Raw genomic sequence first — 537,158 nt, 5'->3', positions numbered from 1 at the left:
CATGGGACATTAAAGATTATGAACTGTGTTGTTATGTTATTGACATCATCATAAGAACCATATTTAATATGAAACCTTTGTAACTGTGGCCGTCAGATACACTGTAAAATTCAAAAGTGTACATTTATTCAGCCTATAACATACCATTAGAGTGCATTTACATTTATCCATTTTATTATTCATTTACTTTATTTTGATTTCACTTGATATTGTATTTGCTCGCTGTGACCATGGCATTGCTAGTAACATGCTCTACCAATTAAGTTTCTCTCTCAGGCCCATTTCTACATGCATTTCCTCTTAGCTTACACAAGGCAGTTTAGCTCTAATAAGTCTAAAGCTAAGTTTCCTTATTAGCCGACATCAGAGACTCACTGGAAAGATAAGGAATCAAAACCTATTAAGAGCATGACCTAAGACAGGGCTGTACATTTTGTGAACTGAAGTTGGAAGATAAACTTCTTCCAAGATTGATGGTTGTTTTGCTCACTACTCAAACATATACATGCAAGGGAAGACTGATGATGTAGATATATTAAACAAATTACAACTCTGCTTTTCCTTTTTGCTGTCTAAAACTGACCCTTACACACACGTACATGCTGTATATACTTATTCTGTCAAGACTTTTGCAGATGATGAATTCCAGATGCTAAATACTAAAGCTGCAACACATTAATGTCCATATTATCTCAAACAGTTGATGCATACTTTACCCTCAAACTCCAATTAACATTATTTAAGAGTTCCGCATATTTGGGCCTTTCTGGAGATTTGTTTTATATAGTCGATCTTAGGGTGGGTCAGTCACATCTGTAGGATGTGAGATCCTTACAGTTTAAAAGAGACCACCAGTAAAGTCCCTTAGTTGTTGTTTTTTGGGTTCACGTGGGTTTGTTTTTTCTCTCCTCTCGCTTCTTGCGTTTTGCTTCCTCCATGCTGAACTGTATGTGTGTGTATGTTAGATTAGTATGTGTCTAGTCTAGGTAATAAAGTCCTGTTTTATTTCACAAGTGATGTTGTTTGTAGTTCATCCCTAAACATGCAGATTCTTGCTACCTGCTCGTAATGCTAAGTGATTTCCTCAAATCATGAATTTGATCCAGATAAGTATAATTGTTCATGATTAATCAAATTCATCCCAATTTGGGTCGATATTTGTTTCCCTTACAAAGGGTGGTGGAGAATATATTACTTATACTTGTGATCAAAGCTTGTGAAAATTCTAACATATTTGGTGAAGAATAGTGTTTAAATAATACTGTTCCTCATTCGATCCCCTACAACATTTACATTTACATTTAGTCATTTAGCAGACGCTTTTATCCAAAGCGGCTTACAAGTTGGGTAAACAACGGAAGCAATTGGGTGATCAGAATGTTTTTTTTTTTTCTGAAAAATCAGAAATGATCAGTAATGTGCTGACGGAAGAGATGTGTTTTCAGCCAATTCTTAAAGAGGGCCACAGTATCTGCAGACCTTGTACGTTTGCAGAGCCTAAGGATCTGCCGGGTACATAAGCCTGCATTAGTGAATGTAGATAAGGTGGTGCCAGACCAGTGGTGGTCTTGTAGGCCAGGAGCAGATTCTTGAATTTGATGTGAGCGACTATAGGGTGCCAATGTAACTTAATGAAGAGAGGAGTGACGTGTGCTCTCTTCGGTTCATTGAAGACCACTCTTACCGCTGAATTCTGGATCATCTGTAGAGGTTTGGTTGTACAAGCATACATCGCATCCCTAGGTTCTCTCATTTGGAAACATGGCTTTTCCTATCACTGCTATGCGGATGATACACAACTCCACCTGTCATTTCAGCCTGACGATCCCACTGTTTCTGCACACATTTCAGCATGCCTGAGTGACATTTCGCTCTTGATGAAGGACCATCACCTGCAGCTGAACCTTCCAAAAACAAAACTGCTTGTAATCCCGTCCGACCCCAGATTCACCACAACCTCTCCATTCAACTTGGCTCATCAACCATCACACCTTCCAGAACTGCCAGTAACCTGGGAGTGGTAATCAATGATCAACTAAACTTCACGGATGATGTTGCCATCACTACCCGGTCCTGTAGATTCATCCTTTACAACATTAGGAAAATTAGACCTTTCCTGTCCGAGTATGCTACTTCAGTCCTAGTCCAGGCTCTTGTTCTGTCAAGACTGGACTATTACAATATGCAACTGGCTAGACTTCCCACTTGCCAACGAAACCACTACAGATGATAAAGAATTCAGCAGCAAGAGTGGGCTTCAATGAACTGAAAAGACCACACGTCACTTCTCTCTTCATTAAGTGACTTTAGCTCCCTATAGTGGTTCTTATCAAATTAAAAGCTTTGCTATTGGCCTACAAGACCATCACGCGTTCGGCACCTCCATATCTTCACTCGCTAATACAGACCATACCCCCAAGATCCTTATGCTCTGCAAACGAATGGCGTCTTGTAGTGCCATCCCAGAAAGGGAAAAAAATACTTTCACATACCTTCTCTGGAGCTGTTTCACATTTGTGGAATTATCTGCCCGGGCTGCTACAAGATCAGCAGATTCTGTAGCCATATTTAAGAATCGGCCGAAATCACATCTGTTCCTTCAGCACCTGACCGATCAGTTCTGACTTCTTTCTTTTTTCTACTGTTTCTATCCATAGAAAAAAACTTTGTATACTGTGGTAGGCTATATGAGACTATATATATGGGGCTATATTACTACCATTGTTTACCTAATTTGTAAGCGTCGGCTATGACTAAATGTAAATGTAATGTCAAATATTCATGGGGGTAGTATTCCGGCATCAGACTAAAACAATATATCTCAGAATATTTTTCATTTAAATTGGGAACACCCGCTTTCTCTTTTAACAAGATGGCCAGTTCCTTCTTGAAAAGAAAGCCCCATAACATGATGCAGCCACTGTACTGGACACATGTATCTATTGAGACATTTTTAACTTGTCGCACCCATATTGTTTTTCTTTGTTCCAATTTCACATTTTGAGTTTTTTTACTTTGTTATATTATTAGATTGTACACATCCTCAGTTTGACTAAAAGCATTAGTCAAATAACCGCTCAAACACTTTGTATTGAATGCACTTTTAACAGCATTGTATCATGCCTCAACATTGAAAACATAAATCTGAACAAAACATAATTTTTTAAGAACAACTCGAAATACAACAGGCAACAATCTGTAGTCATTGATTTCTCAACAGGACAAAAAATTCCTAGGCTGTGTGGCTCCAGATCCATAGAGTAAGAGATGTACAGCTGGAATTCCGAGAACTCTCTTGCTCCTACATTTCTATAGGTTACAAGGGTTGCACAAGTTCTGCATGCAGCTGCATCTTATCTTAACTTTCTCAGCACTCCCACTGGGAATACAGATCATGGCCCAAATGGGCTGCACAAAGTTGAGCAACGAATCAAAGGCTGATTTCAGAGGCTGCGTGGCCATTCTTATCTGCAGTAACCGCCAAAATATAACAAGTAAAATGAAATACAATCACCAAAAAAGACAAAAGTCTATAATAGCCTATAATAATCTATAAATGTGGTTTCTTTCAATAATTTTGCATAATTTTGATTTCATGGTTAATGAAAATGACGCTAATTGTCAAAATGAGACCGTGTTCACAACACAAACAAAATTCAGCAAATTTAGGATAACCACAAGATTACCACAGAGTTGTTTTACAATGACATTACACTACTTTTACCACCATGGTGTTCTCCCTCCTTGAACATTAATCTTCAGAAACCTCCCTAATCTTCAGCAAACCTATGTACATGTTAAAATATATGTGCATGCTGGACTCTGTGCACAGGCGTTAGTGATGAACTTCAGTATCCGGTTTAATGTCTAAAACTTCTTAACATACCTGCACAACAACTAGGGAAAATCTAATTTATGTCAAAATGTGCATGTAATAAACAATAGCCACTGTCAAAAAAGTCTTATTCCATGTTTAAGGTGAATAATCTTACGTTTAGAATTTTCTCCCGCAAGAGTCCATTATTTGCAATAGTTTAAGGATTATACGTACCTGAACAACGACCTTGGAAAACCAAGTTTTTCATCACCGATATCAAACATCAGCTTGATCTCAGAAAAGTTTTATGTTCTCAGTTTGCGCTGCCTTGAGCTGATCTGTTTCCTTATAATGGACTGCTATGGAAGAGAAAACAGGTAACGTCAGATTATTCATTCAATCAGTAAGCTAGTGTTTATATTACAAGTAAAATCTTAGAGTTGTGTAGTGGTTTTCCCCAGTCATTTTTTTAATTCTGGAAATTAAACCGGAAACTAATATCTCTGACAACATCCGATGTTCATCACGAACGATCACGAGTCCATTATGGAGAATCTGTAGTGGTGGTTTTAAAGGATGGCATGCAATATTTCTTTTCAAATCCAACATAGATAAAAGAGTCACAATATATGTCTGCCCAGGAATTGACCATTGTTTTCATGATTTCCCGCTGTTAAAGGGGAAATCGAATCCCGAGATGTATGTTTGGACTTGACCTGAGGGCGTGAGATTGAACTGACCTTTAAAGCACCCTGTCTTTCCTGTGTGTTTTCCTGTGCATGTGAGCTAGATTTGGCTCATGAGAACAGAACTGTAAACTACATTTACAAAGAACACAGTTCTGTAGGCTTCAATTTTATGCAAAATGCTTCACCCCTTAAATGCAGAACAATCCCTGATGAAAACCATATGCTGTGTTTTAGACCCTGGTCTCCAGCATGGAATGTTTTTGTGGTGAAACAACTTCACTTGGAAACCCCGTACACCAGCTTAATCAGTATTGACCCGCCGGTTAATTCAGGCTGTTTTTTGCAGCGGAGAAATTAGGCATTTTATTTTCATAGTGGAATGTTGGTGTCAATGAGCACCATGAGTATTTTTCACATGACTAGTCTGAAACATCACCCTGGAGATGGCAGCTGTAAACATTGTGGAGCTCTTAGCACTCTGCAGGTAGTGCTCTTGTTTACAGTCTGTTCTGGACATGTTCCATCTTTGTTTTTCCACATGGTCCAGTTGCTCTAACCGCAGTTCTCAAAAGTTCGGCAACCAGTGGAAAATTTACCATCTAACAAAGACGTGAGACATCGCACGAACAGGCCTTGTAATGACCTAAAAAGCAGGAAGGTGTTTTCACAAGAGGATGTTGCTGGAAATGAACCAGAGCAGGTCAAGGTAAACAATATCACATGAGTGTCCAGATTAAACTCTAAAAACATCCACAACTCCCCAAACAACAGAGTTTCAACAATTTATGATGGCAGTTACATTTGGGCATTTCCAGCGTTATGGAAGTGACATTCTATGTCAAAACTTGAATATAAATTCCCATAGTATGTATTTATCACCAATATATTGAACCATCGTTTTTTTTACTAAACCCCTGAGTCCAGACATCAAAACTATCAGTATATGCAGGAGTTCACTGTTTTAAAAGAGTAAGAAATAGTTGCGTTTTTGATGCACGTTTTTGAGATATGACATACTCTGATTTCTGTTAATTAGAATGTGCAAACCAGCAATAATACCCGACAAATTCATAATTTCATAAATTCATAAATTCATTAGTAACTAATTCATGTGCCCATTTATGAGGAAAATGGCCCGTTATAGATGTGACAATTTATTTCACACAAAAAAATGCTTTAGAGAGACTTCACATGGGCTTTTAAACCACCATATATTGATATTATACTTATATGGAGTAGAACACGTATTGGTAAAACATTTTTTTCCAACATTTGATCCAATTTCCTTTAGATCATTTTTGTTGTGTGATGTTGATGTTAATGTAACGTTAATGCAACATTTGCAAACCTTCAAAACGGCATATGCAACCTCACTAAATAAAGCTTGAAATGACTGTCTTAAACCTGATGTTTGTTCAGTCACAAAACAAGTTCAAAGGGTTCTATGTTTTTGTGCCGAGAACACATCATGTCATCACTTCACTAAACTCATGAGTCTCTTTCTCGTAATCGAGAGCTAGATTTAGCACCTGAAACCTGCCACTTCACACACATGCATGATACAGGCCACCTCTTTAATGACCACTGTTTAATGTTTGGAGACCATTTTTCCTCTATTTACTCCACAGAGTCCAAAGCTCAGGTGGTGCCCGGTGACTGGTCATCTTATAGAAGGATAAAAGGAGCAGTTGTGGCTTTGTGCAGTTCATCTCCAGGCTGAGAATGTGGATTCAGAACATCATAAAGTTGTCAACACCTGAAAAGATGACAAGATGAAAATCAGGAACTTTTTTAGTTTTTGCTAACATTCCAATCCAAAGACTGAAAACATAAAGGAAAATAACAATGGAAATGTTGTGTGGTTTTGGAATAAGCAGTACTTTATACCTGCAAATGCATTATGGGTATGCTCAAAGCTGGTTTGCATTTGTGTCTACAATAGCAGACCTACGCACTACTTTTCTGTTATTTTTTCCAATCTGGTTTCACTTGCGAACAGCAGTAGGAGTGAAGCTGGTATGGGTTGCCGTAGTGGGAGACTGGCTCAACTTGCTTCTTAAGTGGTAAGTGCTACCTTTTTCAGTAAGTGTCTAGCATTAAATTGATGACTAATATTTTACAGTTCTTCCTTAGCCATATTTCGGGGGAAATAGATAATAATTTAATATAAGGCAAACAACTATTTATTTGGAATAATTACATATGGAGATTGCAAGATCTTGATCTGTAAACCTTAAGATTGATAGGGGATTTATCACTTATAACCAAGCATAAACATGTTCCTAATCTGATTTATTTATTCAATTACTGAACAGGCTCATGTTTGGGGAGCGTCCTTATTGGTGGGTTAAAGAAACTGCTCATTACGGCAACTTAACTGTACCACAAATCAGACAGTTCCCAATGACCTGTGAGACAGGTCCTGGTTAGTCAGTGTCTACCCAATGTTTATCATTGGAATTATATACAATAGTGACTGAATCAAAAGCAGATTTCACAGCAGGTTCTGTTCTTTCAGGAAGTCCCTCTGGTCACGCAATGGGAGCTGCAGGAGTTTATTATGCTATGGTCACCTCACTGCTGCCAATTTTGCAAGGCGGTGATGCCATGAAAAGATGGTGAGGGATCTGTCCTACAGCTATTTCTTATGCACATTTATTTAATTCATAGGATTAGTTCGGAATGAAAATATTCTTCTGTCACTAATTCTAAATAACACGGATATTTAAAAAGGAAGGAAGGAAATCTGTGGACTTTATCTGGGGAGTAGTAAAAACTAATGATAAGTGATATTGAAGGTCAACTCACGTTGCCTCCAAGTGAAACGCAGATACCTCAGTCAGATCATTTATCCCAGCAGTTCTGCTTTATCTCGACCAACAATATATTATGTTTTGTATACTTTAGTTTGATGTGTTAAAGATGATAATAGTTGTAGTACTGACACTATTTAGCCAAGACATCTCATTAAGATTATTCAATTTACAAGTCACTTGAATTTAAACTAGACTTAAAAAATGAGGTTGAAACTTGTAAAACTAGATATTTAAAGTTATACATGCAACTAGATTTTTCAAGATTGAACTAGTAACGCAATTGGATTTAACTTACAAATGACTCACTAACTAAATCATGTTTTTAATTTGAAATGGGTTAAGTATTATAGGGCATATTTTCACATAAAACTAGTTAAAGAATCCTCCTGTTTTTCTCAAAAACAATCAAATCTGCTCATGCATTATAAAGTCTGGAAGGAGCAATGTTCAGATAATCCAACCAATCAGCGTGAGAAGACATCCGTATATTTAGCATCTGTCCTCTATCCAGTTGCAGTTTTGTAGCATGACACTGAAACCACTCTCGGCTGGTTCCTATCCCAGTCAAAAGGGGGAGCACTCTGAGTTCAGACAAATTCCAGACTTGGAGCCTTCTCTTGGAATACATGCCAAATATGCATTTGTTGCCATATCTGATTACATGTTTGTTCAAACAGTTTTTAAAGGGATAGTTCATCACAAAATGAAAAATCTGTCATCATTTAATCATCCTCAAGGTGGTTTTAAACCCGAATAAATGTCTTTGATCCATTGAACACAAAGATATTTGGAAGAATGTTAGCAATTTTCAGTTCTGTGGCATCATCCACTTCCATGATATAATATAATATTTTTTTGGTCTGTTGAACAAATAATGAGATATTTTGAAGAATTTAGGAAAACAAAGATTTCTCGGGCACCTTTGACTACCATTTAAATCATCCTACTATGGAAGTCAATGATGTCCGTGAACTGAAATTACTAACATTCTTCTAAATATCTTTCTTTTTGTTCATCGGAAAACAAAGTAATTTATACAGGTATGAAATAACATGAGCGTGACTAAATGATGAAAGAGTTTTCACTTTTGGATGAACTATCCCTTTTAGAATCAGATAAAAATAAATAACAGTGCCTTCAGGTAGACAATGAAACCAGGCCACCTCATTATGCAAAAACACATGAATAATAAATGTACAATTTGTTATGCTAAACTGCTAAAATCTGATTTATGTATTTGTAGAAATATCATTTAATGCTCTTTGTGTTTACATACTAGGTGCGTGCAGGGTCTTCTTTGGACTCTGTTCTGGGGTGTGCAGATATGTGTCAGTCTTTCACGGGTCTTCATTGCTGCTCATTTCCCACATCAGGTCATTGGTGGAGTTGTTATAGGTCAGTTACAAAATGTTCTTTATTTTTCCTTTTAAACTGCATTCTTTGGCTCTATTTACCTTTAAAGTCACCGTGAAATTAAACAGGAAAATTATAAGTGTTTTAAACAGTTTTGCAGTGATTATTATAAATATTTTTTTCATACACACCATTATTTTTTTATTAATTTGCACTCGTTATCTTTAATCAAAAACATTAAGTTCCTCTCCCCCTCTCAACAATAAGTCTTCACCACATGATCTAAGCAACAAAAAAGAGGTAGGACTATACTCACTGTCCAATGGCCAGGCATTCTGAGCCCACCCTCCAGGCCCAACGTACAACAAACCAATCAAAATGGGATGGACAAAATAAAGCCCCGCCCTACATTTTTTTCTAATTTCAGAAGCCGTTTCACTCAGATATAAATCACGATTCGGTAAAATAATTCTGTTTCATGGTGACTTTAATAGCCATTAAGACCTATATATCCAAAGCTGTCCTTCAAAAACCTTGAATGTCAAAATTCGCTGTTTTTCATGAAATGGATAACATTGTTCTTTTTAAATGATTCAACACTGTGTTGCCAAAGTTAACAAGCACTTTTTAATACTTTCTATTGGTTAGATACTTGCAAAACCCAGTGAGAAATATGAAGGGTGACTAATAATATCGATTTACAAAATACAGTTACAGAAGGACAGCGGTGATATAAAAGGCAATTGCAAGTAACGCAACAAATAGTAGTACCTCTGTCTTTTGTTTCTAATCATCGCTGACTCAGCTGTACCATAATAAGAATAATTATTCATTTTTTCTTTACCTACACAGGAATTGCTGTGGCCAAAGCTTTTAACAGAGTTTCCTGGATCTACTCAGCAAGTTTGAAGGGTTATATGCAAACCATACTCTGTTTGCTATTTGTTGCCGTTGGACTTTACATCCTGTTGGATGCTGTCTCAATAGATCCACACTGGAGCCTAAAAAAGGCACAGAAGTGGTGTATTCAGTCAGAATGGGTCCATCTGGACACTACTCCTTTCGCAGGCCTCCTCCGCAACACCGGCGCACTGTTTGGCCTAGGTCTCAGTCTCCATTTGCCTATTCAGGGTGATATGGATAAACATTGTGGAAACAGTGTCATCTATAGGTTGACATGTACTGCAGCAACATTGTCACTCCTGAGCTTCATAGACTCGTTCAGGATACCAACTAGCACTCATTCTCTTTTTTACCTGCTGTCTTTCTGTAAGAGTGCCACAGTGCCTCTGACCACAGTAAGAGTTGTACCTTATTGCATAAGCATATTAGCCAATGTATACCAGAGAAGTACATTTGGCTGAGAAAAATACAACATGGTTTTTCAATTAGATCTGTATTTGGAAAATAAATTCTTAACTTGGGTTGATTGGGAGTTTTTTTTAATACACTCCAAGTAAATATTTTTGAATAAGAATCAATGAATAGTTAAAAATAATATTTTATCTTTTCATTTATACAATGCAAATATAGAATAGAATTTAATTGAATAGGGGTATTCATTTAGGATTTATATATCTAAGTGTTCATTTGCATCCTAAAATAATTTGGAAGGAATTCCCATCATTTATCAAGGTAAAACCTTGATACGTAAACAATGAAATCTTCTGCATCCGTTGTTTAAAATATAAAATGCCCCCAACTAAAGGTCTCTCATTGAATCTCGGCCATTTTCCACCACTGACAGTAACATTAGGCTATAGCGCCCTCTAGTGACAAGACTTTGCTCTTACCCCCAACACAGCACGTATAATCATGTGTTTTACTTGACTAACTTTTGTAAATAGTTAACAGATCGTGTAAACATAAATAAAAATGTTTTTTAAGAAAAAACTAATCGTTGCTACCTCGCGTTTGTCATTTTATCACAAGACCTTTACGTTAAAAAATTCTACCGGAAGTTCTAAAGAGTGTAAACAGAAGCGCGCAGTCATGACCCGTGACTGCCAGAGATGAAACATTGTGCGCAGTTACTGTACCCTCCTCATGCAATATGAAGCCGTATTCGGGTTTGTTTTATGTAACTGCATGAGGAACTAAGACAGATATTAAATCCTGCGAATCAACTCCACCCAGGCAGAATCGAGGAAGGTGCGATGCCGCGGCGGAAGGTAGGACTGCATCTTCAGGCCAGATGCGTATGTTTATATACCGCCTGTGCTCAGCATCACAGACGTGCGAACTCATGACCTGCTGCGTGAAGCACCTGCTCATCTCAGACACACATGGAACTCTGTATTTGGGTGTTGGATGCACATCTCAGTCCAAAATTAAATTATACAAAACCGAATCAATATTGTGGGAAAGTTGTAGATATTGTTTTTGTAGGAAATAACACAACTTGTCTTGCAGCCATTGTGATGACCACAATACATGCAGGATTTAGTTTCGCATTCTGATTCAGGCTTATGTTTTCACGTATTAGGATGTAAAACCTCATTATCCATTATCTCATTAAACCTATTATTATATTTGATTCATTGTACATCTCACCTTATACATATAAATCTAACACTGATCAGTTGCATCCTTTTAAAATCACTTGTGTAAAGCCAAAATGTGTGATTCAAGGTCTTTATGAGAAGGCTTTGCTTTTATTGTACACGTAGAGAAATGCTGGCAGTAGCTCCGATGGTACGGAGGACTCAGACTTCTCTGCTGAGCATACAGACAGCTCAGAGAGTGACGCCCACACGGTTATGAACACCCGCCTCACTCGCTCCTCAACGAGACTCATCTCACAAGGTACGATATTACTGCATATTACTGCATATTACTGATATTATACGTCACTCAATAAAGGCATTTCAGTTTAACTATGATTTATTAATAGTTATGCAACATTTCTTTATAATCCTTAATATTTAAGATTTGTTGGGAATGTTTTTATTAATTGTCAAACTTTAAAACAGAACCTCATCTCAGCTGGTCTATGGCCAAAGTTCAGTACTTTTTGTGATTACTCATGGACATATTTAAATAGTTGAACGTAAATTGAATTGCATAATAAAGAAAGAAATGTATAAAGAAACAAAACTTGTTTTTGTAGATTCCAGTCCTGTGGGGAACCCTGCCCCGGTTTCAGAAGATGTGAACTTTTCCACCCGTCGCGTGACCCGTAGTCAACAGCAGGGGGCTACAGCGGCGCCCAAGAAATACCCCCTGCGGCAGAGTCGCTCCTCGGGCTCAGACACAGAGCAGCATGGGGGGGACATCTCAGAAAGGGGTATGGGTAAATTGTATGGTCCTTAATTCATTCCTTATCACATTTAAATATCTCCATGCTCTGCTTAGCTGTGCTTCTTTTATTTTTTGTTCTCAGTTCTTTTCATGTGTTGAACATGCTATATGAGTATATTCCAGTTATGTCATTTTCGTGGTTCTTTGTTAAGCCGTAAAGATTGAAGTCATTTTTTCTGCATTTCTCTGCTTTGCTTGCTGTGGGTTTTTTAATCTGTGTATTAAGCTGTAGTTTTGCTAATGTTCAATAGACTGCTGATAAACTTTATAGAGTCCTGTCTTTCATTGTGTGGGTCATGCAGACAATAAACACCACGATGAGTCCCCTCCCAGAACTCCCACAGGCAACGCTCCTTCCTCTGAATCTGACATTGACATGTCCAGCCCAAACGTGTCTCATGATGAGAGCCTGGCAAAGGAGCTGTCACTCAAAGAATCCAGCCTTGCCCATCGGCCCAAACGACGGCGCTTTCACGAGAGCTACAACTTTAACATGAAGTGCCCCACACCTGGTTGTAACTCACTTGGTAATTAAAATCGAGTTTCTTTTTTTATTTATTTATGAGTTATTCTGTAGACTTGAAGCAGAATAAGGTTTTTTAATGCATACGTATTTTAAATTCAACCTTCATTAATCTTTCAGGACATTTGACAGGGAAACATGAAAGGCATTTTTCAATATCTGGATGTCCGCTTTACCATAACCTTTCAGCAGATGAGTGCAAGGTAGTGATTTTTTTAATTCTTGGTAAAAAAGGAATATATAAACGAGATCTGAGAAAAATCATTTGCTCAGGTGAAGGCAGGCTCTCGGGACAAACATGTGGAGGAAAGGACGCTGTCACAACGGCAGGATGAGAACCGACATTCCGCTCGACAGCAGGTATAACATCGAACTTCACGTCTTCAATGTTGTAATTGTTTGTGCCCCTAATAATGTTACAAATGTTACCAGGTTTTACTTCAGAATACTTACTGAATAAAAGTTTCGACCAGCACTCACATTCTCTGAGTTAACTTATATACAGGCCCAAACAGAGCGACAACTGAGGTATAAGGAGAAAGTGACAGAGATGAGGAGGAAGAGAAATTCTGTACCTCTAAAAGATCAAAAAGATAAGTATTTGGTGAGTGACAGAATACTAATATGCTCTGTGTTCAAAGATAAAATGATGACAATACTTTTCAAACATAACTCTACAAAAATATTCATTGTTTACACGTAATTTAATGTCTCATTGGCAATGTACTGAATTGCTCCCTCTCTTGAGGATCAAAAGCAGATACATGGAGGCAGTCGGGAACCCCTGCTGGAGAACATTACAAGTGACTATGACCTGGAGCTCTTTAGAAAAGCCCAGGCACGTGCCTCGGACGATCTTGTAAGAGAGAATGCTCATCATACTTTCTCCCTGTTTTTCTCCTTTCCTTTCTTTTTTCATGACTCTGTAAAGATGGCAGGCGGGCTGGCCCCCTCGCACCACTGCTGTCTGGGTTATTTGATGGCCTACGCTGGACTGTCTCATTGTAGCTTTAACATTGGTGCAATGATACTCCTCCATGTCATATCATATCATTTTCTTTTCAACACCACCTTTTAATCCAAAAATAAAATTAGAAGATAAAAGATTAATAAGTTGAGTCAACATTACCTGCTTCTGTTTCATTTGATTTCTATGTTTGGTGACTTTCATTTCTACATAATCACATTAAATCCAGTTATTTCTTGATGCGTTTTCTGCTTCTTCATTCTCTCATCATACTGTATGTGGTAAGCTTCAGGGTTTTTACTTCTAGGTTACGTGCCATTTCCTCAATCAGACCTTTGTTTCCTCCGCCCTGATTGGTCCTTGCAGGAAAAGCTCCGGCTCCAGGGACAGGTCACGGAGGGAGGGAACATGATAAAGGCCATTGTGTTTGGCTGCTATGAGCTGGATACATGGTACCACTCGCCGTACCCTGAAGAGTACGCCCGTCTTGGCCGGCTCTACATGTGCGAGTTCTGTCTCAAATACATGAAGAGTCAGACCATACTGAGACGTCACATGGTAACTCTACATGTTCACTTTATGTTCCCTGAAAGGGACAGTTCATCCAAACATGAAAATTCGGTCATCATTTACTCACCCTCGAAATCTGCATACATTTCTTTGTTCTCATGAACACAGTTTTTGGCCACCATTGATTACAATTGTAGGAAAAATGTAGTCAAAAGTGCCCCAGAACTGTTTGCTTTCCTACATTCAAAATCACTTACTTTGTGTTCAACATAACAAAGAAATGTTTTAAGCAAATTTTCCTAGTCAATGGTGTCCAAGAACTGCTTGGTTACAAGTAAATGAAGACAGAATTTTCATTTTTGGGTGAACCTTTAATGTTTAATGCTAATAAAGAAGAGTATCAGAATGTTAATACATTGTTGTTGCATGCACGTGTAACATATCACTTGCAGGCAAAATGTGTGTGGAAACATCCACCAGGTGACGAGATTTACAGAAAGGGGGCTATATCGGTTTTTGAAGTGGACGGAAAGAAAAACAAGGTAAACGTTCTTTAATATATTTATTTGACAAGCTTAGTTCAAGTGCGCTGGGTACGTCTGCCCTGCTGACACTGATGATTACCATTCACAGATTTATTGCCAAAATCTTTGCCTGCTGGCCAAGCTCTTCCTGGACCACAAAACTTTGTACTACGATGTGGAGCCTTTCCTCTTTTATGTCATGACAGAAGCGGACAATACCGGCTGTCACCTTGTAGGATATTTTTCCAAGGTACTCAGTTAGGGATTGGTTTGAATCCACTGACCTTGCAAGTGATGACTTTGTGATAATCAAAATATATCTGGATTTAGGAAAAGAATTCATTCCTGAACTACAATGTCTCCTGCATCCTGACCATGCCACAGTTTATGAGGCAGGGTTATGGCAAGATGCTGATTGATTTCAGTGAGTGCAGTAGATTTAGATCATTTGTATTCTTTTTTCAATTTTTGTCTTTGCTGCATTTAAACTAAAACAAACTATTGTAAACAAAGGGTCAAATGCATCTGTATGCCGAGGCTTGCAAATCATTTTAAAGTACTATAAAATATGTAAACAGAGATTTGAGCCAAATGTTGAATGTGGCAAAGAGGGCGAAATGCGCTTTCTGGTGATACTTTTAGGTGCACTTATGGATTCTTGTTTAATGCAAAAAGATCACCACCTCATTATTATGTAAATGGCTGATGTCCTTCCAGGTTACCTGCTGTCTAAAGTGGAAGAGAAGGTTGGCTCGCCTGAGCGCCCTCTCTCTGATCTGGGCCTCATCAGTTACAGAAGCTACTGGAAAGAAGTGCTCTTACGCTACTTACACAACTTCCAAGGCAAAGAAATATCCATTAAAGGTACTTGTTAAGTATTATGCTTCATAGCCTCATTTATATTTTATAAAATATTTAATTGTGATTTTCCTCCCTTGTTCCCTTGTTTTAACTCTTGGGATCAGAAATCAGTCAAGAAACAGCCGTCAATCCTGTAGACATTGTCAGCACTTTACAGTCACTCCAAATGCTGAAGTATTGGAAAGGGAAGCACTTGATCTTAAAAAGACAGGTAGATATGCAGGGTGCCACAGTTGGTCATATCGACAATTATGTTATGTAATGTCATGGTATGTTTTTTTTTTCTTCTTATCTTTAGGATCTGATTGATGATTGGAAAACCAAAGAGGCAAAGCGTGGAGGCAACAAGACTATTGACCCTTTAGCGTTGAAATGGAGCCTACCTAAAGGAACATAAGAAACTTTGTCAGCATGCTCTTTGCTGTAGTTTAGCAGGTCTTGGTCACCGTTAGAATAGCCGAAAGGTGTTTTCTTTGTTACAGTAAGCAACGCTGTATTCCTAACTGTACTGCATAAAAACTTGTCACATAGTGGTAAGTTTCCATTTGCTGTATTTTAAGACTCTTGTTTTTTAAAACATGGTGTGATACGTCGTAGACTGCATCCGAGAAACATAGACTTACAGCTGCGTACAGGAACCTAAAAATAAATTTTATTCACCAATTTAACAAATAAATTAAAGCAGCTTATCATTATATGTTTTAACTGTTGTTTTATGTCACTGTAAAAAGCAGACTGTTAAATGCTGCATCTCTTAAATTTAGAGAATGGACGTTCTGACAGTTGGTTATATATTTAAACAGACCATTCAACCATCAACATCTCAATAAAAGAGCATTGGCTCAGCACAAATGGCATAGAGGAGATTTTGCTCATGCTTCAAATTAATCATGTGAGATATGTATTAGATCCATAGTTAACATAAACCAAAGTCATTGCTCTAAAATGAATAAAATATATTTTGTTACAATCATTAGTATGACTTAAACTCTAATTAGTGTTATTTTTAGGGATAGGCTACACGTTTTGGTAAATGTAATATATTAACTGTTCATTTTACAAAGGCCTTTAATGATGAAATCTGTGGCAGCTTTAGATCCGGTGGCCAATTGTTATTCGTGTGCAGCCAGATTATATTTAGTTGATTTAGTTATTTACTAATAAAGATGCACGTAGCTATAACTGTCATATGAAATGCCAAGCATGTGTTGCAATTGCTTCTGTGTGTCTTTCAAAAATAAATAAATACAGTTGGTCACCGTTAAACCGGTGTTGTTCTTTTGAGTTAATGTGGTACACATAGCAGAGGTGATAAGAGTCCTTAAAACCATACTTGAGTAAAGGTACAGATACCCTGCAGCGAAAAGTCCCCCAGTATTTTACTCGTACTCAAAGAAGCACTAGTCCTTAACACTTAACACATATGTGAAAACCTAGAAAGAGTTGATTTGTGAGGAGAGCAATCACATTCCTTTTCTTAAATCATAATAAGACTGTCACTGAACACCTCAAAATTTTTACAAATCATTGTTCGACACCACAGGCTACGCCTACTACAAACACCCAAGTCTCATTTAAGCTCAAGTGTTCATAAGTAAACCAAACTCCTTCAAAAAGGTTTTCTTAATTTTACGGATAAATGAAATAATTTTAAGTAAAATTAAAAAGTCAAAGCCTTTTTGCAATGGACATGCTGGTTTGGCCTCATTGCAAGCTGCAGTCATGTCCTTATTTCACATACCGCCAGCGATTGACAACTACCTGATACTGCACTCGTATTCACATAAAGAAACCATGTTGACAAGTTCTAGTAAATAAGGGTAAAATCCACAATATCATATGATAGTACCTTCAATGCAATACCTAAATGGTAATATGAATTCTTCTGTAGCCAAAATAAACGGCTGCAAAATATGTGGTCAAGGAGAGTAAACAGCTAATGTCTTTAATACTCAGTACAACTACAAAGTAGCCAAAAAGATAATTACATTTACTCCGATACTTTACACTGCATAGTAGCCTCACAAACAACAATTAAAGACAATTAAAGGGGGACAAAGTAGCCATGGATATAGAATAAATTATGGGATAAGAAAATTCATCGAATAAAACTTAGAAAACCACAAGCTCCAGTTGAATACAGCAAAAATATATTTCGTCTCGTTAAATGTAACAATAGAAATAAATGAATGAATCTTTGGCAACCGAAACAGGAAGTAGCGCGTGCTCGTAGTAAAGGAAGCAGCAGTACGTCACTAAACTGCGTTTCCACAACACGGACAGACACACATGACGTCATTACTGTAAACACCCTTGTCGGTGCAAACACTCGTTAAACATAAACAACTACATACTTTACAATATAAATAATCACGTATAATGACAGAAACATTATTACGACATTATCTTTAGCGCGGTCTCAAGGCTCAGTGATATCTCAGAGAACAGGGAGGTCAGTGTTATTGTATAATGTTTGGTATTATCTAAGAATTATTACTTTATTTATTATAATATTTCTATTTAATAATTCAGCTTAATGCAAGTTGTGTTTGCTGGTCACCGAAGACATCAGTTCTTCGTATTTCCCTTTGGTAAGTCCTATATTAAAATTGTCACATTAAGCCATTGTTAGCCTCTTGTTATATGTGTGTAATTGCTTCGACTCAGAGGCAGCATTAAGACGTTAAGATTCGTCTTCTACTTAAACAGGTCCCGTTTTTTAAAAAACAACCAGAAAATGTCCCAAATTGATGCTCTGGTGACAAATGTAGCAGAGCTCCTCACAGCTGCAGTACAAGAGGTGTTGCACATCATGGGTCACGCTGTGTCCGAATATCAAAAGGAAGCTGCCAGAACACGCGTGGAGAATCAGAACCTGCAGATGAAACTGAAAGAACTGCAAGAGAGGATGGCTGTGGTTTCAGGTGAAATTAAAAACATATTTATTATTTGCCAATTTTATGTACAGTACTGTAGAATGTTTAACGCATTTATACTTGCCCAAAATTTTGTAAACATCTTATATTTTCAGATGAATTTACCCAGCATGAGCCGCATCCAGGGGAGAATCATGAGACGTTGATTTATCATGGAAAGTCAATCGTAGAAGAGAAAAGCTGGAGTGAAAGAATTTCATTTACAGGGCAGAATCATGTACATCTAACGCCAACAGAAGACCCACATCATTCTTTACTAGGAACTTGTAATGATTCTTTAAACCAGCAAAGACCCTCATCCCAGTCACAGAGTAGCCCTATAAAAATCCTCAACCCATCTTCACCTGACATCGGTGAAGAACCAATAACCAGCAACTCTGTGAAGCCAGTAAGCATAACCTCAAGCAGGATCAAAGTGGAATCTAAACCAGAGCCTCTGGCTTGTTCTGTTTCAGAGACAGACAATGTGACAACAGATGTTTTTAGCATTCCAGAGGGTCCCCTAGTAAACGGACACAGCCAGCAGCCTGTATCCACCAACGTGTTTAGCTATGACCAAATACATAGTCTACCAAACTCCACTTTTGTCATTTCTGAACACATTCTTAGGTCACGAGTAGAGAATACAGTGGATGTTAATAATGGTCCCACTATCAGTGGCTGGAGGGAGAATTCACACAGCTGCCACGTGTGCGGAAAGACGTTTGCATCCTCCTCGAGCCTCGGAGCTCACTTTGTGTGCCATTCAAACGAAAGACCTTTTGTTTGCAAGTGCTGCAACTTCAGGTTCAGTCGCTTAGCTGACCTGAAAAAGCATGAACGCATTCATACAGGGGAAAGGCCTCACAAATGTTCCCTCTGTGGACGGAGATTCAACCGAACGGAGAATCTAAAGAGACATTTAAGGAAAATTCATAATGGAGCGGTGATATCTCAAGCAGTGAACTCAGTTATGGATTAGAGGATAAGAGACTAGACGAGAAGATTGTGCTGGTTTGCATTATGATAAAAGATTAGCCAATTTTAAAAATAATTTGTGTGAAGCAAAACTGATATAGCTTATTGTTTTTAATATAAACCTCACATCTCTGCTCAGTCCTTCAGACATTTTAAACTAGACACATCAATACAACACGAATGTCCATTTTTCGTAGCTTGCTTCAGCTTCTCTTTTTCCTCCATTCCACACGCCACTCATTCCAGTCCAATAGGGTTTGGTCTGTCTGCCACTTCGCTTGCTCCAGTTCTGGCATAAAGAATCAGAATAAGTTTCCCATATTTACATTTTCTCTATAGATTAGTTATAAAAGCTAATTGCATGTGCATCAAACATTTTGTTATCTATGGAACTTTATTTCAGCAAGCATTAAACTGACCTTTTAGGAACATCCTAAAAATATGATCAATCATCGTATGACTTTTTGATACTAATTCCCATAGGTCTGAAAAAGAAAACATAGAGAACAAAAGCTGCAGTACCATCGGCTACAAAAACAGTTATCAAAGCACTATCCACAATAAGATAAGGTTTGTTACAATTTAATTTGAACAAGCACTCACCTTTGGTGTTAGAGAGCTGATTGAGTGCCCCAGTCAGTGAAGCATCATTGTGTAGAACAGTCCTAAGGCACAAGGCCTGACATGCTGCCAATATTTCATCATGCACAGAAGCGTCACTTCCCAGACATACACAAACAGACCCTGGAAAGAGTAATCCAGCTTATAAATTGATTTTCTATGCTAACATGTAAATTCTTTAGTATCACTTTAGATCTACTACATCTTCATCTATTATACATACATGTGTTATGTCTAAATTCTTTGGTTAGCAAAGGAGAAAAATGTGAAAGAATAATCTTTGTACCATTACTGATTCCAATGAGGTACGATTTGTTGTTATTCTTCAATGCCAGCTGCAGATCTTCTTGCCTTAGGTCAAAAAAAATCATTTTCACGTTTTGTTTTAGCGAATTTAAACTTGGTTTAAAGTGCCTAGGTTTAAAGCTTTCCTGTGATAAGAGCAAGGAACTAGCTATGTCAAGGTCATGGGTTCAATCCCAGGGGATTGCAAATAGTCAGAAACAATTGTATAATACAATGCAATGTAACTCGCTTTGGATAAAAGCGTCTGCCAAATGCATAAATGTAAATATAAATGTAAAGTAGATAAACTCACTCTTGAACAATGTCTCCAAGTCTCACACCTAACTTGATTGGAACCGTTCTTTGAAAAGCTGTCAAATCAACAGGATTTTTCATTAGAGGCAAAAAGCATGAAACAAATTATGATAATCTTTATCAAGAGAAGGCGTTTAAAACAGCCTTTGTGATGTTGCAAGGGCATACACAAGAATACAGGCTCTTTCTGGTTGGCTTCCAACGGACTGAGCAGTTGACCATTAAGCAAGTACTGATGGAGGACGATGGACAGTCGAGCTTCATTCAGGGTTTCCATAACAACAGACCGAACAGCTTTGTAATTGGCAAACAGGTGGAGAAGGGTGAAAAGGAAGAACAGGGTGAATGTCAACCTGAAAGCGAAAGCACAGGGCTAGCATAAATCAGTACACTATTTAGTACACACTTCATTCAAAGCATGCTTAATCTGAGGGTAAACTTACATAGGGTTATCAGTTACTAGCGGGATGAGTGCCAGGCTCACCAGCAGTCCTGCCAGGTTCACCAGAGTTTCCTTTTTAGGACAAAAGGGTCAAGAAATAATACACATGAAATAATAAACATAAAATCACTGAAAACAATTATGAACTGAATTTCCCACATGAAGGGGAAATTTTGCTGGGAAAATGCCCTGTGGCATATTTAAAGATGACTAATAGCAACCTGGCTCCCGTCTTTGGCAGAGATATCAGCCATGTTGTTTCGGCGAGCTTGATGGACAGTTAAAGCAGCTCTGGTTGCGCCACCAGCAACTCCTACAATGGACTATAATGAAAGAAACGGAAAACAAGCTTGCATTCAAAAATTAAGTCATGTTAATAGGGCTGTCAAACGATTAATTGCGATTAATCGCATCCAGAATAAAAGTTTGTGTTTACATGGTAAATGTCTGTGTACTGTGCATAGTAATTTTGTATTTATAAACATACACACATATGCTTATATTAAAGCGGGCGTTAAACACTGGGTTTCTGCCAATCTCATATTAATCTTAAGTACCTATAGAGTAGTATTGCATATTTCTTATCTTCGAAGAGTATTTAGTTTGATCACATTTATAAAAGATGGATATAGCTTTTCGATTGTTTCCGAAAACAAACGGCGCGTGCGGGGGGAGGGGTAGACATCAGTTTCACTCACCGCATGTCCGGCATCTTTTAGCGCTGGGATGGCTCCATATATCAGTTTCAAACGATCTCCAAATCCAGCGTTATATCCACAGTTTATATAATATTCATCACCCAAATGCAGTGAACAAACAAGCACCGGCACATGTGCTCTCTCTCCCTCTACTGCACACAAGTCAAAGTGATGTCTGCGCATGCTCCTTCTCCTGCTCTCCTGTGGGCGTGCCGCGTGCATTTTCGGGAGAATTGTCCAATAAGGGACTAAGAAAAGTTGTTACAAATCAGATTTATATGTTAAAAAAAACTTTCCGAAACCAGTACCATCGCTGGGGGAGTTTATCGAGCACAGAAATACTACGTTATACGCCCAACTAATTTTTTGACAAGTTGACCATGTTAAGCATGAGAAGACGGCACGTTTAACAATGTAAAGAAGTCATAATGCATAAAACACCGTTGTACGGACGCTTTAAAGTAACATTTAAAAATAAAACATGTCTATATATATTTGAATTATTGGTAAATATACAGTTAGGTCCATAAATATTTGGACAGAAGCACATTTTTGTTGTTTTAGCTGTGTATCAAAATTTATTTGAGTTACAGTTTTATAATGGATATAGTCTTAAAGTGCACACTCTCAGCTTTATTTAGAGTGTTCATCCTGACTAGCTGAAGGCTTTGGGAATTACAGCTCTTTAATATGAAGCTCTCCCCCTTTTTCAAGGGACCAAAAGTAATTGGACAGTTGAATCAAAAGATGTTTTATTCACAGGTATGGGCTTTTCCTTGAAAAATTCCTTTATAAATGAAGCATGATAAAGGTTTGGAGTTGTTTCTATGTGTGGTGTTTGCATTTGGAAGCTGTTGCTGTGAACCCACATAGTGAAACAAACAAAAAATCCATCAGAAATATGCCAGGAACATTAAAAGCGGCCAAATCTTTGGTACATTCTGAGAAAAACAAAAACACAGCTGAGCTCTGCAGCAAAAACATGCTGGGCCAGATGTTGTTTTTTTATCATGGAGAGGATAATGTCATCATCCACCACTTTGATCTCATATGAAGGACCAGGATTTTTTGGTGGTTGTGCTCAGTGGCATGTTTTTTTTATCTCAGAATGCATCAAATTGTTGATTTGGTCGCTCTTAATGTTCCTGGCATCTTTCTGATGGTGTTTTTGAAATCGTACTATGGTCCGTTTCACTTTCATGGAGATCTCCCTGAACCCCATGATGTGGGTTCACAGCAACAGCTTCCAAATCCAAACACCACACCTAAAAACAACTCCAGACCTTTATCCAACTCCAGCTTCATTTATGAAGAAATTATTCAAGGAAAGGCCCATTCAGCTGTGAATAAAACACCTTTTGATTCAACTGCCCAATTACTTTTGGTCTCTTGAAAAGGGGGAGAGCTCCATATTAAAGAGCTATAATTCCTAGAGCCTTCAGCTAATCTTGAGGTGAATACACTCTAAATAAAGCTGAGAATGTGCACTAAGACATTATCCATTATAAAACTGTGACTCGAATACATTTTGATACACAGCTAAAATAACAAACATATTTGCTTCCTATCCAAATATGTATGCACCTAACTGTAAATAAATACATCTAAATATTTCCAATATATATAAACGTTTTGTGTTTATAAGTACAAAATGAATACGCAGTATGCACAGTACACATACTGTATATTAAGTAAACAAAAACTTTATTCTGGATGCAATGTAATCGTTTGACAGCCCTGAATGTTAAGGAAAAGTTCCCAGGCCCTATACATTTGAGATAAGTAAAGAAATCAAACTATTTTTAACAATTTTGATTTTAAATAAATATTTAACCACTTAGATCTTGTAAAGTATTTTACCTTAAATATTCCAGCAACGCAGACGATAAGAGTGAAAAAAGGTGGGAAATGGGGGGCTGCAATCTCCATGAACATGGCAATGTCATTAAGAATATCAGCGAAGAGCCTGAATATTTTAAAACAGTAAAACACTAGTTCCTTTTCAATATTTCTAACAGTTATAATCAATCAAATTAAAAATGATTTTTACATCACCAGTCAATCACATACTATACCTCCATTTTTTGGCTTCAGAATCTAACTTGCTCCTAAAATAAAGGGCCACAGTGAATCACTTCAAAACAAAACATATTTATGTGAATGCCCAATGAGATCAATTTTACCCTTTGAGCCAAGCAAAAAGTATCCTTCCCAACATCCCGGTTCCATCTAACAAAAACACAACATATAAATTATTTTAAGTAGGGATTCGAGAAATAAAAGTAAAGCAGTAAATTGTTCGCCTACCTCTGAGTAGCCATGTTATTGTCGCTGCTGCAACTGTTGCTTCATGATTTCCAACTCCAACACCCCTCAGAGAAGCCTGAGTAGCAAGTGTGCCTGACAGAGAGCTGGAAAATGCCTTGGAAAATAAAAGACACTATGTTTTTGGCTTTGCAATGATGTATATATATATAGAGATAGAGAGTTATGTCAGTAACATTGATTCACATTGGCAGTGTTTTATTATCATTGGCAACAAGTGTAAATTGCAAGATATTTTCGCATCAAACACAATGGCATCAGTGTTATGACCTGCAGAGTGTCCCAGAGCTGATACTGCAGATAATCTTCACTGACGCTCTCGGGATATCCCTGTGGCATGAAAACACTCTGGGAGAGGAGACATCGGTCAATTATGGGTCAGAAGGTTTATTAAAATGTTCACTTTCTGTATTAGTCACGCACTTTGAAAGCACCAGAGATTGAGTTTCCAGTCAGTCTGCTGTCCCCCGCATCTTTCTTCCTCCTCATCCTCCCGTCCTTCGACACGTATTTCCAGGACTCCTGTGAGCCATAACGCTCCGTCGCAATCACCGCTTCACTGATCTCCATCTGTTATAAAAGCATGTACTGAGGTAGACGAGATGACGAATAAAAAAGTGAACAACGGATCTGTCTTTTGTTTTTTATTTAATTATTACTATTTGTAGCTATAATCCGCAATTTAAATCATTTAGTTCAAAGTCTGTTTTGAAGTTGCAGTGGGTTAAATGAGTCAATTGTCACATAAGAATTGACCGTGTTCCTCTTCCGTGTTTAGTTTCAGTACGTCACGGGCACGTTCGTTTGCGATTGGTCATTGAGCTCTTACGTAGGGACAATCACGGTCGTACACAAAGAGGAAATGAGTCTGTCTTCTTGGACATCAGTAAAGTTTTCGTAATTATATTCTCTATATTATTTCACGTTTCATTGTGCCCAATGATTTCTTTTATTTAAATTTGTTTGAAATAATTAATTGTTTTGCATTCCTAGAGTATTACATTCCAGCTTTTTCCTTTTCTTTTTTTTTTTTACTATTTTGTTATTTTATTTAGGGGAAAAATAAAGTTAGGATAGCTGTTTGGTCTATTCTGACCTTGGTATTTGTCTCTTTATAAATGTATCAGCGTGTCTTGGATTCACACAACCTAACAGATGTCTAAAACTGCTCAAGTTAGTATACAGCCTATGTTTTGGTGTCAGATGTTATGCTAGTGTGTGTTTGTCTGTGTCAAATTCATAAAATTACACTGCGAAATGAGGGAAATTAAAATATCAACAGTGCATTATTATTTTAATTGCATTATCAGTTACTGCTATTCAAAGCCATGTACATGTAGATGTATAAATAAACATTTTCCAATGAAAGAAAAATGTGTGAGCTGACACAAACAAGTTGACTTAAGTTCACATTCGGACACCATAAAAGTGATACAGTAACATCAAAATAATGCATTTTCAACTTCTAACCAATAAAAAAAAATCAATATGTTTGTTCACAAATTGAGAAATATAAGTTTCACAGCTGAGACCTGTGCCTAACCTTCAATGTCAGGAACTTGTGGTTTTGTAAACTGAAAGAGAAAGAGCAGGAAGTGCAGGAACTAGCAAGAAGTGTTGCTACAAAGTCTTCTTTAGTCACTCATGAGAAAACAAGGTGCGGTAAACTGACTGATAAAAACGTACGTCCTCAGGAATGTGCGGGATTGAAAGAGATAGGTTTGAATAAGACAGAGGGAGGGACTGTTGAAAAAACGTGGAGGTGTGTTTCATTGTGTCATTTCAGTCTGCCAGCTAGTTTTCCTCACCCACATTTTGCTCACACTTCTCAAACAACTGGACTCGAGCTCATAAACTGTTTCAACATTTAGTAAATATATTTAACAAAAAGAGGAAGTTTTGATGGGAAGTTTGTAATCTGGTTGTGACTGGCACTTCCTTCATTGAACTTAGTCTTTATATAAACTGAATGAAGCAGTAGGAGCTTGAAAGGCAAGAATCAACAGAGATTTTTCGGAGCAGAAACATCCAAACTTGGTTATAACATAACTGGATCACTGTCTCATCTGGGGAATTCCACACTGTTCTTCTCATAAATCAAGTCCGGGCGAGTCTGTAAGTACAAAGACAGTCTTTGGTTTAAATGACATTCTGCTGGTGAGCATTAGTTAGAAAGTAATTAGATAGAAACTATCGAAAATAGCCTTCTCTTGTTCTTTTCATTGTATCACCTAACATTGCATATGGTGGAAATAAGAAAGACATGATTATTCATATACTTTTTCATACTTTATACTTTTGAGACCCAAATAAGAGTGATGATTAATATCAAATGTCTCAATTAAATGTTGTTGTTTTTTCGTAGAGCAAGATTATCAACACTAATGAAACTTAAATGTCCAATGATATCTTTCGTTTTTTACATTGCTTTATTGATGTCAGTTTCTCTTGTCATGTCTTGACTGTTTCTCCTGTAGTCATACCCGTTTTTCAGGCATCAAAACAAGAATAACTTCATCTCCACTAAAAAGGGTTTTTTTTTTATTTTTAAGCGCAACAAATTGTTAGAATGTGTATAGGTATTCTGTGTATGTCTCATAGTGTTTTAAAAGTAATTCAATAAAAATTTTCAATATGTAAAGTAAAACCAAAAATATCAAGTTAAAACCTGTTCAACTTGTTTTTAAATCACTGCACTTTTGTATTGGATCACATTCCATGTTGCCTTCATATTCATTCCTTGCCATTTGTTACTTTGAACAGAGATGTCTGATCCGGCTAGTAATAATCAACTATCACAAGGAAAGGTTAGTGATGCTTTCCTTGAAGAGCATTCTGAGGTGGACTTGCACAGTGTCATCTGCTGTAAAGGACAACATAACATTTGCAGAGACCCAGACCATCGGAGATTAGCCATATGCAGCATCATATGTGGACTCTCATGCATCGGAATTGTGTCCCTTATCTACTCTGTCAAGGTAAATATGAGACATTTCCTTAAGTAACCTACTGTGTGGATCTTATTTAAAAATGACGCTCAGCAACAGTAACATAGATACTGTTGACAAAGAAAAGCACAAGATAATACGAAACAATGTGTACGATCAATGTGAATACCATTTGCCAGTAATCTAAAATCTGATCCCTCTTTTCTTTTATCCAGTCTAGAGAGACAAGAAAAACACTTCAAACACACGAGAATCTGAAAGTTAAAGAATACTCAAGAAAAGCTGTAAAATGGGGAATAGCATCCATTGCAGCATGGGTGTTTTTAATTTTGATCTTTATCCTTTTTCTGGGGTTACTGTCATATATTTTGACCTTCATAGACTAAGACAGCAAACCTTTGCACCAGATATCATTAACCGAGCAACCAGAGGAAACAAACAGAGCTGAAATCTGCCATGGATTATCACTCACACTGGACAAACTGGAATTAGTCCACAAACCTTTTAAGCTGTTCATTAATATTCAATGTGTGTGCAATTATATACTGCTTGTTATACGGTTGTATCAAAGTATTCTGAATGTCAAAAACCTGAAGAATTTGCACGAATAACAAAGTAATTTGAATTCCCTATAATGTCCTCAAGTGCATCAATGGACTAACAAACCACTCGCAGAGCACAGACCAACTCTGTTAAAGTATTATAATGAACCTTCAGTGAACTGTTTTTATTTTTGTTCTTAATCCAATATTGCAACAAAACATTGAGACACTCACAGAGAGCACCAAACTTTTGAAAAACATCTATTACATGTTGGGATATGAAACTGGTTACATTATTTTCTACTTGTAAATATTTTGTATGTTTTAATATATTGTGCTTTTTTAAATGTTTTATATTTCATTTCTTCCAGGGCTTGTAATAAAAATGTATATTAGTCAAAATGCACCTATTCCATCGTGATTTTTATAAACAAATTTACAAAACGGTACAATACAAAACAGATTTGTGAACCCAAACATCTTTATGAAACTACTTTACACACAATCCAATTTTTCTTCTTTGACCAAACACTACGAGCAACATCATTAACCATTACATCAAGGGAGACCAAAAAAGAAGAAAAATCAAACGATTGATATTTATTTACAGTACCTGAGTAATACCACAGATCCCATTGAAACCTTAAATCCTTTATGTCATTAAATGAACATCACAATTCAATCTGAATAATGCTCACCGCAGTATTTTGCCGCTACAACTGTTGTAAAGGCCTTTGTGCTATGACTCTTTTATAAAGAGAAACAAATTCAAACACGCACAGTGTATCCTGAGTGTTTTCATGTCAACCTTAGAAGAGTTTAAATGTCATTGTGAATACACTGAGGATTCAAGGTATGGTGATTTATCAACTTATTTTGGATACTGAGATGTGGTAACATATTAGCAGTATTGCTCATTTTATTATGTAAACAAGAGCGAATCCTTTGAAAGGTTATAAAAAAAGACACCAATCAGTAACGGTGACGACTGTACAGTTTCATAAAGGAATATCATCTGTACAAAAAAAGAAAAACAACTTGCAATGAAATTCAGCCATTATATTTAAATGATACATTGAGGAATTTACAGTAAATTACAAGTTCCCATTCAACATATACACGAAGAGCACATAGTTTGGTACAGAACAGCCACGATCCCTGCCTCAGCATGCAATCTGCTGGAGAGCCGCCCAGGTGTCTAGTTCCTGAAGCTTGGAGCAAAGAAGTGAATCCAGCTCCTGCAGGGTAAGCCCATCCTCTACTTTTGAAGAGGCCTCTACACCTCGTCTAGTTCTACAGATGCCAGTGTTCACTCCTGCTTTCCTTTGGGCTGCTGTTCCACCGACCAGAGGCTTCTTGGGCTTCCGGACCACGCCCAGATCAGGGAATTCAACAAAGCGCTTTACCTTTTTTGGGCCTACAACAACCTGTAAGCCATCTCGACGGTTTAGAGGCACCTCAAATATGGTTTCCAAACGTCTGAAAAACGACAAAAGTTTAATTTACCCGATATAAAAAGATTATTATTATTTGAAGATGCCCTATCTCTCCAATTTCCATGCAAATAGCTGTTCAATGGAAATGTCATACTTATGTGCACAAGCTTTAGAGATGTGACCATGTCTGTTACTTTGCATAATTATATTATGCCCTTAAAGTATGTACTGAATTTGTTATGGAAAAGTATACATTTTTGTACGCAATAAAACACTATGCACACACAGGGACATTCAAAAGGGAAGTGAATACTGTTGCCTAGACGACACTGATTAACAGTCACAATCATCAAAATTCAGCCCTTCTTTGTATTGAAGTACTTCTTCACTATTTATTTATTTCCTATGTAATGTTTACTGTATAATTACATTTATTTATTGAATGAAGCATCTCTAATTTAATTTTATTAATGCAGTCACTAAACTCCACCCACTCACTGTGAGTTTGTGTGGCCATGGATCTACACTTAATTTTCAAATTGGTACTAAACAGGCGTGGAGCTGGTAAGTCGCTGATTTAAGTTCATTCATAGATAAGTCATTCTTACCCATCAGGAGGTTTGCTAAAGTTTTTGTTGGTATAGATTTCCTCCACGCTAAAATCCTTCTTCTTTATCCTGTTAAAACACACAACATGTATCTTTGATAAATAAAAGCGGCAGTAATAAAAGCAAATCAGTTTTGCTAGAAAACAGTGTGAAAGTTACAACTAAGCAGTCCGTCTACAAATACCTGATGACTTTAGGAAGGCCCATCGGAGTGAGATTATTCTGAGGTTTTGGAATCTTTTTACATATACGAATTGAAGACACCTTTCCTCGCATTTCCTGACCTTCCTTGTTGTCCGTCTGTTTAAACAGAGAAAGAAAGGAAAATTAGGATAAAACGGTACATTTGTACAACTCCAAAAAGCAAGCTAAAAGACAATTACATGTAACAAGCATTAAGCATTCATCAGACGCTTTTATTCAACTTGTGACTTGAAAAAAGTGGAGAGAGCATATTCGCTGAAGTGTAAACAAGTCTGGTACCTTGATTTCAGAGTCTGAAAATGCTTTTTCCTCTGAGATGGCAAGACTAAAGCTTGATCTCTCTTCTTCATCCATTGCCCCCCGACACTCCATTTGCAGTATCTCATGGTCTCCCTCCAAAGCACTTAGTGATGAACTTTAGGAAGAGAGAAGGAATTTCTTTTGACTTGCACTTTTTTTAAAGCTAGTTTTATTCACAACTTTAGTAAAGCGGGAATAATTTGACAATATCTAGATGCTACATAACACAACAGCAACCAAACACACCTGTTATTAAGCTTCAGGTAAGATAAAGCGAATATACTTGATGAGGGAAGTTGAAATCTTATAAATTACCTGCAAAGTGATGACAAAGAGGCAGAAGGTATCTCGGGACTGGGAGTGACAACAGTGAAAGGATCAGTTACAGGATCAGAGGATGTGAGAGTGGATGCAAAGGGGGAACTGCACAAGGATGGTGATGAGGTTGTGACATAACCAGAGGTAATGCAGGAGGCATCAGAATTTGCGCTACCTCGTCTGTGGCTTGAGCTTTCGGATAGAAATGCTAAAGGACTGGACAGAAAACAAGAGGCAAGAGCTGCGAAAGAGTTGGAGGGATAATAAGGAGAGGAGGGGGCACCCCTACTAGCAGGGTACACCTCTTTACGGAGACACAGGGGGGCAATCTCTCGCTCGATCTCCACACTACAGACGGTGTGCCGGCGAGTACGCTTGGACGGAGAGTGCTGATGGGTTGCTGATGGAACTGCTGTGATTATATTGGTGGATGAGGTAGAACCGTTTTCATGCATTTGGGACGGGGGTACATCACATCCATTAAATACAAGGGAGGGGAGCTCAGGACAGGAGTAGCTTCGCATGAGGCGATTGAAGCCGCTACCTGACAACGACTCTACAGAAATGGCTTCTAGCATCTTTTCTTGGATGTTTGCCTCGTCCTTGGCTCCGATTACGTTTTCCCTTTGTTTTCTTTTGGGTCTGTTTACAGTCTTTGTAGGTCTGTTTGGTTTTCTTTCAGACTGCAGTGAAACTGTGGATTCAGGATGCAATGGTGGTGATGTAAGTTTCTTTTTGTTCTCTCTTGCTTCATGACCGCAAAGTGATGTCATCTGCTCCTCACCTGCGATGATAGTCCTTTGTGATTCACCACAGGGCCGATCGCTCTGAAATAGTGTTCTTTTTGAAGGTCCACTAGGTCCCGCTGGATCAACTGCTGAAGTTGAACTATAGTCCTCAAATTTATGTTTGGGTGGACGAAGACTCCTCTTCTGAAAAGACACCTCACCTGCGGTTTTAAAAACATGTCTTGTTTTTCGAGCTTTGGTCTTCTCACCCTCATGTATCTGGAATTCTGATGGTTCTTGAGGCCTGGATTCGTAGTTACAATCATTCATGGTGTTCATGTTTCTGCAGTGCAGGCTCTTGTCAACATTTCCTGTGGCATTTTGAGAGGCCACATCACATTCACCTTCATTGCTAGAGGCCATTAATGACTTACATTTGATAGTTTTTTTCAAATTAGTTTTTACAGTCCTTTTCAGCCCCATTTCTGTTGAGTCACAAGACTCCGAGGTGTCAGAATTTCTTATCTCAACATCTGCGATATTGCTTGTATTGAACTTTTGTGCTGTGGAAATCTTTTTCCTCATCTGAACACAAATGATATCCTCCTGATTCTCTTCAAAAGTGATGCTGTTGTCATTTTTATTCTTTGCCCGTCTCATGCCTCTATCTTCGCCTTTCCGCCCTTGACGTTTCCGCTTCGTCACCATGTGTTTCTGTGTCTCAGTTCTAAGTGCTTCTCTGCATCTCTTTGACCTCACATGCCCAACAGAAGTGCTATTTGGAGGTTCTGATACTTCAGTGGAGCGATGCATCTCTTCTGTAACATTTATGGAGTGTAAATCATTCATTCTATCATCTAGAGACTTTGGCCCTGAAGCAGAAGATGCCAAATCAGCAGCCATTTCTGATGTATGTTTAAACACCTTTCTAGGGCTTTTCCTTATCGCCAGTGTACTGGATTCCTTAATGCGGCTTCTATCTTTATCTTTCAAGAAAAAATCAGATGAAGTATTAGAAGAATTAAGCTTATCTCTGGAATTTTTAGCAGTACTGTCTGAATATACAGCATCTGACTCACTAATATCTCCAAAGGCTGTTTCACTATTGGCATGACTTGACCTATGTAAGTCATGAGTAGAATTTGATTTTTTTTTTTGGGACGGAATTGAATCAGAATTGAGAAAAGTGCTTTGTGTTGTAGGACGGGGATAGTTTCCATTGTGAAGAACAGTTCGCAGTTGGCTTGAGGGACAGTCTGTTCGATTCTTTTCTTTGTGGGCAACCCTCACATCATCACAAACTTCATTACATTCCAATACTGGTTTGTGGTTGCTAGTTGAAACTGTTTCAAAATGCAGCCTCTGTGCAACTCTGTGGCGTTTTGGAGAAGAGTTACATTGCACTCTTTCTGCAGACAACCTTTTGGAAAGCAACCCATTTTTACATTCCTCATCTGTTGTCTCTCCTTCTTCAGTCCAGGTTGAACTTTCCTCATTAGACTCAACGAGCTGTTCAGGATGTACGATGGAGGACAGTGTGTCGGTGGGCTTAAAGAGCCGGACGGGGCTCATGACGATCTCTGTGAAACTGGCCATCTTGGATTTGAATGACTGCAGAAGTTGACCGATCTCCCATCTTTTGACTGGAGAAGGGCTGTCCGGAGATTCCCTTTCCATCAACTTCTGGTCATGGGAATGGTCCTTTGTTGAGTTGCTATATTCTAACTGTGGGGTCTCACAGGATGACGCCAGTTCGACATGATTCCTAAGATAAAAACATAGCAGATATGTTGTTAAAAAGCCCAAACCATTTTACTTGTTTAGCACAACAAATCCTGAATATCATAACTCACTCTGAATATTGCTCCATCTCAGCCTCAGCTCCAAAGCTTGTCTGTAAATAAAAAAATAAAAGTGAGTTATTTTTGCAATCCTTCCACAGTTCCAACACGAGAAGACACAAAACTGCTTTATGTTCCATGCCTATCTCGTTTTACTTCTCTTCCCTTGTGTTTTTGCATTTTTTCTAAACTACTCAAAAAGGTGTGTCACTGTGAGGTCCCTTGCGTGTCTATCTTCGCTTGTTGCCCCCTTCAATTGGCTCTTACTACAGCAACACTTCATGAGTAATTACTCAAATAAGTTTGTACACTGAAGTGGAAGCTTCCTATATACCAGAAATAACTTGTTTTTGAGCATTTAAGATCTGTGTCTGGAGCACACAAAAACAATGTGACATACCATGCTGTTGCTCTCTCTCTTGTATGGAGATGAGCTCAAGTGTTGAGGTTGTGGTGACCCGGCTTCATTGTTGAATCGATGCACCTTCCGAGTCTTCTTTCTGATCCTGAGGCTTCAACTTTTTCTTTTCGCTCAATTTTTATTGCAAATCATCACAGCTGTGAAATAAGCAGATTCCTTGTTAGCTTTTCTACACTTTTCTATACACTTAGCAAGTCATTGTCCCAAATAACATTAACTACATACAGTAAGGCCATGGTTACAAGGATAAAACTTAAAGCTTGAAATGAACTACATTGTGCAGTAAATGATTTTGCATTTTTATAATAGCATGCTTTATTTTACTTTACTAGAGCACAATATCTGTTAACAGGCAGCAAGGTTTACAATATTTATTCATACACTTGTGTAGAAGTCTGAGTGATTTTGTCTAAGCTAAACCATTAGCACAGCAAAAACATGTACGAGTGAATCAGTTAGCATGATTTTCTCAATACAAAAAATAAACGGCAACACTGGAAAACAGGTGCATCTATACTGCTTTAATTGAGGAAACGAGATAGAAATAATGCGAAAAGTCATTCACATTATAATTGTATTTAATCAAAATTTGATTAAACTGAATTTGCTGTCAGAATAATAAATCTTTTTATTTTATTAATATATTATTTAATGTCACCAGCAATAAATATGTAATATAACGTAATACAATAATATAAAAAATATATATTTCTACTTTCTACTTGACTCAACTTCAATTACATTCGTCAAGTGTTTGTTGTGCTGACATGTTTGTTTAATATATGGTTCGGGACAACATTCAACACTTATCTTGAACTGCTGTTAAATGCTCACAACTAGATGTCTCTCTGATCGCAACAGTGTGTTATGTTAGTTAGCAGTGCGGCTAATCGAAATCAAGCTATTGTGCCAAAACTTACATCAAATAACTGTCAGCCTTATCATTTATCGTTCACACAGGCATAAACCAAACCACAGTCAAAAACACATAATATATCCTAAAATGCATTTTTCTGCGGCTAGAAAGAATTTGGTTTGGTTCTCGACAACCGCTTTACTACAGCAAGTGTCCAGACACTGGTGCGGTCTGTGTACGTCGTAAATTGTGCTAACTGAGCTATGCTGCTATCTACGCATAAACCCGTCAAATACAATCATTTTGAGAGAGCCCTGTGCTTTCTCGTATGTTTAAGAGGTAAACGTGTAGTTTATGTAGACAAGCTGCATACAAACCTAAAACGTTTTCAGGGAAACATGCGGTAAATGCATGTAAACATCTCCTTTAGGCGTTGTTTTTAAAACATCACAAGTCGATGTCGGTGTGACATTTCCATGCCGAGCGGCGCCCGGGTTTCACCATTGCGCTACACTCAGACGTATTATTCGGTGCAATCGTGTTCCCGATCTGTCTAGAAGCCAATCACAATCTCGTATAATACACAATGATCCGCCCCTAGAGTACCGTCAGAATTTCAGCCAATTACAAATGCCAGCGACTAGCAAATTCGCCAATTGGCTTTCAGGAGGGAGAAAAGCAACCAATCGCGATACCATAAACATTCGCCTTTGTCCCCAATGTGATCTTCAGGGTTTATCATTTCGTCACTACTTAGAGGGGTTTGAGTAGAAGGGATACAAGTATGCGCTCTTCAATAACGCATCATTTTTGTCACGCTAAAAACAGTTGATTAATATTTTTATTATTGTAAGGTTAGAATGTAATTTACTGCAATTATAGCTTTATCCCTTCTAGCAACAACCTACATAGAGGCAAAAAATAGGAGATAGATTTTGGGGTGGCAGACATCAAAAAATATTGCGCTGTAAAATTATAGATAGAATAAACACCCAATTATACATTTATATTAGTCAGAAAAGCTTAATTGAAATAATCTGAACGTCAACTTGGACCCAGCCAAAAACTGGACTAGACTACACCTCGTCTAGTTCTACAGATGCCAGTGTTCACTCCTGCTTTCCTTTGGGCTGCTGTTCCACCGACCAGAGGCTTCTTGGGCTTCCGGACCACGCCCAGATCAGGGAATTCAACAAAGCGCTTTACCTTTTTTGGGCCTACAACAACCTGTAAGCCATCTCGACGGTTTAGAGGCACCTCAAATATGGTTTCCAAACGTCTGAAAAACGACAAAAGTTTAATTTACCCGATATAAAAAGATTATTATTATTTGAAGATGCCCTATCTCTCCAATTTCCATGCAAATAGCTGTTCAATGGAAATGTCATACTTATGTGCACAAGCTTTAGAGATGTGACCATGTCTGTTACTTTGCATAATTATATTATGCCCTTAAAGTATGTACTGAATTTGTTATGGAAAAGTATACATTTTTGTACGCAATAAAACACTATGCACACACAGGGACATTCAAAAGGGAAGTGAATACTGTTGCCTAGACGACACTGATTAACAGTCACAATCATCAAAATTCAGCCCTTCTTTGTATTGAAGTACTTCTTCACTATTTATTTATTTCCTATGTAATGTTTACTGTATAATTACATTTATTTATTGAATGAAGCATCTCTAATTTAATTTTATTAATGCAGTCACTAAACTCCACCCACTCACTGTGAGTTTGTGTGGCCATGGATCTACACTTAATTTTCAAATTGGTACTAAACAGGCGTGGAGCTGGTAAGTCGCTGATTTAAGTTCATTCATAGATAAGTCATTCTTACCCATCAGGAGGTTTGCTAAAGTTTTTGTTGGTATAGATTTCCTCCACGCTAAAATCCTTCTTCTTTATCCTGTTAAAACACACAACATGTATCTTTGATAAATAAAAGCGGCAGTAATAAAAGCAAATCAGTTTTGCTAGAAAACAGTGTGAAAGTTACAACTAAGCAGTCCGTCTACAAATACCTGATGACTTTAGGAAGGCCCATCGGAGTGAGATTATTCTGAGGTTTTGGAATCTTTTTACATATACGAATTGAAGACACCTTTCCTCGCATTTCCTGACCTTCCTTGTTGTCCGTCTGTTTAAACAGAGAAAGAAAGGAAAATTAGGATAAAACGGTACATTTGTACAACTCCAAAAAGCAAGCTAAAAGACAATTACATGTAACAAGCATTAAGCATTCATCAGACGCTTTTATTCAACTTGTGACTTGAAAAAAGTGGAGAGAGCATATTCGCTGAAGTGTAAACAAGTCTGGTACCTTGATTTCAGAGTCTGAAAATGCTTTTTCCTCTGAGATGGCAAGACTAAAGCTTGATCTCTCTTCTTCATCCATTGCCCCCCGACACTCCATTTGCAGTATCTCATGGTCTCCCTCCAAAGCACTTAGTGATGAACTTTAGGAAGAGAGAAGGAATTTCTTTTGACTTGCACTTTTTTTAAAGCTAGTTTTATTCACAACTTTAGTAAAGCGGAAATAATTTGACAATATCTAGATGCTACATAACACAACAGCAACCAAACACACCTGTTATTAAGCTTCAGGTAAGATAAAGCGAATATACTTGATGAGGGAAGTTGAAATCTTATAAATTACCTGCAAAGTGATGACAAAGAGGCAGAAGGTATCTCGGGACTGGGAGTGACAACAGTGAAAGGATCAGTTACAGGATCAGAGGATGTGAGAGTGGATGCAAAGGGGGAACTGCACAAGGATGGTGATGAGGTTGTGACATAACCAGAGGTAATGCAGGAGGCATCAGAATTTGCGCTACCTCGTCTGTGGCTTGAGCTTTCGGATAGAAATGCTAAAGGACTGGACAGAAAACAAGAGGCAAGAGCTGCGAAAGAGTTGGAGGGATAATAAGGAGAGGAGGGGGCACCCCTACTAGCAGGGTACACCTCTTTACGGAGACACAGGGGGGCAATCTCTCGCTCGATCTCCACACTACAGACGGTGTGCCGGCGAGTACGCTTGGACGGAGAGTGCTGATGGGTTGCTGATGGAACTGCTGTGATTATATTGGTGGATGAGGTAGAACCGTTTTCATGCATTTGGGACGGGGGTACATCACATCCATTAAATACAAGGGAGGGGAGCTCAGGACAGGAGTAGCTTCGCATGAGGCGATTGAAGCCGCTACCTGACAACGACTCTACAGAAATGGCTTCTAGCATCTTTTCTTGGATGTTTGCCTCGTCCTTGGCTCCGATTACGTTTTCCCTTTGTTTTCTTTTGGGTCTGTTTACAGTCTTTGTAGGTCTGTTTGGTTTTCTTTCAGACTGCAGTGAAACTGTGGATTCAGGATGCAATGGTGGTGATGTAAGTTTCTTTTTGTTCTCTCTTGCTTCATGACCGCAAAGTGATGTCATCTGCTCCTCACCTGCGATGATAGTCCTTTGTGATTCACCACAGGGCCGATCGCTCTGAAATAGTGTTCTTTTTGAAGGTCCACTAGGTCCCGCTGGATCAACTGCTGAAGTTGAACTATAGTCCTCAAATTTATGTTTGGGTGGACGAAGACTCCTCTTCTGAAAAGACACCTCACCTGCGGTTTTAAAAACATGTCTTGTTTTTCGAGCTTTGGTCTTCTCACCCTCATGTATCTGGAATTCTGATGGTTCTTGAGGCCTGGATTCGTAGTTACAATCATTCATGGTGTTCATGTTTCTGCAGTGCAGGCTCTTGTCAACATTTCCTGTGGCATTTTGAGAGGCCACATCACATTCACCTTCATTGCTAGAGGCCATTAATGACTTACATTTGATAGTTTTTTTCAAATTAGTTTTTACAGTCCTTTTCAGCCCCATTTCTGTTGAGTCACAAGACTCCGAGGTGTCAGAATTTCTTATCTCAACATCTGCGATATTGCTTGTATTGAACTTTTGTGCTGTGGAAATCTTTTTCCTCATCTGAACACAAATGATATCCTCCTGATTCTCTTCAAAAGTGATGCTGTTGTCATTTCTATTCTTTGCCCGTCTCATGCCTCTATCTTCGCCTTTCCGCCCTTGACGTTTCCGCTTTGTCACCATGTGTTTCTGTGTCTCAGTTCGAAGTGCTTCTCTGCATCTCTTTGACCTCACATGCCCAACAGAAGTGCTATTTGGAGGTTCTGATACTTCAGTGGAGCGATGCATCTCTTCTGTAACATTTATGGAGTGTAAATCATTCATTCTATCATCTAGAGACTTTGGCCCTGAAGCAGAAGATGCCAAATCAGCAGCCATTTCTGATGTATGTTTAAACACCTTTCTAGGGCTTTTCCTTATCGCCAGTGTACTGGATTCCTTAATGCGGCTTCTATCTTTATCTTTCAAGAATAAATCAGATGAAGTATTAGAAGAATTAAGCTTATCTCTGGAATTTTTAGCAGTACTGTCTGAATATACAGCATCTGACTCACTAATATCTCCAAAGGCTGTTTCACTATTGGCATGACTTGACCTATGTAAGTCATGAGTAGAATTTGATTTTTTTTCTAGGGACGGAATTGAATCAGAATTGAGAAAAGTGCTTTGTGTTGTAGGACGGGGATAGTTTCCATTGTGAAGAACAGTTCGCAGTTGGCTTGAGGGACGGTCTGTTCGATTCTTTTCTTTGTGGGCAACCCTCACATCATCACACACTTCATTACATTCCAATACTGGTTTGTGGTTGCTAGTTGAAACTGTTTCAAAATGCAGCCTCTGTGCAACTCTGTGGCGTTTTGGAGAAGAGTTACATTGCACTCTTTCTGCAGACAACCTTTTGGAAAGCAACCCATTTTTACATTCCTCATCTGTTGTCTCTCCTTCTTCAGTCCAGGTTGAACTTTCCTCATTAGACTCAACGAGCTGTTCAGGATGTACGATGGAGGACAGTGTGTCGGTGGGCTTAAAGAGCCGGACGGGGCTCATGACGATCTCTGTGAAACTGGCCATCTTGGATTTGAATGACTGCAGAAGTTGACCGATCTCCCATCTTTTGACTGGAGAAGGGCTGTCCGGAGATTCCCTTTCCATCAACTTCTGGTCATGGGAATGGTCCTTTGTTGAGTTGCTATATTCTAACTGTGGGGTCTCACAGGATGACGCCAGTTCGACATGATTCCTAAGATAAAAACATAGCAGATATGTTGTTAAAAGCCCAAACCATTTTACTTGTTTAGCACAACAAATCCTGAATATCATAACTCACTCTGAATATTGCTCCATCTCAGCCTCAGCTCCAAAGCTTGTCTGTAAATAAAAAAATAAAAGTGAGTTATTTTTGCAATCCTTCCACAGTTCCAACACGAGAAGACACAAAACTGCTTTATGTTCCATGCCTATCTCGTTTTACTTCTCTTCCCTTGTGTTTTTGCATTTTTTCTAAACTACTCACAAAGGTGTGTCACTGTGAGGTCCCTTGCGTGTCTATCTTCGCTTGTTGCCCCCTTCAATTGGCTCTTACTACAGCAACACTTCATGAGTAATTACTCAAATAAGTTTGTACACTGAAGTGGAAGCTTCCTATATACCAGAAATAACTTGTTTTTGAGCATTTAAGATCTGTGTCTGGAGCACACAAAAACAATGTGACATACCATGCTGTTGCTCTCTCTCTTGTATAGAGATGAGCTCAAGTGTTGAGGTTGTGGTGACCCGGCTTCATTGTTGAATCGATGCACCTTCCGAGTCTTCTTTCTGATCCTGAGGCTTCAACTTTTTCTTTTCGCTCAATTTTTATTGCAAATCATCACAGCTGTGAAATAAGCAGATTCCTTGTTAGCTTTTCTACACTTTTCTATACACTTAGCAAGTCATTGTCCCAAATAACATTAACTACATACAGTAAGGCCATGGTTACAAGGATAAAACTTAAAGCTTGAAATGAACTACATTGTGCAGTAAATGATTTTGCATTTTTATAATAGCATGCTTTATTTTACTTTCCTAGAGCACAATATCTGTTAACAGGCAGCAAGGTTTACAATATTTATTCATACACTTGTGTAGAAGTCTGAGTGATTTTGTCTAAGCTAAACCATTAGCACAGCAAAAACATGTACGAGTGAATCAGTTAGCATGATTTTCTCAATACAAAAAATAAACGGCAACACTGGAAAACAGGTGCATCTATACTGCTTTAATTGAGGAAACGAGATAGAAATAATGCGAAAAGTCATTCACATTATCATTGTATTTAATCACAATTTGATTAAACTGAATTTGCTGTCAGAATTTATTTTATTAATATATTATTTAATGTCACCAGCAATAAATATGTAATATAACGTAATACAATAATATAAAAAATATATACTTCTACTTTCTACTTGACTCAACTTCAATTACATTCGTCAAGTGTTTGTTGTGCTGACATGTTTGTTTAATATATGGTTCGGGACAACATTCAACACTTATCTTGAACTGCTGTTAAATGCTCACAACTAGATGTCTCTCTGATCGCAACAGTGTGTTATGTTAGTTAGCAGTGCGGCTAATCGAAATCAAGCTATTGTGCCAAAACTTACATCAAATAACTGTCAGCCTTATCATTTATCGTTCACACAGGCATAAACCAAACCACAGTCAAAAACACATAATATATCGTAAAATGCATTTTTCTGCGGCTAGAAAGAATTTGGTTTGGTTCTCGACAACCGCTTTACTACAGCAAGTGTCCAGACACTGGTGCGGTCTGTGTACGTCGTAAATTGTGCTAACTGAGCTATGCTGCTATCTACGCATAAACCCGTCAAATACAATCATTTTGAGAGAGCCCTGTGCTTTCTCGTATGTTTAAGAGGTAAACGTGTAGTTTATGTAGACAAGCTGCATACAAACCTAAAACGTTTTCAGGGAAACATGCGGTAAATGCATGTAAACATCTCCTTTAGGCGTTGTTTTTAAAACATCACAAGTCGATGTCGGTGTGACATTTCCATGCCGAGCGGCGCCCGGGTTTCACCATTGCGCTACACTCAGACGTATTATTCGGTGCAATCGTGTTCCCGATCTGTCTAGAAGCCAATCACAATCTCGTATAGTACACAATGATCCGCCCCTAGAGTACCGTCAGAATTTCAGCCAATTACAAATGCCAGCGACTAGCGAATTCGCCAATTGGCTTTCAGGAGGGAGAAAAGCAACCAATCGCGATACCATAAACATTCGCCTTTGTCCCCAATGTGATCTTCAGGGTTTATCATTTCGTCACTACTTAGAGGGGTTTGAGTAGAAGGGATACAAGTATGCGCTCTTCAATAACGCATCATTTTTGTCACGCTAAAAACAGTTGATTAATATTTTTATTATTGTAAGGTTAGAATGTAATTTACTGCAATTATAGCTTTATCCCTTCTAGCAACAACCTACATAGAGGCAAAAAATAGGAGATAGATTTTGGGGTGGCAGACATCAAAAAATATTGCGCTGTAAAATTATAGATAGAATAAACACCCAATTATACATTTATATTAGTCAGAAAAGCTTAATTGAAATAATCTGAACGTCAACTTGGACCCAGCCAAAAACTCTTTATTTTAAAACACATCATATATAAAACACTGGTGCACAAACTAGAGAAGTAATTCAGAGAAGCCCACTCAAAATGGAAGAAGAAATAAAGATTTTGAAGGTAACAGGATTTATAGATCACGAGTAAAGCTCGAAGTCTATTCTCCTTGAGTTGTAGAAAGCGCCACCTTCTTGGTCAATCCTTCTACAGTATACACCATCCTTGAAGTAGCCCTCATCCACCCAGTCCTAAAATGAAATTATATGCAATGTTATAATACACTTTTATTCATAACATCTAATTTTAACATCTTAAATTTCAGGTAAAAAAGTATTACTTTTCAAACAGTTTTTTTGAAAACACAACCGGTTTTCAGTGCAAGGATAAGAGACAGTAATATTGTATCGTCACATGAACTTGACTAATGCAAAGTATTTTAACATAGAAAAGGACATCTGCTCCATTAAACAATCAAAATGATTGAAATTACATATGTGTGTTAAAACTTGGTAATCGAGCATATCTACTGTCTTACCTGCATCTGTTGGCTGCTGAAGGGCCCATAAAGCTCTGCGTTTTCCTCATTTTCCCATTTATACTCCCACATAACTTCATCAATCACTGGAAAGGAACAAAAAATATATTCTTTTACAGAAAGATCTGATTTCAATTATATGTGACACTTCATTCAAAAAGCAGAGTTAAAAATATCTTAAATGTTTGGATGAATAGTTTCACAAAAGTCAAGTACAATTCATTTGTCTGCAAGTGGACAATCACCAAACATGAATCCTAATCACAGAACCACTTAAACATTCTCACCTTTGCTGTTGTCTTTATCCTCTTCTTTCTCAACATGCTTTTCATCAAACTTTTCAGCAAACATGTCTAGCTCATCCTCTTCTTCATCAGAGCCATCTTGTGTCTTTGCTGCCTTGTTTTTGTTCATCCCCTTAAGTTTGTAGGACAGCTTTTCATAGGTCTGCTGATAAATGTCAAACTGTCCAACCCCCACCAGTCTATCTGCTATTGCTGTAAGCTTGTCTAATTTATCAGTATCTCTGCTTTGAGTGGCTTCTTTATCCTCCTCCTCTTGTCTTGGTTTCCCCTTCTTCTTCCGTCCTCCGAGACCCCCAAGTCTCCGAAGAGCAGCAGCCACTGTTTCTCCAGGCAACATGAGTTCAATAACAGCTTCTATGAGTTGATAAAGACTGTATGTAGCCAGAGGGTCTTCTGCTGGTTCTTTCTCTTCTTCTTCCTCATCTGTGTCACTGTCTTTCCTATGCTCCTCCCTCTTTAACTCCTCCTCTGCTTCATCTTCATCCCCAGCTCTTCTCCTCCGTTTAGCTGCAAGGCCTTTCTTCTTCTTCACAGGCTGTTCCTTTATCCTAACCTGAGTAAAGATATACAAGGGTGGTAAAGATACATTATAAAAAACTGCTGATAGTTTGATCCAACAGTTATTTCTCATAATTAATGCAACAAAATGTACCCAGTCAATATTATCCAGCCAGTTGTCCTTGATTTCTTTATCTTTGTTGATAAAATAGTTTCCCTCTGAATCAAAGTATCCCTCCTCCATTTCTTCGTCCAGGTTAAAAGGGGTGATGCGTACCCCTTCATCAAAGTCAATAGTTGCCACCTCCTGACCTGTAAACACAAAGACACTCTAAGGGTGGGTTGCACCGACAAGGATTAAAGAACAGAGTTTAGAGCTAATCTAGGGTTTGTTAATCATAGTTTTATATTAATTCAAATTGCGTTTCACCACTTAATTTAAAACAGAGATTAATAAATTGTGGATTAAAACATATATATAAATGTTTATTATTTTTTAGGTTTTTCTTAAATATGTGCATGGACGTGTCTTAATAAATACAAAATTATTATGCACAGTACACAGATATATATTATGTCAACACAAACTTTTATTCTGGATGCGATTAATCTTTTGACAGCCCTAAAATAAACACTAATATATATAACTTTTCAAACTATAAACCTGTATGTAAAAGGTTTAATGCTTAATGCCATTAAAACAGCGACATCTGCTGTCGGACAAAATGCTGCTTTGTCACAGCAACATTCCATCTGAAGATAATGAGGAAATTAGGTCGCTTCCTTTGCCAAGTGCATTCCAAACGTCTACATAATACACGCAAATGCCCTGCTCACTCCAAAGTCTAAACTACGAGGGTTCTGCCATTCGAATGGAGTAGGGCATAGGAATGATGAATATATGTTGAATGTGGCCTGTGACGGTTCGGTACGAATACACATACCGTTACATCCCTAATCTGTTTTTGATCATTTCCCCACACGGGGAATTAGTTTTTAACTAACCCCTAACTGACAGATAAAACATAGTTTAAAATAACGGAGCAACAGAATTAAAGTTAATCTAGTTTAATGTAAAATTAAAACCTGGATCAAATGATATCTTAAATATAAACCTGATTATTTTTAAAAAAAGTTGACAGTTTGGTGCAACAAAATTATTAAATAAACCTTGATTTAGTCTAGATTTAAACCTAATCCTTGTTTGATGAAACACACCCTAAAATAAGCAATAATACATAAATTACCATAAATTATAACATCAGACTATTTTGTACCTAAACTAATAGATTTTGCAAATCTCAGAGCAGTATAAATATTTTTACAGTAATGCTTACAGAAAAGAGAAATTAAACGGAAGAATTCTGCAATGCGGTTTGAAAAAAAATCTAATATTCACAAACCTTCCACATCATCACAGGCAAGGATGTCATATTTGCTGGTATTCTCTTCATCTCCAGCATCTTCCTCATCGCTGTCCAAAGAGTGTTTTTCTTTAAATCTAGATCCTGGACCACTTACACCATCCACCATCTGGACGACATAGACATGACAGAACAAAACACAGGTAATTACAACACTGCATAGTTTAATATAGAAATATTAAAAATAAAAATAATATTTTTACACCGTTAATAAAGGTTTTCATCCAGCTCAATCACAAATGATACAACCAACATAAATGTTTCCTTTCTGATTTTCATGAAGCAACACACAATGACAGTGTACACATAAACATAACAGAAAGATATAGCAGCGACCTTTTTTTTTGGAACATCCTCTTCCAAAGTAATCTCTCCATCTCCATCCTCGAATGTCACTTTCCTTTTCGACATGCTAACAGAGACAAAATGCATTTCACTGTTTGGGGGTGTGCCTATTCATTTAACACAGCAAAATACACACACTCACATACATGCAAACATAGTGAATGTTTAAATATTAACATGATGCTGGTACTCTGTAACAGATTAGACGAATATAATCTGTAAAATCACAAAGAGAGGTTTTTTATCTCAATAACAGACTACATGCATAAATTGAGCACAAATGACTGCTTTTTATTATAGATGCAGAGTAAACAAAATTAACTATTGCGATATACAGAATAAATGTACGCTTAAAAGCATTTACACAAAAACACGGTGAAACCCACGTTGTTTGGAAATGGTTAAAAATAAGCGTGCTGTAACATAACACGAGCGAACGCTACGAGTGTCCACGCAGAGCGTCATATATCAAACGGTTTAAAAACAACACATAATGCAAATTGGAGACACATTTGTTGCATTAGATAGTGGATCATTTGTCAAGTATGTATAGAAAGCGTTTAAAATGTGTTACCTGGTTGTTATTCTCCCCACTGCGCCATTCAACTAAACCTAAAACCGGAAGGACGTCACTACTGTGTTTCTGCGAGACTTTCATCTCGAGCGCCCCCTTGAGGCAAAGCGTGTGAGCTGTCGTTACTTGGATACTTATATTGTACAACATTCTGACGTGCGTGTGTTATTTTCCGATCATTTTAAGAAACGTTAAGTAGTAAATAGATATCAGAGATAACTTGGCCGTTTTCTCTCTTGTCAAAACATTTTAGCTTTAGAAGCTTTTTTGTGGGATGCCTTTTAAATGCATAACACACAACAATATAACCTTTTCAATTGATCAATGCAAAGTTTTTGTTCCCATGCCTGCTGCTGAGTCAAAAGAGAACATATCACACCGGCTTTTGTTACCAGGAAGTGGGGCGCGTTATTTATATTTCAACACTTGCCAGATTGACGTGAGGGCGCGCGCTGGTAATACGAAACTTATAATATTACCATCTCCTTTATACCATGTGTCTGAGCATCGGCGTTTTAATTCAAGTGATGTTTTCCGCGATAAATAATCGGAAATAAGATACTAGCAAGTAAGTGCACCTGAGAAACATTTTTATCGATCTATAACTGTTTTTCTCACGTCATTGCTTTAATCTTTACAACCAACGCACATTATTTGTCATTTTACGAATCTTATACATATGCTTAAAGGAATATCGCGTTTCCATTCAAATGTTTGCATCTATCTGAATGACTGACAGTTCCTGTGTTAACCAGACAGACGAGTTTCTTATCTCATACGCTATTACTCGTGCCTGTCATTGCGCGTTTGTTCTTGTTTCTATTCATTTGTATTCATTTCTATTATTTGAATAATAATCCTTTAGCTGAAATGTAGAAACAAATACGAGAGGCTTTAATTAAATAATTTTTCATTTAAAGATCCTCTTGTGTCCCTGTAGGACACGGCTGCCCGCCAGGTGGCGTTGTAATGAAGATCCATGGGAAGATTGTAACACACTACCTGTCCTGCACTTCACCTGTAGATAAAGAGGGATATCTCTACAAAAAGGTAAGGGTTCGAGGAGGAATATAGATTATAAGAAAAATACAAGGAGAAAACAGAGTATTTCTCATTTTCAATTCATAAAAAAAATTGCAGACAGAATTTATGTCTTAAAAGCATGTCATATTTGCTTTGAATGAGCTCAGATGTATATAAGAAAAGTAGTAAAGAACCCTAAATTGAACCTCTGGTGAATCAGGGCTATTACACTTATTCATACATGCTAATTAAAAGCATGCCACATTGGCCTACTGGCCTACTTCTTAATAAGTGACTCTAATCCCTTTTTGTAAAATACATGTGTCCTGTAACTGAAAGTATAGGATATTGTCATTTTTCCTTAAATTACCTTAAATTTCCTTTTCCTTTCCTTCCTTTACTGTTATTTTTTTTCCACAGAGGGAGAGAAACACCACTTACCTGCGACGGTGGTTTGTGTTGAAAGGGAATCTGTTGTATTATCAGGAGCGTCCTGGCGATCGTAATCTGTTGGGCGTTATCGTTCTGGAGGGCTGTATGGTGCAGGCATGTGAGACGGATGGTCAGTTCTGTTTCTCCTTGGTGTTCACTGGACCAGGCCTTCGCACATATAGACTTGCCGCTGATGACCATCTGAGCCAGGAGAATTGGGTCAGTGCTCTGCTTTGCGCCAGTCACCTCTACCTTTCAATGATCGTCAAGGACCTGGAGAGATGCTACAAAGGTGAGTGCTTTCAGAATGTCTACAGATCAGAAAACTCTAACGGGTATGTAATTGTAATCTGTTTTGTTTCTGCTGTCCATTCGACAGAAGCTAGAAAAGAGAAAGGCCTTTGTGATCTGATACAGACTGAGGAAACATCTGATAATACAATGGCTTCCAGGAACACAGGACACGTCTATTTCGGACATGGGGCTTCCGTGGTACCCAGAGATGGGAGAAGCTACAGTACAGGTTCAGTACTGCCTTCATCTACGACAAACAGACCCATCAGCTATAGTCTGCAGCCCCCTCCTGTTTCTTTCAAAACCAACAATAAGCGATCACCAAAGCTTTGGCCAAAGAGAAACGCCCATGTCACACCCTTGAATAGTCCGGCACCATCTTATGGGGAGTGGCCAGTTGTGGGTTTTGATCCGTTAGAGGAATTCAGTAAACTGCATGAGTACTATGGAAACGAGATTAAGGAACTAAGAGCTGACTGGCTAAAGAAAAAGCGAGAGGAGATGGGATACATTGAGGAGGACCTCATTGACCTTGGTTAAATCTAATTGGAGCTGAAGGCACACATACCTGCGTTTGATCATATTAATATCTAAATAGTCAATCCTGCTCTATAACCAAAATAAACAATGTACTGTTCAAATACATTTTAAGAATCACTAGCTATGGATGCATTAAATTTGATCTTGGTGTCTTTTTAAAGTTCTGAAAGTACAGTATGCAGTGTAGCTCTGACTTATGATCTTGGCAACTCTTCTGTAAAGGGTTTCTCATTTCCCCTTTTGTGGTAAGGTTTCGGTACATTTACCCTAAATGATCATTAAACAGAACTAAGATCACTGTAGTCTTACCCTTAAGTTACCTACGTGCAGATATTGACAACTCCAAATAGGTCATTTCAATTTAGACTCCTGCAAACATATAAATAAGTTAATTGGTAACTTTATTTTCTTCTTTTAAGATTGCGTTTGATGTACATTTGTGACTGTGAATGCAAAATAGTAGTTTTTGTTAATGACTTGCTTGTTCTTAATGTATGTGATGAGGCAGCCTAAACGGATGTGATGTTTTGGAATAGAGCACAATATTCCTTTATCTTACAGTATATGAATGTAATTTAAGTTTTAGTATACATAGCGTGGCCTGCCTCAGAACATCAGTGTGATGTTGTGTAGAGGATTACAAATGCCAGTTACCGTTTTATAGTTCTGCCTGTCTGAACTTGTTTCACACAGTTCATGTGGTTTCACACATAAACCAAAATACACATCCTGTTTAGTCTTCCTCTTTCACTCTTCCTCAAATCATTGGTGATGTTGTGTCATTTGCAAATCTCTTCACACATTTAGGATATTATACACAATATTTAGCATAACAGGTTATTTAATTAGGATTGATTGTGTTTATTAATAAATGTTTAAATAAACTACAGTACAGTAAAGTACAGCTTTTATGTTGTGAGATGAAAAAAGAAGGCACTAGATGTCACTATACTTAAGTAACTCAGTAGTGACGGTGTGGCCTTCTGTACCTCATTCCAGACATTCAGTCAACTCTGAGGTGATAAACAGTTTTGAGGAGAAGAGATCACATTACCCGCAATATGTCCTGTATAAATAGGCTTACACGTTCACTTTGACAGACATAAACAAAACAAAGACAGTTAACCGATTGTCCAAAAAGTGTAAAGACTCAAACTCTGAGTTTCACTTCAGTATGCTTCAATGGTGCATTAATCATTTTGTTTAAAGTTGTTTGTTTGTTTTATGTTGTGTTACTTTTAGAAATTATGTATTTTGGTTATGGAAAGCACTTGAGTTGTCTTTAAATGTCTTATTTAAAAAAAAATGAAATGAAACATAAACGATATACAACATGTAAGAGATAATGTACAGGCAGCCGGGTGTTATTGCAGACATAAGCCCTACAGTGTGATCAGTGTGTATTACACTTAAGGGGCATATTTCACGATAACAACCTCTTATTACATGACTACTTGCCACATGAGAAAAAAATTGACATAAAATGTGAATTTGAAATATTTTAGTAGCTCATTTTTAACGAATGCAGACCTTCTGCAAGGAAAAGCAATTTACTTTTGGTTTCAAGGTAAGAAACGCCGTTCAAATGTCACGAACAGGCAATTTGGTTTAATCATTTGCAAATGTAATGTCATATATGTAATTAAAAGGTATATTTATTTTTAATGTGTCAATTTTTTTTTTGCTACATCCGGGTTACCGTGTGTGGTTTTGAGAGGTTGTTATCTAGGAATAATGAACCTGCAAATGTTGCGACTGGCCAATCAGAATATAGCATTTCAACGAGCCATGTAATAAAACATCAAGTATAAAATGCTGTTTGAGTGATGAAGCCTTTTAGGAATAAATACAAATTATTTAGCAATTTATTAGATGTTTTTTAGAGATACACTGTTTAGGTGACATTCAAAATTAAAAATGTCTAGCATTCCCTCATAAAAAAGGGCATGCAGTGAGATCAAAAACAACAAAAACTATAGTTATATTGAGGAAAAAATTGATAAAGGGGAGTAAACTTAAAAGAGAACGGAATGCATAGCAGCAGTAGACAAGGAAATATGTGATGGATTGAACAGAGAAGAAAAGGAATGTGTCTGAACAGACACGTTTGTTTAGCTATTTTGGTTCCTCTCAGCTGTTCCTTCAACATATCCCCCTGTGACCCCAAAATAATCTTTTATTAGCCTCAAGTATCCATTCATCTGCATTTTTCTAAAAACACCTCACTGTTCCACGCTGTGCTTGGGGCTGTTGATCAATTCAAAATGAGGATGATAACAGAATATTGTGCCCTCAAACAGTATACCCTCATCCCTCGTACAATGCCTACTGTAAGTGGCGGCCAAATGTGACCCTGTGAGGTCAGAGACAGAAGGCTGAATATGGGCATGGCCATGTGTTGGGGTGGGGTGGGATGGAAAGACCTGATCCTAAATCTTAAGGCATCACTATACTAGGAAAGACACTAAAACCTATTTTTGATTACAGCTGGTTTAGAACGTGATGATGGCAAGTGTGGCCCCCAACATATCAGATGCACACATATAAACAAAGTCAATAAACACGATACAAAAATCATTCACACATTATTTTATCTCCCATATTATAGTGTCAGAGTTGTTGTATAACTCCAGTTTGTTAATATCTAATCACATTCATTTCCCACAGTTTGAGTTTTGTGATTATCCTCAGAAATCACCATGTTAATATTCATAGCCCAAAACGTCCTTAACGTCTCATGTCCTTATTAGTCTACATGAGGCGTGCAGACTGTTGCCAAAATATCAGATTCATTCCGAGACTCACATAGCTATTTCTGAGCACTGTAAGATGATAGTGCATCCCACCCCTCTATTCCTTCACCACTTCACCTTCACCGAGCTTGTGTCTTTCTCCCCCCTTTCATAGTTCCTGTCTGTCCATCTTCTATTCCCCTACCACACTTAAGGATGGATCTATAATTAGCAAGGGGCCTTCAGTAGTATATAAACACTGGGGGAACAGGTCACTGCGCGGCTTCACACCATCTTCGCTTCTTGAGCTTCTTACACTTCACGTATACCGTCTCAAAATGGTGAGTAACCTGTAGCTCAGCTTTTACCTGGCCAGTGGGCACATCATTTAAGTGGACATATAGGAACCGAGAAGACAATGGCACACACCAGAGGCTAACATTATCAGAAGGTTCACCTGGGAAGTTTGGAAGCAGCATCCACGTTTTGGATACCTCATCCCTGGACTTACAATACCAAAAACAGGACATGATTAAAGGGGCATTGTTCTGTTTGTTTGTTTTTTGGGGGGGTCGAAGTTAGGATGTATTGCGCTGAAATGTTTTTTCTCTTGAGCATTTTTTGATGCAACAGAACACTATTTTCCAAATTATAATTTATTTTAAAATTTGTGGGTGGACAGGGATAATACACTCATGTGCAGAAGATTGTCATTTTCACAGATAACCTTTTGCTAGCATGGTATCAGATGCAATACATAAATGATGCCAAGAGTTTAAAACTTAAATAACTATTTCAAAATGTATAAAAAAAGACATTTTGATCTATAGATAATTCGTTGACTGATTATTACTCAGAAAAATGGTTCATTCATGTGTTCCTGTTCAGAATTCCAACTGAATTTACCGTAGGCATAGAATGGGGTTACAATCTTCTTAAGCAGACAAAAGATCCCAAGCCTACATTAAATTGCAAAACTTTGTAAAACATAAGAGAAATATGCATTACATTTACTCTGTTTGCATGCAAATTTCTTGTATTTTGTTATTATTTGCTATGGCTATGAATGCTAAGACCGCTATGCTATGTATTTGCATATTTAGGCACCAAAGAAGGCCAAGAGGAGGGCAGGAGGAGGAGAGGGTTCCTCCAATGTGTTCTCCATGTTTGAGCAGAGCCAGATTCAGGAGTACAAGGAGGTAACCTTTTTTTTCCACCACAATTCTTTAAAATACCCGGCGACCACAATAGTAGTTGCAATATGTTAATGGGAAGTCTTTGTTCAATTATTGTGAATAATCAAATCTACCGTCACTAATGAGACTAGGGACAAAGTATATACTGTAAGTGTATGATATTAATGGAATTCAATAGATTTCTGCTGTGGGTTATGTCACAGAAACTGTGTTTGAACTGGACTTTTGATGTCATTTGATCACATGTAACCTCCCACAAAGTCAATCAGTATCTATATTAAGTCTTATTTTTATGGTCAGTATTAGAGTACAGCCAGCAGCTGAGATGAGTCAACACAGCAAGTTAATCTTTCCCTTTGTCTGGTCTGCGAATATGCACAGAAATGTCACCGCCATTCTCTCCTCTGACCTCCCACCTGTCAAGCGCTCCTCCTGTTTCTTTTACTCTGACCCCAGTGGGACAGCAGCTGATGCCTGACAGAAACAGAGAGCGAATGAGTGAAAGAGAGAGAGAAAATTAGACTGTGAGAAAAAAGAAACCTGGAACATCCATGGAAAGAAGCCATTATCTTGACTTTATTAGCATAGAGATATTACATGTACATTTAGACTTTGCATGGAAGAAAGTACAGAAGAATAATGTACACAAATAGTTCAGCTTAACCTCTAGTCATGTCCATTTATGATCTTCGTGATTAATTATTAACATTATCTCAGACAAAAATTTAAAACCATGCGTATGTGCGTGTGCATGCTGTCAGGATAAGATGACACTGGAATTTGATGTAAATTAGGCTTGCGTATGAGTGACCTAATTAAGGATATGAAATGGTTGGCTATTTGTGATACTGCCATCTCAAATGGCACCTTAGAAATGTCTGACATTACAGTTGGGATATCACAGATGGAAATATGGATTAGAGAGGGTCTGTGTGGGGACCGGGTGGGACTCAGCAGCTGTTACTAAATATTTAAGCAGTGTGTGTGGTAGGGGGTCTTTAGTTTCACAGGATTGAAAAAGGACATTAGTGTAGTGGAAAAAAGAAAAGCCAATAAGAGAATGCACAAACTGATAGACAAAATCCTAAAAAAGGAAACACTGATATTATTCATCAAATTAAACTGTCTTTGTCACAGGTTTGGAGTCACTACAGTCTTGATTTTTTTCTAATGTAATGTCTTCTCTGCACAGGCTTTCACAATCATTGATCAGAACAGAGACGGTATCATCAGCAAAGACGACCTTAGGGACGTGTTGGCCTCATTGGGTGAGTTCTGTTCTTGTTCTGTTAGAGGAGTGTCAATTTGGAAAAATCTTCATGAATCTGAGCGCACTCATTTGCGTGTTGATCCTATCGTGTGTCTGTAGGCCAGCTGAATGTGAAGAATGAGGAGCTTGAGGCCATGATCAAGGAGGCCAGCGGTCCAATCAACTTCACCGTTTTCCTCACCATGTTCGGAGAGAAGCTGAAGGGTATGCAAAGCATCTTTAGCTATGGCTATCATCCTTTTCACTTTTTTCTAAGCTTTGACTGTTTGCATGCATAATGTAACTTTTGCTTCTCACTGTGTCCAAAAGGTGCTGACCCCGAGGACGTCATCGTGTCCGCATTCAAGGTGCTGGACCCCGAGGCTACAGGCTCCATCAAGAAGGAATTGTGAGTCTAAATTCTCCAACATTTTATGTATCTCTCAAAAGGTAAACAAAGACATTCTTTGACTTTCTTTCTCTGTCATTCCAGCCTTGAGGAGCTCCTGTCCACTCAGTGCGACAGGTTCTCCGCAGAGGAGGTGAGATCCAACGTTGCTCTCCAGACACTTATTTTCCAATTAGTCGCTTGTTAATGTTTGCTTAATATAACATGTTTTTCCCACATTAGATGAAGAATCTGTGGGCCGCCTTCCCCCCAGATGTGGCTGGCAATGTTGACTACAAGAACATCTGCTACGTCATCACACACGGAGAGGAGAAGGAGGAGTAAAAGGCAGAGGAGAAAAGAAAAATGAAGAGATGAATACGCATCCCTCGCTGCTTTACACTCCTAGTCCGTTCCTTGTCCTCCTTCTCACTTTGTGTTACTTCCTAATCTTTCTTTCCATCATATGTGTTACTCAAGCACTTACGCTCTCTATCTCTCCCGAATTCTGCTCTCATTCAAAATCAAAGACTTGTCTCACTGAGACTCAATTGGGAGGGTGGAGAGACTGATGACCACAGTGTCTGTCAGTGGGGACATGGAATTGTTTCAATAAAACATTTTAACATCATTTCCATAGCTCTCACATACTCTCTCTCTCTCTCTCTCTCTCTCTTTCTCACGTATTACCATGACCATCCCGTCTAAAGCATGCATAGATGTTGCAACATCTGCTGTTAATTTGAGGTTGGAACTGAATATAGCTCCTTTCTTTGGCTGAAACAGCCAAATCTGAAAGAATTTTGCAAGCCCACTCTCGGGAAGAAGCAAGGTTGATGTGATCTCACTCTATAATAGAGGAGCCTATCACAACTCTTCCACCGCTAGTTGACTGCAACAGAGAACTAACAGAGAAAAAAGGAGTACGTGAGGTTTGTACAGAGAGATCTTGATATCCTAAAAGTGATACCAAGTTATCATGGAGGGAGTTAAGAAAGGCAGGCCGTCCAAGGAAGAGGAGAGCGAGGACTGAAAGAAAACAAATCTTCTTTACTCCCCCTCTCCCCTCCTCTTCCATATTGCTATGTCCATGTCTTTTTTTAATTTACCCACTATTTGCTTTCTGCATCTGGGCCTGCTTTGCCTTGTCAAACACTCTTCTGTAACCAATAAAAATACACAAACTGTGAATAAAACATCTATCTTTTGTACTGCTGTGTCTGCGAGACATCTCTATCTGTCTCTGCTGTAACTATAACTCGTAGAAACAGAGACCGAAATGTAAAACAAATCTTCATTAAAGCTGCAAGTCTTGGATTTTTTAAGATCCCAAGGTGGGCAGAAGTATGTTAACAGCACTGCCTAGTGGTAACAAAAGCAAATCTGCTCTGCTTTATATTGATCCCCATGTCAAAAAGAGTTAAAAATATTAAATGAGAACATGAGGTAATATTTAACAAGCATTAAAACATATACTAATTGTCAAACAAGTTAAAAAAAGAAAACAACATTAAAGACAATTTTTTAAATGTATCATAACAGCTACTGTATTGCTCTGCAAGTTTCATGTTGGTCATATCCAAATGCAACCTTTAACATTATAAAATAAGGTATTAATTGGATATTACACATATTAAATAAATAATGTGTAGTCAGTCGGTCATCATTTTCACATTGATACAAGATCTTACCATGATGATCTCAGCCAAAACAAATCCAGTAAATTAAGGTTTCTAAAACTTTCCAAAATCCAAAGACATTCGTTATATAAAGTGAAAGACTCTCATCTCAGAAATGTTGCGCCTTTTCCATTCACCTAGGTGCGCACGCATCTACCATGGCATAGCAGCAGCACCTTACATAACACTGACATTTAAAAGGAGTGGGAATAATTTAAAATAAAACATTTGTTGGACAACGTTAAACAATTCTCCAACATACTGTACTCGGAAAAAAAACTCATGTAATCTTAAATAAAATTGGATGAGTAACAGGTGAATACTTCGCTCAATGTCACTTCAAAAATATCCTAATGTAACAAACACACACACACAACAAAGGGATTTTTAATATATTATGATTTATTATTCATCACAACTGTCATCAAATTAATTATTAAATACACTGTGTGAACTTCCTTTTCTGCATTTATGGAACAACTCTTCATCTATGAATTTTTCTTTCTTAACAGTAACGTTAAATGTTTTAATGTAAACTTAAAAACAAGTCCGAGAAAAGTGACGTAATGAGAGTTCACTGCCCAAAACAAAAACTACAATTAAATTAAAAAAATAATTAAAATTAGTTTTACAACATTCCTACTATATACATTAAGCCATAATGATCAATGCAGAAATCCATAAAACAGGTCAACCACTTTCCAGCTTGTCCTAGCTGTCTCAGAGTTTTAATAAACCAAGACTGGATGACCTTGCATTAATTCTTGGTGAGCACAACGTACAATGTCCACCTGTCGTACCCTTGGCCAAACAGACAAGTGTTTTAGTGTCCTGAAAGGTGCCAGGTCTTACCCAATGGGTGAAACCTAGAGCACTTCTTCAGGATAACGCACATGAATCCAGATTTTCTATGTGATCTGGAAATAACAGACCATGGACATTGCAATACAATCTACCTTTAAGTAAAGGCTACAGTGACCTTCAGTTTTATCCCCCTGGTGGCCATGACATGAACGCTAACATCAACATGTGCGGACAGTTAAGAACATAAAGTTTGCATAGACATGATTTGTTTGCTTGCCATTTGAACGGAAGTGCCATTTGAGGAAGCAATGACCAAAATGGTCAGTAAGGGAACCCGAAATTGAGATTGAACAACAGGCCAGGGTGACATACTGAATCTATGAACACAGAAGACATCATTAAAACACTGAAAGAATGTTTGGCTACTATATTGCAAAGGAAGTCCCTCTTTACCAGGATTTAGTAAAGTTATATCCCATTTCAGATCTTCAGAATACTCAACAATAAATATCTAATAGGGGTAAAATGTGAGCTAAGAACGGTCCAATCACCTAATCAGAATAAGTCATAATTATTGAGGGGTCGGTGGGTCATGGTGGGGTTATTCCTCAGTTTACTTGACATTAAAAGTACAATGTTCAGGTGAACGTCTGTTTAAGATAATCAAATTCAACACAGAAATTCAAGCCCCCCTGGGCATGAATGAATATCATTACCATCTCCAATAACACAAATACTGCAGTAACACTAGACAATCTTGAGATTTTAAAATGTCTAAAATAAATACCAAATGATTGGCTTTGTTCTCCAAGATGTCAAGAGAAAACACTTGTCAATGAAAAGTCACTTTCGCCACTCAAAAATAAAACTCAAATCCTGCGATTAAATAGTTCTTCACAAAACTCTCCTTACTCTCATTCTGAAAGTTCACTGTTATTCCAGTCTACCAGGCCTTTGCATACTTGCATAGAAAAATAAAAAATCTAATCCAACCAAAAGCTAATAAGTAGAATAGATATTTCATAGTTTTATCTGATTAAATTAATGAGTTTGTACATCAAAACATTACAGCCTGAAGCCCCAGAGCTTCAAAGTTTAATGCTACACTTCTGCACCAACCCCTCCAATAAAGGTACAGAATTACAGATTCAGATGAACTGGATTAGAGGGTGTCCTATATTACATGAACCGATCAAGGTTAGTGGTGAAAATCAACAGGCCTCAGTGCATTCCAAATTTGATAAAATTCAGTCCGAACTCTACATTCGTATCAATAGCAAGATTATTAACATCAAACCACACATATACCTGGAAGATTTTAACCTTCACCACAGTGTATGTTTGTTCAAATAAGTATGAGAAAGTGGAGTGTCAATGCAATGAAATGCCACATTTTTGGTGAGGTTTACGCAAAGATGGACTAAGATTGAACAGCGGAAATAGGTACGCTTTTCATAAATAGTTTTATCCTGTTGGAAAAATCTCCTAGTATTTAAGTTAACTTGAAGATTTGAAACTTTTCAAGTGGTTAATAATTCATCAAATATTAGATGCTGAGACACAAAAGTGGTTCTTTTATGTTCTTTTAGTTTTGAAGAGAAACACATCCAAGTCTGAATTATTTGACTATTCCCCCCTCCCAGTTCTCAATATTTAACACATTTATTCCCCAGTTGGCCCCCTATTGGCCTTTTCCTTACACAGGTTCGGTCATTTAACGTTGTCTAGAAAGAGGTGCTTGCTCACGTTGAGAGAACAACACTCCTTTTCAGACCTGTTTGCAACACAACACTGTGATACAGTTCACTACAATGTCAAGGCACAGACATACAATAATACACACTAACAAAGAACAATACAATGAATAAATAGATCCTGCAGAACACTCATGGATTACCAGTATTACTGGCACTAGGCTTTAATCAAAGCCTTGCTTTTCTCTCATGCTTTTCTCAGATATTTTGTTTGTGACCACGGAGATCAGGAAACCGGACTGGCACAGATGAGCCCTTCACACAAGGCCAAGAGTTCTATATACACCATGGCATCCATTACACTGGAACTGCCTTCAGACTATCTCAGCCTGACATATCTGCTTTCAAAAGAAAACCCTTCATCTGAATAATATTTAGTTTTGCCTGTTTCGTAGGTCAGCATTGGGCTCTGATCGCACTTTCATAAAGAAGATATGATGAGTGAAGCGTGAGGGGCAGGAGCAATGATCCAGTTATTCTTATGAAATGAGAACTTGAGATGAAATGGACGTTACATGAGTTCATTTTTCCTCTCTTTCTTATTCCCTCTCTCGTTCAATCAGCCTGCAGCTTATTTATTTCCTTGTCCTGTTTTTATACCCATCCTTCTCTTCTTTATGCCGAAGGAACAACAGGTCAGAAATTAAGCCTGATCTTTCGCCGCTGCCGCACCATTCTTTTCCTCTGTCCCCCCTCCTCCTTTTTCTTTTTTCTTCCCTCCCTTCTCCTTTTTCTTCTCCTTCTCTGCTTTGTCCTTTTCTTTTTTCAGCCTCTCCTTCTCAGTCTTCTCCTTTTCCTTCTTTTCTCGTAATTTGAACTTTTCCTCATCCTTCTCCCGCTTCTTGTCCTCCTTACTTTTCTTCTTCTTCTTTCCGTCCTCCTCCGAGGCCCCAGCTGTTGATGGTTTCACGGTTTCGGGGCATGGCGGTAAAGGGGCGTTGTTTGCGGTTGGTGAGGGAATGGTGGGAGTGATGTACTCAGATACGACTTTAGGTGAAGGCTGAAGCATTTGTGCACTGGAGACGTGTGCAGTAGGAGCCGGTGCCGTGGCAACAGATGTCGAAGCTAGGGGACTGGGCCCATGCGGCACCTGCGGACGCATCCCAGCTCCAGAGTTATGAGGAGGAGATATGGGAGGCTTTGAGTGGGTGGTCCCAGCTGAGGACGATGAGGATTGTGTCGTCACTGCACCGATGCCGCCCCCTCGGGTCTGCAGTGGCACATTATCCTGTCCTTTCTTACTCTGAGAATAAAATGGTGCCTTAGACTTTCTCAGGCCAGGAAGAGATAGGAGACTTGAGGACGCACGCAGAGGGCCGGGAGCAGGGATGTGACTGGACAGGAAGGACAGGCTGCCACCTGAGCTGATCGCAGCAGCCCGTTGTTTCTGCTCGAAGATGGCCCGAGTGCCATGTAGCCGACGTCCTGGTTGATGAGTCAACTCACCACGAGATTCCCGCCACTTCCGCACCTGAATAGTGCACTCCCTCTCTATGAGAGCCTCCGTCACGGATAGAGAGATAATCTAAAACAAGGGAGTAGAAAGGATAAATGTACGCCTACTATTTGTCATATGTTTCAGAATGTGTGCTCACCTCTTGCACCATAACTTCCTCTTTGATACATTCAGGGGGAATGTTCCTCAGTCGCTCCATGGTCTCATACATGCCCTGCAGCTCACGGAGCTTATCCACAGATCCAAGCATTTGCTTGAGTAGAACCAAGCCCACACGGAATACAATCTTCACTCCTGAAACAGAATATGAAATGCACTGATTTGGAATCAGAGAAATACAAACACCGGTAGACAATTTTTAAATATGCCTGATGTCAGAGTTAAAGAAATGCATGGTTGTATAACACACCAAAGACACAGAAAAACTTGTATTCGTGCCATATGACCCCTTTAACTAAACTGAGAAAAGTGAGCAAGCAATTTTAGAAGCAAAAACCATTTCATGTATCCTTAACATGCAGTCCTAACAGAGAAACAACAGAATAATTCTGCATTCTTGATTTTATAACAATCATATGTGCTTTCATTTTCTTGACTGCATTCAAGACTGACCTTCACAAAAGAACATGTCCCAAACACGCAGGACACAGGACCAAGGCAGCGTACGGGAGAAGATGCACATAAACCACTCTGTCATGTATAGGATGGGGTCAATCTTAAATTTCTTCAGATGGCGATAAGCCATGGGACACACTCTCCTCAGCAGAGAGAAAAAAATCTCTCCGTCTAGCTGGATAGCTTCCTGTAGGACAGGAGAAAATGATGGAGAAGATTGGAAACACATTACTCACAGTATTAAGTTTCCTCTCCCCTACAGTCCAAGAAAGATAATAGGATCTCTTCGAACTTATGTACTCACCAAACCAGCGCTGTAATACCCTGGCAAGAACTTCTCGCAGATTTGCACAAGACACCAGAATGCTTGCTGGGAAAAAAGTAAAGTAGGTAGTACATTAAAAACAAACTTCAAAAGAGAGAGTTTACATTCAATGATATTATTAGTATTTCATTAATTGTTTTGCTAATCTATTAAAGAGATAGTTCACCCACAAATAAAGTCAGTATTCATTAACTCACCTTTGAGTTCCAAATCTGTATAAATATCTTTGTTGTGATGAACACAGAGAAACGTATTTGGAAGACAGCTTATAACAAAAAAATAACCACTTTCATAGCCAACATTGAATACTATAGTAGGAAAATTTACTTTAGAATTTTCTTTGATCTGTTGAACACAAAAGGAGATATTTTAAAGAACAGAGGACAGTTCTAGAGAACTTTTGACTACCATTGTCATTTTTTATACTATGGTAGTCAATGGGGCCCATGAACAGTTTGGGTTCAAGCATTCCTCCAAATATCTTTCTCTGTGTTCAACCAAAGAAAGAAATGTACAGTATACAGCTAATGAACAACTAGAGAGTGAGTAATTCATGACAGTATTTGCATTTTTGGGTGAACTATCCCTTTAAAGCAGTTAAGATGCATCTGTTTATCTCGCTCTCTCTTACCTCTGCAGGCATGTGCATGAGAAGAACTGCTGCCACTGGTGCCTGGGCCTGACAGTAGCCCTCATCCGGCCGGTATATGGTGTAGGCCTTCAGTATACGGTACAGATCTTGCTGTCTAAACACATTCATATGCACAACAGCTTAGAATAGGGAGATGAAATTTAGGCCCTTAAGGATACCTGATTTGTTTTGCTATTACTGATCACAGAATAACATACTTTTTTTACTGCCATATAGCAGTGGTTCTCAACAGGGGTGCCTCGGCTGACTTTCAAAGGGGCCTCAAGGTGACTTATATTGTATATTGTTTAAAAGCAAGATATTCCTTATTATTTTCATGTTTAATACAAGTTTTTTTCAGTTAGTGTCTTGCTCTAAATTATTGTATTATGAGTTTTGTGAGGGGGCATTGAATATTGTTGAATACAACGGTGGGGGGACTTTGCAGTCAAAAAGGGCCCAAAAAACGCTCCCCTAAAGTATGTAAACTCCCCTGTAAATTCATTTAAAACAAATCTTAACCTTACAATATATGACATACATGGAATTCTAGAGGATCGTAAGCTTTCAATTTTGCTGAAACAGTCAGGGTTGGGCCCTTTACATTCCAGCATGACAATGCCCTCGGTAAAATGGGCAAACAATTCCTAACCTACATAAATCCCAGACTCATTTAAAAACTTTTGCAAACGTCACCTGCAAAGCATGACACAACATCAGTACCTTCTTTTCGATTGTCTCTGAGCTCTACAGATATTTTTTCCCGCACTTTGAATAAAAGTAGAACATCACCCTTTCCCCTGATAAAAGCCACTTGAATTTACCCATGTCCTCCCCGAGCCGCAAACATCTCATGGAAGGGGAACTGCCTGTGCAAGTCCTTCTCTATAATGTCTAACCACTTTGGATCTCCCTGATCTTTCTCCAGCTCCTGTGAGAGAGAAAAACATGTTTTTACTGAGAGAAGGAGTGTGCACCACCTGATCCATGTTTAACGGTGTACTTTGAAATAGGGTATTAACAAGAACAAGAGTATAAGGTATATGAACAACAACAAACCAAAAAATTAAATATTTTCATACAATCTGGAGAGATGATGATGTGATATACATGTTGCAAAGGAATTTTGTCCAAGTGGACGTACCTCAAATTTCCCAGGATTCGACTCAAAAAGTTCCTGGCTGTTTGACAGCAGCTGCCAGGCTTTAGATCTGAGCGAGGAGGGGATTCCTTTCCTGCAGCGAATTTTCACCTAGGGGAAATGAAAAAAAGCATGCAACTATAAATACAGTATAGAGGTTGCACCCAGTTTCATATGACCAATGCAAATCACAGTTAGTCAGAGTAGACATCATTTTTTTATATTTCATGCACATGAAAACAATACTGTGAGGGACAGAATGCAGTACAGTATGTTAAATAAGTTCATCACTGCTCAGCTGACAAAACAGATCTTGGCAGAAAGGACCATAAGCTGGGCTTCAAACTCATCGCCTGAGTGTCAAGATGCAGCCTTTTTGGCTATTGGCACTGACCTATGTACCCGGTCAGGAATGCATTTAGTGATACTTTAGGTAAGAACCTTTTGAAAGCGTCGAGATATCCACTTGTCCCAGTGTTTGAACATGTCCAGCCATTTCATCTCTCTCTGTCTCGCCACAGCCACACGAATCTCAGCCTCACTACAAGACACAGAAGGATTCACAAGAATCAAGACACATGACACATGTCCAAGCACCCCTCCAGGCCCCAGATCATGTTAAGCTTCTGACAAATAGCTCAGTGCCCGATAGGGTTTATACAGGAACGGGCAGAAATATCAGAAAATTGCTTTCTTTATTTCATACGCCCCAAAACGTTATGCTGTTAATAGTGATTAAAAATTATTTTGCGTCATGTCATTTTGTAAGACAATGATTATGTTAACCAGGTAAACAAACGTTGCATTGTCACAGTAGTAGTGATACCAGTGACTGTCACCGGAGATGGAAACTGGAGTCTGAGACTTTGCTTGTTGTTATCGGTTTTTGCACTATCAATGACAGATGAGGGACGTTTTCAGGAAACTAGTATAAGAATAATGTTTGTGTCATTTTGTTTAGTGATGCACAATATATATAATAATGGTTATTATATATTGTGCTTCATGCTAAATGCTCCCAGTAAATGATAACAAGTAAATAATGCTTCAAAAAGGAAAGGGTCTTTGAAACCTCATTTATTTTATTTATATAACATTTTTGTAAATATGGTTTGTAAACTAACCTGCAAAAAATGATTGACTATTCAGAAAAGGATTTAATATCTGGCCATAATAAAAACTTCAAAAAAGTGGAGAACTAAATCTGACAGACATCATTCTAGCCAGATGACAATGTCTAATTTAGTACTCCAACAATATTTAAATAGCTGAAAGAGCATGTGCTGGTTAATACATTGATGCTAAAAAGGGATATGAAGGAAATTCATCTACTCAGCAATCGCAAAGGACAGTGTTATGTGCCCGTTTTAGGAGAATTAGTCAGAACTGGAGATAAAGCAGAGACAGTCAGGGGGAAGAGAGACAAAAAGTGAGACAGTCAGTGCACTGTGACTCAGAGGAGCTCTCTCAGCACAATCTGAGTCACTCACAGCACAGAAAGATGAAGGATACAGAGAGCGAGAGAAAAAAAGAGACAGAGATAACACGTACATAAAGGAACAGAAAAGATTGAGTGACTACACTGATGGATGAGCGAGTATGGCATTAAAGACAAGTTCCTCATTCTGCTTTCGGTGGTAGGTGTGAATTATTAAGATCCTTGCATACTTTTTCACATCATGTGCTGTTTCATAGAGGACACAGACATGCTATAAGTTTCAGAGAAGGATATTTGGAAGAATGCTTGTACCCAAACTGTTCTTGGCCACCATCGACTACCATAGTAGGAAAAATTGCTTCATACATTTCTTTGTTCTGTTGAGAACAAAAGAAGATATTTTGAAGCATGCAGGAAAGCAAACAGTTCTGGGGCACTTTTGCCTACCATTAAAATGTTTTCCTACTATTGGTAGTCAATGGTGGCCAAAAACTGTTTGGTAACAGGCATTCTTTCAAATATCTCTCTCTGTGTTCTTCAAAACAAACACATTTATACAGATTTAGAACAAGGGTGAGTAAATGATGACAGATTTTTTTATTTTTCAGTGAACTGTTTCTTCAAACTGAAACTCGCATTGTAACACTTTGTCTACACCGGATGCGGAGTGACAAGACAAGAGACACAAGAACGCATTCGAACCCATTATAATTGTAAATTACCATTACAACAAGCCGTGTGTCGCATCACGGTGTAGACACGGAGTACTTGTACACTTTTTACTATCACATGCCTAGTTTAGCTATCCATGATTCATACTGTAAGTGCATGTTTTTGTTCTTTAATTTTTCAATAGTAAATAATGATTATAATAATAAATGAATGATGGGTTTCAAACAAATTTTAAGTAGTTTTGTATTACTTACTGTATGAATAGAATCTGTAAATGGGTTAAGATAACATTTTAAATAGCATACACAGTAATAATGCAAATGTTTTCTACATTTAAAGAAAAAAATGTTTTGTGGAAGAAATTACACCCTGTAAAATACTGTAAAATACAAATGTTTGAATGTTAAATGATTTCTCTGCTCTTGAAATGTCGGCTCTCTCTTAAAAAAAACGTATAACTCGCCAGGCTGTGGTGTTGAGTCAATGAATTGATGGGTAACATCTAAACTACACCCACCTGGCCTCATTGTATTGTGTGCCTCCTAGAAACCCATATTTATCAGTGCGTCGTATAGGGCCGTTGATCTCCGAATCTGACCCCACAGAGCTTCCATCCTCTCCGAGCCCTGACAGAGACTCCAGTGTGCCTGACATCAGACTGGCCGACTCCAGGTAGCTGAGCGTGTCCGGAGCCGGTCGTGTGTGAGAGGGCAGAACAAAATACTCAACTGACTCCTGCACCAGAACAGCTGGGGGATCAGCTTTTGATGGCGTGCAGGGAGGCTCGAGGGCCATTCTGCTTGTGCTGGAACTATCTGGAGTGTTGGGGTTCTGGTTGGGCAGGGGTTCGGCTTCTGCTTCTAAAGAAGGATCTGCTGTGGAGTCTTGTGAAGGGTGAGAGGGAGCGGGGTTGAAGGTTGTGAGATTTTCTGAGGACTCAGGAATAGGAGAAGGGGGGTGTTCAGGGGGAGCATCCATGGAAGGAGCAGGATTGGAAATATGGCTGACTTCGACAACATTGGGGAAGAGATTAGGACTCTGAGAAAGCAGGTGTTCAGGGGGAGCGGTAATGGAGGGAGCAGGATTGGAAATATGGCTGACTTCAACAACATTGGGGTAGAGATTAGGACTCGGAGAAGGGGGGTGTTCAGGGGGAGCATCCATGGAGGGAGCAGGATTGGAAATATGGCTGACTTCAACAACATTGGGGTAGAGATTAGGACTCGGAGAAAGGGGGTATTCAGGGGGAGCGTTCATGGAGGGAGCAGGATTGGAAATATGGCTGACTTCAACAACATTGGGGTGGAGATTAGGACTCTGAGAAAGGGGGTATTCAGGGGGAGCGTTCATGGAGGGAGCAGGATTGGAAATATGGCTGACTTCAACAACATTGGGGTGGAGATTAGGACTCGGAGAAAGGGGGTATTCAGGGGGAGTGTTCATGGAAGGAGCAGGATTGGAAATATGGCTGACTTCAACAACATTGGGGTGGAGATTAGGACTCGGAGAAAGGGGGTATTCAGGGGGAGTGTTCATGGAAGGAGCAGGATTGGAAATATGGCTGACTTCAACAACATTGGGAAAGAGATTAGGACTCGGAGAAAGGGGGTATTCAGGGGGAGCGTTCATGGAAGGAGCAGGATTGGAAATATGGCTGACTTCAACAACATTGGGGTAGAGATTAGGAATCTGATTAAGGTCGGGGAAAGCGGGCATCTGATGTTCAGGCTCTGACCCTTGTACATCAGTGTGGCCACTTAAAGTATTCTTCCCATTAATCCCTGCATCTGTATGTGCTAGTACCTCCACCTGTGGATCACCAGCACTGTTTGTGGCTGTTAAAGAGGGAGCAACAATGTTTTTGTCAGGGGAACCTGGGGAAGTGGAGGTTTTTCCACCTGTCTGTATTGTTGGGTTGCCCATCACTGCTCGATCTCCATAAAGAGATGATTTGGGGATGGGAGTTTCTGAGGGGAGCGGCTGTGGGCTGGAGGGAGCGGGCACTGTCTGATCTCCAATACTGGGGGGAGAGGGGCTGAGGGCGGAGACTTCAGCCATGTCTCCCTCTTACTGTGACAGCTGAGGAAAAGAAATAAAAAAAGAGTCAGTATCTTCCTTAAAACATAACAGGCAAAAAAACATGACTTATTCTTTAGCACAATTTTTCGCTCAAAGTTAATGACAGTAATAAACCAGATGCTTAAATTTAATAAATCCCCTCAGTTGGCAGCGGAAAAAAAGAGAAACATTAACTTGAAACAAATATCTCCTGCAAATAAATTCTGGTACTGTTAAAATGATTTGACTCATATTATATCAGCTTTCCGAAACAAGAACAATCACATTTGTTTCCCTTGTATTAATAACAATATTCATAGGTAAAGTAAAGATCCAATCAGCCAATAACCACAAAATAACATGAAAACACAACAGAACATAAATAGAGGAGATGATTGTTCAATTGTTTAATGACGACAATAGTTTGACAGAATGCCTCTCACACATAAAGATTTATGCAGAGAACAAAACAGTAATTTGATAACGATGTTAATATACACTGATCTATTAGAGATCTAGTCCAGGTACAGTGTAAAAGAAAAGGTTACAACCGTTTCCTCTTAAACAAAGATCTGTATCCTCAACTTCTGCATAGTCTATATTTACATAGATGCGTGAGTACAAATGCTACCCGGAGGGTAAAGGGAAGTAGTTCCTTGAGAAAACCACTACGGCAATGTATATTAAAGCAGCTCAGTGCCTATTTCACTGTGCTAATAGGAAAGGTTTTGGTCCAAAAAGAAAATACAACCAATTATTTTATTTTATGTATTTTGTTTAATTATTAACATTTATAAATGATTTTTTTAATCAGCATAAATAATATAATGTCATGTCACCTATTGATCTTCTCAACCAGAGTTTTTATAGTTTAGTTTGAGTTTAATGGTAGTTTTATACATATTTAGCTTTAGCTTTAATTATTCAGTATTTACAATATATATATATATATATATATATAAATACATAAGTATTTTTAAACCATATCTAGGCTATTATATTATTTGATTACATTAAATAGAAATGTTTTCATAGTTCAGATTAAGTAAATTAAATAAAAAAATCAGGATGCAATGTAGTCTTTGTGGGACTCCACCCATACACATAAACTGTCTCTTCGTTCCGGGTAACCAAAACTCTAATAACGTCATAACTGTAAATGCTTATGAGATGTAAACGATCCACATGTTCATTTTTAGAGCTGATCTTATAAATGGCAAATATTTATTTTTGTCAGACCTTGTATTTTAGCACATGGGATGTGACTGGGAAATAATACTGTACCGGATACCGGGAGACCTCCATTTATGAAAGGGCAACATCGATAACATTAACGTTACAATGCGCTTTTGATGGCAAGGCTGTCGTCGTAAAACGCATAAACGTGTTCATAAAGAAGCAGATGAGTTAGCGCTAGATATTGTTTTAACCGCAGGAGTCTGTTAATACTTGTGATTGTCAAGTTTAACCCAAAGCTGCTAATTCATGCTGATCGGGTTAGTCTTTCAACAACCTTTCAACATCCCTGATGATTCATTATTACATTTAAAAAAATCACGGTTTGCGTTATGAAACACAACATATATATACAATCTGGAGGGTTTTTTAATTCAAATCAAACGTTACTTCATGCAGCTAGTCAAACTGGCCTGCTAACTCGCTAGCTCACGCCTTCAGCATCTAACGTTAGTGAGGCCGTTCTGCTCAACTTCCCGGTTTAAGAAGCAGTGATAGCCACCTCTATGATATCATCACCGAACACATCCATTTTCACCAAGAGCAGATATCGCCATCGGTTTAATCGGATGTTCATCGCCAAAACTCACCCGCAACTGTGTGATCCGCCTGTCGGGGGGGCTCCTGTCGGCTCCAGTTACCGTGACCCCCCCGCCGTCACCGTTAAACGGATGAAAGGTGAAAGCGTGACAGGCCGCTGGTACACCGTTGGGCTGATGAGAAAGTCGTATAAATGAACCCAAAAGTGCGAGCTGACCCGTGAAACGTTAGTTAGCGACCTTTCGCTGCAGGGCGGTGTGTTGTTGGGCTAAGTTAGCAAAGATGATGTTAGCTACACACTGCCGCTCAGCGCTGCTCTTCCACTCATCTGCATGAAAGCAGATCCTCTTGAGCGTTGGCATTGAGCACAAAGGTCCGAGTGGTTTATTAACGTAAAAAATTCACTTGAAGAGTATCTTGGGCTTCATCGCTGGAACAGATAAACACGGCCCTGCTGACATCTCGCATTGTCCCGCATTTCCTACAACTAGCTCTGAGTGACAGCAACGTGCGCGCACCCGCACGTAGGACGTCATGACGCCCCGGTCAAAACCGCATTCAGTAGCTTTTGATTTCGTCCATCTCTAGAAGAATTTCATAAATTATTATTCAATAAAAATAATCATGATAATAATAATTATTATTTTATGTCATATTTATTATTATTATTATTATATATGTTTCACAGTCCAAATCACTCTCACTCAATTTATCTTTAATAACGGTTATAGCGAGAATGATGTAAGAATTTTAGTTACATTTGAAACCAGTGGTTAAGAACCAGGTTTTTGAACACATTTGTGTTTAGGAGTTTTGAACTAAAATCCTGCCAGATATAGGCCTTGTGTTTTCTAGACACAATCTCCCTTGCATTACATGTAACTACTACGCTTAATATAACTTCTTGAATGTTACACTGTTGAATTTTTATATATTATTCAGAAATACTATAAAATATGAATAAAAGTGTGATATTAAGTATATAAACATTGGCTGCTTTTAATGTTTTTCTGTCAAATGTGGTCAAGTCAAAACTTTATTGTCAGGCTGGATCCACTGAGGGGACATAGTGTGTGTAGCTGCCCCAGGATTAGAATTCCAAAAATGCTACATTTGCCTCTGCAAAGTACTGCAGTTAATGCTCGTCTAACTTTATTTAACAAGCTGTTTGGTTCAGTCATAATCAATTGCACAACCAGTGGCGTTGCTAGAGTTTTTAACATGGGGTGGCCTGGGGGTGGCCAAGGCAACTTCAGAGGGTCCATAGACCATGATAGAAAGTCAGTGTGTAATAGTGATGCGCGGATGGCGGTTAAATCCGTGGTTAACAAGGCTGTGAGGCACTGTATGTACATGAAAGCCATAAGACTGGTACCTCTTATGGTACATCATTTGTGTGCTAAATCGAAAGATTAGATTGAAGCATTTACAGACAAAGACAGTGCTATAAAATTTACTGAGTAATTAAAGTGACGATCGGATTCGGGTCGGGGGCGGATATCTATATTAGGGGAAATTATACGTGCGGGTGGGTGGATAATTTATTTGAAGCAGCGGATGCGGGTGACATTTTAGCTTATCTGCGCATCTCTAGGTGTAACCCTAACCTGGCATCAAAAGAGAAATAATAATTTACTTAACTTGGTGTTTGTAACGTGATTTGGTTTAAAAAAAATATTCACATACTTGTCAGAGTCTCTATTTCGTAACACACAGCTAGATGGCTGGCCGTACTATGGAGTAAATTAGCTGTATTTTATTAGCCCTTTATGATATGTAAACAGGCTATTTGCAATTGAGGTAATCTTTTGAGTATCACGACCAGATAAATAGCTAATGAATTTCAAAGTTAGCTTAACATTTAAACACTGGTGGTGGCTGTAGCTGACGTTAGCCTATTAAGTAAACAGGCAAATAGTGTAATGTATTGGCACTGCACTGTTTATGTGTATATAACTAGCACAAGTGTAACTTTAAACACAATGTCTAGGCTAAATCAGGAACCGATCTCTCTTATCTGATTACCCCGTCTAGCACCTTTCAAAATGATTTCCGCAAACAAAATCCCTATGCGTAGTATTAAAACTAACCTTATATGCGAAAGCCACTCGGGGTGGATATCTGAGGGGTGCAGTGCCACCCAGGTCACCCCTCTGATTCCGCCTCTCTGCACAACAGTCCTTATTTATTCAGTACTTTTGTTCTTTAGACTAATAGTCTGCACACAAAGTGCTGCTCTGTGTATGCACTGAATGTACGTGTGTACGGCCTTAAATCCACAAGATTTATGAATGAAGGGATGCTTGCTTTAGTGTTGCCACCCCGATAGTTCTTATGACACCCCATTAATCATTTTCTTGATCCACCCCTGTAGTGCATACAAAGTACAGTATACGATGTGTAATGATATTCTTAGAATATTTATTTGATATTACATAGTGTTACATACATAGAGTTTGTTATTGTAACTCTGAATTGTATATTATTTGTAAAAAACATCTCGAGATGAATAATAAATAATTGCATCTTTAGTTTACAATTAAACCCTTTGTAAAACACAGAACTAGGGAATAAATTGCCTCAAATGTATTTAAATCGTGTTTGTTGTTGGGGAAACTGTTGTTAAAAATAAATTGTAGACTTTGATTAGCGTTAACTCGTTTGAAAATAAATTATAGCGGTCGTGTTCATTTTAGCCACTAGATGTCGTAGTTGTCCTACACTTTACACCGCAACTACAACCACGCGACCATTGATTGGCTGAACCGCAATTAGTGTTACGTTCTGCTACTCGTCTAAATTCCACTCCCAATGACTCAAGTATAAATATAATGGTCACTGAAGAAACACTTCTGATGGCTACAAAAAAGTCATTTTATTAATAAGCTTACATGGGGGAACTCCCTTGTAACTCTAGCAACAATATTGTTTTCTTTTGGTTTTCCCTTTAAGTGTTGAGCTTTTTAAGAAACAGTAATGTATTAGTGTTAGTGTATAGTCATTATAGCGTATAATATATAATCCACCCGCTGCTACATTAAAAGAAAACACATTTCTGTAATGTATATAATTTATTTCAAATCAAACCTTATAGATTGTGTACAGAGGTCTACTATCGTTTGTCTGTGTCGATACAAGCGAATAAATAAAATCACATTGGTTAAAGGCGCAAGATTTTCTAAGTATATGATACATTTACAAAAAACTCCATTAACATGTAGATTGTTGCTATGATACAAACAACATAATAATAGAAACAGCTGTGGAACATCTGACCGCCTGGTAAACCCTTTTGGAGGGTTTTCCCTGTTCAGTGATGGAACATCTGAGTTTCTAGGAGGAGACGGGTGGTTGTGTTGAGTCACTGCTATAATTAAGCTTGTTGTTTAAGGAACAGAAAGGATGTCTGGCTGAAATCCTTTACTGGCACTAGGGTAAGTGTTTACAAACAATTCTTAAATATATTATGCATTATTAGTTTTTAACAACACTATACTTTGTGTTTCTTGGCTAATATTAATAAACATAAATGTCATACAATAAATGTAATTTTTTTCTAAATTACAGTACACTCAAGCTCACAAGCCTTTTGCATTAGCTATCACATATGACACATGTCTGTTTTCCATTTAAACATTATTTTTTGACCATTATACGAGAAAGCCATAAATACTAGAATCAGTTATAATCATTCAAAATTTGGCTACGGAAAACTTCACTTGAAATATCCATTAGGTGTTTTTAGTGCTCGTTTCTAAAGGGAATGTGTTCACCCAGCTCTGCGTGCGGGCCAGGCACTCATCCCAGCTGTAGAGTGGCCGATACTGAAAGTGGCGGAATGCTTTGTCTGTGCTCACAGTGAAAGATGTGCAGGCCACAGCGAGTGTGTAGGAGTTAAGCAGTGGTGTGTAGTTGTAAAATGGCTTAAGGAGCCAGTGTAGCCAGTCGTTCATGAACGCTATAAACCAAATCACCCAAACCGGCACGCGCAACATCCGAAAATTGAAGGCCGACAGGAACTGCATGTTAAAGTCTTCATAGCTTTTATACGGCGAGTCGTCATAGCAGTAATACATTTCTCCACCCAGCCTTTCAGGATGCTCTCGTAGAGCACGTGCTGCGAGTAAGTGCATCCACGCAACATTACCTGCATGCACAAAAACAAAATTTATCAGAAGATGAAGAACACAGAGCCTTTATGCTAAAATTTTACACTCAGATAACAGTGGTGGTGCACAGGTTCTACAAATGTATTAACCATAAGCCCTGCCAAACAACCCCAGCAGAGACAAACCCACATGGGCAAAACGCAGATAAGACATTTCTATGAACTTTATCTTGTTTATGATATATCTGTAACTTACATACTTTCAGTTCTCTTGATAGCATTAAGATCAAACAATGTTTCAAATCGGACTAACAGCAGAGATGAGACAACGCCTCACTATAAGAGGCAATCAAATATTTTTCTTAATAAAGGACTCAAAGTTCATTTTGAAATGGGCTGTGGACCAAAAATGATCAGAACTCCTCCTAAGAAGCCTGCCTGTAATATTCCACTACAACACCCTCTCCTATTATGGACAGGATAATGAAATAATGTTTTGTATAAAATTTTGTGTTGAATACCTGCTAGTTTTTAAATGTACCTATATATTGAGATGGTAATGATGGTTGATCAAGGTGAATGAGAATAATCACACCCAGAACCATGAGTCTGTTGGCTTACCTGCGTAGACGCGGCCGTGTTCTGTTTCTTGTGGAACTCCCCTGATCATCCAACCACCTGTACGAACCCCATTTGTGTAAAAGTCCTTCATTAACTGATGCTGTTCCCCATAGATGCCTGTTGGTCGCAGAGAGCATGTGTAGAGAGTACCCCCTCCATTAACCTAATCATGAAGTGTGGAAGAGAGAGAAAGAGAGAAATGTACAGCATACTTTTGGTGAAAAGCTTTAAGATTACCAACCTAATTATAAAGATATCAGAGGGATAGTTCACCCAAAAATATGAAAAAATCTTATGAGTTTCGAATAACATGAGGGTGAGTAATTGATGACAGAATTTTAATTTTCGGTTAACTCATAAGGGTTGTTTTAAAAGAAAGATATGTGGGCTCAAGGCAAGGGCATGGCTGTGACAAAGTAAATGTATGTTTTCCAGGCCACATGCCATGTGGTTTCCCTTAAAACTACAGTAAATGAAGACTATTATTAACTAAGATTTGATGGGAATGAAATAGTGTTAGTAAGTTAGGGTAATTTTGGTCACTCGTAGTAGATAAACATGTAAAATCATCAAGAGGGAAATTTAGGAGTAGCCTATATCGAAGCATGAAGTCACAGGCAACAATTATGAGTCATTTCTAAACATGTGTGAATGCATCAATGTCATTCAATTCATACAAGTGTACAAATATTGTTTTGCATATCTTAAGATACTACAGAGAGATATGAGTGAGATATTAGATAATACCTTTGTTCCACTGGCCTCCAGCACCATTTTTTCAGCTTTAGCTTTGGATCTGGGGTAGCCCATCTCATGAAATACATTATATGGAGTATCTTCATCCCCTCTGTATTAAAGAAAGATCAATTCAGACCATGTAAATTCAAGCAGAGCTCTTAGCAATTTTGAGCCTATATGAGAAGCTAGATAATTACAGGTTGGGTATCTCTATATTTCACAAAGATGTGTGAAACGTAAACTTTGAAAGAAATTACCCATGGCATGCAACTGTTGTTTAACAATTTCAAATATCATAACAAACCACAGGGGATTGCTGAGGGAGTTATGGAAATATCAGAGAGCTTGTTGGTCACTCATAGGGAGAAGGTTAATGTTTCTAGCACGTGGCAGTAATGGAAAGGCTTCAGGGTTTTGCTCTGTTTGTAATTATAGTACAGGGCCTCACTTCTTGTGGATTCAAATGTGTTAAGTTTCAACCAGTCATTCTAAAACTGTTGGACAAAACCACCAGCAAATATATGGTCTGGAGATTCTGTCTGAGAGGAAACAGAGCTCGTTTTTAATCCTAACAGGCAGACAACATATCAGACAATTTATAGGTAGGTGCAAGAGCTTTAAGATTAGAAAGTGCAGACTGCCAGGGATGAGTCTAAAAAAAGCCTGAGACTGTTTGGATGTTGCTATATTAAAAGGAGTAATCATAATTTTTTTTTCATTTTAACAGATCCTTCATTCACTGTGAATCCTGGTATATCACCCTGGACTGTTTTTAGCATCGGTTTCTCTAGGGTGTTCTTCACATTCTTTCCATAATTGCTACATTCTTTAAACTCTTTACATTTCTTTTAAAACCACGAAGGGGTGTTTTAAAGCAGTGGTTCCAAACCTTTTTTTTCTTGGGCACCTCCCACATATATATATATTACAATCGGAGCCACCCAACCCTCATATATGTGTGTGTGTATACACACATAATTGCTATTCACACACATATATAAATAGTTAATATAAATAAATAAAATGAAATAATTTTATAATAAATTAAATGAAATGGTGAAAAATTTGTCATTTAAAAGATTTTTATAACATTTTTACTTGAATCCTCAAACAAATGTTCTGGTTATTTTTCAGGATACCGTCAATTTCTGCTTATTTTTAAAAGGTGTCTTTTTTTGGTTTCATGCTGTTGTTTAACAATTTTTTCACCACGGAACACACATTCTGGCCGAGACTTGTATTGTCCTGCAATTATGATTGTCAACACCGGTCTCGCATCTTTCACGGAGGAGATTGGAAGCATAAAAGGTTAAGCGACAGGAGTGTTGACGTGAACGTTGACGCCTGACAGAGGACATTTCTCACGTGAGTCTCAAAGCGAGAACAGCCAGTAGTAGTTCCAGCTATCGCAAAGCCCTGTGTGAATGTCTGCCGATGGAGCCGGAAATTGAAATAATTATTTCATATAAGATATAGCTATTTTTAACTGCATTATCATAAAATTGTAAGCAAATTATTTTTTTAAAACATACAAAAACATTTTTATATAAAATGATTAGTGGAACATTTTATGCACCTTTATTTAACCTCAGTGTATGTCAGCTCCCACTGCCCTTATGAGAACTCTGGCGCCCCCCTAAGGGGGTTGCGGACCCCAGGTTGGGAACCACTTTTTAATAGATACAGACTTTAATACAATTATGAACATATATGTCACCATATGATGATTCTTCACATAAGGAGAAAAGCCATTCACCAAAATACACTTACTGTACCTGATAAATGTATCTCCTTTTATGTTCGGACCAACCACCTCCATGGAGCTTGTATAGATCAAATAGTGAATACCAATTTCTACGCAGGCATTTATAACATTCTCCGTCCCTGATAGAGAAAACAATGAGAACATCATGACAAACCAAACCATGGGAAATTGGAAAAAATAAGAATAGTTTAACTAAATGTAAAGTAAATGTATGATTGAATAAATTGTGATTTTAGTAATACTCGTACTATTATTAGTATTACTAGTAATGAAGTATAACTAAAATTATGCTGTTTGTGTTAATAAGATTGGATGTAGTAAAGCTGTAATATTCTTAAGTACCAGGTAACATGAATGTGTCCAAAATAAGTAGGAACACAATCAGAGAGGAGAATTCAGGAGAAATTTAAAAAGAAAATATGCAGTTGTGAAATCAAACCATATGATAAGACAGAAGCCAAACAATCTCAAGCACATTCATCTCATATCTGGCCATCTTACTCTTGCTTCAATCTCTTTCCTTTCATCTGTATTTGATACTTACATACTGATCATACAATTCAGAAGAACAAACCTGTGATGTAAATGCATTAGATGATCTTATAAGATTAAACAGACACTCAGGAACTTGCTAATTTTTCTAGTGAAGATATTTGGATGGATTTGTTTTGCTGTTTTGGAACACATCAGTGACTTACTAGAAACATATGCCCGCAAAGTGCGTGTAGGAGGTTCTGATTCTGTTATATGCAAGTCCACCCACACAAACAAAACCTGCCTTGTGTGTTCGTAAATTATGCATTTCCGGAAAAAACAACAGGAAAGCTTTAAGGTTCCTGTAAATGTCACCAAAGGTAAACTGTGGAAGAAACCAAAAGCTACAAAACACCCACTAACATTTACTCTACAAAAGAAGGTGACATACTTTTAAGAAAGTGCATTCAGTGTGTATTTTTCAGCTGACCTTTATAAAATGCAAAACATAGCATAACTTCTTAGAACCCATATCTATCCATCTCTGTTTCCTTATTCTTATGTTTCACACGCACCTTGTACATTGACAGAATAAATTGTCTTCTCAGGAACTCTGTACCATACGTCAACCAGACTAGCTGCATGGATGACCAGGTCGGCTCCCTGAAGGGCATCTCGCACGCTGACGTAATCTGTTATATCTCCCTGCACCAACACCACCTTCACATTCTCTGAGAAAGAAATACATTATAGTAAATCATACAGTTCTAAAATGTTGGCAAATTCTTTTTAAAGAATTTGTTCTTTAATTGTATTTCATATTTGAAACAAGGTATTTGGTTGTATGATATAGAAAAGACTGGTAAGATTAGTAGGTGAGGCTGTTTCATGAAAATTCTAATGGGGAATTTCACCAATTTTGTTTAAAAAAAGCATTATAATAAATGTATATGGATATTGTCACTGTCAGACTGACAGTTTGTATCTCCAAAACTGACAAAGGAAATGAAAAACAAGCTCTTTTGAATATTTTTACTAGTAATGTTTTAGCAAAATCGCTACCCGTGTTCATAAAATATTTAACCCAATAACAGAGTGTTGTAAAGATCAGCTAAGTCCTGAAATAATGAACAAGCGAGAAAGCATCTGATAACTTTGGAATGACAGTAATTCTGTTTCGTTCTTTCCAATGTGCGCCTCTTCCTGAGAAACTGACACATGGTTGTCTACAGATATCTCCATCAGTTCACTGTCGGTGAGCTACAAATTATATGATTTCCACTGTACTTCAGCTACAAGCCCTCATTTTCTTTAAGCAAACACTACGTGGGAAACACAACAGAGTATGAATGTAACTGTGCGTCAAGTCATGTAAATGTGGATGTGCGTGTGACAGGTGCTGAAAGGGCCTGTGTTATCTTGTCTGCATCCTTTTCATTATCCTCATCTGCATCCTGTGTAACGTCTGATTATGTTGAAAAGATCCTCATCATTTCCAGGGCCTAAGTTCAAGTTGCTTGGTGACAATGACACCCAGAGGAAACAAAACCCTTCCTTCCTGATAAAATTATTATTTTCATTGCTCTTTGTTTTATCGATGCATCCTTTATAGTATTTAGTGTTGGATCTTTGTCATGTTTGTCTTTTTTTCCAGTTGATCTAAAGACACATTTGCTTCTCATTCATGTCATCTGGTGCTTTCAACTTATGTCTAACTTTGACAGGTGTTGTTGTGTTTGTGCAACAGTTTTCTAATAAGTAACACTTTATAGAGCACAGCAATAGAGCAAGAAAAGAACATTTATACCATCAAAGTTAGATCTTATGCATGTCAAATCTTTATGTGCACATAAATAACAAATGTCTGCTTGCATACCACATAAGACAGAAGAAAATGTGCCAGTTAAACAGTTTCTAGTAAAAAAACGAATCCTAGTTTGGTGTGCAATATTGATGTTTCTGACTAAGGTTATCTTAACTCTTTCTGTTGCCATTTGTTATTACTTTTCGATCTTTGTGAGTTACAAGGCAAATCATTCCCCAGTGTATAATGTGACATGATGACAGATCTCATCATAAACGTTTGACGGAAAAATTATAAGCAGCTATGCAAACCTCAAATACAAACTGCACGGTCGGCATACAGAAGACAGAATAGTTCCAAAGTCATGAACAAAATAAATATAAACAGAGATAAAAAAAGGTTTACTAAAGGAATCAATCTATGTCATTGTATCAATGTTAAAAATGATGTAGGCCTAAACCTGATCAACGAGTCCCTATGAATATCTCTATTATTTGGCACAAACAATTATTCTCAGTTCTTTGTGGGGCTTAGTGAATGAGTTCTCTTTGTACAGAAGAGAACATTAGAGGCATTGAGCATCCTGGTGGTGGTGGAAAAGGGAGAGGAGAGAACTAGATCGGAAGGAATTATCTGGTGTGGTCTGACCTCGCAAGTTAACTCATAGTGAATGGCCATTTCCATTTCGTTCGTTTGCCTTGCTGAGTCCTTTTTCTGCTATTTGCGTCATGGTAACAAGAGATGTTCCCCTTTCGGTGCTTTAAACCCTTTAAAAAGACCGCCACGAATCCAAGCGTTGCTTACGTGTCTCTCGAGAACTAAGAGTTAAATAAGTTAACATCAAACACATCAAAGTACAGAAAATAAAACATAATAAAAGAAAAACATTGAACGTAAACGCCACAATGTAACGATATTACGTCTTATCTGCGCTGCTTTGAGATACAACCATTATAGTAGCATTTCACACGTTCAAATAAATGTAATAAATAATTAAATACAAATAACATTTAGTTGCTTCTCTTACCTGTGCTTTGACTCTGCAGACCGGGGGAAATTTGTTTGTCAAAAAGTCTAATCTCCTTAATGTTTTCTTCCTTCTCCAACAAAACTCGTAACAGGTGCTGTCCGAGAAAACCGCAACCTCCGGTTATCACATAAGTTAACTTTTCTTTCGACATTTCGCTCGTCGTCAGTTCTCCCGTTTAGGTGCGAAACAGGTTCCGTTAGCGACGCTGGTTCACCAAGAGCTCTGCGAACGTAATACAGGAGAGAGACAGTTGAAGACCAGCGAGAGGGTAAAGTCCAGGTGACAGGACGTAACGTCACACTTCTCAACACACGCGACAATGGCAAACTAGACTGCTCTGTTCGGAAGAGACAGCCTGAAGAGAAGTCCTCTAGTTCCCGCCCTATTAAATTGCAAACGTATTCTAAAACAGCTCTGAAACTTGTTATGCCTCACTGGTGTGGTCATGTTTTTTTCCCTTCATTAGTGTCTTTTGTAAATGTCCACTCAAACATCTGGTCTGTTTTGTGAGTTGATATGTATGCCCTTTTGTCAGATGATGACATTCCCCTAATCTCAGTTTATAATCTTAATCAACACAAGCACACAATACCCAAATCAAAGTGTGACTCAATCTACTGACTTGTTTTTGAAATGCATCTATATGCAATTCTTGACCATGGCATCCAAGATGTAGTCTTTGTATGTGTTAGACATATCTAACTATTGCCTTATAATGCCTTACTTTGGAACCTTACATGCTGCAACACAAAATACAAAGTCTGCATGTGGTTAAAAATTAACGATGACCAGTACTAGATTCGGATAATAAACGTAGAGGCCCAGAATTTCATTTAATATTCTGTGCACTTTCAATCGAAGGTTTAATTCGATATACACCTGGCCCAACGTGACCTCCGGTCTGTGTTTGGTTATAATATAACAATTTATTTTAGATTATTATTAATTCATATTTCAGTGCATTTATTGTATGAGATTAACTACTCAACAGTTACTGAATTTTTGCGGAGGTAAAGTTTAGGCCACATAACATCTGTTGTTGCTGCTATAACTGTCTAGGGCACAAGTAATGCTTCCTTTTGTACAACATTGCATTACATCAATTGTACAACAAGGGAATATTAAGCAAGATGCTATTTGCAATTCGAAACCAGTAGGAGCATGAGCTATTACCAAACAGGTTGCATTAGACCAGGAGCTCTTGACTTGACTTTTTACTTCAGAAGCAAAAGAAACTCAAGCAGGTCTACTAAATGGCAGAGGTGTAAAGAGTACCTAAAAAACATACTTAAGCAAAAGTACAGATACCTTGCAGCGAAAATTACTCCATTACAAGTTACAAGTCAGTCACCAATGCCAAAACGACTTGAGTGTCTGATATTAACAGTACTTGAGTATTTAACTCTGAATGTAGGCTTAGAGAAGCACCAGTCCTCAACACTTAAGACATGTCAGTGAAAAACAAGAGTTGATTCGTGAGGAGAGCAATCGCATTTAATTTCTTATATAATAAGAACCAAAAAGTTTAACAAATCATGGTCGACACCATAGCCTACGTCTATCGGACACCCAAGTCTCAGTTAAGCTCAAGTGCTAATAAGTAAACCAAACTCCTTCAAAAAAAGGTCTCTTCAGTATAACAGATATGTAAATAAAATAATGTTAAGTAAAATTAAAAAGTCAAAGCCTTTTTGCACTGGACATGCTGGTTTCGGCCTCATCGCAAGCTGCAGTCATGTCCTTATTTCACATATATACCAACTAGGGATGAGCGAGTACAGCATTATCTGTATCTGTATCTGTTAACCATATGAATTATCTGTATCCGTATCTGTACTCGGACTGGGCGGGGCCTAACCAGGAAGTGGGCGGGATTTAACCCGGAAATTGGGTCGGGTTGTCTTGAGATGGGCGGGGCTTTAACCGGTATAGGTTGATCATAAATTGTTATATTTAATGCTGATTAGAAAAATATTTACATGACAGCATCAGCATTGAGCTTCAGATCAATGGTTTTGATCACAATGACAAACGAACTATATACAGAATAAGTTTTGCAACAATGAATACAACACATGCGGTTGCAATTATGAAGTAAAATGTAATGAACAAGAGTTTTCATCTCAATAATAAAAATAAAATAACTTTATTTTTTTAACTTTTAATTAAAAACTGGAGAGAGACAGCTGACGATTTAAAAAAGACAGGCAGAGACGCAACGCGAGTCGCGTTGTACCAAGCACCACGTCTGAACAAACCCCACGTTTACCAAACTCTACTGGTTAATAAGTAAGTAACTACTACAAACCGAAATAAAAAAACAAACCTGAAGCTGAAGAAACCCTAAACGTTAACGGAAAAGACCCGCGAACCTGAGTAACTGAAGGAGAGACGGAGAGAGAGAGCTGCGAACACAGTCAGCAACACAATACATCTGTATATGTGTAGGGGAGGGGCGCTGTGACTATCACAGAACGCAGACACAGTCAGCTACACAATGAGGATTTTTATTCAATCCGAGCACAGATATTGACTCGTATTACTCGTATGATACTCGTACTCGGCAAAAGTGCTTTATCCGTACCGGATACTCGTTTCAGCCGAGTATCCGGCTCAACTCTAATACCAACCTGATACCTGACGCCAACTACCTGATACTGCACTCGTATTTACATAAAGAAGTCATGTTTACAAGTTTTAGTAAATTAGGGCAAAATCCACAGATTATAGTACCTTCAATGCCTTTCTTCTGTCATTCTTCTGTAGCAAAAATCAACTCCTGCAAAAATATTAGATGCCATGCAAAATGTAATGTGTAATTGCATTAGTCATTACGGAGTAAATAGTACACATACTTGTTCAAAAATGTAGTCAAGTAGAGAATAAAAGTTGCTAATATCTTTAATACTCAGTACAACTACAAAGTAACCCAAAAGATACTTAAGTACAGTTACTAATTACATTTACTCCAATACTTTACACCGCTGATAAATGGACAGTCAGATCCCTTTTTCCTTAAAAATTCGGAAAGAATTAAGCAACTGAGGCCTGAGGTTGAGTCAAGTAAGCCTACTTGTCATCATATACGTTGTTTTGAATGTGCTGATATTGAATGGCTGATTTTATACACGTATCTTTCTGTCAGACTCTCTTGACAGTTTAAGGAATATCCAAAATCCATCAAAGTGCAGACTCAGTTCTGCACATTACAAGTTATTGTTGGAGTTTACTTTTATACGTTCTAGCCTATAATATACTGTAGGTAATTGTTCTACACTATAGTATATATACTACACTATAGTACATACTGAAATATAGCCTTGTAAAGATCTACTATAGTAATATTCAAACACACTATGGTATCTAGTAATAGCCTACTAGTATTTTCTAATGTGGGAAACGTATCTCATAATATCTCATAACAATAGGCAACTACTGTAGATGCAGTGGTCTATATTATCTATATCTAGCGCAAAATGTTACCTTTTTTGGAAATCCTCTCACTGTATTTCGAACCTCAATGCCCGTTTCAGTTTCGCATCATTTCTCAATGAACCTAACACGATTACTTAACCCGATTAAGAGCCACTGGTGCATTGTCTCGTGAATGTAAAGTGATTGTCGCAGTCACGATGTCATCAGAACCTTAGAGAGGATACGGTATTTCGTCATCATTGGGACACTTCGGTTTGCTGTACAAAGAAGTTGTACTTTATACACCAGCTCCTAAGCTCCAAATGAATTGTAATAATAAATTAGTCTTATTTTGATGTTATACTCTATAGAACTCTGTTAAATATTTAAACCGTTTTATCCTGCTAAACCACAGTGTGTTAAAACGGAAACGCCTCTATTTTCACATGTCAGAGACCAAAAGAGGAAGATATCGGTAGCCTATTTGCCAGTACCCTAGTAAAAGGCAAAATGTGCTTTATTTCTATGAATAAAAGTAGAAATCTCGTCACTTAATTTGGAGTTCACAGTCAAAAGATTAAAACAAATTACATAAATCACTCCCTATGCAAATCAACAAATGACATTAGTCACTCCATATGCAAATCAGACAGCATACTTACATTCCTTTTTGTTTATTTACTCAAATTGGGCTGCAACTCACTTTTGATGACAAGTGGTATTCCTGTCTTATCTAAATACTCCGATTAAACCAAAGAAAACATGTTTGTGCCTAGCATACTTTCACACGCTTCTACACCCCACCAAGAACCCTGAGTTCAGTAAGAGGACACAGTAAATCGCTGGTGGAACAGTCGTCCTCACTCAGTCCGGTCAAACATCTCTCACAACGTTTAAAAACTCTCTTCTGTGAATACTTGACATGCAAATGAAAAAGAAACACTAACCCTTTCTCTTTCTCTCAACAGGTATTGTTCCGGCTTTTGTTGAAACTAGTAACTTGGAGCACTTATTGTACCTCTATTGCTCCAGTATGACATATCGGTTTATTGCTCCCTGATATCTATGCAAGTTGCTTTGGAGAAGAGCATCTGCTAAATGTAAAATGTCTAGCAGATGCCTATCCAGAGTGACTACAGGGCATTTAAGGTCATTGCGGTGCCACAATGTACCGGGATTGCTTAAAATATCTAATATAAACATGAAAATCCATATACTGTTAATACTTCACATATGATTTTATTGTAAATAATTCACCACCCATTTGCAATATTGCCTGGGTAGTCACGATGGTTACAAATTCTCTTCTATGCCTGCCTACACTCATACTTTTGAGTTTGATATAAAAAATAAAAAACCTAATAGAGTGAAAGCATCATTATCAAATTAACAGAAATCCAGATGATTTCATTGTTACTGTGAATTCTATTGGGCATTATGATTGTGTAGTAAACGGGTAGCGTGACAGCCCTACAATGGTCTATACAATGAAATAATAAATGCATTTCCTGTGAATTGAAAAAAAAACCCAGTCATTGTTCGTTGAGAAGTGACATTGCAGTTGGAAAAAACAACAGAATCACCGTCACTATCTTTACATATATAAGTGAAACAATTTCATACGTAGACATAGGTAATATTTCAGACAACATCATTGCAGTGTGACGTACATCTGTTTTAAGGGTATGGAAATTACCCGCCACCTGAAAACCCATGTGCAGCCTTTATACAGAGTGAAAAAACTCAGCAAAGTATTTTTTAAAAAATATTTTAATGCACCATTAATAAAGGGTCCAACGCATTAATACAAGAGAAATATTGCAAATAATATTAAAACTTTAAACCAGATTAAAAGAAATAAAACAACATAAACGAACAAAAAAACATAAGATAACTGAATGATAGGTATGTACAATTATTTTCTTGCGATGGGAAGTAGGAAAAAGATGAACATATTTACAGACTACCAGTGTGTTTCTACGAGAAACAAACACCTCTACAATATTTACACGCAATTCTTTTAACTTTTTTTGTCCTTTTTGTCCATTTGAAAGGTTATGCTTCTGCGGATCAGTTTTACAGAAAGACTGTGATAAATCTACATTTTTTACACATTTTCCTCTCAAAGGAACAGAATGCTGGCAAGGCCCAAAGTACAAAGTGGAAAATGAGAAGGTATATGAGGCATGTCAACTTCACAGACATTTACTGGAAAAGTGGAGGGGGAGAGAGAGACGACCGATAATATGAGGGCAGATAAACAGACACCACCCTTTCCACGTGCTTTACTCTCTTGAGGGGATATTAATATCATGTTGGAATATGCACATTCAATGCAGCTTGCAAGTCCAGGAGTGCTTAAGATCAAAACCTGCCCTCTTCTTCCTCAATCCTAATACACAAGCTTCACGTTCAGTGGTCCAAAAACATCAATACAGAAGGAAATACTCACTGACTTCAACTATCATCTCCTTTTTCAGAAGTATCAGAGTGCTTAGCTTTAGCACACAACACATATCCTCCTTATATTGCTAAAAACAACTGATGAAACTTACCGAAAATATGTTTAACTTAATGAAATGTGTATTAAAACAATAACACAACATGGTAATGAACAACATAACCTCTAGAATGACTGTTGTTACAGTGTACAGAAATTGTTTCAACTTATTTATAAAAAATAATATATCCATGTACAGTGTAACAACAGCGCTTACTAAAGTTTGTTACAGATAACCAGCAAGTTTGTAAGAGGGACATCTCAAACAAACATTTTTCAGTCCCATTCAGTTCAAAGAACGTGCGCGCCAAAACAGCTCCATATGAAAAGGCAGGGGTGATTCTACACAGGTAATCCTCTGGCAAACTCTCACACTTTTTATGTGACTGTAATAAATATACTTCAATAACTAAAACTAGAACTCCCGTTTTTTTTCCGGGGTGTAGTACTACAAAAAGTCCTAAATGCATGTCTTTAAAACGTTCTTCTTGATTTAAAAAAATCAAAGAAAGAAAAAGCATCCAGGACTGTCTGGCTGTCTGCCATGGTCAAATGTTGTGTATACATGAGGAGAACATTTTTCTGTGCAGTTGGTTTACAGTTTATCAGTTTAGAGTTCACAACACAGACCTTGGCCAAAACAAAATACCACATACAGCTGCAAAGGGAGGAATACATTCGATCAGGGCCAGGTCGGGGAAAGAAAACTGCTTCTGAAGTGCAACTCAAGATGTTGCGGCAGTGCTGAGATTTCGATGACCCTGGGTTGTTTTTACATCTAAACATCCAAACATCTATTTTTATTTTTGTGCGATCGGGTGTCAACTAGCCAAATGTACTCAGGGTGTGTCTGTTCCCTCGTCTGTTATCGAGGATAAAACTTTTCATTTTACTGCAAGTTCCTCCATTACATGTCACGCACATCTGTTGCTCTGACAAAAGCAGCTTATTGGCCAAGAAAACTGGCAAGTGATTTATTAGGGGAAAGACCTAGAAACTTGCTTTAATTAAGGGTTCCTCTGCAGTTTTCCGTCCCACACAGACAGGGGATTTTGTTCTCTTCTATGGGGAACTTGTAGTCGTACGTGATCTCCTCATTCACACCAATCGGCTGCTTGGAGTATATGACTATCTTCTTCTGGGACTCGATGGTGATCACTTTGGCGTAGCAGTTGGGCTGTAAGAGAAGTACATTAAACTGTAAATAAGGCAGAAAGCGTTACGTTCCCCAAAGGCACAGCGGTGTGTTTCTGTACCACCATACAATACAGTGGATGATTTGGCTGTGTTTCATTGTTCGGCCTCATAACTCTATGAGCTCATTGTACTCCTTCAGCTGCTGGAGGGAATGTTGAGCATGATGATACCATAAATTCCATTCACAGATGGAGCGAGAACAACCCAAATCTTATCCTTTAACTTTCAGAAACAAAATCGCCAAGACTTCTTACAATCTACTAGGACATCTGGCAGTGAATGAAAAGTTCAGGGACATGACAGAAATAAAATGTGGAACAGTTTGGCAGAAATCACAAACACATTGGCAAGATAATGTGTAAACATTTACATTTGACATTTGTGGCGTTGATCAAACAACCAGCCTGATTAACTAAAGTGTTTGTTTTCATTGCAGTGTCGATCAATGGTGTGTTTACATATTTGTGTCTAGTAACATTAGTTTACATTGGGAGTGGCAGCATGTGTTTATCATAAATTAAGCGACACAGAGAGATATCCAAATATCCAAGCATTACTTACTGTGCAGCAGTGGTTAATAAATCGAGCCAAGTTGCCACACTTTGTGGCGTCAATAATAGTGTCATGGTCGACACGGAATAGATAGCTGCTCCCGATGCCTTCCTGGGCATAGCGCTTCTCCCGATTATCAGCAACCATCTGAAAACAAGCATTCTACTTATTAACATCAACTCATCAGGCCATTCATATTTATTTATAGTGCTTTTCACACCTTTGCATTGCTGCAAGAAAGGTGTGTAGAAAACACAGTGTCCAACAAACAGACACAAGGCCAAATTGCATAAAAATAAGATGCCATGAAATAATAAAAACAATCAAATTAACTGATCTTATAGAATACACTGTATTACTGAAAATCTTATATATGGTGTACATTAGCCATATTATATGTATAAATGTTTTTTTTTTAACGTATCATGCATGCATGTCAAATGTGACGCAAAATTAACATCACCAAAAGAACTGTGTTATCATGTTTAGTGAATGCTTAACCAGCATATCCATACGTGCCAAGTATCATTACTTTATGTAAGAGCAAAGTTTGCTTACATGACATGGGGCATTTAGTTTGATGACAGGTATAATTTTGTCCTGTGTCTTTTGAAAATTTGTTTCATTATTTCTTAATTGTGTGATGAGTCTGAATTATTCTTTGTTTGTTGGTAATTTCCCTTCAGGGATTAACAAAGTAAATTGTATTAAGCCAGACATTCGATGTAGTCTTGCATCACAATGGGCAAACAAATATTTTGTATTACTATTATGAATTTTTGTTTTTATATCTAAAGATCCAACAACTGTTTACATTCTAGAATAGATCGATCATATAGTAACAGTTGAACCTAATCACACCATCAATAATTGATTAGCTGAACCTACAGCACAGAATCTCCAATGAAAGCTAAACCTGTAGTGTGTGGCTTACCTGTCTGATATTCTGTCCCACATATTCAATGACCATCTCATCTGCAGCAATGGGCTCCATGGCAAACAGGCCCCATTCGTGAATGCGGCTACGGCCGAACCTCAGTTGCTTCTTACGGAACTGCAGGAAGATGACAAAATACCCAAACATTCTTTTCATTGACATTACATTTGCAGATGATTTATTTAAAGCAACATTTTGTCAATAAATGCAATCTGCAAGGCCATGTTTACAGACATGACCAGAGTTTAAGCTAGGGAAAGATGAACAACATATAAAACAGTCATTTTATTGATATATAGAAAGAGAGTAAGGTTTTTGAAACGCTGACAAACAGATAACTAAACCCTTACTGCATTTTACCTATCAGTGACAACTTTATAATGGCAGACGATGTACTTTTGTGAAATATTAAAGAAAAAGCTCTTCATGTGGGGATGAAAGGTGAAGAGTATTAACAGACTAGAGTAAAAGGCAAGGCCACTTTAATAAAAGTAGAGATAAGGTGATCAAGGTCACAGTCATGTCAATGAACTGAGGAACATTACCTTAAGCTGGTTAAGTTTCAACAGGTCTGAGTCCATTACTGCTGGAGTGCCTATAGCGCTGAGAAGACGCCTCTGCTCTGAACGTCTCTCAGACAGCAGACGGTTGGAGCCCTTGGGCAGAAACATGGGTGTTAAGATGTGTACAAACCTATTGACACAAACTTTAAGAGATATGCTAAACATATTTAAATTAATTTATATTATATATTATACAATTGTGACAACAAAATCTGAGCCTACAGCAGTATCGTAGTCGCCAAATTCCTGTACTGTCACTGGCTGATCTAGCAGACGGTGGAGATAGACGTCTTTCTCTTTGCGGCTGATGGCGTAGTATCCCTCACTGCGAGCACAGCCTGTAACATGTTCTCTTAGCTGCCCATCTGGTGTCTTTTTCTTCCGCCGAGGGTTCGGGATGTTGGTTAGTGCAGGCGAGAGGTTAAGGATCAAAACTCAGTGGAATATTACACTTTTTTTCCCATCTATTTTTTTTTTTAAATATCCCTCTTAAAGGCAAAAAATTATTTAATGATCTACACAAATATTGCTCAAGCTGAATGCAAATACAAACAGAGCAGTTTATAGAACCATCACACCCTCTATGCAGAGGAATAAACTTCCAACCTCCACTCAACCCATTAAACAAATGCACCCTGATTCTTAAGCAGCAGAAAGGATATTGGTATGAGGGACCCAGTGTGTGTCATTGAGCCAGTCGGTTCCACGGTCATCTTGTAGCAGTTTCTCATAGGTGCACATCAGAAGCCTCATATCTTCCTGATCCAGGCCTGTGTTCCAAATGTCATACAAGATGGTCATCTGCTCAAACTCGCTGCGATTCTTAAACGAGGGACGAAGCGTGGGTACAGACGTGGGCTCCAGGGTGTGTTTGGATCGCCGCTGGTTTGAGGGGATCACTCCAGCCTCCTGTAGAAAGAGCCGCTCGCTCTTTCTAACGTCTTCCTTTTCATGCTCCAGAGATCTGTCCAAGCCAAACTCGGAGTCGCCAGAGTCGGAGCTGGAAAGCTCACCAGACTCCAGTTGCTCGACATCCACATCTTCAAACTCCTGGCAATAGAGTAAACGTGAGGAAAAACAGACAATTTGGATACAATAAACAAGAAAAGAGTGTTTAGACACGGCTCTGAAACTTTTCAGTATTACCTCACAATACAAAATGCTAAGGAGAGCAGTTTGTGTGGTTTAATGAGTTCAAGTACAGACTGTTACATTGCAACAGCTTGAACTTTCAAAAGGATAATGCAGCATGATGAAATAACTGCAACATTGTCACTTCAACTAACCAACATTTTTTACGAAATTTCAACCTACAGAAACTTTACAGTAATTCACCATTGGCCAAAATTTTAAATAGTAAGATGAACGTCAAGTTGATTTGACTTAAAATTGTTTTTACAGTGTACCTAAAATTAAAGCACACATTTAAACCACACCAACATTCTTGAGGTTTCTGGAACAATGACAGTAACCAAGGCTTCATGGGACAGTTCACGCAAAATTTAAATTCTATCATCGTTTACACACCCACCCTCACATTGTTCAAATTCTGTACACATTTCTTTGGTCTGCTGAACACGGACGAATACATTTGTAAGAATAGTTTCTTGGGCACCATTGACTACCACAATAGGAAAAATTGCTTTATATATTTTTTTGTTCAGTTGAACACAAATGTAGATATTTTGAAGAATGTAGGAAAGCAAACCGTTCTTGGGCACTTTTGACTACCATTGTAATTTTCCCTAAAATGGTAGTCCATGGTGGCCAAGAACTCATTACAAGCATTCTTCTAAATATCTTCCTCTGTGTTTATCAGATCAAAGACATTTATACAGATTTGGAACAATTTGAGGATGAGTAAATGATGATAGAATTTTACTTTTTGAGTGAACCCTTTAAGCTCATTTTCAAGCAAAAAGTAATTTATTCATTATAACACCATGACAGCACTAAAAGCTCAGGCAAAACATTCTCAAAAGATAAGCAGAAAGAACTACAAACCTCTAACTTCCGTTTCCTTTGTTTCTTGACCGGTTTCTCTTTTTGTTTTTTAATGGCCTGAAGGTCCTCATTCTCTTTGTCCTTCCTACTTCTCTTTTTACTCTTGCCTTTCCCACGCTCCACCACTTCCAGCTCCCTATTAACCGATCCTTTCCTCTTGTGAGGAGGACCTAGAGACTTCACCTGAGCCTCAGCAGCGTCCCGGGATTCGCACACCACTCCGGCAACATCTACATACAGGCCTGGAGCCCCTGCCCTGCCTGCAAGAGCTTCTCCAATTACCTCCTCTGGAGCTTCCTGGACACCGTGCTGATTGAGGTCTGCAGGAAGCAGGACAGTTGGATCCTGTTTCGATCTCTTCTGAGGAGAGGTAAGGAGCTGTACAGTTTTTGAATAGTTGTGTTCCTGCAGGACAAACAGACCCTCTGGATCCATGAGTGGTTGGCGTGGGTGAGGGGAGAACATATCTCCCTCTTCCTCCTCCAGCTTGTGCTCCTCTGCCTCATCTGAGGTCTCCGTTTCTTCTGAATCGATATCTCCCTCAGGGTCCATCTTCAGTGCCACATCGGCCAGCACAGACAGGTCAGGTTTAGAGACAGAGGCCAACTGCAACAGGCTGGACACTCCCAGCTGTTCCCTGAGTTTCAGCCGCTGCTCCAACTCCTCGTCATCCTCCTCGCCTTCCTCTTCCCGCAGAGCAGGGTGCAAGGAGGAGGAAGGAGAACCCAACTGGCTGAGTGTCCGAGGGCGGCCACGTTGGCGACCCTTTTGAGCCGTTGGAACAGGTATGGGGTCCTCGTAGGCCATTTTGACCAATGAGGCATGGTCCAGAGGGAGGTTCTGGACAGTGAGACAGACAGGTGTTGGAGGGGTTCTGGGTGATTCTTTGCCCGGCGCACGTTTGGAGGAATTTTTACCGGAAGGAATCGGAGAGAGAGCTGGACCCTTTTTGGGCTCATCAGGCCGCAGGGAACGTACAGGTGGAGGGACGGTGAGAATGGTGGAAGGGGAGGCAGGGGAGGCAAGGGTGCTGCCCTCGCTGGGACGAGAAGCAAATGGTAGGAGCATGGGTAGCGGCTTGGAGGAGGCAAGCGGAGCAATGGTTGGGCTTCCAGGAGTACCTGAAGATGGAAGATCTGGAGCTTGAGACTGTAAGGCAGGAGTTGAAGATGGAGAGGGAGCAGACGACGGCAAAACAGAGGGCTTGACCTCGTTTTCTTCCACTGAAAAAGAAACCGTCTTGCGACGTTTCTTGAGAGGGGGGAGGAGGAGAATGGGAGAGGAAGGACGGGGATATGGTGAAGATGGAGGCACGGCTGCAGCAGCTTTTTCTTCTAGTAAACAGAAAGAGAAAAACATTAAGACACAAAATGTAAATCAAGATTTATAACTCGTGCATTAAACAAGATTTTTTTAAAACAGTGATTTTTAACTGACCTGGCTTGACGGTCACTGATGATTGGTCGATGCTTGCTTTGTCCCTGTTAGAGATATAACCATTAGTGATTTCAACATGTCCATCAAACAGCTGCACCTATATTCACTGTTAATCTAGAAAGACATACCTTTCATCTTTGTCTGCATCCACAGCCAAACTGTCCATTGTAGACTCGTCCATTGTGTCCAATGACTCACTTTCTGCTCCCTGCTCACCTTCCTCTTCATCTTCCTCATCCGAAGAAGAGGACGACGAAGAGGAGGACGATGAGCTCCCAGAGGAGGAGGAAGAAATGCTCTCGTCATCACTGTCTGCACTAAGGGCTTCATCTAAGTGCACAAGCAAAGTAGAAAATAACATTGAATACCTGCAGGTTAGAAACACATTGACCATTATATGACTTAAAAAAAAACTGGTAAAAACAGACTAAAGAAATCATTAGACTGGGTCTGTGTACGAAATAGCCCCCTATACCTGATATAGTGCACACTGCACAATTTGAGGGGACATCATTTTTGGGGGTTTCTGAATTCAAACTGGAAATGATTGAGTGAACTCATTCAATCCCATGATGCATCGTAAAAACAAGTGTACAACCGATGTATACTCACGGCTAGCTGCTAGCCATCTAGTGATGCTGACAATGAATGAATTTCTTAATCTCGGCAGATGGCAACCGCAGAACTTCCCGCATGTGCAAATTCACTCACTCGTTTCCATTCGCTTCTTCAAGTGGACTACATTAGTGAACTAAGGTAGGGAATAGTGAACATGTATAGGGGGCCATTTTGGACACACCCTATGTTTTACTAGAATTTAGTTGCATGCTAATATTTAAAATGGGTACAAATAGAATTTGCTACTATTTACTCTTTAATGTAAATGAAACCTAGATTTAGTTTTGCTTACACTTTATACAAACAGTCTCTATAACAGTCTCAAACACAAGCTCGAAAGAAAAATAAGATTTGTTACCCTCTGACTCATCCACTTTGTCACTGTCTTCATCGTCCTCCTAACAATAAAACAAAACAGTAAACAATACTTAGAATAGGTACAATAACATGTCCAGACCCATCTGTTAGGAGTTATGGGAATCCTTTACAATAACGGCCAGAAGTATTTCAGAAATGCTGCCATCTAGCGAATACCTAAAATAATGACAATTGACTCCCGAAATAAATACATTTTTATACATGTACGAAAAAACTCAAGCAACACACTTACTAATTAATATAGCATATTTAGCATTCCTAGGATAAAATGTATCTCAATACATAATACAAAGGGGATACAAAGAGGAAGAGTAGTTTAAATATAATGTTATCTAGAACTCAAATACGTATATTGGAAATTGTCTTCCTACATTAATTTCCTGAAATTCCTTCTGACCAAGATTATTATACCCAATAAATCCTAAACCCCAGGCCCTGTGATGGAAGCCACTCATATCCTTTATAGCACAGCCTGCTCATTGGGCCTCTGGAGAACGGGCCACTCATGAAAATGACCACAACACTGAGAAATTCAACATTGGCCCTGATCACATTATTAAATCACACAGCCGTATTAAAAATCTAGTTATTATATCAATAATCAGACAACAGGTTAACATGTAATCCATAGTCACACATACAAAGAAAAAAACAAACCTTCTCAGAAGAGGAACCATCTGAAGTTTCTTCTCCCTCGCTGTCCAGGTCGTACGGTTTACGGGCCTTGGCTCTTCTTCTTCTCTGGGCTGCTGCTCTATCCGCTGCACGCCTCTCTTCTGTTCTTCCTGTAGAAGTGTCTGCAGATTTACTTTGATAGGAATCTGCCGGCGAGAGAGTACACAGTCACGAGGAGTATATATATAGAGAGGTTATAGAAGTAGAATTTTGTAAATGTTAAGATGAGAATGTCTTTCTGATGCATGCTATTAAATTGGTCTTAAAGCACTGAATTTCAGGCATACCTTCGTCTTCTTCATCAGGTGGAGTGGAAGGTCTCGCTCTCTTTAGCTCACCACCCTCTCCAAGCTCCTGAGGCTCCTTCCTTTTCACCTGAATCACACATTACTTATTAGCATTTTAGACATTAACTCACATAAAGCTTTCATTTGAAAAAAAAACGTTTTAAACTTGCTGTCTTCAGTGCTATCCTGGGGCCTCATTTATCAACAGTAGAAAAGTAGAACTGTAGAAAATATTCTATATTTGGTCCTGAGAATGAAATTTGGAATGTGTCCAAGTCCAAAAAAATCTTTATTCATCAAACATGCGCACACGGTTCTTTCTCACACCAGTGAGTAATAATTGTTGATAAATCCCATACGCTCTTAAACGCCATGCTCGGTTACTTTCATGGTCATTTGCATTCGGAAACGCCCCCAATGAACCGTATTTGGTGATGAAACCTTCCTTTATAAATCATGTGAATGTACTCTGTGCTCTGATCCCGGCGGTCTTTGAAAACGCATTCTTTGCGCAATGCATGTTTTGCTCAATTTGTTTTTTTTTTGTTAATTTCATAATTATTTATTGGAGATTTATTTTGCATTAATTAAAATGTTCAGAACAGAAACAGAATTTGCAGTTCTTTTTTAGGTGAAATTGCAATGTTATTATGATTTGGTATAGCGATGTAGTAATAGAAAAGCAATAAGTTATATATATAAAATTATATAATTTTATAATAATGATTAATATGCAAACTTCTTTTTGTTCTTTTTCAGTTTGTTTGAATGTTTTTTCTTTTATTCTTTTTTTCATATATTGTTCTGTCAAGTGTGTCTTTTATATTGTGCTTTCAATAAAAGGTTTGCCAAATCATCCAGCAAAATCATTTTAAATGATCTCCCTTCTGTCTTTTTTAGCTTTTTTTGAATTTACCAGTTGAGTATTTGCAAATAAAGGACAAAGGAAACACAAGGTGGCACTTTCTTTTTGTATTATCACTGCTCTACCACTAGGTTTTATGTGTAAGCATACTAAGAGGGCGTATATTTACGCACATTTCTAAGTATATGTACAAGTTGGTAAATCCAAACTTTGCGTGAAACTGTTCTTACACATCTGAGCGTATGCACTGTTGATAAATGAGGCCCCTGGTCTATAAATGGTGGGAATAAAACCAAGCACCTTGAAAGAAGGCAAACGCAATGCCCCCCGGAGGGAGAAACCCTCCACGCCTCCACTCTTGGCCCAGTCAACCAGAGATGTAAGCGGTTCTCGAGGTCGGTTGCTTGGCTTCTCTTCTTTCTTCTCTTCCTCACGCACCACCGATACTCCCCGCATTGCTGTCTGGAATGGCTGAGCAAACAAGAGAAAGAAGCCAGCACTATTAAACAATACCAAATTCAATCAATTCAATTGATAATAAATGAAATGTTCTAATCTAATGCTACCTTAGCTTTCCTCTCCTTGCGGTCCCACCACTCATCAAAAGTGCCAAAAGCGACATTCTCCACCATCTTGCGATTAAGGTCCCTCTGCATGATGTTCTTCATCTCCTCAATCAAAGCTGCCAATACTTGCTGCACTACCGCCTCACACGGGTTGTGACCCATAATGGCCATCTGGTCATCTGCTGTTCCATACACCTCTCCGTCCACACCAGGCACCGTCCCAAAGGCAGGTGGAGGGTAGTTAGGGGTGAACTGCTGAGGCAGGAGGTGGTGAGGCCAGGGACTGTGGGGGGGCGGGATGGGGTGATGGTGAGGAGGCGGAAGCTGCGCGGCATGAGGGTCGGGGTAGGCGTACGGTAAGTGAGGAGGGATGTAGCGGTGGTCCTGGTCATAGTGGGCGGGCACAGTCCCCTCTTGGTCCATGTATGGGTGATGTGGGTGGTGGGGAGGAGGTATAGAATGAAGGTGATATGAGGGAGGATATTCAGAGGTGGGCGGGACTTCTCCAGGGGGTACTGTAGTGCTGTTGGAAGAAGCCATTCGCATTTGGTGGAGACGAGCGAGCATGTGCGTCTGCATCTGAAATGACATGGGCGCCCCGCCGCTGTACTGGCTCATGAGCTCCATGGAGCTGGCGTAGTCATACATGTGTTGCGGCAGGGGAGGGGGATACTCGGGGTGCAGCTCCATGTGAGGAAGCGGAGGGGGTATGCCGGGCGGTGGAGGGGGCTGTAGGGAGAAGCCAGGTGGAGGTGGAGGAGGGAGGTGGGGAGGGTAAGACGGAATGGGTGGAGGTGGCATGGTGGTGCTAAAGTGCTGGCTGGTGTCGGGGGGAGGACTGGAAGAGGGATCTGGGGTTTGGGAAGGGAGAGCAGGTTGTGAGGAGGCAGCTGGTGATGAGGAGGAAGACGCGGCCGGATGGGATGTTGCTGTGGTGATGCCGTTGTCATCTTCATCTGATATTTCCATATCCTCCCCAGAGGAGTGAGGGGATGGCTGAGAAGAGAGCGTGACAAATTATGTAAATAAGTTATATTTAGCTGACATTCAATCAAATATATGTAGTGGCAAAAAAACAAACACTTGTGGCAGAAGGGGTTTAAATAAAATTCAACACTACATTAAAGTAAACATGAATAGCATTCAAAACCTTATTTTAGTGGTGTGAGAAAGAAAGCAGTTATAAAAAGCAAAGTGAAACCCATGTGGAATTTTGGATGTATACTAGAACTGAGAAAGAATGAATACAAGTTCAGCAGATGTGGAAAACTAATCCTGACAAGTCAAACCACCAGACCCTGCTTTTTGAGGATGTTTAGGCCCTTCAATGTCATTCTTGAGAGCATTTATGTATTCCAATGTTAATGCTGCTTATATCTTTAATATACAACAACCAGCCTAACTATATAACTAGCCAATGATGCAAGTTGTTGTTGTTACATTTTGATGCACAATGGGAACAGGAAGGTGCGTTCAAGCTGTGATCTCTAACTTTGAGGTTCGAAAATAAACAGATATAATTTTGGGGGCCATACATAAAGAGATCAGTATTTAAAACTATTGCCTTATTTTACCCCAATTCACAACAGTAAGCTTATAATGATTTATAATTTGTGTGATCTGGGGAATGTTTGTAAACAACTCAATTTAATACGTCCTAACTCCGATTATATGTGGGAAATCAATTATTGTTAAAACCAAGAAAACTCAATCTGTTGTGAGCCTGCATTCAAAAAGTGAAAGTGACAGAGTCTGCGCTAAGGAAGAGATAATATTGATTGTTTTTGAGAGGTGGCTCTGACATCTGAAAGGATGCGGTAAGTGGTGGATCTTTTCCACCGTACCTGCAAGATGTCACCAACTTGATCAATTTTAAAACGTTTATGTTTTCATTTGGTCAGAACACCAGTGGCAGATATATTTTTCATATCATTCAGAATCTTTGTTCTTTATTTAGAGCTAAGGCACAAGCCACGAAAATAAAATGACTGCATATAACTGCAATTAGGCGATTACTTCGAACACGACTAAGTAAATGTGATAACTTTATGGGGCCGTTTCCAGGACAGGGCTTAAGCCCTAAATGTTAAAGGTGTCTTGATCGAAAACACCTTGCACTGACATATCTTAAAATATATGAATATAAATTGTTTTGTCTAATGATGCACACAGTGATGTTTTTTTGTAAAGTATGTTTTTTTAAATGACTTTAATATCCCAATTGAACAAAGACCTAGTCCTGGGTTAAACTAATCCCTCACTGGGAAACCACCTCAAGTGTCATGTTGACTTTTAGCGTTTTTAAATGTGTAATGTTCACCTGTGCCTCTCCATTGTAGATGGGTGGTGTATGTGCAGCCCTGTGGGGGTCAGATGTTATGTGGTCCTCCTGAGAAGTAGGCATTTGGCCCTGAAGTGAGTCTGCCACTACTCCGTGGGCAGCAGGAGTGGAGGAGGCGACCTCTGGAGGCGTTTTCCTGCCTCCTCCACCACCTTGTCTTTTACCTCTGCTGCGGTGTCCATCTTTCTCTCTATCTCCTTTTCTCCTCTGTTGCCCTCCATCCATCTCCCCTTGTCTCTTGTGGGCAGACCGTTCTCCGTCCTCTGCTCTCAGTTTGTTCTCTCCTCCCTCTGTAGTCCCATCTACTTTTCCTCTCTCTCCATCCTCCTTCTCATCGTCCTCATCGTCTGAGGCGAGAAAGGAAAACTTAGCCTTTTGTTCTTTCAGCAACATCTCAATACGCGAGTCCAAACTGCTGCTATGGTGCATGAACGGCAGGCTCTCATTGGTTGAGTCTGGCTCTGGGGAGGAATCGCGTTGCGGGGGAGGCGGAGAGAGAGATGCTGTAGAGGAGGGGAGGTGGTGGGGCAGGGAGGTGGAGGAAGGAGAGGTAGAGGATGATGGGATGGAGGCGTGGGGAGGCGAGGAAGGGGGTGTGCGAGGAGGATGGGGTGGGGTGCTAGGATGGCGTTTCGGATTGGTCCACTGTTCTTCTCGGACTGGGCTCTCCTGGTCAAAATCAAGAGACCCGAGCGTTTCGGCCACGGCAGCTGCGATGACGGAGGCTGGTGGGAGAGGAGGAGGTGCAGGTGGAGGAGCAAGCGGTGTACGAGTGCGATAGTCATTGTCAATACTCCCCATCCCAAATCCCCTCTCCCCTGCATCCTGTTGGGAACGGAAGGCTGGTGAAGGCTCCAACCGTGAGGACGAGGGTGTGTCGTAAGGGGACAGGTCTTTAGATGAGGAATAACCTCCATATGAGGAGGAGGCAGAAGGTGGTGAAAGACTGTTGGACGAGTTTGAGTGACTTCCATAACGTGGGTCGGAGTTGTTGGAGTATTCTCCTTCCCGATCTCTCTCCCACTCCCGATCTCTGCTGCTCCTCCGCCTGCTGGACCCACCTCCCCCGCTGCTGTGGTGATTGTGGGAGTGATGGTGGTTCCGATGCCTTCCGTGGTCTCCCGACCTGGAGCCTGAGCTGTCCCGACGGTACCCTCTGCCATCTCTGTCTTCCCGCCGGTCTGCATGATGCGAGTGGTGCGAATGGTACAATTTGGAAGAGTTTGTATCTTGTTGGTAGTGGTAAGAGGAACGACGGGAACTTATTCCACCTCCGTATCGGCCCCCTGAGTCTCTGTCCCGATCTCTGTCTCTGTCCCGGTGTCCCCGCTCTCTGTCTCTCTCTCGCTCTCTATCAGAAACAGGAGGCGGTTCATATGGAGGGCCTGGGGGTGGCATGGGTGGATGTAATGGCATTTGTATCCCAGACCCTCCTACGTTGGGATATGGATAGGGAGGTTCATTAGGCCGGAAAGGTGCAGATGGAGGATATCCCGACCGACCCCTGAGATACATAGAGGGTTCTTGTGGAGGTGGAGCGTGTAGATCATCAGGGTATCGAGGGGGCTTGAATCCTGATGATGAGGAAACAGCTGAGGAAGAGCAGGAGGATGATGGAAGCATATCCTGTGGGGGATAGCTGCTGCTGAGTGGAGCGCTGTTATATCCACCGTGTCTGCGCAAAAAAAAACAATGTGAATAAGTTCAAAACACTGAAAAGAAATTAAACATTTCTAATCAAGGCATATTATGTATATACTGAAACCAACCTGCCAACAGTGTAGCCTGAGTCCTGGGAAAAAGGGGTTCCGGAGCGAGGAGTGTAAGGAGTCCCCCCACCCTGTGAGGAAGCAGAGGAACCAGGTGTAAAGGGACCCCCCAGAGAGGATGGTGGGGTGTCTAGTCGCTGATCCCCAAACCCTGTCTCCACAGAACATGGGGTGGTGCTCCCAGAGTTGAGAGGGGCAGGAGCAGACGGTGCCATCTGGTCTGTCGAGAGCCTCCGCCGGATATCAGACGACTAAAAATGTGGAGGGTAATGAACGAAAGTAGAATGAACACTCTGATTAAACCAAAACTATTCCAGAAAAAAACTGAAATGTGACCAATCCTTTCATTAACTTTATGAACATCTATATACTGGGACTAAATCAAGGCAAAGGATATAGGAAATGAAGTGTATGATAACCAATAAAATCCCTAATATTTTTTCAAGTTATGATTGGACTACATAAAAATGAATGTGGTATTATTTATATCATTTAACATGGTTGCTGCTAAACATACTGTTGAAACTTAATACAAAAAAATCACATTCTAACCATTTAACTAAGCCAGCAGCCATAATAGAAGCAATCCCTAAGATCTATTCAAACAAACAGCTTTTTTCACTATAGGTGAACATCTCAATAATGCAGTGAGCCAAGACTGATAGACATTAATGGTACACTAGTTATGACAATACCGAAGGGATTGAGTTTATAACTGTAATTTGCAGAAAAAACCTACAAGACAAATCAACATGGCCGTCCCTCTCTGCAAGCGTGCCAAGGAATTTTGGCCGGTAAAGCACTCCACAGTGGCATGGACTGTGTAGTGCATATAGAAGAGCAAAGCATTCCTTCCACTGTAGTTCAGTAAGGTTTGTTCATGTACTCACAGTGTCTGGTTGAGTTGGGGCTGGGGGCTGAAATTTTTCTGTGAGCGCTTTGCCTCCAGTTGGCACTGTCTGAGGGGTGAACGAGCCACTCACTATAAGGTCGTAGTACTTCATTCTCTGTTGTCCTATTTAAACACACAATCATATTAATATACTGCATAGAAAGGTATTTATTCATAAAGCAATATTTGATATATTACAAAATCAATATTCCAAATTATTGAGATGAAAAGATTTTAAAGAAAAAAACAAATAAACAGACACATGAAATAGCAATTTTCTTTTATGAAAATTTAGCTGCATTTCCTGGAAAGAGAACGCATTCTTTTTCTACTACTGTTTTTCACATTCACTCGAACACCATTCTAACGGCATAAAAAATCACTAAGGAGCTTATTGCTTACAACCTTGAGCCCACAATTAAAAGATGGGAATAGAAAATGGAACTAAATCAACACAAAACAATAATACTTATCAATTAATATCCATCATCTTGAATGATTTAACAAACTTACTTCAGACCAAAGAGAAAAGTACCTTTAATATCCAGCTGGACGTGGACAATGTTCCCCATGACAGATGTATTGTGCAGGTGCTTGACTGTGTCTTTTGCCCCTCTAGTGCTTGTGAAAAGGACACGGGCCAAGCCCAAGTGCTTTCTGGTCTTGGGATGAAACAGAATCTCCATTTCCTCAACCTCACCAAACTTGGCACACATCTCTGCCAGAAACGGCTCCTTGATGTTGTCATTTAGCCTTGCAAACGTCACTTCCTTAAGCGGAATGGGGCCTACATAATACTCGTCCAGCTTTGGGGAAGAGAAGAACAAGGATTTAGGATAATACATAACATGCAAAACACATGACTTTGACATAAGTTGTGAAATAGGAATCAAATTAGCCTAATGGATAAAACGAACACGTACCTTAAATTTGGGTACTGGTAGCGACAGCTCTGTGTGTCTGGACCAGATTCTACGGGGTCTGGGATCACGCAAGTCCCCCACCGGTGGAAATCCTGAATCCTAATAAAAACACAAGACTGACATTAGATTCCTGACTTAAAGGTTAGCACATGCTTTACATTTTCGTGCGGTCCAACATGATTTTGTTTAATAAAATGTCCATACTGGTATACTAAAGTGAATCCCATCGTATCTGTAGATCTTCTGAGTTACCCTTCTGAGACCAGGGTCTTGTACTAGCTTATAGCTCTTCCATTGTAGATTGAGTGTGCGCTGAGTGTCCACCCCACTGTCCGGATCCATGCTATTACTTCAGAGACAGAAACGATGTGCAGATGTTTACAGCACTCATGGCTCATGCATAAATTGTTACTTTTTATTCATGACTCTTCTTTTTCATTGAACAATGATTCCTTTGTCTCCCTAACAAACACTTTAGTTTACTTCATTTTAGAATAAAAACATAAGTATAAGGTCAGAATGAAGTCGACACCACTTTCTTTAAAAGCACAAGAAAATGTAGAGGTTGTTTTTAAACGTGCCATCTCTTTATTAAAATGCTGATTGTTATTTAACTGTCAACCTGACAAGATGATCTAACGCATCTTATATTAAGTTAGATAGATATGCTATATTATTTAATAACGTTGTCACATGAAACGCCGCAAAACCTAAAACCAGCTTAATGCGGACTCTGACAGAATAATAAGTATAAAATGTTGCAATAATAACGAAATATCTACTTAATGACATACTGGCTAGTAACAATAACAACAAGCTAACATAATAAACATTGAAGCTACTAGCTTGTCAAAGCGCGAGCTAGCTCCAGACCAACTTTAAAATTATGTGACAGCAAAGTACAGGAAAAAGCCTATTACTTCTAACAACCCGTTTTATACTAATTTGAGAAACTTAAAGCAAATACTCTTCAGTGATGTCCCATAACGGAGCGCGCGTCTTGAGGAGGTTTGCCCGCTTCGGCACACACAGCGGACGGCAGCTAGCTGGCTACAGCTAGGCCTATAACGGACGGTGAAAACAGACAATCCTTACTTAAAATCTAGCTCCGTTTTTGTGTGTGCGCCCTAAAACTGGTCTAAATCAGCGTCGCTTGTATTCCGATGCACAATCGACGCATTATACGTCTTTGTGCGCCACAAGAAAGCGTTATATACATAAAATAATAACATAATACAGTGAGTGGCCATCGCGTAACTAACCTGTGAGCCTCGCCTGTCCGCCATCAGTCACTAGAAATAACACACCGTTGGTTTGACACTCGCACTTTCCACGTAATTCACAGCTATTTGCATTTACATGACATGCATTTAATGAAGTTACATCAAATCGTGGAGATATTTTTTACAAAAAATCCCACTATAAGAATGCTTTCATACGAAGCTATTTTCTGACTTGTTGTGCTGCAAAGAACCTCAATGTATTTTTTAACCTGTGTTAGCGTGACGTTTTAATGGCGAATCTGCCGTTTTAGACGTAAATTGACGTCTTACGAGTAGAAAGCCATGTTGTTGTAGCCGCGTGTACTTAACATATTTATAACTCAAATAGAAAAGTATATTTAAACTCGTAACGATTAGAACATACTTATATTTACCTAAGTAAATAGTTGTATGACGACAAATTCAGTCCGAAGAGTGCAGACGATGGATAATAACAAAAAGCGATTATCTTTCTGAGACGTACACTTTAGAAGAAACGTTATGTAAAAGAATAATAATTATTTAAATATATTTCGGGAAAATGTTAATTTGCATGTTTAATCTGTATAAACAGTCATTAGATTATTCATAACATTTATACTTGGGGGTATTTAGGGTTAGAAAGCGCACACGCTCTTAATTAGTCTTACACTTCTGTATTGTTGTTTTAATGAGAAACGTTATTTTATCTCACGTTTATTCATATTTTTATCAATTTTAAAATCCATTATACTTCGTTGAACAGCAGGTGGTGCTGCATAAACGTGTCATGTTGAAACAGTAGTCACTAAACAAAAATCAGCGGGCATTCAGTATGTGCCATTATAACATGAATCATGTCTTAATATTTAGTCTACTGTCATATATGCTTGTGCAAATGAGGATAGACCTGTTTCAGAGGACATAGAGTATTTGATGAGACTATTTTACTTACCTCATCAATTAGTTTAGGTTTCTTTGATCCAACTGGGGTGTCAAAAGAGTGGAAGCTTCCTTAAAAGACTGATTTCGCGTCTTTATTCATCTTCCACAGGGTAATAAGTTGTAAGTCTAGGGATTGTCTGATTTATAATGGTAATTTATTGAGCCAAGTCATCTCACAATTTACAAATGGCCATTGGTACACATAAAGTATGTCTAAACATAATGCAAAAATGTTTACATAAAAAGGAATTTGACAAATGCATTTTTTGTTAGACAGATACTTGAATTCCGTATCAAAGATCGCCTCTAAAATCAACTGATTCTAGTTTTATAATGTAGACGATGAAATGTTCTGAGGTAAGTAATGCCAAAAACCACTGCTACTTTCAAACTGTTTATTTTTTTAATCCATTATTACATATTTTCAAAATGTCAAAGAAAGCAAGTTTGATAATATTAAGAGTAATAAATAAGAGTAATACTGTGAAAAATACCAGAAAATACTGAGAGAGTAATCATGATCATTTATAAAGTGAAAACATTCATTTTTTTATAAATGGAAAATTTAAACATGATTAGAACTTAAACAAAAATATTTCACAACCCAGAACATGAGAAACAAGGTTTACAAGCTGAATGGTGGAGTGTACATTGGTCCCACATCAAATTAAAGTCTGATATGAACAAAAGAGAGTTTCTCATCAGTAAGGCCTCTCTCTCCGGTCGTGTCTGTGTTCACCCCTGTTATAAACAAAATGGACACATTTTAATGGTGTTCTCACATATAAAACAGTTTTATACGCCTGTCATCACTGCACAGTATAAAAAAGGCTATTGCAATTAAAATGTATATTTATAAACAACACTTCCACCAGTTAAATATATATCATGCATAATAATGAAACAAAATTCACCTCGAGTCCATTTTGCCTGGGCCATATCCTCCACGGTCACCTCCTCTCCCTCCCCTAAAGCCTCCTCGATCACGACCACGGAATCCACCTCGATCAAAGCCACCTCTGCCTCCCCGGTCCCCACCATAACCACCTGTAAACATAACATGCTTTTAAATAAGAGTCCACTCTTCTAGTTGATCAAGTTATATGTCACTACAACATCTTATTTTTTTGGAAATGTTCTCTTTACCTCCCATCTGTGGCAATCCTCCTCCACTGCCTTCTGGTTTGGGATCTTTGCACTGATTACACTCATTTCGCCATGAGAAGTTCAAATTACCACACGTTCTAAAATTAATAAAAAAATCAACATGTGTGTATGCACTTCTCCCAAATCTTTCAAAGCATGTACAAACCAACACTTACGGGTTTGAACATTTCCAGTCCCCTGCTCTCTGCTGGCCACCTCCATTGCCACTGCTACCTCCATTGCCACCACCACCTCCATTATTGCCTGGGAAGCCACCGCCACCACCTTGTCCTCCGCCAAACCCCCCACGTCCCATTGGCCCTGTATGAGAGGAGATGGAAACAACATCAGCAAAAACAAAAAGACAAGCACTAAAATAGGAGCAACCCATACTTTAGATTTTACCTCCTCTACCACGACCACCTCTCATGCCTCCCCCACCTCGTCCAAATTCAGCTCTGCGAGTTGCGAAGGACACTTTGATTGGACTTCCATTAAATTCTTTACCTGTGGAGACAAGGTATACAACATAACTCAAACAAAAAATGGGATATAGATGCAGGATGGATTAAAGGATGCTCTATTTTAACCCACCATCAAACCAATCGATGGCAGCCTTGGCAGAAGGGGGATCATCAAAGGAAACGGTGGCCTCGCCCTTGAGCTTGCCAGTCTCTCTTTCTGTATAAAGATTTATCATGGGTAATCCTGTCTTCTTATTGATCTGTGTGAGAAAATGAATAGTGAGGCAAGGGGTACAATGTGAAAAATATCTGCTGCACGTTAGTTTTCAGGTTATTTTATTATGGACCTTGATGATGCCAATCTGCTTGAAAAAGTCTGCGATAGAGTCCACAGTATAGTCGTCTCCAAGACCTTGTACAAAAATGGTGTTATTGTCAGAATTATCCTGGTCCTGCACTGTAAAACAAACAAACAAAAAATATCAAGTTTTCACTGTTTGTGTAATAGATGGGAACATAACATAATATTAGTTGCCGTAGTTAAAATGTAAATCATTTTACTTACTACTGTGCCCAGCACCTCCATGATCCCTGGGCCCTTTTAAGCAAATTAACACTTATTAACATTAAGTAAGTATGAATGCAAATACACAATTCACAAAACCCCATTTACATCACTTGTTCTGACTTCCCTATCTACATACAGTAAATACATACACGCATACAATTTGTTACAAAAAAATAGGGCATGCTTCAGATGTAAGGAACAAGAACTGTAGGTATATTTCTGACTCCATGAAAGCAATTTTATTGGCACCAACCAACACATTCTATTTTCTAATGAAACCACTGTACTCTGTTTCCAAAAATGAACTTGTTGGACAATATTTTGGAAGTGCATAAATAACCAACTTTAAAAATCCCAAGGACTCAATTGCAAGATTCCCTCTAATCGCAGCTTGATTTATCTCCACCTATTTATATCACAGATCCTTCATTTTATGAAGGTCAAGCACACAAAAGCAACCTAACCACAGTAATAAAATCACACATTTCCAGTCTCGCTGCTAGATAGCAGCTGTTGGGACTTTCTCCACAATCTCATTAGTTGTAGGTATTTTATCAACATGCATTTATAAGAAACTGTTACCTTTATTCAACCAGGCACAATAATATACCCATTTTGTTTATCGTAGGCTCTATAAGTGTTAGCACTGAACACAATTGTTATCGGTGCACATTAGGAAACCTCACATACAATATAATGAGAGACATTGATAATCTACTTTAAGTCATTCTCTATACCACAACACATTAAGACTTCATCCCCAGAACTGTCCCATTCTTGTAGCTTTTATACAACATCAAGTACATTTCCAAATCATTAAATCTGTTACTAACACATGTTCACCTTTGTCTCAAACATCAGAACTACTTTTCAGTAGCCTCAAAGAAAGTCATGAAAATAACTGGTGTACTTTCATTATTCAACCGCAGAAGCATTGAGCGTGACACTGTATTTGGCATAGACAAGACATCCTCAACCATTAAGTGTAGCAGGCTCCTCGATTCTAATCCACTAGATTTCAGACCATAGTCTTCAATAGAAAAAAAACTTCTACCCATCACAACATTCAGTGGGTCCGACTCCGTATTATTGACAATATGACATGTTAGTTTCAATACCTTGTAATAGCCTTTAGTTACAGTATGTGTTTGTGTGGCACCCACAAGAAAGTTCATTCTGTTTTTGACATGCTCTAACATTTGTGAACAGTAATATTCCGAACCATATCAAAAAAATGTAAATATACTATAAAACTCTTTTTATCTTCAGGGCTTCACCTTTTATTTTTAATTTGTTCTTTGTACCAACATTTTCTGTGGGGTTGTGTGGATTTATTTCACCTCAGCATCATTACATAATTACCACCCTAAAGCCTTTTTCTTGTTGATGGCCCAACTGACAGGGATGTTCGATCATTCATTTGTTTTTTGCTTCGGAATCATTTTAGAAAGCACACTGGTCATAACTTAGGTTGAGAGATAAACCAAAAAAATGTATCCCAAAATATGGATTCTTAGTTTCAGTCCAACAGAACCATTCACCATATGACAAAAACTGTCCCCAAAACCAAGTTTAGAGTCCGGTGAACATTTTGAATTTTCATCCTTTTCCCACAAACTTTAGGTGACATTATCAGCACTGTTAGAACCCCTGAGTCAATGAAGGTTAATGCAGATCCGTTTCCCACTGTTCAACCAGTACAAAACTAAACCGTTCCACAGTAGATGCAAGCAGTGGCGAAGAAGACCTATTCGGTCCCGACTATAATGACTTTGTTTGACACCTGTTCACAGATTTGGTCGCCAAAACCAATAACGTAACCATCAACATTTGCAATTGCATACTTGTAACAGCCTTTGAATTATTAGATACTACCATGCATCACCATCCATTAGGTACCGTTTGTATTAGGTACCACTTGATTTCCAATTTTAGATCTAATAAACCAATGAAAGCATTTGAAAGCCATCTGAAATAAACCCCCTTAAAAACACTGAAATAGGAAAATGAATGAAGACTTCTTAGAATGTTTCACGGTAAACACTTTGTAAGGGTAATTATATGGAATGCTAAACCACTTTAATCTTTCAGTTGTCCTTAATAGCAATTTGAATATAAAGAATATTAGTATTTACAAATTATTAACACTGTTAAATTTTAATTTTATCTAAACCAATGTTAATCGTAACTGTTTACCAAGGATAACCGCTACAACCAGGTTAGATGTTTACCACAAACTGTGTATTTACCTTTTTTTTATTTTAGTCTTTGCAACAATGAGTGTGTTTACATGCACAAAATAAATGTATATCTATAAAAAATCAGCTTATAAAAGAAAACAGTTTTCACATGTTTGCATATCAATAAACACATTTTTGAGAATTTGAGACTTGTCAGGTTTCTTGCATGCAGGGACGTCCCCATTTATAGTCCGTCTAGAAATTAAAAATGCTGCAGGAAATCAGTCAGAAGCTGTATTTTTAACCTAACCCTAATCTCTTCTCACGTCCGCAGTACCTGCATAAGCAACAACAGTTTTTCATTTTGCTGTTTCTACATCAACTGCATGTTTCGAGAGCGGACTTTTATGCGTTTATTTACTGTAACTTCCATTTGGGACTTTTACTATCGCGCTGTCATACTGAGAGACAACATAGAGAAAACCTGGAAAGGCATTTAAAAAGCGGGCTTTGCTTATGCCGTTTAGGAACTTTCCAAAATAAAAGAAAACCGTTTAAGCATTTACATGACCTTACATGTTATCAGCTTATTAAACATATTCGTAGTAAGACTGGATGTAAACACACTCAATATCAGTAAACTACCAACCGTCTGTGACAAGACCAGACCCACATTCCTCCCTCTTAGACCTGGCACTCTTTAAACCCCTGAAGTTCCTTGTTTAAAGAGTTTGTCACTTACCACCAAACTTATTGAATCCTCCACGATCGGCCATTCTGATGGAGAAGGAGAGAGAAGCGAGACGAATTGAAGGTTGATGAGGGTGGTGCCCCATTTCACTCTTGAGGCCGGAGAGACCCCACCATCTCCACCATTCTTTCTACAAGACCCACTTTTCCCTGCCATCCCCTGTCACTAAATTCATCTTGCATCATAACCCATAATCATATAACCCTTTGGCCGGTTTACCTTTAGAGAACAACCCTTCCCATCTTTCTTTACCTGACAATTTTCAGTTGATTGAATCATATTTTTACCAAACATTCTTTTTCTTTTATCAGATTGAAGGCACTTATTTAACCCAAGACTCTTTTAAAGACTCTTTTTTTACGCATTTAAATTGATACAGTAATAACTGATGTGAACAGCTTTTGGAATACTTCTGTAGCTTTATAGTGCTTTTGAATATTAAAGTTTTTTCATTGAACTGAAATCCATGTAATCACACATTATTCTAGACTTATCCTCACTTGCTTAGTCCCCTTCCTTAAACAGTTTTCTAGCCCGTTTTTCTTCTTCGAAAGGAAAAGCCTAATCGCTGAACCTTGTAGAAAACAGCCTAGGAGGAGATTTAAAGATTCATTAAAGCATTGCAACACACAATAATCCTGAAGGAGAGGATGGAGAACGTTTCAAGAATAAAGTGTTTTCATGACAGCACCTTACGGTGTCAACTGAGTTTTAAGATCATCTGATGCTCATGTGACAAGAGATGATACTGACCTTCATATTATATGAGCAAACTATAAAATACTAATAATTGCTTGCTATTTTCCAAATTAGCTTTAAAGGGGTGATATGACAGGGCTAAAACGAATATTATCATTTGTTTTAAGCCCTATTCGCACGGGACTAGTATTACCTGGGGACCTCTAGTTATTTATAGTAATTGCAGAGGTTGTCTTTGATCTTAATCCCGTGTGAATAGGCCATGTCTGTAATTTGAAAATAAAAAAATTCCCCCACAAATTACCTACCATATTTTGACGAATACCGAGGTCCTGTGATAATATTAGTCCCGTGCGAATCGGCCTCTCTGGGATCTGGCGGGCTCATTTATCATTTTTCAAGGTTTTATCCACCGTTTGTAAATAATGGAGGCTGTTTTAAAGTGTTTAGATACTATTTCGGGTACTGGATCATATCCATATCTGCCAACACTGTCGTTTTGGCCCGGAGTCTCCCGTTTGTTTATTTATCATGGAAACTCTCGTAACATTTGAGACCCGCGATCGCGGTGATCTTCTGTCCGGTTCGCGGGTCTCAACTCTCAAATGCTGACAGGTATGGTCATATATCATTAAACACCATACAACTATATGCTATACAAACTATACGCAAAGCCTTGCCATCACATCCGGGAAATAAGTCAGTAAATCTGAGTAAAATCACAGGCTTCACTTATCCCGTACGAATGCGCCACATGAAATACAGGTGTGGGGAGGTAATTTCTAAATAACACGAGGTCCCCAGATAATAATTATCCCGCGCGAATAGGAATTTAGATGTAATGCAATGTGTATACATGATTTAAGGCGTAAAAATGCTGTGTTCTCTCCTCTTTGCCACTTTTGCATTTTTTGCAATTTTACCAGTATAATACGTGCATGGGCAACTTAAAACACACCAAAGACACAGAAAAACACGTATTCCCCTCATATGACCCCTTTAAATGTGGCAATATCAATCTTATTCAAAGCATTTTTTGGCTTACTAATGTTTGTAAAATTATATTTGAGATAAATATAAAATTTAAAACCATTTACTACACATACTATGCCTACGCATGCAAAACTATTACCAACATCTATAAAGCAGTATTAATCTGCGGACCCCCATTTAGGGTGTTTATAAACACTCTACATCTTTTCATGCAATGTAAGCACGTGAAGGCAAATACAAGATGTGATGTACTCCCAAAGACAGAGAGGTAAAATGATCAACTTATCGCCACAAGATGTACAGGTCCAAACCCATTAATCATTCATTTGTTCATTCATTGGTAACACAGTGAAGTACAGATTGTCATTTCAAACAAAAGACCTGGTCATTCATTATGATATCTGATTTGTTTGTGCTCAATGTTATGTGAACCTCTGGCTGGTTCTATAGTGTGTAGGGTAAAGACGAGGAAAGGTTTCTCAATTTAAGTTATATTCAGCACACTTGCACCACCTTCATCATTTTATGTAAATACCTGAGGACCATCAATATACACCAAACCATTAAGGACTTTAATTAGACAAATTCTTTGTCTTTAGTTTCACCTATTGTCAACGTTGTTGTTTTATGTGAACCATAACTTTACGCACCAAATCAAGATACTTTAAGGTCAATGCCACCTTTTACTTTCAGCCCAGCCAGTTTAGGTTTGCATAGAGTGGAACACCTTTGGCTCTTTCGTAACTGAACCGACATTTCAACCTTTTAACATGACCAGCTCCACAACATGTCCAATATACTATGTACCTCTGAAGCTTTTGATTTTGATAAAAGACACTGATGTATACAGGTGGACTGCATGTGGTGAAGAAGATGAGGTTTCTAAAGAACAGAAATGCATAAAATGAAATGCTTCCTTACCCCATTCCTCCTCTGCCACGAGGACTTCCGTGCCCGCCTCTGTCAAACCCACCCGCCCCTCGACCTCCAAAGTCACCTCCTCCTCCCTGACGACCACCTCTGCCATCCTGGCTATATCCACCATCCTGACTGCCATAGCTTCCTCCTCCACTGCTCAAGGGTGGAGAATCCTGATTGTACCCTGAAAATTCAGAAAAGTCTTAATTTGTCTCATGGAAATTAACCCATGAGCTGTTACGAATCTACGTTCATGACATCTCGCTCACCTCCCTGTCCATACTGACTTTGTTGCCCATAGTTCTGAGGTGGAGGAGAGCTGTAGTTGGAAGGTGGGTTGTACGGCCCACCTCCACGTTGAGAGGACTGTTGTTGTCCTCCACTCCCCCCGTATCCACCACTCTGCCCCCCACTTCCCCCATATGCTCCAGGTTGCCCCCCACTGCTACCATAACCCCCACTTTGACTTCCATTACCACCCCCACTCTGCTGCTGCTGCTGTCCATAGCCAGATGACTGGGAGTTGTTGCCGTAGTTACTGAAACACGAAATGGGTGTAAAACACTCTGAATAAATTGAAGCACACCGTAAAATCTAGATTTGACCCCAAAACTCACCCAGTGCCAGGGGAAGAGTGATGCTGGTTATAGCCAGAGAAAGAGGACTGCTGGTTGTAGCCTCCACTTTGAGACGGTGGAGGCTGGCTGCTGTTACTGTAGCTTCCAGAACTATAGGACTGACTGGTCTGACTATAGGTCTGGGAAGGGGGCTGAGACCCATATCCTCCTACAAAGGCAAGAATTTCGACATTTAGTGAGCTTGGTATCATTATCTACAGCACAATATTGATAAACATGGAACTGCCACAGTAAATAGCAAACACCCTCTATCAAACAGAAATCAATGATACCTGACTGGGACTGTCCATAGGCGGAGCCATATCCACTCTGACTATAAGGAGCAGAGCTGCTCTCTGAGTTTTGGTTAAATCCTCCATAGCCCTGTTGGCTGTTGTTCTGGACAGAGGGTTTACTGTAACCCTGACTGGACTGTCCTCCATAACCACTGTAACTGACCACAACACAACGGATTTATCAATTTATCCCAGTCCTTTATTGTAAATGTACCAATCGTACTGTAACATTGGATGGAAATGGTGAATAATTTACCCGTGGCTTGAAGACTGAGCGTAATCTAAAGGTGAAAGAGAAACCACGTTCATTATGAACCCTTATGATAAACGTTATAGTAACGTTATGTGTTGCGTTGCTAACAATTATAGATGAAGGCAATACTCTTGTTCAAGATTTTTTTTTATAACGCTATTTCGCAAACGACGTATGTCGTCTCATACAAGTCGGAGAATTAATGTAACGTTAGGTCAGTATCACAAACCTGACGTTAGCTCCGATTGAAAAAGCCGCAAACAAAATGGCGGAAGCCGACATGTTCTTGTATTCAGACTTTCACAAAAACATCGCAGTCGCAACAAATGTGTTCATCGCTATCAAAACAGGCCGGTTTATTGCCTCTCTATATTTTTGCCAGGTGTGACAAACATAAAACGTTATATGTTTTGAACAAATTACCAGCTACGTCTTTCATCACTGCTGCAGGCGCTGCAAATACTGGCTAATAAAAAAAATGGAAATACTTTTCCATTGAATGTCTTACCGTTTGACGCCATAGCGCTTAAAATCCTGTTTGAGTGTTGATGCAGATTACTGTGCGACTATTGTGTTCACCTGTCCCGTGGTTAAGAATATCAACTGCGCAACAGACTACTTTGGTTCGCTCGTGCATGTAGGCGGCTCGATCTCTACGTGATGTCATTGGGTCATCAATACATGCATTTGGACAAAAGATTAAGATGCATCCATTTTAAATCTAATTAGTTTAACAAAAGATTCAACACACACACATTTCATTTGTTTATTGTTTACATTACAAAAGATTCAACACACAAATTGCATTTGTTTATTGTTTACATTAAGGACACAAAACAATGTTTGACAATCTACCAGAAACGTACATTATCTGTCCTTGAACTGTTACAGTGAATATTTCATCCAAAAATGTCTTAAACTGACAGATGTTTGATTTCTGTGAGTTTTCTCTGTAGGAATAAGTTATTCATAAGGTTATTTTTTCTTTATTAAAAACACTTTTTGAAAATCATAAACCCTGTACTTGTCCTCAACCAAATTGGACCTACAGCTTTGACAGTTTTGTTATGCTTAATTTTTTTTGGGGGGGGGAATACAACTCCATCAATGGCATGTTTAAGTTGTTATTCATATCAGTTGATTAAAACATGAAATTCTACATAAATTCTTCAAATAAACACTTAGTATTATAAATAAAAGCAATGTAAATCATAGTATAGTACTTAGTATTGTTTAACATAGTCCGCATGTTTTTGGTCAGTCCTGTCAGGTTTACACACAACTCAACATAAAATGTGTGCAATACGAGTAAATGACATCATTTGACTGAGGTGAAGCTGACACTGATCAAGGGTGAGTTCTGCAATTTAATCGTATGATTTTAAGCTTGTTTTTGTATGTTTTTTTGAGGAGGCAGAGCCATCGTGTCAGGCCCTGTCATGGTCAATGTACTTTTCTGGTAGAATCTCCCATTAAAACAATTGGATCTAGCACCTTGTATAAAACTCCAAATGTGTAATGCTGGAAATCAAAAACAATAGGCAAACAAACCATTGTCCTAAGTATGAAAAAAGAGAGGGTGCAAAAGGAGTGGCATACAACCTTAATGTATAAAATATAAGAAATAACAACACTGATTTTAAGTGATGTGTTATGGTAACATGTTTGTGCAACAATATGCAGTCAATTTGGTTTTTCATATAAAAAACAACCAGAACAGGCTACATAAAATCATGTGTTAGGATCTTGGCATATTCAGTGTTTAGAGGTCCTTGTAACATTGTTTATGTGCAATTGAAAATAAAAACTAATACCAAATAATAATAGTATAACAAACTAGATTAGTTAAGTAGGCAGGATAAGATGACAAGATCACTTCATCGTGTCACATTAATTAAATAATAATAATAACTTTTACTTGTTTTGCATTGATTACATTTCTCATTATACCAGCATTCAAAACACAGTATCATGGCAGGTCAGTGCCACATAAACAAAACTGGTGTGCTTTATAACAGTACCATAACCACACTTCTGTCAGGTTAATCCTGCCAATGTGATTGACAATTAGCATTGAGTTTAGATTGGTAGTATGGTTCTGTTCTGGGCAAAAAAGTGCAGCGATAATTGTATATAATTACCCCTTAGGGTACACAGAACAGAACAAGCAGATCTCATTAGTTCTTATAGACATTTAAGTGAAACACATAATTAAAATGTAGTTGAGAGGTCGAGTCCAGATTGTAAATGTGATGTGGAGCTGGGGATGGAGGAGGGTAATTTTCTCCTGAGCAACACGATTAGCTGCTATTAGCTGAATGAATTTAAACGGAAGCTGTGATTGTGTCATATTTCTATAGGTAGAGGAGGATCAGCAGATGCGACTTTTTGATGCAGTTGACTTTTGCTTGTGTTTTCCTTCCATCAATCTACTGTCTCCAAAATAAAACTAATGCAAAAGAGAGGCCTAGAATTAGAGGCGTTTGACATCGACTCTTCGAAGCATTACCCAACAACTGAGCTTCTGGAACCGTGGAGCGGATGAGTCCCGCAAAACTTGAAACTTTGGAATAAACACCTGGTCGGTTCCGTTGAGCACACCCAAGTCCAAAACTTACCACTCCTACCTGAATCCATGTCCCGTTGGCACCAAGACAAACTAGAGGGCCCCCAGAGTCCCCCTGAGAGAATTACATATAGCTATTTAGACAGCAAGACAGTAATTAACTGTAATAACACTATACATAGTGATCTGTTGCTACTGAAAGATGTGTAAGATGTCTGATTGCAAATCAGCTTGTAGCACATAGATGTTTACTCTCATACCTGACAGGAATCTTTGCCTCCCTCCATATATCCAGCACAGATCATGTCTGATAAGATATCCACCCTTTCTGAATCAGATGCTTGAATCTTGTACATTTCCTGGCAGGAAGATTGGTCAATAAGGGGCACTTGTACCTCCCGCAGTGCCCCAGCTCCAGTGTGAGAAACTATTTGGATGAAGAATGAAGCAAATCAAAATACGAAACACAATCATCGTCAAGCACACTTTACAAAATGTATTTGATATATTTATAAAGCAGTGGCAATTATGTCCGGATTATAAACGCATTAATGCATGCATGAGGAAATGATTTCTTTGCAAATTATTTCAGATACTTTTTCAAAGCATCTTACAAAACTTTGGTGAAACGCTCTGAGCGCATGACGTTAAAAAAACTTCGAGCATAAAAACGCTTGACGTCATGCAACTTTTTTCCCACTGTCCAATCGAATGAACGGAGAGGCGGGCCTTACGATGTGGTGGCGTAAATTTACAGTTGCTTGAAAGTCCGGAGACTGCAATGATGAAGGAGAAACATGGGTTAACCGAGCCAGGTCAGAGCAAGCGTCCTCTGCTTGTGCCTTTTTAAAGTTTCTGATAATATGACAGTTAATAACAGCTAGAGCACACGGGCAGTAATCAATAACTGACAGGACAACTATTTCGGTGGTTACCTAGCAGCATAAATAAAAGAGCCAACCGAAAGAGCAGCGCGCTTATAGCTCACAGAAAAGCTCATCTTCGAGGAAAAATGTTTGAGAAACCCAATTCCACTCTTGCTTTTGGCTCATTTTAATTATTTTACTGAATAATCCATCAACCTCAATCCAATGTATTGCTTTTTATTAATGGACTTACCCCCCTCCTGTGTGTGACCCCAGCCTGTGACATAGCATAAGGTTCCATTGTCGAACTGGAGGCCTGCATGAGGCAAACACACAGGCTGGATCCTGTCTGACCAGGTGACCGGAGAACGTAGCTGCACTAAAGCTAAATCTCTGCCCTCCTGTGGGTAGGAGTATCCTTCTGGAACAATCACCCGCTGCACCTGACTGAGCATCTCAAACTGGCTATAGCCATTGAGCTGATGACGCCCCATGTACAGGATGTATGAAGACACTTTGGAAGGGCTGTTGGTAGAACATAGAAAACATCAACTCCCATGCAACTTTGAATATTTGGTTTATTCCTTCTCTATAATGCTTGGAAAATTGTGATGTTAGGTTCTCATTTGAGGACTAATATAAAGTATTCAAGACAGACGAGAACAAAGGTTACGATTTATATAAGGGATAGTGCAGAGTAAAAAATCTTTCATCATTTATTCACCCCCATGTTGTTTGAAACCTGTGGATGATACAATAAGATATTTTGAGAAATGTCTTAGTGGTTTTGTGTTTGTACAATGCAAGTCAGTGTGGTCCAATGTTGTTTGGTTACCAACATGTTCTTGAGTGTTCTTCAGAAAAAAAAACTTCCAGTTTTGAATGACACGAAAGTGAGTAAATGATGACAGGACTTTAATCTTTGGGCGAACTATCATTTTGGAGCTGTTATACTCTGGTGACATTTTTCAAAATCATTGCCTTACTTAGGAAAGCAGTGTGCAGCAGAGAGAACCCAGTTTCTTGCTATTATGGATCCACCGCAAATATGTCCGGTTTCCCTCATCTGAATGTCCACTTGCCAAGGCCATGCCCCTTCCGATGATTCAACTCCTCCTACAATGCGTTTCCCCAGGGGTGGCCTGCCACACACTTGTGCCAGTAGGTCAGAGATTATTTAGAATGACCACACAGTAAAGATTTCCTTACATAACACACCTGGCAGAACAAACATGACAGAATTCTCTAGAGTATTATTACATAAACCTACTGTCTATATTGGGAGCAACACAAACATGATACACAAGGTGTGTTTAAACTGTTAAAGGTAAGGTTTCAAACCTCAAAAATGGTATGAACTGAAAAATAATTACCTTGTGCCTCACATGTCAACACACCTGTATTGGAGTAGTTTTGAAGACAGAAAGATGAATTAGGTATGATGGGTTTAATGAGTACATTGAATCATAAGGTTAGATCTAGTTGTTTGTGAATGCCTCACACACTGATGCCTACCTGTTACAACCAAGAGAATCAGCAGCGGCGAGTCTACTGAATCACACATTCCGTTCTGTTGAGTTTCCGGCAAAGAATTACCTGAATGTTTTAAAGAATAAATTACGTTGATTTTCCTTGGTTTGACCCCCGTTTCATCAAAAAAAAACCCCAAAAAACCAACCAAGACCGGTACTTAAACACTTACTTGGAATGTCAGAGGTCCCTGGTATATATCCAATAGAAAAATAATTGTGATTGAACAGAAAAATCAACGAGCTCCGTCCTTTTGACGCGCGCTTTAGTTATAGTTTTATTTTTAAGAACATCATATTTAAACCCCGACACCGAAAGAATTTAAGCGCGCCAAGTTCCAGCTATGTCTTGTTTTGAAAGCTATATTAATTCAGATAAACCTAGAGATTGAACAAAAGAGAAGATCACCAATCGAAAATGCAAGAAATCGTCGGATGCCACAGTACCTGTTCGCGTCTACCTGCTTGTAGGATCCAATCACAACCCGCGGCTTCAGTCTCCTCCCAAATAATGAGCCCGTTGTTCTCAGCATTCTCACCATAGTGGAGGAAAGAAAGAATTCCTGTCCCTCGTGGTGTCCAGTTATATGCTGGTGGGCAACAACTTTAAGTAATTACTCTGGATTTCGTTCGGACATATTTGTGTAATTCTAGAGTAAACCACTCTTTTGTATATATCGCATTGTCCTTGTTTAAAATAAAGGCGGACAGGCTGGGTGGCCCTGTAAGTAAGTTGCCCTCGAGAGCAAAATCTTACAATTTCTTTTTAATTGGTAAGGACCGTCTCATGTATGTATGGATTGTGCCATGTGTATTATGATCCATTATCATTATTATACATGTAGGATTAAAAGAAAAGTATTCTTGAAATGATTAATGCTTAAAGCTTTCCTGTAGCTCAGTGGTAAGAGCACTAGGTTAACAACAAGGTTGTGGGTTACCTATATACCTATATGAAATGTATAGGATAAAGCAATGCAAGTCGCTTTGGAAAAAAGCGTCTGCCTAACGCCTAAATGTAAATGTTAATGCACATGTTGCAGTCTGCCCTAAAGCAAAACATTGAGATATAGTAGAAAGAAAGAAAAATATATAAGACCCTTCTTTTAAAGACGTCACTTAACCCTGTACCCTATATATACTCTTAGCTATGATTCTTATCCATAGACAATGTAGTATCAACTTTCAGTTAAGAGGCAGACAGGTGGTACATGAGAAATAGGTTATTCTATACTGCCTGATAAATAATTTAGCATGACTGTTGCTTTATATCAGTTTTTCCTGCTCAAGTACTAAATTATAAGGCATATGAACTTGTAGGGGAGTCCATGATTAAATATTAAACCACTTTACAAAAACCGATCAACCACAGTACTGCACTTAATGCAATAATTGTATGAACTTAAAGAAGGCTCAGAAACAATGTCATGGGTATTATTTTTCCATTTATTTAAAAAAGATAACATTTTCAGCACAGTGAGAATTTACATCTTTTATCTTTCCCTCTTTGGGAAAGTATTCCTACAGGACATTTGGATATACTGTGACAAACATTTGGGGTGAAGGAGAAGTCTTACTCTCTTCATTGTTTTGTCATGCAGACTCTGCCTCATTTTTTGGAGAGCTTTGCCTGCTTGTGTTTAGGTGGTGCCCATTTCAAACAATGTGTGTCCACTGTTAAAATAAAAAAGTGACATGTTTTAATTACACTTTTAAATATGCATCACTTTAAAATGCAACACGCATAACATTAAAACAAGAAAACAACTAATACCTGTTATTGGTGGCTTCTTGTACTGTGCACTTTTGAGATGTTCTTCTACAAGTTTGGGTGTGACACAGATGACATGCTGACCTTTCCAGTACTTGACCATGTTCAGCGACTGTAGTGTGCTAATGATGTCGCCCTGTGTGATACTGGTCATTTGACTGTGGGCATAGACATTATTTCTTAATCGGGTCTATTAAAACCTTTAATCAAAGCACATTACGTAAATATGCATAGATCAGCTTTATTTATTCCTTTCTTTGAAGATTGGATTGGATTTTTACAGTGTATGTGTAAGAACACTGAGTATTTCTTTGCATGCAAATTTTAACCTGTTATGTACATGTTATGTACCTGAGGTCTTTTATGGACAGTGTCCCTCTGAAATCCCGGAGAATTTCCAACAGTACCCAAGACCAGTAACTCCTATAACTCAGCTTCCCCAAGTCCGATAGAGGCTTCTCTGGAGAGCCCACTGCACTCTCCAGCTTAGATAATTCGTAACCTAATAAAAAGCCAAATAAAACAGAAAGAACAATCAGTCATCTTTATAAATATGTTTAAGTAATTAGAAAAAATGTGATAAACTTAAACAGTGACACAAGAGTAAAACTTACTGAACGCAATTAGAAATTTTCCATAACCTCTTCGTTGGTATGGAGGTAGAGTGAGAATACAAGCAACATTGTTTCCATCTGGGGATTCTTTCTCCTGCTCAAGAGAAACATTCAATTAATAATCAACCCTGATATATTTGTCACAAACCAGACCAGATACAGACACAATAGGCTTTACCTTGGAGAAGTAACCCACAATGTGTGCTCCCTGTTTGTTGACTTCTGTGAGGATGTAAAAGATGAATGGCTCCACATCAAAATAAAGTGTTTTATGATCCAGAAAGAGTTTTGCCAGCAAACAAAGATTTTGACAGTAGATCTACAGCAAAAAGTAGGACAAGGATAAAGACAATTAGAAAAACAGTGAGAGGAAATCTACTACTTACTATAAAGATGGTATAAAATCAGTTCTGTAATAAATGACATGGACGAAATTTGTCCCACCTTATGGTCCTTCCCATCCACCTCATATACAGAGATATTGTTTCTGCGATATATTTCTTTGCCTTGGGGCTGACGCCACTGACACTGCGACTGTAACATGAGCAGTTGAAGAACAAAGTTAAAAAATAAAAGATTTCAATGAAATTGAATAAAAACATTGTAAACCTTACTGATGACAGACGATACGGTAATGATAGAAATTCAGCAAGCTCTCAACCAGAATAATCTGAAAACAGCTGACAGATATAGACCAACCAAACTAATGTCCCAAGGACAAATGCTTGGAAAATCTAAGAAACAAAATCTAACAAAATGTGCCGCCCAAGACATACAGCACCCCCTATGGTTCAATGGGAAGAATTAAGTTTGTATAAAAACAAAGTCATATTAAGGACTGACCAAGTGGTATCTGAAAGTCTTCTCATACTTCATATACTTCAGGCAGTATTCACATATCCAAAGCTTGGGCTGTTTTCCATAGTCCTCAGGGAAGGGAGAGAAGTACCATGCATCAATCTCAAAGTTCCCAATTTGGATCTTGTCCACATATTTTACTTTTGTTATCTGAAAATGAAAAAATATGGGACAATTTCATCACACTGAAAAAAGACTGACTGATGTGTAATGCTATAAAAACAGTTGCTTTGTGCAATCACTAGTTTGCTGAGCATCAACCAAATAATGCTGATCTTACTGCTTCATGCTCTTTTTCCAGGGCTGCTGTGGTGGGGTCCATCTCTGCATAAGTCTGAAGGAAGAAGGTGTGTTATGAATATATAGGGGTTGCTTTAAGACTGACATTCAGACTTTAAATGAGCCAACAGATTACTTAAAAGAAATAAATATGTAACTCATTAACATTTATACACAAAAATGATGCACATTGGATTAGGATTCAAACCTTCTGAACGTGGTTTATTTCATCATGTTTACGCTTTTGATTTCGAGTGATCTTCCTCTCTGGCTGGTCCCCAAGCTCTCCACCACCCTCCTCAACACTCTTTCTTACGGCATCTTTTACTGTCTTTGTAAGTGCCAAACGAGACTTTCCAACCCACTCATCCAAACGCCTATTGACTGCAAATAATTAAAGAGAGAGGATGTTTGTCAATTTATATGGCTATACCAGCAGATATTGATGGCATGTTCAGTGGCTGCATAGTTATGTAATGTTAGAAATAACACTCACATCCAACATAGTGGACATAAAATTCCTCTCTTCCCTCCTGCTCGTTTAGCCTGGACTGAATAACCTCTGCTGAATCTGGGGACAAAGTAAAAAAACATGACATACATATATAAGGTAAGGTACATGCGTGAGCATTGTTATTTTGTATTGTAATGTGTATATTACACAGTCGCTGGAATAAAATCACCAAAAACAAACTTTAAAAATATAATCTTATCAGCCGTGTCCGTTATTAACTTACGCCATGTCTTGTCCGCGCGCTGACATAGGTAAGTCTCCCCAATTTCCACCGACACCTCCTGCTCTCTCCCGCAGACATGCGCCATTCCATCCACGGAGCGCGGCGTACTCGAGCCCCCGGCTTCTCTTTCACGATCCGCGGCCTCCATTTCATCCTCCTCCCCGCCGCTGCCGTTTGATGAACATGCCGCTCGTGTTGCCGAATCCATGTGTTCTCGGATACCTCCGGCATGACAAGCGTCTAATTCTACATCCATTCGTTCCTCCGAGCCGCAGTTATCGTACGAGCTGCTCATGCTTGAGTGACGACTGTTGTTCGACATCGTGGATTTGAAAACATTGCGCACCTCGTTTACTCGAGCATGCGCAGTGCGCTGTTGTGTCTGGCCTACCAGCGCCTTTGTTTCACTCGAAAAGCCAATGGATAAACCCCCCGCACCTCGAATTAACTTTATCAACTTTTTGTTTTACTTTGTGTATCCATACGGTTCACTAAACATTTCATTTTAACAGTTTACCTTTCTAAACAGGAGGACAGTCTGGTAAGCTATCCTATCTCACTCTAAGCAACATTTAAAAAATGTCATGTTTTAAATCTTAGGTAAAAAGCATGTCTTTGCAGTGAGATTTATTAATCCAGGATAAAGTATGAACTGTTACTGTTACATACAATTAAAGATTTTTGTTTTGCAGCATGAATCTATAGCTAAAGAATACTATTATCCGTCATTTTCTCTAATAACAATGTTGTGCTTATAACAGACAGAAAAACAGGCTTAAGTCGGTTAAATGCTTGTGGAGAATTTTATTGTCGATACAGTAATGAAGGTACATCGGGTGTAACCGGGAGGTATGCTTCTTCGGACTGCACCTCCCCTCTCCCACTGTCAGAGCACTCCTTCCTTCCTGAATTCTTTTTCCACTCTCTGATGCAACCCCCTCCCACCTCCTCTGTGTGATCCACCTCCTCTGTGATGATGACCAGCTCCACCCTCTCTGGCTCTGTGTCCTCCTCCATGGTGGCCAACACTACCAGAATTATCCCAGTGATTGGGTCCCTTAAAGTTCCTCTCATGCCAGTATCCGTGATTGCGTCCTGAGCCACGACTACCATGCTTTAATCCTCTACCCAGATGTTCCCTTTCCTGTTGTCCTTCCTGTAAGATTGTGTGAGAAACATCTTTTGACACATCTCTGAGTTGGCTCACATCCGCTCCACTGGAAGTGTCCTTATTTGTAGCAACAGGTTTTTCTTCTTCATCAATCAAAGGCTGCTTGAGTTGTGCACGGTGTTCACAGGCCTCTCCCTTTGCTGCACTTTGTGATGTGGTGCTTGATGGATTCGGGTTGACAAAGTTCATTTTATCAGAAGATTGTGAGGGCTTGCTTATGCGCTCCATCCCTGGTGAAATTACCACATGACGTGCTGAACCACCTCTTCCACCACCTCTTCCTCTACGACCTCTCCTAAAGTCACCTTGTTGTCTTCTCTCGTGACTGGACTGATGCTGTGATTGACCTGCGTTGCGTTGACTTTGAGGGACTTGGGTGCCGTTGGTAGAATTTGGGAAAGGGGAAGAGAGTGACTGACAAGATCCTGCACCTGAGGCATCTGTACCAGGGGTTTCAGAAATATTTTCTGGAGCCTTAATAACAAAGAAAATGTCTTAGTTTAATATCAATTGAAAACAAATAGTAGTAAAAAAATTCATTCAGGATTTACCTCATTAATGTGAATAAGAAACCGATTAGACTCCGCTTCTGGGTCAATAACTCCACCCTTTTCCTTCTGCCGTTCCAGAATCTTTTGGAGTTCTGCCCATTTCTTTTTAAATTCCTCACCCGTGGCCACATCCTCCTGCTGTGTGTGAAGGAATAATAAACACAATGCTCATGTGTATCCACAGCATGTGACCAGTATGCATGCATAGGAGTGTTCAGCTTTCATTCTAGACATGCTGGGCAGCTAACATCAAGTTCCACAAAAAAGAAAGACTACACACAGGACAATGACGTACTGTTTAAAAAATCTGCTCGGCACTGAACACAAGAGTGACTTTGTCCACTTGACATTTCCAACAATGGTAAAAGTCATGTGCAGACCAGTTTATTTTGCCAACACTGTGTCCACAGAGAATGATATAGTATGTCATGATGTAGTTGTACCTGGGTGAAAGTAGGAGCAGGTGAGGACAGGAGGGCATTCAAATCATAGGTAAGAGGCTCTCGGCATACAGGGCAAACAACAGCCAACTCCTGTTGATAAAAATAGAAGAAACAAGGAGGCGATTTTGTAATTATTATCTATAAATGTGATTTATTGACATTATAGACAATATGACAAAACAGTAAGAAAACAATGTTAAAGCCACACCTCTTCTTGTGTCCTGTCTCTGGTCTTATCCTCCTTCAGCTCTCGCTCTCGGTCCTTCAACTCCATCTCAGAGTGAGTGATGTAGCGGCCAAGACAGTGAGAGTGGAAATGATGATAGCAGCTGGTCTTAGTGAAGACCTCACCTTCCTATTGTGAGATTAAACAGAGAAAACTAAATGTATCCCAAAATATCTAGTTTCTATGATTTTTTGTAACGTCTTGGTTCGCAGAATGCGATGATTGTAAAACCATAACAGATAAGACAATAAATCCATACATTGGTTGTATTCTCTCTACTGAAATATAAATACCAACCTTAAAGCAATATAGACAGATAACACAGTTTCCATGGGGAATATTGCTCTCTGTTAGAATCTCTTTTGCTCTCTGTGAGGATGAAAAGATTTATAATAATAATTATAATTCATTACATTTATATAGCACTTTTCTGGTCACTCAAAGCGGTTCACATGGAAGGGGAAATCTCCTCAACCACCACCGTTGTGCAGCATCCACCTGGCTGATGCGACAGCAGACATATTGCGCCAGAACTCCCACCACACACCAGCTTATTGGTGGAGTGGAGACAGAGTTACGAAGCCACATATGGGGATGATTTGGAGGCCGTGATGTATGGGCAAATTAGGCCATTTTTTATGGCCACAGAGTGTCAGGACCTCGGTTTAACGTCTCATCCGAAGGACTGTAGATTTGTAACAAAGAAGAAAAAAAGGGACTGTAGATATACAATACAGCGTGGAAATCCAAACCTCTATGAGCTGGTAAAGTACAGGAGTCCCCAGACATGTTTCTGCCTCCATCTGCAAACTCTTCTGTAAACTGGGGAAAAATAGAGGAATTAGTAATACAGCACATTAAAAATTTTTTAAAACAAAGTTTAATAATACTAAATCACCTTAGCAGTATATCATCTGACAGACCTCGTGGATTGTGAATGGAGATGCAGGGAGATGAATGTGGATACTGAAAATTAATAACAATTACAGTCAGAAACTTGGTGTAACACAAAGCTGCTCATAGAAAAAAGTATGATAACTAAATGTATTACTTGAAATATATTAATTATATTTTACACAAGTTTGGTAAACAAACCTGAGGACACAGATCCATTGTCAGTGTAAGACGGACAAACTGAGAGAGACAGTCTTCTGCAGTGGATGGAAAGAGCACCAGACTGACTATCCACCCTCTAAATGGGAAATATGATAGCAACTTTAGTTTTGTAGAGGATAATGAAAGTTATTAATCTTGTAAAATGTATGAAAAGCTAGAAGGGGAAAGCTCAAGATTTACCCTTCATCTTTCTGAGTAACACAGAGGTCATCCAAATAAATGGACTGCAGCACTTCAATTTCAGACTGAACACTGCGGTGTGAAAAAAATACATCGACATGAGTTTTTTTTACATGTATATTACAGATAACAGGACATGGCCAAAGGCAAACATATGAGCATTTGTTTACGTAGATAGCAAGCATTCCGAACACCCATCATTTAAAGTTAGGACAAAGACTGAACTATGAATTATTTTATAATAGCTTCCGACTATTTGTTTAGCCAGGTAGACTGACAATTGGTTACAAGGTAACACAACATTACATAATACAGTACGTTACGTTAGTTTGTCCATCAGATTTAGACGGGTATGACAGGTCTAGAATATCGTTAACAGACACGCTTGAACATTCTACTAATTTAAGGCTCACAAAAACAATATTTTGTTTAAAAATCATCAATTGTCAATCAATCATCAATCATTTGTGTAGGAGTTCGTAACATGTGTAAAATTCTGTCAGTATTTAGAAGCAGCTCAATACTTACTCGCTCTCGGCCGCCATGTTTCGGAGTGACGTCATGCGTCTGTCATTGGTCAGCTTACACAACGGAGCCGGTTAAAAAAAAGAGTTACGACACTCACCTGGACGTCCGTTAGAGGAATAAAATGCTGAACTAATTCGTGTTATGACACGTGTCTCAATCAGCTCCCTTGTTCAGTAGTCAGGGCACTGATCAGGGAGTCAGCCATTTTAAGGGCTGCCTGTCTCATTGGCAAATCCTTCGAGTGCACTTAAACGTTAATTCCCCCCCAAAATTTACATGGTGCACCGAAAAAAAAAAGGGAGCATCGATGAAAATAATAGAAGAATGGCAGTGTTTCTCACATGTATTTCAACCAGTATTAAAAAAAATCTGAGGGATGTCGGTTTGACCAGTTGTTGATTGGTACCAGCAGTGAAGTGTCACAGCTTCCGTATTTTGACGCATTAAACTGAATTTTCATTGAGAAAAATGTGGTCGCGGCTTTCGTCGTTTTCTGCGAACAGCTGTTACATTTTTAAATGATGGTAACATGGTTAAAACTGGTAACAGACTCAGTTGAAGTGGAGGAGTTACCGGATGCTCCCCCAAGCCGTCAAACATACGTCATCTAAGATGTCATGACAGCATAGAAGTGTATTTTCAGATTTTAACCAAAGATTATGAGGCCACACGATTTCTTAAAAGAGAATGACCCACAATTATAAACTATGTACAATAAACGTTGCAATATTTCATGAAAAAAATAGGTATAGTTATTTTTAATTTCACTGGGACTTTAAAGCAGCAGTCCGTAGGATGACACCATCTCAGTGTATAATTGCTACTGCAGGTGATGTAAGGAGGTATTTCTTTACATGAGTTGTGATCCGGCACTGCTCAACTGTGCGGATGAGTCTGATGTTTGAGTCGTGGCCTGTGACAGTGCAGCGGTGAGAATCTTCCCTGTACATCAGTAGTCATAAACACAGATAACATGGCAGATGATATAACACGAAACAAATAAGAACATAAACAGAGACAAATAGCCCAAATCTATGCTGTGTTGAAGTGTTTTGATATTATTTTGGTATTATTATAATTTTCATTTTGTTATTTCTCATGGCAAGCCCCGTAACGTGAACCAGACAGAAGATCCCCGAACGCGGGTCTTAAATGCTGACAGAAACGGTCATAAATCATTATACAACATACAATTATATAGAATATGAAAATCCTTGCCCACATATCCGTGATATAAATCCGTAAATTTGAGTTAAATCACAGCCTTCACTTGTCCCGGCTAATTCGCGCCACATGAAATACAGATTTGGGGAGGTCATTTCTAAATCACACGAGGTCCACAGGTAATACTAATCCAGTGCGAATAAGCTTTAAATTACATTTATCATAATGAACATAACAAAGAGACAAAGAACAATCGATGAAACTGTACCTGTCTGTATTAACACAAAAAGGGAGCTACGGTTTTGTGTTATGTATTGAAATATTGAATCCCTCTTTCTTTGTCAACTGTCAGCAGTTCATTCTTTCTTGTTTTTCATAAACGATGAATCCCCAGATGTCAACAATGCTTGGTGCATAAAAGTAAAAGTACTAAACGCCATAAATAAAACTAAACGTTGTATGAAATCCTACCCAACAGTAGTGAGGACACGCTACAAATCGCCTGTCACTGGTTGAATCCACGGGCGGGCTAGCAGCCGGATCCTCTTCGTTCTCTGTACAAATAAGGATCTCCGGGAAAGACGACCCGACAGGGCAAATTAAAAACCATTTTTACAAGCTTTCCGTGGTGAATCCCTCAAGAGTACTGACACAGAACAGCGTACTTTCATGTACTTGCTCAATAATTGGTTTTAGCTAATTTTTACTCAAAATATTTACAGACTGCCACTTTAAGAAGTCATGTCACAGTAAATTAAGTGAACGGTGTCCCAATGAGAACGGAGCTAAGATCCTTACAGTGCCTGGACCTGGTACACAATATACTGATTCACGATCTCGGGAGCAAGGGAGCTGATCGAGACACAGCCATGGAGTGACCAATAGTTCCAAACACTGCAGTGAAGCCACATTTTGATGTACAGTTGAAATTATGGCATGTTTATACATTATAAAAAGTTGGCGGACATATCTTATATTTATAGATTATTTCCTTCATATTTCTCCCCAGACAAGATGCTGCTTGTGTAGTCAACGTAGCATTCAGAGAAAACTATGTGCTAATATTTTTGCAAAGTTTATACAAATGTAGCTGCTGTTGTCTGTCCCGCTAAAATCCATTAAAATAGGTCGACAGCACGGATTTGTTTGGCCACGCGGCGCAATTTCAAAGTGTGTCGCAACTCTGTTTTTCAACGGCTCTGGTACCAACACAATTTAAACAAACGCTCTTTCACTTTTTTTATTCAGTTAAGGTAAATCCATGAAAAACAAGGAATGAGCAATTAAGTGACATAATATAGGTCGAACTGTTATGTAACACGAGATGCCATAGAGTTCATGCAACAGCCACTTGATCTTTCAAATGCTTAGAAATAAACATTGTTGTGGTGTTTGCGATTTAAAAGAATTTTATTGCTATTTTATTATTTGCATACAGTATTGACATAGGGCCTATACATATTTTTAATTAAACACTAAACATCATCTCTCACTAATCACAGTAACACCAACACATTAGAACAGTTCATACATGTCTTTCTCGGACCAGACTTTTGATGCCAGTGTTTTTTAAAGGAAGTTAATTGCCCTCTTGTAAAAAAGTGTTTAAAACAAACAGTGAAGTTCGGCACTTAATAGGTTATTTTCTTTTCTTGTCTTTTAGTCCATATTAAGAAAAAAAGGTCTTGTTGCAAAGCGAAGGTGTTTGATTTGTCCCTCTTTCCACACGTGCAAAGACTTTTGCTTTAACAGCATTTCTTCCCTTTCTTTCTCCTCTCTCTGTCCCTGTGGGAATTGATATGGACTGTGTCCTTTTCTCTCTCCCGTTCTCGTTCGGCTCGACTCTGGCTCTGTTTCTTCGCCCGGAGGACCATGTGGGTGAAAGCCATGAACATCTGCGAAGAGAAGAAAATGTAAGACATATATGGGATATATGTCAAAGTGTCAGAATTATGATCAAAATTTTCTACCAAAAAATAAATACAATTCTTAAGACTACACCCTTGATAGCACAGAAAAATCTGCTAGACATTGTTTGATAGTTTGTTGATCTGCAATACGTCTCCGAGACATCTGCTGTCAGATGTCATTGTAAGATGTTTATAATTTAGAATGCATGTAAAACTGTTCTTTCTAAGATGTTTTACACAGCATATGTTTACCTTCGGATGTTTAGCAGACATCTTACAGACGTACCTATAATATCTGGGACAATTAAGAAATAAAGTCCTCACCTCTTCTACATTGATGTTCTCTTTAGCACTTGTCTCAAACATTCTCACACCAACTGACTCTGCAAAACGCTGAGCATCTTGTGCATCCACAAGCCTTTTAGAAGGATCATCATTCTTGTTTCCCACTAAAATCAATGTTCAAATTTAAGTTAGATTTTTTTTAAACACTACAGTCAATTGATGAATATATCTTAATTTTCTTCATTACAATACATGGGGGAACTAAGGTAGACAGAAGTGAAAGAAGTTAGGTTACTAAAATTAATTCATATTTCCTTTAATCTCAAATCTGTGTGTACAAAGTTAGGAACAAACTAACCTAAAATTTTGCAGACATTGTCACAGTTCTGTGAGATCTCATTTATCCATCTTTTCACATTGACGAAAGATTCAGGGTTTGTGACATCATAAACAATGATGACACCATGTGTGTTTCTGTAATAACTAGAAAGCCCAACAGAGATGACAATGAACAAGCGAAGGACAGACAGATACAAATCATAACAATAAGAATCATCAAAAATACGTGACAAATGTTATTCACAATTCATGAACAGTGAGTTTGACTTACGTAGAGGTGATGGTTCTGAACCTTTCCTGCCCTGCAGTGTCCCAGATCTGGAGTTTTACTCTTTCTCCATCAATCTCTACAGTTCTAATCTTAAAGTCAACTCCAATGGTGGTTATGTAACTGCCTATAAAGTACACAAGAGCATGAATGTTTACTCAGTTATGAAATCTTGAATATCTTCAAGCCAACATACACTCTCACTGTGTCTTGAATTGGTCTTGTATTTGAGAACACAGTGAATTAGGTCATGAATGCACAGCCCCCCTGACTCATTCGTTCTTTCTCACACAATGACAAACACACATAAACACACTCAGTACCAAACAGACTCACCAGAGAATGAGTTGTCTGCAAATCGTAGAAGCAAACTGCTTTTCCCTACATCTGTAAGAAGTCGAAGTAGCATTTGTTAAACAGTCAGTTTGTTAAAGAGAAATATTTTAATGCATCACTGTATCATAGTAATTATATTATTTACATGGTTTTAAAAAGCCTTGACAATGAAATAACACCATAATAAACAAGAATAAGTGCAATCGCATGATGTTACTAACAAACATATTAGGTTGTTCATATGTGGACATACAACTTAGTCTGATCATGGTGACAATGTTTAAGACCAAGTGGAATTCATGACCCACGTTTCTATATCACAGTTTAAATGTATGACCACAATATATTAAAGGATGCCGTAAAGGTTCATATCACAATAAATTGACCAAAATGGTTCACATACAAAACTGATTATAGAGTTCTGTAACCAGGAAATGTACAGGCATAGAAGGGATAGTTTACCCAAAAATGAAGATTCAGTTTACTCGCCCTCTTGTCATTTCAAACCAGTATGACTTACTTTTTGTGAAAAACACACGTATTTAAAAAATGCTGGTAACCGAACAATAGCGGGACCCATTAGCTTCTTCTGTATGGACCAAAAACCGATGCCAAGCCAAAGGGTACCGCCATTGTTCAGTTACCAACATTCTTCAAAACATCTTCTTTTGTGTTCTGAGGAGAAAGAAAGTCATACAGGTTTGAAATGACAAGAGGGTGAGTATACACAATGACAGAATTTTCATTTTGGGGTAAGTTATTACTTTAAAATGGTCGCATACTGTATAAATAACTAGATATTTTAAAGGGGTGATATGACACGGCTAAAACAAATATTGTCGTTTGTTTAAATGTAATCCAATGTGTATGCACGATTTAAGGATAAAAACGCTGTATTTTCCACATTCCTTGCATGTTTGTGTCTAGTCTTTGCCCCGCCTCTCTGAAACGCGCAGATTTTTTACAAAGCTCATGATTGGCCAGTTTACCAGTGCGTAGTGATTGGTCGAATACTGCAAGCGTCTGAGGGAAATGTAATGCCTCTTACCATATTTTATATTACCATATTTTATAACTTACTTTCGTATATATTTCGGCGGTCTGTGTCAAATCGTACAACGAACTGACGTAGATTTGTGGGGGTGTGGTTACAGGAGGCGGGTCTGGGTTTGCATTCGCTTTTAGATAGAATGCATCTTTTGTTCAGACACTTGAATTTTTGCAATTTTTACGTGTCTATTACTTGCATGGGCAACTTATAACACACCAAAGATACAGAAAAACACATATTTGCGCCATATAACCCCTTTAACATGCAATCAATCCTAACTGATGTCATTGGCTCATTACAAAATGGAACAGGACTAGGCTTACTCATAGTAGTTTCATTTCAGTTTTCCACTCTTTTGGTTTACGTACAATTGCACAACAGTGTTTCAGTAACTGTACTAAAACTACCTTGAGAGCATTCACATGAATAAACGGTGCTAGAGATCTAAACATGATCAATATCGAACAGATTCTTGTTAACTGGGAAAGAAGTTAAATGATAGACGTGAAACCAACATAGTTAGTTAACAAACATATGAGAACCACAGAGATACTGACTGGAGTCACCAATGATGAGCAGCTTGAAGAGATGATGGTAGTCTTTTCCTGCCATTCTTCTGATCAGCTCTCAACTCCTCAAAATCACTCGTTTAAGATCTTAAAGTACCCGGTCGTTCAGTGCGGAAGGTTTTGGGTGATACACTGCAAGCATCATTTGATTGTCTTTCCAGATTTCCTCAGAATCCAACCTTGAATTAAATCATCAGCACCGACAGTTCCTTACAACCAACTCACGGCTGACAGCTGACTGCAGTGCATTGTCATTTATCAATTCCAGCTGACTTTTGCATTTCATTGATGGGGTATTGTCTGCGATACATTTGATTCCTCAGTGCAATAAACAAGTTCATGTAAAAACACTATTTAAATTTCAAATGATATTTGTATTGCTTTCGTCCACATTGGGAGACCGTAGTTAAAATCTATGTGGAACTTATTCTACGGACTCGCCCTCCAGTTCAAACAGATTACCACATAGCTAAAGTTTAATATCTATTAACACTACAGAAACAGCTGATTTATGAGGGTAAAGGAACAAAGTCATTTGGAGAACAGGCCGGATTGTTTGAGATGTGTCTCTAAATCTTGATTTCTCTGATATGTAGATTGCATCTCGGTTACTGTAATCCCATTCTGCTGGTTTAACCAAAACATCCAGGCACTTTTGGATTCCTTCACTTTGTCAACCCATGTGCCGTTGAATTGGAGGTTGCCTCATTCAGTACCCTCGCTTAGAGTCCTATAGCCTGAAAAAAGCAAGAGGCAGTTATTACTTATGCACCAGTTCAAATTTAGACCCTTAACGACAGCTGTCCCACTACATTTAGCTTCTCCCACTCTTAAAGACACATGACACAATCTCCCTGTACAATCGGAAACATGTATCATGGAGGGAGATCGGTGTATATGTACACAGTGGACAACAGTTTACGAAACAATTCATGCAAACACATCAAACCGAACAAACTAGCTGCTGAGTCAAGAACTCAAGACAACGCTACAGATTGGGTAAACTGCCAAAATGTTTCCATAAAAACAGGAAGGGACGTGTTTTTCCTGAACTGCTTTTTTTGCTAGAGCACAGGCTTCCCAGAAATATTAAAACACGTATATCTTGTTAAATGTCCTGGTTAACATTATTGACCGCTGTAGGCCCCATGTATACACATTGTAGACAGAAAATTGAAGTGAAACTGTCACACCTAGCCTCAGGTCCGCTTATCGGGCACAGATTTTTTCGGTGCCACAACTAAATTCCTGAAAAAGACGAATTGGGTCCAACTTAAAAACGAAACTAGTGTGAAGAGCAGCTAGAAAACTAAATGTAACACTAAGAGGAAAATAGTAATAAAAGAACAGCAGTTTCTAAGGCAGATCAGTAAATGCAGGTCTACTTCATTAAACTGCTTTTCAGCACCAAAATGACAACTTCTATTTTAAAGTATAATTTAGGATCTCACATGAAGCGATTAAACAGAACACACCTGTAAAAACAAGCGTTCCTACTAAAGCTCAAATTGACCTTATCGTCTTGATCTGCTTTTCCATGTTCCGTCTTCAACAGCTTGATGAAAACTTAACCATTACTCAACTCGAGGGGCGTTTGTCCACATTTCGCCGTTGTTTTGAAACTCAGCTAGGCTAGCTTCTTAACTAGCCGCAGATGTTCTACCACATGACCGCGAGATAATAAGATCAAACTCGGAGGTATAGAAGAGCTCACCGAGAACACATCATATGTTCCGAACAATTGTGGAAAACACGAAAGACGTGGCGGAAGTCTCTGCTGGGCTTGTCAGTCAGTGTTAGTTAGTCCTGCTGTATTATCCAGTGTTCATGGGAAGTTCGGACAGTGTCCAGCGGCCGCAGGGATCAGATCCGCCCATCAGAGGCCGCCGCACCTGAATGTCGAGTCACTCTCATCCTCATCATGTGTCCGAGTTTGTCTCCTCCTCCTCCTTCATACGACTATTGGCTTCCCGTTGTTATCTCTGCTTGTCTGTTCCACATTTTACAATGACTTTTCACCACATATTTTTGTCAAACCCTAGCGAGCCATTTTAGGTTTTCAGAGCTATAAAAAGGAGGATATTAAAATGCTGTCTAGCCAGGCAAGTGACAAGGTTTTGAGACAACTTGTTTATTGAAATGTATGTTACAGGAAAAATTGAAGAAGCACAGTCAAATATCCCAACGTATTCAAATAGTTTATTATAAAATACATTGTTCAATTGTTTTGTTGAAAAACATGACTTGGAAATAAGTCAGGATTCTATTTATTCAAACAGTTAAAAAAAATGAGAGAAATACTGTTCAGAACGACAGAGAAAAAGCTCTGTAACTGAAGTTGGTAAAAACATCAATTTGGTGACTGCTGCCACCTACTGTCATAACCTGAAAAAGAAAAAAATGGGAGAATATTACAAATCTTTACCATACAAGCAAATAAGACAACCCACTAAGTAAAGGTATAAAGCAATACGCGTTATAAAGTATAGTTTGATACAACTATCATTATATGCCCCTACCCTGTGTTCAGTGTTTTTTAGATTGAGCGCCAGTGTGTTGAGTGATGAAGGAGTGCAGGGAATCTGAGCTTTAACTGTCCCTCCATGTAAACAGTGAGACACATTTGACCCCTCACCTACTGCAAAAATCTGAAAACAAACAAAACAACATAGTTACTTTACATATATGAAATCAAACGAGCACCATGTTTATTAAATTGCAAATCTTACCAGGTCCTGGTAAAACACCGCTTCCCTTTGACAGCCAGGCAATGGGAAGACTGACGTAGGAGACATAGACCGAAGGTGCCATAAAGAGAGAGAAGGCCCTCCGCCGCATAGCTAAGAAGAAAACAGCTTCATAACATTAAGGGCACTATGCCATTACAACCTAGCATACACATAGGGGCATTCCAGAGCAGATTATGAAGATTGTAAGAAAAGAATTTAAAAAACAATCATGTCAAAACACATGCCATGTCAAACACGCATGAATAAAAGTCAATGATTCCACTGTCTCTGCAGACCAATCAAAAATAAAAATTCCGACTTACCATCCAATCAGAATCTGTGGCAAGACAGCTAATCCACTTCCCAAACTGTGGGCGTGCACATTCCTGACACACCATTCCAGAATGAGTGTCAAAGCAAGAACAAGTAGGAAAGTGGCATTAATGCATTGTTTTAGCTTTTGTATTATACAGGGAGGTGAATAATTATTGGATCCCTGCTGATTTTGTAAGTTTATCTGCTCACAAAGAAATTAAGGGTCTATCATTTTTATGTTAGGTTCAGTTGAACCGATAAGAATATAAAAAAAAGTTAAATAAAGGTTATAATTGATTTGCATTAGAGTCAGTGAAATAAGTATTTGATCCAGAGGAAAACATAACTTTATACTTGGTGGAGAAACCCTTGTTAGCAAGCACAGAGGTAAAACATTTCTGATATTTGGCCACCAGGTTTGCACATGTGTCAGTACACATTCTAGACCACTCCTCTGTAAATCTTTAAGGTTTTTTGGCTGTCGCTCAGCAAATTGGAGTTTAAGCCTCCTTCACATACTATCTATGGGACTAGGGTCTAGAGACTGGCTAGGACATTTAGCCCCGGTTTCAAAGACAAGGTTCAAGACTAATCCCAGACTAAAATCAATTTTGAGCAGTCTTAACTGAAAATAACTTGCTCTGACATTTCATAAAATATGTTAGTGCACATCAGTAATGTTTTTTTCTACGGCATTTAAAGTGGTCCTGACACACCAGGTTTATGCCAATCTCATATTAACTTGAGTACCTATAGAGTAGTATTGCATACGTTATATCTTTGAAGAGTATTTAGTTTGATCACATTTATAAAAGATAGATACAGCTGTACGATTACTTCCGAAATCATTAGGCGGGTGCGGGGGGAGGGCTAGGCTGAACTAAAGCACATTGTCAAAAAAACAGACATCAGTTTAACACACAGTTTTGTTAAAAGAGGGACAGCAGAGTATGAGTTGAAATATTTGAATTTTAAAGCCTTTTTTTAAATAAGAACATGAACATCCATTGTTAAACACCCCCCGAAAAAATCTAAGCCTCAATGACAGCAAAAAACGGGCTCCTTTAAATAAAAGTGATGTAAAAAGCCTAAAGTAACTAAGGCATAGTCCTGTTCTTGGCTAGCCTTGTCCGTGAAACCGGGCCGTAATGTGCTTCTCCTTAAGCAACTCTTTGGTTGTCTTGGTAATATGTTTTAGGTCTTTGACATGTTAAAGGGACATCCACGACCCATCTTCAGTGATTTAGTTAAGAGGAGGAGGTTCTCGTCCAAGATTTTACTGTATATGGGCCAGTCCCTCAGCACCTCCATGCAGTGAAGTCGTCCTGTATCCGTCTCAGAGAAAAAGCCCTAAAGCACAATGTTTCCAACACTGTGCTTCTCTTTGGTGATGGTGTTCTTGAGGTCATAGTTAGCATTTCTCTCCCTCCAAAAACAGGGGTCAATTTTGGTCTCACAGCACTTTCTCCAAAGCCTTTTCTGAATCATTTTGATGTTCATTGTCAAACTTCAAACTATCCAGGCGGGCCTTCTTGGGCAGGATTTCAATCTATTGTGGCATAGCGTGTTACAAATGGTTTGCTTGCTAATTGTGGTCCAGACTTTTTGTTAAAATCATTAACAAGCTCCTTCCGTGTAGTTCTGGGCTGATCTTGAACCTTTTTCATGATCATCTTTACCACATTGAGGAATTCTTGCAGGGAGCTCCAGACCAAGGGCCATTGATAGTTACTTTATATTTCTTCTATTTCCAAATCCAAGCGTCTGTCTGTACCCTATTCAAGGTTTGTGCAGGTCCATAATCTCGTCTCTGTCAGATTGATACCTATTTGGTCTGGACCATGGTGGTGGAGAGGTTGAAATGGAAGATACAGATTCTGTTTGCAGGCATCTTTATACATAACAAGCTGACTTAGGGGTACTTTCTTAAAGTGACAGGACTGATCTGTGGTCCATATAGGCAGATAACTAATCTGACCAGCCAGAATTCTTGCTGGTTTGTAGGGGATTAAATGCTTATTTTACTGCCTGAAATGCAAATCAATTTATAACCTTTATATTCATACATTAGGAAATCAGCAGGGGATCAAAGAATTATTTCCCTAAATGTATATAACCACCATAAGTATGCATCTTACCTCATATTTGAAAACTTCAATACAGTGAATTGGCCGATTTGTCCGACAGTCTAAAGGAGGGGTTATAATCATTATAATTTTTTTTTCATTCTCTCTAAAGGAAATAGGAGAAGCAGAAATAATAATTTACTGACCCCATATCCTCACAGCACCATCCTCTCCTCCAGAGAGTATCTCCCCTTCTCTCTCTCTAAAGCATAGGCAGTGAATGTAGTCAGTGTGACCCTTTAGTACTGACTGAGAATGGGGAAAAATTTGATAAGTGGGATTTTACTGTGTTGTTATGTAATGTTAAAAAAAGTTATAGCTAAGTGAGGTTAACCTTAAAGATGCCAGTCTCCATGTCCATGATGTGAATATTGTTGTCACCCCCTCCGACTATTAAACTGTTGTCCTGTAAAAAATGACAGGCATTAAAGTGACAAATTGTGTGATACAGAAATACATAGAAATATATAATCTACAAATCTAGGAACATAAACTTATTTATGGGTGTATACAAAAAGGTTCACCACAAACCTTTGGATTAATGATCATTGCATTAATCTCTGGAATTTCAAGACTAGTCCTGTTAGGAACGATATAGTTTACATTCGGTTAGCATACACAGTAATGAAGGTCATAAACAAATAAAACAATTCCTATCTTCTGTTCGTTTCATCAGAATCTACATATTATATGCAAGAAAGAATGATCAAATTGTAGACAATCTCTCACTCATAATTGGGTTTCCTTGACCAGGAGGCTTTGGTACTCTGAGGGAAAAAATATGCAAGATGTACAAGGTGTCTTTAATATAGCATTAAGATGGACAAAAAGGCAGAAGATGAAGTATGAATGTTCCACAGCCTAATAAACATTCCCTAAAGAACTGACTTTTCACCTTTTTAATGAGCTCCGCCCAAGTCCAGGCCTTTATTTCTCCATTCCCAGTACTCAAGAGATGAGTGTCAGTGGAAAAAAGAGAAAACACTGGACCATCATGGGCTACGAGACACAGAAAGGTACATGTCTTAATGGTCATGTCAGTATTGATGTTTTGAATTCAGAAACAAAGAAATTGCATTTGTGAGCTTGATTTGTTTAGACTATCCAGGATGTAAAAACAATTCTGTAATCAAGTCCAAATTATTTGTTAGAAATGTGTCTAACCAGTAAAGTTAAGGATGGGCTTCTGACTCTTCTCTGATGTATCTGGACTCAGTGCAGCCGATAAACTGTGAATACGATAGAAGTGATGTGTAAAGAACTTTATCTAAACCAGCTATTTATAAATATTCAAGAAATAGGAAAGGATGTTTTTACAAGCACTACTTAAACTGCTACAGAATACAATATTATGTGCTAGTACTGTATGTTTAGTTTGCGTTCTCACCTAAAAACTGCGATCTCTCCATAGTTATTACCCGCAGCAAGGAACCGACCGCAGGGAGAGAAACTCTGCGAGAACACGGACATATGCAGGAGCTAGAGAAGATAACTGTGTTACTAACATCTTATATCATTTACACAGTGTTTAAACAAAATGTGAGATCAACTGAACAAAACACTAGTCAGAGGTAAGTCATTATGTGGGCAGTGCATATAGATTTTCTCCTTAAATGATTTAATAATCTGTGCCTGCAAATATTTGGTACAAAATGTATCTGTTACCTCAACTGGGCCCATCTTTTTGCAGTTGACAACACACCGATCAACCTAAATATAAACAATCAAGAGAATTTTCAAATCAAAGCCTTTCCGTGTTACTAGTGCTGCTAATTCAAACTCCGTCGCGTAAATATGACGCAATACGCCTTCTTCCACACTGGCGCTAGACGTGCACCATGGTAACCATTTTCTGACAAAACACGATGCCAACTGATATTATGTTTCTAATCGATAAGACATACTTGCTAACACTGTCCATGTTTTTCGGTTACCGTAATGTCGTTTAAAAATCAGTTAATTTTTTTTTTCATAAAACTGTTTTTTCAAATGGCAATCTCAAAAATAACATTTATTACATCTTTTGCATAAACTATCGCTTGTTTAGGGCGCTCCTTTAAGATTTTAGAAACTGCTGCTTTACTTTCATAATTTTGTAAAAGTGGTAACGAATCCCAAAGTGTAAATTATGTTGTATTGAAGCGGGATATACAATTTTGAGTATAAATAACTTTCTGTGTGTAGTTGGTATCATTATGCTTTTCAGATTAAAGCTTTACTAGGACAAACAGAAGTTCAGAATGAAATATTGTACAGCCATTTTATTATTCAGAATTTATTTCCACAATGAAACAAAAAGGAACAGACACTGTCCACATACATTGCAACAAAACACTGTCCTATCCGATCACCAAATTACAGACAATTACCTATATTCAGACCAATGTAGCAGACAGAAATACACTGGACATATTTGTGGTTTTGCGCGCGTGTACAATAATTGTCCAGCATCTGTTTGCACAGAGCTGTCGGTGATGAGACATTCAATGTATGGCCTTGCACATTAATTACACTAATAAAAGTAAAAATAATCCTCCCCTTCCGGATGAGTTATAAAGAACCAGGATTTGAGAGACTTTCTGCTCCTAGTACTGGTGAAACAATCACCACTGCAACAGGACACATTTTCGGCCTCTCCATTCTGAGATGATCCAGTCCTCCGAAGCAAAGACAACGAGTCCACAAAAGAAAAACTATTTTCTCTGCTGATAGTCTGGAGATCTGCTTCTGGACTTCCTGCTTGTATTCCTGATCAGGCACAGATAGAGGAAGACCGAGAATCAAGATTAGTGATGTAATAGAGATGAAACTGCTGTTTATTTAAATTAATCTAAACCGACCGTCGAGAGGGTGCAGATTGTGCAGGTCTTTGTTGTCTTGCTGGAGGAGAATAACTGAGTGACCTAGAGTCCCTCAGTGAATCCGCTGGCACTCTCTTAGGACGCGGCGGACTGTAGAATGTAAAAAAAAATGATGAGACAATCTTTCAGAGAATGAAAGTGGACATTATACGATTTACATTTACATTAAGGCATTTGGCAGACGCTTTTATCCAAAGCGACTTACATAGCTTTATCCTACACATTTTACATAGGTATTTGCAATCCCCTGGGATCGAACCCACAACCTTGCGTTGTTAACGCAATGCTCTTACCACTGAGCTACAGGAAAGCAAATAAATTTAGATTTATGTGCTCAAAAAACAAAAATGCTAGTTAATAGGCAGGTACATGTTTTTACCTTTTTTTCTGTTCTTGCTCACTTTCTGAAGAGGACGACGATGATGAAGCAGCTTTGCCTTTTGTTGTGTTACCAGAATCTTTATTTTTTATTGTTTTATCACCCCTGCAAGACAAACAAAGTCATTAGAAAAGAAAGCTTTAGATGTCCAAGTTTGACTTATGAAGTCATGATCATAGACAAATGTTATCATATATATGCAGCACGGTAGACTGTTAATCAAATCATAGCATTTACCCTTTCCCTTTTTCTTCTTCCGAGTCAGAGCTGTCTGAAGATGACGAGGATGATGAAGATGAGGACGAAGAGGAAGATGAGGACGAAGAACTTGAGCTGCTTCTCCTTTTCTTCTGGTCTTCTGGTTTCCCATTCAATGCTTTCTTTCCTCTCGTTGACTGCTCAGTTTGTTGAGTCTGTGGCCGCTCATTAATTGACGATGGAGACTGGCCTTTCAATCTGTCACCTGGTGGATTCCTGCTTTGTAATTGGTTGGCAGTTGGTGACTTCGTTCTGGCAGGAAGTTCACAGGAGGGAGAACGACGAACTGACTGATTGGAAGGGAGACGGCTCTCTTGAGGAGGAGAGGGGGGTGGATGTTTGGGGTTTCTTTCTGGTGCCCTGTTTCTTGGGCGTTCGTCACTTTCCCTTGATCTCTCTATATCTGCATCTGTAGGCTTCAGCCCCTTCATTTGTCTTTGAGGAGAGGGTGAGGATGACGAGGATGAACTGGAAGAGGATGAAGAACGGCGTGGAGGAGTTGGATCTTTGGGCGGTGCTCTAGTTCTCTGCTCTCTCTCTCGCTCTCTTTCTCTGTCCTGTTCGCGTTGCCTGTCTCGGTCTCGATTCCTCCTCTCCTGCTCTCTCTGCCTTTCTCTTGACAAGGATCGGCTGCTTCTGCGTCGACGTACTGGAGAGGGTGAACGACGAGACCTGGGTAAAGAGAAAGATGTATTAAACAGATGTTTTTCAGAGTATCAAGGGCTCTAAAAAACCAAGCAATTTTTCTTACCTAAAGAAAGGACTTTGTCTACGTGGACTCCTTGATCTGCTACTCCTTGTTCTTCTCTCCCTTGAACGCTCCCTAAATCTGTCCCTCTCTCTTGCTCTGAAGCGTTCCCGGCTGCGGTCCCGTCGAGGAGGGGATGAGTTGCGGGGTGAGGGTCTCCTCGCTCCTCGTCTTGGGCTGGGAGAACGGGAGCGTGCTGGATCCTGGTACTGTCGTGGTGGCGTACGTTTCGGCGAGGGCCGAGATGCAGCGTTCCTGAGCTGTGACACTTCCTTTCCCTTCTGGTCACTCTGTCGATCCCGTCCTCTGCCAGATAAGGGGCGTGAGGGTTCTCGTTCCAGCTCCGATGGGCTGTATCGCTCACTCCTTCTGAGCCTCTCAGGTTCTTTGATTTGAGATGTCACTTCTGAAGGCGAGATCCTGCCTCCACCTCGCTGAGGGGGAGAAGGAGGTGGGCTGGAGCTTTCGGTAGGGGTGTACCTCTCTTTCCCACGATCCCTATCTTTTTCAGATTGACTGGACCTTTGAATTGTTTTGGATGGAGGCGGCCTCCTTTCTCTCTCGGTGTCCGTCTTTCTCTTTTCCACATCATCACTTTTTTTCTTAGGTTCAGGAGATGACCTCTGCAGTTTCCTGTTCTCATCACTTTCTCTGGCCTCCTTTTCTCGCCGTGCAATAGCTTGAGCAATGACAGCATTAGGGACTGATTTGGCAACATTACTCTTGTCTTTTGAGCTTTTCTTTTTCTCATCCTCAGAGGATGAAGATGATGACGACGATGAGGAGGATGATGATGATGAGCTGTCACTGTCGCTGTCACTACTGCTGCCGCTGCTGCTACTACTACTGCTGCTGCTGCTGCTACTACTACTGCTGCTCACAGCCTTGGCTTTGTCTTTCTTTCCCGGCTTTTCTACCTGTTTCTCCTTTTGGTCTCCATCTCTATCCATAGGACTCAGTTCCTGAGCTCTTACCTTCCTCCTGTCCTCCTCCATTCTCTTGTCTTTTCTCTCTCTTTCCTGCACCTCCCGCTCTGACTCACCTCCTTTGGGACCTCGTCGGTCCTCTGGCTGTTTGCTAGAGAACGTCATATCAGATCTGGACATCTCCTCTATCCTGGCATCACCATAACGGATTCTCTCTTTCTCCCTGTCACTCTCTCTGCCTTTTCTCCTAGCTTCTTCCTTCATCTCCTCCTGCTTTCTTCTCTCCTGTTCATGATCTTGCTCTTTTTGTCTTCCGTTAGAGAAAGGCGAGCGCTTAGCAGGAGAGCTGGAGTCACCAGATCGGGTTCTTTGCCTTTCCTGTCCTTGATCGCTCTTTCGACTAGATGCGTCTCTATCGCTATTCCTCTGCCTCCCTCTTAAACTATCTGCAGAAACCCTCAGAGAAGCTGCTCTCTCTCCACTGTGTCCTCTTCTCGTTCTGTCTTTCCGTGGAGAAGGAGATCGGGATGTGGAAGACTCTTGTCTTTTTTGACTTCTGACTTTATTATCGTCCAAATTTCTTTGCATTCTGTCACTGTGCTGCTCAGGCGAGGGAGATGCAGAGTCGTGTCTTTTCCTTTGGGAGGGTTTCTCTCTCTCCTCACCCTTTTGTCTTGTGTCTCTCTGCTGTTTCCGCAGTGGAGACGGAGATGAGGAATCGTGTCGTCTCATTGGAGGAGGTTTCTCGATCTCTACACTCCGCTGTCTTCTGTCTCTCTGCTGCTTTCGTGGTGGAGATGTAGAGGAGTCGTCGTGTCGTTTTTGCTGAGACTTTTCTTGTACTTGCTGCCATTCTTGGTCTTTGTCTCTTCTGTTAGGCTCAGGGGTTCTTGAGCGTCTTGATGACCTCTAAGGGTGGGGCAGACAGTGATTTCATTATATTTAAAGGGGTTATATGGCGCGAACATGTGTCTTTCTGTGTCTTTGGTGTGTTATAAGTTGCCTGTGCATGTATTAGATACATAAAATTGCAAAAAGTGTCAGAACAAAAGATGCATTCTATCTAAAAGCAAAGCTCACCCAGACCGGCCTGAAACGTGTGGTTTTACCACACCCCCCAAATCCACGTCAGTTCGTGGTATGAGTTGACTAAGACCGCCCAAATGTATACGCAAGTAAGGTGAGTGTACCTGTCAGTAAAATTGCTTTGGAACCTGATGTTCCAAATATGGTAAGAGGTGTTACATTTCCGTCACACGCTTGCAGTATTTCGACCAATCACTACGCAATGGTTAGCTGGCCAATCATAGCACACCGTGCTTTTCAGAGCGAAGAGCTTTTTTAAAAATCCACTTGTTTCAGAGAGGCAGGGCAAATAGGAGATACATACATGCACGGTATATGGAGAAACAGCTTTTTTAAACCTTAAATGGTGTACACACATTACATCTATAACAAACGATAATATTAGTTTTAGCCGTGTCATATGACCCCTTTAACACAAATACGGTTTGGAAATGTGAGGGATTTCAATGAGACAGCTTAGGTAAGGCATTACCTCACGGATTTCCATCCTCTTTGGACTTTCCTCACTGTGGCCACGCCGCCTTCTGTCAGGAGATCTACCTTTCCTTTTCTCTTCTGCACGTGGGTCAGATTTATTCTGCTGTTTTCGTCTCTGAGGGGACTGACTAAAAAAATAAAAAGCATGCATATTAGGGATGCACCAACTGTGGTCCAGTGTCCAGGGTTTTCAAAAAGATGAACTAACATAAGAAAAAGCCCCTTTCATGTGTGTCAGTGAAATAGGTGTGTTCCCTGATACCTGCGAGCTGGACTGGAGGATGTACTTTGACGCTTTTGGCTCTTACTGGGAGGAGTCTCATTTTCACTCCTTTTCCTCTTTCTCTTGGATGCTTCTTTGTCATCTGATGAACTGTTATGAGACAGAAATGATAACACTCTTATATATATAAAACAACACAGCCACACAAATTGCTGTTACATGGGGAGAAAAAATATACCTCTCAGTGTCACTCTTCGCCGACTCCTCCCTAAAGTAAAAAACGTATACTTGTTAATTCAGCAGTTTAAAAAGACATTCAAATATAATATTTTATAGTGGTTATATATTTAAATATCTGAAAAAAAATATCTAGAAAAGAATAAGCTGTGTTGCCTCAGCATCTTCCAAACCATGCACAATTTTTGTCACACTTTCTATATGGTGTGTGTGAAATGTATTACATGTTTTTATTAAAGCATTTTAATAAAGCATTATATTCTAGATAAGTTATGTTTTCATAGACACTTTAATAGCAGACATCCTTAAGTGTAGTTAGGCATCTTAGTTTACCTTAATTTCTCTTTGAGTATGGAGTCAAACCACAATTGTTTTACAAAAGTAAAATAACAATATTTAATTGAAACCTTTTCTTTTTCTTCTTCTTGTCTTTTTTCTTCTCCCGTTGAGGGGATGGCGAGGGGCTTTCAGAGCTATAACATAATAGGAAAAAATGTGTTATGAGTATATTCTTAACTTTAAACCAATAACTACAGGGTTTTTTCCTGCATGGAGAAATTGAATGTGAGGTGTCTTCACAAGAAATGCTGCCTGCATTTAACAGACTGTCATTTGAAACTGCAGTTGCTGCATTACGCCACTGTAGAGGCGCTGTTTCGTTATCAGCACACTGAGGTGCTAAAAAGAGTTGCAGAACAAGAGCTAGCTGTTTATCACCATAGACATATATATATATTAACTAGACGCCTCATTGTCCGCTGGATCATACCTCAACGACATCGCCATATTGGTGACGGCAAAAGGCGACTATACAGACATAGGAGTGAATGGTGGAGCAGACGTTTTCTGGATAATAACACAACATTGTTTTCATTGCCTAACTAATTTCAATACTTTTCTATTTAAATGGAGTATGCAGAGTTTTGGCTGCAGATAAAGATGGTTATAGACTTGAAAATGTGTTTATTGTCATAAGGAACTTGTTAAAACTCAGGCTTGTCAAGCAATCATTTAGGCTATAAAAAATAACGTCTTTTATCTTTGAAAATGTCTATTTTAAACTACCTCATATATTACCTCAGATGGTTTACTGACGATTCAAATAAATCTCAGAAACAATCTCTACATGTCTGTGTTTTTGTTCTCGACTACTGCAACGTGGTTATTTATTCTGTTGCCTGTGTTGTCTTTAATATATCAATGAACATGATGTCATCTAGTGGATTCTCCCGAATAACAGGCACAAATAATAGATTTCACATTTCATTATGACAACCATTAACTTTAAAGTAGGCTATAACTATAGAGATATGATGCAACTGAAGTTGTACTCTACATACATTGTAAACCATTAAAATATGTTTAGAAATGTAAATGTGATTTTAATCTCGATACAGCTCTACCATCGGGTTCAGTGGGCATTTAGTTTACTGTTAACCTCACTAACATGGCAGCGCTGTTGACGTATTGCATCAGCAATACTGACCAATGCAGAGGCTGTTTGTTTTGCATCAAAGTACGTTTAATTTCTTGAAATTTCTTAAATTAACATGACTTACAACATTGTAATATTTTTAGCTGTGCAGTTGGATTGTTGAATCAGTGTATACTGTACGCAGCGATTTCGCCTGTATGAACGCACATTGAGTTCAGAACGACTCACGAATGATTCATTTCAACGGATTCATTAAACTATTGAACTTTTCAGTCACTAGCGAATATAACAGATAATTGAATCATTTAAACCGAACGATGCACAATGTGAATTAGCTTTGATCATTTAGTAAGACTGGTTAATTCAGTTGGCTATTGTGGGCTAAAAAAAGTTAAATGAAAATAATAAAAAAAATCTTTATTTGATTAAAAATAATATTTCTCTTCGTTTGAATATAAGTAAAGTTTTATATAACTTAATAATTGTCATTTTCATCTAATTTTATTAGACATTTTTATATGTCAAAGTCACTTAAAGGTACGGTAGGCCTACGTGTGTGTGCACAAGATCATGATGGCACCACCTCCACCTCATTTTGAGCTAGGATAAACCGTGAATTACATTTTAAAAAATTATACTCGTTTACCTTTCCCTGCTTTTGTTTTTCTTCCTTTTCTTCTTCCGGCTCTTTTTTTGATCAGGAGATGAATTTGAGTCATCAGACTCTATCACCCTGAGAAATAATAAAGATTTATTAGGATCCCAGTGCAAGCTATATTTACCAACAACACATTACTGTAGTGTAAGAAATAAGAATATTTTAATAAAAATGAAATGTAACAACAAGTAACTGAAAAAAAAAACAATAAAAGATGATAAAGTTCATTGTTTTGTCTCTATATGCTGACCAGTAGTGTTTTTCCAAGGGATTTTTATAAAAGGCACTCAAGTATCTTAAAAAATAAATAAAAATGTAAAAAATAACTAAGGCATAGTCCTGGCTTTAGCTAAGCCATGCCTGTGAAACTGGGCCTACGTTAATTTACACAGGACAAAAAGGCACTAGGCAAATTAAAATACATAAATACAATAAGAATACCCAACACAGGTCTATGCAACACAAAATTCTATGTAAAAGACTGTAGTCTCCAACAGCACACTATCTAATGCCAATGTCCTAAAACTTCCTTGCTAACTTTTCTGTCCATCGACTTACTTGTATTTCTGCTGTTGTTGCTTCTCTCTTTCCAGTCTCTCCTGCTCCCTCTTCTCTTTCTCTCGCTCCTTCCGTTCAGGATGAAAGGACGAGCCGTCGACATAGTCAGAGCTGATGCCGAATGCCTCTCTCAAACGGTCATTCTTTTGCTGGTTAGCAGCCGCAAGAGCATGAGTTTCAGTTGCACTGTTTAATAATGGAAGGAGCATAACAAATATTTAACGTGTCATCATTCCATTTTAGCAAAACTGAATGTCTACTACACTCACGCCGGCCTCTCTGTTGAAGGAGGTTGAGGTTCTTGTTTTTCTTGCAACATCATACGAAAGGTATTGACCTTCTCCTCAATCTCCTCTGCTGAGTACCTGCCACACAGAATAGAAATCTCTCTCTTATAATAGAATAAACAGTAACAAACATTAGTTAGTCCTATGCAAGCAGTCCATTAACACTCAGAGATCTAAAGAGAGTTGTCCTATATTCTCTCTCCTTACCCCTGCTCCTCCATCATGTCCTGCAGCTCAGCACATTTCACCTCCAGCTGCCTCTTCTTCTGGTGCTCCAGGATTTCAGCGTTAGGTTGTCTGTTCAGCTGGCTCTCCAGTTTCTCTCTATCCTTTTCATCCCTCTCTCCTCCGCGCTCATCTCTGTTCCGCTTCACGCGTATGCTGGACAGGTTCTTCTGAACGTAGCCATTAGTGCCACTGCCTCGCGGCGTGGTGAGTCCGATGCCATTATACATTTCTGCACTAGGTGGGTAAAAATAACATAACAGGCACTTTACTCACAACTTATATACTTTTTAATTCTTTATAAATTTACGAGAAAAATAATGGACACGATCCATTGACAAAGACCAAATAAGATCTGTTGCTAAAACAGAGACTCTAAGTCAAAAATTAATCAAAAATCAAACCAGACGTTTAACGTTATCTTCCGCACTCAAGCACGAATCACATCAACTAACATTAACAGGCCAACGAACTGCCAAGTTTAACAAACGGCCCTAATGTTGTCCAATACGTGCTGGAGGTGTATTCGTACACGGTAAGCACTTCACTAAATATTGAACCCCACTGTATCGTGAGCATCGACCACTAAAGACTCAAATCAGTGACGTTAACAGGCTAAGGCCTTCCTTCCTGCTAATGCTACTTCAATACTATTGTCTGTTGATTCTTATTACTTTAAGAGTCAACTAAACACAGCCCTGGCCTGATCAACGCTATATTATGAAAACTGCCCATCTTCGTAGCAACATTTTAGTTCGATTAGTTGCGCTAATTTAATCATGGATGCTAACAAGTCATTTCACAGTGCATGCAGCATGCTAGCCAGTATTCTGCTGCTAAACCGTGTATGCTACGTAACGTACCTCTGTGATTCCCGCTGAGGACGAAAACAAAAGGAGAACCTTCACAGGCCGAAGACCGGGCACCTACAGCCAAGCAAACCGAAATTCACAGGTTCTATGTCAAACAACTTCTGTGAAACAAAACGATGTGCGCAACGTTGGCTAGAATGAACAGTATCGCTCAAGGTGACGTAATCGCGAATGTCTCGCGATAATGTTCGGGGAATGGCTTGTGGAGACTACAGTTCCCACAAGTCCTCTGAACTCAGATTTTTGCACGTTTTTATTTTTATTTTTATTTGTTTGAATTTAAAGTCTGAATAAAAAAAACAACGCCTTTGTTTGAAAGTATACCATTTATTTAATTTATTAAAAAAAAACAAGTCTACTATAACATTTTCCCTACATCAAACTAAGATGCTGATTAAACTGAAGTAATGTAATCAGCACAATGAATGAAGCAAAATAAAAAGCATGATAATTGAATGTAAAACAGTTGTAAAAGCATGATTTATAGCCGCTGTGTTGTGAGCACTACAACAATTTTCATCTTCTCTGGGCATTTCAGGCGTGTGAGCCGAAATGACATCACATTTCATCCAGTCAGCAGCAATGGACTTTGGGGAAGCAGATTCCTGGTCCAGTCCTCCTCTTTTTATTATCCAGTAATTTGTGTCTTTAAAGAAGTATGTATTACCTGAGGGACATGTGGATACCACTTATTCTGTTGGTTTTGAGATTAAAAAAAGACATAAAACATATTTTTATAAATAACACCTCTTACCATCTAAAAATCCAACGATATCATCAGGGTGGGAAGGTATTCCCCAGACAGAGGCTGATTTAGGGTATCCTTCCTCAAGTTTCCTCTCGGTCCCTGTTTCATCAAACCTCCAGTACTCCCCACCACTAAACAGGTAGGTTTTCCCATTGTGTGGCCACACAAATACTGCCTCAACTCTCTCCGGAACCTCTCCAGAAGAAGTGTATAAACCCCAATCTGCAAGTGGCCGTGGGTACCCAGGTAGGGATACTGTGTTTTTAAATAACCAGTATTTATTACCTAAAACAAAACAGAAAAAAGGAGTCCCTTACTGTATCTATGAGTACAATTCAGAGCAAATAATCTCTCTTTTCTTTTTTCCTCTTACCAACAAAGAACACAATATATCCATCTCTTCTCTCATATACTGCATCAACATGGTTCATTTCTGGAGGCAAACCGATCCAGAAGTTGTGTATCAGAGCTGGATTCATTGACATGAGTGACCCTGATTGATGCACTCTCCAAAAGTGTTGACCTGATAGTGTGGGTGGATGAGGAAGGGGTAAGAAAAAAACAATACAAAAACAGTTGTAGATTTTCTTTCACTTTTATATTTGAACTTTTTTGAAGGTATTGTTAGTGCATAAATAATATATATATTTGCCTGAAATCGCTGCCATACCTCTAAAGAAGAAAACCTCTGCTCTAATGTTACCAATAGCATCATAACCTCCCTGACATCGATCGGTCGATGTACGCGAGCTTGTAAAAAACAAAAACGTTGTAGAGAAACATGTAGAGAACTGTGAAAATTGGCATGATCATAATGTTACTTACTGATGAGTCGGATGTGGAAGAGGAGAGATTGGGAAGTGAGGTAGATTGGTTGTATGTGTAGCAACAGATGGAGAAGGAATATAATCCTGTTTTTTTCCTGTATTCCAGCATTACACATTAGGCATGTTTATTTGATAAAAACAGGCATTCTGATTTATAAAGTACACAAGATTTATAAAGTACCATAGAGGGCCTGTATTCCCAGTATGTCATCAGGGGATAATGTATAGCTGCGCATGTCCCCCACGGGACCATAGTAATAAGGCTTCATAATGGAGACATTGGAGGACGAGTGCATTAGACCTAATGCATGACCAAACTCATGCACTGCAACTGTAAATAAATCCGAGTTGCTGCTCCATTCTGTAGGAAAAGAAAATGTTTGGAAACTCTCTCTAACTGCGTTTCGCTTTGTAATGGCATGTGGGAAAATGCATATATCATGGATTTTGTTTACCTCCATAGCTCCAATTTTCTCCATCATCAAAGTGTGTGTCACCTGCAAGGTCTCCCTTTCCTGGGAAAAATGCATGTGCAAGCGTGCCACCTTTACCATCGAAAGCATATCCATCCTCATGGTAGCCAGTGGCAAAGGTAATGTTGAAGTCTATCTGTGGTGATGGGCCATATGAAGAGGGGTCGATTCTGTGGAAACGCAAAGGTGTTTCATCACTCCATATCTTGAGGGCATAGCTCAAAATGAGCCTCACCAGTCTTGGGTGTAGAGTAGGAGACATGGACGAAGAAGGAAAATTGTGCACGCTGAGGAAAATAAGCAAGAGATGTGAAATTGTTGGTCATGAATATTCTAGAGAACATTACATTTTTATTTAATAATAAAAACAATATTAGTCTCTATTTACTTTTTATTGTCAAAAATGTATTGACATTCATTGAAGTTTTGTTATAGAAATACTATCTGGGTATGTGGCCAGCAATTATTCTGTGTACAGCAATAGATTTTCATATTAAAGCTTTTTAATAGTAACACACTATTAATAGTATTTACCAAAAATGCCCAGAGTAATAATACTTCAATATTTCTTTGTGTGGTTTGATCAAACCTTCATCAAACAACTTATTTTGTTGTATAACAACACCTCCATGTGATATCAGTCTTATCCCAGCTCAGTCCTGTCAGAGTGTATCTCCCCATGTTTCCTCCATCTCTTGTCTTTTCTTTTACCAGTTCTTCAGAGCTGATGAAGTCTGGGAGAGAGCATCGAGGTCTGGCCATCAACTCTAGAGTGGGATGATCTAAAGTTCAACAAAAGTGGAATAAGAAGCTAACAGCAGATACGGAAATGCCATAATGTGCATACTGTTTTGATCCGAAACAGCAAGGCTTAAAGTATGAGCCTTACCCAATTTCCCAGTCTGTTCAATACCAGCAAAACCCTGCATTTTACGAAGAGACTCTTCAATGACCTCCTTGGTCTGAAGTCGACCAATACTATATTCTGGAGATGGCAAATACCCATATCGAATCAACCAGTCCTACAAACATGAATGCACGTGTTAAGGGGACCTTCAATAGACATTATTATTTTTGCATTACATTAAAGGTGTACTACTTACGAAAACTTAAAATAGTTTAACAATTAAATGGGGACCAAAAAAGCAAAATAATTTATATATCGTTATGGGGACATTTGCAACGCTGTATATGAAGTAGGTCATAACCTTTTAGCAGGAATACTAATAATGTTTTTGAATTAAATATGTAGAATTGGGTTATGCAAGATATTATAAATACTTTTTTATACTATGTAGAGATTTAAAATATTCTTACCAGTCCTCGTGCGTATTGATCTTGCAGTCGCGCAGGTCGCGCACTGACAACGCTGAGAAACGCTGCACATATTGTTATTGTAAAGACGGTCCCACTCAAAACTGCAGTCATGGTTTTTCAGTATATTACATCCACAAAAAACATGTGTCATAAAAAACTTCTAGCACAATTTAAACAAAACTGCGCATGTATGTAGTAAAAATACGTAAGAGATAATTTTGCTCATCCACACATGAATTCTTCTTTCAAGTTTGTTTCATCTATGCAGTAACGTTTCAGATTACTTCCCAAGAGGCTGGGTGTTGGTTTAATCAATACACTTATCCTCTCTCTCTCTCTCTCTCTCTCTCTCCCTCTCTCTCTCTCTCTCTCCCTCTCTCTCTCTCTCTCTCTCTCTTCTCTCTCTCTCTCTCTCTCTCTCTCTCCCTCCCCCTGATGTGTGACCCAAAGGTTCAAGAAGTGAGACAAACAAGTGTGAACACAGGAATGACAACAACTTAAAACCTTTAGTTTTTATTCCGTTCACACGGACATCGTTTAAAACACCCCAGTATAATGACATAAACATAGATTGTTGAGGATCTCTATAATAGCATGAAAAATACTGGAAACAATAACACAGGATAAGTATGCAGAGTGGAAATGGCTAAAAATATATTTTCTGTTGTAATAGTCTTAAGACCCCCTGATAGAAGGAAAGGGTCATGTGCATTGTTTAGTGCTTGAAATAGACAGGATGTTTATGAGCTTCAGAACAGAAGAATTGAGAAAGGGAAACATTAAAGGCATTATGGATCCTCAAGATGTTTGTTATCTTAATCACAATCAAGGATTCCAAAGCACAGGTCAAGTCTCTGGATCGAGCTCCTCCTTCAAGAACAGCAAGTCTAAATTGTTTAGGGACTGGATGAGAAGGTGAACATGTGAGACCAAACATGTAGCACTAATCTGTTGATGTTACGGGTCTTCTGCGGCTCTAATCTGATTGATGTCCTTTTCAGTGTTTAGCTTTGGTTTTCACAGAGCTCCAGCCCCTGGCTGAAAGAGTACTTTCTTAATGATGCAGGATCAGCGTGTTGTTGGCAAAGTAAAAGCTGTCTGACCGGGTCTAGAAGGGGTGGGTGATCATCTCCTCAACTGAAATGCACAAGAAAGAAAACAGATGCTGTTTATCTGTGGAACATCTATGATGACATAATGTGACCAAAAGATGTTTAACTCACCTGTGTGTGAATCCAGATCGGGTAGATAGTAAATGTGCTCACATGTGTTTCTGCTGTGTGGAATACAAAAACCGATCTCAAAGTCAAAAGTCTCACAAGTAGATCACTAAAATAATGCCGTTCAATCAGACGAAACTTGTTTACTGCTTTACTGCCAACTGTAAACTCCAGTCTGCCTGGAAGAAAGAGGGAAGTGGGTGAAAAAACACTAGAAATAAAGCTGTGTACATAAATATGCAGTTGTGTATAAATGTTTTAAAATATTTTGTTTATTCATCATTTTTCTCCAATTGTGTTTGTCTGTACGAATGATTTGGCAATATTTGACAGTGTGAAAACAATCAATAAAGTTATTTTGAAATTGAGAAATTTACTGAAAGAAAAATAGCAAGAGGTAAAAAGTCGTCATAATATAGTAAACAGATACAGCTAATGATAATCATAAATTGACACTTGTTTCTATATAAAATTTCTAAGACTCATAAAACCGACATATGTAGCTCCAATCTCTTTCAGATTTAGAAAAGCATGAGTAAAATGATACTGAATGAAGCGACCTGCATCCAGCTCTATGACTTCTTTTATTTCTGTGAAAGAGAGAGAAAGATAAATTCCATATAACATCCACTAGAGGGCCACCTTTGTAACATAAGCACAATATGGAATAAAACCAGGGGTGTCAAACTCAGTTCCTGGAGGGGCGCAGCTCTGCACAGTTTGCATAACTGACACCTGTGGCATAAAATGGTAGTTCACCCAAATTTTTTTATTCTGTCATCATTTCCTCACCCTCTTGTCATTTCAAGCCTGTATGAACTGTAGAAGTTGGTAACCGAACAGCGCCGGCACCCATTCACATCTAATGTGTGGACACAAAACCAATGCAAGTGGAGAATGGGTGCCCGTTAACAACAATCTTCGAAATATCTTCCTTTGTGTTCTGCAGAAGTAAGAAAGTCATACCAGTTTGAAATGACATTTTATCATGAACTATTACTTTAACATGTTAAACAATTTGAAACTTTTAGAACTCATCTGTATTTTGACAAAAAACACTCACTTCAGAAAACAATACGTTTAAAACACACACACAAACATACACTTGTCACACCTGTTGAACAGAGTCTTTTTAGGTCCAGAATGACGGATCCACTCTCCAGGTCTCTGATTTTGAAGCGCGAGAAGTTAATATTGTAGATGTTGTCTTCTGGACAGCAAAAGTAGTCTGTACACATTAACAAAAACATAAAAATGTTGTGGCAGCAACTAGTTGTGATTTAGACAATTAAACTCTAACTATTACATATTATTCATGTACATATCAATGCCTCGTTAGAACATTCTAAAAGACAATAAAGAAACAAATAAACGAAAGAGCCCTAAATTGGCCTCAGCCAGATTGCTTTGTTTATGGTGATCTCACCGTCAGTGTATCCTGGTATCCCTAAGCACATACTGAGGAGTCACAGGGTCACCTGGCTTCCAGTCCAACACCACCTCCTCTTGAGCAGCATGTTCTCCTCCTGCTGCAAGAAAGCCATTCCAGTCTTCTACATCCCTCATCTCTCCTCCCTCCCGTTCTCCCTGTCTGACTGTGTCATCTTCTTTAATTTCATCATCTTCCTTCTCTTATTCACTCTCACCTTCTGGGTCTGAAGACATTTCCGGTTCAATTTCTTCCTCACTTTGTACCTCGGTCACCCCCTCCCTTTCCAACAATAATGTATTTATCTCTAATGTTTCTCTCTCGCACCGCCTCTCGAGTTAATTTACATGTTAGAGTCATCTGTATATACCCTCAGCTCTTCTCTCATGAACTGTGTCTCAGTGACTCAGGCGGATTAAATCTATCTCTGATAGCTAATCCAAGCCAATCCTTAATTAAACATGACACAGGGGACACAAAGTTATATGTGGAACAGAATGAATGTTTTAAAAAGGGGACGGAGGTAGAATATAGAGTAAGTGGAACATAAAAGAAAACAATTATTTTGACTGTAGATAAAAAAAACTAAATACATACAAATAGATTAATAGTTTGCAATTGATTACACAGCTTGAAATACCAAAGCTCTTTTGATTGTCAATGTATTCAAAATAATGTTTTAGGGTTTTTGCTTGATGTCTAGTTTCACCTGAAGCAAAGACTCAAAGCTCCCATATCTACGTATATCAATCAGTTCTGGTGACATTTGTGTCAAACGGAGCAGATAAAACACTGTGGCAGGACGACTATCGGTTTGCTCATTATTGTGCACTGCAATGGAAAAATGTGGATGTTTTTGTGTGTCAACAGGATATGTATCTTCTGTTCTTTTTCTGACGCTGATGGAGGGAAGAGGTGGAGCTCTAAACCACATCCTGCTTTACCACTAAACTCTTACTTCATCCCACTGTTGGCATGGTGATCAAACTGTCACTTCCTTATGCCACTTCAATGTTTCAGTTTGAGCGAAGTATCCCAGAAGGCACCGCTGCACAAACAATGTGGTCACAGTGAATCCGGATGAGACGGCGTGATGAGCTCTAAACAACAGGTACAGCATATTTCATTTAAAACAATAGAGAATTTAGATTTTGTAAGCAATAACATGCATTGTTCATAGGACGCTACGTTATGACAGGTTGTGTTATTTTTGGGTTCTCAGAGGCCTTTGTGCTCGACTAGTCGAGTGAATTGATTGAATGGGCTGTCTTTTTCCTTACCCTATTTTAAAACGAACGAATAACTCAAATGTTTTTTAAACTGTAAATGCAATCCTACAAACAATAGATCAACGATAAAAATTTAAGTCATCTGTAGCTTCCGCATCAGTTCACATGGTCTCTTGTTCTGTCTTTACAGAAGTCATAATGGAGACGATTTTACTGTCAATCGCAGTGTGGCTTACACACTTCCTCACCGTCTCCTCTCTTTATTTCAACACACCACCACCAAGCACCATGAGAAGCTACACTGAAACCATATTCACCCCTGAAGAAACTACAGAAATTATCCAAGAACTCGGGATACCATTAAATTCGACAGATTTGTCTCCTCCGGTCACGACAACATGGGACAGCACGATGACAACAGCTTTGACCATTGAAACACAAACACATGCAAGTTTAACTCAAAATGTGACACCCACAGAGGAAACAACGTCAGTGGGTCCCGAGTCTCAAAATGACACTATAGATGCTGTGAAAGCAGCAGATGGGGAGAGCAATACTGTTACGATCCACACAAATACAAGTCTAACAGCTACAACCACTTCCTCTGCAAGACTAACAGCCCAAATGGAAGACAAAAACAAAACAGGAAGAGGGGCAAGTGCACACAACACGAGTTACAACAATGACAGACAGACCGAAGACATCTGGAATGCCACCACAGTCAAGCAGCTCACATCGGAACCGTTCAACAGTGTCCAAACTGTTGCTTGGACAGAATGGACGGTGAATGACACAATGAAGGCTGATGAAGAAAATGATGAAATGAGCTCCACCCAGGAAACATTTGCTAATTCGGACAAGGACTCAGGCACAACGGGAAGTAACGGTCTCACAACTGGACACATGGTTCTCATGCACACAGAGGAACATTACACAACACCAAACATAACACCAAACACAACCGACACAACTTCTGCAACAATAGGAAATATTTGGATAACTTCACAAAATACAGACATACCCATTACTGCAGATTACACAACATCAGATGGCATGAATATTACAGATGCACCTGAAAATCAGAGCTTGACACCTTATATCAAAAGTGGTAGACGTGGAGAGGACATTGAGGTTAATGAATCTACAACACAGAACACAGTCACAAACTTTACAGCACAAACAAGAAAAGAAAACACGACTCCATTGGTTACATTAGCCACATCCAGTGACACAACCAATAACAACAAGAGCTCTATCATAGCCAATGTTACACCAGACAACAACACAAATGGCACATTGGTCATAACTGACCCCAAAAAAAGTTTGTTGCCTGAGTGTTTTATCACAAACTCAAAACAAACTCAACAATCAAAACTGGTCTGCTTCATAACACTGTTGACTTTGGCGATGGTCGCTTCGGTATTCCTTGGAATAAGTATTTTCCTGTATGTCCGTCTGTCCATCCTTAAAAAGAGGGTCAGGATTAGAGGAGGAGGACAAGGGGGAAAGGGAGGGCAGAAGGAGGAGAAGGAGAGCCTGTGGGCCGATCCCAAAGCATCAGTCCAGGAGAGAGTGGAATTCTGGTACGTTAATGGATCTACGCTGGAGGCAGACAGGAAGGAGAGAGGAAAACGGAGGGAGGAGAGAGTCAAGGGGAAAAAAGTGGAGCAGAATAGGTGCGAGAGTGAGTTGTGGATTCAGCCTGTAGTTACTGAGGATGACATAACGGAATTTTGGCATGCAAATAGAAGAATGAAGGAGGACAGGACACAGATGAGGTATTTCTAAAAAAAAAGACTGCTAGAAGAGGGAATTGAGACTGTTCTACCTCCAGGCCTCTACATGTATATATAGACACTATATGTTGGAAATAAAATATAAAAAACGTTTTGTGAAAATATTTTCCTTTGAGGTTGATTTTCTGGCTTGACTTTACACTTTAACTTACTCATGTTAGTTAAAGGGATAGTTCACCCAAAAACGAAAATTCTGTCATCATTTAATCACCCTCAGTTTGTTCTTTATACCTGTATATATTTCTTTGTTCTGCTGAAAACAAAGAAAGATATTTGTAAGAATGTCAGTAACCCAACAGATCCAATCCCCCATTTTATGCCATAGTAGGGAAAATAAATACTATGTGAGTCAATGGGGGATGAGAACTGTTTGGTTACTGACATTCTTCCAAATATCTTCCTTTGTGTTTACCAGACCAAAGAATGTATACAGGTTTGATACAATTTAAGGGTGAGTAAATGATGACATACTTTTCATTTTTGGCTGAGGTATCCCTTGAATAAAAATAAAGAAATAGAAAGTGGCCAAGTAAAGTGGCAGACACATGACTGGAGAAGGTTTCCCATATGGGGAGCTCCACTTTAACCAGAATGTATTAGTCTGCCACCTAGACATATGAACACTTCTAAGTACATTACAAAATGTTCAATTTGTCCAGTTGGTATGACCAATTCTGATATTTCTTTTTAATTTCATTATACAATGAACAGAAATGTTTTGGAGCAACATCATACAAAATAGATGGCTTTGTACATGAACTCCACACCTCCATCTCTTCTGGTCTCTGAAAGACTAGCAGTGACTTATCCAAGAAAAATTCTAGGTTGATCTCCACTCTTTTTTTTTTGTAAATCGTGCACTGTTGTCTTATAGGTACTTTTAACTTTATATTGTAAAAGTGAAATAAAATAAAATACATGTTGATTATGAAATGGTGTGAGAATGTCAGTTTTATCAATAAAGGCATAATGTTAAATGCTTTATAATTTGGATAAAAGCTTCTGAGAATACATCTTAATGTATGATTCTAAAAATCTGCATTTTTACTGAATCAAACCTTTCTTGATAAGACAGAGAAAACACTCCAGAAAAGGTGCTACAGGTTCAGAAAAAGGAAATGATACTTTTTTTTGATAAAAGGGACTTTACAAAGTAAAATTATTAAAAGTCCAATGATGCATAAAGTTTTTAAATATATTTTTGATGTCTTAAGTGTAAGGAAAGCAAGGGTGATATTTATATATATAGTTCACATATAGTCTAATATTTATAATAGTTTAACCAACTTCACTTCTAACACAAACGTTCACACCTCTGTGCAATATACCTCCACCCAACAAACGCACACACACACAAACACACACACACGCACACGCACACGCACACAAACACACACACACACAAACACACACACACACACATGCTGTAATAGTAAAGTTGTGAATATACAAGTAGTTTGAAAACCCACAAAAGTGTCAACACACCCTTCACAGAGTTTCCTACTTTCTTCTACAGCTTCCCTTTTATACTTCAGTTTAGATTAACATTCAGAACATCACTATGCAATGTGCACTTCTGCAACTTTTCTAATCTTTCGGCCGCAGCCCCTCTACAGATGCTGGCAGTGATACCATGAGACCTTCAGAGGGAGGAGAAACAAAAAGGGCATGCGAGAGTGAGAGAGCAGTGACAACAAATTAACAGGATATTGGTGTTACCTACATTTTTGTGTGCAGGGTTTCACATGTGCAGTTGGTCCTGGCGGTCCGCTTTAACAGTTTATTCGGGTAAGTGACATCTCACTCTTTCATCAATAGACCTAACATAGGAACAAAGTGCGATTGAGTGAGTCTGTGAAAGCTTGAGGACAGGTAGACCACACAAAAAATAGCGTAAAGGTTATACAGTGAGTGACTTTAACACCACACCGCATCGCTTGTTTGAATGTAGAGAGGTTGTGCCGCTGTTCGCGTCATCAATTTAAACTTGACTTTACTCAAGCTGATCAAGCTGAACTGCCTTTGGGGCATCTTTTAAGACTGCCTGAAATAACCTATTCAAACTATACACACAGTAAATGAATTAGAAAATGAAAAGTGTGAATTGTGTAACTAACTGTCTTTTATTTTTACGTCGCCACGTTTGTTTCACAGAAGCTGAAATTATGTTACACTGAAAGAGAGAGAGAAGATAAAAAGAGGAAGAAAACGGCTGTGCAAAACTTTCCAGCCTAGATTCATGCATGATTATCTAAGCAGACGTCCAATATGAACATGTTCTTGCCAACAGCTTTCCTTTGATTTCTGGTAAGATTTTCTACCACATTTGGAGACTCAAAGGTGGATATCCAAAACAAAAGACAATATTTGCTTACGTAGAAATCTCCTAAATCGAGTCACTCAAGTAGCAACATCATGAGGCTCATTTTCAGCACTGTCCTGATGTCTCTTGTTCTTGGATCTTGTCAGTCACAAGAGCCAGATATGACTAACACAAATGCCCCCATAACATTATCAAATAATGAGACGGTGGAAACAACATTTAGCGCTGAAAGCACCAGCACGGTAATACCCGGAAATACTGTTACCAAACTAATAATAGATACAGATCTGGTTAATTCAGTACCCACACAGGATTATCAAACAAGTACAAAGATTGAAGCAACAACAGCTGAGGTTACTATTGAAACTGTTAGTGTGACAGAACAGACAACACCAAAATCTGTTCCTGAAAGAACAACTCCTCAAGAATACACCACACTGGATTTAGAAACAGTCACCACCACTGCTTTGACTGAATCAGCAACTTCAGATTTCTTGCCAAGCACGAGTCTGCATGAAACCACTGGTGGCCTTACCAGTGCTGACCTGATCAGTTCTGGACATCACAAAGATGAGACCGCCACAGCAACAGTTGCCATAACTACTAGTTCAACAAAAGCCCTCGACCCCACAACCATCATTTCTAAACAATCCACAGACATGATTGAGTCGACACCCATCACATTCCAAGCTGTGGAAATCACGACAGAAGCAGTGGACACCACGTCTCTTGATGTTACATCAATGACAACAACTTCAGCTCTACTCTCTACATCACAGTTTTTTTATGAATCTACTGAACTAGATCGCACAACACCTGAAGATGACTCACTCTCCGCCCATTCCACACCTTCCACCACCGATGAAATTGGGATGGGAAGTATCTTGCATTTCCATACTAATTGGCTTTTAATAATCATAGTGTGTGCTGTCATTATTTGTGTCATTATTTGTGTGCTATTAGCAGGCATGCTTTTGTTGATCCAAAAGAGAAAAGCGTCGCGTAAGTTCGACCCGGGGTACGGGAATGGACAAAGTAAAAGGTCCAATAAGAAAAAGGGGGCGGAGAACAATGCATGGGCAGGGCCTGTGCATCTGGAGGCTGAAGAGGGTGTGGAATGTGATGGAGGAGTACAGGGGGCTCTGATGCCTGGTGATGGAAACACGGAAGAAGATATTGTGCTCAGCACTTTTTCTGCCCAGGAAACAGATGACACACCTAATGGTGGACTGGGCGGAGAAGGAACTGAAGAGGCAAAGAAATGGGAGGAACAAGAACCTCTGCTTTACATAGATGAGGATGTGAAGGAGGACAACATGGGAAATAGAGTGGGAAGTAAGGACACACAGGAAGTAAATGAGAAAGTAGGTAATGGAGAGAAGATCCTGAATGGAGGAGAAACATTCTGTATCACCACTGCTGTGTGATATTATATTCACTGAAGTTTTTTTTATCACACAGGCCATTTGAATTACTTTATTTGAGCTATAATTAAGAACTACATAACATTTCTACAAACAAATCTATTTATGAATATATTTGGTCTCAGTTAGATACAGTGAAACATAAATACACTTTTTAATGCAAAATAATGACTGAATTTATTAGGCTCTCCTGTTTTTGCCAAGTGGTTGATATTATTAGGACCACACCATTAAGCGTTATCTAATTTTATTATGATTGAATGAATTATGATTCTCTATTCCTCTTTCTGTAGTTTTGACCTGCATTGTCTAAATTTTATTTTTCACCGATACAAGAGATTTTATAAAATATGCAATTAAATTAGCTAATTCAAAAAGAGTATTTGTGTCAAGTAATAAAATGTCACTATTTTTTTTTATTAAATGCAAAATCCCAAGATTAAATACTATTCAACAAAAGTTTAAAGATATGCTTCAGTTAAAGTTCATGGGTCTAATCTAGGAAAATAATGAAGGGAAATATTTAAATATTTCATACGTTCTGTTGCGAGTTGCTTTCTGTAGGTTGTGCTTTTCTCTGTGTTTCTACAACATTTCTGTTCTCACGGCATGCAACATACAACGTGTGTAAAAACCTGACAAGATGATCTTAGATCATATTTGTCCCCAAAATCAAAAGAAAGAAAAATGGAGAAAAATGTAGGCTTTTTTTCTTAAGAATGTTGGTAACCATACAACATTGGCCCCTATTGACTCCTGTTGTGTGGACACAAAACCACGGACTAAACCAAGACGTTTCTCAAAATATCTTATTTTGTGAATGATAGAAGAAAAAGACATATACAGGTTTGGAATGACATGGTGGTTTTTAAATTATGAAAGTATCATTATATATGTTACCCTTGGGGTCTATTTTTAGGAAATTAGGGATGACCTATCACTGCTACGCTGACGACACGCAAATGTATGCCCTGCTAAACCCAGTGGATAAGTCCTGCTCTACAGTGGTCCAGTGCCTAACTGAAATAGAAGCATGGATGGCGAAGAACTTTCTCCACTTGAATGAGTTTAAAACCAAAGTGATTGTGTTTGGACCTTTAAACTCCAATCCACTAATCTCTAGTCATCAAGGGTCGCTGTCTCGTAACATTCATACTCATGCTAAAAACTTGGGTGTTGTTTTTGACTCCGAGATGAACCTTGTGAAACATGTTAATTCAGTGGTGAAAACTTGCTTCTATTTTATTCGGTTGATAGCTAAGATAAAACCTATGCTGTCAACGAGTGATTTAGAGAAGATCATCCATGCTTTTGTATAAACCAGGCTGGACTATTGCAATTCCCTGTACTTAGGTCTGCCCCACTCAGCATTACATATGCTACAGTTTGTGCAAAATGCAGCTGTCAGATTATTGACTGGAGGAAAGAGGAGTGACAGAATAACCCCTATTTTAACTCAATTGCATTGGTTACTGGTGATCCATAGGATTGATTTTAAGGTGTAAGTCCTTTTTAAAACTCTTAATAGACTTGCTCCAGTATATTTGTCAGACTTGATCACACTCTATAAACCGGGAAGAAATCTACAGGTTCCTCTGTCCAGATTAAAGAGGAAGGGGGACCGGGCCTTCTCAATAGCAGGGCCTGGTTTATGGAATAACCTTCCGTTAGCTATACATGCTGTTTTTACTCTCTATCGCTTCAAATCGGCTTTGACTAAGCATTTCCTTAGCTTGTCGACTGATCCTGATTAAGTTGGCTCCGACAAAGTATTGTGGCATTCTAAGCAGGTTTAGGAGAGTTGTATTATCTGTAGTGTCTTAAAGTATTTCTGTATGTGTTTAGAGGAATATTTTATTTTTTATTTTCTTTGTGTGTGTTTGAACAGTTGATGTAATGTACAGCACTTTGGGCAGCCCTAGTGGCATGTGCTATATAAGAAAAAACCAAACCAATCTAATGCACCAGAGTACATGACCAGCAGATGGTGCTCCTGACAACGTTTACAACATTCCAATGATCACTAACAAAACATTTGTTTTACATTTAAATTACATTTAATAAAAGGTTACAGTACAGTGAGCTCCTAAATGCAAGAGTCAGTTTTACAAAGATCCGTCCTTTACCATGTTCATTGGTAAATATAACAATGCTTTGTAATAATAACATGTACAGTTGTTTGCTATAGAGAAAAGGGATTGGGGTTACAAAAAGGATATTTGTGTGTTTTTAGTGTAATGAAGATCAAAATAAAACACAAAAAAAGACCCCGATCACAGCAAATCCTAAAATGTGTATCTGCTGCCCAGCTTATTATCAGCACATCCATCAGGATTGTTTAGACTCAAGAGTCCAAGAGAAAGAGACTTGAGAGGGAGAAAGATTCAACACGGGGAGGAGGGTCTTGGAAAAGAATGGATTCTCTAGAGACCAGTAGGAGGAGGGGAGGAGAGAGAGAGAGAGAGAGACAGAGAGAGAGAGAGAGAAAGAGGGGAGGGCTGATAGATACATCTGGAAGTTATTTGGAACAGAGTTGGAAAATAACCGATAGAAAGTCAGACAGAAAGTCTAAGACAACTTAAAAAGTAGTTATAAAGACTTAGGGGACATAAATACACTACCAAATAAATACTTTACTTTATAAAATTCTGTATTTTCTAAAAAGGACAGTGACTTTTGGAATAACAAGAGGAATTCTGGTGACAAAGGACGGGAACTTGAAGGATATAAAAACCAAAAAGGAACAACTGTGTGTGAAAGATTTTCTATATCTTAAACCAGAGGACTAACTTTTCATCTTTACAACTTCACTTAAGCTTTTATGGCTCCTGTTGCGTCAAGAATCCAAAGAACTAGAGCAGAAAACATTAACATATAAATAAACCGAATACAATCTCATGAATTTCATCAGTACAAAACGACAAAAGACAATACAAGACGTTTAGGATTTAGGACAAAGTGAGAGCTCCACTATATTCCTGGAAACTTTCGAATTCCAAGTCATTGTTTTGTTCTCCATCTATTCAAAGGTAAAGTACATTTCTTTGCTTTTTGGTTAAATACTGAACATATTAAATACAAACATTTGTGTTGTTTATGAACTGAAATCACATCCATCATTTTAACTCAAATACAGTACTTCAGATTGATGAAGCAAAACCACCAGACCACAGAAATCACGGCTCCAATGATCAATAATATGCATAAGTTTATGTGGCTGTGTTTTTGATTTTGTATTGAATGTTGGATTAGGTTTCAATGATCTCACATTCATAGACTCCCGTTGAATTTACACAAACATATGGGCTCAATTTACAAAACCAATACAAGCATACCAATGAAATCACATGTTCTGCGCAACTTTAAAGGGGCTTTATGTTTACATTTTTATCCATCATACATCAAGATGTCAAATTCTGTTAATAATAACCAGGGAAAAATAATAACCACCAACATGATAATGATTTCTTCTGGTCACAAATGTTTATTAACAAATTGACTTTATCAGTAAATTTCCACTACATTCTGTGAGTTTAAAGTAGGCTATAGAAGATACCTAAACAATGAAAAGAAATGGTTTAGTTATGACTTAGTCCTATCAGCAGTACAACACAAGGGTGGTTTCTTCCTGCCTGGAAACAGCACTTCCTTTCTGAAAGTTGCACAAAATTCACAAAAGTGTGTTGTCTTTTGATGTCACTATGTCTGTTTCTTTATAATTCAGAATGGCTGCGTCACGAGGTTGCCTCTGCTGTGTGAAATATCTCATGTTTGTCTTCAACCTCATCTTTTGGGTTAGTACTAACTCCTTTACTGTTTCCAGGGTTCTGTTAAGTATCAGTCGGTCAGCTCATACATGTTCTGTTCACCACCGGTAAAATGGAAAAATTCAACCACAAATGCCAAATCTGTCATGATTTCGTCAGCTCTACTATAACGTTTGCTCTGGCATCATAGAATTAAAATACCACTTTCATCTCTGAATCCAAAAAATTCCAATATAGACAAACTAGTTAAAAATGAGCTGTGTAGGCATTTATGTACCCTGATGTTTCTATACCTGTGCTTGTTTGTACAGTTGGGGGGTTGTGGCTTGTTTGGTGTTGGGGTGTGGCTCACCTTCACTCAGTCCGAGTTTTCATCTCTACCGTTGTCCTTCCCTTCACTCTCTGCTGCCAATCTATTGCTTGTCGCTGGTGGTGTCACCATGGTAACAGGTTTTCTCGGATGCCTTGGTGCTCTGAAAGAACAGAGATGTCTACTGATGACGGTAAGTTACCCAAATCCCTTCTGATGTCACTAAAATCTGCGTACACATCAAAATACTTAGTATAAGAATAATTAATGTATAAAAAAAAATACAGTATACTGTACTTCAATCTTAATATTTTATTTAACTTTCCTGTAGTTTTTTGTGATTCTCCTGCTCCTTGTCCTGACTGAAGTAACTCTGATTCTAATTTTGAGCATCTTTCATGAAGAGGTGAGAGTTTAACGTCTAAGGTCTGCAAATACTTTCGCCTTTCCTGTCAGGAAAGCACTTTGCCTTCTACTTCCTGTTTATTTGTCCCTCTCTCTTTCCCTCTGTTTTGTCCATGTAGTTGGACATGAAAGCTAAGGATGATCTGAAAGAGGGAATGAAAGACTATAATAAAAATGAAGGGCTGAAAAAATCCTGGGACAACATGCAGAAAATTGTAAGTTGGATTTGATACGGTCGTACACTGCAAGTGAATATCTTGAATGTAATTAATAGTTTCTATCTCTTTCAGTTTAAGTGCTGTGGGGTCAGCAACCACACCGACTGGCACAATAATACATTCAATGGAGAACTTCCTCACTCATGCTGCAGGGACAGTATTGGTCCCTGTCATCGATGGGAAGAGGTGAGTTAATGGTGTGGTCAGCTAAGTTCCACATATTCCAAAATACCACCACTTACCAGAACATATTTGTTTTCATACAACTAAATGTACAGCATTACATTAATTATCCGAATACTTCATATTCTTACCTTTTCATCTATCTTAGCCATGCTATGAGAAGGCCAAGAACTGGCTGCTGGCCAACATCACCTCCGTGCTTGGATTCGGAATCTGCATTGGAATCGTTCAGGTACACTTACGTGCCCCATGAGAGCGATTATTGTGAATAAGAATGTCATGCGTGTTGGGCTGTAACGCCAAACTGCATTTTCTCCCTCTAGATACTGGCTCTGGTATTTTCCATGCTGATGTACTGCCAGATATTACGGGCAGAAAAATACATGGACTGACACTTCCTTCACACCATTCCGCCAGGGGCTCTTACACAGATAAATGAATATATAATGAATGTTTAATCGGACTGAGAAATCTGCCTTATAGAGATACTACACATGATATGAAGAAATTAGTGTTGCACTTACAAAGAGAAGTTCTGCTAACTCTCTCCTAAATTTATTTACCTGGGTCAATGCTAAATAGATGTGTGAATGAATGAATATAGGGTGAATGTACAGAGTAGGTGGAAAAAGTAAACAGTATTATTGCATTCTTTCTTCTGCTTGATCAAAGCCAATCTCCTATAAGTGGAAATGATGAGCGAGCTGATCTGTGTTTATATCTTTGGAAATAAGGATCGAACTAGTGATTTGTTGGCCATTTTGTTGCATTATATGTCTGTTAAGGTAATGAAAGCAAAATAAATGAAACAACAAAAGATGTTTGGCACCATGTATTTTGGTATAAAACTGCACAATAAAAATTCACAACATGGGAAGTAAAAAATAATAAATACATCAGCACGAAAACGTAATGCTCAATAGTGTCAGTTCACGTGGATGTTCAGTTCTGCTTTTCCTCATAGAGGTTGTGCTACATGATCAGCAGGGCATTTTTTACTTTAGGTCAATCGTACTCCAGGTTGTCATCCAAGTGTACAACGTTTTCCTGTGAAACAAAGAAACAGCTTACTTTACAGAACACTGCCACCTTCTGGATGTTAGAGCATTTACAAATCAGACTTATTTTATAAAAGCACCCTGTTCGTAAAACACTGAATATCTCTGCTCCTAACTTTTGCAAGTATAAAGTAAAACCTGCTTACCCATCCTCCATGACTCCTGACCCAGGGTGCAAAGCTCTCCATGTAGCGTTGAGCGTGCCCTGTCAAACGCTGAGCTCCGGTTGCTGTGATGACTCGTCGAGACGCGTCCATAGTGATGGCGAGGCGGCGCAGTGTAGGGCTAACCGGGGCATTAAGGGGCGGTTCCTCGCTCTGACTGGCGTAAGCGTCGAGGAGTTTGGCAAAGGATGGGTAGGAGAGCCGAGTGAGGGTGGAGCGAAGGAATGGGTTTGCGCTTATCTGGAGCAATCAACAGCAATCAAAAAGATAATGAGAAACAATGATAAACAAACAAAATACAAGATATTTTTGGGAGATAGGAAGAAAGGAATTGAGTTTGTTAGTGCTCCCTATAATTATTTTTTGGGAAGATCATTACCTTATCATTGATAGCATCTCCCTCTGACGTCAATATCTGAACTAGCTGTTGAACCACGGTCTCTTTGCTTTTGCCTGTGAACAAAGAAGAACTGTAAACTAACCATAAAACAATACACAAGTGAAAAAAAACCTTGAGGCTAGTGAAAAATAAGCTATTGTTATAGCACTGAATTCGGCTTAGTATACAAACACCAATTATAGAATAATTGAGAAGCTTTGCTGTACAGTTACAGTACAACTAGAATGTACATTTACCTTCTGATGCAATTGACACAGGCCCTGGTTTAACAGGAGATTTCCTTTGTGAACTGTGTTTCTGTGCGATTCTTCCCAGAGTGTCTGCCACACCATCATAGAATTCAGGAGGATGGGCTAAAAGACATAATTAAGCACATCAATATACGCATACTGTGTATATGTTACATAAAAAGGCCATAGACGCACACATTTCGAAATATATAAAAATATATGCGTGTTATTCTGTGTATATATACATACAGTATCTCACAGAAGTGGGAATATCTTTTTGTTAATATTTTAGTATATGTTTTCATGTGACAACACTGAAGAAATGACACTTTGCTACAACATAAAGTAGTGAGTAAACAGCTTGTATAACAGTGTAAATTTGCTGTTCCCTCAAAATAACTAAGTGAAAATGTCCAAATTGGGCACAATTAGCCATTTTCCCTTCCTGGTGTCATGTGATTCGTAGTGTTACAAGGTCTCAGGTGTGAATGGGGAGCAGGTGTGTTAAATTTGCTGTAATCGCTCTCACTCTCTCATACTGGTCAGTTGAAGTTCAACATGGCTCCTGATAGCAAAAATACTCTCTGAAAAAACGAACACTGAAGCATTGAAACGTTTGCTTATGACGCGGGGCCTCCGCACCAACACGTGAATAATAACTCCTCGCCCAAGGGGGTTAAGATGTTGCTGTAAAAATAATGGTGGCCACAGAATATATTGACGCTTTGGGCTAGGGCTGTGCACTATTAACCAAAATATATATCACGTGATTTATGCACATCCTGTGAGTGAAGTACAGTATATTGCTTCTGCACCCGAAACCCTGTGCAGAAAATCCAAATATGGACTGCAGAAAGAAGAGCATAACACACATAGTTCTAGGACATGCCTAAGGACATGTTTTTACCACTGTTCCTCAAACCGCCTCAGGTATTTTCATGATAATAAAGTATATTTATATGATCATGTTTGACGGGTTTTGCTTTTTTAAATGCACGTTATAAGCGACTCAAACTCTGCTTTTAGATAGATGTTTACATAAAAATATTATCGATGCCTTGCATAATCGCAGCCAGCTCTATTTCAGCATGATTTATTGGTAATCGCGATTAATTCTGCACAGTTATACTTAGGGCCTAATTTGGACATTTTTACTTAAGGGTGTACTCACTTATGTTGCCACCGGTTTAGACATTAATGGACATTAATATGTGTTTAGTTATTTTGAGGGGACAGCAAATTTACACTGTTATACAAGCTGTACACTCACTTAACATTGTAGCCAAGTTTTATTTCTTCAGTGTTGTCATGTGTAAAGATATAATAAAATATTTACTTAAATGTGAGGAGTGTACTCACTTCTGTGAGATACTGTATGTAAGCAGAATAAGTGTGAATTTAGGGCCTTGTTGTGCTTAGTTTAAAAATAACTTTTGTCTGAAACTTACAGGGTGAAACAGCTGGTTCTGCAGGTTCTGGAAAACCTGCAGCACCTTTGAAAGCCAGTGAGTCCGGCCGTTGTGGTCGTGGCTCTTCTTTTTTGAATGACACTTTTTTGAGAATTTCAGAAAATGTCAGCTTCTTCTTCTTTTTCTTCTGCTTTTCTGCTCCTTTTCTGTCACCTTCCTCCTCAGATGCAGAGGATGGAGATAATCTCTCTTCCTGAGGAAATATAAGAACACATACAGTACATGTTTTAAACAGACACAAAAGCATTTTCAATCCTTTCCTATTAAGGACATTTTTTGTCTATTAGCTCCACTTTTTACAGCCACATCAATCCCAGTTGTGTTTTTACCTCTGATTTCCCAGTTAAACTCAAAGGTATATCTAAATGTCCAGACTGAGGCTTTTTCTGCAGGGGGTTGATTTGAGTCGAGCCAGTGCTGCCGTCTTTCTTTGCACGATGGATCATGGATGAACGGGGCTTCAGTCTCCTTTTTATTAAATCTTTAATTCCATGTTTCTTCTCCTCTGCAGCACTGATCTCCTCATCCAAAGAGTCCCAGCCATTTGCATCTTTCTTTCCCTTCTCTTTAAGAGTGGCACTAAAAAAAGAAACATTGCTTATTTCTACTATTGTATGTATGGTTAAATTTCTGTGTTTTCTTTTCATCTTAACACCTTAGTTATTTTCCCCTTTTACTTTCTAGAATTGTTTTGTTTGTTATTTTGGGCCAGGGGTCCACCAAGACGAGCTTTGAATGAATGAAGACCTGTCTGTCTGTACATCCATTTTCCTTTTTTTCAATGAAACCAAACTCTTCAGATTTATTTTGAACAATAAATCCATGAAAATGAACTTGATGTTCTTTGGTTTGCGAGTTGGTCTGACGGCTGGAAGTCTCTTTACCCTGTATTGCGACCAACACCTAGAGGTTGAAATACCATCATGTAACTCTTAAACGGGCCAGCAGATTCACTGTCATCACTGGACTGATACCAATAGCTTTACTTTAGCTTTTCATTCCCACACTATTTGGTTTCATGCTGTTAATTTCTCACCATTAAGGAAACAAAGTAAAATGAATTGAATGTAAGACCCTAAACCAGATAAGATAATGAATCCTGTAATACTTTCTTAAATTACGACACAAGAAATTCCATTTTGAAAGGTACTGCGTTTCAGAAATTACCCACATCTACGATAAACATCTATCTTCTGTAAGTAAGCCAATGTTTCATGATATATATTGTTGTATATGTTTGATATTGTTGTATATTTTTACACCACTTGCAAAATTATTTTGCCACGTCCCAACATTTTGATATGAATGTTGATATCAGTTTGAATTCTGATATCTGTATGCATTAAACATTTTTGAGTCACCTGAATTTATTAGGGTCTTTGTATGCACCTCCTATCCGTCCGGGTCGCTCTCCTTGAGCAATAGAGAGAGAATGACGAAGGAGAGACTTTAGCACCAAACGCGTCTCCGCTTTTATCTCCAGGAGCGAGATAGAAGGAGAGGGGGAAGCAGGTCTGACAACCTTGTCTGACATTTCTGAGACAGAGAGGGATGACTGAAAATTAATATTTCAAAACAGTACAAAAAGCGACTCCAGAAGAATGTTCTGGTTCCTGAATTTAGTTTGGACCAAGTAAATTAAAACAGTAGGTCCTGAAATCCTTATCAAGATAGTAGATACAATGCTGTTCAAGGTATTCAATGTGTATTTGGTCTTTACAGAAAAACTGTGCATGAAAATATTATTTATACAAACTAAAATGAAGAGTAAGTCATTGTTTTTGTAAAGTAAGGAAGTGAAAGTGTCAATACAGTCAAAGACCATAAACTATTTCTCACACAACTCACAGACTGGAAGTTCCAGTCAGTTCACCTCAATTCATGTGCGTCACTTATAGACGCAGCCTTTCAGGTGTCACAAAACAAACACATTGACAAATATTTAAAAATATTATGACAATCTCAACACCTCAATTAACATTTTAAAGCAAACAAACCGGTTTTCTGGTGGTTATTTTTAACCCTTAGATCAGGGGTTTGCAGTACTTCACACACGGAAAGCGTTTTTAGAAATTGTATTTAATTTAAATGAACGACCTGCAGATTCTCAGAGAATTTATGCCAACCATGTGCACATATATTCTAAACATTACATCAATAATAGACAAAGTAAGTAAATACTTTAGATTTCAATAAAAATGTCTTTTAACGTCCATGTTTTTATTTGTATGTATATATTAGAAATGGGCCTCAAAACTGCTTTGACACTGCTAGTCATATACTATCATTCCAAAGCAGTCCTGATTTCCTTATGTATCTCACCTCTTACTCCACAAGCGATTGTGCCCCACCAAGCCATGCAAATTCCACCATAAGTATGTAATTGTTATTGATCAAATAGGACACTTTCACAACTCAGACAGGACATAAAAGTGATTGTAGAGTAAAATGTATTTTGAATGTCAAAGAAAAAAATCTTTTTTTTATTTGTTTGATTTATTACTTCTACCTTCATGGCCTGTTTGAGTGTTCTTTGACCCACTTGAGCCCACCCTACAACCTGTTTGTCCTTTAAAGGGATACTTCACCCAAAATGAAAATTCTGTCATCATTTACTCACCTTCGAGTTGTACCAAATCTATATAAGTGTATTTTTCCTGATGAACATAAAGAAAGATATTTGGAAGAATGCCAGACATATTTTGCCCCCCCATTGACCACCAAAGTAGGTGCCCCAGAACTGTTTGTTGTCTTCTTATGTGTTCAACAGAACAAAAAATAATAAAGTAATTGTTTCTACCATGGGAGCAAGATCTGTTTGGTTATAAGCATTCCTCCAGTTATCTTTATCCCTGTTCATCAAAACAAGGAAATTTATAACGATTTAGAACAACTCGAAGGTGAGTAAATGATGACAGAATTTTCATTTTTTGGTGAAGTATCCCTTTAACAAAACAGCTCTAGTAATTCTGCCTTTGTGTTTAATAAATAAAAAATATGACATCATATACGAATCATAAAATAAGACCTGTAGGCTATATCAACTTTTAGGAAAGACGTGTAAGCTTGGATTTCACAAATGTGGAATTGTCCTCATCCAGTCTTCCTTATTTCCTCGCCAATGTCATAAAATGTAAAAAATGATTGTTTCCCGTGATGTCATCCTGTGATTGTGTCAGGGGATTTTGGTTTTCATACAATAAGCACATTGCAGGAATGCAGCCTGTGTTGTTCCCCTGTCAAGTGCACGGATCTGTGACGTTGTGCTTAGCTAGTATCTGTCTTAGAGAAGTAGATTATTCAGATGAGGTTTGGGGATGGAAAGAATGTATACCAATGGAAATATCTTGTAGCAGTCAAATTAAATTATGTATGTTTGTGTGTATATATATGAATGTATGTTAAGGTTTAAGAGTATCTCCCAGCATTTTTATCCAACACGAAAAATTTGTGAAGTGTGTTAGAATATTTACTATAGTAAACGGCAGGAAAATTCCTAAATACTTTAGTCCTATAGTGTGGTAATCATTAAAGTATACTGCAATACTGTATTACAGTTTAGCAATGAGATAATTATAAAGAAAACTATATTTTACTGTACTCCATGACCGGTACAGAAGCCTTTGTGACAATAAAAACATTCATTCGGTACCGAACATTTGTCCTGTCTTAGCAAATAAATGGGACTACTTATGGTGAGATAAAAACACTTCAAATGTCAGTAATGATAAAGTATATTTATCATACCTGCTAATTGTCACATCGACGTCTGAAGAAACCAGCTGAAACCTTCGCGATTCGTTTTATACAACACTAAACTAAAGTACACTAAACAACAACAAAATGCACCGAGGAGTTCGATGTTATTAGAAAACAGACGGAAAACAACAAAATAAACAAAACAGTCAACAGTGATCCACACGCGACGACGAGGCAGCGATACTTCAGTGATACTTTGTATCAGTAGTCCCGGAAAGTTCACATGTAGATTAAAACTTTAAGTCAATCAAAATCAAATATGTAGTGGTGATTCATATCGACCCATTATCTGCACCTCCCTTGTCGATACTGATAGAAACGTTCCTTCCTACCGGTTTCACTATAGGCTACTACTACCGCCTCGAAAACTTTGACCTGCGGATCGCGGAATGATGGACGTTGTGCGCATGTCACAGGGGAGTCAAATCGGACGAAGCCATTTTTCAAATCGTGTTAAAGTTCCACTATGTGCAAATGGGACCTAAAAAATAAACTTGTTACAGCGTATTAAACAACTCAAATGAAACAAATCATTACGTCAAACAATAAAAAAAACAATTATTTATTTGATCATATACGTTTATTTGTATACACAATCACAATTATCAGTCATTGAGAGAAGAGAGATGCCGAGTATCATTATATAATGTTAAAAACACAAATAATTTGTGCACCGATGACAAAAAAAGGTGATCAGTTGAAGAGCACTTTTCATCCCACAGCCCCCCCCAAACCCCGTCCAGCGTCATCTTTAAACCAGACACTGGTACAAGGATTGGGAGAAGCAGAGAGAGATCAAACAAGGCGTAATAATTTACTGTGAAATCAAACATTGTTATGGATGAACATTGACAGTAGGCTACTTGTATTTTAGGCTTTGAGGCAAAAAAAATGGTTTTACTAAATATGCTGAGAACTAAGATGATAACAGGGTTAAATGTCTTCAACATCCAAAAGTGATAACAACTGAGAAATGAGTGCGAGACAGAACAGAATATGAGAAAAGAGCAATTAGAGAATATTTTTTTATCATTAAGAAATCAAAGATATACAGTTTATCAGAACAATGACTGACAGACATCACAAGAAAATTCTGTAGTTTCCAAAGAGAGCCTCAACAGTAACCTCCATCCAAACTGACAAAACCCTAATATCAAAGTCTTAAAACATCGCCGTTGTCAGTACAACTATTGTTATATCTACTTTGTTTCTTCAGCGAAGCTCCTTTTTCTCTCTCACGTCTTACCTCAGAGTTATTTCCTCTTTAGAAGAGATGATTTGCTCTCAAGTCTGCAGCCTCCTTCACTTGCTCTCTTCATGTTGTCTGTCTTTATTTAGCAGTGCGCTCTCTTCTCTTCCTGTCTACCCTCTGACCTGTCCTGACTGCTTCTCCCTCTCTTCACTCTGCACTCCCTCTATCTATCCTTCCCCGGTCACCCTATCGGCCTGAAATCACTGTTCTCCTGACCACGAGCCAATAGGGAGCAACGCAGCTGGGTGAGGCACTTCCTTTGTGACAGGAAACCAGCAAAGAACTCTCAGAGAAACACACACACACAAGGTTTAAACATGGCAACACCATCTGAAGTGTTTTGTGGCCATCTAACTGGAATTAAAACCAAATTGAATTCTTTGGAATCAAATATACTCAAAACTTGGTATAATGTTGCCCGGTCTATGCCCTGGAGCTTTATCTTGTGGGAGAATTGTTTCTTGCAACCATGCTTTCATCTTACAGGGCAAATATTTATTTTATTGTGTCAATTTATGAATGTTATGTTGAGTTCACATGAAAAATTAAAACATATTTATGCATATTCACGTCGAAATGTCTATCTGTTGTATGTTTCTGTTCCAAGGAATGTTGCATGAGAAACAGAGGATGTGTTTATCCACTTGAGAACCAAAGGTCATTAATGTGTGCGCAGAAGGGGCAAGAGATGAACAGATAGAGGGAGGAGTGCAGATGGACTGATGAGTTTGAGGGAGGGGCACCCATGTTCACACAGACTAGATAAAGCATGCTGCGATTGGGGAATGGGGTTCTTATGGGAATTGAAGAGACGTGACTATTACAGTGACCTCTCTTGAACAGAACTTTGCTTTTGCTCTCTTTGTCTCCACGGTTCATTAACATCAGCTTTAATTAAACTCATTGAGAGGATAAATCTCAGATATGGGCGGTTTTAGTTTCCTCAGAAACTCCAGAGACATTTTATGGAGTTGTATACGATCCGACTAGCTCCATCCTTGGTTATATATATGACGTATATGAATATGCTTTCTTTGTATGTGAGAGAGAAACACAAATCGAACAGGATCTCGGTCACTCTTAGTTCATGTAACCTTTATATTCTGTCTGTCTCGGTCTGTATTTCAGCTCCCTGTGAGAATCACTTTGTCAGAACATTATTTTCAATGGGTGTGGTAATGCAAGTAACAAAAACAGGAAATCCACCAGCACATAGGCAGGAAATGCTACTGTTCAGTGACAGTAATAAGTAAACACAGCCCAAACAGGAGCAAGTGAACCAATACACCATTACACCAGAGAACAAGATAAAGAGAGAATAGACAGACAGATAGATCAAATAGAGGATTATTTTTTATAGACACGCACACACATATACGCCAATGCACGTTGCTCATTTTCACTATAATATTTTTTATTTCAATGTTAAGTTTTTCCACAAAAGGGTTGACACTTAATTGTTCACAATTCTAATGTTAAATACTATAACATTATCACTCTCTCCTCTCTCACTGTTTCATCACATGCACACACATTCAAACAATTCTACAGTGAAATTCGGGGTGATGGGGTCCGACAGAAAAAAACATGAATATTACATAGAAGTGAAATAAAGCGATATTCAAAAACACAGTTATGTCCATTTAACAATTTACAGTAATAAATCATTAGCCATGTTCCAGTATATTACACTTGATTGGTCATGTTTGATTGTCTTTGCAGTCTTTTGCAACAATATATTATTGTCATAAACTCAATTTATGTTTTGTTTTGATTCCTATAAGATAGTTTGTGCATTTGAGTGATTGTCACTGCTTATCACAGTTTAGACTTGATTGTCATTGATTGTTTCATGTCAGTGCAATAGTATTATAGGCTTTTTTATTCCTTGCTGAATTAAAACGGGCTCATACCAGACGTTTGAAGTTCTAAAATTATTCTGAATAATATCAATGTTTGATATCCAGATGCAGCTTTTAAACATACTTATTTGGGCGGTTTTTATGCTGATTGTAAGTTACACATGAATTAAACAACCATTTTTTCTCACTGCACAAGGCAGCGTGGAGGGCAAAAATGTTGGAGTCCGACCATTCGTTTTATAACGGTCCAAAGCTGTCTTCTTTATATGGCATTATAGCTTACACAGACTGCTTCCCTGATGTGTAAATGATCTAAATGCATACAGTAGTCTGGTGTTATTCTGGATTTTTTTCTAGTATTAAGTATAAAGATCTAGTTTAAATTGTGCTGTAGTATGTTCTGCTGGTTTTAGTCTGATAATGATTAGGTGCGGCGTTTACTGCAGTCTCGTCCAGTACTGACTCAGACCTTGACCCAGCTCCTGGTCACTCCCCTGAACTGTGGTCTGTCCCGCTGTAGAAACACCAGGAAAAAATCCTAGAAAGACACAGGGGCCTACCGTTATAATTTTTCACACGTAGCCACCACACAGGATAACTTTTGAAACACACAACGAAACCAAGGTGTGACAAATCCACATCCACAACTTGTTAAGACTTTGGGTTTATAGTATTTATATGCAGTGTGAAATATCCAAGAGGTTAACTGCACTCACCTGTGTTTGCACTGGCCGTGGGAGGAGGCGGGAGGTGGGGAGAGGTGTAAGATGAGGAGTCAAACTTACGAGAAAGAGGTGGCAGGGCAGAAGGAGAAGGGGGCAACATACAGGAGTAAGTTGGAGTAGATTGAGAAGGTAAAGACTAGAGAAGAAAAAAATCAGAATTAAAGAATAAAGATCAATCTCGTTGTATTTATTCAAATCAACAGATAGCTATGTTTTTTTTTTTTCAATATGATTATGCAAGAAACAACCCACATAAGTGTTAAAGATTACTTTGTGGTTTTTATGACGTTCCACAGTCCAGGACAGTAATAGGGCGTGTCATGTCAAAATATGATGTCGTAAATATGATACTCTATATGTTTTTCTGTTTTCTAAAGGGAGGGGATTATGAGATGAAACTGTTCTGTTAAACTGGCTGATGTACGTTTATTTTTAGAAACTGCAGTAACTTGAATAAAACCTACAAGCAGCCACTAGAGGGGGATGTTAATCCACATAAAGTCCTGCCTAGTTACCTAAAAAGAGTTACCTTTTGATGCGTGTACTAGCATTCCTGTGTGTATTATTTACTGCTGTAGAAGGCATTCGCTGATTTGCATTCTTTAACAAAACAAACATGTGGATGCTGTGCTATGTTTGAGAGTGCGTATTTCTTTAATGACCATGTAAATTAAATTTTATCATACCTGATCTGCCAATCTTTTATAAAAGTGCATCGATAATAGGAAAATAAAAATGTGTGTATTTCAGAAACAAATTACTAAATGTTCTTTAATTTTTGTATTATTATTATTATTTAATTATTGTTGTATTAATTAAATAATTGAACTAAAGTATAGACATATTGTTATTAGTACGTTACTTTTAATAATAATCATTAGCAGAAATAACTCTACTTTTATTTGAATCATTAAATGTATTATTATTATTTAATTATTGTAGTATTAATTAACTAAATTAAATTAAATAATATAAATATTGCTATTATTATGTTACTTTTAATAATTATAATTAGCAGCTCTTGTATGTTATTATTATTATTATTTCTTAATTAATTAATATAATTGTTTTTTTACAGAGTAGTTTTAATGGTGCCATCTTGATCACTGCATGCTTAAAATTCAGATATTAACCAGATAAACTTTAGGAGACCCAGGTCCAAAATCACATCGTTAACATTTATACCAAAAATGTTCAAGGTGTAAGGGGTGAAGGAAAGATCATACATCTTGCCTATTGCTATTGCTGTATGCTCAGTATACGTTTAAAGATGTGCATTTAATTTACCTGCATACTGGAGAAGACTGACAGGGAGCCATAGCCTGAGAGAGACGAATCACTTCGACTGTGCATTGAGCCTTTTATAAAAAAAGAGCACAGAAGAGTATAGAAATCAAGGGGTGTGGACAACAAAAGACACCAAACCACACAAGATGAAACAAACACTAATGTTACAATGTTATCAATGACAATCAGGCCATTCATGCTTTAGTGAGGTTGTATATATAAAACTACATATACCTGAGCTGTTGCTGTGATGATATACAGGGGAATTAAATGAGGTGCTCAGTGGAGTGTGTGTCTGAGAACAGGAACTCGTGCCTCCTGATCTCCTCTGGTTTCTCAGCTTCTCTTCCCTCCTCCACTTAGCTCTCCGATTGGAGAACCATACCTGTCAATCACCCACAGTTGCAATATGGGTCAGTGCATAATGGGCAGTCTCCTAATTTATTGTTTCTAGGCACTGTCACTTTAACTTGGTCAAAATGTGAAAGAAACTAATTAAGCAAACCGTTACCTGAATTCTAGCTTCTGGAAGATCAATTTTTCCTGCCAGTCTTTCTCGGGCAAAGACATCTGGATAATGTGTCCTTTCAAACTCTTAAATACACAATAGAACAAATATGAAAAGCAATTTTGAGAAAATCAAGATGCAATAAAACATCAAAGAGAACAGAACCAGGATGTCTTATGACTTAAAAGTTGACTTTGCATTAAAGCACTGCCTAAGAAAGAGTGATGAGTCACACCTCTCTCCAGGGCATCTATCTGCTCCTGGGTGAAGCTGGTGCGGTTCCTCTGCAGCTTCTCTTCAGCTGCAGATGTAGCTGTGACTCTTCCACCTCATCCCTCTCTCTTTGTACCACTCCTTCTCCAGCCCCAGCCATCTGCACATTCAGATCCTCCACGCAACCATCTATAAACCAACTTGCACGTGAATGTCTATATAGACAGAAATGAAGATGGCCACTGTCTAGTGTACCACTAGTTTGATCCTTTTCATGAACACCGGGAATGCATACAATTCAGTGTCTAATGTCTGCTCATTTTAGCTATGCTTTCCTATAATAAACAGAGGTTGTCAAAGCCAGAAGCTGCTGTTTGTTGGTGTGAGTTTATGTGGGGCTGATGATGTGGCCATTATCCCCCATCTGGTTGTGCTCGGTCAAATATAAATACTGCAGGATCACCCAAAGCTCATACACAACTCAAATAAACACATTTACATGTCCTCTCTAATTTTTTAGGTCCAATTAAATATTTACAAATACTCACACACCTGCTCCGTGTTGTGTGGTGATGGTGTCGGGCGGATGGTACCAGTTGTTAGGACCAGTCCAGCTGGAGCTGTTTTGTAGGTTCAGCATGGTCAAATTCTCATACATCAAATATCACCTGTGAAAGAACACTGATCCTGTCCTTCTATCATTCAGACACCTCCAACCCTGCATGAACACAAAAGAGGTTATAACCTTTAAAAAAATCATTCTAAACTTCAGTATTCATGTAATGTAATGACCTTCACAACTGCTCATTTTTGTGACCTCTGTTGTATTATGATGACATATAAGTAAGAAATAGGAAAAATAAACACGTTCTAGCTTTGTAGACTACAGTTATTGCTTAATGATTTCAAATTTGTAAGTTTCTTTGGATAAAAGCATCTGCTAAATAAATAAATGTAAATGTAAAGTAAAAAATATTACATAAACTGTCATATTGATCAATTATAAGAAAATACAAATGCAATATATTTTTCAATATTGTAAACCCCCTCTTTTTCATTTCATAGCTCTTTTACGTGTACACACATTAACCCCGCAGATACATACACACACACACACACACACACGCACACACAGAGTTCATTACACACATGAAGCGAGTAATTAAGAAGCACAGAACATCTAGTCTGACATCGTTGTACACACACGCATGACTGGAGAGACTAATACTGTCAACTAATGTTAACTACAATACACACAGAGACACTCACACACAACACAGACACACACAATCCTAGAAAACAAAGAGAAAATTATAAATGCAATGCGCAATGTAACACAACTGATGTTTTTCAACTGCAAACTTCGACTATGATGCAAAACACTATTTGAATGGAGGTGCAAATAAAAATCATAATAATATCCAGCATCTGATGCTGTATAGAGCACTATTCAGCTAAATAAAGAAAAAAAATTGCTAGAGTGTGTCCACTGATAGTTCAGAACATAAAACTACCAAATGGAGGCCATGATCATAAAAATCTATAGATCTATTCATATAGAAAGAGAGAGAAGGGTTGCATTATTATTGGTCCTAAAAAGCAGAGGATGCTTGAAAAAATGTTAAATGCTCTTTCTTTTCATGAAAATGTGTGACAAATGAATAATATAATGTCAACAGAAAAGGACAAACAGGAAGAAAAACTTTAGGATTATGGCAGACAGTTTGATTCAAAGGAAATTGCATTGCATTCAAGGTATACACAAGTACACCAAACGCATGTTTCCCTGAGGATTGAACCCAGAATATTGGTGTTGCAAGCACCATTCTCCACCAGGTGAGCTTTTACAAAGTGAACCCAATGGAGACATCAGAGAAATGTGCTTTACACTTGTTAAGCTTGTAAAGTACAAGTACTTGTAACCAAATTTTGTTTACAGTCTGAATAATTAATGCTACAAAAGATACAAAAATCGAGAATATTTAAGAATTAGTTCAATATTTATATTTTACCAATACAAATGCACCTTTAACAATATACACAAACTGACACATTACAAGCCAAACAAATATAAATAATCCTCCATAAACAAAGTGTAGTAACACAAAAAAATATTGCTGTGTCAAGCATAGGTACATAGAGGAAAACGTTTTTAAAAGTGACGTTGTAGCACTTTCAATCCAAGATTAATACAAGCATATATAACTATTTAATTTATTTTGTAAAATGCAGTACAAATGAGAAAATGTCAAAGGTCAAGTTGGCAACACATTGTAGTGAGAACGACCGGAACATTTCCACATTTAACAACAAACAAATCATTTCTTATTTTTCACCAGTGGTCTTTCAAATAAAAAAGTAAGCTGTTTAATATTCTCTGACTCTTTCCATCTGAATTGAAGACATATTGACTCACCTGGTAGATGAATGAATTGAAAAAGTGGTCCACACTTGCTGAGTGTCTCTATCACTTTCTGTTCATCCCTCCTTCTCCCTGCTCACTTGCTTTGTTAATGTTAGACTGTGTTTGAGAGAGAGAGCATGGGAGGAGAGGAAAGAGAAAGATGTAGAGAGTTAGACAGGGCGAAAAAGAGGAGGAGAGGGAGGGGCAGTGGGCAAGAGAGAAATGCATCTGCAGGCACTCTGGTCCTTGAAGCAATGAGGGAGAGAGAGAGAGAGAGAGTCAGCGTGTGAGAGAGAAAGAGAGAGAGATAGAGAGAGAGAGAGAGAGAGAGAGAGGGATGACACACAGACTCAGTGTCAGTGTCAGGCCTGGACTTAATGCCAGGAAAAGGGGTGATGAAGTGAGAGAGAGAGGTGGAGGCAAAAAACACTGAAAAAGAGAGGAGAAAGGAGACGTAAAGCTATTTCTATAGTGTTTCAAAGATAACATTTGCTTTTTGTAGATCTGTGTGAAAGACCAGAATGACCGGCAGTAATCATACAATGGCATTAAAATAAAAAAACTGTTGTTTTGAAACTTAACAAAAATTTAAAGAGCTTTTACAAAGTTGGATATAAAAATTGCTAGAAGCTTAAGTGCTCAAAAGGAGAAAATCATACTCAAGTTCTCCTTGGATTTTGCATGCAAACAGTAGAAACTCGCAGACCTGAGTGTGAGGGCCTCTCTTCTGCTGCGCACATTCACGTCAGAGTGTATTCAACGTGTTTACCCGCCACTGCACTTTGTCACAACCCCAACGCTATATTTGCATATTTTATTGGATTATCTTTGAAACCAAAGAGCCTGTGACGTTTTAAAATACAAGAAATTCAGACAGAGAGAGAGAGAGGGAAAGAGGACCAAGTTGCTTTTAACCCTTCTTATTGGCATGAGACCCAGGATGTTTGATCATTAAGCTACTTGGGATAAATTGAAGAGAGATTTCAGCCGAAAATGAAAATTCTGTCTTCATTTACTCACACTTAAATTGTTCCAAACCTGTATAAATTGCTATGTTAAAAAGATATTTGGAAGAATGTTTGTAAACAAACTGTTCTAGAGCAATATTGACCACTATAGTAGGATTTAAAAACTATTATGGTAGTCAATGGTGCCCCAGAATTGTTTGTTTTTTCACATTCTTCAGAATATCTTCTTTTGTGTTCAGCTGATTTGGAATAATGAGGATAAGTAATTATAAAAATTTTCATGTTTGGGTGAACTGTTCCTTTAAGTTCTCTGATTTCATATTTGACTTTTTGGGCTTTTTATACAATTTATGACATCAATATTCATTGTTTTGCTTTTAACCCTTGTGTGAATCTTTTACAGAGTCAAAATTTTTTTGAAGTCTCGCTTTCACTCTCCCCAAAAAAGTTCTTAAAAGTTCACCCAAAATATAAATTTAAACTTCATTCACTAGAATATTTTTTGTGAATATATGCTTGAAATTTGTCTGATACAAACACGAAAATTCATTTGAAAACTTAAAATAAACTACAATATAGGACAATCATATGTGTTACTGTCATATGGTGCTTTGCTGGTGTGCATTTGCTAATAGTATGAACATCTTCTTTTGTTGTCTACAGGCGAGTGAGTGAATAATGGAAGATTTTTCACTTTTTGGTTGAACTATCCCTATAATGTGACAAGCTACATCAGGTTAACAGCCTTTGCTAAAGCACAACAACGGGATACATTTAATGTGGCATACACATGATGGAGAAAGAATGGCAACAGAATGAAAGAAAATAGGAAGACATAACGAGGCCATGGATGTATCTTTGTAGAAAAAAAACGAAGGAAGGGGGGACATAGAGGGCAAGAGAACGAGAGACAGAGGAGGCAGAGGAGAAGGAGGGTGCCAGCTTTATTTATTTCCGGTTGACAAAACCCTCAGCTCTCTTCCTCTCTCAACCTATCCCCCGCCTCCCCCCTATACCTACATCTCTCTCTTTGTCACTTGTTTAGGCGATTCATAGAAAAAGACAATGACACTGAAATAGACAGAAACACTCAAATATAAACTAAAGAGTATCTTTAAAGTAAATCACAAAAAATTATAATCCGGGATTTTTACAAATATCACCAAGGTAAAAACTAATGAGAGCAGATCCTAATTAAATGCTGTTAATATTTTGTGTAAGTGTGTTCCACACATGTGACGTTGAGTGTGTGTTTATGATGTGTGCTGGTGTGTGAGTGTATATGCTCCTTCGGGGCACATTTTTCACTGTCTTGTTAGTTCATCCCTGTCACCCTCTCTCTCTCTCTCTGCTGGGGGGGAGGGGGAAGAGAGGTCACCATAGCAACAATGCCGGGACAAATTAACATCAAGGCCTTTAAAAAAATCTGTGAACATGTATGAGAGGGCACGTATGTGTGGTTAAGGTATAAGCGCTGCTCTTGATATCCTGTTTGCGATGGCAAGGGCTTCGAAGTTAATGCATCAATTACAAATAATTCATTAGCCCCACAACCTCTCCATCACTCCTTGTCATCCGCTTCGGTCCTGAGCACTTGTCTTCTTCCTTATTTTGTCGTCTTTGCCTTCCCATTTCCTTCCCATCTCTCTCTTTCTGTCTCTCTGTGTGTTGTTGTGTGCCCCCAGGCTACAGAGTGCCACGTCCTCCCTCTCCCCTCCTCTCTCTCTGGCCCTGTCACCTTCAATTGCTCTATGGTAGTAGACACACAGCCACAGGCAAAGAGAGAGAAGAGAGGGGACACACGCATACACAGACAGAGAGAAAGAGGGGTGAGTTCTGAGCGAGGAGGAGCTGTGTTTGGAAAGAGACAAAAGGGGAAAGAAAAAGGGCAGGTGAGAAAAGTTAAGAGCACAACATACGATGGAATAAGGGATGAAAGAGGAGAGAAAGTTGATAATGGTATAAGCATCCATATGTGCAAATATTTTAATGTCTCATCACCATATGCGTTCTTGAGCTGATTTGGTAAAATCAGCAATATATGTCAATACCAAGGTTACAGGTTACACTATAAAAAGGTTAAATATGTTTCTTGTGTAAATGATGGAATGATTTTAATGAATTCTCTTTTTTATGTTAGCACTGTTTTCCAGTATTTAATCAAAAAGAAATTTCATGGCAACAAACACCTTTTTAGAAAAGCGCATGCCTGCTTCTGCAGCTGTCTCCTGGGTATAAGGAAATTTCTTTTAATTCAACGGAAGAAAAGGGTTCGTTTAGCTACTATATAAGCTACTTTAGGGATTAGGCTTTGGGGGGCTAAACATGTCAGTTCTGAAAAGGTGATGTTCTCTATCTCCAATTGCTGAAGCATCTTGGCTAGACCATATTAACCCCACAGTCTAATTTTCATATTGGCAAGATTTTCTTTATTTATTTGTAGACTAAGTGGTCCTGGGGACATATAACATGTTGTACACGTTTTAAAAACAATCTGAGGTTTACAAAAAGAAAGAAAACATTTTTTATTCTCAATTATCAGTCTGGTTTCCGTCAGCATCACAGCACAGAGACAGTGCTCATAAAGATAATAAATGATATTCGATTGAATTCCGATTCAGGCAAAATATAAGTTCTGGTATAACTATATCTCAGTGCTGCCTTTGATACGGTAGATCACACCATAAACCTACATAGGCTTGAAAACTGGGTAGGGCTTTCTGGGTTGGTACTTAAATGGTTCGGATCATACCTTCAAGGGAGAGGTTACTATATGAACATAGGCAACCATAAATCTGACTGGACACCCATGACTTGTGGTGTTCCACAGGGTTCAATTCTTGCTCCGCTCCTCTTCAATTTGTATATGCTCCCACTTGGCCAAATAATGAAAAAGTAACAAATTGCCTACCACAGCTATGCAGACGACACTCAGATCTACCTAGCCCTCTCACCCAATGACAACAGGCCTATTGACTATATTTGCCAGTGCATTGGTGAAATTAACAGCTTGATGTGTCAAAACTTCCTTCGGTTAAATAAATACAAAACTGAAGTCATTGTTTTTGGAAACAAGGATGAAACTAACAAGGGACACGTAAGTGGTGTCATTTAAGAGTTTCAGCAGTCATGTTAAAGCAATAAGCAAATCAGCGTACTACCATCTCAGAAACAGCCAGAATCAAATGTTTCATCTCAAACTAAGAGAAACTAGTCCATGCTTTCATAACCAGTAGGGTGGATTACTGTAATGGACTCCTTACAGGTCTTCCCAAAAAGACCATCAGACAGCTGCAGCTCATACAGAACACTGCTGATTCTGACCAGAACTAAAAAATCTGATCATATCACTGGTTCCCAGTTACTTTTAAGACAACTTCAAAGTATTATTAATTGTCTATAAATCACTCAATGGTCTAGGACATAAATAAATATCAGATATGCTTATTGAATATAAACCAAACAGACTTCTCAGATAATTAGGATCAAGTCAGTTGAGATAACAAGGGTTTAATCAAAACACGGCGAGTCAGCGTTTAGCCATTACGACACCCGAAGCTGGAATCTGCTTCCAGAAGACATCAGATGTTCACCAACAGTAGCTACTTTTAAATCTAGATTTAAACACACTTGTTTAGCTGTAACTTCTATTTCTTATTTCTTTTTCTTTTGTTCTTATTCTTTTTATATATACACTAAAATTATAATCAATTTGATTGCAGTTTTATTGTTTCTTAAAATCTAAAGTTGTATTTGTGATCTTAAATCATTTGCATTATAAAGATACTTCTTATATCTCTCTGTCAATCATTTTATATAAAGCACTTTGAATTGCCCTTGTATATGAAATGTGCTAAGTAAACAAACTTGCATTGACTTGCCTATTTTTTTCAAATAAAATACACATTCAGAAACAATGGTTAAACAATATTAAGCAAATATATTACCAGTATTAAACTACATTAAGGTGGTAATTAAACCTATATTATGGAAGTTAAAAGACTAAGTTTAGTAAAATATTAAATCTTAAAATGCCCAACAAATCTCGAATTAAAATCCATTGAAAAGGATTCATTCAACATGCATGTGTTCCTTGTTTAAATGAATAAATCCAGTCAAATTGTACACGTCTAACTCTCTTAACATGAGTCTTCAAAACTTTTTCAGTTTGTTGAAACGCGCCTGCCTTGATGCGCGTTCGCGTGTCAACGTGGCGTTTCATAGCCAGTAGAATTAAGAATTTCGACTGAACACGCCTACTTTTGTTCTCCGATTGGCTGCTTTTCATGTCAGTATAGGATTTGTTGCACGTAATGTCGATGACTCCGCCTACTTTTACACGCACTTTAAAGAACAGTGCCAACGCGTACTCTTCAACTTACAAGATAAACGGGTGTATTGAAGCGGGAATCACTGCAGGATTGGTAAGTAATTTTTTCAATTGAAAAAAATCTGATTTCTATATGAAATTTAACTGCGTTTGCGAAGATGTGACTTTAAACTGTGGATTGGTGCATGTATTCAATGTTATTGAATTCTGAAAATCAGTGCAATGCAAAATATTAACTTGTTAATTTCACACGTTTTCTTTTTATGATTAGGCATTAAAACGTATTTTTATAATCATTGAGTTGTAAATGTCCAGTGATAATACAAGTGAATTAATGTAAATAGTTTTGATTTTATATTGGTAACAATTACAGGTCAATTTTTTATGTCATGCACCGAAAAAACAGATATCTCTTTCTCGCTCCCTAACAAACAGACACGAATCAGGAAAATATGCAGCTAATCTTTTTGGGAACACTCGCATTATTATTAGGGGTCACAGTCACAGTGCCTGCACAGGAGAAGCGTGTACACCGTCAGCATGACCTCAGTGACCATGCTCATGATGATGCTCATAGCTTCCAGTATGACCACGAGGCCTTCCTGGGCAAAGAGGAAGCCAAGACCTTTGACCAGCTGAGCCCTGAAGAAAGCAAAGAGAGATTAGGGTAAACACACAAAAAATTGCAGAATAATTATCTTTACACATCATCTCTCCGTGTTTCCTTAACTATTTTTGTTCATTCGACATGCAGAAAGATTGTGGATCGTATTGACACAGATAAAGATGGTTTCATCAGCCATGTAGAGCTCCACAACTGGATTAAACACAGGCAGAGGAGATACATTGAGGAAAACGTGGACAAGCACTGGAAGGATTATGACCAGAACAAGGATGGGAAGATTGGATGGAACGAGTATAAGAACACCACTTATGGATTTTACATAGGTAATTGAAACAAGCTCATGAAATTGGGCGAGGCACCAAAGAAAAACTATGTTTAGTGGGAGATATGAGCGTGTCACCATTATAAATAAAATGTATTTTTCTGCTAAATCTGTATTTATGAGATTGTATTTAGAGGAAATAAAAAGACTAAAATGCAGATAATCTTCACCACATTTAACTTAAAAATACAGTTTTTAAAATAAATAATCAATATAACAAAATGTATAATAATGTTACTGTATTTTAGGTGAAGAGTTTGATGATGTTGATGATAAGGTGAGTTACAGATCCATGCTCACTAGAGATGAGAGGCGCTTTAAAAATGCGGACCAGGATGGAGATGGCATCGCTACCAGAGAGGAGTTCACTGCGTTTCTTCATCCAGAGGAGTTTGAGTATATGAAAGACATTGTGATACAGGTTAGGAAATGGATAGAATGATAAAAAAATATGCAAAGGAACACGTTCAAAGAAAGTAACTGACATTGAGGACATTCTTTGTATGTTTTCTAAAACAAAGCCTGTTTATTTTTACAGGAAACAATTGAGGACATTGACAAGAATGGTGACAAGAAAATTGATCTACAGGAATACATAGGTATTTTTACATTCAAACAACATGTGATGTTTTGTGGCGAAATAGTAAAAATGTTGACAATTTTGTTTATTTTACCTTCAGGGGACATGTTTAACGCTGAAGATGGAGAGAATGAACCAGACTGGGTCACAACAGAAAAGAAACACTTTACAGAGTCCAGAGATATTAACAAGGTATGTGATTGAAAGTAAGCCTATAAATCGGTACCTTTGAATGTTAAATAAATTGACCAAGTTCATGACGTGGTTCCCCTTCATTACTTCATTTATTTTAGGATGGTTTTCTTGATGCCAGTGAAGTAGCTCAGTGGATCCTTCCAGGAGAGGTGGATCACGCTGATAATGAGGCCAAGCATCTCATTCACGAAACTGACAAAGATAATGTAAGTGACACTCACTAGGCTACGTTTGGGTGATGTCATAAATGTAGTCAAAAATGAATCAATTTGGGTTAATTGACTCTTTTCTTCTATCTGTCCTCTTCCTTTTAATTCCCTACCAATGAATCACAATGGACTTGCAACCATGTAATTGATTAACCAGGACGACAAAATCACCAAGAAGGAGATTCTGGCAAACTGGAACATGTTTGTTGGGAGCCAAGCGACTAATTACGGAGAGGATCTCACCAAAAGACACGATGAGCTTTAATAATCTCATATATGGGTCTTGGGGGGACAAAATGTGTGTGGGATACATTTTTGGTGTGAGGAGATAGGGCAGTGAATACGAAAAATGATTTACCTTAATTGGTTGGGTGGGAACCTTTTAAGAATCAAAAGTCAAGGGATAGGCTTGCATGGTTATACGAACAAAACAAGAATCTTCATTAAGGGAGTCAGATAGAGTTTTATTTATTGTCAAACATTTTATACATTACCGTTTTCATATCAAAATATACTTTACACACACAAGGAACACTCACATTCCTTTAAAATAGACACTCCATCTAAAGGTGTGTAAAGCAATAGAGCTCAGAGATGCTCAGGAATTAAGCATTGAATACAGGGCCAGTTAGAGATACACTCAAATTAGACTAAATTTCATATCAGTGGTCAGTGATTTCACATTTAACATACCACTTACATCAAGCGAGGCGTGTTCTAGGAGGAGTGGTGTAGGTTGGAGGAGAAAAAAAAGTGATTGGCACTATACTGGTGGAACATTTTTCTCTCTGTGAATTCTAAATAAAGCCATGTTGGTTTTTTGGATTCATTTTGGAGTGGGGTTTAATTTTTATCCTCTTGCACAAAATTGAAAAAATCAGTTTCTGACCAACTTAACATATCAAGATTGGCTGATCGGGTTTCTTTAAAAATATTGGCACAGAAATTACACTTTACCTTTACCAGAACTTGTTCTTTCATTCTCAGGACGGTCGTCTCTCTATCAGTGAGATCATGGATAGAATGGATTTCCTTAAGGTCAGCACCATAACTGATTATGGGACCCTGGTAGTGGACAATCATGATGAGCTTTAAGCACCTAACCACAACCTCAGTGTCTCATTAAACTATTAAAAAAGACAAGTGACATCATAATGGTGTAAAAAGAATGGTTTATTTAAGAAAAGAACCTAAAGACTACTGTATCTATTGTATATTAATGCGTCACATTAATTAAATGTCACATTATCTTTAAAGAATACATACCAAATTACCCCTTCCCAAACATTACAACAACAACAGAACGCAAAAAAGCCCAGCTGAATTAATAACGTCATTTACAGAGTCAAAGTGTGCAAGAACTCCGATCTTCTCATTTACGCTTGCATTACAGGTCTGGCCTCTTTAGCTTTGAGATCCACTCCTGAACCTGCAAAGCCAGTCCCACCCTGTGCATAAAGAAAGATTTCAGATATAACCACTGCAAAATGACTTAATTTAGACTGGCAACAGTCTTTTCTGCACTTGACCTCTCCTACGCACCCTTTGGATGGGTATGATGTCCTTCTCCTTCAGTTTGTCTCCAGTTATTGGATTAACCATGTCTTTCTGTATGAGCTTCTCTACACACTCCATTGTGACTACCACTCCACTTGGAGAAAAGCCATAAAAAGAGAGACAAACGTGAGGGGGAGGATCAAGTATGTAAAGTCATTAAATATTATATCTACTACTATATATAAAAAAGTGTAAAGGTCAAACTCACGAGGGTCTGAGAACTGCACAGGGCACAGAGTTACCGAGTGTATCTTTGGTAACCGCACAGACGTATCTGTCCTGAGCAAAGCATAAAATAAAAAACGATTCAAAACACACCTTGGAATTTCCCAAAAAAAAAAACTGCAGTTCACTGCAAAGGAAAACCTCAAATTCTTGTGTGCTTATGTAAAGCATTATACAAGGGAAATGGGTTTGGTCAGCTACTTACTTGGCGTGTGAGAAGGGCCACCCTGTCCAGACTGGGGTCCAGGGGAGTGAAGCGTACAGGAATCAAATCACTCATCTTCAAGGGATGTCCTGACATGGGACACAACACCGTCTTTGACTGAGAAAGCATTAAAGTGGAAAACAGTTAACAACAAACAAGAAGTCCAGAAGAGGGGATCTGAATCCATCCAAATATATTTATTACATGTATATCTTAAGAGACAGATATTAATCTGAAAGTGACTAATGTCATAGTGGGGGATACATTTAGAAAGTGGGTGACGGGACGCAGTTTTGAGTGACTAAAGGTTTCCCATGTATTGCACAGGACCAAAACAGACAAACAAACTTATCAAGGGCATTATGACCGACCAAAAGAACAGTTGGCAGAAGTAGTAGCATGCAAACTGATTGCAGGGTGAACGCAGAGTCTTGTGTAACGCTGTTCAAAAATTGCAGAGATTTAGTGACACAAGGCTCGCAGAGAGAGGGGATAGTATAAGATCTATACTCACAGGTTTTTTGAGCAAGGTGGGCTTGGCCTCTGGTGTGAGGCTGGGGATCCAGAAGCTGGGCAGGGCTGAAGCAGTACTAGCCTCTCCTGCAGAAGAGTTAGAACTGGAGGAGCTGGCTTGGTTTCCTTCATCTTTAGATTGTCCTACAGAGACATCAGATTATACAAATAAACCAGCAAGTACAGTATAAACAGTGGTTTTAATCATTATGTGTGTAACCGGATTATACTTCAGTTTATATTTCCTTGACCTTATCCTCCAATAGTCATACCTGAGGTAAAAGGGTTGATCGGCTTGGAGACAATGTTGTTCTCTCGCTCTTTGAACTTCTCTGCTCTCTCTCTCTCCTTGGACTCCAGCTGGCCCTCACCCTTCAGAGCCTGTTTCTGCTTCTCATATGCCTTCATTAACATATGACAGCATTAGACAAACCTTTAGGAAAATTCACCATTGTTTTCCTATAGTAAAAGTGTAGTAAGCTGTTTTTTTGGCATGAAGGTAAAGCGTGGTTAATTGTTGTAGGGTTGGTTGAAGAACCACGTTTATTGTTAGAGTAAAACAAACCTTCATTTTCTTGGCAATATCAGTCTTATGATGAAGGATGTATTGAAGAATGGCTTCTTTTTCATAAATATATCCGTCTAAACTGGCATAAGAAAATAACACAAACAGATGAAATCTACAGTAAGCACATCACTTTGGTGGTCAATTTAACGATCAAGAACTAGGCATCACATAGTATAAAACAACACAATGTAAAGGAGATCGTGTAGAAGAGAAATATAAGTGTGGTTCATACGTTATGACAGGGTCTCTGCAGGGCTGTAAGGACAGAGAGCAGCAGTCAAAATCTTTAATGGCATCTTTTCCCAAACGCAAACTCTGCGTCCCATAACCCGACGCAGCTGAGAAAGTTCAGAGAGACGCACAATATGTCATATTCCTGATACACCATTTCATTTATTATCATAATTGTGTGTGAAACAACACCACAGACATTTCGTTATTTTAACAGGGGAGCAGGAATATTACCGGTATCTTTCTTCTTCTCGTGATAAGTGTAAACGGCTCCAGCTGTGCAGTTCTTCCCATGTCGAGTCATGTTTATCCTTCGCACAATAAAAGTACGTATTATTGTTGAGAGATAAACTGACTTTTTTAAAACGGTACTGAATAAATACACATTCACCCCGAGGACACATGATGGTAAGGACGATTTCTTTACAAGGAAACTTATCACAACATTAAACTACGGTGAAGTACTTATAAACGGGAAATACATATGTAACGTCAGCATTCACATGGTGCTGTATAAAAGCTGTATGAAATATTAAAACGTACAAGAAAAAATCGTGTAAATTGATGTTTACCTCTTACGTCCACGAACCGGAAGAAATCTGTATGGTGTTTCTCTTCCGGGGTCACCAGAAATTTCAGAATAACAGTCGTGTGGGCCGTTTCATGCTATCTTTATAACATACTGTGCTGTTTGTATATTTTTGTTAAATATCTGAACACACTTTATCGTACTTTTGTAAGCGGAGGAATAACTCTTTCAGCTTAAGTTACTTTGTATGAACATAATACTGTCACGTATTATATCCGTGTTGAAAAAAAACTAGAGGAATGCACGTGTCGTCACTTTACCACGTGAGTGCCCTCCTGGGTGGCAAAACATTCAGCAAAATGAATGCTTACAGTATTAGGAAACGCATTTTCGCGCAACATTTCAGTGTCCAGGATCACCTGATTCCTCTGTAAATCGCAGTGAAGCCGTAAGCGTAAACGAGCGTAACCGTCGAGTCCATCTGCTTATAATTTCAGCAATAATTGCGTGTTTTAGTCCCGATTTCTGTGTTTCTCTGTTCTTGGCCATTTTCAGCGTGTTTTAACACTCAGGAGATCGTGTCCTGGTGTTGTGCCTATTTTGCACCCCCCCGCCAGATCACGACTCCCTTCATAGATTTTGATGGGGATTCGCTAATCCTAGCCCCACACCTAACCCGAAATTCTAACCCCTCCCCCACACCAAACCCCAACAACTAATGTTAATGGGGAATAGGGGAGTCGTAATCTGGCAGGGGCTCAAAATTAGGCACAAATCCGGTGCTCAAGGGGGGCGTGTCCCGGCGTGTTCACGTGGAAAAGTTACGTCGATGCTTACCCTCTATAGAACACTAGCCCAAACACCATAAAGCTGTTTATGGATTTACTGTTTCTAATGGGAATTGTATTGGTTTTAATGGAAACTATTGTGTTTATTGGTATGTGAAGGATTCCATTGTGGGATATTAATAATGTCATAAACACACTACAAATGTTTTAAATGGAAACCATTAGAATTTTTCTGATGGTTTCTAGTGAGGTTCAATGTTTTTATTCAGCAGGGTTGTAGTTTTATTTTCAAAATCACTATCAATGAAAAAATAATTATAGACATACTAACTTTTTAACTTCAGAAACCACTGTCCAAGGGAAGTATATTTTTGATTTTTTTTAACAGTGTTAGACATTAATTTACACATACATAAAACGTCCCATTATTTTATTCAATAACATTCAGTGTCAAAACAACACAGTTAGGTTTGAAATCACAATTCATATTTTTTAAAAGAAAAAATGTTGATCAGTTCATTGAAACGTAATTCGGGATAATTAAAATATTTTAATTCCACGTGTATTGTGTGTTGACCAGAGTGTAGCGTGTAATGTCTTCAGATCAAAAAGAGAGAAATAATGTTACCACAATAAACATATCGCTACAATGTAAATCCTAAAGTTTGTTAAAGGGAACGGACAAGTGCTCGTTCCTCTTTTTGCCACATGGTGGCGACACGTGGACTTAGTTGTCGTCATCGTCGTCGTCGTTAAAGACATCCGCGACAGTCCTATAAAAAGAGAAAATTGGCACATTATGATGACACTTTTATAATTTGTATTACTTTTTCAAATATATGTTTTACAATTATCAAGAAAATATGATCTTACTTGTAGATAGAACCAGACACGGAGTCGATGAAACCACCTTTGAGGGAAAAAACGTGATGATGTTATTTATTAGATAATTGGACTTGAATGATCAAAATAATAAATGTGTTTTTATCACACAGTTTTTAGACTTTCTCTTACCTGGCTGGCAAACGGTATCACAAACAGGACAGATGTAGCATTTTCCACAGTCCTAAAAGACAGATAGATTATGTTATGCTTAAATCTTGATATTTAATGGTAGAAACTTGTTCTTCATAAATGTTTTACTGAGCCAATGTGGTTATGTCCTTTTTGCAGCTCTACCATCACATAACCATATCTTATATTTACTTTCAACCCCTGCTGTTATAGCCCCACATAGCCTTACAATAATACTAAGGGTGCTTGAGTCATTAAATGTACGTTCATTCAAAAGTTTTATTTCTCTCAGCGTTTATGAACTCCCATGTTCTGAAATGAATCGTTTTTGTTCAACTAAAGAAATTCATCTGTCATGCCATATGATATATATTTATATATATATATAATTGTATATAAAAACTCATCAAGGTGGGTTTCTTACATCACAGAAGTCACAGTGTTCTGAATCATCTCCCTTTTCACATGGGCACTTATCACAGCTGTCACAATGCTGAAAGAAACGTTAGTACATGAAATGTGTAACAATCCAACAGTTGTTAGAATCAAAGCTGCAGAATAGGCACATAGATTCTGTAGATTTTTAAGAGGGACAGTTGACTCATTGTGCTATTTGATCTCAGCGGATCCTACCTCACAGTGGGCACAGAATGAGCAAATGGATCCTTCATGAAAATCATCATCATCGTCATCATCTGAAAGAAATGTGATCAGTGATTGTTTGTTTGTCAACATTGTTGTTTAGGAATAAAAAAATATTTAGTTGCTCTGACACACATGTAAGCACATGACTCACCATACATTTTCCTGCGTCTCTGTCAAATTGTGTACATGTACATGGATGTGATTTTTTTTTATAAACACACATACCAACTACATAGTGTCTTTTAAGTGGAGCTTACCTTTTTTTTAAAGCTTTGCACACATCATTATTGTACATTTTATCTTAAACCTTTCCTATTAAAGCACGTTCACCATTAAATGTAAATATACTACAGTTCATGAACCACATTTCTCTACAAATGTTTACAAATTAAATACAAATTATCCAATTCCAGTATCATATTAATTTCTAATGAGATAATGATAAGGTAAATTATGTAAAACATATTCTGACACACATTCATAATATGTTTTATGTTCATGTATAGTTAATATAAGAGAGGTACCAGAAATTACACTGTGCAAAACAGGATCATTTGATTTATTCGTTTCAGAGTGGGGGTTAAGAGATGTGATGTTTTGTACAAAACACCATTGTGCTGCTTAGTATGATGACAGAGCAGGTATTACACTAAACAGATAATGAAATAAACAAACATGAAGAAAATAAACAAAAACATACAGTACCAACAGAAAAAGGATTCAATCGAAACAGTCATATTCTTGCATCTCCTGATAGTTGCTGTATTACCTGTTCCCCTCTGATATTTCCTGTTTGTGTATGTGGAATATTTCAAAGATGAATTAACATTCTCTCTCTTTTGCTACCTCTCTACTGGGATTTGCACAGATGCTGTTTCAGACTGATGTTTAATAAAATAGCTCATACATTTTAACCCTAATAGATCACTGGATGTTTATGAGACAGCTGCAAAATGTTGTTCTTCTATACTACATGTAGCTTATTCAATTGCATTGAGTTGTTATAGAAAACACAGAATAAAAGTTTCTCTTGTTTGTAAGTAATGCTAATGTACATTGAGAGGGAACTATTTTGAGAATCCTTTGGTAAGAAAAATGAAATAAATAGAAATTAGCATAAATAGTGACAACATGTACATTTTATAAATCTATATAGTAGATATATAATTTTAAAACCATACAATGATTTGTGTAAAAATAAAAGACAAAAACAAGAGAGATCAGGACTGGGTTTTTGCTGTGTTAAGGAAAATCTCTACAGAGAAAGAATGAGATCTGAGAGATGTAGTGAAAGAGAGAGAATCGAGAACCAATCTGTCCAATCAGCCTGCCTTCCTATATTTCCCCACAACCATCCAACATCCTCCTGTGTCTCTCTCTCTCTCTCTCTCTCTCTCTCTCTCTCGTTCTCTCTCTATCGGTCCCTAGTATCCCATTTTGCTCTCAGCGGTACTGTTCCCCCGCTACATCTGCCTGTCTCTCTTTCTTTCTCTGTAGTTTCACACGGTGACACAAATCCAAGAAAAAAATTCCAAATTCATACAGGACAATTAGAGGGATGAAGGAAGGGTGGAACCCGCTCTTTCAAACGAGACAAAAATCAAAGAACGATCTGATCTATTGGGCCAATGTGAGGCCTCGGGCTCAGACTGCAGCGCTGGGTTTGTTTTTCTCTTTTCTTTCTTAAGTCCTCAGTTCATAAGCACTGTACTGTGCTGCGCATCAGGACTTGAAGCAGTCCGCCTTCAGAGGGCCCACAGAACTCATAGCTCTATTTAGGCAGGGAAGAGAAGACAGAGAGAGTCAAAGACAGCCAGGGTGATGGACAGCTGGAGAGGGGAGGAGGTGGGGCTTTTTGCTAAGCTCGGAGTGATCTGATTGGATAATAGGACTGACTGATTGGACCTCAACTACAAGAATAACTAGCAATATTTTGTGGCAGAGCTGAGGTGAAGAAAGAGGGAGTGGCAAAAGGCCGCCTTGCTCCTCCCCTCTCTTTCCCAATTAGGTGAAAAAAAATTATGGAGGGCGTAGAGAGGGGGCACATTATTGAGATATGAGAGAGGATTCTACACTACGTTGAGAGCAATTTTACGTACCTTCGTGGTCATCGTCATCATCATCGTCGTCATCATCGTCGTCGTCATCATCATCGTCGTCATCATCATCATCGTCATCATCATCATCGTCGTCATCATCGTCGTCATCATCATCGTCGTCATCGTCGTCATCATCATCGTCGTCGTCGTCATCATCGTCGTCATCATCATCGTCGTCGTCGTCATCATCATCGTCGTCATCATCATCATCGTCGTCATCATCATCATCGTCATCATCATCGTCGTCGTCATCATCATCGTCGTCATCATCATCATCGTCATCATCGTCGTCATCATCATCATCATCGTCATCATCGTCGTCATCGTCGTCGTCATCATCGTCATCATCATCGTCATCATCATCGTCGTCGTCATCATCATCATCGTCATCATCGTCGTCGTCATCATCATCGTCGTCATCATCATCGTCGTCATCATCGTCGTCGTCATCATCATCGTCGTCATCATCATCGTCGTCATCATCATCGTCGTCATCATCATCGTCGTCATCATCATCATCATCAGCCATCAGGCCTTCCTCATGAATGAGCGGCAAATCCTGGGCTTTAACAGAGGCAGAGGGGGCCAAGGGTGTCTGAAAAGAGCAAAGCAGGGCCAGCAAAAGCCCCAGCAGCAAACTTCTGAGAGTAGCCATGACTGATCAGGGAAGTTAATCCAAACACAGAGACCTGAGTGCAACGCTCCTTCACGTGCACCTGTCAAATCAAATTCCCTGAGCGGACACCACCTTGATCCTCACACAAACACACTCACACGCAATCACACTCTGATACACCCTTTCGAGGTAGAACACGTGATGAATCAAGTCGTGAGGTCCAAAGTATTCCAATAGTCCAAACGCTTGTTCCCAGTGACAGAAGAACACAACGGGATCCTTTCAAAATAAGGTCTCTGTTGGGTGTCCTAAAATCACAGACGAATCACAGACAATTAACAAAAAATGTTCCCTCTGCCTTGATTTAGCGTTTTAAGACTAAGAAGAGCCTTGTGGTAGTGTCTGCAGCACGGACCTCACTAATGGGGCAGAGACAGACAGACAGACAAACTCGGGGGTAAAATGAGATGGGGGCGGAGGCCATAGGACATGAGTGACAGGGGCAAGTGCTGGAGGCCTTAACAGCTACCGCTATCCATGCACTTTAGGCTGGAGGTGAGAGAGAGAGGTCGGTGGCATACACTTCTTTTTTACCCTCATGAGATGGTGGGGTATAACTTTAGAGACGGCAATGGGGGGCGGGGTGAGGCTCCAAGGAGAGGGTTACCATATATCGAGAGAAGAGGGTGGAGGAACGGTCTATATCAAGAAGATAAGCAGAGAAGAGGGATTGATTAATAAATCCAAATGTGAGATGAAGATATCAACACATGCTTTTGAAGTATGTTCACAGAGTTGACCGTGGTCCTACAAATGCACGTGCACCCTGCATTTGGCTATATTTGTACATCATTAAATTAAAAGTATTCACGAGTTTATTCTTTTGTGACCTATCGGTCATAAATTAAGTTGCCGACGAATACATAAAAATCAAAAAGCTGGACCTGCCCACATATAACACACAAACACATGCTGGCTGATCAGGTCTTTACTCTTGATTTTTAGAACAGCGTGCTGTCAATCTTGGCTGTGACAGTAACGGCCTTCCGACCCTCTGCCACTCATGTGTTGCCAAAATAGTACACTGAAGGCTGGGTGGGGTGTGATCTATTTAAAAACTTGCTACAACACAGTCAGGGTAATGTGACCTTTCCTGGCACAGTGCACCACGGACTCCCCATTGACCCGCTCCACCAGCCCAGTATACCATACAGCTGTGCCTCCATGTATCTGCCTACAGTATCTATAGTCCCTCTTGAATTCTATTAATTTCCTCTTCTATTCATTTTTTTTACCACATTGCTCCTTCATCTTTTATATATGTAAACAATAATCAACCAAAAAGCTGTAGTGACACAGTATGAGAGGAAACATTTGTATATGCATGATATCTACCATCAAAGTTGATTGTTCAACAAAACATAATTCTGTTAAAAGGATTGTTCCTTCAAAAAGATTATTTCATCACTTACTCACCCTAATGCCATAGCAAAGACATTTGACCTTTCCTCTTCTGCAGATCACAAAAGATTATACTTTGATGAATGTTGGTAACCAAACAACACCGGCCCACATTGACTTCCATTGTATGGACACAAAACCACTCAGACATTTTTCAAAATAGCTTCTTTTGTGTTCCACAGGGTAAAGGGTAATGTACATGTTTTGAACAACATGAGGGTGAATAAGTTAGGGCAGAATTTTTTTTTGCGAGAAATTCAAATCCACTAAAAATAATAACATAAATGATGGAAAAATAATAAATGCGACTCGAGGAATCCAACCTTGTAACATTTAAGTATACACTACTAACTAAATAATGAACAGTAGGGAGGTGCACTGGTGTAGCAAGCAGTTAAACTGCAGTGTGGTTGAAAGTGGATATGTATGCTGACATGCCTGTGAGATATATGTGCCCAGATCATCTTCTCTCCTTTTATCCTTGTCTTTCTACTTTAAAGAGAACAGCTGAGCTTACGTTGCCATGCATCTGTATTTGACCCACTTTTTTCATGATGCAGCATTTAAACAAGAAGTTGGTAAAACGATGCTTGAGAAGGATCATTTCTCTTTACAGCCAACATAGCTTAAATAACTTTAAGTATATCCTGCAGCATGTCTTACACAGATTATTATTGTTATCTTTTTTAAACCATTCAGTTTAATAATTTTGATAAGTCAGATGTATGTTTTGCCTTGTCATAAGGAGGCAATGGAAATGTATACATTGTATTTCCCATTATTTTAAACCAGTACAGCAAAAGACTCCCTCCATGTACAAGCTGACATTTAACCTTTTAAGACATTCAGGCCCGGTTTCACAGACACTGCTTATCTTAAACCAGGACTCTGCATTATTATAATTAAGATATTTATGTCGCCATTATAAAAATGCCTAAATTACTGGTGTGCATCTTGAGACGAACAATGGCACTGATATATTTAAAGATATTTCTGGGCAAATATTCAGTTAATACAGGTCAAACGTTAATTTTAGGCTGGGACTAGCCTTAAGCCGTGTCTGTGAAACCGGGCCTATGGGTTAATTCTGAGTAAACATTCTTAGTAAGTGTTGTAAGTAAACATTCGCTGTCAATGTGGTCTCACGCAATTTACCCAATTCAACTAGCAGATTTTCTAGGTATGAAACTACCTGCACATCTATTCTGTTCTGAACACAACAGCTCATCCACGTTCATAGCGAGCGAACAGCTAAACCTGGGAAGAAATGATGTGCTGATTTAGAGTCCGTCAGAATTAAGCAGAGATACTTAGATGAGTTGAGCCTCCTGCCATTCCTCCCACCACAGTTACAGAAGATGACAACCTGATCCTCATCTGGCCTATGCTCTTGCCATGTAAGGCTTGTAGGAAACTAAGTCCGTGCCAACCTAGGAGTTAAATGCTTCTCAAAAGGGGAAAGGTCATTGCAATTGGGCAATAGTAAAGATTAAGAATACAAATCAAAGAGGGAAATACAAAGACAAATTTAGGTTTAATTGGTAAATAGGTAATTTTACAGCCACTTTTGAACAACTTTACAAATATCTTGATTTCCAAGATGCAAAGAACATATGCACACAAAATTCATAATGGACTTTACAAAAGAGTAACAAAGAGGACAAATTGGTATGCATAGGAAACATATGATCAATTACCAAATGAGGCTTTGTTCAAAGAGGGCGAATGGCGAATCTGTGCCTTTTCTGTACCTGAGAATTTTTTTATTTAAAAGATTCCTTGTAGATCATATTTAAAGTTCAGATATTTACACAAAATAACACATGTATTATAATATTATAAATATGTGCTTCCGTTTCTACCATCAAACCCTGTTCACATCAGTTGTTTATTTGCAAGCAGAGAATAAAAAGTAAAAACGTAAATATAATGTAATGCAAAATGTATTTATAAAAGAATACATTTTCATTCATTTTACAGTCATATGAGACATCCGAGTCTCTTTTGTTTCAAACATATGGTAAAATTTCTATTACAAGGATCAAAATAGAAATGCTCAACCAGTGTTGTTTTCATAACAATAAATATACCGTCCAACGATGAAACATTTAAACAACTTTTGTTAACATAAGACCAAAAATACACTGCTTAAAATAATGACTCAATAGCAACTGAAATGATAAAGAATATAAAGTAATTCTATCCATGCCCAGAATTTCTGAATAAGTGAGGGAACACGTTTGTATTTGTGTGACTATTCAGGTGGGAGAAGAAGGACTTTTAGATGATACACCTAAAACACAGAAAAGATCATGTTAAAACCAAAACTTCATTTAAGTTAATTTAATACATGTGGTGATAAGAGAATGTTGGTTCTATCTTATTTGATAACAAAACGCTATTAAATTGACACAAAAAATAACTGTATGCTTATGCAATATTACATCTTACAACCAAACTAATTCCTTAAATAATGTAACACAAAACAACAACATCTTTATTGAGAACACACCTTTGAAAGGAGGTGGAGATGTGTGTTTTGCCAGATCACTTTGAGACAGTGCCTCCACTAACCAGGAGAGGGCAGTAGCGCAATACTCCACCTGAATAACAAGAAATGATCAAGAACACACAATGGATCAGTCGAAAACCTGAACTGTTCTTTAGAGCGCAAGTTCATTAATAACAGTGCTTGCCTGACATCTTGGCAGATTTTCAAAGCAGATCTGCCTTCTACAGAAGGGTTTGGATGAGGGGGCAGTACAGTGACAGAGAATGACAAATGGCTCTTGGTCTGTGCTGAGCAAGCAAATACGACAGCTGCAGCTCAAATTAGGCAAGACTCACACTCTTACACCATGGTCAGAAATGAACCAGGGCTTGGGACAAAAACGCCACTGCAAGTAACCAACAGGGCCCAAAACAGGTTGACGTCTGACACTGGTGCACCGCACCCCCTGAGTTCAATAGCCCAGGTAGACAGACGCATACAGCCTCCACTAACCTCCGTCTCCAGCTTTCTCAACCTGCGATCCTGATCGCGTATCTCCACCATCTGCTTCAGTACGCTGTCCACCCTACGAACACATATAGACAGGGACAACACACACGTTGTCAATCAACACGCCAGTGCCCGATTCAGCAGGAGTTGACAGTATCCATGTCTCCCCCTTCGTATGCACAGAAACATGTAATAGGAGCTTCCACTGTAAGGTTACTAAATGCCCCCGGGTGTGCATTACAAACAAATCTGCATTCATGTTCTCTAATAGGTATATAGAAAACATGTTGGAAGTAGACGGCTTTAAATAAAGTTGGTAACTGCTTAGAGTAGGAAAGTAAAGTTAGAGAGTGACTGACTTTGTGGAGGTACGTTTGAGTCGCTCAGTGTCACTCTCTCTTTGCTTCTTGCCCTCCGTGGAAAGCAGGTTCTCTTTCAGCATGGATTCCCATTTATTCAGCCAACTGGCCTCTTTGCCGATTACATTTAACACTGTGTATAAAGATACATGCTAGGTTAAATAACAAATCAAACAGATGCAGAATATAAAAACAGAATGTGATGCAATACAGTCAAGTCCAGTTTTAGGATTTCTGGAGTAAAAAAGGAAAACAAAGAAACTTTGGGACATAACATGAATATATCACTTTAATGTTGATGTTTTCTAGGCCACAAATGAAATGTAAGCAAATGTGTCACCTTGTTAATATGCAAAGGTCAGATTATCATAGTTTCCTATGAAAGCACACAAGACGCTCTTTGTAAATTCCAGATATTAAAGGGATAAAGGGATCAATTCTGTCATCAATTACTCACCCTATTATTTCAAACCTGTATGACTTTCTTTCTTATGCAGAACACAAAAGATATTTTGAAGAATGTTGATAACCGAACAACGGCAGAACCCTTTCAATTCTTTTGTTTGGACACAAAACCAATGCAACCGCTGTTGTTCGGTTACCAATGTTCTCATAAACATCATATTTTGTGTTCTGCAGAAGAAGAAAGTTTTACAGAACATACGCTCTCAAAAAATGTGCTTCAAAAGGTTATTCGATTTCATAGAAGTACCTTTGGTTCCATAAAGAACCTTTAACATCTGAATATAAAAAAGTATGAAAGAGGGGCTTCTTTAAAGAACCTTTGACTGAATGGTTCTTTGTGAAACCGATCAGGGTTGCTGTACAGAACCTTTTAAGCACCTTTATTTTAAAGAGTGTATCCAATGTATGATGGTGCAAGAAGGCTAAATCATGGCTGCCCATTTCTTAAAGAAGGAAACACATAAAGAAATAACATACCGAAGTGTTGCATCTTTGAAGAAGGAATTTTTTGGATGACCCTTTTGATGAAGATATGCAGGTGAGAGATGATGATGAAGGGCGGGGGGAGGCAGGGCCGCGAGTGATATTCCACGATCAGGTTATAGCGCTGAAACTTCCAGTACACATCACTGTGCTCTTGAACCTTGTTGAATGTGTAACTGTAGACACATCACAAAACCAGGCTATAATAAAACCTCATTCACCATACAGCATTTTACTCAAGAAATATGTTTTACCTGAACATTGCAATGAGCAGATTCACCAGTAGAATATTGGTGACCAGCAAATAGACTGACAGCAGAATAAGGACCAGCCAGTTAGCATCAGATTGCGGGCAAGGCTCAGACCCCTCATGAATGAGAGTCACGTTTTTAGTGCATTGTTTCTGGGCACGCTTGTCAGCTAGAGTCAAAGACATATTTTTCGTAACTATGTTATCAATAAAACAACATAGTATAAGAGATGCATACCGTCCTGGAAAAAATTAAGAGACCAGACCAAATGTTCATTCAAAAAGTATTTCTAAGATCATTCCAGTCTAGTGTCTGTTAAATTTCAACGTGACGTAAAGTCATCCAACAGCAATGTGAAAGACTGACAGCATGACAAGACACATGAAAACTGTTATTTAAAGTTATCACATACATTTTTTTAAACGTTTCCTGAATACTTGTATACACGTTAATATTATTGTTGTATTGCTTAATAGTTAATATTAATATTGTTTTCTTTGCTGTATTTGAGGTCTGGAAAAATACAGAGAATCTTTGCTGTTTTGGGGACCTGTCTCTCCAGATTCATTTTCTGCATATTAATGCAAATAGAAACAATAATTTATTTGAAATCGCGGATAAATATGGTTTGTAGTTCACAGAACGAAAAAAAATCATCTTACCCAAACACATACCTAAAAAGTTCAGAAAAACTAAAAATAATTTTGAAATGATCTCTTAATTTTTTCCATGGCTGTATATACTGTATATTGTCTGACACACACACCATCTATTTCATCCAGTGGTATCTGGCCATATATGTGCATGTATGGCCTGTAGAACACTCGGCGGAATATCCAATTAGGACGGGAATCATAGGAGTATAACAACGCTTGATTGGCTACTCCGTATGCCATAAGCCACACCCCCAGGAAGAACAGGAAGAAGAACACATCTTTCACCTACAAAGAAAACAAGAACTGTAATTTTTAACCAAGTTCTGAATACAGTGGCAAGAAAAGTATGTGAACCTTTTTGGAATTTCATGGTTTTCTGAATAAATCTGTCATAAAATGTGATCTGATCTTCATCTAAGTCAAATTAATTCAGAAAACCAGGAAATCGGAAAGGTTCTTGCCACGGTATCGTGTCACTTTCTTACCATTTTGCCAACAATGATGATTTTGGGACCAAGCTGTTTGTGGACGGCAAATATGTGAATGAGTCTGAGTGTGAACACTGTATAGTCAAGACACAGTATCGAACGACCGAAATCATATGACCACGGAAACATCCTGTAAAAAAAACTCACATGTATTAACCAACACAGTCACTCATGTTCATAATCATTTTGAGGGCGGATTTCACTAAACGCACCTGCAGAGAACCCCCAGAATGAAGAGCAAGATGGCTGTGAGGTCACACTTGTTCCAGATGTCCTGGATGTAGAGCCTCATCCTTTGAACTACAGTGGTGGACCCTATAAAGAAAGTCTAAGAGGACGACCAGTTTTCAGCGACTGAATGATAAGGTCAGAATGCGTTTAGGCGTCAAATGGAAAATTTTCTTACCTGTCGAATTTCCTCACAAACCAGCGTAAAGACCCAGAAATACAATACTATCTCCATAGGGGCGGGTCCTTTAGGAGGTGGAGGCTTGAAGTCAACCAAAAGGACGTAAGCAAACAGAAACAAAAAGAGGAAGTATGTGAACACGTTGCCTAGAAACGAAGTCACCGGTGCAAACCAGAACTGCCTCCATCGGTGAACTATAAAAGGTCGTTTCTTGGGCACAACGCTTGGTACTGCTATATAAAAAAAGGATGTAAGATACCACATGCAAATTTGAACAGTCAAGATGCATTAAACTTGTCTTTTAGACGCACCTTCTTGGATTACTCTCAGAGAGGTACATTCCTCCACATCTTCATCCCTTTGAAGCACATGTGTGAGACATTTAAGTTATGCATAAAATCTCATAGAAAGCAAAAAAATGTATAGTGTTGAGAATCCATGAATTACGTGTTCCGGAATTCTGCCATTGACTCCGCTCCCTCCACGCTGTCGAATTCTTTACCCTGAGGATAATCCTCGGGCTTCTCCTCATTTTCTGGCTCTCTGTCAGATAAAGACCAATGATATCCATTCATACTTGCACCACAACAAAAAATCGGGCCAAAAATATTTCATACCGACCTGAAAACAATGAGCTCGGTAAAGATGAAGGGAGTCAGGAAAAACGAGAGAACCAGTTTCCACACCTCTGTATTGAAATCCATGTCCCCCCACCAAATTTGGGACAGTAAGGTCTAGCCATGAAGACATACAAAATAACATCAGCATAACTAAACAATATTCATGCACCAACGTGTGCAAAAGGACATAAGCATCTCAAACCTGCACTCCGTCATGACTGAAGAAGAGGCGAGCATCACCTTTTGTGGCCATCTGCAGACAGGTAGCCTCGCCCCATAGATGTGATTGTCTGATAAGAAGCTTATAAGAACGGCTTTCGTCGCTCTGGTAACATTCACTGAACACATCTAGAATGAAAGTGATGAGAGAAATCTGTGGCAAAACATTCAAACATGGACAGTATACCAGAAACTAAAAATAAATAAATTTGACTTCACACTCACCATGTGCCAGATTCTCAAAGGTTTGAGCCAGTTGTTTCATGGAAAGTTTGGTATCGGTGTCCATCTCCAGTTTAGAGAGTTCTCTTAATATCTTACATCCGGCAAGAGCACTTAGCACTGACTCCCCCGCCTCATATTAAAAGAGAGTACAAGATAGACATATAAACAAATCGACCAAAATATAATACAAAACCCATGCTTAAATGCTTAAATGATAACATGATTAAAAACATAAAGACAGTTTTACCATTTCCCAGAAGTATATGGACATTTCTCGTCGATTCTGCACAACAGCCCATATGAATAGAGCGACCCAGGGATTCTTACAGGATTTATTTCGGTACGGACTCTCCCCTAGCAACAATTTATTCACAAGCTGAAAGACAGAGACACAAACGTCTGCATATGCGTATGTAGTTTATTAACAATAGTATTTATTGATAAACATCGTTGACTAGTAAAACTGACCTTCATTGCTTTTCTGGAGGTCACTCCCTTGTTTAGACCCAGAGGGTCATAGTAAAACGGCTGACACACGTCCTCCATGATTTCAGATAACACAATTGAGACCTGTAAGATAAAGAAATCTTAATCCATTTGTTCTGTCTGTTGTGTCTAGAATATATATAACACGTCCTCTTTCATGGTAACCTCTTTTACCTCATATAGGGTGAGTTCTTGTACAGCAGCAGGGATTGGGCCGTTTGTGGAATGCTTGAAAGATGAAGTCTCATCAGGTGAGGACGATAATCTGTTTTGTGAGGCCGCTACGTCCATTCGCTCCTGCAGTCTTTTCTGGAGGAACGAGTAGACCGGAGTGCAGTCAGACAGCGAGCTGTACAGTTTCTCTAAACGATGGAACGTCAGGTATTCTAGAATGTTCAGACCGCTTTCCACGAACAGACGAACAAAGTGAGGCTTGTCGTTCACCAGCGCATCTGTCATTGATTCCTCCAGGTCATCATACTGACAAACAAAAGAGTATCTGATGTGTTAAAACAACACAGATACTTTGGATTCACATAGAAACAACATTCAATAATTGGATATATCCCACATTTCACTGGCATTACAAATGCATTTTGCTTGTTGTGATCAGTTATTTAAACCAAATGTTTTACATATTTTATGTTTCAAACTTATTTCACTTTAATATAATGGTATAAAACTTAGGGGCTTTTGTCGCACTGTGAACACAAAAATTAATGGAAATGGTTAAACGATCCTAAAAAGAATCAAACTTGTGACTCCGGTCAAAAATAAATCCATGTATGTGTAAAAAATATGAATGATTTTTTTTTATCTGAATGATACAAAACTTGTTGACTTTGAAAAGGCACATGAAATTATTAGAAATAATATTTATAAACATATATCATGGAATTGAAAAATAATTTAATGCATGAATATTAAATAAAGCCACTAAAATCCCACAAAATCTGAAATATTACGGTAAATATATTATTTAACTTATTAAATTCCTTTCACTTTAAAGGGTAAAAGTTATATTTAAGGTGTTCCGTCACTTTTGACCATGAATATAAATCCCCAAAGGAGCAGGCGAGGGTTAAGCATGCAAATAAATATTGGATATAAATTAATTTAAAAGCAAACTGTGATAATAAACATTGTACACAAAACACATAAATGCTCCATGTTACTATTAGGGCACTGCTATTAGACCCACCCTCCACTGGATGTCGGTGTTGAACAGTTCGCTCTTAGCAATGTCCACTCTATTCCAGGCCACGGCCAGCTTCAGTTCCTCCGTGTACTCACTAGCATTATTAGAGTTTCTTTTAGCAGCTAAACACAAAACACACACAAACAATGAAATAACATCTACACTGTAAACATGTTGAGCTGTCGCTGTTGAGCTCTGCAGCTCACCTCTTACAAGAGCTTTCAGAATGATGGTATCAAAGTCCTCTTTGCCCTCCTGGTCTCCACGAAACACAGTGATCAGATCTTTATTTTGACATATACTGAGGGCCTGGAGAAGAAAGTCATCAAAACCACAAGGGTAAGAATATTTCTCTTCTTCAGTGTTCTGAATTTAAACTAAAGCTTTTATTTTTAATCTTTTAGTCTTGATTCAATTATTCACCTGATCCGCAAGTTTATCTATTTCAGTCTCAAATGGGAACTGTTTCTTGATTCTCTCCCTCACTCGTTCCATGAGCTCAGTGCTGTTGCTTATGCTTGCTTCTTTGTTGGCAGGCGGCAAAGTGGGACTCACGGGTGGAGTCATGGGTGCATTGACATCCCGCAGTATTCCTGCTATCAGGTCTGCTGCTGGGCCTGAACCTGCCAGCACCAACCACGGAGTGGCGTTTTTCAGAGATAAATCAACTCTCTGGAGTGAAATAAAAAAAGAGAGATATATTCCAAAATCTTCATTAATTAATCATATTCAATGCTTAAAAGAGACTGAATATACTAGATTTAAATCTGTAACATATTTAATAGATACTGTAAGTTTAGCAAAAATGACAGTTTTTATTTGTGACCTCTAGCATTGAAGCATCTCCTGCGATTAGAACACACAAAACAGGAATCTCGATGCTTCCACTTCCTGTTGAAAATATGAGAACAAGGGTTTATGAATACAATTGGTCATAAGCTGGTTTTTCCTTTTGTCTTAAGTTTCCATTTTGTTTTAGGACGACATTCTCTGCCTTCTCCACTAGAGAGAAGTAGAACCCACTAATGATTCCTGAGCCATATAACTTTCAGGATTTTAAATGATGAAAAGTATTTGTTTATTGTTTCACTATATTTATACTTCACTTTAGTTAAGTAATCAATAGGGCTTTTCATGCAAAGTTTTTACTCAATGTTTTCTCTATTCTGATAGCTCAGATGTCAATATTTGGTTGGATATGTATGAGATCTTTTTTAAAGGTCTTTATAAGTTCTTGCTAAGAAGTTGACTAAAATATAATAAATATGTGATGTTCTATAAGGAGCCATCCATTCTACATTTGTTGGGTATAATTGCTACTGGTTTCTCAATTTGAATTCAAATAAATGTCACAAAGTATGTTGTCTCTCAAACAAAAGTTTCCTTTTTTGTCCCCCCTCGTAACGCATCTTTATTTCCCTCATCTTAAATTGAAAAAGTATGTAGAGCAGATTGATATTTTTCTGATGTCTGGACCCCACAGGGTTTACGTAATATAAGTGTAGTTGATCATTACATTGTACATGTGTTCTGTAGTGTGGAATAGCACATTTAGAAAACAAACTGTTAATATTTCATTGTTTGGTATTTTTTTCTATTTATCATATAAAAAGCATAAGAGAAACGTATCTTCATTGTTTGTTTGTACCTTATAAATTTGTCTGTCAACTGCCCATAAACAAATAATTTACTATATTGGTAATAAATACATTCTCTGAGTGTTTTGACTGGGAATGTGAAATTCATAATGTTGGAATTGGCCGTGACCAATACTGGGTATTGAGGTTTTACCATTTCACATGACACATTTCTAAAATATTTGCATTTAAAATATTAGTACAAACACAGTTGCAAAGTTTAGCTGCTACCCAAAAAAACAAAAAAAAAACAAATAACTAATTCAATATTGAGTGAAAAAATACTACTATTGTTTATTATTTAATGGTACACTGCGGATCTTTTTCTCTCGCTCTGTTATTTAAAAGTATAAATAAAAGGAAGCACGTAGTTCCAGGAATGTGTCAGTTGTCAGTTAATATGTGCTTCCTGTCTCTAATGAAAGGGCTTAATTTGGCTGTTGTTCTCTTTTTGTATGTGACATTATAATATTGTTTCACAGTTAAATGTCTCTCTCTCTCTCACCCCAGATGCCAGTGCGCTGATGAGAAATGAAATCCTCGAGGTTGGCTCTGAACAGTGTTTCACACCCTCTTTGACCAACACTTCCATCGTCCACTAAGAGGAAGGCCTCGTGGCTACTATCCAGGCAGCTGGATGTAGGGGGCATATTTTGTGCATAGTACCGAGCTGGAAAACTGCCCTTGTGAAGAGAAGACAAAAGTGATGTTTTATAAAGGGAGCTGCACAAAGTTCCACAGCAGTCAAAAACTTTGTTCAGTGATATGCTGTGACTCATGACTCCAAGAGTGCTATGGCATTCATAAATCTTTAGGTGTGGATAATAGTATATTGTAGAGAGAGCCCTGCCTACCAGTCCCCCGCGACCCTCCCCTTAACAGTACAAACTTTTAACCCACAATTGACTCATAGTACCTTTGGATTCACAAGCTGTTGACGTTGGTAAATCAAGCCCCAGGGCGCGACACCCACAGCTATAACTTTGGCCTGGGAAAGAGGTGAAGCTGTTGCACAATGATCCCGTACTGCCTCGCCTACACAGCGACTGATTCCCTCCTTCAGACCCGCCGTCAAGATCCAAGCCCCTGAATTATTTTAACACACAAACACAATTAGTGTCACAAACATCAACAATGATGTTGAAACTAAGGAAACTAATTTTGTAACATTACCCACAACACAACACTTATGCGTTTAAGCCTTATTTCAATATAAGGAAACACAGCTCCTGAGTAAGACTAGTTGTTCCTGTTTAACACTAAACCTTAAGCCTTTAGATAATATCCGTCTAGTCATTAATTACTCGGGACATGAAAACAGTTATTAACAGTTATTTCTGAAAGGCTAAGGTATCTCCTATCTGTCATATACTTGGACAATTATGAGCTTCAGCATTCTGAGAGCAAATATATTGAATTGCTTTGATGTTTCTGCAGAAGTCCTAAAAATGCAAAATTGTACTGAAAGTTTTCTTATCTTAAGTTCATCTGCTTTGATATGTATACTTTGGAGATATAAAGACGCAATAATTAAATGTTTTTTTTTTTTTATTATCCTAAAACGATTGTCATTATTTAACATTTGTGTTTCATTAGTTATTTCAAAAATGATTTCACATTTTCTAAGTTTCCACTTTATTTCTTTATAAAAGATTATAGTCAAACATATTTATAGTTAAATCAACAAAGATTGCAAGGGTTGGATCTAAGAATCCTTTTGTTTTATGTTTATTATTTTTAACCGCTGTTTTAATTTTCTTTTCTTTTGATTAATTGTGTTTCATTATTTTCTTTCAGTCTAAAAAATGTTATACATTACATTTTTGTTTTTAGGAGTGGGCAGAGGGTTCACAATACACTTGACTTTAGTTCTTGACAAATAAAAAAGCAAGATGTCCGGGATTACCTGTGCTCTGTGCAGCCCGGACAATGCCCTGTCTGATCACCTCTCGTACCCAGGGCTTCACCTTCACCTTTCCCTCTCCCCCCACCACTGTCAGTACCAGATTGGGCACTGGAAGACCCCACTGAGTGGTCATCAGCGCGTACACATAGTCAGGAGGTGTGTCATATGACAGACGCAGAAACTTAAAGAGACGACAATTAGAGTGACATTCAGTAAGTGCACAAACCTGAATTAAGTGAGTGACACAACAGAAACACTTTTTTTGATATGAGAGTGATATTATTTATCCTAAACTGAGCAACAAAGGCTGCTGACAGACACATTTCAAACATGTAGAAACATGCATGAGGTGAATCTCGTAGTTCATATGTGGAACAGGATTTTGTGCCCAAAACCAGAGATAGATGTAAGTCCTGTCGCGGTAATATCCATGGAATTGTCAGGAATCCCAGGAAAACATATAATGTGTTGAGTTGATTTAGATAAACTTTTTACGCTTAAACTTCATACAAAAATTTTACATTACATTTTGGGAAAATTATGGGAACTGAGTGAATGGAAATAACTAAGAACGGGGAAAATTAATGCATTTAATTGATAGTGTCAAAGAGTAGGTATTATAAAATGAATAGTATACAATAATCAACTTTGCATTCTCAAAACTATATTTTCTGGGTAAAAGTTACTATAATTTTGTGCAGTTTTGTGGGTTAGATACCCACTGGTTTGTGTCGACGTCCAGTTCCAGCAAACTCCAGATCGCCAAAGGCATCAGTGGAGTATTCGCAAGTGTGTTGCAAACTTTCCCACTTGTCGTCCGTACAATCATCAGTTGTTACACTGGTATGATCTTTTAGTGCTCCACCACACTGACACAAACCACTTTTTCTAGTCCAGTAAGAAAAAAACAAAATTCATTAGAATCAAAACAGGTTTTGGTTGATTCTAAATTCTAATGCAGGGTATGAATGTAGATACTGATGTTAGAATTATATGCTTCATTTCTTTACGCACATCAGAACTGTGGTTAAAGTAACAATGAATGCACAACAAAGTTTTAGTGTGTCAGGTTTAATTCAGTCAATGAGGAAGTTAAAAGTATAGCTGAAATTCAAATCCTACAGGTCACACATATTGTAGACAGCAGGTTTACTTGAATGAATAAATTAACTGTACCACTACCACCCAGCTGTGAACCACACCTATTACATTACACACACAACACCCAAAATGTGAAACGGACGAGGAAACAATGCTGCATTCACAAATGAGAAGCTGTTAACCCTTATTCCAGAAAAGTGGCATGTTTGCTGACCCACCCTCCATAAGCAAATCAAAGGCCAAAACCTAATCATATAACAAGCGTTTTTGAAGGCGTGAATAGATTGCAGAATAGTGAACATGGGAATTAGTATATGGGAAAGAGACTGTTGTACCTAGAGTCCTTCACAAAGGTGGTGCACGTTCTCTTTTTGAACATCTTTGGGATCCAACTCTGCAAAAACAAGAGTTACACAGCAATGAGTGAGTCAGAGCTTTCACATCCAGGTCCGGTTTCTTTTCGTTCGCAGTCAGTGACCGACACAAACCTTTATATACTGTACACTACTGTACATGAATACGCAATACCAGTGAAATGTGTTGATATGCAACCAGGAAATGAATGAATGACAACAACATCTATCACAGAATGTAACAGTGTGAATGAACACACAATATATATCATAATGTGCTTGCTTTGAAAGCTGTAAAAATGTATAACATGCTCTCTATTGTAGTAGAATAATAACTAATGTGAGGCTATAAATTGTGAAAGAGCTGGTTGATCTTTAAGACAATTCAAACCCTTCACAAGGTCATGACACTTACATATGCTGTAATATTTAGTATTATTATTGTGTCACATGGAAACATTGAACATAAGCTTTGTCCTTCAATCCCTATACGTGGCATCACCTCCCAAATCCCCAAAGAATTGTGGTATAAAAAGACCACAAAAATGAATGTTCTTGGAGTTGAAAGATGAACATTTTCTTCCAAAATCACTTCTTGTCCAATAAAGTCATATCCCTCCAAAATATAGGCACACATACATTTAGATATAAAAAGGACACATATTTTCAAGTAAATAAATTGTATATGTTATGAACTTATACTGTGCATTAGCCTGTTTTGTATGTCTGGGTTTTTAATGACGTTTTAAGAGTTGCCAGCCACCAACTATTCACGAAAAGCTTACTGTCACCCGTCTCCGCATGCTTTCCTGCATTCAAACAGTAACAGGTTTCTACATCTTGACAAAGCATGAAAAATAAACTGTAGCCATCCTGCTTCATCACACAAAAAACTAAAGTTTAGACTTTGATTTACCCGCAATAATAATGGTAATGTTTTAAGCAAACCTGATCTTTTCCGGATTTTCTCTCTCCTCCACCACCACCATCCTTCTCTTTCTCGATTTTCGTCATTTCGAACTCCTGCGCGTTTTGCAATTCTGCGTCCTTGAGGTTGAATTAAACTGAGAGTCTTGTTTTAATGTTTAAATTTGCCATAACCGGATTACGGGATGTTTAATACAACTTTCATGAGCGGAGCAGTATTTTTATAACTACGCCCTCACGCATACGTCATACGCGCGCTCCCCAGGATGCATTCCAGCACGAGATAACGATGGCCTTTCATGATAACAGGACAGGTAGAGTTGTAACACGGCCAAACACGTGTGGAAAAACAATTACCCGTGCACTGAAGATTAGATTAGTCTGTTTATAAACGACACAAGATCTAGCTGGTATTATCGGCGATTAAATATTGGTTCGACTGGCTAATTGATGTTGTTCACAGAAAGAAAACATCTCAATTTCGCAAACTACTCCGGCGATATTAATTATTTACAAAAACTGCTGAAAACAAACAGTACTATTTGTTTCCGGCTTTTATGACATTATTACAAAATTCCTTTGTAGGCTTTATGTAGTGTGTTGTGGACCTAATTCCAGAATCATTTAATAATGTTTTATTGGTTCTCATCCGCCAGATAACATCCCATAGAGATGTTAATAGTTTTCATTAAAACCAACACAAGCCATTGTAGCCATTTAATTCACAGAGTTTCTGTGCTGGTTTCTATTTGTCCGCAGGGCTTTCAGGGTCGAGCTTGCTTTTGTAATTCGATCAGCTTTTAATGTTTTTGCCTGGCCTGTTATGCTGGTTTGACTGTTACAGTTGTCCTCTCCAGGAAGTAATGGTGGGCGCCTTTGCCTGCTATCTGCGTTTGAATCCAACAAACACTTTGTTTGTCTGTGCTACTTTGTTTAATAACTTGAAATAAACGTATATAATAACGTATAAAATATCCAAAGGAAATAGAAATGTATTGCACCGACAAACACTAAACGTTATGTGATAGAGACATGGGAACTTTGAAACACCAGTTAACTTAACTTTAACAAATGGGGTAATTGTACAATCGTAATTGTGTCTTGCTTATAGCTTCTCTGTTACTTTGAAAATGACTTTAATATTAGGCTGTTTAACATACATGTTTTCTGTTTTATTTAACAGCCATCTATGGCATTTATTTAAATTTAATAAAATTAAATAGAATTTTAAGAGATGTAAATTATTGTTTCTTGGACAAATTGGTTGCACTTTATTTTATGTTATGTGCATTGTACATACCCAACAAAATAAATAAATTACTTAAAGTTAATGTTAGATTTAAGGGTTTCTTCAGAGTTATCACATAAACATTTCAAACAGATAAACTTCGTTTTACCTAAAATAAAGGCCAAGTAATTTAAATTAAGTAATTTATTTATCTTTGTGTAAGATTCAGGCTTAAGAATATTCAGCATCATTTTTCTCAAGCTAATTATATTATTATTTCAAGATTCTACCCTGTATATACTTTTGACTGTACAAGCATAAATGATTGCCAAATTCTGTCAACTTGTATGAGAGACTTTTACCATCAACCATCAACCACTCTGATACCATCAAGATGGTATCACCACAGGAAGTACTGTAATAGAGAAACAGTTTAATTTGAAGTTCTATGTTATCAGTTTCAAAAAAATAATTGTGTTTGAAATTTTACAAATGCACAAACACAGGCACATACTAAAGTGAAACTCCAACAAGTTCTAAGACTGCAAATTGTAATGTTTAAGAAAAGAGTCAGACTTCTTCATATTGAGGTTAGGACACAATTTTATCTCTCAAGTGACCCTCAAAATCACTACAGTTTTCTTCGGTACAAATAAAATCCAAAACACATGCTTGGGGGAACCATTCACATACACACTTGTTCTTTTCTTATGTTGTTTGCTGACTTAATTATATTAGATGACTTTGACTGGGGAAACATATATTTTACTTAGGTGATGAGAACAGATCAGTTTAAAATCAGTTGCCTAAATTTTACGTTAAAAAAATCTGTCAACCTGTTCCATCTTTATATACATTCACTGTTCTTTGAGAAGTGGAACATACCTTGAATTCCACAAATACCTCAAAACTTGTGTTGGTGAAAGATTGTTTCATGTGTCTAAGTAGCACCCCTACACGTAAATGCTCTATGACACAATGAGAGAAAATCACGCTCGCAAATGCCATCCAAAAGAAAAGCAGATCGGGCTAAAGATAACATTCTATTCCTATTCTTCACTCTCACGCACAAACTCTCAATAATAAATGTGTATTCTAGCTGAATATTTAAATGTGCACCCCTCTCAGAAATGGAGAGGAGAAAAGAACACATGTGTAGTGTGCTTAAAAGTATATACAGGTTAAACATTAAGTGTAAGAAAAAAATAGTGTGCCGTCTTTATCTCTCTCTCTCAAGCTTATGCTTTAGAATACTTTCTGTATACTTCTACACCCATACATATTTATAGCAAGACAAGAAATATAGCTGGAAGGAGGGTGGAATACAGACGTTTACATGAGGTCAACACACAAAGGGAAACAGAGCACTTTAACAAACGACTGTTACTTGATAGCCAAGGAGGGCCTTAACACGTGCAAGGGTGGAGATTTTGCAAACTTGTTTGACCAGATAGAGAAATAAACAGTCTTTGTCCAATCATGTCAAGGAATGCATGAAGGCAGACTCTCTGTCCTCCTTTTCCTCCTCGTCCATCTTGCGACCGTGCTTTCTGAAATACTTGTACCTCTGGACATAAAGCTTGACCAGGTTGCTCACTTTAACCGGATTGATCTCTCCTGTTCGGCTGTGACAAATCTGTGAGGTACAAATTAGCTTTAGTCATTGTGATGTACCGTGTCACACCAAACATACTTGAGAACATTCTTGAGTATTTATAAGTACTGTGTGGTGGTTGAAGCAATCTTAACCTTGTGCACAGCTTTCCTTAAGATGTCCTTGTATTCGTCTTTGTTGATGTCTTTGCGTTGGTAGTATGGCTTGATGGCCAATTTGACTTCCTCTACTGCCCTCTCCTGGGTGTGCAGCTTTTTCAGGTACTAAGCAAAAGACAAGTTTACTTTAAATGTTATACAAGTAAAAAAGCAGGAACAGTTTATAATCTTAAATAGAAGACGACAAGATTTGTGTAGGTACCTTGTCAGGGTCTTTACTGTCATTGTCCCAGCCCGTTTCACTGGAGCCCCCTGACACCCCTGTTGGCAATGGCTGAGGAGGAGTTTGAGCAAAGCCTCCACCCATTGACAGTCCAGGAAGCAGGTGTGAGGGAGGAGTTTTGGTGCAGCCAACCAATGGGACAGAGCTATGAAGAATAAACTGCGCAGGAGTTGGTCCAGGAGGCGGGGCATGTGATGGAGGAGGTGGTACTTGCGATGACACAGATGAGGAAGATGAAGAAGGGTGTGGCTGTGATTGGGTCTGATTAGCCTGAGAAAGAATCTGTGCGATAATAAAAGGGAAATTAATAAATTAAAGCACACAATAAATAATCTTAATGTGTCTGGTAGAGTTGGTCATATCTAAAATTGAAGACAGAAACCGAGATTAGGTCCAAAATGAGTCCATATTTAGAATGAGATATATATTTTTGCAACTAAAAAAAACATATATTATTCAATATTCATGTTTATTTTATAATCCTATATGATGCAAAAGATTTTACCTGACTCGTGGCCTGGATGAACTCTTGTGCCTTGGCTCTGCTGGCTATATTGGCCTCCTCCATTTTGAAGAGGAGGGCTGTCACTGAAAAAATAGTCATCCATTTACCACCTGGACAATATTACCTTCAATTGTAATACAAGTTCAGCAAGTGACACATCCCAAAAAACCCGGTGCAAAAATATAATTTGAAATGGGACATTTTTAAGGTTGGGTATCAAAACCCCCGGCGCATAGGAGCGCAAGGTCTGGCTATGACCGAGCTTCTTCTATGCTGTGAGACTGGTAACGAGAAGCAGCACGTGCCGCATGCACTTGCAGATTACTCGCAATTGAATGTGTACACCATTTCTAAACATTTGTCACTTATTGTTTGGCCATTTATATATGAATAAACACCTTTTCTTTAAATGCATGTAGTCTGTTACAAAAAATATTGTGACTTGATTCTGACTTATTTTTATTTATTATAAAGGTTTATTCTGTTCTTAAGGAATTCTATAATGTGTGATTGTTTTTTGGTGCATCAATGTCGCGCTGTACCCTTGTTAACCAGCTGGTGTCATCCCCAGATGCACACGCACAAACACACACACACGTCTGATTCGACTATAGGCAAGACGTGACAATTTTTATTCAACTTTGTAAATCCTTAGTCGGGGAATATTTAAGTGTAAATACAACAAGCATAAATCCGTCTTCGCTGTTTGTGGGTCTGGTATGTGCAAATATGGGAATCACAAAGTTAAGTTGCTCGAACATTATTTGTTAAGTCAGTTCAATGAATGTGGTTTGTTCCAGATACGTCCACACAATGTAGCTTAAAGTGACAGTTCGGTCAAAAATAAACATTCAGTTTCATTTACTCAGTTCATTTACTCATTTCAACCCGGTGCAACTTTCTTTCTTCCACAGAGCACAAAGGATATTTTGAAGAATGTTGTTAATTGGCTCCCATTCACCAGCACTGGGATTGTGTATATAAAATCAATGGAAGTAAATGGGTGTCTTTGCAGCATGGTTACCAACTTACTTCAAAATATCATCTTTTATGTTCTGAGGAATAAAGTTAGTCTTTAAGATTTGAAATGAGAGGAGTATGAGTAAGTGATGACAGAATTCTCATATATGTGTGAACGATCACTATAACAGTTAGCTGGGCTAACTGCTCTCATACCAATGTGTGTTTTTTGTGTTTACAAATTCTAATGAATGGTTATGAAATGCACTGCTATTAAAAAACAAATACCATACACTTACATGCTAAAACACCACCAGCAGTGCAGTCCACTCCAGTTTGCAGACCCCAGGTTAATGGTGGAGCAGAAGGGGGTGGAGGTGGAGGCGGCGGTGGTTTGTTTACTGAAGATGAGGACACTGAAGACAAGGATGAAGAGGAAGGGTCATTTGCAAGAGGAGCACCAGAATGAGAGAGGGAGCCCGATACTAAAGCCGATGAAGTAGAGCACGGTGGTGATGCCTTCTGATCATCTGGTGGCAGAGTTTTAGCATTGGAAGTGGACTGTGCTATGTTTTCCCCCCTGATCTGTGAGGACAACAGGCTTGGAGGGCTAGAAGGGGACTTTGAAGGCGTGAGAGATGAGGGTTTGGATTGACTGGGGCACTCCTCTGAGAGGAATGAAGGCTCTGGAGTCTTACAGCTACTGTCAACGGTTTGAGAGTCTGGTGATGACTCCCTTGTCTCTCGAGATGGGGGCAAAGTCAAAGGAGATGTGTGAGGTGGTGACGAGGATGGAGGAAGTACACTTGCTGATGAGGAAGAGGAGGATGAGGAAGAGGATGATGGAGTAGGCCCAGGCAGAGCTGAAGGAGGACTTGACGGCTTGGATCCAACACAAACCAACGGCTGCATTTCTGCAGATACCCCCACCCAACCACCACCCACCGTGCTACAATTACTATTAGGATTTTTTGCCTCACTTCCATCCACAGTTAGTCCTTTATCTCTGGGCTTCTTTCCAGGCCTTCTCCTACGTTTTCCTGCCAATGATGTTGTAGGGGAAGAGGCGGATGAGGATGTGGATGTAGCAGAACTGGGCTTGGCTTTTTTTGACTTCAGTCCACCAGAGTTAGTTGAAGAAGGAGGCCGAAGTATGTTGCGCTGTTTTCCAGTTTTGCTCAAGTCTTTGCTTCTCCCTGGAAGAGCAAGGGTCTCTGAGCAGGGCTTGAGAAAGGGCGACCGGCTCTCATTGTCCCGGCGGAACACCACAGCTATAGAGCCACCAACTACTGACGGCCCTGAAGCTCCACTAGGTCCAAGAAGATCAATTCCCAACTTCCCAGAGTTCCCTGTGGTGCTGCTGACACCCTCACGCACCAGAACAGACACTTTAGACTGGAGCTTACCCTTTCGGCTACCACCACTAAGCTTTTTGGACCTGCCAGAACGCCCAACATCCTTCTTCCCTGCTTTATCTTTACCGGTTTTCCGTCCCCGTTTAGTTATGGATGAGGATGCCATGGGTTGAAGGGATGTGTTGTTGCCTGAGGATGCAGAAAGAGGTGGTGAGAGAGATGGCTGGAGGTTTTTACTTTTGGCTTTTGGTCTATGAGAAGATGAAGAAGAGGTTGATTCAGACAGTCCAGCTCTCTTGCCAGATCTGGATTTCTTCTTCAGGTTATGTCGGCTGGCCTTGGGTGCAGCAGATTTAATTTTGGGGCTGGGAACAGGGGGTTCAGAAGGTGGAGGAAGCAGTGGCGAGTCCTCAAGTGAAGGGTAGTCTGAATCCAGTGCTTCCCCATCTAAAGAAAGCATATCTACATCAGGACGGTCTGATTCATATTCATGATAAATTGGAGGACTGAGGGAGCTGGGACGTGACCTGCTCCCGTGCTCCTCTTCTTTTCTCTCCTCGTCATCTGATTGTCGTCTTCGTTTCTTCTTCCTCTTAAGGTGTTTGTCTGAGCTGTGGGATCGGCTGCTGGAACGCCGTTGGCTACTGGGAGGTGAACTTGGGACTGTGGTGGTAGTTGTAGTGGTGGTAACAGTGATAGTACGTTTGATTGCAAAAAGATCAGAGCCACTAAGATCTTGAATGGACGGAGGAATAACAGTTCTGCTATCTCGTCTCCTGTTTCTATCCCCCCTCACAATTTCGTTCCTACGATCTCTCCTGTCACTGCTTCTGCTCCTTTTTCTACTTTGTCTTTCTCTACTGCTTGACCTCCTACTATCTTCATTTCTATCCCTCCTTCTATCATCCTGTCTTTTGGAGTCTCTATCTCTCTCTCTGTGTCTATCATCTCCCCATCTGTCCCTATCCCTGTCTCTTCCATGGTTCCTGTCGCTCTCTTTCTCCCTCTCTCTAGCCCTGTCACGATCTTTGTCCTCAGAGTGGCTGGACCATGACCTATGGCTATGAGTTTGATGAGAGGCATTTTGAGAGTGGGAGCGAGATGAGTGTTCCGGAGAACTTTTTTTCCTTTTGCGACTATCACTTCTGCTACTTCTCTCCCTGTCCCTATTGTTGTTTTTGTTGTCCCCTCTTCCACGATCCTTCTCTTTGTCGTCTCTATTCTTGTCAGCTGACTCCTTAGAATCCTTCCTTTTCTTTTTCTTTTCCTTTTCTCCTCGTCCCTCTTTACACTTGTTTCTATCCCTGTCTTTTGAACTTTTGGAGGATTTGCGATTCCTCAGTTTGTCAGCAGATAGGGGTGGAGAAGTGGGTAAAGGTGGAGAGGGCAAAGACAAGGGCAAAACCAGGGCAGGTGAAGGTGATATGGATCCAGAGGAGGGACAAGATCTGAATCTTTCTTTCCGCCTGCTTGTCAGTTTTCGTCTCAGATCTCCCAAACCCACAGAAGCCACTGGTTCTCTCTCCCATTCTTCATCAGCACGAACAGACACAAACCCATCACCCTCTAAAACCCTCAAGATCCTCTCAGGTTTTGGGCCACTGCCCTGAAGGTAAGAGGGACTGCTTGAGGCTGGAAGCAATACTTCCCTTCTTCTCTCCATCATTTGTTCTCTTCCTCTTTCATTGGCCCCCACTATCTCTCCTTCTTCTATCTCAGAGTGCTCAGAGTCTGTGCCAATTTCTCTTAGGTTTGCTCCCGGTTCTCTCGCTCTATCCTTGATGGATCGTTTGCTGTTAGACTCTAAAGGTACATTATTAAACAGGGAAGATGAAGCAACAGTTTCTGTTGAATCTGGAGGCCCATCCTCTGTTTCAGCAGCTGGATCGATTTCCAATTTTCTATCACCTTTCATTATATTCCCATCACTAATAATGCTGCTTTCTCGTTCATTTTCCTCATCCATGCATCTTTCCTCGGTTTCTGAAGCTGGTGATCCAGTGGGTTCAAAAGGATCATACTTATCAACCTCTTCCTCCTCGTCTTCAGAGGATGCTTGGTCCCTCTCACCCTCCCCCTCGGTTGGGTGAAAGGGGTCGTATATGTCATTGTCTACACCCTCCCTCTGTCTATCGTTGCAAGGGCGTTTTGATGATGAGGATGTGTGAAGTGGATTAGAAGACGGTGGCACAGAATATGATGATGGCATCAGAGAGGATGAAGTTGATGACACAAAGTCTCCTGTGCCTTTGCTGGAACTGTTGTCATCACCACAGCCTCTGTCTTCATCCACGTGGTAGTTTGTACCAGGAGAGGATGAGGATGGGGAGGAGGAGGGGGAAGAGGGAGCCGAGGATGGAGATGATGGCGAATTGGAGGGTGATGAAGGAAGAGGGCTTTTGGCCGTTTCTACAACTCTCTCAGTGGTTTTGAAAGAAGAGGGCAGTTGCATCTGCCCCCAGGCTTGAAGGACATCTGAACAACATCTGGGATGAAGGACTGAAGGCAAAAAACAGTCTACAGAACCTCTCTTATTCCTTAAAGGTGGCCGCTGGAGAAAAAGTCCATTCAGAAAGGATCCTAACAAAGGCAGACAAGTTCGAAAATCAAGAAATAGTACAATGTGTAGACATAAAGTATCTCACAGAAGTTAGTATATTTTATATACCTCATATTTTTCTAAATATTTTATTATATCTTTTCATGTGACAACACTGAAGAGATGAAACTTGGCTACAATGTAAAGTAGCTTGTAAAAATCCCCATTGAGTTCTTTGCCATGAATTTCCAGCGACCAGTATGAGAGCGTGACAGCGATAACACCAAATTTAACACACCTGCTCCCCATTCACACCTGAGACCTTGTAACACTAAATAATCACATGACACCGGGGAGGGAAAATGGCTAATTTGGCCCATTTGGACAATTTCACTTGAGGGTGTACTGACTGCCTTCTTTAGGTGAAAGTACCCATGACAGACCCATCACGTGTTTACCGGCCATACACACTGCTTTCTATAAGTGAAGACACTCAAGACAAACACATCGCGTTTTCTCTAAGTGAAAGTAACGTTACACAGGACAATACCGTTGCATGTTAACAAGCCATACACATTGCTTTCTTAGCTTGAACGGACAAACATTTCACATTGACATTTTAACCGCTTTTAAGTTGTCACAGGTCCCTTATGTCTTACCTTATGTCAATTTTCAAGTATTTATGTAACTCTTAACTATTTATGTAGCCCAAGCTCTGGTCCATTAATACTGACAAATACACAGCAAATGTATTAAAAAATTGTTTATGTTAAATTCAAATTAGTAAAAAAGCAATAGAAAAAATGGGGGGAAAAAATTTCAATTTAACTTTAAAAAAGTAAAAAAATTAGGGCCTTATTGTTATGGAGGTTTTTCCCTGTGGTATCGAAAATGGTGTTGAATATAGATTTTTATAGATATCCTGCTTGGCACTGAACTTTTAGCTTTATCATTTTGCAGGTATTATTAATGCTATAACAGCAACATTACACACTAACTAAAGATTGAAAAATGGGATCGCAGGGAAGGGGACGTTTAATGGCTGTGTGTTGAGCAAATTTACACTGTTATACAAGCTGTACACTCACTACTTAACATTGTAGCAAAGTGTAATTTCTTCAGTGTTGTCACATGAAAAGATATAATAAAATATTTACATATTTTAAAATGCGTGGGGTTTACTCACTTCTGTAAGACACTGTACATAATCAAAGACAAGCTAAGGATCAGAACTTACCTGGCTTCTGGCGTCCAACACTGGGGGTAACTGATGTCAACAAAGCAAGAGATGAGCCATCCTCTACCCTCACTTCTGCTGTAAATTCCACAAAGTCACTAAAGGGGATGGAAAATAATTTTAATTAACGATGTCCGTGTATATAAAACAAATCAAAAATCTTTCTTAAGGACTTAAAATTGTATGCATTACTAACTGTACTATATACAACTATTTAATTCCATACAGACATGACAGACAATAGTTCTTAAAGGGGAGGTGTCGCAGTGTTTCATGCATTCTGAATTCTTTACAATGTTAAACGTGCTGTCTTCTCATGCTTGACCTGGTCGAATTCTCCAAAAACGAGTTGGACGTATGACGTAGTATTTCTGGAAAGGTTTTTTTCAAACATGAAATTCCCCAACTTTTCTTAGTCTCTTATTGGACAATTCTCCCGGAAAAGCACGCCCATGCGCCAACCTTCGAGAGCAAGATGAAAGAACACGCCCACGTGTCAACCAGGGAGCACATGTCAACCATCTGTCAGCAAGAGCAAGAGCGAACTACGTTTGCGTTAAGTTGTGTAAGTTCGTTCACTGTATTTCGGTGAGGAATGTTATATAAGGGATGGATATAAAACTGGATTTGCAGAACGTTTGAAACTGATAGATGTAGTGGTCCCATGGTACACAAGACAAACTTACAGCCAACAGTTATGCAGGGATAATGCGATGATGTAGTGTGTGCATAGTCATGCTGTAGGTACTCAAGATTAATAGGAGATTAACAGAAACTGTGTGTGTTACGTCAGCTTTAAATACATGACAAAAACCTACATCAACCTAAGCTTCCTGCCATTTTAAAAGGCTGCACTATGAAGCAGGATTTCTATGGAACAAAAAAAGTTAAAAATAAAATAAAAAACTAATACTTTATCTAATACTTTAATTGAAAACATCCATGCATTGACACAGACATAACAACCCCAGGTAAAGGCTTTTAATTGCTTGAAAATTACAATTTTATCAAACCATTCTGCATTTATTTATGTGCACAGGCGACAAAAATCAAGACACACTCTGGTCGTCACTACAACACAACAGACAAGCCACTGCATTTCTGTGCTTTTTTTTAACTTAAGGTCTTTATATTTGACATGGTCAGACAAAAGTATGTTGAGAACTCCAACATATGGATTGCATTTAAGGTGGCAAGTCAAGCTATTGACTTATTGTCAAGCACCTACCAGTCCAGGTACTGAGGTTGGGAGATGAGCTGAGGCACAAAACATACAGGTTCAGAAGCAGTCACAACAGCAGCTCCCTATAAAGAAAATCATATGGACTAAGGGTCAGCTGAATTCACGGGGTTCAGAATGCGTAAATTACAAATATGTAAGATACATAATGAGACAGTTATGATATTACAAGCATTGAGCCTCAAATACATAAATGATTGTACTGTACCAGTTCACTGGGTTCATCCTCTGAGGTCTCTCCGTTCCCCTGGAAACATCTTAAGCCAGCTGTCTTTCTTTCAGCCTTAGACTCATTTTCCTCCTTTTCATCTGAACATTGTTCATTCTGTGACTACAACATTACAGGAGATACAAGACATAAAATATTTAGTGCTACTGAATCTTAACTACTACTGTCTATTGGCAGTTTGGCACTGACGTCAAATTGCTCCAACAGATCACTTACCTTAGCCTGCTCAACCTCTTCATCCTTGCGAGTCTGTCCATCTGTTCCCATCTAGACAAAACAACACATTTCAACATTTTTTGCTCAATAATACCAGATCTGGCAACTGCTCTAAAGGCAATCTTAAGGATTTTTGGAAACTACTTCTGCTATACAATTATCTGTCCATAACCTAAACACCTCTTACAGACACTAAATTCACAACACTAAGTAATGACTTTAATTTTACACACCATGACAGCACTTATAGTGGGCAGTGGATGAAACTACTAAAACATGCTGCTACAGACATATCATGGATGCAATCGGTGCTTGTGCTCCACTGCAGTGCTTGCCTACCTGTGTGCTCATTTGTAAACTGTCATGAAAATAAAGCAATACACGGCCTCGCGCTGAGTGCATTTTATATTGCTTGCAGCTATTTCTTACAACCCGTTTCCTCTAACTGCTATAGCCTATTGCATACAATTTCTCGTCCATAGATGTTAGCTGGCAGGCTAACGTAAACAAGCAATTATGATGGTTTACCTTCAAAGTGAAAAGATGAGACGACTGGTAAATCCCAAAGCTGAAAACTCGCTAGAAGTCTTTGAGATGTTTTTGTTAACTTTGAAACACCAAGTAGAGATGAAACATTTTCCTATTAGGAACACAATAAGAGGCCCATCCCATCCGATTCCGCCATTTTGCTTTCCCTTCTGCGATTCTGCCGGCTTGGGTTTGTGGGAAATGTTGTTTTCTTCATTAAGACGTCTGTAAAAACAGCGTTTGAGATAAAACGGACTTATTTAAAACATCTGTTTGACACCCTGAAATTTCAGCATTAAAAATTACCAGTATTACTTCGTAACTTCAATCCTATTCATTTGGTATGGTTGTTTATAAAACCGTCAGATCTGGTCCTTGATTCTGATTGGTTAAACCGTTATAACATACCCCGATTTATAACGGCTGACCGGATTACATAGCATATTCATATGTATTATTCAATAAACATATTTTTAACATTTACTCTTCGGTTATATTCACTTAAATCAATTTACAGATTTATATTTCATGTTTTAATTTCAAACCCAAACCAAACAAAATGTTTAATCTCTTTAACCCCCCCCCCCAAATGTAATAGAAAATACAACAAGCTGTAATAATATGACTTTGATATGACTTATGCAACCCCGTATACCCATAAAACATCTTAAAATAAACAACTACACTTGTGTTTATGCTTGCAAATTTATTTTTAATACATCTTTTTTTTAAACACGCAAAAATTCAATCCCGTACACATGGTAAGTGTCACTGACATATCTTCTCTAAACACTGCAGTACAGGCTAGATACTGCAAAGGTTTCTATAGATATATAAGCAGCATGTGTTGCAGACTTTCTATGTATTGCAGTAATTCTCCAGATCATAGTAATCACAGTTAAGAACACAGCACTGCTCTACAATGCCTCTCTTTGAAACGTCTCTACTGGCATACGTGTCTCCTCTCTGCACAGCAACTGCAGCCTGTCGCCGGAAGAGGGCGCTTTTCCTCATCATGACGCCTGTTACAGAACAGAGCAACGAGAAATTGAAACTTTAAACTAATATATACGTATAATTTGTTATTTTGCATGACCAGGACACTGTTTCTTTTACTTTTTTTAAGTTTCCCTTTCTTTAAGACACAAATAGACCTTCAAACATACAAAGTATTACCTGAATAAACGTGCACATGTTAACCTACTCTGATACCCTCATAGACATATAGAGATATACGTAAGGTAAAGATATGCTTGTGTAAAATTGACTTACGAGTGTTGTGCTCTCTGACACGCCTCCCTGGCTGATAGAAAACACCCTTTTCACCACAGACGAGCAGCAGCGCTTCCACTAGCTGCATGCCACATAACCTTCTGGTACCGAAAACACCACTATGTGTCACCAGAGAGCCGGCACACAGTGACAAAAGAAGAATTTCAGATTTGTGCATTTTCCCTGCACCTGCAGATAAAACTCAACAGATCATGCAATTTAACAGATAAACGGTGATCTGTCCGGTCAGATTGTCTTTGTCCTGTAATGAATGAATGTGTCTCAGTTCACCCCTTGCCACCAGTACTGGAATTATTCTCTCTATTTTCCAGTCTGTTCTGTCCTTATACAGTCAGTATGCTTTTATGAGGGTCCATCAATGAGCTGGATCTGAACAACTAGCCCCAATTAATCACCTTCAATCAGTAGAAATAATTACCCCTATCAGCTCACTCCAGTCATGGCTGCCTTTCTGGTTTTGAAGCTCACTTTGTTTAATTACCCCTATTAAGTCTCATATAAACCTGTGCTGTTGCTTTCATCTCTCTATTTCACTCTGTCTGGCTAGCTGTATCTCTTTCTCTATAATCCGTCTCTCCCTCACTGTTGTCTGAGCGCCAGCATAGCTGCTCAACTCTTTTTTCTGTTGTTTGTCCCTATTGACTTTCTCACTAATAAGCGCCACTGTTTTGAGGATAACGCTTGCAGTAATTTATTGTTTATCAAGAGAGCAGATTTTCTTGGACAAATTTCAATGCAACTATAAAAAGATGCAACCCAATTAAGCAATATGCCAAATCCGTGCAAGTAACATTTACATTTAGTACTTTAGCAGACGCTTTTTTCTAAAGCGACTTACAAAAGAATGTTGAATGTAACCAGCTCTCCTCCTTTCTCACGCAGAACAACTTGATGGACAGCAACCAGTCTGAGACTGGGCCCTGAGACTGGCAAGAGCTGCCTCAAACTCATTTGTACTCATCCTACTGGATCTATCTGCCGCCTTTGACACCGTTAACCACCACATCCTCCTGTCGACCCTCAAGGCTATGGGTGTCTCCGTAATGGTGCTACAATTTTTTGGGTCTTACCTCTCAGGTAGGTCATTCAGAGTATCCTGGAGAGGTGAGGTCTCTGAATCCCAACATCTCGACACAGGGCTGCCTCAGGGCTTAGTGCTTGGGCCCTTGCTCTTTCTGTATACATGACATCCCTTGGCTCTGTCATTCGGAAATATGGCATTTCCTATCACTGCTATGCGGATGATACACAATTTCACATGTCATTTCAGACGATCCGACTGTTTCTGGACGCATTTCAGCATGCCTGTGCGACATTTCGCTCTTGATGAAGGACCATCACCTGCAGCTGAACCTTGTAAAAGCAGAACTGCTTGTAATCCCGTCCGACCCTAAAATCCTTCACAACTTCCCCATTCAACTGGGCTCATCAACCATCACATCTTCCGGAAAGACCAGAAACCTGGGAGTGGTGATCGATGATCAGCTAAACTTCACAGATCAGGTTGCCAGCACCACTCAGTCCTGTAGATTCATCCTCTACAATATCAGGAAAATTAGACCTTTCTTAACCGAGCATGCTGCTCAGGCCCTGGTCCAGGCTCTTGTTTTGTCCAGACTGGACTATTGCAATGCGCTACCAGCTGGACTTCCTCCTTGCATGACCAAACCTCTACAGATGATCCAGAATGCCGCGGTAAGAGTAGTCTTCAATGAACCGAAGAGAGCACACGTCACTCCTCTCTTCATTAAGTTACATTGGCTCCCTATAGTCACTCGCATCCAATACAAGACTCTGCTCCTGGCCTACAAGACCACCACTGGTCTGGCACCACCTTATCTACATTCACTAATGCAGGCTTATGTACCCGGCAGTTCCTTACACTCTTTAAACGAATTATGTCTTGTGGTGCCATCCCAAAAAGGTAAAAAATCGCTCTCACAAACCTTCTCTGGATCGGTTCCACGTTTTTTATTAGGTATTTTTTTAAGGACAGAAAGAGTAAAAAAGAAATAGAACTAGTCAGAACTAATCGCTCAGGTGCTGACCGAAGGGATTTTTCCCTTTTTTGGATGACCTGACATAGACGGGTCCAGTTGCTAATCAATTTAGAAAGGTTTTTCTCTAAGACACCTGTGCTGTGTTATGACTGAGTGAGAGAGGTTGGGTGGGATTAGTTTAGAAAAACTCAGCAACATCTGAGGCCTGTCAGATTATAGACAGACCCATGAGGACATACACGCACTAAAATTGTGTCTTTACAGGAACGTATCAAGAAACCACACCAGGTAAGTGCAAGAGGCTTGTATCTTAAACATTATATAAGATATCATATTATGAGATAATATATTATTATGATTTATTATTTGATTAATACAGAATGCCTGTGGACGTGGAAAGGATCATTCAGTATATCAAACAGGGTGATCAGGACAATGTTCAGATATATCTGGATGATTACAACACAGAGGTAAATACAATGCCAAACAAAATGCAAATGTATATTGATGTAATGCACATGAGTTCCATGCTTAGTGAATTAATTACTGTACAATGCATAAAAATGGAGTTAGAATCCACTACTTCTACAACACCCAGATATAAGCAGTTTCCATGACAACAGAAGTGGGGTAAACCTAAAGGGTGTTCCTTTTATTACTTATCCATTCATGTTAACATTTCTATGGTGCAGTGAAGTTTTCATATGTCTGGCATTTGCAAATGCCTTCAGATTCCGCTGCGCTTTCAATCTTGCTCCCTTTAATTCTCAATCTATTGTTTGCAGAACTCCCAGTGTTTCTTTGTCGATGTGGAAGAAAGAGAAAGAAGAAAGGTACATTTCTATGTCCTAATACGTCTTTGTGCGTTTATCCCTCTGTCCTCAATCTGGGCACATATGCTGAGGATTAACCCGCTATTAAATCTCACTCATCCACCTTCACTTATCTCTGTACCACACTTGTTATTAGCAGATTATCTTTCCATCAGTTTCTTGAACTTTCACTGTTTTAGTGTAGTGGTGAGCATAATGTTAGGATGCCTGACGTTGGTATAATTTTTTTTTCACTAATTCTGCTCTACATGGATGATCTAAAACAGCAAAGGGAGCTGGAAGAGGTAAGACTTTCATGTGGTGCATAACACAAAATAAAATTATAACTTGTTTCTAGTGTACTGCTATTATGAAAGAAACGGATAAACAGTGGGACTAACAATGTTAAAGTGATTGCTCACCCTAAAATAAACCTTCTCTCAGCCGTTATTCACCCTTATGCCATTCTGAACATGTTTGACTTTTGTCCTCTGCACAAAAGGTTGGCAACGAAACAACATTGGCTATATTGACTGTCATTATATTGACGCAATACAACTAAATATCTTGTTTGTTTCACAGAAGTCATATAAAGGTTTTGAACAACAAGAGGATGAATGAATGATGACAAAATTTATATTTGGGTGAACTATCCCTGGAAGGTAGCATTAGATTTTCTTCCTAACAAATCGTCCTGTCATTAACTTGTATCATATTTAAGTGCATGTTGTGTAATTAAACAATAAAGGAGAACAACAAATATTACAAAAATACATAAAATGTATGTTCAATTACAATATTCTGATAGTATGAAATATGGTAAAATGTAATACTACAAACTTCAAAATCTACAAAAGCGAAGAATGTTTATGAGTGTAATTTTGCTGTATATATGTAGTAAAGTGAGAGAGACTTCTACGAGTGCAAGAATAATAATAGGGAGGTAGGTAATCTGTTGCTAATATACTATCTCAGCCCGCAGCACCTGTATATGCTGTCATCCACCACTGTCTGCACCTGACGGGCCTAGAAACTCTTGAAATTGAATTATTGAGTTGTTACTGAGCACCAATTATTATACCATTTGTGCAAGAGATAATTAATTTTACACTTGAACATCCACAAAGCCATTTACCTCTGTTCATCATGCCTGTCCCACAAAATAAACCTTTCGCTTTAATATGTAGAGCTGAGTGTATCTTCTTTCTTCCCCTTTCTCAGTTCCGGAGGAATAAAGTGAGAGAGTTTGTTCCAGACTCTGACTCAGATTTGGACTGTGATGAAAATGATGATGCAGATCTGGCTTTGCGGAGGGTGAGTAAAACACTAATTCTTTGGTGTTATGTTGTCCACATTTTCTTTTGTATTCACTGCATTGCCAAACGTTTCCCACAGAGTAAGAGGAATTGTCTAGAAAAACATTGCATTCCATAGCATTAAGATTAGTCTTTACTAGAATTAAAGGAATAGTTCACACAAAAATCTAAATTCTCATAAAATTTCTGTGGAACACAAAAGAAGATATTTTGAGAAATGTCTCAGTGGTTTTGTGTCCATACAATGAAAGTCAATGGAGGCCGGTGCTTTTTTAAAATATCTTCTTTTGTATCCTGCAGAGAAAATAAAGTTATACAGATTTAAAATGACTTGAGGGTATGAGCATGATGGAGGAATGTTCATGGGTGCACAATCCATTTAAGAGGACAATTCAAAACTGTTTATTTAAATAAACACTAGGCGTGAAATATTTGATGTCCACATCATTCTCAACCTATAATCCTAACATCTACCACTCACATTTGTCTGTTTCTGCACTAGAGGCTTGCTGCAGCTCTGATCTGGTTTATTCGTATGCAGCTGCAGCCATGTGTTCTGAGGGAGTGTCTGCGAACTCTGAGAATTATCTCAAGGGATCGTAAGGCCTTAGACCCTCTCATCACAGAGTCTGCCATTCTAACTCTTGCTCGACTTGGAGGCATCTCTACCCTGCCTATCTGTTCTGAAGAAGAGGACACTGAAGCTCAATCGGGCTCCTCCGCTTGTGCCATCATTCTTGGGGCACATGCACAGAGCGAAACCGAGGCCGGTCTAGATATTAATGGCAGCAACACCCAATACCACATAACATACAGTGAGACAGATTCACAGGCAGCTTCGGCCTGTGTTGATTCATTGGTCAGTGAGAGAGGGTTCCAATGCGCCAGGATTCCTATGAGCCATTTAAATACAACTAACTGTGAATCAGTTACAGTCGAAACACAGACTAAGCACCATGAAGAAAACCCAAAGAACGATGTGGCCCTTGGAGTGCTGACTAGAAGAAAGAGGGATGCCAGAGGAGAGAAGGATGAGGAGGAAGATGATGGAGAGGTGTGGAGGAAAGAGGCCTTAAAGGCCCTGTGCAATGTCATCTATAACAGTCCGAAAGCACAAGAGAGAGCAAGCAGTCTGAGGTGAGACTCTTCTTTCCGAGCCAACGTCAAAATGTCACATTCAAAACACATTCGCCAATTACAGTGTGATCCAATATTCCTGTATTGCGAGAGTCTCTGAAATTCATGATTTTGAAGCAAGACTCCTCCGCCTAGTGTCAGGGTCATAATAACCATGTGGGGTTTATTTTGCGTTAATTACTTGTTGACTAAATTTCTCCTAACATATCATTTATTCCAATAAAGTAAACTCCCACTCACTCTGCTTCATTTTGCATTGATTCGATTTCATCCCCAGGTTGCTCCAAGGCATATCAGAGAGGCTTAAAGAGGGTCTTATATGCCCCCCAAGTTGTCAATTTTATGAACTTCGACTTCTCTTTCTGTTGACTGCTCTACGACCCGAGCTTAGGGTGCAGCTCTGGCAGGTAACGTTTTATATCTTGAGACAACTAAGCTGGATCATGTCTTGGATCACAACGCATTCCTTTCAATTTATTTTTGTCAGGAGCGTGGTGTGTCCCTGTTGTCTTCAGCTCTTGAACAGTGTTTAGAAGTGCGCTGGGGTGAAGGATATGAGGTGCTGACGGATCTGACAGCGCCCCCTGTCAATAAGGAGGTCTCTCAACGTGCCCTTGAGATTCTGAAGACCTTGTTTAACATTACCTATACTGTCCACAGACAGGAACTAGATGAGGTAAATGTTGTTTTTCTTGCTATTTTCCTGTGGCTCAGTGGTTAGAGCAAGGCACTAGCAATGTCAAGGTCATCGTAAATGTGTGTAAAAACCTTACATAGTGAAGCTATAGTGTATTTTTATTACCTTAGAATGAGCTATTTCTATCTACATACACAGCGGGTCCCCTTGCAGGGAATTCGCCATGTTGTTTCTTCAGTAGGCCTAAACAGACATATTGCTCTACAGAGCGCGTTTTGAAAATATGTTAGCCACAATAGTGCTTCGAAAAAGAGGGGTGAGCGGTGGAGTGAGCCGTTGGTTGTAATTCGCAATCTTGCAGCTAGATGCCGCTAAATTTCCTTTGATGTAATTTAATACAATGATTTTTATATTGTATCATTGGCCTATTCATTATAACATTGGCCTATTCACTTCCATTATATGAACACAAAACAACTGAGACATTTCTCAAAATATTTCTTCTTTCTTTTGTTCTTTCTTTAATGTTCCACAGAAGAAAAGTTAAATGCATTTTTGAATGACATGAGGGTAAATAAATGATGCCGATTGTTCGCTTTCTGGGTGGACTGTCCCTTTAGGATTTATACTGTATATGATGATGGGCACATGAAATTGCAGAACATAGGAATGACACATCAGTTTTCCATTCAACATTTTTTGTCTCCATCTTCTGCCACAGGAGGCTAGTGCTTTGTATCGTCACCTAGCTGCAGTCCTGCGTCACAGCCTCGTAGTGCCCTGTGAAGGAGAGGACAGAAAAGAGGAGCTGCAGGGGTGAGCATTCAGAAATACCCAGAAAACAACCATCATGATTTTAGGAGGCCTCAGCCACTGAAAACATATGTGCTCTTGTGCTGCATTTCACAGACACACAGTGAATGTGCTATCAACTCTACCACTGAAGTGTCTGGATGTTCTGCTCGCTGTTCGTCTGTCTGAGGGTTCGAAAGAATCCAGCGGAGTCAACATGGACTGCGTGCACACTTTGCTGATCTTCATGGAGAAGAGATTAGACAGAGTGAGAGAAAAAGAGTCAGAATGGAATGACAAAATGGGGGTTCAGGTTTATAAACGTGATAGTAAGGTATTCACAAGTGTTAACCTGCACTTGTTACTTTTAACTGGTTTACTCTTTTCTAACCCACCTATTATAGGGACAGTTCACCCAAAAATAAAAATTATGTAATTTACTTATCTTCGAGTTGTTCCAAATCTGTATAAATGTATTGTTCTGATGAACACAGAGAAAGATATTTGGAGGAATGCATATAACCAAATTGTTCTTGGACGCCATCGACTATAGAAGGAAAATTGTTCTGTTGAACACAAAAGAAGATATTTTGAAGAATGTAGGACAGCAAACAATCCTGTGGCATAATTGACTACCATTGTAACTTTTCCTACTATGGTCACTGGGGTCCGAGAACGGTTAAGTTACAAGCATTAACCTAAATATATTTCTCTGTGTTTAACCAAACAAAGAAATATATACAGATTTGGAACAACTAGAGAGTGAGTAAATTCTGTCAGAATAAATTTTTGGGTGAACTATCCCTTTAGCCTTTTGGTGTGGCCTATAGTAGTCTATTCAAGTCAGTAATAAAAACATTAAATATCAATTTAGGTTACAATTCATTTTTAGGTTTTAGTGTCACAATGCTATGAAGGTTCACAAGACACCATTTATGGCTTGGAGTTATTATACTGTGTATAATTTGTAAAAACAGTGGAGATTTGTTTTTATTTTTGTGGATTCATTTCATTTGAAATGTTAGATCCTTAAATGAAATAAACGGGGATGAGATTTTTCTGATTTTATATATTTTACAGAATCACATGCTAAAGGAAAAGTTGACTCCTGTATTGAACTTACTGAGTGAAAGCAGCAGGGCACACAGAGAAACCAGACACTATCTGAGACAACAGGTAAAATAATCACCTCAAAATTCACAAGTGTTACATATTCACCACGTAATCCTCAAGTATTGCTATTAGTGTCAGCACAATCCGTACACACAAATACATAACAGGTGCACTTGGTTTGTTTTATCCCAAGGGAAAGCGCTTTACACAAAGAACTGACAGGTGCTTTTGAAAATAAGTCTTTACACATGTCGCTCGGCTTATGACATTAGGATTAGTTAACAGTGCCTACTTTGGACACTTTCACACAGAATAAATAAATAGTTGCTGACTTTGAATAGTATTTTTCTACAATGGCATCAGTAACAATAGATTTGCATGACAGTGCAACATAAACAAAATCTGTGCACATTTAATGTTGACTCTTTTGTCGTTGTTTACCTTTTCAAAATGTTGTCTATGTATCTGTTTTAACTAGATACTGCCTCCACTGAGGGACGTTGAACTGAGGCCTGAACAGGGAAACACGTTGAGGAGCAAACTGGTGCGATTGATGACTCATGTGGACACTGACATCAAACACAGCGCAGCTGAGCTTCTATTTGTACTTTGCAAAGAAAACGGTATTTAAAGAATCTGCTTGTAAACTTTTTCCTTTATCTTCAAGTATTATGACAGTGGTATCAAGTGGTCTGGATATTTAAAAGAAATAGCAGTGCTTTTTGTCAGTAAATCCTTGGTATAACACTTTATGTGAATGTTGTCTGCATCCTACAGTGAGCAGATTTGTGAAGTACACCGGCTATGGTAACGCAGCAGGACTGCTGGCTGCCCGAGGTCTGCTGAATGGCCGTGGCTCCTCTCCTCAGCCACAGTACTCCAGCGATTCGGATTCAGACACAGAGGAGTACAAACAGGTCAAGGACAGAATTAACCCTGTGACAGGACGGGTGGAGGAGGAACAGCCTGATCCCATGGAAGGGATGACTGAGGAGGAGAAAGAGGAAGAAGCGCTCAGACTCATAAATATGTTCAACAAGCTGTCACGGTACGTGTGTGACAGCATGTGTGTGTGTGTGAGATTGAGAAAGAGGCTCACAGGGTATCTGATAGGGTAATGAAAATAATGCTCTCGTTTACTTTTGTGTTACAGACATCATCTTTCCTTAAGAAATTAATTATGAGATAAAAACCATTGTCCAAGCAGAGTTTGAACTGGCATTGTGGCAAAAAACTAAATTGTAAATAAAGTTTATGTCGCCAGTATCAGTATATACCATCCATTTTATCACACAATCTATATTGTTTGTTAAAGCACCCTTGTTTTTCTTTTTCAAAGACCCCAAAAGGGTTAAGTCTGTGTCAAGATTATATCCAGATGATATGTTACGCTTAAAATTCACTGCTTTCTTTCGCTCATCTTTTTTATCCCCTTACCACACCCCACTCAGGGACAATATCATTCAGCCAGTGGGGGTGACCACAGATGGAAAACTGGCGCCGCTGTGTGACCAGATGAGGCACAGCACTGTGGAAGTGGAGGAAGAAGAGGAGGGAGAAGACAGCGAGGCAGATCAGTAATAAAGCAAAGGGAAGAAATTATGATTAATGAGACAGGTGGAAATTCTGGATCATTTTTTACTAATGACTGCTATGGCAATTAACATTATTAACAACAACAGTGCAAGAATAATAGAAAAATCTTAAATAAAATCACTTTAAAATTAGGAAACAAGTTATTCTCTTAGTTAATTATTTGTTGGGTTAGGATGTTAAAATAATGCAGTACATTTGTATAAAAAGATGTAATAAGGAGCACTGCAAGGAAAGGAAAAATAAAAAGCAGAAATGTATTTTATGAGCATGAAACAGCAGAGGTTGTAATTTCTTATAATACATTTTGTGAAGCTGAAAATTGTATCAACAATATGATTTAGAAGCAGTTACATTTAGAAGCTACAAAGAAACAAAGAGAGAGAGAGAGAGACAGCCATCACACCAACGACAGACAAACACTCCTGGAAAATGCTGCTGGTGTTGCCATGGTTATGTTACCATGGTAACAACAGGAAATGCAGTTCTATTTTTTTGCTCTAGCAGGAATGGAATGTTTACCTTGAAGACTAGAACTGCTGAGACGGACATGTAATACTGTATTTGCAGGTATTCTGCAATGAGATAAATAAAAAGTATGTAAATTCTCAAAGATATGTTTTTATTTCCAGAACACTTAGCACTGGAAACGAAAGTGCCCCCATAGTTGGGGGAACATGAGAGCAGGTTGTTTTGCTGTACTCCTTTTCTTATAAATCTGTTCCTCCCCACGTAGAAGAACAAAAAGAACCACGGCAGTTTCATGTGAAAATGCGTCATTTTCATAAATTCCATTTTCTTTTCTTTTATTTGCGCTTGTCAAATACAGGAGGATTCATGTACAGATGAGGGACAGGTAGAGACTGCAGCAACTGTACAATATTTACAGAAGAGAGAAATAAGCAAACCTCCAAAATAATAATAATAACAATAATTATCATAGTAAACAACCAACAGATAAAAAAACAAACAGTAAACACAGACGTTTTACACTTGAAAAACTATTACATCCCTCTCCACCATGTTTTCTTTGAGAAAACGAACGAACACGCCTCCTTTTCCGCATTTTCTTTTAAAGAACAACAGAAAGAACACATTATTTTAGTTTAAATACATTTTCATTTGCTCTATTTTTTTGATGAAAAGGAACTACACACTGCTGACCCCGTTGTTGTGTACATATCCTGTCCGCTGGTCCTTCAGTATTGGGAACAGGAAGAATTGGAGACTGTGGGTGGCCCATTTCATGTACACCCTCATAAAACTTAAGCGTTATTATTCCAAATAATAAAAGCAAACTGCCCCAGCTTTGGGAGGTAACCATGTATAAATGTCCATGTATAAATAATACAAATCATAATTGTTCATAATACATATTTATATATAAGAGTGTGCATGGAACATAGCATTCAAAACTCACTTCTGTCAAAACACTGACCTGTGAGATTTCAACCCTGTTCCCTTTGGCACTATCTTTACTTGTCTCTGTGCAGACAAAAGTCTTCACACATTCTCACTTTTGTTTTCGTGTCGTCCCCCCGTGGTTCCCGTCGCGGGGAGCAATCGCATAATGAACGAGAGAGAAATGAAAAGCTTTACAAAAACATTTGTTATGTTAAAACGCAACAGCTTCATCCGCAACTGGCTCTTAAACATTCTGCAAAGGAAAATCTAATTTTCCCTCAACCCGGAGCTCTGCACTGGTTTTGTTTAGAGTCCTCCTCTCTCCAAATGGGACACACACTTGGAGCTTTGACAGCTGAGTCTTAAGCCTTGGTGCTGAGCGTCAGCAGTTCGAGGAAGGAGTTGAATAGAGTCTCTAGCCAGCCTTGGTTGGCCATGCACTGCTGAACCACCTCCTCCTGACCTGGATCCTCTGCTGCCTGCTCGATACTGTCCGTCTGAGGAAGACAAAAGAGTTTCATAAAACATGAGCTACTACACTGCGTTGAGAAATGAATGATCTCTGTTGTTTGCCCATACCTCCTTTTTACAGTGCAGAAAGGTATGATATTTGTAGTGATGGAGAGAGTGATAAAGGCTGTATATTCGAAGGTTTTCTCTCGACAGCTTCAGGTCCTGACGGGAGGAAACAAATGAGGTGTTACAAGCAAAAAGAGTATGGCAAGTCTCGCTGTAATATATCCATCCAAACTGATCGATTTACAGCTAAACAGTTAATCAGGAAAGATTGACCATGTAGAACATGCCTGTTGTTTTGGAAGGCTCTTTTTGACTCGGTTGAGGGTTTTGCGGTTGTAACTCTCACCGCCCAGGTGCACCTTCACTACTCCAGAGTCCAGCGGGTCTGCTGTCATCTGAGGGAACATGTGGAGGGCCTCCTGCATGAGACAGAAGATGAGGGGAGAGAATGAGAGACTCTCTGAGTCTGCTCTCTGAGAGCAATAGATACACGTACAGGAAAAATTCGTTAATAATCAGACCTGAAGCAAAATCGTCATTAAAACCATCTATTGAGAATTTTTTTTCTTTCTTTATGTCAAAAACAGATATTATGTAATCCATTAAGTAAAGTCTGTTTTTTGGATGTGGACTAAATATGAGGAGGTCTGTTCTTTTATTTTAAAATGCAGTAACATAAGAACAAACAGCTTTCCTTTAGCTCAGTGTTAAGAGCATTGTGTTAATAACTCAAGGTTATGGGTACGACCCAGGGGATTGCAAATACCTATGTATAAATGTATAGGATAAAGCTATGTAAGTCGCTTTGGATAAAAGCGTCTGCCAAATGCCTAAATGTAAATGTAAACAAAGCTGTTTTGACATATTTATAAATATGTCACCCATGCCGATTGCATATTGTTGAGCCATACTCGGTCACCTTTCCTCACAAGCGTGCTCACAACTTCTTGTTGCTATGGCGATGCTGACACTAAATGTCGCTCTTCACTTTTGGGTGGAATGTAAATTGATATTTTCAGTTAATTGCAGAATTTAGGCTATACATAAACATTGTGGTTGGAATTCATTTATTAGGAATAATTCAATCTAAGCATGCAAATAAATGCAGTCATAGGCAGTCACCTGATGCTGGACACTCATGTTGACCCTGCGGAGCAGTCTTCGCTTCTGTTCATTAAGAATACTGTCAATCTTCCTCATGGGTGGGAGATAAAGTTCGTCTAAAAGTAAAAGGGGAGCAGTCATAATATGTATCCAAATTGCAACTTTTCATTTAATGAAATATTAAAATACGTAAATAATTGCAATTACATTAGGGAGATGCTCCAAAGTGACTACATTAGTTTCTGTGTTACCTAAGAATTAAAGTTTGGGATCACTCACTCATTCTTTATATTTTTTTCCACATTTTAGAATAGTAAACTCATCAAAACATGGAATAATACAGTTGTAACTTTGGGAATTATGTTGCGACTAAAAGCGTTTGAAATAAAATATCCGTTCGTTTTATTTTAGCACCTTCAAAGTAGTCACCCTTTGACAAGAATTTGCTAAATTGTTATCTTGGCATTTCATAAGCCAGCTTCTTGATGTCTCAACCTGGCACACTGTTTAAACAGTATTTAAGGAATTTCCATCTATGCTGGACTCTTATTGGCTGCTTTTTATTCATTATTTTATCCAAGTAATGCATTTTTTCTAATAAAAAATTAAGTTTTGTAGAGAGAAATTCATATTTTGGCACAATTATGTTATGTCCACACAAGTTATTTCAAACATGAAACATACACCTTCAGATTAAAAGGTTTTGAAGAGCATGAGAAACATTTTTGTCAAGTGATCCCAAACTTTTGACCGGTAGTATATATGTAAGAAAACTCCTTTATAACTCACTTTAGTGATCCATTATTCTCATATTTCTCTCAAACTCCCCCACTTAACTTCTCTTGAATTCCTTTAAATCACTTTACCCCAATTGTCACTTTGTTGACTTTTTCCATAACCATTTTCTTGACTGTTCCCCGCTGTGGAATGATCTGTCTATCTCTACCACAACAGCTAAATCTTTAGCCATCTTCAAGAATTGGCTACAGATTAATCATTTTTGCCAACACCTGAACCAGTAATCTAACCACTTACTTATTACTGTTTCTTATATTTTATTCATTCAGATAAGGAACATATGCACAGTTTCACATCTAAACAGGACCATTTTCGCCCTATCTGATTTGATAGCTTTTGTTGTTCACCTCATGAATAAATGTTAATCCATAACCAAATGACATCCTCTCACCATTGGTGTCCTCCAGAGCTTGGATCATGTCAGGGTCCAGAGCAGTGCTGACCAGCATCTCTACATAACTACGAAACATTTCTCTCATGGCCCGACTATTCATCCCACTGCGAATGGACACTGTGAAAGACAGATTGTATAGATTTAATGCTTCTGAAAAATATTGTGGGACAGTTTGACAGAATATTCAATCAGTTTGAATGATTTTCCCAAAACACTGACATGAGTTTATATACAATGTTGTATACCTAATATGTGTGCAGCCTTCATTTGAGGAATGCAGTTATTGTAACTGTTTAACAGATTCTGCAGTTGCTATGTGATAAATTGACATATTTCAGCAAATGGACACACAATAAATGTACAACAGAGTCTAGCACACCTTCATCCTCACTGGGCGGGTCAGGAGATGAGTCTGAATCAGAGGAGGAGGGCACATCTTTAAGCCACTTCTTCCTCTTTTTGGGTGGAGGTTCTGCCTTCACTTTCACAGGCTTGCTTCTGGTCCTATCAGTCCTCTTCTCTCCAACTCTCTTCTCCTCTTTGACCCTCCCACGCTCCACGACTGCAGCTCTCTTCTCTAACTTCTCCTGAACCTGTCTCTCCTGAAGCTTCTTCTCCTTCTCCCGTTGCTTTTCCTTCTCTTTCTCTTTTTGTCTCTCTCTTTCCCTCTCCTTCTCCTTTTGTTTCTCCTTTTCCCTTTCCCTATCTCTTTGTTTCTCTTTTTCCCTTTCTTTTTGCTTCTCGATTTCTCTTTCTCTCCTGGATTTCTCCATCTGCTCCCTCTCTCGCTCCTTCTCCCGTTGTTCTTTCTCTCGTTGTCTCTCTCTCTCCTTCTCTCTGTCTTCTCGATCCACGCGGGGTGGGGTCAGGCTGCGTACAGGTTGTGGCTTAGGAAGAGACTGGCGCCTGATGGGAAGAAATACACAATCTCAGCATTCCTCTACACCGTCATAACGCGCCGATTAATGATGATAACATCTCTATGAACCGTGATATATCACAGGAATACAACAGAAGGTCATTTAGGGTGAAATTACCTCAGCGTGAGGCTGGGTCGATGCCAGGGTTTCCGTGAGCACACCCTGACGTAATCTTTTTTATTCACGTTCTCCAAAAATTTAACATACAAGCGCTGGTAGCGCATCTTTGCATCTCCGAAGTAGCCCAGATACTGCAGGAAAATAACAGAGATTGAGTTTATGGTGGTGATTTAAATTTTAATGTGGTCCATGGTCTTGGTTGTCGCATTTCCTAGTTTGATTTTACGCTAATCTTTGAAATGAATTTAGATATTGTCAAATGTGTTTAATGGAAGTAAAATTATTGGGCATATTGAAATAAGATATGAAAAACTTTTGTTGTGGGAAACAGATTTTGTGTGGGCTTGCTTATAAGATACTGTAAAAACACACTCACATTACTGGTAGCACAAAACTGTCGTTGTCCGTCTTTGATTTCAGGAGCAAATTTTTGCAACAGAGCTTTCTGGACCCTCCAGATCGGCGGAGGTTCCCGCCCCGTCTGCAGAGCCAGCTGAGAAATCACGAGAAATAAAGCGTAAGCATCTCCCAAATTATACATAATTTCAAAAAAAATATTAACACAAGTGAAAGATACTGGTTACCTTAAGAGTACCGATATCTTCGGTGCGCACCACAAATTCATCCCTCTCTCTGAAAATCCCCTCCCCTCCACTCTCACTATCTTCATCCTCACTCTCTCCCGCGATGGCCGCGTTGGACTGCTTCTTCGCTAGGTGCAATGAAGTGATCTGGGGGGTGGGAGCATCTTCGGGGGTGGGGGGAGAGGCTGGGGAGGGTTGGGGCAGCTCTTCCGAGGGAGGAGGAGAGGACGACGGTGGGGGTGTGGTGGAGGGGGGCAGTGTGGGCGGAGGCGGGGAGGGAGACGGGAGAGTGGGTGGAGAGGGACTAAGGGGGAGGGAATTGTGCAGCAGTGGCTGTTGTTGTTGCTGCTGCTGCTGCTGTAGACTCTCCTCGTCTTCTTGAGATGGAAGAGGCGAGGGGAGGGAAAGAGGAGGAGGAGGCAGAGGGGACGGTGAGGAGGAGGTTGGGGGAGACGGAGAAAGGGATGGAGGAGAAGGAGGCGCAGGAGCAGGTTCGGATGGGGATTCTAAAAGTGGGAAATAAAAAAAATTACATTATGGAAACATTAATGTTGCAGTGATTTTATTATACAAGTTAATACACTCACCATCAACATTGGGAGCATCCAGCATTTCATACTCAGATTCTTTCCTCATTTTCTCCTCTATCTGAGCTAATTTCTCTTTTTCTCTGGACCTCTCCTCCTCTAACTCATCATCTTCCTGGTCACGTTTCTTCTCTGGCTCTTCCTTCTGCTGCATTTTTCTACGCACCTCCTGATCGTCCTCATCTTCACCAGGAACACGCGTCTCTCCACGGGAGCTGGGTTGTGAGTGTAAATCCAGCTCCGTCTCAGGTTCACAGACAGATTCGGGTTGAGGGGGCGGCGGGGGCGTGTTAAGAGTATCTTCCCGTGGAGTGGGTGGTGAGGGTGTGGACGGAGGTTGAACGGCAGCAAGACTATGGGGCGTGTCATAGAGGGCAGAAATGGCCGATGATATGCTCTTCTGTAGGTCCTGGTTTTTACTGACAGAGTCTTCCTCATCGGAGGAGAACGACGGCAGGGTCTCCAGGTTCCTCTTGAGCTCCTCATCGAGTCGTTTACAGGGAGACGGACAGTTACTGAGACCCAGGCTTCCTTCACCTTCATTCTCCCCGAAGGGTGGAGGTGGGGGTGGTGGAGGAGGAGGTTGGGGAGATAATGGGCGAAGGCCTCCCTTGACCGAGGAGGTATCTGTTGAAGTGCATCCGTCCACAGGGTTCGGCCCGGATGGAGCATCGGGGCCTGACTGCTTCTTTCCAGTTTTCAAGAAATCCAAAAACGAAGTTATGAAACCAGACTTTAGCTCTGAAGGCTTCTCCTCCGTCTGAGAGGTAGAAATGGGAGTGAGAAAGATGGTTAATGCAAAGTAAGAGACAAACAATATGGATAAATGGCGGAACACAAAACAGCTTCGAAATCAGTTACACAACATTTTACAATTATATGAGTTTACATTTTATGTTATATCATCATTAAAGCCACACTCTCTTACATTAGGGGGACGTATTACACCTAACTGAACAGTAGGATGGTAAATAACAGTTACTATGAAACTGTAACCTTAGCAACAGCCTCCCTAGAAACAGCTCTCTGCCTTCTTTTACTGCATTTTTAAAGAACACAGTCATCATGGTGGCCTGCCAATCATCTTAGTCTATGTGTCCTACTCCCCCCAGTGGCAAAGTGCATACATACACTGAGAACAATGAAAAGTGAAACCAGTTTCATTATATTTCAAGATCAAGCGTTTTGTGTAAATATAAGGTGACTTATTGTCTTCTAGCAGAATTATATATTGAAAATGGAATTGATGTCTTACTGGGCTGGAGAGTTTCTGCATGGTGGCCCAAGCCTCTGGGGTCATTTGTTCATCCATTTCTCCTTCCCAAGACATCTGTAAAATAAAAAAATACACATTGTACATAGACATTCACATATACACACACGTAACACCATAGACTGACTCTTCTCGCCCTTCTTTCCAGAGGCTACCTGTTGCTGAGGCAACAGAGGACATTTCATAAGAGCAATTTAAACATATGCAGGAGGGCATCATTTCAGTAATATGGCAAAATATTTGTGAGTTATATATCTTTTGGCGAGTTGTATATCTTTGGGCTTTGGAAAATGGATTTAGTCTGCCCAAAATTAATTATTTTATGAAGAGGAATTTGTCACTCACATTTAACATATGTAACAATGTACAGGTTATGAAATCTTTGCTTTTAATAATCAGATTTGTATTTGCTAAGATCCTAAGAAGTAGAATACTGCTCATCTTATCATAGTGAGAATAGTCACAGCTCACTGCACGACTTTCCTTTTGCATTTGCATAAATCCTAATTGATTTCTTATGCTGTTCGGCACATAAAATATCTCATGTTGAATACTACGGTCTAAAATTTCTGCTCCGGTTTACTATCAACATCTCTAAATTTGTTAAACACAAAATTAAAGAGTACATTTTAAACAATCTGTTTCTTGTCAAATTGCTCCCCATAAAACAAATTGCCTCCAATAAACCGCACACTAAATCTGTAGGTCATTTGAGGACATCAGTACCAAACCAAACATGAACTAGTGAATAGTTGGCCATGTTTTATTACAACACTTATAAAAACTGAGGTTCTCAAAATTCATAATCCCATGTGTCTTTTGTGATATTTGAAAGCTTTAATCAGTTTCAAATGTAAGAAGTTGTATTTATAATACATTTCAAAAGGTTATGAAATAGCAATCCTAATGCAACAACTGCTGTTTTTGAAAATGCAAAACCATGATTGCCATTTGCTCTAGATTGAGTAAGGCACTACATTATTATACATGAACATCTGGTTTCATTTAAACATTTTCTTTTTGATTTCAACATATGCAAACTGAGAAGGTATCTTAGACTCACCTCTTGGGATTTTTGCTTCATCTTTTCCTGACCACAGTTCATGTCATTTCGATTTATGTCAATTCTGTTCATATCCGCACTGGTAGTGGGCCCTGGGCTCAAACCAATAGATGGTGCAGATCCTACAGAACCATCAGACAAAACTGGATCTGTACTAGACAGGGAGTCTGTCCGCAGGAGGGAGTCAGACGAGGGCATAGAAGGAATAGGAAGCTTGATCTAGGAGAAAAATAAATATTTAAGTATTTACATCAAATAAATTACATGAATTATACATACACGTCACTCAAGTCTTCATTTACCTTAATTGGTTTGATTGGCTCTTGATATTGAGGCTGATGTTGTGCGAGTTGTTGATGTTGATGGTGTTGCTGCTGCAGTTGCTGAACGTGTAGGTGCTGTTGTGGGTGCTGCATGTGTTGTGGCTGTGGTTGGTGCTGCTGCTGTTGTAGATGGTGGTGCATATGCTGTTGCATCTGTGGTTGATGCTGGAGATGCGATGCTTGTTGATAGTTCTGCCCCTTGTTCATGTCTCTGTGCATCTCAAGCATAGGATCATCTTTTCTTCCACGCCCTCTCCCTCGACCACGGCCCCTCTTACTCTCTCCTGCTGGTGCCATCACATTCCTGCAATAGGGAGGCTCAGGCAGAGGCCGAATTCGGGGTCTACCCCTGGGTCTTGGTGGACCCTCACGTTTAGGTTTGGTGGGTTTCCTTCCTCTTTTCTTTGGGCCATCATGAGGGAGAAGCTGTGGTGGAGGTCCAAGGGATTGGTACCCTGATGGGTGGCAGAAATCTAAATCGCCCATTAATGGGCTCAAACCTCCAACTCCTGAACCACCTCCAGACTTTCTGCAGCTGGACACAAGATCAGGAAGCAGGTCAGGGAGACGTCTGCTGTTTAGGCGGATGTCAGCTGGAACATCTGCTTTATCCTCATCATCCTCAAACTCATACTCCTGGGCATAATTCTTCTTAGCCTGTGACTGGGCATTAGGATCTTTACGCTGTTTAAGGAGGTGAAATGAGCTCGTCTTCAAGAGCTTTTTAGGTCTAGAGGAGCAAAATATGGGTGAGGTGAGTCCGCCTGCTCCAGGACCACCAGTTGCCCCCACAGATCCCATCATTTTGTTTCCAGTTCCATCCACGCCATGTCCCGTGCTGGCCATTCCAAGACCTGGACCCTGAGACTGGATTAAGCCCAGCTGTTCTGTGTTTACAGTGGATGGGAGCTCGTGGGATTTCAAGGGGTCCAGATCTAAGTGCATAGTACCATTGCCAGATTCAGACAAATTGTGACAATACTGCCCATAACCCTGATCACCATGGTGACCCATAATATCATAAGAACCTCCTCCACCACCTGTAGTTTTAACTGCATCCATTCCATCCTGTACAGATCCACGTTGTTCTGACACACCTTCTTGACCTCCTTGAGCTGAACTTCCACCTCCTCCCGCGCAGCTTGTCTTGTAATCTTCCGAACAGAACATATCCTCCATTCCTGGGAAAAAGGATCGATCCTCATCTTGGAGTAGAGAATCTGGGAAACAAATGGAGGTCAGTGGCACAAACCGCTGTTGCTGCTCTTGACTCTGCCCTTGGTTCTGAGCTGTTTTGCCCACAGGACTGCTTGTGTCAAATTGATGATCTTTAAGTTGATCCAGCTGTGGCTCTTGTTCCCTAGGCTGGGTCTGGGACTGTGAAGGTCCAGAAGATGGTTGCATGTGGTGTGAGTGCTGGTGAGGATGTTGGTGGTGAGGCTGATGGTGGGCATGAGGGGGTGGATGGTGAGAGCTCATATGGTGCAAATGAGAGGGGGTTGACATGCTCATATCAGGCTCAGACAAGAAGTCATGAAGCTCTGGTGCTGATTGTTGAGGGTGGTGAGGCTGATGGTGTGAGGACATCCTATGTTGTTGTTGTTGTTGTCTGTGATGATCATTAGTGCTCCCATCTCCCCCACCAACTCTCTCAGAAGACGCAGTCCCTTCCCTGCTATTCGTCCTGGAGAGAGTTCTCTCTAGCATGTCTAAAGGTGAAACAGAATTCTGACTTGTCTGGCTTTGGTTTCGCTGAGACTCACGTCCATAGTGAGCATCCATAGTTTGGGACTGGAGCTGGAGTTGAAGCTGAGACGTCTGTGGCTGAGTGTCTACTGCCCCAGATCCACCCGCACCTAATCCTCCAGATGCTCCAATCATTGCCTGTTGACTCATTGAGTGTTGTTGTTGTTGCTGTGAAGAAGCCTGTTGGTTGTCCATTTTGTTTCGAGTGGTATGAGAAAGGACGGACTGGAGAAGGTGAGCTTGAGAGGTCTGCTGAGACTGGTCAGGTGGAGAATCCATTAAACCAAGAGAGGACTGGGTCTGACGCTGCTGCAAGTCTGGTGTCTTTCGCATGTAGGCTAATTCTGAAGGATCCTGAGCTTTCTTAAGATCCATATGCGAGTGAGACATTGGATGGGGATGAGGGTGCTGGGAATGTTGAGGATGTTGTGAGTGTGATGGGTGTGAAGGGTGATGTTGATGTGTCTGATGAGTGTAATGATCTCCTCTACCATAATGGACAACTGAACTAAGGGAGTCATGTTGGTTTGGGTGTTGACTGTGTGAGTGAGTGTGTGAGAGTGACTCAACTGCACTTCGACCACCACTTGCACCAGCTCCAGAGTGCACTCTGTCAGTCTTTGTCTGTTGCTGTTTTTTCAGAGACATCTCTAACTGATTTTCCAAACCTGTGCCTGGACCACAAGAGGCGGCAGCAACTGAAGCCACATTGTTAGTGGTGTTATTGGTCCGAATTACACTCTGCAGATGGTATCGTTCTTCAGATGCCTTCAGTTCATATGCGGATAGACCCTTTCCTCCATCTCTACTCTGAGGAATGGACTGGGACTGCTGTTGTTGTGCAGATACCTGCTGAGATTGTTGAGAATGGTGCTGCGAGGGGTTCGGGGCTGGACTCTGTGAGTGCAGTAAGTGCTGGATCAAAAAATCATCTTCATCTTCTTCTTCTTCCTCTTGAGGTCTTTCTACTCCAAGCATATCAGAATCAGACTTGGGTTTTGGTGGTGTTGTATGATAAGACTGTGATTGCTGTTGGGGTGGTACCCTACTGTCTGAGTATCCTTGTGGAGAAGCCAGGAATGCTGGGGAGAGAACTGAGGATAGGTACTTGTTTCCACCATTTCCTCCAGGTGATTGTGCAGGACGAGTTGGGGCAGGGGAGTGCAGTCCTGGGCGGATTATTCCAGAATTACTTGAGGGTGAAGGGCTGGAATCTGGGAGGTGGTATGATGCTGCACCACCACTTGGTACACTACTACTACCTCCACCACCACCACCCCCTGAACCACCACCCACACTCCCAGAACTACCCGTCCCTGAACCAGTGGTACTGCTTGTTGTACCGGTACCACCTCCAGAAACCATTAGTGCAGGTGAATGTCCTGTCCCACCATAGCCTAGTGAAGGACTTCCTGCCCCTCCAAGAGATGGTGGCAAAGACCCATATCCTGAATCAGATCCATAGACAACCTCCGCTGAAAACGAACGCCCTGTTGCTCCAAGACTGCCATACGCTTTTCCAGATCCCCCAAGGCTGGAACCGAGATCCTGGGCCTGTGGCGAACTGAATCCTCCATATGGCTGGGACAGATGAGAAGGGGGTGGTTGGCTTGGTGAATATGACTGTTGTTGTGGTGGAGTTTGACCAGAAAGTCCAGCCGTCGGTTTAACAGGAGGAACAGGAGAACCATATGCGGATAAGCAAGGTTTGGGTGGCTGCTGCTGTGTAGCAGAGGATGACACTGCAGGTGGTGGAGGTGGCGGGGGTGGAGGTGCTGACTGAGGCGGTGGCTGCTGCCTTGAGGGTGCAGAGGGGGTACTTGATGAGACATTAGCATTAGAAGCTGAGGACGAGGAAGAGGATGTAGAAGAAGCTGAAGGTGGAGTGTGAGGGGTTCTTGATGAGGAAGAGCTGGAGGAAGAATAACCGCTACTTGAGCTGGAACTCTTTCCGGTTTTCCCAATACCACCACCTGAAACAGCTGAGGAGGACACCGAGGACGAGCTGTACGGGGGCTGGATGATAGGTCGGTAAATTTGTTCGGATCTAGGAGAGGGTTTGGGGTCAGCCGATGGACTCTGCTCACCCAGTGGGCTACAATTTACTCCTGCATGCCGATGATGGGCTATCTGCTGGTATCCAGATGCACCGCAACTAAGGTAATGCTGTAGCGGATGAGGCGTGGAAGAAGAAAGCTGAGATTGTGCAGAAGGTCGCTGGTAATGCTTGATTACACTGTCTTGCCTGGGAATTGCTCTTTCCTGGGACTGTGGAGGTTGTGGGGGTGCAGAAGAAAATACAGAGGAATTGTAGAGCTGGGAGGATTGATCTTGAAGCTGCGAGGAAAGCAAGTTAAACTGAGGGGGTGGTAAATGGCGTGATGAAGAGGATGCAGATCCCTGTGGAGGGGGACCACTAGGCTCTTGTGGCCCTCTATAAGAAGCAGCCCCACTCTGTGAGGACAAAAGACGGTCAAAGCCAAGACTTGACTGTGATGGGGTCTTGATGTGCAGCAACGGATCATGGGGTGACAGGAGACCATTAGAAGTAGGACTGAAGGTAGTTGTGTCCTGCAGAGATAATGATGAGGTCACCCCAGGAAAGGAGCGCCCAGAGAAGGATGCAGGGTGCTGATATGCCGATAGAGCAGAGGAAGAGGGAAATGAGCCAGAGCCAGGTAGTGCACCAGAAATGAATAGCTCTGCAGGGGCTGGAGTATGCATTGCTACAAGAAAAACGAAAAAAGATCAAAATGATTCAGCAGTTAATAATAGGGTTCTCACAATTCATTGTCTTTATTTTTCTGATATATTTCAGTGTTCAATATAAGATCATTCTATATTTAATAGCCCACAATAATTACCAGTTTGCCATGATGGGGTGCGAAACTGGGAGAGAAGGGAGGAGGCAGAGGGGGGTGGCTGAGCACCTCGGGACTCCAAAGCAGAGATCAAGTTCATAACTGAAGCATCTGGTCCTGAGGGACTGGCATGATGTAGCCCAGTATCAAACAAGCCTGAGAGCCCTAAAAGAGATGATAACTGTTATGATAAAATGTACAACCTGTTGACAGCTTATTTTCTACATTATACAGGTAATAGGGATTTGAGAATATTTTTTAACCTCTAATAGAAGAATTGCATATGCATATATATATATATATATATATATATATAAATATATATATATATAACCAGTTGCTGTTAAATAATTAAATCAGAGCTGGGGCTCAAAGTAGGCCTAAATGGCTAAGAAAGGTCAAAGGACTTTCACAATAATGTATTGTAGATCTATGTTATTGGGAATCTATGTATGTTTTCTGTATTTGGTTTTGAAGTTGATTGTGGTATATATATATGGGACAGAAGATGCCATGAGAGGCAATTCTGACAATAAAAGTTAAATTGAAAATTTAAAGGTCCTATAACTGATAAATCATTTCTCAAAACATCTCAGTATATATTTCTATTAAATGTCACCATGATACACACAAGGAATCTGCAATTTGACAAACAAATTTTAAAGATCTTACCTAAGCTCCTTCCTGCACCCCATGCCCCACCCTGTCCAGAACTTCCGGGATGATGATTTGTTGCATATCCCTGCAGGGGGTGCGGTGTGGCGTAAGGTTGCCGGTGGAGGAGTTCTGAGTCTGGATGGGAGGATCTGGAGCTCCCATAAACCAAACTAAAAAAACAAGATTGAGAGAGGAAATGATACAGCCACGTGCAGAATAATTATTGTTTGCAAAAAATAATAGAGTATTACTTAAACAACCCTATTAATAGAAATTTAGTTTAGTGCACTAATCAGTTTTCAAAGACTAAAACAGTAATATGGTGTTTGGGAAGATACTCTCTGTTTGAGACTGAAATTATTATTTTTGGGGAAAACAATGAATACAATTTCTATGGTTAAATCATTTTCTTTGGACAATATAGATTACCAATAAAACAAAACAATAATTGCTTCAAAACAATAAAGCACACATACACACAAACCTCTTAACAACTCAATTTATTTACTATTAAATGGATCAGAAATTATCAAATATTTGAATGCTTTTCTCACGAAAGAGGAATGCAATGATCATGGGTTCAATGTCAGAAAACACACATACTAATAAATTAAATGTAAAGCTTGAATGCACAGTAACTTTGGTTAATGCATCTTAACAATATTTTCTTGATTTTTTCTCAAACTTTTTCAAATGCTCATTCAAGTACACTTGCACTTTAAACAAGGTGACATAAAACCTGCAATGTGACATTGGTTTTCATGCACCACCCTCCTTGGACAGTGAGGAGGTCTTTTGGGCTCCAGACGTGTATTAAATCCCTGTATAGAGTATCAGTTGACCCGGGTTGGCATTATCCTTCTCACACCACTGCTAAACACAAAGATTAGCTCTTTAATCAGCCTACTCACTTCCACATCCTCTCTCCCTTCAAACCATTTCCAGGATCTACCTTCAACCATTCATATTCTCATATCCCAGTATATATTAATTAATATTAATAAATTATTGGAACAAACTGTGCTTAAGCTACCTATATTACCCTCTCTTCATAAAGATAGGCAAAACTGGTGACTAATAAATAAAAATGTACAAAAACACTACATTTAATAACATTAGTAAGTATCAATATTTATATACTTTGTTATCATTGCTATGCTCCTTGATGTGCAATGAAACTGAGTGTCGCTCAACATTCTGATTGGCTACACCAGTTGTTGCCAGCCAATCAACTATCTTTCGCAGTCTTCGCAGATAGTCTCTGTTGTTCTCTTTCATAGAGAGTGGCCAGTTCAGTTGACAATGGCGGTTAGGATGTTGCTGAGGTAAGACACAGAGCGCTCATTGATAAAAGCTCTCTACTGACTGAATTGCCTTGGTTACCCCCCTCCCCTGCATCCTCAACAGGCTCTTAGTGTGCGTAAAGCTCAGATAGTCTAGATCCCTCTCGCTCCGAGACCAGAGTGGGAAGCCACAGACACCACATACTGAGTGAGCGCGTGGTGAGGGGGTGGGTGTCATTCAACAGAAGTATTGAAGTAGATCAGAAAATCTATTTTGAAATCTATTAAATATGGAAATAATTCAAATGTATGTCTTCTCGTGTAGCATTCAATGTATAGAACTGGAATTACCAATACACTTGTTAGTATGACTGTATTTAAATCAGAGTGTATTGTCGTTTGCCATCAAACAGACTCATGGGTTCAATATGGTCACTGTTAGAAGATGTCCGCCGACCAACCTTAAAGGGATAGTACACATAAAAATGAAAAAAAATTGGTCATCTTTTATTCACCCTCAGAATGGAATTTTTGTATTCATACAATGGAAATCAATGGAAGGCTGATGTGGTTTGGTTACCACATTCTTAAAAATGTCTTCTTTTGTGATCTGCAGAAGTAAATACACTGGTTTGGAATGATATAAGGCTGGGTAAATGAAATAATATTCATTTTTGGGTGAAATATCTCTTTAATAAACATGAAAAGATTTGTTGTCGGCCCTGGATGGGTTCATCCATAGAGGGTTCCCATCGGAGTGTGCCCATTTCTTTCAAAAATCACCCGAATTTTGAAGGCAGAGGACATATAATTGACTAAAAACTAGCTCTAATGAACTGGGCTAAACATTGAAATGCACGAGTGACAGCACAGTTCTCTGCTGCCAACCTCCTCACTGTCTGAACCTCTGGCATGCTATGTAAGTTACTCTGCCATGAAAAAAAATGTTCCCATGATGTTGATACATTGTTGGATCTGTTTAATATACAATTTGTGATCGGCTTGCATAGAATAAGGCAAGCAAAGCAGAGAAGCTGAGTCACTGCATCAAAAACGTATTAGTCATGGTGCCATGCAAAGGAGAAGCACCATAAAGAAAGAAAAAAAAATAGCATTTGATTAAAGTTTTTGGTTGATAAACTGGCTGTGAATCACCATTTTAACATAAGCACAACAGACAATAAGATCAGGTAGATGTTCCTCCTGTGAAGGAATGGCTTCCCTTAAATAAATAACTCATCAATGTCAGTAAATTCTCATCAACCGTGGATATCCATATTGAAACAATAACTACTCCCTACAACCAAAGCATGAGTTTCACCTTTATGTGAGAAAAAAGGGATTGCCATGTAATCAGACTTATTTAGATTGATGTATAGTTTGATATGAATTAAATCATAATTGGTTCTTAATCACAAAGAAGCAGTTCAGAGACAATCGGGGCACAGATAGCTAACATCAGAACAAGGGAATTAGGGTTCTTATATATATATATATACTCTACATCCTATCTTTTGTTATTGTTTTATTCCTAATCTGTCTTCTCGTACTCTTGTTCCTTGTTTGGCCGACACCTTAGAGCCACTCAATCCAATATGTTACACTTCCGGCATTGTAAGAGATGAGTAACAGAGAAAAACGAAAAAGTAAAAAAAAATTGAATCGAGAACAGACGTGAAAGCAATACACACAAAGGGAAAGGTTAATTAAGGAAGCTCTATTAAATCCACTATACAGGACTGCTCCTAATTATATAGGAAGCAATTCACCATAGTCCCTCCCAACAGGTGCAAAATGTTTACAGGCTGATGGGAAACTCAGTAATGATCATTAATCTCCATTAGAACAGTGCAGAGGTGTTAGAGTGTGGCGGTGCCATAAGAACACAAGGTCCCGCCTTCAAAGAGAAGTACCTCATGGCTTCATATCCAAGATGGCCTACAAGGCAATAGGGTGGTCATTTTATCTATTCTCACTACAATTTGAGCGCATAAAACAAAATATTTTATGATTAGAATCAAAAATGTTGAACATGGTGTCCAGACCCTGTTTTATTTAGTTTCAGTTTATGCTAATTTAATACTCTGCGTTTCATCGTTGCATAACAGGTTTGCTTCCAATATCCCAAAACAGCACCCTTGCTATCTAATATTCATTCAAAAGCCAAAGCAATTTTTTGGCAACTAAAAAAGACCAGATTCAAAACAAGGCATTTCATTTTACCCAGAGAATGCTTTTGGGCTCCACAGCAGCACTGAAGCTTGTCCATCATCATAAGTCTGAATTCCTCATTAAGATTCTGGATTCTATCAATCTGCCTATGAGACTACGGAGATGTTCTCACTTCAAAAATACAAGAATCCAACAGCAAGACCGATAAGATGGCATAGGAGAGAACTGCTTCGAGAAATGACGGCACACGCTCACATGACAGAACATTATGGGTTTGCTACCTGAAACTACAACCTCAGGGTTTACAATGAAATACAAATACGTATTCATAACCTTAAAAGGTGTGCTTAATTTGAATGGAATTCCTGATAATACTATCCTGAATGTACACAAGGGACCTTCGAACATCAAAAGATGATAGCCCCTAAAAAAGCCCTATTGTTATGCTGTCACATAAAAAAGGACCAACTCCAAATGTAACATTTGTAACAATGCACAAACGGCGAGTCTTTTTGACACATTATGGGATGCATGATGACTCCAGGTGTTATGGTTGTGTCTGTCTGAATAAATAACTATCAGAAGGTGAGATGCAGGATTAAATTAAATGAAAAACAGAAAGAGTGCACAGCCAATGAATAACTTTGTTTGGCAAATTCAGAATACACCTATATTATAATCAGAATCATGCCAAATTATTAATCATTGCGTTTTTACTCCTGCACCAGCAACAAAAGGTTAAGGTATGCTGCATGTATGCACCCTTGTGAACGTCTCACTGCCTACATGCAATGCGAGACACTAACGCCACCAAGAATGATTGCATGCGCACGCTGTAAGCTGCTAAAATTGATTTGGTTGTCACAGCGACTGATAATGTACGTAGCCGGGCGCCTTTGAACTGCAAGTAGGCCGCGAAAATAGTGGAACACACGGGCACAGTTGAACGCGCTTGAACACAGCGACACCACACCATTAGCATAGTCACGTTTCCCGGTCAAAATAGACAGTTTTATGCTACTATCACATTGCAAGACGCTTTAACCGAGAATTATCTGCTATTCTTAACCTTCGAGCTAGCCTTAATTTTGCTGCAGAGCTGTAACGGGTAGTCAGATTTAAAAGAAAAAATATATTTTAATCTATTTAATAATATTATCTAATATTTTTAAAGTTTAATGTAACCGCTCCTATTCCTCTTGTGTTGTCTCTTTTCTATTGATACAATAATGATAATTAAAACGCATATTTCTGTATGTAAAGTGTTACGTTTGGTCTGCGTATTACGTTTATGTTTACAGCGTGCACATCTCAGTCACGCTGTAATTTCACTAAGGGACATTACACGCAATTTTGGTAGGTTGCCAAGTGACCACTAAAACGATAGTATGTTTAACATACTACTGTGCAACCACCAGAGAATGTATTTTACCTTACACTTACCAGCATGATATGCAAAGTTTGTATTTATTTTAAAATATGCATGGCGCTAGAAATGAGCTTAGTGGCCAGTCGTGGTTTTTCACATAGCGTTAAAATATAGCCAATGGTGTGACATTTAACGGATTAAAACATGAACGTAAAGATCTGCGTCTAGGCATTTTAACCGTCTAACATTCGCATAAAGGCTTTCCCTTTCTTAATCTTTGGGCCAAAAAAGCTATCGCCACGCAAAATGTTCTGGAAAAAGCCCGTTTCATTCTGCAGACAAATAGCGTTAGCCACAGCGACAAGCTGCATACAGTAGCTAGCAACCATTTCATTCCTGAATTTATGGGATTGCTTGTAATTGGTTGACTCCAGAATAACGCTTTGTCAACGTGCATTTTGTGTCATGTATCACTCACTACGTCGAATTAGCATGTATATAAGGCTAGCATGCAACGTTCGATTTGGTGCGCTTTAAGGTACAAGGCTTGATTTTTCATTTTTGATAATACGCTAGCAAGCTAGCTAGCAAGCAAGCAAGCAAGCAAGCAACATCATCCCATCCCCCTCTTTTCGCCCCTCTCCCCCTTTTTTCTGTCTTGGTCTACCTTCCGTATCACGCATTAACTCTCAATCGCATTCCTTGCATTTTCAAGACACCCCCTCCTCCCTCAGAAGTGACAATACTGATGGCTGTACGTGGAACCGCCGACAATATAATAAACGTATTTGAATGAACACGGCACAGGGAGCGAGAGTGGAAACATGCACTGCGTTGCGTCCGTCGGCACGGGCATTGTTACAGCCAGCTAAGCATATTTATGCATCTATGGAAGTATACGTGCAGGGGCGCCTTACCTTGCCTTCGCCGATCTCTCGTAACTCCATCCCGTTCCAGCGCCCAGATCACCGAATCCTGTGCCAGGATAATTTCTATCCATTAAAGAAGAGACAAGGGATGAAGATGGAGAGATAGACAGGGGAAAGGGGAGGGAGGTATTTTCTAAATTCTAACACACTATCTCTCCCCGTGTCCTTTCCTCTGCGCTCAATGTCTGTTTATCTCTCCCGTTTCACAAGCAAGTCCTCAAGAATAGGACCAGCACAGAGGGGGAGAGGAATGGAGGGAGGAGAAGGAGGAGGGGGAGATGGAGGATACAGAGGGGAGGCGGGGGTAGATATGAAGGGGGGTGAAGTATTACACCAACCACCGCCACCACAAAAAAATCCGGTTTCTTCCTCCCCTCCCCTCTTTTGCCCTCTTATATATATATCTCTCGATGTCTATTGTCCTTCGTAGCAGTAACAGCAACGAGGCTTATGCTCGTAGATACACGGCACGTCGAATTCTGATGCCTTTCCCTATTACACCCATGAGACATACGACACGTGCTGATTGTACCCTGTTTCCTCTTCACGTTCTGTTCACGTACTGCATTGCCACAAAAAGGTGAGATAGTAGGAATCTATAAATAACAGTCTACGAAGCGCTCGGTTTTAGTCAGCTGTTGCGTCCCGAAAACGCATAAAAACATAGGGTGTAACATCCTCGCCAGAAACAAAAGTGGTTGTTGGCTTTTAAAATTCGTAAAGTTCCTTATAAAACACGCAACGGTATAACGCAACGCCTCGAATCTTTGCATAAACTCCAAAAACGCTCGCGATAAGAAAAACGAATATTTCCAGGTATTTAGTCAAGAAGACGCCATTTTCAAGAAAGGACTCAAAGGCTCGCTCATACACGCAAGCGCGCGCTCACAAACACTCCCCCCTCTGCTCTGCCGACTCGCTTGTCACACTCTCTCTCTCACACATACGCAGTCTGTCTGGAAGTCTCGTGCGTACTGCCGCCTTGTTACGGCACAGAGGCACTGCCGACGATTGGACGGTGTCGGCCACTTTTCTACTTAAGCTCTGTGGCGGTGCGCATTGCTATTAGGAAATTTATACAGGCGATGATGTGTGACAATAGCGTGTAATGGCAAAACGTTAAAGCTTCAAGCACATTCTGGTTGTTTTGCGCAAGCGCCAAATGAAAACATATTAGTCATGTTTTATTAATGAAACATTGATAAAACAACTCGGTTTTATTTCAGTTGAACAATGACAAACTCTTAAAAAAGACTGATTTACAAAAATATTGACAGTTTACGCTTATACAGGATTATACTCAATAATATTGGCAAAATATTTAAAAATTATAAAACTAACACACATTGTGTTGGAATTTATGTAATAAATTACCTAATTAATAAACTGAACTTGGCTGTTGACAGCCCTTTATTTCTCCTTGACACATGACCATCACCAGCTTGCAATTCCTTATTCCCCAGTTTTAAAGCAAGAGAATCTCATCACTATGCATCTTGAGTATTTGGTTGCCCAGATGGAACCCCACTGCAAAGAAAGAGAAATAAAAGGGAATAATCAGAGAAAGAAATATAACATGCAACTTGAAATTATGAAAGCTGATTCAGTAAGTTTTTTTTTATAACCATATCATGCATAAATTAAGATAACCTCAGTCAGGAATAGTTTTCTTATTTATTGCTTTTAAGGTGAGAAACACTTAAACACATTCATTTTTATTTTCCACTTAAGACATTTTAAGAGATGACAGTGTCCATTGGAGTGGTTGGTGTACAACTGCAAGAAATGGTATTTTATCGCTGTCCACTGTAGTGATCTTGTTTGTGTCAAAGAAAATGATTTCACTTATACAAACTAGTCCTGACAATAGACTGCCTACCCTGAGTAAGGAGGTGGTGGTGCGTCATGCTGGCCACTGCTGGCCAGAGCCTCATTGTAAGAGGGGAGACCTGGGGCCGCAATATTAGTCAAGGGAACAGATTCAGGCGCTGAACGTCCATCGACAGGCATTCGGACTGGAACACTGTAAAATTGTAGAGTCCATTAGAAGGATACCACATACAAGGGTAAGTCACCGTGAAAATAGTTACACACATACCTGCCAACTCTTCTCGGCGTTTTTCCTCTGTTTTTGTAGCAATAAATGCCGAGCACAGTGGCTATAATCGCTGTTATTACAATAGCCAAAATGCCGGCCACCAGACCGGACACATCCACTCGGGTTAAAGACTCTGAAATCAATCCATATAGCAATGTCAATTAGTAGGGCCAGCAGAATCAAATCCATTGGCCAAGTTAATTATATATTTTTCACCAAAATTCTTTTTACTTTAGCTTCAAATGGATTTTTAAATTAAAGTACCTTCAATGTGCAAATCTTCAAAAACATCTATTAAATATCAAAATTCCTAAAAAAAAAAATCTTACCCTGACTGTTGACATAGCCCTTCCAAAAGGCAGCCTGTTTGGGGGACAAAAGAACAGCACTTAGCTGACATGATACAAAAACACATTTTTGTATCAACTTTTTTGGCCCGTTTTATCATGCTTTGTGTTATATTGTGCTCTCATATGCAAATAAAAGACTATTTCTTACTGTCTTTGTGTCATCTTCAAATGCCTCTCTTGCCTCTTCATACGAGCACAATTCCTCATTGCATTCTCTCTCTATATTGCCAGCCACCACTAGCTCGAAGTCCCAACTGTTATACAGCAGTGTACGAGAGAGAAACGAGCCTGCTGCCTTCTCTTCCAAGAACACTGAATAACACGAGAATATAAACCATCTTAGAAATCAATTACAACAAATATTGATTTAGATGTGGTACATCTAAGTCAGTAAAGTTGTTTTGTAGTTCAATTGCAATGCATGTACTTTAACCAAAGTGACCATTTAAGCTACACTTTTTCTTAAGTCTGCCAAGTGCATACATGTGAACCTAGTGCAAATGAGATAAGAACTAGAAAAATAAAAACACAGCTTAATGGTCACTAGCAGTAGTAAACTATAAAAAAATCTGCATTGAACTATTAAAGAGGTGTTCATGTTTTAATTATTACCATCATTTCCATTGTTGATTATTCTGCCCTTAACAAGATACAGGAGGGATAGCACGCTGAAGAATATTTCCGTATAGCCTGGCATTGTACCTGATCAAATGAAAATATCAATTGGTTAATAAGTTTTATCATAAAGGCCATAACAAAACGAGACCCCTGGGGGACCTCAATCTCACTGTAAAGAACGAGTCACAAAAAAGGCTAAACTCAACAATTAGAAGAAAAATAATTTACAATGTCGTCCTCTATCGGTCATTACACGCATTTATAAGGAAACTTTTCATTTTAAGCATGATGTTACATATAATACTGCAGCAAAACACAGATAAAATGACAAAGGAGGAGTGGCAATAATGAGAATATTGTATTTACATATTGTTTGGCAAATAACCATACAGTCCAGATTAAAATAAAATGTAATTTATAACATAATGTAGTGGCTACAGAATGAAAGCAGAAAAGAAAGTAAAACCACTTGGGTCTTAAGAACAGAAAAAGGTAAAGGCACGCTTACCTCTACGCGCTATTGTGTGCCGAACCAAAGAAACTATTTTACATGGAAAACACTTTCAAAATTATTCGTAGATGTTCCCTCCTGTTGCTGTAAATTATAATGACTAGACTACCAAAAAATAAACAAACCAATTACATATTCGAAAACTTTATACTGCGCTGAAAATGCACTCATAATCACCTGTTTCACAGCAAAAAGTACGTACGCTGGCTCATCACCACGTACTAGACATACCAGTTTGACGGGCCTCGAGCGCTTATGGGAGTGGCTCTAGTGACAGAGTTTCGAGGACTCACCTGAGCATAAATAAAGTGCCGAAGAATTTGTCAAATTAATTACAAAACATAAACAAAAAAATGACTACTGTAAAAAAATTCGTATTAGAATAAGGTCCCCTCAACTATTCAATCCATCACCCGTCATCAAAACAAACGCCTATTTAAGGTCCACTTTCGACAACTTCCGGTATCGGTAGTTGATTATCCTGATTGGATCAAGCTCCCTTTAAGTTATGAATAGGCCGTTTTTCGGCTTTACACGTCACGTGTGGATCCCTTTAAACTAGATCTGTTTTAGCTTTACTAAAAACTGTGCACCAGTAAAGTTTATCCAAATAAGTAATGTTAATTTGGGATTATTTTATTTAGACTAGGTCATATTTGAACCTTAATTGACCCTTATATTTTAATACTTAAAAGAAGTCACTTGTGCATTTACCCAATGCATCTATTCTACAAGCTATATAGTATTAAATCACACGTGAAAATTGTGAATAACACACTTTATGATGCCATAGAATCATTTTTGGTTAAATTGTTCCATAAAGAAGAAACTTTCTGTTTTACAAAAGATTCTTTATATTATATACAAAAGACATTTTTATAAAATCCTTTGACGAAATGGTCCTTTAGAGGAACAAAAATGCATTCTTCATAGCACTGCCATGATAGCCTTCTGTAGAACCTATTTAGGAGTATAGCATTCAAGTGACACACCTTAAACAACATACTGCTTACATATAAATCAGGAATCTTAAATGAGTAAACATTTAAGTAAACATTTTAATTGTGTACAAAAGAATATTGTTTGATGTTTACAAATTGAAAATGGACAAATTGCTTGTAATCTCAGAGGAATTAAGAAAACATTTTATATTAAAATGACTGAAATATTTAAGACATGATGGCATGAATGATAATATTACAATGTTTATCGCTTATTTTCCTCCTTACATTCTAAAATAGTATAGTGCTTTGTTCTTTTTTTGCAGATGGTAAACCAGGGCTATTACAAAGTTTGCATACAAATAAAGTCTCTTAATTTAAGGCCATAAAGTGGGCGTAGCACTCCCTTGTGTAAAATTTAAAAACTGCTATAGCATGACAAGGAAAAGTACCCAGTTTTATTTTTGCTCATTCTCAACCCCCCCGAAACCCTTTCACACGTGTACATACAAAATAACTCTTTCCCTCTCAACACTAATTAATATCATATTTTGTTAGTTAATTCATTTTTGCACTTTTCTGGCAAGAAAAGTGTAAATCATATACAATAGCATGTTCATCTAGTGACAGACTTATTCTGCATATGACCAACTAAAAGTACCTCTGAAACATCAAAATGAAACTTCTTTGGATAAAAACAAAAACAGATCAAAACATCCCCCCAAATGAAACCATTTTAGTGTTAAACTACATAACAGTTCACAAATACAAAGGTGTGCAAACATATACAGCATGGCCTTTGATTTGTATGAATATAAGCATGACACAAATACTGGACCCACTGTTGTAATGGAACTCCTTCTCTACTATCTTTCGTAAAGAAATACTTTCTTGTTTTTAAAACCACATCATGTTATAAAACCGTCCTCATCTGTACAGTCTCCCCAGTTACCTTAATCGGGTAAGATGAATAAAAACTATGTAGATGAACACTATTCTTGCCAATGATGGTTCAATGTAGGAAACAAGGAAGATACCAGAGCAGCCATTTTTGTGTCACCACACTCTCTCAAATGAACACACAGAGATGACACAGACTGGACAAAGGTCTAAGTCAATACAATGTTTTCTGCCTTTTCCTGTAAATAACCCAATACATTAACCCAACTCATTAAAAATGTTTAAAACATGATCACATATGTGTTGGGTTAATCAAACATTATTTAAATTCATTGGTCCCTCTATCTTGGCACTTCATCTTTTGGCAACCTTTTACTAAAGGCTGGAAATTAACAAATACTGTGCTTAAACCTATATCCAAGAGAGACCTCAAATTGTACAAGTCACTAGAAATACGTGGATTGAATTGAAAACCAGGGTCTCCCTTTCCAAGAAAATCTCTCAAATTTGATTTAGTTTCTCTTTAGAAACCCATTCATACACATACACTGCAAAAGCCACTGAACACTGATGCATACAGACACGCACACACATCCATGACACAAAACACACACACACTGTGTAGACACATAAGGCACCAGGAATGAGAGAAAGGGCTTCAGTCTCCTAGGCAACAGTGCAAAGGGGCAGTCAGAGTAGGGTGCAGGGACAGCCTCCACTCTTCTGCTTCCCAGCATGATTAGTGGGCAGCGGTGGACTCTCCGTCTCCTGAAACTTCCTAGAGAGAGGTAATGCAAGGTCAAGACAACATGCTACATCTTCAATGTGATCAGCATGCTTCTCTTTATTTGAAATACCTTATTGCTCTCACAACCTCCAGGAAGGCTTCATCCACATTGTGGCGGTTCTTTGCTGACGATTCCATATAGTGAATTCTGTTTTCTCGGGCAAATGCAATGGCGTCCTCCTTTGAGACCTACAAAAATATACCCGTCTCAACAAACGCAAGCCCATTTAGGATTTGTCGGTAAAATTAATGCATTAGTGTAACATGGTAACATTACCGCTCTCTGCAGCTCAAGATCGGATTTGTTGGCAACAAGAACCATGGGAAAGTCATCTCGATCCTTTACCCGCAAAATCTGAGTGTGAAATTTCTGAATTTCATTATAACTGAAAGAGAAATGACAAAAGTTAATTAGAACTGCTAATTGGTGCTTGGGAAATCCTATGAGCTCTTATTCGGATTCTTATTCTGGCTGTTGGAACATAATGTTGACCTAGCACATGTTAAACAAGTCCACATTACATCTGTGAGGATTATTTTTCTTTGTGTGAAACCTCTATATTGCATACACAGAATTCTCAATTGATATAATTCAGCTCTTTGCACCTGGTAGCTTGAACACTCATAATCTTCCCTTTCGTTTCTTTAGTGTGACTTTCTCTTTAAAACACTCAGACACAATCAGACTGCCTGTTCATGTCTCAGCCTTCATACAAAAAGGCTGGAAATAAAAATCATCTGTGACATTTTTTGTCATAGAAAGACACAAACCCACTAAGGACAACACTTACCTGCCACTGTCATTTAAAGCAAATACCAGTAAGAAACCTTCTCCAGAGCGCATGTATTGCTCTCTCATTGCGCCAAACTCTTCTTGTCCTGCTGTGTCAAGTACTAAAAAAAAATGGTTACATTGTTCATTTTGACAAAAATATATTTTCAAAAACATGTATGTTTGTAATTCAAGCTCACAAATATTCATTTAAACTCATCTGTTATGACGTCTCAGTGACACAGCAAGTCAAAACAAAATCTGGGCAGGAACCCGTGGTCAACAATGAATCATAATGAAGCAATATTTAACAAAAATCTCCCTGCTCAGGGAACATATGAAGACTTTGAACACTCATTCGTTCCGTCTAAGCAAGTTACTAGTATTATCAACATACTGTCTAAACGCGTCTCCTTTCCATCCACTGTGCAGATTTTAGTGTACGAGTCTTCAATGGTTGGGTCATAGTCAGACACAAAGTATGACTGTCAAAGAAAACAAAGAGAGGACTGGTTAGATTGAATGTTTTCTGACTGGCAACGTTTGGGCTTTGACATGAAAGAACATGCAGAGAAAACCCCCACTGTAGCCTAAACATCACACCCACAGGAACAGTTATAAAACTACAGTTGTCCCATTCGCGAAGAAACAACATTTAGCTCAAACAATGTACACTCAAAATTTTCCTAACACTTACCTGAATAAACTGAATAGTGAGTGCGCTTTTCCCAACACCTCCACCGCCCACGACCACCAATTTATATCTTTCTTCCGTTGACATGGTCCTACAAATGCGAATCAAAAGGTTAAAAACAAAACGAACAAGTCCTCTAAATCTAGTGCTTAAAAGTAGGAAATGTATCGATCCATCGAGAAGAAACACTTAAGACCAAGATCATTCGCCTCTCTAGGGCCTGGCATATTTCATGAACCTCCACAACACAATGTTGCAGTTTCAGGGAAAGTGTGTTTTATTATCCAATCCCTATTGTTTAGTATCTAAAACAACAACATTTTCAGATGGATGAATCTTAAAGGGAAACCGAAATGTCGTTCTCGTGTTAGCATTGGAGGTGGATTACCTTTCTTCCGCAGCCGCCTTTGGTAAATTAGCCTAATTTACTGGTTCCAAGTTTGTGCCTCGAAAGTAAGACTACTAAGTCCAAAGCAACGAACACTTCAATTGATTTTAGCCGCGAGATTTAGCTCACAAATACTGCCGTTGTACACACGACAAACTCATCTTGCTTGAGAAAATAAAAAGCGAATCACAGACTTAAATGAACGCCCGCTGTGTGGTTTTCTTGGTTCTAGATCCCAGCTTCCGATAGGCTTTTTTTCATGACCAGAGGCAACTTTTTTCGTCTCCGGTCTCTTACGTACGTCTAAACTGGGCGTGTCGTTGTTTTTCTAACCGAACGAATCGGTGAGTGTTCGAGGTCTCTCATTGGCTAAGGCGAATTATTTCCATGAACGATTCTACTGTTGCTGCGACAATGTTGCGTTTGCATTTCCGCAATATAATTTATATATATTTATTTTTTATTTTTTATTATTGCTTAACAATTACAAACAAAAAGGTATACGTAACAATTTTACAAATACCAATCTCTATTTTCAGGTTGAGTTTACAACATACTTATTAAACAAGAACGCATTTCCGCAATAGAAGTATATACGAAAAAGGTAAAATAGCCGAGATGCGTCGTCTTTCCATATTAAAAATTTAATTAACATATTGTTTGTATTTATATTTATAATTTAAAATAGCATAAGAGAGATTTATCTTTATTGTAATCTTAACCCTTGTGGTTTATTTGTCCCACATGTTTTGTTTAAAGTTCAATTAATCCCATTTATTGACAGAATAAAAAAAATAAGGCTTTAAATTGTGAGAAATAAAATTGAATTGAGAAAACTCAAAGACACAGGGAGAAGGTAAAATAGCCTTTAATGAACACTGTTGTCAATACATAGTGTTACAATTCCATCCACAAAATATTCCTTTATAAATAGCAAGTATCAATGTATTTTAATAAATAAATTCACAGCAAGCTGTGCATTGTAACTGAACAAACTGCAAGTCGTTTTGCGAAGTCATTTGGACATCACTGAAGAGTCAAGTTTACAGATCAGCCCGTCTGTGTGTGTCATGTAGTTAATGAACATGCGTTTTAATCAAATAAATCAGTGAATTCACACACTTATACATATGCTTTTCCAGCTATAATGTCCACTTCTTCATTGAAGTTCCCTTTTGCTGAAAGGTACAGAACAATTCCACAGTTCTTTATCTTAAAACAGCGCATTGCATTCAACCAGTCCTTCCTCAACATCTGTACGGCAAAGCAGCCTGTCCCATTCTAATACGGGGACCAAGCAGGACACCGAGCAGCATTCGCTCTCCCCAGTCTAGGATTTTGTTGACCGTTAGGCTGACTGGAGAAAGGGGGCTGTGGTTTCCATCCATACTTTCCAGTGCTTCTACACCACCAGTCACTTCCCTTTCTAAAACCTCATTAGGGGTAGTCGTGACGCCCCCCTGGATCTTCTTTTGTGATCTGGTGCTTGAAATGTTCTGGGGTTTCAATAGGTTTGTTTTTGCTTTTGGTAGCTCCTCCTTAGCTCTGCTGCCGTTTAATTTACTCTTTTTCTTATGCGATTTTGAGCAGCTGTGTCTAGCTGAGGCCTCCCTGCGGCTTCTGTTTGCTTCCTTTGGTTCTGCTCTTGTTTCTGAGGCAGACCGCTCCTCATTGGCTCTACCCAGGCCGCCAAACTCCCCCTTTTGATCAACAGAAGAACTGCATGTCGAGCTCTGCTTCAGATCAATACTGTTTGCTGTGGACACCTTGTGGGGAGCCTGAGGACCTGCACTCAATGGTGTCAGGGAAAGTGTGAGACATTTGCGTTTCTCTGCTAGAGAAATTCGAGCTGACGGAATTTGTAAGCAGGTGGGTTTTGGTGGGATGGACTTTGGTGCTCCCTGGGGTGTCTGACTTGGGATGATTGGTCTTTCTACTTCATCCGAGTTTGTGTGAAGAGTGAGAGATCGAAGTTTACCGGAAAGAGATAAGGTCAACTCTGGCTTTATCATTTCATGTTGTTGGCTGTGAATATTTTCTATTTGGTTGTTCCTGTTATCACAGTTCACATCCTCAGTCTGTCTATTAATGATGCAGCTGTTGCTTTGAAGGTTCAAGTTGGTTAACAGTGGTGCTGCAGAACTGTTCAGGTTTTCTTCGTTGGTGGCCTGTAGGCAGTTATCCAAAGGTTTCGCTGACTGCTGACTGAAGTTTGTGTTGTTGTTCTTCAGAGAAAGTGTTTCCTGGAACAACTGCAGCTGTCCCAGGAAATTAAAGTTCGGTGAAATTGTAGGTCTACATTCTTTTACAAACCTACAGAGAGGAAGCGAAGCAGAGTTCATTAGGATTGATCATGGGGACAATTTTCTCCTCTGATCAAGTAAATCGTGGCATTTAGATTAAATTAATGTCACAAATGTCATCATCAGATTTCTTTCACGCTTATTTTTATTTTAACGCAAAGCCCTCTGTATACTAGACAGGAAATAATATAATTGTGAAAAAAAAAAACATAAATGCATTACCTGTATGCGTGATCAAGATCCATTTTCATGCTATACATAACATATGCAACAGCAAGCGCTGGAGACCGAGAGATTCCTGCTGCACAGTGGACCAGGACTGAGCAGCCAAGTGACATTGCCCCATCTGAAACAGTTGATTTATTAAATACAAATGTGTTTTACGGTTTATTTAAATACTACTTGTGTGCAACATAATGTTTTAATTTAACTCAAAATATACTCTCATGCAACAAACCAATCCAAGCTTTTTCTATAGGCTACATGTTCTAGTCGTATTGATGATGCAATGCGTTTGAGATGCAAGTGAACGATGATGTAAGCACTGGGATTCCGTGTTCCTTACCAATGAAGTGCAACGCCTGAGGGATCCATGGAAGCAGGTCATCCCTGAGGGAGTCGTCTATTGGGATACGGAGGTACTGGGACTGGGGTAGAAATGAAGGCTGTGGACAACATCGGCTTACGCTTAGTACGTATGAGATGCCTCGGTCCGATAATCCATCCTGTTATAAATACACGGAGGGTAAAAAGTGAGAAAACAACTTAATAAACAGGAAATATAGATTACACACATTTGGCATTTCATATTAATATTGGGTTGATATGCTACCTGCGTTACGTCAGTCTCTGCACCAAGGTAGAGATGCGGCAGAATACGCGACACCGGCGGTCGCTCGGACTCACTACTCCTGTAGTAGACCATCTCCTTACTGTTTTACTTTATTCGGTTTGACGAATCCGCAAACCTAAAGTAAAAGAACACAAAAACATGTCTAAGTGACATTTCATAATCACATTCAGGATCTTTAAAGTAGAGCATGCATTTTACTTCAACGTTTGTTTTGATGGAAGATTTGGCAAGCTTAAAGTAAAGTAAAAGCGCATACTCACCAGAAACAGTCCGCAGAAATGTTTTTTTTTTTGTAAAAGTCCAACAAAGCGGTTGGACGAATGTGTAAACAGCACAAAAGAGAAGTCAAACAACTCACGTAGTATTAAATCTACATATATTCAATTATAAATAGTTAATTTCTCTCTCCTCGTCCGAGATGTGCTCCAGTGTTCATCTCCGCTGTGTCTGCGCCTCTAACATTATTTGTTGTTGTATATCTATACCTGCGCGAGGGAGGAAAAAGATGAGGTCATCCCGTTTCCACAAGCTAAGAATAGTACAATTCTGGGTGATGTCATTTCCAGCCAATCGGCGTGCAGGGCTGCGCTGTGACGCGCGCGCGGGCACGCTCTATTTGTTCGCCATCATCAATTTGTCTTGAAGACCTCGGCATTTTTATTGTGATGCGAGCCGTCATGTCTCTGTGGCTCTTCAGACATATAAACATTTAACGTTTGCAAACAATTTGCAAAGCTATTAGACTCTCCATTAATTATAGACGTCTATAAAATGTCCCATATCTTTCTGTCGTAAGCAAAATATATGAATCAAAACGCGTTGATCATTTATGTGCAATATTGAATTACATGGATTTTGTAGTGAAAGCCAATATTATTATTACATTGTATACATATTTAATTTATTGTATTTGGTGGTATGGTTAGCTGTTCCAAATGCACATTTTTACTTTTTAGCTGCAAAACATTGAAACTAAACGTTTTACATTGTTTAACCAAAGCAGGTCATTTAAACCTTGCATTATGTACATTTATATTATCTTATACAGTGCACAAATACTTACATTTAACATGAGTTGTTAAATTGTACTTCATATCTGCCAGTTCACTTGATCTCAGTGCCATTAACACACAGAATGAAAACACCTGGTTCGAGTATATGGCATAATTTTACTTTCACATTATTCAGTACAGAGTAAATTGAATCTAACACGGGTATCTGACAGGTTGAACAGCGATACACTGGGGCTGCATTAGCTAGCGGATATTGCATAAACACACACTCTCACACAGAAACACACACACCATGACTGTGATTACTCAACTACAATGACAATGTCTCCCATACTGCACTGAGAACAGCATGACCCCATTACTAATGACAATGTCCCATAAATTTCATATTTTTTACATGGTTCACACAGAATAAATCACACATTCGCTCACCAAACAATGCTGACCAAAATCATTATGATCCCTGTATGTGATTGACAGTTGGCAGCTGCTTTGGTCCATTGAGCCCCTAAGCCCCCGTCCTCTTAGCCTAAAAATTTGTTGGTGTGTGTACAATTGTGTGCATGCGACACATTTCTCTGTCTCACAAACTAAGTGCTTTCCCAGGTTTCATTGCTGCGAAAAGAAAACATGGATCTCCAGTGGTGGCCAGACACCACTCAACAAGTTAGTTGTGTGTATTGAGTAAGAATTTAGTAATGAGGTAACCACTATCTAATATTCAATTCAGTCAATAACTGTGTTGGAGGACATTTTTACACATTTTAAGATATTACAAAAAAGACATGTAAATGTAGATCCACTGATGTTGCACTCTTCATGTGCAGATACACATGCACACCTGCAGACCCCCTGCCCACTTTCTCTTATTCTAGTTCCCACCTTGTTTAACACTGTACGACAAACCTGAAACGTTAAGCCCACTCACTCAGAGCACAGAATGGAATGTCCCAAAAATATAAGAGCACAAACCCCTTAAGAAAGCATACACACTGAAAATATACTACTATCAAAAACAATAAAGAGACATACAAATGCAACCATTAAGGGTAATCATTTACATTGTTTATATATATATATATTTATATATAGAGAGATTTTTTTCAATAAACATTGTCTCGGGGGTCTGGACGAGTACTGAATACATAGGACAAGAACAAGAAAGGGGGCGGGGTTGGGACTATAAAAGCCTTTCCTCTCAAAGCCTCTTAAAGTGCACTGGCCATCAGAAGAAACTTGGTGGAATACATTGGAAATGCTTGTTGGATACTTCTGAAATATATTCTTTTATTTTTCTATGTACACCAATGGCTTTGGATTACAGGATCTGACTAATTTTAGTAGAGGAACATGACAGCTAAAGGGAAGGGATTAGTGATTCTGGCCTCTTAAGGAAGTGCCACTGCTTTAGTGTATTTAAGATTGTGTTTTTCTGTCCTGCTAATAGCCTTACGCAGTACACTCAATAACTGGCTAACAGGGAATGTTCCAAAGAAACAGCTAATGTGCAGACTAACATTTTTACGAATGCCTCAGGGTTGAAATTTCATGGATAAAACAGGAGAGAGGGAAGACTTTCTCCACTTCTATCATCTTATGTACCCCACAACACACACCAGCTGTCAACACAAGCACAGGAACTGATCATTTAACAGGCAGGACGGAGAACAGAACTATCACCATGACTCTTTCACACACACGTACGAAAAAACACATACGCGCTTCCTTTCATTCCACTGCTTACACACAGGTAAACACCAATTAAAAACAAGGGCAGCGCAGATGATAACAACAGTAATAATAATGATCAGAAGGACAGTAATAGGGCTGCCAAAGGCTGACAGCTACTTTTTCCCTTATGCATGAATGCTTTCCTTGAATCTTTATTCTGGGGTCTTTTGAGTGAAACGCTGGTCTGGGTGTCGGTTCTAGATGGTGCCGGTCTCATTTTCTAGAACTGTTCCGCCAGCAGCTCACAAAGACGCTTGGAGACTGTGTCCTTACTGCTGCGCACGGTCAACCGGTACATCTGAGAGAAAGCACAGAGAAAGTTATGAAACGTAAACACACGGGCAGACACAACAGAGAAGACACATTAAAGGGACAGTTCTCCCAAAAAAACTAATCCTATCATTTACTCACCCTTGAGTTGTTCTAAATCTGTATAAATGTCTTTGATATTTTGAAACCAAAAAGTTATTGTCAACCATTTTCTACCACAATGGTCGTCAAAAGTGCCCCAAAACGGTTTGCTCTCCTACATTTTTTTGTGTTCAACAGAAAAAATAAATTTACAAAGCATTTTTCTATGGTAATCAATGGTAGCCAAGAACTTTGGATACAAGGATTTTCAAGTATCTTTCTGTTAATCAGAATAAAGAAATCTATACAGATTTGGAACAACTTGAGGGTGAGTAAATAAGACAACTTAAATTTTTAGGTGAACTGTTCCTTTAACTCTGCAGTTAGATTCTTCTGCTGTCCGAATGTGTCTGATTCTTACCGTCAATACACAGACTAAATGACAACTTGCACGATGAACAAAGGAAATTCCACAAGAAAACAAAGATACGTAGAGGACTGAGTTTTACTACCAGACATCGAGAGAACAACAGAACAGAGAGGGAGATATATTTGGGTTCATATGGCTGTGGGTTCAGGATGAATGTGTTACCTGCTCCCCAGACTTGAGTCGCATCAGCAGGCAACAGAGACACACAGACAACAGTAAGTTGCAACAAAAACGGTGGCTAGTGAACCATAGTAGCAGGGTGGGACTCTTGAGATTGAACTGTGTTGGTTTTTACTAGAGATGCCAATAGAGCAACGCATCTACAGCTTTGCAGAGACCTTTGATGATTGTGGCATTTCTTTCTTTTTTTAACCTTTGGTCACGGTGTGTAATATGGATATATGTTTTTAATGATGTGTGGTTTGCGTTTGAATAATCATGACTGGATGAGTGCCTTTTTTCATACCTGAGCTTGTGCATTGGGCTCGAGTCTCAGGAGGGAACCAACTTGCTGGGCCTTGGATTGAATCACTCCAGCACACACAAAGTTCTCCGGGTTTGGATCTACGTTCTCCAAGAGAGCCATGCCCAATCCCAGCAACTACCAAAGATAGATCAAATCTTCAGCAGTTTATCAATGAACATCTGTCACGGAAATCACTGAATAATATCACCCGAGCTGAAATGATATGTTCAGAGCAACACCCATAATAACCTAACTATTCTTGCATATATATGCTTTGAGTGAAAACACACCTTAGCTTTGAGCACTTCGGTGTCCATGCCATGGTTGGCCTTAAAGATCTTCTGTGCTTCTTGCTGAGGCCTGTGAGATGAACATTTTTTTTGTAAGCAGACACAGTTTATGATAAAGATATAAAGTAATTTATCAAATTGTCAGACTCACTGGCTGAGCTGTTTCCAGCGCTGAAAGAAGTCGTGTGATGCCATCTCTGTGGGCTGGAAGAACTTGTTTATGGTAACCGGCAACTTGAGTGTGAGATTCTGGAGAGCTCCACCGTACCTGAGTAAGAGCAACAGCAAAGTTAACTTCACAAGTTACACCACAAATGCTCCTTTTTAAGTGTATGAATGCTTGTTTCTATCACCTGAACTTGATGTTGAGGAGCGGTGCATCAAAGAAGTCTGTTAAACTCTCGATGTTGATGACCTGCTGCACCTGAGCACCTCCTTCTATGAGAGGCTCCACCGGTTTAGCCTGAACATTGAGCTGTGGGACCAGTTAAGGAGCTACAAACCAAAAATTTGCACATGCCACATACAATCTTGATATTTCAACTGATTATTTAAATCACTCTTATCTATAACAAAATTTCAACTCGTACAATGCGTGTGTAAATGTAAAGGATATGAGACTGTAGCTCTCCAGGGCAGGTTACTGTGGTAGTGAATGTCACAAACTGCACGGATGTCTTATTGCCGTAGAACAGATACATCCGCCCTGCGAGGAGAGCCAACACAAGCATAAATCCAATATCAACCCAGCCACATTATCACTCTCAAGTTACAGTGTTAACACAAATAGAACGGCGTTAAAACTGCAGTCTCTTGTAAACTGCAATAAACCCAAAGACACAGTCCAGAAGTCAGCTGACATCCACTTCCATATGATGCAATCACCAATGCGCAGATGTTATGACTCACCCAGGTTCTGGCGATATTCAGACTTAATGCCGATCTGTAGCAACTGATTCTCAAACAGAACTCCATTGTTCTTGCACACAAACCTGAGTGTAAGAGACTAGAATGAGGAGCAGAAACAAGCAGGATCAACTGACTTTTGAATAAATCATTCATAGTGCTGTCATGAGCCAACAGTCGCACTGGTTTTGACGCCTGGAGGATAAACATTTAAACCCACCCCATCCATAAATAAGATACAATTAGTTCTGTACATGCAAAGGCAACTGGATTAGTTCGAAAATGTAGCTTTTCATGCAGTCAATCAGGTATCAGGTTGTGATCAATCAGTCTCCCATCGTGGTTTAAATAAATTGATCTAAAATGGATCACTTGAATCAGCTTGTATTGCGCTTCCAAATTGAAGAGGGAGGCACAACATGAGTGAGGACGTTGGGAACTTGTCTGGTGACCGATGAAATCAAGGATCGAGTGAGCGCTTACTTGTTGAGCAGTTCGTCTGACTCAGGCAGAGGAGGAGCAGGTTCTTCAGACACCACAGAAGGGGGAGGAGGAGGTGTAGAGCTGAGAGACGGAAGGATGCAGGGACCCCGTGATGAAGAGAGGGGTGAAAAAGTGTAAAGATGGTACAAATAGATTGTTAGAGTAAGTGGTGAGCCAGTAAAAAGAGAAGAAAGAAGTTTCCAGTGAAGCCAAAGCAAGGAAGCAAGACAGAGGAGAGAGAGAAAAAGCAGAGGTTAGTAACGCCATCTGCAGGCAAACAAAACAGCACCTATACTTGTTCTTCACATTACCATCACAGCACACCTCACCTTACATAAACTACACCAAACACAAACAGCAAAGAACACATTTACACACAATAACAACATCTATAAACAAATAAAAGTGTTTGTGTGTGACTACGGAGTCAAAATGTTTTGTTGACACGGTAGTCTACCACTGGCTCCTTACTCAGAGTCACCAGTACCCTCAGCCAATAGGGAGTCAGAGCTTTCAGTGGGAGGTTCCAGATCTCTGCCATAATCCAACGAAAAGCAAGGACGTGAGACCCACACACGTTCACACAACAGACAAACGAGATCGCATACACACCCCAGATGAGGGAGATGACAGAGGGAGGGAAAGAGAAAAAGAAGCAAGAAAAGAGAAAGACACAAGATTACACAAAAGAAGAAGACAAAAAGGCAGAAGAGCAGAAAGCCTGACAGACAGATACGACCTACAAGTTAAATATTAGTGATCTTCACTTAGGTTAATTAAAGCACGTGCAGCAGACTGAAAACAGTGTGCCAACTCAATCACAAGATTCTTTCTTACCTCAGGAAACCGTCATCATTGACACCGGCCTCTGAGAAAACATCGACCAATAAGCTGCCAGCAGTGGGAGGAGCAGCGCTCACAGGTAGACCCGTGCGGAGCCCCAGAAGATCGGCAGATGGGGACGGAGTGGACTGAGAGAAAGAAAGAAACATTTTAATTCCAAGTCAACTAGAATTTGATAGATTTGAGCATATTTTCCAAACGCCCAAAATAATTCAAAATATTGACAAACATAAGGGGCAAGGAGTGTGAAGCACTTCCCATGTTTTCGGAGATTAGTGCATGCACTGTATCTTTAGGTCTTGTTGTGTGTAATACAAAAGTCACCCACAGGAAACATTATTTGAATAAGTATGTGTAAATTGGGTGTGGCTGTTTTGCAGGGATAGTTTTACAAATGCTGACTCATGTCCCTGTACAATGAAAACAAGCATGTGTGTGACTGCACCTGTGTGTATTACTCTCAGCTTCACATGACACACCCATGGACCACCCACAGTTCATTCATAGACCACATGATGGATATTGCAAAAAAGTGGGCAATACAACAATCTATCTAGAAACAATGTTGTGTTCACAATATACACTACAAGTTTGTGTTTTTATAAACACATACATGTATTCATATCAAGGACACATAAACAACATTTATTTATATTTAACTATAATTTAGATTGATGAGTTTTGAAATGCTGCAGACCCCGTTTAAGTTTGAAAACTCTGGGGATACGTTTCTATGTAAACAGACAAAATCGGAGACTTTAGAATACGCATGCGCAGTTGACCACATTCGCTTACTGATTGGGTCGTCTATATCATTGCGGTTGCTTCCTTAAGCCCGTCAAATGAGCCATTATGCTGCCTCAAGAGGACAAGGGCCAGCCTTGCGTTTCCTAACCAACATGTACATTTTGTACTGGTCGGTCTGTGACTAGTTACCAACTGTCATCAACAACCAACTCCAACTTTCGTATGCCCATACGACTGTTTACATCTGCTTGCGTATGCTAAGCCTGTCTGAATGGTCATGTGACATGCGTTTTCATGAGTGTAGTGTAAACGCAGATTTTTTTAAACCCGTGTTGAAACTGCATTATAAACGAGGATCGTTTTCGTTTTAAAAGGAACAAAATCAGGCTAATGTAAACACCACCAGTAACAGGCTGATGCTGCTTTGAAATTATTTGACTAATCTGCTCATTACTCAAGTTCAACTATATTAGATAAACAGATCCACAAGTGGCACACAAAAGCACATGTGGTCATGTCTATGTGGGGGTAGAAAAGCAAAAAAGTGAACAAGAACTCGTGCCTTGTGTAAAGATTTTTAAGATTTTAAAGGACAATATCTATGCATAAGCGTTTATTTATGTGTAATTATGATCAGCCTTCTCACAGCATTCGATGCGGCTATAGCAGAGTTGTCTCCGCCTCTCTCTCCCCCTCCATTGAGTTCGCCACCCTCTCTTTTTCCCTCCTCCAACTCATTCACAGAAACGGCGCCTGGACCCTTCTTCTTTTTCAGCTTTGCAAGAATGGACGACTCTCTCTCTGGGAATGGAGGCATCTCCTCCAGCACTGTGGCCTAAGCACAGAGGTTTGACATGAGATCATAGGAAATGACTGGTAATGGCTGTGAATGCAAAAACGTGTCCTAAAGCATGTGGTCTCACCAGTACGTCGGTGCTGGCGATAGAGGACAGTTTGAGATACTCCACAGCTCTTTGTTGTAGCTCCACATCACTGTTCCTGATCTGGCTGTCAGAGCGAAGCACTTCCTGAATGGTGCTTTTGGTCTCCGGGAACAGATTAATGAACTTTATATAGGCAGAAAGCAGCAGGGCACGCGTGGGAACGGAACACAGGTGAAACTTGGAGTGGAGCAGGTTAAACTGAACCAGGGGACTAGTAAAATGGAAGGAGAGAGTGAGAAAGAGAGTAAAAAAGTTGAAAAATTAGAACAATGGAAAGTGGAATAAAATGAGACGGAAAAGAACAGGAGAACAATTTTAGTACAGCAACATGATTTTCAAACACAGTGATAAATTGCAAATGTTACTTTCCAATGAACCCACCTGGAACGAGGATCTCCAGCAATCAGATTACCAAACTCTCCCAGGATGTAGCCTCCAACTTTCACCATATTTTCATGACACGCCGGAGCCTGCAAAGCCTATAGTAACAGTGTCAGTTAACTTTAAATAAAAACACAAAGAGGTTCAACAGCAGGTTTGGAAAAGTGAGATGACTAGAAATTTATGAAATCATGTACCTCAAAGACTGTCTTGGCAGCATAGCCCTGCACATCATCGCGGTTGATGACAATCTGGATGACACGGTACCACACTTCTTCACTGACGTAATCCCCAGCAATGCGGATTAGGTTTAAAATGGTGTCCACATACCAGGAATAGTCTACTGCATATTTCTCTGCCAGGATTGCCACTTTCAGCACCTGCATACACAGCAGTCATCAGTAATCACAAAAACCTGTGACTTTAAAAGATTATTGTTTGCCCTCAGAGAGAAATAAACGCACCATCTCCTCCCTAATGGAGTAGTCAGCCGTCTCCAGGTAACTCAGCATCTCTGCCACGATCTGCTTGGCGTTGCTACGGTCGCACATGGCATAGAGGAGATCAGCAGCTCTCTGGCGCACGCTGACGTCTCTCTCAGTCTGCCGAATTAATAAATGGTTATAAACTGACATTTGGAATCGTAGTTGTAAGGATGGAGATGTAGTATACATGAAGAAATGCTCAGAATCTGTGAATTTACCTTCAAAGCATTAATGACAGTCTCAATGTGTGTTTTGACTGCCTCATGGGAAAACTCAGAGCTGGCAAGTGTGCACATGCTTTCTAAGGCCAGGTAGCGCAGGTTAGTCTCTCTGTGCTGTAAGAACTGCCCCAGCTGATTACACGCCCGCACAAGAAGATTCGGCTCACTGCAGAGAAACGGTGGTAAAAAAATGGAGATAAGCCCTTAAAGAGACAGTTTACCCAAAAATACTGTCAACATTTCCGCACTCTCTTGTCATTTCAAACATTAGCGACTTTCTTATGCAGAACACAAAGGAAGATGTTTTAAAGAAAGTTAGTAACCGAACAGCGCCGGCACCCATTCACTTCTATAGCATGGACAATTAAGTTATTCAAAATATGCTCTTCTGTGTTCTTCAGAAGAAAGAAAGTCATACAGGTTTGAAATGTCAAGAGGGTGTGAGTAAATGCTGACAGAGTTTTCATTTTTTGGTGGACTATCAGTTTAACTACAGACAAAACCAACTGAATATCATTTGGTCGATATAGGAACAGATAAAACAAAAACAAAATTGAAAACTATTCACACCTGTCATAGTGAATGATGAGAGAGATGGCTTCAAACAGGATGGCGTTCTTGGCGTTGGAGTGCTGAACCTTCTTGGACTTGGGTGGCTCTTGGGCTTTGTTAAGGATGGTCTCCAAACACTCCACCAGTCGTCCCTTCACAGCGCCATCCTCGGGTGGCGGGTAGCACTGCAGCAACCGAAGCAGTTTGCAGGACAGCCACGGTGCAGGAACGAAGTAATAGGTGTAGTCCTGCAGGTCAGTGGAGGCTGAGGACACAATCTGAGACAGGAGAAGAATGTGTTACCAAAAGTTGGAATTTCAAGTGTATAAACATTGAATTAATCAGGAATTCTGCATGTTCTATAAGCACACTCACCCTGCTGAGACGAGACACAGCGAGTGACACGCAGGTCTTAAACTCATCAGGGTTCTTCTGGCTGAGACAGGTGATCAAGGAGATCGCAGCGGTGACCACACCCTGAGGGAGGAAAAGCAGAAAAATGAGAATCCCTTGACAAAGTGATGATTCATGTGGTTGTCCGTGTGTCAGACTTACCATGTGCTGGTCGTTCAGCAGATGCACAACTCTAGAGGTCCATTCTCCCATGAGCACAAGATCTGGGGAGGTCTTATACAGGCGGAGCAGACACAGTGCTGCCGATTGCTTCACGCTATCCATTGTGTCCCTGTCGTTGGGAAATATTAGGCAATTTAATTAACCATCTAGAATACTTAACAAGTAAAATCTATTAAAACAATGCATTATTACAAAATTAAAATCACAAAATAATCTTGTAAAACTTGAAGGTCCAGTGTATGAAATTTAGCAGCATCTAGTGGTGAGCTTGCGAATTGCAACCAACGGCTCACTCGACCTCTTTCCTTTGAAACACTATGGTGGCTGACACAGAGTTTTGCTTTGTCAAAAGAGATAACGTATTTACGAAAACGTCCTCTGTAGAGCTGTTTGTCAGTTTAGGGCCACTGTAGAAACAACATTGTGAATTTCATGTAAGGGGACCCATGCAGTATGTAGATAGAAATAGCTCATTCTAAGGTAATTAAAACATAACATTTCATCGTGTAAGGTCTTTATATATCCTCTGGAAAAAGTTGCACATTGTCTTTCTGTCAAAAGATCCTAAGAATAAATACTAACTGGACCTTTAAATGAACCTTGCTACATGCTATTGTAAAGTGTTATCAATACTCTTATTAATAATCCTAAATAACCTTTCATTTAATTAGTATTACACTGGACAACACAAACAATTTCCTTGTTTTGTTGTTCAGTTTCCTTAATGTGGCATTTTTACTCTACATTTCTCTGCTCCACCCATCAGGGTCCATGGCACTCACCCAGCCACAAGGATGCGTGGGATCTCTCCAGCGAAGGCCTCAGCCATCTCTCTGCTGCCCACGTTGGCGATACAGTGCAGAGCCAGACACATGAAGGTGGGGTTTCTGCTGGACAGGTCATTCTTGATGGCATTGTTAATCAACCGTATCAGTTCGCTGTTGCTGTTCACCAGCACAGAGATGAAAAGATAACCCTGGAGTACAGACAAAGAGGAAGGGAATGAAAAGGGAAGAAACAGAAATATGCTGACGGCTGAATACACAAATGCTTTCCTTTTTTGCACGCACACATAAAAAAGTCAGACATCTGTGAAGCATCATTCAATCTGGGGGTGAGCAAGTATACAGTTTCAATGAAGACAACATTTCTGAGGGATTGTTATCTTCAAACAGGCTTCGAGGGGCAGTCCTGAAAGCTCTGCGGATAAGAACTGAACCACGATAGAGAGATTTTCCTCCTCACTGAGCTTATATGCCTCACTCACTGGCTGAAGCACACTTGAATCGTGATCTTTTATCCCCGTAAAAACATAAAGTTGGTATATTTGGAAATGACTGTCAGGTGTTGAGGAATATGTTTAGCGAGAAAACCAAGATTAGTTCATCTGAATCACACAATTTACAGCTACCAAGATTCAATCATTTGCTCCACTGACCATCTGCAAAAACCTCCAAACATTTCAGTGTAATGCAAAAAGGTTGCATTGAATTTATTAAGACGTGCACCCAAGATGTATTGGCTGAATCAAAAATCATTTATCAGAATAGTTGCAGTGTTTTACAGTGAATGGAATTGTTGAAACGGTTAGTTAGAGACTCTGACTGTTCTCACTATTGAGAACACCAAATCTTACTACACAGCAGCTTATAAGTCTTATTTTGAGTACCACAGTTGTAGTGAACTGGTTTGAATTTTTTTATGCTTAGCTGAATTTTTGGTTTGGTCACTTGGGAAATGGGTATTGAATCCATTTGACCCACATGGGAGGAGTAGCTCAAAACATGATGACATCATCACATTCCTCAGCATTACACTATAAGTCTTGCAGTGAAAAGGACTTCTACACAATACTACAAAGATATTTGAGCTTTCATTTTTCCTCATTTGATAGCTTATTTCTTTTTAAATACTGTGCGTTTTGCAATCTCTTCACTTCAATAATGGCATGTACATATCCTCCATTTTAACGTATACAGTATCATCTAACAACAAATGCCTTGTATTTAGTGACAAAAACATGATCTAATTTGCATTGTAAATGTCATTTCAACGTCCCTCCCTTTCAAGGAAATAGATAAGCTGTCTCATTCAGTTGTTCTTCTGTACCGAAGTTTTCTCTGATGCCCAGATTTCATCTGGCTTCTGTCAGTGTTAGCCTGTGGAGAGGTGCTTAGCAGATGGGAATCCGGCTACAAACATGGGTGTTGGATCGGCAGGAGATAATTAGACCTCACAGTGGGTTTACATTGCACAGAGTGTCGCTAAGCCTCTCTGACAAGCTAAAAACACATAGGCTGATAACTCTTACTCGATTTGAGCCCCGATCATTATGCACACTCACTCAAATTATAGTACTCTCTCAAGCAGTACTAAAAACAACTATTAATCTCAAAATACAAAAACTTCACGTAAATGTTATTGATCTTCCTGAAATAATACAGAGAAACATCTGATCTCGGTCTGATGACAACAAACAAACGTTCAATCAGATCACCAACTTCATAACCATGGACTCCACTGTTAATAACTTACTAAACAGAGTTAACAAATCATGCTTATATGTAAACTATGCATTCTTGTATTGTAAGTAAGTGTACATTTTTCATTGTATTGTCATGCAAAAATAACGTGCAAAAAGATATGCGTCAGTATTTCCTGTCCAGTTATGACTTTTTTGTACCTTTGAACACTTAAGCTCAGGTTATATTCGTGCGTAGGACCTGTGCCCTAACTTTCGCAGAGCATCAAACCCTATGCGTACCCAACACGGACCGCAAGCGCTGGGAATGGTCGGTTTGAAGCCCTCCCTCAGGTCAAAAAACTGTGCGATAGAGTCATGTTTACTCGAACGCATTTCCTAATGAATTAGATAAGTTATATATTTGTGCTTCTGTATTAAACATCTCAAATCTGCAACAAAAGTGACTGTTTGCCGCCATCACTGCTGATGCTTCTCAAGCGAGCGGCTTCTTCTTTGGCTCCAGTCTTAGTTACACAAGCAACATGCGCATGGACACTGATGCCTAGTGGTCATTGCCTGTTGACACGGACAACGACGTAGAAGTATAAATGAAAACCGACACATAGGCTACGGCGTAGAGGATATGGCTACGCTCGAGTGGTCAAAACTCTACAATGAAGCAGGAAAGTGTGAAGTAGGGTAACTTGCCAAACACACACACGGCCCATGTTTCTAATCCGAGTTCCCCTACCAGCATCAAGAATTATTCATTTGTAAAAATTAATTCAAAGAAATGGAGTTGTACTGTCCTGAACTCTCAAACAAGCAGATAGGTTTTTGATAGTTCCACAGTGTTTGTTATACATGAGAAGAAAAAAATCTACAAACAGTTTACCAGTCATCTTTAAGTGGGATGAAAAATATTTTAACATTAAAAACACATATCACCATTCAAGAAATCCAATAAAACAGTCAACATGCAGTAAGCGAAAGAGATATTGAGATGGTTTAACTCACAATCTGTTTCTCTGTGTATTTATTGGAGCTGAGAAGGTTGACAGCCTCCATGTGGCCGAAGTCAATGTCATGGCCCAGGAGGAAGATGAAGAGAAGCTTGCACACATATTTCTTCTTGCTGTATCCATCCAAAGCTTTGTCCCCCTTAAACTTTGAGCGGATGTTGGCTAACTCTTTATTTATGCGCTTGATCTCAGCTTCCTTACTCTTACCTGAGGAAAGAAACAGAGAAACAGACATATCAATTGAGGATATTTAAAAAAAAAACATGTCACAAAAACAGCCTTCTGCCTTAAAAATGTTGCCAAATTACGAAATATTCTATGTGGTGGTGATGAAGAGAATCTTATTTAAACATTTGTGACCTCAAGACTTGACAACTGTAATGCACTACTTAGTGGTTGTCCTGCATCATCAATAAACAACCTGCAGTTAGTTCAATATGCAGCTGCCAGAGTTCTAACCAGGTCCAAAAAAACACTGTAATCTTAATGTATTTACATGTAAAAAAAAGACATTTAAATGAGAAAAAGACATCAGATTGAATATCTTTCTCGATTACCATGAATCCCTGTCAAATGTACAAAAAGATAAGACTATATGATCACCAATCATATGCAAGTTCCACAATAGCAGATGACCTAGTGGTAAATTAACGGGACAGGAAACCAGGAACGATGACAGGAAATGGCTACAAATGTGTGGGAGGCTATAGGGTTCAACAGGATAATGTTTTAACAAAGATCAGGTGAAAGTGAGATGTACAAGTAGCAGCTTCCACATAACATCAGCCACTCCTTTTCACATGATATGCAACTTTAAATCACATGCTTTTAAGTGCTCATGTTTTTGATCAACAACATGTTGCTCCAAGAAAGACTTCTCATTGTGTTTTATAGCTTACTGTCTATTTAACACTACCCCACCTTCGTCTAGCCTACCAATACTAAATCATCAACATGCCTGTTCACCATCTACTCATGGGCAAACAAAAAATGGTGTCATTCGCATCATGCTACTTGTGTACAATGGATAAATTTACATTGCCTTGAACAATTCAAGAAGAGATCTGATGACATCCGAAGCACAACTGCTAACATATGTAATGTTGTTATATTGACAACAAGGAACATAAAACTATGTATACTAGTATTGATATTGGTCTACTGGCGCAGTATTGGTGTTTGTGACACTGTGCTCCTGGTTTTCTTTTCTGGTAGAGGCATCATCCTGATGAGTATCCTGATCCAATAACAGGGGCCTCATATGTCATGAACAAACAAAACAGCCTTTAATTTCCTATGCACAAGGTCACCCAAACTTTTGAACACGTGCACACTACTACGGACAACAGTTTTGGCGACTGCAGTACCAAAGGAAAAAGATGAAATAGCATTTCAAGCATAATATCATTTGCAGCAATCAGCAGTTTAATATATTGGGATTCTTGTGTTACTGTTTCTCTGTTTTCAGTGGCAACATTGCAGAAACAGCTTTAATCATCGAAGGAGAATCTCATTCCAAGAAAGTAAAGCAACAAAGCTGGCCAAGGTGACATGTTTCAACCCATTAATTTATTTAACTGTGGATCAACAGGCTGTGTGTAATAAACACCGATACCAATCACCTGGTATGTCCAAGAAAAAATTGTATGCATTTTGCTGACGCTTTTATCCAAAGCGACTTACATTTCATTATCAAATACATTTGTTTCTAAGTATGAGCAATCCCCTGGAATCGAACCCACAATCTTGCGTTGTCAACGCAATGCTCTCACAACTGAGCTACAGGAAAGCTCTTGGAAAGAGAAAGGCAAGAAAAATAGCAACAACCACTACTGTAAGGGTCACTGTATAACAGCCAAACATTTTTCATTTGGCAGGCCCTTTTACCCAAAGTGACTTACCAGTAGCAGAGCATATAACAAATGTGAGGTGGGTCAACTTCTTCATAGATATTGTAGGCACAGTTTGTGCATCCAAGACCATGTGGTAATGAGAATGTATGTATTGATATAATACATAATACTCTTGGCATACCTGGAACTATTGATATAGTGCCGAGTTACAAGACAAACTACAATATTCTGGTCAAGATAACAGAGAGGCCTAACTTGCATGTGTACCAATTCACTCTCATCTTGTACACATAAATTAGAAAAAAACAGCACCTTTCACATGGTAGTAAACATTCCCCTATTGACATTAATATGCATTCATTGTTGTATGTTTTAATATATAGGGCTTAAAGAAGAATGTTAATGCATTGAACATGAAAACAATGAATGAAAACAAATGCAATTGGAGGTAAAAATAATCACAATAGCATTATGAAACAAGGTGCCTTATATTACAATTGTCCTTTTAAACGAAACAATTCATGAGTAAAGATTTAGAGGTAGAGAAAGGAAAGTAAAGACACATCCTAACAAAATGACCCTCCTACAACGCTGTCGCCTTGAGCTAAGCTTGATAACTGGATTATCGTAAAAAACACATCTGAATCGTGACCTTATGGCAAGAAGCGATATCAACCGCTTCCCAGTCAGTGAAGGTAACGAGCGCTACAGAGACAACAAATTCAAGATTGTCTTCCCTGAAACACACGATCTTCGGCGGCGGCCTAGCGGGCATCTCTCCATCAACAGCGCTAAAGCTAACGGGGCCTGATCGGCTGCCACGGGGAGGAAACGGCGCGATCACTGGCAGCCAAATGACCCCCCCCCCCTCCTCTTCAGATCATGAGCCACTGATCTGACTTTAGTTCTTGCGAGATTTACCCCATATTGTGAATTGAATCAAGCACAGATCAATTCCGAATAGATGTGTATCGTTCAGTTGGTGTCGTATGAAGATAGCTTTTCGCGTCAGAAAATTGCAAACGTGATTTAATGATGGTGAAAGGATACTCACAATTTCTGATGTCCGAAATGAACACCGCTAATCCTCGCATTCCGTCTCCCTTCGACACAGCCGGCATGTTTGCAGGGTTTTTTTCTTCAAACCGGCCTCAACACGAAACAAATTACTTGCAGATGGTCAGAGGTGCAGGTTTATTAGGCGCTGGGAGAGTTCAAACACACCGAGCTAGCGGGCTAACTAACACGGGCACTAGCAGGCAAAGCTATGAATTTAGTTTTGATTTTAACGCTAATAATTTAGCTAATTTGTTTGGTTATAATATGAGAGGTTAATGCAGTGGGGAAGAGTGAAGCTCGGTAACGTTAGTCAGAACGATTGGTGTTTCCGCTCGCTAATTCATTCAATCCCGTCAACTCTCTTCAATGGGAGGGAGAGTCATACGCTTCAGTTGCGGCACTAAATAAAAAAAGTACGTATTTGTGGTTATATATGGTTAAACACCAAAATGTCGACCGCGTTAAAATAGCACTTGATATCTCTCTGACTTCGAGTCACGCAAGGCAAGCTAGCCAAACAGCTAGCGAGCTGGCTAGCTCTATCAAATGTTAGAATACATCACCCAAATGGCCGCAATTGGACAACTCGAAATCCTGCTTGATGACGAGCCAATGTGACAGATCGGTTTCTCGAGAAAATATAACTATTTGTTATATAAATTCGTCAATAGTGTACGAGACTTTACGTTCGGTCGGTGTACCCGGACGGAGCTCGTGACAGAACTGCACTGGGCACGTTCTAGCGCTTCCTCCCAACATGACCCGCCTTCTGGCCATTTCTCCTAATCTGATTGGAAACTTACACGTCTGTCTTCTCCATTTACTATATCATTTGTTCATTTATACGTTTTATAACCAAATTTAATTGGCTTAACAACAAGATCGACAATGTTGAAAGTGCAGGTAGATATATAATCAAAGGCGATGATTTTAGAGGTCTGATAAACTGGACTTGTTTATTGTTTTATATTGTTATATGAGGTCTACTTATGACGTTCGCGTGGTTTTTACATCCAAAAACATCAAATCAATGAGAAATAGGCTACCCAGGTTTTGAGGCCAGCTCCGCGAACGCTCGGTTTTAATGGGCGTGCCGCTTGAAGACACCGCTTTGATTGGATAGCAGTTTGCGTAGATGGAGCCTTCTGTCAATATAGTTAGAGATGTAACATTAGGTTACACATTAGCACATTAAACAGTTTTCACACGGCATTAGTATTATCTGAAGACCTCCTGTGATTTATAAATGACCTCCCCTCATCAGCAATTCATGTGATGCATTCGCACGGGATGATTTAACTCAAATTTACTGAAATATTTCATGGAGGGGATGGCAAGGCTTTGCGTATAGTTTGTATAGCCTATACTTGTATTGCGTTTAATGATATATGACCGTACCTGTCTGTATTTGAGACCAATGATCACGAACCGGACAAAATATTACCGCGGCCGTGGGTCTCAAATGTTATGAGAGTCTCCATGACAAATAAACAAATAGTAAACAGTAATACCAAAATACTTCAAAAACAGCCTCCATTATTCGCTAACGGTGGATAAAACCCTGAAAAGGAATATATGAGCACACCAAATCACAGACATCCCGATTCGCAAGGGTTTAAGATTACAGACAACTTCTTCAATAAATACAAATGACTAGAGGTCCCCAGGTAATACTAATCTCCTGCGAATAGTGCTCAGGGCACATCAAGCGATCTCTAACAAAGCATACTGACGCACAGTACAAAAATGTTTTCCTCACATAAGATCGATGAGCCTTTCCGATCGGATCCAATATTGAAGGCACAGCACTGCTTTTTAATTTTAAACTCCCCAAAAATCCAGTGTCGACCTGTGGCTTGTCCCGAAGGAATCCTCTGAGAAATTCAATGAACAAATGCTCCATGTTTTTCCCACATGAGCTGGAACATCTTTAAAAATAAACTTTAACTCCGCATTCCTAATATTGGAATCTGAAGGAAGGTTATGCAGCGACTGTATTTTTACACTGCCAGGGATGGCACAATATTTATCTTTAAATCTTTAACGGCAAGTTTGTTTATTGCTTGCTCGCTCTATCTGGTTCGTCGCCACTTGCGCCACTTCAGTTCTGTCATGCTCGAACCAGTGGGCGGGGCTAGAGAAGTAGTCGTTGTTATTTTTCTGTGGAGGTGGTGTTCAACCTATCAATGTCGTCATAGATAGGTGCATTCCAGAACCTGGCATTCTCTGGGCCTGGTGTCAATAACAGATGTAATCTCAGTTACAAGGGCGTTTTTAGTTCTGACACTTACATGATGTTCACGTGAATACGATTCCCTCTGATATAACAAAAGCTTGGGTTAAAATTGTGATTTTAATTCATGCCTGCTTTAAACCAAAGGAGATCATTTCAAAACACCAGTTCAAAACTAACTGGTGAGCATTTAACATTTGCAAGTAAAAAACTTTGTCTTTTGCTTGCCATTTGTTTTACTAGGTTTTTAGTCCATGGTATTTTACATGATTAATTATCGATCTACAGCCTGTTCCAGTATTTTATCCACGGTTATTCAGAGGAAGTTATTGAATAAGTTACAACAGTTTGATTTTAAGCCGAAACATGGCACATATTTGTGTATTTGTGCATGAAAGGAGATGTTAGATTTGTATAACAGGCATAATTCCACAATTTTATGTATTTTATTGATGCTTCCAAAGCCCTTTGATCTTGTAAAACATGACAAACTGTTTTACAAGTTATATGATAGAGGAGTTTCTTAATCTTTAGTGATAATTCTGGCTTTTTGGTAAGCGCATTGTAAAATGGGGTAATCATGTCTGAACCATGTAATGTGATGTAACGAAGCATTTTGTCTCCCTTTCTTTTTAATATTATTATGGAGGATTTATTCAAGCTGCTAAACAGTTTTGGACCAGGTTGTAGGGTGGGTAACATCACTATTAACTATTTGATGTTTTCATACGGTTTGTGGATTTTTTGCCCATTTTTGCCCCAGTGGTGGTCTTCAACAGTTACTGATGACTTCCTCTCAATATGGTGCACTCAATTTTTTCATGGAAGTGCCCCCCTGTAAACCCATTTGAAGAATTGGCACCCCCCCCCCTCCCCACCACCCCATGCTGTACATTGAGGATAGATAAAATAATGTGTAAAAACCTGTATATGACAGATTGATCACAATAGATCAGATTATAAATGTGACAACCCTGCTGATAAAAAAAAGAAACCATCACAGAAATCAATGGTTTCCATTAAAATACCATTGTGAACCATTAGCTTTTTGCATTAAAACCATTAAAACTTTGTAATATTTTGGGGATTACCCCAAAAGCATTAATCTGCCAGATCACGAGAAAGGTGTGCGTATCATTGATTTTAACATGAGTGAGAGTTTATTTGCAGTTTATAATCAGTGTTGGGTGTAACCGTTACTAAGTAATGAGTTACTGTAACTTAATTACTTTAACCTCGAACAAGTAAAGTAAGGGATAGCTCAATTTTTTTCTCTAATTTACAGTTACTTCTGATGAAATTGAACTAAATACTGTGTGTAATATTTGTGTGTGCAAAAGTGAAAATGACATCCAAATTCAAAGTCTAATTTTAAAATCTGTGCTTTAATGTATAATTCTCACATTTGTAAAACTTGGGTCAGTTAATAATACTACTTTTATATAATTTATTTGAGTGAATCAAAATATCAGTTTCATGTCTGTCCTTAACAAATCAAGGTTGATTTATGATATAGAAAGTAAGTAGAAAAAGTAAGTAAATTCGTTTGGATAGAGTAATGTACAGTAATCTAATTACACTATTGAATATGTAATTAGTAACTAGTAATTAATTACCTTTTCAGAGTAACTTACCCAACACTGTTTATAATACAGAAGTGGTGTGGTGTCATTTGACTGTCGAAAATAGTGCTTTACATCTTTTAATAACTGTCAACAGCTTTAAACAGCAGTCAAAGTTCGGAAATATATGAAAAGCCACTTTATTTAGACGCTGCTCCCTTCACGCGCACTCTAAACTCATTGGGAGTGAGAGAGACTTGCGCTTATTCTGAAATAACATACTTATACGATCTACCTGTTTCTTAGGATGATGTAGAGGTAATTGCTGCTGCTTCCTGAGTGGACGTTTGCCTATTTTGTAGATATTAAGCTTCAGCCTAAAAGCCTAAAAAAGGGTTTCGGGGAACTGTCGTGCCCCACCTGCAGGCTTGCCCCCTGGTTGAGAACCACTAGAAAATGATATTAAATATAATGTAAAGAAAATTAACATTATGATTGTTACCAGGGGTGCCGCCAGAAATTCTGGGCCCTATGGAAACCAAAATTTCTGGGCCCCCTACAAATAGGAAAATAAAAAGGGGGTCTGCTCTTCTGGGCCCTAAATCAGCCTGGGCCCTTAGAATCGTCCTAACCTTCCACCCCTTTACGGCGCCCATGATTGTTACAACTAAAGAGAATGGGAAATTGTTATTTCTCGATTTCTCTCTTTCTGGTACTGTCCTTAAAGTATGTGAAGTGCTTTAATACTTAGGACATATAACTGTGGACCTGTCTGATGATAGGGATATTTACAGTCAGTGTATCTTCAGTTTTCTCAAATACTCGTTTACTTTGCATGTTAACCCAGCCTTACATTTCGATTTTGTTTGGATCAAATAATTTCGTATTTAAGAATGATAACTATGCATAGTACCGAAATTAGCTTATTTTAACAATTAACAATCTAGTCCCTCCGAATGACGTATTTTCTGGGCTAACCCGGAAGTAAGCGCCGCGCTGGTTCCCTTGACCGAAAGCTTATGCACTTTTTCCAAATACTTTGTAAAGATCGCAAAAGATAAGCTCTGTGATTTACAACGGTTTATGATGTTTACACGTTTTGTCTATTAAGATAATCTTTACAAATGAAAACCAAATTTGTCGAAATACAATCGGCAGAATTAAAAAGCTCACACATATGCTATGAACAGACTACCCTTAACGTCGCCCGATATCAACGTCACCACCACCAATCCTCTCGACAACTCTTTCAAACTTTATTAAAAATGTGTTCCCTGGAAAGTAATGACTCCGTGAATGAATCCGCATCTACGTTTTACTTTAAGACACGTTTGTCCAAGTTGCATTATTTGTGCGCTTTATATGCGCGATGACGTCTAACGTCCCGGTCACTTTTAGAAACTGTTAGCAGCCGCCTCTTTCATACACAATAAGGCTTTAAAAATCAAAATTATTTATTCGGTGTTTAATGTCATATAATTAAACGTGAAAATATTTAGAGGTTTTGTAACACAGACCTTAATTCGGGCAATTTACCAAAAACCCATTGAAAAAACGCTAACTCACTTCCGGGTTTGCGTACAAAAACACGTCATATTTGAGCGTCCCCATCATTAAACGTTTAACCTGTAATATTTTTGTCCAATGAAAGTCACGTTTCTAAACAGTGGGAAAATGCAGTAAAGTTAAGCCTATAACGGAGTGTTTCATGAGAAGGGCGGGTGCCTTTAAAAACCACATGATTGTGGCCCAATCAGATAATCAAGCAGCACAAAAGAGGCGGGAACAAAACAAGCGTGTTTTACAAGATACGTGCTGCAGTCGTAGCGGAATCTAGTTTATCGTCGAAATGGCGGAGACCACGGACAGAATGGAGGTAAGCTAGCGCACTGTACGGCCATTTGGCCCATGATAGCTCAACCATCCTTTGACGAGTTAAATGAGGAGAATCGTAAGGCGAATTTGTTTCTGATGTCCTGGTTATGAGACGTAAATGCGTTGAACAGATTTGCTTGCTGCGTACGCAGTTATCGTCAGGTGGCAAAAATGTGCGCACAGTCGCAGACTCCACTTGAGCATCCATTTTAGCCTGCCGCTGATAATTCATTCATTCCTGACCACGTGTGTGCTAGTGCTAAACGGCTAAAAAGAAATTAGTTATAAATGTTAGTTTTAACCTTCGGTATTGGGTCTTATTCTCTAAATCATACTAGCTAATGTTAGCTCCATGTTCAGTTTCCACGAGGGTCATTTAAGAAAGCACGCTGGCTGAGTGAAAAGCTAATTGGGATTGAATGGTTTATTGTTAGAGACCGCATGGGACTGAACACCACATCTCACATTCATGGAAATATACTTTTTATTATTTTCTTAGTTGTTTAAGTTTAGCAAACTAAATACGTTTACCTTAATCGATTATTTGCCAAAATACTACCTGCTTAATTTGGCGGTATGGCCAAGTTTTTTCCTCGTGCTACCACATTATAGCCACATGGATGAAAATCAAAAGTTTGAGTCTTTGAGCTGATCTGGTGTTTATTCATGTTGATGTTGTTACGATTTTTATGGCTTATTAAACAAAAGTCTTGCAGACTTTATAACTGGTTTGAGGGCAATACTTTTCTGGGATCTTACAGACCTAAGGAGTGTGAACTTTTTGTTGACCAAAGGTGTTTTTCTGCCACATGTTCGGCCTAGTTTTAACTTGACATTTGTTGTTGTAGGTTTTTATTAGGGTGGTGAATCGTTGGGTGTTAACGAGCAAATTAAAATAAAATGCAAATTAACCATAAAACTGAATATGTAACTTTGTTGGAAGACAGGTTTTAAAAAAAATCTGTAATAACGATTAATTTCGGGCTTCTTTTTTTATTGTGCTCACTTGTCTTTTTCCCTCCCTTTCTCTCTAAAGGTGTCCCAGGGAGAAAGCGCAGTGAAACCTGCAGCAGAAGACATGACATCCAAAGACTACTACTTTGATTCCTATGCACACTTCGGAATTCATGAGGTTTAGCTTTTTTGGATAATAATTGTGCCCAATGAATACTTACAATTTACAATTTTTGTAAAAGCGGTTTGAATTGAGTTCACTTTATAACTATGAAATCACTTTTGTGACCACAGGAAATGCTGAAGGATGAAGTTCGTACTCTGACATATAGAAACTCCATGTTCCATAACAAGCATCTCTTTAAGGATAAGGTGGTACTGGATGTGGGAAGTGGAACTGGGATCCTTTGCATGTTTGCAGCCAAAGCTGGAGCAAAGAAAGTTATTGGGGTGAGTGTGGGCATTATGTGCATGTAAATGTCAGCCCTTTGTCCTAAACTGCAGTTGAGTTTTCAAATGGATAATGGATCGTTTAGTGTGAATGAGGTACCTGCCCATACCCGATCATACTGGGCTTTTGTAATGTTCCCCTGCAACTTGGATTTATTTTGGTCATTTGCTTTACAGATTGAGTGCAGCAGTATATCAGACTATGCCGTGAAGATCGTGAAGGCCAACAAGTTGGATCACAGTAAGAAACTCCTTCCAGACTGTAGTGGGGGGATGGGGTCATTAACACAAGCTTACAAAAACGTTTTATTAGCTGGACTGATTTAGCTTGTCTTTATAGGTATACATCACTATCAAATTAAAAAAATTCCAGATGTTTGACTCGCCCTTAAGGCATCCTAACTGAATGTGTTCTGCTTGACGAGGAATGTAGTCAGTTATAATACCACGTATAATTTTGCTTCCAAGCGGTAGAGTGGGTGTTGACTTTTTGAAGGTCCAAAAACGGCATCCATCGATCAAAGATCTGGTTCACGCGCATTCCAGAGATGGCTGCAGTTATTCATTAACAATCATAATGCTGACAATATGGATATTTAGCTTAAACATGGGTCTTCCGAAGCGAATCAATGCTGGGCCGTGTTGAGCAGGTCTTTAATCGATGGAAGGATGCATTCTTTGGAGCTTCAAAAAGTCAACACCCATTCGCTCCCATTCTACCGCTTGGAAGTAAAATGATATGTGGTATTCTAACTCTCACTGCATTATTCTTCAAAAAACCATACTCAGTTAGGATGCCTAGAGTAAAACATGGGAAATTTTGATTTGATATTAAAGTATCCCCTTCATTTGTTGTTTGGCACGGCATGAACCTTAAACCTCTTTTTCTGTCCAGTTGTTACAATCATTAAAGGAAAGGTGGAGGAGGTTGAGCTTCCGGAGGAGAAAGTAGACATTATCATCTCTGAGTGGATGGGCTATTGTCTGTTCTATGAGTCCATGCTTAACACCGTCATTTATGCAAGGGACAAATGGCTGGTGGGTTTTTGCTAATGTTTTGAAATCTTGGGTGTCTATGTAATCATTCAGTTGTAGTTCTTTTCGTTCATGTTGCCTGGTGACCTCTCTTTCAGAAACCCGATGGTCTGATTTTCCCTGACAGAGCCACGCTCTATGTCACTGCTATCGAGGACCGACAATACAAGGACTACAAAATTCACTGTACGTGTGAACGATTCTTACTACATGCTCAAGGCCTCTGTAGTGTTTTCTGACATGACTATTTGTTTTTCTTCCCCTAATGTATTTTTGTTTTGTTCCAGGGTGGGAGAATGTTTATGGCTTTGATATGTCCTGTATAAAGGAAGTGGCCATTAAGGAGCCACTAGTGGATGTTGTTGACCCCAAACAACTTGTTAGTACTGCCTGCCTCATCAAGGTTAGCTTTCAGTGTTTTATAAATATTTGCAAGGCAATGTTTTGGTGCATGTCAATTAAAGAAGCAATCGTCACATAACCCCCTGCTTTTTCATTAAACCCATTTTTTGCATTAGGAGGTGGACATCTACACCGTGAAGATAGACGACCTGTCCTTTACGTCCCCCTTTTGCCTCCAGGTGAAAAGGAATGACTACATTCATGCTCTGGTAACTTACTTCAACATTGAGTTCACTCGCTGCCACAAGAGGACTGGCTTCTCCACTAGTGAGTCTTTTACTTTTTAGTTCGGTCTTTGCTTGGCTCGCATATTTCATTTGCAGACAAGTCCAGTTGAACAAGAGAATAAACTCGTTTTCTCGTAGGCCCAGAGTCTCCTTACACTCACTGGAAGCAGACTGTGTTCTACCTTGATGACTATCTGACGGTGAAAACCGGAGAGGAGATCTTTGGTACCATCAGCATGAAACCCAATGTCAAGAATAATGTAAGACATGCATATGCATTTTTGATATTTCTACATTTTAGTTTTGTGCTCCTTGTCCAATCAGAGATGTTTTATTAATTTATGCTTACAATTTTCTGCATTTAGGAAAAGGGTTTGTGGTGGTTTACTGCCTTCAAATGGTCCATATTCCTAACCATAATTCATTTGTTTTTCAGAGGGACCTTGACTTTAATGTCGACATTGACTTCAAGGGTCAACTCTGTGAGGTGTCCAAGACATCAGAATACCGAATGCGTTAGATTCCATTTGCGTCCATTTGTGTTTGAGGCAACTCTGAGAGCAGCTGATGTTTGTGGGTGACCAGGACTGTTTTTCCACAACAGGCTGTCTATTTTGTGGAATTGTCTGAGGTGGAGTATTTCTGAGTTCTTGACCATTTTTTAATAAACATTAATTTTTGTATGCTAAGAATGCACCAGTGGTGACTCGCCATGGCAATTTTTTACTGTGCAATTACATTTTTTTTGCACAGTTTTGGCCCTTTTTCCAAATTGTAGATGTGAAATTTGTCTTGGATATGCTCCGGCGGGCTCATGTACACGCATGCACACATACAGCTGCTCTCTTTTGTCTGTCCCAGGTCAGCGTCTGTTGTAAGAAGTGTCTATGATGACATGCTATCCAAGTTCTGTGTATGCAGGTTTTTTCTTCATGTCATAGGAATCACAAATGTCTGCTGTGTCAGTTTCCCTGCTATGCTAACATGTTTTCTGTGTTGGTCACTGTAAGATATATGTAAAGGTGTTTGTTTTTGTAATTCCATCTGTTGAAGCCAGCATCTTGTAGGTAAAACCTATTTTCATGTTTTTTTTTTCTGTGAATAGAAGCCCATTGGTTTATTTGAATGAGCACATATCATTTTGTAGTTCTGATGTGTACATTTGGGTCAGTTGTGGAGAGTATGGAAACTGTTCTTTTAGACCGTCAGTTGAGGACACCTTCATAAATCACTGTTTTTGTCTTTTTTGGAGTAATGTTTTAATTCAGCAAGTGCTTCTGTGTCCTCATCTGTTCCATTTATATAAATGCATTTTTTTTGTACATTAGTGGCAGTGACATGATCATATCTTGTCATGATCATAAAACTGTATTATGGATGAGGAAGCCTAGTAACCTCTTGTATAGGTGATGTTAATGAGCACTGTTTTAAATCTGATGACCTTTTTAATCTCAACTTTTCAATAAATTACTTGTTTGGGTGAAGCTTATCTGCTGCTCTTTTGCACTTAAAACTAAGTTGCTCAGACCCAGATCTACAATTTAACTCCACTTAGAAAATCTTCAGAGTAAAATCTCCCTTTAGGTGAAGGATGTAACTTTTGCTGTTTGAGCAACTTAACATTTTTCCATGTCATTCATTCTTTTTCATGTTTTTGTGTACTATTGTTTATTTCTTTTCAAAAAGGATGTAAGATCACATGTTGTGTTTAGCACGGGTTATTACCAGGCAGGCATTTGTCCACTTGGCAATGTAATTTTATTTTTCTTTTTTGAAATAAAAACAATAAATCTGAATGTTCATTGGTTTTTTTATAAAAATGAACGGGTTGCAGTGCTTGATAGTTTTCGTCCTTTTGTCTGAATAGTGGGAAACCTGTGTGCCCACAATGTTTGGGCAGTGCAGACGAAAAACTGCACTACTGTGTCCTCTGCAGTTGTTGGCTGTTCTATTACCCAATGTCCAGATTTTTTACCATAATGTGCTAAAAACTAGTTCAAATGCAAACTAATTTAAATTATTTACTCCAATATTTGGATTCTAGTCGCACCTGGTGGAGTAAAAAGAGAACCATGTCCATGATATTGTGTATGCACTAATTGCATGTAATGCTCTTTATAGACATGTAACAAAAACTTTAGTTAAACGGCTTCATCAAATAAAGTTAAAGTAGCTTTTCTTAAATTACTTGAACCATATTGAACTGACTTAAAAATAACTAGTTGTACGCAAGTCTGTTCAATACAAAGTTAAATTGACCAAGCTAATTTTATTTGACTTAAAGATTTAAGCCAGCTGTAATTTGGAGAAATGTTTCGATTTGTGTAGTTTCCTAGTTCTATTTCCAACTTGTGTGAAAGCACCCCAAAGAAATAAAACTGCAGTTTTGGGGGACTAATTCATAATTGATGTTGAATAATATAGCCTTATATATTTAGAGTTGTATAAAATAATTTATTACAATAGTTTTGTTGCACTGAGTGTGTGTGCTGCAATGATTGACAAAACTAGGAATAAAATCTGTTATTTAAAGGTGTTCATGATTTGTGTGTCAAATTAGGCATCCAGAAAAACAACATAAATCTGCGTGATAGAAATTTATTGACATTGGCGCAAAAACTAAACACATATTGCATTGCAGAAGTTAAAATGTTAAAATAAACTTGTGAAAGATCCTACATTATATCAATACATCCTCAATAAATACATTTTCAATACCCAATATAAAAATGTCCTATCAATCTATAGTCAAACATTTCAACATAGATGCTTATCTGAGATATTTCTCTGTATATTTTTATTTATTATACAGCATCCCTGAAGGCCTTTCTATATCTAACTCATCTGAATGCCTTTATTTCGTTTTTTTATCTTTAGGGACCAAAAATCTTCATTTCCACTGGCCTGGTTATTTATTCAAGTATATAGGAGCGTTATTCAGATATCTACAGATTAGAAATAAACAGAGGCTTTGGCATGACATGATAAAGAACATTCCAGATGGCTCTTTATAATGGAAAGAGATTGGCAGAGACAGTGCAGCCCCTGTCTCTTTAGCACATCTCAGGTCTCTTAGCTGCCCGGCAGCGAAGAACTTTAAGGAAACTGTCAATTTTGTGCGAGTCCCTGCGGAAGCAGGACAGCAAGAAATGGAAGTTCACAAGCTGAGAGGTCTTATCCTGACCGAGACTGTTTGTGTTAAAAGGTAGATTGGACAGGTCATCTGAAGATGAGCCCATCTGAAGAGAAAGAAAACAGGGACAATAGGAAAGATGAACATCTAGGTAGAAAATCAGATCAGCCTTTTTTTAATAAGATTTTTTATTGTTCAAATTTTGATATTTGATATTGAATGAATATGAATATATTGAGACCCACCTTATGAACGAGATGCTCCAAACCTGTTCCCAGACTTCTGATGCTATCCTGCAGCTCTTGGGTCTTGGTGTTAATAGTGTTGCGTTCTGGGTGTTCCAGGCTGGATGCCTCAGAAGAGAGAAGAGCGAGGGGATCGGACCACGCCAGCAGTAGAGAGCGAGCCAAAGACAACAACTCGTCCTCCTGCAGAAACAATCAAGTAAAGCTTATAAGGATCAATGACGTGACATGTATTTTTTGTGTCCAAATTCATTATTTTCCTAAAAAGAATTTGAATAAATACATGTCATATATCAAATGGATCTACAATATGTCCTTTATAAGAAACCCTTTTCATTTTATTGAAATTCAATAGATTTTTTGAGTTTTGGTGTTTGAAAGACCAAAAATGTCAGGTGGTGCGACCGTCCGAACATACAAACAGAGAACAAAACTGAGAAATAAATGTTAATTTTCTCAATAAAATTCTTAATAAAATATTTTGGCATGATTTTATGTTAAACTTCTTATATATGAGGGGAAAAATACTCAGTGCTAAATACATTAAATGTATATTATTTTAAATTAATATATGGTCGCACCACCTGACATTTTCTTATTTGTCATTGACCCATAAATAAAACCATCTATGCCTTTATATGTAAGATTATAAGATTATCAGTTCAAAACATCAAACATCATTCCCAGTGTTTGCTATATTCACAATGTAAAAGTAATGTTTTTAGCCTGCAGTATTAGCCTACTTTCTATAATTTTTGTATCCTCTGTTGGGTCTGTAATCACAAAAGTGACCACGATATCGCAATAACAAACATGATAAAATGCACTGTTTGTGGACAAGCAGAAATAGAAAGGTAGATGTACTGTATTAAAGTGTGTTTGTACCGGAATTCTTAGGGCTTGATCTTTATCGTTGGGAATTTGGAGGGAGGATGTGTGACACATGGACGGACGCGGCATCATCATCCTTCCAATAGGAGGTAAGTGAGAATCCTGGGAAGAAAACAGACGTGTATGTGTCAGCATCATTATCAAGAGCTAGTCAATAAATAAATAAAATAAAAAATAAAATAAATTCTATGGTATTCAATGGGGGATGAAATCTGTTTGGTTACTGAAATTCTTATGAATATATTCCTTTGTGTTTAGCAGAACAAAGAAATGTGTACAGGTTTGGAACAATCTGTGAGTGAGTAAATGATGACATAAATTTTATTTTCGGGGTGAACTGTCCATTTAATAAATGCATATTTCAATTTATCTGAAATTGCGTATTAAACGGAACATTCGGTACTGACCAGGTCATTGGTGAGAGAAGTGCTGAGGGAGTGAAGCTTGTCTGAAAGCTGAGAGGCTCTTTCCAGTAAATCATTTAAACCAACAGCATTGATGGAGACGAAGACACACATCAAAACAATCACTGAAAAGAAACAATAAAGCAATAAAAATCAAATAGGGAGAAGGAAATAAAACATGAACAGAAAGACATAAATAAATAGTGTAAAACCACTGACAATCTGAATATACACTGCCAATACACAACACACACTTACCTGCAAAGTACAGTTTTGACCCTTGAAGTTCCATTTGGACTTTTTTCTTTTTTCTCTTGCGTTAATCTTCGCTTTCAGCTTTCCTCTCTCGCACTGTCATTCGTTTCCTTGTCATTATATAGTCCCCCTGATTCTTGCATTTGGATATGCAGTCAGTCTTACACTCCAGGTGTGTTTTGTGGCTAAACTAGTTCAATCCTGAATCTAATGAAAAACATTGTTTTGAGGGTTTGGTTAGTCAATAGTGATAAGCTGCTTGACCAGATACACAAGGGCCATGTGAGGTCACTCAGAGGAAGTGCCATTTAAACATATTTTCCATACCAACCAGAGGGTCAAACTGCTTTTAATACAGAGCTCATGTGGTTGTGCTTGATGATCTGTGCAATGTTGGCCTACCTGATACAATTCTAGGAGACAAATGTTTTAAGCCAAAGAAAAGGGGGATGTTAAATCAAGGAGTATTTCTGAACGTGTTTTCAAACTGTAGTAAAAAACCCTTCTCTTTGTTCTATATATTCAGATGTGACATTTTTTAAGTTTGCGTGAGGAATTCCTTTGTCAATACCTGGTCCTAAATACCATTTGTTCAGAACACACATGTAAAGAATGTTTGCTGCAAAGCTCGTATTTCATTTCCCCTTGCTCCAGAAAGTCACACCTCTAGCTCTCCTAGCATTTGAAACCCGAACTAACAATTACCACTATTAATGTTGTTGATTTATTTTTTATTTCATTCACATATTTACACTGTTTGAAAACAAAACAGGACTGAAAGATCATAGCAATTATTTTATACTGTTTCTATTTTAAAAACTTAAAGTTTTAACGAAATGAAACATTTCACACACTGACCAGTAAAACTGACAAACTATAGACCACTGAGTGTTTCACAGATACCTTTAGTCTTCTGTATTAAATAACAAGTAAGCCAATAAATAAATAACCCCTTTCAAATAATTAGCCTACACTAATGTCCCCTGCAGATCTGTTCACTGCATAGGGACAGTCACCCCCACTCGACCCCCAGACCCCCAGTGAAAGAGGCGTGGAACAAATACTTAAGCAAAACTTGAATGAACCTTAGTTTAAAGCTCTAGAATCTAGATCCTGCCAGATCGACCAAGTCACGTCACAACTGCAGAACCAGGCAAGTTTTTCGTCGACATTTCATGCTGATTTAATTAAAAGGACTTTAGTTCGTTGGCGGTGTACATCCATATGAATGTACAAATAAATTGCTTGCTCACCGGACACGATGTTCTCAAGTCCTCAAAGGTCACACTTAAGGGCCCCCGTCAATTAGAAACATATTGAGTATTTTTGTTCAATGAAAAAAAGTGTTTACGGTATTGGGACATTTTTATTGAGTCGTATACAGAATCTTAACGTTTGAACTGATAGCATATGACTTTAGTCTTGACTAGGCTTAGTAGATCAAAAGCTTTAGATATATCTTTAAAAACAATTTATTGTCGTTTTTAATCGATCCAAATGTTACTTTTTTAATTTACTTTAATTCATTATGCTACATTTGGGAGCAATTAACAGATAAACAAAAATGTACGTGTTTTGCAATGAAATGTTTATGAAAGCACTACACGATATTTATAGCCCGATACTTTTTTATGCGAACTTATCTAAACCCTAATAATTTGTTTCTTAAACATGGCTATTTGAAGGATGGGGGGGCTGACCAATGACCCAAGTCGGGACATTTGTAGACGTGACTATGTAGACCTGTACCTAAATATTTTGTATCTCGTTGTTCCTCACGCACATAACGCAATTGTATAATTCAAAAATGAAAATTGTGTCATGAATTACTCCTACTGAGTTGTTCCAAACCTGTATTTATTACAACTGACACTTTTGGGATATCATTGACTACCATAGTAGACAAAAATTAAATGATAATTCATTCTTCAAAATATCTTTTGTGTGTCCCAAAAAGTCAGTTGTTAACAATTTTTCAAATAACTTTCTTTATATTCATCAGAAAAAATACATTTATACAGGTTTGGAACAACTTGAGGTCAGTAGGCTAAATGATGAAAGTATTTTCAATTTTGGGGGATCGTGTATCCCTTTAGTGAACTTACTCGAATACTTTCTGGACATATTGAAGAGGAAGCATTTACAAATTCATTCAAAAAAATATAGTCAAGCTACTTGAGCAAAATTCATTAAGATTGTAGAAAATTATTATTTTTTTCTCCTAATGACAGTTGTTTTATTGTTTTAACCTTGACGAACTGAAATACGTGAGTGAAGTCCTGCAAATAAAGGTCACGAAAACACGCTGCCAGTAGGTGGCGCACGTTTACAGTCCATGACAAAACACGACGAAAAATTGTCACTTTTCAAGTTTCTAATCATGTATGCTCTCCTCTAGTGTGCTTTATTATGTACCTTAATGTCAAAGTACCCCAGTAATTTGACTCTTGTTAGTTTTTTATTTGAAGTAATACTCTTTCAATAAAAAAAGAAATGCAATGGTTTCTTTGCTAGGTTAAGATGAACCTGGGCACCTTTTGATCTCTTGCTCATGTACACATGTGTGCCATCTCACATTCCCCCCTCCCTCCCCTGTGTACTATGTACACTCCTCCTCCCACTTGCAAAGTGTAACTCTCAATTCTCTCTTTTTCCCTTGTATACTTGCACATGCACAGCAGCAGATAGGCTACGCAATTCAATCTCACACATACACACCAACGCCATAGACGCCATGTCGGACTCTGAGACTGCAGCTCCTACCGAAACCCCAGTGCCAGCACCCTGTGTGGCCATCAAGGCAGATTTGGACAAATGGTAAGTGATTGAAGTAAGTACTGTTAAAGCGGTGTATGGACCTGATAAAGAGTTGTTAAATTCTTTCACAACACAAAGTATTCTGTGTATTCTATGTAGCCTATTCCCATGTATTCCCATCCATACCGCATGGATGATGTCTGCTGAAGTTAAAGTATCTAAATGGCACATTGTGATGGCTATCCAAAATGGAGGGAGTAGAGAGGAAGATCAGGGTTCTGCAGCGGTTTCTATTTCTAATACAAATAAGTTTTTGTGTTTTTTGAATGCTTTGATTGGTGTCAGTTTAATTCATGTCGGCAGCATCAGCGGAACCGCTCATTTAGGGGTTTCTGGGATTTCTTCAACTTCAATTCCTCCTCATGGCTGATTGGCTGTTGAGAATGTGCCTACTTCATGCTTTTCCCTTCTCTTTTCGTCTTTCAGTCTTCACCATGTCTGTCCCGGCAACCCCCCCTCCCTTAACTCTGCTTAGTCACATTTCAGAGATGACTGCATACATGAGAGGGAACCATGCATGCACAATTTCTCCATTATTCCCTCCCCTCAAACCAATCTCTTCCGCATTAGCGGATTTAGCGGATTTTATATCACGCAAAATCATATCTGGATTGTGAAATTGCATTAAGAATAATACTTTTTTTTGTACTAGTGCTCTCTTCTGACCATTGACAACCTCCATGTCTCAAGAAGTATTTTGAGCGCGATCCTCACACCCACACCCAAAAGGGCCTTTTTGCTGCCTGTGGTGTTTGTAGTGTAGACAAGTCTGGGCCGTATGAGAAACCAGATAAGGTTGAACATACCCTGACCTTTGGTATGTGAAGGCCAGATAGGAGGGGTGTGGGTTAAAGAATCTACCCTGGACAGCATATTCAAATAATGCATAATATCCCAATAGTCTAATCGACACATGAAAGCATAAAACTGTTTGGACCAGTTTGAAGTCTGTTTGATCTTTCGAGAAGGTTCTGGCTGAAGACTTGCATTCTTGGTGCTGCTGACTAGCTAGATGTTCAACATCCCAACCAGTGATGTACTTTTTATATGAAATCTACTTAAGTATTTAAAGTAAAGTTGAAGCAAATGTTGTTGATAATTTCTTATTGCTACACTATCAAAATACAAGTTCAGAAACCACATCTTTATAACTTTACTTTATAACGTATAACTTCATAAAAGGACAGTTCCCTCCCCCCCCCAATATATTAAGAGAATAACTTGGAACAAAATCAGATCACATCGGTCTGGCCCTTACTTCTTTCTTTCCTTGCATTTCCTTTAAAGTAACAACCCAGTCATTTGATCATTAATTGAAACTGAAAATGTTGCTGTTTATCTTTAAAAGAAGCAGCAGATTGCAACCTTGTGTTGAAATTAACCGCTGTGAGCACCTTTTTTTTCACTTGCAAATTGAGCTTTAACCAATGATTGGTTCAGCATCGTTATGGTGACCGGATCGCCGACTTGCCTTTTTCAGTTCTATTTCTATGCATTTATTATGTAGTAATGGACATACTTAGGGAATGTATCAGAGTAAATGTATACATTTTGTTCAGGAAATGTAGTGGAATAAAAGTCTGCAAAAATATCAAGTTAAGTACAAATACTCCAACTAAATACTTAAGTATTTTCCCTTTGTTACATTACAATACTGATCCCAACTAAGCTGACCACCAATATAGCATAGATATGTATAGACGCCTGTGTGTCATTGATCACTTCGTGTGACATGTTCAGTACACTGGATCAAATTCAGAAGTGCAAAATACACTTGACACCTGGTCTAAACATGTCACCGTATATCATGTCACTGATATCACAAGGGTTTCGGTTACGACTCCAGAAGGTAGCAGTCATACAGTGATTTCTGCATTTAAAGGTGCTGTGTGTAGTTTTTGGGAGGATCTATTGACAGACACACAATAAAATATACATTACTATGTCTTCAGAGGTGTATAAAGACTTTAAATAATGAAGCTTTTTTTTTTATTACCTTAGAATGAGCTTTTTCTATATACATACACCGCGGGTCCCCTTGCATGGAATTCGCCATGTTGTTTCTACAGTAGCCCTTAATGGACAAACTGCTCCACAGAGCGTGTTTCGTAAATATGTTATCTCCTTAAGGTAAAATAAACTACAAGACTTCTGGTCAGATTTTGCCCAGATTTTCAGTCTGGACTTGTTGCAGAAAGTCTGTGCCTATCTTCAGGATTTATCAGTTAGTGTGTTTCTATCTGAAACTTTCAAAATGTCTGCAATTGTAAGATACAATTAGTTTAAAAAAATACTGTTTCTTGGAGTGTATTCCGTTAGGCAAAGAAGCAAAAACTTGATGACATCTTAGCCCTGTGTCAGCCACTGTAGTGCTTTGAAAGGGAGGGTTGGAGTGAGACATTGGTGGTAATTCTCAACCCCACCAGATGCTGCTACATTTCATACACTGGACCTTTACTCATGAAAGCAGTAGTGTGTCCTAGGAGTGTCCTTCCAAGTATGATAATGAGACACAAACTCTCTTTTACTCGTTTACACTTTTCCTCTTGTTTGTTTGGATGCCTGTTCTTATGTTGTTTGGAATGTATTATTGTAGTTTTTCAGAAGCCCCCCCCCCCCTTGGAGTTAGCAGTGTTACCCTGATAATAGTATCTTTAAATAAACAAACATTGTATTATCTGCACATGATACTGTAAGCTGAGGTAAAGCTTAAAAGAATTTGTATAATTGGATTCCGGCATGATTTTTAGCTCTTTGATCAAGTTTGTTTATCCTTAAAACGTTATATTACTTTTAGGGTTTTATCTTTATTAATGTGTGTTCAACATGGTCTGCACAAAGGGACAATTACAATTGACTTGTCCTGACATTTAAAATTGATTTTAAATCTGTTGTTGAACACTACAGCAGTCAAGGAGTCTTTTAAAAAGGTCTTTCTAACTACTTCTGTATAAGATTAGAGCACTCCTGGGCCGTGCCCTCTTTCCTTTTGCATTATGTATGTGAAGGACGGCCACAATGTAAATTATTCAATCTTAATTTGGGGACAATGATCATTGTTTGGGTGTTACCTTTTGTCTTCAATTGATTTTTGACTCTCTAATTCAAATTACCTTGTATATCTTCTTCATTCAATGCAAGGATTGTGAACATTTATAAACCAATGTATCCCTCTAAAAGTAATAGTTCACCCTCGAAGAAAATTTCAAAATTTCAAAATCATTCAAACATGTATGACTTTCTTCTTTGCCGATATTAAAATTTTAAAGATTATTGATTACCGAACAATGGTGTTACCCAAAGCAATGCAAGTCAACGGGTTGTTCGGGTACCATTCTTTTAATGTCTTCTTTTTTGTTCTGCAGAAGAACGAAAGTCATACAGGTTTAACATGACCAAAGGGTGAGTAAATTATGAAGAACAGGATTTTCACTTGGGGTGAACTGAGAAGAATTGAGGATTCTTCCAGACCGTTGATGCCCTGAACTGGTTTATGAACAGAAATGAACACATATTTACGTTCTTATAAAAGCCAGCTTGTCTTTCAGTTGATTAGTGTTGTGTTGACATGAACAAAGTTCGCAGTGGATCCCCCCTCCAAGATGCATGTCTTCCCTCTAAACTATTAAAATGGCTGCCTGTGAAGAGGAAATGCCCTTGGCAAGTGCAGTGCCCCCACATCACCCGCTACATCTTTCATCACGTGGCTCATTACATCCAGCCTGCACAAACCTCTTTCTATTTAAATTGACCAGCTGTGTGTTACGTCACCGTTCGCTAAAAAGAGAGAAAGCGCTGTTATGTCAGCGCTCGAGATGCAGCAGATGATATGTGGGGGAGGGAGAGACCGAGACTGCTTTCTGAAAGGGGGAGGAGCTTTCATTTTAGGTCACCACATCATCCTCTTCCATCAGGGGTCACGCCTTTTATCCATTACCTGTCTGCTGCAACTGCTTGCTTGCCTGATCATGTGATTTGAGCCCCTGTTCACATGGATTATCTCTCTTGTTCTGTCTCTTTTTATCCCCCTTCTTGCTGTCGTTCCAACCCTCGCTTTCGCTCCATCACTCTAATGCAGTGTGTCAGTGTTTGCTTTTGTGTGGAGAGATTCTCACAAATTCCCTCACACAAACACATGCGTGATGCGTCATGCAGTCCTGAGACCAATCATTAAATAGTCAATGGATATACAGTATGATAGCAAAAAACCCAAAGTGATTTGACTCGCAACCAAATGTCCTTATTCGAATACAAATTTAATTTCTAAAAATGTAATTATGCTTTTTAGCTAAAAATAGAACAATAAAAAAGTGCAGTGTAGATGCATTTTAGCATTAACACTAAGATTTTTGTTTTATATATTTATAATTTTTCAATTTATTTCTCAAATAGACTCCCTAAAAACGTGCATGAAATAGAGAGTTTATACCGTGAGACCTGCAGGTCCTATTAAAGTATTTTTTATTTAAAATAATGTCTGCTGTGACAAATTCATGTGCTGGAGAAAGTAACCGTCTCTTTTGTGTGTTTCAGTGTAAAGGAGAATGGTGGGGAAGCGTGTAAGGAGCTGATGGAGGCATTTGCTGCCTGTGTTAAAAGCAATGCTGAAGCGTCATGAGGACCTCAACATGCAGAAAAGGTAACGCACATCCACCTGCTGTCTTCATTACCTTTTACATTGTTTGTAGGATATTTAATTAATGTCATCTCAGCAGGTGTACCATGTTTAACCTTGTAATTTAAATGTGAAACCATCTGACCATATATAGCATCACACAAAGTGAATTATTTTAATTGTTCAAAAATGTAGTCATGGATTCTATTGACCGCATTTTTATTGTCTTATCATGCTTGTGCTTATGTCTTTTATCAGAGGATTACTGCACTGAGTCCTCCACCTTCCCAGCATTCCCTGCGGCTCATGGCACTGGACTAAATGATTGAAATGGGGTTTGGCAGCAGAGACCATTGGTGTCTCTTCCTTTCTCTAGCCCCTGTGTGAAGCTTAAATGGATTCCTCCAACCACAAATCTACCTTCCCCTTTTATGGCTGATTGTATTGATCTGGTCTGTAGACAGTTTAAGAGATGTAAATTGTGTCTCAGATGCTTACAAAATGGAATAAAGATTTTAAAATGGTTCGACATTTGTAACTGTCTTTCCTGCGTTGTGTTTGTATTAATTGTCCTGGTTTTAAGCAAAGTGCCTCAGATAAAAATGACTTGCAGAGGTTATCTGTCATTGCAAGCTCTTACATTCTTATCAGCAGAGATGGGCTGTATTTTAATTACATGTATTGAAATACATATTTAATTACTTTTGAGTATTTTGTAATTTGTATTTTCCTTAACAAAAAAAGTCAAATGTAATTTGTAAATAAAAACTTTGAGAGACTGTATTTGTATTTTAAAATACTTAAATACTTTAACAAATATGTCATTTTATTCTACAATTACTTCACCACGAGATTTTTATACTGAAATATGTAACATAATTTGAGCTATCAACAATAATTTAAGCTTTATGTCTTGTGGCACAGCAAATGCAAGCAGAACACACAAATAAAAAAATAGTATATATTTTTTAAACAGTAAAGAACCCTGTTTATAGACTATTAAAGGATACTTCACATCTCATTTCCCTTTACTGCCATACTAGAGAAAATAAATACTATGGGAGTCAATGGGAAATGAGATCTGACATTCTTCCAAATATCTTTAGAAATCTTTAGAATCTCTTGACATTTATACAGGTTTGGATCAATCTGATGGTGAGTTAATGATGAAAGTATCCCTTTAAATTGTTGAAAATATTTAAGAAGATAATATTTTAAGGCATATTTAAGTATACTTTTAAAAATGTAGAAGTTATTGATGCGATGTAGAAAAACAGATAGACATTCATTGCTAGATTTAAAGGGATTCTGCATTCTGATTCTGGAAATCACTTTAATCATCTTTTTGTCTGAGAGAAGATGTCGTACACCTGTCATTTGTCTATAAAACATACTATGCAGTTTGCTTTTAATGCTATACACTCTAAGACAAGTTGTGTTAAAAACAAGACATTTTGTGTTTAAAAGACTCATGTTGTTCACACGCAGACCGATAGTGTTTGACATTAATGTGTCGCGAGAGTGTTTTACAACCTTTTCCAATCACTCTCGCGGTACTTTGATTTATGCAAAGAAAGTAAAGAAACTGATTTTGAGCTCAATGTGCTTCAAGGTAAAGTATCTAGTCAAATCTACTATCAGATATCATTCACTGAAAGTCATGGGACAAAAGATTTGCGCAAATACCTAGAATTTGTGTTTTCTAGCGATGCCGGATCGCAGTTAAGTAACACAAAAATAACCCTCTGATTAATTAATATTAATATTGGTTGTAATTTCTAATTACAAATTGCTTGTATTTTAATTAAATACTTTTTTACACAGCAGTATTTTATTTCAATTCATTTTATAGTTAAGTATTTGTAAGTTTTAAGTAAATACTTTTTGATGTAGCCTATTTGTGCCCATCTCTGCTTACTTAACAACAGATCCTAAATGACCAAACAGTCAGTTTTATCTACAGATTAGTGTTAATTCGTAAACTTTCAGAAGTCTGCATTGAAATAGATTTCAGGCAAGGATTATGTGGGCTTTAGTAAAGGGTTTAGGTGAACTAAGGGAGATTAGGCCTTCAAATGTCACTAATACACCAAACTCCTCACCTCAACTCATTAAGAAGAGCACACAAATATGCTTACTCAAATCCATAACCCTTCTCATCAGCCAATCAATCGCAATTTAAGCTTCTGCTTGAGCTCATCTATTAGCAAACTTTGAAGCTGGAACTGTGAAGACTTGTTCTGTAATACGAAAATGTCCTTAGGGTAAGGATGATGCTTACACATGTTAACAGTACAAGGCTGGTTGGGTGTTTGGAAAATACCAGAAATGCATTCTTGTTAAATAGGCAAATGCCCAGTCATGCAAGTCTGGATCTGGCTTGCATAAGGAGTTGTGAGAAATTGTTTTGAAACTATCTGAAATGGAAACATGGGAAGAACACTCTCTCGCTCTTTTCCGTAAACCTGTTGTGAATGGAGATATTATCAAGTGCGTGTCAGCATGTTCCAAGGTGATGGTGTGCTACTTCTTGGAGAACTGCCAGGAAGAAGGGATAACTTTACCAATACTCATAAGGCATTTGGTTATGGACTGGGGCCAATGAATGTGCTGTGTATGACTTAAGAAGCAACCGCTTGACATTGAGAAGCCCCACGTGAGGGAAGTTATGAAAGTATATGTTTAAAGTGCAGGCAGAAATCAGTTCTATCTGTCAAGCTCACTGAAACACATAGGGACTCTTAGAAGCATCTGTGACAATCATTATATGCGTATAAAAGTATGCAATAATAAATAGCAGATAAAGTTACTGTCTCACCGAAAGGGATAGTTTACATTACATTCACATTTATGCATTTGGCAGACCCTTTTATACAAAGCGAAGCACATTGCACTGTACTATAAATTTGTTTTCTAACTATGCGTAATCCCCTGGGATCAAACCCATGACCTTGACGTTGCTAGTGCCATGCTTTAACCACTGAGACACAAGTTCATCCCAAAATGTAAATTCTGTTATCATTTACTCTCCATCATGTATTTCCAAACTTGCATGTGTTCTTGTCTTTTGCAGAATACAAAAGAAGACACTTCTCAAAACATTTTCTATTGTGTTCAAACACAAATTTTGGACAACATAAATAAATTATTTTTGGAGGAACAAAACAACTTTATCAATACGAGCTTGGTGCTTGTAAAACGCCCCCTCAAAGCACTAATGGTACAGCCACCAGTGGTAAAGGACAGTCATTTCAAATGTGAGATAGGCTAGATGAAATGCGCATTACAATAAATAAAGACTACATCTCTACTGCCATCTTGTGTTCAAGTATTACTGCAGGAATAGAGCATGGGAAAATAAGACATGGTGGGACATTTATTTTGAGTATATTGAAATTTTTGCACAGTTGTTCTGTTATATATTTTCTGATGACAGGATACAGTGCGAATGTCAATTAATATTATGAAAACAAATCAATCGACAACCATCAATAATAATTGATAGTTGTCAATTAATATCAAATAGGACAAATGCTGCACCTTAGTCACTTAAACATTTTGACTGGCATTGCTCAATATCAAAAACCTACACTGAACTCAATAATGTGAGGAACGTGTTCTCGGGCGGAAATGGGGGTGGGGGTATGACGAGCATGTTCGATGGGAATCGCGTAAGGGAGGGGACGCATGTACCGCAGAACCCGGATGCTGATGCTGCTCGTGTCGAATAGGGAGAAGGAATATAGAGAGCTAGAAAACAGAGAAAGGCCCTGCTGACAGTGAGAGCGTAATTCTGCAGAACCGCATCTTTGGTCGTGAGGCAACCGACCCGAGTGGACCCAAACCGAGAAGGCATTGCGACGACTGTAACCCGAAAGCAAGATTTAAAGGATGACTCCACGCGCGGTAGCCGAGGCGACGGGAGGAGAGAGAGAAGATGCTGTGATATGCACATAGCCAGCGCGAGAGGGAGGGAGAGAGCGAGGGAGGGAGGGAGGGGGAGAGGAGTCTCCTACGCTAGTTAAAGATGCTTGTTTTTTGACCAGGAATGTCTTCTGTACAAATAAAGCGAGGGATTTTTGCACAAACACTATAGCTCGCAATAGTGCAATGTACACTCGGGACGTGCACCGTGGATTCGTTGGTGGATGTTACTGAAGAACCCGGGGCTCTCCTTCGCGATAGGGTGGCTGTTTTCTCTCTGACAATTCTCCTGTATTTCCGGATGTGAGGCCTGGGATAAATCGTAGTTTATCGCAGGCACGGGACGTTCATTTTTCTCGTCCTAAATTTGATTTAAAAAAGACGAAACACGCCATGCAACGGAGCTCTGATGCGTCTTTGACAAATGAGGAAAAATCTACATTCAGATTGGAGCAAGAATGCATAAATGTATCATAAACCAAATGTGCGGTTGTTTCGCAGGATGGATATGGCTAAGTTTTTAATAAATAGGCCACTTCCACTTTCCGTTAGGCTGAATGAATATATTTGAACAGAAAACATACCGGCGAATGGACTGGTGACTTTACCATCTGTCTAATATTCTCGCTGTCTTAAATTATAATATTAATAGCCTACTAATAACTAATAAGAATTAGTTTGCTGTTGTTCGGAGCTATTATCAAAACGCTTTTCTGATAAAGTATCGGCCCAAATAGTGACAGATCTGACCGTGTTCCCTCATCATTTAACGTTACATAGCCCGGGTCGTTTAAATAGCAACAACAGCGGTTGTTTTAGCATAAAGCCTCGGCTGGACACATTCGCCAGTTCTTTTAGTTTTATATATTTACGAACGGAATATGTAACCGATGCATTTCGATCAACTTTAAGGAGACGGCAGATGTTTGGGAGTAGGCCACGGCATTGACATCACGCATCAGCATCCCTGTGTCATCGCTCACCGCCTGTGATGTCTGTACGGCGGAGCTTTTATGTGATCAGGACAGATTTGAAAACACGCTGATTTTTCCCACTCACATTGTGACATAAAATCGCATTTGAACGAAATGTCCAGTAAGGAGTTGTCGGGGAGTCAGGCAGCTCAGTATGTCGGGCCCTATCGACTGGAAAAGACGCTGGGAAAGGGCCAAACAGGTAAGCGCATGTCCTGTTTGGGATAGTAGGATTCAGTAAGTGCATTAAAATACATGTTTTCTCTATTTCTCGCGTCCCGTTAAATAATTCGTGTATTGAAAGGCTTAGTTGGCAATATTTAAGATTTTAACGTGAGTGAGGAGGAATTTTAGTAGTGTTTCAACGTTGAACAATATAATGGCAATGTTTAATGTCATAGGTGTGTGTGATTTATTTGTCCCGAGTCTGAATGTGTGCTGTGTTGTTTGTTCTGGAATAAAGATCACAGAGAACCTGTTTGTCAATAAATGGTAACTGGAATATGCACAAGAGTGATTCATATATATATATATATATATATGCATTGAGAAGAATATTGTTTTGGCAGGTAAAAGTGAAAGTGCATTAATAATGTATGTCATTGTATATGAACAGTGTGTTTTTACTATTTCCTTTATTTTTGTGTATTATTGACTTGAGAAGTATTCTTCATATGCCGAGTATTAAGTACTGCTGTAAATTTCTTTTCTGATGAAGTCGTAAGTGGACCTTGATTTCAGTAAATGGTGCAAGTCTATTGCAAACCTGACATCGACTTTTCGCATGGTGCAGGCCCATCTGGACTTATCTAGTCCTGTCTGGACCTGTAAGATCTTGTGAAAGTGTTTCAATTTCATGCCTCAAACACATTATTTCTGGAATCATTGTGGTGAAAATATAAATAATAGGCAAATTGCTCATGAATCGTTAGTATGGAAAGTACGCACTTTACAGTACATCTTGAAACTTCATCAAATAACACATGCTCAGACTGAGTTAACATTTTAATATGAACATTGCTTAATACGGAACATGGCTAATGAAGACTGTACGTGTTGTATTGCAGGTCTGGTGAAGTTAGGAGTTCATTGTATTACAGCACAGAAGGTGGCCATAAAGATAGTTAACAGAGAAAAGCTGTCAGAGTCTGTTCTTATGAAAGTAAGTTTTGCGTACTCACTGACACAAAACTACACATACTGAATCTTCTTGAAAAATGTGTTGTTTTCCATCATTTCGTGCTTTCATTGCGTTTTACGTACAGTAGCTTTCCTATAACACAGCTGCACATCCCAAACTGCTTTATTAACCACAGTTTATGCTCTGTCTGATCTGTGCTAAAAGATACGCTGCAGGTCTTTCCCCTCCTAATCTTTTTTGTCTACTGTTGATTGTCAGACTATTGTTGTTTATATGTTGATTCTATCAACTCAGTCTTAATTCAAAATGATCGTTGGTCTTCATCATCTTTGCAAAAATCAAGTCATTCCTTTTCTCTTTTCAACTTTCCTTCAATGTTCCTCGCTCTCCCCATTTCTGCAGGTGGAGAGAGAGATAGCTATTCTTAAACTAATAGAACACCCTCATGTCCTTAAACTGTATGATGTGTACGAGAATAACAAATATCTGTAAGTACTCCTCTGCTTCTCCACACATCTGAAGCATGCCTGGCCTTGTCTTGTATAGACTTACATCCTGCATTCTCTGGAGATGTGCCTGTGAGTTTGTGATCTCTGTGCACGTTTTCATAAATATATTTCACCGTCCGTCTTTAGGTATTTAGTACTGGAGCATGTGTCTGGTGGGGAGCTATTTGACTACCTGGTAAAGAAAGGCAGATTGACCCCTAAAGAGGCTCGGAAATTCTTCAGACAAATCATATCTGCTCTGGACTTCTGTCACAGTCACTCTATATGGTAAACGTCTCTTTTTAGATTTTTTTTCAGTGTGCTGCATACACAGATTTTTTCTACAGATTTTTCCCTTAATATTTTGGCGTGGTCAGCATAAAAATGTAGCACCATGTATTGCAGCTTTAAGATGTGTAAAAATCTCCTTTTTTTGTATATAATTATTAAGGACTGATCGTCAGTTTTTTTTAACATATATTGTCTCCCGGTATGCTTTTTAGATCTCCATTTTATTCTCCTTGTCTTCCAAGTACACATATGAAAACACTCTACTTGTCGTTTTTTAGCCACAGAGATCTTAAACCTGAAAACCTCCTGCTGGATGAGAAGAATAACATCAGAATTGCTGACTTTGGTATGGCTTCCCTACAGGTTGGGGACAGTCTTCTGGAGACCAGTTGTGGGTCAGTAGTTTATGTATTCATGAGTGTGTAATTCTGTGTTGCTGAAGGTGAAATATTAATGATCTGTGATGTGTATCTGCAGATCACCTCATTATGCATGTCCTGAGGTCATCAGGGTAAGTGATACAGTATGTTTTAAGTGGATAAACGCCACATGGTTTAATGTATAGATCTCATACACTAGATCTCACAAAAACAACAAACATTTCTGTATTTATCTGTACTGTTTCCACAGGGTGAGAAATATGATGGACGCAGGGCAGATGTGTGGAGCTGTGGAGTAATCCTCTTCGCTCTTCTGGTGGTAAGCGTGAGATTTTGTTTTATGTCAGTATATGCTTTACATACTTTTTTATTTTATTAATAGAAAAGTAGTGTCTAAAGAGAAAGGTGCACATATGTGTTATATCTCAAAACTGCATGCAGCTATATTTAAGTCTTACCTGAATGAATTCACCTCTCTTACATTTACATACATTTAGTCATTTAACAGACGCTTTTATCCAAAGCGATTTACGGAGAGTTCAGGGAACATTAAAGCGATATGTCATACAGGAGCAATAAAACAATAGGTGCTAATAAGTTACTAGTTTCAACAAAAGCCAGAACAATACCTGTTGAGAGAAAGAACCTGTTTTTCACAGAAGAGGTTTTAGGTATTTTAGGAATGTTAGAGATGTGGTTGACCAAACTGAGTTAGTAAGAATATTCCACCAGGAAGGAGTTGTGAAGGAGAATGAGCGGGAAAGTGATTTACTGTCCTTCTGAGAAGGCAATACAAGACGGCGCTGGTTTGCTGAACGCAGGGTTCATGATGGGGTTTAGGAGTGTAGGAGGGTGTGAAAGCATGCCGGTGCAGATCCAGTGATAGTCCTGTAGGCAAGCATTAGTGACTTGAATCTTATCGGGCTTCAACCGGTAGCCGGTGGATGAGCCCTTTAGGGCTGTTGGAAGACGAGGCGTGCTGCTGCATTCTGAACCAGCTGGAGGGGTTTGATAGCCTCTTGCACTCAGAAATGTGTGTGAAATGTCTTACCTCACAGGGAGCCCTACCCTTCGACCACGATAACCTGCGGCAACTGCTGGAGAAGGTGAAGAGTGGAGTGTTTCACATGCCTCACTTCATTCCTCCAGACTGTCAGGCTCTCCTCCGTGGCATGATTGAGGTCAACCCTGAGAAACGCCTGACGGTATGCATTTATAACCATACAATTTATGTACAGTCAAATATAACCATTATACCAAACTAACACTAAATGGACAAAAGTATTGAGATGTCCCCTTCTAATAAACACGTGTATCTATTCCATTAATTCCACTCAAATCAAATATTAATTTTATACCATATTAAAGAATTACGAAACTGTACCCCTGTTGGGTAGTCAAAGCAAAGGTGTTCAGTTGGGTTCAGGTCTGGCTCTATCAAGTCCTTCCACACTAGACTGAATCATTTATTTATTTTTCCTCTTGCTTTGTGCACGGGGTCATTGTCATGTTGGAATAAAAAGGGCCCTGCCCAAACTGATGCAATAAAATTAGAAACACACACTTCTGTGGAATATAATTCAATGCTGAAGGTTTTAGATTTTTCCTTACAGAAATAACTAAAATAGTCAAACCTGTTCATTGGAATGAAGCATCCCAATTCTTTTTTCTATAAAGTGTATACACATACTCCTAATTTATCCATATATGTGACCCCGGATCACAAAAACTAGTCTTAAGTAGCACGGGAACATTTTTAGAAAAAGACAAAAATACATTGTATGGGTCAAAATTATACATTTTTCTTTTATGCCGAAATAGGATATTAAGTAAAGATCATGTTCCATGAAAATATTTTGTAAATTTCCTACCTTAAATATATAAAAACTTAATTATATATTATATATTTTGAGTGGATGGCCTGCCACAGTGCCCCTGATGAACAACTTCAAAGGCAATTTTCTCAATATTTAGATTTTTTGCACTCTCAGATTCCTTTTAAACGATTGTATCTCAGCCAGATATCGCCCTATTCTAACAACTCATACATCAATAGAAATCTTATTTATTCAGCTTTCAGATTATGTAAAAATCTCAATTTCTATAAATAAGACTGGTTTTGTTGTCCAGGGTCACATACTATATATATCGTATATAAACATTATAGATAATAATTGTTACAGTTATTCCACATATGTGTTTATGATAATTGTTTTTGTTTGCTTATTTTATTTCTTAGTTGGAAGAAATACAAAAGCACGCCTGGTATCAGTAAGTATTGTTTGATGTTGTTTGTCATTAAATACTTAGTTATAGTTACGGACTAATGAAAAAAATAATCTCTCAATTCACTACAAAATTTTATTTTTGCTATTTGCTCACCCTAATGTTAGTTTAAGCGTGTGTTCTACGCGACTTGATTTATAGTGATGTACATTTTAGTGGTCACATCTGCCAAGCTCCAGAAAAATCATGAAAAGTACCATAAAATAAATCCATATGACTTCTGCTGTGTCTTCTAAATCTACACAGGATCTTTGAGATGAACAGAGTGAAATTTGAGTCAGTGTTTATTGAAGGTCCTGCCGTCTGCTATAGATTTCAAATTAAAAGTTGCGTCTATAGATTATGATCATTAATATTCAGTCTTTCTCTTTTTTATAGAATTGATATCTAAAAAGATTCCTGGTGGCCATGTTATACAGTGCTTAGGAATATTTTTAGTGTATAATAACTTCAATTTTATGTAAAACACACACATACTGTATCATAAAGGACATTTTATTGTGTAACAAAAAGGTATATTCCTTTTATTGTAGTTTTGGTGCATTTAATGCTTACATGTCTTCGATTTGTGTCTTTCTGTCTCAGAGGGGGCAGGAATGAGCCGTGTCCAGAGCAGCCTCCCCCGAGACGCGTGTGCGTAAAGAGGATTCTGTCTCTTACCGATCTGGACCCTGATGTTCTGGAGAGTATGCATTCCCTGGGCTGCTTCAGAGACCGTGTTAAACTCACCAGAGACCTGCAGTGTGAAGAGTGAGTCAAAGAACATGTATTTTGAAAAGAACAGTACACATAAACAACATTTTGAGGAATTGTACATAAAACGGCTTGTATGAAATCATAAGTTCTTACCTTTCTTATGAAAACGTGCTGCATTGTTTTAACTTTTTTTGTAATTTCAGAGAAAACCAGGAGAAGTTGATCTACTATCTTCTGTTGGACAGGAAGGAGCGTTACCCCAGCTACGAAGATGAACATCTTCCACCCAGAAACGATGTTGGTGAGTTTTCGCGGTTCAGGCCTGTGCATGTTACTGTCACGTTCCGCCGAAAACCATGAGAAATGCTGGTTACCTAGCAACCATCTTGCTCCTATAAGCCTGAAAGAAAGCCAGTTTCCATAAAGGGTTCAAGTGTGCCTCTAAGGCAAACTTCAGTGATTTGTAAATGTAACATATTGAGGACTTGTTCCCCAAAATAAACAGATCAGGACCAAATCGGGCTAAAAAGGGATTTCAAGGTGGAGATTCGTCATCATTAAGAGCTTGACAGGGGAGTTGATCTTCATTGTTAATAGGACGACGTAGCGAGTGGAAGAACTGGTGGTACAGGTTCGATCAGAGTTGGACCTGTCAATGTATTCAGAGGAAATAGATCAAAGGTTGTCAGCCTGGCAGCAGTGCTGACGTTTGAATTATTTTGTGTGTAAAGTAAAACCATAGACTTCTTTAGTAAGGGGTCATGTGCGATATGCTCACAAACTACCCTACCCTGCCTAAAACACAATAGAAAATGTAGTAGATTATTGGTTGTTATGGAAATTGTATTGGTTTGTAATAGAAACTAAAATGGTATACTGGTTATGTGAAGGATTCTGGGGTGTTATGTGGCAGATTAATCCTATTGGAATAACGCCCCCCCAAAAAAGGATGGTTTTAATGGAAAAAGCTAATGGTTCATAATGGTATTTTATTGGAAACCCTTAGAATATCTTTGATGGTTTCTATTAGGTTTCTATTGTTTTTTTTCATGAGGGCACATTAAATGTTTGTGTTACAGTGGGTGTTTATGTGTTGTGTGATCAGATCCTCCTCGTAAGCGAGTAGACTCGCCCATGTTGACCCGTCACGGGCGCTGTCGGCCGGAGAGAAAAAGTCTAGAGGTACTGAGTGTAACAGAGCAGGGCTCTCCGACACCTCCACGCAGAGCACTGGATACCTCTGCACATAGCCAGAGGTACATGCACATTGTTTAAAATGACTTCATATTCACCTTCATCTTAAAGCCAGACCACACTTTTCCTGTTTGCCTTTTCAATAAAATACACAATTTATAATAACAATTTCTTACAAAATGTTGATAGGTTGCTAGTAGTCACACTAGTTGTAAGAACATCCAAGTAAAGTTAAGTTAACATAATGAAAAGCGTGAAACTATGACGTCCTGAAGCATGAAGACAAGGTTGACTAACATATCCTCGTGTTCTGCTAGATCCCGATCGGTTAGCGGAGCTTCAACCGGCCTCTCGTCTAGTCCCCTCAGCAGCCCTAGAGTAAGTTTCTCCACACCCTTAATTTTCAAGTTTACTGTACTCCAATATTTCGAGTGGAAATAATAGACCACTACTATAATTAAGTAATATGCCTGTTTTTGCTACTGTTTGAACAACAAAGCTGAAATGAGTTTAGTTGCTTTATGTTCATCTACCTCATACTGTCTTCATACCGGAGTCATTATTCACACCAAAGATTTCTCTCACACACATACACATTAACTGTATACGTATATTAATGGTCACGTGTTTAACCTGCATTTAGCACTGTGTAACCGAATGATTAACACAACTCACTAATATACACTAGATTTCACAAGCTTCTCTAAGAGCTGTGCATCACTTTCCTAACACTCTTGGTTTAATACGACTGTTAATAATCATATACCATAGCTTTCATTAACTTTCATTACCATTGCTGTGTCCATCTCTCCATCTCCTCTTTTTCCTCTCCATCCTTCTATCCCTTTTCTTCCAACCTGTCAGAGCCCAGTTTTCACCTTCAGCCAAACTGAAGTCACCTCTGCTTCCGCCACCCAGTCCAAAGACCCCAAAGCAGGAAGTTCCACCACGCCCCGGGTGTCCCAACGCGTGCCTGACCAAAAGACCCAGACCCTACCATCCAAAGCCCCCTCCGAGCGCCCCCACCTGCAGTCTATGAAGTCCCTCCCCCTGCAAACTCCTCCGTCTCCCTCCCCTTCCCCCTCTCCGCTCCTGTCCCCCATCCCTCGCTTCTTCTTCCCCACTCCTTCTGTCCTGAAGTCTGTCACTAAGACCATCTATCCTAACTCTGCCCATGTGTCGCAGGTTACCCCACAGGGCTCCCCACTCCCCACCCCTCTGGGGACCCCTGTGCACCATCCCCAGCACCCCCCTCCCACCCCGCCCTCTTCCTCCTCCTCTTCTTCCTCCTCACGAGCTGAAGGGGGTGGTGGTGTGGGTGGTGGTTCCCTCTCCCTAACTCCACCCTCCAGCCCTGGGGGGAGCGGTGGAATGGCTTCCAGTAGCTCCGCCCACTGGAGGACACGCCTCAATTCTTTCAAAAACAACCTTCTGGGTTCACCGCGCTTCCACCGCCGAAGGCTACAGGGTGAGAGGGTCATGAACCAATGACAGGATTTGCTGTTGTTAAGTGAAATGTATTAATAAATATATTTGTTTTGTGTTTCAATAGTTCCTACATCAGAGGACATGTCCAGTTTAACACCAGAGTCCAGTCCTGAGTAAGTGACGAGAGAAAAATAGCTGTAAAAGACGCATGTGACCTCACAAAGTGACTGTATTTTATAAAATAATCAAAATGTTTAAACGACATCTGACAGGTTGCAGATTGCAAATCATTTCATTCATGTTACGTGTTGTACCAGAGGTTCTGTGTTGTGCCTTTATAACAACAACAACCTGCCCCTATTATTCAGTGTGTTTGTTTTGAAGCTTATTCAGCTTTTTTTGCTGCTTTTCTCTGAATGTGTAAAACAGCATTTGTGTAGTTGCAGAGTAAGCTTTTGTCTTTTTAAATAGAACAGCCCTTTAAAAGTGTGTATTTGTTTATTTGTATAGATTTATATAGCTAAATTAGTTATTACTCATTAAATAATTGGTCTTTATGAAGACCACTGAGCACTTTAATGACCCTTTTGTCATTATTTACTCATGTTTAAACCCTCTGTGGCAGTGGTTCTCAACTCTGGCCCGCGAGATCCACTTTCCCGCCAAGTTTAGCCCCAACTCTGATAAAACACCCGCAGAGGCTTATCAGTGACTTCAGGAACAGACACATTCAACTTAATGTTGGGCTGTGCAGATTGTTTGGAATATCGCATTTATGTACCGCTAGAGCGATTTAAATGCAATCTTCATGCCATATATTTCATGTGTGCTGAAGCCACACAAATAGGTTTGGTGTAGAAATCCATTATTTGAGGGCGTTTTTAATCTCTGTGTGTGCATTCACAAAAGTTTAAGCAAACCGGTAGTCAATGGGGTCCAAGAACTGTTTGCATACTTTCTCTGTGTTCAACCGAACAAAGAAATTTATAGAGGTTTGGAACAACTAGAGTTAGTAATTCATGACTGAATTTTATTTTTGGGTGAACTATGCCTTAAAGCCTCTTTATGTTTTTGCTGTAGGCTGGCCAAGAAATCCTGGTTTGGAAACTTCATCAGTCTGGAGAGGGAAGAGCAGATCTTTGTTGTGATTAGAGACAAACCGTTGAGCTCTATCAAGGCTGATATTGTCCACGCCTTTTTATCAGTTCGTATCCTTCCTTTCATTTCCTTTCGTCACGCTTTGCGTGATGTTCATTTTGTTACGAAGATTCAGACTTTGACCGCCTGCCTCTCTTCCTCACAGATTCCCTCCCTGAGTCACAGTGTCATCTCTCAGACAAGTTTCCGTGCAGAATATAAGTCCTCCGGAGGTCCGTCCGTCTTCCAGAAGCCTGTCAAATTTCAGGTCGACATCGCCTTCTCTGAGGGAGAGAGAGAGCGAGAGAGAGAGAAAGAGAGAGACAGAGAGAGAGAAGGAAGGAGGGAGACTGGCATCTACAGTGTCACCTTCACCCTCTTATCAGGTATTTAAAAAGAATGCAAGAGAGAGAGCAGACATTCTGGGTTTTTTTGACAATGAAACACTGTTGTGCCTGTTTTGCAGGCCCAAGTCGCAGGTTTAAGAGGGTGGTAGAGACCATTCAAGCTCAGCTTCTCAGTACCCACGACCAGCCCTCTGTGCAAGCGCTAGCAGGTGCCAAAACCAGTTCCTTCACAGAGTAAAGAAATTTCAATATTGACTCAAATTCTGTAGCATGTTTAGACCTCATCCCCTGCTGCTTCTTTCCTGTGTTCTCAGATGAGAAGAATGGGCTTTCGTCTCGCCCACCCAGCACACCAACCCGTCAAAACTCTCGTCGTTCGGAGGGCGGGTGCGATCGCGGTGAGCGAGCGGAACGAGGAGAAGGGAGCAGTATTGGGGGTAGCGGAAGCGTTCTACAAAGAAAAGGGTCTGGCAAGGATAAAACTCGTCTCCTTTCCTCAAATGGAACGCAGTCTCAGCCCTAAGTAAACTATTTAGAAACGCTATGGAGCGGGTGGGGAGGAGCCCCATCCCCTGATATCCCCCAGACACGACTCCCTCATAGACCATCTGCACAACAAATAAAAACAGGTATATTCAGCCCCGGTTCTCACATCACTAGTGGAATTCCTGAGGTCCAGCTGCAATAGTAGGAGGGTCAGGAGTCAATCCACATGGAAGTGTTCTTACTCCTTGTCTGTAACAAATGCAATTAATCACCTGAAGAACCAGAACAGCACCGATGATATCACTTATCCTTCATCTGAGCAAAGGATTTGACAAGATTTATCAACGTAAACCTCAACTATGAATCGTTTACCCAGCAACACTACAAACAAGGAGTTTGACATCCATTGTCCGGTGATCTAATAGCAACAAACTATACATGCATCCAAACAAACAAGTGGGTCAAGAACGAATGTCTCCCAAACGTCATCATCCTCATCATAATTTTTACTACTATTATCATAAGCAATGGTCCATGTGCAAACCTGAATATCAAATTATCACAATGAGCTGTTTGAGAACAGAAATATGTAAATTTCTTAACTCTAAATTCTAATTCCCCGGAGCAAAAACAGGAATTCCCAAACGTCTTGTCAAGTAAGGGATATAGGGATTTGTTAAGTTCGGGAATAAGATATACAGTTTGTTACCCCAAAACACTACATAAGGTTTTGACAGTCCTATGTGGCAAAAACTCTATGAGGTAAGCCAAGATTATGCCTCCTTCCTGAAGAAAATAGTGCTATTCATTCAAACCTGGTTTAGATCCCGAACTTCGTAATATGCCTGTAGATCCAGAAATCGGCGTGCTGTGGAGAAAAAGCTACTGTTTGTCGCTCAGAAAAAATTGGTCTGTTGTAGGTCAAAGCATCTCAAATCGACCTCCTCGCTCACTAAGTAGAGCACAGGAGATGAGGAGGCATCTAAACTTCCTATGACATGTTCACACAGAAATTGAACAAGAGGAACATTTTTGCAAGAGTCAAGGTCTCTTGTGTTTAGAATGAGGTGAGGAGAGGAAAAAGAAACTTAAAAGCCCCTACTTTTCATGTGATGCTTGCTAAGACTTTCAAGATGTATAGAACTCAGATGAACACTTTGTTTTTATTTTTGAGCTTAAGCCGAGGTGTAAAATGTTTGCCATCAACAAAAAGGAAAAAAATGAATGTCACAACAAATGAAGATTTATTTATTTATTTATTTTTATTTATTTATTTCAAATTAGATGGATAAAAAGAGTGTTCAGGCCGAAGTTGACTGGGGTGGACTAATAAAGCCACAATTTAGATTTCAATGCTGCAAAATCTCCTTCTAATATCCTTTTCATTAGCCAAAATTTGCCCATCTCATTTTCATTTCATTTGGAAAAAGAAGCAACTTCACAACGGAGGAAGCTAGAGAACAATTTTGAAAAGTGGGATGTCTCCAATGGAATGGAATAAACCCTCCAGGATGTACAATGTAGACAAAAGTGAACCTTACGGAACCGGAGGAACAAAGCAGAAGCCAGGCAGGAGTTTTCCAGCCCTCTGTGTTCACCCTCCATCTTTGAGAATGTTACCCAGACCAGAGCCCAAAGTTTCGGACTCGTGTGTACCAGGCCAGTCCTTTGTACTAGACGCGAGCAGTATTCTCTCTTTTTTCACACATGTACACACACACACACAGAGACACGAATAACTGTTGATGAGAAGACTCTCTTTCTCAGAACTCATATTATAAAACAAAATGAATGATAACTGGACTTTGAACCTGGAATGCACTGTCCTTAAAAGAGAATTGTATTGAAACAAATAGTTGTCCCTGTCCTTGCCCACCCTTGGGGAACGAGGTGTCTTAATTGCAAAGTCACTGGGGCTCATTCCATTTACAGTTGGGAGTGAGGGAAAAATGATCCTGAATATCCACTTTAACTTTAAGCTCTTTGTCCAATGAGCCCCTGCCCTGTAGCCCGGAATCTAACGTAACGCTCCTTTCTTCCTGCCCTCTCGGTCCTCGCTTTTCCTGACGTGAAGAGCACTAAATGCAAAGCAAGGTTCTGCTCTGGTCCTCCCTCTGCCACTCTCTCATAACCGTGACATATAGTCCCCAAAATAGACAGCCGATAAGAATAGCGTAATGATAGACATATATACACTTCAGCTTCAGACTGTTTTGTCATCATGTCCTGTGCGTCATTATGATGTTTTAAATGATAGCACATTGAATCTAGATGCAACGTCGCAAAAACGACTAGTCAATCTGTTGAATGTTTAGGAGCATTGTTCATTATAGTAAGGGGTAGATCCTTATTTTAGTACACTCCAAATGCCTTAAATCCAAATATACAAAATGGTTAGCATGTGCACTCTCAAACATGCTCAGGGTCACGGTCGGACCCCATCATTTGCGAATGCCCAAGAAGCAGAGGAAACGCCAGAGCAAAACCCTGAAGATGTTCTATGTTCAATGATGTTAATTCTCAGGCAGGGTACGTCTGGGAGTGTGCAAATACAGACTGTCTGGACACCAGCTTTGAGTGAATGTGAAATACACACCACATACTTTCTCTGTGTTCATGACACCCTCCTGCTCTGTGTTCTTACCTGGATGTGTCCGAACCTTCTCCCGTTCACAGTATGCACTGAATGATATTCTGTTTTTGTCACTCGCATTGCCCTCGAAACGCATTCACCACAAGTATCACATGTATCCTTCGTCTTTACTTATTTACCATACATTATATACCACGTCCTTATCCCTCCCCCAGTCATAGAGTTATACTTTAGTCCAAGCCCTTTCCCTCTTCTATCATTATATACATGCGCCCTGCCTGCCCCCAATGTATGCTCATCTCCCCAATCTCTGTTCATTGTAAACAGAAAATATTACTCATATCTTCATTCTTTATCCATTCAATATTCACCTGATGATTATTGATTATCTTTGTCGTCATTACTGATTACTCCTCTTAAGATTGTAAAGCTGTACTCTTTCTTCCCCATTGCGCACAGTAGGAACTTTTTTAATGAGAAATGCAAGTCATTAAATTGGAGGGAAAAAAGAATGACAAGAAAATAAATGTCTGTGTTATAATAAAAAATGAAAGTGCACTATTATTAATGCCTGTGATAAAGAACAATAAACAATACAAAAACGTTTCTGTGCAATTCAGTTCCTCTGCATATGTTCCCATTGACTCATTTCACTCCCATCCTGCTTATAGAAAATGATCGCTTGTATGACGTTTGGACGTCTCTTCCTCAGTGTTGTATGATGTCATCACGTACATAAACGGAATGCGGTGAGTTGTACGGGTCAAACAGGTAAGCTATGTGCCGTCCGGAGGTGAGAACGTGAGGAGCGCCAAATTCACACCGGTGTCAGAAAACTTTTTGCCGAACACCAAACCCACACGCAGGTAGGCATTTAACACTTCGTGTCATATTTTTGTGTTAAAATAAAGTAAAGATACAATTAAGCTGGCGGTTAAAGAGTTACTTGGTCGGTTGTCCGTGTTAATTGATCGCATGTGAGTAATACGGTGTCCTATTCCCGGGTGTTTTTTGGAAAGTGGTCACCTGTTAAATGTAGAAAAAGTTAACTTGGTCTTTATTTTTTAACGTAGTTAGTGAATCGAAACACTGTTGATTCACACACTATGGACAACTGCGTAAATAAACTACAACAAACTATGCGTCAAATCTAAACTTTTTGTCTCTTTTCAATAATGTGCTTCACAACATGCTTTAGTTTTAAGGTTATCTTAAAAAGTATAGTTCTCGTGTGCTGTGTCAGCCTCGCTCCCAAACTACACATACCGGATAAACTTGTCTCTTGGTTCTGTTGAAATGTTCTCAAGTATACGTGCTCTGGTCACTGAACAACTGAGTAATGCATCTGCTGAAACAGTGTCAATAAACACAACCACGGAAACTCTGGAATGTTTCACTTAAAGGTCTTTGTTGCAGAGGAAATGTTGACTCAATGTAGAGTCTGTAAAGCTAAACGAGCCATTGCAAGCTCCTGTTTAATCACCAGGAAACACACATGCTGACAAAAATGTATGAAGTATGCGCTGTAAAATGCAGGGTTGTAAACCATTTCCATAAGAAACTCCATATGAAGTGCACCATATTCTTCTTCTTGTTTTTAAGAATATCACAGCACAATCTTTTTCTTTTTAATATAGATAAAAAAGCGGAGTGGAGAATGATCTTTCTTTATATATTCTTGTTGAAGAGATTTTTTTATATAAATGCGCCACTAGAGGGCATCAGTGTTGTTGTAAAAGCTTGGCTTGACTTTCTCTAGACACAAACGGATGTGACAGGTATTTTAATCCACACTGACATCGTTTGGCTCGGCAAACTAAACAAACCAGTGCAGGATTCAGTACCTCGCTATTTGAACCCTGTTCCTATGAGTGAATAATAACACATTCTGCAACCTTTGTCACTTATGCAGTGTTGCGTAAAATGCTGTGTGCTGTGTCTGCAGTGCAATGGCAGAGGCACACCAGGCTGTGGCGTTTCAGTTTACCATCACTCCGGAGGGAATCAACCTGCAGCTGTCCTACCAGGCCCTCAATCAAATCTACCTCTCTGGACTGCGATCCTGGAAGAAACGCATCAGTAGGATCAGGGTCAGTGGCCTCAGTCAGTGTTTGCCTCTGGTTGTTTGTTTTTTAGTCTTGAAAGCTCCGTTCCATGAAATCATCGAAAGCGTGCAGTGTAGTTTTAGTCATTCTTTTTTACCTGGTAAGTTCAGATTCAGTATTTTACAAAGACTATGTCTTACGTGCAGAATGAACAATTCACTTGATTTTCTTGAGTATTGTATTACACCATATTATAAATGGAGAACTTTGTTTATTTCTTTTCTGTGTCATATAATTTGAGCAAACTGTGTCTGTATAGCCTGTGTTTGTACACAGCTTGCATTAATACTTTACCTTTCGATATTTTTCTTGGACAGAACAGAATTATAAAAGATGTATACCCAGCTAGCCCTTCATCTTGGCTTTTTGTTGTTATACCAATCTTGGCTGTGATGTACATGCACTCCGATCCATCTTTGGGCCTCATTGAAAAGATTCAAGAGCACCTGCCCCTCAGGTAACATTTTCCTTTACTCTTATGATGACTCAAACCTCACATCTCCCCAGTAGTTACTTCCTATTTGCTCAGTAATATATATTTGTATAAACTCTTAATCTGGAGTGATCTATTAACATAACCTTAAGGCCTTGTGTGATAAAACAGTGTTTAATTCGCTGCCTATCTGATATGGTGCTGATGGTTTCCACTTTGCGTGTCATCTCAGTTTGTCTCTGAGCGCTCAGGGTCAGACTTTGCTGTCGGCTCTGGTGTTCAGTACTGTCCTGTGGTTGTCTCTCATTCTGGCCCTGAGATTCTGTCTAAAGCTTCTCCTGTCGTACCATCGATGGATGTTCGAGCAACACGGCAGCGTTTCTATCAAGACCAAAGTCTGGGCGGTCAGTGTTTTATTATGAAATATTAGTTTAGTTTTTAAATGTGATCATCTGCTTGAAAGTGCCTTTTGACCCAATTTTTGTTTAGAGTACGTTTTTACAACTAATTTTAAATGTTCTAGTCAGCTTTAAGAAACATCACAAAAAGTTATGTCAAACATTGTTATAATTATTGCTCAATTATAAACATGTTAAATTAATTAAATTGCATACAGCAACAAGCCAACTTTGAGAGCTGTGTTTTTTTTGTGTCTTGTCTCCGGTCCTCTCACTCAGACCCTAGTCGGGTTGCTCTCTGGACGGAAGCCATTACTTTACAGTTATCAAATGTCTTTACCACACCTACCTGTTCCACCCATTAAAGACACACTGGAAAGAGTGAGTCAACATTACTGTTTGTGTGTGTCAGTGTATGCATGCTTTTTGAGTTGTCTCTGAGAACTGTTGTATATAAACAGACATTAATGGGATTTGGTATGTGAAAACCTCTCTCTGTATCTCTCTTTGATTTAGTATCTTGAATCAGTAAAGCCGATGCTGAGTGAGGCTGAATTTCAGCGAATGACGAAACTTGCCGTTGAGTTCGAGAACAGTCTGGGTAGCCGCCTGCAGAGATACCTCAAACTTAAAGCCCTGTGGGCCACAAACTATGTAGGTGCAAAAAATCTGAATGACACGTAATTGTAATAATTCCTGATTATCATGAAAATGTAAATGCACACAATTCCTTACATTGACAATTGTCACGTTTTTCTGGGGTCAAAATGTCATTTTCTTTTCTTTTCTTATCTCTCATCTCTCTTTGTTTCACCAGGTTAGTGACTGGTGGGAAGAGTATGTTTACCTCCGAGGGCGGGGTCCAATTATGGTTAACAGTAACTACTATGGAATGGTATGTGTGTCTGTAATATGGCTAATCGCTGCTTTTTCATTACTGTTACATTATCACTTCCATGTCATTTTTTTTACACGTTTTAGATTAATAATATTTATGGCCCAGTACTGAATAGCAATGTGTTTTTTAACTTATCTGGGCTGACTGATCCTGCTGTGACTCATCAGCTCTCTGTTTGCTACTGTTAACGGTAAACTTTTCAGTTGTAATGTAATTTAATGTATTTGTATAATGGTTATAATAAAACCTAAATAAAAGCACGACTGTGATATGCAAATCTTTATTTTAATATAAGCCTTATAATATTACCATATCTTGGATTCATATGCATGTAACAAAATGTCTCATCATGGGATTTCAAGTGTGTGTTAGCATTCTAGAAACTAGAGGAGGAAATTAGCCAAAATGTAATTAGCTAAAGCTACTTTTACACATGGACATGGTTCCCTGATGTTTTATTGTGTATTTTATGCATAGGACTTCTTGTATGTGACGCCCACAACTAACCAGGCAGCTCGAGCTGGAAACACCATTACAGCCCTTTTTCTCTATCGCCGCAAGGTCAATCGAGAAGAGCTCAAACCTGTATGTTACCCACCCCAAAATTTAATCCAATTCCTTACACTGCTTCCTTGTCTTCAATACGTCAACACTAGACAGCACAACAGTATTCATGTCTTAACCTGTTCTTTGTACTTTTGGGATGTATATTTGTCTCTAATTCTTTCATAATTTGTTGTACATGCAGCTTTTGTGACATCATATTACTTAAATTTTATGTAAATATATCAACCACCCATGTGTGTTTGTGAATAAAAAATAGATTATAAACACAATTATGCAGCATAGTTATAAGCATGTATATGAGATATATTTGGGTTTTGTTGGACTGAGCAGCAATACTGAAAAAATGAAATTCTGAAAAATATGGCACAGGAATAAGTGACAAGTCATTGAAATGATTGTTTTCTGTTTTATCTAGAGTCGTATTCCTGGTACTGTCATCCCGCTGTGTGCAGCTCAATGTGAACGCATATTCAACACAACCCGTACCCCGGGAGAGGAAACTGGTATGCACACACTTGTTCGCACACACTTGTACAGTACAGCTAAAGATGCAAATATGCATGAAAAAAAGTGATCCTGTGTCCCTGACATGTCTTGATCTTTCAGATGTACTGCTGCACTGGGAGGACAGTGAGTTTGTTGCTGTGTACCACAGGGGACGGTACTTCAGGTTATGGGTCTACCACGCAGGACGGCTGCTGTCACCCAGAGAGATCCAGTACCAGATTCAAAAGATACTGGATGATCCCTCGCCTCCTTTTCCAGGAGAGGACAAACTAGGAGCACTTACTGCAGGAGACAGGTCAGTCACATAAAACTGTCTTTTTGTGTGCTATCCAGAAGGGGGCATTATGGGATATACTTTTAATAGTGCCATAAGCACAATGCAGTTTCATGTTCTGGAAGTTGGCAATTTACGGCATAAAAAATTACAACTTTCACTTGTGAATATATTCCTCAGAAATCTGTAAACATGTACGTTATAAAAATTTAACTGATAGAACTTTGCATATGATAATTTACACTTTTTTTTTTAAGTTCATCTGTTAAGATTGTAGAGTTGTGCACAGTCTCAATTTACCTTAATATTTCTGTTTCCAAAAAATATTCCCTTTTTTTCCCAAATATTTTTCATAACGCTGGTGCAAATGTTGTCATGAATAGATGATCCTTCTAATGTTATAAGGGCCCAGATTTAATTTTGTATTTAGATTTTAATATATTTGAACAGAAATACAGGCATGTGATTTTTGCCTCAGTATTGTGTTAGTAGGAATATATATGGGTGGCCCAGTATCCCTGGTATGAAGTTGTGTGGCAAGAAAAGGTATGCGCATTCAAACCTATAATTAGGGGCGCTGCCAGGAATTTTGGGCCACATGACAAAAAAACTAATTGGACCCCCTGTCCCATCAAAAGCTTTACAAAACTCTAATTAAAAGCTTGCAACTGTCTTGCTTCTTGTAGTTCAATACTAGTACTAGCACAATATTTACTGCTGGTGATTTGTACATGCATGCAAGTCTATTATGCAGTTCACTAATTGATGCAAGATTAAAAGCAGCAATAAAAATGTGCTGAAGGCCATCTTTTACAGTCTCATTGTAAAGTTTGACAAAATGGAAAATTCTCTTAAGAAATGTATTATTCATTATTGTTATAATTAAGAAAAATAAAAACGAAAAAACTTAAATATATATTATCTTTTCAATCAAAATAAATTAACATCAAAGTGGCCCAAATTCTCAGAAGTTTCTTCTCCCATTTACAATTTATGATTTTTAACTTTTACTGCCATAAACAAAGAGATCATTATTTTTATTATTATATAAAAATATATACTGAATGATGATGGTTTAAAAAAATGTATATTCGTTTTTACCTATTTTTGAGGCCCCTGTCAGTCATGGGCCCTTGGAATTGTCCTAACTTTCCCCCCTATACGGCGCCCTTGCCTATAATTAAAGAGATACTCCACCCAAAAATGAAAATTATGTCATGAATTACTCACCCTCAGGTTGTTACAAACCTCTATACATTTCTTTGTTTGGTTAAAAAGATATTTGGAAGAATGTTCTGAGACATCATTGACTACCATATTAGGAACATTTTAAATGGTAGTCAAAGGTGTCCCAGAACTGTTTGCTTTTCTAAATTCCTCAAAATATAACAAAATGTTATAAAATAATTGTTCCTCCTATGGTAGTCAATGGTGCCCCAGAACTATCAGCTGCTAACATTTCTTCCCAAAGATCTTTCTTTGTGTTCAACAGAACAAAGACATTTATACAGGTTTGGACCAATTTGAGACCGAGAAAATAAAGACAGAATTTACATTTTTGGGTGGAGAATCCCTTTAAGGTTAAATGAGTAGTAAATACCATTTAATGTTGACTTTATAGGTCAAAGAATTTTGCAAAGAGTAGATAAAAGTTTTAAGATCTGGCTATAACTGAAAGCCAAACTACCAAGACAGAGGGTGTGTTGCATAGGTTAAATTGTGTATACTGGAAGACGGCCGATGGAATATTGCAGTATTTCATATGACATGTCTAATGTTTGGCACTCAGACAAGAAGTCTATGCATGCGTAGTAGATTACTGCACAATGCTTTTAAAAGAACACAAGCAGCTATATTTAACAGTTCGATTTTTCTAGTTTCTTGGCCAGTGTTTGTTGGTCTAGTGGACCCACAACATTATTCAGGATTTAAGTCGGATATAAATATTATTGTAAAATACTTTACAGATGTTTACTTTAGCCCAATTGAGGTAAAATAGTAACAATAACAGTAGCAGTGTATGGATTATCACCGTTATGGGGACTGAAAGCAAACATTCAAGGAGGGTTTAGTGGAGTGGGGCAGCTTGAATATTAATGATTCCATTTTCCACATACTGTGGAGTCTGTTTCCAACTGAAACGTAAACTTGTATAGACAGGACAGCTATTTTTTAAATCCTTTAATCGTGATTTGAGCTTTCATCTTGAAAATGAAAGAATCAAGAATGTAAGGCTGGTGCCAAGGTGTCCGCACCAAAAAGGCACCATATCCCGGGAAACACAGAACTTCATGCAATACAATGAACTCCCCCATGAACTGGATTTGACAAATACCATATATGAACAAAGAATCTTCATATGCATATTTGGTATTATTTGAAATGTCTCGATTGGTACAATGGTCTCATATCCACAGCAGTAGAGCCGATCATAACATAGGTTTGATGCTTTAAAGATATTCTGCTTACTGTTGAGGTCGTGTCTTCATGCAAATGCCCATTTGTGGCCTGATCAGATCCAGGACAGAGTCCTTTACAATGTAAATTGTTGTTGTGTGGAGGAAGGGTATTTTGGTCTGAGTATTTAAGGGAAGCTGGCAAAATGTTCTGGGGAATTCTTACTATGATGAACCCCACGGTGCTGTGTGTGAGACTTCAGACACACAGCACTGTGTTTTTTCCGATCGCATCTTTTTCTATTGTCAGGTATGCATCTTAGACTTGTAGACTAATCTTTGAGGATTTGATGTTTTGTTTTCGTACTCTCTGAATTGAATTGAATTGTAATTGGCAAGAAACATTTACCTGACTAATAAATTGTCATGTTTGAATTGTTCCGCATTATTCTGAGTTTATGAACTTTAGTAGATCACGTTATATCCTTTGTTACCGCAAATCTACGTTCAGGCTAGTGACGGACTAAAATCCTGTATTAGGTGGAGCATTGGGGCACGCCAGCTGAGAATTTAGAGCTCCGGCTAACTACTTGGCATTAGTTTAAGTGTACTTAGACCGTAGGGGCTAATGTTTCCGTTTAGAACAGAACATATGTTGTCTGACCAATCTAAATAAGATAAGTCTCAAACCTCTGGTTATTGAAATATTATTCTAAGTGTACATAGGAAACTATGGCATGATTATACAAAGCTACCATCAGAGGAAGTAAGATTGGTCTATTTTTCTCTATGGAGTGGTCATGACCTCTGGTTAGAAATAATCATTACTTAAATTAAGTTTTTATAGTCTAAGGGGACTAGATAAAATAATGCTTTCTGAGTGTTACTAGTCATAGAACCTATGGCAGTGACCAAGACTGGCGAGTTTGTGACCGTGAGATCCGCGTGTAACGGCCGGCGCGAGACTCTAAGCGACATTGAGAATCGGATGAAGGAGTGTAATTTAGAATAAGCCAGAAGAATCAAACATTGACCGAAATTGCAGGATTATCACTCATAATAATACAAAAATACAAATAATATAATTCAACGAGGTTTCCTTTTTATCTTTTGGAGTCAGATAAATTACGCAATGTTAAAATAACGTTGACCGTAACAAAGCAGAGCGCTGGAAAGATAGAACGCGCGCATGCCTTCGCAATGCCACTTGGACTCCGCCATTAGGCCAGTTGTTGGTTGGTAGTTCTTCTTTTCTCACATTTTTCACCACCTTACAAGAAAAAAGACGGCAAGAATATGCTTGCACAGTTAAAAAGTTCAGTTTAATAAAATGTCTGTTGTTCAGTTACAGGATTCTTCATGGGGAATATTTAAACACAGCTGTCAATAATTGCTTTAATAGATTATTAATTTCACATTTAAATCTTGACCGAGTGTTTTGTCCATGTTGTGTCAAAGTCTGTGTCAGTTATGAAAAAGCAGATTAGCTGAGAAAAATTTCATTCTATAATTGTATGAAACCTAACAATCATACTTTGAACCTATTGACTTTCTTATTTATGACACTACATTATTATAAATAGAAGTATGTCATATATTTAAAATAGAATGCAATTGTTGATTCAAAATACTTGTTTGTTAATTCATCTTGTTGAAACAAAAATTGTATCTAATGTAGGGTAGGGCCGATAGATGATGCTATCGTCTAACCCCAATGGCTGCAAGTGATGATGACGAGCCGGCATTGTGATTCTAATACATTTTTCACTTTCGTCAAGTGACCCTGTGCTGCAGGCTGGAAGTTGTGTTGTAAACAAATATGAACAAGGCTAAAGGGCATATAAGATCACACACACCGTACAGATAAGACTGGGCTGACTTAATAACTTTGGAGCTTGCGTTGTATGATGCGTGTCTACACAGCCCACGCTGTATAAATAACACGCATGTCTGCACAACTAACATTGTTTAAAGAAGACGTGCCTCACTTTATAACTTTTTTGGTAGGCCTTTATGTATAATGCATTATAAAGGGTTATTAAAGGGTATTATTCATTATAATTGTTCAAAATATATGCTGTACATTATATTGTTGTAAAGAATTATAACCAAAATAAAAATGCAATCTGTAACAATGCATTGAAAAGCATTATAATGTATTAACTGTAATAATAATTATTCATGAGACATAACAATGCATTAAAAGGCGCATTACAAGGCATTAAAACTACTTTTATAATGTATTATATGTAAATTCTTAAGGGGAAGTGTTACCACTTTTTTTTGAATAACAGAATAAGAATTCAATCAAGCCTCACTTTATAACTGTGGCATTGTGTCTACACTTGACGATAGAATGCATTAAAAACCCATTATAAATTAAAGTTTTGTCCTCACAGGATGTGGTGTGACAAACCCATTAAGAACTAGCAGCTTGTTGCGTGCGGTGTAGACACGGTGTAAAGCTTGCACTGTACAGATGACACATGGCTGAATTTATAACTACATAAATATAATGTATAAAGAAGATGTCTCTCAGTGCAGCTCATGCCTATACACGCCTCACTTTATAATGCCGCAGGATGATGTCATCTTCCATCACAATGTTTTACTGTAAATATCGTCCGATGCCAATTTGGTAGACATCACCCAACCCATATCTAATCAATAATTGGCCAATATAAAGAATTAGAAAAACTCAGATTCTTCTTCCTCATTAAAACCATATCTTTTTAACATGTTTTCTCTTTTAGTATCGCTGTTGTAAAAGAGGTAGTACATACAATAGATGTTACAAGGAAGTCGTACCTTTTCACATGTTTTTCAGTTTTATGTTTAAATATCTCATACAGCTAATAATACTGCCTTAAATGTGTCTTTAGCAACCTTCTCTGTGTGTCCTTTAGGGTGCCCTGGGCTCGGGTCCGAAAGCAGTACTTCAGCTCGGGAGTTAATAAGAAATCACTGGACTGTATTGAGAAAGCTGCTTTTTTTGTCACACTTGATGATCAGGAAGAAGGCATGATGGGAGAAGAATCTTCTGGGAATTTGGGCCACTATGCCAAATCCCTACTGCATGGCAAATGTTACGACAGGTGACTGAGCGGCATATTTAGATGATATCTGTGAACTTAATTGCTCATGTTGCATGTATAAGACATTTGTTTTTGTTTCCTCTCTCAGGTGGTTTGATAAGTCTTTTTCTATTGTGGTGTATAAGAACGGAAAGAGCGGCCTGAACGCAGAACATTCTTGGGCTGATGCTCCTATTGTGGCACACTTGTGGGAGGTGAGGGGGCAGTGTTGAACTTTAACAACTAGGGTCTTGTCATGGTCGGTATGTGTGAAAACGCGTTTCTGTATTTAGCACCAGACAACTGCCTATTTCTTTTAAGCGGTTAACCACATTCATGCATTTAAATTTTTCAGTGGGTGGTCTATGGACAAAGTCAGTTTTGATCTCCCCCACAAGCTTTTTGTGAAGGACATAAGCCCTTTATTTTTTTCCATTTACACCTCCGGGTAAACGCTCAACTTGCAATGCAGCAAGAGTTTAGATTCAGAGGCCCAGATCATCGAGTCTTTTGAGAAAATACAGTGTTCTCCAGTATTTGCTCTATTTGATCTCCTTCTGATCTCATTGTGGTCTAGAATTGCTGTTCAGTCATTATCGAGATATTAACAGATTTGTCTTTCTTGTGGATCTTTCAGTACACTCTTGCCACAGACAAGTTTCAGTTGGGTTACATGAGTGACGGAAACTGCAGAGGAGAGGTCAGGCACTTCTTATCACATCCACAACGGTTGAACTGGGACATACCGGCAGAGGTAAGATACCACACATTCTGTGTTCATAGTTTCCGTGTTCCATATCTTGACTTTTATTGAGATATAATGCCACAATTTCCTCCAGAGGGTTCTCCACTGACACTGCAAAACATCTACAGTTTCTTTTATGCTCAGAAAGACTTATATATAAGTACATAAACACAACTTGCTCTTCCTCAGTCCTCCACCTCCCTTAACTTTAATATAATTGTTTTTGAAGTCATCCATGCCAAGAAAACCATCAAAATATGAGGCATATGGTACATTTTAGCTTTTAGAATTTATTTAAATATATACAGTGAGGAAAATAAGTATTTGAACACCCTGCTATTTTGAATTTTCTCCCACTTAGAAATCATGGAGAGGTCTGAAATTGTTATCGTAGGTGCATGTCCACTGTGAGAGACATAATCTAAAAAACAATTCAGAAATCACAATGTATGATTTTTTTTTAACTATTTATTTGTATGATACAGCTGCAAATAAGTATTTGAACACCTGAGAAAATCAATGTTAATATTTGGTACAGTAGCCTTTGTTTGCAATTACAGAGGTCAAACATTTCCCGTAGTATTTCACCAGGTTTGCACACACTGCAGGGGGGATTTTGGCCCACTCCTCTACACAGATCTTCTCTTGATCAGTCAGGTTTCTAGCCTGTCGCTGAGAAACACGGAGTTTGAGCTCCCTCCAAAGATTCTCTATTGGGTTTAGGTCTGGAGACTGGCTAGGCCACGCCAGAACCTTGATATGCTTCTTACAGAGCCACTCCCTGGTTATCCTGGCTGTGTGCTTCGGGTCATTGTCATGTTGGAAGACCCAGCCTCGACCCGTCTTCAATGCTCTAACTGAGGGAAGGAGGTTGTTCCCCAAAATCTCGCAATACATTGCCCCGGTCATCCTCTCCTTAATACAGTGCAGTCGCCCTGTCCCATGTGCAGAAAAACACCCCCAAAGCATGATGCTACCACCCCCATGCTTCACAGTAGGGATGGTGTTCTTGGGATGGTACTCATCATTCTTCTTCCTCCAAACACGTTTAGTGGAATTATGACCAAAAAGTTATATTTTGGTCTCATCTGACCACATGACTTTCTCCCATGACTCCTCTGGATCATCCAAATGGTCATTTGCAAACTTAAGACGGGCCTGGACATGTGCTGGTTTAAGCAGGGGAACCTTCTGTGCCATGCATGATATCAAACCATGATGTCTTAGTGTATTACCAACAGTAACCTTGGAAACGGTGGTCCCAGCTCTTTTCAGGTCATTGACCAGCTCCTCCTCTGTAGTTCTGGGCTGTTTTCTATTTAGTATTAAAAAAAATTAAACAAACTTGCCAAAATAAAAACAAAACAAAAATATTATCCAAATTGTAATTCTCGCGTTAGAATAAATGTTTTTCCACAGCTTTTATTTGTCTGTCAAATTGCTGCTGGGTGATGTCACTCACAAAGTTTTTTTGGGAGGGAATTTCGCAGATACTGGACTTAAATGGCAACAACAGATGTCCAGAAATGTTCCTTATTATTTTTTTCTTCATCCTCTTGGTTTTTATAAAAAAAGTCACTCCCTTGCCCTAGCCAAGGAGTTGCACGTGTTGTGCATTTTTTGCCAAGCTGGATATTCTTTATTTTCTTTGTAATAATTACATTCTAAATGTATTCTTGGATTATAAAGTCAGTGAAATCAACCATTTTATATTTTTTATCAGCTACATAAAAGAATACTTTACCCAAAAATATTAATTCTGTCATCATTTACTCGTCTTCGAAATGTTCAAAATCTGTATAAATTTGATGTGTTCTGATGAACACAGAGAAAGATATTTGGAAGAATGCATATTACTAAACAGTTCTTGGACCCCACTGACTACAATAGTACGAAAAATGACTTTATATTTAGCATAACATTGTCATTTAGCAGACGCTTTTATCAAAAGCGACTTACAAATGAGGTAAACATAGAAGCTGCCTATCTTCACTGAATGCGTCAAAGCAAATGTTTCAAACCGGGCGTAAGTGGTTTAAAAGCCTGTATTAGAATAAGAGTGTGAGTATATTATGTAACCTAGACAAAGGGTTACCAAACAAACAGATGCAGCGTTAATTGTGTTAAATATTTGTAACGAGTAATCTGGAAAGAAAATCGCATGCGTTAACCTTTACCGCCCTAGATTTTAGCCGATTCATAAAGATGGATGCAGAGTCTTCTGATCTGTTGAGCACATAAGAAGTTATTTTGAAGAACGTAGTACAGCAATCAGTTTGGAGGCAATTTTGACTTCCATTGTAATGTTTTATACTACAGTAGTCAATGGGGTCCAAGAACTGTTTGGTTACAAGCATCCGTCCAAATATCTTTCTCTGTGATCAACCTAACAAAGAAATGTATACTGATTTGGAACAACTAGAGAGTGAGTAATTCATGACAGAATTTTCATAACAATTGGACATTCACTCTGTCTGTGTGCAGACAGGGTGGGACATGCAGGTATTGAGTTTATCCAGACAATTTTCAGGTGCCCTTATTGAAGAGAAAACGTTCATGTTTTTAATTTTTTTAAGGGTTAGTGCTTTGCATCGCCCCATGGTGTAAAGCTTTTGTATGCAGGGTGCTTTCTGGTTATCAATCACTGCTTTGTCTCTTTTACTGTTGATCACTCATGTTTATTATTTTAACAATTAGAAGTGAGTCTGATCAACCAAGCTGTGCATGGGACTTTCCGCATACTTTTGCATGGGGGAGATTTGAAGGTGGGTCTGCTGGTTTCTAGGGGATTTCCCTTCCCCGGCAGATTGCTATAGATTAGCAATGGGGGATTTTATCTTATTTCCTTGAGCCTTTTAACATCGTGAAAATATTCATTAGGAATCTGTTTCAAGGGATGCTGCAATATTGGTTACGTTTCAGGGGCGGACTGGGAAGTAAATTTGGCACTGGATCATTTCACTATTATTCGTCCCTCCACCAATTCTGTCGACGGGTGTTGTGTGTAACATGTGAATTGCGTTACATGCATACGTGTACGACTCTCTAATGCCATACGTCCCCTTGTTTATAATACGCCCCCTTGCATGGAATTGGCCATGTTTTTTCCTTTTTCTCCTTTTTTTATTATGCCAAAAACACATTATTTACCGGTGACAGATCAAATACAAAATAACCATGTGATTTGTGTGTGTGTAAGTGTGTCTAGGTGTTGCGAGTCGGGGTATATAAACAAATAAAATAAATAAATATAGTACGACAGATTTTATTTTCTTATTAATAAATAAATAATAACAAAAAAAATTATATATATAATGTTCTTGGCCATGTTGTTTCTACAGTAGCCCTTAACGGATAAACTGCTCAACAGAGTGTATTTAATAAATAACTTTTATCTCCTTATTCAAAGAATCTTAATTCCTGTGTAAGCAACCATAGTGCCACGAAAGGGAGGAGTGAGCAGTGAAGTTGAGCGTCGGTTGCAATTCACAACCTCATCTCTAGTATAATAATACATCTTAAACAGCTTTTATTTTGCATGTGTGTAGTTTTTAGGCTGGACCCATGAGTGTAGAGGGTCTGTTGGAGTATTTCTTTTTTTTTTCAGAAAATGTATACAGTCGTGGCCAAAAGTTTTGAGAATTACATAAATATTGGAAATTGGAAAAGTTGCTGCTTAAGTTTTTATAATAGCAATTTGCATATACTCCAGAATGTTATGAAGAGTGATCAGATCAATTGCATAGTCCTTCTTTGCCATGAACATTAATTTAATCCCCAAAAAACCTTTCCACTGCATTTCATTGCTGTCATTAAAGGACCTGCTGAGATCATTTCAATAATCATCTTGTTAACTCAGGTGAGAATGTTGACAAGCACAAGGCTGGAGATCATTATGTCAGGCTGATTAGGTTAGAACGGCAGACTTGACATGTTAAAAGGAGGGTGATGCTTGAAATCCTTGTTCTTCCATTGTTAACCACGGTGACCTGCAAAGAAACGCGTGCAGCTGGTTTCTATCATTGCGTTGCATAAAAATGGCTTCACAGGCAAGGATATTGTGGCTACTAAGATTGCACCTAAGTCAACAATTTATAGGTTCATCAAGAACTTCAAGGAAAGAGGTTCAATTCTTGTAAAGAAGGCTTCAGGGCGTCCAAGAAAGTCCAGCAAGCGCCAGGATCGTCTCCTAAAGAGGATTCAGCTGCGGGATCGGAGTGCCACCAGTGCAGAGCTTGCTCAGGAATGGCAGCAGGCAGGTGTGAGCGCATCTGCATGCACAGTGAGGCGAAGACTTTTGGAAGATGGCCTGGTGTCAAGAAGGGCAGCAAAGAAGCCACTTCTCTCCAAAAAAAAACATCAGGGACAGATTGATCTTCTGCAGAAAGTAAAGTGAATGGACTGCTGAGGACTGGGGCAAAGTCATATTCTCCGATGAAGCCACTTTCCGATTGTTTGGGGAATCTGGAAAAAGGCTTGTCTGGAGAAGAAAAGGTGAGCGCTACCATCAGTCCTGTGTCATGCCAACAGTAAAGCATCCTAACACCATTCATGTGTGGGGTTGCTTCTCATCCAAGGGAGTGGGCTCACTCACAATTCTGCCCAAAAACACAGCCGTGAATAAAGAATGGTACCAAAACACCCTCCAACAGCAACTTCTTCCAACAATCCAACAACAGTTTGGTGAAGAACAATGCATTTTCCAGCACGATGGAGCACCGTGACATAAGGCAAAAGTGATAACTAAGTGGCTCGGGGACCAGAATGTTGAAATTTTGGGTCCATGGCATGGAAACTCCCCAGATCTTAATCCCACTGAGAATTTGTGGTCAATCCTCAAGGCGGGTGGACAAATAAAAACAAATTCTGACAAACTCCAATAAGTTACTATGAAAGAATGGGTTGCTATAAGTCAGGATTTGGCCCAGAAGTTGAGAGCATGCCCAGTCGAATTGCAGAGGTCCTGAAAAAGAAGGGCCAACACTGCAAATACTGACTCTTTGCATAAATGTCATGTAATTGTCGATAAAAGCCTTTGAAACGTATGAAGTGCTTGTAATTATATTTCAGTACATCACAGAAACAACTGAAACAAAGATCTAAAAGCAGTTTAGCAGCAAACTTTTTCAAAACGAATATTTATGTAATTCTCAAAACTTTTGGCCACGACTGTATATGTAACTGGTTCAGTTGCATTCTTCTTCTCACCTCAGTCCTTCAAATAAAAAATAAAGAAATTAATATTTTTGCTGTGTTTAGCTGTTCAGACAGTGTGCTGTTAAACATGTTTTATAATGGTTTAGATGTCATCATATTAGCTTGAATGAAGAGTGTTCATCCACGGTCATGCAGTAATGTGATGCTCTCTTCTGTCTTTTATAGGTTCAGGCACAAATATTCGACTCTCTTGCTGTTGCACAAGCACTCGCTGATGATGTTGACTGCTACGTATTTCCCTTCAGAGAGTTTGGCAAGGGTCTTATTAAGAAAATGAAAATCAGCCCGGACTCCTTCGTGCAGCTGGCCCTGCAGCTGGCCTATTACAGGGTATTTTTGTCACTTCTTGTCAAAAAGATTTAATGGATGTTTCAGTGAATATGCCAAGCTACAGTATGCCAAGAAAGTCTTGCATTCCTATAGGGTCAATTATGGCCGTACTAAATTTGAACCACTTATGTGTCTCACACAATGAATCCATACATACATTTCATATTTCAATAATATAAGCAGAGTTGTTATATTTCAGGAAATGCATTTCAATTTGCTCAAATAAGTTATTGTCCAAGTAACCTCATTATTACTTTGTCTGTGCTTTAGAATAAAGAAGCGTTCTGTCTCACATATGAAGCCTCTATGACACGTCTGTTTCGTGAGGGTCGCACAGAGACTGTACGGTCTTGCTCGATTGAAAGCTGTGACTTTGTCCGTGCAATGGATGCAGGAGAGGTGGGACCAGTACTTACAATCTGTTACACACGTCTGTAATACTTTTTGAGTATGAATATTTATAGTGAATATTATTTACACTACTTTAGGATATTGCATTATCTATCTGCTAGAAAGATTCAAAACTAATGTACAATTTGATTTTGCTTTATTATGTTACATATTCACAATTATTTACATAATTTTTTTTAGCCTGGTGATCTAAGATTAAACACAGGTCATAAAAAATTGTCATGTCACTTTTCACAATATTTAATTTGCCCCAATTTTTTATTAATAGGACCGAGAACATTGTCTCAAACTGTTCCGAAGAGCTTCTGAGAAGCATCAGAATCTGTACCGTCTGGCCATGACTGGCTCAGGCATTGATAGACACCTCTTTTGCCTTTATGTGGTCTCTAAATACCTGGGGGCGGAGTCGTCTTTTCTTAAAGAGGTCAGTGGAAATTTGTTTTGGGGTGGCTGATTCAAAACATCCATAGATTATTGTACCATATATATATATATATATATATATATTTGTAGGAGTAGTATGCTAGATATTGGTGATCAAAAATACATTTAGAAATTTAAGATCGACTTTAGGTCACCCACATACAGGATGTGAATTAAAGTTGACAGTAAGTGTAGGGCAATTGAGACGAATGCTAAGAATAGTTTGTGCAAGAAATGTTTTTGATCTTGATTTGGAGATAAGAATGTTGCCTCAGTTGATTGTTATCTTTTGAAACACAAATGTGGGATGTACATGGGCGGTTTGGATGGACTCTTTCTGAGATTAGCGTTACACCGTGTCCACACCGGATGCGACGGTTGCGATGCGACACAACAAATGACATTAGAAACGCATTGGAACCCACTATAATTTCAAATTCTGTCCACACTGGATGCGGCGTGGTGCAGGTTGTCAAGTTGGGTCGGTGTATACACGGTATTAGTAAGCATAGGAATGTTATCTAGAATGTTCTGAATAGACGGACAAATACAGTAACGAATAAGGTGTGCTTGAGCAAGGCATCTAACACCCACTTGCTCCCCGGATGCTGCAGTGATAGTCACTTTCACATAGAGCGACGGGTTACCTGATAGACAGCTAGCTGTCCAGTACTGTTTTGTTCACACAGACGGGCTTTGCTGTAAATACGATTGTGAGTCATGAACATTTACAGTCGTGAGTTCAGTTGCATAATGCGGTTGTCACTCCCATAAATAACTGAACTGTGTGAATGTAACCATATTAAGGACTCAAATGCAGGAATGGCAACCCTATTCTCGAGTTGTGTGAACGTGGCCTAAGATGCACATTTAAGAAAGTTGACCTGGCCTTAATTTCACTGCAAGAAGTATTCGAAAATGTGTAGTTAAATAAGAGAAAAAAGTGGCAATACAAAACATTGACATCTAAAAAAAGTTAGCGGTTGAGCTTGTTATCAGAGTCTAAATTCAAAATATTGGAGAGACAAGTTTATCCAATGGTTCTTCTCGGTTTCATTTGATTGTTATCAGAAGTAATCGACAGGCACTGTCATTTGTTATTGTGTACCGGAAGTTCAGTTGGGGTCACAAAAGAGCGCATGCGCAGTAACATTTGTTTGTGTTGTTAAAATGAAACCGTCTACACAACATATTCAGGATTGCTAGGAAAACCTGAAATTTCCTCAGCTTTCGCAGTAGTAAATCCATTTTTAGACAACTCACCTGAGCTGCAATGGGAGATAGGGAATGTTTAGGACTAGTCAGCTGTATATAAAGTGTGTCATCAGTTAATCTTTAACTGTTGTAGTGGTCTCACCAGGCTCTATGTGATTTGCAGGTCTTGTCAGAGCCGTGGCGTCTCTCCACCTCTCAGACCCCTGTGCAGCAGATGGAGCTGTTTGATTTGGTCAACCATCCAGAATTCATCTCGCTGGGAGGAGGCTTCGGTCCGGTGAGATAATGTGATAACCCAAAGTGATCTGATCGGCCCATCTGCATACACATACACAAACTGAGTCTCTGACGGGGTTTCTATGTTTATTCTTTGTTGATTCTTTAAGGTGGCTGATGATGGCTTTGGTGTATCCTACATCATCATGGGAGAGGAAATGATCAGCTTTCATGTGTCCAGCAAGCACTCTTGCACAGCGACTGTAAGTGCAGTTCATCTTACACCACTCAAATATGAATCTTTCAGAAATCCTGAAAATGACGCTTGCAGTTTCGTAAGTGAACTGCTGAGGGGTGGTGGCAAAATGCATATAACAGTACATTCACACAGGGCCTCAACGTTAACGCTTCTCATTTAATTTCAATGGGTCACTTCATCAACGCATCAAACTGTAAGTCATTTCAATGCGTTGCTGAACTGAATTACGGGTCCGTCTGCGTCGTGTCACTGACCTTGCTCACTGCAGAAGTTGAAACTTTTCAAGACTGTGCTAAACACTGCTGCATTCAGTCTTTCTGCCACTCACTGGGCATGACTCGCTTTACTTCATGTGATGTTACATATGCGGTGACGTCACTTGGATACCCGCTATAGCTGAGAACAAGTTTAAACTTTTAAACGTCGTTCTTACATATACTTGCTCAATATTTGGTTTTAGTTAATTATTACAAAAAAATGTACGGTTTTAAAGCAAAAGAAGGCCGTATTCAATTCCCAGGTTTCTGACTGCTGTTCATTTTTGTTAAAATATGTGAGTTCTGACATCCAGAACATTCAGACATTATCCATAGTCTTTTAAACTCTCTTGCTTAACTGTTGTGCCATTTCCTCTTTGTGCAGGACTCCCGTGAATTTGGCTGTCAGATAAGTCAAGCCATGATGGACCAAATGAGTCTCCTGAGCCCAGACTTTAGGACCACCACACAAGGCGGCCCCAATAAACACTCATAATTCATGGATTCATAGATGTTTAAAGATGGAGGATTTCCCAAGTGTCGATTTCCCAGTGTTTATATAATTCTTAAAATCTTTTCTTAAATTGTTGAGCCTCTTTAACGTTATTTACAGTACTCTTACAGCTTTGTTGAAAATTACATTTAAAATGCTTTTACTGCTTGATAAACATCAAGGAAATAGGTGCTCATAAAAATACGCACTTGTTCTTTTGGCAGCCTAAGACTCTGTTGACAGCGATCGGAGTCTGGAGCTGCATCTTTCTTTAAGTAAGCACTCTCCGTTAGTCAATTATTCTAGACTTTCAGGTCTAGAGTGCTTTGAGCAGCCCTAATTTATTAGGTAAATCTGCATGCCTGAATAAGCAAAATAACACAAATCAGTCATGCCTCCTGACATGTTTTGTTATTTTACTTTATATGAAGGTAAACTGCCTAAAGAAAGAGACATTAATAATAAGTGCTATGAATAAATTAATAATTTTATGTTGTTGTGTTTGTATGTTTTACAATGTTCATTTTTGAGTCCGCACGTGACATTTGGCAGGAAACACAAAACATTCTAAAAATGTTAGATTTAGTTTTTACCAAGGGTCTCATATGGATTTTTAAGCCATGGAAAAACAACTCGTTCCCCAGCATTCTACATTAAGCCGCCATTTTTTCCCGACTAGCTGTGATGTGACAAAACTACAATGTTCCTGCGAAAATCATTTTATTAAGGCATTCTAGTTAGGTCTATACACATACAGTGTATATTGTTTTGGCCACCAATATTACTAATTTCTTATATTACTGTTATTTATTAAAAATAGATAGCTTAATACACCGCCCAGCATAGATGGGATCTTTTCCAATATTTTTTAAAAGCATCTAAAGGTAAAATGTCAAGAGAACATTTCTGAAAAATGACATGTCTAGAACAAAAATGAAAGCAAAGAGTTCTGATCACAATTAGAAAATAACCGATCTTGAGGCGTTTTGTTGTGTATGAGACGAGTGTAGTGTTCTGTTAAGCCTTTTTGGGGGGGTTGTTTGCTTTTTAGATTTTGAAAAGTTTTGGTGGTGGTCTAATTCAGCGGCTAAGTCTAGTGGAAAATTGAAACAATGTCTGAAATTGCTTACAACCTCTTTAAGAACTATTGCATACGTGCTGCGTGATGTTACATACTACAGAAATGAAGTGGAAACCTGTGCTGCTATGTCAGATCTGTGACTGCACAAACTCATCCATTGTAAAACGGAAGTGTGTTTACAATACAAAGTGGTCAAATCATGTAATGGTAAAGTCAGGAGAGGCATGAACATTTAAATTTCATTTCAGTTTCGGGAATGACATAGCAAACCTTTCATGTTGCAAAATTGTCAAATCAGTTTGGAAATAGAGACTTGGTATAAAAACTATTTTCATGAAACTAGCTTTGGTTATCACTTTAATATGGAAAGATCTGCTTCCCTAAAGCCCAAGATGGTTGTGTGAGTTAGAGTGCTTAATGCGTTGTGCTTTAATGCACAATTTTTTTCTCTGGATCGTAACCGACAGTTAATGCATTTAACGCGCAGGATATACACTATATATAGTCTTTTAAGAGCGTGGGTTTTCTCCTTATATCCTCTCATCTTGTCCTGTTAAGAACCTATGGGCACAGTTTGGTTATATGTGTTTTGCAGATACGTTTTTTATAAATGTTAAAAATGGAGGCCCCCTATTACTATATTACATAAAAAAAACCGGTTTGTGATTGAGAAGCGGGGTGGATAATATGAATCGGGAGTTAACCGGATGAACGGCCTTTGTCATTCACAATGCTTTTTATCATACGTGATGCTGCATGCACTTTCAATATTTTAAGACTTCCGGTTGATGATCTTTAGGAATGTTATTTTACGTCGCCTTGTATCGTTGTGGTCAAAGCTGAAGTGGGCGGGGACTTAACTATTTCTTCACATTAAGTTGCGAAGTGACGTCACAAGTTCAAACCGACAGACTTAAACCTACGCTACATTACAATAGTATAATTATAAGCATCCGTTTATAATGGCGACATTCAACAGGTCATCCCCTCGCCCTTCGTGCCTGGTATGTTAGGGGGATTTTAAAGTCCGCTCCGTGCAGCTCAAGGGGGGCTTGTAGCTTGAAAGCCACAAACCGAAAGCAAAATGATGCATTTCAAGACAAGGCGGCTGAAAGGTAAGACGTGTTTCACAGCGTGTTAACGGAGGAATGGGTATGACATGCTTGAGTTGCATAATAAATCCTCAATTTGGGATTTTACGATTCTGTTTGATTACCGCACTGTTTATTAAACGAATGCTTTACTATAAAATAGTAAAATAGTCATAAAACAAAATAGTAAAAAATCGTCATTCATTTCTGTTTTAATGTGCAGTAATGTTTTCAAAGGGAATTTTGGAAATTGTGATCATAAAAGACACGTAGTAGTGGAGATCCAGATGTGTAAGAGATTTTACTGTGTGTTTTTCTACTGTAGAGGGCCTCAGCTGCACTTAATCGACATCGTATTACACTCTGAATGATCTTTCAGACTCATTTTGTTCACTTGTTTTTATTTTATTCAGTCTCAACTATCCATGCACTTTTTAATAATTCTATTAAAGTCTTTAAAGACCTGCAGATCTGGTTGACATCAGGTTCACAGGAATTATAATTTGGTTTTATTAAACCTCAATTATAAACATTTCCTCAGGATGTTTGCTTTCTCTGGATGATAGTTTGGAGATCTCTAGAGATGGTGGATCATCAGTAAACTTATTTGTGTTCTTGTGAGCCCATCACAGAATGGACTGAAAGTCAGTTTCAAATTGCTAAGAGAAAGTGCAAATTATTATTATCATGTTATTATGACGTAATCTTGAAAATGTTATTTGCTGTGTGAATAGGATTAATATCAATGACCTCCTTGTTTACTATTTTTACTGATTTTTCTGTACATCCGTCCTTTCACTTCTTCCTTTTGTGTTTTCTGTCATATCCAGCAAGGTAAATAAGAGACTGTGGCGTATGGAGCTGAAGTCTGATGGTTAACAAGAAAACGTTATGAGCGGGAAAGCCTGGACATTCACATTGTTAACAGTGAGTTATAATCTGTTGTTGATTCTCTCAGTGGCACATAGTGTAATTTGAACTGTGTTGTGTATATTGGTGTTCAAGTATTGACAAAGCAGTCTTGTAGATCAGGAATGTGACGATTCTTGTACATTCAGCAAACCCAGTGGAAACAAGAACCCACCATGTAGAACAGTTCAATTAAAATCTAAACAAAAGTGGTCACTAAAGTGGTACACAAGGCTTAGCTGAAACTGACATGGAAACAGTAAATGAGAGATACATTGTTCATATAAAAGAAACACATGCCATATGTTGTATTGTACAAAGAATGAGAGTACATGGCTGTTTCATTTCATTGAAAACATTTACAATCACTTATTTTTGTGTAATTTTTAACACGCCCGAGTTTTTGAAATATTACATCAAAATGGTGCATTGGAAATAGTCAAGGGACCACTCCAAAATTATATTCAGGTTTTTTTTTTTTTTACAATTTATATGTAATGTGTTTGAGAGAAATAATCATCCTTGCTTCACTCTATGAACTAGTGACAACATTTCTCCTGAATTCTGTATACATATGTTTTTGCAATTATAATCCGATTATTTAAACGGGGCAAACTAGTCAAATAATGGCAAGAGAACAAGTTTATATTTATGCTCAAACAATACGATATAACATGTATTTTTACGTGTATTTTAGGATCAGTTCAAAAACGAATATATGATGGAATAAGACTGTTGTGTGATTTTATGTCATTCCTCAGGTTTTTTGTAGAATTCAACAGACATTGTACTTTACCCAAATGTAGCTGTAAGATACGAGTTTGAGATAGCACTTTCTGGTCACAGTGTATCAACACAATTTCAATTGTTGGTTGTCCCAAAATGGTTGATTTTATCTTGAAACATCTTTTTTCTTGACAGACAGTTTCATTTTTCACGATTAACGTTCATCATGCCAAATCTGAATGTATGCTTCCCGATCTGCAGTCACACTTTGTGAGTTTGTCTAAATAACTTATGAATTACCTGTTCTGTATATTACACTGCTTTTAATACTTTCTGCATCACATATATTTTGTACTTAATTCCAATTATTTATTTGTCTAGTAGGTGGTTATAACTATGAAAATATTGCAGATTAGTATTAAAGAATCTTTTTTTGTAAAACATAATCCTGGCTTAATGTGGGAAAGTGATTTGCTGTGATTTTTTTTGGGAATTCTTGTAGAACGAAAATTTGTTGGAAGATCATTTGTTTGAAATGAAGGAATTCCATTACTCGAAGGTAAAATATTACATACTGTACAATGGTGATTATTATTGTTAGTAGTATTAGTATTAGTGGTAGTAGTAGTCTGTGAAGAGTCATTATCATTGGCTTACAAAACTCACGCCGCTGGAATGCATTTATCAGGCAATCTAAAGAAATTGCATTTGACTTCAAAAATGAAGTAACACTTTACAATAAGATTATCCATAATTGTAGGTTTTAAGTGAATCATAACATACTGTCAAATGTTATCACAGAATAAACCTAGGCAGGGTGATTAGGATCCCAGTGCAAGGCTGAGGGACCTTACATCACCCTAAACGGGTTTGTTCTGCCATAACAACTGCTGGATATATATTATTACACGACTACTTGCCACATAATAATCTGACATAGAAATATTTAATATGTAAAATACATTTAGTAATGTTGTATATAACTGTATTTTAATTTGTTACCAAAAATAACTGTTGTGTGCAGATGTAATGTTTGATAAGCTTGTCTTGTGTACTTTGACATTTTTTTACTAGGAAGAATACAAAGTTCTTTCATTAATAAACACTCTTTGTTCGACTTGGAATAAAAATAGGAACAATATGGAAAAATTTGAAGTAATCAAGACTTATATAATGATGTTAGAATCTGTGAGTATTCCTGTAGTTTCTTTATTCTTTCCCTATCAATCTTAGCAATTGGGGCTTAAATATTATCACTACTAACTACATGATTCTTATTTTTCTCTCTTTAGTTATTTAAAGATATAAAAGAAAATAATTCAAAGGATTTACTACAAAACTGTGCCAGATACAACTGTTCAGATGGTTACCGTACAACATATATGAACGTAACTGCATTCGGACATATGTATTTGAAATATTGCAAAACATCACCATCAGGTATGGGCTCTCTATTACATTTATTCTCTTATGTTTTGCATTTACATCATAGTGTGGCAACATCAATAGTCTAATTTTCTTGCCTTTAAGAGTACAGTAAGTGATGTCATGTTAAGTCACAATCAACTATAGCAAAGCCAAAACATAAATATCTGCCAGTATCTAAAATAATATGAACATGCTACACTTTACTGGTAGACGAAGGGTGTTTTGTGCACATCTCTGGAGTATAATGGAGTTCCCAAAAGGTCCAAGTTGTGATTTTCATTTTCCATGGCAAACTCAAGGAACTCACATTTTCTTTCTCTATCCTTTCTACTCCATTTCTTATGTTTAGATTGTCCATCAGAAAAGAGTAAGTTTTTTTACTTTTCCCACTTTCTCCACAAAGTTTCTTTTGAAAATGAATGTGAAATCTGTGTAATAATAATGTTGTAGAGTATATTCTTCAGCATAATGGAATGTACATTGTATGTTTTTTGTGCATGAGTTTATTATTTGTAACCTAATTAAGACTTTAAAACGGTTATAAAACCACACAGGGACGACATCTTCAACATCTAACAGCCCAGCCCTAACTGCTTCTGAACGTAAGCATATTCAATACTTAAAATGTATTTATCAGACATAACCAGAATCTAGCACAGATTTCTTTAACTGATTTCATTAACCCAATCAATAATACAGGGACAACAAGCTCAAAACCAGAAATCAGCCAAACCACCACTGCACATGAGTGTAAGTTATTTCAATAGCTCACCATTAATAACTGTGAAATCTGTAGAATCCTACTGCTGCAATGAGCATTACTAAAGAGCAGACACAAGATTATACTTAAAAGCATAGATAAGGATCCTATTAAATCAGAAAGAGCTTTATTACCAAGTGTGGTTTTCCACACACAGGATTTCCTTTAGTTTTGTTATGGCACTTTTTACAATTTTGCATTGTTGCAAAGGAGCTCTACACGAATTACATTAAGTACAAGCAGTAAAGACATCAGTAAACCAGCATATAGATTTAAATTTTACAGATTATAATTATGTTTTAATGAAAGGATGCAATATTTTGTAGATTGGTCAACCGCTTCATCAACAACTACTGTTCCTCAATTTAGTAAGCATCAAGTTTGCTTTTTTACCTAAATCAGCTTGATCAGTGATGATGAGTAGATGTCTAATACTCAGTGGCCACCTTGTTAGGTACACATTTATATTTGTATAGCTGGAAATGTTTTAATTTTGACCTAGCTCAGTGGTTAGAGCATGATGCTAGCAACGTCAAGATCATGGGTTCGAACCCAGGGGATTTCACATACTCGGAAACAATGTCGCTTTGGAAAAAAGCGTCTGGCAAATGCATAAATGTAAATGTGAATGTAAATATATAAACAAGGGTCAAAAATAAGTGTCCCACACTTGCTTTTTACACCATTGTAAACACCACACTGTGATAAATACAAATGAGAATTCATCCCATCATTAGTTTTTATGTGACATCATTATACCAACAGTCGTCATGGTCGAATTAAATTTTCCTTCACTGAATAACTCTGTTAGATAAGTTAAATATGGTCTGTTAGAAGTTGTCAAAAGCTAATACAGTTATCTAATAGAGTCGCCACTGAGTGTGTACTGTTACTAACTACAAATGTAATAGTTTCACTATTTAATAATACTAAAGTGACTAACTACTAGTATCTACTAACTAACTAACTAACTAACTAACTATCTACACATTATACATTGTATATAATGCATATTATATATGCATATTTTGCAATATTTTGTACATTAGCTTTTTATCATTTTTTCCCTGATTGATATTTGTTAATTTAAACAAAATGTAACCAATCACGTAGGCACGGCATCTTCAAAAACAACTCACAGCCCAATCTCCGATACCTCTGAATGTAAGCAAATTTAGTAAATTCAATATTTACTTTCCAGTCATTTATATTTTTTCACATACACAGATTGATTGGGAATTTGGTTGGCTGGGTGAGTGGACAGTTGGATGGATTTGCTTATGTAATGTTTTTTTTTGTTTTCACTTTACTACAGCGAATACAACTATTCAGGAACGACTGGCAGACATGTCGAGTGAGTCTTCTAGTTTTTTCTGTCAATCATATCAGCCCCATCGTTTCTCTGTTTCACTGTATAAATATCTTGTAACCTAAAATAATACAAATACAAATATTTCCTCAATACAGTTAAAGTGCTCCTTGCTGCATCTTTACTGCTGAATGTCCTTCTACTCTTTTGGCTGTGGCATAAGAATAGGAAAAAGGTATATCATGGTCCCATCATTGAAGTAGATCAAATATAACTTTTTACAAACATTTAATGCCTATTTTTAATTTCTTAACTATTTATATTTTTCTGTTTCTACTCTTTCACGATGACTGGTACGTAAATGACAATTTTAATGTTTCTGTATACATTGCTTTTTTTCATTTCCTGTAGCTCAGTGGTAAGAGCATTGCGTTAACAACGCAAGGTTGTGGTGTCGATCCTAGGGGATTGCAAACACCTATGTAAAATGTATAGGATAAAGCTATGAAAGTCGCTTTGGATAAAAGCGTCTGCCAAATGGGTAAATGTAAATGTCATTGCATAATTTCTGTCTTTTGATGTTTTATTTTCAAACATAGATTTTCTGAATCTTTTTGTTTTTGTACAAGTTGACAAAAATGTATAAGGGTTGGTCACATTGCTTTTACCTTATTGCAGTCACTGCCGTATAGTGTCTCCTTTTGTGTATCAAGTTCAAGCTACTATTTCAACATTCCTCCACTTTAATAGCTACCACATAAGACCCTAAGCATGGCACTGTGATATCTCTAAATGTGTGATTTGAATAAATATTTACATAGATTCATCAAATTAACTTAAACAGTAATGTAGTGTGATGAGCTTGAATGTGATATTGCCTAGATTAATATTGAGTACTTCAGAGATGATGTATTTTAACTTCCCAGGAGTTAGAGTTACGCTGGTTCCCTTGACTGAAAGCCTATTCATTTTTCCCATAGACTTTTGGAAGATCGCAAAAAAAGCACTGTGATCAACAAATGTTCAGAATGTTTGCACATTTTGTCTATCAAGATAATATTTACAGATGAACACAATATTTCCAGTTTTGAGACCTTATTACAATCGCCAGAAGTAGAAAGCGAACACGATGAAAGAAACAGACTGGGTACATTAATGCCTCTGTTGAAAAATCACAGCATAATGGTTTGGTTTGATGCTGGTTTGTGCTGGTTTAACATTGTCCTTAGCTGGTCATGTGCAGGTTTAAGCTGGTCAAATCAGCATCAAAACATACCTAACCCAGCATATGCTGTTTTTTTTTCAAAAGGGTGGTCACTCGATATCAATGTCACCACAACCAAGCCTCCAACAAACTTTATTAAAAACGTGTTTCCTGCCTAATACTGTGTGAATGCATCTCCAGCAATGTTTTTAGAGATTTGTGTCCCAGTTGCATTATTTGTGAGATTTACATGTGTGATGAGCGGTGACGTCTAATGTTCTTGCCAAAGGATGTAGTTTCGTTAGCAACTTGTTAGCAACCTACGTTTTAAAGACACAATAAAGGTTTTAGAAAATCACAAGAAGGTTATAAATGGTATGTTTTATATCATAGATTAGTCACCGATTTACCAAAAACCCATAGACTTTGGGGCAATGGAACCAGAAGTCCTAAAATGCTAACTCTCTGGGGTATTATATAGGAGCACTGAGGGGATAACTGTTGTCTTAAATGGTTGTCCCACAGTTTCTTTCGAATAGAAAATATTTAAGACTTTGTTGGAATAAATGTAATATATACTGTCTTTTCAGCAGTGTTTTATTTTATACATTATCTTGTAATTGTGTTTGTGTGTACAAGTATAAGGGAAGTGGAGAATATATACGCAAGTGTTCTGGGTATCTCAGAATGTCATTTATTTTATTTGCTTAAATGTTTAAATACTTTGTGCATTGTAACTGAAATTACACTGTTGTGCTGCAAACTTGACTTAATTACAAAACAAGCCGTACTATATATACCACCATAGACTATGACATTAAACAATTGATCATTAAACCAAGTAAAAAATATATATTTTCAGTCTTTGTCTTCATTATCATGATATAATTTGTTATTGGTTTTAACTCCTAAATAATATATGTGACCAAACTGTACCACAACCAGGGGTGCCACCAGAAATTCTAGGCCCTATGGAAACCAAAATTTCTGGGCCCCCTACAAATAGGAAAATGAAAAGGGTGTCTGCTCTTCTGGGCACTAAATCAGACTGGGCCCTTAGAATCGTCCTAACCTTCCACCCCTTTACGGCGCCCATGACCACAACACATATTTAAACCTAAACTTATATTATGGAATTTCACAGTTGCCATAAAGTTGTGATGGGCTGGATACACAATAAAAGTTCAATAGAAAGTAATGTTTGTACTCTATTTTACCAAACATTTTTTGTATTACTATAGCTTTGCTTACTGTATAGCTTTTTTTAGCTATCACTTTGTTCACGACAACTGCACTAATAAAAGAACATTTGTAAAACAATTAAAGAAATACATATCAATGAAAAAATCACCATCAATTTGGCAGTCTATGAATAAATATAACAGTATGATATCCAGCATCTTTGGGAATTATTCATAATTATTGTTAAATTTCAAAATGTGTCCTGACTCGGCACACTCATTCATTTTATTTCGCTTTTGCGGAAACGTTAAACAGAGTACTTTTATTTTGACAGACGTGCTCCAGCGTCATTTGTATCCACATGTAGAGCGCAACATTGAAACGATTACATATTGTTACTAGCGACCACAACAGAATTCGCTCAGTGAGTATAATGTATCTTTGGTTAAATTGATCTTTGGTTAGATTGATCTTTGGCTGCATGTGTTACATAGGCATTTAGCTACAGAGATTAGCGTATTAGCAATGATGTATGTAAATATTCTTAGATTAACACGGGCCATAACCCCTTGTTTGGCGTTTAAATTCACATTACATACTTAAAATCAGCAAGTTGTTTGTTTGTTTGCCAACCAGTGTGTGTTGTGTGTTCTTGTGTGTAGTCATGGAAACGGATACGTCTCTCCTCAGTGTTGAAATAGAGGAGAAAAAGCAGGAGGAACTTTATCAGCAACTTTTGCTTCAGGTAACCGCCGTGCCAAAAGTCCTTTAATGTTAGTTTAAACCATCATAACTTGTGTGTTTATGCAAATCTATATACGCACACACAGTTGAAAGAAAAAGTATGTGAACCCTTTGGGCTTACTTGGATTTCTTCATAAATTGGTCCTAAAATGTGTTCTGATCTTCATGTAAGTCACAACAATAGAGAAACACAGTCTGCTTAAACTAATACCGCACAAACATTATACGTTTTCATGTTTTTATTGAACACAACATGTAAACATTCATAGTGCAGGGTGGAAAAAGTATGTGAACCTTTGGGTTTAATAACTGGTTGACCCTTTGGCAGCAATAACCTCAACCAAACGTTTCCTATAGTTGCAGATCAGACCTGCACAACGGTCAGGAGAAATTTTGGACCATTCCTCTTTACAAAAGTGTTTCAGTTCAGCAATATTCTGGGGATGTCTGGTGTGAATCGCTCTCTTGAGGTCATGCCACAGCATCTCAATCGGGTTGAGGACAGGACTCTGACTGGGCCACTCCAGAAGGCATATTTTCTTCTGTTGAAGCCATTCTGTTGTTGATTTACTTCTATGCTTTGGGTCGTTGTCCTGTTGCATCGTCCATCATCTGTTAAGCTTCAGTTGGCGGACAGATGGTCTTAAGTTTTCCTGCAAAAATGTCTTGATAAACTTTGGAATTCATTTTTCCATCGAAGACAGTAATCCGTCCAGGGCCTGAGGCAGCAAAGAAGCCCCAAACCATGATGCCCCCTCCACCATATTTCACAGTTGGGATGAGGTTTTCATGTTGGTGTGCTGTGCCTTTTGTTCTCCACACATAGCGTTGTGTGTTCTTTCCAAACAACTCAATTTTGGTTTCATCTGTCCACAGAATGTTTTGCCAGTAGTGCTGTGGAACATCCAGGTGCTCTTTTGCAAACTTCAAACGTGCTGCAATGTTTTTTTTGGACAGCAGTGGCTTCCTCCGTGGTGTCCTCCCATGAAGTCCATTCTTGTTTAATGTTTTCCTTATTGTAGATTTGTCAACAAAAATGTTAGCATGTGCCAGAGATTTCTGTAAGTGTTTAGCTGACACTCTAGGATTCTTCTTCACCTCATTGAGCATTCTGCGCTGTGCTCTTGCAGTCATCTTTACAGGACATCCACGCCTAGGGAGTGTAGCAACAGTGCTGAACTTTCTCCATTTGTAGACAATCTGTCTTACCGTGGACACATGGACATCAAGGCTTTTAGATATACTTTTGTAGCCCTTTCCAGCTTTATGTAAGTCAACAATTCTTGATCGTAGGTCTTCTGAGAGCTCTTTTGTGCGAGGCATGGTTCACATCAGACAACGCTTCTTCAGAACAGCAAACTCAAAACTGGTGTCTGTGTTTTTTATTGGACAGGCCAGCTTTAATCAACACATCCAATCTCATCACATTGATTGGACCCCAGGTTGGCTGACTCCTGGCTCCAATTAGCTCTTGGAGAAGTCATTAGTCTAGGGTTTCACATACTTTTTCCACCCTGCACTATGAATGTTTACATGTTGTGTTCAATAAAAACATGAAAACGTATAATGTTTGTGCGGTATTAGTTTATCAGACTGTGTTTCTCTATTGTTGTGACTTAGATGAAGATCAGAATACATTTTATGACCAATTTATGAAGAAATCCAAGTAAGCCGAAAAGGTTCACATACTTTTTCTTTCAACTGTATACGCAGATTTGATGAATCAATTGAACAGTCATTCTTGAATGGTAGGCAAATGAATGAACTGTCTAAGTTATGTTGAAAACTCTGTCGTAATATTTAGCAGTTAACCGCACTGTTTCATTAATAAGCAATAAGGTATGAGAGGCTGTTTTACCGTCACGACATTGACCAATAAAATATTGCATACTGTGTATAGACTACTGCGCTTCTTAAGATGAACAAGCTCAGTCACCATAATGAATCAGCAATGTCAACATTATGCAAAATATTTTAGTCCAAGCAAATGATCTCTAGAAAGCCCTTCTCTTAATAGATGTGTTCCACAATCCTGTCAGGATTTGAAGTTGCAGTTTTACCACCTTTAAATTTAACAATATATGTTTTTATACATTTACAGCCAGAAAATTGTATCGCAGGATAAACCCTAAACAGGGTCTTTACTCTGTACTGTACCGATCGAAGTCAAAGACATCTGCCTGCTTTAACAATGACTTACAAATTGTTGTTTTATTAGGACCTTCCAGTCTCTCTCCGTTATATCTGTAAAGTTAAAAATATTTGTGTATTTTCAACCTTGCAGACTGTGCGGAAAGTGCAAGGCGACACTCCATCTGGCAAAGTCATTCGCCCTCAGCCAGGTTAGTTAAGTATACAGGTGCTGGTCATATAATTAGAATACTATCAAAAAGTTGATTTATTTCTATTTGTCAGTTGTCAGTTATAATCATCAACACTTGAAATATATCAGTCTGTGTGGAATGAATGTATACATTATAAAATTTTCACTTTTTGAATGTAATTAGTGAAATAAATCAACTTTTTGATGATATTCTAATTATATGACCAGCACCTGTATATACATTTTTTAGGACTCGTGAAGATCAATATTTTTTGAGAAATAAGTATTACAGAACACCATTGTTTGTGCCTCACCCTCTTTCTTTTTTTTCCCTGAATTTCCTGTCTATGCAGGCATGTGTGTAAAGACATTGTCGATGTCAGACCAAAAGAAGGTCTTTCTGAATATCTGTCAGTCAGAGACTGTACCACCCCCTCCTCATCTGTCCCAGGAAGCACTGGTGACCCTACTGGAATCTGAGGATCCCACAAGTTACAGGGTGCCCATGAGCCTCGGCGAACCCCATGCGGAAGCAGACAACAGTGAGCAATTCATGTCCTCACAGTGTATTGCTTTCTTTGTACTGGTGTCTGAATATGAGAACGAAGCACATTTACATTCTATTTATTCATTACTCTGTCTACCAGGCTCACAAGGCTGCACAGTGTATGATGTTGTGATCAATAATGAGTTTTTCCAGAAATGTCAGGTGAGGGTCTTGTGTGTGTTTTCACCTTGAATATTATAACGTTCCCTCTGCCTTTATTTCTGCCTCCATGGTTATTATTGTATGCTTGTACTCATCAGAAAGACACCCTGTTCCAGCAGTTTTTGATCGCAGTTTCTTTGGAGGGACTGGAGAATAAATATGGCCTTGAGTTAAGCAGAGGTCAGTCTTGATGGATATAACTTATAGCCTACCAGGAATGCACAAAGGTTTCCGTATGAAAAATTTAATTTCACTTAAAGAGAATATAAACCTAAAAAGCTTTCCTGTGGCTAAATGGTATGAGCATGGCACTAGCAATGCCAAGGTCATAGGTTCGATCCCAGGGGATTGTACATAGTCAGTAACAAATGTATAGTACAATGCAATGCAAGACACTTTGGATAAAAGCCAAATGCATAAATGTAAATTTATAAAAGTATTTGTCCGAATATTTGATCAGATGTTTTTATTCTAAGAATCAAAAAGTTGATGGAAAGTTAATAAAATGAATCGGTGTAAAAACAACTTATGTAGCTATCTAAAATCTAAGTTATTTATTATATATTAAACTGAATGTATTTGCATACAGTTAGCAGATAATTTGTGATTCAGAGCATTCCGATCTGTTAGACAAAGAAACAAAAAGCTGGAATCTTAAGCCTTCTTTTTTATTTCCTTTTAGATATAAAGATTTTGAAGAACAGAAAGTTCATGGGCTCTCTCGCAGAGCAAAACATCCGCACCAAGAACAAGCCAGTTATTCAAGAAATTGACTCGAAGTGAGTTCTCTTTTTCTTAAAATCTTTCTTAATTCTTGCATAATGTTAATGTTTTTATTTTTTATGACAAAATATAATTCATATTAGATAAAGGTAGTCCTGCACCTTTAAATGTGGGCATGCAATGCTACTGTAAAAAAAACCTCAAATCAAAATGGAGTAGGGCACTGTTTGTTCTTTCCGCTTGATAGAAATGACTGCCAAACCTACATTTTTCCAGAATTGCGTATGATGTGGGACAGTTTGATTGAACTATTTTAATCCGCAAGCTAAACAAACGCTAGACACCAGTCTCACTAGGGTTCCTTTATCGTGAACATAAAATTCATCTTTTCCCTATAATTGCTTTCCAGTATTTATAAAGCAAATATTCTACATGACCATACTCTACATCCCCAATCCTACCCAATATCTTAACCTAACAACTACCTTACTAACTATTAATAAAAAAAAAATTAAGAGTTTTTTGAGGGAAAAGTCGTTGTTAATGGTTTGTTAATAGCGAGAATTGCCCCCTATACTAAAGTGTGACCCTTCAGTGTTATGTTTCTGTTAAGTCAGATCTGCCTGTTATTGAGTTCAATCTGGTCAGCCAAATGCAAGTACTTCTGAACTCAGTATGTGTGCTTAAATTATATACTGTACAAAACACTAACTTGACTTTTTATTCTGTTTATATATTGCAAACCATTCATTCATATTCAACTATGCAGATCATTCTTGTTGTATTTAAACAGGGAATCTCGGTCCTTGAATTCAGCCAAACTGTGAGTGCTTTTTAAAATTGTTTGAGTACAACTTATTTGGTTTGTTACTATGTAGACTCGTGGCTGTGTTCAAGTTGTGACAAGTTCTGTCCTCACTTATTTACGCTGAGTGTGATATATATATCTCTTACTGATTTTTGGCTTTCTTTTCGTCAACTGCAGCCCAGAGTTTTGTTTGTTGATTGAGCCCCCAACTGGTAATGCAGAGTATCTGATTGCTGAGATTCAGCTGCCTGGGGTGGTAAGTAATAAAGGCTAATAGGAATCACATTCAGTCACATGTGCGAAAAATGTCTGTTTTATTTTTTTTCTTCCTTGTTTTTACAGATGTCTGTTCGTTCTATTGTTCTGGACTTGGGAGAGGACAGGCTATTACTGATTGCCCGACCTTCCCTTTTCCACTTGGATATTTTCTTTCCCCTGCTTATAGACCAAGAAAACAGTGTTGCAGAGTATAACACAAACACACAGGTAAATTATTCGTTTTGCTAAAAAAAACCTCAATTTTAAAGTTTATAATCAATTCATTTTTCTGTAATTAAAATGTTGACTTTTTAAAATCTATTCTGTTTCGCAATGGGTTGATTGGAGTGCTTTAATCACAATCTGTGTCTTTTTCTTTTCAGATGCTCACAGTGACCATGCCAGTAGTGTCTTCATAAAAAATTATTGCAAGACTAATAACTCACAATAAAATGTAATATTTTGTACATAAGCACTGCGGATGATGCGGGTGTAATATTCATTCATGTCACTTCTGTTTTAACCATAAATCAGTGTAAGTTAAATTGAAAAATCGTTTTTTCATGTGATTAGTTATTTAATAAGTAATAAAATTCAAAGCTGAGGAATATCTGTGTTATGGTATGTTATATTGAAATGTCTCCACAATTGACAATGTTGAAGATTTACCCAAAAATAATCCCTTAAATGTATACATTTATTCTACCATTATGTATTTGAATTGTTCGCAATGTATTTTCCTGGGGCTGGAGGATGGAGGACAGCTTACTCACATGGGGTCTGCAGCTCACATGTTTATAAAGTCACAGTCAAATCAGGCTGCGAAAGAGGAGGCATCTTGTTCCGACATGTGTTAAACCAAATTCAGCTTTAAGAGAATAGACCCCTTCTTCCTATGGTAATTAATAATAATGGCATGTGCCTGAGAGTGTATTTAAGCTAGGCTGAATGAAGAGAAGTCAGTTGGTCTGCAGAGCAACTCGGCTTTGTATATTTGATATTAAAGTTTATCTTTTGGCAATGGATCAAAGCATATTGTTACAAAAGAAAATCCTTTATCCTTATTCCCTTTATTCTGGTGCTATTATGAGTAGGCATAATCCTTGAAAATTGACCAAGATTTGCTGTATACATTCTTTTTGCAAAAGTGTCTGAAGATAAAGTACTGCCAAGTTCAGGACTGCTAGCCATTTGCTAGAAAATAAACGACCCGAAAGTACATTCTGCGATTTTATTGTGCAATGATTTTCTAAGTTTTTTTATTTCTGCCAGACACTATACTGGCAGCATTAAACTTTGCATTTCTATAGAGACAGATGCAAAACAACAACAAAATGGAAGGCTATAATTGCAATTAAATAACTAAGAATTAATTGAACATTAGTAGTGGTATAGTCCACGTTACACTTATATTACTTAAACATACCTGTAACAGATGGAACTTCATCTTTTAATCTAAACGTTATCTAACCCATTACCTTATTGACGCAAGATAGAAAGTATGTATTCTGGGAAGAACTGCGACTAAATCCCCTGTGCTATTTTTGTCCCCAACTGTCCCTTTGTTTTTTTGATCTCTTTATATATCCCTGTCTTTGTCGTATGAGGTCATTCCCCCTGTCTCCCCTAATCCTTTGTGGTGGTCATCTTTCTGTCCCAGGGTTCATTTCTAATCCACCCATGGTCGTATGCCGTAGCTGCTAACACCCTCCATATGTCCCTGTGCTCATATAAAAACACCCCATTGTCCCCATCACAAAACTCTCTTAAATTACTGGGACTCTTCTCTCATTGAAAGCCTTTGTGTGCCTTTGCTCCCTCTTTCCACAGAGAATCCATCCAAACTTCACAAAAAGGTAAACGTCTTTCTTGTTACTTCTTAATTGCACACCCTGTATAAGCCTTTTGCCAAAAAAATGTCACAAAACACTTCTAGAGTCTGTTCTTTTCTTTTGATAGAAATTCAATTGTGGTCAGAATGTAATCATAATATATTAGTAAGTCAGAAAATCCAAAAGAACAGCTTAAATGTTTTTAAACGAAGGTTTATTTATCTGTTCAGTTCAGGTAACTGTTCCATTGGCTATTAAAGTTTGGTGTATCGGTGTGTTTGTATATGGATCAGATAAAAGATGGAATTATATAACTACTTTCAGGCATGTGTCATGGCAATGGTCATGCCCGTACTTTCCCCTGCCATACAGTAAGTGCCTGTTGTGTCTGAATCAATGTCTCGGACAGAGAGCTACAAACCCCATGAACCATTGATAAAATCCACTCTATTAGCATGAAGACTGAGTTGTGACTCGTGTAACTTCCCACTGCCTTCCTGTCGGAAATGAACCTCCCACCGAGTTCAATGGCTAATGCTTTCATACTGGTTTTTTAGCCACCCCCACACAGTCCCCCTCTGTCCCAAAATTACTTTTACGTCTGCCCTTGAACCCATCCGAGGAGAGGGCATTTCCATTTGTCATTTGATCCATTTGTCTATCACGTTACACGGAATTTAGATAGACTAATGGCCTTTAGATGCTGAGAATCTCATTAGCAGATTGAAAGCCAGATGTCTGTGGCTTAAGATGCACAGTTTTCCGGACACAGTAAAGTATAAAGGCGGTGGTGGCCACATGATCATTTCTGTTGAGCATCGACAAGCACCTATAAAACAAATAATGCAGATGATGCTGCCAGGATGAGAGACAAATTATTTTTTTAGTTTTGCAATTATCCACTGTTCTAGTATTGTATTGTATTGTTTATTCGTAAAAGTACAAAGAACACATGGCATTTACACACACCAGTGCCTCACAAGTGACTTCATTTAAACAAATTTGTCCCTGGAAGAGACAGTTCACCCAAAGATGTAAATTCTGTCATTTAGCTATTCACCCTCAAGTTGTTCCAAACCAGTATTCATTTCTTTGTTCTGCTGAACACAACAGATGTTCATAAAATGAGGAAAGCAAATAGTTATGGAAGTTTTTGAAATTTTGCCCCTACTATGGAAGTCGATAGTGCCCAAAACCTGTTTGGTTACAAAATTTCTTCAAAACATCTTCCTTTGTGTTCAGCAGAACAACAGACTCTATACAGGTTTTGAACAATTTGAAAGTGAGTAAATGATGATAGAAATTCGATTTTTTTGGTGAACTGCCCCTTTAAGAACATGATTCATAATCTATAATATACAGTCAGTACCTGCTAATCAAAAAACATTTTGTTAACGGATGACAAAATCAGAATGATATTGAAATAGAAAAGCGCACGGTTAATTGTAGTATTAATTCAATTCATTGACATAGCGCTATTCACACTGCGCATTGTTCCAAAGCAGCTTTACAGGAAAAACAGAAAAACACAGAAAAGGTCAAACACAGAACAAGAACAAGAAAGATCATTCTAATAAATAATATCTTATGAGGAACACGGCGATAAAACGGATAAAAAAGTTTCAGAAGTTGTGTCTAATTCTATCTTTATTGTCTTTGCATTCCCACCTGTTGTCACCCTTTCAATCTTGTTGTAAGGCATTCAGAGGGTTGTCAGCACTTTGACAGAATGGAACAATTAGATCTGTTACTACGTTGGTCTTAACTTGTCACTTTCACCTTCTCTCTTATTCTCCGAAAGAAACATGCTTTTGCTTTCTTTTTGCTATAGAAAATCATGTCTGATGCAGAGGAGGAATATGAGTGAGTTATTTTTCTTGATTTATAATGTTATTGACATTACTGTTATTTAGTATTTAACTGTTTTTCTCCTTATGTCTTTTAGAGAACAAGCAGAGGGTGAGTAGAAGACTTTCTTACCTTCAAATTGTTCTTTGGTTTTTGTCATGTAGATTCTTGGCTTGTATTTGCACCAGGCAAAACTTTAGCTATAGGGATTATCAGTAAAGCCATGGCATAACGTGTACCTAGAGGCCAATTATAGTTGCCTCATGAGGCCACACAGAGCTCTGATTGGTTCCCCACAACCATTCAGTATCCTGTATCACCCTGACACCCTGTCTTTTAATGGGACTGTTATCATTGCATACTGATCTCAGGTTTCTATTCACATACACCCTCAACAAATGGTGCATGCATACATAATCCTGTTCACACGATTGCATTCCATATCCTTATTCTTTCAGATCTTGTGTGTGTTCTCTCTCTGTCATTCAACTAATGTTTATAATACAGATTCAATAAGATACATGTATATCACATCTATATTAGTTTTCTCCATCATCATGGCATTGTCTGTGTGTTTGTGGAAACAGAGGAGGAAGCTACAGAAGATGCTGAAACGGGTAAAATATCCTCTCTATGAGGGATCCAAGATCTTAACACAAAGAACATGTGACCTTCTTTCCTAAGTGTCCACAAAAAACGTAGAAATAAATGTAAAAATGTCTGTAGAGAGATGCCGTGATTAGTGGGAGCTGCGTGTCAACACACCAGACTCCCTCCATAATCTGCATGCATTTTAAGAACTTAAATTGCTGTTTGAATTTTTTCATCTTTCTCTTACAAATCCTTTTTCTGGATCTATATATATATTACAGAGTACCGAGAGTTTACAGAATATCAAGGTAGTTGAAAATCATGCATCAAAAACAAGCATCTTCAGTATTGTATGCGAAAATCAAGTAAATGTGTAGACAATACATTACTGTATGTGTCACTTATTGGCATTGGCTTGCATACATGTTGTAACATTTGTTTTTACGGACAGTGCATTTGATAAATGTTATTTACCTGTAATGCTTTGTAGATTCAATATTTCCAACATAGACAACTTATGCATATGTTTGTGGACATGCTGTGTATTTGTTAATGTATAGGCTACATGCTGTATGAAACTGAGAAAAAACTGTTTATAATATAAAACCATACAATTTAATTAAAAATGGCATAATTAAAACAAGCCTATGTTTTATGGCCTTTTTTATGGCCTCAAGTTTTTTGGAAGGACAAACTTTTCTTCTGATTACTCGTTGGGGAATTCTCATACAGTATTTATCTTATACCTTATCTATAGCTACCAAATGTTAATAATTTACTGATATTTGATCTTTATCATTACTCTCTCCAAATCCCCATTATTCAATGTTAATGTGTTCTTATTCTCTTTTTTTCTGTTGTATTAACCAGAGGAGACTCAGGAGGAAGGTGACGGTATCCAAATGTGAAACAGATATGGCTTATGAATCGCATGTTAACTGATATGTAATGAGTAAATAGAAGCATGCTAATGCTTATGACTGATGAGTCTTTACTAGACAAATGTGTGATTTTTTATTTTTAGTTTCTCTATGAATATTTCAATCAAAATATGTTACTGCATTGATCAGCTTGTAGATATTAAAAAATCTTTGTTTTGCACAGACTCACAAACGTTTAGATTAAACAATGCCATGTTATTAAAATACAACAAGTAAAAACTGTTATTTAAAAGCTGCATCACTGACTTAAAACCATTAACAGTTTCTCTGAAAATGAACTGAATGAACTAACTGTGTCCCTTGTTCCACAGTTGCTTAAAAGAGACTAGCTTTGAAATGCCAGTGATTTTTTTGTATGAAACACTGCAAAAGGCAGGAAGCCAGTCGCATGCTGTTGCATAGTTACATTTTACAAGAGTTTTCCTGTTTCTTTTTCCCTTTTATATTTTAGAGGAGGAGAAACCACGTCCGAAGTAAGTGTTTAGATTAACCACATGCACAGTCTGGATTTAAAGTTTCCTTTTAGTTGATGCCAAACATTTCTTCCTTCTGTTCATTGTCCCCACGCAGACCCATGGTCCCACAACTTGCCCCTCCAAAAATCCCAGAGGGTGATCGGGTTGATTTTGATGTAAGTTCACTTTCAAACATATCTTGATCGTGTATGAAGGAAACAATTTTGAGAAACAATGGATAACAATCGGCCTGAAGGATTTCAAAGACCCATGATACTGTTCATTTTGTGTTTCCCTTATATAACATGCCCAATTTAGTTTATAAAGCTTATAAGCTATTAAAAATGGTGAATGTTAACATGGTGGCATAAAAATGTATTGTTGTTTTCTTTAAGTAAACTGTGTTTTTCTGTTGTTTTGGCACATTTAATTCCTAAAATAAAACTTCTTCGTCTCAGGATATTCACCGAAAAAGAATGGAGAAGGACTTTCTAGAATTACAGACTTTAATTGATGCACACTTTGAGCAGAGGAAAAAGGAGGAAGAAGAACTGATTGGTCTAAAGGATAGAATTGTAAGCGCATATTCTACACTCTTATACTTGAATTTCTCTTCATCTCACTCATGTCTTTTCTGTTTTGTTTTCAGGAAAGGCGAAGGTCAGAAAGAGCCGATCAGCAGCGTGTTAGAGCAGAGAAAGAAAGAGATAGACAAATAAGGATTGCGGTAAATTAACTGATACTTATTGATAATTCACTCCATGTAAAATGTGATTTCTTATCATATCAGACATCCTTATTCATGTACACACTATACCAAAATATGAAACAAATGTGATATCATTTTTTTATTGTGCTCTTTCATCTTTAATATTGCGTCTTAGGAAGAGCGTCAGAGAAAAGAGGACGATGAGGCTAAAAAGCGAGCAGATGATGATGCCAAAAAGAAGAAGGTCCTATCTAATATGGGGGCCAACTTTGGTGGCTTCTTAGCTAAGGTGCAATAAATGACTAATGTACATGAGTGTTCATACCGTATGCACACATTTCAACATTTGTTTTTATATAATTGTTAGTATGCTTTTGTGTTTGTATGTGCTTCTGTTCCAGGCAGAGCAAAAAAGAGGAAAACGTCTGACTGCACGGGAGATCAAGAGAAAGACTCTTGGAGAAAGGCGCAGCCCTCTTGGCATTGATAACATGCGAGAGGATGGCTTGAGGTAAACGCACATAACCAGTATGAATAGACCACGGTTCACTTTATGTATCCTGGCAAGACACCTACCCATTCCTCCCCCTCCATAAACAGACAGCAAGCTCAGGAAATGTGGAACTGGATTTCCCAGCTAGAGTCAGAGAAGTTTGACCTGTTGGATCATATGAAGAAACAGAAGTACGAGGTTTGTAAATGTCTGATTGGATGTCTTTATCTTGACCAAGGCAGACATTGTGTGAAACACTCTACTTTAATTCTAATATTAATAAACCTTTGTTCCATCTCAACAGATTGTTGTTCTGCTGAACAGGATTTCTCACGCTCAAAAGTTGTAAGTCCAACAAACTCATAAATGATTTATATTACTTGTAACGCATGGAATAAAACCAGTGTTCAATTTGTGAGTTTCCATGCACTGCTTGTTTAATGTGAAAAAAAGAGACAACAAATCGCACAAAGATTAAATATACAGTTGAAAGAAAAAGTATGTGAACCCTTTCGGCTTACTTGGATTTCTTCATAAATTGGTCCTAAAATGTGTTCTGATCTTCATCTAAGTCACAACAATAGAGAAACACAGTCTGCTTAAACTAATACCGCACAAACATTATACGTTTTCATGTTTTTATTGAACACAACATGTAAACATTCATAGTGCAGGGTGGAAAAAGTATGTGAACCTTTGGGTTTAATAACTGGTTGACCCTCCTTTGGCAGCAATAACCTCAACCAAACGTTTCCTATAGTTGCAGATCAGACCTGCACAACGGTCAGGAGAAATTTTGGACCATTCCTCTTTACAAAAGTGTTTCAGTTCAGCAATATTCTTGGGATGTCTGGTGTGAATCGCTCTCTTGAGGTCATGCCACAGCATCTCAATCGGGTTGAGGTCAGGACTCTGACTGGGCCACTCCAGAAGGCGTATTTACTTCTGTTGAAGCCATTCTGTTGTTGATTTACTTCTATGCTTTGGGTCGTTGTCCTGTTGCATCGTCCATCATCTGTTAAGCTTCAGTTGGCGGACAGATGGTCTTAAGTTTTCCTGCAAAATGTCTTGATAAACTTTGGAATTCATTTTTCCATCGATGACAGTAATCCGTCCAGGGCCTGAGGCAGCAAGGCAGCCCCAAACCATGATGCCCCCTCCACCATATTTCACAGTTGGGATGAGGTTTTCATGTTGGTGTGCTGTGCCTTTTGTTCTCCACACATAGCGTTGTGTGTTCTTTCCAAACAACTCAATTTTGGTTTCATCTGTCCACAGAATGTTTTGCCAGTAGTGCTGTGGAACATCCAGGTGCTCTTTTGCACACTTCAAACGTGCTGCAATGTTTTTTTTGGACAGCAGTGGCTTCCTCCGTGCTGTCCTCCCATGAAGTCCATTCTTGTTTAATGTTTTCCTTATTGTAGATTTGTCAACAAAAATGTTAGCATGTGCCAGAGATTTCTGTAAGTGTTTAGCTGACACTCTAGGATTCTTCTTCACCTCATTGAGCATTCTGCGCTGTGCTCTTGCAGTCATCTTTACAGGACGACCACGCCTAGGGAGTGTAGCAACAGTGCTGAACTTTCTCCATTTGTAGACAATCTGTCTTACCGTGGACACATGGACATCAAGGCTTTTAGATATACTATTGTAGCCCTTTCCAGCTTTATGTAAGTCAACATTTCTTGATCGTAGGTCTTCTGAGAGCTCTTTTGTGCGAGGCATGGTTCACATCAGACAACGCTTCTTCAGAACAGCAAACTCAAAACTGGTGTCTGTGTTTTTTATTGGACAGGCCAGCTTTAATAAACACATCCAATCTCATCACATTGATTGGACCCCAGGTTGGCTGACTCCTGGCTCCAATTAGCTCTTGGAGAAGTCATTAGTCTAGGGTTTCACATACTTTTTCCACCCTGCACTATGAATGCTTACATGTTGTGTTCAATAAAAACATGAAAACTTAAAATGTTTGTGCGGTATTAGTTTAAGCAGACTGTGTTTCTCTATTGTTGTGACTTAGATGAAGATCAGAATACATTTTATGACCAATTTATGAAGAAATCCAAGTAAGCCCAAAGGGTTCACATACTTTTTCTTTCAACTGTATGTGCAATATTTTTGAATAGCAAAGGTACAGCAATTATGTTTTCAAAAAAGTTTTCATATTTTTCATCTTTTTTACATCTTTCTGTTTCACAGCAAAAAAAGCCATGGTAAAGGGAAAGTTGGAGGTCGTTGGAAATAAGTAAAATGCTAAAATGATGTCAACACAGGATCTATTTCTTCTCTTACTCCTTTGACGCTTTCACGCTTTGTCTGCCAAAACTTAAAGCGATTTCTGGATATATTCATAATAAAAAACCCTCTTATCAGCAGCTGATTTTCACTTCTTCACAGTAAGACTTGTGTAGCAAGGTACATTGAATATGCAGCTAAAACATGGAAGTGGAAAGTTGAGGAAATAAAATACATATACGTACTCTTAACATTTCCAGACTTTAATCCTTGAACTGAGTTTGAAGAGTTTATACTGTGTGCATGTAATGTAGTTGATAAATCATGCGGTGTGGAATGATGCCTTTCACCATTGTGGAAACTATTTCAAACTGAGTTCCTGGAATAGGACTCCAAAGTGTGTTCTGAATGACTTGTTTACGGATTAATAATTAATGGTTATTATTGAGATCTTCACCTTTTAACATAGACACAGTGGGTGAAGACTAAAGATATCGGGACGATAACGTCTGAATAGCACACATCCATTGTCAATTTGTAGGTGAATCCGGAAGGCTAATTCTCTATGGGTTCCCATGGGAATCGCTAATGGGGTACTAAAAAACCCTCCGTGTGTGAGAATGTAATTCATGTTGTGAAACGAAATGTGAATGTCTTCCTAAAATCCCATTAAACATTCCCTAAGGAACTCCATACAGCTTATTATCCTCTGGGTTTGTCAAGACCCGAAAGGTACGCACAGGACCCAGAGCATTTAACCTCTCATCTTATCATCCTCCACAGAAAGGAAACAGCAAGCATCCTTTATGAACCTGGAAATGAGAGGGTTTTGCCCCACCAAGATGTCATCGAACTTGACATGACACGCAGCGATAGCTGCTAAATAGACCTTAATATATATATATATATTTTTTCTGTAAGTTCCTGCAAAAAGAGAAACTATCAGAGACTGAGCACAGATATAATACCAGACTGCGCCTATTACACCATTCCTTTAACAGATCCCTCTAATCATCTCACAGAGACTTTGTTGAATAAGCTCTCGTTCTCGCGTACATCTGCGAGGCCCATTTCGAAATGTTTACCTCAATCTTCAAATGATGGAATTCAACCAAAAAATGAGTGAAAGTGTCTGTGGAGTGGTTGTTTGAGGACATAGCAACCACACTGAAGCTGAGTGATGTATGCAAGCACACGATGCACGTATCCAGTGCTCGAATTGAAGGGAGGCTGGGGGGACCCGGGAGCCCCATAAGGAAATATGGGCCCCCCCATAAGAAGTTAAAAATAGACTGAGGGGGTCCCTCAGTTAAAAAATGATCATTACAAATATGATTCAATTCATGCAATGGATATGGTACATTTTGTGAAATAATTATTTACAATATTTTAAACAAAGTTTGTTTATATTAAGTTTGCCCCGCCCCACGTCTAAAGAACGCTAACCGCAGAACATCGTTGACTTGACTACTTGACTACTTGATACTTGATTAAAAAATGATAGAAGAATAAACCTCCACTCGCATTTTCTCTCTCTATATATATTTCCATTATATTTATCAACTCCATGTCAGGGCTTTTGTAGGCTATTCCTTGCGTAAATTATTACTAGGCCTGGTTCCGGGGTGCTAGAGCTATCGATGAAGATGATTGACAGCTTTTTAGTAATTATAAAGGGAGTGCTCGTTGTGCGGTTTCTGTGGTATATATAATCCATTCAGAATATAAAACTTGTTTTTCATGCTGCTAGCATTAACGGCCACACCCCCGGTTTTCCATTAAAACTAGACCTCAAATTACTTTTGTCTAATTATCACGCTAAAATAAAACACTTTTGTCCGTTATATGTCCAAATTTCATAAAACGCAAATTAATGATATTTTTAAATGACAAATTCATTCATTCTCAAGTGCGCCACACAGTGTTCGATGAAGACATGTACAGGAGATGTCGCACTTAGACAATGACGTGTGCTGATCCTCTTATATTGAAAGTGTTTTCTTAAACTCAGCACTTACTATAAGTTTGATTATGTAAGTCTTTCTTTTTGTAAGATGTTATCTCACATTGTCAGAACAGTTGCGACGGGTTTCTAAGCAACCAATGGGACACACGGGTGGTGGAAAAAATAGGAAAGGGAGCGAAAATATGTTAAATCTTTTGCTCTCCCCAAGAACATCTCGTTCCTTTGCAAAACGTTTGTGTTTCCGGAAGAATATCATTCTTCCTTCAGAAAATGTTCGCAGTCCACGGAGATTGTTTTGGAGACATAAACCCCTACCCTTCTGAATCTGCAATCTGGTTCATATGGATTATTTACAGGACTTTACAGATAGCCACTATGGATTTTGACGCGTCCTCTCCCTCACTCGTTCAGATCAATTATTGTATTAATATTCCAACAAAATGAACAGTACTCAATTACAGCAATATAAAGAACAACAATCAAAGGATAAGAAAACAATAAAAAATAAAGGAAAGAAAGAAAATTGGTAGGAAAAAGCTTATCATACATTTTGAAATTAAATGTTAATCTTACTGTAAATAAATTTAAGAGATTTTGCAAAGAGTGAAATCTCAGCAAGACAGACATCAAAAAGCTAAATCTTATAAGAAATTTGTATTTTTTTAAATAAAAAACCCACAATGCAAAGTAGAAAAATAACAGTAAGATCAACAGCAAATAGGACCCCCCAAGAGCTTTGACACAACTGGAACACTGGTGCTGCTGCCAGGTTGTTATGTGATTCGCTGGTCCCCGCCAACTGGTGGGTCGCATCGGGCTTCTGGAGCGGCCGTTTCGTTTATATGCGATACACTAGTGTATCACTAGCGACATCCAGTGGAAGACTTTAGGCATTAGTTTGCTTTTTCAGTTTCTTGTGTTTTGGGGAACACATAGGCCGAAGCCTTTATTACACACTAAGAATTGCTGGGTTAGAAAATAACCCAACCTTAACCCAGCTGCTGGGTAACTATGGGACAGAACACGCGCTGGGTTATTTTGACCCAAGTGCTGGGTTTAACCATTTGACCCAAAATGCTGGGTTGTTTGTTTGACCCAACTAGTGGGTCGGGTTAACTGTGTTTCTGGGTAAACATAACCTAAACATCGGGTTATATGTTGTCTCATTGCCTTGCTACTTTTATATTTACCAATAAAAATAAATAATCTGAAAGGAATGTAAAATTATTATAATTTTTCTCAAATGCAATTGTAAATATGCGTTTTTATTAAATTTATTTCTTTACATTTATTGAATGGGTGCAATTGTCATACATTTCATCCAACACCCACAGACACATAAAAACAAGTTTTTCTAGATCAGTTTCTTTAAAAACACAAAACTGGGTGAATTAGGCACTGTAGATTCGTATTCTACATGTCACATTCGCAGCATTAGAACACTCAAAAATATATTATTGACACATGAGAATCAGTCCAAACAGTGTGCCATTAAAACTAAACCAAACAAAGACTCCAAACAACAGACAATACATGTGACAACTTAAAGCATGTTACATGTGTCCAGAAAAAACTGTTGTCCTCAAAAACTTCCCTCTTCACTCATGTCCATCAATACGATAAACTGCATGCTGGAGAAATTTCTAAGTAGGAAGAGAATGCTTAGTTAACATCAAGCACAGAAAAGGACTTGAAACAGATCAACTGAGCAACAAGTCAGTTTCAATGGCATGTCCCGAAACAATGGTGAAGGTCTGGGATGTCATTGCTGCCTCGTCCCCAAGGCACAAAATGTGCAGAATACATCACTGTTCTCTGCATTTTGCAAGTATTCCACCATGACAGTCCCCACCTGTTAAATATATGACAGTTAGTCTTTAAACATAACTAAAATTTAAGTTAAAATGCATTTAATGAACAAACATAGAGGCCTTATAAAAACAATAATTTTAGAAGAAAATTACAAAAATCACTTTTAGTATTTTACTTCATTCACTACATTCATATTGTATATCATTTACTTCTGAGGATATAACATACAGTGATGGCCAAAATTATTAGAACACTTGTATTTTTACCAGCTGGAAAATGGTATAAAAGTCAGTTATTTAAAGCGCGAAAATGCTAAATTTTAAATTATTGCTAGTTGGTTGGATCCGGCACGTCGCAGACACTTGAAAAAATATCCCCTGAGATCAAGTTTTGTATGAAATTATCTAATTCTGACTAAAAATTACAAAGCCAAACAGTAGACAAACAGTAACCGAACTATACCATGTATTTCTGACCTAAGGCTAGTTCATACATTTCCATGAGGATTTAACGTGAAGGATAAAAACCTTTTAAAGTAAAAATATGCACACGTACACACATATTTATATAACATAACGATAAAGCGATTGTTAAGGACTTTTTTAATTAGCATGCTAAACTGCTTAATTACTTAACGTTAATCAATCACAGAATAAAACACTTCCTCCGCACAGAGACAGATCAAATACTGCATTAAACAGTAAAATCAGTGTGCTCTTACCACAAATTATAAAAATTAATCATATTATCATATTTATTTACCTTATAAAATCAGCTTGATGTGATGTGTGTTGCCGTCTGACAAGGAGACGCGTGAAGGATCCAGAAGGTTCGATGAAGTGGATAAAATGAACAAACCGGTTGGGTCAAAATAACCCAACCCAGCTGTTCAGTGGTTAAAGAACCCCTACAGTCCATTTGACCCAGCATGAGCAACCCAACTGTGTGTTTACAGTACCTCAAACAACCCAAAATTATGACCCAGCACAAATAACCCAAAAATGTGTTTACAGAAATAACCCAGCATTTTTTAGAGTGTAAATATGTGTGAGACTAGTGTAGCTGTGTAGTGACATTGCGTGTACAGCTTTTCTCATGGAAGAGACATTCTCCTTTATACACAAACGTATTGCATTCGTTTGGTCTTTTCTCGAGTTTCTTGTGTTTAGGAGAACATGTGGGCCGAAGCCTTTAGCAAATCCGTGCTAGACTGGTGTGGGGAGCTGTGAAGTGACACTGCTTGTAGGCCCACACTATCCTCACGGAAGAGAAGTTCTCTCTCATAAACGAATGTATTGCATTTGATAGCTTTACAGCGTTTCAAGTGTTTTGGGGGACACATGGGCCAGGGCTCTTATAAAATCTGTGCGAGTCTGGTGTAGGGAGCTGTGTGGTGTCACTGCTTGAACACGTTTTTTTTCGGAGAAATTCCCCAGAATGTTTTGTGTGGGGGGACACATTGGGCGACACATGGTACAGTGAAGTCATAACACAGGGTGGGCAACCCCAGCATGGGACGAGGGCTACCCCATTGATAAAGAGCCTCCATCTTTGATATGTCCTGGAAGAATATTTTGTGTGTGTCATTTCAGATAATTTCACTTATCACTTTAAATCTTAACATGTCTGTTTTATCCCCTTTAACATCAAACATGTTTCATTAAATTTCAATACATTTTTAGTTGTTAAGTGTACTGCAGTCTTTGTGACTTTGGCTGTGTCCTTTCTGTTGGTTTCCATCATCCCCTCCGTGTGCCCGCCCAACCCAGACTCTAATACCCTGCTCACATGTATGGCTTAGTCTAGCGCTGTACTTGGAACACGGACGAAAACGGCACAAGATTAATCCAGGCTTTCCCTACATCCGTACAACTCATTATTGAAGCAAACCAGACAATGTCTATGGACAATGGTGGATATCTTTACTCTTACTGACCCCTTTAATGATATTAAGCCTTTTTACAATATACAGTAACAGTATGTGTAATGCAATCCCAATCAACCAATATCAACCCCATTGGCCATAATTTATGACTCATGTCCATTAGTGTTTAAAATGAAAACAAATCATACAATTTGTGACAGTGTATGTTGTATTTACAGTATAGGAATCTTGGTTCACAGAATGAGAAGAAAAATTTGGATTGTTCTTAAAGAGTTACGAACAAATACAAACAAACATCCAACACTATCAAACATTTTCAAACCTTTAAATAAAACAAAATATACAGAATAACAGTTTAAAAATGATTTCTCCTTTGTGTGTTTCATAGTAATGTTAAAGGAAATAATACAACACCAAAGGTAATAATAAACTATTCTCAAAAACATCAGCGTGGGGACAGATGTGTCGACTGTATGAGTGTGTTGCCAGTCTATTTTTTTTTTAATATACACAACTAATCAGAAAGGTGCAAAAACAGTATAATTCTCAAATAAGATGGAAAGTCATCAACAGTGGTGAAATACAAATTTCAGTTGTGTTTAAATATATTGCAAACCTTTTTGATTTACTGTAAAACAAATGTATGTTTAGCGCATAGGTGTCTTAAGGGCAGCATCTAGTTCCTCTTCAGTCAGAAGTGTGTGCCACTGTGCCACAGGGCGTCTGGGATTTGCCAACATGTCTGACCAATGGCGCAGACCCACTCCACTAGCACCAAACCCTATCCAGCACTTCCCGATAGGATCGTTGCTCCCCAGCTTATCATAGTCATAGACGGTGATCAGCACCTGGATCTTCTACAGAGAAAACATAGAAAAATGTGTTCGTATGTGTTTTTCATTATACTTTCAAAACGTATTTTCATTGTACTTGGATGTTGTAGACTACCTGTATTTGAGCAAAGGGGATTTCAAAGCTAAAGCTCTCATTGAAATAAGGATTCAATGTGTTCTGCTTAACAGTTGTCTTCTTCTTCTTAATGCGCTTTCCATTGTGTTGTAAAACCACTTTTACAAAAGGATCTAAGGAGTAAATGATCGTCAGAGAAAATTGCTTTGTAAGACTGTATAAAAATAGAAACAGATATCACTACAATATAAAAAAGTTTTACCATAATGGGGTATCAAAAAGGAAATACTATTTTAAAATATAAAACAAAGTGTTACACACGTGCAGACACCACACTTACCTGATAAACCTCCAACGTCCATTTTCTTCAGGTTTTTGGCTTCCATGATACACACAGTGAGCTTACCCGAGGTGGGCACATAACGTAGGGAGATACAGATGTCACCCAGCTTTTCTTGCTGTTGGGTGGAAAAGACGAATTATAAAAATCAAAAAGCATAAAGATGTGGCAATAGAGTGTATGGAAAGCATGCAGTATATACTTACTTCTTCTTTCTCTCCTCCAACCAGGTCTTTCCATTCATGTATGGGTTGACCCAGATCAATACTATTCATGGGGATTTTGATCTCTCCAATTACATCATGTTTACCAAATCGGTCAAAGTCAAACACTTGAAGGACCAGGGTCTGCCCAGCAAGATCATTAAAGGGTATCTGAAAATACAGGTATGATGTCATGCGTCTCATAAAGGCCTGTTTTCAAACCTGTATGACTTTCTTCCGGCAAACACACTAAGGTCATTTTTATATCTTGTTTCTTTAAAATATCTCCTTTTGTGTTGAAGAAAGAAAGTCAGACAGGTTGAATATTACAAGAGGGTGAGTAAATGATGACAGAATTTTCATTTTACTATGCCTTCAAGTAACATTGATGCTTTTCAGGCTAAACTTAAATTAAAACATTCCGTGTTGCCTCAGGCTTTTTTTGCTGCTCAATTTTAGCGTATTGAAATGAAATTAAAAATGGAAAAATAAAAATGTGTCAATGTTTCTGTTGAACATTATTTCTATGGAGAAGAGACATCACAGAGGATGCACAGGGTTATGTGACATCAGTACCTTGAAAATGAATGTCTCGTTGAAAACAGGACAAAGGTTCTTGCGCTGGACTTTCGTCTCAAACTTTTTTTTCTTGTCTGGTAGCATATATACTTTAACATAGGGGTCAGAAGTTCCACCCATATCCATAGCAGGAAGGTCTTGGGCTTGTAAGATACCAACAATGAGCTGCAGAAGAAAAGATTGAGGGTTTAGAACTACATCAAGTGCAAATGGAGCAGATTCTTACAGGCAATTACATCATACAACATAATTGTAGGATAACGCTTGATTTGTGGAAGAAAGCTCATGCAGGTATGCTGAACACCATATCTACATGACACTCATTTCCAACGAAATACACACCTGATTTTCAGTGAAGCTGTAGTCCAGAGTATACTCCAACTTTCCATAACACTCGGCTTCTTTATCACCATCGCCCTCTCCTTCCTTTGCTTGTTCCTTGGAAAGTTTAATATAAAAGACATTATAGTATCATTGCTTTGTTTTGAGAAAAACACACATACCTAAATGAAAACATCTATATGACAGTCCTGTAATCTTTACATTATAATTGTTGCACCTTCACAGGTGCAACCATGCTGTATATGGGAGTCAGAAAGCAGAGAGTGTGTTGCGCTTTATTTCTATCATAATGCTGCTACTGTCATAGAGGCGATCATCTGAATTATCTTTCATGCTTTTTATGCAACAACCTGAATAGTTTAGGTCTATCGCAGGTCTTGGCACATTTAAAGGGATGATTTACCCCAAAATGAAATCTTTCATTGTTTTCTCACACTCTTTTCATTTCAAACCTGTATGACTTTATTGCAAAAAACAAAGGTATATATTTAGAAGAATGTTGATAACCAAATATTGTTGGCCCCCATTGACTTATACTGTATGGACACAAAACCACTGAAATGTTTCTCATAATATCTTCTTCTGCATGTGTTCTACAAAATAAAAAGTCGTATACAGGTTCTTGAAAACATAATGACATGATCTATCGACAGTGATCTCTAAATATTTTGCCCTTTACATGCTTTGAGCGCCACACTCTTACCTCGCCTCCTTCTCCATCTCCCTCCTTTTTCATCCGTCTACGTCCTCCCTTCCTCTCTCTCACTTTCTTTGTTTTCTTCTTTCCTCCCAGGCACTTCTTATAAATGCAGAAAGCAAGGCAGCCGACCAGGGCAAGTACAACCACAACTATGGCTCCAATTGCCCACATGGGCACTGTGCAATGAAGAGAGAGCGAGAGGAAGTAAAAATAAAGGAGAGTACTCATTCAGTTACCTAGAAATGGCCTAAAATGAAAATTGTGAAAGTGGGAAGATGGATAGATGGATAAAGTTTGAAACTTACATTTGATCTTAGGGTCTGAGTTGATAGAAAAGGTGAAAACATGAAGGATTGACACATGAAAAGTGGAAATGGACCAAGCATTGAGGAATGAATTAAACAGTTTAATGACCTAAACGATGAAGCTGTCATCACTGTGCATATCTTCAGCATACAACTACTTACTTGGTAGATGCCCAAGCTCATTAAAGAACTTGTTCTTTATATTTATGAAGTTATGAGAGTGATGAGAGGGAGGAGGCGGGGGTGGTGGGGCACGATTAGGCTCCTCCTCAGGCTCCGCTGCCCTCCGCCCACGATGCTCCATGCTGACCAATCGCATGGGTGATCAGCTAAAAACATGAAACAGAGACTTTATCATGCATCAATTGTCTACACATATACCTCTAAAATCAGTACTGTTCACATGAAAGCATACGGTTGCCTCCTCTTTACGACCTTTCTCAGTGTCTGGTGTGATGTTTGAGGAGAAAACTTTGACGCCATGACACCCACGATGCCACTTTTTAAATCCTGTTGTCATTGTGAAAGACAAAACATGAATGTTTCCCAATAATGTCTCTGCCCCCTTGCTCTGCTGAACTGACCTCGTGTGGCTGTCCAACAGATGCATAATGAGATTAATTGCCAAAGCTAATCCAACAATCCTCGGCTTTAAGCAAGATAGGAACAGGCACCTCCCCTTCACACCATCAATAATGTTTTGTCACCCAGTCACCATTGACTGTATGCGTTTCAATAACACAAAGGTTTTTTCGCATCCAACATAGATTCCCTGAGAATCTGACTCATTTCACCAGGCGCTCATTTAATAAACTTCAGATTTCACCTTTAGGAGGCACAGTCCTCTATTATACCTCAGAATGTATCTGTTAGGGACTAATTTAAGTCACAAATGCATTAGGCAATCTTTACTTTAGTCCTACACTTTAGACATTGCAGAGTCAAGATACAGATTTTCTCCTCAAGTATTTTCTGTAAAGAGCAGATAACTTGCATAATATGACAGTGCAGAAACACAATTTGTATCACCTATTAGCAAAACTGCTCTAATCTGGCCTATCACTCAGGACGTCACAGGACATCAGACTGCGTCATTTATTCGGCCTTGTTTTTTTCTTCATCTCTACTTTGTCCCTCACTCTACAAAACTGCTGTATTTTCGGATTACCCGGATCTCATCCAGACACCCATTTTGATAAGGGAAAAAATGATGCGTGCCACACAGATAAACATCGATTCAGTCAAGCAAAAACTAAACAATCTTTAGTCGAAAAAAAGTCATAAATAATATTTTGCAATTTACAAAGATTCTCAGATAATTTTCTGTTTCTTCAATAGTCAGTCTGCAAATATGAGCTGTTCATCATTTATATCACATTGAAACGTTTTTGCACTTCACTTCAAATTATGCAGTTTGATGAAATTTCTTTATGAAATAACAATTTTAGATGTATTTTAAGAATGATTTCACATCAATTCCACATGAAGTTCACAAGAAAAACAAACTCATAATGCGATGACATCGAAAAAATATTTGATTAAAACAAATAATCAAATTTACCTGATGACTCTCAGTTGTACCAGTAGAGATGAAAACCTCGGTTTTAGTTGAAGAGGACAGTTACGCACCACACTGATCCACACTCATCCCCTCTCTCTCTCTCTCTCTCTCTCTCTCTAAAGCGCATTTGAAGCGTCAATCCCTCTTTCACTTGGATTAACAGTTCCCTGCCTTCTGCTCGTTGTGTTGTTTCCTCGTGTGACAATCTTATGTCATCCATCTCATATGTCAATCAGTTTATCACTTTCCCATATCGCACATAATCTCTTGCATGATGTTTATCCGCTTTTAATTTCAGATATAATTTCTGTTCAGTGACCTCTCTAAATCCGATTAGATTTAGTTTTCCTTTGTTGATATGGCATATTCTGGAAGTGTGACCGACACACCTCGAAACTCTCTTCTTTGCTTTATACCATATATCAACCCAAGTTTCAAGCACTTTTGATGTGAATGTGGGAATATTGGTAAACTCAAACGTCTGTTAAATCACACAATTGCTCGACCTTTGAGCTTTCATGACCGAGGTACGGTCATGTAGGAAACGCTCTCATGTGGTGAGATAAAGTATTACTACTGTTGTGCAGAAAAACGAGATTTGCTAAAAAAAATATTTTATAGCATATGTGTTTTTATAATGTCACACTATTTATCTCACAGGGGCGGTTTCCCGGACTTAAATGTGAGAGATGCTTTGATCGAAAAACAACTTGCACTGACATATTTTAAAATGTATTACTGCATCTCAAGATGCACACAGTAATATTTCTTAGAATATTATGTTTTTTAAAACAACTTTATTACAACAACTTTAAAATAATCCTTGTCTGGGAGACCACCCCACATAGTTTAAATGTTTATTTAATGAGAGAATATAGTGTGTGCTACAGTAGTGGGCTAGTTGTCTGTATTATTAATGTTCTGAAAGTAGTTTTATTAAGTGAGTCTCATGCTGTTGTCAATATTTTAGTAAAACGAGTGTGAAACTATAATTCTAATAGGACAGCCAAGTCAATCCAGCCCAAAATGTTTATTCGTCAAATCCTCCAATTATTTAACAGGTAAGCATCTGCTTAATGACTATCACAGGTTAAATAATATCACTCTATGGTACACTTTCAACCTCTCAAACTTTCGAGCTATTTGATAACATGATGAAATGTTATTACAGTATAGATGGGCCGTTTTCAGCATGCAGATGAACTGAGGTCATGATTTAGTTCTCTCCATCCAGGGTCTGCTTGTCAAACAGGTACTCTGCCATCCTTTTGTTTCCGGCATCCATCTTCGAAAGGTTGGTGATGTGGTCGCCAAGCTTCTTGATGCTTTTAACCTGCTCATCCAGGTAGTGAGTTTCCAGAAAGTCACACAGCTGTAAGATAAGAAAACAGGATCTGCTTTAAAGTGCTATTTAAATGGACACGTAAACCAAATATTATTCTTAAAATCATGATACTAAAAACTCACATGAGGATCACCCTTCTCAGAGGCGACTTTATGGAGATCCAGCAGAGCCTGGTTGACGTTCTTCTCCAGCTGCAGAGCGCACTGCATAGCAATAAGTCCATTGCCCCATGCATCACGCTCAGGCTTCTGGAGAGCAGAGACAAAGAGAGCAGTGAGCATTTTCAAATCAACTGAACAGCCCCCTCATTTGAGTCAGCATAGTTCATAGCACCTTAATGTCCTGAAGGACTATGCGTCCGCCCCTTTTGTTCTGGAAGGACATTAGTTTCTCAGCATGCTTGCGCTCTTCCTCGCTGTTCTCCTTAAAGTACTTCGAAAACCCAGGAAGGGCGACATCATCCCGTTTGAAGTAGTAAGCCTGTTGGGTACAAAATCAAAGGATGATTTAAATTATCACCAGAAGGTTGCCTCAGTGTAAACAGTTATTCTAACTAAGAAGAGTTGGTTGACCGTCCGACAATATTTCTGAATGATAAGGAAGGCATGTACTATTTAAACATCATCATATAAGGGATCATTGATCCAGTATTGAAAATTATTATCCCATGTTGATCAAAATCTGTCTATCATGGATTAAAGATTCAATTAAAGTGAATAGTGAGTCTCTAACATTTTGTCTATAAGTAAAAAAAGACTTCTTTAAAGAATCATCACAGTCATGTATCAATGAAGAGAAATCTTTGTACAAAGAGGTAATGTCCTCTGTTGCATTTTCTTTTTCTGACTGAAAATACTTTAAATTCCCTTAAAGTCCATTTTGAATTAACAGTTTGGCCAAATGCATCGATGTATAATAATGCAAGCAAATGTGAAAAACGATACTTGCCATTGAAGTGTAAGTGTATGAAGCGTAAAGCTCCAAGTTCATCATTTTGTTGATCAAGCCCTCACAGTCGCAGTCGTAGTTCTGGCGAATCTGAGAAGTCTCCATTTCAGCTGGTTTTATGATCAAAACGTTGATAGAAAATAAATAACTCAAATCGGATTTGAAAAGATCGAGGCTCTGAGTTCCGTTCAATCACTGTTGAAGCAAGAACCTCTTCAAATTATCCCGATGGTGTGAAATAACAGGTGCGCTTGTGTCTTATATGTCCAACATGACGCGGCAGTGAAACAGAACCCAACCAATCAGAAAAAATGAGCTAAATAATGATATGACAAGGCAGTTTCAAAGACAGCGAAGACTAGATCAAGTTCATGGATGCTGTTTACTTTTTCATTATTAAGTAGCCTAGTATGTTGTGTCCAACAACATCCTAAATTCAATAATCCTGAAGGGTGCTTCCATGAAAGTCGCCATCCGTTCATTCTCCCCTTTTCACAAAGGAATGAAGTGAGCTCTCTAACTTAAAGGTTCATTAAGCCTGAAATGTAATAAGGTTCCTGATGTTTTCAAGCTTTCCAGAACAATAGACATGAACAACACCACAGAGACACATGAGAGGGAGCAGTGTGACTGTGCTGCTACCAAAAGTCAGTCCTTTAGCAGGAGCTTTCAATTGACATCAATACAGAAGATACAGTTTCTCTGTATGTATTTACACAATTGTGTAAATATTGTGGATTTATCGCCTCAGATATTGCAAGCTAAAAGTAGAAGGCTGAAGTTTGCTAAAAAATATTATGTGTTTTGTTTGTTTATGACCCTTAAGCATTAATATTGAAGGAAAAGGCTTTACATGTAAATACATTTTGGAATGTTAAGAAGCCATTGAACAGCAAACAACATTGGACAACTCTGCAACAACCTGTTATTCTGGTACGTGTGCGTATAGTGAGCTCTGTTTTACATTAGGTGAGTGCCTTTGGATCCAAAGGTGAAGTCAGGTGACGGTGACTAAGCATTTTTGTAATTGCACACGAAACCTCATGTGTCGGTTACAACATGTGCTGCAATACAAGCTAACGCTGAGCTGTATCTATGACTGAGCGTTTTCTCATTTGCCTCCCATCATGGAATACAGGGATATGTTTGCAACACATGATGAAATGAAAGGAAGTTACTGACATCCTCAGTCCCTATTCACTTTCTTTGTATGGGAAAAAAAACCAGTGACCAGTGACTAAGGCTTTCTGTCCATAATATCTTGTATTTCCCACAGACAAAAGATATGAGAGATAGGGGTCTTGAGAATGACGAATAATAAGCTATTTGCATATCTCCCAAAATCAGAAATTAGATGAGGTACTTATGGTTCGTTTTTTATCTTTAAAGCAAAAGCATGTTCACTATTCATTGTCCATTCTTACCAGGTGAATGCACATGTGAAGTTCTGTTTAGTGTTTTATCAACCCTTGTTGCTCCCATCTAAATATTTTCTTTCAATGCTGTAACTCAGGGTTACATAAGAAAAAACATCTTGTGTGTGTCATTTTGTTGCAGTTACCCAGTATTGATATTTTGAGTCGAGGAGCAGAATTCTTATTAGATATGCAGACCAGGCCATTGGTAGTCAAAGTTTATCATCCCTTGTTTAAAGTAACTTATTTCAAATTGAAAATAAAGAGACAATCCAGTAAATTCAGCTAAAATGTTTATTCATCAAGTATTCTTAAATTCATCATGAAATATTGGATGAGTTAGAAATGCATCAAATTATAACATGAAACTTGATGGTAGCTGCTCAAACATTGCTTGATGATTTAAGAACATGTTCAGGTCATGATTTAGTTCTCTCCATCCAGGGTGTGCTTGTCAAACAGGTACTCTGCCAGTCTGTTGTTTCCAGCATCCATCTTTGAAAGGTTGGTGATGTGGTCACCAATCTTCTTAATGCTCTCAACTTGCTCATTCAGGTAGTGAGTCTCCAGAAAGTCACACAGCTGTTTGATAAGAAAAAAACATTTAAAATGGACAACAGACTTCTAAAAACTGAACAAATCATAATAAACACTGATGCCAATAACATGTTACTTGTATGTTGTCTTGGTTTTATTCAGAGATGAGTCTGAACATGTCTGGAGAAAATAACTCACATGAGGATCTTTCTTGTCAGAAGCGACTTTATGGAGATCCAGCAGAGCCTGGTTGACGTTCTTCTCCAGCTGCAGAGCGCACTGCATAGCAACCAGACCATTGCCCCACTCATCACGCTCAGGCTTCTGGTGAGGAAGATAAACATAGAATTTCAGGTCAGAGGTTATTTCATAACAACAAACCAGGAGCTTTAAGTATAGAGCAACATTTAAGATCAAACACATATATATGCACCCTTATGTCCTGAAGGACAATGCGTCCACCCCTCTTGTTCTGAAACTCCAAGAATTTCTCTGCATGCTCGCGCTCCTCCTCACTGTTCTTCTTGAAGAACTTTGCAAAACCACGAAGGGCGACATCATCCCGTTCAAAGTAATGAGCCTGAAGAAAACAATCAAAAGATGAGAAAAAATTGGACAGCAGTTACCCATCATCTACTCTGATTTTAAACACCAGTAAAGTGAAATAGATGCACATGCATTGTTAAAAATTGTGAAATATAATTCTGCAAAGAGAGACAGCAGTCATCATACATACATTAAAGAGAAGTAAAACTTACCATTGAGGTATAAGTGTATGAAGCATAAAGCTCCAAATTCACCATCTTGTTGATCTTAGCCTCGCAGTCGCTGTCGTAGTTCTGGCGAACCTGAGAATCCATTTCTGCTGAACTTTTTTGATTGTTTTATTATCAAAATTGTAAAAAATAAATATGAAATGCAACGTTCTCCAAAGAAAATTCCAACAAGTCCAAAGTTCCGTTCAATCACTGTTGAAGCTAGAACCTCTTCAGATTTTCCCAAAGATGTGAAACGACAGGTGTGTGCTTGTCTTATATACAGTATGCTCACAGCATGACTCATGAAAGTGGAAAAGAGCTCAGCCAATGAAAATCATGATAACACAGTCCAATGGGTAAAACCAAAGCAAGATCACGTTTCCTGGATGGCTCTGTTTTCCTTGTTCATAAATAATAGCAAAGTGATTCCAATGGGAACTGTGCTGTCATCATGATCATGACTCATGAATTTAGATGTAAAATGTGAAACATGATAAATCCCAAAGACAAACACATTAGTTTTGTTGTTATTTTGAATGTATCATCAAAAAGCATGTACTGAATCTCACAAGATTATAGCAAATACCATAAAGTAAACTGAAGTGTTAGTTTAAAGTTAACATTGAATCAAGGATGAAGTGAAACTATTGTTTTGAGTTTTGTATAATACCGGTTCTCACTGTATTTACAATGATCATAGATGTATACCATATCATTAAATATATCATTTTCAGCAGAGACAAAAGATTTTGCAACATTGGCTTTCACAATAGATCACATGTATTCTGACGTGCCCTGTGACTTTTTCATTTTTATGACTGTTCCATTAATGGAAAACTACATAAAAAAGGTAAATGTTTTCAGGTTTCATGTGAGGTATATCAAAATATAACATTTTTATAACTTCATGATTGGATTGATTTAGTAATAATGATTTTGTTCACAATGACAAGGCCTGTTTATACCATTATACAAACACTGTAGTTGTCAGCAGTAAATGTAAATGTACACTACAAAATATTTTCCATATTCCATGAAAGTCGCCATCTATTCATTCTCCCCTTTTCACAAAGGAATGAAGTGAGCTCTCTAACTTTAAGGTTCATTAAGCCTGAAATGTAATAAGGTTCCTGATGTTTTCAAGCTTTCCAGAACAATAGATATGAACAACACCACAGAGACACATGAGAGGGAGCAGTGTGACTGTGCTGCTACCAAAAGTCAGTCCTTTAGCAGGAGCTTTCAATTGACATCAATACAGAAGATACAGTTTCTCTGTATGACAACATACCAGAACATAATTGGAAATGTATTTATATAATTGGATAGGATATATTGCCTCAGATATTGCAAGCTAAAAGTAGAAGGCTGAAGTTTGCTATAAAATATATTATGTGTTTTGTTTGTTTATGACCCTTAAGCATTAATATTGAAGGAAAAGGCTTTACATGTAAATACATTTTGGAATGTTAAGAAGCCATTGAACAGCAAACATCATTGGACAACTCTGCAACAACCTGTTATTCTAGTACGTGTACGAATAGTGAGCTCTGTTTTACATTAGGTGAGTGCCTTTGGATCCAATGGTGAAGTCAGGTGACGGTGACTAAGCATTTCTGAAATTGCACACGAAACCTCATGTGTCGGTTACAACATGTGCTGCAATACAAGCTAACGCTGAGCTGTATCTATGACTGAGCGTTTTCTCATTTGCCTCCCATCATGGAATACAGGTATGTTTGTAACATGATCATCAAAAAGCATGCACTGAATCTCACTATATTATCCACATGATAGTTAATAGCTAATATAATACTGTAATTTATAGTGAACATTGAACCAATTTCAAGGTATAATTATTGTTTTGCATCTGTATATCATTGGTTTTTAATCCATTCACATTAATGTCACGCAATAGTTTACATTTGAAGCAGGAAATGTAAATATACACCACCTGCTCTTGTACTGAGACTCATTATACTAAATGTTTTAATATTAAACGTATGGACATTTGAAACTAGATCAGCTCCAGAGGCTTTTTTTCACTTGTGTATATCTTCCATTGCAATGCCTTTATCATCCACTTATTTTGTTTACAAAACATTGACTTACACATACATTTTACATATGAAGAGTTTGTTTCCAAAATTAGATAACTCAGTTTTTAGGACTCATTGCATAGCCTGGAAGTATTATGAAAGGACTGCTCTAGGAAGGATGTATCCTCCTGATATAGAAATCCCAAATGATTGTGAGTATTTTAAGGATGCTAAGAACACACTTTACACATCACTTAAAAAAAGTCTGAAAGAATGATGTGCAACGAAGGCTGCTCAATACTTAAAATAATGATTATTCACGTCCTTTCTCCTCAATCCTCTAGCCCAGAGTTCCTCAAATCTTACCCTGGAGGGCCGGAGCACTGCAGAGTTTAGCTCCAACCCTGATCAAACTTGCACACCTGTGACTTTCTAGCGATACTGAACAGCTTGATTAGCTTGCTCAGGTGTGTTTGATCAGGGCTGGAGCAAAACTCTGCAGTGCTCCGGCCCTCCAGGGTAAGATTTGAGGAACCCTGCCCGTCCTCTGGAAATGAATCAAGTTCAGCCATATCTCATTTCTCTTAATGTACCACACTGAGGTGAGATTGAGGAAGCTTTCCGAGAAGACATGAGTTAAGATACATAGTTGTCCTTTGCATCCTAAGGGGGTGCAGCTATGACACAAGGAAATGAGTGAGGAGATACAAAGATTCACAAATATGAAAAGCATTTGTATGCTGCCTTTCAAGAATTCTATAATTACATTAACATTTACATTTAGTCATTTGGCAGACGCTTTTATCCAAAGCGACTTACAGTGCACTTATTACAGGGACAATAAAGTGTCTTGCTCAAGGACACACTGGTGGTGGCTGCTGGGATCGAACCAGCATCCTTTGATTTACCAGTTCATTGGTTTAACCCACTAGACCACCATCTCACAAATTAAAATTGCCTTCAATGGCGCTTTATATAAAGTAATGTAACGCAGCCTTTTGTTTGAAGATCCATAACTGGCCAGTTACCTCATCTTAACTCAATCCAGAAAGTCTTTTATGTGCTAAATTGAATAAAAAAAAACTAGCTAAGTGGAAAACAACTGTTTTTGAGAATTGTTTAAATAACATTAATCAGCAACAGTTCTAAGTGTCAGGGCTGGGAGTGGATCATGAAAACAAGTGAAAATTGAGAGACAAGGGAACCGATTGAGCTCATATGGAAATAACTGTTAGACAACAGAAATTTGCTCACCAGCATATTATACCCCTTTGAACATCTAAACCAAAGTTTAGGAACAGAATCTAAACAGCTGAACCCACTTGTGATAAACAAGCAAACAGTGAGGCTTTGCAAACCACTTATTTGACAATGTGATACACAATTTATTACTATTAGTGCTAAAGAGCATTAAGGCAGAGATTTTAAAGTTTCTAAAAGTGAACACACAAATTTCCGCTGGTTTTATTTGAGACCAAATGAAAATATTCAGACCATTTCATCAATTCATGTTTTTAAGAGCTTGCCAGGATGCCTCAGAAATCAATTTCTTGGGTTTGTTCGTACCATGTGGGTTGGGGGGATATGCTGTTGAACGGATCTATTTTTTTGTGGTTTACATCAAGAGCTGATAAGTTTCACCACTTTTAAGTTCTTACAGTGCATTGTTTTAAACTGTCCCAAAGGGGTTTATAAGTTACGAGGCTTTTGTTTCAATTCTTTGAAGTTTAAGTGGACTTAATACACTTGCACGAAACATGTATTGTTTTTTCAGAATTATACTCTACATTAAGTGGTTCACATAAATGTAACTTCATTAATTAATTTGTAGCATACCAATCTATTGTGTTAGTTATGTTCCGTGACTTGCCTCAAGTTAAATAACTTCTGCTCCAAGGTCAGTCACAAGGTGGGTAACAACAATAACTTCCTCATTTAACATCCCTAATGTTTACATTTCTGAAAAGAACAATTTGTTTCCAGTAATCGAAGACTCCAGTTCTTAAAATTGAAGAAATCTGACAAGTCAGTCCAGCCAAAAATGTTTATTGAACTTCAGTGTTTAAATTAGTGTACATTCAGCAATGCAAGGCTTGACAATCACAAGATGACCAATCGGAGCAAGCAGCAAAACTGCATCTTTCTATTGACATTGAGCTTTTGTTAAGATTGTAATCTCCTAGATTTGAAAATGCTGCGCGATAAACATTTCTTGATTTTAGAATAAACTAAAAATAAGAATTTGCAGCAAGCAGATGAACTGCGGCCATCGTTTAGCTCTTTCCATCCAGTGTGTGCTTGTCAAACAGGTACTCTGCCATTCTGTTGTTTCCAGCATCCATCTTTGAAAGGTTGGTGATGTGGTCACCAATCTTCTTAATGCTCTCAACTTGCTCATTCAGGTAGTGAGTCTCCAAGAAGTCACAAAGCTGTTGGGCAAGAAAACATATAATTCCATTAATAACCCAAACGTCAACTGACAGCCCCAGTTTTGTTGGGTGGATAGGATATTGCACATTTGAATAAAGATCTTGAGAACTTACATGAGGATCACCCTTCTCAGAGGAGACTTTATGGAGATCCAGCAGAGCCTGGTTAACAGTCTTCTCTAGCTTTAGGGCGCACTGCATGGCAACCAGACCATTGTCCCACTCATCACGCTCAGGTTTCTCCAAAGAGAGACCAACACATGAGTTAACGCCATACTTCATACCAAACAATGAGCCCTTAAACAATACTCTATTTCCATCTTTCCAATCAATATGTTGGTTATTGTTACCTTTAGGTCCTGAAGGACAATGCGTCCACCCCTCTTGTTCTGAAACTCCAAGAATTTCTCTGCATGCTCACGCTCCTCCTCACTGTTCTCTTTGAAGAACTTGGCAAAACCACGAAGGGCGACATCATCCCGGTCAAAATAATGAGCCTGAAGAAAAAACAAAAGATGAGAACATGACTTAACACGTTCAACGCGTTTCATGCCACATTCGCGACGCAGCACAAAATCCAAGCGTAAACAATGACTCCATATGAGGTGGGACCGTTTTGTAAACAATAAAGTAAACGATGCTTAAAAAACACGTTCAAAATATACATTTAGAGAGTATGAAGCAATAACTTACCATTGATGTGTACGTGTATGAAGCGTAAAGCTCCAAATTCACCATCTTGTTGATCTTAGCCTCGCAGTCGCTGTCGTAGTTCTGGCGAACCTGAGAATCCATTTCTGCTGAACTTTTTTGATTTTTTTAATATCAAAATTGTAAAAAATAAATATGAAATGCAACGTTCTCCAAAGAAAATTCCAACAAGTCCAAAGTTCCGTTCAATCACTGTTGAAGCTAGAACCTCTTCAGATTTTCCCAAAGATGTGAAACGACAGGTGTGTGCTTGTCTTATATACAGTATGCTCACAGCATGACTCATGAAAGTGGAAAAGAGCTCAGCCAATGAAAATCATGATAACACAGTCCAATGGGTAAAACCAAAGCAAGATCACGTTTCCTGGATGGCTCTGTTTTCTTTGACATAAATAATAGCAAAGTGATTCCAATGGGAACTGTGCTGTCATCATGATCAGGACTCTGTCTTTGGGATTTCAAATGTTTCACATTATACATCTAAATTCAAACACATTAGTTTTGTTGTTATTTTGAATGTATCATCAGAAAGCATGTACTGAATCTCACAAGATTATCCACATGATAGTTAATAGCTAATACAACACTGTCATTTATAGGGAACATTGAAGAAATATTGAGGTATAATTATTGTTTTGCATCTGTATATCATTGGATTTTAAATCCATTCACATTAATGTCACACAATAGTTTACATTTGAATAGATGTATGTATTCTGACCTGTGATTTTTACTTTTTATTATTTTTGTTTTGAAATATGAAATAGATTTAATCCAAATCATTAAGTTCACAATAACAAGGCATGTTTATACCATTACATAACACTGGTTGTCAGCAGGAAATGTAAATATACACCACCTGCTCTTGTACTGTGACGCTGTGACTCAGCATTCTCTCATTTTACTAAATGTTTTAATATGAAGCATATGAACATTTGAAACTAGATCAGCTCCAAAAGGTTTTTTTTCCCTTGTGTATATTTTCAATCACAATGCCTTTATCATCCACTTATTTTTTTTTCAAAACATTGACTCACACATACACATACAGATGACAATTTTACAAATGAAGAGTTTATTTCCAAATTTTGATAAGTCAGTTTTTAGGACTCATATCCTGATAGATTCGGGATTTCTCCTGATATAGAAATCCCAAATTATTGTGAGTATTTTAAGGATGCTAAGAACACACTTTACACATCCCTTAAAAAAAGTCTGAATGAATGATGTGCAACGAAGGCTGCTCAATACTTAAAATAATGATTATTCACTTCCTTTCTCCTCAATCCTCTAGCCCGTCCTCTGGAAATGAATCAAGTTCAGCCATATCTCATTTCTCTAACTGTACCACACTGAGGTGAGGAATGAGGAAGCTTTCCGAGAAGACATGAGTTAAGATACATAGTTGTTTAACTCCTTTGCATCCTAAGGGGGTGCAGCTATGACACAAGGAAATGAGTGAGGTGATACAACAAGGATTCACAAATATGAAAAGCATTTGTAGGCTGCCTTGCAAGAATTCTATAATTAAAATTGCCTTCAATGGCGCTTTATATAAAGTAATGTAACGCAACCATTTGTTTGAAGATCCATAAATGGCCAGTTACCTCATCTTAACTCAATCCAGAATGTCTTGTATGTGCTAAATTGAATAAAAAAAACTAGCTAAGTGGAAAACAACTGCTTTTGAGAATTGTTTAAATAACATTAATCAGCAACAGTTCTAAGTGTCAGGGCTGGGAGTGGATCATGGAAACAAGTGAAAATTGAGAGACAAGGGAACCAATTGAGCTCATATGGAAATAACTGTTAGACAACAGAAATTTGCTCACCAGCATATTATACCCCTTTGAACATCTAAACCAAAGTTTAGGAACAGAATCTAAACAGCTGAACCCACTTGTGATAAACAAGCAAACAGTGAGGCTTTGCAAACCACTTTTTTGACAATGCGATACACAATTTATTACTATTAGTGCTAAAGAGCATTAAGGCAGAGATTTTAAAGTTTCTAAAAGTGAACACACAAATTTCCGCTGGTTTTATTTGAGACCAAATGAAAATATTCAGACCATTTCATCAATTCATGTTTTTAAGAGCTTGCCAGGATGCCTCAGAAATCAATTTCTTGGGTTTGTTCGTACCATGTGGATTGGGGGGATATGCTGTTGAACAGATCTATTTTTTTGTGGTTTACATCAAGAGCTGATAAGTTTCACCACTTTTAAGTTCTTACAGTGCACTGTTTTAAACTGTCCCAAAGGAGTTTATAAGTTACGAGGCTTTTGCTTCAATTCTTTCAAGTTTAAGTGGACTTGATACACTTGCACGAAACATGTATTGTTTTTTAGAATTATACTCTACATTAAGTGGTTCACATAAATGTAACTTCATTAATTAATTGTAGCATACCAATCTATTGTGTTAGTTATGTTCCTGTGACTTGCCTCAAGATAAATAACTTCTGCTCCAAGGTCAGTCACGAGGTGGGTAACAACAATAACTTCCTCATTTAACATCCCTAATGTTTACATTTCTGAAAAGAACAATTTGTTTCCAGTAATCGAAGACTCCAGTTCTTAAAATTGAAGAAATCTGACAAGTCAGTCCAGCCAAAAATGTTTATTGAACTTCAGTGTTTAAATTAGTGTACATTCAGCAATGCAAGGCTTGACAATCACAAGATGACCAATCGGAGCAAGCAGCAAAACTGCATCTTTCTATTGACATTGAGCTTTTGTTAAGATTGTAATCTCCTAGATTTGAAAAGGCTGCGCGATAAACATTTCTTGATTTTAGAATAAACTAAAAATAAGAATTTGCAGCAAGCAGATGAACTGCGGCCATCGTTTAGCTCTTTCCATCCAGGGTGTGCTTGTCAAACAGGTACTCTGCCATTCTGTTGTTTCCAGCATCCATCTTTGAAAGGTTGGTGATGTGGTCACCAATCTTCTTAATGCTCTCAACTTGCTCATTCAGGTAGTGAGTCTCCAAGAAGTCACAAAGCTGTTGGCCAAGAAAACATATAATTCCATTAATAACCCAAACGTCAACTGACAGCCCCAGTTTTGGGAGGTGATAGGATATTACACATTTGAATAAAGATCTTGAGAACTTACATGAGGATCACACTTCTCAGAGGAGACTTTATGGAGATCCAGCAGAGCCTGGTTAACAGTCTTCTCTAGCTTTAGGGCGCACTGCATGGCAACCAGACCATTGTCCCACTCATCACGCTCAGGTTTCTGCAAAGAGAGACCAACACATGAGTTAACGCCATACTTCATACCAAACAATGAGCCCTTAAACAATACTCTATTTCCATCTTTCCAATCAATATGTTGGTTATTGTTACCTTTAGGTCCTGAAGGACAATGCGTCCACCCCTCTTGTTCTGAAACTCCAAGAATTTCTCTGCATGCTCACGCTCCTCCTCACTGTTCTCTTTGAAGAACTTGGCAAAACCACGAAGGGCGACATCATCCCGGTCAAAATAATGAGCCTGAAGAAAAAACAAAAGATGAGAACATGACTTAACACGTTTAACGCGTTTCATGCCACATTCGCGACGCAGCACAAAATCCAAGCGTAAACAATGACTCCATATGAGGTGGGACCGTTTTGTAAACAATAAAGTAAACGATGCTTAAAAAACATATACATTTAGAGAGTATTAAGCAATAACTTACCATTGAGGTGTAAGTGTATGAAGCGTAAAGCTCCAAATTCACCATCTTGTTGATCAAAGCCTCGCATTCGCGGTCGTAGTTTTGGCGAACCTGAGAATCCATTTCGGCGGATGTTTATCTTTTTGTTATCAAAACTGGTAAAAAATGATAAATATATATAAATGAGAAACGCGAAACGAAATTCGTAGAGAGGTCGAAGTTCCGTTCAAACACTGTTGAAGCAAGAAACTCCTTGTATCTTCCCGAAGCCGCTGTAAAATGGAGGGTGCGCGTCCGTCTTATATACGCTCACAACGTGCCACGTCTGAGGAGAGCTCAGCCAATCAGAAAGCAAATGAGAGACACGACAGATGAGACTCCGCGTCAACAAAGAAAAACGTTTCCTAGATTTCCCCCACACAATCAAACTATATCGTTTTAATTTCATCGTTAGGTTTTCCTAAATGTAGATTAAATCCAGTAAATCCGATTTTACAAACGAATTGAAAATGTTTAGGAGACATGCTCATTTTTTATTATGCAAACATCTGTGCTACATTGTATTTTCCCCCATTAACTATTTAAGGAAAGTGAATGACATGTGTTTTTATCACAACAATGCGACGTTGTTTATTCCAACGAATCCAGTTTCATGACATTATTATTTTCTGACATTTCAAATCCATGTTACCAGTTTTGGTCAGCATTTACCCGACTTTATAGTGCCTATACAACAAAGAATATTTGACATGGTATATGTCAAGGGGGAGAATTGTAAAACATTTAATTCATATAATACTGAATGAAACTAAGCTTTGGACCGAGTGCAAAGGTAATAAGTCAGATGACAATGACTGAGCATTTTTGTACCCGGAAACTGCATACAAACCTCACCCTGTCAGCAATCATGGGACCTGATACTGCATAGCTGTGTCATTGTGACACAGCATTATACCCAGTTTATTTCCTATGCTTTATGACGCATCTATCCGTCTATCTGTACTACAGTAAATAGAAATTGCTTCACTCACAAAATCTTCAGCTTTATATATTTGACAGGACAGCATTTCAAAAAAGAAATCACAATTATTTTAATTACAGTAAAATTCCTGCATTTTCTATAACAATAGAATTCTGAAATTACCTGCATTACGTAACAGCAGTGTTTAACATATTTTAATATTGACAGATAATTGATCAAACTTGATATATTGCTATATTGTAAAAAAAGTTAGTTTTTGTTTCCAGAGTCTCTAAGGCAATGTGTCATGATGATAACAAATAAAAGGATCATCATCTTTCCCATACTGTAAATAAGTTTTACATCACTTGGTGTCCCTATTTACTGGGTTATTGGCCTTGTGCAGAATCTTGAAAGAACCCACTACAACCATTACACCCACTTTGGGGAAATACTTGTCATTTAGTAAATAAGTGCTTTAGGCCGTGGGGATCCATACACTCTTCCAGACAACAGCCCTCCTCCAAAGCTCTTCTTGATGAGAGGGATTTGAGCTGGTCCAGTCTCGGCCTCCTTTTTCCTGCTCCTCACATTCACAGTGCAGCCACAGGCGTTTAAGAGGACAGGCACATGAGTATTGGAGGAACTGACAGCCCTGACCAAGAGAAGTGAAAGAATCTATGAAAGTCATGTTCACATTAGTGCTGACCGAGCAATTTTCCCTGCCTATGTCAGCAAAATGACCTGTATGCAGGCTGGGGATTAACTAAATACATGTAATTTCGTTACATACATAAAATACAAATTTTGAGTAACTGTATTTCATTAATAACTTATAAATGGGCTGTAATCAAATTACAGTTACATGCATTAAAGTATTATCAAATTATTTGGAATTTAATGTCATTTATTTTCCTTATACATTAATATAAATTGTAACAGGCAATAAATGTAAACAGCAATCTGTGATTCTCTGATAATCTGCAAAAGTATCCTACACTACAGGTATGCTCATAGATTTCATACTTCTGGCCAAATATGCAAAATTTGAATAATCTGGTTCATATAATTTGCAAAGTAATTTTTTTAGGTAATTGTTACGTTTTGTCTCACAGTTTTAACTTTTTCCTTACAATTGTGTGTTTATATCTCTGAATATTATGACTTCTTTTATTAGAATTGTGAGACATGCATTTACAATTGTGGGCTATAATGTCCGATGAAGGAAAACGGTAAACCGATGTTTAAAATAATATGCAGAGGAAAGTCAAGTCCTCTATTTGGTGATCCCTTTGTTTTATGTACATTATAAGTATTCTAAAGTATTTAGATTTAGGGTTCATATATGCCATGTTTGGTTCGATTACACTCTGTTTTTGTAAGTGTGAACGCTGCCACCCAGACCCTGGTGCGCACCAAACAAGCAGACAGAGACCGCTGAAAAGATAGGTCTCGGTCCACTTTCATACCAACTCTGGCACAGTTTGATTGAAATATGAACGTAACAGCGTCTATGTGAACAGGACTAAATCCCTTTTTGGTCCGGACCAAAATAACCGAACTATAAATATGAACGCAGCCTTACTTAAAATATTTGTGTAATCTAAAAAAATATGTTGCATATTACTTTTTAAAGCATGTATTTTGTAATCTGTAGTGAAATACATTTTAACGCTTTCACCGCCATTGACAAGTTATCTCGTCATTTAAAAAAATACGCTTCCCCGCCAAAGACAAGTTATTACGGCAATCAGTGTTTGTACTGTTGTACAGGAGGTGGCGCTGTTACACATACCCCTGGGAAAAAGTACAGTATCCCAGAACCTAGAACGTACATGTTTTAGCGGTTTTTAATGATTGCAACTTTTTTTAAAAAGGCTGGTGTGGAATGAGTTAAAAGTAACCATCCCAGCCCTGCCTGTACACTTATAAAGCTGCACAGGAAAGTAACAAAATAAAATGTGCCTGCCTAACAAATTATACACAGGTACACCATTCTTCCTTTTCTGACAGACTGATATCATCAACATGACGATGGCAAGAACTAGTACAAGTTAGTAGTTTACATTAATGGAGCACTCAAAAAGTTTATCTAAATTATGTTGGTCAATATGTTTTTCTAAAGTGCTTTTGAAACAAAATGCAGAATCTGTTAGTGAAGATAATATTCACCAAAAAGTGTGCAGCACTAGGGTGGGTTACGGAGATAAAGCAACCAGAAGTTTGACTAGTCATGTGATCTCACCACGTCAACTTCACGTAAAACAAAACATCATTTATTCAAATTAAAACATACCCATGTCCCCTTCTGAAGTGTAAAAAATTGCACCTAAAATATTCAATTGTACCTAATTATTACACCTACTAGTCTGTTCAAACAAAAAACCCTCACCTCTATACTTCCCCAGTACCAAATGCTTTGAATGACACTGTGGTTGGCAAGTGCATGGGTCAGCTTATCCCTGTCCCCAGTTATTATACTGACCAGACCTCCTGGAAGATCAGAGTTCTGCAGCACCTTTGAACAAAGAGCGGAGGTTGATGTTACAAACATAATACATTTAAATAGATAATAATTTGCAAAACATAACAACATTATAAAATACATCTTAGTATAACAGTGTCCAAATTGTTTCCTGCAAGCAACTGAATCAAATACATAACGTACATTTGATAAGCAAGGATCTGAACTTGGCAAACCTGAATAAATGAAAGAGCCGGAAGAGGGTATTTTTCACTTGGCACCATAACAACAGCATTACCCATGGCAACCGCTGCCCCCAGCAGGGACACCAAAGATAGGATCGGTTTGGAACTGGGAAGAACCACACCCACTACACCTAAGGCCTCAGGAGTTGACAGGGCAGAACCAGACTGCGGCAGGAACTATAAAGAGAGGATGAAACATATTCTGAAGTCAGATGAATCAAACAGTCATGAAAACACTGAAACACCAATCATTAAAATCTGTATGGTCTTACTGGAATTCCACCCCCCTCCTTATCACAGCGTGCAGCCCAATCAGAAAGCCTGGAGATGCTAAGCTCCACCTCTTTATTCGCCTCTTCCAATGAGATGCCAGTTTGAGTCTGGATTGACGCAGCAATTTCCAGTCTCTTCTTCTCCAGGAGGTCAGTAAGTGAGTAAAGGGACTGAGAGCGTGCAGCAGGACTCTTCTTCATCCACCTGCATAAAAAGCAAGGAGCAACAGTAAACAACAATCAGGAAGGGGAGTGTGAATCAGGGTTATGCTATGTTTGGCCTGTATTTTCAGTCGAAAAGCAACTTTCTATATAAGCTTACCCTGGCTGGACCTTAATGGCGGCCTCTACTGCATTACGGACATCTTTTCTGCCTCCGTCTGGGCAGTGAGCCAACACAGTGCCCTCAGGGCCCAACACCGACCTGGTGCAGCCGGAGTCAGCTTTACGCAACTGACCACCCACTAACTGCGAGTAAAACCGAGGTACACTGCAAGAGAGACCTAGATTTAGTAAACAAGTCAGTCAATTAACCTCTAAAACATTGTACACAAGACATGGCGGATAAAACCCCCACCTGGAGGGATCAAATCCTTCAGGTATCAGGAATTTAGATGCTGCAGAACCAAATTCATCATAGTTTATTGAGGTGGGAGTGCAGCGTGGAAGGGTGGGGGAGAGAGCGGGACGCAGGAACTGATACAGTCCCTAAAGAGGAACAGAGAGTTAGTCAGACATGAAACATTTAACCAACTATCAACCTGAACAAGATCAGAAACAAATGTTTATACAATGAAGCTAATCCTTTTAAAGCTAGAATAGGCAAAATTTTTGTTATCCTGGTTGAAATCAACTAAAGTAGTCTGAATATGAATGCAATGATAGGATGCCTGTCGAATCCTACTGTAGCATAAATGACACATCATCAGCATGTTCATAAGCCTATGTTTACACATTGTATTCATTATTCTTGTAACGTCATATGACGTGTCATGTGCATATTGTCTACCCAGTGAACGAGATATAAAAATAATACATTCCACCGATTTGCAACGATTTTCAACTTTCCCCTCTTCTGCTTTCAAATGTAGCTTGCTATTGCTTTGATACTCCCTTCCCTAGCTTTAACACACACCAATAAACAAGCAGTCATGTAGTATTTGTATAATGTACCTCTTTGCCCCCATCAGTGCAGTTTCCACTCTCCTTCCGTCCACACAGAGGCAGTGCAGGATCCATTACAGAATGACAGTTTATCCACACAGAACCTACAGACAAACTGTGGATACAAACAAAATGTGATGCAAAAATACGAGATAATGGAGGTAAATAAAACAAGACATCCTTAAAGCAACACGTTGTAGTTTTTCTACCTTAAAATAATTTCTCTAAAATAATTTCAGTGGTAGAACAACTCTTAAGCGGACAAATTCAAAAAAAATTGTAATGTTTTAACAAGACTTTAATAGTTGTTTTGCTTATAGTCAATGTCTCATCAATGAAAATTGTAAAAAGTGCTTTATAAATAAAGTGAGTTGAGCTTATACAGCAACATTACTTGCAACACTGGTAACAGACAATTGTGCATCTCAACAACATGGGGTTGAGTTAGCAAAAGTTTTATAGTGTTGCTTTAAAGGAACGGTTCACCCAAAAAATGTAACATTTTATCATCATTTACCAACCCTTAGGTTGTTCCAAATCTGAATAAATTGATGCACAAAGAGAAAGATATTTAGAAGAATGCTTGTAACCAAACAGTTCTTGGCCACCAATGGCTAGAATAGTAGAAAAAATGCTTTACATTAAATAATGTTTTATAAATGCTTTATGAATCTTTTTGTTATGTTGAACACAAACAGATATTTATGAAAAATGTAGGCAAGCAAACAGTTCTGGGGCACTTTTGTTTACCATTTTAATTATTTCCTTCTATGGTAGTCAAGTGTGGCCAAGAACTGTTTGGTAACAAGCATTCTTCCAAATGTCTTTTATAATGTCTTTTTACTAGGGTGAGTAAATGACAGAACTTTGGGGGTGGGGGGGGGTGGGAGTGAACTGTATCATTAAATGCATGTCACAACATGTACCTTTTGGCAGACTCCAGAGCCAGAGTCAAGTCTTCAGTCCAAATAGAGGCAGCTTGACCATGAACGCTGTGGTTTCCTGCACACGACCAAACATTGCAAAGGAAAGAACATGTACAGTCAGTTTCAAACATCCACGCTGAAACTTTCAAAATATAGTAAATATTGTTCATTAGATTGAATAAATGAGTTGTTTTTCTATGAGTTCAGCCGCACCGATAGTAACTCCCTCAGTGGAGCTCCTGAAGGATATGAGGGGCAGCACAGGTCCTGGAGAAGGTGAAATCACAGTGTCACTGGAGGGAGCCAGACCACACAGTACAGTAGGAGGGTACAGACCACCAGCAGGAGGAGGAGGACATGACTGAATCAGCTACAATATAAAGTGCAATAAAACGACAAACTATTAGTGCTAGAAAAATACCTGCAGTTAGACCACATACATCCTAAAATAAATATCTACTCACTTTTGCCCCCTGCTGCTGGGCCCCCTGAACTGCTGCATCTATAAGCTTTCTGTCAGCATTGGAGGGAACACACTTCATTGCAGCCATTCTTAACCTCAGCCTGGCCACAACACTGTCAAAAACTGATTCTTGTACATACAGCACCCACTGACACTGGAGAATGAAAAAAAGAGAGAATTATTGTCAAATTATCTGTTCTACAAAAACATGAATCTTCACTGCAGTTGTTTTCTGTGGACCACCACCGCACTCTAGTGGACTCTGGAAGTACTACAGGGGAACATTTATATACAAGGAAATCTTTTCTGTCATGTTCCATTGTTAAAACAATTAAGAAACATATTGAATGATTCATTTGATTGTGGTGTTACACAGGAGTTAAAGTCTGAAACTTCTGCTTCACCATAACGTTTTCTTACATCTTTTTTCTTTCTGAAAGCCAATTCCATCGCACCGTCCACAGCACTGTCCAAGTCTGCAGATTCAAAGATGATAAAAGGACACACAGAGCTGGTTGAGAAAGAAAAGGTCATGGGGAGTCCGCAGCCAGCTGCTGATTTAGCCAGATCCTCTCCTGTATCTTTACATCCGCTGTAGGTCAAGTAGTTCACATGTGGATTCTGAGCCACTTTGACACCCAGCGATGCTTTACTGCCCGTCACCACATTCAACACTCCAGCAGGAATCCCTGCCTCCATAAACAGCTGAGCCAAGAGAAGGGCAGGAAGAGAGGTGGACCTTCCAGGTAACACAATAACAGCATTACCTAAACAAGACACATTGACAGTAAAAGTAAGACCATTTTAAGCAGAGTAATTATACAGCTCTTAAAGGAATAGAACATTCTGTCATCATTTACTAGCCCTGTTGTCATTTTAAACCTGTGTGATTTTCTCTCTTCGGGAAACACCAGTCCATTTATTTTTCAAATGTTCGTAACCAAAGTTATTCCCCATTGACTTATTGTATGGACACAAAGCCAATGCGAGTCAATGGGGTCCAATGATTTTCTTTTTCTAACATTATTCAAAATATCTTATTTTGTGTTCTTCAGAAGAAAATGTCATACAAGTATGAAATTACAAGAGGTTTTGCAAATAATGACAGAATTAAAATATGTGGGTGAACGATCACTTATGTACGATTATATTCAAATATACCTAAGGTAAAAAACACAATTCCATAGCATCAAACAATATCTGCTAATATTATATTACAATCAAACTGGCCATATTGTACAGTATGTGAAGTAATTAAGATTCTTGTAGAACCTCCGTGCAAAAGCAATATCACATTAACACAAAAGCTATTTTATAGTCATTTGGTCATTTTTTAAGCTTTGGGGAATACATGAAACTCTTCTGGAAGCATAAAATTGACAACATTAATATGTCTGAACTGCATGTTATAAGATGGACAGAGAGACTCACCCATAGCTAGAGCTGGTAAAACCTTTAGCAAAAGAGAATACACAGAGCAGTCATCCGAGACAACCACTGCCACAATACCTGGTGATAGATATTATATCAAGACTTAAAAACATACTTCCATTCACTTAAATTAAACACTTCCTTTTCCTTTATAGTTTACTATCTCAAATAAATCATCCCGCACATACCTCGAGGGGTCCACGCGGGCATGAGTGTGTCTCTGAGCTGGGCCCAGCTGGTATAGTACTGGGCCAGTCTTATCAGTGTGGCAAGAGAAGTGGGAGACTGTGAGAGCTCACAAAGCTCAGATACACACTGACTGTGTCTTTGGAGAACACCCGCTGACCTGGAGCACACACATACACCAATGAAAACCTGACTCATGTGATGTATATCGTGATGGGTACAATTTTGACATGCAGATATAGTACCGGCGTAAGACTTTGGCCCTTTGGTAACAGCTCAGTTCACTCCAGGTTTTAAACCCTGCAGATGCAGAAGACGCAACTGATGCAACATCCTGATCTGTAGCACAAACGATGCTGCATATGACCTCGGCTGTAAAAAGAGAGGAGAGCAGAAGATCTTTATCATTGCATGCAAGACTGGACCCTAGATAAAATGTCAGAAGAAGTATTTTATGCTTACCTTTGGAATCTGTGACATTGTACATCTGCCTTTCCGCAGGACAGTCAAATTTCCCATCAGCAAAGAAGCCAAGGGTGCGAGAATGCTTCTCTAACCAGGACTGAAGAGAAATGGGATGGGATAAGATAGTACTTAAGATCAAAACTAAAAAACAAACAAATAATTTGCCAACACAACCCTGGATTCCATCTAAAAATGTTTGCATTTACAAATTATAATGCAGGTTGAAAATAAAAGTGTCTTTCATGACACATCTCCATGTTAATATACAAAACATTATTTATGCTACAGTACATAAAACTCATTTTAGCTTCCACCAAAGACTATGTTTGATTTGAGTAAACACAAGCTGTTCCACCTATCAGAAAGAACCAATAGAATGGTTTGTAAAAGGTGAAAGGTTGCAGTAGATGATTCATAGAAATGATTCTCACAAAGTAAAGAACATGACCAGCCATTTTCTGTACTTTGCTCAAAGAATTCATGCAGAATGCACATGCATTAAGACAGTCCATCATCACAAACAAATTAACAGGACCACCGACCACTTGTCACATGCTTTTCTCGTGAACAACAGTCACATTTATCCTAATGTAGTGTCACATGCAAAACAATTTGGACACCCATTGGTTGAAAAGGTGCGTTAAACTGCCAAATCTTGAAATTATTAAGCTAAAATGTAACTACTGTTTTTCAAACCACTCAATAAAAAGTACTTCACCTGTGCTGTTGCATAACTCGTGCTGGATGATCCATATTCCATATTCTGAAAGATGTCGTGCACAGTCTTAGTAGAAATACCTGCCATAACAATTGAAGCAATGTATAATATCCAAACGCAACTGCACTGTTTTAAACTCGCTAATATTGAAGTAAATACTACTAATTAAAAAAAAGGACCCAACGTGGACCTTCACGTTCAAGCAGATATTTCTTCCTGCGTTGAAATTGACGTCATAACTAAACTCCTCCTTCAAACCGTTCCCTTATACGATTGGACAGACGCAGCAGGGACGCCCGTCACTCACAAAAAAACGAATAGCACTTATAGTTCGTAAAGTTGAAAACAAAGTAGCTCAAAAAGGATCGAAGTTTCGTATTTGCAACATGGTCAAATAAAAAACAATTCACACCATGGACTCGATAAACTATGGGACTGTGACCTTTTAGTACAGTATACTCGCTCGTATCAACACTGCGTAAAAAATGTGCAGAATTTACTGGCGCTTCACATGACATCGACATCTGATTGGCTCGCTAGATTGCAGGAAGGACTTATTGCTCATCTTTACAGGAAAAAGTTGGGAGTACTTAAGTAAAGTGGGCTTTTATCTGCATTTCCCTTCTCACATCTTAAACGTATCGTGTGGTTTACATAAGTTATTTGTTAGATACTATATTATTTAATTCATTCAGTTTAATATGGCTTGCGAAGGTTCGCAAGGTAAGTTACTGTTACATCTTTGTTCATGGTCTTTATGTTTGATGTAATTGATATTACTAAAGTTTTAATGCGCTCCACAGATGATCAGATTGGAGAAGCCCTCTTAAAAGGGTGAGTTAAATTACTCTGGTATGGTACGAAATGATAACTTGTTGTTTACTGTATTTTTTTTACCTTATTCCATTTAAAATATACGGTACGTTCCTCAATGTCTCGTTTTTATTTAAAAACTGATATCAGTTCAAGCACTACAAGGGTGGTCCATACAGTATATAGCATAGGTACAACATCTTAAATTAGGCAGTGTATGAATCTTATTAGTTTGAAGACACCTCATCCTTATTATACAGGTAAGGAAACATGCAAATCTGTGTCTTTCAGGGTGATAAGACATCAGTTGATGAACGTGGCAACAGAAGGAAATGTGACTCCCATCTCCATTCTCGAAGTTCGGAAAATAAGTAACATTCAAGACCAGAAGCTTGTTGAACAATTGGCAGAGACCATCAAAGTGATCGGTGACAAACTTGATCAGGATACAGAATTTAATGAGTCAGTCTATGATTTTGGTCTTTGTTTGGCATTTTCTAGATACCAGTTACCATCCCTGTTTTCTCATCCTGGTTTTCTTATCTCGCAGTATGTTTGATGGCTTAGTTAAAGTTTCTGATAAAAGCAGTTTCTGGAAACTTGTGGAAGAAGTTTTTAAAGATGGACAGATCAACTGGGGAAGAATTGTAGTGCTGTTCTACTCAGTTGGAAAACTTGCTGCAAAGGTATTTATGATTGTGTCCGATCAGTTATTTGCCCATATTATGTATTTTGTATCTGTGCACTTAAATGACCTATTTTGCTCCTAATAGATGGTCCTTGCACATTTACCCAGAGTTGTTTCTGATATTCTGACTTTAAGTCTGGATTACTTCAGGAGGCATCTGTTGGATTGGATCTGCAAAATGGGAGGATGGGTAAGAAAAAGTGAAGACAGCCTATTATATCAAATACAGGAATGTAATAAAGTATTAAGATTCACTGAAAAAGAAATTATAACAATATCTATTTTAGTCTTTAGTGTTAAATTATATCCCTTGCCACATTTCTATATATCCGTTCTCGTTTTTACAACAAACTAACACTTCTGTGTTGTAACCTCAAATACAGATAAACAGTATCCCCGCCCTTGCCCGTTTCTCCATCGAGCGGTTTTCTGGTTCTTCGCCGAGTTCTTGTTCTTTAATTTTTGGAGCTTTCATGACCTTCACCAGTGGTGCACTTCTTGGAGCTCTTATCGTCTGGAGACTTCACAAAACCAGTTAAGATAAAAAGAATGGAGCAATCACAGCAGAAAAATCATTAAGACCATATATGTTATGAATTTTAATTAAGATGATTTGCAGTGTGATCTTGTAATACATATCTTCATATAAATGCAGAAAAATGCTCATATCATTTTGTATGTATTTATGTTATTTTTGTAAAACATTTAATCTGGTTGTGATATATAAGTGTGGATCGTTTGAATCAGGACAGAGTAGTTGACATAGGCATACTTAAGAGAAAAATATTTTTATGAAGCTTTTTATATTAAAATGTGTATGATCATTCATTAGTTTTTTTGTGTGCTTTTCTTTCTATGTAGTCACCAAAAAATGTTTGAGCTTTGCCTCCGGAGATCTAGGCCTTTTGTAAGATTTTATTAGAGCTGTTATTGACACGGTTATGGACTTTGTAATATTGTCTTTTCTGTATATGGAATGTGTATATCATTCACAGTGCTGTATTGATTTACTTTTAGTGAATACAAATCCACACAAAATAGAATATTAGCAAATCCTGTAAACTTTGAGATTCTAGATAATAATAGATGACAATAATAACCTATTTATGAATAATGTCTGGGAGCAAGGCAAAGCACGATTTTTTGTTGTTGCCAAAAAACAACTGTTAATACTGCTTCCTGTTTGTGTTTTTCCTTGTGTGTGTGTGTGACCTAAGTGGTGCATATTTGTGGTAGCGGAAACCATATAGTATAAGGAAATAACAAATGACTATATGTGCCTTTATACGAAGCAAAAAGTAGCGTCATGTTTCACTTTCGCTTAGCATGACGCTAACAGTCAAGATACTGTGCCGGAACTTTAATCTTTCAGCTAGACTCTAGACTTACTAAGCCTTACTCTTGAAACTCTCTAAAAAATTATTTGTGTATGTTTAGGTTGTGGCCTATTGAGGTTTCTACAGGACCAATATATATATTGATTTCTAAACCAGAAGACCAAGGAGGGAAATAACTTACTGGGGTCATGACAGGTAACGTTAGGATAACGTTGACTTGTTCGTCTCTAAATACCGAAACCATTATTTCTTATGTAAAGTATTCTAAAAATCAAGTAGTGATATTTTCTTTGGCATGTTTTAGACAAGCAATTTTCAAAGAATCTTGTACTTAGGTAAGTTTCACTTCCTTTCTCCGCATCGCAATGTTGTTTACTTTGACAGTTTGGTTCCTCGTCACTTAAACTGATTTCTGCTTAAAGTATTTATTTATTTTTAGTAATTCTGTTTTTTTCTATTATTAAAATGAAAGATGTCGCTATTTGTGTATAGGGCAATGCGGGATCAGGTCCAGAGGCAGGGGGTGCATGTACAGCCTCTTCCAGAGCCGCAGCCGATGAATGATGAGCAGGAGCAACTACTTGTACAGATGGCCGAAGTCATCCGGTTCATCGGGGACGATCTCGATCGGGACCCAAAATTCAATAAGTTAGTGCCAATGTGTGTTTTTGATACACTGGGATGTCAAAATATACCGGTATTTGCAAAAATAGCGGTGATGTTGATATCGCGTTAACACGTCATAGACCTTCATCATTAACCTGACAATTTATGTTAATATTAATAATGCCCTATGTGATAATATTTTAAATAGTTAATTGCTAATATCTCATTGTGGGTTCATGGTTTTCACACTTGAAACACTAAGTTTATCTCTCTCTCTCTCTCTCTCTCTCACTCACTCTCCCTCCCTCCCTCTCTCTCTCTCTCTCTCTCTCTCTCTCTCTCTCTCTCTCTCTTCCTCTCTCTCACTCACTCACTCACTCACTCACTCTCCTCTCTCTCTCTCACTCACTCACTCTCTCTCTCCCTCTCACTCACTCACTCACTCACTCTCTCTCACTCACTCTCTCTCTCACTCTGTCTCTCACTCACTCACTCACTAATATGTGATGATGAACGGAACATTTCATGAAATTTTATCCGTCATGTTGTGTCTCATTTTAGCATGGTTGATGGATTTGCACGTGTTGCTGACAGAAAGAAATTCCAGAAACTTGTAGATCAAGTTTTCAGTAATGACATTACCTGGGGAAGAATTGTTACTCTGATCTGTCTTGTTTCAAAATCTATTGTAAAGGTAGGCAATGTATTTCATCTTACATTGTATAGTTTTTAGCGACAAACTTATTTTAAAATACTACGTGTTTGATTTTGTGGCACGGATAGATGCTTGTTGATTTAGTCTCAGGAATTGTGTCTTGGACATTGGATTACTTCAATGACAGGCTACTGCACTGGATCTGCAATCACGGAGGATGGGTAAGATCTGATCAACACAATTATCAGCGGTAAACATAAGTAGCAGTTATAAAATAATTGGATTTGCTCAACCTGCAGGTAAATAGTATCTCTTCCTTGGCTTGTTACTCTTTTGAGAGAGATGCTGCATCCTCAGACAGCTTGATCTCACCTGCTTCTGGACTTTTTTTTGTCAGTGGACTTCTGCTAGGTGGATACATCGTCTGGAGAATGAACAGATGTGCATGAGGGTGGTTAATAGAGGAATGTAAGGGCTGCTAAAGGATGCACAAAGTTAAAGACCAAAATAATGCAAATTTAGTTTGGAGACCAAAAACAGACACACATTTACAAACGACATAATAGTAGTGTATATATATGAAATTATTTGCAATTGGAAAAGCTGTATATTGTATCTGAAAAGATGAAAAGTATATCTTACATATTGAGTTTTTTTCTGATCAGATAAGAACTACAAGAAATGGTTCTTTGTTTCTGTGAGTCAGTGCAGAAGAAAAACTTAAATAATTGATAATTTTTTCTTGCAGACTTCAAAATTTAAAGTACTTGGCAGCAAAACCTAAAATGTCATGAAGTGTAGTACGAAGACTGTTTACTGTAATGTTGGTGGCTGTTGTCTGCATGCCTAACTTTCCTACCTCATCCCACTGACTTTAAATCCTTGAATTTTGAAGAACAACGTCAATTAAAAAAAAGAAAACTGGTTGTTTTGCCTCTGCTGATTACCTACATTTTCCTTGCAGAAGAAAAATCACACGTCCTAATTTTTAATTGTTCTGGTTGATAAACATTAACAGGTTAAACAGCTGTTCATTTGGAGAGACAGAATGCTCAGAGTGTGATTGTATATTTTCCAAATCTTCAAATGTGTCGATTGATAATGTGCTATGAGAAAACAGTTTTAATAATTCCCTAAAACAGTAAGAAAGCCTACTCTTCAAAATTGTTTGATGTGAAGGATACATACATATTTCTTTTATTATTGCTGTCTAACTGCTATATTTGAATACTTGCAATGTTTTGTGGTGAGCTTTAACATACAGTTGTGATTCTGGATTTGTACTCAAACTCTCATTTTACTGTATCTCTTTCTTACAAAATTCAGAGGGGGGTGTTTCAGAGTAATAAGTAATCCAGCTGAAATGAAAAGCCCGTGCAACAAAGACCAAATTGTTGGTTAAGTATTCAAATACCTGGAAGGTAAAGAAAAAACATGTATAACAATTTTGATGCTATTTAAATTATGTCCAAATTGTGGTTCAAGAACACAAGTACACTCTAAAAAATAAAAGTGCATCACAATGCCATAGAAGAACCCTTTTTTTTTAAAATGGTTCCATAAAGAACATTTTATATCTGAAGAACCTTTCTGTTTTAAAGACCTGTTTTGAAAAGCCTTTTTTACAAAGGACTCTTTGTAGCGAAAAAAGGTGCTTCAGATTATGAAACGGTAAGAAAGAGATGGATCTTTGAAGAACCTGTAACTGAATGGTTCTGTGGCATGCTGTGAAGAAACTTAAATGCATTTTTTTTTTAAAATGTATAAGGTAAAACAAAAATAAAGCAAACACAACATTTAATTACAATCAAAAGCTCTGGCTTGTTATGGTAAAATTTTCAACCAACCAAATTATTTAATACACTTTTGAATTAACATCAACATTTGAATAAATGACACAGGACACATATTGAAAATTTTGGCATGAGCTTTTAACATTTTTATTGATTTTTTGATAACTTTTTCTTTTTAAATTGGATTTTATTTTTCTAATGGTTTTTTTTCCTATCTGTAATGGAGAAGATTTGCTCAGTTAGGTTTGCATTCACGTTCAAACTTTCATACTTTTAGTAATATAACTATTTTTTAAGTCTTCGTTTTCACAAACTCTGTTAAATTATTACAGTTTATTAATTGTTTCTTTATACATTTCAAAAATATAAAAGGTAAATAATAAACATTCCATTGAAATATATTTTATACAGTTCTTGTTATTTTTATCTCCTTTTTTATGACAATAAAATTGTATCCAGCATCAGTCTTGGTAGCATAGAACTCATCCGTTATTTCGGGAACCTTCTCTTTCTCCTGGCTTCTCTCTCTCTCTCTTGATCCCTGTCTCAGTTTATTACCTCGGGGGGGTTGTGTATGGTTATGGTTGCACTCAGCAATAGACACAGCGGTTAGATATGCTGTGATTGATGTGCAATGAATTCCCCCTTTAAACAAACCCAAAACTCTTAGAGCATAACTAAAGTAAAAAAAAGATAGAAAAAGAAGTTTTTTAACATCATGTGCCCAAAATAGAATATTGGCTTTATTGACACATGTGGTTTCAAATCAACTGCTGCATTTTTATTTCAGCTCTGAGTCTGTGGAAGCTCGAGTATAGCTAAAATGGCTACTAAGATACACCAGGCACAGAATGAACAAACATAACAAGCATAAAAAATATACATAAGTATGATAAAAATAGTTTGGTGTGGCTACATTACAGCCATAACATATTTTGGTACGGCTACATTTTAAAGAAGACACATTAAAGAAAATTGTAACAGGTGTTTAGCTGTACTTTTCTTTCTTTCTTACTTTCTCTCTCTATAGGTGCCCAGGAGAGAGATACAGCAGAGAAGAGAGCCCAGGCGAAAGAGACAGTTACCTCATTCGGTCCATTGACAAATTATTCACAAGTTATGTCCTCATTGTATTCCATGCATGCATTATAATCTTCAAACAACTTCAAACAATAGGATAGAAAAACACAAGAACACGAGATGCAAAAAAGCTTCTTCCTCAAAAATAGAGAAGGATAGGGAAGAGAGGAGAGAGGAATGAAAGGGGGATGCAAACAGGAAAAAAGAGTGAAGATTGATTCTGGCTTTATTCTGCTCCTCTCTGATATGTTTTGTATTTGGGTTTCAAGTAAAGGTATGCAAGTGTCTAGCTGATCTCGAGGGGATGTGAGCTCACTCAGCAAGTGCATGTACGGCCGAAACACATGGGGCACATTCTCACACAAACTGGAACCGCTCGAGAGAGAGAGGTTGTGTTCGATTAACATACAGAAACATTCAGGGAACAGTTTCAGGCACACTGGATTTATTATAAGGGATGAAATGAACATGTCCCCCAATTCCAAAAACGTTGACACTAAACAATTGGAAAGGCGTTCCATCATTATTGCTCCTGCTCGGAAATAATCTATTTGTGAAACTGTCAATTCTACAATATGAACGACCAGAGAGGCACATCTCATCTTAAGCATTTGCCAAATGCATGTGAGATGCAAATAAACATTTCCTACATATAAAATAAACCGGTTTCAAACCATGGAAGATTTGGTAACATATGTGTCCTACATATCCGCTGACATGACTATATGCTTACATATAACTGTACAATTTAATTTGAAAAGTGCATGAATGTCTTCCTGCGTTGCCTATATACCGGGCCTCCAAACCACACAGGAAAGGCATTTCCGAAAGATAACCAAAGAATGGAAAATCAGTACACCACTAAAAGCAACATGGCTACTAAAGCTACACGTCTGTCGCACCTTCAAGCTACTTGGAGCGGTTGCTAACATTTGAAGTGGTTGAAGGAATAGCTTCTATGTACACTGCACAATGCTGGCCCTTGTCTATGTGGTAAAGAAGCTGCGTCTGTGTCATTACCGTCTGGACACACAGCACCAGTAAACAGACACCAGCCAGCTGGCCTGAGGACATGACATGTGTGGAAGCTGCTAAGGTCTTGCTTAGGTGTTGCATAGGTAGTTGCTAAACTAAGTTTGCATCACATTTCGAACAGAATGGATGATGAACATGGAGAGAATAGGAGGTCTGGAGAAAATAAATACAGTTCATCATCATCTCTTGTAAATAAAAAAAGTGAACAGGTTTGATAACATTGTCATGTTTACACCACTATGATGTAAATGCAGTAATAATGAAATTATGACCTGCTTCCTCCCAGAACAATGCTGTTTTATCCTTAATCCATTTTAGTATGGGATGAATAGTGCTGGATTGGTGGGAGCGCTCTGCTCTGTTACGTTTGTCACAAACTTCTGTGAACCTTTACAACACAATAATCAGCAAACAAAATTAAATGAGTGAAATAACACGCCCGTCAACATCTTGCTGATGAAAACATTCTAAACAAAACACGTACTACAAAACCATCTTCTGGTTTCAATTTGTCCTCCTGAGCACCTTTGATGGTAGATGTTGGGGCTGCTCTTGCATTATGGCTTGAGAGGACAATAGTGCTTTGCAATGTAAGTGCTCAGGGTCTCAAAGTTCACACAAAGCTGATATTTATAAGATTAATATTTGGGTATCATGGATAAAGCTTTGATTTACCTACAGAATGACGTGGATTTGTTATATTGCAAATAAACACAAAATCCTATCCCGTGGACCCTTCATGACCTCAATGAGGAAATGAAACAAATCATGAAAACCAGGAAAAGAAAAAGCTGTGTTGCTACTGCTGGAGGTCATGACATGAGCCTACAGAAAAGTGACGGGCAGAGCAGAGAGCCAGGAGAGTTCAAGTAAAGAATGAAACATCAGAAAGGAGGAGATGTCTTGAAGCCATGGAAGAAGCAGTCGTTGAAGAAGTTCATCTCATTATTCAACTAGACTCGGTGGGGTTTGTTATCCAACAAAACTGTATGAATCTTGCAATCCTATATATTTATACATTATTCTTTTTTATTCAAAAACAAAATATAGCCTCTCTCTTTTTTAAATATAATCTTTTTTTTCTAAATTTAGTAGCATTTAGCATAAACTTTTATTGTTTCCATTTGATTTTGTTGTTTAGTCATTTCAAGCCCTCTAATTCGGGGTTCAGGGCTTACAGAAGTCATGCAGTTTAGTCATGCTGGTAAACAAAGTGAGAAAAATGCATTTTTAATTTTCTCGTTCTTCTTTTTTGTCTTTCTTTAGTTTAAAGTTCACCCAGTCCACGTAAAAACCCCTCTGTCCGTCAACAGGTGTCATGCACATATGTCATATGTTTTCTTCCTCACATGAAGATCCAAGATCCACATTTTTCATCCACGGTCCTGATCTGAGTTTCATTCACCCATCCATTTCACTGTGCAAACAGAGAAGTCCTGCCTACGTTAGACGTCATATCAGGTTCCCCTCAATATGATCCTTCTCTCTTTTTTCCATTTCATTCATGCCATGCAGTTCATCTACAGTGGAACAGAAATGCAGAGATGCAGAGCTGAACTAAGAGAGAGAGAAAGAGGGAGAGAGAGAGAGAGAGAGAGAGAGAGAGAGAGAGAAAAGAGAGGCTGACATTCTTTTCTTTAAAGTGGACAAAGTCTCCTTTCTGTTAGCCCTGAGAAGGACACTAAGATTTTCAGTTAGATGGATGGAAAACAGTTTACACAGTAGGAATACTGAAGATGCTGTTAAAGCACGTGCAAGATCTCCAAAAAGCCAAGGAGAGGAAAGAGTCTGGGTGATAAACTGTTCCGTTTAAGCATCGGATGAACTGTGGTCTGTTGATTTCAATGTGTGGTTGAATTGCATAGCGTTGAAAGAGCATTATGGGTATTTTTCCACACCTTACTTGAACCTAAGACTGGACTGATCAGGGTTTGAGGGGACACGGTTGCAGGTGCATTTAACTTGGTGGGTCAGGTTAAGGAAGGATTCACGCTCCACAAAAATAGTTCCTGTCCCTTTAAAATTGCATCCATTTTCCACCTTGCTCTTTAGGTAGTTAGAGAAAGGTTTTGAAGGGTCGTGCCAGAACATACTACTGTTTGTATGCAGAGTTTCGCCCTTATTGATCCCTGGAAGAATCTGAGTTTCACATCCTCCCAGGACACAGAATCATCATCAGGTTATTGCAGCTATGCTAGGCTGAAATAGTCAGGGGTTAGTAATGGAGAGATGAGTGATACAATGTTTTCTTCAAGTGGGTTTAGCGCAGCACTTCGGTCGTCTCTCATTCTCTCTTTCGCCTTCTCCAAGTCATCTTTAATCTTGTGGCGACTCCTGGGGTTTGATTCTGAATTTGCAGTTGGGGAGCTCTTCTGAAGTGAAAAAGGGCAGTTCAGAAGCTCAGCACTGTAAAGAGGAACAGAAAGAAAGGAGAGAAAGACAGAAATAAAGATAGATGGACAGACAGAAGGGAGAAATAGGAAAATGTGGGACAGAGAAATCAGTTTTGCATCGCAGAATTGCATAGCCTCAATACTAACGCATTTAAAGCTACACATTGCTAGAGGCTATCGCAGATGATAGTCATTTTAGACTGTGCAACTGCGAGAGCCAAAGCTTCAAGAAAGCCAAACACACAATCTGTTTTTGGTGTGATGTCCTTTAAACATGATTTTCTTCAAGGTCATGACTTAATACCAATGTGAAACAAAACGAGACAGAAACAAAACCCGCTATACTCATACCAAAGCCCATTTTGACATGCGCTCAAAATCAAAACATGTAAATGCAAAACCAAGAACTCTTGAAACCACGCTAAAAAAAAAACACATACACAAAGCTGAATAAAAGTTCAAGTCACTGAGGGCCACAAAATCTGCTAGACGTGAGGTTTTAAGATTAAAATAAATTGAGTCGATTTTGTCAGCCCTGCAGGACTGACCAGAACAAAGCAAAAGCTCAGTGTACATCAGTGAATCCCCTTCGTACTACGAACACAAAGGGTGCGTCCCAAAAAACACTCACTATTCCCCATGAAGCGCCCTTATTTTGACATCACCAAACAGAGAGCGTATTGCATATGGCATAGGGAATAGAGAGCAAGTGCACCAGAGCCAAACATGAGTAGAGCAAGAAAAAAACAAAGGGTCGCACAAAAACCACTGAAGCACACGGTCAAGCACATCACATGGGAACAGCGGTGACACACAGAATACACACCATACACACATTCTTACACTGAGAAGCGTTCAGCGCAACTCCTCCTCTTTTATTTTCTTTCTTCCCCAAACTGTCCTCCATTTCACGGCGCCTGTCTTCATTTGTCGAAAATCCTCTTAACACTCAAACACACAATCTGTCCCTCATGTTTTCATCTCGCCATTCGGTTGAGTCCTGATTCCACATACAGTTTTTGTGATCCACTTACGGCGAACCGTGTTCGAAAAGTTTTAAGAAATGGCGGACAATTTTTCCTTACGTCATCTGGGCTTTTTTGGTTGTTATTTGGAAGCAGTAGAGTTTGTTGATGACGACAAATTAAAGTGACAAGAAATGACAGTGGTGAGAAAAACGACACGGGTGGGCACACAAAGCACAAGGACACTGTGATGCATGTGTAGACGAGATGTTTACAGATCATCACTTTCTGTCTCTCTCTTTGTTTCGAATGACATCATTTTGGAAGCACTGGTTCAGACGAACAAAAAGAGATATACCTGAGTAGTGACAGGGGAGCAGAAGTCTGACAGAGACAGAGAATTCTGGGTAATGTAGTTTAACCGACCTGCTCTCCCTATTCGAAATGCCACAATTAAACTATAGCTTCTCTGCTGTTTACATGCAACGAGAATTATTTACATCGTCCTCCACTGTCACATGCAGCCTTGTTTTTGCCTACCAGGGCATACGCTAACTAAGCGAACTAGAGGCAGCCCTATCTCTTCTACATCATAAAGGGATATACCGTTAATGGAGCTGGCCCCTCCCAGACTCACATTTTCAAAGAGACTACACACAGAAATACCACAGGATGCACTAGGATGCAGCACTTAGTTGTCTTGAAGAATGTGTGGAAACATGCATTGCTGTAGTGAGTATTATCATTATCCTTCACACTCCCCCGAGCAGAAAAACCTATAGACTGTTTTCACTCCCCACACTCAAGAGCACAGAAAGTCCTTCGGTTCTGACCGGTCTAGTCAGAATACATTCCGATGAACGCCTTAATATTATCTTTTAAATCAAATATTTATATAACAGGTAAACGTAAAGGGCTAAAATCTGTATTCTTAGCCACTAAAGTGACCAGAGAGTGCTTGTGATCTACGAAGCTGAATGCTACACCAGTTCATTCCCCGTAAATCCTGCAGAGGGGGGGTTTGGTAGTTGGGGGGTCAGAGCTGAAGGGGCTAAAATGCTCCTTAATAATGCATAACTATAAGATTGATGATGTCATGAGTTTGGGGAACGTGATATGGCAATACAATACTGAAATTAGCTGTGATGAGACCGAATGGAATGTACAGGAGCTGATACTGGTTTCGGGGGACAGGGGTCAGGTGTTCGGTCGGGAATGTATTTGAAAAAGGAAGAAGTGGATTTTCTGTTCTAGGATTAGTTCACAGTTACTGCTTCTTTTTGCATATATCTGATAAGCACTGGGCTTTCAGAATAGTTCTCTGTGAAAAGATGAAAAAGAATAAATCATAAAATGACAATCTGCAATGCTTTTGATGCATAAGAAAACAAAACTAAAGAAAACAGGTACATAGTTGTTAAAGTTCAGATCCTCATTCAATACAAATAACATAAATCAGTTGTAATGGTCTCTGCCAACCCATAGCATCACAGCATGCAAAACTAAGCCACGCCCCCCACACAGAGCAATCAAGTCAATGATAAAGATTGGTAACAAAAACAGCAATGAAAAACTTTACATTTGTATCATGCAAATCATTAATATGCATGTGCATATGAATATACACATCCATATGTACACACTTTTATGAACATACACATGTACATAAACATCTTTATAAAATACATATTCTTATCAAAACAAACTTCATTGTTCTCATATAGACTTCCCTTAATTTCCTTATTGCTCACAATAAAAACACATGCATGTGGAAATTACAAAGTCAACTTTCAAAACTGTACATATCATTAAGACCTACAGATCCTCATGAATAAAAAAAGAGAAAAAGAGATATGGAGCATAGGAGGAGAGGGATATGACGGAAGATGACAAATAAAGTGTTGGCTGGGCCTAAATCACACTAGGATTTTGGTGAGTAACTAATATTCCTTCCTCTCCATCTCTTTAAGTCATTTTATTTATCACTTTAAAATTTGTCAAAAATGTTGCTTACTTTTAGAAGAGTAACTTTGGATCTGCTTTTAAAACAGTCAAAAACTGAAGGGTTCGTAATCTAATTACTTCTTTTAAAAATAAAAATGATCTCAGAATCATAAACACTGCATCTGAAATATTTCATTTCGTATTACTTGTTAAACTGGTCGGAGAACAAGAGCTTCCTTGATCTATGAACAGTTATCGGTCTACCTGAACATTACACAGAGCACACATGAAGTGCCATTGCATACATTCAGCACGCGGTCCTTGGTGACTGCACTGAGCCCTTAAATGCACATAACGTGCAGACAAATCATACTGTTACACATCTAGTTTGTTGCCTCCATGCAAATACTCCATATTTTTAACATCACTTTCTTTACTGAAGCAGTATACTTCATTAACAAAGAGGGAAGACAGTAGGAGAAAGAGAGGAGGAAAAGAGCAGTGTACTATCTACACTGTAAAAGTTAAACGATTCTTGAGGCACCATTTGAGGTTCCTCAAACCCGGCTGAACCCTCTGAAGAACATCTAGCACCCTTAAATGGGTAAATTAATATCTTACGTTCTCTTGAAAATACAATATATGAACTTTTTAAGCTTGCTGGTGATGTTGAAGAAACCATTGATCTTTCGAGTTTTGCAGAAAATAAGAACATTTTGAAAAAAGAATGTGGTACCTCAAGGCTCTTCTTCAGGCTCCGCCTTTGTGGCATCTGTGGAACCTCAAATTGTGCCCTAAGAATCTTACATTTTTACTGTGAAGTACAATGGAAAAACGTAGAATGCAAAAAGTAATTTCATTCCTCAATTCAGATGATGAAAGGTAATGAATTAGTTATGGGTATTAAAATATTTTAGTTGCAAGGAAATCAAATGTAAACCATAACTCAAAAACTTGTACTTGTATGTCTTATAAAATGTTCAACTTATATACAAAACTAAAAACAGTTTGGTCATTTACACACAAGGTTTTCAGTTTTTTCAAATAAAGAGAAATAAAACGAGCTAACAAGCTTTGTGAGCTGCCGTTGCTGAGAGATTTTCACCAGCGGTGGGCATGAAATCTGTACACCCCCACAAATATACCGTGAAACATATGCCTCATATATCTGCATTTCAAGAGTTCATTTTGCCATCTTTTGTTTTTCTTCTCTTACTGACCGCTGTCAATCCAGCATCCATTCAATGTTCCCTCCTTTACATTGGAACGAAGGTCAGCATCCAAAAGACAGAGCAGACAAAAAAAGAAATAGAGAAAGAAAAGGGGACCAGAGAAAAAAAAATGAACTGATTTTCTACTGCATTCACATTATAGGAATAACAGTAATCGTAAAATGGTTCTGATGGGGAGGATAATGCCAGTAATGATGATGATGAAAAAGTCCAGCTTATTCATGCCCTTATAGGGGAACTCTGAGGCCTCTGTCTGGTTCACCACAGCCCCGGTATATGCGGATATTCAGTGAAGAGTGCAGCTTAGCTTGATATGTCTTCATATTGATGAGGAAATACCATAAAGGAAAAGGAGATAATTTTAGAGACAGTTCCTTCATGCTCATGTATATAAATTGGAAAGGGCCTGAAGAAGTGCAGAGGGATATAGGCCTCTAATAAGATGGCTGTTCTGTTCTTTTGCCAATGTCAACTCGGAGCCCACGCAACTCCAACCCCAATCCTAACTGCGATGCCCAAACACTTAGTACAAAAATAGCCTTTTGTAATGATCAGTTCTCATCTCAGTGATAGTTTACAACAGTTACAAATAGTAAAGCTTCATCTCCGCCTCATCAGAGGTCATCAAAATAGTTGATACAGTTTTGCACAAAAACAGTTTTTGATGACTTAAGTTGTTGACAATGATAATAATTCATTGCGAAGCACATTTGAAGAGATTTAGTGTCAGCTAATGATGCTGTTGGAAATGTTTTGATTTAATGATGTCTAAGTGTCCTTGTGTCATAATAACAATAATGGTAATGGCCTGAATGATCAAAAAACTCTTATATAATATTCTAATTCTTTTCTAGATTTATTACAGTAGCAAACCAGCATTGACTCTAAAGGGCTTTGCTGTATATTAAACTCAGTCCAACATTGAGTAAATGTTTATTTTCATATTTGTATGGGATTTAAAGGGGATTGAGTTTGGTTCGGTTATGTACTTGCCTAACTTCACTCTTTTCTTGCATGCATTTAAACTACTTGCATGTTGTCTGTGACCTCCAAGCTTTGATATGAAGTGATTCAAGGCCTATATGGTTTGTCAAAGAAGCTATTAAGTGAATAAGCCTGCTGGATCACAGTCTAATAGTTTTTATACAACCAGCAATCAGGGAGGAAAATGTGGGTAAGCCAACTACAGTCATTCAACTACGGGGGTAGATTTCCTACAGGGTGCCCACTGCTTCTTACGAGCCATAGAGGGATTTCATTATAGTATTATTCAGTGCTTCTTTTTTCTTTTACAGTAAGGCATAACCTGCTGGAGTCACAGCATATAATTGTTTTAGATGCCTGTCTGAAATATTGCCTGAAGTATTTGCGCTGAAATTACAGAAAATGCTCATTTGATTCCTTTTAAAGCTTTAAATCCCTACATAAACTTGCCCACCCTCTTTGAGGCGTGATATTAAAAATAGTTCTGCACCCCCACCCTGTCCAGTCAATGGAGGTGCTGAGTACTTAGCGTCATTATCGTGATTAATAATACTATTGCAGTATGATGTTGCATTGAGCGTCCTTGTTTTGTGTTCTATTTAGTGTTAATGCTGTGCTACAGAATTGAGGGGATGGGGGATCTGCAGCGCCGTAAAGGGCCAGGGGTCTCGAAGGGTTCATAGGGTGTGTTGTTGATAGGGGTGATGGGAGTCAGGCGCAAAGGGGCCCCCGTCATCCCGGAGATGTTATTGAGGCTGCGGGACTTCTCGTAGCCTGCAGCTACAGAGAGCGATCGCACGATTAATATACAAAGACAGTTTTGTGAATTAATGTAAAAAAATATTACAGAAATGAGTGAAAAATGAAGTTAGATGTAAATAGATTTTGTTAGTAGGATGAATAATTATAGTTGATAAATGCAAATTGATTTCATGGTTAATGTTAAGTTATATATTGGGAGTGAAAAGAAGTTAAAAGCCATGACAGGTGTTATTAGCAAAATCAGGGGAGGAAACAAAAATGATCAAATGAAACGTATGTAAGCAGACAGACAGAAAGACAGACAGAAAGACAGACAGGGACAAACAGAGACAGAGACAAAGGACAAAACAGGAAAATGAGAGTTATGAAATGTCATCAAGTTTTCATGTCATTTTATGGCACAGCAGTTTTAAAAAAAACTCCCTTCTAGTCACAGCCACATACAGTTTTCAGGGAGAGATAGAGCAGATGTATAAAAGAGCAGGTGGATGAAGCACCTGATGGCTGACTCACACCAATAGTGAGGTAAAGAGTTAAGCTTCCAGGTGTTTGACCCAATCTTAGACGGTCTAATACTAGCACAGGAGTCCAACAGAAGGTAGCAGAGGAGTTCCTTCTAGTCAAAGCACTGAGGTTCACACGGCCTCAGTCGGCACAGTGGGCCAGGTGAAGCTCACACTCAATAATGGAAGCAAATTTGTCTTTATCCACACGACTGAATTAAATATGTGTCTGTTTCTGTAGAGTATTACAGGAATTTAAAATAGCTTCACATGACCCTACCGTGACTGAAAGCTTACCTTCCACATCCATTTCTGCCTTTATCAAACATCTGATTCTTTGTTTGGGGAAACAGTCCAGGAGTGTTTTAATTTGGTTACAAGTGTCAATTGAGGGGAAATTTACCCAGCTTGCTTCTTGCTGGATTCACACATGCTGTCTGTATGTCTGTTGCTCTTATTATGTAAGGTGTGGATGCAAAAAGAGCCATTAACATTTAAAAGTCAATTTAACAAAATTAATCAATGTAAAAAATTTGATCTAATCCCCATGTTGTCCAAAACTGTTCCAATCCACCCCAGCAGTAACACTAAATAAGCGAGAATACGTTTATTTCATAACAACTTCAATGTGTAACAGAAAACTAAAATATATATCCCGGTCAAGAGGTCTCATCACCAAGGTCTTACAGTACATAAATAACATGCTAGACTGGTGTGAAAGGGTGCAGAACTGGACTTGTTTTAGATTTTGAACAGGCTGAAGTGAATGGATATGGAAGGAAGAGCCCTGGCAGAATACACAGTAGACAACCCCCTCCTGAAACGGGAGAACATCCCACACAGACACAAACACAGTCAGAGAGAATTCTTAACAAAACAACAGAAACTCACGAGGAAGGAAAAACACGGGGTGTTAAGAAGGTCCTACTGTCGTATAGTCGCCAATCCTATCTCCAGTCCCTGCCATAGTGTAGGTCAGTTAGGAAGAGTGTGTGTGTTCATATTTGCCAGTTTGTGTGCGTGTGCTTTAGAGGGCCACTGGGACACTTGTCATTCAATATCTACAGCAAAGCATTGCTTGTAGAGTAGGAGCTGTAGAAAGAGGCAATTCAAAGTGAACAGATCTGATCTGGGTCACCTTGTACCTCACACCAGACCACTGGTGCAGCTGTGACTGTATGCCACTGGATATCTGAGGGAATATACATGTTTAGATGAGTAATTATTCAACATAGGGCTCATTTATAACAAATAATGTGTGCTTATGTGTGTGCTGGGCTATCATCTAAAATACAATCTATCTGTCTGTCTGTCTATACACCTTTGCCATCTGAAAACTCACTCCAGCCATACAATATACAGTATGTGTATATTAATAAAGTAATAATTGTTAGGCCTGTTTCATACTGCACATAAAAGGGTTGTGTGAGTGAACCAGCAGTAAGATGAGGATCATGTTGTCCTTTCACATGTGGCTTTACAGAGAAAATAAAATATTTTCTAAGTAAAATCAAGTGAAATTTTCTTTCTTTAACAGCTATAGATTATAAAACAGTCATTGGGCTATTGAGAATTACACTGTACATTTATTATCAATGTTAAATATATACAATATATATTATCAGGGGGACATTTACCTCCTAAAGGTAATTAATTCACAGAACAAATTCCAAGTGTCGCTAAGAACTGACTTGAATCAGATTAACTGAACCCTCATAGAACCGGGCCTGTGTGTGATGCAGGTTGTAAAACTTGCCAAACAATGAGTTGTTTTCTTTATGTGATTTCTTTATACATTGCTTCTTTGTGTGATGAAAAGATGTATCAAGCATTTTCTGGAAAATAAATTCACCATGTTTTCTGCTGAGTGTGCAGCTTTAACGTGGGAGGGGTAGACTTTTCAAATGGAAGCCCAAATCATACTATTTTCATGTGCAGTGTGAAAAAGGCCATTCCTGTGCATTATGAATCCACCTCAGAAACAGGAGAATACCAACAATTCCAACATTGTTTTAGTGAAAGATTAGAGCTCAATAAATATTAAAAGAGGAGGGGAGAATGATGGGGAGAAGAAACTTGTGCATCAATGGCCACAAATCCTAAAACAAAATTATCAAAGATAAAAACGTCTGACAATAGAACGCATTAGAACCTGTTATACTTTATATTTTGTCCACACTGGATGCAGTGCGGTGCGACAATCCCATTAGAACCGTGTGTCGTGTCACTCCGGTCGCGTCCAGTGTAGACACAGTGTAACTAACCTAAAACCATGGCATTCACTCATTGACTAGTCATTCTATGTATTTATCCATATCATACACATACAAGCCTTACACATGCAACACGGAAGGCCTTTGGTGAGAGGTTATGTATGAAGAATTACACCAGTGTTTTGAACTGATGTAATTCAAATCCTTGGCTAGACAGACTCTGTGCTTCTGCGATTCTTATGCATCTGTTTTGGAGACATGTGGCCTAATAATTCCTGTACGTTTAAGTACAACATTCTGTCGTAGGCCTTATTAAAACTGTCATATGGTAACAATCAGGCTCTCAGCAGGAATTGAATCACAGAGCAAAGAGTCTGAACGTTAAAGCTCCATACAGTAGCGTAGCATTGTTTATAGTGGCTTCATCATGCTAACAAGCCCATAGAGAAAATACTGCTCCATCTGTATAGGCTCTCTCCCTCTCTGCTGTGTGTACATACCTCATGTCAAACTTTAGTTACGCTACGAGGACTGTACGAGTGGCCTGGGGATGAAATGGAAGGTGGGCGTTAGTATGTGGCACAAATATTAACCAAGGAATTAGGTTGTTTTGCTCAACAATAAAACAAGCTTCAATATACTGTGTTGAACACTTTAGCCATGTTTCAGTCTGTACTCATTGACTTGCTAAATATCTAAACGGAACAGTTATCAATAATAATGATTACATCTACATAGAATCCAGTAAATCTTTTAAGACATTATGCATAATAGTGTTTGCGTTCACACACAGTATATTTAATTTTCTATGGCGCTATCCAGGTTAATATTTGTAATATCCACCAATGGATATTTTTACTCCTTTAAACACAAAATATAATAGTGGGAGTCACATACATACAAGTTATATTGCATCTGCATGTATGATTTTGACACAATGTAACACCAAAACACATCACAACACGACCACCACAATACACATACATTACACAAGAAAAGAAAGACACCAAACACTAAACAGACCACAAAATACAGTAAACAGTGAGCCGGAATATGCGATGAAGCATTGGAGTTGTGTATGTTATGAATGCGGTGAAAATACAGGAAATATTATACATATAGACATCACGCCTGTATATGCAGTGCAAGAACACAGAAGTAACATTCATCATGATCAAAAGATGAACAATATAATCTAATGTGCACACAGAACAGTACCCAGAGACGGCATTTTACATGTTAAAATTGATTGAATTAGACAAGTTATCAAAGAAAGCACACAACAAAAGCTGTAAAAGAATATTCAAAATAAATTTTGGATCATGTATGATATTCTCATACATGCAGTACTACATCGATGACAATGAAAAAACAAATGACAAAAAATGCTGTTGTCTAATTCCCTCAACTTATTTACAAATTAATAAAAAATGACCTTGATATAAGGAAACTTGATTACCGCAGATCCTTATGGGGATTTTTATACTTTACTATGTATATGTATTTATTAATCATCAAATAAAACCCTCATGCCTTTTATTTAAGGGTTCAATCACCATTGTACTGATGGCATCACCATCACACTGGCCATCTTCCATCAGGTGAGGCTAAGAGCTTCAATGACACATTAACAAAATGTCTTGATAAACAACATTAACAACATTACTTGATAAATAATTTGCTATTGCACAAATAATGAATTGTTCTTAATACAGTTAATAATGAATACAAAGGCAACTGTTCGATTTAGCAGTCTGGCAATAGTGCTCAAACTAGCAAGAGCATTCATTCTATACTGACATCTATACTGACATGGATTATTTAGAGAGACCCCTCTGTAAGCATTATTGGTCAGAACAGTAACCTCTCAGCCATATTTCTCCCCTCAATTTTTACTGCACTGCAGTCAAACTCTCACACCGATGCAACCTGGAATTCTGACAGTTGGCTGTATCGTCTGCTGAACAACTAGAAAATAGCATTGTGATCAGCAATGCTGCAATTGGGATTGCAACTGGGCCTTTTTTTTATCAATTTAGCTATGGCTGGAAGACATTGTGCCATTTTTGTTAACTCATAATCAAATTTGATTTGTAGGTAACATAAGGCAATCAGGTTACATTACGAATACATGCATTGAATATTAAATATATCTGCAGTTAAGAGCGTAACAGTTAAAGGAACAGTTCACCCAAACATGAAACTTGTGTTATCATTTACTCACCCTAGGTTGTTTCAGACCTGTACACTTTTCTTTGTTCTGATAAACACAAAGGAAGATATTTGGAAAAAACGATTACAATTTTCAGTTCTTGGACATCATTGACTACCATAATAGATAAAAAAAATTGTTTTTCTCTTAAACACAAAATGAAAGCAAACAGTTCTGTGGCACCTTTGACGGCCATTACATTTTTTTCTACTTTGCCAGTCAATGATGTCCCAGAACCGAATATTGTAATACTTTTTTCCAAATGTCTTCCTTTGTGTTCAGCGAAACAAAGACATTTATACTTGAGGTAAGTAAATGATGACAGCATTTTGCATTTTTGGGTGAACTATCCCTTTAAGTATATGTTTATATTTATAGCAAGAATGGTTTTGCAATAATGTTGATTCAAAAGCACATAAATCAGTTTTGATGTAGTAATACATTATGTGGAGATATTGATAATGAATTGGTCTCGCTGTTCAAGACCTCTGGAGAGTGAACCCTCATGATCTCTTGTTACAGCAAAGATTCAGAAGCGAGGTTAAATGGGAGGAGAGGGGAAAATCAATCAGTCTGCAGAGGGGGGGAGAGAGAGAGAGAGAGAGAGAGGGTGTGACTGCAGCCCTGCAGTGCAGCATTGCTTCTATGCTTTGAGACAATGGTTAGAAAGGAAGATGACCACAATGCCCTCAGTAAATGTGCTCTGGCCAGCATCTAGACTGCAGTTGTGCACACATATAGCTAGAGACAGTCAATGGCTCGGCCCAAGGGTATCTGTCGAATTTCAAATAAAACACAAACAACAAGACAGGCTCCACAAAAAACACAATGGAAAAAAGATTTTAAAAGGGTAAAAAAACACACAAGTGCATCTTGTGAGCGACTGGACGTCTAAATGTCAAGGTTATAACGTTAATTATTCTTCCAAAATTTTAAAAGCCAATAGTCTGTGCATGGAATTTCACAGCTTGAACAATTTTGAACCCCTTTTTTTGTATATTCTACCACGCTTTACTAAGTCCCAGAATGTTCTTTTCCACTGTTTCCTTGGCAACAGCGAGCAGGAAAGAGTGAGAGGGCAGAAGGTAGCGACACAAGAGTGGGGGTGAAGAGAGACATACAGTATAATACATGCTGTGGTGGAGAGCGAGAGGAAGTGATGTAAACGTAAATGTGTTTCATTACCAATAAAAACACAGCAAAAAAAAAAGAAAACCTTTCCTACAACATACATGTCTAGATTGCGCTATATTTACATACAGGTCACTATTATGTAATGTAGAAAATAAATGTGAGAAAACGTCAATACAAACCAAATTTTAAACTCAGAGTGGCTTTAGTATAAAGTATAATTAAAAAGTACAAACTCAAAGTTAAACATTTTCATTGAGTACGAGAGAGAGAGAGAGAGAGAGAGAGAGAAGAAGGAGGGCAATAATGAAAGGTATAAGAAATTCCCATTAAGAACTAAACGCCTCGTGAGGAAACGGTTTGTGGCCATTTTAACCTGATTCACAATTTGGCCTTAATATAGAATATTTAATACTGTCCATTTGTAACAATGCCTCACATTGTGTCCTGTTACCATGGCAAAAGCCTGAGTGTCGTTTTCAGCCCTAAATGAACTTACCTGTAACTGAATGGTCACAGTACAGTATGTGTGCTTGCTGGGCGTTTGGCATCTGTGTTGTGTTCCTGTCTGTCTTTGTCTTTTTAGCTATCTGTCTCCTGCTAGTGTCTCTGAAACGTCTTATGTCAGACAGGTTTCTCCGTTTAGCTGATGTGATGTGATGTGTTTGTGAGACAGAATTGTCTTCATGACAGGTTAAGACTACAGGACTGTAGCACACATCCTAACAGCGACAGAGATCAATGTTTCAGCACAGCCCCACAGAGCAGTTTTACTACCGTATGATTTTGTGCAGGTCAGGGATTTGGCCTATAAGGTTTGACCTGAGGTCAATGTTGAGCCCCATATCATGGCCAGAATATTTTATTGTACTGTTCCTGGTCAGTGGAGTGCAACGGAATGATACAAATCCCATTCATTTTCTCCATAGAGATATTGATGACACAATGGACAAAACTTGCTATGAACTTGTTATTATTAAGTCATGTAATATGCATCTGTAGAAGCAACAAAAGTTTTCACTAAATTCTGAATGAAGACTACATTACTCACAATCTTGAAGAGAGCTCCTTCAGAATATAATCAATTCTGTCTACTCAAACTTTCATACAACTTATTTATTATTGTCATGTTTTGTAAAAAAAAATGTTTAATGACATTATTAGTAATATCTAATGGGACTCTTGAATATTTTATTATTATTATTTATTTATGATATTATTTGTTATTGAACCTTTTGTTCTAAATTAAAGTTTGTGAATCATTTTGTAGCGGTGGGTTTGGCGTAAACCTTAGACGTCATTACCAAAAAATCAGCTGAAATCCTTATGGAGAAAATCAATGGAATATACTGCCACAGAAACGTGAGCATTCCCGGTTGCGCTCTACAGACTGAAAGCTTTCGGAGGCTCATCTGCTGGCTGTGATGAAACACTGGTCAGTGGACCCCAGAGTGGAGGGCAGTTTCAGGAGAAAGAAGAAACCAGCTTTATTTAAATAAACAAACAAGATAAAGCACAGAAAGACACGCCCTTTCAGTGACTGTTCACCAAAACCCCTAAACACATCAGCAAGTCTCTTTAGGCTGTGAATAATAAACAAGGTGAAATTATCGAGAGCGCTATAACGGTTTTGCAATTGAAGACCTGAGGGGCACTCTACTGAGGTGAAAGGTCACTGTTAGGGGGGAAAGGAGGAGGAAGAAGTCACAGCAACACCAAATGGAATACAGTGCACACACACAACAACACACAAACAAGGGAAGACAATATAACGGTGTAGCAACAAGAGCTGACATACAAACGCATGACACGACACAACCTGAGGAAGGAGATAACAACAACAACAGCGCGTCAGACAAGCTCACCTCAGAACACATCAGAAAATACAACATCCCCAAAAACACACTCACAAATCATCTTCTCTCACACACAGATATAAAATATCTTTAGCACATTTTCATTTATTTAAATGTGTGTTTGTGCTATCAAAAACCCCATGAGATCCATTTGTTGAGTTTTTCCTTCTTATTGAAACCAGATGTTTGAGCGATACACATTAAGGCCCTGTCCACACGAACACGCGTATTTTTTGAACTGCGGTTTGGCCGTTCGTCCACACGCAAACACAGTACTCGGTTATTGAAACCGAACTTTTAATAACACTCCTGCCAGGGTGAATATTTTTAGAAACTACGCTTTCAGTGTTGTCGTGTAGACGGTGAAACCAGAGATTTGGCGTGTGACGTTGGAATGCATGCCGCTACCTTTGTTTGACGTCAGATTTCAGGCTTTTGAATGGCCAACACGGCTTTATGCTTAGGGTTATATCTACACTTGTTGGTTTTGGATGTTACGAAAGTGGTTTATAGTGTGTTTTCGTGTGGACGCAGGGTTTTTTATAAAATGAAGAAAGAAAAACTCAGTTTATAAAAATACCTGTGTACGTGTGGACAAGGCCTAAAATGTTTAAATCAGTCTATTGGATTCAAGAAGCAAGCTTCTTAATATGTTTCATTGAAAGTTACATTATGTCAGTGTTGTAAACCATGACTGCATTCTTGTTAGTCAGACAGGTGAGAGACATCATTCCACAGAGCATGTGATCAAAATTTGGGATTTATTTGCTAAAACAGGAATACTGTCAATAAATGTGTTTATCTTATAAAATTGAATTTCTTCAGCGTATGAGTGCATTAGCATTAACCTGGTTTCAAACTCACAATAACTCATTTTTATTCCATGGGGTTTTTAACCTTGAGTGTGTTGAACTATACTGGCCTAAGGGTTAATGTTCTAAACATCAGCAGAGCATTAACATGTGTAGAACCCTTAAAGTCTAGTGCTCAGTATAGTTTAGAGAAAGATTGTGAAAGATGTTAAACTGGTAGGAAAAAAGTAAAATGTAAAAAATCAAAGGCTTAACTGAAAAAAGTTAAAAAAAAGTATATTAGAATCAAATAAGTTGATTAAAAAGTGAAAACAAGAGAGTAAAATGTAGAGAAAGAGAGAATGAGAGAGGCAGATTTATGACTTTATGGAGGATGATGAGGGAGCAAACACTTTGACATCATCCATAAAATTTAACATCACATAAACACACTTGAGTCACAGTGAATCAGACCCAGATTCTAGTCTGCTGTGAGTGATTATGTTTTGTAAATTTGCAGATGTTATATACTCATGTTAGATTAGGCACACCATTCTCAAACACACAAACAGAACACATATAATGCATTATCCCCTGATACATTTAAAAGCATTGTGTTCTTGTTAAGGCTCTGTCTTTCAATGTAAACTCAATAATGCCCCATCATGCATTTTTCATACAGGCATCAATCTCTCTAAAAGCTTGAGGTGAGCTGAGTGTCTGTGTTGAGTACTGTTCGGTATTGTGTGTTCAAGAGTGTTTTGTATTTGATTTATGTTTGGTACATTGATAAATTATACATTGTATTAGTGTTCGGTTGAAATAAGTTCATATAAAATAGGTCTTAGTGTTTAAAGGATTGTATGCAATTACTATTGGACAAGTGTGGAATGAACTAATCCCTATGCTACAGCACGTATGGCTTTTTATGGTTACCTCTGTGTCACTATGGTTTGATCCAGGAAGTGGCAGAATTCGCATTGAGGTCCTGCTGTAGCAGTGGCCCTTCCGGCTTGAACCACTCTTCTCCTGGGGGGGAGACTGGGTTGTCGACTGCAGATTCTAATGTTTTTGTGGGGGGATTTAGGATTTGGTTTTGTAAGGGGGTGTATTTGGGATCGGTGGAGGTTGGTGGTAAAAGGTTGCAGTTGAAAAATGTGGTACAGTGAGGAGGGCGGTACAATTAATGCATGCAGGCGCAAAAGAATACAAGATGTGGACAGATGTAAGAGCAGGTCCAAGTACGAGGTAAGGAAGATTGGGGAAAAGAAAGCATGGATGGGGAAGAGACGGCATGCACAGTCAAGTCAGGGTGGGAGACCACAAGGGAGGAAAAGAGAATGAAATAAATCAATGAATGAGAGCAAGAAAGAGCAAGGGCTAACTAGCTGATAGATAGATAGATAGATAGATAGATAGATAGATAGATAGATAGATAGATAGATAGATAGATAGATAGATAGATAGATAGATAGATAGATAGATAGATAGATAGATAGATAGATAGATAGATAGATAGATAGATGGAGTATACAGTATAAGGTTTCATTTGAAAAATGTGATATATGTAAGCTATGTTTAGTTTATTAAAGATTAAAATCTATTATAACAATATAATTGAATTATTACTGTGCAGGTGGCAGAGTTTGCTAATGATGACTGCTATTAGGAATGACTGATGTGGTGAAGGATGAGAAGAAATGTGTAAGGAGCAGAAGGCAGTGAACTCTGTTGTTAGTTATATGTGAATGAGCTTCTTTTAATGCACATGGTGGTGTGCAACTGTGCAAGAATTTCTAAAGCCGTAGTGTTTTCTTACGACTGAATGTGTGTTTGCCTCTGATACCTGAGCACTTAAACTTGATAAACTTACCTTTCTTGTTCTTTGTATTGCATACTGAAAGTGTGAGTGTAATCTGAGGTGTGTGGGTGCCGCATACCTTTCCTGACATTGCTGTCTGTGGTGCGGAACTCCCCGGTACTGAGGAGGAAGCAGGCCCGGTCGTGGGGGTAACGTTCGCGACCCGTGCCTGGACCGAACCCACCGGTGGCCGGACTCCTGTCATCCGGCCCCATCACCTGGTCTATGGTGGGACAGTCCTCATTAGCCAGAGCTGCATTTGCAGCATCCCCATTCTGCTTTGAGTCTGACAATGCAGAAAGAAAGAGAAAAGGAAGGAAAGGAGTCAAGAAAGAAGACAATTAGAGGCAATACGCAGCAGTAATGTGTACGTTATGATGTATGGTTACAAGAAAGGATAAAAGAAGCAAAAAAATTGAGAGAGAAAGAGAGAGAGGGGAAGGAAACGGGACAAAAGAGCATCAGCGATACTTGATTAAAATGGAGGAGCAGGCACACAGCATCACACACACAATATCATACACAAAATGGATGTGAATGTGATCACTGAGGAAAAAGAGTGAGAGATGCACACACACACTCAAAGAAAGAAGCTGCAGGGGCATTTGTTCTTATAGTTTCTGACACAGCTGTCATATCTAATCTGAAGTGAGTTACTGCTCAACAATTTACAGAAATGAGCCACGGGCAAAGCCTGCTAAATAAATGGAAGAGACCGAAAAAGAAGAGAAGGGCAGAGGAAGGAAAAGATGAAGGAAGGGAGACCCGTTTTGCTATCGCACCTCATTTAAAAACATTACAAATCTTTATCTGAGAAGGCAGTAATATATACCTTGACTAGAAATTCTAGGTTGGTCATGTATTTAAATATACAGGACATGTGAAAATGTGATACTGTAAATGATTTTGCACAGACGCAGAGTATATACACTAGTTCACTACACTAGATACTACACACTTCTCTGACAGTGAAGTCATAAACCATTTAACAGTGCTCCCGAAGCATCCTATAGACCGTTTCAAACCAACAACATAAACAAATGTTACTGCACATGGACAGCACTTAACTTCCGGGGACACATTCACAAATAATAGAGTGCCTGTAAATTATTTGGCGAGATACCGTGAAAAAACGTTACTTGGCTAAGCTTTAATCTCACTGCGATACCAAACAAAACTACAGGACCCATTCAACTAATTGCTTATTTTAATAATATTTAAAAATTAACCTACAACAAAATTCAATAAATCGTTTATTTAATATAAGTTTTATACTGTACAATATTAACTAATATGAACATAAATTAAATAAAATATGAATGGTTGTATTATTAGACACTAGCCAGACTGATAATCAACCACAAACGTGAAGATAACTGCAGTCCAGGTGCGCCATGAAACGGTCTATATAACGAAAATAACATCACACTGCTTTGTTGAACTAACTTAAAGAACGGATACTACTGCATTACAGTTTAACAATAGTTCAGCTCAAAATAGTAAATGTTTCATTCTAAAAACGCTAACAAAATGATACTTTGCTGTTTTTTATCGCAATCCATCACATTTTTGGTTAATCCAACAAGTTAAGTTTACACACTAAAAATTGGTGATAAAAACATCACACTATTAAACTTATAAAAATTATTTATATGTTGAGGTGATTATTAGAATTTTGCAAGAAATATCAGTACGACTTTTTTGACTTAAACATGCAACACAAAGTAATTTGTGTGTACATAAAGTAAAACGTAATTTTACATTTTAAACAGAAATGGTGACATACAGGTAAAGGGGCTTTTTATATTTAGTTTATATTTATGTTTCATTTTAAATCAACCTCTGTAACATTTAAAAATAAGGTTGTATTTGTTACCATTAGTATGCATTAACTAATGTGAACTAACAAACAGCAATATAGTTTTTTAGCATGTATAAATCCTTGTTAGGTTGGCTATTGTTAATACAGTTACTCAATGTGTTCATGGTACATTAACTTTTGTTAACATTTGATTAAAAAAATGTATCAGTAAATGGTGAAACTAACATGAACTAAGATGAATATATACAATGGAAGTATTGTTCATTGTTAGTTCATGTTAGCTGATGCATTAAAGTGATAGTCTAAATTCTGTCATCATTTACTTAAACTCTCATCATTTCAAACCTTTTTTTCTTTCTTCTGCAAAACACAAAAGAAGATATTTTGAAGAAAGTTGGTAACCTAAAGGCACTAGCCCCCATTCACTTGTATTGTATGGACACAAAACCAACGCAAAGTGAACGTGGGCCAGTTAACAACATTTTTCAAAATATCTTATTTTGTGTTCTACAAAAGAAAGAAAGTAAAACAGGTTTGAAAAAACAAGAGGATAAGTAAGTGATGACAGAATTTTTACTTTTAGGTGAACTTTCACTTTACATAACTAATGTAAACAAACGCAACCTTATTGTGAAGTGTTACAAAAAACTCATTATTTTTCTACCGCAAAATATTGCTCAGATTAAATCTTAATCTCAATTGTAGTTAGCTACTTTTGATAAATTAACAATAGAAAAAGGCTATCTTGAAAATCTTATACATTTTCCTGATCAGTAACCTGCAGCTTGGCAAGACAGTTCAAAAGCTTCCTCGACACATGGTGACAGAAGACAAAACAGATGACTTCATTAAAAGTTTTATGCTTTTAAGTTTTGTAGTACTTAGTAAAACTTCATTTAGTGTCCACATTACAAATATCATGTCATAGTGTAGGTGTTAGGGCATGTGGGAAGTGAAGCTACAGGAGGGCACATGTGCTAAAGTAGTTCTTCACAGCGAGCAATTTAGGATGTTTATGTTGCCTTTTATTTCCTCTGGAACTTCCAGCTTTGAGGACTCTGAGAAAAAGCAAAATAAGGAAGAGGAGCGCTGAACTACAGCTTTCATCCACTTCAGAGACAGCTTGTTCAAAAATATCACTCTTGTGAAAAATGATCCAGTTATTTTATTTGTACGAATACAGTGTTAGATCTGTTACGCATCTGTCAGAGTCAGTATCGTTCGTGTCAAAATCACTTGAAAATCGGCAAAGAGGTTGAAGCAGCTGAAACGTTTCTAGTTTTGATATAGGGCAAATATAGCCAAGCTAATTTAAGAGGCTGTGACTAATCTGCCTCATGTTAATCTTAGCATGGGGTGTGCATATCTGTGCTGTGCACAGTAATGACAGACTGAGTTTTCTCGGCTGCATGAGCTCACCGGCTGATCTTGACTGGCATCCTCATAAACAGAAAAAACACTCACAAACACACACACAAACAAACATGAGCCTCATGTCCATCATCCAGTCAATGTCAGAGCCGGAAGCTGGTTGAGGGTACTCATGATTTCATTCCCTTCTCTGAAGGGTTTGATGAGGGCAGGAGAGGATGGGAGATTATCTGAGAAGCTTTCTGGGATGTAATCTGAGATGCTGGCAGGGTATGTTTTCTGTATGCAACATAATGCTTATATATTACATTTCTGTTCTGTCAAAATGATAAATATATCACACTGGTTCTGAAGACAAGAGAGAAATTTGCCTTTTTTAATTAATTTCATGAAAATTATTTTATATGCATGATGTAATCTAACTTGCCCTAAAACGGTCTTTTTGTCAAACAACGTGTTTAAAAAACTTCAAAACGTGAAATTAAAAAGAAGAAACCGAAAGAGACGCATCAAATTAAAAAAAATATATACAATAAGTAAATATTTAATTATATTTTCATTTAAAAGCATATTTAATGTTTCCTGACACTTGACATGGTCTGGTAAGTTTATCAAATTTATTCATTTTTATATTAACTAAAAATGTTTCTGCAGTCACAGCCTTAACACGTCAACTTTGTCATCTGAATGAGATCATTTCATTAATAGTCATAAAAAATATCTCAAATAAATTAGATATTTCGCATTTTTTATGTTTAAGGCAGCTTCAGCTAAAAAAAAAAAAATGGCTTCACTGTGCAGCGCTTGGTTAGGACAGAAGATTAATAAATTTTGTCCAACCAACATCAACTCCTTTAGATTTTATGTCTAAAATAGGGAATATGTGTATGGGGAATAATTCTAGCCACACACAAATTGGGTTTTAATTTTCTATGGGGACTTTCCATAGGCATAATGACTTTTATATTGTACAAACTCTATACCCTAACCCCTAAACCTAATCCTCACAGAAAGCCCTCTGCAAAGAAATTCTATAAATAAAGTAATTTAATAAATAAATCGTATGTTTCAAGTGTGCCTGATGGAGTTGACACAACTTAGGTTTTTTAGAAAAAACTATATTAAGCCATTTTCCCTTACAACATTCATTAAACGAGACCTTTGTCTTCAAGTATTATAGCTTTTGATGAGAGAAGTAAATAAAACTAAGATCTCAAACGTATTTGGTCTCTTATTTCAAGAATCAGTCATTTATATTCAGTATGTAGACACCGTTTATAGGTGGTCTATACACACATTAACACTTTTATCCAATTTATTATTACATGCGCTACCTGGGAATCAAACCCATGAGCTTGGCATTGTTAGAGCATGCTCAGTTAGTTGAGCTACAGAAAAGTATTTGCCTGTGCATCACACAGGGGTCTCTAGCCATGAAAGCCAAATTATTAAAGCAATTTTTTCCATTTCTAAAGACCCCAGCTTCTCTGGTTCCATTCCACTGAGCTAAATGCAAGAACGTTTCCTGTGTGAACAGCTACTTACACGTGATCATATATAAGACCCTGTTGAAGTATTAGCTGTTATAATGAAAAGCTATAGGTGATGATCATGAGCTTATGAACAAAATTGTCATAACAGGGAACATAAGTGAGCTGGGAGCACCAGTGCATAAAAGACACACTTAAACTTCAAAGGGTAAAACACATGCTTTCTGTCAAATGCAACATTAAGTTATTTGTCATTGAAATGTTTGCTTCACACACACATATACACACGTACACACACACCTGCTCTGTTAATCTCTATGATTTCCTCCTGTGCGAGAGGACAGTCTCCTGCCATGCTTCCAGAGCCCACCATACCGCCTATCACATTACCCATGAGCCTGTGCGGCGAGGCAGTGGCCATGGCCAGGGCGTCTGGTTTACAGTAGTTGGGCGATCCAGGCTGCGGAGCCCGCGGGATGTGCTTGTTCTTTTTCTTGGGAAGCTTCTGCTTGGCCATAGCCAGAGAGTAGTACATGCCAAAGTTGTTCACAATGACGGGCACGGGCATGGCGATGGTCAGCACGCCCGCCAGGGCACACAAGGCGCCCACTAACATACCAGACCATGTCTCTGGATACATGTCGCCATAGCCCAGCGTTGTCATGGTTACTACCGCCCACCAAAAGCCGATGGGGATGTTTTTAAAGGTGGTGTGGGCGCTCGCCGTGGGGTCTTCCGGGTCCGCGCCGATGCGCTCTGCGTAGTAGATCATGGTGGCGAAGATGAGCACTCCGAGAGCGAGGAAGATGATGAGAAGCAAGAATTCGTTCGTGCTGGCCCGGAGAGTGTGGCCCAGCACCCTCAGCCCGACGAAATGACGCGTGAGCTTGAAGATTCGCAGGATCCGGACAAATCGCACCACGCGCAAGAAGCCCAGCACGTCTTTAGCTGCTTTAGAGGAGAGGCCGCTCAGCGCCACCTCCAGGTAAAAGGGCAGAATGGCTACAAAGTCGATGATGTTCAGCGAGCTCTTGAAGAACTCCGCCTTGTCCGGGCAGAAGATCACACGGGCAAACACCTCGATGGTGAACCAGATGACGCACATGCCCTCCACGTAGGTGAGCCAGTTGTCAGTCACTACCTCATACACAATCTCCTCCTTGGTGACATTTCCCACCGTCACGTTCTCTGTCTTATTGTAGATGGTGTTGAAGGCCTCGTGTGTCTCCAAGCAAAATGTTGAGATGGAGATGAGGATGAACAGAAGCGAGCCGAACGCCACATACTAAAAACAGAGATAGAGAGACAAAGAAAAGAGAGAGAGACAGGAAGAGAGGGAGGAAGACACAAAGAGAGATGAGAAGATGAGCACATTAATATTATAAAGTGAAATCAGATCACTATTGCATCACTATTGGATTATTTATTTCTACAAAGGTTTAACATCTGCCTGTCTACATACAACTTGATGGATCTTAAAACCAATATATGAGCCATTCTGTCAATACTACACACTGATGATCGGAATCATGTTTTTATGTTTATAAATTGTCAATTGGATTCTGTTAAAGGAGTCTTCAATGGGGAACTGCAAATCATTATTTAAACTATTTGAAATGTTTTTTTTAATACAATGTGTTTGAAATACATCTTTAAACTGAAAAAAATATTGTCCTTCCCATAATTAAATGTACTATAGAATATAATGTACGAGTTTTAATAGATTTGCAGTGTAAGCATCATAACACATCACATAAAGTAAATACTTAAATACGGTACTACATGCACAATATTGCAACACTAAAACTTACTTGTTTCATAGACAAGGCTTAGTTTAAGTCAGGACTATGATTTAGTTAAATTAGGATATTTAAGCCGCTTTTAGAAAAATGCCTTAGAGTTACATTTACGCAAAGCGACTTACATTGCATTGTATTATACATTTGTTTCTGACTATCTGCAATCCCCTGGGATAGATCCCACGACCTTGGTGTTGCTAGCGCTATGATCTAACCACTGAGCCACAAGAAACTATTACTTCTTATTATTTTCAGTAAAGACATCCATTTGCATTTTAATCTGGGACTAGCCCAAAGCCTTGTCTGTGAAACCAGCATTTAGATTATAAAATAAGTGACATAAGGTATATCCTGCATCTCAATATCCATGAAAGAGTACTTGACCTGAAAATGTTATCTTTTGTCATCAACACTTGTTTACTAAAGTTCAATAATGCCCTTGTTGACAAGAGGCAACAGTGAAATTCTGCCCACAAACTGAAAAAGCACTTTTACATTCAAGGTTGCCCTGGTGTGATTCGGAGCACTGCAGAGGTTCAGCGCACTGAGCTATAAAACAGACAGAGGGCGCCAAACACTACAACAACAAACAGAAACAGCGCAAGAGCTCAAGGCACCGAAAATAATGGAAGCCGTGTGAATGCAGCAGTCTCATTGACACAATGAAGGAAACACCACAAAAGGAGCAGAGGTAAAAGCAGAGAAGAGGACTGGGGAGAATATGAGGAAGATGGGTGTGTTGGAGACACAAAAAGCTGTGACGGAGGAGAGCGAATTTATATTTAGAAAAAGAACATCAGGAAATGGAAGGAGAAAGGGGGCGAGGGAGGGGCCGGCGAGTTAAAAGGCAGGGTGTGCTGTGCATGGTTAAAATTCTCAAAACAGAGATGTCACCTCACGTTGGTTCTCGTGCATATAGATGGGAATTGAGTGGCTGTATTCATGGTTCTTGCCATTAACTGGAATCAATATAATCCCTGGATCTCAAGGCACCTCACTGGCAGCATCTATAACATGAATTTTTATAGATGACCTGTTATTACCGGCATCTATGTATCCAAGTCTGTGTGTGTTCAATGCCGATGCTGCAGTGCTCATGTTACGCTCCCCACTCCCTGCCCCTCATTGCTTGCTCCCCCTTCTCTGCCAGCCCCTCCAATTGGGTTAAACCATTCCTTTTGCCGAACAGTAACTCCACCTCACTCCCTTACCCCATCTACTTGTTTCCCTATGAGGATTCCCTGTGGATGTTGCCATCAACAGCATGGCTGGCAGGGTGCGATCGGTTCCAATATCGCATAACATGTAAAGACCACAGATACACCCTCACACAAAAAGAGCCACTGAACTATTTCAATTGAGACAACTAAAAACGTTTTAGGGCCATATCTCAAATAACTGCAGTCAGGTCAATCCTCCCATGATAAACGAGGAGCAGTCAAATGAAGGACTGAGGCATCCTTAGAGAACAAACTAATTCCCCAACCCGATTAGCATGAACTAATTTAATGAGCCCATCTTGTGGTGCCCTCAAAATCCTGATGAGGGACCCGTTTGTGTGTCAAGCGCACACGCCAGCTCTCGGGATATCACCAGAACTTCACACGTTCTGCTCTAGATACAAGAGAGATCCAAACACTCAAGCCTTTAGATGCTACGCCAGCGTGCCCGAGACAGGTGAAAGCAGATGTTGTGTTTCTAGGTGTACATTCGATGACCTGTTCATTCACACAATAATTCATCCCCTGAAGGATTTAAGGGATTCGAGTTTCTATATTGTGACGGCCAAAGTCTGCTCATCATTAGCATCGCTCACCTTCCTCCTGCATCTGCCTCTTTGCTGTCAGAAGGAAAAACTTTTGCTCACAGACTACAAACAGAGAAAAACAAAGCTCTAGTAACAAAAACTGGTTCTGAGCATCAGAAGGACTGTCACATCTGTTAGTTGTCGTAAAGTTGCTGTAACAACTGGCCATGATGTTTAAAAAATCAGTAAATCTGAACTTCAAATGTCATGCCAGTAAAAACATTATAGAGTTTAATAAACACGATATTTTGTTTATAGATAAATAGCATTATTATACAGAATGGTTTAATAAACATCAGTAGCGCACCCCCCTCTAGGCCCTCCGTGATGACCTAAACTATAATTATAAATTCCATTCCCATTTTCTACCGCTTATCCGAACTACCTCGGGTCACGGGGAGCCTGCGCCTATCTCAGGAGTCATCGGGCATCAAGGCAGGATACACCCTGGATGGAGTGCCAACCCATCGCAGGCACACACACTCACTCATTCACTATAATTATAAATATTATTTAAAAAATGTTAAATATTAACTCTTTTTTTTACAAAAGGTTTTTCAGATTATAAAAATATGAGAAAGAGATGGTTCTTAAAAAGACCTTTGACTGAATGGCTCTTTGTGGAACCAAAAATGGTTCTTCTTGGCATCGCTGTGAAGAACCTTTAAAGCTTCTTTATTTTTAAGAGTGTAGACAAAAAGGTTCTTCTATGGCATTGTGAAGCACCTTTACAAGTGTGTGTGTGTGATTCAATCTTTATCTCTTCAACGAAAAACATCTTACGCAAGAAAAGCCTTGAGTTTTCACCGCAGTCCAGCTGCAGAGTTGTGGAATGGACTTTGAGAGCATCACTGTTTAAAGATTTAGAGGATGAAGAAGGACTCTAGCAGGAGAAACTCTCCTGGAATAAAGTATCTCTTAACCATAATGCCACTCTGGGGAGTGTGGACATGCTTCTAATGGTTGTTTGCTGCACACATTTGTGCATTCTTTCCTCTATTCCGTTACAAAGGCACCACTAAAGGCATGTTCATAACCATAAAAACAAGCTTGTTTTGGAAGAAATGTTTTGAGAGATGTGGCTTTCGAGACGAAGGCAACCCCATACAGTCAAACTTTCTAAACAAAATCTAAGAACTCGCCAAGGACAAAATATCATCAATAATCAATAACTTGCACAATTCAATAAAATGCTTAAATGTGTTTGAGTGAACTCTCAGAAAAAATGTAAAAAAGCTGTCAGTATATCTCATAGGTATAAAGTTGTGACAATGTTGTATCTGGAAATGAATTTACTCACAAACACAAGCTAGAACCTAATGGTGAGGACTGAACTATTGATATTGATCTTGATGTGCACCATTAAGCTGTGGTGCTTGTATGGGAGATGAGGGTTTGTGTCCAGTCTGCTCTATATCTCACCCACCCTCCTCCAATCATCTCTCTTACTATAAAACTTGAATTATTACAATTATTTATAAACACATATATATATATATATATTCTTCATCAACATGCAGCTGCAGACAAAAATTTGTTCCCAGAATGAAAAATGATCAATTTACACGTACCTATATGAAGTACATTTTAAAATCAGCAAAAAAAAGATTTTGAAATGATCTCTTAATTTTTTCAACGGCTGTATTTTTGATCTCTAGAGATCTTTTGAACTTGTTGAAGAAGCAGTTTTTCTTCCCTGTGTTGACGTATTTTCTATCAAAGGAGAAAATTTGGGCAGGACACACTGAAACGATAACCATGATTTGCTTGTTGAATTGCTGTTTAGAACAAGCTGGTATTAAGGATAGGTAAAGTCTTGAACTAAAGAACATTTTATTGGACAAAAAGAGAGTGAGAGTGTGCCTGAAAGTTATTAAGATTTTTATCAATATCAATATTTAGATAATATAATCCCAAAACATATTTTTTTTAAATACATACAGAATTTTTATAGTATATCTTCTGAAAAGTGATTTATGAGCCAATCAAATTAAAATACATGGTACACTAGAATATTGATGACTTTAAAGCTACTTGAAATCAAAGCACAATTTCCACATTTGATTTCTTTGCAATCTTTAGGATATCTATTCTCTTATGAGTTATTTATATAAAGGTCCGATGCAACCAGTCTGTCTCAATTTAATTATCTTATCAAAATATTTCAGCAACCAGACGGACCTTCGCTTGTACATGAGAAGCATAAAGTAAACCGTGTTATTCCAAGAGGAGCATTTAAGTGCTTTTCCCAGAGTCACTGTGTCAGCTTCATGGGACACGCCTGCTGGCTTTCTGTAGGAACTGCGTGCAGAGCAGCTCTGAAAAAAACACACTCAAGCAAATCCGGTGGCCTGATGGGATCAAAACCCAATGCAATGTCTTACAAAACAATATTTTGTCGCAAAACGCTGTGCAGAACACAAAACTGCACATTCTTTGAAACACAAAAGGTCAAACGTCTTACAGCCCTCTGAACGCTGATCTTAGAGTGTGTGTGCACAAATGCCTGGCACAACTTCAGAAAAATCTAATCTGAACAGCATATTGCTTTCACTACACCTCCAAACAGTAGACCGATCTTGTAATCCACACGCAGCATTTTCACACTTCATCTCTGCCAGTGCGCTGCTGCCTTAATAATCAGCTAAAAACACAAGTTCAAGACAGCATGAATTTTCATGCAGGTCTGAGCTGGTCTGGCATGTAGGCCACTAAACCGGGATCCAAAATCAAATAACTTTGTATTACATGCAATGGACGAAAAACGAATGGACACGCTCCTTTCCATGGTATGCAAAGCCAAAACCACTGCTGAATAAGTGATTGCCTCATTAATTAATCATCTACAGTTGGTGTTTATGAATATACAAAGACTGTGGGCTAAAAATAGAAGTATAGATTTGTCTGGAGTATTGAAAACAGAAGGCAGAGATTCTAGTAAAGTGAGCAATCTGGCCACAGGCGGGCACATTTAAAGAGCAGATGACTAGAGAGGAGATGGGAAGTGGATACAATTGAGGATGCAGATGTCATGATTTAAACAGCCATATTTTAATGCCTTCTGCCACTCACTATATAACGTCTCAACATCTATAAACCACTCAGATCTTCTCTCTAGAATAAATCCAGCCTTTATATAGCAATTTTTTGTATTCTTTCTGTTTTTCTTATGTGCTCGACTTTCATTAGACACAAGGTGACCTCATTTTCCTTAGCACTGTGTGGTACAGCATAAATATTACAGAATTACACAAATCACAGGTCACAGGACTCTGACCGCGCTGTCCCTTTAAATGCGGTCATTTCTACTTTGTACTCTTGGCCTGCTTTATTATTTATCTCGTCTGTCCGTGCTGCTTTTCCTGTTCTTTTTCTAACATGAATAATGAATATAGGCCACATTCGACTAAACAAACTTATCATTAGTCAAATACTGCACCTCTTAGACAAAAGACCACTCAGCAGATTTTTATAAAACTGATTCTAAAAATAGGTACAATTCATCATAGCAAACAGTAATGCTTTTCACATTGCATTTAATGCTGGCTTTATGTCTTTTTAACCCTGACAGCAATGTTTCATGAAGTGCTTGAATGAAAGGAGGATTCACATTTCCAAAAGCAGATTAAAACAAACTAATAGCAGCACTTAATGGGACAGAGTCATCATTTACTCACCCTCGCCTCAAGTTGTTCCAAATCTGAAAAAGACTGATGAACACAGAGAACGATATTTGGAAGGATGCTTGTCCTACAACTAGGGGTGTACAGGTACGTGTATTCGTACCGAACCATCACCAGGCAAATTCCATATGGAAGTGATCATTCCTATGCCCTATTCCCTTCGAAGGGAGTTTAGACTTTGGAGACGTTTGCAATGCACTTGTCAAAGGGAGCGACGTAATTTCCTCAATATCTTCAGCTAGTATGTTCCTGTGACAACGCACCATGGTGTCCATCAGCAGATGTTGCTGTTTTAATGGCATAACCTAAGTTTAACTGTTGCAAATAAACTTACATTTTATATTTAAATAAGTTTTTATATACAATATATAAACAGTAATACACAATACTTTTTAAAATATATAACATGGATGTTTATAATATAAAGGGAGGGAGAAGGGCATAGGAAGGGAGTAGGACATAGGAATGATCACTTCCATGTGGAATTTGCCACGTTATGGTTCCGTACGAATAGATGTTACACACCTACCTACATACAATAGTAGGAAAAATTTTAATGGTAGACAGTAGTGCCCCAGAATTGTTTCTACATTCTACAAAATATCTTCTTTTGTGATCAACAGAAAAAAGACATTTATAAAGCAAGTTTTCCTACTATGGTAGTCAATGGTGCCCAGGAAATGTTTGGTAATAATTATTCTTCCAAATATCTGTTTCTGTGTTCATCAGATCAAAGAAATGTATACAGATTTGGACAATTTAAGACAAGATTTTCATTTTGGGGTGAACAGTTCCATTTAGAAGATTGTACAAAACACTTTAAAATGCATTTAAAAGTCATAGTAATCAATCAAAGTCTGCCATGAAGAAAGTGACACAGAGACATGAAAAGAGAGAAAGCCTCATTTAATAGTTGTATTAGTAATACATTTTCTATCCCAAAGCACTTGGAATTACTATTGTTTATGTGTTCCTTAAATAACTTAAATGTATTGCCTCGCCATTCAGATCCCAAATGTACAACATGCTGCGCTCAACTGTTCTTATTTTATATACAAATGAATACTACAGCTGGTATAAAAACTGTTTATCCTCATACTTTATTCTTATAATAGCTCATTTCCAGGGATTTCTGATGTAAGGTTACTGTTACTCTTGTGTATGTCCTGAAACAGACAATGATGTTGAGTACCGCTACTTATTTTGAAATAAAAAAGAATGTAAAGAGCATTTGATAATAGGTCGCTTGGGGCTCAAAGTGCAGTGATAGTGCATGATAATACAACCCCATCACTCATGTTTCTTCATACAAGTATCTCGATGATGGCTACAGAGATAATACATTAAGTTGGACATCTATTACTGAGTTTCAACAAGAGAGGATTTATGTGCAACCTATGGAGTAGTAAACCATATTAGGCTTTCTATTTCATCAGTCGATCTTTGAAAGTCAGTATGGAATGGTATAAGAGCTTAACAGCTTGCTTCCCAAGGGCAGAATGCCATGAAAACAAGCAGCAGGTAAAAAAAACACAGAACTATGTGGGAAATAGACTTGCAGCATTTACTGAGACAAACCTAAACCTAAAAAAATGTGACCCCTTCCATATTCCTAAGGAACATTATAATGTTATAGGTGCTTATGTTATGTATTGACTGTATAGGTGTTGTTATAATATTCATGATTTCACTGCGATTATCAAAATTATATATAAAGTAGACGTCTGTGTAATAACTGGAAAAGCTAGTGATAAAAACCACATGAACATTCTGCATTCGCAAGCTGAAGCAAATGAGGCTTTTGTGACTTCTAACATCTGTTTGGTTTGGTTGTTTAAGACGATCCAGAGTCTGTCTTCTGCGAACACATGTACAGCATACAGTTAAGAGCATTTAAGTGTGAATGTAATCACAGTGTGTAATGGTGTGTGAGTTCCCTCAGGTCAGCACCGTCCCTTTAAGATCCGTTTTGCACGGGTTCATAAGCAGCACTGCACCACAATTGCTTATATTTTTTTTGTAGGTCACGATATTCAGATGAATGGTGAATAGGAGACAGTGCCCTCTTTCTGTAAGAGGTGAAAATGCAGGTCTCTGTGGTCTGACATGGGAAAACTGAGGCGCTACCGTTCTCCCCAGCCAGCTCTCACAGTTCTGCCGGTTGTTGCTCTTTGTTCTATTCATATCCAGCAGTGCTATATGTGTGTTTGTGTGTGTGAGAGGGATAAAGAGAGACTGTGAACTATTCTTTTAAAGAGGTGGACATGGATGTCCAAAATCTGGCTTTTAGAATCATATATATACGAGAGAGAAAGAGACAGAGAGAGAATTCTGCGCTAACCTAATCTGCCAAATTTCAGTGCATTGCAGCATTTTCAGGCAACTGTAGACATGAAAAAGACTGTAACACACCGTTAGAGAATACAGAGGAGCAGTCACCTGTGACACACAGTCATTACAACACACAACAACAACACCGGCTGTGCAACATTCCCGAAGCAGGAGGCGAGAAGACATCAAAAACAGTACCATAAAACTATGTTTCAACAGCCACACGTGCATCATAATATGTCTTAAAAATATCACACAATTGTGTCTGAAATTAATGATTTTATCTGTGAAATAATTTATAATAGCATTTGAATAACATTACGACAAATAAAAAATAAACACAGTTGTTTAAAAGTCTCTGTGAATCAGAAATCAGAAGCGTCTTTATTTGAGTATTGTGACGTATTTCCAAGTAAAACGGAATATCGAATAAGAAAAATAGAGGGTGTGGCTTGTGCTTTCCGCTGCGATATGACTGGATCAAGAAAAGTAGGCGTTTCGTTCAGAAATAGAACTGGCAGAAGCCTTGAATGTTCTGTCCAAGCCATCCAAAAGTACATTTTTAGATTTTGATTAAAAATTAAGAAGCCAAAAAGTTTTTTCACCGCAAAATAAGTTATGTAAGCTACCACAGTAAATAGGGTTCATTTTATTTCATGGGGACTTCATATCAATGATTTTTTTGCTTACTTTTAGAATATCCTGTTTACCTAACTACTGTACAAAAAAATACAAAACGCAGACCTGTGATAGATTATGGCTGTGTTAAACATTAAAATGTACAATTAAAATGGAAGACCTGTAACCAGTTAGCTTGTGAATTTTTCAAGCGTATGAAAAAAGGCATTACTGAAGCACAACCTGAGATGTCAAAATGTCCAGAATAGTGCCTAAAAACAGTTATCATTCTAATGCATTAAATTATCTAGATTGCCATAACGGCAGTCACAATAATGTATCAAAGAACCTCTTAAAGTTTGCTTGTTTTAGGTTTAAAGGACTGAAGAATCCATTTATATTAGCATCCTTAACAGACCTAAATGTGCAGTTAATGAAATTTAGCGTGAGGTAGTGAATTGCATCCAACAGCTCAGTCCACAACACACCGCTCCCTTCCAAAGCACGAATTGTGGCTGACACAGAATTAAGATGTAGTCTAGTTTTCACTTCTTTGCCGAAGTAGATAAAGTATTCATGAAACGCGCTCTGTAGATTAGTTTGTCCGTTTAGGGCTACTGTAGAAACAACACGGCCAATTCCATGTAAGGGACCCGTGGTTTATGTAGCTCATTCTAAGGTAATAAAAACATAATGCTTCATTATGTAAGGTCTTTAAACATCTCTGAACACATAATTATGTATATCATATTGCATATTTACGGTATATTCTGTATATGACTCTTTACAGCTTTCCTGTAGCTCAGTAGGTTGAGCATAGCGCTAGCAATGCCAAGGTCATGGGTTCAATCTCAATGATTGCAGATACTCAAAAAAAATATATAGGATGATGCAATGTAAATCGCTTTGGATTAAAGCACTAGCAAAAGCATAAATGTTCACCTACAAACAACGTTCCTTTAAAACCCCATCACACAAAAAAAGGCTAAACACACAAAAGCATTTTTACTTAGAGAGGCTTACGATTAAATAGCTAAACATACTAATATACCTAAACTCAACCACAACAAAATGAAATACATTAAACACGTACACGCATCATAAACACATACGCATGCACCTCTCAGGGGGTAAATGGTACCACTCAGTGCTTGCGGCAGATTCGCTGCACTGAATCAGCACAAAAGAAAAATCAATAGGATAATTTAAATGAAAAACAAAGAGTGGTGGAGAGGATTTAATTATAAATCAATTGATAAAATCCATTGACTAAAAGCATCTAATTTAATATGTCAAAATCGCGCAGACTTCTGCCGTATGCATACTGTAACACAGGCAAGCGGCTTCCTGGAGAAAGGATCATATTTGACCACTAATGTAATCGGCTATGCAAGCGTGTTGGTAAGACAGCAAGGGGAAGGTAGAGCAAGGTGGGGAGAGGGGAGGGGAAGCGGTCGCAAGCCTTACATTAATGTATTGCCTGGAGCTCTCGGCTTCTTTTGCCTTACTGCACCATAATGACATGAACCATCGCATACCCAAAGGTGGAAAACACATGGAGGAGGGGCAGAGAAGAAAAATGGGTGGGAGAAACTGAAAAGAGGGAGAGAGAGAATGGGTTGCTGTAAGATTCATTTTGTAAAGGGAACCCATCCATATGGTGCAGTGTGTGGAATTTAAAGAGACAGTTCACCCAAAAATGACAATTCGGTCGTTGTTTCTTCTATAAAGCTTTAAAAGATGTCTAACATCCTCAGTCATTATTTATGACTATATGGATAAAAGAGCATGATCAATCATTTTCAAAATACTTATATGTGTCACAGAAATCATATACGTTAGGAATGACATGAGAGCAAATAAATATTCAACATTCCTTTTTCAAGGAGAAAACCCACATGTAGTGCATACGACGATACACAAAAGGGGTTAGGGGGTTTGATGGAAACCACAAGCAACAGAACAGCCAATAGAAGGCTGATGAAAAGACATGAAATGAATGTGGAGAGGGTGGATCGAAGGATGGGAAAACGCAGAGGAGGGAATGGAGATACGGTAGGAGGGGGAGACGCATGCTCTCTGTGGCTCTTTCTGCTGCGTAAGGAAGCGCTATGAACACTGATTGGTCGAGTATTCTGTGCTGTGAGTGGCTTTGTGAAAATGACACAGACACCTGCCAGATATGCCTCCTCTTTCCTGCAGCACACAGCCAAGGCCACAACGCTATACGCTGCCAAACTGAGATCCCCCGTATCGTCAGCGAGAAGCTCTGGTGCATTGAGAGCTTGAAGGTTAGGGAGCACCGTCTCTCACAACAACCACTTTATACACGCCTACACTGCAAAATGATACAACGGCTACAACCAGGGAGATGAGAAAAAGGTTTAGGGAAATAACTGCGAAGCAAAGGTTTTAATGGAGCATATGCGTGCAGTCGTATATATTACATCAGCAAAGCTATAAAGTCATATCATGGTGTTAAGCGATTAGCAACGGAAATCGTTACTGATACACAGCCAGAAAGATTTATCTAGAAGGTATTGGTATGTGGGATTCTCTCTCTTTTTTTGGAAACAGTGCCTCTCGCTCTGAGGTGTGATGTCATCCAGGGAGATCATTCTCATATTGATCTCCTGATGTTAGCTGAATTGCTGACTGCACATAAATTTGGTCGCGAACGTGTATGTGTCGATTGCTTGATCAGAAGCATAGTCTGATCGAACGTGAAGAAGAAACAGAAGATGAAAGAAACAAGATAAAAAGTAAAGAGAGATAGAAAACTGCCGCAATAGCCATCTGGGAAGAGAGCGGGACAGGCTGTGCTCCACCCTCAACCTCATCTCCATGTCCCTCTCTCTCAAGATCTGGCAGAACACAAGGGTGGACGGGGCCAGAGCCCTGGAACCCCAAGGAATCAGCATCTGGTACCTCCACCAGCCAGAGAGAGACAAATAAAGGATAATATGTTCAGAGAGAAAATGAAAAGTCAACAAATAAATGTTTGTTTATTGGTCTTGGGTAATAAATGCCCTAAATAACATTAACACCTACATTTACTTAAAGGTACAGTTTACCCAAAAATTGAAGTTCTTTTATAATTTATTCAACCACATAACATTCCAAATCTGTCTTCTGCCAAATACAAAAGAATATATTTTGAAGAATGTTGATAAGTAACCAAAGAGCATTGGACTCCACTGACTTCCGTTGAATGGACATAAAACCACCAAGAAATTGCCCAAAATATCTTCTGTTGTGTTGCACAGACAAATAAATTCTTACACAGGTTTGAAATGACATGACATTTTTACATGTATTATCTTCCACTGACCCCCTTTTACAATGTTTGTACATTTTTGTGCCATAACAGTCATCATTTAGTCTTCACTAACATTTGCTACATAGCTTTCCTGTAGCTCAGTGCTAAGAGCATTGCGTCAACAACGCAAGGTTGTGGGTTCGATCCCATGGTAGTGCAAATACCTATGTAAAATGTATAGGATAATGCAATGTAAATGCTACCCTCTTTGTAACCCTTAAAAAAAACTGTGCTGCAACTCACTGACAACTAAATGTGTAAAACCTTCTGTACCCTGTAACTGTTAGAGAAAAAGTCAGAATCTTTTTGTTCTGAATTCTGAAGAGCTCATGCAAGGTTACAGGTCTAGAAAGGACAAGGGGATCCAGTAACAAACACAGCACAGAGAGATCTCTGAGGTCTGTGCCATGTGTCCTCCGGATCCCTCTGATAAGCACCATGGGGACCCAAATAATGATACAGGGCAGAAGCCTACGGAAATTTAGTAAGACGTTAATGGCAGTATAGAGTGACTTGGTAAGTACATATTATTTGGAATGAATGGCCAAAAGAGGGAGGCCATGGTCCAAGTAAACTTGAAAACAAACAAACTGTGGCCTGAATCCAGATCTTGTCTGGCCTAAGGCATGCTAGCAAGAAATACATAAGTTAAAGAGGAAACTTTGTCATTTATTCATTACATTGGAAATCCAACAATAAAGAGAACGATGGACTAAACTGGAAAATAACACAAGCCATCATGAGTATCATAACTCACGATGTTGAAGCCAATGAACTAATCAAAAACCAGGTCGTCACTTTGACTAAAAGCTATTCTATTGTGTGCTAAGGATGTTTATTTTTCATATTTCTTTCAATCTACAACAAGCTTAATTCTTCTAGTATGACAATGAAAAGCAAAAACTGAACTGATCTTCAAAGCGTTTACAAGGCAAAACCAATTTGCCGTTCATGTGACACCGATCCCTCTAATTTAACAAAGCAGAAACACTCCTCATATTACATTAATATGTATCATAGCAAACATGCCTCATTCAGCAGACGCATGGAACGATATCCCATTCAGTCAGATGCTATTATGTCCTACACACACATACACACACGCGCAGTCAGTGGTCAGTTCTGCCTCTGTGGCACAGCTCGTTTATTCTCTTTCACAGCACAGCACTTTAGGAGATTAATTACAGACACTGACTGACAGGACAAAATGAACCCCCTCAAATCAGCACATAAGCAAAGCAGCAAAGACAGCGGCTCTCGCAAACCCGCGCAGACATCAAACAATTCACCTGATTACTTCTTCCCTATAGACCTGTCCAAGAGATTAGTAGTGAAAATGCTTCAATTTTGCATTCTTTACACAATTCTCATTGCAAATTTCCTTATGTTTGATCAGTGATGATGCAATACGATCTAAATAAAAAATCTGAATTCTACATATTTCCATGTTTTTAAGTCATAATCTTTCTTCGTTTTAAATATTACATGATACAAAAGCTTTCTTTTAATTTGTATATTAACTTTTTGTAGAGCCACGGGAAAATTTAAAGGACCTTTCTATATTTTCATTTAATCAGCATTTCTAGATGTATTCCGACCAGTTCAGTGTCTGTTGAATTTCACCTATATCAAACCTCAGGAGGGACATGAAGTCAGCAATGTGAAAGACTGACAGCATGACAAGACACTGTGAAAGTGAAAACTGTGATAAAAATCAAGGTTCACATAAAAAAATCCTTAATACATGTAAAAATATTACTTTTGTTTTGCTTAAAAGTGAATATGTGAGTATTTGAGGTCTGAAAAAATACAGAGCATCTTTTCTGTTATTTCGTCCTGTTTCTCCAGTGTTCATTTGCTGCAACTAAATGCATAATGTTTTTATTTGAAATTTGTAGATATATTGTTAGTAGTTCATAGAATGAAAGAAAAATGATAATTTTACCTAAACACCTACCTAGCAAATTCAGGAAAACTGAAAATAATTTCAAAATGGTCTCTTATTTTGTTTCGCGGCTCTATGTTTGAATATAAGCATTCATGCAGTGTAGAGCTTATGTGTGTAAGCAAACATCTCCACACATCTGCGGTGCGGATCGTGGTGTTGTGATTGACAGCTCAGGGAGAGAAAAACTGAACCGCTGAGACTGAAGATGAGCACATTGCATAACAGAAGTTGATATAGTGTGATGAAAGTAGCTCGAGGAGATAGACAAAGACAAAAAAATCCTCTGCTCACAGTGTTCTGTGAAAGATGCAACGCATTGAAAAAAAACATTTAGGGTCTTTGTCTACTGGAAACCAAGACAGTGACTCAAGCTCTCATCTGTCTCTGGCCATCTGGAATTGCCAGTGTACATCTAAAATATAATGGGAAGAAATGTAGGGAAGAAACCACACATTGAGTATTATAACAAAATCATGATCTAGCCCTGAAGTCACACGCAGAAACCTTCTAACCTCCTGACACACAACAAAAACCTATTCTGCTTCATTCTATCTCTCTCACAAACACTCCAGTGAGGTGAAACAGAGGAAATATGTAGAACAGCATATTTTTTCTGCTTAGTATTTGATCCTGATAACTGCAGCACACCATGTACATTTGTCCTTGTAAATTTTCCGTCTCCCTTCCTCTCTTCATCATTCTGCTCCGTGCAATCACTCCTTCCTGATCTCTTCCCATCTTTCTAAGGCTCTCTCTCTTTCTCCTTCTCACTTTTTCCCCCGTCTGAGGCATAGCTTGGCAGTGTTCTCTTCCTCTATGTGCTCGATGCCATTAGCTGGGATGACAGAGTGCCTTTCCCCTTTGTCCTTAATCCAAGTGAGAGCTTCACTTGGAGAAAATGCTGAAAGCTAGCTCTCCTTGATGCACACACACTGCAGGAGAAGCATACATATGCCTCCGAGTAAACATACATGTCAATATAGCAATGTATATGATAGGAATATACAGGAAACATTTGCTGCACGGGCATGGTTTTGTAAACTGACACACACAATACAAATAAATCCATAAAACTATCATAAAAGTGGTCCATATGACTTGTACACTAAATTCTAAGTTCTAAATTCTAAAAACGCTTTATTGTGAAACTGACATGTTTCTCATTCAAACCTATTGTGTGGCTATAGAAATCACTTCAGCACGGGCAAGACATGAGCACTTTCATTCCAGATGTCGGCCATTTTTACTCCTTCTTTGCCCGGCGAACTGACACCTTTCCCCGTTTTTGGTCCTTTCCCCATCACCGTTTCTTCCTCCCTGTATCTGTGCTCTCATTCAGTCCCATGTTGGTTCGTGTCTTTGCAGTCTTCCTCCCTCTTTTCTCATTTGCAATTCCCCTCTCCCTCTCCATCCAGCCTGCTGCAGTATTACCTCCATCAGCATCTTATGAGCGCTGCTCTTTCTCGCCTCTCCTACATCATGCGCACACAGACACACCACCATACAATCCAGTCACATCCGTGGGGAAAATCTTATCTAAATAGGCGTGTTTCATAGCAGTAGTCTGTTGTGTATGTATGTTATGGAATGGAGCAGTCCGATCTGAATTAACATGATAGAACGAGGATACGCTATATAAAGTATAAGTGACATGATACATTACAGCACCACGGTTGTTCCCTTCCCCTTTTTCTCTCTTGTTCTCACTTCCTGTCACAGATCAGTTTCCCATGTTCTGTGCAGAAATGAAGTCCTGTGGGAGTGTGCTTGAGAAAAAGAAAGGGATCTGGTGTAAAACAGAGGGGCGGGGGTAAAAAGATAGAATAAAGGTATGCAGTGCAATGTTTCCACTAGAGACCACCCAGTCCCCCTTGTGACTGTTATGAATAAATAGAATCTCACAATTATGACATATATTACGTAAGGTAACAAAATATATATGCAAGTGGCATTTATTAATGGGTCTTTCTCAGAATTTCAGCCATTTTTTCAATTTGTCAGCCAATTTAATGAATGGCAAATCAACTCAAGTTCACACAGGTGTAGAATACTTCTTCAGTGTTTCCCCTATGTTTACGGCTGGGGGGGGGTGAGCTATGTGCGGTTTCTATATTTTCTATATTTATATGCCTTTGTGGTGGAGGTCCGGACAATAGTTTTTCAAATAAATCATATTTAATCAATTGAGCCCAGTCGAATATGTATATAAAAAGAACATCTAACGTTTTATCAGGCCATTTATTTTATATTCAGATACCAACAATTTGTAGGCACTTGTGCTAAAGCGAAGTCCTAGTGGCCTATTTAAATAAAACTACTGACAACTAAATGTCAGTACTTACAAAGTTACTAACAAGTAGCATTTTCATGCCATTCATACTAGAACTGATTCTAAATAATCCCAGATTAAAACATGATTCATTATGAAATGCTCTTAACGTGCTAATTATTAATGCTATTGATATTATTAATATCTCTAATGCTTAATGTAGATACAAGACGTTATGGTTTATAATGCAACAAACCTATATAGCAAACAGTAAACTGACTGACAGCCTAAAATACTTCATTACTGCTGCATTTCGTTTACTTAAGCGTTACAGTAAAAGTGTCCATTAATTTACCTGATCTTGGTGTCTGCAGGTCTCTATATGCGACTTGTCTTTGGCGGGAGAAGCAGCTTTTCCGGAGCAGAAAGGGTTAAAATGAAATGCGTTTGGCACTATATGAAGATATTAAAGATATCGGCTAAATATAGTCAACATAAATTTCCCTGAGTGCGTGTGATGTGTACATCCCCCCTAAGGTAATGGTAGGGGAAACACTGTTCTTATCTGTATTTTAAACCTTATAAAAAAAAATTACCAAAATGTTTACATGTTTGGCTTAAAGAGTGTGCCAGTGGCTTTGTTCTTTAAAATAAATGGAAATTATTTATTTCAAATAATGTTTTGAAAACTTGGGGTATACCGTATATGTGTCCTATGGTGTGACAGCAATATATTATATTAATATATAATACATTTTATTTTATATAAATAGTATAATATATTATTATACAGCTTGTTTGAATGCTTGATTCTGATTGGCCAGTCGCAACATTTGCAGGTTTGTTATTCCAAGATAACAACCTATCAAACCAAATAACACACGGTAACCCCGATGCAGCATATGATTTTGAGCGGTTTCTTTGAAAAATTAAATATAAATATGTTTTTTGATAACATATATGACATTATATTTACAAATGATTAAACCAAATAGCCTGTTCGGGACATTTGAACGTCGTTTCTTACCTTAAAACCGAAGTAAACGGCTTTTCCTTGCGGATGGTCTGCATTCTAATAAACTATTTAAAATTCCCATTTCATGTCCAGTTTTTTTCTCATGTGGCAAGTGTTCATGTAATAAGCTGCATAATGAACAAGCAGCCGGCTGTTATCACGAAATAAGCCCTTTCAGTGTGATACAACACCCTCCGCTTCTGTTCCTGATCACTTATTTCTGCGATAACAATCGCCTTGCCTGTACATTATCCCTTACATATATTAGTGTGAAATGCAGGACCTCCAGACTAAGCAACTCATTCTTCCCATCTGCCATTAGACTCTTAAATGGTGAACCAGTGGACCAGACTAGTCTCATCTATCTCACGGGAAGGCGGACTGAATTACTTCATCTTAATTTGCACATTTGTTAACATAACTGCTTCAACTGCTATACTGCACTAATATCACTATCATTGCATTCTTATTAATGTTTAAAACTTTTATTTAAACTGCATTAGATGGAGATGGTGGTCTAGTGGGTTAAACCACTGAACTGGTAAATCAAAAGGTTGCTGGTTCAATCCCAGCAGCCACCACCAGTGTGTCCTTGAGCAAGACACTTTACTCCACGTTGCTCCAGGGGGATTGTCCCTGTAATAAGTGAGTCGCTTTGGATAAAAGCATCTGCCAAATGCCTAAATGTAAATGTAAATGCATTATCTGTCAGTGTTATTGCCTCTGTTATCACGATTGTATGTTTTGTACATAATTAGTTCACTACATTTGCACTATAGATGTACATAGTGTATATTTTATATTCCATAGTGTATATTTTACGGTTTATGTTCCAACACCTGCAGTATAGTTTTATTTGCTCCTGCAGCATAGTCTCTGTTGTATTTAGTTGATCTAGTTTTATTTAGTTAATTGTTATGTTCGTTGTGTGTTTCACTTGTTCGGGCATACACTGTGGACAGGAAAGTAAGAATTTCATTGTAGGTGGTTTTCCTGTACATATGACAATAAACACTTTGAATCTTGGGACATAGGACACATTTACGGTTTATTTGTCAACATCCATATTCCTTTGGGCCACTGCATCTTTAAGCACTGTGAGCACAAAACATATCAGTATTAGTTAATGTTTGGTGTAGCTTCACAAAAACGTCAGATGCTCATTCACACTGCTTGTTTTAAAGAGCCATTGGATAAAAATACTTTCCCCTCATGTCATCTGAAGATACACAATGAAAGGAAAGATCGTTTCATGGAAAGCTACACTGTTAAAGGTGATGTCTGTAATTGATCAATATTATCCTTGGTCCTATTTAAGCTTAACGTGCAGAGAAAATCCTTTGAGTCAACCAATGTTGTGAGATAGATAGCCTGGGTGCTAATGGTGCAGAAACTACACACATGCATTTAACCTTTTTGCTGAAGCCGCCTGACACGAAAAATGATGTGTGGTCATGAAAAGTAAAAGTCCCATCGGCCATGCGTGGAGGCTTGGGAGGTATGTAACGGGAGGGTGGGGGTGGAAAAGCTGGCTATTCCCTTGTGACCTATCAGTATTTGAGGGAATGTGGATTGAAGGTGCAGTGGATGTATAGCTTTACAGGATTCGAGTGTAATTTAAACAATATAACCCGGCGACTCGCTCACATAACCTGTTGGCTGTGTTATTGGCTGATCTTCTCTGTCCTATTACGATCAACACCTATTTAAATTTCAAAGCAGGAGAGCTAGACTGCATGCGGAGCCGTACATGCCAGCAACTAGCTGACTGCAGTTCAGGATAGATGCCCACTGGGATCTCCATGTAGACTTCTCGGGGGGTGGGATCAGAAAAACTGAAGCACACAAAATATCCTGAGCCAGAAAAATTGGCTTGTAAAAGCAAATACACTGCAACTCTCCCAGACTCATTCACCGGTGAGCTGGACAGAGGCCAGTGAGGATAAAGCACACTGCGACTGTAGATTCAAGCGTATCCAGCGGCGTACCTCTCATTGACCGATTCATTGGTCTCAGCGTGACTGGTTCAATAACCTTTATTATCATCCTCTGATGCTGCGGCAACGTGCGATCTGAAGATGTGTGCTGTTGAAATACCGCACAACACCGAGTTGCCCTGGAGGCTCTGCTGAGCTTTTGCTACCAGTACTGCGTAAATTTAACCAAACGGGTGCGAAATGCACCGGTTCAGTCGTTTGGAGGTCGGGTAACCAGCTGCGTTACCAGTGTGAAGGAGGAAAAGCCGAGGCCTGCTTGTTACTGAGAGATCTCGTCCTACAAATCTCCTCATTTTCTTACTATATTTAGAGATGTAGTAAGAAGAAGGGAAACAAAGGAGGCAGGTTGTGCGTACGGGTGCCAGAAGAGGTCTCTTAGCACAGACAGCCAGACAAACTCCGGTTACACATGAACATTATCATTAGAGGGAACACAAAGGTAATTGATACTTTTGGGGACCTGATAAACACATCCTCATTTTAGAACAAAATGCGTGTGGTTAGAAGGACAGAATCCAAAAAAGACGAGAAGAGTGGCGGTCATAGTCTATGGACCCTACTGGACATGCTTTTGGTTGCCAATGCAGGTGAGACATTTTTTCAAAGAGTCACTAAAGTCCTGGCTTTGTTTTTGGCATGACCATCGAAATCAGTTAAGCTTACCGCTTCTAAACAATTGAAGTGAAGATAGCCTCTAGTATTCTGTATGTGAATAAGGTCTTTTATGCTTTTACGAAATTGAAATAAGTCTGCATTCATAAAACGATCCATATTTTGTCTTTTTCTATGTTGCCTAAAAATAGACATAGCTTTTGTGAATGGAATTTGAAAGTAATTGAAAGTATTGTAAAGATAAACGTAGCATGTCACAAGAGCCGTTTTTGTTCGGATACTTACTTAAATTAGAATCGAAATACGGTCAATGCAGACTGTCAATGTGCCTTCCTTTAAGTTACTGCAAAAACAATATTCACTTTAGAGAAACCACAACAGATACAACTTTGACATCATGCTTGCTTGGTCTTGATTTAGGATCGAATATTAAAGTTGTGAGTGTTAATATGATGCCCAAAAATGCAGCCTGTATGAAGCTTTGACACACAACCAACGACCTAAAAGTTATTTACTAAAATATACAGTAAGTACTTTACATTTATACACTAGTATTTCATAGAATGAGAAGCAACATAACGAATCTTAACTTTTGAATATATTTCTGACCGTCTATCTGAAATAATCTGAATCATGAGATTAATAAGAGGTTTTCTGCGCATATATTTAAACGTGGGAACAAAATACAGAGAGCGACGCAAAGCAAGATTAATTTGACTACAGGCTGTTGCTAAGATACGCTGCCAGAGCTCTAGTTCATTTAATATTTCTTCATCCTTATCGAATGGGATTTTGCACGTGAATGGCTATATGCACCCGCAGGTTGTTATCCGTTCGCTCATACAACATGTGCTCAACTACAAGTCCGAAGCGTTAACCAGAAGTAAAGCAATTCTGCTCATTCTGCGTATCATGCACTTCCTCTTCACGCCACTGTCCTTGAGGTTTTATTTCACTGGCATATAAGTCAATTGTATCTGTTTCTCATCAGGACGAATGAATCGCTCTAATAAATTACAGAAGGACACTGCAGGTTGTTAAATGTAGTCATTGTGTTTTGTGTTCATGTTTTACAAAAACATTTTAAGATAAACAGCTACGCAGCTGCATTCCTCCAGTCAAAAAGGTGACCACATGCACACTTCTTAGTGGCTGTGCCTCTGTTGCTCTGTTATTCGGTTGCTCTGCAGCAGAATCAGCGCGCAGTCAGCTAGTATGAGACGCCGCAGTGTTACGCTATAGCACAGCAAGAGAAAGGGACACGAAGGTTGTAAGCGATGATTAGCAATCCGGTGCAAGGCCCCGCACCCACTAATAAAACGCTACGCTTGTCACGGTTGATAAAAGACCTCCGTTCAATGACGACGCATCAAAACCATGACGGCATCTCTTCCTCCCCTTGAGAGCTGTAAGAATAGCTTTGTTACTTATACTCACAGACTTCAAACGCATCCTATGCAATTCTGCATTAAAATTCAGACTGCGAATGTAAACTGATCTGTCAAGAATGCTAGCCTCGTTTTTTTTTTAAGAATGCTAGTGTATATAAACTAATCTATCTATGATCTATTAACCCAGATGTGCAAATGGAACTAAATATCTTAAATAACTAGCGATCACTTATAAAGAAAATAAATGATCACTGTTCACTTGGACTGTTCCCAGAGGCAAAAGGTGTATTAACTTTTATGTGCTAACATACCTACACTCTGACCAGGGTCAAAGAACGACTTTGCGTTTTTCTAAGACGAGTATATATAATGACAGAGATGATTTCTGACAAAAAAAAAAAGATATGATTACTTGATTTACAAGTCTATAAAAAAAGTTTGGTGCATTGCTAAATTTGCAGACTGACTAGGCTGCAGTCTATGGATTCATGCAAAAGTATTAGCCTGGATCCCCGTTGATTATCATGAAATAAAAGATCTGAATTTTAATCTCAAATATGACCACCATGTTTGATCATCATGTCCAGACGTGGGAGAGGTAGGGTGTACTGATTATGAGGCGATTTTGGTGGTAGTGACATACGGAGTCTGTGCTGAGTAAGCAGGAATCTGATTCGGTAAAAACAAGACCCATGGGAAACTAGGAAGTTCCTGGGATACCGCTAAGTTCTTGCACTTCCTAACGAAACATATACCCAAACAAAATCTGATACCTGATGGTTTGCTTTTCAACAGTCAATCAATTTTGGAATAACGTCACTGGTTCAATGTGTGTCTTACCACTGCAAGGGCAATAACACTGGGAACACATAATTCACCTTAGAAAACCTACCAAACCAATAGATTTACAAAATACTGCACCAATTCCATGACTATAACATTTAAGAGGAAAAAACAACTTACAGTACATGACAATCGCTGTCCTTAATTCATAGTTGCAACTTGTGTACACCTCTGGGTAAATGTCCTGATGACGTTTGTAAGGGTCTGCCAGGAATCGTTCTGCAGTATGAACATACACACTATGCACCTGTGACTATAAGAATTCCCAATTTATAATAAAAGTAGATAGCTAAACATGACAGCAAGTGTTTTTTGCTTAACAGAATGAATGTATCAACAGTACAAAACTTGTGTCCGTTGTATTCTCTTTATGGTCATAATGTTAAATAGCCCGACGGATTATTTTAATAAAGCAACACTTAAAGCAGTAAAACAGCATTGTGTGTGTACTGTATGCGTGTATACATTTGTGTGTGCACCAGTGGAAACGTGAAGAAGGAGAAAGAGAAGAATACATGGAGAAGGACAACGAACACAAATGAGAGTGCAAGGGTTCATTAATCCAAGGTGAATGGGTGTCAGTGCTGAAAACGACAAAATTGTACAGATTCAGAATGACAAAGAAATTAGATGCTGTGCTTGCTGGGAGCTCGAGAATACTGTTTACCAGCAAATACTGTGTGAGCAAAAGATTGAGAGAAAAGACAATGCGACAAAATACTGCAATTTCCATCATCGGAATAATGGAAAAGAAAAATGAAAGCTGTTTTCTTTCCAGACGTATGGTCACACTAAACTTAAGAAGTTTATTTGGAAGAACTCAAAAAATGATGATCATACGTGCCAATGAAGGACAAGTTCATTAGATCACTATTATTATTATATGCTACAAGTTTTTTTATTCAACTGCTAAGAAACTGCTTGTCTTTGACATCCCCTGAAATGGCCTTTAGGAAAATAAAAGTAGCCATTTATATTTCCATAATTAATTAATAATATATTTAACGGTTATTGCGATGAGACCACAGTAAATATTGTGGTAACCTTCATGGTTTTACTGCAAATAAAAAAAATGATTACTACAGTTAAACTATGGTTAACCTTCGTAAAGGAAACGATATGCATCCTTTGACACAGTATTGGGTAGCAGATGGAATCACAGGGAAGAGTTTGCTTTAACTGTATTGATACGCGGACATTTATTAAAGCGATTCAATGTAAGATGCCGACACTCACCCTGGCGTATTTCGAGGAATAGGGATCCTCAAAAAGATTCCAGATTCGGGGCTGCCATATACTCCACCAGCTGCGGTGCCGACCATCCTCCTGTAGACACAACCTCTTCAAGTCCCCGTCCGCGCCACCCGTGAGCGCCGGGTCATCTTCTGGCAGGTCGGGCTCCGGCGTCTCGAAGCTGTCCAGCGCTTCCTCGGCATCCCTGTGCTGTCGGTAGTTCATCCAGCAGCAAGCCTCCACGTCCGTCTCGTCGATACCCCAGAAAGCGAGCTCCTCCTCGAACAGAGGACCGCAGACATCGTTGGGACAATGCAACTTTCCCGTGCGGTAATAATTGAGGATGAAAGCAAACGTGTTGGGGTGACGATCAAAGAAAAACTCATCGGTTTTGGGGTCATAGTCAAAGTTACTGAACGCATCTGGCTCGGTGAGCCATGACAAGCGGGTCCCGGGCAGCGTCTTTAGCGTGCTGCGGTACGTCTCGTGCCGAATCCCGCCGCAGTTTATCACTATTTTCTCGCTGTCTGACGGACAAGTCATGTCTGCGCTGTAACATGCTTTGTTGGACGACTTGTTCCCACCCTTGCGCCCTTTGAAAGAGGAGACACACACCGAACTGAGCATAGAGGAGCAGGGGGAGAGAGAGGAGGAGAGAGAACCGAGAGGGGAGGGGGGTGGGAGGAGCCTGCGGAGAAGAAAAAAAGAAGAGATAAAAGGGAGAGATATTTAGTGATGCTCATATCCTAAAACACCATCAGGTTAAAGTAACCTGTCACTTATAGGTTTATACAGCAATTTGTAATAGTCATGATTCTGTGGAGGGTTTTGTAAAAGTTGGTCAATGTCAAAACAAACACCTCCAAGGTACGCACATAAAATCTAAGACTATGTGAAAATCAAAAAAATCATGTTGTTAACGCGGCAATATGGTGCAGGCGTTCACCCACAAACACACAAATGTCGAGTGCGTTCATCTCTCATAAAGGAGTTCAATGTACATTCAGTGTTACATAATAAACAGGCTTCCCTTATAATAAGGGGACCCCTCCTTCTCTGCAAAGCCCACCCGTCTCTCTTTTCCCATCTCACAACATCACTCTGCTGCCATGTCCCCTCAATTCACTAAAACACTCTCCTCAATTACAGCGATGGGAGATGAAAATGACCGAACATTTCAGCCCCCCCCCGCATCATTCTCTCAGTTTGTCCAATAGAAAGAGGGAGAGGAAGAAAACGAGAGACAGGAAGGGTGGGAGGAAGATCGAGAAAAGCTAAAGGCAGAACCATTATTTGCTGAGCTACACAAAATAGGGAGAAAAGACTGCAGAGCATTAACTCTTACACGTTCAGTCTCTTGCTCTCTGTGTGCAGTGAATGTTATGCAGAACAGTCAGCATAGTGTAAGTACAGTATTATGGTGTGTCAAAGTCAATAGATCGCAACTGTTTAAACGTGCAATCTTTAAAATGAGTCTACATAGATGTATTATCACTGCATTAAAGAGCAGTGCTGGAAAACTGAATCTTTTACTATAAAGCTCTTGTTAAAAGGATAGTTTACCCAAAAATAAAAATTCTGTCATAATTTACTCACATTATAGTTGTTCCAAATCTGAATACATTTCTTTGTTCTTATTAACAAATGGAAAGATATTTGGAAGAATGCTTGTAACCAAAGAGTTATTTGACCCCATTGACTACCTGTGAGAATTTGGGTTTTGCCTGTGTCCCACACCCATTATGTGAAATGTATTGCATTGAAATAATGCAATGATTATTGTTCACAAATCATATTGTGAGAAATGTATTTCAATGAATATTGTTCTTGAATTATGTCTAACCTTACTTGAGTTCAAGCGCTGACCAAGTTAACAGAATGTTCAGAACATCGTGCTGCCTTTTGCTAAAAATACCTAAGAACAAGGAACGTCCTAAGTCCTAAGTCCTAAGAACAAGGAACTAACCAACATGAATACTAATGAACTTATAAGGAGCTCTGAGAACAAAAATCTAACCCACGTGAATAATATTAATAGTTTCAATAACATATTTACTTCCTCATTTCTGAATACAAATATGGGAACTATTTTCAATAAACTTTGGGACTCTGAGGGTTCAATCACCTCGACTCTTCAACTTAATCAAACTTAGATTTAGGGGACAAATGAGTAATAATCTTACTGTAATATGATTCAAGATATGGAAGGAAGGAGGCGGGAACCGGCAGACATTTAAATAAAGATTTAATACAAATAATAACAGCCGGCGGCCCCTCACGGCCGACCGCCGGCGAACAAAACATAAATACAAAACACAAGAACATAAATACAACCATAAAACATGTTCGGGCCCGGTCCTCTCTCTTCGACGGTCCGGTCGCTCGTTCCTTTTATATGCTCCCAATCTCCTACGTGATTCGAGCCTGGTGTGCGCACAGCTGGCGCTCATTCACAATTTATCACCGGACTCGAACCACGGTCTCGCCCCGCCTACTCTACTACACTTACACTACCATAGTAGGAAATATTAATTTATAACTTTTTTTGTTCTGTTGAACACAAAGGAAGATGTAGGAAAGTAAACTGTTCTGGGGCACTTATGACTACTGTGTAATTTTTTCCATTGTCCAAGAAATGTTTGGTTACAACCATTCTTACAAATATATTTCTCTGTGTTTAACCAAACAAAAAAATATATACAGATTTGGAACAACTAGACAGAATTTTCATTTTTGGGCGAACTTTCCCTTTAATCAAGTGAGTCTACGGTCTTTAGGCTCATCTATTCCTCTTGTTTAGCTGCATGTACTGTCATAAAAAGGTCTAAACAATAACTGACTAAAATTGTGCCTGTAAAAGAAAAGTTTGGCTCAACTTTGATCAGACAAAAACACATATACTGTCAGAATATACTGTCAGAATCCAAAATAAAATGTCCAAGCCATGTTTGTCTTTTTGTAGTAATAATTACGGAGTAACCGTAATAACCACGGAGGTCTTTATAGAGGGGAAATGTAGTTAAATCCTCGCTCTCCCATTTTTTTCAATTTTTTTTGTGTATAACTCTTGAATTATCAAAGATCAAAAGAGTGTGTCAGATAACAAGACAGCTGAATCATATAACACAAGGTGTTGGATTCATAGCTTCTCTAAATATAGCCTGTTGAACGGTTTCTCATTTCAGCACCATGGACAGCACCTTGTGTTTTAACTCATCACTTCTAGCTAAGAACTGATATGTCACACCATCAGCAGTGATATCATTCACACGGAAGCATTTTATTAAATGCATAAGACAATACGTTCAACTTCAAAATTATATTTATAAAAAATATATATTCAGTTAACATTCTGTTAATTAATTTCTTTCAGAATCCTTTTAAACTAATTTCATGTAGTTAAAACTTTTAATTTGTATTTTCATTTTCCAGAAAACTATATTGATCAAAATTGCCTTAACTGCTATGAGCCCAGCACAGCCACATTTGGTCAAAAAATGAAGAGTTTGGATTTAAAACGACACATAAAAATAACCACGTCGACCATAAAGAGGTAAAGAAATGAAACGATAAAAAGGAAGAACAGAGAAAAATGAACCACAAGGTGCTGGCAAAGCAAAAAGGGCTCTCACTGAAAAGGGAAATCATTGTTAAGTGTGTTCGTGGATGGGGGAAGTACATTAAGTGTGTATGTCCGTTGGGATGGGGGTTGGTCGTGAGGACAGATACGCCTATAAAAGTCTACAGTATTATAGACGACTGACCATGAGCCGGCGGAGAGGAAAAACGAGAGAACCAGGTACGGTCACTGTGGGGATTGTGACTGAGGATGCAGGTATGACTGCAGTAAAGGTAATAGAAGCACCGCCTCCATTAATAAAATATTCAATTGATTGAAAAAATTTACAATATTTGATGTGCACATGCATGTATCATTATAGGACCTGTTTTACTAATATTAGCTGCCTTTCTGGTATCTTACAGTATGCTGTAGTGTGTCTGCATTCTCTCTCTCTCTCTCTCTCTCTCTCTGTCTCTCTCTCTCTGTCTGGTGCAATGTGGATTCTTTTAGATTTTTCTACTGGCTATCCCACTGCAGTTGAGACTCAGTGGTGCTCAAAGGCCACCTAGTGGATTTATCAAAGATCTGCATACAACAAAATACTGCAGTCCCCCCTCCTCTCTTGTCTTTTTTCCTGTTGAGGTACGGATGCCTCGTGCAAACCATCTGTTCTTTAGCTGATGCATTGTGATTTCGTGCGCATGTGTCCTCTTCAGGTCATACACCCTTTTAATTAACTGAAATCACTTTAGAAGTTCAATTCAATCGCTGATTTTGATGAATTAAGAAGCTATTATCTCAGTCTCAACCAGACTGCTTGAGTCAGTGATTGGTTTTGGCTTTTTCAATCCCTCCCTCTTTTTTCCTCTCTCTCTTATTTGTGTGCACCAGGCAACTCTCAGCTGAGTTGCGCGTGGCATGTTGGTGTCTCTTGTGGAATAGCATTAAGAAGGGAGAAAAGCAACAGCAGAACAAATTAACAGCTCAAGGACGCTTGCTCACGCAAACATAGGCGTGTTCACACAAAAACCGCGTGTCTCATAACATTTTAATGAAGTTTGTTTGAAAGTGCTGCGTTAGACTATCCGTTTCACAAACTACGCATAGACTCAGAAAGTCACTAGTCAGGCTTTGACCTCTGCTTTGAAACTAATCACAGGTCTAACTGCGGAGAACAGTTGGAAAGAGAGATTGGGGGCTTACAAGACTCATTTTACAGTGACAGCACTAAGCTTTGCATGACTATACTCTCATATCTCGCACTTAACAGCATTCATAAGATAGTTATAACCGTACACATCTCACCCACACAACCCTCTCGTCTCAGCTCTCGTTAAAACCTAATTAATAAAAGTGCCCTCTCCGGTTAATTACCATCCCTTTATAGTCCCCCATTAAGTACTCAGGGAATGAAGCCGGAGAGCGATGGGATATAATTGTGTTAAGCCAAACCACACATGAACTTGATGGAAACTATTCTTAGCGGTGGGAAAGAATGGAGTATACTGACAAGAGAGAGAGAGAAAGAAACAGAGGGTGAAAAGGGGTCATTTCAAGCGACTAAAAAGGTGACACTGGTTGTGTTTTCTCATAGTGCAATATCAGGGAAAGCATCAGCTTTGAGGAGGGAGAGTCAGTGGTGTAAAATGAGGACAGCAGTGCACATAGGATGTTGGTAGGTGTAAGAGGGAGGAAGAAAGGGAGGGAGGGACCAGAGACTGAAAAAAACGTGAGAGAAACAAAATAAAAACATTTCAACTGGTGTGTGACGCTCATATAAAGTGTAGAAAGAGAAAACGGTTACACTTTTGTTTTTAAGGCTTATGCAATTAGACCTAAAGTACTGTAACTCATCCACAAGAGCTTGCTGGAAATGGTATGTGGCCTGTTAAAATCTATTAAAATGCAGTATTTCAGTAGTATTTACAGCTAAAGGTTATGTCTGGCTATTCTCTTTAAAAAAACATAAGTCTGATTAAGAGGCAGAGATGTAGTGGGGCAGACAAGTATTCGTACAAGGTTAAAAAGACACCTACATAATTATTCGCTCACATTTCAAGGTGGTGAGTAAATATGTGAAAATACAAACACCAAAAATTTGACTGACAACAACTTACGGACCACAATTTTGGGAAATACTTTGAAAACCCAATCAAAAGTGTAAAAACAAAACAAAGTAGACTACCTGTTGAATTCGTTGACACAGCGTACAGGCCTGACTCAGCACAACCGAAACACAAAATAGAAGTACCACAAGACCACGACACAGACACACACCACAAACACCTATGTTAAATACTTACTCGTTCTGGGTCTGGCTCTGTTCGCGTGCGGGCTGTGTGTGTGTTATTGAACACACACACATGAACACAAATTGCACGAAAATGTTAGATGGAATTGAGCATGTTTTCGGATGTAAAGAAATGATCCTCTCGGAGTAACTGTGCAGAATGCCAAACCCTAATATGTATTTTTTATGAAAATGGCTAGAGGTTTTGAATTATGCAATATCCCCTTGCTACAGCACCTAGCATTTCAAAAAATTCCCCACTTCAGCGTGATATTGTGCGTACGCCCGTTCCTTTGGTAATGTTAATATCAACAGAGAAAAATAAAGGCTATATATTCATACAATTTCACGCCTATGTGTCACCCTGGTCCTTTCGCGTAAAATACACGAGTGACAACCGCATTCCTCGTTTTAACATCTAAATGTATTTTCCTGATATATTTGCATCTGTTTTAATAAAGCTTGTGTTAATCGTTTACTTTTTATTCCCTAAACGAAACAGTCTATCCAGCAGAAGGAAACGTGCGTCGGGGAAACACCTCTGCCTCTCTCTTAAATCCTCATGCACTCACTCTATCCCTTTCTTCTTATTTTAGCATCCTTTCTTGCGCATCTTCACCTGCTCCTGTTGTCCAGTGTTATAGTTAACGAAACCAGTTCTTTAGTTGCGGATAATTATTTATGCCGAATAAGCACCATGTCGAACACGACTGGAAATGTTGTTCCTAAGACTGATCCGTCTGATTGTCCCTTCCTTTTTTTTCTCTGTCGATGTTTTTGTTTTGGTAAACCAGTATTTCCAAACTTAATCCTTAGTCTTTAATCTAATGGTGACACGGGTTCCCTCTGTGTTTTCCCTCCCTTTAGCTCTTTAAAGGGAAAGGTGGCAGCTGGTGCCCCCTCCTCAAACCCCACCCTGTGTCATTTAACCATCTACAGGCCAGGAGGAAACCTGTCGCTGTTTTCAGCATTCCTACGTGTTCGTGCCACCCATTGACTACTAAACACATTATGTAATGCACTATGGTACAAATAGAAACTATGTTCTAATGAACATTAAAACGAGTTTTAATTCACCTAGGGTGAAAATCCAGTCATTGGTTAAGGATCAGGTGCTCCACTAATGTAAAAAAGATATATACATGCAAAAATGATACAAAAAATATATTATACATTTTTAATATGTTAAACAAGAAAATTGACATTGAAAATTGTTTAAATATGACATATGATGAAAGACCTGTGGAGCACTCTGAATATCCATAAAAAGTGAAAAACTTTAACCCTAATATTCAAACGTCATCTATTGTGGGGTTTCTGGATAGATTGCATTTGTTTATATGTGTGAAAGACTAGCACAGGACCAAATCTTTACATTGTGCGGATAAAATCTGTTGAAATGAATCTAGAAATCTTTACTCTGTTTTGTCATCAAGCTCTGACCAATGATTCTGTTTTTATCTCTGATCGATAAATCTTGTCCCCTTCTTATCATACACTTTGCCTTCACCTGTTCCCCATATTCTATCCACCCAACTTCCATATATGGCCTCAAATAAGACATGATCTCTCTCTCTTTCCTTGGCATACAGCCGGAGACAAAGCACGGGGAGGAGAGAGCAAAATGTTGAGAGAGTATGTGGGTGGAGGAACCTGATGAGGGAAATTCTGACTAATTTGAAATATTTTGCCAAATCATCTATATTTTTCCCCACTATCACCCTCTTAGTTTTCCTTCAGGCTTTCTTCCAATTGCATGATTGTGGCGTAGGCTAGTGGTTGAGCAAACACTACTATGCAACCTTTGTGGGCTGTCTTGGTGAGCAGCCAACTACCTCCTCAGCGATATTTCTGTCTCTCTTTCCCTGGTCTTCCCTCTTTACTTGCAGATTTTTTTAGCATGCTTGCAGTAATCGTCCTGCAATTTTCTATAAATGTACTAAAGCTTTTCATACAAATGAATGCATGAGCATAGGAAAACAAACACCTAATAAAGAATGCATATACATATACACAGATTGTAAAAATCTATAAATCAATAAAGTGTCAGCTAATCACTCTTAACATGGTTTGTTTTCCATTTATTAATGACACGCAGAATGACAAATGGAAAGGATGACAATAAACATTAATTGATGTTGGAAATCAACAATTAGATCTAATGCACCTCACACCCTATTTTTGTCAGTTTTACACCATAGACATTTTGTTCTTCCCACATATCTGATTCTCTGTGCTATACATTTTGGGGACACCTAGAATGTCCAGTAACAGACCTCTACCACCATCTTGCTGTTTCAGCACATTTTGTGCAGATATAGGCAAAGGTGAATGCACAGGGACAGTAAAGCTATCCATATACAGACTACTTTTACCCCTGTGAGGCAAAGGCAGAGGTGGGCAAGGGAGTCGAGGTTGACATGATAAAGTGGATGGAGCTTTATGAGCAGGAAGTCGGCTGTGGGCTCCACTCTTGGTAAGGGTTCCATTAAAGGTAGCAGCCTCCATTACAGAATGAGGTGTCAAATCTGACCTAAAATGAAGAATAATTATGAAATAATTATATTTCTAAAGAATAATGCTGGGAAACAAAATAAAATATCATTATACTGAATTAACATTCTAGTCTGTTGGCGTCCATTGTCTTCTTATCAATACGATCACTGTTCACTCATATTTTACATAACCGCTGAGACTACAGTTCAGCATTCCTTAGCACAGGGTACTTCTTCAACCATGAAAAACCAACATCATCCAACCAGCTAGGATAAGTGTTTAAGTGCTCTTAACTATAAAGTCAGCACAGGCAAACCTAACAATTAAAAAGAGAAGAAAGAAAGACATTTCGTATCTGTTCAACACTGTCACGCATACACTTGCTATAAGGAGTTGTGTGAATTAGTGTCAATATGTGTCTTTGACCTTGCTGCCTTCAGTGTGGCCCACCAATCAACAGTTGACAGATCAGGAGGCCAGAAGATGAGAAGAGCTATGCTTCACTAAATCATCTAAATCCGTCTGTAGCAGGCAAACGTGAAAAGTGATGCATCTTTATGCAGGAGATCCAAAGACGGATTAAAATGACCTTATGATATTGATATGAAATGACCTTGGTATGTACAATCGGAGAGTGTATTCTGCATACAGTCGTACTGCAAACTAAATGACCAAAGCAATGCAGGCACATGTATACAGCCACAGATACTGATCATTGGTCAGGATGTGTTACAGCTCAAAAAATGATTCACTATAGTTCAGATCACAGATTTATATCATCCCTGAAGTTCTTCCAGTGGATACTTTAGAAGCAGTGCATTACTCTCCACTTACATCTAGAGATTGGATCAGTTCTGCAAACCCTTTGATATCTGTCATCACATTTGAGAAAGCCACTGCTGCTGACCTCAGATCAGCAGACGAAATCAAAATTAGCACTCAAAGTATTTCACATTCACACTGCCCTCTGGTGTTGTACAGTGTTACCTGTTGAAGTGCTTAAAGTCGGCTTTGGTTGTGCTACAGACAGGATCTTGCACACGGGACTGGGTCATATTCAGCTGTCTGTATAGTGCCTGATTAAAATCAAGAGATGAATGAGTCATTTCATCATCACAGAAGCTCTGGTGGAAATAAAGGGTTATGGTGACTACGATAGCCATATTAAGATACTAATCATGAACACGTATGTTTTATATTAATGCACTGTGAACTACTAAGAAATATCCCTAAGCTCCACTCTCAAAATGTGTCAAGTTTATCTCTAAACTGGTTCTCTCGTTTTAATACATACAAATTTTATTTAAACCCCACATCCACCCTTACATGTGTGTTTAAAGATAAAAATTCCAAAAAACAACATTGCATTTATACCTAGAATGTCCAACCCTTTTAATCTCACCTGCATCATTTTATAGTGCTCAGCCAGAGGTTCGAGCGCAGCTGGCTGACCAGTGTAGCTGTCCTGCATTTCACTTACGGGTTTAGAGACAACCCTCACTGCCACACAATCTCTGAGCTGCAGAGCAACAAACACACACACACACGTTTCAAAATCTTTGTGGAGACTTGTCAAAGACTTGTATTGTTTATACTGACCTTATGGGATTTTGTATCCCATACCCCTCACAGAAAAGCTTTCTGCATTTCAAATAAGCATCATTAAGTATGTTTATTAATCAATTTCCCTAATGGGTACTGCTGCTTGGTCCCCACAATATAGCTGATCTCAGATTTTAATACCCACGTGGACCTAAATCTCTGTCACACACACATCTCACCCTGTGAGCGAGTTCATTGAGGAAGTGTGTGGTCCAGTGTGGAGGGGCTTTAGAATGGATCTCGTTGTAAAGTGGTCCAGTCAGTGGCTTTCTGTCATGTTCAGTGTGTGAGGTGAGATGAAAGTGAGCAGAAGGCACTCTGTTGTGACGGCGGTGGACAGGCGGAAGAGGAGCATTCTGGAGCAGTGACAAGAGGTTGAAAATAGCGTTGAGATCACTTATTTTGCTGCAGAGCTAGTGGAAAATGACAATTTTGGCACAACAAACATGGTAATGTAAGGCTAAGATCTAGGACTTTGTATATGACCACATCGAAGACAAAATCTAGTGCTTTTAAAGCAAAGTACGCCTATTTGATCACAGAGCTCCAGAACAGCAAGATTCCAGTTCAATTGTTCAACAATTTAAGTAACCATGGTTACCACGGTCCTATTTCATACGACTAGTTTATGGCGATCAAAGACACTTACAGAAAGATATTAATTGAACGACAACCTATAAATCAAACATAATTTTCAACATCCGTACCTTACATGTGTTCATATAAAACGGCAGAGGAGGAATATATACGTGTCCAATGTTTGTGCTGGTGCGTCCGAGCTTTCGTTCCATTTTAATCACTTAATCCCAGTAACAGTTTTATATCGACAAATTAGACATGAGACATTGCAGTAAGATGTTTTAGCGATAGATAAATGGATGTCTGAATGAAAGAAGTCCTCCTAGTTTGTGATCATGCGTTGCTATGGAAACGCGAGCGAGTTCCTTCACCCAGAGCCATTGAGAGAGTCGCGTCAACTCTGTTGACTCCAATGGAACAGTTTTTTTCACAGCAATGGCGGTTCTCAATAGTCCCGGAAGTTACTAGTTACGCATGGAGATGCGACTAAACAAACCAACTTAGGTAAAATTTTAACCCCCCCAAAAAATGAAAGAAATAAAGTATTTAAAGATAAAACATAACTTCCTGGAACTATCTGAAGGCTCATTGAATCATGTGACGCTCCAGTGTTTAAGACTTCCGTTGACAGATCTCGCTCTCTAATGGATCTGCCTTCACCCAAGAGAAACATTACCACGTGACAGCACAACTGCACAGTAAATATTCAATATTTTAGAAAAATCTGTAAAATGATCATATTAAATTATTACATTTTTAAGCCGGTCAAGTTTTTTTGTGCCATCATTAATCCGCGTTTATAAAGCTCAATTTATTCGTAGAATTTACGGTTAACAACAACGGTAATACATAAACTCAATCGACTTCTAAAGTAAATAGTTGGTTTTAATGCATGAATAAACAAATATAAATAAACAAAAATTGAAACATCAAACAGAGTAGGCTAACTGACTGGAAGAACACACACACTCAGCACACTTTTATGACAGTAGCCTATTCACACAACCTGTTTAAGAAAGGAGGTTTTTTTTGCTCTAACTGTGTTTGTGTACTCCTGATGTTATTTTCACAGACTACACAACATGTGATTGAGAATACTTGTAAATGGGATGCATAGCTTCAACACAAACTGAATAAAACATACATCAACCGAAGAAGAAACTATTTAGTTAATGTACAACATTCTAAGGTAAAAGACAATACCCCACATATACACATACGTCCTGCTATTTGCACTATCCAGTATATTTAAAAACCTCTCTTCTGTGCTAACAGACACACACCCCCTTCCAGAATATCACAGGGTGCAGGTTCCCCATAAGAATAAAACAGAAAATTAGACTCAGACGGACCAGATGCACTATGTTCAGACTCTCCCTGCACTTGGCCAGGGAAATAGTGTATTTACGTCTACATTTGTTGAGATCATTCCGCTAACATATAAATAACATATCTAGGGGTAGTCTAAACTGATCTCCTCTGGGTCTTCTGTCATCCTATGGGAGCAGAAAGGGTGGGAGAATGGATCAGCACGCCAGACTGATGGTGAGTCTTGTTAACCCCTGGACTCCAAAGACCTGGGTAGATGAAAAGAAATTGTTAAAGAGTAATTATTTTGTGATTTTTAACATCCTACTTTGGTTTATGCAGTGTCCAACAAGTTTACATACATACACAGTGCAAAAACACTCATTTTCTAATAATAGGCTAGGTTATTATTACTATACTTCTTGAATGACTCTTAAATGATTCGTTCGGCGATTCATCTGTCTAATCCCCTCCTTTCTGTTAGCCTACTCTGTTCTAATTGGTCAGATGGTCTAGTCTGCTGTGAGTGGTCTACCGCGTGCAGTGTGGCAAATGGAAGGTAGGCGGTCATTACACTGACGCAAATCCGACCCGTAACTGAGATTAGAATAACAGTCGACTCATTTGTGTGATCCAGAGTCGACTCCTTTTATCCCAAGCCAGTAACTATGTTATTAGTTCACTTTTTAGCATTAGACTGCTTACATTCACATACAGCAACATTACACACGGCATGAAATGTAATTTTAATAGCATTCTTTATACTCTTTAAAACACAGGTGGCCCTCAAAGTTCGAATACACTTATTCTGTAGCATCCCATCAGAATAGAGAGAGAGGAAAGAAAGAAGGATTAAAAGACTCACGAGTAACTGGTATGCTGCTGACGTCTCCTGGCACTTCTCATCTTCTCAAACCTGGCTTCCATCTCCTCAAGGACTTTAGGGGTATAACGCACCACTAGCTTCACCGAACCCTGTGCTGCCTTTAGCAGTTCTACGGCTTTCTCATGGTGCTCGCCCTCTACACTCTACATAAAGATAAAATAAAGACCTTTTTATCAGGTACTACAATCATGATATTATGGAGAACATGTGGCAAAATGATACATTTTAGACATACTGCCCCAACTTACCACACCATTAACAGACAGCAGTTGATCTCCTCTCTTCAGACCCCCTTGCCGGTCAGCAACCCCACCGGGGATGACCCTGGAGATGTAGATGGGGGAGTTCTGTTCTTTTCCCCCCATGATATTGAAACCAAGCCCCTCATCCGTTTTAGGGAGTTCCACCACTCTTGGGTGAGCATGGCCTTCGCTGGCGGCAAATGCTGCTACTGTAGCCTGAATCGAAAGATAAAGATGACCGTAAATAAAATAAAAAAATAAGGGTCTGCAAGGTTTTAGGAGTGTTGGTGTGAGTGTTTGGCATAGCAGGTTGTGACTGTTACCTTGGCAGTGGCTTGGGCTCGCACCTCTGGCCCACCAACAATGTCCAACGTGTCATAAAGTTGCTCATACACCTAAACAAGAGAGGAAGCATGAAAAAACATTAGTCATGTACAGTGAGATTAAGTACAAACAAATGTCAGGAATTTGGTTTATTACATACATATGAATGTACACAAATTACTGACATTCTATAATGTTTGTTAATGATTTTAGAAATAAGGTACAGTACAAATATACTTGTGCATTACACGGCTGTATACAAAAATAAATAAAGGGCCAATTTATTTTGCTACAGAGGGATTTCAGAGAGCTGTGTAATAACGAATGTTAATGTCATGTGTTTTCAGAAGAAGTATGAAGGCTAAAGTGAAATGTTTATCAAGGACACAGTGAGTCATTCAGTGAATGCAGCAGTTTTGTCATTGAGCAAAGACCATAGATGTGTGAAGAGGGCATAGTGTTGTCTTTTACAAAATAGTGCCATCCTCTCTGCATTCCCACACATTTATACCCAGCGATTTAATTTCCATTGTATTCCGTAAAATCAGCACAATGAAAATATGTTATCAAAATAATTAGCAGTACAAGAAACACATACAGTTTATAAATCCAGCAGACAAATTGATCCAAAACAACTTGGTTAATTTAACAGTATGAAACTTTATCAGTTTGTGTGTTCCCTTGGGATCGAACCCATGACCTCAGTGTTGCTTGCACCATGGAGCCGATAACAAAATACAAACATCTTAGTTGTGTTGTTTTCCCCATATCCATAAAACTATTTGATTAATAACAGTTATCCTTTTGTTTTTAGGATGTAAGTGGTCTTAACCTCTCTGATGGCAGCACAGAATTTGCTCTGTAATACTCGCTGTAGAGCCTGGAGTTTAGGAGGGGGAAGTTCCCCACTCCTTTGTAGTCGATCCAACAATTCAATCACTCTGCACACATCTGGAGAATTAAGAAAGACAAATCAGAAAGATACAATGTTAAACAGGACGAAATCCCTCGTTTTCAGCATTCAACGAAATTAGGTCCAAATGGTAACTTGGGTCATTGACTGCATTAGTTGTCAAATTACACGCTTGCTTTTAATGTAACATCCTGCTCTCTTTTCAATACATGTTTAAATCAGACATGTTAAAGTACATTTATTTACCAGTTTAATACTTTAATATAAACAATTGTGTGCCCAAGTCAAATCTATTTTTTCATTCAAAATAAGAGCGCGAGCGCTCCCAACAAGGGACATCGATTCATTCATTTCACGGGCACACCTGAACCACTTTACCCGCTCACTATATTAATAAACGTATGATATTCCCGAATGACATATTTTTTAGTGATGTGATGAACATGGCAAGGTTAAATTAATTACCTCTTTCCAAGCAGAGCGGTTCAGTCATCGCGGCCATGTCCACGTCTTTACCCGTATGGTAATACGATGACATCATTGGGATGGCTTGCTGCAGCAGAGGATTAAACCTTTCGCAACGTCTCTTAACAATATGCAAATAAACTGTCCGCCGTTCGTTTATGGAGGACGGAAAAATTATTTTAAATAGTCAAATATGACGGAATACGCAGGTATACAGAAAAGACGCTTTAGCTTCGCTGCTGTGATGCGCGAGTCTGACCACTAGCACTTGGCTGCCGTTCTTTCAGTGACGCAACGACCTACGTCATAGGTCTTATCCAGTGCTTTCTCGACTAGTGGGCCGTTGTGGTGCCGAAAAAGGACTCCTGACAAATTCTGACTCCCTCATTTCTCACTAACATTAGAATTAGGTGTGGTGGAGGGGTTAAAATCAGCTAATCCATCAGCAGTTTCAATGAGGAGATTCGGTATCTGGCGGGGAGCCAAAATTCGGCACAACACGCAGGGTGCACTACGCACCTCAAGATTAGCTAAAATATGACAAAGCAATAAAAAAAAAAGTGTTAAATCCGGGTAAAGTGAATTCTGAGAATAGATGTTAGTAATGTATATCAGTAACTCATCAGAAGTATGTAGTACTGAATTGTGGAGTTAAACAGTTTCTCAGTTTCACTATTCAGGATTTTTTTAAAGGGGCTAAAACGGGGGATCGATGACGCAATGGATTGTCCGAGCATGCATGGAGTCTAGCATCAGGTGTCTGCTCCATCACAAGTTTAGGGTTGTAAGCTTTTCGCCCACACTTTCAGACTCTGCCCAACTAAACAAACTTCACGCCAAATAACAAGCAAATGGGAACGCAGACGGAACGGAAGGAGGATCACTGCACATTATCGCGAAGTGCTTCATTAAATGATGTTAAATCAACAAGTACAAGTAGACAAAGCTGTCCGTGTTTTTCACACTTGACTTCTTTTTTGAAGATGCTAGCGTCGGTTTTAAAAGATAATCCTATGGAGTAAACAGTTTTTCTTTTAAAAAAGCCCCGTTTTTCTGCAGCTCAGAGCGTCGAAAAAACACCTTTTCTGAGAAAAAAAAACGCCCGGTTATGAACCTTTTCGCAGCTAACCAATCACGGAGACCTATCGTTTCCATAACAACATGCGAGGAACGTGATTGGTCGAGGAGGCTCAATATCGAAAAATAAAATGGCGGCCGAAATGCTCAGCGTTTTAGAGTCATGCTTGTTTCTCTACTTATTTAACTTACTCCGTTTTTTCTCCATTCAAATTTGGTTGGGTGATTAACACGATTCCGTTATGTTACAAACTCAGAACACACATTTCGATGTCACTTTACAAGGACATTAAGCTATATAGACTTTCAAGTTACACCTGTTGTGGACAATGCTGGGAGTCGACGGGAAAATAGAGATTCAACGGGCTAATCAGTGTCTGAAAACGACAAAACGATTCATAGTAGATAGAGCAATAAAGCAGTCACGGTTGGCAATAAAAAGTATTTATTTAAGGAAAGAAATGCAGAACCAATACAACCAGATATGGGCTTAAAAAGGGAAAAAATTAAGAGCAATTTTCGTTAACCCATGGCAAACATTCCTATTTAAAAAACATTTCTTTTTCCACTTTCTACATTTACGCCTTCAGCAAAGTGAGGGATCACTATTGATTTACAAGTCACAGTTTGGACCAAATATAAAACAAATGTGCAAAAAAAAAAAAAACAGGGAAACCGATACCAAAAGAAACGACTATGAAAATGGACATAACAGCACTACACAACCAAGACATATGTCTCTTGACCATAACGCTCAATATTTTAATACAGAGTAGATTGTTCAGTTAGGGATCTCTTCCCAGTAATATTTACTGATGTAGGACAGAAATTGTTGTGTCAAACGGCATAGTTATATAGTGAACTGTACCAAACTGGTTACCTGGGTTCAAAATAAAAAAAGCTCAGTTCATCTACATAATCTTTGTTATAAGAAAATGATGCGTTCTACCAGAGATACACTCAAGTCTGTGATCACTGTTTGTAGTACAGTTTATAATACTCACACACTGTTGACATAGTGAAGCAAGGGTGGAGGCATTAAATAATGGTGGGGGGGAGAATATTGGTGATTTGAAAACACGTTACAACTGGATCACACACAAAATCTGGCACTTTTAGTACTCATCCCCCTGGGCTTCCATCCTGTAACCATTCTCATTGGAGGCATAGCCCTCGCCTGACTGCATTGAATCCTGATCCATCATGATCATTCGCATCCCATCCTGTGAACCTTCCTCCGATTGTGGGGGCACTGGTTCTTCGCCTTCACCTCCATTACCAACACCCTCCTGATCACCTGAGGATGACACGTGTCTATCTTCCCTTCGGTCTCCACGTTCCCGGTCACCACGGTCACGCTTGTGTTCCCGATCCCTGTCCCTGTCTCGCCTTCTATCCCGGTCCCTGTCTCTGTCTTTATCTCTGTGACTGCGCTTTCTTTCTCTGTCCCTCTCTCTGTCTTTATCTCTGTCACGCCCCCTCTCCTCTCCTTCTGGAACACTTGGTTCACCACCCAAGGATTCCTCCACACCCCTTTCTCCTACATCTGGATTCATGCCTTCAGCTTGCCCACCAACGCCTTCTTCCCCTCCATCTGCTCCCTTTCCTCTCTCCCGGTCTCTCTTTTTGTCCCTGCTTCTGCTTCTCCTCTTGCGGTCTCTCTCTCTATCCCGGTCCCTACTCCTTTCTCTACTATCCCCAGGAGCACCTCTTTCTCTTTCCCTGTCCCGACGTCGGCTGCTGCCCACAGTTTCCTCTGCTGGAACCACAACCGCCCTCTCTCGCTCACGAGACCTGGTACGTCTGCGCCTTTCTCGAGAACGAGTGCGTCTGCGTTCTCCACGCTCCTTGTCTCGGTCACGACTACGTTCTCTTCGATCGGTACGTTCCCGATCGCGGTCACTAAGAGAGAGAACACTTTTGTCAGGTTATCAAAAATCTAAAAATCATGCATAAAACAACCACGTTTCAAACGTACCTTCCAATTGGTCTGTCATCATAGCGGGATGTGTCATCTCTGCCTGAATGCTTTATGTTGACATCTGCTCCTCCCCTCCGTGTACCACCAAGACCTCCCCCTGAATAGCAATAAGCAACCATTTGAGGACATGGATACTTATTACTTCATAAAAACAGGGATGAAAGCATTCCAAGCATTTTCATCAACTAGATGATTTGATTATTTGAAAAACAAACCTTATTAACCTAAAAATTAAACAACAATATCTGAACAGGAGACAACAACAACATTTACCAAGTCGACGGGGGTTCCATCCTTTGACTGTGCGTCCTCTTTCAACATCAACAAGTACTCTCCGTCCATCAATTTTCTTACCATCTGCATGCTTGTAGGCAGCTACAGACGATGACAGATGAGCAATAGCAAAGCAAAGATAGAGGAAGGAAAGGAATGGAGAAAACAGAAAGAACAGTTGGACAATGAGAAACAAGAACACAAACAACAGTATTTCCTGCTACATACCTTGAATTAAGGATGAACTCCATTCAAAACAAAGTCTTTTAAAGCCATTTGAAGGTACACGCTTACCTCAGAATGGATAACACACCAGGACTGAGATATATCGACAATCAGTACAATTAAAATGCTACGTGTGGCTTGAGATGCAGGGCCGCCATAAAGAATATATTTATCCATACAAATACTATCTTCTACATTCATAAAGAATGGGTGTTAGAAGACGTGTTCACCGCAGAAATGCAAAAAAGGCAGATAAATGCTCAAATTTAGCAAAAGAAACTAAATCCAACCTTGTATATATTCCTCTTATATATTCAGCATAACTATTTATTTAATTGCAACCACTTGGGTGCTTAAATGCACAGTTATAAAAAAAAATTAGAAGAAGCAGAAGCCTATTGAAATGTTTTCCCGGCAAAGACATTCAAACTCCAGCTTCCATTTTGCACAAGTATTTTAAAGATTGCTATGCCAGTTTACTTGAGGCTATGGTTAGTAAAGGATTAACTTGTGCCCTGACATTCAGAAATAAAGAAAAATACTAAAAAATGCTTTTTAACAGGGGAAGGCACTTTTAAGTGGATGACAAAAACAAAGCAAGTGCACTCTTCATCTACATATACAACCACAGATGCGGTATGTACATCTATGGTAACAACATCTTGTACCACTGTTATGTAAATTTAAAGTGTGCTCCACAATTAAATTAACAGCAATGAATCCATGAATATCGTAAAGGAATGATTCACATAAGTCCCCATTGATTTGATCATAGTAATTTTATTGCTACTCAATGCGGACCATTTTTGGGTGAACTACTCTTTCAAAAAAGGCACTTCGTGAATGCATTTAAGGAAAGAAATACCCTCTTAATACTTAAGTTTCACTCACACAGAAACAAGCACATACATACAAAATTTCTATAAGCAGTCAAGCACTGAGGATCATTCAAACATCCCCCACACAAAAGGAAAACTACTGTAGTTTTACTTCTTGCTTTTACGGCTTATTACAAAAACGGTACTTCTAATATATGATTTAGGACAAAAGACTAGTGGTCAGCCGATATATTGCCGATGCCGATGTATCGGCTGATATTTGGAAGTTTTTTTATAATCGGCATTGGCAGATAAAGCTTTCCGTTGGTCACGTTAGAGCATTAGCATTTTGATCTTTGAGAAGATGGCTACACTCGACCCTACACGGCTCCCCACAGACCGGTTTGTGTACAACACCACATAAGCGTGAACAGAGCAGACTACTTCATTTGCTTTAAAAACGCTCCCGCAGCACACAGATGCCAACATTCCGTCCTGCCTGCACTGCGCTGAATGAAATCAAACATTCAAAGCCAGTGTCTGACAGACAGTGAAATAACCAACCATCATTCCATTTTAATGTGACATTGTGTGTAACAGTTAACAATCCGCACGCAGTCTTATTCAAACAGTTCCGTTAAGTGTAATATCTGCAGCCCAGAGGTAACTACAACTAGGCACACAAATATAGTTTAAACAAATGGAAACGATTGAACCTCACAAACAGTGATAAATCCTGTGACCGTCTCTGCCTCAGATACAGTATAGGTGTTTTTAGGTAACTTACTAATAAGACCCTGTTTCACTTCCACACTCAGTAACATGTCACTCTTATTCCAGCATGAGAGCTGTGTGAGGTGAACGAGATAGACACATACACTGTATCTTAAGCAATAATATGTTAATGCTTAATGTTAATAATATGCTAAATATGCTAACTAAAAACAAACTAATTTTAGAACGTCAAACATATGGAGTAAAATGTATTAGTACAGTACTGTATAAATTTGTCATTAAATATACATGTTATCTAGAATCTAATTGTCAGTATTGAAGTGTTACCTCGTTAAATGTTGTACAATTCAGAGAATATTGCATAAATATGTTTTTGGGATCATTAAGTTCTACTAATTTCTTGCATGTTTCTTTTTTTACAATAATAACATTTCTTATATCGACCAAATTGCTTTCTTCATATCGGCATCGGCCATTAAAAAAAAAAAAACATATCGGTCGACCACTACAAGAGACAAATATCCTCACCTACACACGTCTAAACCCTGAAGTGTTTTACCTTAAGCTTACCACATTACCTGAAGATGCTACCTTACCATAAACACTTGGCAAAGGATGGACTTCCTTGATGGAAAAACCCCACGGAAACGAAGCCTGGCGAATCCAGCTGCCTCCAAATAAAATGTCTCAGTAAATTGGATACTCGAGAAAAAAACTTGAACCATGGGATCAGGGATCCAATTCTTCTACAATGAATTTGATGAAATCCACAAAGCTACTCTGGTCTGCACGTGGTCAAGTTCATGAGGGCCTTACCACCAAACCCTCAAGTTCTTTCACATACACTGTCCTAACATCTCAAACAGAGGGCCTTACCAGCAACCCTCAGACCACCAGAACTCAACTAGAGGGCCTTACCAACCACCCTCAGATTACTTATCCAACAAGAGGGCCTTACCATCCACCCTCATTTTCTCCAACTTCAGTAAGTTAACAGAGGGCCTTACCACAACCCTCACCAACATAGTCTATAAGAGGGCCTTACCAACCACCCTCATCCAAAAATGTACCTGCTTTTATTTGTCATTAAGAAAAATGGTAAATGGTTTGAACCCTGAACATATATGTTACAGGATGTTAACGTTTATCAAATCTATAGACCATTACGTTGCTTTTGGTTCACTGGGTGCTCACCCAGAAAATAAAAGCCTACACAGGTTGTGTACAAGAAACTAATATATAGCTCTCTGGGACTTGGACAGATTACTTCCATACATCTGATTCTAATATAGCGATGTACAACTAAAAAATAAATGGAAATTTCCCTCCGTTGGATTTATGAGCTTAAGGAAGAAACTCTAGGACGGGACCGACATGTTGAGTACAGGGGAAACCCTTAGCTAGATTGGTAAATTATGTAAAAGTGTTCTACGCAGCGATTTTAACATCCAAAGCCTTGGTTAATCAATTCTATTAAAGCCAATTCCTATTATCCATATTTAAGACCAAAGCGTCATTGTGTTTATCACTATGTCAGATGGCTTTGTCTTATTCCACGATTCCAGTAGCTGATATCAAACATGCACGATCACATTGAAAACGTACCACAAAACAAATTTGTGGGGGGGAGGGCTTCGTATCCAAATGCAGATTACTCATCTATTGCGGCATAACTCTGTAAGCAAGCGCTATACATCAACAGATTTATTGCTTTCTGTACACCCCCACATTTGCTTTCACAAGTGATAGTCAAACGTGTTTGCAAACATGCACTCAACTGTCAAAGTCTGAATCTCGCACTAGGATTAGTACCATGGCTTTAATAGAAAAGATTACAGGCTCAGTCTCGTGAAAACTGGCCCAAGCTACGTTCGACGCCCTTCAACTTGACCCTAAAATTGGCCAGTTGGAAATTGATTTGGACACCTAACTGCCTACAATTAGATCAGGGTGTAAAAAAATCTTACCCATCATACAAACCCATCATACCAACCATATACTGAGCTGTGGTAGTAGGGTGTAGATGTATCAAAACCATCATCATGATCTGCAAGCCAGCTCTGGCCAATAGCCATCAGAGATAGGCGGCTGCAGTAGCAATGAGAACAACACAGAATTAATAAATAGCATTGACTCGCTCTGCAACACTTCAGTTATGAAAGCCCTTATGAGTAAAGCGTTTATATGAAATGCTCTGTGCACCAAACATGAACAGGTGTGTAGTAAACGGGTCACCTTTCCACTACAGAGGGCCTTAGCCTTTAGCTTACCATCTCTGCTCCAGCCGGAAACACACTCTGCTATGTCACACTGCCTAAACATTACAGAGATGCCATACAGTGGCAACATTCATCAGAATGTATGTTGGGCTAACGCACTCCGCTCCTCCTACCACCTTCTTTACACAACATGTGCAGCACCATCACACACCAGATGCAACACGCGCACACACAGGGGTAAGAAACAGGAATATACTACAAACACAGACATTGATAGGACTGACAAGACTGTCATCCACAAACACACACAAATTATTAACATTCTCAATTGTACTACGGTGTTGCACTTTATTTGACAATGTAAATCTTTGATTGGTCACTATTGCCTCTAATGTTAAAAAAAATGACTTCAAGACGTTTGTATGAAAGATACAAAACTATATTTATCAGCTTTGGCATGCTATTCCAAGCAATGATTTCTTTAAAGAAGGTTTAAAGAATACTACAACTTGGCTACTCACAGTGCATGTCTCTTTCGTGTTCGTATTCGATAAACGCGTAGCCTCTTGGTTTTCCGGTTTTCTTGTTGAACACAATGTAAATCTAATAAATGAGAGCATAAGTACAAAGATGAGACCGTGATGATACAAAAGGACAGGATAAACATGTATAATACATTCTAAACAAGACTTACCCGTTTAATGGGACCATAGACTTCAAACTCACGCCGCAGCTTGGATTCTGTGGTGTCATAATTCTGCAAAAAGGAACCAAAGTTGTATAAGGTGCCTTAGGCAAAAATCTCTAAATATTCAGAGCCCTGTTAGTGATCGTTCACACCGCCAGCGACACCTAGCAACTTTATGTCATTCATTTCAATGAAGAGCTGGCGACGCGACAAAGTTGCTCAACTTTATGCAAATGATGAGCAACTTTCAGGTGCGACTAAAAATGGTAGTAAAGCAGTGGATCCACGTCATCAGTCTCCCGTCAGTTACAACAGGGTTTGTTTATAACCGTTAATAGAGCAACCAAATCTAGGAACGCCTTCTAACTACCTCGTAGCAAAAGACTAGCTACACTGTCGCTGGCTGTGTGTACGCACAGTTGGTTGGCAGGCTCTTTCAACAACAAAAAAAAAAAAACTCACAATTCGAGCCACAAACAAGGTCTTAAAGGCATCTCCCTGAGCATTAGGATCATTGTGTGGGTCCCCTGCAGAGAAACACAAGAGTCATAAGAGTGTTATAACAGTCTTGCAGAAGTTCAGTTGTGAGCCGCTTGTATACTTACATATCTTCAGTTCAACTTCCATAACACCTTGCCTCCTTTCCATCTTCTCTCTTCTCTAGAATTCAAATCAGGGGGGCCAATGTTACATTCAATTATATGAGAATATTTAATAATATGTATATTCGACAAAAAACAAGTATGACTTCCTCACCTTTCTCTCCAACCTTTCATCTCGCGTTTCGGCTCTTGTAGGTGGTGGAGCATCTCTGGGATCCTGATTAACAGTTAGTGAAAAAAAAAAACAGTATTATAATGATTCAAAAACACAGTTAATATTCAAACAGTCAACTCATATTAAAAGAAATAAACTATCTTCATAAGTAATATTTTAGATTAAACGATGACAAACATATCAAGTCAAAGTCTTTAAGTAACTTACCTCAAAATGCCGAATGAAAGGGGCAATGCCACAGTACGGCTGGTTGTGATGTTTCTCATGGGGAAGCTTCTCTAACTGAGGAAGAAACGGTATCGGGTCCCGCGGAGCAAACAATGCCAGCAGGTTCGGGGGTAGAAACTGAGTCATTGTTCACCTATAAGAGAGACATTTAGTTTATGTAAAATAAGCCTTTAACCGACACGCATAATCTTATATCTTTAAATGATAAATAACTAGTAGATTTCTTGTAAATTAAAATACATTGTAAAAACCCACATGCAATAGTTTAAAAGCGTGACGTACGGTTTAATCGCAAAAAAAAACGTCAGGCTTCACGTGACTAATTCACTTTTAGTAAATACTTAAAACGAGCACGAGTTTCTGAGAAGTTGAATTAGCATTACCAGCTAACGCTCTTGGCAACGTGCACACATTTACATTCGCGATTTCACAACACATTTGTGCATTGTACAATCTTACAAACTAACTTAAATAAAGTCACACAAACAAAAACATACCACGCGGTGATAAACGTATTCAAATTTAAACTAAATCCCGTTTAGGGTCAACTATGCTAATTCAACAAGGACTGAGCTGTTGATCAGATTACAGATCGTGTGCATTTCCCTGCGCGGCCTAATGTGCCACTTTACCTCAGCTTTTCATCAAATCCCGAAGAAAACTCCAACTTCAACCCAAATCCCTCCGTATGTTTTTATGAAAATCTTCGTGCATGAATTTCGAATACCCTCGTAGTTTAGAATATGTGTCTATCAACACAATAACCAACGTGCGGTTTCGTCTCGTCTCGACGAGCGAGTTGTTCCTTTCTTAAAATGGCGCGAGGCCGTAAACCACAGCAATGTTTTACGACACTTTGGTAGGGGTGTGGTTAGTTTACAAAATAAAAGCTCTTAAATAGACGTATGTTTTTTTTATAGAAGAAAAAAAATACTTAGGTCACACAACATATAAATATATTTGTTTATATATATATGTGCGTGTGTGTGTGTTCCGCTGGCCCCCAAGTACAAATAACATGATGGACAAAGTAGGCTATCCCAGCCACACGTCTGTTATTTGTTTGTGTGCAGGTTTTAGGTCCTTATATCTCCATTCCAGTTAACACCTTCAATTCAATAATTAAGATTTATAAATGTAAACACCGATTTAGCCTTGTAAAGTAAAACATCGTAATGTATGTGGGCAAAGATGAACCAATATTAGGCTAAATAAATCTCTTTCCCCAAGACTTCTCCGCTTGACCAACCACTTAACCTATTCCTCCCAAACAACAGGGGGCACTATGACTAAAGTTTCACTCCTATTTACTCAATGTTGAGTCTCTTATGCAGTCAAAGATGGCGGAGTCTGAAGAGCCTAAAACATCCTGCAAGTTTCTTTTTAAGAAATCAAACAAGAAATTTTCGGCACGGAAGAGAAATGCTAGTGACAGCGATAAAGGTATTACGCACTTCTTTTTCATGACCAGTAACACATGTAAAGTTAGACTGATCCGATTCGTTTAGTTAGTAGCAGTGTGATCCCCATTACAACTGTAAGATACTGCATAATCTATGACACACCAACCGATAATCATGATTATTGTCTGTATCAGACAGAAGCAGCGACGAAGGAGGCAGTTCTGTGGTCAGAAAGAAGAAAGCTGCTCTTGCGAATCCCATGATTCAAAAAGTGAGTCGTTTTTTTCAAGTGTTTGGTGAAATCTTGATTTATCAACATTGCACGAAGTTCTTGTTTACCTTGTAGCCACGTGTGTCAGTATTATTGTAAATACAGCGTGGATCAGAAATTTTGCATATGTTTCACTTGATTGATATTCTTGAAATCTCAATGAATTCTTAGTTGTTTGTATACTGCACTTCTCACCCTATAGACAAAGAAAGTCGAGAGGGAAGCAGTTACATCAAGTGAAAGTGAAGAAGAAAAAGAGGAAAAGAGTGTGACTGTGGCTTACAAGTCTACTCGGTCAGCGGTGAGTCGTGCTTTTCCATATGACTGATTGTAGACATGATTAAAAAAAACGTATAGTTTAAGTTTCACTCATTATGATTTAAATGGCTTAGATCTTTCCCATCTAAAGGAGAGGTTTGCTGAAACATTTGCCAGGTTTGTTTCTTGTAATTTTTGTATTGTATGTGTATTGTATGTTTCAGAAACCAGAAGGACCAGATGACATGGGTGCCACTGCTGTTTATGAGTTAGACACAGAGAGAGACAAAGACGCTCAGGCCATCTTTGAACGCAGCCAGAAGATTCAAGAGGTGAGGACGATTATTTGCCAGCTGAAACCACATGAATAATATAAAGGCTGCCATTGATAGGCAACCATAAGATTAGATTAGATTAGATTAGATTCAACTTTATTGTCATTACACATATACAAGTACAGTGTAACGAAATGTAGTTTAGGTCTAACCAGAAGTGCAATTAGCAAGTGCAGGATATACAGTGTGAATAAATACAGAATACAATATTAGGAAAATACTTTACAATGGGCATGTACTAGGAAAATACGACAGTCGATATGTACTATGAACAATATAAACAGAAGGCTTTATACTGTGAACATTAATGTACAGGTGGCTATGAACATATAACAATATAGACTATACAATAGTGCAAGTGACTTGAGTGTGCATTAGTTACAGACATTAGCACCACATAGTGACATTTCTGTTTTATTTGTAGGAACTAAATGGTAAAGATGATGATAAGATTTATCGTGGCATCAACAACTATCACAAATTCATTAAACCAAAAGATTCCACTATGGGCAATGCATCCTCTGGTATGGTCAGGTAAGTCAGTATATTTGGCGGTCAAAGAAACTGTTATGAGAAAACACACTTGTATATGATACAACATGTAATTTGTTTTCTTTATAGACCACTTCGCAACATGTAAACACGGTTGCAGAAACACTTCCGGTTCCAGTTTTTATTTATTTGTTATTAGTGTTTTTTTATCTTGCATGTATAATAGAGTTGTACTATCGTGTATCGACGATCCTCAGACCTATTGGGCAATACCTGATTCCCTAAAACGATAGTTGACTGTTGCCAAAATATGTTGCAAATCAATGTTACAAACATGCATTGCGCATATCTTCATGCAAAAGAGTTTGCAATGCACGCGGCTTAGGCTTTACCTCACGCCAGAGAGAGTTTATAATGTGCAGGCTTTGAGTTTTCAGCGCACGAAAGAGCTAACCTAGTGATGAGCCTGAGAGAGTTTTTAATGTTGAGTTTTCAGTGCAAGAGAGAGCTTGTGATACTCGAGGCTCAGGCTTTTCCTTGCAGGATGTGCTATGCACGTAAAAAACCAGCTCATGAGACTTATATTGACTTATAGCAATAGTTTACCTTCTCTTGTTTATATGGTTGCGGTGGTAAGTAACAATTTTGCCATCTGCACTGAATTTAAACTCTAATAGAATGCTAATTTCAGTCACACATGAGCATTTTCCAGAGATGTAAGCTTCTGTTTTTGTCAACAAATCCAGCTTGTCATGGATAAATGCGTAATTTCCCCGCCCCTGGATACTATCGTGTCTCGGCGATCCACAGGCTGGCGACAGAACGATCTGACTACAGAGAATATCGTCCAACACTAATGTATAATAAAATCTCAAAGATATTTGTTTAACATTTTAAATTGGTTATATATATTTAGTTGGTTGTAATTTGTTCAAACGTTTGTGTGGTGTTAAGAAAAAAAACAAGAAGGAAGAAAAGTGTTGTTTATGTCATCCGAAGAGGTCTATAAAGCACAATTCAACGCAAAAGTTTAAAGCTTTTTTTTATTTGCACATTTCAGTGCCCTTTTCGTTTATACACAATGTATAAAAAAAGTTGTATACACGGATATAATGTCTCTCTGTGTATATGACAGGAAAGGACCAATTAGAGCCCCTGAGCACCTCAGAGCCACAGTGCGGTGGGATTACCAGCCTGACATTTGTAAAGATTATAAAGAGACTGGTTTCTGTGGGTTTGGAGGTGAGTTAGCAAACTGCGCTAATGGTTTCAAATATTTGTAAGTATATGTTAAGCTTTACAATTGAGGTAATCATAATTAAGAATTCCACTTTTTTAATTTGTCTTCTGCTGTATTGAGCAATGTATGTTGTCAATCAAGAGACTCTTCCTTAAGTGGTCTGCAGAAACTCATTTGAGACGCATGTTACTAGTGTCAGTCTGTGACGCAGGAGCACTTACATCATTGTTTTTATCTTCAGACAGCTGTAAGTTTCTTCATGACCGCTCCGACTACAAGCACGGCTGGCAGATCGAGCGAGAGCTTGAAGAGGGAAGATATGGTGCAAATGGTGAGTAACCTTTCTATACAGTGCGTTCAAAACATGGTTTATTTAGCTCTACGATGTTTATCATGATGAATTTTCACCTCGTAGATGAGGAGAACTATGAAGTGAGCAGTGACGAGGAAGATTTTCCCTTCAAGTGTTTCATCTGTAGAGAGTCTTTTAAAAACCCCATTATTACAAAGTAAGTCCAAAGTTCTCTATCAAACCATGGCAATTTTGCAGTGCAAATGCTGTAACCCACACTGTACTATAGCACAAAGCAGTTTTGCTTTATAAATGTCCAAATTGTTGGACAGTACATTTGTATGTGGTTCATACATATTTGACTGCAGTTCATGTATATTTGTTTTACAGGTGCCGGCACTACTTTTGTGAGAGCTGTGCTCTCCAGCACTACCGGAAGTCGAAGCGCTGTTACGTTTGTAACCAGCAGACCAATGGAGTTTTCAATCCTGCCAAAGGTACTTGGTACTTTGAAAATTAATTTGAGCTGATAGTGTGTATTGTGTGGACAATTCAGCTTTTATTCATTACTATTTCTTATATCGCTCTCAGAGCTCATGGCCAAGATTCAGAAAAGCCAGGCAGCTGCTGACCAGCCTCCATCAGATGAGGATGACTAGCACCACATAGCATTCCCAACACCATCCTGCTTTTATTGTAGTGTTTCAGCTTCCCTGAGATGTACATGTTCAAAACTTTTGAAATAAACATGTTTGTTTTTCCCTTTGTAGAGACTTGTGTGAGCATGTTTTATTTCTAAATCTAAGAAAAGACTCTGCTATCTCTATAAACTAAACTTTATACTTTGTGAAAGTCATAATTGCAAAAACTCAATTTTTAGAAATGACTGCAACGTAACAACAGGAAAAGTGCTGACGTTTGTACAATTACAATTTATTTCATTTGACCAATTGAAAGATTTTCTTAAAATATACAGAACTTTACAGTACTTTTTTGAAGTTCTACTTTTTGTAACACATGCCAAGAACAGAAATAAATCTCAGCAAAAATACAACAGAATTGATACTTGTAAATGGCCGACTGCACCAAATGATCAAAGTAGAACAAATTCAGTCTTCTGGTGGTTCCACTACTCACTTTTGTTCCTCATAGTCACTGCTCTCGAGAGATTTTTCAAACACCCCTTTCAAAGAATTATGGTTTCATCCTCCACAAAGACTAGACAGTGCTATCTTAAGACTTAATTGAACCTTTTCCTTCTTTGTTTACATGGCAGGACTGAATGAATAGCCAAAATGTATGCATGAGTGAGGAGTGCATGCCTCAGGCTTTTATCTTCATGCATCTTTCAATCTGAATGCATTAGCAATGCTATGGTAATTGCTTACTTTCATTCTTCTGTAGGAAATAGTTTCCTCCTTTTGTTGCAGTGATATACACAAATCACAAAGACAAGAAGACGAGTCCTGTGTGTCTTCTTTGAAAATAATCTATGTAGGCTATAACATATAGACCACATTAACATTAGCACAAGACTTCCCTTTTTCCCCCAGAAGAAAAAAATCCTTAAAATCTCGATTTCTCCCTGGTGCGCTTTTATCTTATACTTCCTAAGAATAAAAATAGCAAGTAAGCCCTTCCCATCAAGTCCTTAAATGCATTCAATGTCAGAAGTCCCAATCATCAATATCCAGCTGGCTGAGGTCAGAGTCCAGACTGGCCAATCCAGTGGGGGAATCCTGAGTTTGGACGCAATCCAGGATGCTCATTGGAGAAACTGGATGCAGGAGATCAGGAAGCGCCTCAGATGGTCTGCGCTTTATCTGAAATGTCACACGTAGCACAATTTATGTATTGCTAATTTCTATGTAAAGTGAGCAGTGTTTAGTCAGACTTTTGCCCAAAAGATGTTAAAACTCACCTGTTTGAAGAATGAATGACCTATCAGAGTGCTGGCAGAAGGTCTGTGGTAAAGCAAAATATAGTTTACCGAAGATAAACATTCAATCATCCCCATGTTGTTTTAAACTTTTACTAAGCGCAAGTTGTTTTCTCAGTACCTTTTGTCCGGGTATCTCTGCAGACAGAGTTCCACAAAGGCATGAAAATGTGAACTGAAGGTCCGGCTGTAAGGGTTCCCCCCAGAGGAGGATGAGGGTTCTCCGTTAGTGTGGCGAGCTCCACCAGTGCTGGGACCCTCGCAGATCCCAGAGTCAGCCCCTGAGCGAGACGGCTTCATGCTAAGCTCTTCAGGGGGGATGGTGGTGGTGTCCAGCAGGCAGGGGACTGTACCGTTTAATTTTTCTAACAACATCTTACACAGACAGAAGGTGGATGAGTGAGTGTGCTAACATAACATTAGCGAGAAAATAAAAAGCAAGCGTTTGCCTTACCTGAGTGGCAGGCATGTCTTTAAAGGGCACGTGTCCGTTTGCCAGCTCACATGCGGTGATTCCCAAACTGTAAATGTCTGAGTGGGAGTCATATCCTTTAAGATTCTGTCGCATGTATGAGAATAAAAACATAATCAGAATTTAAACTAACAACCTTAATCCACAGGTATGATGATGTGTAAAGTATGAATCATACCTGCTGCAGAACCTCAGGACTGAGCCACGGTAATACTTTAACACTGTACTGAGGGAAATCATGGACAACGCGTGCTTTCTGACCATGACGGATCAAGCTGAAAATACTCCTAAGACCAGAGAGATACACCTGTCCATCTGCTGAAATCAGGATATGGCTTGCCTTCACACTCCTATAAACACACAAAATAACAAACATGTCACATACTGGTTTCGTTTAACATCCATGTTTATGACATTTACGCATTTGGCAGACGCTTTTATCCAAAGCGAATTACATTTCATTATACTATGCATTCGATGTATGGGCAATGCTTGGGATCGAACCCATGATATTGGCGTTGCTAGCGACATGCTCTAACCACTGAGCAACAGGGAAGATGAGGAATTTTATAATAATTAAAGGAAATTAAAATTCATCATTTACTCACACACTAGTTGTTCACAGAGAAAGATATTTGTAAGAATACTTGTAAAGACAGATCTTGGCTATCACTGACTTACAAAGTAGGAAAAATGACAATGGTAGTCAATGGTGCCCCAGAACTGTTTGCTTTCCTACATTCTTTCAAATATCTTCTTTTGTGTTCAACAGGATAAAGACATTTACACAGAATTTTTTCTAATATCATATTTCTAATATATACTTATGAGAATTCCTCACCGGTGAACATAACCCATCTGATGTATATACCCCAGTGCTCTCAAAACACCCAGCAGTATGTAAGCAATTGACTGCTCACTCAAGCCATCAGCAAAATGTGTGCTGATTAAGTCTCGTGCTGATCCTGATGGAGAAGATAGGGAGAAATGCAAATAAATAATTTAAAAAAGTAAAATTTGCTTTATTGGATAAAGTGGGTACTGAGTTCAGACTTTATACATTTCTCAACTAACCGTAGGCCATAAAGGGTGTGATCACCCACAGTTCATTCTCAGCAATGAAGACGCTCTTGTATGGGAGGATGCAGGGGTGGTGGAACAGCTTTGTGACATGGAGTTCACCCTTAAAAAGTAAATGTGTGCTCAACTAAATTATTTATTATATTATGTTAATCTTTAAATATAATCGCTTTTATTTGTAATTTAATAAATTATATTTTTTTTGGACAAAGAAACATTGGAGGATTGTGAAACAAACTCCTCTACGAACCTGTAAGTAATTCACCATATCATTGGTACAGGAGTCTAGGTCAATGCGTCGGATGGCCACATGCCTCCCTGTAGGTTTATACCTGGCCAGGTTAACTGTCATCAAGTCCTCCAAACCCCGACCTACACATGCAGACAAATGTACATTCATATACAGACACATAGCTGTTGTATTATATGGTATAATATATTTTTAATAGGGTTGTAGAAAACCTTCGTTTTAATGATTGGGTAGCTTGGAACTCACCTATGACAATAAGCAGGTCATAAGCGCTGCTGTCTGGTAAAAAGCTTTCCATGGTGTCCCTGTGTGGAAGAGGGTTCAAAGACTCCTGACTGTCCTCATGGGCCTGAGTCAAAAAATGAAATCATAAGTCGAGTGAGCCAACACACTGCAGACCACAAAAATGCTTACAGAGCAATGTTTCTTTACTCACATCCTCTACTTTACTGTCGAGGTTAAATAAATACACCTGCAAACTGGTCCTAGAACATTTGCATTACCATTCAGCACAATCAAATGCTTTTTTAATTTATGTATTTGAATTGTGATGTTGTGGTCAGGTGAACCCTGACAGGTGCATTTGTGAGTCTGGTATTTGGAAGCTTAAATGTATAAATGTCATTGCATTAAAAACAAAATATCAATTTTTGCGAAAAGGTTTGTTCACATTATATACTTTTCCAAATTAAAGCAAAACATACAGGCACATTTTAAACATACTTTCACTATATGACTCCAAAATTAGCATAGAAAGAGATTGCCAAGAAATGCTAAAGCTATATTTTGTTAGCAGGTGCCACTTTAACATTTTGTTTCTAATGTGATGACATTTAATCTTTTTACATAAGTCTTAAGTGTCCAAATACCTTTAGGGGCCACTGTAAAAGTGGATATACAACAGTGTGGTTGGACGTTTAAATGACACTACAGTGAAACAGAAACGGTGGTTTTCAATGTGACAGCATTAACCTTTGACAAGATCTGTGAGTGTGAATAAACATAAGTGCCGGTTAGTCTTTTTTCAAATGCACCACAGTATTTGGAGATCTGATGTCTAGCAGACATGATCCATCCATACATACAATAGCAGACACATACCGATATCACTGTTGACAGACCAACAGCACAAACCAACAGCTGGTTTTGAAGAGGGAAAGGGATTTTACTGTGCATATGCTAAGAAATCCCAGCCATTGCAAAGCTTTTCTAACTGTCATACACATCAAGTACTGAGAAACAGCAGATTACTAGTATATGGAACTTTGTACAGGGCAGAAAGAATGAAAATTGCAGCATGGGTTGCGTCACAAAACTCGGCTGATTAGCAAAAGCATGTTATAAGCACTCAGTATACTTCTCTGCAACTGTATTGCATTTAATCATAGATATACATGATCTCATAAAAACCTTCAAGTAATTGTACTCACACAAGAGTTTTCTATGATTCAAAAACACATCTAGTAATATCAGTCTATGGAGATCATATAAATCTAATTCATAAAACAAATGATTTTATGTCCACTGGGGTGTTTGCAGGACTTTTTAAAGCGAAAGTTTATCCAAAAATGAACATTTATGAAACATTCATTCACCATCATGTCATTCCAAACTTGTAGGACTTTCTTCTACATAACACAAAATATATTTTGAAAAATGTATAAGTGCTTTTGTGTCCATACAGTGGAAGTCAGTGTTGGCAGGTGTTGTTTGGTTACCAACGTTCTTCAAAATATCTTCTTTGTGTTCTACTAAAGAAAGAAAGTCATACAGGTTTGGAATGACAAAAGATTATTCACTTTTTGATGACCTTTCCCATTGAGTGAACAGTGCGGCAAGCTCAGGCATTGATGCGATCAGCCAGAACACAATCGAAATCAATCCCACTTTACATGCTCAGGTGAACAGTGACATCATCACTATTTTTCCTGGAGTTGGTATGTGATGTCTTTGAGACTTATTGTAAATAGGTAGATACTTCTTAGGGAAGAGAAAGTTGATGAAGGTACATTTAGAAATCATACTTAAAGGTCATATTGACCTCTCACATTAATTCATTTTGCAGATAATGTATGAGGAAGAAGCAGCATAGAATATACTAAAGTTAGGAACTTAAGTTCCTCAAAACCTAAAGAACCGCACTGATAACTCATAATTATGTTAAACTAACCAAACATAGTGGAGAGGACAGAGCCATTAACAGATATGCTGTTATCTTTGCTGAATTAAGGCTTTCTTAAAGAGACAAGTCACCCAAAAATGTGATTTTTATCATCTACTTGTCTCAAACAAATCTGTATTAGGATGAAATGCGCAAAATGTAAGGCTTTAAAAGACTTGCAATATAGAGCAGAGGTCTTGCAGACAATGTTTTTGCCCTCTTTGTTCTTTTTGGACAGGACAGCTCGATTATTCATTTTATACTTGCTTTGTTTGTAATCAAGAGCAGTCTGGACATTTAACATAACTCTTTTATTGTTCCATAACATCCATTTCAAACAACACGAGGATAAGTAGATATACAAGGAAATTTCATTGTTGCGTGAACTAAATTTGTTCAATAAATTATATGAAGTGCCATAGTAGCTCTCTTTCTCTCAACAGGTAGTAGCTTTTGTTGAAACCAGTAACTTTGTATTGGCACCTATTGCTCCTGTATGACAAATTGCTTATTGTTCCCTAAACTCTTTGTAAGTCGCTTTGGATAAAAGCGTCTGCTAACTGACTAAATGTAAACTGGACCCCAGGCTTTTACTTACCTGTGGCTTTGCAAGCACTCCTGAAAAATAAATAATAAACTACTTTTAACCTAGTTTTCTTTTCCCTCTCTGGACCCACACTTTTGATATCAGGCAAGGTGAGGAGAAATGAGTGTCACAGCAGCACGATGAGTGCATGCACGCAAACATAGGATCACAGAGGGATGTATTCATCTGAACACATGAGTACACACACACACGATTAATCTGACATCTGTAACATTTACTTGAGCACACACGCCATCTCACATGCTCAACTGTCGCACGTCCACACAAACAGGCGGATGGAAAAGCTTTCAGATTCCAGATTTTCACACTTACTTTCCTTAGAGGGCTTGCCTGAATTTGCTCTGGCGTAGAGAAACCGTGTAAATGACGCAAAAGACACACATACAAACAAACAGGTTTCTGAGACAGGCGTATTTACAATTTATTTTCAATCTGTTAATTTGGTGTCTAATTTAATCACATTTGTTTCATTTTAAAAGCAACTTAAAAAAGGCATGTAGTACTAAAATGTACAACTACTTTAATATAACTAAAATTTCAAAACTAGATGTTTGTTGTTTTAACTTAACAAATAAAAAACAAAGATGCAAGGAAAGCCCTAAACATAATATGACAAACACATGATCAGTTAAATCAGTTGATGTTAAATCAATGTATAATATAATGTAGAAATTTAGACCACATTTAAATAAAATATATATCCTAGAAGTGATCATCATACTTTTCCCAAATTGTTCACATTATCATAAAGGACAAGCTCCAATAGAAATCAACATACTAAAATCTGCTTTATGCTTTATTTTAAAGGGGTCATTTGACATGGCATTAACAAATATTATCGTTTGTTTTAGATGTAATGCAGTGTATACACGATTTAAAGACTGAGTAGGCAATGCTGTCCAGAATTGATTTTTGTCATACTGATTGGAAGTCTCTTAACATCCTGATAGCAATCAGTAAGTAAAACGAAACATTGGTATTTTTATAATTATATATCTTCTTTAAAAGGTGTAAGATCAAAAAAAGTTGGACCAATTACTTACTCGGTCTGAGGGCAATGATACGTCATGTGTACATTTTCAGAAAGCAAATGTTGCATCCCATTGCGCACCCTGTTCACGAAGACATCATACGTCATCAGCGCGCTCATGTGCAGGCAGCGGGACAATGGCAGACAGAGAGGAGGTACCTGGCGATGTTCGTTATTGTAGTAATGTAATTCACTTTGTACTGTAATGTTTTCTCACCGGTGATGTGACATGACTTCACTGGAACCGATTCAACAGCTTCTAGTCGCTGCTAGCAGGCAAACATTGCCGTTTTCCAAATTATCTACTATGCCTTTAAAGTTAAAAAAACGCTGTATTTTACACATACCGTGCATGTTTGTATCTCCTTTTTGCCTGACCTCTCTGAAACGCTCAGATTTTTTACAAAGTTCATTGCTATGAAAAGTGAGGTGTGCTATGATTGGCCACCGTTAACCAGTGCATAGGTCGAATTTGGTCGAATACTGCAAGCGTGTGATCGAAATGTAACGCCTCTTAGCATATGTGGAACATCAGATTCCAGAGCAATTGAACTGACAAATACGTCCACCTTACTTGCGTATACATTTGGGCGTTCTTAGTCAAATCATACCAACGACCTGACGTAGATTTGTGGGGGTGTGGTTACACAGAAAACCCGTATTTGCGCCATATGACCCCTTTAAGATGCAACATTGTCTTGCTTATCAACCCTTTGGTACGCAATCCCATAGGGACACACAGACAGCAGCCAAAAGCAAACAGAAATGTCTTCACAGCAGATGTGAAGTAACATGCATGAATAGGGCAGTGATGAGACAACAGCATAATTACTGAAAGCAACTAAGCAGATGGCAATGTCAAAAAACAATCACTGCCCAACATGGAGTTTACATGAAATATTTTTGATACAGATTACACAGAATGCATGCATAACTCTCTCTCTGTGTGTGTGTTATAGCACCTTTAAAGACCAGGCCACCTTGAAAAATAATCTGTTAGATTGCAGTGACTCGGTAGAGACAATCTGTCAACACTTAGCAATAACACTACATCACAGCCGGCTATACAGTACATACTAATGTATCACCACAAGGAGATTTAAAAAGTCAAGGACACAGAGCATCTGATGTTAGCACAATCATTAGTCATCATGACAGAGAAGCTGCAAGTTATGAGGGAGAACTTTTAAGATAGTAACACTTTTAACAGAGATTCAATGAGCTGTAGTCAAATAAACTCAGGCAAGTGGGGTTTGCCGAAAAACATACTAGAAGCACAACCACATGTGATGCTGAATAAATAAAACAAATAAACTCACCTCCAAATAACTCCAGATCCCTCAGGCTTTCCACACTGAGTTTCTCTGACACCCAACGCTAAGAAGACAAATAAGTATTTAGTGCATATGCATTTTTGCAACATCCTTTATATCAGGATGGTGACTCCAAAACACTTTAAATACCACAATACAATGCATCAGATTTGAATGGAATGATTCACACAATTCAATTCAAAACAAAGTTTTTATCCAAGTATACGCACCAAAAAAGACATGGATCCTGAAGATGATGAAGGGGTAGAAATACTTTTAAAACACTGCAAGGGTAAAAACTGCAAGACAATAAAAATGACAGAAAAATATATGATTTATAACATTACTTGTTTAAAGACATTATTGAACATTTTGTCTCTTTAATAATACGTTTACTAACAGAAATAAGATTTATTTAGCAGTACTTTGTTACCTCAGATAACTGTATTATGTTGTGTAGACTTCTAAAGTACTTTTTTAATGTACACTATCGTATATTCTGCAGTATTAACTATAGTAAAATAATGAACTTTAGTAAATACTGTAGAAGATTTTAAGGGATAATCCACCCCAAATTCTGTCTTTGTTGCAAAACCTGTGTAAATTTCTTTATTCTGATAAACACACCAAAAAATGTTGGGGGGGAAATGTTAGCATATTATTATACTATATATATTTCTGGGGCATCATTGATACAATTACAAGAGATTTTAAAGAATTTAGGAAAGCATAATGTTCTAGGGCACCTTTGACTACAATTGTAATTTTTCCTACTGCGACAGTCAAAGAAGTACCAGATATGTTTTACACAATTCTTTCTCTGCTTTCAACAGAACAAAGAAACGTTTACAGCATTGGAACAACTTTGAGGGGGGGGGTTATAGTAATTCATGACAGAATTTGAATTTTGGGTTAAGTAACGTTATCCCTTTAAATATTTACAACTAACGGGCAAAAACACTATAGTTTCTAAGAGTTTTAGTACCATTTTCTAAAGGATATACCGCAAACTAAAATTTTGTGATGCAGGCTTACAGACTACTGCGGTATATTTTAGTTAGCCAAGTTAGCTAGATATATGCTGCTTCTCTGTAGTTAAAGAAAATTTTTCAAAGATCCGGTTCACTTGCTTGAATACTACGGGAGTATAATCATTTAACTTACCCTCTGCGACTAACTTGCGTTAACGTTACTTATATAAATCCCTAAATCTTCAGCACCTCTTGACGCTGTAGAATCTAACGTATTTCTTCTCCTAGCAGTGGGCGGGCCCCCGTCGTGTTTCTATTCAGTGATTGGACGACTCCGTGGATTCGTGTCCACCCATTGGTCTCATAGGTACATACGTTCTACACATAAAGCGTCGCACAAATATAACCGAGTGCAAAACGCGTCCATTGTAAATGACGTTAAACGCAATAACTGAGAAGTGTAGGAGATAGCCTGATTAGTTAATACGCGGTGGATAAATAAGGTGTCCACCCACTTCAAAAGATTGATCTTTACACCGTATCTGTGACAGGTAAATAAAAAGTAAGCAGCTACATCATCCAATCACGCTTTTGGGAGTAATGAAAACATAACGCGGGCTTAAACACAGCTGGGCCTCTACAGGGCTAGCTATCAGCGCAACGTAACGCAAAGCTTGAGAACTATTTGCAAGCAAAAGCGCTTGTTTATCAGCTAGGAAGTGATGAGAAATACAACAAAACACGCTAATCGTGCTGCGGTGGCTATATGGGTCGTGTTTTTATAATTTATCTGTAACCCCGTGGCGTGGTTTGTTTTACAGCTCACCAGCTATGAACTGGAACAAGGGGGGTCCGAGTGGCAAGAGAGGCTTTGGTTTCGGAGGATTCGCTCTTGCGACTGGGAAGAAAGAGGAACCTCCTGTGCCCCCGAAGGCCCACTCCGCATTTGGCTCGGGACCCTCGAGTGGATATGGCAAAAATCAACAGCTTTCGTCATTTTACAAAATAGGATCAAAACGAGCAAATTTCGACGAGGAGAATGCGTAAGTCCTTCAGTTTAAAATATATATTAGTTGGCATTGCATGCACGTATCTTTCTAAAGAGCCAGTTGCATTTGATACTTTAAATGTTTTTATTGCCATAGATATTTCGAGGATGATGAGGAGTCGTCGAGCAGCGCAGATCTCCCATATATACCAGCTGAAAACTCTCCAACAAGGAAGCAGTTCCAGTCTGGAGGAGGTGGAGGAGGTGGAGGAGGTTCAGATAGTGAGGATGATCCTCTTGATGCCTTTATGGCTGAGGTCGAGGTGAGAGATGAAAGGAACCTCGTTAGAATCATTATAGTCTTTTCCTGCTGCTTTATTATTCTTATTTGTCTTCTCACAGGACCAAGCAGCAAAGGACATGAAGAAACTTGAAGAGAAGGAAAAAGAGAAAAATGCCAAGTAAGATACTGCCACAAAGCACATCATTTTGGGTTTATCCGGATAATATTTATAGAAGAAAGAATTGGGTAGAAGAGGGTTTATTATGGGTTTCCTTGGGTGATTGAGCGAGTCGCAGGGAAGTTTTGTTTCTCCGCTTGTTTTTTCCAGGGGTATACGGGATGACATAGAAGAGGAAGATGACCAAGTGAGTGACCCTCCCGAAGTTACTACTTCATATCTCTGCCACAGGAATCACTGTGCCCCACTCTTCTATTTTATTCTATATAGTTCTACATCAGTTTACAGGCTGGTCCAGTTAATTTGCTTCTTGGGATGGAGACATGCATTAAAAAGTCTGCATTGTTTTTACAAAAAGAAATCTTTTCACAACAAAATCAAAGTATCGTATTCATTTTCTATATTCTTAAAATGGCTTAAGTTAAAAAAGATGAGATCTGTGCCTATTTATTTATATGGTGTCACTATCTGCCAAGTATGGTAGTAGTTTTGAGGTGTCAAAGTTATCAGAATTTTGCATTTCAGAATCATTTTATATTTTTTTATTTGGATTTAGTTTCTTCTTTCATCTGTTGTAATATAAATTCCTGCTTTGCACTTTCATTATTGTTTGTAGTTGTCATTTTGATTAGCCACCCTTTGGTCATGATCTAAATCAAGGATTTGTATTGTTTGCAGGAAGCATATTTTCGTTATATGGCAGAGAACCCAACAGCTGGGCTGACCCAAGAAGACGAAGAGGAAGACGTGGAGTATGATAGCGATGGAAACCCTATAGCTCCTACTACTAAAAAGATTATTCTGCCCCTGCCCCCTATAGACCATTCTGAGGTAATCTTACTGCTTCACTGGTTCTTACATTGACTCCTTTAAATGATTGAGCACATTATGTATAATACATGAAAACGATGAGATGGATGAATCCGCCTATTCTGATTAACAGTTACATTGTTTTGCCTGTAGATTGACTATCCTTCGTTTGAGAAAAACTTCTTTATTGAGCATGAGGAACTCGCCAGCCTGACTGGGACTGGAGTGGTGGAACTCAGGCAGAAGCTGAACCTGAAGGTTGATGGTGCTATATATAGATATACATGCACAAATAATCATTCTCTTTCTTTTAATCTAACCCGTATTCATGATTAACAGGTGTCAGGCGCAGCTCCACCTAAACCATCCACTAGTTTTGCCCACTTTGGTTTTGATGAGCAGCTTATGAGCCAGATCCGTAAATCAGAGTACACTCAACCCACACCCATTCAGTGCCAGGTGAACCAGCAGCCCCTCCCAAACACAGAACACTGAAATAGTAAGTTGGATTGTACCTTGTTTAAACTTCCGTGTTGTTTTTTAGGGGGTTCCTATAGCTTTGAGTGGCAGAGACATGATTGGCATTGCCAAAACTGGCAGTGGAAAGACGGCAGCTTTCATTTGGCCAATGCTGGTGCACATCATGGACCAGAAGGAGTTGGAACAGGGAGAGGGACCCATTGCGGTCATTGTTTGCCCCACTAGAGAACTTTGTCAACAGGTCAGAGTGGAAAAAAAAGAATGAAGAATACTTATTTTATACTGTATTTTATGCCTATTTTTTTGAAAAGTAATTTTGGAAATTTATAGAGATTCATTGTAATGCTTGTCTATATGGTTCAGATCCATTCTGAATGCAAGCGCTTTGGGAAGGTCTATGGCCTCCGCTCAGTGGCAGTGTATGGAGGCGGCAGCATGTGGGAGCAAGCCAAAGCTCTACAGGAAGGAACTGAAATTGTTGTCTGCACCCCGGTAAGAACATGCTTTCTTTAAATGTGCTACACATTAAAGATCTTGGAAAACGTTGTTTTTCCTGCATATTTTATGCAAGTATTTAAGGCTTAAGAGAGCATTTTATCACCTTAAGTTCGGTTCGTAGTCCAGACCAGTTTAAAAAAGTGATACTTTGTAGCCTTTTTCGGCTGTGTTGGTTCCTTTTCACACCACGCTGATTTGCTTTGATCTGAACTAGTTTAAACAAACCAAAATGCAGTCACGTGACAACATCCACATCACTCATGGTGAGAACGTATTTCCTTTTTCTTTACCTTAACCCGGTTAACCTCTATTAAACCCTCTATCCCCAAATTGTTTGCTATAGAAGGAAACTATCGCGCTGTTCTTGTTAGTTTTCAAAAGTTGGGATGTAATATGGTCATCAGACCAATTTTCTATGAGGCTCCGCACCTCCTCGCAACAAATTTTTCCGCCTGCTGCCATGCTAGTGCAAACTGTCAACAAACACTTGTCCTCATCTCTTAATACACAGCGCAGCTGGTTTGGTCTGATAAAGTGCAGTACTTTTTGCATTAGGGTCTTATCGAAGTCGGAAAACATTCTCACCAAAAACGAACCGCTTCAGGGTTCGTTTGAAAGCGTACTTGGTCCTTTTTTGGTGCGCACTCGAGTGCGACTGCTGCATTCACATCTGTCCAAACGAACCGCACCAAGAAGAAAAACGAACTCTAGTGCGATTTTACCGTACTAATAAGTCAGGTGTGAAAGCACTCTTAGTAAACCTTTCTACTCGCCCTCACAGGGTCGTCTAATCGATCATGTAAAGAAGAAGGCTACATCTCTGCAGCGAGTTACCTACCTGGTATTTGATGAAGCTGATCGGATGTTCGACATGGGGTTTGGTATTACATTTTATGCATTTACACTTTTATATCTTAATAAACGCAGACAATTCGGTAGTTAGTTGTCCTATTGAGTTTTAGTTTTGTTGCGATGTCCCCATGTTATTTACAAATGATATGTGCTGTCTTACAGAATATCAAGTGAGATCCATCGCCAGCCATGTCAGACCTGACAGACAAAGTAAGTTTATGTAAAGTTTGATCCTTGAATGAACCTCAGCCTGTTATTCCTTACTGTAATATATAATGATTTCTGGTCTTTTAAAGCTCTGTTATTCAGTGCAACATTTCGGAAAAAAATTGAAAGGCTGGCACGAGATATTTTGGTCGACCCGATCCGTGTTGTGCAAGGAGACATTGGAGAGGTGCTGTCTTCATTTCTTATACAGAAGTATTTAAAAGAGACTTTTGCACATTTGAATTCTTCTGCTTAACCTTTTCTCTATCGTCACATCATCCCAGGCCAATGAAGACGTTACTCAGATAGTGGAGGTTCTACAGACTGGGCAGGAGAAATGGGGATGGCTGACACGCAGGCTTGTGGAGTTCACCTCCTCTGGTTCTGTGCTGATTTTTGTCACTAAAAAGGCCAACTGTGTTGAGCTGTCCACAAATTTGACCCAGGAAGGTTACAGTCTGGGGCTGCTTCACGGAGACATGGATCAGAGCGAGAGGAACAAGGTCATAGCGGACTTCAAGAAGAAGAGCCTACCAGTCTTGGTAGCTACTGATGTAGCCGGTTAGTTTGATACTTCTTTTGTGTTTGTTCATTTACCTCTATATGTTTTTGCTATCACTTCCTTGAAAGAAGTATGATTTAATGTGTTTTCTGTTTCTCAGCTCGCGGTTTGGATATCCCGTCTATCCGTACTGTTGTAAACTATGATGTGTCACGGGACATCGACACACACACACATCGAATAGGTAGAACAGGTCGTGCGGGAGAGAAGGGTGTGGCGTACACTCTCCTCACCAACAAAGACACTTCATTTGCTGGTGACCTGGTTCGCAATCTGGAGGGAGCCAATCAGAGTGTTTCGAAGGACCTGCTTGATCTGGCAATGCAGGTATATAATCTGGTTGTATTATAAACCTTCCCAAAACATGTGTCATAGATTTTCTGTATGCGTGCTATACAACTGAAACTTTGCATTTACTCTGTAAAAGAGTCCTTGGTTCAGAAAATCCCGCTTCAAGGGAGGGAATGGAAAAAAGCTAAACATTGGAGGTGGTGGTCTCGGGTACAGAGAGAGACCTGGCCTTGGGTCCGATACCAGTGTAAGTTCACTTGAGCTTTTATGCATTTGTTAATAAAATGTTTATCATAGTCACATTTTGCCATGTGTTTGTCCTTTTGTCTTACTTCCAAAATAGGAACGCAGTGGTAGTGGTGGTGCTCTTGGTAACTATGAAGCTTACAAGCCCTCCACTGGCGCAATGGGAGACCGCATGTCTGCCATGAAGCAAGCATTTCAGGTACTTTCTTCGCCAGCTTAAAACTGTAACAAACTGCTATGAAGCGGTTCAAAGAGCATTTTTGGGCACGAAATACAAAATCACACTTTAAACAACCTAGATATTTGACCTTACCCATGGACTTTGTTTGCTTTCTTAGAGTCAGTACAAAAATCACTTTGTGGCAGCATCTGGTGTACCTCCCAAACTCACCACAAAGTCCAGCAGTTCCTCTGGGTGGACCAGTGCAGGAAGCCTGAGTTCTGTGCCTTCGGGAGCACCCGAGGGGCCTGACAGACCCCACGTTCCCTCCCCACCTTCATCATCTTCTTCCTTTTCCTCTATGCTGCCACCCCCTGCCCTTAGCTCAGGCACTAAGATGAGTGGATTCAGCAGCGCCGGCTCCTTGACCTCTGTAACAGACACTTACTCCAGCTCTTCTTCCAGAGAGGGGCACCGGAGCGAGAGGAATGCTGAAGAAAGGGGTCGTCATGGTGATAGTCATTATCGTCATGGTGACAGGCACAGTGGGGACCGGGACCGTGATCGTTATGGGGAAAGGGACCGTCATAGTGATAGTCACAGAGATCGCCATGGCGATAGTCGAAACGGTGAAGGAGGTCATAGGGACAGAGAGGGACGCTCAGAAAGAGATGTGGCAGATAGGTCTCATAAAGACAGCTTTGCAGTTCCTGATCCCCCAAAACGTAAGAAAAGTAGATGGGACAATTAAGGGCTAGTGTACAGAAAGCAATCAGCTGTTCTCAGATCAGAATATATAGCTGAGTCAATCACCCAACCATTCGTCTGCGAGGTAAAGCCACACTCTTGTCATGTAATAAATCCATTTTGAGGTTGTTTTAGGCATTTAGAGCTGTAAGATGTGTAATAGATAACATCGTCAAACAGGGCCCAACCATGCAAATGTTGTGTTAAAATGCAGATTTGTCACTCTTTGTTGTTCTGAAAAGAAAAACCGGATAAGAAAATGTTGACTTGCTGTGTTTCATAAAGAACAAAAAACAAAATTTTACTTTGAGAACTTGTTCGTGCTCTACTTTGCAAATGTATTTGTGAACCATCTATTTTATGACTAAGATTCTCCAGTGTATTTTAAAACTAAACATGATTCGATGACCATGGTTTCTTTTGTTCCTTTATTTTTTATATTCATCTGTAGTCTTGTGTTATTTGTATTGTTTGTTTGCGTTTAATAGTTTGAATTCAAACATTTTAGAAGGTGATTGACATTACTTGTTATAGGAATTCATAAAGTGTCTCATGAGATGCAAATTGTCCATTTTGTCTCTGTGCTGTCCAGCATATAATATAGGTCATGCTGAATCAAGTTTAACATACAACCACACATTCTAGATTCGTACACTAATTCTAATCGCAATCCTATTGGAATGAAGAGAAAAAGGACAAATGCACCATATACTCTTAGAACTGTTACGATCATGGTCCATGTGAAGATGTGAAGAAGTCTGTTTGCTTATTAAGCTTTATTATTTAGATATTTTCTACAGTATAAATCTGTGTGTGGCTATGTTTCTGAATTCATAAAAGTACAACAAGAAACACAAAAACAATTGGTTGTATTTGAACTTGACAGGTCTAATTAAAATAAGCAAAAGTATAGCACTTAATACAAAGTACCTACATCCTGATTTCCATCTGTTTATAAATGTCCAACAACATCCACTTGTTGCAAGCTGGTTAGGTAAATTAACAAGTCTAGAGATGCTTTAGGCTAATCACTGAGGGGCGGAGCCATCCTGATTTCCAGATGTATAAATTTTCATGCTAGGGTTCTAATGCTTCATGGAAACTCAAGTTTAGCAATGATGGGTTTGTGGCAAGTTGGTTTTGGCCTAGTGCTTATTCTAGTGTTTGGTTTGTCTGATACTCAATGGCAAGGAAGATCAGCTCAAACTCAGAAACCTCATTCATTTATGCCTCCGTCACAAATGCAAGTTCCTCAGCAGAGTGAAACCAGAATGCCTCAGTTTTCCCAGGCTAACAACCCCATGCTCGTGCCACAGAGATTTCCTTCTCAGTTTTCAATGCAGACTCCTGATATGGTTGTTGGAGGGCCCGGTCAAGATCCTGTCGGTGTTCAGTCTAAACAGCTTTTGCAGGTTCCGATGGAAAAACTGATGTGGAACTTTCCCAGACTGCTAGAAGAACCAGTACAGCCAGAGATCCCTTTTGAGCTGCGACAGCCTATTTCTCCAAATAGTTTAGGGGCTCAGTGCGGTGAGAATTCAGTGTATGTGGAAGTAATGGAGGACTTCTTTGGGACTGGAAAACCACTTATGCCTTCTGGTTTTGCACTGGGAGGCTGTGGAGCAACAGGGCAGGATAATAACGCTCGAGTGCTCATCTTTGAGTCAGAACTGCATGGATGTGGCAGCATGTTAACTGTGAGAAGATTGCTCTGCTTACCAAAAGTTTTTTTTTTTTAAGTTCTGAATAATTCTTGAGTAACATTCTTGTTTCTTTAGGTGACCGAAAATGAGCTTGTTTATATGTTCACCCTCGTCTATACTCCCCAAGAGCTTTCAGATGGTGTTGTCAGGAGTACTGGTGCTGTTGTCACTATTGAGTGTCACTATCCAAGGTAAGGTTCGGAGTTTAAGATGGCTGTATACACAAACTCATCTTTGTGTATAGAAAAAAATCTGGCTATTCATGGTTTCCAATTTCTGTAATCTACAGAATGCATAATGTGAGCAGCAATGTCGTGGTGCCCACTTGGGTACCATATGCAGCTACGAAGGTCGCAGAAGAGCGGTTGGTCTTCTCCCTCAAGCTTATGACTGGTTTGTGTATATACAGCTATAGCTTTTAATTTAGTTTCAACTTAATTTTGAAGACCTAGTCAATTTTTTTCCTTTAAACAGATGAGTGGCAGTTTGAGAGACCTTCAAACCAGTACTTCCTGGGTGACATTGTGAATATCGAGGCCTCTGTGATGACGTACAACCATGGACCTGTCCGTGTGTTTGTGGATAGTTGCGTAGCCACTGTGTCCCCTGATGTGAACTCTGCCCCCAGATACTCATTCATTGAGAATAATGGGTAAGAGTGAGACATGCCCATTTACCCAGCCTATCCTAGAAGTATTGCAGGGTGTTTAACTTGTTTCTCCACCAGGTGCCTGGTAGATGCAAAGTTCACCGCCTCCAGCTCTCGCTACCTGCCTCGAACTCAAATTGATAAGCTGCAGTTTCAGCTGGAGGCTTTTAGGTTCCAGGAAGTGAACAGTGGGCTGGTGTGTATTGGCCTTGGTTATGAGTGCATAGTGCACTGTTTAGAAACCTGAAACCTGTTGTCTTTGCAGGTCTACATAACATGCATTTTGAAGGCCGTTCCTGTAGCCACTCCAACAAATCCTGAGCAGAAGGCTTGCTCGTTCTCCCCCAATGGGTATGTTGCCCCCAATTAGCCTTCACTGGGTCAGTAGGGTGATGTTTATCAGTGAGGATGTGTCCTTGTTTGGCAGGTGGGTGTCTGTCGATGAATCTGATCAGGTGTGTGGCTGCTGTGACTCCACCTGTAGCAGCAGTGGTGCAAGCGATCAGGTTCTTGGAGGTATGGGTAAACGCAGGGACTAACTACAAATGATTCTGATTCTGGTCTTGAAAGTTTTGCACTACTTGTCTGTTCTCCATAGATCTACGGTGGGAGCAAGCATCTGTTGGGCCCCTCAATGTGAAGGAATTTGGCTTCGGTCGACTGTAATTTGAAATGGCTATGAGGTCAAGTTATGAATAAAACTTAAGTGATTTATACATGGTGTATAAGTGGTCATCCTTCAAGAAGTCTTGCTCATCTTATTTACACATTTGCTATGTTATGGTTATGATTTGACTCTCAAAGCCCTTCTACCTTGTTCAGTGGTTACTTGAATGAATAATTGTTACAGAACTTTGAATTTTTTTTAGGTAATGCATGGTAGGTACAAAAAGCCTGTACTTGCCCAAAAGTATCACATCCCTATACCCCGACGGTAAATAATAGGTTGACTAGTGTAGTAGCCCTTAACTTTTTGTTGTAAGTTTGAACTTATCACAAACTGCAAATTATACCTTAAATCAGATTTGGTTTTCCAAGGGTTAATGATGCTGACTTGAGAACAGTTAAAATGAGCAAAGACCACTTTAGTTGTGACGCTTCCAAGTCTCTTGTAGCTTGTGAAGAACTAAGTGTTAATGACAACTTCTCTAGCAGTTCATGTGATGCAATGCATTTGTAACGAAAAAAAACACTTCACAATGCCTTATTAACTCTTAACTGCAATTGGACTGTTGTATACGGAGAATATATATATAAGGGATAGTATATGACCTTTTTGTGCCACACCTGCCAACTGTTTTTGCGAAAACGGGCAGTTACTACTATACTTAAACATTTAGGTAGCCCTTTACAATATGTGACCCTGGACCACAAAGCAACACGGGAATATTTGTGGCAAAAGCCAACCAAACATTGTATGAGAATTCTTTTTTTTCTTGTATGCCAAAAATCACTAGGATATTAAGATCATGTTCCATGAAGATATTTAGCTAATTTCCTATATCAAAACTTTATTTTGGTGAGTGGATGCCGCAAAATCACGAACAAAAAGGGCCGGAAACACACAATCTTCGCTCGCTGCTGCCCGCTTTTTGTGAATTTCAGCTTTCGGGTTCATTTACTTTCATCAACGTCAATACAGCGCTACACTTAAGCCCAACGAAGCAAACCTGTGAGTCCTGCTACAGCGCCTCTGATGGACGACTTCAAAGTCAATTCTCCTAATATTTTAAAATGTTTGCACCCTCAGTTTTAAATAGTTATATCTCAGCCAAATATTCTCCAACCCTAACAAAAATCCTTTCTTATTCAGATTTCAGATTATGTATGATTCTCAATTTCAAAAATTTTAAAGTGACCTCTCGGAAAAGGGTGGCTTGCCCACTTCAGGTGGGTGGAGAGTTCCGGCCTCAAGTGGAGGAGTTCAAGTATCTGGGGGTCTTGTTCACGAGTGAGGGAAGGATGGAACGGGAGATTGACAGACGGATCGGTGCAGCTTCTGCAGTAATGCTGAAGAAGGAGCTGAGCCACAAGGCGAAGCTCTTGATTTACCGGTCAATCTACGTTCCTGCTCTCACCTATGGTCATGACCGAAAGGACAAGATCCCGGATACAAGCGGCCGAAATGAATGGATGGATGGATGGATGGAAAAGTGACCTACGAAATGTTTTGTGATCCAGGGTCACATATGATTCTATTTGTTTAAAACTAATGAACATTACTTCTATAGCACTAACCTTTACTAATCCAACTCTATCGGATACAGTTGATGCAAAACTAGTCTTGATGAACACACAATAAACAAATTTCGATCAACATTAAGAGAGTAATGCTGCAAGTACCCATATTTACAGATTTTTTAGGTTTATCTTAAAACAGTGACTTCCTCAGCCTTTGTCACTTTTTCCTACACATCCAGATATGCCCATGTCCAGTATCAAATACAAGCCAGTCTCCCTACGATTCATTGTCATTGAAAAGTCTTTTGCAAAAACAGCAAGCACCATCTGGAGTTTGATGTCTGCACATGTTTCTCTTCTGGCAGCATAACATTGACATTCATTGTTAGAAAGAATAAAGGGAAAAGTAAAGATCTGGCTGAAACTGTGGTCCTTGGTGATAAGAAATCTACAAGTGAAGTCTCCGTTGCATTTCAAGTACGTGGAACACAACACGAATACAACGTCCACTTGTTGCAATCTAGTTAGGTAAATGAACAAGTCTAGAGAAGCATTAAGCTAATCACTAGGGGCAGACCCATCCTGATTTCCAGATGTATAAATTTTGATGCTGGGTTTCTAATGCTTCTGGAAGCTTCTTGGATTTGGCTTGGTGCAGGTTCTTGTATTTGGACAGTACAGGGGAGGACAATAATGCTCGAGTTCTTATCTTGGAGTCAGCACTGCATGGATGTGGCAGCATGTTAACAGTGAGTGTTTTATATATTTTTATATCCTATTACCTGAGAATTTTATGAATTTAGCTTCAACTTTTCATTTGCTCCCTTGTTTACACTCCCCCCAAGATGCTTTAAGTGTTAGTTCTATTGTCGGGAGTAGTGCTGCAATGGCTGATATCGAGTGTCACTATCCAAGTTTTTTTAAATTATATATAATGCTCCATTGAAGATTACTTTGTGCAGACTGCCCCGTCTGTCACCTACAGATTGCATAATGTGAGCAGCAATATCCTAAGGCCCACCTGGGTACCATGTGCTGTAACCAAGGTTGCAGAGGAACTTTAGATTTTCTCCCTCAAGTTCATGACTGGCTCCAATTTGTAATGTTCACCGACGTTATGTAAACCTTGGCTGACATCTTGCCCCACAGATGACTGAATTTTTGAGAGGCCTTCTAACCTACCTGGGTCCCTTAAATATTGAAGCCTCTGTGAGGTCTTACAACCACATTCCTTGCTGTGTTTGTGGGAGGTTGAGTGGCTACGTCAGTCCCTCTCATATAATGTATCCTCCTATTTCTGAAGATTTAAGTTAAACCGTTTCTTCCACAGGTGGCTGGTTTATTCCAAGCTCACTAGTTCCAGCTCTCGCTTCCTGCCCCAAACTAGGAATGAAAAACTGCAGTTTCAACTAGAGGCTTTCAGGTTCCCGCAAGAGAATACCGGGCTGATGTGTAGGTTTTGATGACCTGTGGCATGATGTCTTCAAAAAAAAAAATCTATGTAGGTCTACATCACTTGTTTTGAAGGTTGCAGCAGAATCCACCCATACTAATATGGAGCAAAAAGCTTGCTCATTTGCTGCTAATGGGTATGTTGACTTAAGTGCACAGAAAAATGAGTGCGTGCAACAAGTTAAAATATTGTTTTTCTGGCAGGTGGGTGACTGACCTGGTGTGTACCTGCTGTGACTCGCCCTGCAGTATGAGGGCTGTAAGTGATCAACTTCCCAAGGGTATGTGCAAAATTTAGTCATGTTTTTTTTTAAGGTCCTGTGCAATGAAGTCATTTTACAGATCTATGGCGGGAGAGCATCTGTTTGTCCTATCCGAATCCAGGAATTTAACTGTCCAAATTTAGTTTGTAATAAAACGTCTTGATCATGCTTTGAACTTATGGTTTTGTCTTTATGCATTGCTTCTCTAAATGTCAATGTTGCAGTTTGAAAACTGTGGAACAGAAAATCTACAGAGTGACTGTTGCAATGCTGCATCTTTCCACCAGATGGTAGATTGTCTTTATCCCATGATATTGTCCGCTTGATCCAATGCTATGTTTTATGGTACCACCACCTCCCTTTCATAATGAAAGGGGACTCCATAACATCGGTTTCCAATGAGACCATCTTATAGTGTAGTGGTCACCAGCTAATAAAGCATCCCTAACCTTTATTTCTTTACTCTTAAAAGGAACTGATTACATAAGTGTAATTGGATTACTGTACAAGTTACTCTCTCCAAAAAGTATTCAATTACAAATGACTTTCTATATCCTGCAACCTTGATTGGAATTTATTCAAGCATCGACCTGAAATTGCTTGTTTAACTCATTGAAATAAAGAACTACAAAATTATTATTCACTGACCAAGTATACAAATGTGAGGATGCATTAAAACATACATTTTAAAATTAGACTTATCATTTCGATGTGATTTCCACTAATGAATACGTTACACAGTATTTAGTTCAATTACATCAGAAGTAATTAAATCAAATTCCAAAGGCGAAAGTAATTGAATTACAGTAATGACTAGGTAAATAGTTGCACCTAACACTGCTTATAAGGCAAAATTGAGACTGACCTTTATTGAATTCAAGCCCATTACCAAAGATTTTGAGTTTCAATGCTGTGTTCAGCATTCTTCAATGATGACGTATAGTTATGACGAATCTAATTCCTTTCTACATGAACGCAATATTTGTATTTTTGTAAACGTTTTATTTTAACCTACATTGTCTGTTAATTGTGGGGTAAAACATCCTACACAAGTAAAGCTTGCCTTACGTCCTTAAGTCGAGCATGAATTTTAAATAATGGTTATTGTAACATGAACGCAATGTGTCCTTTTTCGCAAATTATAAACATTCTGATGTGGGAGGAGAACGCGAGGACGCAACGCGTGCGGCGTCCAATTGCGTGCGACATCCTGCTGAATAAAAAAAGGCGTAATGAAGGAGAAAAAACGTCCGTAGAAAGGAGAGAGGTGGGGGGAAAATACGTCAAGCTCTTTACACGGCTCGGAAGATCACAGCTCACGCTGGTACGATTTTGACTGAAAAGTTCATCGTTAAAAGGAGCGGCACTTTAACCGACTCGGGCGCATTGACTGAACGGGACTGAATCTCTCATCCTCGTTCTCTTCAGCGGGCTCATAAGGAGACACAGATGGTGAGTTTCTCCGCTATGATTCAGAAGCAGCCAGTGAACCCAGCGACCCCCTCCGCCTCTATTGTGGTGAGGTGCAGAACGCTAGCATGGGCGCTAACTGTGGGGTATTGGTCTGAAACATCACGTTGTTACATTGACCGCACGTTCCCACACGCATGCTTTCCTACAGTAGAGATGCTTTTGTTGGATGGCACAGTAAAGTAAACGCAGCGTTCATCATACGTTGTTGTGTATTGGGGGTCTAGTAACTTACTCGGTATATATGGCTGTCACGTAACGTTATCTTCCGCGAGATGCATATTTATGCACAAATAAAGACTGAAATTGCCAAACAAAACGTTTCTACAACTGGGCTTGCAACGTTCCCGGGAATGTTGCGGGGTTCTCTTTATTAAATCATGGGTTTACTTACGCTTTGTTTATTTTGAAATCATACATTCAAACGACGACGAGCTCAGCCTCGTTCTTCCTGTCAGTGATGTCGTGCATCATACACGCACGTTTTGCAAGAAATGTCAGTCAGTCGTTAGATGGTTTCACGCAATGATGGCTGTTGGGGCTCCTGACTGAATGTGCAATTGTATTGTCTGGTTACATACAATTGTGTAGACAAAATAATCTTTCACCATGTTTGCCTACATTTACATTTATTGCTTTGTCAGACATATTTACACAAAGTGCCTTTCGGTGCATTCAATATGTGGAAGTTTATGCAAATGTTTGAAATGTACATGAGTGATTCGCAGGCTTAGGTTGTCATGGCAACATGTTTGTTGAATATATATATATATATATCTATATCTATATCTATATATATATATATATATATATATATATATCATAATGATGAACATCGATGTATGTCGACCAAGTATTTAGTCTAAATTCAACATATACACCATAATTGTGACTCCTCTTATCTTTCAGTACAGTCTTTTGCATTGCTGTTAGTAATGAAAGGGGTGCTTTGTTGTGGCAGTTAGACACGGCCGTCTGCCAAAGATTGTCTGATCAAACATATGTACTTCAGTTAAATCGGCTCCAATTAACCATCTTCAAGCATGAGGATACTGGCCTGTATTTGCAGTTGATGCACTTGAGATACTTTGCATGTGGGCATGGCTGCGCATGCAGGGCCATCCAAATTGTACATATACTGAAAACATACCTTAATGTTGTCTTTCTGTCTGACTGAAATGACAGGCCCTCAGGGTTTCGAGATGAAACGGCACAGATAATTGTGTACACAGATTATTTATGCGGAGATGACAGCCTGCGGCATCAACTGTCCAGTTATCAGAAGTGAATGTGCAGTCTTGTTGATCCAGGTGTTTCAATGGAATGTTGAAACTTGTCGGAGAGTAAAATATGAAGGTGTTCAACTTCATGGAAGCATTGTCAACTAAAAGGTTAACTCTCTTAACTTCTACACTAGTACGCATGTCTTTAAAAAGCCTGTATTGTAAAAAATGCCCATTTAGTGAGTCTTGAACTCATATGTTGAAGTTCTTATTCTTTCAGATCATCTCTGATAAAAATGTGTTTTCGTTTAGACTCGTCTGTTCATTCAAGTCTTTTCATGTCTGTCCGTAGCCGTAAGCGACACTTTTTTTTTTCCTCCCTTGTACTTCATTTGTGACATGTTTTTTTGAACTGTTGGCTGAATGGCTGACACGGTTCTAGTGCCCAGTCTACCCCTTGTCTTTGACTATTCTTAGAGCTTCATGCTAATGAAATTATGCCAGCGCGGACTCTGGGACAGCCTCTGCACAGTGATAATGGAACCGTTTTTTCTTTGCAAAATTTCTCCTTATATGGCAAAAGAGAAGAAATTAGGCTTGCTCCATAGGCCATTGAGCACATGGCTACAATGCAGCGCTTGTTGTAGGTTGTAATATTTTGGTGTCCAAGTGTCTTTGCATTCATCCTGTCATGTGTGTCAAAAAATATGTTTTTGGCTTTGAGTTGGACTTGGTCTCGTGTAGCCAGACCAACTTATCGCTGCTTTCTTTGGATAGGCCCGCCCAAGAGGCCATATGACTGACAGGTAAAGCAACCAATCACGTTTTGTTTTGTGCCCCATCATGTTTAGAGGCGTATCAGTGTCCCCGCAGTAACAGATCGATGTACATTCTCGAATGTGTCAAAAGTTAACAGAAACAACAATGATTATTAAGTTTATGCTATGAACTTCTCATACTTTTAACAATTGAACATTTAGTCGATCGTGATGAATTCTTATAGCAACCGTTGTAAACACTACAGATTAATTCTTAGATCAGAAGGCTTTGTTGTTTCCAGGTTGTAAAGAACGTGACACGCATGTCTCTCGGAAACCTGTGAAGTTCAACTAATCAGATGACGACTTCTAACGCACTGAAGTGTTTCCAGAAAAGTGTGCCATATGCATCAGACGTTCAGCCAACGGATCGTGGTCATGACGTCTGAGGATGAGACTTACTTGGACCCAACCTGAAGTGTTTTCATGTAGGGGATCTCAAAATAGTTTTTCTCTGAGGAACAAAAAAATCTCTTCGTATGTAAATGTATGCATGTAAAGTGTCTTGTTAAAAAGCAAAGAATGAAAGGTTTGCTGGCTTCTAGGTGTTTTAGATTCCATTCCATACATCTCGGCGGTATCAAGTAGTGAAATTCTGTCGTTTCTGATTGCAAAATACTCTCCCTCACTTTTCTGTGATAAGATCTCTGTATGGAATATGCTGATGGCTATGTTTTGTGTCATGGTGTGCCTGGATCTAGTTTCGTATGGTGTCTGAGCATGTTTTGAAAGTCTTAAAAAAAGGGATGTGTCCTGGTTTTGCTATCTTAAGGGAAGATCTAAAGTGTTCCTGCTCTTGCTCATATACAAACACCGAAAACATTGGGCTGCTTTGCAATTATTTATAATATACAATTTTTGATTTGAACATTCGTTTTATCCTCTCACTTTCTTTGTTGTATTATTTTTTTGGAACACCAGAATAGTACTTTAAGCTTTAAATAACTTAACAAATGCCTTTCTATTGTAACAGGCCTGGTTGATGTTCTTCTGTTAGGCTACATAACAGTGCACTGTGAAATTTTACACCATGCACTTTCTTTTGGCCTAAGTCATACTGTGCAGTGCAGTCGAATGAAACATTAGACTGTTCCTCTTAACCCCTGCCCACAACCCTTTTCTTTCACGCGTACTGCACAGATGCCTTAGTTTTTTCTGCCTCAACACTTTGAAAGTTTCACATCCGTGTATTGATCCAAGTGTCAGCTTCAGTCTGTGGCTCAACAGTATTTGCGAAGACTTTTACATACTTCTTTGTTAAACTTCAAACCATTTGAGTTTTATGCATCCTCATGCTGACGACACAAATTTTCCTCGACAACTAGCACTCATTTTCTGAGAGTTAAATCCGCTCTGCCAAATGAAAATGAGCACCGTAATTGATAGGCAGGAAAAGTAGCCATAACAATAGTATGGGATTGAAATTTGAATGTCACTTGAGATCGGAGCAGGTTTCTAGGACAAATCTTTTTTTTTTACATGTAAATGAATTTAAAGAAATTAACATATAAGACATTCAATTTTTATTTCTTTTATTGATTGTGGAAAATCACAAAATAACTATTCCTCAGATATGAAACAAGGGAATGATTATTGATGCAATGGAGGCAGACCAGGTTTGATGCCACTTGAGATTAATGTCTCCTGTGTTTTTGGTGCTCAAGGCCTCATTTTGTTTCTCCAGTTCTAGGGAGATCAATCATAGCTTCACGTCGCCGGCCAAATTGTTTTTTTCATGAGTCAAATTTTGTCAGGTCAGTTGTGTAAAAATCTAACTTGTGCTGTAATGGGAAGTTGTGACACATGAATTGTCTTAATTTCGATCATTTCCTGCATTTGAGGCACTCCTATGCTAATGTGTTGATGCTCATCAGCAGTCAACATTTTTATGCATCTGTTTGCCAATGTATATGTTGTTTGTGTTGTCTGTTGCTTTCCTTTAAAGCCATATTGAAGTAAGTGGACCCCTTGTGTGTGTATGGTGACCCCAGGAGGGGTGTTACCTCACCTCAGCTCCTCTCACTTCACTGATCGTCTGCCTATTGCCCTGGCTTTTTAGACCCATGGGAAGCAGCTGATGGGATTTTGTCCTGCTAATGAGATTTAAAGAGCGTCTGCAGTCTACTACTAGAGAGAGAGAGTAATGGAGAGAAAATGTGTGTGTTTGTGGCTGTGGGAGAGAGTAAAATACTGACCTTTGGTAACAGCAGGGCACAACAAATCATACTGATCTGTAGGGCTGGGATTTGCGACCAAATTGGCGATTCGATTCTTATTTATATGGTTTCGATTCCATTTCGATTCGATATCGATTAGTTATCAATACTTAGATTTAAATGTTGGTTTTCAGGCATGGAATCGACATTTAAGTATATATGCTGCTGGTAACTGAAACTGTCCTATTCTGCTACATTTGTGAAATACACATACACATTAACAGTAGAATCACACAATTATGTTTGGAATTACTTTTTATTTTTACTTTGGTTTACCAAACAATTAACCAACATTTAGATTTTTACTTATTTTAAAAGTCAAACTCATAACAAAAATAACAGATTTCAACATTCAAAACAGGCCCATTTAGCTTTTTTTCTGGACATCGTGTATACATAGTAACTGTCCATAAAACTCATTGTCATTGCCTTTAAACATAAAGTGCTTCCACACATCAGACTTCAAATAAGCCGGTGCTGGGTTCCATTGGCTACCCTGAGCTTCCGCCATGATCCTGTCCCCCTCTCCCACTTTTTATTTGAATTTGTTTTAAATGTATCCGCACGAGTGATTTCGACATCTGGTTTGATATTTGGTTTGTTCTCACACACACTGTGAATCTGAAATGGACACAGGTCACCAGTCATCTGTCAGAATAAATGCGTTGTGATGTCTAAGCATTGTTGTTGTGTATTTTAATGCTTGTGCAACTAGGTATTTGGGTGTGTGTGTGTGTCTTTGCAAACCCATATCAATCTGTTATTTGATCTGTAATTCAGTGTTTTTTCCAGATGGTGAACGGCAAGTTTTTTTTTCAGCATATACACATCTCTGAGGCTGTGAATCACTCTGTTGGTCAGTTAATGGTTGATTTTTTAGGGTCTCTAGGGAGGGAGGATTGGTCCCCAGCATCATGAAGTGCATCAGAGCAGAGCACAGGAAGAGCATGTGTCATCACTCCTTCCTGCCACAGCGCAGACAGTTGGGCAGCAGTGGTATCTGCCTGCGTGCGGTGAGAGCGCGTGTTTGTCTCATTTGTATGTACAAAAAAGGCAAAAAAAGGACAGATGGCACCAGCTGAGATAGAGCGCTTCTCAATTCCTTTGCATACTTCTCTCATTTCTTCGTGTTAATACACACAACACATTCACACATGACTAGTCCTGTTTGGCCACCATTTAAACTGTGACTGACTGGAGCATCTTGTTGTTTGGGGTTTGAGCCGGTTTTGTCATCTTTTTATAGCACTTCTTTAAAACAGGTGACAATTTGTTTTCCAAGTTGTTTCAAAATTCTCTCCTGAGATTTTATAATGGGTTGCTTTGTATTCTTGTGCATGTACTTCTTTAGTCGCCACAAACGTGGTTTTCCATCTTGGAAAATGACATCCTTATGGAAATGGTGTGTTGAGTTATTTGTCTGTTTAGTGAGTATATGTAAATGCCTGCGAACGTGCAACACCAGACTCTGAAACAGGAAGTGGTTTGAATGTTGTCTTGCACTGGGGTGTGTTGTGCCTTTATCAGATGAAGTGTAATCATGGTTGGGTTCTGCTTTTAGTTTGTAGACTAGTATATAGTAAAATAAACCTGTATTTTTATAGTATGGAATGACCACATTGTAGACATTATGCAACTGAACAATCAGATTTTTTACATACTTGAAAGGCCTGAATGCTGTTCCAGAACAGAGAACAAAAGAGCAATTAATTGAAAGAAAAAATGATTTCTATAGACGGATTTATCTTTACATAAACAAACATGACTGTGCATGAACACTTTTGTGACACTCGCTTAGCTTCCAGTACACATTCACAAACAATAGAGGGCCTGTAGATTATTTCTGATAACAAGCAAAAGAAGAACCGTTACTTGGCTAAACTTTGGCGAAACTGTCTATGATATGTGAACTATTGGTGCTTGTCTTGATACTGTTGGCCAGCTCAAAAAATGTACTTGTCTGATTGTGTTTTTTGTTGTTAATGTAATGTTTTATTGTCAAAGCGGAGTAGTTGTAATCTCATTTTAGGGCATTGATGGTGTTTGTGTGCCTCTCGATGATGGCTGTAATTTGTGAAATGTGTGGTGTTGACGGTCGTCTAATGTGATGGTCATAACTGATACATGTATTGTATTGTAACCACCTGAGGTGTGCAAATGACCTATCAGAGGTAAATCAATGGTATAGATTAGAGGGAAATTTTAATTTGTTTTTCATTACAATATGGCATTGATATTCCAGACCATGAATTTCTGATCTACTATAGAAATTTGTCTACGCATGCTCCGTTATATCAATTCAACCAGAATGTGTGCCATTATCAAAGTTCAATGTCAGCAGTGTATCATAAAATAAAAAAGGTAAAGTAAAATGTCTGTAGAAATTGAAAGATCAACAATAAACACAACGGATTGCAAATTACACATCAAACATAAATAGGTGTGATATTATGTTTTTCCAAATATCAATGTAATTTCCACCTGTAATTGACATGTGAAAGCTCTTCTACCATCAGATTGGTGATATATTCAAATGAAAGATTTATACAAAGAAAATACTGTAGTGGAGGTGGAGAGGCGTATTTGCCAAACTAGTGCTTACATTAAAATCTGTCCGTTCAGCATTTCAGTCATGTGTGTGTGGTTCAAGTAATTATATTAACCAGATGATTCCTATACAGCTTTGCTTCCTAACATTTTATGGACTTGCATTGACTCTGCCATCATCTTTCCGATGTCAATTTTGTCTAAAGGCCTTCTCAAATTCTTTGTTCTTAAGTTCACAACATGTAATTTTGAGGCCTGTTAAGGTTGCCAGCTGTTCACGCAAACAGGTTTTGAATGTGTTATGTAATAAATGTCATTATAGCTTTAGACCTGCTGAAGCTGTGTGTGTGTTTGTACACGCCACAGGCAAAATATGGCCAGATGGAAATGAGATATAGGATTGAAAGTGATGGAAGAGAACGGAGAGAAGCTTTTTGGAGTGACGTCAGCGCAGAAGAGGTGCTTCGCTAAAGAACAGCAGTGCTGGTGGATGAATGATGTGCTGGATTATGTTGTGGTATTCACAAGGCAGTGCCTGAAATAGTGTTGCCATGGGTAACCTGTCTTAAGCCACTGGCTTCATTTTCTTTCTTTTTTTCTTTTTTTGTTTCCAGGACAACAGGAACTCGTCTGATGACAAGCCCGTTCAGCGCTCCAAGGTACATTTCTTTCCGTCCACATCCATATCTGGCTTTCTCCATCTGTTCATTAGGACTTGACCGTATTTATAGCTTCTGATTGAAAATAAACCAGTGATTTTCTCTGAAAATAAACTAGTGTTTGTCTCTGTTCCGTCCCAGTCTTTCAGTGTAAAGATGCAGAAGGAGACGTGTGCATCCTGTGAAAAGACAGTTTACCCAATGGAAAGACTGGTGGCCAACAACCTCATCTTTCACAACACGTGCTTCTGCTGCAAGCACTGCAACACCAAACTCAGGTTAGACTCTTTTTGCGTGCATGCATGCAACACACACAAAAAAAGAGAAATGTGGGTGTTTTTAACTTACCATGAGGTTAATGCAATTCTAGTTTCAACATACCTAAACGTTTCACTATCAGCATAATGTACTTGTTCTATCAAGAAGGAAGAACTGCATTTTACTTCTTTTTTCGTCTTGTTTTTTGGCACGTAGTGCTTCAAACAAAACTTGAATTGCTTTCCTGTGCCTCAGTGGTTAGAGCATGGCCTTAGCCACGCCAAGGTCATAGGTTTGATCCCAGCGATTGAACATATTAAAAACTAAAAAATTGTATGGTATAATCGCAACGTAAGTCGCTTTGGATAAAAGTGTCTGCCAAATGTAATGTAAATGACAATCTTTTAAAGATTTAACACATTCAATTTGGCCAAATTTTCTGTTGAACTAACCTACAATTGTAGATCGTTGTAAACTTATTTGTCCTTCTACTACTGTGCATTGCTGATTTGACTGTAGTGTTCTCGCTTGCTTCTTTCTCTAGTCTGGGATCCTACGCGGCCTTGCAGGGGGAGTTCTACTGCAAGCCCCACTTCCAGCAGCTCTTCAAGAGTAAAGGGAACTATGATGAGGGCTTCGGTCGCAAGCAGCATAAGGAGCTCTGGGCCTCCAAGGATGCGGAAAGCATCACCAAGACATAATCTTCATTGATTTCCAAAGCTCAGCTGTCCCCTCCTTTGACCAATGATTACAACCCTTTATATACTCTACACAACCACTTACACACACACTTAGTTTTATTTTGATAGCACAGCCAGTTGAGCCAGCACACCATATGATATAACCATTACAGATACCATTCTTGATAAAGTAGGGTTTATAATCTTTCCTTTCCTTTTTTTATGTTTGCTCTTAGTTTTTTATTTCGAATAGCTTCGGCAAATGTCATTATATATTTTTTAGTATTTCTTTTAAATTGAGTTCGTCCGCAGTAAACTGTTAGTTGATTGTGACCAAACTCTCTTTATAGATGGGTTGTTACTCAGCATCATACCCATCTAGTTTGGCAGTACTAGTATTGGATTGGTTATGTTTGTTTATTTGTCCTGAAAGTGGTCTTGAGGTTTTTCCATCCACAATTTTAGTTTTTTAATCATTTTTTCCCTTTATTTGTGTTGTAGCAATCAATTCTGTTTTAAGACTAAATAGCTGAACAGTTTCCTTTGAATGTGTTTTTCTTTGTCGGCAGAGGTCATTTTATCTGTGAATCTACAGGGTACACTGTACTGTAAAAAAACTCTCCTCAGCTTTTTATTTTGTCATCCTTATACACCATCTTTCCTGCCCATTCCATGCTTTATCTTTTCAGTAATTAAATATTGATAAAGTTTCTGTAAGACAGGTCTCTGTGTAGTTTTAACAAATCAAATATTATCTTTTTTAAATATCACGAACTTCCTTATGAAATAAAATTTCATGGGATGCTCAAGCCATATGCCTTTATGCCCATGTGCCACTGCATATTAACCACTTTGGGTTGTTTAGTGGCTAAGTCCTGAAACCAGGCCAGACTTTTCTTTTACATTTTCTGACGCCCTCTAGTGTTGTGGATGATATTCTTTATTAGACCCAACATTACTTAGGTACCTTAATGTTTTGCTTTGATGCCATCTAGTGATTGGGAACACTGCTAAACTTCTTACTTGACTCGTTTAGTCTTAATTAGAATCTTTAATAAACGTTTTCTCATTGATTACTTGCAAAGGCATAGTACATTGGTACCACTAAGCAGAGTGAACGTACTTTGATGCACTGTACTGTACTTATGCCTTGCTGCATGGGACCAAGCTTGTATGACAAATTAAGATCTTCACAGGGAACTAGGTCTATGAGGAAGCAAAATTCATGATTCTTTGCGCCATTGCCTCTCCCCCTTCCACCACTTCCTGTCATCGCATAGTTTTGGCTGTTTCCTGTGGGCATCTTTGTGACAGGGTTTCGTTGGGACTTTGCGAGTACATACGTAACAGTGTGGCTCCTAAGCTTTGCTCAGGAATCTAGATGGGTCTCAAGGATCCAACTGTGTAACCCTCAGTGTTCATTGTTAAAAGCTGTTGGTGACTTGAAGCGATGGTCCCTAAAAGCAGATATTTTTCACAAATAGTGAGTGGTTGAGTCTTTGCAAGAGAGCAGAAAGGCGATTGCTGTAAATGAACACTTCCACATCAGAGGTTATATATGCACATTTACATGTCAGCGTGAAACTGTGACTACATCTCGTGATTTTTCATTGTGGCCATGTTATGCGACGTCCTAACCCGTGACCTCTTAAGTGGTTCATGTGTTTGTGTAATAACAGCGTTGAGACCATGTTTCTTTTAATGAATGAATTGCCTCTGTGTTTTAATTCTGTTGCTCTTGTGTTTTGTAGTAAAGACAGGTATTCTGATGTCTGTATATGTTAAATGCCATAAGGAAGTGATCTGTTTATAGTTTAGGTTCATGATAGTTGGTTGTGTAATTGTAGTATCCTGTCTGCCTTCAAGTGCAATGGCCTTTGGTTTTGTCTGTTTAAGGAGATGCTACATTAGACTTGCAGAGCCATTGAGAATCATCCAAATGTTTTCATCAACTTGAATGCCACAAAAGTCCCTCTGTGTGTTTATATTTAAGATTACTGTGAAATTGAAATGCATTGTGAAGTTTAGAGGAATTATCAACCGCTCTTGAACAGGAATCATATTTTCGTATTAAGCTTTAGTATATTAGTTTTATTTTTGTTTTAAACGTTTCATAAGAACAGCGTGTTTTATTAAAGTTTTCTCTAAACACTTATGTTTATTATATGTTGGTCCTATATACAATGATTTCTTGTCAATTTACTCTGTAGATCCAACTTTTCACAAGCACAAATCACTGTGTGTTTTACAGCAATTTTAAGCGCGTTTGCGCCAAGGTACAAACTACACAATACCCTGCAAACGCTCACTGTCTTTTATCAACTTCCGGAACAAAAAAAGAAAAAGGTACGCGTTGCTCTTTTCTGATTTGTAGGTCTTGAAATGCGTGAGACCTATGCATTGACTGAGCTGAGATCAATGTATTCAAAGTGTATTACTATATCTAAAACTTGATCAGCGCAACAGGTGGCCTTACAGCAGGAGGTCTCTGCTCTTTTTTCCTTATCAGGTTTCATGTCTTAAATCAGCTTTCCAGTTCAACTGCTTCAAGAGTTTATAATAAAATGCAATGTTTCATTCTTTACATATTTGACTGCTCTTATTCTCCCCCTTTTTTTTTCTGTTGCACATTTTACATTTTTGTACATCATTTTTGGATAAAATAAATAAATGGTTTGCTGGTGTTTTTTTGGTGTTCTTTTTTAAATAAAGCAGAGAGTTTATATCCAGAGCTGCATTACAAACTAAAGTTAGTAACATTACTCATAAGAGTTTGGAATCAGTTTGACATCTTTTAAAAAAAATTTTAACAAATAAGCATTATGTAAAATAAAAATGAAACTGAAGCATTGACTTGCCTCAATGCTGCATCAGAAAACGTTCTGTATCACCTCATAATTATAACTTGGTAGACCTTACAGTCTAGCAGGCAGCTTGTTAAAGGAGCAGTTAACCCAAAAATGTAAATTCTGTCTTTATTTACCCTCAATAAATGTCTTTGTTCTGATGAACACAGAGAAAGATAATTGGATGAATGTTGTAACCAGATCTCATCCCCCACTGACTCCCATAGTATTTATTTTTCCAATTAAATGAGGGGTAGAGGTTTGTTTGGTTACTGACATTATTCCAAATATATTTTCCTTTCTGTTCAGCAGAACAAAGTGTATACAGATAGGGAACAACCTGAGGGTAAGTGATGACAGAATTTTCATTTTGGGGTGAACTATCCCTTTTAGATGTTCACGTTTCTTTATTCTGTGTATTTTCCCTGTAGCTCAGTGGTTACAGCAAGGTGCTAACAACGCCAATGTCATGGGTTTGATCCCAGGGATTGCACATGATTACAAACAAATATATAGTGTAATGCAATGTAAGTCACTCTTGATAAAAGCGTCTCCCAAATGCATACATGTAATTGTACCTGATTCGGTATATTCTTGTATAGGACATTATTCTCACAGACCTTTATTCATACTTGAATAACTATACTGCAGCATCCAGGATTATACTCATTCTACTTTGCTTTTAAAAGTATTTTTCCATCAAAAACGATTACTAATACAAATACACAGGAGTTTTAACAATTGCTACATGTAAATGTACACAATAAGTAAACACTATAAGTGTAGGGATGAACTATAGTTAAAGAGAACCCATCAATTAAACTCAGTCTGGTTATATCACCCAAGATAATTAATTCTGACTTCTACGTCATAAACGTGTGCACAACATGTGCGAGTCATCGAGCATGAACTGAAGAGTGGAACAGCGCGCCCCCGAGCGTACGCAACGTCTGAACTACAGTTGTAGTCTTGAACATGTTATGGAAATTAATAAGGCAATGCGATACATTTTTGTCACGGACGACGATGAAAAAAGTCGCGAAAACAAGTTTATTTATGCACGTGCATTGACGTGATTAACTTTTGGCTGGTTTTGAAGGAAGCGAGTTTATGGGTTCCGGTGACGAATTGGCTTTCACTGTCAGGAAACTCGCTGCGCTAAAGGTTCATTCTAGCATCTGCCGTTCTTCATCTTGACGAGATTTATTTCGCTTTACGGTCTATTCTCTCTCATAATGTCACCCGTATAACTTCAGCGGCCTTTGGGAAGCATATTTTCGACGAGTTTCAACTTCCATGTCACAGACATAAACGGAAAGCGGAATTTGTTCTCGAAGTTCAAGTAGCGCTGGCTGTAATGCGCACCATTTCTTTTGTCCACAACATCTGCAGTGGGATTTATGTGTTGTTCTCCTAACATATATATTTTTTCGACTTCGCCTCGATAAAGTGGATACACGAATGAGTTTTTCAAAGTCACATGCCTTCATTCAAAACTTTTTGTCGCATTATAATGCGGAGATGTTGCATGCATCGAGCTGACGGCTTGTTTTCTTTTTCATGTGGTTGTACAAACGTATTACCCACATGTGTTGGATTAATACACATGTTCGGACAAATGTTGAGCCACTTTTTACTCAGAAAGTGAAAACGACACGTTCATCCAGTGAACTGGCCAGACACACCGACGGAGGAAAAAAAAGATGCATACTTAGCAGGAAAAGAAGCCATCAAAATGACGGAAATCGCTTCGTCCTTTTCCTCTCGTCTGCATTTACAAATGGATTTCATCAAAGAAATTCGCTTACATTAGTGTTGACTTTTTGCAGTTTTCTTGGCATATTTATTTCATACTTTTTCGTACGATAGTTATGTTGTCTACGCAAATCTATAATGATCGAGCCAATGACGTTTACCCTTTATGAACTATTAGACAATGTTTTCTTTGTCGCTTCATGAACTACCGCATTATATACTGTTACTTTAACTCTCAGAATATACAGGTGATTTTGTGTTTAAGAGGCATCTCCCTGGTTTAAGAAGTAAACCATCTCTTTATACCCATCTGGAGATCAAATTCACGGATGAAATGGGAGACCCTCGGGTGTCCGCGCACCTGGAGGCGCTTCAGCGATGACAGCAGCACGTCAACATCGCCCCGCAGGTGGAAGGACTGGATACTTGTTGATCGTCACATTTTATTAACTGTGATTATAGCGATAAAGTAATCGTATCGAGATTTCGAGGGAAGACTCACCTGTGTGGAGGCAGAAGACTTGTCACCTGTACTTCACCCACAGCTCAGGTGAGCATTTTAAGGGGTTTTAAGGTGTCCTCACGGTCTTGTAGCTTGCGTTGATGTGAAAATGCAGAAATGTTTCATTCCAGGTGTTTGCAATCAGGTGATTCACATTTACTTAAAATCTGTTCAGCCTAAAACAGTAAGTTTTAGTTGGCTTTTGTTGGGAGTCATTTTCTTATTTGCATGGTCTAAAGCTTAATAGTGATTTATGCTGTTTTCAAATAGTGAGTGAATAGAGCTGTACCTAAAACATTTTGATAGGCAATATAGGTTTATATTTTTTATTTTATTATTATAAAAAGATTGTTATGTTATCATTTATTTACCCTCATAAATACCCCCAGATAATATTTGTGAAAATTATACAATTTATTCTGATTAACTGCATCTAGAATAAAGGTTTGTGGGTACATAATATATGTTTGATATTTATAAACACGTACACGTGCATGTATACGTACTTACTAAAATATTTAGGTGTATTTATTAAATATATGTGTGTTTTTATATATTTTACTTTTATTCTGAATGCGATTAATCGTCTAAAAAAAGTCTTGGTGGTTTTGTGGCTATACAATGAAAGTCAATGGGACCCCAATGTTGTGTGGTTCAAAATATGCAGGAAAAAGAAAGGCTGCGTACGAAATTGAACATTGTGACAGTACGTACTTAATTTGAATCAGTACCTACTGTTGAAAAACTACGTTCTATATAGTATAAGTGGGAGTAGTATGAATATGGGAATACTGCGTCCGCCTTGTTTTATGGTCATGTGACCCATGTGCTCTTTGACCTATGACGTATTAACAACATCCTACACGTGAGCGTTGATAAAAACATAATTTAGTCACGAGAAATTCATTTATTGGTACTTACATTAGAAACGGAAGTCCGCCTTGAAGTTGTCCGCTATATTTATGTGATTTACTTTTGAAATTTGACAGTTTCTCAGCTCCCGTGGCATCATGGGATAGATGAGTGTCCATCCGATCCACACTCACGAATCTCGGCGGAAGTAGTAGACCAACCGGGTATTTCTCGCCTACTGTTTTTTACATACTGAGATGTCGGACATACTATTCATGACTCATACTCATTTTCGCCTACTTTATAGTATGGAAGTAAGCGATTACGGACGCAGCCAAAGTCATGCAAATTCATGACATGAGTTTGTGAAATGATGAATTTCAGTGTCAGCTTGCCAGGATTCACAACATTGTCTAACTTACTGACGGAGAACGGTCTGGTTGTTTGAAGATGATACAACAGTTCCTTTGATAAAACCATGCCTTTTTCACTCTCTGCAACAGCTGTTCATTTTTGAGTTGATGGGAACTTTTTAGTCAAGCCACTTCAGAGCATTGAGAACCCTAGAAGGGATTTGTGCCTTAAGCCTCTGTGTTGTACCGGAATCCCTGACGTATGCCATGCCAACACCATAGCTGGGAAAACCAGCCACAGACTAAACACCCAAAATAAGGTGAGAGTTTGTGTGTGGGAAATGTAAGAGAAATTTGTTGAGGTTCTTGTGAGTACTGGAAAAGGATACAAGCGAAACAAAGCCAGCCAGGCGGACAGGGCCCATAGACGGCCTCCTTTTTGCCAGATTCCACATATTCTTACCAGAAGGTAATTAAGAACAGCAGAATAGAAAAAAATACAGACATGAGGTTGTAGACTGAGTAAGGACTGAATGACATGGACCTTTGTCACAGAAAACACAGATCTTTGCAAGAGTGTATCTGATTTGTTAGATTTTGCCGTTGTATATTTGCCAGTTTAAATAGGCATATCTAGTTGGCTTGCAAGATAGCAAAGGATTGTGAGGGACCCTGAAGTCAAGTAGGTAAAAGAATGTGTTTACATGCACATGTTATTCAGGCCATGTAAACATTGCTTCACTTTTGTCGCTTTGGATTAAAATGTCTGCTTAAATGTAAATGGACTAAAACGTTTTCTTTGAATGGGTGATGGTCATAAACCGTTAAATAAAAGCTTGCAGATGGTGAAACCTCCAGAGGTTTGGCATCACCCTGGTTTAATACTTTCTGTGACCTGTACACGTGAACCGCAAAACTTACGCTCCCTAACCAAACCATCTGTGGAGCATTCTGGTAAAGGTTTATGTATAGCGAAACGTCATACAAGGCCAGGGGCAATTCAGCAGTCAATAGCCACCTGCAAAAGAATGATGTCTGGCCCCCGTAATTGCTCACGGTTCAGTTGCATTTGAATGACCGCAGGTGCTGAAAGAAGCGTGCACATGGGCACACGCAATAATTACCTCATCCCCTTGGTAAATCATTCCAACCCTGACCAGAAGTTGCGAATGATGAGGCACACAGTTTGTCCTTTCTCTATTGGTCTGTTGTAATTGTTTCAAAAAAAGAGTTTCGCAGGTTTGATGAAGCCCAGCAGTGAGACACAGTCTCCGAGCTCCGCTTTTATTGGTCAGAATATCCTGATGCAATCTTGAGGACGCTTTTCTGCTTTATTCTAGCATAGCACTCATGATCCACGTCAGTGATGTGAAACGGATTTGAAAAGTTTCAATTAAACAATTATAATCTTTTTATATTTTAAATTAGCACTTATATGCTTGGATATGGCATTTCTACATGGTCAGAGTGTTGATGTTTGGAAACTGAATTAGCATGTATTGGTTTGACTGTGAAATAATGCATTTGTAGATAATACTGTAATAGGTAGAAGCCAGAATACAGAGGTATATTTAAAAATGCCTTTATTGTGTGACTTCCGGGTACATGAGTTATGTCAGCTCGAACTTTCATTTTGGTCTAGGACTATTCTTAAGGCTTGTCTGTGAAATTGGGCATATATATTTCATGCATGACTTCGCTATAATTACTTAGATTTAATCAGAGAAATATCTAACATGTGAATCGAAACCATCATTTGAATACCCTTATGTTGAAGCAGTTTATTTCTTCCAGGAAAAACAGAAAACATAGCTGAAGGACATTTGAAAGTCACTTGGTAGGGTTTGGATTTGGCACATTCATGCAGCAAATGCATGGAGAGAAGTAACTTATTATTGAGGACTGATTGTTTTATTGTCCGTATAACAGTAACATACATTAACAGTATATAGGACATATTTTTCAAGACTTCAGATCTTATGAAACATTTTTTGGTTAAAATGCCAAACATCAAATGTGTGATGCAGCTCTAGAGCCCATAAGATCATTTTATGCTTTAAAGCCATCTTTAAGCATGAGCCTATGTTTTGGCAAACAAAAATATATAACCTTGAGAAATATTACAACAATAACATTTATTAAGGTATGGCATTGTTAAGAGGGGATTTTAAGTCCGGATCAGGTCTGTAGAGCTAAAATCTGGCACATTTTTAAATGGTAAATGTTTCTTTCTTATTTTTTCTCTCATCTGGAAGTTTTGTGCCAGGTTGACAGTGCCAGCGTGATCAGGTTACAGGCTCTCTTCTATGTCTCGCATGCATGCACATCAGACCTTCTCAGCATCCTGAAGCACATGTAGAATATTTAAATAATATTTAAACATCAAATAGTTTTGCTTGCTTTCTGCTTGCTTTTTCCATGTAGCAACAGTACATTTTAATGGATCAAACAGAGTTGGTAACCAACATGCAATTCAAACAACTGTTAGTCTACTGTGGTTGTTCTCTGGATTGCATTTTTTAGACATGATGGCATTGCTGCAAACAATGGTCACAATAATGATTCACAAGGATTTATCTCAGGACCTTCTAAATAACCTGAATATTTCTGTACTTCTAGGCCATTGATGGGTGACACAAGAGGACAGTGTGTTTGAGGACCTCAGAACAAGAGCAGACACCTTCAAACAGCCAAAATGAGTAAGTCCACATATAAATCGATAATTTGCTAAAAAAAAAGGGAGAATAATTCTGTCGTTATTTACTGTTCAAGTATGAAGTCGTATCAAGGATAAAATGCAAAGGAGAAAGTGTTAGTAAAAAAGTGTAACCAGGTGCAAAACATGGAGATGGACTCAACTGAACGCACACCTACACACAGACATTCAGAAATTAGAAAATTGAGTGCAGTTCTTAGGTTTGTCTGTGTCGTGTTCTTCCACGGTTCCCAGTATTTGTGGGTAGACAGGGCTTCTCTGGCTCTTTCTCTCTTTGGAGGTGTGTGAAGTCCATCCAAACAACACACTGCAGATATTTTCCCTGCGTGAGCGAGCTCTGCCAAGACACGGCTCGTTCTTACATCAAACATGAGAACAGGGATCTCAAAAACATGGGTTCTTCTTCTACCAGGATTCACACGTTGCCACAGGACTAGCTGTTTTTGTGTTTCTATAGCAGAACATCTTCGCAGTTCATTTGCACATTCTATGTAACTGTAAGCGAGTTTATGCAGAGAATAATCTCTAATCGTTTAGTATAAAGCTTGGAATTTAACAGGATCAAATCCATGGGACAATCACTTTAGCATGAAGACACCAATGTTCGATATACATTTGTTTACGTTGATCACGTTGGCAAAGAATTTTATTGCCAGCTTTACTGAAATCGGTTAGATTTTACTGTGTATACCGTACATATCTTGACATATGTCCCTTTGACCACGAAAAATAAATCTTGGCTTTCTAATGATATTATTTTCCTACTCCAAACCAATGCCAAGATATAACCAGTTAAATGTTGTCTGAAACTCCAAATGTCCTTTTGGGACATTCAACATATAGTTTTTAATGACTGCCATCGTCTCTCTTTCTAGATGAGAGACAGGCTCTCCATTCAATTATGAAGGATCTGGTGGCCCTGCAGATGACCAGGCGCCAGCCTTCGGCGCCCTACGACACGGCAAAACCCAAACCTGTCAGCAATGCCAGCTCTTCCAAAAGAATGGTAGCACACATACACAAATAAAAATGTGGTCTCTTTTTTAACCCCATGCTAACCTCAGTGCTCTTTTGGTTTCTACAGGATGATGTCAGAATTAAGTTTGAATTCTGTGGAGAAAGAAGGTGATTTGTTTTCTTTATTTGTGTGTGTGTGTGTGTGTGTATATGCATGCATTTTTTTTTGTTATTTGTCTCTTAATAATCATGCTTGAACCAACATTATACAGGCACTTACAGACAGAAAACCAAATAGAAATCTCTCATACACTTACACTGACACACATGCATCCTCTGTCTCACTGCTCAGACTGCTATCTCAGTAGAAAGGAAAAGACTGTGGTTAGTCTGGGGCTGCCAGGAGAGACCACAGCTATGCTAGGTGTGCGATCAGGAATCTGTGAGCGCTGCAGATCCCACTGTGTGTGCTGTGTGACTATTTGGCTTGTTGGCTCAAAAAGCAGATCTAAAGAATCTTCGGCTTCCTGTTTAATGCCGGTGTGCGTGGCGTGTGTGTGTATTTATTTGTGTTGGTAGGATTCTGATGTTCGGGCGGCCTGTGCAGTTTGAGGAAATCCAGCAGAAAGTCAAAACATACTTCGGTCAGCAGTTAGACCTGCATTATATGAATAATGAGGTATTGATTTACATTCTGTTACATTTCCACCCACTCATGTCTTATTACAGCTATTAGCCTACAAAAAATACATTCCCTGAGGACTCTAATATGCACTATTTTAATTTCTAATGCTTTTATACTTTTTATACAATTTTTACTAGTAAATATCATTACTTCAAAGCACACTACGGCAACTTAAAGAGTGTTTGTTAAGTGCATTTCTGCATGGTTGTTGTCGCACACAGCTCTCGATCCCCCTGCGCAGTCAGGATGACTTGGATAAAGCCATTGATCTGTTGGACCGCAGCTCAAACATGAAGAGCATTAAGATCATGCTGTTGACACAGGAACAAAGCAATGTGAGACTCTCATACATTGTCATTCTGGATTTTATTATGAGTCATGAATCATTAAACTTTATCGCATGTTATATACAGTATATATTTTTGGACCAATTATACAGGGTTTGAACCTTTTAGCCTCGTGGGGTCGGATAGGGGACCCTCCAGCTGAAAAAACACGATGCTGTGGGAACACTGATTTATTGATTTAATTTTGTACATCTGTGTGTTGCGTAGGCCTCTGCTCCATCTCAACACACAGCGTGTAAGCAGGTTCGCATTAAAACCTCGCAGTCCACAGGCGATGTCAGTACGGCGTACCAGTCCTCAGAACCCAGAGGACGCCACCACTCCACCAGTAAGCGCGCACACACTTAATCCAAAATCACTCCGACTTGCCTTTCTTATCAATCTTCATTCCTTGGTCTGTTTCTCTTTCAGTCTCTCTCTCTCTCTCTCTCTCTCTCTCTTGCCTGCTCTCACTCTCTGTTGTTTCTCTGACTTCCTCTGTGAGAAGTGGGTCCTCTTCCTTTTCCTGTCCACCATCACTGGCTGCTCCACAATGGCTCGCTGGCTCCCAGCCAATCAGATTGCATGACAATATTAGCATGGTGGGCCAATAACCTGTTGCAGAGATAGTGTGTGTTTTGGGGGGAGGGGAGGTTGTTACAGATTGTAAGAGCGTTCCTAGAGACTCTGTGACTGGAGGAAATAGACATTTGTTTATACTTAAACATAGTATCATGATTCAGCTGCTTTTAGATTCTGCTTTTGTTACAGCATATTCCAATGCTGAAGCGTAACTCTCTCATTGCTTTTTGCAGGCACTGATTTTTTTCACACATGATATACTGTTGTATTAATGTACATCATGCAGCTTTTATTAGTATAGTAGTCTGATGTTCTTTCAATATGACTAAAGATAAAAGGAATAGCTTGATGCGTTATGTGAAGGCGATATTTTATTAGTTTTTAGATAGTGAAATAATCCAAATACTGTAACTTCATTTGCAAACATTTTCCACCTTACATTTTCCCTTTTATCGGTCGTAATATTTCTCCTGCACATCATCTTCCTCTCACATAGGCTCTCAGAACACTGGCCGAAGTTCTCCGCCCCCTGGTTACGTTCCTGAGCGCCAACAGAGAATTGCACGTCAGGGATCATACACCAGTATCAATAGCGAGGGGGAGTTCATACCGGAAACCAGCGACCAGTGTGTGAGTTTAACATAAATATGCAAAGATCACCTTTTTGCTTTGTAAATGTATACTGTGTAAAAATATAGATGCAAATATTTTTACATTTGTAAAAAATATTACACAATGTTCTTTAACAGAAATTAATGAATCATTTTGGGGAAGATTTGAAGTTTCTGTTTAATTTGTTTGAAGTGTTTAATCTTCTAATATGTTTATTCCTACCTTCAGTAATTTTTTGAAAAACGTCAGATATGCAGTCCCGATTTTAAGTTTAGCATACATATCAGCCTTTTTTATTCACCTATAGACTTTGATATATACCAAGGCTAAAATGTTATACAATTGCTATACTTATCCACCAGAGTCAATTGTACTTGTAATTTAAACCTATTTTTCAAGGTACTGGATCCCTGGAGCAGTGCAGAAAACTCTGTGTCTGGCAGCTGTCAATCTCTGGATAGCAACTCTGACAGGTGAGAACATCCTGACAGGTACAATATAGGACATACATAGTGTAATGCTGCTGTAATAATCATTGTCATTTTTTTCTAATCATCTTTGTCGTACATCATAGCCCCTCACTCAGGAAACCTCGTTCGCACAGGGTTAAGAGTTACCCTGACAACCGGCAGGACTGTGCAGGTGCGCATCACTGATGATGTCACTGTGATCAACAAAACAGTTGATGAAGTTCAAAACATTTACAGATCCATCTTGATCTGTGTTTCATCTGACCTTTCATCTTATTTCTCCCTACATCTTTTTCCTCCTTTAGACCGGGAAAACCATGTTTATGATAAGATTGTGGGGAAGGGAGGGACATACCCCCGGAGGTATCACGTGTCCCTTCATCATAAAGACCACAGTGAAGGTACCGTCATTAGTCTGTATGCAGTCACATATATTGTTACTCTCTAATGCAGAGATTCTTAATCTTAATCTTGCCCAGTGAAACCTGCTTGAGATTTTGGGGATTTTAAGTCATTTTTATCTGAAAATGCTTTCTTGTAGCACAACTGGTAGAGCAGGGCACTACACAAAGTCATTGGTTAATTTTCCAGTGAACACACAAACCGATAAAATATATTCTACTGTATTATTGTGTGGTTGCTTTGGATAAAAGCAAAAGTATAAACTCAGAAGTGGGAAACACGTTAGTTAGAAAAATTACATATACTATACTATATGCATATACTTAATGTAAATGTACATTTGGTTCGTATCATATCACTATTTAAACCCCTAATGCTTATTTTCAGGTCGGCGGACATTTCCTCGGATCCGTCGTCCTCATGGTAACTTGTTCACCTTGGTGCCGTCAAGGCGATCGCTGAACGGCAGTGAGGAGAGTGTGGGAAGCTGGCAGTTGGTTGATGCTCAAGCCAGACTCCGCCCACAGGACCGCCCAGTCCCTCTTAAGTGTAAGTGTAACCGTACAGATTATTCTGTTATAGATTATTGTATTAATTTGCGGCTGAATGAAGTGTGAATTTATCGATTCTGTGTGTTTGTAGCCCCTACAGCTCCAATGACGTGGCGCAGAGGGAAGCTGCTAGGTCAGGGGGCTTTTGGGAGGGTGTATCTATGCTATGATGTGGACACAGGGAGAGAACTGGCAGCAAAACAGGTTCATTTTGACCCTGCCAGTCCAGAGACAAGCAAGGTACCACACAAACTAAAATACACACCATAGCTATATTAGTATGTCCCTCTCTCTCTCTTAGATGCAATGTAATGTTATTTATTTTGATACCTTTAAATCTAACGATCACAGAAACCTGTTTACGTAATTAGATTTGACTTTCACATTTATTTTCTCTAGTAATCTGCCATCTTGTTTTTTCCTCTGGATTTGTGTTTCTATCTTTCTCAAACTTTCCCCCCACTCTTTAAATCTTTTCCTGTCTGCCATTGCAAAAACATGCACTGTCACTTCCTGTATCTGTGCGTGATTGTGTGTGTCGGACAGGAGAGGGGTTTGTGAAGCAAAGGGAAGCGGGTAGTCTGACAACACATTTCTCATTGCTTATGTCCTCGCTTGACACACACAATCGCTCACACACTCAAAAGCAAACAATCTTAGTCTCCAGGACGTTCATGCTCTCTTCAACCCCTAAAAAACACAGTACCAGAGGGCCGTGTGGTTTTTGTGTGAAAAACTTCCACCTGTATGTGCTCGGTCAGACGCTTGAGTTCACAGCCGCTCAGCTCAGCTGTAGTCGTGTCATGACTCTTGACCCTCTTTCTGCAGGAGGTGAGCGCGTTGGAGTGTGAGATACAGCTGTTGAAGAACCTGCACCATGAGCGAATAGTCCAGTACTACGGTTGCCTTAGAGACCACAATGAGAAAACTCTGACTATTTTTATGGAGTATATGCCGGGGGTGAGTGGTAATGAGAATTGGGCCATCAAAAGCTTTGAGGATTAGGCTGTTGGGTAACATCTGATAAAGAGGTGGACTTATTTGTGGCATAACTTGTTATTTCTCAGGGCTCAGTCAAAGACCAGCTGAAGGCCTATGGGGCTTTGACAGAAAATGTGACGCGTAAATACACCAGACAGATCCTGGAGGGCATGTCCTACCTGCACAGCAACATGATAGTCCACAGGGACATTAAAGGTAAATTAAATGTCCAGTGTGTTATTTTTTGGTTCTTATGATGCGTAAAATAGGTTGTGTAAACAGGATTAGCTGAACAAAAACCCTTCCTGTTTATGATGGTGCATTCAGGTGCCAACATCCTGCGGGACTCAGCGGGTAACGTGAAGCTGGGAGATTTTGGCGCCAGTAAGCGCCTTCAAACCATTTGCATGTCCAGCACTGGGGTCCGTTCTGTTACCGGGACGCCATACTGGATGAGCCCGGAGGTCATTAGTGGAGAGGGGTACGGTCGGAAGGCTGACGTCTGGTGAGAGCAATTCTAGCTGTTTTTGAAGGCAAAATGAGGAAAATACACATTGTAAGAATTGGGAGCAAAAGCTTATGATTTACTTCCCATTGAAGAAAATGTGCATGCTTTGATCTGCATAGTTCATCTTCAGTCATGAACAACTTAAAACTGCACATCTTCAGAATCTCATTTTACTGGAGTGGAGAAAACAGCTGGGGTTTGTAGAAGTGAACATTAATGTACAGTAATGTAAACCATACGACATAAGGAATGATAACAACAGATCTGCTCTGCTTAGAAGAATGAACTCAGCCATCCTAAGTGTCACGTTGTAGGGTAAATTGTTTATTAAGCAGATTGGAGAAGTTAAAGGCATAGTTGACACAAAAAACATGTATGCAAAACACAAAAAAAGGCATTTTGAAGATAACATTGAGAATCAAAATATCTTCTTGTGTTCCACAGAAGAGATGGGTAGTAAATGATGATTTATTTTGGGGTTTACTATGCTTTTAAGAATGCTTTGTGATCTATGTGGCAGAGCTATTTCAACATTGAATAAACTTGATTTCTTTAACTTATTCGGGGCTTAAGTTTAGAGAATTAAAGGAAAGAATGCCTTTACATTGTAATGTTGAAGATCACACTGCACATATCAGTGGGAGGGGCATACTGCTGCTCAGGGATTCCCCAGCATAATCTGATTGGACAGACTCCCACCAAGTCAAAGAGCATTATGATTGGCTGAAATTCAGCTCGTAAGAGTGAGATGGAAAGTTTGTAGTTCTCTTGAGTCCACACACACACACACACCAACAGAAATCTCATCACTTCTCTCAGTATTTAGTGGTAAATATGGCAAACCACATTTTAATTATCAACAGCAGTAAATGGGAAAGTTTCCATCAAAACATTCCTGTAAAGTTTTCAAAGTTGCAGTCTGCAGTCTGTGGCTACACGGATCACATTTCAAACACATTTAGGGATGTTAAACGCTTTAAAATAAAAAAAATAAAAAGGAAAATGGAAACAACACATGTATAAGAATTAACATTATTATGTGACACCATGATGAGTTATTTTTTTCTAAGTGAAGTGTTGTGTTAACAGGAGTCTCGGCTGCACGGTGGTGGAGATGTTGACGGAAAAGCCGCCGTGGGCTGAATACGAGGCAATGGCAGCCATATTTAAAATCGCAACTCAGCCCACCAACCCCCAGCTTCCCTCTCACATCTCTGAACACACACGCGACTTCATCCGCTGCATCTTCGTGGAGGCCAAGTACCGACCAAGCGCAGAAGAGCTGCTCAGACATCCCATCTCCCAGATATTGTGCTGAGGAGTACATCAAGCTGCCTCCACGAGTTAAAGACTCAGAGGAATGAGGATCCCTCCTAAGGACTCAAGCCATGATAAGATGAGGATCAAAGGAATCTACTTTTCCAGAGCATGTGGTGTGTTTGCACCCAATCAGCTGCTTCCAGGATGAGGTCACAAAAGTTTTTCCTGTTACGATGTCTGCAACAGCAGGGGGCACTACAGGATGGCTCTGTGTTGCAACATGAATTTCAAGGAATAAACAGATTGATGGTATCACTTAACAGTAGAAAAAACAAATATGATACTGTTTGGAAATGGACATTGGAGCTGCTTTAAACTGCACTCTTTATTGCAATAACTGCCAAATTTGCCTTTTAAAGTTTTATCTCAATGACCCTGGAATGAGTGTTTAAAGCAGACAGCTTTGGTCCTGGAAGGTTAGTTTCTAATAAATCACACTGACAGCTGCTTGTAATTCATATAAAGTGATACTGGAGGTATTGTTGGGGATTAACCCGTGCAGGGCAGTGACTCTTCAGAGTCGAATTGCCCTGTTTGGCACTGTCCTTACCAAAAGAATGATGTTATTACACCCTATTTCCTCTTTATACAGAAGTTGCAGCCATCATCCCTGTGGTCTTGTTGTTTAAGTCTCTGTGATTCCAGCCATTTAGTGTTACAGGAAACCTAATAATTGTGTCTTGGTCATATGGAAGGTCATATGCAAGTCAGTGCATTTTTTGCACTGGAATTTATAAATGTTTGGACTTTGGATTGCTTGAGGGTAAATTGCTTATCACAGAATTTTACTTCTTCGGTAAGTCCCTCGGTTTTAGTCCGTTACAGAATGCAGCTAACTGAAGTGTTCTGACCTCATTTCAGACGCAGATGTCTGATGTGTTATATTGTTAAAGTGAATAAGTTTATACCATTAATGTGCCTTGTGTTGCAGTATGGCCTCCTTTCCTGTAGAGGGCAGCAGTAAAGTACTTACGATGCAGCTATTTTCACTAATAATATTCTCTTGAAGAGATTCCCATGGGGAAGAAATGTTAAATTGGGAATCTTGTAAGGTATTTTGTAGTTGAACTGATTATTTTCTGGGTGGTGAGATGTTGAGAGCATATTTGGATGTATATTAGTTTTCTCTCCAACCCAGCCAAAGGAAACGTCTATATTAAGTGTTGTGCCTTAAGCATTAGTATGGCAGTATATTAGACTCATTTGGATCAAATGCACTTTTGTTAAATGAATGTTGAATATGCCAAACCTTCTAATTTGTTACACAGAATGTGAAGCTTTTCACTTATTTATATCCCTATGTCCGGTCATTTTTATGTATGAATATATATGTGTATAAATCTATTTTTGTATTGTGACTCCAGACCATTTGAAATCGAATTGTGCTTTAGAAACAGAAGATGAGTCACACAACATTGTTAGAAACAAAATAATTGTAAAAGCAGCTGGTTTTGCATAGACTACAACATGATTTTACATGTGCTTATTTCTGGCTGGAAAATGAGCTCTGCCGATTTATTTTAGTGCCTGATCTGTGCAAGTCAAGATTCTTGTGTTTGTGTGTGTCTATTTCTGATTCTGTATCTGCTTTTCACCCAAAGAAAATAGCGAAATCTGAAGCAAACAGGACTTGATGCAAGTTTTAGTGCATCATTCTAAAATACATACACACATATATTCACAATGGCTGCCACTTAAGAATGACTTGCACAGACTTTTTGTCTGTTATTCAAAGTTTTAGTATATGAAAGAACTTAAGAAGAGGTGTAAAAGAAAAGGTGTAGAATGAGATTAATGATGGTATTATGCATGTATTTCAGAATTGTCAGAATGTGGTAGTGTACTTATATGGAATGTGAATGAAAGGTATTGCTCAAGTGAAAGGGTGGGTTGATGCCAGGGAGTGAATTTCCACTCAGTATGACGACTTTGTTTAGCTTAGGGTTTGAAATGTGTGCATTGTATCAACACTCCAACATTGACCGCTGGACAATTTTTATTGTTCTTTGAAAAGTATTTTTGTCTCTGAAACAGGAACGATCAAAACATTAAATGGCTGCTAGTTTTAAGGCAGCTAGAAATCAGTATTGTACAAAACATCCAGTCTCAGAGAAATGTCACAGTTGGTATAGTTCAGAACCCTGGGATAAGCAAAAGAACCAATAGATAGATATACAGTATATGTTTATGGTTATGTATCTTGACGTGAGACTTGCAGTGCAAAGTCCAGTGTATCGATTGTTTTCAAATAAAATAATATGCACAATAACCTTTGAAGTCTATTGTTGTTCTTCTTTGCACAGTATCAATTTAAATATCTCTATGTGCATGCTTGTTTTTAAGTGAAGGGGGAAACAAGTGTGTGTTTATTCATGGTTCTGGCTAATAGTGTGTTTCTTAGCATCTGTCTCTGTCCATTTGGAGTCAGTCTAAACCAGCCACAATATTAACAGCTTCTCTCTGTGAATACACACCATTGTGCCATCAAGGAAAAGAGTAAGTGAATTGATGACTTTTCCTCCCCCTGTTCTTGCTCTCGGCAATAAAATAGTGCATAGTGAGACAGAGAAAACCATTATGTGGAGGAAGGAATGAGGCCCATATAAAGTTTTGATGTAAACTTTGAATCATGATTATTCATTTGTATTTTTACTGTGTTTTCTTACATTTATATTTATGCATTTTGCAGATGCTTTTGTCCAATGCAACTTACATTGTATTGTCCTATACACTTTGTTTCTACGTTTGTGGAATCCCGTGGGATCGAACCCACGTTCTTGGTGTTATTAGCACCATGCTCTTACCACTGAACTTCAGAAAAGGCAACATATTACAAATGTTAACAAATTTTTCAGCATTTATTTGCTTCAGCAGCTTATCTAGTATTGACATTGCCAGCATAGGTTATAGCTTCAAATAAACACATTATGCTAAAAAGGATACACTTGCACTGGAAGTTTTGTTTAAAAGGCCAAATACAAAAGTGAAATGTAAAATTGTTGTTTGTCTCTATTCAGTTGTGAGTCACAGGGTGTTTTTCTTAAGGCATGAGCTGTAAGGTGTTATGTTGTTGGACAAGTTGTGATCAAGTTGGAATGCCGTCTTTAATTCAACCCATTTCCTTGAGTAAATTTATGCTGTATGACTGTATGCATCTCTTGAAAATGTTTCTTCACATTAGCATGTTATTTTATTTTACAATCTTATCACTCTATTTTTGAGGTAAACATGTTAGAAGATATTAGATTATACTTTTGATTCTATTTACTTAACCCCACAAAATCTCAAAGCTACATTAGAGCTGGAGTAAACCTTTATAGAAGTATATGAAATGTCTCCTTTAAAAGCCCTGCACCTACAAATCCTAAATTTGTATTCCTCACAGCATTTACACTATATTGTGTATAGGTACACACAGAAACAGCAGTTTAAGCGTCTGGTTGTGGCTTTGTCTTGGCGACAGATCAGTCGGTAGAAAGCATTAGAATTCTGCTGTTCTCTCCTGCCTCATTACACTGGAGACATGAATCAGCTGTTTGACTCTTCTCAACATCAGAGAAAGAAAGAGAGAGTCAGAGTGAATTGACCAATGTAAAGAGAGATTGAGGAATGGTAAAAATGAGGAAGGGTTTGAAAAAAAAGTAATTTCTCTGTAAAAACCGTCTCATACGGTAAATGGTACGGTTTCTCTTTGAACTTTTATCCTTCTTTGAATGTTTTGTTTAGGATAGACATTCCCTCAGTTACCGTGACTGAGCAACTGCAGTCCCCTCTTCAGATATTTATTAGAAGATTGTAGTGATGGCTCCTCCGTGTATTTCCTGACACTAAACGCACCCCATAACATAAATAACAGCTGGGTTTACAGTGAAACCACTCTTTCAGTACAAAGGATAAAAGTCTGTATAATTAAAGGCTCATTTGTATTCTAGTCACATGAGGTGCAACCGCCAACAAACTTGATTTTATTTTAGTTCATGCATCTGGTTTGTTGGCTTGAACTTTGTGTTGTGGCCACAATTTATTCATAATAACAAAAATGTTTTTTTTATTCTTCCAAACTGCAATTTTCTGCTGTGTATGGTCAGTTATTACATTTACATTCGGCAAACACTTTTATCCAAAGCGACTTGCAT

The 537,158-nt window shown here is 38.6% G+C and overlaps 61 protein-coding genes and 2 long non-coding RNA genes across 117 annotated transcripts; 24 read left to right on the top strand and 39 right to left on the bottom strand.

The window, feature by feature from the left end:
• The first annotated feature begins 6,351 nt into the window (after positions 1–6,351).
• On the top strand, positions 6,352–10,039 carry g6pc1b (glucose-6-phosphatase catalytic subunit 1b). The gene is made up of 5 exons (XM_056752240.1): positions 6,352–6,569; positions 6,822–6,931; positions 7,025–7,124; positions 8,602–8,717; positions 9,528–10,039. The coding sequence occupies exons 1-5, from the start codon at positions 6,352–6,354 to the stop codon at positions 10,037–10,039; spliced, it is 1,056 nt and encodes a 351-aa protein (XP_056608218.1).
• A 619-nt stretch (positions 10,040–10,658) lies between these two features.
• On the top strand, positions 10,659–16,626 carry kat7a (K(lysine) acetyltransferase 7a). Of its 2 annotated transcripts, none has more exons than XM_056753610.1 (15): positions 10,659–10,846; positions 11,345–11,480; positions 11,785–11,961; positions 12,278–12,502; positions 12,619–12,701; positions 12,772–12,858; positions 13,004–13,102; positions 13,256–13,336; positions 13,832–14,023; positions 14,428–14,517; positions 14,609–14,749; positions 14,830–14,923; positions 15,217–15,363; positions 15,465–15,571; positions 15,659–16,626. In XM_056753610.1, exons 1-15 carry the CDS (start codon positions 10,832–10,834, stop codon positions 15,755–15,757), a joined length of 1,773 nt encoding a protein of 590 aa, XP_056609588.1. In that variant the 5' UTR covers positions 10,659–10,831; the 3' UTR covers positions 15,758–16,626. The 2 variants fall into 2 exon arrangements, with proteins under 2 accessions (XP_056609588.1, XP_056609587.1); XM_056753609.1 differs by having other exon boundaries at positions 13,256–13,357.
• Positions 16,627–17,445: 819 nt separating this feature from the next.
• On the top strand, positions 17,446–19,266 carry zgc:113090 (uncharacterized protein LOC553741 homolog). 2 transcript variants are annotated; one of them, XM_056753570.1, is made up of 4 exons: positions 17,446–17,812; positions 17,893–17,951; positions 18,070–18,284; positions 18,392–19,266. In XM_056753570.1, exons 3-4 carry the CDS (start codon positions 18,098–18,100, stop codon positions 19,255–19,257), a joined length of 1,053 nt encoding a protein of 350 aa, XP_056609548.1. In that variant the 5' UTR covers positions 17,446–17,812; positions 17,893–17,951; positions 18,070–18,097; the 3' UTR covers positions 19,258–19,266. The 2 variants fall into 2 exon arrangements, with proteins under 2 accessions (XP_056609548.1, XP_056609549.1); XM_056753571.1 differs by having other exon boundaries at positions 17,446–17,951.
• An 83-nt stretch (positions 19,267–19,349) lies between these two features.
• Positions 19,350–24,734, bottom strand: rusf1 (RUS family member 1). Its single transcript, XM_056753568.1, has 14 exons — positions 24,363–24,734; positions 24,210–24,287; positions 23,922–24,036; positions 23,798–23,843; positions 23,690–23,722; positions 23,475–23,580; positions 21,138–21,239; positions 20,918–20,988; positions 20,643–20,827; positions 20,473–20,530; positions 20,161–20,225; positions 19,857–19,997; positions 19,673–19,738; positions 19,350–19,542 (listed from the first exon to the last, which is right to left on the bottom strand). The coding sequence occupies exons 1-14, from the start codon at positions 24,507–24,509 to the stop codon at positions 19,457–19,459; spliced, it is 1,299 nt and encodes a 432-aa protein (XP_056609546.1). The 5' UTR covers positions 24,510–24,734; the 3' UTR covers positions 19,350–19,456.
• Positions 24,735–25,328: 594 nt separating this feature from the next.
• Positions 25,329–27,835, top strand: LOC130426677 (uncharacterized). The gene is made up of 3 exons (XR_008907215.1): positions 25,329–26,054; positions 26,703–26,917; positions 27,103–27,835. It is a non-coding gene; the product is annotated as an uncharacterized LOC130426677 (long non-coding RNA).
• Positions 27,575–34,821, bottom strand: LOC130426671 (uncharacterized). The gene is made up of 8 exons (XM_056753566.1): positions 34,519–34,821; positions 33,265–33,422; positions 32,877–32,917; positions 30,293–32,788; positions 29,957–30,092; positions 29,658–29,773; positions 29,474–29,542; positions 27,575–28,908 (listed from the first exon to the last, which is right to left on the bottom strand). Exons 2-8 carry the CDS (start codon positions 33,265–33,267, stop codon positions 28,593–28,595), a joined length of 3,177 nt encoding a protein of 1,058 aa, XP_056609544.1. The 5' UTR covers positions 33,268–33,422; positions 34,519–34,821; the 3' UTR covers positions 27,575–28,592.
• Positions 34,822–34,964: 143 nt separating this feature from the next.
• Positions 34,965–41,221, bottom strand: prr14 (proline rich 14). The gene is made up of 8 exons (XM_056753567.1): positions 41,019–41,221; positions 39,776–39,933; positions 39,388–39,428; positions 36,805–39,300; positions 36,469–36,604; positions 36,170–36,285; positions 35,986–36,054; positions 34,965–35,420 (listed from the first exon to the last, which is right to left on the bottom strand). The coding sequence occupies exons 2-8, from the start codon at positions 39,776–39,778 to the stop codon at positions 35,213–35,215; spliced, it is 3,069 nt and encodes a 1,022-aa protein (XP_056609545.1). The 5' UTR covers positions 39,779–39,933; positions 41,019–41,221; the 3' UTR covers positions 34,965–35,212.
• A 474-nt stretch (positions 41,222–41,695) lies between these two features.
• cd2bp2 (CD2 (cytoplasmic tail) binding protein 2) lies at positions 41,696–45,441 on the bottom strand. Its single transcript, XM_056753569.1, has 7 exons — positions 45,373–45,441; positions 44,790–44,865; positions 44,433–44,562; positions 43,184–43,341; positions 42,514–43,084; positions 42,227–42,312; positions 41,696–41,939 (listed from the first exon to the last, which is right to left on the bottom strand). The coding sequence occupies exons 2-7, from the start codon at positions 44,862–44,864 to the stop codon at positions 41,829–41,831; spliced, it is 1,131 nt and encodes a 376-aa protein (XP_056609547.1). The 5' UTR covers position 44,865; positions 45,373–45,441; the 3' UTR covers positions 41,696–41,828.
• Positions 44,560–49,326, top strand: pheta2 (PH domain containing endocytic trafficking adaptor 2). Of its 4 annotated transcripts, none has more exons than XM_056753573.1 (4): positions 44,560–44,596; positions 46,313–46,422; positions 46,816–47,119; positions 47,207–49,326. In XM_056753573.1, the coding sequence occupies exons 1-4, from the start codon at positions 44,578–44,580 to the stop codon at positions 47,659–47,661; spliced, it is 888 nt and encodes a 295-aa protein (XP_056609551.1). In that variant the 5' UTR covers positions 44,560–44,577; the 3' UTR covers positions 47,662–49,326. The 4 variants fall into 4 exon arrangements, with proteins under 4 accessions (XP_056609551.1, XP_056609550.1, XP_056609554.1 ...); XM_056753572.1 differs by lacking the exon at positions 44,560–44,596 and adding an exon at positions 45,669–45,827; XM_056753576.1 differs by lacking the exon at positions 44,560–44,596 and adding an exon at positions 45,673–45,940 and having other exon boundaries at positions 46,293–46,422.
• Positions 49,327–50,628: 1,302 nt separating this feature from the next.
• On the top strand, positions 50,629–54,437 carry mylpfa (myosin light chain, phosphorylatable, fast skeletal muscle a). The gene is made up of 7 exons (XM_056753747.1): positions 50,629–50,734; positions 51,497–51,592; positions 52,782–52,857; positions 52,959–53,063; positions 53,169–53,247; positions 53,332–53,380; positions 53,470–54,437. The coding sequence occupies exons 1-7, from the start codon at positions 50,732–50,734 to the stop codon at positions 53,569–53,571; spliced, it is 510 nt and encodes a 169-aa protein (XP_056609725.1). The 5' UTR covers positions 50,629–50,731; the 3' UTR covers positions 53,572–54,437.
• Positions 54,438–55,287: 850 nt separating this feature from the next.
• Positions 55,288–68,071, bottom strand: LOC130426202 (TBC1 domain family member 10B-like). The gene is made up of 10 exons (XM_056752845.1): positions 67,626–68,071; positions 64,259–65,820; positions 62,073–62,172; positions 61,635–61,742; positions 61,315–61,421; positions 60,491–60,605; positions 59,839–59,904; positions 59,532–59,721; positions 59,059–59,213; positions 55,288–58,988 (listed from the first exon to the last, which is right to left on the bottom strand). Exons 2-10 carry the CDS (start codon positions 65,797–65,799, stop codon positions 58,107–58,109), a joined length of 3,264 nt encoding a protein of 1,087 aa, XP_056608823.1. The 5' UTR covers positions 65,800–65,820; positions 67,626–68,071; the 3' UTR covers positions 55,288–58,106.
• Positions 68,072–69,979: 1,908 nt separating this feature from the next.
• Positions 69,980–82,615, bottom strand: hsd3b7 (hydroxy-delta-5-steroid dehydrogenase, 3 beta- and steroid delta-isomerase). 4 transcript variants are annotated; one of them, XM_056753615.1, is made up of 7 exons: positions 82,477–82,615; positions 78,113–78,337; positions 75,857–76,012; positions 74,818–74,926; positions 73,052–73,151; positions 72,305–72,467; positions 69,980–71,722 (listed from the first exon to the last, which is right to left on the bottom strand). In XM_056753615.1, exons 2-7 carry the CDS (start codon positions 78,264–78,266, stop codon positions 71,307–71,309), a joined length of 1,098 nt encoding a protein of 365 aa, XP_056609593.1. In that variant the 5' UTR covers positions 78,267–78,337; positions 82,477–82,615; the 3' UTR covers positions 69,980–71,306. The 4 variants fall into 4 exon arrangements, with proteins under 4 accessions (XP_056609593.1, XP_056609594.1, XP_056609592.1 ...); XM_056753616.1 differs by lacking the exon at positions 82,477–82,615 and adding an exon at positions 82,192–82,342; XM_056753614.1 differs by lacking the exon at positions 82,477–82,615 and adding an exon at positions 81,599–81,755.
• Positions 82,616–82,748: 133 nt separating this feature from the next.
• Positions 82,749–101,311, bottom strand: setd1a (SET domain containing 1A, histone lysine methyltransferase). Of its 2 annotated transcripts, none has more exons than XM_056753804.1 (21): positions 101,296–101,311; positions 100,238–100,382; positions 100,034–100,132; positions 99,646–99,916; positions 99,109–99,233; positions 98,219–98,469; positions 96,429–98,124; positions 94,109–95,104; positions 93,843–94,013; positions 92,678–92,765; positions 92,373–92,536; positions 91,696–91,735; positions 90,848–91,049; positions 90,720–90,763; positions 89,283–90,616; positions 87,941–88,328; positions 87,501–87,685; positions 87,261–87,371; positions 86,713–86,832; positions 85,788–85,925; positions 82,749–85,206 (listed from the first exon to the last, which is right to left on the bottom strand). In XM_056753804.1, exons 2-21 carry the CDS (start codon positions 100,373–100,375, stop codon positions 85,033–85,035), a joined length of 6,735 nt encoding a protein of 2,244 aa, XP_056609782.1. In that variant the 5' UTR covers positions 100,376–100,382; positions 101,296–101,311; the 3' UTR covers positions 82,749–85,032. The 2 variants fall into 2 exon arrangements, with proteins under 2 accessions (XP_056609782.1, XP_056609781.1); XM_056753803.1 differs by lacking the exon at positions 101,296–101,311 and adding an exon at positions 101,001–101,192.
• Positions 101,312–102,600: 1,289 nt separating this feature from the next.
• Positions 102,601–111,766, bottom strand: fus (FUS RNA binding protein). 2 transcript variants are annotated; one of them, XM_056753805.1, is made up of 15 exons: positions 111,613–111,766; positions 111,108–111,132; positions 110,849–111,009; positions 110,556–110,724; positions 110,208–110,476; positions 109,942–110,122; positions 107,320–107,354; positions 104,395–104,427; positions 104,177–104,286; positions 103,960–104,089; positions 103,771–103,872; positions 103,542–103,686; positions 103,366–103,463; positions 103,134–103,266; positions 102,601–102,960 (listed from the first exon to the last, which is right to left on the bottom strand). In XM_056753805.1, exons 1-15 carry the CDS (start codon positions 111,623–111,625, stop codon positions 102,921–102,923), a joined length of 1,644 nt encoding a protein of 547 aa, XP_056609783.1. In that variant the 5' UTR covers positions 111,626–111,766; the 3' UTR covers positions 102,601–102,920. The 2 variants fall into 2 exon arrangements, with proteins under 2 accessions (XP_056609783.1, XP_056609784.1); XM_056753806.1 differs by having other exon boundaries at positions 110,849–111,003.
• Positions 111,767–111,995: 229 nt separating this feature from the next.
• Positions 111,996–116,658, bottom strand: si:dkey-16l2.17 (serine protease 33). 2 transcript variants are annotated; one of them, XM_056753801.1, is made up of 7 exons: positions 116,239–116,658; positions 116,052–116,132; positions 115,910–115,933; positions 115,523–115,688; positions 114,790–115,061; positions 113,931–114,097; positions 111,996–113,785 (listed from the first exon to the last, which is right to left on the bottom strand). In XM_056753801.1, exons 2-7 carry the CDS (start codon positions 116,098–116,100, stop codon positions 113,534–113,536), a joined length of 930 nt encoding a protein of 309 aa, XP_056609779.1. In that variant the 5' UTR covers positions 116,101–116,132; positions 116,239–116,658; the 3' UTR covers positions 111,996–113,533. The 2 variants fall into 2 exon arrangements, with proteins under 2 accessions (XP_056609779.1, XP_056609780.1); XM_056753802.1 differs by having other exon boundaries at positions 116,513–116,658.
• Positions 116,659–117,490: 832 nt separating this feature from the next.
• kat8 (K(lysine) acetyltransferase 8) lies at positions 117,491–120,831 on the bottom strand. The gene is made up of 11 exons (XM_056752943.1): positions 120,325–120,831; positions 120,084–120,158; positions 119,796–119,971; positions 119,589–119,642; positions 119,294–119,458; positions 118,895–118,984; positions 118,629–118,769; positions 118,451–118,544; positions 118,188–118,338; positions 117,840–117,994; positions 117,491–117,739 (listed from the first exon to the last, which is right to left on the bottom strand). Exons 1-11 carry the CDS (start codon positions 120,644–120,646, stop codon positions 117,675–117,677), a joined length of 1,488 nt encoding a protein of 495 aa, XP_056608921.1. The 5' UTR covers positions 120,647–120,831; the 3' UTR covers positions 117,491–117,674.
• A 282-nt stretch (positions 120,832–121,113) lies between these two features.
• On the bottom strand, positions 121,114–124,566 carry rnf25 (ring finger protein 25). The gene is made up of 10 exons (XM_056753044.1): positions 124,540–124,566; positions 124,012–124,083; positions 123,811–123,907; positions 123,614–123,681; positions 123,468–123,537; positions 123,013–123,084; positions 122,698–122,844; positions 122,490–122,579; positions 122,047–122,184; positions 121,114–121,969 (listed from the first exon to the last, which is right to left on the bottom strand). The coding sequence occupies exons 1-10, from the start codon at positions 124,554–124,556 to the stop codon at positions 121,211–121,213; spliced, it is 1,530 nt and encodes a 509-aa protein (XP_056609022.1). The 5' UTR covers positions 124,557–124,566; the 3' UTR covers positions 121,114–121,210.
• A 2,363-nt stretch (positions 124,567–126,929) lies between these two features.
• Positions 126,930–132,388, bottom strand: si:dkey-16l2.16 (ras-related protein Rab-35). 3 transcript variants are annotated; one of them, XM_056753697.1, is made up of 7 exons: positions 131,937–132,388; positions 130,450–131,198; positions 128,842–128,892; positions 128,509–128,632; positions 128,257–128,381; positions 127,938–128,062; positions 126,930–127,598 (listed from the first exon to the last, which is right to left on the bottom strand). In XM_056753697.1, exons 2-7 carry the CDS (start codon positions 130,502–130,504, stop codon positions 127,449–127,451), a joined length of 630 nt encoding a protein of 209 aa, XP_056609675.1. In that variant the 5' UTR covers positions 130,505–131,198; positions 131,937–132,388; the 3' UTR covers positions 126,930–127,448. The 3 variants fall into 3 exon arrangements, with proteins under 3 accessions (XP_056609675.1, XP_056609678.1, XP_056609677.1); XM_056753700.1 differs by having other exon boundaries at positions 131,975–132,388; XM_056753699.1 differs by having other exon boundaries at positions 132,176–132,388.
• Positions 132,389–132,640: 252 nt separating this feature from the next.
• On the bottom strand, positions 132,641–137,440 carry thoc6 (THO complex 6). Its single transcript, XM_056752942.1, has 13 exons — positions 137,297–137,440; positions 137,019–137,110; positions 136,796–136,860; positions 136,527–136,630; positions 136,361–136,398; positions 136,163–136,211; positions 135,966–136,037; positions 135,778–135,880; positions 135,644–135,693; positions 133,514–133,576; positions 133,191–133,301; positions 132,981–133,109; positions 132,641–132,846 (listed from the first exon to the last, which is right to left on the bottom strand). The coding sequence occupies exons 1-13, from the start codon at positions 137,309–137,311 to the stop codon at positions 132,766–132,768; spliced, it is 972 nt and encodes a 323-aa protein (XP_056608920.1). The 5' UTR covers positions 137,312–137,440; the 3' UTR covers positions 132,641–132,765.
• A 437-nt stretch (positions 137,441–137,877) lies between these two features.
• Positions 137,878–147,016, bottom strand: srrm2 (serine/arginine repetitive matrix 2). The gene is made up of 14 exons (XM_056752940.1): positions 146,853–147,016; positions 145,972–146,226; positions 145,747–145,842; positions 145,478–145,663; positions 144,908–144,994; positions 143,234–143,299; positions 142,828–142,857; positions 142,629–142,739; positions 142,362–142,494; positions 139,881–141,712; positions 139,109–139,801; positions 138,872–138,976; positions 138,472–138,582; positions 137,878–138,379 (listed from the first exon to the last, which is right to left on the bottom strand). The coding sequence occupies exons 2-14, from the start codon at positions 146,217–146,219 to the stop codon at positions 138,325–138,327; spliced, it is 3,753 nt and encodes a 1,250-aa protein (XP_056608918.1). The 5' UTR covers positions 146,220–146,226; positions 146,853–147,016; the 3' UTR covers positions 137,878–138,324.
• Positions 147,017–147,234: 218 nt separating this feature from the next.
• On the bottom strand, positions 147,235–150,501 carry mmp25a (matrix metallopeptidase 25a). The gene is made up of 10 exons (XM_056753360.1): positions 150,227–150,501; positions 149,799–149,931; positions 149,535–149,691; positions 148,892–149,196; positions 148,618–148,797; positions 148,435–148,531; positions 148,280–148,359; positions 147,983–148,132; positions 147,616–147,894; positions 147,235–147,528 (listed from the first exon to the last, which is right to left on the bottom strand). Exons 1-10 carry the CDS (start codon positions 150,335–150,337, stop codon positions 147,275–147,277), a joined length of 1,746 nt encoding a protein of 581 aa, XP_056609338.1. The 5' UTR covers positions 150,338–150,501; the 3' UTR covers positions 147,235–147,274.
• Positions 150,502–150,760: 259 nt separating this feature from the next.
• On the bottom strand, positions 150,761–153,610 carry unc119.2 (unc-119 lipid binding chaperone B homolog 2). The gene is given in 6 exon segments (XM_056752238.1): positions 150,761–151,363; positions 151,450–151,625; positions 152,561–152,674; positions 152,873–152,891; positions 152,893–153,205; positions 153,585–153,610. Coding segments are annotated over 6 exon segments (660 nt in total). The 3' UTR covers positions 150,761–151,351.
• A 251-nt stretch (positions 153,611–153,861) lies between these two features.
• On the top strand, positions 153,862–156,833 carry si:ch73-248e21.5 (uncharacterized). The gene is made up of 2 exons (XM_056751981.1): positions 153,862–153,986; positions 154,295–156,833. Exon 2 carries the CDS (start codon positions 154,303–154,305, stop codon positions 155,890–155,892), a length of 1,590 nt encoding a protein of 529 aa, XP_056607959.1. The 5' UTR covers positions 153,862–153,986; positions 154,295–154,302; the 3' UTR covers positions 155,893–156,833.
• A 607-nt stretch (positions 156,834–157,440) lies between these two features.
• Positions 157,441–160,096, top strand: si:ch73-248e21.7 (mucin-2). The gene is made up of 2 exons (XM_056751982.1): positions 157,441–157,688; positions 158,055–160,096. The coding sequence occupies exon 2, from the start codon at positions 158,316–158,318 to the stop codon at positions 159,648–159,650; it is 1,335 nt and encodes a 444-aa protein (XP_056607960.1). The 5' UTR covers positions 157,441–157,688; positions 158,055–158,315; the 3' UTR covers positions 159,651–160,096.
• A 2,035-nt stretch (positions 160,097–162,131) lies between these two features.
• Positions 162,132–165,349, top strand: tspan4b (tetraspanin 4b). Its single transcript, XM_056751986.1, has 8 exons — positions 162,132–162,676; positions 163,372–163,441; positions 163,726–163,917; positions 164,056–164,130; positions 164,249–164,344; positions 164,420–164,533; positions 164,679–164,762; positions 164,854–165,349. The coding sequence occupies exons 2-8, from the start codon at positions 163,373–163,375 to the stop codon at positions 164,920–164,922; spliced, it is 699 nt and encodes a 232-aa protein (XP_056607964.1). The 5' UTR covers positions 162,132–162,676; position 163,372; the 3' UTR covers positions 164,923–165,349.
• bcl2l12 (BCL2 like 12) lies at positions 165,348–173,036 on the bottom strand. Of its 2 annotated transcripts, none has more exons than XM_056751985.1 (8): positions 172,857–173,036; positions 169,213–169,387; positions 168,181–168,430; positions 167,831–168,044; positions 166,389–166,505; positions 166,132–166,205; positions 165,735–165,992; positions 165,348–165,577 (listed from the first exon to the last, which is right to left on the bottom strand). In XM_056751985.1, exons 2-8 carry the CDS (start codon positions 169,383–169,385, stop codon positions 165,536–165,538), a joined length of 1,128 nt encoding a protein of 375 aa, XP_056607963.1. In that variant the 5' UTR covers positions 169,386–169,387; positions 172,857–173,036; the 3' UTR covers positions 165,348–165,535. The 2 variants fall into 2 exon arrangements, with proteins under 2 accessions (XP_056607963.1, XP_056607962.1); XM_056751984.1 differs by lacking the exon at positions 172,857–173,036 and adding an exon at positions 171,599–172,045.
• A 2,125-nt stretch (positions 173,037–175,161) lies between these two features.
• pax10 (paired box 10) lies at positions 175,162–178,115 on the bottom strand. Its single transcript, XM_056753760.1, is given in 8 exon segments — positions 175,162–175,262; positions 175,441–175,585; positions 176,737–176,807; positions 176,971–177,121; positions 177,248–177,330; positions 177,480–177,539; positions 177,542–177,646; positions 178,010–178,115. Coding segments are annotated over 8 exon segments (822 nt in total).
• Positions 178,116–185,161: 7,046 nt separating this feature from the next.
• Positions 185,162–188,237, top strand: rcn3 (reticulocalbin 3, EF-hand calcium binding domain). 2 transcript variants are annotated; one of them, XM_056753909.1, is made up of 8 exons: positions 185,162–185,253; positions 185,595–185,826; positions 185,914–186,107; positions 186,355–186,527; positions 186,645–186,705; positions 186,787–186,878; positions 186,980–187,087; positions 188,078–188,237. In XM_056753909.1, the coding sequence occupies exons 2-8, from the start codon at positions 185,612–185,614 to the stop codon at positions 188,183–188,185; spliced, it is 951 nt and encodes a 316-aa protein (XP_056609887.1). In that variant the 5' UTR covers positions 185,162–185,253; positions 185,595–185,611; the 3' UTR covers positions 188,186–188,237. The 2 variants fall into 2 exon arrangements, with proteins under 2 accessions (XP_056609887.1, XP_056609886.1); XM_056753908.1 differs by lacking the exon at positions 188,078–188,237 and adding an exon at positions 187,248–187,919.
• An 8-nt stretch (positions 188,238–188,245) lies between these two features.
• Positions 188,246–191,022, bottom strand: nosip (nitric oxide synthase interacting protein). 2 transcript variants are annotated; one of them, XM_056753905.1, is made up of 10 exons: positions 190,962–191,022; positions 190,624–190,700; positions 190,391–190,496; positions 190,156–190,237; positions 189,863–189,992; positions 189,592–189,734; positions 189,078–189,194; positions 188,856–188,926; positions 188,633–188,741; positions 188,246–188,538 (listed from the first exon to the last, which is right to left on the bottom strand). In XM_056753905.1, the coding sequence occupies exons 2-10, from the start codon at positions 190,691–190,693 to the stop codon at positions 188,467–188,469; spliced, it is 900 nt and encodes a 299-aa protein (XP_056609883.1). In that variant the 5' UTR covers positions 190,694–190,700; positions 190,962–191,022; the 3' UTR covers positions 188,246–188,466. The 2 variants fall into 2 exon arrangements, with proteins under 2 accessions (XP_056609883.1, XP_056609884.1); XM_056753906.1 differs by lacking the exon at positions 190,962–191,022 and adding an exon at positions 190,933–190,951.
• Positions 191,023–192,074: 1,052 nt separating this feature from the next.
• On the bottom strand, positions 192,075–196,494 carry LOC130426563 (germ cell nuclear acidic protein). Its single transcript, XM_056753410.1, has 6 exons — positions 195,465–196,494; positions 193,354–193,415; positions 193,145–193,213; positions 192,721–192,772; positions 192,580–192,616; positions 192,075–192,479 (listed from the first exon to the last, which is right to left on the bottom strand). Exons 1-6 carry the CDS (start codon positions 196,117–196,119, stop codon positions 192,434–192,436), a joined length of 921 nt encoding a protein of 306 aa, XP_056609388.1. The 5' UTR covers positions 196,120–196,494; the 3' UTR covers positions 192,075–192,433.
• A 2,562-nt stretch (positions 196,495–199,056) lies between these two features.
• trpm4a (transient receptor potential cation channel, subfamily M, member 4a) lies at positions 199,057–212,564 on the bottom strand. Of its 2 annotated transcripts, none has more exons than XM_056752671.1 (28): positions 212,347–212,564; positions 211,381–211,439; positions 210,667–210,832; positions 209,945–210,125; positions 208,955–209,124; positions 208,544–208,721; positions 207,228–207,292; positions 206,825–207,073; positions 206,608–206,710; positions 206,405–206,523; positions 205,378–205,683; positions 205,186–205,287; positions 204,965–205,093; positions 204,718–204,847; positions 204,476–204,621; positions 204,275–204,387; positions 204,101–204,196; positions 203,965–204,011; positions 203,651–203,886; positions 203,457–203,572; positions 203,242–203,374; positions 202,867–203,041; positions 202,104–202,269; positions 201,844–202,025; positions 200,902–201,034; positions 200,546–200,618; positions 200,054–200,144; positions 199,057–199,834 (listed from the first exon to the last, which is right to left on the bottom strand). In XM_056752671.1, the coding sequence occupies exons 1-28, from the start codon at positions 212,410–212,412 to the stop codon at positions 199,800–199,802; spliced, it is 3,765 nt and encodes a 1,254-aa protein (XP_056608649.1). In that variant the 5' UTR covers positions 212,413–212,564; the 3' UTR covers positions 199,057–199,799. The 2 variants fall into 2 exon arrangements, with proteins under 2 accessions (XP_056608649.1, XP_056608650.1); XM_056752672.1 differs by having other exon boundaries at positions 203,651–203,883.
• A 1,574-nt stretch (positions 212,565–214,138) lies between these two features.
• On the bottom strand, positions 214,139–224,685 carry scaf1 (SR-related CTD-associated factor 1). Its single transcript, XM_056752670.1, has 11 exons — positions 224,665–224,685; positions 224,359–224,583; positions 223,831–223,881; positions 223,594–223,716; positions 223,374–223,450; positions 222,146–222,243; positions 217,314–220,949; positions 216,055–216,137; positions 215,529–215,831; positions 215,303–215,431; positions 214,139–215,189 (listed from the first exon to the last, which is right to left on the bottom strand). The coding sequence occupies exons 3-11, from the start codon at positions 223,879–223,881 to the stop codon at positions 215,031–215,033; spliced, it is 4,659 nt and encodes a 1,552-aa protein (XP_056608648.1). The 5' UTR covers positions 224,359–224,583; positions 224,665–224,685; the 3' UTR covers positions 214,139–215,030.
• Positions 224,686–225,095: 410 nt separating this feature from the next.
• On the bottom strand, positions 225,096–225,850 carry LOC130426124 (insulin). Its single transcript, XM_056752674.1, has 2 exons — positions 225,631–225,850; positions 225,096–225,380 (listed from the first exon to the last, which is right to left on the bottom strand). The coding sequence occupies exons 1-2, from the start codon at positions 225,806–225,808 to the stop codon at positions 225,217–225,219; spliced, it is 342 nt and encodes a 113-aa protein (XP_056608652.1). The 5' UTR covers positions 225,809–225,850; the 3' UTR covers positions 225,096–225,216.
• A 2,181-nt stretch (positions 225,851–228,031) lies between these two features.
• Positions 228,032–235,674, top strand: si:ch211-195b15.7 (synembryn-A). Its single transcript, XM_056752673.1, is given in 13 exon segments — positions 228,032–228,121; positions 228,437–228,484; positions 228,640–228,768; positions 229,685–229,777; positions 230,282–230,916; positions 231,194–231,323; positions 231,404–231,592; positions 232,275–232,369; positions 232,463–232,613; positions 233,426–233,521; positions 233,937–234,081; positions 234,236–234,506; positions 234,910–235,674. Coding segments are annotated over 13 exon segments (2,202 nt in total). The 3' UTR covers positions 235,040–235,674.
• Positions 235,675–235,827: 153 nt separating this feature from the next.
• On the bottom strand, positions 235,828–256,078 carry prr12b (proline rich 12b). Its single transcript, XM_056752669.1, has 16 exons — positions 255,146–256,078; positions 249,420–249,574; positions 248,751–248,912; positions 244,120–248,612; positions 243,818–244,036; positions 242,737–242,811; positions 241,482–242,241; positions 240,895–241,400; positions 240,687–240,803; positions 240,308–240,441; positions 239,650–240,176; positions 239,268–239,387; positions 238,097–238,194; positions 237,262–237,393; positions 237,035–237,130; positions 235,828–236,952 (listed from the first exon to the last, which is right to left on the bottom strand). The coding sequence occupies exons 1-16, from the start codon at positions 255,226–255,228 to the stop codon at positions 236,818–236,820; spliced, it is 7,812 nt and encodes a 2,603-aa protein (XP_056608647.1). The 5' UTR covers positions 255,229–256,078; the 3' UTR covers positions 235,828–236,817.
• A 281-nt stretch (positions 256,079–256,359) lies between these two features.
• Positions 256,360–259,050, bottom strand: prrg2 (proline rich Gla (G-carboxyglutamic acid) 2). 3 transcript variants are annotated; one of them, XM_056753456.1, is made up of 8 exons: positions 258,912–258,944; positions 258,732–258,839; positions 258,218–258,307; positions 257,754–257,917; positions 257,585–257,618; positions 257,256–257,388; positions 257,037–257,180; positions 256,360–256,684 (listed from the first exon to the last, which is right to left on the bottom strand). In XM_056753456.1, exons 3-8 carry the CDS (start codon positions 258,300–258,302, stop codon positions 256,645–256,647), a joined length of 600 nt encoding a protein of 199 aa, XP_056609434.1. In that variant the 5' UTR covers positions 258,303–258,307; positions 258,732–258,839; positions 258,912–258,944; the 3' UTR covers positions 256,360–256,644. The 3 variants fall into 3 exon arrangements, with proteins under 3 accessions (XP_056609434.1, XP_056609435.1, XP_056609433.1); XM_056753457.1 differs by lacking the exon at positions 258,732–258,839 and having other exon boundaries at positions 258,912–259,050; XM_056753455.1 differs by having other exon boundaries at positions 258,732–258,958.
• Positions 259,051–259,774: 724 nt separating this feature from the next.
• On the bottom strand, positions 259,775–263,498 carry rras (RAS related). Its single transcript, XM_056753483.1, has 7 exons — positions 263,217–263,498; positions 262,832–262,919; positions 262,532–262,619; positions 262,154–262,256; positions 261,640–261,748; positions 261,433–261,551; positions 259,775–261,353 (listed from the first exon to the last, which is right to left on the bottom strand). The coding sequence occupies exons 2-7, from the start codon at positions 262,913–262,915 to the stop codon at positions 261,266–261,268; spliced, it is 591 nt and encodes a 196-aa protein (XP_056609461.1). The 5' UTR covers positions 262,916–262,919; positions 263,217–263,498; the 3' UTR covers positions 259,775–261,265.
• A 570-nt stretch (positions 263,499–264,068) lies between these two features.
• Positions 264,069–283,922, bottom strand: ap2a1 (adaptor related protein complex 2 subunit alpha 1). 3 transcript variants are annotated; one of them, XM_056752155.1, is made up of 26 exons: positions 283,185–283,922; positions 280,273–280,484; positions 277,574–277,767; positions 276,771–276,900; positions 276,591–276,692; positions 276,234–276,493; positions 275,661–275,829; positions 275,422–275,559; positions 275,155–275,337; positions 274,958–275,055; positions 274,556–274,787; positions 274,279–274,467; positions 272,880–273,013; positions 272,514–272,576; positions 272,043–272,123; positions 271,563–271,645; positions 271,271–271,359; positions 271,007–271,131; positions 270,805–270,921; positions 270,654–270,723; positions 270,364–270,498; positions 266,633–269,414; positions 266,352–266,487; positions 266,085–266,244; positions 265,742–265,865; positions 264,069–265,529 (listed from the first exon to the last, which is right to left on the bottom strand). In XM_056752155.1, exons 1-22 carry the CDS (start codon positions 283,249–283,251, stop codon positions 269,337–269,339), a joined length of 2,949 nt encoding a protein of 982 aa, XP_056608133.1. In that variant the 5' UTR covers positions 283,252–283,922; the 3' UTR covers positions 264,069–265,529; positions 265,742–265,865; positions 266,085–266,244; positions 266,352–266,487; positions 266,633–269,336. The 3 variants fall into 3 exon arrangements, with proteins under 3 accessions (XP_056608133.1, XP_056608134.1, XP_056608135.1); XM_056752156.1 differs by lacking the exon at positions 272,514–272,576 and having other exon boundaries at positions 283,185–283,921; XM_056752157.1 differs by lacking the exons at positions 272,043–272,123; positions 272,514–272,576 and having other exon boundaries at positions 283,185–283,921.
• Positions 283,923–288,706: 4,784 nt separating this feature from the next.
• On the top strand, positions 288,707–293,723 carry prmt1 (protein arginine methyltransferase 1). Its single transcript, XM_056753900.1, has 10 exons — positions 288,707–288,860; positions 289,896–289,991; positions 290,108–290,263; positions 290,441–290,504; positions 291,159–291,301; positions 291,397–291,484; positions 291,586–291,701; positions 291,817–291,967; positions 292,066–292,187; positions 292,364–293,723. The coding sequence occupies exons 1-10, from the start codon at positions 288,834–288,836 to the stop codon at positions 292,445–292,447; spliced, it is 1,047 nt and encodes a 348-aa protein (XP_056609878.1). The 5' UTR covers positions 288,707–288,833; the 3' UTR covers positions 292,448–293,723.
• A 1,257-nt stretch (positions 293,724–294,980) lies between these two features.
• Positions 294,981–296,897, bottom strand: prl (prolactin). Its single transcript, XM_056753105.1, has 5 exons — positions 296,859–296,897; positions 296,604–296,725; positions 296,191–296,298; positions 295,306–295,488; positions 294,981–295,166 (listed from the first exon to the last, which is right to left on the bottom strand). Exons 1-5 carry the CDS (start codon positions 296,890–296,892, stop codon positions 294,981–294,983), a joined length of 633 nt encoding a protein of 210 aa, XP_056609083.1. The 5' UTR covers positions 296,893–296,897.
• Positions 296,898–299,496: 2,599 nt separating this feature from the next.
• On the top strand, positions 299,497–304,813 carry LOC130426559 (uncharacterized). The gene is made up of 3 exons (XR_008907195.1): positions 299,497–299,672; positions 304,206–304,311; positions 304,546–304,813. It is a non-coding gene; the product is annotated as an uncharacterized LOC130426559 (long non-coding RNA).
• Positions 304,814–308,299: 3,486 nt separating this feature from the next.
• Positions 308,300–322,271, top strand: brsk1b (BR serine/threonine kinase 1b). Of its 3 annotated transcripts, none has more exons than XM_056753150.1 (19): positions 308,300–309,387; positions 310,253–310,347; positions 310,729–310,814; positions 310,962–311,102; positions 311,384–311,500; positions 311,583–311,616; positions 311,736–311,804; positions 312,544–312,690; positions 313,725–313,756; positions 314,357–314,521; positions 314,671–314,768; positions 315,573–315,723; positions 315,979–316,039; positions 316,847–317,129; positions 317,214–317,262; positions 318,170–318,293; positions 318,393–318,612; positions 318,693–318,782; positions 318,888–322,271. In XM_056753150.1, the coding sequence occupies exons 1-19, from the start codon at positions 309,300–309,302 to the stop codon at positions 319,094–319,096; spliced, it is 2,259 nt and encodes a 752-aa protein (XP_056609128.1). In that variant the 5' UTR covers positions 308,300–309,299; the 3' UTR covers positions 319,097–322,271. The 3 variants fall into 3 exon arrangements, with proteins under 3 accessions (XP_056609128.1, XP_056609127.1, XP_056609130.1); XM_056753149.1 differs by having other exon boundaries at positions 316,526–317,129; XM_056753152.1 differs by lacking the exon at positions 310,729–310,814 and having other exon boundaries at positions 309,352–309,387; positions 316,526–317,129.
• Positions 322,272–322,380: 109 nt separating this feature from the next.
• Positions 322,381–342,361, top strand: cpt1a2b (carnitine palmitoyltransferase 1A2b). Its single transcript, XM_056753325.1, has 19 exons — positions 322,381–322,518; positions 323,598–323,742; positions 324,075–324,214; positions 324,423–324,594; positions 324,868–324,969; positions 325,105–325,242; positions 325,406–325,483; positions 325,964–326,071; positions 326,469–326,556; positions 326,660–326,855; positions 332,137–332,325; positions 332,414–332,519; positions 332,942–333,058; positions 338,432–338,596; positions 338,867–338,995; positions 339,276–339,431; positions 340,809–340,922; positions 341,032–341,124; positions 341,763–342,361. Exons 2-19 carry the CDS (start codon positions 323,602–323,604, stop codon positions 341,871–341,873), a joined length of 2,343 nt encoding a protein of 780 aa, XP_056609303.1. The 5' UTR covers positions 322,381–322,518; positions 323,598–323,601; the 3' UTR covers positions 341,874–342,361.
• Positions 342,362–343,807: 1,446 nt separating this feature from the next.
• Positions 343,808–351,231, top strand: LOC130426222 (uncharacterized). Of its 7 annotated transcripts, none has more exons than XM_056752877.1 (14): positions 343,808–344,066; positions 344,873–344,969; positions 345,873–345,947; positions 346,180–346,236; positions 346,752–346,865; positions 346,970–347,117; positions 347,455–347,472; positions 347,660–347,707; positions 347,805–347,855; positions 348,192–348,233; positions 348,979–349,029; positions 349,181–349,219; positions 349,333–349,409; positions 349,591–351,231. In XM_056752877.1, exons 2-14 carry the CDS (start codon positions 344,934–344,936, stop codon positions 349,594–349,596), a joined length of 762 nt encoding a protein of 253 aa, XP_056608855.1. In that variant the 5' UTR covers positions 343,808–344,066; positions 344,873–344,933; the 3' UTR covers positions 349,597–351,231. The 7 variants fall into 7 exon arrangements, with proteins under 7 accessions (XP_056608855.1, XP_056608852.1, XP_056608853.1 ...); XM_056752874.1 differs by having other exon boundaries at positions 349,586–351,231; XM_056752875.1 differs by lacking the exon at positions 348,192–348,233 and having other exon boundaries at positions 349,586–351,231.
• Positions 351,232–351,892: 661 nt separating this feature from the next.
• On the top strand, positions 351,893–357,733 carry pih1d1 (PIH1 domain containing 1). Of its 2 annotated transcripts, none has more exons than XM_056752873.1 (11): positions 351,893–351,984; positions 352,223–352,305; positions 354,589–354,646; positions 354,981–355,169; positions 355,275–355,336; positions 355,435–355,516; positions 356,019–356,115; positions 356,853–356,882; positions 357,045–357,123; positions 357,210–357,353; positions 357,509–357,733. In XM_056752873.1, the coding sequence occupies exons 2-11, from the start codon at positions 352,225–352,227 to the stop codon at positions 357,542–357,544; spliced, it is 858 nt and encodes a 285-aa protein (XP_056608851.1). In that variant the 5' UTR covers positions 351,893–351,984; positions 352,223–352,224; the 3' UTR covers positions 357,545–357,733. The 2 variants fall into 2 exon arrangements, with proteins under 2 accessions (XP_056608851.1, XP_056608850.1); XM_056752872.1 differs by having other exon boundaries at positions 356,829–356,882.
• Positions 357,734–361,693: 3,960 nt separating this feature from the next.
• Positions 361,694–366,352, top strand: tnnt1 (troponin T type 1 (skeletal, slow)). The gene is made up of 11 exons (XM_056752881.1): positions 361,694–361,704; positions 362,267–362,284; positions 362,789–362,810; positions 362,908–362,968; positions 363,251–363,367; positions 363,442–363,519; positions 363,677–363,790; positions 363,903–364,012; positions 364,102–364,192; positions 364,299–364,339; positions 366,197–366,352. The coding sequence occupies exons 4-11, from the start codon at positions 362,912–362,914 to the stop codon at positions 366,240–366,242; spliced, it is 654 nt and encodes a 217-aa protein (XP_056608859.1). The 5' UTR covers positions 361,694–361,704; positions 362,267–362,284; positions 362,789–362,810; positions 362,908–362,911; the 3' UTR covers positions 366,243–366,352.
• A 6,190-nt stretch (positions 366,353–372,542) lies between these two features.
• syt5a (synaptotagmin Va) lies at positions 372,543–375,592 on the bottom strand. Its single transcript, XM_056753347.1, has 9 exons — positions 375,436–375,592; positions 375,274–375,288; positions 374,972–375,144; positions 374,269–374,364; positions 373,924–374,091; positions 373,351–373,518; positions 373,145–373,262; positions 372,844–372,977; positions 372,543–372,752 (listed from the first exon to the last, which is right to left on the bottom strand). The coding sequence occupies exons 1-9, from the start codon at positions 375,590–375,592 to the stop codon at positions 372,543–372,545; spliced, it is 1,239 nt and encodes a 412-aa protein (XP_056609325.1).
• A 2,153-nt stretch (positions 375,593–377,745) lies between these two features.
• LOC130426039 (ferritin, middle subunit-like) lies at positions 377,746–379,341 on the bottom strand. The gene is made up of 4 exons (XM_056752539.1): positions 379,128–379,341; positions 378,513–378,659; positions 378,302–378,427; positions 377,746–378,206 (listed from the first exon to the last, which is right to left on the bottom strand). The coding sequence occupies exons 1-4, from the start codon at positions 379,230–379,232 to the stop codon at positions 378,051–378,053; spliced, it is 534 nt and encodes a 177-aa protein (XP_056608517.1). The 5' UTR covers positions 379,233–379,341; the 3' UTR covers positions 377,746–378,050.
• Positions 379,342–380,822: 1,481 nt separating this feature from the next.
• Positions 380,823–382,089, bottom strand: LOC130426021 (ferritin, middle subunit-like). The gene is made up of 4 exons (XM_056752496.1): positions 381,838–382,089; positions 381,513–381,659; positions 381,278–381,403; positions 380,823–381,124 (listed from the first exon to the last, which is right to left on the bottom strand). The coding sequence occupies exons 1-4, from the start codon at positions 381,937–381,939 to the stop codon at positions 380,969–380,971; spliced, it is 531 nt and encodes a 176-aa protein (XP_056608474.1). The 5' UTR covers positions 381,940–382,089; the 3' UTR covers positions 380,823–380,968.
• Positions 382,090–385,906: 3,817 nt separating this feature from the next.
• Positions 385,907–387,236, bottom strand: LOC130426662 (ferritin, middle subunit-like). The gene is made up of 4 exons (XM_056753552.1): positions 386,999–387,236; positions 386,656–386,802; positions 386,420–386,545; positions 385,907–386,305 (listed from the first exon to the last, which is right to left on the bottom strand). The coding sequence occupies exons 1-4, from the start codon at positions 387,098–387,100 to the stop codon at positions 386,150–386,152; spliced, it is 531 nt and encodes a 176-aa protein (XP_056609530.1). The 5' UTR covers positions 387,101–387,236; the 3' UTR covers positions 385,907–386,149.
• Positions 387,237–389,623: 2,387 nt separating this feature from the next.
• LOC130425856 (ferritin, middle subunit-like) lies at positions 389,624–390,960 on the bottom strand. Its single transcript, XM_056752270.1, has 4 exons — positions 390,706–390,960; positions 390,372–390,518; positions 390,136–390,261; positions 389,624–390,022 (listed from the first exon to the last, which is right to left on the bottom strand). The coding sequence occupies exons 1-4, from the start codon at positions 390,805–390,807 to the stop codon at positions 389,867–389,869; spliced, it is 531 nt and encodes a 176-aa protein (XP_056608248.1). The 5' UTR covers positions 390,808–390,960; the 3' UTR covers positions 389,624–389,866.
• A 746-nt stretch (positions 390,961–391,706) lies between these two features.
• Positions 391,707–400,294, bottom strand: aldh16a1 (aldehyde dehydrogenase 16 family, member A1). 2 transcript variants are annotated; one of them, XM_056752255.1, is made up of 17 exons: positions 400,170–400,294; positions 399,980–400,059; positions 399,259–399,358; positions 399,042–399,168; positions 398,799–398,956; positions 398,611–398,688; positions 397,600–397,946; positions 397,181–397,333; positions 396,930–397,086; positions 396,717–396,792; positions 395,800–395,905; positions 395,204–395,334; positions 394,949–395,116; positions 394,627–394,831; positions 394,346–394,531; positions 394,038–394,163; positions 391,707–392,300 (listed from the first exon to the last, which is right to left on the bottom strand). In XM_056752255.1, the coding sequence occupies exons 2-17, from the start codon at positions 400,019–400,021 to the stop codon at positions 392,124–392,126; spliced, it is 2,337 nt and encodes a 778-aa protein (XP_056608233.1). In that variant the 5' UTR covers positions 400,022–400,059; positions 400,170–400,294; the 3' UTR covers positions 391,707–392,123. The 2 variants fall into 2 exon arrangements, with proteins under 2 accessions (XP_056608233.1, XP_056608232.1); XM_056752254.1 differs by having other exon boundaries at positions 399,980–400,201.
• Positions 400,295–400,506: 212 nt separating this feature from the next.
• baxb (BCL2 associated X, apoptosis regulator b) lies at positions 400,507–405,002 on the top strand. 7 transcript variants are annotated; one of them, XM_056752262.1, is made up of 12 exons: positions 400,508–400,702; positions 400,783–400,813; positions 401,084–401,254; positions 401,343–401,478; positions 401,566–401,670; positions 401,864–402,014; positions 402,918–403,012; positions 403,122–403,152; positions 403,310–403,465; positions 403,985–404,117; positions 404,207–404,299; positions 404,378–405,002. In XM_056752262.1, the coding sequence occupies exons 1-7, from the start codon at positions 400,681–400,683 to the stop codon at positions 402,959–402,961; spliced, it is 660 nt and encodes a 219-aa protein (XP_056608240.1). In that variant the 5' UTR covers positions 400,508–400,680; the 3' UTR covers positions 402,962–403,012; positions 403,122–403,152; positions 403,310–403,465; positions 403,985–404,117; positions 404,207–404,299; positions 404,378–405,002. The 7 variants fall into 7 exon arrangements, with proteins under 7 accessions (XP_056608242.1, XP_056608240.1, XP_056608239.1 ...); XM_056752264.1 differs by lacking the exon at positions 403,122–403,152 and having other exon boundaries at positions 400,507–400,702; XM_056752267.1 differs by having other exon boundaries at positions 400,527–400,702; positions 401,864–403,012.
• A 985-nt stretch (positions 405,003–405,987) lies between these two features.
• Positions 405,988–457,008, bottom strand: kcnc3a (potassium voltage-gated channel, Shaw-related subfamily, member 3a). 14 transcript variants are annotated; one of them, XR_008907096.1, is made up of 6 exons: positions 456,385–457,008; positions 431,817–432,801; positions 426,913–427,119; positions 424,124–424,144; positions 411,223–416,284; positions 405,988–410,392 (listed from the first exon to the last, which is right to left on the bottom strand). XR_008907096.1 is itself a non-coding variant. In XM_056752256.1 (5 exons), the coding sequence occupies exons 1-5, from the start codon at positions 457,006–457,008 to the stop codon at positions 416,121–416,123; spliced, it is 2,001 nt and encodes a 666-aa protein (XP_056608234.1). In that variant the 3' UTR covers positions 405,988–416,120. The 14 variants fall into 14 exon arrangements, 5 of the variants coding, with proteins under 5 accessions (XP_056608234.1, XP_056608237.1, XP_056608238.1 ...); XR_008907097.1 differs by having other exon boundaries at positions 414,509–416,284; XR_008907101.1 differs by lacking the exon at positions 424,124–424,144 and adding an exon at positions 419,483–419,526 and having other exon boundaries at positions 411,223–414,837.
• Positions 457,009–464,299: 7,291 nt separating this feature from the next.
• zgc:193811 (uncharacterized protein LOC559801 homolog) lies at positions 464,300–467,642 on the bottom strand. 2 transcript variants are annotated; one of them, XM_056753970.1, is made up of 5 exons: positions 467,039–467,642; positions 466,511–466,744; positions 466,132–466,248; positions 465,717–465,805; positions 464,300–464,766 (listed from the first exon to the last, which is right to left on the bottom strand). In XM_056753970.1, the coding sequence occupies exons 1-5, from the start codon at positions 467,120–467,122 to the stop codon at positions 464,424–464,426; spliced, it is 867 nt and encodes a 288-aa protein (XP_056609948.1). In that variant the 5' UTR covers positions 467,123–467,642; the 3' UTR covers positions 464,300–464,423. The 2 variants fall into 2 exon arrangements, with proteins under 2 accessions (XP_056609948.1, XP_056609949.1); XM_056753971.1 differs by having other exon boundaries at positions 466,511–466,687.
• Positions 467,643–467,782: 140 nt separating this feature from the next.
• On the bottom strand, positions 467,783–472,134 carry lin7b (lin-7 homolog B (C. elegans)). The gene is made up of 6 exons (XM_056753972.1): positions 471,049–472,134; positions 470,503–470,621; positions 469,670–469,741; positions 469,353–469,562; positions 469,084–469,247; positions 467,783–468,487 (listed from the first exon to the last, which is right to left on the bottom strand). The coding sequence occupies exons 1-6, from the start codon at positions 471,122–471,124 to the stop codon at positions 468,466–468,468; spliced, it is 663 nt and encodes a 220-aa protein (XP_056609950.1). The 5' UTR covers positions 471,125–472,134; the 3' UTR covers positions 467,783–468,465.
• A 419-nt stretch (positions 472,135–472,553) lies between these two features.
• Positions 472,554–480,900, bottom strand: snrnp70 (small nuclear ribonucleoprotein 70 (U1)). Its single transcript, XM_056752937.1, has 10 exons — positions 480,702–480,900; positions 480,049–480,202; positions 479,821–479,883; positions 479,670–479,724; positions 479,527–479,591; positions 479,071–479,133; positions 478,898–478,979; positions 474,380–474,481; positions 474,104–474,203; positions 472,554–474,027 (listed from the first exon to the last, which is right to left on the bottom strand). The coding sequence occupies exons 2-10, from the start codon at positions 480,193–480,195 to the stop codon at positions 473,241–473,243; spliced, it is 1,464 nt and encodes a 487-aa protein (XP_056608915.1). The 5' UTR covers positions 480,196–480,202; positions 480,702–480,900; the 3' UTR covers positions 472,554–473,240.
• Positions 480,901–481,357: 457 nt separating this feature from the next.
• Positions 481,358–485,129, top strand: rnf113a (ring finger protein 113A). The gene is made up of 10 exons (XM_056753376.1): positions 481,358–481,512; positions 481,667–481,743; positions 481,946–482,044; positions 482,226–482,333; positions 482,761–482,870; positions 483,964–484,070; positions 484,310–484,399; positions 484,484–484,577; positions 484,751–484,857; positions 484,952–485,129. The coding sequence occupies exons 1-10, from the start codon at positions 481,398–481,400 to the stop codon at positions 485,017–485,019; spliced, it is 975 nt and encodes a 324-aa protein (XP_056609354.1). The 5' UTR covers positions 481,358–481,397; the 3' UTR covers positions 485,020–485,129.
• Positions 485,130–485,272: 143 nt separating this feature from the next.
• On the bottom strand, positions 485,273–494,487 carry strada (STE20 related adaptor alpha). 2 transcript variants are annotated; one of them, XM_056753374.1, is made up of 13 exons: positions 494,377–494,487; positions 493,443–493,511; positions 493,219–493,276; positions 491,182–491,210; positions 488,348–488,450; positions 488,102–488,223; positions 487,846–487,954; positions 487,613–487,736; positions 486,950–487,121; positions 486,754–486,858; positions 486,421–486,674; positions 486,282–486,324; positions 485,273–486,183 (listed from the first exon to the last, which is right to left on the bottom strand). In XM_056753374.1, the coding sequence occupies exons 2-13, from the start codon at positions 493,452–493,454 to the stop codon at positions 486,028–486,030; spliced, it is 1,287 nt and encodes a 428-aa protein (XP_056609352.1). In that variant the 5' UTR covers positions 493,455–493,511; positions 494,377–494,487; the 3' UTR covers positions 485,273–486,027. The 2 variants fall into 2 exon arrangements, with proteins under 2 accessions (XP_056609352.1, XP_056609353.1); XM_056753375.1 differs by lacking the exon at positions 491,182–491,210 and having other exon boundaries at positions 494,377–494,389.
• A 106-nt stretch (positions 494,488–494,593) lies between these two features.
• Positions 494,594–501,043, top strand: ddx42 (DEAD (Asp-Glu-Ala-Asp) box helicase 42). Of its 3 annotated transcripts, none has more exons than XM_056753674.1 (18): positions 494,594–494,734; positions 495,005–495,226; positions 495,329–495,494; positions 495,574–495,632; positions 495,783–495,819; positions 496,311–496,463; positions 496,596–496,700; positions 496,782–496,901; positions 496,987–497,163; positions 497,286–497,414; positions 498,202–498,301; positions 498,435–498,482; positions 498,569–498,666; positions 498,764–499,040; positions 499,142–499,368; positions 499,469–499,579; positions 499,676–499,777; positions 499,917–501,043. In XM_056753674.1, exons 2-18 carry the CDS (start codon positions 495,015–495,017, stop codon positions 500,487–500,489), a joined length of 2,694 nt encoding a protein of 897 aa, XP_056609652.1. In that variant the 5' UTR covers positions 494,594–494,734; positions 495,005–495,014; the 3' UTR covers positions 500,490–501,043. The 3 variants fall into 3 exon arrangements, with proteins under 3 accessions (XP_056609652.1, XP_056609653.1, XP_056609654.1); XM_056753675.1 differs by having other exon boundaries at positions 494,621–494,745; XM_056753676.1 differs by lacking the exons at positions 494,594–494,734; positions 495,005–495,226; positions 495,783–495,819 and having other exon boundaries at positions 495,418–495,494.
• A 153-nt stretch (positions 501,044–501,196) lies between these two features.
• Positions 501,197–503,534, top strand: zp3e (zona pellucida glycoprotein 3e). Its single transcript, XM_056753677.1, has 8 exons — positions 501,197–502,182; positions 502,264–502,379; positions 502,478–502,581; positions 502,663–502,840; positions 502,916–503,033; positions 503,103–503,188; positions 503,265–503,353; positions 503,436–503,534. Exons 1-8 carry the CDS (start codon positions 501,574–501,576, stop codon positions 503,501–503,503), a joined length of 1,368 nt encoding a protein of 455 aa, XP_056609655.1. The 5' UTR covers positions 501,197–501,573; the 3' UTR covers positions 503,504–503,534.
• A 4,436-nt stretch (positions 503,535–507,970) lies between these two features.
• limd2 (LIM domain containing 2) lies at positions 507,971–519,288 on the top strand. Its single transcript, XM_056753540.1, has 4 exons — positions 507,971–508,185; positions 515,622–515,666; positions 515,808–515,944; positions 516,469–519,288. The coding sequence occupies exons 1-4, from the start codon at positions 508,183–508,185 to the stop codon at positions 516,623–516,625; spliced, it is 342 nt and encodes a 113-aa protein (XP_056609518.1). The 5' UTR covers positions 507,971–508,182; the 3' UTR covers positions 516,626–519,288.
• A 1,085-nt stretch (positions 519,289–520,373) lies between these two features.
• Positions 520,374–535,291, top strand: map3k3 (mitogen-activated protein kinase kinase kinase 3). The gene is made up of 17 exons (XM_056753238.1): positions 520,374–521,755; positions 525,532–525,611; positions 526,504–526,634; positions 526,713–526,753; positions 527,165–527,264; positions 527,492–527,605; positions 527,825–527,945; positions 528,675–528,808; positions 529,190–529,263; positions 529,365–529,432; positions 529,566–529,661; positions 530,050–530,211; positions 530,305–530,453; positions 531,042–531,173; positions 531,281–531,410; positions 531,522–531,699; positions 532,792–535,291. The coding sequence occupies exons 2-17, from the start codon at positions 525,608–525,610 to the stop codon at positions 533,018–533,020; spliced, it is 1,863 nt and encodes a 620-aa protein (XP_056609216.1). The 5' UTR covers positions 520,374–521,755; positions 525,532–525,607; the 3' UTR covers positions 533,021–535,291.
• Positions 535,292–537,158: the final 1,867 nt, after the last annotated feature.

The sequence above is a fragment of the Triplophysa dalaica genome, chromosome 7 (genome assembly GCF_015846415.1).
Source record: "Triplophysa dalaica isolate WHDGS20190420 chromosome 7, ASM1584641v1, whole genome shotgun sequence".
Lineage (NCBI taxonomy): Eukaryota > Metazoa > Chordata > Actinopteri > Cypriniformes > Nemacheilidae > Triplophysa > Triplophysa dalaica.
The sequence above is the reverse complement of the archived record's forward strand: the minus strand, read 5'-3'. Positions and strand labels throughout refer to the sequence as shown.

Bases quoted from the DNA above. Each gene is read 5' to 3' on its own strand.
- g6pc1b (XM_056752240.1), top strand. From the start codon at position 6,352: ATGGAAATGTTGTGTGGTTTTGGAATAAGCAGTACTTTATACCTGCAA. The intron at 6,570-6,821 runs GTAAGTGCTACC...ATTACTGAACAG, and splicing joins CTCAACTTGCTTCTTAAGTG to GCTCATGTTTGGGGAGCGTC. The intron at 6,932-7,024 runs GTTAGTCAGTGT...CTGTTCTTTCAG, and splicing joins GACCTGTGAGACAGGTCCTG to GAAGTCCCTCTGGTCACGCA.
- kat7a (XM_056753609.1), top strand. The intron at 12,503-12,618 runs GTAATTAAAATC...TTAATCTTTCAG, and splicing joins ACCTGGTTGTAACTCACTTG to GACATTTGACAGGGAAACAT. The intron at 14,750-14,829 runs GTACTCAGTTAG...ATCTGGATTTAG, and splicing joins TTGTAGGATATTTTTCCAAG to GAAAAGAATTCATTCCTGAA.
- zgc:113090 (XM_056753570.1), top strand. From the start codon at position 18,098: ATGTCCCAAATTGATGCTCTGGTGACAAATGTAGCAGAGCTCCTCACA. The intron at 18,285-18,391 runs GTGAAATTAAAA...TTATATTTTCAG, and splicing joins GAGGATGGCTGTGGTTTCAG to ATGAATTTACCCAGCATGAG.
- rusf1 (XM_056753568.1), bottom strand. From the start codon at position 24,509: ATGGAGATCAGTGAAGCGGTGATTGCGACGGAGCGTTATGGCTCACAG. The intron at 20,531-20,642 runs GTATGCCCTTGC...TTGATTTGACAG, and splicing joins GAAAGAGCCTGTATTCTTGT to CTTTTCAAAGAACGGTTCCA. The intron at 19,739-19,856 runs GTGAGTGCTTGT...TTTCTTTTTCAG, and splicing joins TCAGCTCTCTAACACCAAAG to ACCTATGGGAATTAGTATCA.
- LOC130426671 (XM_056753566.1), bottom strand. The intron at 30,093-30,292 runs GTAATTTATAAG...CTCTTCCTAAAG, and splicing joins TCTTTGTCATCACTTTGCAG to TTCATCACTAAGTGCTTTGG. The intron at 28,909-29,473 runs GTAAGAATGACT...GTCGTTTTTCAG, and splicing joins TTTAGCAAACCTCCTGATGG to ACGTTTGGAAACCATATTTG.
- prr14 (XM_056753567.1), bottom strand. The intron at 36,055-36,169 runs GTATTTGTAGAC...GTGTTTTAACAG, and splicing joins GGCCTTCCTAAAGTCATCAG to GATAAAGAAGAAGGATTTTA. The intron at 35,421-35,985 runs GTAAGAATGACT...GTCGTTTTTCAG, and splicing joins TTTAGCAAACCTCCTGATGG to ACGTTTGGAAACCATATTTG.
- cd2bp2 (XM_056753569.1), bottom strand. From the start codon at position 44,864: ATGTCGAAAAGGAAAGTGACATTCGAGGATGGAGATGGAGAGATTACT. The intron at 44,563-44,789 runs GTCGCTGCTATA...TATGTCGTCCAG, and splicing joins AGGATGTTCCAAAAAAAAAG to ATGGTGGATGGTGTAAGTGG. The intron at 41,940-42,226 runs GTAAGACAGTAG...ATTTCATTTTAG, and splicing joins TCAGCAGCCAACAGATGCAG to GACTGGGTGGATGAGGGCTA.
- pheta2 (XM_056753572.1), top strand. From the start codon at position 45,716: ATGCCTGCTGCTGAGTCAAAAGAGAACATATCACACCGGCTTTTGTTA. The intron at 45,828-46,312 runs GTAATACGAAAC...GTGTCCCTGTAG, and splicing joins TGACGTGAGGGCGCGCGCTG to GACACGGCTGCCCGCCAGGT. The intron at 46,423-46,815 runs GTAAGGGTTCGA...TTTTTTCCACAG, and splicing joins AGGGATATCTCTACAAAAAG to AGGGAGAGAAACACCACTTA.
- mylpfa (XM_056753747.1), top strand. The intron at 51,593-52,781 runs GTAACCTTTTTT...TTCTCTGCACAG, and splicing joins AGATTCAGGAGTACAAGGAG to GCTTTCACAATCATTGATCA. The intron at 52,858-52,958 runs GTGAGTTCTGTT...GTGTGTCTGTAG, and splicing joins GGACGTGTTGGCCTCATTGG to GCCAGCTGAATGTGAAGAAT.
- LOC130426202 (XM_056752845.1), bottom strand. From the start codon at position 65,799: ATGGCTGAAGTCTCCGCCCTCAGCCCCTCTCCCCCCAGTATTGGAGAT. The intron at 62,173-64,258 runs GTGGGTGTAGTT...TGTGTCTTGTAG, and splicing joins ACACAATACAATGAGGCCAG to TGAGGCTGAGATTCGTGTGG. The intron at 59,905-60,490 runs GTAAGAGAGAGC...CTTTTTTCCCAG, and splicing joins TCATGCACATGCCTGCAGAG to CAAGCATTCTGGTGTCTTGT.
- hsd3b7 (XM_056753615.1), bottom strand. From the start codon at position 78,266: ATGTCGAAAGAAAAGTTAACTTATGTGATAACCGGAGGTTGCGGTTTT. The intron at 76,013-78,112 runs GTAAGAGAAGCA...TTTCTTTCTCAG, and splicing joins TCTGCAGAGTCAAAGCACAG to AGAATGTGAAGGTGGTGTTG. The intron at 72,468-73,051 runs GTATTATCTAAT...CTTCATGATTAG, and splicing joins TGGAGGCCAGTGGAACAAAG to GTTAATGGAGGGGGTACTCT.
- setd1a (XM_056753804.1), bottom strand. From the start codon at position 100,375: ATGGATCCGGACAGTGGGGTGGACACTCAGCGCACACTCAATCTACAA. The intron at 99,917-100,033 runs GTACGTGTTCGT...TCTTCCCCAAAG, and splicing joins TACCAGTACCCAAATTTAAG to CTGGACGAGTATTATGTAGG. The intron at 91,050-91,695 runs GTAACAAATCTT...TTGTGCACTTAG, and splicing joins CAAAGTGGATGAGTCAGAGG to ATGAAGCCCTTAGTGCAGAC.
- fus (XM_056753805.1), bottom strand. The intron at 107,355-109,941 runs GTAAGGAAGCAT...CTTCTCCATCAG, and splicing joins CGTGGCAGAGGAGGAATGGG to AATGGCCGATCGTGGAGGAT. The intron at 104,287-104,394 runs GTAAGTAAAATG...TTTGTTTTACAG, and splicing joins TGGAGGTGCTGGGCACAGTA to TGCAGGACCAGGATAATTCT.
- si:dkey-16l2.17 (XM_056753801.1), bottom strand. From the start codon at position 116,100: ATGTGTGATTCAGTAGACTCGCCGCTGCTGATTCTCTTGGTTGTAACA. The intron at 115,934-116,051 runs GTAGGCATCAGT...ACTCCAATACAG, and splicing joins GATTCTCTTGGTTGTAACAG to GTGTGTTGACATGTGAGGCA. The intron at 113,786-113,930 runs GTATGAGAGTAA...TAATTCTCTCAG, and splicing joins GAGGCAAAGATTCCTGTCAG to GGGGACTCTGGGGGCCCTCT.
- kat8 (XM_056752943.1), bottom strand. From the start codon at position 120,646: ATGTCGAACAACAGTCGTCACTCAAGCATGAGCAGCTCGTACGATAAC. The intron at 119,459-119,588 runs GTAAGATCAGCA...TTTCATTTTCAG, and splicing joins TGGAAAAAGAGCATGAAGCA to ATAACAAAAGTAAAATATGT. The intron at 117,995-118,187 runs GTACATAACATG...CTATGCCCACAG, and splicing joins CTGTCCATAAAAGACCTCAG to TCAAATGACCAGTATCACAC.
- rnf25 (XM_056753044.1), bottom strand. The intron at 123,085-123,467 runs GTTTGGATTTCC...TCATCCTCACAG, and splicing joins TACTTTACCAGCTCATAGAG to AGAGCAAAAGAGATTCTAAC. The intron at 122,845-123,012 runs GTTGGTATTTAT...ATCTCACAATAG, and splicing joins TCTGTCTATATTGCTTTAAG to GAAGGTGAGGTCTTCACTAA.
- si:dkey-16l2.16 (XM_056753697.1), bottom strand. From the start codon at position 130,504: ATGGCAGGAAAAGACTACCATCATCTCTTCAAGCTGCTCATCATTGGT. The intron at 128,382-128,508 runs GTAAGTCAAACT...TGGGCTTTCTAG, and splicing joins TTCAGAACCATCACCTCTAC to TTATTACAGAAACACACATG. The intron at 127,599-127,937 runs GTGAGGACTTTA...TTCTCTTCGCAG, and splicing joins AGAACATCAATGTAGAAGAG to ATGTTCATGGCTTTCACCCA.
- thoc6 (XM_056752942.1), bottom strand. The intron at 136,212-136,360 runs GTGAGAGATTGT...CGTTCCTAACAG, and splicing joins TCAAGGAAACCCAATTATGA to GACTAGTCTTGAAATTCCAG. The intron at 135,694-135,777 runs GTCAGTAAATTA...CCCCTCCTTTAG, and splicing joins TGGTGCTGTGAGGATATGGG to ACTGTCGGACAAATCGGCCA.
- srrm2 (XM_056752940.1), bottom strand. From the start codon at position 146,219: ATGTATAATGGCATCGGACTCACCACGCCGCGAGGCAGTGGCACTAAT. The intron at 145,664-145,746 runs GTGAGTGTAGTA...ATTATTAAACAG, and splicing joins CCTTCAACAGAGAGGCCGGC to TGCAACTGAAACTCATGCTC. The intron at 142,495-142,628 runs GTATCAGGGAAC...TTATTTTTTTAG, and splicing joins TCCTCCAGTCCAGCTCGCAG to TCAGTCCCCTCAGAGACGAA.
- mmp25a (XM_056753360.1), bottom strand. From the start codon at position 150,337: ATGACTGCAGTTTTGAGTGGGACCGTCTTTACAATAACAATATGTGCA. The intron at 148,532-148,617 runs GTACTTTATAAA...GCTGGAATACAG, and splicing joins GGGAATACAGGCCCTCTATG to GAAAAAAACAGGATTATATT. The intron at 148,360-148,434 runs GTAAGTAACATT...GTTTTTTACAAG, and splicing joins CTTCCACATCCGACTCATCA to CTCGCGTACATCGACCGATC.
- si:ch73-248e21.5 (XM_056751981.1), top strand. From the start codon at position 154,303: ATGGAGACGATTTTACTGTCAATCGCAGTGTGGCTTACACACTTCCTC.
- si:ch73-248e21.7 (XM_056751982.1), top strand. From the start codon at position 158,316: ATGAGGCTCATTTTCAGCACTGTCCTGATGTCTCTTGTTCTTGGATCT.
- tspan4b (XM_056751986.1), top strand. From the start codon at position 163,373: ATGGCTGCGTCACGAGGTTGCCTCTGCTGTGTGAAATATCTCATGTTT. The intron at 164,131-164,248 runs GTGAGAGTTTAA...TTGTCCATGTAG, and splicing joins TGAGCATCTTTCATGAAGAG to TTGGACATGAAAGCTAAGGA. The intron at 164,345-164,419 runs GTAAGTTGGATT...TATCTCTTTCAG, and splicing joins GGGACAACATGCAGAAAATT to TTTAAGTGCTGTGGGGTCAG.
- bcl2l12 (XM_056751985.1), bottom strand. From the start codon at position 169,385: ATGTCAGACAAGGTTGTCAGACCTGCTTCCCCCTCTCCTTCTATCTCG. The intron at 168,431-169,212 runs GTGACTCAAAAA...TTCTTTTTTTAG, and splicing joins AAAGACCCTAATAAATTCAG to TGCCACTCTTAAAGAGAAGG. The intron at 165,578-165,734 runs GTAAGCAGGTTT...TTTGTTTCACAG, and splicing joins TCAGGAGTCATGGAGGATGG to GAAAACGTTGTACACTTGGA.
- rcn3 (XM_056753909.1), top strand. From the start codon at position 185,612: ATGCAGCTAATCTTTTTGGGAACACTCGCATTATTATTAGGGGTCACA. The intron at 186,706-186,786 runs GTATTTTTACAT...TTTTACCTTCAG, and splicing joins TGATCTACAGGAATACATAG to GGGACATGTTTAACGCTGAA. The intron at 186,879-186,979 runs GTATGTGATTGA...CATTTATTTTAG, and splicing joins AGTCCAGAGATATTAACAAG to GATGGTTTTCTTGATGCCAG.
- nosip (XM_056753905.1), bottom strand. From the start codon at position 190,693: ATGACTCGACATGGGAAGAACTGCACAGCTGGAGCCGTTTACACTTAT. The intron at 189,735-189,862 runs GTATGACTATTG...ATGTCTCTGTAG, and splicing joins GATCAACCCTTTTACCTCAG to GACAATCTAAAGATGAAGGA. The intron at 188,927-189,077 runs GTAAGTAGCTGA...TGCTTTGCTCAG, and splicing joins TGGCCCTTCTCACACGCCAA to GACAGATACGTCTGTGCGGT.
- LOC130426563 (XM_056753410.1), bottom strand. From the start codon at position 196,119: ATGGCTACTCTCAGAAGTTTGCTGCTGGGGCTTTTGCTGGCCCTGCTT. The intron at 192,617-192,720 runs GTAAGAGAAAGT...TTTCCCTCAAAG, and splicing joins TGATACCGTTTGCCAGCCAG to GTGGTTTCATCGACTCCGTG. The intron at 192,480-192,579 runs GTAAGATCATAT...CTCTTTTTATAG, and splicing joins GTGTCTGGTTCTATCTACAA to GACTGTCGCGGATGTCTTTA.
- trpm4a (XM_056752671.1), bottom strand. From the start codon at position 212,412: ATGACGAAAATCGAGAAAGAGAAGGATGGTGGTGGTGGAGGAGAGAGA. The intron at 204,388-204,475 runs GTTTGAGATGCT...CTTCATGGCTAG, and splicing joins TCAGTCATGACGGAGTGCAG to ACCTTACTGTCCCAAATTTG. The intron at 203,375-203,456 runs GTGCGTTTAGTG...TTTTTTTTACAG, and splicing joins ATTCTGGGGGTTCTCTGCAG to GATGTTTCCGTGGTCATATG.
- scaf1 (XM_056752670.1), bottom strand. From the start codon at position 223,881: ATGGGAACAGATGGACAGACTCGCAAGGATGAAGAGGTTGAGCAGGCT. The intron at 223,717-223,830 runs GTAAGTGATCTG...GTAATGTTGTAG, and splicing joins AAGAGGTTGAGCAGGCTAAG to TCACAGAATGAACAATGTTC. The intron at 215,432-215,528 runs GTACCTACACAA...TCTTTTGCTTAG, and splicing joins ACAGTAAAGACCCTGACAAG to TACCTGAAAAAGCTGCACAC.
- LOC130426124 (XM_056752674.1), bottom strand. From the start codon at position 225,808: ATGCACAAATCTGAAATTCTTCTTTTGTCACTGTGTGCCGGCTCTCTG. The intron at 225,381-225,630 runs GTAAGTCAATTT...GTTCTGTAACAG, and splicing joins TGTCAGAGAGCACAACACTC to GCGTCATGATGAGGAAAAGC.
- prr12b (XM_056752669.1), bottom strand. From the start codon at position 255,228: ATGGATAGAAATTATCCTGGCACAGGATTCGGTGATCTGGGCGCTGGA. The intron at 240,442-240,686 runs GTGAGTGTGTTT...ATTTTCCTGCAG, and splicing joins AGTTTTGTGCTACCAGTAAT to TATCTGGGCTACTTCGGAGA. The intron at 239,388-239,649 runs GTGTGCTAGACT...TGTCTTTCACAG, and splicing joins CCCGCCCAGTGAGGATGAAG to TGTCCATTCGCAGTGGGATG.
- prrg2 (XM_056753457.1), bottom strand. From the start codon at position 258,302: ATGCCAGGCTATACGGAAATATTCTTCAGCGTGCTATCCCTCCTGTAT. The intron at 257,918-258,217 runs GTAATAATTAAA...CGTGTTATTCAG, and splicing joins AATCAACAATGGAAATGATG to TGTTCTTGGAAGAGAAGGCA. The intron at 257,389-257,584 runs GTAAGATTTTTT...GATTGATTTCAG, and splicing joins GGGCTATGTCAACAGTCAGG to AGTCTTTAACCCGAGTGGAT.
- rras (XM_056753483.1), bottom strand. From the start codon at position 262,915: ATGTCAACGGAAGAAAGATATAAATTGGTGGTCGTGGGCGGTGGAGGT. The intron at 262,257-262,531 runs GTATGTTGATAA...ATTTTTTTTTAG, and splicing joins AAAGGAGACGCGTTTAGACA to TACTTGACACAGCAGGACAA. The intron at 261,354-261,432 runs GTATTTCAAATA...ACCTCTCTCTAG, and splicing joins GAGGTTGTGAGAGCAATAAG to GAAGTTTCAGGAGACGGAGA.
- ap2a1 (XM_056752155.1), bottom strand. From the start codon at position 283,251: ATGCCGGCTGTGTCGAAGGGAGACGGAATGCGAGGATTAGCGGTGTTC. The intron at 276,494-276,590 runs GTGAGTGTGCTT...CTCCTGTCTCAG, and splicing joins CTGTGTCTCGTCTCAGCAGG to ATTGTGTCCTCAGCCTCCAC. The intron at 272,577-272,879 runs GTAAGAAAGAAT...GGATTATGGCAG, and splicing joins AATGATGACGGTTTCCTGAG to AGATCTGGAACCTCCCACTG.
- prmt1 (XM_056753900.1), top strand. From the start codon at position 288,834: ATGGCGGAGACCACGGACAGAATGGAG. The intron at 291,702-291,816 runs GTTAGCTTTCAG...TTTTTGCATTAG, and splicing joins GTACTGCCTGCCTCATCAAG to GAGGTGGACATCTACACCGT. The intron at 292,188-292,363 runs GTAAGACATGCA...TTTGTTTTTCAG, and splicing joins AACCCAATGTCAAGAATAAT to AGGGACCTTGACTTTAATGT.
- prl (XM_056753105.1), bottom strand. From the start codon at position 296,892: ATGGAACTTCAAGGGTCAAAACTGTACTTTGCAG. The intron at 296,726-296,858 runs GTAAGTGTGTGT...GTTTCTTTTCAG, and splicing joins GTCAAAACTGTACTTTGCAG to TGATTGTTTTGATGTGTGTC. The intron at 295,167-295,305 runs GTGGGTCTCAAT...CTTTCTCTTCAG, and splicing joins TGGAGCATCTCGTTCATAAG to ATGGGCTCATCTTCAGATGA.
- brsk1b (XM_056753149.1), top strand. From the start codon at position 309,300: ATGTCCAGTAAGGAGTTGTCGGGGAGTCAGGCAGCTCAGTATGTCGGG. The intron at 311,805-312,543 runs GTAAGCGTGAGA...CTTACCTCACAG, and splicing joins TCCTCTTCGCTCTTCTGGTG to GGAGCCCTACCCTTCGACCA. The intron at 314,522-314,670 runs GTGAGTCAAAGA...TTGTAATTTCAG, and splicing joins AGAGACCTGCAGTGTGAAGA to AGAAAACCAGGAGAAGTTGA.
- cpt1a2b (XM_056753325.1), top strand. From the start codon at position 323,602: ATGGCAGAGGCACACCAGGCTGTGGCGTTTCAGTTTACCATCACTCCG. The intron at 324,215-324,422 runs GTAACATTTTCC...GTGTCATCTCAG, and splicing joins CAAGAGCACCTGCCCCTCAG to TTTGTCTCTGAGCGCTCAGG. The intron at 324,970-325,104 runs GTGAGTCAACAT...TCTTTGATTTAG, and splicing joins TTAAAGACACACTGGAAAGA to TATCTTGAATCAGTAAAGCC.
- LOC130426222 (XM_056752874.1), top strand. From the start codon at position 344,934: ATGAGCGGGAAAGCCTGGACATTCACATTGTTAACA. The intron at 346,866-346,969 runs GTGAGTATTCCT...TTCTCTCTTTAG, and splicing joins ATATAATGATGTTAGAATCT to TTATTTAAAGATATAAAAGA. The intron at 349,030-349,180 runs GTAAGCAAATTT...ACTTTACTACAG, and splicing joins AATCTCCGATACCTCTGAAT to CGAATACAACTATTCAGGAA.
- pih1d1 (XM_056752872.1), top strand. From the start codon at position 352,225: ATGGAAACGGATACGTCTCTCCTCAGTGTTGAAATAGAGGAGAAAAAG. The intron at 354,647-354,980 runs GTTAGTTAAGTA...CTGTCTATGCAG, and splicing joins AGTCATTCGCCCTCAGCCAG to GCATGTGTGTAAAGACATTG. The intron at 355,517-356,018 runs GTCAGTCTTGAT...ATTTCCTTTTAG, and splicing joins TGGCCTTGAGTTAAGCAGAG to ATATAAAGATTTTGAAGAAC.
- tnnt1 (XM_056752881.1), top strand. From the start codon at position 362,912: ATGGTCCCACAACTTGCCCCTCCAAAAATCCCAGAGGGTGATCGGGTT. The intron at 363,520-363,676 runs GTAAATTAACTG...ATTGCGTCTTAG, and splicing joins ATAGACAAATAAGGATTGCG to GAAGAGCGTCAGAGAAAAGA. The intron at 364,013-364,101 runs GTAAACGCACAT...CTCCATAAACAG, and splicing joins ATGCGAGAGGATGGCTTGAG to ACAGCAAGCTCAGGAAATGT.
- syt5a (XM_056753347.1), bottom strand. From the start codon at position 375,592: ATGCGATTGGTCAGCATGGAGCATCGTGGGCGGAGGGCAGCGGAGCCT. The intron at 374,365-374,971 runs GTAAGAGTGTGG...AAACTTTCCAAG, and splicing joins GAGATGGAGAAGGAGGCGAG to GAACAAGCAAAGGAAGGAGA. The intron at 372,978-373,144 runs GTAAGTGTGGTG...TTTACTCCTTAG, and splicing joins GGACGTTGGAGGTTTATCAG to ATCCTTTTGTAAAAGTGGTT.
- LOC130426039 (XM_056752539.1), bottom strand. From the start codon at position 379,232: ATGGAGACTTCTCAGATTCGCCAGAACTACGACTGCGACTGTGAGGGC. The intron at 378,660-379,127 runs GCAAGTATCGTT...TGTACCCAACAG, and splicing joins CATACACTTACACTTCAATG to GCTTACTACTTCAAACGGGA. The intron at 378,428-378,512 runs GTGCTATGAACT...TCTGCTCTCCAG, and splicing joins TAGTCCTTCAGGACATTAAG to AAGCCTGAGCGTGATGCATG.
- LOC130426021 (XM_056752496.1), bottom strand. From the start codon at position 381,939: ATGGATTCTCAGGTTCGCCAGAACTACGACAGCGACTGCGAGGCTAAG. The intron at 381,404-381,512 runs GTGCATATATAT...CTTCCTCACCAG, and splicing joins TTGTCCTTCAGGACATAAGG to AAGCCTGAGCGTGATGAGTG. The intron at 381,125-381,277 runs GTGAGTTATTTT...CTTATCAAACAG, and splicing joins CTGACAAGAAAGATCCTCAT to CTGTGTGACTTTCTGGAGAC.
- LOC130426662 (XM_056753552.1), bottom strand. From the start codon at position 387,100: ATGGATTCTCAGGTTCGCCAGAACTACGACAGCGACTGCGAGGCTAAG. The intron at 386,803-386,998 runs GTAAGTTATTGC...TTTTTTCTTCAG, and splicing joins CATACACGTACACATCAATG to GCTCATTATTTTGACCGGGA. The intron at 386,306-386,419 runs GTAAGTTCTCAA...CTTGCCCAACAG, and splicing joins CTGAGAAGGGTGATCCTCAT to CTTTGTGACTTCTTGGAGAC.
- LOC130425856 (XM_056752270.1), bottom strand. From the start codon at position 390,807: ATGGATTCTCAGGTTCGCCAAAACTACGACCGCGAATGCGAGGCTTTG. The intron at 390,262-390,371 runs GTAACAATAACC...CTCTCTTTGCAG, and splicing joins TTGTCCTTCAGGACCTAAAG to AAACCTGAGCGTGATGAGTG. The intron at 390,023-390,135 runs GTAAGTTCTCAA...CTTGGCCAACAG, and splicing joins CTGAGAAGTGTGATCCTCAT to CTTTGTGACTTCTTGGAGAC.
- aldh16a1 (XM_056752254.1), bottom strand. From the start codon at position 400,066: ATGGCAGGTATTTCTACTAAGACTGTGCACGACATCTTTCAGAATATG. The intron at 395,335-395,799 runs GTACATTATACA...GTTCCTCTTTAG, and splicing joins GCACTGATGGGGGCAAAGAG to GGACTGTATCAGTTCCTGCG. The intron at 394,164-394,345 runs GTTTGCCAAGTT...CTTTGTTCAAAG, and splicing joins CGGCTCTTTCATTTATTCAG to GTGCTGCAGAACTCTGATCT.
- baxb (XM_056752264.1), top strand. From the start codon at position 400,681: ATGGCTTGCGAAGGTTCGCAAG. The intron at 400,703-400,782 runs GTAAGTTACTGT...TGCGCTCCACAG, and splicing joins GGCTTGCGAAGGTTCGCAAG to ATGATCAGATTGGAGAAGCC. The intron at 401,479-401,565 runs GTATTTATGATT...TGCTCCTAATAG, and splicing joins TTGGAAAACTTGCTGCAAAG to ATGGTCCTTGCACATTTACC.
- kcnc3a (XM_056752256.1), bottom strand. From the start codon at position 457,008: ATGCTCAGTTCGGTGTGTGTCTCCTCTTTCAAAGGGCGCAAGGGTGGG. The intron at 432,802-456,384 runs GTGAGTGTCGGC...CTCTGTTTTTAG, and splicing joins ATTCCTCGAAATACGCCAGG to TATGTGGCGTTCGGCTCGCT. The intron at 427,120-431,816 runs GTGTGTGTGTAC...CTGCATTGTCAG, and splicing joins CATAGAGATTAACAGAGCAG to ACTCAAAGCAGAATGGGGAT.
- zgc:193811 (XM_056753970.1), bottom strand. From the start codon at position 467,122: ATGGAACGAAAGCTCGGACGCACCAGCACAAACATTGGACACGTATAT. The intron at 466,745-467,038 runs GTACGGATGTTG...ATTTTCCACTAG, and splicing joins TTTATATGAACACATGTAAG to CTCTGCAGCAAAATAAGTGA. The intron at 466,249-466,510 runs GTGAGATGTGTG...GTTGCTCTGCAG, and splicing joins TCAATGAACTCGCTCACAGG to CTCAGAGATTGTGTGGCAGT.
- lin7b (XM_056753972.1), bottom strand. From the start codon at position 471,124: ATGATGTCATCGTATTACCATACGGGTAAAGACGTGGACATGGCCGCG. The intron at 469,742-470,502 runs GTTAAGACCACT...TCTCTTGTTTAG, and splicing joins TCTGTGCTGCCATCAGAGAG to GTGTATGAGCAACTTTATGA. The intron at 469,248-469,352 runs GTAAGTTGGGGC...ATCTTTATGTAG, and splicing joins TGCTGTCTGTTAATGGTGTG to AGTGTAGAGGGCGAGCACCA.
- snrnp70 (XM_056752937.1), bottom strand. From the start codon at position 480,195: ATGACTCAGTTTCTACCCCCGAACCTGCTGGCATTGTTTGCTCCGCGG. The intron at 479,884-480,048 runs GTAAGTTACTTA...ACTGTTAATCAG, and splicing joins CTTTCATTCGGCATTTTGAG to GATCCCAGAGATGCTCCACC. The intron at 479,725-479,820 runs GTGAGGAAGTCA...TTTGAATTCTAG, and splicing joins ATGAAAGGTTGGAGAGAAAG to AGAAGAGAGAAGATGGAAAG.
- rnf113a (XM_056753376.1), top strand. From the start codon at position 481,398: ATGCAGTCAAAGATGGCGGAGTCTGAAGAGCCTAAAACATCCTGCAAG. The intron at 482,871-483,963 runs GTAAGTCAGTAT...TGTATATGACAG, and splicing joins GCATCCTCTGGTATGGTCAG to GAAAGGACCAATTAGAGCCC. The intron at 484,858-484,951 runs GTACTTGGTACT...TATCGCTCTCAG, and splicing joins AGTTTTCAATCCTGCCAAAG to AGCTCATGGCCAAGATTCAG.
- strada (XM_056753374.1), bottom strand. The intron at 487,737-487,845 runs GTTAGTTGAGAA...CTTCTCCATCAG, and splicing joins CACACCCTTTATGGCCTACG to GATCAGCACGAGACTTAATC. The intron at 486,859-486,949 runs GTATGATTCATA...TACATGCGACAG, and splicing joins GTCCTGAGGTTCTGCAGCAG to AATCTTAAAGGATATGACTC.
- ddx42 (XM_056753674.1), top strand. From the start codon at position 495,015: ATGAACTGGAACAAGGGGGGTCCGAGTGGCAAGAGAGGCTTTGGTTTC. The intron at 495,633-495,782 runs GTAAGATACTGC...TGTTTTTTCCAG, and splicing joins GAAAAAGAGAAAAATGCCAA to GGGTATACGGGATGACATAG. The intron at 496,701-496,781 runs GTTGATGGTGCT...CATGATTAACAG, and splicing joins GGCAGAAGCTGAACCTGAAG to GTGTCAGGCGCAGCTCCACC.
- zp3e (XM_056753677.1), top strand. From the start codon at position 501,574: ATGCTTCATGGAAACTCAAGTTTAGCAATGATGGGTTTGTGGCAAGTT. The intron at 502,582-502,662 runs GTTTGTGTATAT...TCCTTTAAACAG, and splicing joins CTCCCTCAAGCTTATGACTG to ATGAGTGGCAGTTTGAGAGA. The intron at 503,189-503,264 runs GTATGTTGCCCC...CTTGTTTGGCAG, and splicing joins TGCTCGTTCTCCCCCAATGG to GTGGGTGTCTGTCGATGAAT.
- limd2 (XM_056753540.1), top strand. The intron at 515,667-515,807 runs GTACATTTCTTT...GTTCCGTCCCAG, and splicing joins AGCCCGTTCAGCGCTCCAAG to TCTTTCAGTGTAAAGATGCA. The intron at 515,945-516,468 runs GTTAGACTCTTT...TTCTTTCTCTAG, and splicing joins CACTGCAACACCAAACTCAG to TCTGGGATCCTACGCGGCCT.
- map3k3 (XM_056753238.1), top strand. The intron at 526,635-526,712 runs GTAGCACACATA...TGGTTTCTACAG, and splicing joins CCAGCTCTTCCAAAAGAATG to GATGATGTCAGAATTAAGTT. The intron at 530,212-530,304 runs GTAAGTGTAACC...GTGTGTTTGTAG, and splicing joins CCGCCCAGTCCCTCTTAAGT to CCCCTACAGCTCCAATGACG.